The sequence below is a fragment of the Callithrix jacchus genome, chromosome 9 (genome assembly GCF_049354715.1).
Source record: "Callithrix jacchus isolate 240 chromosome 9, calJac240_pri, whole genome shotgun sequence".
NCBI classification, from domain to species: domain Eukaryota; kingdom Metazoa; phylum Chordata; class Mammalia; order Primates; family Cebidae; genus Callithrix; species Callithrix jacchus.
In genome coordinates, this window is record NC_133510.1 from 95,915,822 (window position 1) to 96,414,500 (window position 498,679).

Here is a 498,679-nt window from a genome sequence, read left to right on the forward strand (position 1 = left end):
TAGATTAGGTCTAGAAAAATACGCTAAATGTTGAGGCCATTTTTTTTTCCTTGCTTTTCTATTTCTGCAAACCAGAATTCAAATTCATAACGCAGAGCTTCAGATAGGCATATTAATGAGGCCACAAAATATAAGAAAAATAAACACCTGCCACTTGTCAATGTTTGCCACTACAAAGCTAAAGTGATATCAGACATTGGCATATAAACACAGATAAGATTTTTTAGATTACTTTTGCTCATGTGGGTGTGTCAAAAGATGTTGTAAGATATATTACAACAAATACACCACCTCGTGTCAGGTCTGTTGCTAAGTAACTGACTACCCCAAACTTAGATCTTGAACAATAGTCACATAATTATAGCTCATGATTTTGTGAGTGAGAATTTGGACATGTGGCAGTGATTGTGAAAACTCAGTGATATTCAGCTGATCCAGAGGGTAGGTTTGTGAAGATGGTTAGAAGGTGAGCTCAGCTGGGAGTGTTGACTGGAATATCCACATGTGGCTTCATCCGCATGGGTGTCTCAGTATACCCACTTTTTACTCAGTGGATTAGAGATGCAACAGCAAATATTCCAGTGAACTAGGAGGAAACTACATTAATTGAAATGACCTAACTTTGGAATTCATATAGCATTATTACAGTCATATTCTCAGTCGCAATCCACCTAGAGTTACTCAAGTCAAGTCCTATCTACTTATAAAAAACGTGTAAGAAAATTTGCAACCTTATTTTTAAGCCACCAGGCATCTAACAGGAATAGTTACTAAGAATATCCCATCTGCAGAAGAGACAAAGAAGTTCTGGTAACTCTTCAGTTATCTGAAATTAACTCTTTCCAGTTATCAATGAAATTAAGATGTATGTAGTCCATATCCAATAGTCATCCCTTACTTGCAGTTTTTCTTTCTGAAGTTTCAGTTACCCATGGTCAACCATGTTCTAAAAATATTAAATGGAAAATTCCAGAAATAAACAATTCATTAGCTTTAAATTATGTGCCACTTGCCATTCTGAGTATAGTAACTGAATCTTGCGTAGTCCCATTTCATCCTTTCAGGCATGTGAATCGTCTCTTTGTACAGCATATTGTTAGTCACTTAGTAACTGACTAGGTTATCAGATCCAAAATACCTAGCCTATATAGGATTCAGTGCTATTTGAGGTTTCAGGCAACCACTGAGGGTCTTGGAATGTATTCCTCATAGATAAGGAGGAACCACTATGTTCAAGAATATTGATATAAGGACTAATAAGTAAAATCATAGAGAAAAGTGTTCCGATTTAACATAAGAAAGAATAATATTCTGATAGTTAAATCTCCATGAAAATAATAGGCTGCTTTGAGAGGTAGTGAACAATCAGTGTATAAGCAGAAGTCTTAACTGTTATAGATGTGATACCTACATTGAATGAGAGGTTAGTCTAAGCGGACCTTAAGTTTCCAATACTGCAGCTGTATTTAAAGAGATTAACCTATTCCTTCATGGCTATTTGAGTTTGGAGGACAGATGAGATATTTGGAGTAAAAGTTATGTAATTTGTAACATGACAAAACACTCAGCTGCTTTCCATATTTCATTCATGTTGTAACACAATAGCTAGCCCACTTTTGGAATGCATTAGTAATCTGATTCAGTTTAGGAAATATGGAAATGTCTAAAGCTGTGTGTTTTAAATCCTCACTGTGGGGAATTTTAAAACACACAGTGATCCTCTAGCTTCACCCCCAGAGATTTTGATTTACCTAATCTGGAGGGGATCTGAGCATGGGTAGTTTTTAAAGCACCCCAGGTGATTTTAATGTATGCTTGGGCTTGAGAACTCATGGCTACAGCATGATGATACTCAGGCTCTCTGTACTCACTCAGAAACCTGTGCAGCAAGTCTCCTAGAGAATCAGGGAAAGTAAGTAACCATAACCTAAAACAAGACTGTGTTCCAAGAAACAGAAGAAAATTATAATAGTTTTCTTACTGCTATGCCAATATTTCGATCTACCTGAAACTTCCAAAAAAGCCCTAATACCTTTTACTTTGCCTTTTCAGAGCAATTAAGGAAAGAGTGTACATTTTTAGCTCACACGTGAGCTACATATATTCCACATGGAGCAGAAGACCTTGCTTAATATAGGTTTCAAGTGACACATTTGTCTTTCTTATTAAATCCAGAGACACTGTGACCATATTAAGGACAGGGACAATATCTCAATTATTTTGGAGACTCCAGCGCCTAATACCCTGCCCTACATTGTAAGACTTCAAAAATTAATTGTTTATCAAGGTAAATATATATAATAGCTTAATAATATATTTTAGGAACATGTAATAAGAGGTCACAGTATAAAGGCTCCTTGGAACAAAACAGATATTTATTAACAGCAACATTTCCAGAAACATGTATATTCTTAAGCCATTTATATTTAAACTTCAGCAACTATTTAACATGTGTAATCTCCATGTGATCTCTTAGGTTTTCATTGACCTTTAAAAATAAAACAAGTATTCTAAAAATGTTCAGTAAGCCCAAAGCTATGATTTTTAGAAGATTTTCAATTCGGTTCTTTACATGTTATTCAATTGAAATGATTTCAGATTCAACTGAAGGGTAAAATTAAATTTACCATTTAAAACTAGTCAGCTGGAAAATTTCAGATCTCTCAGGAACCATGTGACATCTCAATTTCTGGATTGATTTGAGCGTGAGGATTCAGAGCTTACTGTGAATGCTGATGTGAAAACTAGCATCGTTTTTCATTTTTGTTTCGCGGTCTCTCATTAGTTCCAAGAATCAGACCAAAGTTCTACCAAAGTATCTTAGGGTTTCGTCATGGTAAGTCATCACAGTATGATATGCTAACACTTAAAAACAGGGATTTCCAAAAAAAGATGTTTGACAGTCCTTGAAATTTCCTTATAACTTTAGGAATTCTGCACGGTGGTCCATAAGAAATTGGTAGACTGCTGTGCCAAATTCACCTTGTAGATCACTGCACATAGCAAATTACTTGACAATTTTACTTTCTAGCTCTGAAAACAAATAAAAAACTTTATATAAAATGCCTGAAATTATTTTGTATTTTTGTAAGTAGCTTATTTTTCCTTTTAAATGTGTTTTATTGACTACAAGGATTTTATGCTTAGCTCTCACAAGAATGATATTATAATCCAAAATCAAAACTGGAAAAGCAGGAGAAAATATGTGTATGTGGATAAACTACAACAACTATCAATCATTTTTTGTTTCTAAATAAAATGTACTTAGCACTGAATGTTACCTGCTTAAGGATGAATATTGTAACCTTAGTCATCATTGGATTCCCAGGATTTAGCACAGGGCATAACAAAAAGTAGAAATGTAAGACATTTAAAAAACTAAAATGAATTCATGAATCGATGACAGTTTCCTTTCTAGTAAATTACAGAATTTTTTGGTAGGATTAATTATTATTATGGCAAAATTAATCCTTGATATACATGATGGTTTTCTGAATAAAATATAATTTTTAAATTAATTAATTAACATTTAATTATTGATATATATTTGATTATCAATATGCTTATTTTTATATCATGATATTTTTTCTATTTCTAAAAATATCCCCTTTTATTATAAATGGGAGACTATCCAAGGGAAGAAGCTGGAAGAGGAAAGAAAAGGAAAGCAGCAAGAGTCTCTCAGAGATTGACCCCAGGGAACTTGGTGCCTCATGGGAAGGAGAGATGGAAAGGCTTCTCCACTCCCCTTCACCCACTGACAATTTGCTGACCGCCAAACTGTTGCAGAGTGACTCTGCCTGCCCCCCAAACCCAGGGCTATACAATTGGTGGTTTAGAACCAGGTGGCCATGCAGACAGCCTGCACTCCCATTAGACATGACCTGAGATGGCGGGTTCCATACTGGCTGTGCACCTGTGGTGAGACGTTGCCCTACCTGAGGATTCCCTCCTTGCACCATCCCACCACCAGAAACTTCCCCAAACTCACTCTGGTTTTGGCAAGCACAGAGAGCATACACTGGCAAAAAGGGTTTTTATGCTTTTTGTGACGGTTCCACCCCCTGCTGAAAGCAAGCCTGTGCTGCTCAGGATTTCATGCAGAGAAGGGCCCAGCTGCCCTCCCTATACAGAGTGACAGTGCCCCAGCAACAGAGGAGAGACAAGTCTTGAACCTGCCTGCTCTGGTCTCCAGGAACAGGCTCTGCCCCAAGCCCATTTAAGTGGTAGTCATCAGGGGGTATATCATGGCCCACAGCCACCCTATGGCCAGGGATCAAAAGACAAAGTCTTGACGAACTCAAGAGTCCTGTGCCTTGCAACAGGGGCCTGGCAGGGGAACAGAACACATTCCTGCCAGTTCAGGAAGAAGAGTTGGTACACCTCCCGCCCCTTTCCTGAAGACCTCAGTGCACACCAACACAATGTGTTCCTGCCACCTCCCTGTCAGGGTGGGGCTTCTGCTTGACAGCAGCATACCTGAGAGAGAGCCCGCTCTTACTCTTAAGCATCATCTGCAAAACTGCAGCCTGAACTTCACCACCACATAAAAAACCTGCTACCAGAAAAGCTTAGTGCTAGTCCTCGAGATAAGCATCTGTGACCTTTGCTCCCTCAGCCCTGCAGGAGATAGATAATGTGTCAGTGCCTGCCTTCATCATATCACTACAACCAGCAGAATATGAGAAAGCCACTGCACAGAAGTCATCCACTACCGAGGAACCTATCCAGAACTGTGGCTTCCTGGAAGCACCCAGAAATGAAACCAAAGGATCATACACAGAAAAAAATCACAGTCACGCCCTGAAGGGAAAAAAACAAGTTGGAAAAAGTAAAAGTCTCATCCAAACAATAGCAATTTCAAAAATAAGAAATGACAGCTCCCTCAGATGAGAATCAGTGCAAGAACTCTGACAGTACAAAAAGCCAGAATGCCGTGCCTCCTCCAAAAAAATCACACTCGCTCTCTACCAATGGATCCTAACCAGATTGAAGTGGCTAAAAGGACAAAGAATTAAAATATTGATTTTAAGGAAATTCAATGAGATGCAAGGAAAAGTTGAAATCAAATACAAAGAAATCAGAAAAAAATAGGATATAAAAGATGAGATAGCGATAGTAAGAAAAAAATAGATCTGCTGAAATTGAAAAACTCACTAAAGGAGTTTCACAATTTCTTCAGCTAGAAGCGTTAACAGTGGACTACATCAAAGAGAAGAAAGAATTTCAGAACTTGAAGATCAGTTTTTTAAATTAATCCAGCCAGATAAAAATGAAAAGAACTTAAAGAAAATGAACAAAGGCTTCACGAAATATGAGATTATGTAAAGTGACCAAACCTACAGCTTATTTGCATTCCTGAGAAAAAAGAAAAAGCAAGCAAGTTAGAAAACATATCTGTGGGAATAATTCAGGAAAATTTTCATAATCTTGTAAGAGAGGTTGTCCCCCAGCTTTAAGAAATTTAGAAAGTACCTACAAAATACTATAAAAGATGACTGCCTCCAAGAAACAGATTCATCAGATTAATCAAGGTCAACATGAAAGAAAAAATATTTAAAAGCAGCTGCACAGATCATTGAGGTAGAAAACTAACACAGAAACTCGGTATTTAAACTGGACTCAACTAAATGGACTCCAACCAACATCTAGAGAAGACTCCACTCAACCACAGAATATACATTCTTCTCATCTGAACACAGATATTCTCTAAAGTTGACCAAATGGTCATAAAACAAGTCTCAATAAATTTTAAACAAATTGAAATCATATCCAGCATCTTCTCAGCCCACAATGAAGTGAAACTAGAAATCAAAACCACAGAAGAACATGGAAACTAAACAAATTGCTCCTGAATGACTTTTGGGTAATCAACAAAATAAAGGCAGAAAATTTTTAAATATTGAAACAAATAAAAATAAAGACACAACTTACCAAAACCTCTGGGATACAGCAAAAGAAGTGTTAAAACAAAAGTTTATAGTACTAAATGCCTATATCAAAACAATATGAAGATCTCAAATTAACAACAGCATTCTCCCTAGGAAGTGGAACAAGACAAGCACATCCACTCTCACCATGCCTACTCGACATACTATTGGAAGTCTTATGCAGAGCAACTAGGCAAAACAAAGAAGCAAAAGAAGTCAAATTATCTCTGTTGGCTGATGACATGATCCTAAAAACCCAAAAATAACTAGAAAACCCTAAAGAGTCCTCTAAATGTCTCCTAGAGCTGAAAACCAGTTACAGTGTTTCAAGATACAAATCAATGTACAAAAATCAATAGCCTTTCTATACAAAATTAACCTAAATTACAAAGAACTTATGTCGAAAAGAATTTTGTTCTTTTCCTCACGTGTACAATTTATTCCCCTTCTAAAACGAGAAAGCTGCTGAAGGAAAAACTTCATTTCTCAACTCATAGGCTCGATGTTTCTTCAATAAGAACTTCCACAGTGGAATGTAGTTAGTTGCCCCAAGGTGAAAACAAACCATTGACAAGCAGTTGTTGAAAAGAGTTGCTTTATGTGATTTTCTATCTATAAAGAGAAGAGCACAAGAAAGGTGTTACCCATCCTGATTCTATCTCATTGTATTCCTCCAACAGAAAGACAGACAGCAACATGAAAGGGAAAGGAGTTCGCTCTCAGTAGCTTTCCATTCTGCTGGAAAAGAAATTGCTGAAATCCCTCCCTCTGTTTGGTTTGCCCTTTCTTGCTGAGTTTGTGGAGGGGTGGTCATTACTACAGTCCCCTAGTGCCCCCTGTCGTTCATATTGGGAAACTAACCAGGCAGCATGAACTGCTAAGCTTGGTTCCTTATCTTAAAACACCCCTTACACTTTTTGGATCCATCTCAAAAATTCAAAATTGTGATTCCACCTGTAATTCACTGAGGGGCCATTTATAGTGAACTTATATTATTATCTCATAAACTTACCGAATGTGAGGGAGGGTCCTTAGAATATATTCGGCCAATTGTGTGTTTTGTTCTGTTCTGTTTTGTTTTACCAAGTATGGGATTCGTTATGAGAGATATTTGCTGTTATTCTGTGAAACCAAAGAGGGTTAGGAAATGCTGGGTTAAATAAGAATGAAGTAACATTAAATAAGGAGCTTCTTTCCTGCTGGCCTTCTCAGAGCATTTAATATGGACCATGTATCTCCCAAGGGAAATGCAATTTCCCATTCATGCTTGACAACAGAACTACTTTTCTCATGAATTTCTTGCAGGGCCAATATTCCAGGGAACACACTTGGGAAGTGCTAATCAAGTCCAAATGAATTGTTCTACAAGTCTGGAAACTGAGTCCCAGGGAGGTGCCAGTGACTGGGAGGTAGTAGACATTGCAGGGCCCCTGTCAGGAGGCTCCCAGGCCACTTCCTCACCAGGATCCCTCCCATTCACTGGAGTTGACCTTTAGTATTTCTGTATTCACAAAGGGTGTTTACTTGTGGAATGGGGAATGATGTTGCTTTTAGCCAAGAATATTGGGAAAGTTCAGTAAACCTCTTTCAAGAATGCTCTGACTCCTTGGGGAGGAGAATTTGCTTCCAGTATTTTCAATTCCATTTCTTTCTTTCTTTTGTGAAGAACTTCATTGCTTTCTAAAAATCTACTATTCAACAAATTTGCAATAAGCACCTACTATGCACATATACAAAGGAGGTCAAGATAATGCACCACTTTGGGTAAGAGCAAATATTTGGGGGTCAAGTTCTGGTTCTGCCACATTCTGACTGTACAACTGGACAAGTTGCTTATTATCTTCTAAGATCTAGACTCCCCATCTATAAAGTGGGGATAATAATACCTTCTCCAGAGGAATGGGCTGAGGATTCCATTAGATAATACGTGTTAAATGGCCAGCACAGTGCAGGACATATAAGTACTCAATAAATGTTCCCCACTGCTATTATTGTTGTTGTTAGGGCCATTGAGGCCTGGTCGCCATCCTCAGGGACTCAGCTCAGCTAGAGAAAGAAGACAAACACGCTCAGAAACTTTCAGTAGCAATCTAAGGGAACAGATGAGAGACTGCAACTAGGTTTCACAGAACTCCAGTCAGCCTTTAGCGGTTGCCTCCAGAGCTGTGTTGGGAAGAATTCTGAGGGCTTTGCCAGCTACAGAAGGAAGGAGCCCCAACATCAATTAGTGATGTCGGTCACGGATGTGTGGAGTGTGGGTATGTGGTTATATGACATGTCTTTGCCATTCTTAGAAATGCCAGGTGTGGCGGATCAGATGGAACAGTCGTTTCTGGAGGAGGTAAGAAGTTGGACCTCGAGGATGCATAGGACGTGAATGGAAAACATAAAAAGAAAGGAGGAACTCTTTGACACTCAGAACTTTGCGGCATATGCCAAGGATAAAACCAGCATGGGCTCTTTGAGTGGCAGTAAATAAACCAGGCTGTCCAGAGTAGGTCTTGATGCTAAAGATTAGCTCTATAAATACGGTAACCAGCAATGTCAAGCTGGTTGCTCAACATCAAACAAGCTGTCCTATTGTTTCCATAAATTCCCTCATATGCTATGTGCCCTGGTTTGAGGTTCAGAAAACATGAACACCATTTGGTCTCTATAACCATTTTCTCTACCACAGAACTGTGCAAAGGCTCTTTCCCATTGCCCTTGCTCACAGAGACCGTATTTTGGTGTGAAGTCCATGGCTTCTGTTCAGAGAGCCCATCACCCTTTGTGCACTTTGGAAAGTCTTTATAAATGTTTTTCATTATACACAGATGGCATTGCAGCCCCAGGCATCTGAGCTTCTCAACAAATGCACATATGGAAAAAATCTGTTGAAAATGAAAAGCAAAGACCCAAGCTACCAGAAACTAGCATCCAGGTACGATACATGCCTCCTCTGTATCTGGTAATACACTAGCCCTGGGTATGGGGGGAGGCAAAAAGGTGCTTATTAAAACCACAAATGAGGATGAGGAGTTTTGAAAACTTTCTGTTTGCAGAATTAGCTTCATTCTTCACTCCAGCTGGAGATGAGCCTTCTCTGTGTAGCGAAAAGCATGGGGGCAATAGCTCCTAAATTTACTGGTACATCCACATAGCTTTGGTCACTAGAAAGACACTATCTTAACATTGTCTCTAGTTCCAAGTCAAAAAGTCCCAAAAAAGAACTCACTGAAGCAGTTTGCATCAGCTCCTATGGCGGACACAAAGATGGGGTTGGGTGAGGGAAACTTCTGGAAGGAGAGGAGTGAGGTGCTGGGTAAACAATATAAGATGCCTGCTGAATCTTCCCTTTACCTTTTCATGCCGACTCAACCAGGCTATCAATCAACAATTTCACTCATTTAATAACCACCTATTTGCTTTTTGAGCATCTGCGACATGCCAGGTGCTGTGCTAGATTTCAGGCGTGCAAGGAAGAACATGACTCTTTTTAAATTATGTGCCTCTTAGAGTGCTAGGCATTCAGAGAGACAGAGGAATATCAAATGTAACGGGTTTAGGATGTCTAGGAACTCACCATATAACTGGAGAAAGGAGACTATGTATCGCAAGAATATTAAGTGGTAACCTGTGTGCTGTGGGTGATGAGGGTAAGAGAACTTCAAGGTAACTGAGGTCAGCAAGGCCTGGAGCATTCAGAAGAGAAGTGCCTTGGAGTGATGCTTCTGTGAGGTCTTTAAAGGGCGAGGAAGCTTTGTTTATGATACATGTGTTTAAAGTGCGGTATTTTCACAACATCACACTAAGTGAGGGCCTCTGCATCTGGAGGCGTTCTGGAATGCGGCCGTCAGCCAGTGGCCCTGTTCCTTTCTCAGAGACAGGACTACCACCCACAGCTCTTCTGATAGCCTTGTTTTTAATTGCCATGGCCTGTTGGATAAAAGCCTCTGAGTTTGATGCAAGTTCAAAATAATGTCCTTCAAGGATTAACTCATTTTGGGGGGCTTGAGGAGCTACAACAAGTAACATCTGGTATAGCCTGCAGAGGGATGTTTTTTCACCCAAGGAGTTTCAAGTTTCAACATGTGAGCCATCCTGCTGAATAACATCATCGACGGGAAACAGCACGCAGAGAACTTGTCTTGTAATGAGAGCTCTGTGCAACACCCCACGGTCATGTTTTGCATGGACTGTAATTGATGGTGCAAACTGTAACAGGTTCTTATCACTTTGTTTCCTGCCAAAGTGACTGAGTTCCACACTTATGGGGTTGAAATCCCCTTGTGCATTTCTTCTGGGGCCATCCTAGTGCCGTTAGTAACACCCTCCCTGTGTTCAGAAGGCCCAGATTTTAATGCTGTCATAGGGAGTCTCTTGGTCAGTTCTTCTTATCACATCCCATCAGTCACTTCGCTGTCTCCCCAGGTCTCCTGGAAAATTCTTGGAATCATCTCCTTGCTTTTGGTAAATGCTGGCTTTGTTCCTCCATGCTGTGCTTTCTGTATTCCCAGCTATGCCCTTTGCATCCCTTGGGCCAGTCCCTCTACCCCTGGAATTCTCTCTGAGGTCAAGATTTTGCAATGTTCTTAAACGTGAAACACTGTAATAGCTAGTTGTTGAGTGTTATGTGTCAGGGATGTATTATTTATAGGGATACTATTATCACCCATGACTTCCCAGTGAGAAAAATGAGGCTCAGAGTTTGAATTGCCCAAAAACAAGACATAAACCCACATCTGTCTCACACTTAAGACTGTGCTCTTTTTAAGGGATAAATATCGGGACCCAAAGAATGGTCATGGGAGTCACAAGTTCCAAGCAGAGGAGGGAGAAGGAAAGAGAAATGAGGACAACTCCGAGAGTGGCAGCTCTGAACTCAAAGGAGGAGGATTTTGAGACATGGTCAACTGTGACTAAAGCGGAACAGGTTTGAGAATATCGACCCCACTGGCATAAAGACACCTACTGGCAAATCTTTTCAAAAAAGATTTCAGTAATGGGTCTGGAAGAGGTTATTAGGAAGAGAGTAAAGAGATACAGATGGCAAATAAAAGGAGGGGCAGCCACACAGATGGTGAAGGAAGGAGAGTTGTAGTGTATCCACGAAGTTAGAAACTCTCGGGCAGGTCCCATAGACTGAGTTTTAACAAGCCCTCCAGGTGATTCTGATGCACACTAAAGTTTGCAAGCTGCTGCTACAGAACCGTGTTTCTCAGCTTTGGCTGCACATTGAAATCACCTGAAATAATAATGCTTCTGTATGACCTCCTGAAATTCTGTTTTAATTGCTCCAGGCAACAGGGCTTTAAAAAGCTCTCCAGGTGATTCTAATGGGCAGCCAGAGTTGAACATTCCTGCTGTACAGGGAGAAGACAGTTGAGGGTATGCAGTCGAAGAGGAGGTGGAAGGGATATAACAGCAACCGCACCTCTGGCTGTGCCAGGCAATGTGCTAAGGCTGGGCATTTCAAGCTTTAATGGCATAAGGATCACCAACAAGCTTCCAGGTGCTTTACAGGCATCGCTTCACGGAATCCTCATAACAAGTCTACAAGGCAGGTGCCAGCATTATTCCCACTTCACAGATAAGGATATTGAGGCACCAAGATGTTATCTGACTTGACTGAGGCAAGACAGAAAGGAAATGGTAGGTCTTGAAACTTAGATCTTGACTCCAAAGTACTTATTATTTTTAAAAATTATGGTAAAATATATATATATATAATTTGCCACTTTAATTATTTTGAAGTATTTACAATTTTGTGGCATTCATAATGTTGTACAACTACCCATTTCCAGGATGTTTTCACCACCCCAAACAGAAACCCTTATTCATTAAGCCATAACTCCCCATCTCCCCGTCCCCAACCCCAGGTACCCTCTGTTCTGTTCTTTGTCTTTATGAATCAAAGTACTCATTCTTAGTCACTGTTTCAGGATCAGCTCGAAGACGAGATGGAGGTATCAAATTTGATCAAACTTTTTCCTTCAATTGACAGCATCTCTGAGTTAAATGAGGCCACCATCAGCAATTTCCGTTCCCAAAATAGGGAACGACTTGTAACTTCCCGCAAACAGCACATCCTCTTTTGCCTGCGTGCCAAAGCACATGCCAATCCCTCCAGGACATGTGCCTTTTCCCACCTCACCTTCATTTAGCAAACTCCATCTCCTCCAAGTCTCTTGCCAGGCATGACTACTCCTGGGGATCTAAATCAAGTTCTTCAACTAGTGTGGTCCCATAGAGGAGGACTTCAAAAACTGACATTCGCTCCGATCACCTAGGCATCTTGTTAAAATGCAGATTCGGATTTACTGAGCCTGGCTTGGGGCCCTAAGATTCTGGTTTTTTTTCTTCCTTTCTTTTCTTTCTTTCTTTGTTTCTTTCTTCCTTTCTTCTTTCTTTCTTTCTTTCTTCTTTCTGTCTATCTCTCCTTCCTTCCTTCCTTCTCTCCCCCCCTCCCTCCCTCCTTCCTTTCTTCCTTTCTTCCTTTCTCATTCACTTTGTCACCCAGGCTGGAGCAAAGTGTGCAATCATAGCTCACTGAAACCTCAAACTCCTGGGCTCAAGCCATCCATCCTCCTGCCTTAACTCTCCAGTAACCAGGACTACAGATGTGTGCCACCATGTCAGCTAATTTAAAGCTTTTCTTTTCTTTTATGGAGATGAAGTCTTATTATGTTGCCCAGCTGGCCTCAATCTCTTGGCCTGAAGTGATCCTCCTGCCTCAGCCTCCCAAAGCCAAGATTACAGATTTGAGCCACTGCCCTAGGACTTAGACTCTGCATTTCTACAGAGCTCCCAAGTGATGCTTATGCTGCTAGTCCCTGGACCACACCCTGAGTAGTCAGACCATAGGTCGCAGTGCTTCACCGTGACACATATTGCTACAGCATTCCCTTGACTGTTTCTCTACTCCACTATAAATATCTTGAGGGCAAACACCCGTCTTATTATATTCCTGGAGCCTCACATTGTACCACCCACAGTGACAATAAATGTGGATGGAGGAATAGATAAATGAACAAACAGGCTGGAAGGCTAGAAGGAACCGAATCTGTGAGTAGCCTCATAAGCCACACTAAGGAATTTGAAATGCATCATGAAATTCTGGGCAGACACTGAGGGGTTTGAAAAGGGGGCTATATTAAATGTTTATGTGCAGTGTGTAAGATACGTTGGAAAGGACTAAGATTGAAGTCAAGGAAACAGTAGCAAGTTACTGCACTGGTCTAAGCAAATAATTTTGAAGGGCTGAACTAAGGCAGTGATAGTGGGAAGGATGCAGTGGGAAGAGGAGTCAAGACTGTACAGATGGGTTTACTTTACAGCTCCATTTGCTTCAGATAGGGTATAATAATTATACCCTGGGTATAATTATTAATAGTGTCCCATTTGCTCCCCAAAATGCCCTACTTTGGATGATAATTATCTATTCATACTGTACATAGGAGACTTTTTTTTTTTGAGATGGAGTCTTACTCACTCTGTCCCCCAGGTTGGAGTGCAGTGGTGCGATCTCGGCTCACTGCAACCTCTGCCTCCCAGGTTCAAGCGATTCTCCTGCCTCAGCCTCCTGAGTAGTTGGGATTAGAGGTGTGTGCCACCACGCCCAGCTAATTTTTTGTATTTTTAGTAGAGACAAGGTTTTACTATGTTGACCTGGCTGGTCTTGAACTCCTGACCTCAAGCGATCCACTGACCTGGGCCTCCCAAAGTGCTTGAATTACAAGCATGAGCCACCATGCACAGCCAGGAGACAATGTTAATAGAACATGGGGTGTGGGCTTTAAGCAAAGTGAGAAGTCTAGGATAACACTCACGTTTCTGCCCTGGATGACCCAACAGATGGTAACAGTGTTGACCAAGCTAGGCAGTCCAGGACATCAAGCGGTAGAAGTTACTTTAAAATAAAAGTATTTAAGTTAAGGAGGCACTGCAAAGTATTAAGTAAGTTATGGTACACAGCATGACAAATTTCAAAAGAGGCACCGATGGCTGAAGTTTGGAACACTGATGGAAGGTATCACCAAGCGAAACATCCTCCCTCCCCAGCATTCTGAGTCAAATTAGTCCCAGAGCAGTACTACATTAGGAAACCTTCCCTATGTGCTATTCAGACCAACTGCAGATGGGGTGTCACAAAGGCCCACGAAGTCCAAGTTTTGTTTCTCAGTCCTTATTCTCTTCCCTTCAAGTCATTGCTGTGAACGCTCCAGACGACAGGATCACAGTTGGCTGTGGTCACTGAGGTCAGTATAAAGATATACCAAGTCAAGGCTAGATTGAGTCTGAAGCCCACGTCCCTTGGTTCAACTGTCCTGAGTCAAAGGTCAGTAACACCAAAATATTCTATCACGTTTATAACCCTCATGACTCAATATTCTTACTAATCTCTACTCATGTGTGCCAACTCCTCAGCTTTTTTCTCCCGCCCATAACATGTCAACAAGTGGGTAATTATTTAATAAATCTCAGAACATACCTTTGCTTCTTTTGGCCGGAGACCTGGAGGTTTTCCAGTTTCAGTTTCAAGGTGGCTGTTACTTAAGGGTCCAAATGCAGTCAAGCAGAAGAATAAATTCACCCACTACAGCCTTTCAGGGGAACTTTAAAACAAAACGTAGCTTTTCAAGTATTAAAAGGAAGTGAAAGACTGAACTAAGCTGAGTATTCATTTTAATACACATGTTAAAGGTTATATTAGCAGCCGTCAAAGTGCTGGCCAATTCTAACCACATCACTCTTCACCTTAAATCAGATGTGTTAGGTGGTACCCGGAACCTGCCACTCTGGGCTGACCCTGAGTAAAAGGATTGTTAAAGAAGGGGAAGTTGGTCTTCCAGGCTTTCCTGTCACTCGTGGGGATATCAGCCTGATGAGCCAGGGAGAGCAAGAGAGCTGGAACCCAGGAGCCTAAGTCCTTGCCGCTTCTTCCTGCCGCTTCTTCCTGCCGCTTCAGGTCCGAGAAAATGGATTTGAGTGCTGGTGATCTGATATCAATTCCATACACATGGCAAGACTGAGGGCGGAGGAAAACAACCCAATTCATAAATGGGCAAAGGAACTGAACAGACATTTCCCCAAAGAAGGTATTCGAATGACCACTAAGCACGGGAAAAGATGCTCAACATCACTAATTTTTAGTGTTATGGTTGCATAACAATATGAATGTATTCAAAACCACTGCACTGCACACTTAAAAATGACTCAGATGGGCCAGGCACGCTGGCTCATGCCTATAATCCCAGCACTTTGGGAGGCCGAGGTGGGTGGATCACGAGGTCAAGAGATGGAGACCATCCTGGTCAACATGGTGAAACTCCATCTTTACTAAAAATACAAAAATTAGCTGGGCTACTCAGGAGTCTGAGGCAGGAGAATTGCTTGAACCCAGAAGACGGAGGTTGCGGTGAGCCAAGATCATGCCATTGCACTCCAGCCTGGGTAACAAGAACAAAACTGCATCTCAGTTAAAAAAAAAAAATGACTCAGATGGCCAGGTGGCCAGGCGTAGTGGCTCACGCCTGTAATCCCAACACTTTGGGAGACCCAGGCAAAAGGATCGCTTGAGTCCAGGAGTCTGAGGCAAGCCTAGGCAACATAGTGAGACCTCATATCCACAAAAAATACAAAAATTAGTCGAGCACGGTGCTGCACATCTGTAGTCCCAGCTACTAGGGAGGCTGAGGTGGGAGGCTTGAGCCCAGAGGTCGAGGCTCTGGTGAGCCAAGATCACACCACTGCACTCTAGTCTGGGTGACAGAGTGGGACCCTGTCTCAAAAAAAGATAACTAAGATGATGAATTGTACATTATATTTTACCATGGTAAAATAATAATAATGGTCACCAACAGTGTTCAGAAATGATAATAAATTAAAATAACTTTTTTAAGAAGTGAGCACTCAGCCGGGTGTGGTGGTTTATGCCTGTAATCCCAGCACTTTGGGAGGCCAAGGCAGGCAGATCACGAGGTCAAGAGATCGAGACCATCCTGGCCAACATGGTGAAACTCCGTCTCTATACAAAAAAATTAGCTGGGCGTGGTGGTGCATGCCTATAGTTCCAGCTAGTTGGGAGGCTGAGGCAGGAAAATTGCTTGAACCCGGGAGTCGGAGGTTGCAGTGAGACGAGGTCGTGCCACTGCACTCCAGCCTGGCGCCTGGTGATGGAGTGAGACTCTGCCTCAAAAAAAAAAATAAATGAAATTTAAAAAATTAAAAGTGAGCACTAAGGACATCTTTTACCCAGCCTTGTGGTAGCCTAGATGGTCCTTTCCCTGGGCCCCACCATGACTTCTCCTTTGGATCATTTACACAGACAGAAGACAGCCCCCAGTCCCTCTTACTGCACCATCCGGAAACAAAAGATATCAGGACTTGAGAGTCCTATGAACCCACACCTCACAGCCACCAGAGCCTTAACCAAACTGAAAGCCTGCTGCACCCCTCTCTCACTGCCCAGTGGAATCCTTGGCCACTTCAGTGGTCCTCCTCAGGGGTGGTGATGGATGCAGAAGAACTGGCATGGTCTGGCTGTGTCCCCACCTAAAATCTCATCTTGAATTGTAATAATCCCCACGTGTCAAAGGGGGGACCAGATGGAGATAATTGAATCATGAGAGCGGTTTCCCCCATACTGTTCTCGTGATAGTGGGTTCACACAAATGCCATGGTTGCTGAGAAATATTAAGTTGTTGAGAAAAGCTGAGTGTTGCTGAGTGTATGATAGAATATATTGTTTGCTAGGAAGAACGATGGCAAGGAAAACCTAGCCGCTGCCCCACCAAGTAGAAAACTACTTGGAATATTCCAAAGTGGGAGGAAAATATATAAATATCATACACTGGTTAAAACAATTCCTTAAGACCTCTGACCCTGCCCTCGTGGCTCCCTCACGGAGAATACTTTTTAGTTTTTCTGTGATCAGTGGTAAGCGGGCACCAGCTGCCTACTTGGCATATTTTGTGTTATGAGAAAATACCAAACATCTGTTTGTTGATAATAATCACCTGTTCAGAGAGAATAAATGTGTGGGTTAGAGTCTGCTCAAGGCCTTCACCCTGGAATGCTGTCAGCCCCTGAGGCTCTCAGCTCAGAAGGCTACTGGCCCTCGGACAGTCCCACTTTGTTGTTCTATCTGGGTGTCTGCCTCTCAATTTCTTCAGCGCCGCCTGGGTGGGGGTCTCTATGGCTGAGCTGCTCTTGGTAGGTGGTTTTATAAGGGGCATCCCCCTTTGCTCAGCTCTCATTCTCTCTCCTGCCACCATGTGAAGAAGGACGTGTTTGCCTCCCCTTTCGCCATGATTGTAAGTTTCCTGAGGTCTCCCTAATCGTGTGAAACTGTGAGCCAACTAAAGCTCTTTTTTTATATAAATTACCCAGTCTCCAGTATGTCTTTATTAGCAGCGTGATGGGACTCCATTCCCGCTGTCTGCAGCGGACCTGGCCGCCCTGCTTCCCGACCTCTCCAGCCGCCTCCTCCTCAACTCCGTCTTCCATGTAGGCGCTGAGCGGCTCCAGCAGATGCTTTTCTCGGATTCGCCCTTCCTCCGGGGCTTTCTGCAGCAGTGCAAGTTCACAGATGTGACCCTGAGCCCCTGGAGTGGGGACAGCAAGTGCCACCAGCGCCGGGTGCTGACGTACACCATCCCCATCAGCAACCCGCTGGGCCCCAAGAGCGCCTCTGTGGTGGAGACACAGACGCTGTTCCGGCGCGGCCCCAGGCTGGCGGGTGTGTGGTGGACTCCGAGGTGCTGACGCAGGGCATCCCCTACCAGGACTACTTCAACACTGCCCACCGCTACTGCATCCTGGGTCTGGCCCGGAACAAGGCGAGGCTCCGAGTGTCCTCTGAGATCCGCTACCGAAAGCAGCCGTGGAGCCTGGTGAAGTCGCTCATTGAGAAGAACTCGTGGCGTGGCATTGAAGACTATTTCCACCATCTGGAGCGAGAGCTCGCCAAGGCTGAGAAGTTGTCACTGGAGGAAGGCGGGAAGGATGCCGGGGCTTGCTATCTGGGCTGCGGCGGCGGAAGGGGCCCCTGAGCTGGCGGGATCACGGGGACGGGCCGCAGCACGCAGACCCCGACCCCTGCGCCCAGGCCGGCATGCACACCTCGGGCTCCCTCAGCTCCGGCTTCTCCGAGCCGTCTGTAGACCAGGGCCCCGGAGCAGGCATCCCTAGTGCCCTGGTTCTCATCAGCATTGTCCTTATCATCCTCATTGCCCTCAACGTCCTGCTCTTCCACCACCTCTGGTCCCTGGAGAGGACGGCCCACACCTTTGAGTCCTGGCACAGCCTGGCCCTGGCCAAGGGCACGATCCCCCAGACGGTCACAGAGTGGGCGGAGATCCTGGCGCTCCAGAAGCAGTTCCACAGCGTGAAGGTGCACAAGTGGAGGCAGATCCTGCGTGGAGCTCCTGGACGAGATGAAGTTCTCGCTGGAAAAGCTTCACCAAGGCATCACAGTCTCAGACCCTCCGTTCGACGCCCAGCCCCGGCCCAATGACAGCTTCTCCTGAGGACCCTGGTCACGCAGCTGTTCCCCCACGTGGACAGATGGACATACAGAGCCTTGGCGGCCACTGCTGGAACAGTGTGAGCACCAGGCATCTCCCGCCCGCCCCTCCTGACGGCCTGACGGGGGCTGCGCAGACATGGGGGCCATGGAACTGAGATGCACTTTATCCCAGGGAGCTGGCCTGGCCTCAGGCAGGCCCCCCACTAACTTATTTCACCTGGCTGAGGTTGTGGGGGGCGCCTTCTGGGGTGCACGATTCCCTCAGCTCTGGGTTTAATGTATTATATTTATTTGGGGCCAACAGTTCCCCAATAAAGGGTCAGAAGTGAAAAAAAATGCATACAAGAACTGATCCCCATTTCCCACCAAAGATCAGATGCATCATACAAGCCCTCTCTTACTGTCTCTACTGATTCCCACTACTTATCACCTGCCCCCCACCAGTCTTAGATGCCCAGATTTCAGCCAGGACCTGCCCTTTTGAAGTGGCAATCCGAATATTCACCCATTTTTCTAACTTTCCAGTTTAAGGGTTTCACCTCTCAGGGCCTTATGTAACCCTAGAAAAACTGACAAATAAATTCATATTTCTAAGACAGTGACTGGGAATCACACTGTCAGCATGGCAAAGGTTGACCGTAGGAGTCACAGTCCTGGGTTTCATCCTAGCCCCATCATTTGGTATCCGGTTACAACTATGCTACATCTTAATTTTCTCATTAATAAAATAGGGCTAACTATGAGGAAATCCCCTCCTCACAGTGTCTGTGATACAGGAAATAATCAGTATTTCCTGTATCACAGGAAGTGATTATGCAAGCCAATAAAGAAATATCCTTAGTTTTAAAGTGAAAGTCCCTGAATACCTGGTACTGAAAAAATTATGATGCCTCCCCATAGGTAATTGCAAATAAGATTTTATTTTTTCCAGATGACATAAAGGGTACATTTAGGTAAAATTAAAGCTGATTATTTCCAAGTCAATTTTTAAGTTTCTCAAAGCTGAAGTTTCTTTCCCCTCTCTCTCCCTTTTTTTTGTTCTCGCTCTCTCTGACTACTGCATGGCTGGTGTCCCCTATTTATTAAGTCATTTGGCACTGACCATCAAGCTATGAAGTCAGGGAGGGTCAAAAGATTGGTGGGTTGCCCCTGGTGTTCTGTCCTGGGTCAGTTTGCCAGAAAGGAGAATATTGTGCTTGTTTGTTGATATCTACAAAAATACAATCCTCTCAAAAGATTGGGAAGAAGTATAAGACAAGTAACAGGACTTCAGAGAGATACCAAAAAGGGAAAGTGAGTACAAAATACAAGAGGCATTGACAAAAATTTGCAACTAATTGCAAAAGTTTGCAAGATCGTAATGAAAAACCGAAGTGAACCGGAGACACTCTTGCCCATAAAAAGAAGAGAGGACATGTCGGGGTTGGGGAAGAGGCAGAAGGCAGGAGAGTTCTGCTGTCAGCCGGAAGACAGCACACAGCCTTGCACTCCCTGCAGTAGGTGGTTAAATAAAAGAGAGAACAGAAGGGTTGTTAGTAGAAGGCCCGTGACCAAGTTGGCAGACCTCTGTCACACGCCATCTACTCCTGAATCCACATTTGCACCTGATCTACAATCATGGATGCTCTCAGTGATGACTGAGACAAAGCAAACGTGAATTCATATTCAGCATCCTCAGTTTAGGAAAAAATGTGTGTGATCAGAAAGATTCCTGGCTGGTCCGAGTGCAGTGGTGTTTACAACTAATTGATCACAACCAGTTACAGATTAAATCTCAGTCTAATTGTTACAGACAAAAATCTCACTCTATTGCCTAGAGTGGAGCAGCACGATCTCTGCTCACTGAAACCTTGCCTCACCAGGCTCAAGGGATCTTCCCCCCTCATCTCCCAAGTAGCTGAGAACACAGCTTGCACCACTATTCTTGGCTAATTTTTTAATTTTTTTTTTGTAGAGATGGGGTCTTGCTGTTACTCAGGCTGGTCTTGAACTCGTAGACTCAAGTGATATACCCGCCTCAGCCTCCCAAAGTGTTGGGATCACAGGTGTGAGCCACCGCCCCTGGCCCAGTTACAGATTTTTTTCTTTCTTCTCCAATCCCACTGTTGCAGTTGACAAAGAAAGAAGGAAGAAGGAAGGAAGGAAGGAAGGAAGGAAGGAAGGAAGGAAGGAAGGAAGGAAGGAAGGAAGGAAGGAAGGAAGGGAGGGAGGGAGGGAGGGAGGAAGGAAGGGAGGGAGAAAGAAAAGAAAGAGAAGGAAGGACGGAAAGAAGGAAGGAAGGAAAGAAGGGAGATAAAGAAAAAAAGGTTTCCAATAACAATATTCAAATACAAAGGTTCTAAAGGCAAGATAACATTTGCAGAATAACAGATGAAGTTCCCAACATCCCTCTCATTTGCAGAATTAACAGATGAAGTTCCCAGCATCCCCCTCATTGGAATTTCTCCTAGAGATTTCCTTGAGCATGTGTGACACGATGTATGTACACGGTCATCCACTTGTAATTGCAAAAGTTTGGAAACCATGTAATTGCTCACCAAATAGGGAACTTGTTAAATAAATGATGGTAGAGCCATACAGTGGAATTCTGTACAGGTATAAAACAAAGCAAATTAACCTTGAAAATGAGGGAGATTTCGACGTATTGATAAAGGAAACATCTCCAAGATACATTACTAAGTCAAAAAAGTAAGGCTCAAAACGGTAGAGTATACTATATTTGGGGCAAAAATGAAAAGGGAAACAAGTTAAAATATTTGTTTTAGCTTGTATTTTCAAAAAACCTGATAAAAAGTGGATATCTAGGCCAAGCATACTGGCTCACACCTGTAATCCTAGCACTTTAGGAGGCCAAGGAGATCCCTTGAGGTCAGCAGTTTGAGACCAGCGTGGCCAACATGGTGAAATCCTGTCTCTCCACCTCTACTAATATACAAAGATTAGCTGGGCATGGTGGTGAGCGCCTGTAATCCCAGCTACTCAGGAGATTCAAGCAAAAAGAACTGCTTGAACCTAGGAAGCCTAAGTTGCAGTGAGCCGAGATTGTGCTACTGCACTCCAGCCTCGGTGACAAAGCAAGACTCTGTCTTAAAAAAAATAAAGAAAAAATAGTGGGCCAGGTGCAGTGGCTCACGCCTGTAATCCCAGCACTTTGGAAGGCTGAGATGGGTGGATCATCTGAGGTCAGGAGTTCGAGACCAGCCTGGCCAACATGGTGACACCCCATCTCTATTTAAAAAAAAAAAAAAAAAAAAGTGGATATCTTCAAGGAGAGAGTGAATCGAGTAAATGCAGGTAGAGAAAAGCAAAAAGGCTTTTCACTGTATACCTTTCCATATTGTTTTGAGTTTCAAATTGTGAAAATGTTACTCAAATTTTTTGAAATAAAATAAAAACAAATGGTTCAGAGGATGAAGGTTGCGAGTGGGGGCAGCTGAATTCACTTATGTAAAAATGATCTTTCGTGTGAAGGTAAGTCTGTACTGAAAAAAAGAAAGCAAAAGAAAAAAATGAAATAAAAATGACTCCAGATGATAGTTTACTGTATTTTCATGTTAGGGGAACCCTTGGGTGTCTGCTATCAGTCAGGACTCTTACAGGTATAATCATCTGAAATATTAACTCCAGTTTATTGAAGTTAGAGACTTTCATCAACTCATGTAACTGAGACATCCAGAGGTGGAACTGGCCTGGAAGATGGTGGGGTGCAGAGCAGTACTCATTGCTGAGGAGCTACCTAAATCACAGGCTTTCCGGGCACCCCACGCCACCCTGTCTTAAACCACCTGGCAGATTGTTGGCATTTTCTTCAGTATTTTCCAAGCATGGACTCTGGAGGTCACTGCCGCCACCAATATCAATCTGGGATCCAGCTACCCTCTGTTTTAGAAGATGAATCTGGGGCTAGTTGCAGTGGCTCACGCCTGTAATCCCAACACTTTGGGAAGCCAAGGTGGGCAGATCACCTGAGGTCAGGAGTTCAAGACCAGCCTAGCCAATATGGTGAAACCCAATCTCTACTAAAAATACAAAAAATTAGCCGGGTATGGTGGTGGGCACCTGTAATCCCAGCTACTCAGGAGGCTGAGGCAGGAGAATCATGTGAACCCGGGAGGTGGAGGTTGCAGTGAGCTGAGATCGTGCCATTGCACCCCAGCCTGGGTGACAAGAGCAAGACTCGGTCTCAAAAAAAAAAGAATATGAATCTGTTGGGAGTGACCAAGAAGAGTCAGAAGCTTCTCCTCCAGGGCTTGAGGCTGCGGTTGCTCTCTTGTGCAACAGACATGATGCAGATGCATGACATTCTGGACTGGAGAATGTGGGGCATTCAGAGCCAGACCAAGAGTATGTGTGTGGGGAGGCGGCTGGGCTTCCTGGCTTGCCAGAATCAGGCAGTGGGAGAGAATGGGATACCACTTATCTTCCTCCCACTCCCCTTTCCTCATTCCAGGCCCAAACACCAGACGAGTATGTCTCCAACTGAGTAAAAATGTGAACATGGGACAATCCACATGTGAGGGATGTGAGGAAACCCAAACACAGCACAACACTGATGCACTTAACTTGGTTTATGAAATGCAATTTCTGTGGAATCCTCTGTGTTAGTGTTAAAAAAAAAAAAAGGCCCACTTGATTAGGAATCGGGAAAACTGATTCTAAATAAGAGAAACTAAAAATGAAAACAAGAACTTTAAAAACTATAAACATAACTTTGGAATTAACACAAGGTTTCTGTATTACCTAAATGGCTTATTTACTTTCAAAGCCGAAAAGGTCATTGGCAAGTATACTTTGGTTTACTGTGAAGCAAGTTAGGTTAGCTTTTGGGTGGGGAGGGATATGAAGGGAAAGATGTTTTAATTGCACAGTGGAATCTGCTGCTTTTGTCTGGTAGAGACCCACTGCCACCTTTTTCTTCTCAGAAACAGCTTTCAGCTACCATCAGCCCAGTAGTTTGGGTGGTGTTGACCCCTTCCTGCTCCAGGGGTGGACAGGTTACTTGGGTCTGACCAGTCAGAGCCTCAGACCTCCCCATGGCATGTGATCCGAGCCAGCCAATCGGAGACAATTCATGGGCTTGTGGTTGGAACTGTTGAGAGGTCCTTTCTTTCCACCTCTTTTTCTGGATAGGTTGTGGGTCTGGAGGTTCAAGACGCCCTCTCACTTCCACCAGGAGAAAGCCTGCCTGAGAATGAAGCCAGCTGAGAGGAGGAAAGAGAAGATGGGGTCCTAATGGCACATTTCCATCCAGCCATCCATAAAGCCAGTTCCACTCGCAAATGTCTGTTACTTGAGGCAATATAGATTCCCTTTTTCCCTTCTTGCTGGATTTCTGATCTCTTCAACTCTGAATCTTGACTGACACAAACTTCTGATGCTAATGTTTGAGCAGCTACAAAGTTGAACCAATTGCGCCCACGTGGAAGACTACCTGAATTATGAAAGCATAGCCAGGCACAGTAGATCACGCCTGTAATCTAGCACTTTGGGAGGCTGAGGTGGGTGGATCACCTGAGGTCAGGAGTTCAAGACCAGCCTGGCCATCATGATAAAAACCCATCTTTATTAAAAAATATATATATATATATGAAAGCATAAGGATTAAATCATAATCATGCCTTTATAAGCTCCAAATGGATCTGAACCATCTCCTAGATAGTCTACTTCACAATAGTAACCAGGTGACATTTTATAATTTAACAGAAAAACAAATTACTAAAATAAGGAAATATTTCATTTTACCCTTTCAGTCATGGGTTCCAAGGAAATGCAAGTTCATTGGAATTAAAAATAATACCAAAATGTGGATAAGACCAGCTTTAGAGGTGGAATGGAATCAGCTGAATACCATTGTCTGGAGTGATTTTTGACCTTCTCAGTTTGCCAAGACAGGTGTACCATTTGGTCTAGCCCATGTAACAACTTCTGTGGTATCTGTCCAGGTTGAAGACAGTTGCCATGGATTGGTGATGCCCAAACAACTGAAATGTTTATAGCACACAAAGAAAAACAGTCAACATTACCAGGTGATACAGACCATGTGTTTATTATGAAACTAACTAGTAAACCAGAGTAAATTCCATTATATATTACAGCACTACAAACATCCTTAGTCATTCCTTCATTTGTTCATTCATTCATTCATGCATTCAGTGAGTATTTCTTAAGCACCTGCAGTGTACCAGGAGGCACTGCGTTAATTGCGGGCATTACCAAGATAAAGATTAAGGCACATACTCTGCCCTCAAGGAGCTCCCAATCTAACTGCAGAGAGATGTGAAAAGGAAGCATGAAAATCCATTGTGAGAAGTGCTGAGAACGAAAGTCGGTTTGAAGTGAGACACAACCATGTATTCATTCCACTGCGGATCCCATGGGAAAGGCACGTGGCATTTCTCCTCCTCTTCAGGATAATGAAGGCTTGACACAGCTTTCATCACTTTCAGTTCCAGTGTTGCAAGGGGGATCTCCAGCATTACAATGAGTCACAGTGAACCCACAAATGATTAGCAGTCTTTTTATTTATTTGTTTGTTTGTTTATTTATTTATTTATTTTTGAGACAGGGTCTTGCTCTGTTGCCCAAACTGGAAGACAGTGGCATGGCTCACTGCAGCCTCAACCTCCTGGGCTCAGGTGATTCTCCCACTTCAGCCTTTCAAGTAGCTGGGACTACAGGCACATGCCACCACACCTGGCTAATTTTTGTTTTTGGCTTTTTTTGTAGAGATGAGATTTCACCATGTTTCCCACTCTGGTCTCAAAGTCCCAGGCTCAAGTGATCCTCCTGCCTAGACCTCCCAAAGTGCTGGGATTACAGGTGTGAGCCACCACACCCAGTCAGCATTCTTATGTTTGCTTCCAAAGGTGTTTCTCTGTCAAACTCTTCCATTCACTTAAAGAAAGTCATTTTTGATGCATCTTAAAGAAAGCATGCTTACATTTGCCTTTTATTGCCAGATTTCTCTACTTGGCCTTATAGGGCCCAAATGGCAGTGGTAGGGGTGTGGGACATGTTCCAATAACATGGGCTAACACATAGAGGGAAGGCAGCTTGTCATTGCAGAGATGCCTGACTGCCACTGAGCCTCACCCCTATACTCACCCAACAAATAGTTAATGAGGAGCTATCCCTAACTCCCTACGATGCCATGCCCTCCGAAGCTGTCTCCATGGGCTGCTCTGCTCTTGGCATGTGCCCTTGAGGGCTGATCCCACTTGACCACACATGGGTTTATGCTCTCGGGTCTTTGAAAAGAGAATTCCTGCTCTTCAGCTTTCAAGCCTAAGCCTTAACATTTCAAGGGTTACTTCTTCCTCTGGAATAGCTTGCTTTTCATTGGTTATTCATGATTTGGGTGAAAAGGTGGAGTCCGTAGTTCTTCCTTAATGCAAAGGGCCTGACTCACATTTCCTATAGTGTTGTGGGACATCCAGCCACAGGTGTGAAAAGGAGGAGCGAATAAACAGCACCCTACACCCAGAAGTTCTTCTTGACCACCCGCTTCTTGCTCTTGGGCCTTTGTTCTCTTTGCCACATTTACTGGCATGAAATGAATTTGAGATGTGAGTTTCAGTTCTGGGTCTGACTATATATCAAGTTGTGCCAGTAATAATAGAGGATGGTTCTCACCTGAGTTGCTGAAACCATTACACCTGGAATTACACCCACTATAAATGGCCAATTAGCAGCAAGAGCAAAAGATGTAGCCTCATGAGCAGGGAGAAATACGGTGGCAGAATTTCAAAACCAAGGTCTTCTGTATCCACTTAGAGCTACTGTACATGATGGCATGAAGGCCTCTCAGTAGAAGCACTTTGCTTAGCTAAAAATCAGAGTATCTTAGTGTTAATACATTAACTAAATCTTTATGATTTGGGTACATGACTGCTATAAATTGAATTTTATATATGCTCTCATAATAAAAAAATACAGTTCACTCACTAAGAATGAAATTTACAAATGAATATCTCAGTTCACTTTGTAATAAATGTACTGAACCTAAATTACTCATTTACTGTATTTCCATAAATTACATACAAATAAAAAAATAGAATCTGTACAAAAATAAGAGCTCTTCATTTTTTTTGTAACACCTTGTCTTTTCTGTATATGAATTTGTTAATATAAAAAATCTACTTAGAAAATTATAAAAACATCACTTCAATGTCACAAGGCTCTACATTCTTTAGGAAAACATCTTTAGAAATAGTACAACTTTTAGAAATTTTTATTTAAATTCAAGTCCTGCATGTGCCGCAGATGCATCCCAATAAATAGGGTGGCATCAACACCCTGTCTGTCCTCTGCAGCCCTTCTAGAAATGGTGTTCACCTTCACTGAGTGAGCTTCAATTCTTTTTTCCAATGTCACCATCGATTTCTATGGATATTTTTAAGGTAACATTCTATTTTAAAAACGAAAAGAAAAAGGTATAAAATAAGTTAACAATTTCAACATTGACAGCGATATCAGCGTTGACAATCACATTTCCAACAGCTTTGCTCCACCTCAGAAATGATCTCACTACAGTTTGTGCTATGCTTGAGTCAGGTCCTATGGAATTTTCTTGGCTTTCCATATCCTTTGAGCTAATAACTCACTTGTTTCAAAATGTAAGATTTTTCCTGTGGACAAATCTAATATAGTCCCACCTTCTCTTTGCTTTGGGAATATTTTTAAACAAGACACTTTTATTTTTTAAAAGATATATTTACTTTCTATTATTTGGAACTAGTAATAGAGACCCCCTAAAAGAAAACAACCAGGATTGCTGAAGGCGGTGGCTCACACCTGTAATCCCAGCACTTTGGGAAGCCGAGGCAGGCAGATCACGAGATCAGGAGTTCAAGACCAGCCTGGACAACATAGTAAAACCGCATCTCTACTAAAAATACAAAAAGTTAGCCAGGCATGGTGGCAGGTGCCTGTAATCCCAGTTACTCAGGAGGCTGAGGCAGGAGAATCACTTGAACCCAGGAGGTGGAGGTTGCAGTGAGCCAAGACCCTGCTATTGTACTTCATCCTGGGCAACAAAGCAAGACTCCATCTCAAAAAAGAGGGGAGGGGAGGGGAGGGAAGGGAAGGGGAGAAAAGGAAGAGGAACAAAAGGAATCAGGATATGACTATTCACGTCAATCAGCAGAGGACATATGAAAATCTCATTGTGGGGAGAGCTGTTAGAGATGCCTCCTGTTGGGGAGAAGCTAATGAATGAAGTTGCGCAATCCTTACATATTTATGTCAAACACATTAAGAATAAAAAGAAAGTGCCCTTTTTAAAAATGCAAAATGTCTTCAGTGAATTTTTACTAATCCTAATTGTCAGCAATTTAAAACGTTTGAATTGATAAACACCTACCTGGAAATCTTGGATGAACGTTAGGAAGTAGAAAATAAAACTGAAGGCCACTGTCCATTCACAGATCGCACTCACTACATGATATACATAATCCTAATGGCAATCATAAAGAATGGCAATCATAAAGAAACAGAATTTAGCCTCAAAAGATTCACTTTAATGTACGTACTGAAAAAACTCCGAAGAGGTTCGAAAAAAGAAAAAAGCTGTCCAGTGAGCATAAGTCAGAACTTTGAGGATATACGGTAATCACAACCACGTTACTGAGTGTCAGGACACCTGCCCACTGAGAATGCAAAGGCAGGTTTTCCAAAGTTCTTTCTGGCTTCCACAAACTCTCGTTTTAAGATTGAGTTTATCACTTCAAAAGGTAGACTAAGGACTACCAAATGGCTGAGACTGGGAAGCAAATTTGGACTCAACAGAAGAAAGAACTTTCCATACAAGACATGACTTGGTCTCCCTTTGCTGGGAATCCCTAACTGTGAGAGCACGCTTAACAAGAGCTCTTGCCCCAATCTTTAAAAAAAAAAAAAAAAACCAAACAAAAAAACAAAAACGCTGGGCGCAGTGGCTCACGCCTGTAATCCTAGCACTTTGGGAGGCCAAGGTGGGCAGATCACCTGAGGTCAGGAGTTCAAGACAAGCCTGGCCATCATGGTAAAAGTCCATGTTTTTTTTTTTTTTTTTTAAAAAGCACCCTCGCAGTTATTCCAAAGAATGTGTGTTACCATCTAAACAACCTGACTAGCCCCCTAGGTTTCGTGTTTTCCCTGTTTATATAGAAATGTTCATTCAGAAAATAGTTCTGCTTAACCTCCTAAATACAGCTACCAAGAAGATGCTAATAACAAACAGCCACATGTTAAGTGTGTATCTTTGTGGAGGCAAGAATGACAGAATGGAGGCCTGTAATCCCAGCACTGTGTAAGGCCGAGGCGGGTGGATCACTAGGTCAGGAGTTCGAGACCAACCTGACCAACATGGTGAAACCCCGTCTCTAAAAAAAAAAAAAGAATGAGAGAATGAAGGCCAAGAAGAACAGCTTAAATCAGAAGTTCCAAACTCAGCTGCATATGGAGGCCAGAAAATTAATAATAATAATAATAAATAAAATTAATGGTTGTGAAAAGAGAGAGAAATTACGGGGCTCACACCTCATCAGCTCAATTCCATGGGAAAATAGTACACTAGTGTTGCTTTCAGAGAGGTTTGAAAAAAAAAACGTGTATGTGTGTGTGTGTGTGTTGTCCATCTATCTGTGTGTGTGTGTGTGTGTATATTTGATATCTCCTGATTTTTCAGTGCCACAAACTAACTTTACAAGTGTTAGCCAAGTACAGTGGCGCACACTTGTATTGTTAGCACTTTGGAAGGCTGAGGCAGGAGGATCACTTGAGCTCAGGAGTTGGAGACCAGCCTGTGCAACATAACAAGACAAGAAAGAATTAGCTGGGCATGGTGGCCTGCACCTGCAGCACCAGCTACTTGGGAAGCTGAAGTGGGAAGATCACTTGAGCCCAGAGGGTAGATGTTGCAGTGAACCATGATCGTGTCACTCTACTCCAGCCTGGGTGACAGAGCGAGACTCTGTCTCAAAAATAATAGTAATAATAAAATAAAAATAAATAAAATTCTCAGTCAAAAATGCACGTCTGCATTCTGACATTAGCTGACATGCAAATGAGGCCTGGGGACTGTCAGCATGCCTGTGTGATTTCCTGCTTCACTTTCTGCTCTGCTGTAGGCTAGAAGGGCGAGGAAACGTGCTGGATCACAGGGCAGTTCTTCTTTTTTTCTTCTTTTTTTTTTCTGAGGCAGAGTCTCGGTCTGTCACCCAGGCTGGAGTGCAATGGCATGACCTTGGCTCACTGCAACCTCTGCCTCCTAGGTTCAAGTGATTCTCCTGCCTCAGCTTCCTGAGTAGCAGGGATTACAGGCACCCAACCATACACAGCTAATTTTTGTATTTTTAGTAGGGTTTTGCCATGTTGGTCAGGCTGCACAGGGCAATGCCATGGTGACAGCTGTTTTCTTTGATCCTGTGCCCATCCAGGCAGATCTGCTGGAGGCACACCAGGCCCGCAGACCACCACTCTTCACTCTGCCTGTTATGGTCACCTCCACCCACTGTTCTCATACTGGGTCATGCTGAGAAGAACCTGACCAGCTTCCATTAGGAGGTAGAGAACAGAGGCTCCCTCTTGTTGGTGCCAGCACCAGGGGACCTGCCCCAACCCATATCATCTCTGAACAAAGAAGATGGCTTCTAAAAACAGAGGCAGAATTTTGGGAGGAATTTCTTAAGCATATTAATGAAAGTACATTGAACCAAGAGTCTGACTGCAGGCAAAGCCCTGATATCTTTGCAATGTGAAATGAGACAGTGACATTAAAATTCTCACCCTCCCTACCAAGTAAGTCACTGCATATAAATGTGCTGCGAAAGCTGTAAAGCACTACACAGAAGTTTGGGGCAGTACCTAAATGAGCTCAGGAGTTGGAGACCAGGCTGTGTAACATAACAAGTGAATTGTTATGAATTAATGTAAAGAGATTTTTTTTACATCCTTTGATATTAGGAAGAGAAGGAAATACAAGAATGGCACAGTTATTTATAGGGTGAATAGAAAATTATGAATTTTTCACATTTTTAAGGTAGAAAGTGGAATATAACAGATTTTTAATTGCCTGGGAGTATACTTCAATGAGCCCTACCCAGCAGCGGGTTTGTGGTAGAAGGTCTCCCCCAAGTGGCTGAAAAGCAAAGTACACCTGAGCCACTCTGCTATGCGGTCTTGCTTTCGGAAAGAGGTTCTCACCAATGGAAAGGGGAACTGAACCCTCTTTAGAGGATGGGGCTTATTCCCCACACATTAGGGGAAAACCTAGGTCTAGACTAATTTGACCATTTTAATGTTTCATTTTAAAGAAGGTGCCTTTTTTTTTTTTTTTGAGACGGAGTCTCCCTCTTGTTGCCAAGGCTGGCGAGCAGTGACGTGATCTCGGTTCACTTCAACCTCTGACTCCCAGGTTCGAGTGATTCTCCTGCCTCAGTCTCCCGGGTAGCTGAGATTACAGGTGTGTGCCACCAGACCTGTCCATTTTTTTTTTTTAATAGAGACAGGGTTTCATCATATTGGCCAGGCTAGTCTTGAACTCCTAACCTCAAGTGATCTGCCCCTCGGCCTCCTAAAGAGCTGGGATTACAGGCGTAAGCCACAGAGCCTGGCCAAGGCCCACGTTTCTAACCTTGATATCTCATGATATCTGCAGAGTCACCAATTCTAACCAAACTCATCCACTTCCACTTACTAAATTATTTATCCCTGTTAGGGACCTTATTTCTGGTCAAGGAAATAAATTCTTTGGTTCACCTAAGATAAAATCCTCGAAGTTGTCTTTGATTCATCGTGCCACTTCATTCTCGTGCTAGGCATTTGCCAAAACCCATCGGATTTTCCCTGTTTCAAATGCAAACTAGTAGAACTGCCTTTTCCTGGCCGTCCTCATGCCAAGCTCTCCAAACCATCCCAGACATTGCTTCTACCTAACACTCATCTAATAATACTCTTTCCATTTGCTTAACTGTTCTAAAGTCTTCAAAGTCTTACTCTGGTCATCTGCGTCAAGTACCAGCCTCTCCTGCCTCTTACAGCCACTACTCCCTTGCACAGTTACCCCTGACTGCATTGATTTCTCACTCTATCTTGAAATGAACTATCCACCACACTGGAGCTGGTGTTGTCCTCTCTACTTAACATTCCACACTCCCTTTGGCCACCAAATACCTTCATTCACACTGTCCCTCTACCCTCTTTTACTAAGCATAGATAGTTGAAATGTTTCAGAAAGCAATTAGAGGGCTGGTTGCGGTGGCTCACGCCTATAATGCCAGCACTTTGAGAGGCTGAGGCCGGGGGATCACTTGAGGCCAGGAGCTCCAGACCAGCCTGGCCAATATGCTAAAAAACCCCATCTCTACTAAAAATACAAAAGTTAAATTAGACAGGCATAGTGGCACATCCCTGTGGTCCCAGCTACTCAGGAGGCTGAGGCATGAGAATCGCTTGAACCCAGGAGGCAAATGTTGCAGTGAGCTGAGATCATGCCACTTCACTCCAGTCTGGGTGACAGAGCAAGGCTCTGTCTCAATTAAAAAAAAAAAAAAGCTGGGCATGGTGGTGGGTGCCTGTAGTCCCAGCTACTTGGGTGGCTGAGGCAGGAGAACTGCTTGAGCCTGGGAGGCAGAGGTTGCAGTGAGCCAAGAATCCACCACTTCACTCCAGCCTGGGGAACAGAGCAAGACTCTGTCTCAAAAAAAAAAAAAAGAGAAATCAGGAACTTAAAATTTTGAAAATAATTCTAGGAAGCATTTGGAATTACTCTGCTAGCTAATTACGGGATCCGCAATACCAAATGATTGGATGGCAAATTGATACATACTGTGTTTACTTCACATTTTGCACCTTGTTCTAAAAAACAGCAGTGATCTTTCCCGGGCCTAGCCTGGCCACAATCTCATGTAACCACATCCAACAGCCACATTCAGAACAACTTAAATGTTACCTTTTCGCTTGGGTCCCATTCCAGCTTGGTTGTGGAAACTAATGAAGCACAGACAATCACTAAAAAAGGTTAAGGAAACTACAGCACAAAACAGTTCCTTTAATGTTAAAACGAGATTGTTCTCCTAATGATAAAATCATTATACAGTGTTAAAATGTTAATACCAACATTTCTACAGTCCAGCCAGTTACATTAGGTTCTTATAAACTCGAATTTTAAATTCGATTATGAGAGTTAAATTACAACATGGAAATAGCTTTGCAATACTTTTCCAGTTTGTATAGCAACATTTATTAAAATTTGCGGCTACATGTTGTACAACCTGGCATGTTTCTGGATTTTCCCACTTTAACTTAGCTAAACAGCTAGTTAAAATTTTGAAAATAATTTTACAATTTGGAATTTGGTCAAAATGACTAATGTAGCAGTCTAAAATGGCTCATTTTGAGTACTTCCCACCCCAAAATACTATTTTCTCTCTCTTTTTTTTTTTTGAGCTGGTGTCTTGCTCTGTCACCCTGGCTGGAGTGCAATTGTGTGATCTCAGCTCACTGCAATCTCTGCCTCCTGCATTCAAGAGGTCCTGCCTCAGCCTCCATAGTAGTTGGGATTACAGGTGCCCACCACCATGCCTGGCTAATTTTTTGTATTTTTAGTAGAGACAGGGTTTCACCATGGTGGTCAGGCCGGTCTTGAACTCCTGACCTCCAGAGATCCACTGCCTCAGCCTCCAAAAGTCCTGGAATTACAGGGGTAGGCCACCATGCCTGATCCAAAATACTATTTTCAAGGTAACAGCTTTCAAGAAAATTATAAAATTCCAAAGTGCCAGGGCTCATATACAAAAACAAGCTACAGAAACTCAAACTATTAGGTTTAATAAACAGACTTTTGTTGGGTAATTGGGTATAAGGTGATCCCTTCCTTCCTGGCCTAAGAGCTGGCAAGTCAAAGCGATTCACCCTGTATCAGACTTCAGGGATGAATGACAAACCCCTATGGTCCAGCCTAATAATACCAAGGGCTGAGGCTCCTCTCCTCCACGGGCAATGCTTTCTGCACAAAGCCAGTGATAACCACTTTGACTGACTTAGAATGCAAAAGAGAAAGCTAGAGAGAAATAGGATGCTCTAAAATGTCTACAAAATATTAGAAATTCGAAGTATTAATTAAGCCAAGCAAAGTTTAGAGCCTCCTCTGAATTCAGTCAGTGACACCTCTCTTAACCTGCACCCCACGTGAAACCGTGCAGAGTTTAACACTTCTGATTCTCAAAATAAAAAGAAGTAGAGAGCACAGAAGTTTCTCTGATCATTTCATTACCACGCTTCTGTTTCTGATAGTTTAAAAGCCTCTTAATTCTTTCGTTTATTTGTTCTTAGTTCCATCTTCAGTTCACCAGGTACCATTCTGGTCAAGCGAGTGGGAGGAGGGAAAACTTGGTCTCAGCTCTCAGAAACATCACAACTTTGTTGGACCAGACCCAGGGAATGTACCATGCTAGAGAAAAAAGAACTGGATATGGCAATGACTCCAAGGGAAAATTATTAATTCAGAATGGAATGGGAAAAAGCTTCATTCAGTGAAACTTAATCTACATTGTGAACTTTAAGGAGCTCTCCAGAGCAGCACCATCCCACAGAAATATTATGTGTAATTTTAAATTTTCTAATATTATAAGTAATTAATTCACTTATTTATTTTTATGGTGGAGTCTTGTTCTCTCACCCAGGCTGAAGTGCAGTGGCAGGTGCCTGCCACCATGCCCAGCTAATTTTTCTATTTTTAGTACAGATGGGGGTTTCACCATGTTGGCCAGGCTGGTCTTGAACTCCTAACCTCAAGTGATCCACCCATCTTAGCCTCCCAAAATGCTGGAATTACAGGCATGAGCCACCGTGCCTGGCCTATTTAAAGATGCTTTCAATTCTTTGCAATGAAATATAAATAACACACTAACATTTAAGACAGGAGACCTTTTCATATAGATGAATTCATTCAAGTTAATCTGATATAGGGTCATAATCCCTCTCTGTCTGGGGCTGCTTCCGAATGGCATGACTCCTAATAAGAACTTCCTAGAGGCCAGGTGCGGTGGTTCACGCTGGTAATCTCGGCACTTTGGGAGGCCAAGGCAGGTGGATCACTTGAGGTCAGGAGTTTGAGAGCAGCCTGGCCAACATAGAGAAACCCTGTCTCTACTAAAAATACAAAACTTGCCGGGTATGGTGGCAGGTGCCTGTAATCCAAGCTACTTGGGAGACTGAGGCAGGAGAATTGCTTGAACCCGGGAGGTGGAGGCTGCGGTGAGCTGAGATCATGCCATTGCACTCCAGCCTAGGCAACAAGAGCGAAACTTCGTCTAAAAAAAAGACCTTCCTAGAAATGAGCATTATGAATAAGTGAAACTCTGAGGCCTGAAATGCTGACTTTGATAAAACACTCTGACTTTGATATCTGGGGATCTGTTTCCAAAGTTGGAAGCAAGGAAGGTTTCCTGCATGCAGAAACTTTACCTGTAACACTACAACCACTGTTATAAATTTTACAGCTAACACAAGATTCAAATGTGAAGGAGATACATTCAAAGAGAAAGTGTGCCTTTAATCTATAAGCAGAACAAGGAATTTGAGAAGCAACTGTCTTAGGAACAAGGGTATATATTTTGGTGGTAAATGTCTCAGTTCTAGGATTCGGCTACTCTGTGCTTAGAAATTTTGTAATTAAAAATGTCCTTCCCTAAGATGGAAGAAAAACCAAAATCATTCTTAGACTTCACATTTTGTAGTTTCTATTTTAGAAAAGAAACACAAAGCTTAATATTTAGAAGCAAGTGATGTGTTTTCACTCAGTCTTGCTCACTTTATACCGTAATTCAACCCAGACTAACAAAATTGCTGCTAACGCAGTTCCGATTTTCCTACCATCTGACATTAGTCATCACTTTTTTAATGACCCTGCAGCTTTCTCTGATATGACTACAGATGGTATTTTGAAAGATGGGGAATTCTGCATCTCTTTAAGACCACAGCTGTTTTTTCCTCTTTGTTAAATATTTCATTAGAGAAGAGAAAAAGGAAAAGAAGGAAAAGGCTTTCATTTCCTCTAAATCGGAATCTACAAGCATTCTAAATTTATATTTTCATGTCTTTTCACATGGCTGAGTTAGAAAATAAAATGAATTTCATTTTGAAAATGAAATTAGTGACTTAAAAGAAAAGGCTAAATGTATTTTAACTTACTCAGTAATAAGTGACCTAGAGCTTTTTAAAAATCTCTTCACATGGACGAGTAAATCAAACTGTCTTGCCACCTACGTCCAGGGAGGGGCAAAGTTTAGCCTTGAGGCACTTCATGGGGCTATTCCTTTGAGTACAGTATCAATATTTGGTGTCTTCAGCCAAGCACTACAATGAAAAATAAATATTTTCACATGGTTCATGAAACTGGCCCTGTGAGAAGGAAGTAAACAGACTGAAGTGTTCTTACCTTTCCCATCTTCTGTCACACCATTCTTTCCCTCAAAGAGCCTTTCGATCTAACCAATGCTGAGACATTTTCTTATGATCTATGCTTTTATCCCAATTGTTTTTCTGAAAAATGTGGAAACTTGGTTGTTATCTTTTTTTTTTTTTCAGCTGGGGGAAAGAAAAGTGTCAAGCTTTGTTGAGACACTGTGACAAAGATTCTTTGCTTGGCCAAACTTCAGTCAAGCTCCTAACACTTCTCCTAGGTCCATGTGTGCACTTCCTTCTAAGATCCAGTTTTAACAAAGAACCCTGGCTAAGTCAGTTTAGCAAGGACCTCACATCTTAATATCTGATCACCCTTGGTATCTGATTGGGTTCCTCCTCCTCCACCCTTCCCAGGTGATGTCTGATCACATGGCCAGTACTCAGAAAGAATCCTGTTAGGTTGGTTTGGCCCAAATTCCCCTCATCCTTGAGGTTTCCTTTTAGTACTTTTCCATCCACTGACCTCATCCTACTCCTTGACTATAAATTCGCACTTGCCAATGCTGTATTCAGAGTTGAGCCCAATCTCTCACCCCAAGCATCAGACCCCATGGCAGTGGTCCCTATAAAGTCTTCATTATCTTTCTTTAACAAGTGTCATTGAATGCTTTATTTCTTTAACAAGCCACAAACGTGAAAAAGGATACTGAGGACGACAGCTGCGCAACAAACGGCAGAGATGATCATCCGTATATGGCACATCCAGAGACTGTTCCACTGTGGACACGATTCGTAAAAGATGATAGACTGCAGGAGCGTGTATATGGAACCGCAGACAAAAGCCAAAAGGGCACCAGCATCATGAACCACTGTCACATTTAACCCCTGGAGAAAAAGTCACCAAAGGTCATTACTCTGGGTGAGTCTGTCAATGCTGAGTCGCGAGCACTCACTCACTCTAGGCTGCTTTGAGCCATTGGTCAGCACAGATGCAGCACTCCTTGGAAAATGTGGCCAGTACCACATGACCACCAGAAGAAAAGCCTTCCAGGTGCTAGAATGAATGCTAAAAAGTTGGTTGCTCCACAGCGAACCTGGACTCATGGGACAAGGAAAGGAGGAGGTCTGCCTTAGAGGTGGGAGTGCTGAGGATGGTGGGCTTCAGAGCCTGGCACACCTGGATTAAAAGTCCTGACTCCACCATGAGGCTCTGTGACCTTAGTGCAAAACCTTGATTTCTGTATCTAAAAATGGGCATAATCATCCCCGTCTTGCATGTTTGCAATGAAGATTATAGGATACACATCATATAACATTTTCTTTTTTCTTTTTCTTTTTTTCTTTTTGAGTTTCACTTTTGTTGCCCAGGCTGGAGTACAGTGACACAATCTCTGCTCACTGCAACCTTTGCCACCCAGGTTGAATAGATTCTCCTGCCTCAGCCTCCCGAGTAGCTAGGATAGGACTGTAGGCCTGTGCCACCATTCCAGCTAATTTTTGTATTTTTAGTAGAGAACTCTTGAACACAGGTGATCTGCTGGTCTTGACCTCCCAAAGTACTGGGATTACAGGCATGAGCCACTGCGCCAGGCCCATATAAAAATTTTGTATAAAAGTATATGACGCAAAAAATGTAATAATGGGATCATATATTTATAATTTGAATAATTTTGAGCTATCAAAATGTCTTTGTAATTTTCACAACCTACTCATTGTTTGAGGATGTTATCTACTAAACCGAAAACATTCATTCCATATCTACTACATAAACATCAGCAACAGTATAATTGTAAGCCCAACTTTGTAAAATTCATAATAATTGAGGGGTGGAATTTTCTAATAACATGCAGCATATAAATGTGCAGATTTTATGTGTGGTGACAAAATCATTTTTCAGCTTGCAAAATGCAACTGCAATACTACGTTTTTCACTTAAGCAATTTCTTTACCTCTACGTTGGTGCTTTCTAAAATGAATGTGAATCCCATCTTTTATGACTTTCACTTGCCTTTTTCATTACAGAAATTTTCATTTGATGTAATCAATAAACTTCAGTATGATATGATTGAAAAAATAATAATAAAGTACATGACTCATTCCATGATGGTGCCAAGGGTGGTTTGGGGATTTTAGGCTCCCTGCTCCCTGATAATCCCTACTCATTCCTCCCAACGCACCCCAAATGAACACACCATCTAAGTAAAACCACTGCTTTTGCCATGCAAAAGCACTTTCTTCTTTTTCTTTTTTTCTTTTTTTTTTTTTTTTTTTTGCTTTTTGGGTGTTTTTTTGAGACAGGATCTCACTCTGTTGCCCTGGTGGGAGTGCAGTGGCATGATCATAGCTCACTGCAGCCTTGAACTCCTGGGCTCAAGGAATCCTTTCACCTCAGCCTCTCAAGTGGCTGGGACTACAGGCACATGCTACCATGCCCAGTTCTGGCTAATTTTCTTTTTCAAAGGCACCTTCTAAACAAGTTCCCTGTCCCCGACCATCCTGTAACCAGCCATTTCAACTAGAAGGCAGCCCCTATGCCACTCTAGCAAAAAGTCAGAGCAGACCCTGTATACACTCAGAATAACCAACCAGGCACCTTACCTTCGGCTCCTTTCTCTCTCTCTTTTTCTTTTCTTGTCTTTTTTTTTTTTTATCTCACTCTGTTGCCCAGGCTGGAATGCAATGGCAAAATCTTGGCTCATTGCAACCTCCATCTCCTCCTCCAAGCAATTCTTTTGCCCCAGCCTCCAGAATACCTGGGATTATATGCATGCACCACCATGCTCAGCTTTTTCTATTTTCATAGAGACAAGATTTCTCCATGTTGGCCAGGCTGGTCTCAAACTTCTGACCTCAGGTGATCTACCCGCCTCAGCCTTCAAAAGTGTAGGGATTATAGGCATGAGCCTCCATGCCCAGCCTCAGCTCCTTCAAATGTGCACTGGGCACCATCCTTCCAGTAGAAGAGCATTTAGATGGAACCACTGGGTCTTGGCTTAAATCTGAAAATGCAAGTTTTGCTAAGGGCAAGTTAAAGTGCTGTGCAGGAGAGCCTGGTTTTGGCCACAGCACCCCTTGGCCCCAGCTCACCATGAACATGCTCTTCCCCCAGCTTTCCTCTGACCTAGGCAACCTTGGCTCCCCCTAGCACCACAGTGTTTGCCATCCAGACAGTTCAGCCTCAACCTGGAGCACAAATGAACTGATATTAAATTGCCATTCTCCACATAAGAAAGGAAGATGCAGAAAAAAGACCTTTTAACTTATTTCTAAGGAAATATATTTTCAAGTATCAAACCTAGCAATAGGGGAGAAATTCATTACATGATTTCTGTTATATTCAAATATGACCACATGGACACTCTGCAACACATCGTATAGTTTCTGTATACCTAAGATACCTAGCATGGGCCAGGTGCAGTAGCTCAAGCCTGTAATCCCAGCACTTTGGGAGACCAAGGCAGGAAGACTGCTTGAGTTCAGGAGTTTGAGAGCAGCTTGGGCAACATAGCAAGTACTCATCTCCACTAAAATTTTAAAAATCATGGCTGGGCATGGTGGCTAATGCTTGTAATCCCAGCACTTTCAGAGGCCAACACATGTGGATTATGAGGTCAGGAGTTTGAGACCAGCCTGGGAAACATGGTGAAACCCCATCTCTGCTAAAAATACAAAAATTAGCCAGGCATGGTGGCACATGGCTGTAATCCCAGCTACTCAGAGGGCTGAGGCAGGAGAATGGCTAGAACCCGGGAAATGAAGACTGCAGTGAGCCAAGATTGTGCCACTGCTCTCCAGTCTGGGCAACAGAGAGAGACTCCGTCTCAAATAAATAAATCAGCTGGGCATGAAGGTGCATGCCTGTAGTCCCAGCTACGTGGAAGGCTGAGGTGGGAGAATCACTCAAGTTCGGGAGACAAAGTCTGCAGTGAGCCATGATGGCACCACTGTACTTTAACCTGGGCAACAGAGTGAGAGACACTCGCTCAAAAAATATAATAAAAAATAAATTAAACACAGTGGCTCATGCCTGCTATGTTATCACTTTGGGAGGCTGAGGCAGCAATATCACTTGAGCTCAGGAGTTCAAGACCAACCTGGGCAACATGGCAAGACAGTCTCTACTAAAAATATATAAATTAGCTGGCTGTGGTGGCATGCACCTGTAGTTTCAGCTACTCAGGAGGCTAAGGTGGGAGGACTGCTCGAGCCCACAAGGCAGAGATGCAGTGAGCCATGATCGCACCATGGCACTCCAGCCTGGGCAACAGATCAAGACGCTGTCTCAGAAAATAAAGGTAAAAATACAAATACAGGTCGGGCGCGGTGGCTTATGCCTGTAATCCCAGCACTTTGAGAGGCTGAGGCGGGAGGATCACGAGGTCAAGAGATCGAGACCATCCTGGTCAACAAGGTGAAACCCCGTCTCTACTAAAAATACCAAAATTAGCTGGGCATAGTGGCGCACACCTATAGTCCCAGCTACTCAAGAGGCGGAGGCAGAAGAATTGCTTGAATCCAAGAGGTGGAGGTTGTGGTGAGCTGAGATTGCGCCACTGCACTCCAGCCTGGGTAACAAGAGCGAAACTCCAACTCAAAAAAAAAAAATACAAATACAAATACAAATAAATAATAAGATTCCTAGCATGGGCATATAGATTCAGGTAAGTTATATATGAAAAATAAAATAGGACAGGGCATGGTGGCTTGTGTTTTCAATTCCAACACTTTGGGAGGCAGATATGGGAGGATCACATGAGGCCAAGAGTTTAAGACCAGCCTCAGCCCTCTCTCACCACTCCTATTCAATATCATACTGGAAGTTCTAGCCAGAACAATCAGGCAAGAAAAAAAATAAAGGGTATTCAAATAGGAAAGAAGGAAGTCAAATTGTCTCTATTTGCAGACAACATAATTGTATATCTAGAAGACCCCATCGTCTCAGCCCCAAATCCCCTGAAACTGATAAGCAACTTCAGCAAAGTCTCAGGATACAAAGTCAAGGTGCAAAAATCACAAGCATTCCTATACACCAATAACAGACTTAAAGAGAGCCAAATCAATAATGAACTGCCATTCACAATTGCTACAAAGAGAATAAAATACCTAGGAATACAACTAACAAGGAACATAAAGGACCTCTTCAAGAAGAACTACAAACCACTGCTCAACAAAATAAGAGAGGATACAAACAGATGGAGAAACATTCCATGTTCATGGTTAGGAAGAATCAATATCATGAAAATGGCCATACTGCCCAAAGTAATTTACAGATTCAACACTATCCCCATCAAGCTACCAATGACCTTCTTCACAGAACTGGAAAAAACCACCTTAAACTTCATATAGAACCAAAAGAGAGCACGCATAGCCAAGTCAATTCTAAGCAAAAAGAATAAAGTGGAAGGCATCACACTACTGGACTTCAAACTATACTAGAAGGCTACAGTAATCAAAACAGCATGGTATTGGTACCAAAACAGAGAGATAGAACAATGGAACAGAACAGAGGCCTCAGAGAATACACAACATATCTACAACCATCCAATCTTTGACAAACCTGACAAGAACAAGCAATGGGGAAAGGATTCCCTGTTTAATAAATGGTGCTGGGAAAACTGGCTAGCCATGTGCAGAAAGCAGAAACTGGACCCCTTCCTGACACCTTACACTAAACTTAACTCCAGATGGATTCAAGACGTAAACATAAGACCTAACACCATAAAAACCCTAGAAGACAATCTAGGCAAAATCATTCAGGACATAGGAGTAGGCAAGGACTTCATGACCAAAACACTAAAAGCATTGGTAACAAAAGCCAAAATAGACAAATGGGACCTAATCAAACTCCTCAGCTTCTGCACGGCAAAAGAAACCGTTATTAGAGTGAATCGGCAACAAACAGAAATGGGAAAAAATGTTTGCAGTTTACCCATCTGACAAAGGGCTGATAGCCAGAATTTACAAAGAACTAAAACAGATTTACAAGAAAATAACAAAGAAGCCCATTCAAAAGTGGGCAAAGGATATGAACAGACACTTTACAAAAGAAGACATACATGAGGCCAACAAACATATGAAAAAATGCTCATCATCACGGGTCATTAGAGAAATGCAAATCAAAACTACATTGAGATACCATCTCACGCCAGTTAGAATGGCGATCATTAAAAAATCTGGAGATGACAGATGCTGGAGAGGATGTGGAGAAATAGGAACACTTTTAAACTGCTGGTGGGAGTGTAAATTAGTTCAACCATTGTGGAAGACAGTGTGGCGATTCCTCAAGAACCTAGAAATGAAATTCCATTTGACCCAGAAATCCCATTACTGGGTATATATCCAAAGGATTATAAATCATTCTACTATAAGGACACATGCACATGAATGTTCATTGCAGCACTGTTTACAATAGCAAAGACCTGGAACCAACCCAAATGCCTATCAATGATAGACTGAACAGGGAAAATGTGGCACATATACACCATGGAATATTATGCAGCCATCAAAAACGATGAGTTCGTGTCCTTTGTAGGGACATGGATGAACCTGGAAACCATCATTCTCAGCAAACTGACACAAGAACAGAAAATCAAACACCAAATGTTTTCACTCGTAGGCGGGTGTTGAACAATGAGAACACGTGGACACAGGGTTCCTGTGAGAGCACTACACACTGGGGTCTGTTGGTGGGAAATAGGGGAGGGACAGTGGCGTGTGGGGAGTTGGGGAGAGAGAGCATGGGGAGAAATGCCAGATATAGGCAATGGGGAGGAAAGCAGCAAATCACACTGCCACGTGTGTACCTATGCAACTATCTTGCATGTTCTTCACATGTACCTCAAAACCTAAAATGCAATAAAATAAAATAAAATATCAACATTTAAATTGAAAAAAAAAAAGACCAGCCTCAGAAAGATAGCAAGACCCCATCTTTACAAAAGTAAAAATAAAAATTATCTGGGCATAATGGTGCACCTGTAGTCTCAGCTACTCAAGAGACTGAGACAGGAGGAGTTCAAGGTTGAGTCTAAGAGTTCAAGGTTACACCGAGCTATGATTGTGCTATTGCAGTCCAGCCTAGGTGACAGAGTGAGACCGTTTACCAATCAATCAATCAGTCAATCAAAAAAGCAGGGAAATGATTTTTACATCAGACATGAATTTTTGATAAAGTTAAAACCCGGCACTCTTCTTGGACTGCCTTTTAGAAACTCTCTTGTTAATTTAAAAGGTAGTAACAACAAAAAAGAATATGTGAATACTGACAGGGTTAAACCTCAGAACTTTTCTTTTCTAAAAAGGAAACTTTTAAAAGTTGTATTTTTAATTGACAAATAATAATTGTTTATAGGCCAGGGACAGTGGCTCATGCCTCCCAACACTTCTGGAGGCTGGGGGCGGTGGGTGGAGGGGCAGATCACCTGAGGTCAGGAGTTCAAGACATGCCTGGATGACATGGCAAAATGCCATCTCTACTAAAAAATAAAGGAATTAGCCAGGAATATTGGCAGGTGCCTGTAATCCCAGCTACTCAGGAGGCTGAGGCAAGGAGAATTGCTTGAACCTGGGAGGCAGAGGTTGGAGTGAGCCACTGCACTCCAGCCTGGACAACAGAGCAAGACTTCGTCTCAAAACATAATAATTGTATTTATGAGGCTTGTAGGGATGCGTGCATGCGTGCATGCATGTGTGTGTGTGTTTCCAGAGGAACAGCCTCCCTGTGTAGCCCTATGTTACCCAGACTAGTCTCAAACTCCTGGGCTAATGCAATCCTCCTGCCTGGGCTTCCCTCAGTGCTGGGATTGCAGGCATGAGCCACCACGCCTGGCTGTAAATATTTTTATGTATGTTTACATTGTGAAATGATTAAATCAATGTAATTAAAATATCTATCACCTCACATATTCTTTTTTTTGTGATGAGAACATTTAAAACCTACTGTTTTAGCAATTTTGAAACATACAAAACATTATTATTAACTATAGTCGCCAGGCTGTACAATAATAGATCTCCAGAATTATTAATTTATTCTAACTGAAGCTTGGTACCCTTTGACCAATATCTCCCCACTTCTCATCCTCCCCTTCACTCCTGTGACACCATTCTAGTCTCCCCGTCTGTGAGCTTGACTTTCATAGGTTCCACATGTAAGTGAGAGCACTCGGTATTTGTCCCTCTGTGACTGGTTTATTTCACTTAGCATAAGGTCCTCCATGTTCATCCATGTGGCCACAAATGACAGAATTTCAAATAGAAAACTTTGTGAGGGAAAATAAAGTATTGACAGAAGTTAGTGAGGACACACCAAAAAGTAGCCATCTCACCCACCTGTTTGAGAAAAAATGTGATTTATTGCAACTCAAGAAAAATCCCCATGGCCAGGCACAGTGGCTCATGCCTGCAATCCCAACACTTTGGGAGGCCAAGGCAGGTGGATCGCTTGAGGTCAGGAGTTTGAGACCAGCCTCGCCAACATGGTGAAATCCTGTCTCTACTAAAAATACAAAAATTAGCCAAGTATGGTGGTGGGCGCCTCTAATCCCAGCTACTCAGGAGACTGAGGCATGAGAATCACTTGAACCCAGGGTGGAGGTTGCAGTGAGCTGAGATCGCACCACTACACTCTAGCCTGGGGAACAGAGCAAGACTCTGTCTCTACAAAAAAAGAAAAACCACCAGAGGCAGTCACACTCTTTCTTGCCCTCACATCTCAAAATCTTCTTGAGTTAACAGCTCAAGTTGGTTTGCTCCTGGTAAGACAAAGATGAATTACAGGATACTGAACAAGGAAGTGGTAAAGATACAGTTATCAGAACAATGACAAGTCAAACACTTTGCTCCTTGGGAAGTTAAGATTCTATTTCTAGTTTGTGTGAAGATTTAATCACCACTGAAGACTTAAGGAGAATCAAAAGTTGAAATTATTTAACCATCTAAGTTTTCTTCTTGAAGTCTGCCCTTTAATGGTTTAAAAACTGACATCTAGCAGGGCATAGTGGCTCACACCTGTAATCCAAGCATTTTGGAGGCCAAGACGGGCGGTTCACCTGAGGTCGGGAGTTAAAGACCTGCCTGACCAATGTGGTGAAAACCCATATTTTTAATAAAAAAAATAAAATAAAATAAAATAAAAACTGACATCTATATCTCTTATAATGTTGCTATTCAGAGGATAAAATGATATATCTATACTAGCCTCCATTAAACCATAACCACACTGCACTAAACAAATTATATCATTCTAGGTCTTCCTTTTTGTATTTTTGTGTGTGTGTGCTTCCTGATGGTAGAACTGTGCATTGTGTATTTGGTTTTTTTGGGTCACAGGTATTTCTCCATTTTGGCATTGAAGATAGCTCTCACAGCCTCTAGAAAGATGACTTCCATTCAAAGCCCATTTCTGGGCCAGGCGTGGTGGCTCACACCTGTAATCCCAGCACTTTGGGAGACTGAGGTGGGCAGATCACAAGGTCAGGAGATCAAGAACAGTCTGGCCAACATGGCAAAACCCATCTCTACTAAAAAAATACAAAAATTAGCCAGGTGGGGTGGTGGGCACCTGTAATCTCGGCTACTTGGGATGTTGAGGCAGGAGAATCACTTAAACTCAGGAGATGGAGGTTGCAGTGAGCCAAGACTGTACCATTGCACTGTAGCCTGGGTGACAAGAGCAAGTCTCCATTTCAAAAACAAAAACCCAGGCCAGGCGCAGTGGTTCAAGCCTGTAATCCCAGCACGTTGGGAGGCTGAGGCAGGTGGATCACAAGGTCAAAAGATCAAGACAATCCTGGTCAACATGGTGAAACCCCGTCTCTACTAAAAATACAAAACATTAGCTGGGCATGGTGGCGCGTGCCTGTAATCCCAGCTACTCAGGAGGCTGAGGCAGGAGAATTGCCTGAACCCAGGAGGCGGAGGTTGCCCTGAGCCGAGATCGCGCCATTGCACTCCAGACTGGGTAACAAGAGCAAAATTCCATCTCAAAAAAAAACAAAAAAACAAAAACCCACCTCTGCCATGCATTACTTATCTCATCTTTGGCAAGTATTAACCTCTCTGGGCCTCCATTTCACCATGGATAAATAGGGAAAATAATAGAGCATATCTTACAAGGCTTTTACTATAATTGTATGAATTAAAATATGGGATATTTCAATAAATGTGTCACAGGAAAATTTCAATAAGTGTTTGCTGTTATGAAAAACAGAATGCATACTGTCATACAAGATAAGGAAATGTCACCAAGAGCCTCCTCTTTGAACACCAGAAGTTTAAATGGTAGAATTGGTAAACACATGCAAATATTTTCACACCCTTAACAAAATCATCACAGTAGTTGAGGTAGCTCCCCCAACACATCAAACCACATCTATGAGAACATGGAGCAATGCAAAGCCCAAGGCCTCTTCTGAATCACACACTCTCACATAATTATGCAAATGTGCACCCCATTTCTCCCAAGTACAGAACTGACTTTCAAATTTTGTTTGTTTTGAGATGGAGTCTTGCTCTGTTGCCCAGGCTGGAGTGCAAGTGGCACAATCTCAGCTCACTGCAACCTCCACCTCCTGTGTTCAAGCGATTCTCCTGCCTCAGCCTCCTGAGTAGCTGGGATTACAGGTGCGTGCCACTTTTGTCCAGCTAATTTTGTATTGTTAGTAGAGAGGGCGTTTCACCATGTTGGCCCAGCTGGTCTTGAACTCCTGACCTCAGGATCCGCCTACCTTGGCTTCTCAAAGTGCTGGGATTACAGGCGTGAGCCACTGCTCCCTGCCGTAACTTTCAAATGTTAAAAGTTTGTTTCTAAAATAGGGACTAACCCACTTATTGTAAACTCATCAAGCATTAATGGCTATAATGGCATAGTGTGCCTCTTGCATTCCTGCTACTCTCCTCAGACACATACACTCCACCACTCCTCACAACTGAAAAGCTTCAGCTTTTACCTGAAAACTGGCGACAATGCTCATTCCAATACATCCCAACAATCCCAGAAAGAAAGATACCAAGTTAAGAGCAGGACTGCTGAAACAGTAGGTTCGATTCTTCTTCTCTACTATTTTATATCTTGTATAAATTGTGGCTGCAGCTGAAAAAGAAGAGAACTTTGATGAATGTTCATAATTTGATTTCTTTAGAATGAAAAACAGAAGCAGCTTCATATCACATGTACTGATTACAAGTCTCCCCACTTTCCCACACCTGTCCCTCCTGACTCCATCTTACTCTCTCCCCAGCATGGACACACACACACACACACAAACACACACATCTTGGCTGTTGTCCTTTTCATGTAGATGCTATTATAGTACATGCATTATTCAGTGACTTGCTTTTTCTACTTAACAATGTAGCATAGAGATCTTTTCATGTAAGTACAAACAGGTTTACTTCATTGTTTTGGGGGTCTCATGATGCTCTATGGTATGAGACACTATATTTATTTCATTATTCTCCTAAAAATGAATTTCTACATTGTTTCCACATTTTTCCTGCTACAAACAGCATTCAATGAATATCCTTGTATACAAATCTTTGGGCACACTTTCAGGTGTTTCTGAAAGATGGGTTCCTAGGAGCTATATTACTGGGTCAAAAAAAAACATGCACAATTAAAATGCTTAGAAACACCTCCAAATTGCTCCAAGGACAGTTAACAATTTAGACTCCCACTGGCAGAATTTGAGAGCAATGTTGCATGCCCTTGCCTTTTTATTCCTTTTAATCTAATAAATAAAAAATGTAACCTGTTGGTTTAATTTGCATTTCTCTGATGATTAGTGAGATTTAGCAATTTTCAGCATTTCTTCTTCTGAGAAAAGCATGTTTACAATTTTCTTTTTATTCTTCTCTTGGACTCATCTATTTCTAATTTGTAGTTACTTTTTACATACTGTGTCCATTAGTCTATTATCTGTTATAAATATTGCACATTTTCTTCTGCTCTGCTATTTGTCTTTTACCAATGTTTCTTGTATTTTCCATCATTCAGAAGTTTTAATTTTTATATATTCATATCAGTCCATGCTTCTGGGTTTTGTGTAAGTTTCTATTCCAAGGTTTAAAAATATTCTCCTGTAATTTCATTACCACATAGTTTTGCTTTTCATGTTTACTAAACTGCAATTGGTTCTTGTGTATGATGTGAGGAGGATAGTAAGGTTATGTTTTTCGAAACTGCGAGTCAATTAACCAAATATCATTTGTTGTAATTTGGCAATAAAATATAGCTTCCATGAGAGCAGGGGTCTTGTCTGTTTTGTTTGCTGTTGTGACCTCGACACTAAGCATAAACAAGCAAAAGCCTATCGTATAGTACATACTTTGTAAATGTTGAATAAATAAATAGTTATAATTTTTTTTGTATTCCCTTTAACTTAGCAAATTTATAGAAAAACACAAATATGCAAAGATATATTTAAAAGATGTTCACTTCAACATTGTAACTACAAAATACCAGAAATAGCCTAAATGTTGAACAATAGGGGACTAATTAAATAAATCATAATACATCCTTGCAAAGGATATCATGCATGCATGGAAAGTATACAGTATAAAGACATAGTATGGTGGCTATAATATATGCCTGAATTTTTAAAAAGCAGGCTAAAGACTAACAACTTATCACAACATTTTTTTTTCTTTTGGCATCAGGGTCTCACTCTGTCAACTGGGTGGGAGTGTAGTGCCGCAATCATGGCCACTGCAGCCTTGACCTCCTGGGCTCAGGCAATCCTCCCTCCTTACCCTCCCAAGTAGTTGGGACTATAAGCACACATCACCACACCCAGCTAATTTATTTCTTCCCACTTTCTCTTTCTTTCTTTACTTCTTTCTTTCTTTCTCTTTCTTTCTCTCTTTTTCTCTTTCTTTTTAATTTTTTGTAAAGATGGGATCTCACCACATTGAGACTATAGGCACACACTGGGACATTTGGGACTACAGGCACACATCACCACACCCAGCTAATTTATTTCTTCTTTCTTTGTCTTTCTCTCCTTCTTTTTAATTTTTTGTAAAGATGGGATCTCACTACCTTCTTTCTTTCTCTTTCTTTCTTTCTTTCTCTCTCTCTTTCTTTTTAATTTTTTGTAAAGATGGGATCTCACTTGGGCTGGTCTTGAACTCTTGGGCTCAATAGATCCTCCTGTTTCAGCCTCCCAAAATGCTAGAATCACAGGCATGAGCCACTGCACCTAGCTCACACAGACTATTTTAAATGATTATATTTATGTCACCTTCTGCTTTATTCAGAAGCAAACGCCATATTTATCACTTGCTGTGATAAAATAATCTCTCTGTTTTCCAAGTCGGGATTCGTGGCAAGGATGGTATAAGAGGGCACTGGAATTGGCAGACTCCATGTTGCTACTTCCCCTTGCTCACCTCCAATACCTTAGGAGGACTACAAATGGGTGATGCGGTGAAACTTTGCCGCTACCAAGTAGGAAGAACAAATTCTAAAGATGCCAAGTCGCTAAGTAGGGTTAGCAACACTGTCCCTTCCCACCCTGTACCAGTAGAGAAACAGAAAGCGCTGGTTATGCGATAGGCCCTTGGCAAAAACATGATTGTTCCATGGGAGTAGATTACAGCAGGACTAAGAGAAAAAGCCCTGCATCTAACATCTATATACTTGGATCGCCTTATAGAAGACTGAGCCTTACATTAATTGTGCAATAGTTGTCATTACTGTGCATTACATTAATTGGCTCATGATGAGGTTGTATCCTATCAACTGCATCACAGGTGCATCTGGGGAACTGAAAAGAAAAATCATACTATTTCTTGCTTCACCTTTTCCCTTTCTCTAACAGGTAAGATAGTGCCTTTGTCAATGGTTGTCAAACTTAGTGAGAATCCAAGTCCCTTGGAGTGCTTGTTGAGAAGGCACAGTCATGACCCCACACTCCCAAAGGTTCTGGCTGAGTCGTGTGGCATCTAGTTGCCTTCAGACCACACTTTGAGAAACTTCGCTTACGCACTGGGTGTCTTTGGTTTCCATAAGTGTCTTGAATATAAATCAACATTTTTAAAAACCAAATTGCACTTAAAATCCATTCCAGAGTTTGGTATTTAAAACCACCTACAGAAAATCCTGTTATAAATTACTAAAGTATAGTTCTCTAATAAAGCCATAATTTTGGATATCTTTTCACTTCAGTTTCTCAAAATAGCACAAAAATCTAGCCGCAAAACTTGTGCTTTTTAAAAGTTATACACCAGGCCATGTGCAGTGGCTCACACCTATAATTTCAGCACTTTGAGAGGTCAAAGCAGGTGGATTACTTAAACATAGGAGTTCAAGGCCAGCCTGGCTACATGGCAAAACCCCATCTCTACAAAAAAACACAAAAAATTAGCTAGGCATGGTGGTGTGTGCCTATAGTACCAGCTACTCTGGGGTGGGAGAATTGCCTGATCCCGGGAGGTGGAGGTTGCGGTGAGCTGTGATCACACCACTGCACTCCAGACTGAACAACAGAGACCCTGGCTCATGAAAAATAAATAAAATAAAATAAAATAAAAATTATACACAAACTAAAAATAACACATCTGACTTCACTTGGAATTGTGAGCTTTTCGATTATTCATAATAATTATTGTGTACTTACCAAGAAATGCAGAGATGTTGAACATAAATGTAAAAATAGCACTCTCTAAAGGTATTATTCCTTTATCACTGGCAAAGAGAAGAAATATCCAAATTATTAGAGAGAAATTCAGTCCAGACCTCTGAGAAGACTTGTAATTGGCAAGTTTTTATCGTGTTTCTTTTAGGTGTTCAGCCACTTTGAATTTCAAAAATTTGGCCTGATTTTGTTCTAAAGTATTTTCATTTTGGCTCTAAAAGATGTAAAATTTATTTGTATATCATGAGAGATTTTATAGCAAAAAGTCAGAAAATGTTTAAATTCATTGGTGTTGACATTTCTCAAATGATCAAACCCATAACCTTGATATGTGTTCATTCTCAGTGGTAAATTGTGACTACCTTGAAAAAAAAAACTGATCTAAAATCATGTTTGAAGCCAGGAATGGTGGCTCACACCTGTAATCCCAGCACTTTGGGAGGTGGAGGTGGGAGGATCACCTGAGGTCAGGAGTTCAAGACCACCCTGGCCAAGATGGTAAAACCCCACCTCTACTAAAAAAGTCCAAAAATTAGCCAGGCATCGTGGCAGGTGCCTGTAGTCCCAGCTACTCCAGAGGCTGAGACAGGAAAATCGCTTGAACTTGGGAGGCAGAGGTTATAGTGAGCTGAGAGGGCACCACTGCATTCCAGCCTGGGTGACAAAGAGAGACTTGGTCTCAAAATAAAATAAAATCATGTTTGAAAATTCTAATATTGGGATGTTATGTAAACACATTATTTTTTAATAACTGAGATTTTACTATCTGCTGAAAATATTACGATAAAAAGCTGAGGAATATTACTGATCTCTAGAAGTACTTTATGGAAATAAGGTATCTAGGATATACTAATTGTGGTCAATTATTTTAACAAAAATGTTGCTGTAAAACATTTTTCAGGTATAGACTTTTAATTAATTAGATGACTTGGAAAATACTGTTTGACATGTTCTTTTCTTTTTTTTTTTTAAAGATGGGGTTTCTCCATGATGGCCAGGCTGGTCTTGAACTCCCGACCTTAGGTGATCCACCCACCTTGGCCTCCCAAAGTGCTACGATAACAGGCGTGAGCCACCGCACCTGGCGACATGTTCTTTTTTTTAATTGTTATTTTTTAGAGACAGGGTTTTGCTATGTTACCCAGGCTGGTTTTGAAGTCCTGAGCTCAAGGAATCCTCCTGCCTCAACCTCCCAAAGTGCTGGTGTGAGCGTCTGGCCAACATGATCTATTTTCTATTAGTGCCAAGCTGTAACTTATTTTTCATTTTCAGGCTGCTCACATAGCAACTTTCCCACTTTAAAACTGATGGCGAAAGAGCTGCCAACATGAAACAACGTGTACCCATTTTGAGTGTTTCTACATCTGTAAACAGCTCTGAAATTCAAGCAACGAAAAACTGATCACGTGGACAATGATGCACTTGGAAGCGTTTGAAGAATTCCACAAGGAGCCTGTGTGTGCAGAAAGCAGGAACTTCTTAAGTTTTGCGAACACTTCATATTTAAACTGGAGTATAAAGAAGTTAATAGGGCCAGGCGTGGGGGCTTACACCTGTAATCCCAGCACTTTGGGAGGCCGAGGCAGGTAGATCACCTGAGGCCAGGAGTTCGAGACCAGCCTGACCAACATAGTGAAACCCTGTCTCTACTAAAAAATACAAAAATTAGTTGAGCATGGTGGCAGGCACCAGCAATCCCAGCTACTTGGTAGACTGAGGCAGGAGAATCGCTTGAACCCAGGATGCAGAAGTTGCAATGTGCCAAGATCGTATCATTATACTGGCCTGGGCAACAGACCCAGACTTCATCTCAAAAGAAAAAGAAAGAAAAGAAGAAGTTAATAGCCTCCCTTATAACAAATGCCTTTATTCCAAATTAATTCAATCTCAACATCACTGATAATTGCAAGAACCTGAAGGGTTTAGAATTCAGGCTGGGTGCAGTGGCTCACACCTATAATTCCAGCACTTTGGGAGGCTGAGGCAGGAAGATAACCTGAGCTCAGGAGTTCAAGACCAGTCTGGCCAACATGGTGAAACTCTGTTTCTACTAAAAATACAAAAATTAGCTGGGCGTGGTAGTGGGTGCTTGCAATGTCAGCTACTCAGGAGGCTGAGGCAGGAGAATCACTTGAACCCAGAGGCAAAGTTTGCAGTGAGCCGAGATCACACCACTGCCCTCCAGCCCAGGTGACAGAGTGAGACTCAGTCTCAAAGAAAAAAAAGAACCTGAAGGGTTTAGAATTTAGCACTTTTCCCATGATAACCATTTTTCACGCTAAAGGAATGCTGAAGTGGAAGATGCCCTTCTGAGCGCTATGCTGAATGGGCACGGAGGCAGGAAAGGGAACCAAAGACGGGGGAAAAAGCAGAGGCAGCTCATTACCCTGGGAAGCACTTTTGCCAGACAATTAACTTTGCCAGGGAAATCAGGCCTTCCTGCCTTGGCCTCAGGTTATTAAAAAAAGCAGGCACCAGGTGACTCATCCTAGAGTTCTTGTTACACAGGTCTGAGAATAACTGAACCTGACAGCCACATCACAGGCATGGGAGCAAACGCAGAGGAGGTGCGCTGGGAAGAAGGTTGTTTGCCTGTTTGAGGAGAAAGGGAAGGCAATGAAAGCATGAGGAGGATATTTAGGAAGATAGGGAGGTGGCGGATGAAGGTGCTCTAGGTGCTCTGACAGAAGAGAAGACCAGACCTGTGGACCCTGTCTACTGATGGCAAGTTGAGACTATGTCAAAGGCCCAGGTGTAGAGTCCACATGACATCAAATAGGTGATTGGAAAACTCAGAATTCCAGGGTGGTGTTTCATTCTTGCTTATCTGTACATTTAAAACCATATGGGTGGAGGCCAGGCATGGTAGCTCACACCCATAATCCCAGCACTTTGGGAGGCTGAGGAGGGTGGATCACTTGAGCTCAGGAGTTTGAAACTAGCCTAGGCAACTTGGTGAAACTCTGTCTCTACAAAAAATACAAAAATTGGCTGGGCACAGTGGCCCATGCCTGTAATCCCAGCACTTTGGGAGGCTGAGGCGGGCAGATCACTTAAGGTTAGCAGTTCAAGACCAGCCTGGCCAACATGGTGAAACCCCATCTCTACTAAAATACCAAAAATGCCTGCAATCCCAGCTACTCAGAAGTCTGAGGCAGGAGAATCGCTTGAACCCAGGAGACAGAGGTTGCAGTGAGCCAAGATGCCGCCATTGCACTCCAGCCTGGGTGACAAGACACTCCAGACATGGTCTCAATAAATAAATAAATAATACAAAAATGAGCCAGGCATGGTGGCATGTACCTGTAGTCCCAGCTACTCGGGAGGCTAAGGTGGGAAGATCATTTGTGCCCAGTAAGCAGAGGTTACAGTGAGCCGAGATCATGCCACTACCCTCCAGCCTAGGTGACAGAGTGAGACCCTGTCTCAAAAATAAATAAATAAACAAATTTTTAAAACACCATACAGGTGAAGGGAAGCTCAGAATACTTGGTACTAAAATTAAAATAAATAAATAAAATAAAACCATACAGGTGGAACCAAAAGCACTTTACTAATAGCCATTCCCTATGTATTGTTGAACGAATGACTATCGGTACTGGCCAAAAAAACACTGACCTAATAGATTCCACTTACTGAGCATTGACTCTGTACCCACCAGGCACCTTAGGTGCTTACCATACATCATTTCATTTCACCTTCACAGCCCCAAGCGGGGTGTATATCAACCCCGCTTTACAAAGTAGAAAGCTGGGTATTAAAGAGGCTATATAACTTGTTCAAGAGCTTCACAGAGGATTCCGTATCCCAGTCCAGATGTTTAACGCCCTGACTTCTCAGCCTCTACTCTGCTCTAACAGCAGGCAAGGAACTAAGCCAGTAGGAGAATGATTGGGGGCAGCGAGCCAACATTGATATATATGCCGGTCAGTGCTTAACAGCCAGCTCTGGAGGGTGCCTGGTTTGTGGCATTTGCCAATTTTCATGGTGAAAATACTCCCAATATGTTAAAATTCAGGCTACCAAAAGAATGAAAACAAAAATAAATAAAAATAAAATTTGAACTATCAAAATGCAGGTCACTGAACACAAAGTTGGAAGAGAAACACACAGTCCATGCTCAGGAGCAGATACCAGCTACCTCCAGCATGCCATGGAGATGAACCAGCATGGTGATGTGGTGATGAGAAGGCTTCATAGAGGCTGGGCGTGGTGCCTCATGCCTGTAATCCCAGCACTCTGGGAGGCCAAGGCAGGTAGATCACTTGAGGTCAGGAGTTTGAGACCAGTCTGGCCAACATAGTGAAACGCCATCACTAAAATACAAAAAAAAAAAAAAATAGATTATAGGTGATGGGCACCTATAATCTCAGCTACTTGTGAGGCTGAGGCAGGAGAATCACTTGAACCTGGGAAGCTGAGGTTGCAGTGAGCCGAGATTGCGCCTCTGCACTCCAGCCCGGGTGACAGAGCAAGACTCTATCTCAAAAAAATAAAATAAAAATGAAAGAACTCTTACCTCTCAGTGAAAAATATTCTCATACGTCTTTCTGTGTCTGATCTTATATATTAAGTAAATTCTGTTTTGTTTTGTTTTTTCCTTTTTTGGACAGCATACATAGGTAAATATTAAGTCACATCTTCTAGTGATATTGGAATCCAGATGACCATAAAACTAAGAGGTAACCAAGAGATCCTGGGGGTAGCTTCTGTTGTTGCTATTTTTTTTCTTTTCTTTTTCTTTTTTTTTTTGAGACAGAGTCTCACTCTGTTGCCCAGGCTGAAGTGTAATGGCACAATATCAGCTCACTGCAACCTCCATCTTCCAGGTTCAAGTGATCCTCCTGCCTCAGCCTCCTGAGAAGCTGGGACTACAGGTGCATGCCACCATGCCCAGCTAATTTTTGTATTTTTAGTAGAGACAGGGTTTCACCATGTTGGTTAGGCTGGTCTTGAACTCCTGACATCAAATGATCCGCCTGACTTGCCCTCTCAAAGTGCTGGGACTACAGGCATAAGCCACCATGACCAGCCACCTCTTTTTATTTTTATTTTTAAGCTCAAGCTAAGTGATTCCATCATGCAAGGGTAGCAGTATAGTATTTGCTTGGCCTAACTGCCTGGGTGCCTGATTCAGTAAACTGGAGGAGAGGCGAAACCAGTTGCTTCCCAGCCTGGCAGCAGTAGTCTCTCTACCCAGCTGCTACCACATCATTCTGTACCACACGGTTTCTGCAGTGCAGTGGGCCCTGACCAGCCCCACCCACCACCTCATTTGCCTCCTTGCTAATAAGGCGGAAACTTCCTGGAAACTTTAAGGAGGACAAGGCCAGCAAATTGTTCATTTGCCTGTGGTCTAGAAGCTGTTGAGGCTATTACGTCTACACAGTTATTTAAGAATAGGTTGTGCCTAGGAAATCCGTTTATGTCCACATTTCCTGAATTTACATTTCTGCAAGTTAAGCAGACTGTGGAAAATTCCAAGTCGTTTGTGTAACATCCTACTTCAAACTAATTTATGATGTTAAGCTAGTGAATAATCACTTGATACTGAAAGGAATGAAAATGATACAAAGAAAGTGTGCTGGATAATAGAAGACTTTCCCAAGCTTGGTCAAACATTGTAATTTTATTTTATTTTATTTTATTTTTTTAGAAACAGGGGTTTCACCATGTTGATCAGGCTGGTCTCAAATTCCTGACCTCAGGTGATCCACCCACCTCAGCCTCCCAAAGTGCTGAGATTACAGGTGTGAGCCACCATGCCCAGCCAGAGTATTTAAAGATAATTTGGTGGTGGAGGGGGTGGGGACTGTGAATCCAGAGTACTGATTTTTGGATCAGAGATTAAATCTCCGGAAGTTGAAGGTGTCCTCTTACGCTGACTCAGTTCCTGGGTGAAGGACACAAGATCAGATAAGCCAGTTTATCAATCTAGATAGTACCAGCTAATCCATCAAGTGCAGTGTCTGCAAAATATCTCAAACACTGATTTTAGGTTTTATAATAGTCATGTTATCCCCAGAAACAATTTGGGGAGGGTCAGAATCCTATAGCCTCAAGCTGCTTGACTCCTAAACCATAAATTTTTATCTTTTGGCTAACTGCTAGTCATACAAAAGCAGTCTAGTACCCAGGCAAGACAAGAGTTTGTTTTGGGAAAAGGCTGTTATCGTCTTTGTTTCAAACTATAGACAGTAAATTCCTCCCGTTCGGCCTATGCCCAGGAATGAACAAGACTAACTTCAAAGTTAGAAGCAAGGTGGGGTTGGTTAGGTCAGATCTTTTTCACATCTCAGTTATAATTTTGTAATGGCAGTTTTATTATCTTAAGTAAAATAACTCAGAAACAGAAAGTCAAGTGCCAAATGTTCTCACTTGTAAGGGGAAGCTGAATAATGTGTACACATAAACATAGAGGGGAACAATAGACACTGGAGACTCAGAAGGGCAGGAGGAAGGGCCTGAGGGATGAAAAATTACTTAATGAGTCCAATATATCCTACAACAAAATGGGACTTGTACCCCCTAAATTGATTTTTAAAAAAATTTAAACACCTAGTAAAACCCTAGCCAGATAAATAAATAATAAAAACTTGCACTTGTACCAGTAATTCCATTTCCCTCACCATGTCTTTACTTTTTTTCTCTCTTTTCAGACAGTCTCCCTCTGTTGCCCAGGCTGGAGTGTACTGGCATGATCTTGGCTCACTGCAACCTCCACCTCCCAAGTTCAAGTGATTCTCCTGCCTCAGCCTTTCTAGTAGCTGGGACTACAGGATGCACCACCACTCCCGGCTAACCTTTGTATTTTTAGTAGAGACTGGGTTTCACCTCGTTGGCCAGGATGGTCTTTCTCTTGACCTCAGGTGATCTGCCAGCCTCAACCTCCCAAAGTTCTGGGATTACAGGAGTGAGCCAATGCGATCAGCCTTGTGTCTTGTATATGTTTTTATTCACAGGCAGTAAAAACCTCAAGTATCTCTCCATTCAAAAAGTTGTAATATTCCCCCTCTTTTTTTTTTAATTTGAGATGGACTCTTACTCTGTTACCTAGGCTGGTGTGCAATGGCATGATCTCAGCTCATTGCAACCTCTGCCTCCTGGGTTCAGGCAATTCTCCTGCCTCAGCCACCTAAGTAGCTGAAATCACAGTCACCTGCCACCACACCCAGCTAATTTTTGTATTTTTAGTAGACATGGGGTTTCACCATGTTGATCAGGTTGGTCTCCAACTCCTGACGTCAGGTGATCCCCCTGCCTTGGCTTCCCAAAGTGCTGGGATTACAGATGTGAGCCATTGTGCCTGGCCAATCCCCTCTCTTAGGGTATGGACTTTGTTAAATATGCACTCTGAATGAAAAAACCACCCCCGCTCCCCGGCCCTAAACAGGCTTTGTGTGAGCAACGTAGCTGTTTATTCCCAAGTGTGGGTGGGCTGAGTCCAAAAAGACAGTCAGTGGAGGGCAAAGGGATAGGAGTTGGTTTTATAGGTTTGGGGTAGGCAGTGGAAAGTTATAGAAGTTACAGTATAGGGCAGTTTTTGCAAGCTGGGAGGGGGTGGTAGGGTCCTGAGTCACAAGGTTGACCAAGGTTGGTTACAAAGTCCAGTTGCCTTATCAGTTGAGGTGGGAATAAGAAATAATAGAAGAATGTCTCAAGTTAATTAGGCACTGTAAGGGTTGACCATTCTTCCCCTTTTCATGGTCTTCCACTTACTTCGGACTTTCTAGTTCCAATAACTCGTCTGGAATGTCCTTGCAGGTCACAGAGGTTACCAGTCAGTCTAAAAAACCTTACAGACTAAAGATGGGCATGGTGGCTGATGCCAGGAGTTCAAGACCAACCAGCAGGGTGAAAACCCATTTCTATAAAAAATTAGCCAGGCATGGTGTAGGTCCAGCTACTCCAAAAGCTAAGCGGGGAGGATTACCTGAGCCTAGGAGGCAGAGGTTGCAATGAGCTGCGCTCACACCACTGCATTTCAGCCTAAGTGACAGTGAAACCCTGTCTCAAATAAATAAATAAATAAAAAGGAATATGGACTAGACTTAGTGATTTGCTTCTGAAGACTTGAGTACGGAAAGGAGAAAAAAAGATCTTTGCAGGAGAAATCTGGTAGGCACTGTTTGGAAAACTCTGCCCCTACCGCGAAAGCTCTCTTTCTCTCTTTCCCTCCCCCACAAAGAGGCTCCCTTATCTCTCACTTTACATACCGGCCCTAGCCCTCCCGCCGCCCAGCTTCCCGCCCAGCAGTTCAAACTGACCAACAGTTGCCCACCACCTCGGCTTTTGGCTTCCCCACCCCCCAGCCCTTCAGCCCCCTATAAAACAACCCTGCCCCTCTGAGCGGCACGGCCATTTTTCCTTTTCGTCCCGGCTGGCCCGCCCGGAGGCTCTTTCCTCTCAATAAAGCCTGAACTTAAGGAATTTCCTCTAGCCTGCGGTCCGGTTTCTTTCCCAATGAGCCCAGTCTTCCCGCAGAGGGTAGGTCGGACAGACACCAATTTAACAAGCTGATTAAAGTTAATGTTGACACCACCATTGCAAAATTATAACTGAGCTGACCTAACCAACTCCATTTTGCTTCCAGCCCCCAAACTGTCCTTGTTCATTCCTGGGCGTAAGCTAAACTAACTTGAGAGGAACTTACTTTATAGTTTATGATTTCAAATAATGACGCTAATACCCCTTTCGAAAAACAAATCCCCTCCTTGCCTGGGGTCTAGATCGCCTTTGTAGGACTAACAAATTAGCCACAAGATTAGAAATTATGGTTTAGGAATCATGCAGCTGGAGGCTACAAGATCCTGCCCTTCCCTAAACTGTTCCTGATGAAGCAGGATATTTCCCTGACCACCTTCGAGGAACTTGCAACAAGGGTGCCTCGTTTACTTAGTCCGCCACTTTTAACTCCTTGCAAGAGGAAACACCTAAGCAAGCAAGGCAGGAAAAGGATGTGCACGAGCACTGGAATTGGCTGGCTGCTTCAGCACCAGTGGGATTAAACTCCACTCACTCAGGCCCATTGTGTTCCGCCCCTTGCGGGAGGGAGCATGAAGGTGAGTGGGTGCAGGAGCCAGAGTGGGTGCTTTTGGGCACTGGCAGGAGCAAACTTTGTGCAGACCCCACAGCAGTGTCAGGCAGGGGTGCCTGCAACCTCTGAAGCCCCAGGGGTGTGTTACAGTGCTTTTAGCTCTGCCATCCATGGACAGTTTAGGCATTAACAGTTCCATGGGCCCTCTGCCCCTTCATGTAGGCAGCTGCCCTCCACCAGCAAAGGCAAAGAGCCAGTGTGACAGCCTTTTGTATCCACACTTGTGGCTCCTGAGCTCTTGTCCAGAGTCCAGGAGAAATGAGGTCTCACAAACGAATTGAAGGATGATGATGCAGGGGATTTTATGGCTGATGGAAGTGGCTTTCAGCAGGAAGGGGAGCTGAGAAAAGGATGGGGTGGGTAGGTAATGCTCCCCTGAAGTCAGCTGTCTCTGGCTGGATTGTTCTCTGAAGTTATGCTGCCAAGCTGTCCCTCTGAAATCAAGCCACTTCCCTTCAATGTCCAGCCATAGTCCCCAGTGTCCAGCTGCTTCTCCTTTCTGCGGGCGAGTCTGGGGTCTTTATAGGCACAGGCTAGGGCAGGGCAGGGCCATAGGTGGTTTAGCAAAAGGCAACATTCAAGCAGGAAAACAGAGATATAAGTTCTCACTTTGAACTGCAGTCTCAGTCTCAGGCTTTTCAGCTTGAGGGGGGCTTCAACACAGAACCACCCCTGTCTGCCTAGAATTTCTCTGCCTCCTGCCTCTATCATTGTATCACGAAGATCAGTCCTTGAGCTATTTTGCAGACCCTGCACTGGATGATCAGCTGGAACCACCAAGTTCGATAAACTGGCTCATCTGATCTTGTGGATCCCACCCAGAAACTGACTCAGTACAAATGGACAGCTTCAACCTCCCATGATTTTATCTCTAACCCAACCAGTCAGCACTCTTGACTCATTGGCCTTCCCGTTCACCAAATTATTCCTTTTTCTGAGGCAGAGGTTTGCTCTGTTGCCCAGCCTGGAGTGCAATGACACAATCTCAGCTCACTGCAACCTCCGCCTCCCAGGTTCAATCAATTCTCCTGCCTCAGCCTCCCAAGTAGCTGGGATTACAGGTGTCTGCCAGCATGCCCAGCTAGATTTTGTATTTTTACTAGAAACGGGGTTTCACCATATTGGCCAGGCTGGTCTCGAACTCCTGACCTTGTGATCTGCATACCTCGGCTTCCCAAAGTGCTGGGATTACAGTCATGAGCAACCACCTGCACCTGGTCCAAATTATTCTTAAAAACTCTGATCCCTAAATGCTCAGGGAGACTGATCTGAGTAATAATAAAACTCCATCTCCCACACAGCTGGCTCTGCATGAATTACTCTTTCTCTATTGCAATTCCCCGGTCTTAATAAATAAGCTCTGTCTAGGCAGTGGACAAGGTGAAACCACTGGGCGGTCACAAATTTGGGGGCTCATCCAGGATTACCTTGTGACAACCTGCCTGTGGTTCAGTAGCCCCCTGCCTCCAGCAATGGATCCAGAGGCCAGTCCAAGGAGCCATCTAGTTCTCTTGGACTGGGGGCTGAGTCTGGTACTCTCTACTTGTATATAACTAACTTCCAAAAATATGCTGTTCATTTCTTTGTAGATCATTCACCTGACAAGCTTCTATTCTTTATTCAGATTATTTTCCTAGAATGTAAGCTCCATGCAGGCAGGAATATCTTTCTCCTTTGTTCACTACTGTGTTCCCAGGCTTGGAACTTAGGCACTTAATAAACACTTGTGGAATATATTCTTCTCAGCAAAAGCCTTCCTCAGGAAGCCTTTCCTAACAGCCCCAAAGTGTGACCTCTGTGTCACTTCTCTCATATCCTCAACACTGTGAGCAGGAATTGAGTCTCATATATTCCAGTGCCAACCAACTCAAAATAAGTGGTTAATACATGTTTATTGAAAACATATGTACAGATGCAATCTCGATAGTAGTCTGACACTATTGCCTAGAGAATCTGGTCCTATGCATTGGTACATACCAGCAGCATAGTAGCACATCATAGGAGGTTCTGTTAACCCTATGTCATTGAGTATAGGCATCAGAAGGAAGAAGCAGCAATTTTAAATTTTTCATTACTCTCAGGGAGAGAGCACCAATGCCCTTTGTGGGAATGACAACTGACTCTCTAAGGATAACCTGATCATTACAAGTTATTACAAGTTTGGGCAACGGCATCAGATACATCTTAAGTTTCATATTTTTTAGCACATGCTTTCATGCTACCAGAGATGAAGAAAAAAAGCACATTTGAGAAATTTGGGAATTTCCATTATGACAAAGTGAGAAATTCTTGTAAGTTTTAAGAGGTCAGGTTTTTTTTTTTCTCCCTTCCCATTATGAAAATTTATAAATTACTTCATGAATATAGGAACTCAAATGAGCTGAATTTCTCAATTGAGCTAATCATAAATGTCTCTCTTTTTCTTTTTTTTTTTTTTTGTTGAGGTGAGTTTCACTCTTATTGCCTAGGCTGACATGCAATGGCATGATCCTGGCTCACGGCAACCTCTGCTTCCCAGGTTCAAGCGATTTTCCTGCCTCAGCCTCCCAAATAGGGTAGGTAGGATTACAGGCACCTGCCACCATGCCCAGAGAATGTTGTATTTTAGTAGAGATGGGGTTTCTCCACATTGGTCAGGCTGGTCTCGAACTCCCGACCTCAGGTGATCCACCCACCTTAGTCTCCCAAAGTGCTGGGATTACTCAGCTGTGAGCCACTATGGCTGGCCAAATCTCTATTTACTTCAACAATTTGATATAGGGTTTTCCTACAAGGTGCAGTCCACGTTTTAGTTGTCATTATCTTCAGACAAACTAAGCATGATACTCCCATTCACTAAGATCTCATTGATTAATCTCTCCACGTAGTAAATATATTATAGAAGGAGAAAAAGATTTTGACAGTTGTTTTCGTTTGTTTGTTTTGAGAAGGACTCTCGCTCTGTCATCCAAGTTGGAGTGCAGTGGTGCGAACTTGACTCACTGCAATCTCTGCCTCCCAGGTTCAAGTGGTTCTCCCCCCTCAGACTCCTGAGTAGCTGGAACTACAGGTGCCCACCACCAGGCCTGGCTAATTTTTGTATTTTCAGTAGAGTCGGGGTTTTGCCATGTTGCCCAGACTGGTCTCTAACTTTAGACCTCAAATGATTCTTTCCCAAAGTGCTGAGATTAGTCATAAACCACCACACCTGGCCACAGTGGTTTTTCTTCTTATAGTCTGACACCAATTGGACAAGATTTGAAAGTGGCTACGATAATGACAAAAAGTTCGGAACTAATTGTTTGCTTCCCTGATCAAAGAAAAAGGGAAAGGGATTCTTTCAAGGGAGGGGTTTCTTTCATAATTCTTTTACTTAATAATTAATATCTTGCCAGGCAGTGGCTCATGCCTGTAATCCCAGCACTTTGGGAGGATGAGGCAGGTGGATCACAAGGTCAGGAGTTCAAGACCAGCTTGGCCAATATCCTTAATACAAAATATAAAAATTATTTGGGTGTGGTGGTGCTTGCCTGTAGTCCCAGCTACTCAGGAGGTTGAGGCAGAAGAATTGATTGAAACTGGGAGGCGGAGGTTGCAATGAGCCAATATGCCACTGCACTCCAGCCTGGGTGACAGAGTGAGACTCTGTCTCAAAACAAACAAACAAACAAACAAAAATATATATATATATACACGCACATAAAATATATATTTTTATATATATTATATAATATATATGTATACACACAAACATAATAATAATATCTTCTGGAGAAACCACCATCCAAGATCCATGATTAATTCATCAAACATTGATTGAGGATGTACAATTTGTCCTCATACTTTGTGATTAAGGGTATAGACACTCAGTGCCTGAAATTAAGGTCATGGTGTTCAAATGAACTTGATTTGTCTAGAGGATGATAAGTGGTCCAGGGTGACTGGAACACATGAGGATAAGGCTAGGGAGATTGGTGGTGATGACATTGTAAAGGGCTTTGTCTAACATGCTAAGGAGATTGGATTTTGCCCTGAGAGCAATAAGGAGAGCTCATGAGTAGGGGTGGTGTCATCATCATGTTTATTTTTTGTGGTGATAACTCCAGCAACCCTTGGGTAGATTGGACTAGAGATAGCATTAGTGATTAACATCAGGAGGGTCCTTTTAAGAAATGCTAAAAACCTAATTTAGGGCAGTAGATTGTGGATGGAGAAAAAGGAATTCCCAGCCAATTGGATGAGCAGAATAAGAGAGACAGAAGAGCTGAAGAAGAAGAGAAATTGGTTCTAGTTTGAAAGGCTCAATGGACTGAGCATGGTGTCTAGTGCCTGTACACCCAACACTTTGGGAGGCTGAGGCAGGCAGTTCACTTGAGGCCAGGAGTTCGAGATCAGCCTGGTCAACACTGTGAAACCATCTCTACTAAAAAAACAAAAATTAGGCCAGCGTGGTTGTACACATCTGTAATCTCAGCTACACAGGAGACTGAGGCATGAGAATAGGTTGAACCCAGGAGGCAGAGGTTGCAGTGAGCCAAGATGGACACCACTGCACTCCTGCCTAGGTGACAGAGTGAGATTGTCTCCCCACCCAAAAAAAAAGAAGAAAAAAAAAAAGACATTTTTTTGAAAAGGCTCAGTGAATTTTTTTTTTTTTTTGAAATGGAGTCTTGCACTGTCGCCCAGGCTGGAGTGCAGTGGCAAGATCTCGGCTCACTGCAACCTCCACCTTTCAAGTTCAAGTGATTCTCCTGCCTCAGCCTCCTGAGTAGCTGGGACTAAAGGCATTTGCCACCATGCCCAGCTAATTTTTTGTATTTTTAGTAGAGATGGGGTTTCACTCTGTTAGCCAGAATGGTTTTGATCTCCTGACCTCATGATCCGCCTGCCTTGGCCTCCCAAAGTGCTGGGATTACAGGCATGAGCCATTGTGTCCAGTGGCTCAGTGAATATTAATCATTAATTGAGCCAGGGAGTAGAAGAAGTCTGGAGGATTATGAATTTGGTTTTAGACATCCAACAGTTTGAGGTATCTGTAGGACAGCTGGGTGAAGACAACTGCTAGGTAGTTGAAAACTGACTTGGGAAACATCAGTGGAAAGGGATGGGTATATGTGAGATCACCAAGGAGCAAATGCTGCAGTGAAATCAAGCACAAAGGGGAAAAGAAGAGACTGGTTTGGGCAGAAAACCAGTCACTGGCAATCTTTGTAGGAATTTCAGGAGAGTGGTACAAATAGAAGCTGGATTGCATGGATTGAAAAGTAAAGCAATAGGTGCTAAAAGAATATCTAAACACGTTCAAGGCCAGGTTTTCAAACTAGAGAAATGTTCTAAGAGAAACACAGGTGAGGTCCATAAGGAGACCTAGAAAGTGCAAACTAGATATTCTGGTCATATTCAAAAGAGATATCATTTTTTTCTTCCTAATAAATATTCATTGAATATTTCTTAGGTTTTTTTTGGTAAATGGACAAAGAAAATATTAATTTCAGAAAAGTTAGTCATGAAAATACACTAGTGTCTCCATAACTTTATAAACAGAAAAAAACCATGTGGAATATATAAATATATTAAAAATGAAACCAAACTAAATATATCCCTGTTATCAAAATCTTTAAGCTTTCAATCTAAAAGTCTCCTATTTTTCTTAGTTATCATTTGCAGTTTCTGACACTAATGAAAACTGGTATTCTTCATTAGTACTTAAGATATTTGCAAACAGAAACAGCATATACTGTCTCCAAAGTTTGCTCTGAGACATCTAAACATTTATATAATTATTATTGTATTATCAAATAACTAGTAAAATAATTTTGGAATTTTCTATCAAATGAAGTGAACTATATAACAGCTCAACTTGTTAACATGTTACTTGCATTATGCATTTGCCTATCTCAAACTATGTGTACATTTGAATTAATGTTTCATACTGAACACCATTTTCTTTGCAACTGTAGTAAAATTAAAAACACAACCAGTATCACTTCATAGATACAGAAGTTAAATGGAATAATTCCTAAATGCAATGAAAGTTAAGTATGATTAAGAAAGCTGGTATATGTACAGCAAAGTTTATACTACAAACTATTCAGAAATACAAACCTTTGCATCTAAAATATTGAGAGTTGTTTCAATTTGTTGGATACGAAGTGAAAGGTCTGCCAGTTTCTGGAAAAGAAAAATTAGAGACAAAAAAAATAAGAACTGATTAAGATAAACTGTTAACAATACTAAGGACAGATCTGAAAATATGAAAAACCATGGTTTAAATATTTGTCATGTTTTAATATAGTACGGTCTTACATGAGTAGGAATGAGAACTCTTCTATTACCTGTATTAGAATGCTTCTCGGTTATTTTATAAAATTATATTCACTTTTAAGATAGTAACATTTTCAGCTTTAGCCAACTCATTATCAGAGCAGTAAATGATTGTTGAGACTAGAATATAAACAGCCCAGGACAGAGCCTTTTGTTTACTACCGTACCTTTAGTGCCCAGAATAATACCCTGACACTTAACAGGCTAAATAATTATTTGTTGATGAATGAAGAACTTTTTCCATTCAAAGACACCCTGTAACAAGGACTGCCTTTATAAATTACTTAAATGAATAAGCATATACAATTTGTCCCATATTTAAACATCGCTAGTTTGAAAAATAAAGCGGGATGAAATTGGAAGATGAGTAATTCATTTTGGAAAGAGTTAGAAGATAAAAAATTAGGGTATTTTTAAAAATCTACTACCAAAATGCAAGATAAACCAGATTGAAGAGCTCATCATGCTTGTTACTCTGTATAATTAAATTATCAATATACCTTGTAAATTTACACCTACACAAAGAAAAGTAACCTCATAAAATATTACCTGTAAGAACATTTACTTAAAACCTCCTAATCTTAAACATTATATTCAGTCACATAGTCCAAGAGCAGTTGGCAGATACACGCATCCTGACTGTATCCTGGGATATTTTTAAAATCCTAACTATTAAGTAGAACTTTATCATCTTGTGAAACTGTCACCTGCCCACAATTAGAGGGGGCAAAAACTGAAAGTGGCCACAAAGTAGAGAGTGCTTCTTTACAGGTCACTTATTCTTAGGTTAGCATCTTGATATCCATAAAGATATCAAGATAATCTATAAATAAAATATTAGGATCTAGTTTTCATGGTATCAAAGCTAAATCTACCCTTAACTTCGGAATTCATTCACATAAAGCTTCTAAGTAAACACTAATACAGGTTTATAACATATATTATGGATGAATCCCTCTCCAAATTATAAGTGTATTCCTTAAATCAGAGAAATTTAATTTTGGCAAATCTCATCAGTCTCAATTCACTAGAGAAGAAATTCTACAGCAAATTAATATGTAAAGTGAATGATAATTTCCAACTTATTTAAAAATGGATGTAATGGTTTGATTGAAGGAAAGAGAAAAAAAACAAAAACTTGAATTAAAAATTTTTGTGCTTTAATATACCTATATAAATATGTACTTTTAAACAATAATCATCAATATTATAAATATTTGAGCATTTACATTAGTACATATGCTACACTGTATATGCAATATATCATTTGAAATCTTACACCGAATCTATGAAGTAGGAACTATTATGCCAGTTTTAAATATAAGAAAATACAATTAAAATAACGTAACTCAAACCCTCTAACTCCAGAGGCAATACATTTCATCAGATTTTTTTGAGAGAATTTTACATTGTTAAGATATAATGGTAAATTCTCGGGTGTTGCATAGAATTTTTGTTATCCAAAGCTAACAAATGATCAATTCATTTCTCACTATGATGATTCTGTGCCAAGAGGAAAAGCCTTTTGCTCTTCTGATTTTGAGATGATCATTTACAAAGTGGTTCTGAACTACAGTACCTGAACCAAGATGAGAGAAAAAATTCTACCTTTATTTTTATCTATTTCCAGCTTAAATTTGGCATTAAAAAAAAATGTAGTAAAAAAAAATCACCACAGGCCAAGTGCAATGGCTCATGCCCATAATCCCAGCACTTTGGAAGGCCAAGACAGGTGTATCACCTGAAGTCAGGAGTTCGAGACCAGCCTGACCAACATGGTGAAACCCCATCTGTACTAAAAATACAAAAAAATTAGCCAGGTTTGGTGGTGTGTATCTGTGGTCCCAGCTACTTGGGAGGCTGAGGCGGGAGAATCGCTTGAACCCAAAAGGTGGAGATTGCAGTGAGCTGAGATCATCATGCCACTGCACTCCAGCTTGGGCATCAAGCGAGACTCTGTCAAAAAAAAAAAAAAAATCACAGTGGTTTTAGAATCTACGACTGTCACCAATAGAAATCATAGATTTTTTAAAATCACATTACAATGATTACAGATTTCTTTATACTTCAAAATTATGGTTATTAGACATACCAAAGGATTCTACAATTTGATGCTTTAATAAAGAACCTACCAGTATATCATAGTTTTGAATTTTTTTAAGTACATAAGTGGTTTCTTTTGTAATCCTATGCATTTTATTTTATCCACCTGAAAACACCGATTTTGTTTCACTAGACTGTCAAAGTGTCCATGGCATGATAAACAAAGAACTATTTTTCAAAGATAATTGTCTAATAAATGGTTTTGTCTGTTACAATGTATTTATTGCTATAACATACATGAATGTGTACCTTTTACAGAGCCATTGTCAGTTCAAAAGGTATACCTGGGTTCATTTATGGGCTGCTGAAGTTCATTTCTAAGATGTTTATGCTTGCGGCATCTTCCTTATATAATCCCCAGACCACTATAAAGCAGCTTTTTCAGCACTGGCTACATTGACACTTATGGGTGAAATATTTTTTGTTGCAGAAGACTATCCTGTGCACTACGAGATGGGTAGCAGAATCTCTGGTCTCTATCCAGTAGAGATTAGTAGTCTACTAAATGCCCATAGCACTCCCTGGTTATTACAATAAAAATACCTCTAGATATAGCGGTATGTCCCCTGATTGAGAGCCACTGCTCTATAGTATGGATGACGATGGATATGACTTAAGTAGCATAATCAGTGACAGTAGCTGTCCTCGCCTCTGAAAGTTTTAGCAAGAGGAAATTCTCATCCATTTAACCATCATCTTTATGAAGACTAAAACCAAACTTGAAATGCTATGGTTCGGGATAACAGGGGAATTTACCTGAAATTTGTCAGATAAGCTGAAAACCTGATCTATTTTTAAGGCAGTACATTTTATAGAGTCAAAATAAAAGGAAAAAAGAAAGAAGGAAATATGGAGTTACTAGTTGAATATAGAAACGAAATAAAACACCGGTTTTTCATGGATGTAAAATATATAGCTTATATATCCATTTCTCTAAAAGAGAAACAGTATTTTAAAATAATGGATCTCTTGGTATATCCCACTGTGTTGTATGTGTCCCAGAAGCCAGAAAAGGAAACAATGGTTTTAATTAGGTTGCATCTGATACTTAAGTCCAGCAGTTGTTAAAGATACAAGAGCAAATAAAGATTTAAGCAAAACATTATCTGATTAAAGGTTAAGTCCACTGGCAGGTAATAAGCACTAAAGAAACTTTTAGGTTATGTGACAATTCTCAGCACTTTTGCTTGTACATAAAAATTTTAGAAAAAGATATTTCAGAATATTAAAAATTATTTAAAAATCCAATATTTAGTAATAAGTCTGAGTTTGGCCGGGGGCACCTGTAATCCTAGCACTTTGGGAGGCCGAGGCTTGATCTCAGATGGCTTGATCTCAGGAGTTCAAGATCAACCTGGGCAGCACAGTGAAACCCTGTCTTTACAAAAAATAAGCCAGGTGTGATGGCACGCACCTGTAGCTCCAGCTATTTGGAGCACTGAGGCAGGAGGTCTAGGCTGCAATGAACTAAGATCACTCCACTACACTTCAGCCTAGGTGACTAAGTGAGACCCTGTCTCAAAAAAACAACAAAAAGTTTAAATCAAAATACATTTTGGCCTGGTGCAGTGGTTCATACCTATAATTCCAGCACTTGGGAGGCCAAGGCCTAGGGATGACTTGAGCCCAAGAGTTGGAAACCAGCCTAGATAATGTAGTGAGATGCCATCTTTAACACACACCCACATACACATATAGTTGGGTGTGGTGGCACATGCCTGTAGTCCTAGCTTCTAGGAGGCTGAGGTGGGAGGATCACTTGAGCCCAGGAAGTTGAGGCTGACTTGAGCTGTGATCATGCCACTGCCCTGCAGCCCGGGTGATAGAGCAAGACCCTGTCTCCAAAAAAAATTACATTATGAAAAAAACATAGTAACACATCTGACACGTCTGTTTATAAAATACCTCTGACTTTAAGGTTCACTATAAGGTTAAATGCTCAGGTTTTACCTGCAATATGCATAGATCTTACATTGCTTCCTGCCAAACCCTCAAAATTTGCAGTCCCAATGGATGACCATAAGATTCTGCTGACTAAAGCAAGAATAAAAATGCTCACTGGGGATTTGTGAAGGAAGAGGAGATGACCCTAAGTACCCTTGTAACTTGGGTCTGATTCTACTACTTTCTCTGTCATCTAATCTCTCTTCTACTCTGGTGCCAATCAATGGAAGAGTTATAAAAGTAGCCTAATAGGCAGAAAGTGTTTGAAAAGTTGAGTTCTTCACAGAATGCAGTTTATACTCTTCTCTTTAGTGAAGAACTCTAAAAACAGCGTCACTGATGAGGAAAGAAGCCTAGCAATTTGTTTCAAACTTAATTCTGGCTTGAGAGTTTATCTGTGACTGAAGTTGCTTAAGTTTGGGTTTGGTTCAAACCAGATCCTGTGGGGGGTGGAAAAAGTTTCCTTTTTCCTCCTAGTTCACTTTCAGTTTAAAAACTAACAGTTGAGATTCCTCTTTTGTTGAGAGAAACAGTCAGTTTGGTTCTTGTTTAAGGCTTTAAATAAACAAGGACTAGAGACCATTGACAAAAAATATTTCAAAACACTGAAGTGACTTTAACTTGGGAGAAAATGGCACCTCACATTTGAATATACATATCCTTGGAATTTACATAAAAAATATTACATCAAACAGACATGGCAGAGCAAAGAAGTGAATATAAATCTAAAAACAGATTTTAATATATCTATAAGAAGGCACTGGTACTGTATTCTCTCACTCGAAAATTACATAAACATGCTTCTTATTCAGATAAGGCAGTGCAATGTAAGAAAGTAATGAGATACTGACTTTTCCAGTTAAAAAATCAGTTGGAATCCAGTTCTGCTACGTTCTGTGTATGTGCAGTGAATGCAGCTACAACTACTGGGGGCACACAAAGATATGTTGAATAAATGAATGACCAAGCAAATGATTTAAACTTCTCTGCATTTTAGTTTCTGTATCTGCACGAGTAGGATAACCAATCCTCTCTCAAAGGGCTGACTCTGATAATTAAATACACATAAAGCACTTAGTATGATGTCCGGCACAGAGTAAGTACACAATAAATATTAGTTGTCATGTCATTGAGCAGTCTCCAGCTGACACGAATGTACAAATTGCCTAAATATATATTGTAGAAAATGAGTTACAGTCAATCCTAGATTATCATACATAAAGGAGAAAAAGGTGGGACAACAGCAAGATGGGGGAATAGGACTTCCCAGCACTCATTCTCCCACAGAAACATTCATTTGTAAAACTATTCACGCAAACTCCTGGGTGGTCTCAAACTCCTGGGTGCAAGTGATCCTCCTGCCTCTGCCTCCTAAAAAGCTGGGATTACAGGTGCACACTGCTGTGCCAGTTCTGGTACCTAATCCCCAGTTGGGTACTTACTCCTTACATCACAAGTCATTCACAGAAAATATTTTTATTTCTATAATCATATTTGATGCCAAAGTCCTAGGCTATATCCTCTAGCCATCTTTTAGATTAGAATGTAAAATAATTTTAATAAAAACAATGCATTTCTGGGGTAGGAGAAGGAATTTCAAAATAAAAACTATTTTCAACTGCGAAATTTTAGAGGCTGGGCGCGGTCGCTCACGCCTGTAATCCCAGCACTTTGAGAGGCCGAGGAGCGTGGATCACCTGAGATCAGGAGTTCGAAACCAGCCTAGCCAACATGGTAAAACCCCATTTCTACTAAATACAAAAAATTAGCCAGGAGTGGTGGTGCACGCCTGTAATCCAGCTACTTGGGAGGCTGAGGCAGGAGAATTGCTTGAACTCGGGAGGTGGAGGTTGCAGTGAGCCGAGATTGCGCCACTGCACTCTAGCCTGTGCTATAGAGTGAGACTCCGTCTCAAAAAAAAAAAAAAGAAAGAAAGAAATTTTAGATTTCCTTTTGTTCTCTTTAACCGCAATAAGCCTGAATGAACTATCTCATGAGGACTTCTAGAACACTAATTCACTAGAGGAGGAGGTGCAGGAACTCAGAGTAAAAGAGAACTTAAGGTGTGTTAACACAATTGATGACTAGAGATCATGGTACTGTAATTCTTGTTTTACTCCATTTGTCAATCTCAGCAGTGCAAGGTGATTTCTAGGTGACTCTATAAACCAGTATATCACAGGACCTACCTCCTCACAAACTGTAGAAAAGCGGTTGAGGAACTGTACAGTGTGCACCACAAATTGGTTTAGAAAAGCCACTGTTCTTTTCTGTTGAATAGCTGGCACCTGTGTTACGTAAAAACAAACATGATTCATACAGGAGGAACGTACACTGTGCAAACCTTTTAATATCTGGACATAATCACGAGGCACTTTGCTGTGTGATATGAATTCCTTGAAAGACTGTGAATAGTCATTAACTTGTTGTCCTAAACCGTAGGTGGGGTGTCCGAAGATGACAGAGAATGCACTAAAGTTTGAGACCAGGCTCTAGCGTCACTAGTATGAATTTTAGCAGGCAAAAGCCACACACATAAACAAACACAAAAACTTGGGCTGAATAAGAGGTAGGGCTAGCGATCACAATCGGCTTGGGACACAATCGGCTTGGGATCACAATTGGGATCACAATCGGATTGGATCACAATCGGCTAGAGACCCCCGACACAATCGGCTTGGGATCACAATCGGATTGGATCACAATCGGCTAGAGACCCCCGACACAATCGGCTTGGGATAACAATTGGGATCACAATCGGCTAGAGACCCCCGACACTGGAAGCGAAAGTTGGGAGATGCACACCTTCTCCTTAATCAGCTCAGGAGGAACCCCATTTCAAGATGGACTGTGGGGCTCTCCCTCCTGAGGCCGGCAGAAGGGTCCGGGGTCGGGACAGGGTGGGGCCCGGGAAGGTGGGGTCCCCGGGAAGCGGAGTCTTTCCCAACCTCCTCCCCGGTGGCCGGAAGTTTAGCACCGTCTTTTACAAACCTTGGTCAGGTCTAGAGAGGAAGCCCGTCCTCATCTATCTCCTCAGCGGGCGGGGGACCCAGAGTTCACCCACAAACCCCTCCCAGATGGTGACCGCCCAACCTGGTAACCGTGTCTCAACTGTCCCCCGCAAATCCCCGCCTCCGGGGCCCTTCCGGGCGGAAGAAAACGCCTCCGCTCACCAATCACTCGGCGGCTTCCGGAGAGCCCGCCTCCTCGCTGGGCATTCTGGGAATGGTAGTTTAAGTCCAGATGGGGACGTTAATTTCGGGGTGGTGCGTGATGGTGCAAGATGCAGTTATAGCAGTAAAATCTTAGGGTGTGGTAAAAACAAACAAAAAAAGCCAGAAATTGCGGGTCCTTTTGAGGTTATCCCTACTTAGTTCTGTCTGTTATATAATAGCTCCGTCACTCCTTGAGCAACAATTTTTTTAAAAAAATCCTAACTCTGGGCCAGGCGCAGTGGCTCACGCCTGTAATCCCAGCATTTTGGGAGGCCGAGGCGGGTGGACCACGAGGTCAAGATATCGAGACCATCCTGGTCAATATGGTGAAACCCTGTCTCTACTAAAAATACAAAAAATTAGCTGGGCACGGTGGCGCATGCCTGTAATCCCAGCTACTCGGGAGGCTGAGGCAGGAGAATTGCCTGAACAAAACCTCAGAAGGCGGAGGTTGTGGTGAGCCGAGATCCCGCCATTGCACTTCAGCCTGGGTAACAAGAGCAAAAAAGAGCGAAACTCCGTTTCAAAAAAAAAAAATCCTAACTCTGCTAGACCTTGCTGGGAAAACAAAGATTGAGTTTGATTGCTGCACTGGCAAGGTTTATACTCTGAAGAACGAGATATAAGACGTACTTCTAAAGAGTGTGTGTGTGTGTGTGTGTGTGTGTGTGTGTGTATACACTAGTTCTCGCTATTTACCCAGGCTGGTCTCAAACTCCTGGCCTCAAGCGATTCTCCTGACTCAGCCGCCCAGAGTGCTAGGATTACAGGCGCGAACCACCAAACCTAGTCTTCCAAAGGTTTTTAAAACATGAAGTAAAATGTCAAATACTAGAGGTGAGGCACAACCTACGGAAGTGACTGTCACAGAGAGCATCAAAAAGATGAAGAAGTAGACTGAAGTGGGCAGTTTTGTTTTAAACATGCAGGGAGGTGGAGTCTTGCTCTGTCACCCAGGCTGGAGTGCTGTGAGGATCATAGTTCACCTAGCCTCAAATTCCTTGACTCAAACGATCCCTAAGCACTGGGTTTATAGATGTGAGCCACCAGCACCTGGCCCTGTTGCTTTGGTTGAAGCAAATGATCCCATAAATGGAGAATGGTAGGAAATGAGGTGGGAGTGTTACTGGTGGTGGGTATCCAGGTTCTTGATGCTTTGAATAAAGAATTGGACAAAACGCACCAAGCAAGGAAAGAATGAACCAAAAAAAGCAGAGATTTATTGAAAACAAAAGTACATTGCACAGTGTGGGAGCAGGTGGGAGCTCAAGGGTCTGGATACAGAATCTTCTTCTGTTTAAATACCAGCTAGATGTTTCCCATTGTCCACTTGGTGTTCTCCTCATGTAAATGAAGTGGTGACCCACAATCAGTCTGATTGGTTGTGACAACCAATCAGAGGCTGAAGTTACACCAGTCACATTCCTATGCAAACATCTGATTGGTTGTGGGGAAACAACCAATCAGAGGCTAAAGTGATGTTACTGAGTTGCACTTTTATGCAAACGAAGATTTGACCCACAGTCATTCTGACTGGTTGCAGACAGCAACTAATCAGAAGCTGAGGCGAAGTTACAAAATTACACTCCTATGCAAAATCTGACTGGTTGCAGAAAACAACCAATTAGAGGTACTTTCCATTTTCACCTGCCCATCAAAACAGGTAGGGGTTTGCAAAGGGAGTAGCCTCTGGTCCTTTTATTACTTAGGTATAGAAAGTTGGGGTTTTCCTTTTGATTTTTTCTAGGAAGTCAGTATGAATCGGCTTTAGGCTTCCTCCCTCCAGACCCTATTCTGCCTCAGGAAACATAGCCAGAAAAATTTCATTTAAGGGCCTTTTATGCCAGATTTGATACTGTAGTCCACGTTTATCTAATGTGATCCATAGACCATCAGTAGCAATTATTTGGGAGTGGGTGGTGTTTCACGTTGCCTAGCTTAACCTTAGATTGATCACCTTCTCCTGATTGAACTTTCTTAATTTTTCTCTCAAGAAGGCAAATCTTTGGTTTTGTTTTTATCATTATGGTCATTTCTTTTCAGTTTCTTTTGCTGGTTCCTTCTCCTGTCCCCAATCTTTAGAGTTTCTCACATTTATATATCTAGCCAAAATCTCACGTTGGAATCCAATATAGCTGAAGCAGAGTGAGCAACGTGGGGAGCTGAAGCAGAGTGAGCAACGTGGGGAACTGAAGGACATGATGTCTGATTACGTGGAGACCTGATCATGCAGAGCTTTATGGGACATCATAAGGGCTTTGGCTTTCACTGTGGGTGTAATGGGAAGTCATGGAAAGATCTTGAGCAGAGAAATTATGGGAGTCACTGAAGAGCTTTAAAGCAGGGGCGTGGCATGATCAGAATTATACTTTGGGACATTCTATTTGGTACAAGATAATGAATGTGACCTGAGGCTGGTGGCTGAGCCTGGAAACAGTCACTCTTTACTCCATCCTCCTTTACCTCTTACCGCTTCTGTCTCCTAAGTAGCTCCTGAATCAATCTGTAACTGCATCTTTATTGCCCTATCTCAAGTTCTGTACAATACACTTTTATGCCTGGGTTACTGCAATAGTTCCTGCCTCCATCGTGTGTCTCTCTAATCTATTCTACACATTGTAGCCATAGTAACTTTTTTTTTTTTTTTTTTTTGAGACGGAATTTCGCTCTTGTTACCCAGGCTGGAGTGCAATGGCGCGATCTCGGTTCACCGCAACCTCCGCCTCCTGGGTTCAGGCAATTCTCCTGCCTCAGCCTCCCAAGTAGCTGGGATTACAGGCATGTGCCACCATGCCCAGCTAATTTTTTTTGTTGTTGTTGTATTTTTAGTAGAGACGGGGTTTCACCATGTTGACCAGGATGGTCTCGATCTGTTGACCTCGTGATCCACCCGCCTCGGCCTCCCAAAGTGCTGGGATTACAGGCTTGAGCCACCGCGCCTGGCCCTAGCCACAGTAACTTTTAAGAAGACAAATCTAATTATATTACCCAGGATATAATTTTCTTCCCCATCGCCCTCAGTTTAATATGCTCACAGGTCCTCTCTATGGCTCTTGGCCACTTCTTTAATTGTACCTCTCACTGTTACAACTTTCTCCTTAACCCCAAATAATTTCTTTCAATTCTTGGAACTGCTTGCTCTGTGTGGGTCTTTCAAGATGTTGTCTTTCCTCTGACTGAAACTATTTCCCTTGCTTCCTAACCACCTCTGCCTGGGTAACTCCTACTCATTCTTCACATCTTTTCTGTCCTTTGTCCTTGGTTTTCAAGATTGAATATAATGTGCATGGGGTATGGGTATGGTTTTCTTTGTATTTATCCTGCTTGTGGCTTGCTGAGCTGCTCAGATCTAGGGGTTGTTGTTTTAAATCAAATTTGGAAAGATTTTTGGCTTTAATTCTTCACAAAAAGTTTTTATCATTTTTCTTTTTTTTCTGGGACTTCAAAAATATTTGTATGTTAGACTGCTTGATATTGCCCACAGGTCACGGTGCTCTGCTCATTTTCCCCCAGTCATTTTCTTTTCTCCCTGTGTTTCAGTGTGGATAATTCTTACCAACCTATCTTCAAGTATTTCCTACTTTCCAATTTATTATAAAACTCATCCAATAAATTGATTTCAGATATATTTTTGTTCTAAAAATGTTTTTTAGAGTTTCTATTTTTCTCATGAAATTCCCTTTATTCATCTTTTCCTCTTTATTAAAAAAACAAATTTATAAAGTTTTTAAAAGTCCTTATAATTCCAATTTCTGGTTCATCAATGTGCCTGCTTTTATTGACCACTTTTTCCTAATTATGAGTTGTTTGCTTCTTTTTAGCATGTCTTATAATTTTTAATTTTATTCTGGACATTGTGAAAAAAAGAACAGAATGTTCAGTTAGGAATGAAACATTCAGATTCACTCACAATTTGAATCAAGCTGGTGCTGGGCTGCAACTTTAGATTACGTTTACCTGCAGTTAATTCAATTCACCTTCTGCGAAAAACTCAGCTCCTGCATCTTGTCAATGTTTGAGTTTGAGGGGGATGGGCCATAGTTTTAGATCAGTTGGTTCACCTCTGGATTCAGCTTCAGTAGGGCTCAGAAATCCAAGCACTGGAAGAATGTGGAAGATTTAGTGAATTTTCTCTACTTATCAAAAGCATTTCCTCCATTGCTGCTTTCTTAGCAATCTTAGGGGTGGGGTGTAAGTCTAAGTGATTTATTTTTGTGATTGAGGTCCTTTGAGACCCAGGTCTGTCTCACCAGCTTATACCATTGGCAAAATCTCAGCCACTTTCTCCTTAACTCTGCAAAGTCTCCTAGAGTGTGGTAGGCTTGTTCTGGGCATGGCAATGCCACAACTCTCTGCTTAACTATGTTCCTCCAAACATAGGCATGTCTACAGAATTTATTTTATTAAGGTCTTACAGACATTGCTTTTCAACAGCCCCACAAAAAGTGTGATTTTTATCTGGTTATTTCTTATTACCACTATGTAAAAGGCTTTCATGCATCTTTCTGTATTCTAACTACTAGCAGAAGTCTTACCATTCCGTCCTTACAGCTTTCCCTAACCCACAAAGATTAGATTAACTGTTCTTATATGCTTCTATAGCATTCTCTGCTTAACTCTACCTTAGCACATATAATTGCCTGTTTGCTTCAAAGCCTACTATATTATCAATTTAGGGCAGTCTCTGTTAGTTCACTATTAAGGCGCTAGCCTAATGTCTGACCTACAGTAAATGAATACAGTAGATTTACCTACAGTAAATCTTCTGAGTGACATTTGGGCTTAATAAACCTTGTACTTCCACATCTTACTTGATATTCCATGAACCTTCAATTTAGGTGGAACTCACAACTCTGGTTACTCACTTAATCAGCCTCCCTGAGCAGAATTCCCCAGCGGTCAGCCTAGCCTTCTTCTAGAGCCAAGTGAGGCTCCCAACCAGGAGAAAAATTAAAAAAAAAACAGCATAGTAACTTCATGGTTATGGTTATGTGTAAGTAGCAGGTGTTTATATATGTGTATTTGTGTATACATGTGTATATGATGTGGTTCTAGATACAGTTATGGGCCACATACTGTTTAATCAGTAATGGACTATTACAGGGTGACCCCTTTAGATTATAGTAAAAGGTATAGTATTTTTACTACACCTTTTCTATGTTTAGATACACAATTACCATGGTGTTACAATTGCCTATAGGATTTAGTACAGTAATGTTCTGTACAGGCTTGTGGCCTAGGAGCAATAGACTACACAAAATTTTGTTAAATGGTTGTGTTTTTAGAGTGGCAGTTTCTTTGCCTCCTAGGATCCTTGATGATTACTGTCCTTAGTTCCTGAGAGCGGTGCCATTCACATTTTAATAAAGGATTTCCAGGACTATTAAAAAGAATCTATACCTAGAAGTCTTGGCCAACTGCCAGATACCTTTTGAAATATGTACTCTTTCCTTCAGGTTTTCTTGCACTGGTAAAAATGAAAAGTATTAACTAATTTCATTTACTGTAGTGAATTTTGGGGGCAAAATAGATTTTAATGAATACTGATTTCAAAGACTATATGTGCCACCTCCATATATTCATTTAAGAAAAAAACCTTAAGAATTTTTCAATTTCTTGAAATGTTTTCATAAGATTACCAGAACATTGCTGTTATTTATTTTTATCATGAGTATGGTCTTAGGTGGGAAAACAATTAAAAATGGCTCCCCTCCCCTCCTTTTTTTTGTATTTCTCCCTGCTCTGCTTCAGGATGGAACAGTTAGAGAGGCATGGTGTTGATTCATAATAGTGGGAAAACAAAATTAAATGTTTCCCATCCTTATTTCCTCCTCAACCCCATCTCTCAGGAATTATACCAGTCATCTGTTGAGACTTGGTTAAGTGAAGGAATTTTAGCCTTGTTACTTCAATTGTGTTAGTAATTCATGTTTCCAGTTATTCCTTTTCATTGTTCTGGCTTTCCTAACTTCATACAGAAAATTGAGTTGTAACCTTATATCCTCTGGGCAGGAGACTTGATTCCTCTCTGGAAAGCTAACTACCTCAAGAGAAGAGACCTACAGATACTTATAGTCAGCTATTCCTCAGCAAAAGAACAATCAAAATGATCCTGCCTTCTTTGAGGGGGCTGGGAAAAGGTCTCACTGTACTCATGGGACTTTTACTTATGGAGACAAGAGATGACACAGAGAAGCTAATGCTATTGAAAGGATTTAGTACTTATTGTCCCCCAGAGGCACACCATGCCATACAAGGCCACAAGGGAAACACCAGTTTGGTTAGGAGAGAGAAGCAGAAGCGAGGGGACTTCTCAGGAGCAACCATTACTATTTTTAGAGTTATGGTACTTTATCTCGAATTCACTGAGTCATATTTTTCCCCCTTTGGTGCAGTAGAAATTAGGTAAACATCAGCCATAGTCTTTGCTTAGCTTTGCACACTTATTAGCACTCTGTTCTCTTCATAGAATTGCCATCTCCATTTATTTTTTTGAAAAGCAGCAAATGATGCCACTATCAGCTGCTTCTAATTAACCTCCCCTGCCTGTTTGTAAATGACTCAGCACCTGGACTTCATAAAGTGGTCAGGTCATTTTGAATCACAACCAAATAAAATCACTTAAAACTACTCTGAAGTTCAGCATCAGCATTTCTTCAATATGATCATGCTAGAGCCTTTGCTATGAACTTTTACAAAATATCTGGGCCACAAGTTATAAGCCAGTCAATCTAGGAAAATGGTTCATGGTGTTTTTCAGTGTGAGAAGCCCTTTAAATAATATTAAAAACATTTTGAAGAACATTGATGATGATTGTGGTTGGACATCTAATATTCACTGAACAAACACATATACATTGTTGTGTGTGAAATTTAAATTAGGAATATAAGTGAGCTCTATTGGCTTTTCTCCAAACTCCAGAGCTAAATCTGAAGACATGTAGTAGATATCAAGATGACAGACACACCTCCATCTATCTGGGAATGCCTTATTACCCTCTCAAGATTGCTGAGATCTCCAAATGCCACTATCTCTGAATATGAGTGGAGAGTTCCTTGGCCAGGTCATTCCCCTCCTTCCTATTATGGTGTTTTGGGGAGGAAGTGAAATATGGCAAGACACCTTAAGTAAAAATCTGTTAGGAATATGTGAACAAGTTTGATTCTGGGGCTGTCTTTATTATCTCAGGACCCTAGGAGGTCATGAATTCTAGGGAAAAAGAGGATTTTGCTAGTGGTAGCATGAATATAATTTGGAGAAACCTTGCAATAGTTCCATATTCTCCCAGGTACTTGCCACCAAGGTTGGGGAACAACAACCCAGGGTTACATGAAGACTGTATACACAAAAAAATACATCTTAGTTATTGTGGTAGGTGGGTGTAATGATAAGAAGAGAAAGAGGTCAAAAACCACTGACAGAATTCCAGAATTGTTCCCTAGTTTTAGGATTTAATGGATTTGTGGATTAAGTTCAAGATGAGGTGAGAACTCTGAAAGCTGTCTATATAACCACATCCTGTACTTGCGCATAATCACATGCCAGGAAAATCCTATGAGATAAATCCAACATTAGCTCTACAGATTTCAGGTGAGGGGTAGTCCCACAAAGGTTCTCTTGGAATAGGTAATTTGGAGAGAAATGCATTATTAGCTGTTCACAATACAGCTTGAGGTGCTAACGTCCAAATCACAGGAGAATCAGCCCTACAGAACATTTGGCAAAGTATACAAAATTCCAGAAAGTCTAATACTTAATGAAAAAAATTTTTTTGTAGGCTGGAAACCAAAATGAGCTATTACACAACAATTACAATGAAATATATTAAGTTATTCTATTTGTAATAAACACCTGGTTTTAGTTAGTATTAATGGAAGAAAATACTAGCAATTAACCAAAGAAACACTAAATTAAGATGGTTGAAAGTTCATTAAAAAGTAACTTATATTGGTCTGATTTAAACTTAATGTAAACTAAGACTATTATGGTAAAAGCTGACTTTCTAAGTAAAAATGAACCAAAATGAACTTATTTGGTTACACAGTTTCCACCTTTCTATCTTCTTTATCACTATGGTATAATTTATCATTAGTTGTGTCTGGCTTACTTTAGAGGTCAGTTGTCTGGAACTTACTTCCTTTTATGCTGCCTCAAAAACAGATTTCCTAAAACAGTATTAGAAAGCTCTTACTTAAGATGGTTGCAAAGATTAACCTCAATTTTGGCCAGATTTTAATCCTGTCTGAATTTGGCTCAATGACAGGACAACAGCTGTGTTTATAAGATCAAAGTTTTATGTTTAACCACCATTAGAAGCAAAGATGCCAGCAGCATTTATTGTCTTTTACTACATAGAAATAGAAACTCAACTCATTACAGCATTATAAATGCAGTTGGTAAAAATGAATATTTCATAAATCTTTAAATCAAATTGTTCGTAAAGGCTGAGAAACCTGGTGGTCTCCTCATGTTTACCATTGTTCATGTGGATTTTATAAGCTTACATTAAGTGTTACAAGCCTCAAGGTAAAGCATCCTGTCAAAAATTAGTTCAAAAGGCAAACAGCTATATCACAGAAATAAGCTGATCCAAGGAAAGTTTCAGACATCACTTGATCCTACGCAAGGGCAACACTTTTTTTTTAATTAAGGTAGTTCAAAGAACAGATGAAAAGGTCAGAAAGTAGATTAAATGCTTTTGAATTTCCATGAAATCTGTGCCCAATGCATGCAAATGGAAGTGCTTATGAGTTTGAGTAATGGATATATCATAACATGTATGTTTTTCTAGCTTTTGTGAAATGAGATCTTCAAAGCTGATACATTAATTATTTTGTGGTGTTATTGTGATTAGGTAACAAATGGTTGCTATAAATTAAAATCATGTTAATAAATAAGTTCTCACATTTTTAAAGGGCATTATTTCTTTAAATGTATAATTAGAAACAAATGTTAATTGTTTTGAAATTCTTTTCAAATGCCTGTTAAGATAAATGTTTTTGAATCAGCAAGGTGTTAAAATTAAAGAAACAGAGTGTTCTCTCCTGTCCTTTTTACTGAGCAAACAGTTTGATAAAGATATATTGGAACACAATGCTGCTTCTGAGGACTTGACCAAGCTCTCAGGAGGAGTGTGTGGAAATGAATAATAATTATCATTTTTATTTGGCAAATTTTATTTGAGCCCAAAGCTAAGGCTACTACTTCTATGGAATAAAGTTGGGTTAAACTAAGTTTAACTTTTCGAGGTATAGAAAAACATGGAAAATAGTCTAGAGCCATACTTTTTCTCTCCTAAAAACTATTAAAATCAGTCTTGGGCACAATATTACCTCATAACTTCCCAATCAGCATCTCTGGGACAATGTCAGATTTTGGACAATTACAAAAAAACAGACACAAATGTGCAAACCAGATTTCAATTTCTTCTCCACTGACATGAGATTTAAAACAGCAACAGAAACATTTCTGGGTCAGTGTCAATACACAGTCACAAATTACCAAAGTAAGAAACAAATTGGAGTGCATGGGTGTGTGATTTTGTGTTTTGGCCAGGGAAAGATATTGAAATATTCACAACATAGAAGCCAAATCATAAAAATGAAATGGAACTTACATTCCCATCATTCTGAAAAAGTAAGATTTGGCTCTGACATCTTGCAGATTTGTGATATCCTGACTTTTGCTTCAATAGTCCTAAATAATACAAGTTTCAGAACATAAGTACAACTTTTTCTCTTTGATGTTTTAAGTGAAGCAATCCTGAGGAAAACTTAAATTATAACAGAAATTTAGACATATTTGTAAACAAACATGGAAAAACTAAAACCAGGACACGCAATGTGAAATATCTCATGTTATCATCAGGAATTAGAAGTGATGACCAGTAACTAATTCCTCATAAATACTTCCTCCTGTTTAGTATAATTTAAACATATTTCAAAGAACAAAGTTTACTCAGGAAAAAAATCACTATACAATTTCAAAATAAACAAAATAAAGTTTAACAACAAAGTGTAAGTTGGAAAATGGTCCTGTAGCCTGCTTTTATGATCTAAAGAAAAAGAGGTTAGAGTTCTCAATGCTTACACAGGATAAAGTACATTTCACTCCTGAAACTAACCGGTAAAGGCAACCCTCTCATTTCTTGAGAATGTCTTATCTTACAGTCACTATATTCATTCACAAATGGAACCACCATTTTCTTCTCTTTGAGGATAACATTTCCTGTCTTTTGGCATAATCACATGCAATCATCATGAGTTATTATTTTCCAACACAGCTTCCCCTACTGCAAGACACAGAAGTCCTACTGGGTAATCTTTTTTGTTTGTTTGTTTTTTTGAGATGGAGTCTCACTCTGTTGCCCAGGCTGGAGTGCAATGGTACGACCTTGGCTCATGGCAACCTCCTCCTCCAGGGTTCAAGCGATTCTCTTGCCTTAACCTCCCAAGTAAGTGGGACCACAGGCACGTGCCACAACATCTTACTAATTTTGTTTTTGCATTTTTAGTAGAGATGGGGCTTCACCATGTTGGCCAGGCTAGTTTCGAACTCCTAACCAAAAGTGATCTGCCTGCCTTAGCCTCCGAAAGTGTTGGGATTACAGGCATGAGCCACTGCACCCAGCCCTATTGGGTAATTTCATCAGACAACTTTTTTATTTTGGATAAGCCCTTATTCCAGAGAACCCATTTCTTATATACCCAAGCCCAACATATTCAGTTGCCTAATTTCCATCCCTAAATAAAACCCAGCACTTTCTACATCAATTTTTCGAAGTATATAACAACCATTTTTGAATACACCGGCCTTAGGGATGACTTTATTTCTTGGATACACCCTGAAATGATAAAGATTTTTAAGAGTCACTATTGAAAGCCCTTTGGCTATCCTGATACTTTTAGGAATCCTTGCCCCATCACAGAGACTCTTGTTCGTTCAAAATCTTCTGATAAAGGGGTAAATGAAACAATTTATATCATTTGGTTATAATATCTTACTGTATTAAATAATTGAACTGGAAATTGCTATGAAATTTTTCATCTGTACTTTTAAGCATGTAAAAGTTGAACCCAAACATCTACATGATTATAAAATTTCACTGAATTCTTTAATTACCTAGAACATTCTCCTATCTCTTAAAAATATAATGTTCTTGATTTCATAAGATAATTATTTTAAGACACCTTACAAAAACTTGAGTAAAAAATATTTATTGACATTAATTAACATAAATCTCTAAAACCTCAAAAATAAGACTTACTCATCTCTGAAATAAATACACATCTCTAAACTGTGTGACAGACACATAGTAGGTATTTTCTTTCACCTTTATTTAATTCTTACAGCAACTCCACAAAACAATGATTTCTATCTGCATTTTACAAGAGGAAATGAAGCTACAGAGAGGACATTAACTTACAGGAATTGACAGTTTGTCAAAATGTATTGAATTCTATACAGGACTGGTAAGCAGAACCATAATTTTATATGCTTCTGTCCGTATCACAATGTATCCCAGAAATGTGATACAGCTGTCTTAGGTAATGTTGATTTTTAATGATTTTTGAGAGGGTGAACACAGTTCCACTGCCACTAGGTCCCATCTCAAAAACATTTGAGTTTCTTGGTAAGAACAGTGAAGATTCATAAAAGAGGCTGTTAAAAAGGTATCCACTAGAAGTCATTTTTCAAGGTAAGTTTTATCCCATATATCAGATGTTCTAAGACTGTTAAAACACCTAGTCCAAAGGAATCTGCATAAACAGGGTTGAGTAATATAATCAATCACATATTTAAGAAACTAAAGACCATTTTTTGCATTGAGTATACATACACATATATATACTCAACAACCACTTCCAGAGTACCCTAAGAGATTTTTTTTCTTTTGAGATAGTGTCGCTCTGTCGCGCAGGCTGCAGTGCAGTGGCACGATTTTGGCTCACTACAACCTCTGCCTTCCAGGTTCAAGTGATTCTCCTACCTTGGCCTCTCAAACCATGCTGGGCTAATTTTTTTATTTTAATTTTTTTTAGTAGAGATAGAGTTTCACCATGTTGGCCAGGGTGGTCTCAAACTTCTGACCTCAAGTGATCTACCCACCTCAGCCCCCCAAAGTGTTGGGATTACAGGTGTGAGCCACTGCACCTGGACTTTATTCTCTTTTGATATGTTTGTGACCCTGAGAATTAGAATTCTACACTGAAAGTATAGAAGACAGGATACACTTTGAATACTCCTTTTTTGATAAACTCAAAAGCATTACTTTTCCTTAGTCATCTCTTCACTGGAGCCGAGCTGCTGAGTCAATATATAGTTTTATAAGACGATTAAAAAAGATATATATGTATATACACAAAGAACAGAATAGGAAAATAATTTTTCAAACGATGAACATTTTATGTAATAAAAGCAACTGAAACATTTTCTAAAGTATACAGTATATTTGATATAAAAATAAGAAATTCTTCAAAATGTGTATTAAAAATACAAAGTTTGTGACTCTAAGGTACAGAGAAAACTTTACACTTCAGTCACCCAAAACAACAGCTTGTGGTCTCCTCCAATGACACACAGAGGGAGAGTTTGATACCAGGAGAGGCCAGATCCAACGGGTACAGAACCCACAAGGACAGGCTATAAAATATGTAAAGAATTCAAGAAGCACAATAAGTCCCCAAAATTAATAAATCAAAATGACTTTCAAAAATATGAAATGCACTGATAAATTATATTTGTAGCAGAAACAAAATTTAAAAATATTCTCCCTTACAGGTGAAATACACATTATTGATATGCAGCTGGAATATGGGATACAATCTATCTATGAATAACTGGTACATTCCAGTCTCCATTTTTGCTGCCTACACCAACCAAACAAGCAAAATTAATGTATTTAAATAAAGAAGAAAATATAAAAGTGACAGAAAAAATAAAAAGCTTCTTACATGAATATTGGCAAAAAAAAACCTGTTGTCACTGGTATGTAAACATCAAAAAACACACAAAAATCAAAAACAAATTAATCACCTTTTCTTGTAATTTAAACAGGTAACAGATACAAATGTTTTTAGTTAACAAATTAGACCTATGAGTGGAAAAGTCAAAAACACAAATTAAGAAAAGCACATATGTTACAAACATTTCCACATTACCTGAGAATGTCCTAAATGATGAATTTGAAACTGGCTTGCCATTTTGCCAGGATAACCAGTGGTTGCAAACAGATTTTCACTAATTGTGGACCACCTAAGAAATAAGGAAACATAAAAGTAAGTATCGTATCTTTCAGATAACTACAAGCTTTTCTGAAGCGGGTTTTTTGTTTTTCTTTTCTTTTTTTTTTAAAGAGACAGGGTCTTGCTCTGTTACCTAGGCTGGAGTGCAGAAGTGCTAACAAAACTCACTGTAGCCTCAAATTCCTGGGCTCAAGTGATCTTCCCACCTCAGCCTTCCTAGTAGCTGGGACTACAGGTGTGTACCATGAGGCCCAGATAAGTTTACATTTTTTTATTTTTTGTAAGAATGGTGTCTTGCTATCTTGCCAAGGCAGGTCTCAAACTCCTGACCTCAAGTGATCCTCCTGACGTGCTGGGATTATAGGTGTGAGCCACAGCACCTGGCCAGAAATCAGTTTCTTTTTATATAAAACCAGTGATTTTAATAATCCTAAATTTGTTCATATGTCTTTATAATTAGACTAGGAATTCCAGGAAAATATTCCATAAATATTTTCTCATACTTTAAATATATATGAAGTGCTTATTTTGTGTCACTTTGAGTTCCAAAGTTACACAAGGTTAATACAGTTCTTTTTTTTCACAACCCAAAGGGCTAACCGTGTGGGAGAAAACACAAATAAGGCATCAAATATGACAGCCATTCTGTCCCTTTTCCATGCTAAGTGAACCCCAACTTAGTTCAGGGCACAGGATGTCCAACCCCCAGGGATGAGACACAATTAGTTTAAGGCAGTCACAGCAATCTCCCATAAAAAGAGCGGGTTCCTTCTTCTCCTTTATTTTTTTGTTTAATTGTTCTGCAAATGGAATAATTCTCTTATGCCTGGAACTCTCACAGCCGTCCAGTGACTATGAAGCAACAAGCCCAAATCCTTGCTATTGAGAATAGCAGAGGGAAAGGATGAAAAGGGTCTGTGAATTCTTGATGACACTGATGAGCTGCTAAACAAGCCTGGAGATTACCTACAGAATTATAAGTACCATAGCTCACTGATTTTAAAATTGATGTATACTTGCTCATTGGTGTATACTTGTTCACATCTCTAAAGTCAGGATGTATCTTATAATCCATGGCATTCTTACATTTAGTCAAATGTATTTTATTCTCAATAATGATATCCCCAAGTTCTACAATTTTATCAGGGATATTTCAGATTTGCTGGAATACAGACTATGCTATATTCCAGCAAATCTAAAATATCCCCAATAACTGGTTTTAGTCTCTTATTTGGTTTGGCTGGTACTTAGAAGAAATAATAGCTTAATGCCCACACTATACAATGGAGTATTATGAAAAAGAACAAGGCAGATATGTATGTTAAGTGAAAAATAAAAGCACATTGCAGAGATATGCTATCTAGCATGATTTCATTTAACACACAACGATAAGTTTATATACATGAACACGGGCTCCCCTACATTTACATCCTTAACAGCACAGCACAATCGGGAAGCATAATATATTCCAAATTGTCGGGTGGTAGTGGTGGAGTGGTTACATGTTTTTTTTGTATAAAGAAAATATTTGGAAACAAATCAACTCCTTGTCTAGACCAAAAGAAAAAAGCAATGACTTAGTTGGGAAAGTAAAATAACCACTTATAAAACAATCAGGGGAAAAAAAATCCAGTGCAAAGGAAAGAACTGCACAAGTAGACCAGTGATGGCACAGCACAACATCAAAAGACCAAATCAAAGCTCCAACACAAACGGTATTACCTGAATAAGCAGGCTCGATCCATGTGAACAGGTCTCTTAGTTTGAGGATGACTAAAAGATAATATTTTGCATTTTATGAATTCTCTATTAGACTCAAGAAAATGAACTTAAACTAAGATTTAAAAGGTATTTTCTCTTTATAGGACAGAATGTCCAATGTGTTTAAACTATAATACATTCTAAACAAGCAATCAGTTAAAACAGATGGAACACAATAAAGACATGACTTAGAACCATTACAGGGAACTGTTATGCAACAGGGTTGGTTTTTTTCCCTGTTTTCCAATTTAAGCAAACATTGCACAGATCCACAGTTTCCTCTTTTGCACTGTCCTTTCTGGGTTACTTCCAGAGTAAATCTGCATAGCAAGCTGCTGTTAGGTAAAAATCCATAGATCTGGCCTTCTATAGGAGAGAATTCTTTTTGCTTGTCAGTGTAGTCCCAGGTGTAACAGGATGGCCGAGTGGATCATTTAGCAAAGTTACTTTTCTTCTGTAACAAACAAATAAAATCAAGAAAGTACCTGGACCGAGTAATATCCCAAATTAACCAATCATTTCCTGCAACAGCTCCAACTTTGAAGGTGTGTTTTAAGCACCAGTGTGCTGACATTAATGGCACTTGTTCTGATTCAAGAGATAAAATAGCCTGTTGAGCAAAAAGATCATAAAACCGGATTGTTCCATTCTTCTCTGCAACCATCAGCTATAAGGAAAAAAAAAAAAAGAAAAGGAAACTCAGTCCCTTATCTCACTAACTATACCTGAGGTGTGAGCAGATTCACTGTTATACAGTAAAATACAGGGTTGAGCATTCCTAATCTGAAAATCTGAAATGCTCCAAAAACTGAAACTTTTTGAGTGCCGACATGATGCCACAGGTGAAAAATTCCACATATACGCATTTAACACAAACTGTTTCATGTGTGAAATTATAAAAAAGTTATATAAAACTATCTTCAAATCATGTGTATAAGGTATACATGAGACATAAACAAATTTCATGTTTAGACTTGAGTCCCATTCCCAAGATATGTCATGTATATGCAAATATTACAAAATACAAAAAAATCCCAAATCTGAAACACTGCTAGTTCCAAGAATTTCATATAAGGATACTCAATCTATATTACAAACGGAGGATCAAATGTAAAGGAAGTAAGAGGCTATGTAACAATCTCCAAAAAATTCCCTAAGGTGACGTGAAGAGAGTGAGACAGAGTCTAAGTAACTTATCAGAGATTACATAGCTAGTAAGTGGTAACACTGGGATTTGACTGCAGGCAGTTAACTCTTAACTCACTCTCAACCACTTTTCTGTATTCTAGGTTTCTGAGTTTAGCAGTGATAGGATGAAACCGGTATTTTAAGACTCTTAGTCTAGTAGGAAAGAAGGATCAAAGAGTAAGAGCAAAAGTCTTTAGAAACAAGCTAAGGCTTGGCAAGTTAGGTGTGAGAACAGAACGGGGGAGAATGCACCTTAATGAAGAGAAGAATGCTAGAGTTAGTGAGATGAAGGAAAAATTAAAAGGCCTGGAATAGTTTCGGTATAGGAAAAGAAGGAATTAAAGATGATTTTAGGATTCTGAGTTTACGTGATTTAATACAGGGACATTCAAACATTCTGAAGTCATGGTAACATCATAAAAGAAAGGAGATGGAGTAAGGTGGAATTTTAATGATAGGTAGGAGAAAAACAAATGAAGTTAAAGCATATGGAAGAAAGAGATAAAAAATAATGGCAAGAAATTAAGCATTAAGATGTAAGTTTGGGGACACAAGTTGTAATAAATGTTCTCACTTGTAATGCAGGTCATAGTTTTTAAAAAGCAGTCTACTGTTATATTAACATTTTGGTAAAAACTGTGACTATGTTTTAATTTAAGGAGACTCACTGCTCTAGGGGGGAGAAATGTAGGCATAAAACAAAATTTAGGAACTGGATTCAGAAATAAACCTATCAATTTAGTAAGTTAGAACATTTCACTCATGCACATATGCAGAGTATAATTCTACAGATCAAAGACTCAATGGGCCTGAAACAAATTTCCATGAAATCCCAGGGTTCAGAGAACACACTTACTTATAGTCTGGGGATTATCTCCTCTGTGAAAGCTGTGAGAAGATTTGGTTAATCCTTCTTCATGTCATTATTCTACTTAATGGATTTTTTTATTCTAAAACTTATTATTTGTATTGCTGTATTTACATGTTTTCCTTTCTTATATTATCAGTATACAACTTAAGAGCAGGGACTTTGTTCATTCTTTTGTTCCCTATTACAATAAAGGGTACAGTGTAGGTGAGAACCCTTGAAGCAATTCATAAATATCTGATGAAAGAAAAGTTGGCAGAGTATAAAGAAAGGGAACATATACGCAAAGTTGCTCAAGAGGACTCAGGAAATGCGGCTTTAAAAATCAAACGAGCAGAGTTTTAAGAAGGAGGGGATCTGCAGTGTAAAAAACCTGGCTGAAGAATAAGAATGAAGGAAAAGGCCATGGGATGTGATGAAAATATTCCTGGTACCTTCTGAAAGAGTAGTGGAGACTGACTGAGATTGTGGAGTTAGACCAAGGGATGGGAAAAGAAGAAATGAATTTAAAAGATATAAGTGATGGAGTCAAACATTTAGAAATAAAAGGTGTGATGAACATAGTTTAAAATTTAAGGGGGAGGTGAAAAAATGGAATTTTTAAGAGAAAGAACTATGGAGCTGGGCTGCATGAGTGCAAATGCCAATTCTTCCACTTACTAGCTGTGTGACCTTGGATAATTTATTTAATTTCTCTGAGCCTTAGTTTCCTTATCTGTAAAATGGGGATAATCACAGTACCTATCTCATGTTACCAGGAGGAACATACATGAAATGCTGACTATGGGCCTGTCAGAAGTAAGCACTGTCAGAAGTAAGCATGATTACTGAAACTTATCTTCTTGTGCAAACTTGAGGACAAACAGTCGATAGAGAAAAAGCATGAAGATGCCCAGATGCGGTGGCTCAGCAACTTGGGAGGCTGAGGTCAGCAGATCACTTGAGACAAAGAGTTTGAGACCCGCTCGGGCAACATGGCGAAACTCTGTCTCTACAAAAAGTACAAAAATTGCCGAAGTGTAGTGGTGCATACCTGTAGACCAATACTCAGGAGGCTGAGATGGGAAGATCACCTGCACTCAGGACATGAAGGTTGCGGTGAATGAAGAACGCTAGAGTTACTGGAAATGAAACTATCAAGCATGGCCAACTTAGGGATAACTACCAGATTAAACGTGGGCTGATTGAGCCACAGTACCCCAGCCTGGGCAACAGCCAGACTGTGTCTCAAAAAAAAAAAAGGTATGAAGACATTAGAGGACCATAGGAGCCTAAGGAACTGCCATGAACTTTAGAGAATAGATGAAGAATTAACTTTTTTTTTTTTTTTTGCATTTTAGGTTTTGGGGTACATGTGCAGAGCATGCAATACAGTTGCATAGGTACACACATGGCAGTGTGTTTTGTTTGCTTTCTCCCCTTCACCCACATTTGGCATTTCTCCCCAGGCTATCCCTCCCCACCTCCCCCTCCCACTGGCCCTCCCCTTTTCCCCCCAATAGACCCCAGTGTTTAGGACTCCCTTCTCTGTGTCCATGTGTTCTCATTTTTCATCACCCGCCTATGAGTGAGAATATGCGGTGTTTCATTTTCTGTTCTTGTGTCAGTTTGCTGAGAATGATGTTCTCCAGATTCATCCATGTCCCTACAAAGGACACGAACTCATCATTTCTGATTGCTGCATAATATTCCATGGTGTATATGTGCCACATTTTCCCAATCCAGTCTATCATTAATGGGCATTTGGGTTGATTCCAGGTCTTTGCTATTGTAAACAGTGCTGCAATGAACATTCATGTGCATGTGTCCTTATAGTAGAACGATTTATAGTCCTTTGGATATATACCCAGTAATGGGATTGCTGGGTCAAATGGAATTTCTATTTCTAAGGCCTTGAGGAATCGCCACACTGTCTTCCATAATGGTTGAACTAATTTACACTCCCACCAACAGTGTAAAAGTGTTCCTTTTTCTCCACATCCTCTCCAGCATCTGTCATCTCCAGATTTTTTAATAATCGCCATTCTAACTGGCATAAGATGGTATCTCAATGTGGTTTTGATTTGCATCTCTCTCATGACCAGTGACAATGAGCATTTTTTCATATGATTGTTGGCCTCATATATGTCTTCTTTCGTAAAGTGTCTGTTCATATCCTTTGCCCACTTTTGAATGGGCTTGTTTGTTTTTTTCCTGTAAATCTGTTTGAGTTCTTTGTAAATTCTGGATATCAGCCCTTTGTCAGATGGGTAGACTGCGAAAGTTTTTTCCCATTCTGTTGGTTGCCGATCCACTCTAGTGACTGTTTCTTTTGCCGTGCAGAAGCTGTGGAGTTTGATTAGGTCCCATTTGTCTATTTTGGCTTTTGTTGCCAATGCTTTTGGTGTTTTGTTCATGAAGTCCTTGCCTACTCCTATGTCCTGGATAGTTTTGCCTAGATTTCCTTCTAGGGTTTTTATGGTGCCAGGTCTTATGTTTAAGTCTTTAATCCATCTGGAGTTAATTTTGGTGTAAGGTGTCAGGAAGGGGTCCAGTTTCTGCTTTCTGCACATGGCTAGCCAGTTTTCCCAGCACCATTTGTTGAACAGGGAATCCTTTCCCCATTGCTTGTTTTTGTCAGGTTTATCAAAGATTGTATGGTTGTAGCTAGGTTGTGTTGCCTCTGATGCCTCTGTTCTGTTCCATTGGTCTATATCTCTGTTTTGGTACCAGTACCATGCTGTTTTGATTACTGTAGCCTTGTAGTATAGTTTGAAATCCGGTAGTGTGATGCCCCCCGCTGTGTTCTTTTTGCTTAGAATTGACTTGGCTATGCGGGCTCTCTTTTGGTTCCATATGAAGTTCATGGTGGTTTTTTCCAGTTCTGTGAAGAAAGTCAATGGTAGCTTAATGGGTATAGCATTGATTCTGTAAATTACTTTGGGCAGTATAGCCATTTTTATGATATTAATTCTTCCTAACCATGAACATGGAATGTTTCTCCATCTGTTTGTGTTCTCTCTGATTTCGTTGAGCAGTGGTTTGTAGTTTTCCCTGAAGAGGTCCCTTACGTTCCTTGTGAGTTGTATTCCAAGGTATTTTATTCTTTTTGTAGCAATTGTGAATGGCAGTTTGTTCTTGATTTGGCTCTCTTTAAGTCTGTTATTGGTGTAGAGGAAGGCTTATGATTTTTGCACATTGATTTTATATCCTGAGACTTTGCTGAAGTTGCTTATCAGTTTCAGGAGTTTTGGGGCTGAGGCGATGGGGTCTTCTAGGTATACTATCATGTCATCTGCAAATAGAGACAATTTGGCTTCCACCTTTCCTATTTGAATACCCTTTATTTCTTTTTCTTGCCTGATTGCTGTGGCTAGAACTTCCAGTACTATATTGAATAGGAGTGGTGAAAGAGGGCATCCTTGTCTAGTGCCGGATTTCAAAGGGAACGCTTCCAGTTTTTGTCCATTCAGTATGATATTGGCTGTTGGTCTGTCATAAATAGCTTTTATTACTTTGAGATACATTCCATCAATACCGAGTTTATTGAGGGTTTTTAGCATAAAGGGCTGTTGAATTTTGTCAAATGTCTTTCTCTGGGTCAATTGAGATAATCATGTGGTTTTTGTTTTTGGTTCTGTTTATGTGATGAATTACATTTATAGACTTGCGTATGTTGAACCAGCCTTGCATCCCTGGGATGAATCCTACTTGATCATGATGGATACGTTTTTTGATGTGCTGTTGCAGTTGGTTTCCCAGTATTTTATTGAAGATTTTTGCATCTATGTTCATCATGGATATTGGCCTGAAATTTTCTTTTCTTGTTGAGTCTCTGCTGGGTTTTGGTATCAGGATGATGTTGGTCTCATAAAATGATTTGGGTCCCCACCTACCTCAGCCTCCCAAAGTGCTAGGATTACAGGCATAAAAAAAAATGATTTGGGAAGGATTCCCCCTTTTGGGATTATTTGGAATTGTTTCAGAAGGAATAGTACCAGCTCCTCTTTCTGTGTCTGGTAGAATTCAGCTGTGAACCCATGTGGACCTGGGCTTTTTTTGTGTGGTAGGCTCTTAATTACTGCCTTGACTTCAGACCTTGTTATTGGTCTATTCATAGTTTTGGCTTCCTCCTGGTTTAGGCTTGGGAGGACACAGGTATCCAGGAATTTATCCATTTCTTCCAGGTTTACTAGTTTATGTGCATAGAGTTGTTTGTAATATTCTCTGATGATGGTTTGAATTTCTGTGGAATCTGTGGTGATTTCCCCTTTATCATTTTTTATTGCATCTATTTGGTTGTTCTCTCTTTTATTTTTAATCAGTCTGGCTAGTGGTCTATTTTGTCGATCTTTTCAAAAAACCAGCTCTTGGATTTATTGATTTTTCAAAGGGTTTTTCGTGTCTCTATCTCCTTCAGTTCTGCTCTGATCTTAGTTATTTCTTGTCTTCTGGTAGGTTTTGAGTTTTTTTTTGATCTTGCTCCTCTAGCTCTTTCCATTTTGATGATAGGGTGTCAATTTTGGATCTCTCCACTCTTCTCATGTGGGCACTTATTGCTATATATTTTCCTCTGGAGACTGCTTTAAATGTGTCCCAGAGATTCTGGTATGTTGTGTCTTTGTTCTCGTTGGTTTCAAAGAACTTCTTTATTTCTGCCTTCATTTCATTGTTTATCCAATCAACATTCAAGAGCTAGTTGTTCAGTTTCCATCAAGCTGTGCAGTTCTGAGTTAGTTTCTGAATTCTGGGTTCTAACTTGATTGCATTATGGTCTGAGAGACTGTTTGTTATGATTTTAGTTGTTTTGCATTTGCTGAGGAGTGCTTTACTTCCAATTATGTGGTCAATTTTAGAGTAGGTGTGATGTGGTGCTGAGAAGAATGTATATTCTGTGGATTTGGGGTGGAGAGTTCTGTAAATGTCTATCAGGTTTGCTTGTTCCAGGTCTGAGTTCAAGCCCTGGATATCCTTGTTAATTTTCTGTCTGATTGATCTGTCTAATATTGACAGTGGAATGTTAAATGCTCCCACTATTATTGTGTGGGAGTCTAAGTCTCTTTGTAAGTCGTTAAGAACTTGCCTTATATATCTGGGTGCTCCTGTATTGGGTCCATATATATTTAGGATCATTAGCTCTTCTTGTTGTATCTATCCTTTTACCATTATGTAATGACCTTCTTTGTCTCTTTTGATCTTTGTTGCTTTAAAGTCTATTTTATCAGAAATGAGAATTACAACTCCTGCTTTTCTTTGCTCTCCATTTGCTTGGTAAATCTTCCTCCATCCCTTTATTTTGAGCCTTTGTGTATCCTTGTATGTGAGGTGGGTTTTCTGGATACAGCACACCAATGGGTTTTGGTTTTTTATCCAATTTCCCAGTCTGTGTCTTTTGACTGGTGCATTTAGCCCATTTACATTTAGGGTTAATATTGTTATGTGTGAATTTGATACTGCCATTTTGATGCTAGCTAGCTGTTTTGCCTGTTAGTTGATGCAGATTCTTCATTTTGTTGATGCTCTTTAGCATTTGGTATGTTTTTGAAATAACTGGTACTGGTTGTTCCTTTCTATGTGTAGTGCCTCTTTCAGGAACTCTTGTAGAGCAGGCCTGGTGGTGACAAAATCTCTGAGTACTTGCTTGTTTGCAAATGATTTTATTTTTCCTTCACTTCTGAAGCTCAGTTTGGCTGGATATGAAATTCTGGGTTGAAAGTTCTTTTTTTTAAGGATGTTGAATATTGGCCCCCACTCTCTTCTGGCTTATAGAGTTTCTGCCGAGAGATCTGCTGTGAGTCTGATGAGCTTCCCTTTGTGGGTGACCCAACCTTTCTCTCTGGCTGCCCTTAGTATTTTCTCCTTCATTTCAACCCTGGTGAATCTAATGATGACATTCCTTGGGGTAGCTCTTCTTGAGGAATATCTTTGTGGTGTTCTCTGTATTTTCTGGACTTGAATATTGGCCTGCCTTGCTAGGTTGGGAAAATTTTCCTGGATAATATCCTGAAGAGTATTTTCCAGCTTGGATTTATTCTCTTCGTCACATTCTGGTACACCTATCAAACGTAGGTTAGGTCTCTTCACATAGTCCCGCATTTTTTGGAGATTTTGTTCATTCCTTTTTGCACTGTTTTCTCTAATCTTGGTTTCTTGTTTTATTTCATTGAGATAATCTTCGACTTCTGATATTCTTTCTTCTGCTTGGTCAATTTGGCTGTTGAAACTTGTGCATGCTTTGCGAAGTTCTTGTGTTGTGTGTTTCAGCTCCTTCAATTCATTCATATTCCTCTCTACATTGTTCATTCTTGTTATCATTTCCTTGAATCTTTTTTCAACAGTCTTAGTTTCTTTGCATTGATTTCTCTGCATCCCAATAATCAGGGTGGCATCAACACTCTGTCTATCCTCTGTGGCACTTCTAGAAATAGCCTGCAACCTTCACTGAGTGAGGTCCAATTCTTCTTTCTTCAAATGTCATCAATGCATGCTATGGGATCTTTTACGGTGAAACTCTATTTTAAAAATGAAAAGAAAATGGTATAAAATAAGTTAAACAGTCCCAGCATTGACAGCGATATCAGCATTGACAATCACATTTCCAACAGCTTTGCACCACCTCAGAAATGATCTCACTACAGTTTGTGCTATGCTTGAGTCAGGTCCTATGGAATTTTCTTGGCTTTCCATATCCTTTGAGCTAATAATTCACTTGTTTCAAAATGTAAGATTTTTCCTGTGGACAAATCTAATATAGTCCCATCTTCTCTCTGCTTTGGGAATATTTTTAAACAACGCACTTTTATTTTTTAAAAGGTATATTTACTTTCTATTATTTGGAACTAGTAATAGAGACCCCCTAAAAGAAAACAACCAGGATTGCTGAAGGCGGTGGCTCACACCGTAATCCCAGCACTTTGGGAAGCCGAGGCAGGCAGATCACGAGGTCAGGAGTTGAAGACCAGCCTGGACAACATAGTAAAACCCCATCTTTACTAAAAATACAAAAAGTTAGCCAGGCGCAGTGGCAGGTGCTTGTAATCCCAGTTACTCAGGAGGCTGAGGCAGGAGAATCACTTGAATCCATGAGGTGGAGGTTGCAGTGAGCCAAGACCCTGCTATTGTACTTCATCCTGGCAACAAAGCAAGATTCCATCTCAAAGAAGAAGGAAAGGAAGGGAAGGGAAGGGAAGGGGAGGGGAGAAAAGGAAAAGGAAGGAAAGGAATCAGGATATGACTATTAACATCAATCAGCAGAGGACATATGAAAATCTCATTGCGGGGAGAGCTGTTAGAGATGCCTCCTGTTGGGGAGAAGCTAATTAATGAAGTTGCGCAATCCTTACATATTTATGTCAAACACATTAAGAATAAAAAGAAAGTGCCCTTTTTAAAAATGCAAAATGTCTTCAGTGAATTTTTACTAATCCTAATTGTCAACAATTTAAAATGTTTGAATTGATAAACACCTACCTGGAAATCTTGGATGAACGTTAGGAAGTAGAAAATAAAACCGAAGGCCACTGTCCATTCACAGATCGCACTCACTACATGATATTCGTAATCCTAATGGCAATAATAAAGAAACAGAATTTAGCCTCAAAAGATTCACTTTAATGTACGTACTGAAATAACTCCGAAGAGGTTCGAAAAAAAAAAAAAGCTGTCCAGTGAGCATAAGTCAGAACTTTGAGGATATACGGCAATCACAACCACGTTACTAAGTGTCAGGGCACCTGCCCACTGAGAATGCAAAGGCAGGTTTTCCAAAGTTCTTTCTGGCTTCCACAAACTCTCGTTTTATGATTGAGTTTATCACTTCAAAAGGTAGACTAAGGACTACCAAATGGCTGAGACTGGGAAGCAAATTTGGACTCAACAGAAGAAAGAACTTTCCATACAAGGCATGACTTGGTCTCCCTTTGCTGGGAATCCCTAACTGTAAGAGCATGCTTAACAAGAGCTCTTGCCCCAATCTTTAAAAAAATAAAAACAGTGGCTCACGCCTGTAATCCTCGCACTTTGGGAGGCCAAGGTGGGCGGATCACCTGAGGTCAGGAGTTCAAGACCAGCCTGGCCATCATGGTAAAACCCCATGTTTAAAAAAAAAAAAAAGCACCCTCGTACTCGTAGTTGTTCCAAAGAATGTGTGTTACCATCTAGACAACCTGGCTGACTAGCCCCCTAGGTTTCGTGTTTTCCCTGTTTATATAGAAATGTTCATTCAGAAAATCGTTCTGCTTAACCTCCTAAATACAGCTACCAAGAATATGCTAATAACGAACATCCACATGTTAACTGTGTATCTTCGTGGAGGCAAGAATGAGAGAATGGAGGCCTGTTATCCCAGCACTTTGTAAGGCCAAGGCGGGTGGATCACTAGGTCAGGAGTTCAAGACCAACCTGACCAACATGGTAAAAACTTGTCTCTAAAAAAAAAAAAAGAATGAGAGAATGGAGGCCAAGGAAACAGCTTAAATCAGAAGTTCCAAACTCAGCTGCATATGGAGGCCAGAAAATTAATAATAATAAATAAAATTAATGGTTGTGAAAAGAGAGAGAAATTAGGGGGCTCACACCTCATCAGCTCAATTCCATGGGAAAATAGTACACTAGTGTTGCTTTCAGAGAGGTTTGAAAAAAAAAAAGTGTGTGTGTGTGTGTGTGTGTGTGTTGTCCGTCTGTCTGTGTGTGTGTGTGTGTGTGTGTGATATCTCCTGATTTTTCAGTGCTAGAAACTAATTTTACAACTGTGAGCCAAGTACAGTGGCGCACACTTGTATTGTTAGCACTTTGGAAGGCTGAGGCAGGAGGATCACTTGAGCTCAGGAGTTGGAGACCAGCCTGTGCAACATAACAAGACAAGAAAGAATTAGCTGGGCATGGTGGCCTGCACCTGCAGCCCCAGCTACTTGGGAAGCTGAAGTGGGAAGATCTCTTGAGCCCAGAGGGTAGACATTGCAGTGAACCATGATCGTGTCACTCTACTCCAGCCTGGGTGACAGAGCGAGACTCTGTCTCAAAAATAATAGAAATAATAAAATAAAAATAAATAAAATTCTCAGTCAAAAATGCATGTCTGCATTCTGACATTAGCTGACATGCAAATGAGGCCTGGGGACTGTCTGCATGCCTGTGTGATTTCCTGCTTCACTTTCTGCTCTGCTGTAGGCTAGAAGGGCAAGGAAATGTGCTGGATCACAGGGCAGTTCTTTTTTTCTTCTTTTTTTTTTTTTTTTTGAGGCAGAGTCTCACTCTGTCACCCAGGCTGGAGTGCAATGGCATGACCTCAGCTCACTGCAACCTCCGCCTCCTAGATTCAAGCGATTCTCCTGCCTCAGCTTCCTGAGTAGCTGGGATTACAGGCGCCCAACCACACACAGCTAATTTTTGTATTTTTAGTAGGGTTTTGCCATGTTGGTCAGGCTGCACAGGGCAATGCCACGGTGACAGCTATTTTCTTTGATCCTGTGCCCATCCAGGCAGATCTACTGGAGGCACACCAGGCCCGCAGACCACCACTCTTCACTCTGCCTGTTATGGTCACCTCCACCCACTGTTCTCATACTGGGTCACACTGAGAAGAAGCTGACCAGCTTCCATTAGGAGGTAGAGAACAGAGGCTCCCTCCTGTTGCTGCCAGCACCAGGGAACCTGCTTCAACCCATATCATCTCTGAACAAAGAAGATGGCTTCTAAAAACAGAGGCAGAATTTTGGGAGGAATTTCTTAAGCATATTAATGAAAGTACATTGAACCAAGAGTCTGACTGCAGGCAAAGCCCTGATATCTTTGCTATGTGAAACGAGACAGTGACATTAAAATTCTCACCCTCCCTACCAACTAAGTCACTGCATATAAATGTGCTTCGAAAGCTATAAAACACTACACAGAAGTTTGGGGCAGTACCTAAATGATTATTCAGTGAATTAATGTAAAGGGATTTTTTTTATATCCTTCGATATTAGGAACAGAAGGAAATACAAGAATGGCACAGTTATTTATGGGGTGAATAGAAAACCATGGATTTTTCATATTTTTAAGCTGGAAAGTGGAATATAACAGATTTTTAATTGCCTGGGAGTATACTTCGATGAGACCTACCCTGCAGCGGGTTTGTGGTAGAAGGTCTCCCCCAAGTGGCTGAAAAGTAAAGTACACCTGAGCCACACCGCTATGCGGTCTTGCTTTCGGAAAGAGGTTCTCACCAATGGAAAGCGGAACTGAACCCTCTTTACAGGATGGGGCTTATTCCCCACACGTTAGGGGAAAGCCTAGGGCTAGATTAATTTGACCATTTTAATGTTTCATTTTAAAGAAGGTGTTTTTTTTTTTTTTGAGACAAAGTCTCCCTCTTGTTGCCAAGGCTGGAGAGCAGTAATGTGATCTCGATTCACTTCAACCTCTGACTCCCAGGTTCAAGCGATTCTCCTGCCTCAGTCTCCCGGGTAGCTGAGATTACAGGTGTGTGCCACCATACCTGTCCATTTTTTTTAAAATAGAGACGGGATTTCATCATATTGGCCAGGCTAGTCTTGAACTCCTAACCTCAAGTGATCTGCCTGCCTCGGCCTCCTAAAGTGCTGGGGTTACAGGCGTAAGCCACAGCGCCTGGCCAAGGCCCACGTTTCTAACCTTGATAACTCATGATATCTGCAGAGTCATCAGTTCTAACCAAACTCATCCACTTCCACTTACTAAATTATTTATCCCTGTTAGGGACCTTATTTCTGGTCAAGGAAATAAATTCTTTGGTTCACCTAAGATAAAATCCTCGAAGTTGTCTTTGATTCTTCGTGCCACTTCATTCTCGTGCTAGTCATTTGCAAAAACCCACTGGATTTTCCCTATTTGAAATGCAAACTAGTAGAACTGCCTTTTCCTGGCCGTCCTCATGCCAAGCTCTCCAAACCATCCCAGACATTGCTTCTACCTAACACTCATCTAATAATACTCTCTCCATTTGCTTAACTGTTCAAAAGTCTTCAAAGTCTTACTCTGGTCATCTGTGTCAAGTACCAGCCTCTCCTGCCTCTTACAGCCACTACTCCCTTGCACAGTTACCCCTGACTGCATTGATTTCTCACTCTATCTTGAAATGAACTATCCACCACACTGGAGCTGGTGTTGTCCTCTCTACTTAACATTCCACACTCCCTTTGGCCACCAAATACCTTCATTCACACTGTCCCTCTACCCTCTTTTACTAAGCATAGATAGTTGAAATGTTTCAGAAAGCAATTAGAGGGCCGGTTGCGGTGGCTCACGCCTATAATCCCAGCACTTTGGGAGGCCGAGGACAGGGAATCACTTGACGCCAGGAGCTCCAGACCAGCCTGGCCAATATGCTAAAAAACCCCATCTCTACTAAAAATACAAAAGTTAAATTAGACAGGCATAGTGGCGCATCCGTGTAGTCCCAGCTACTCAGGAGGCTGAGGCATGAGAATCGCTTGAACCCAGGAGGCAAATGTTGCAGTGAGCTGAGATCATGCCACTTCACTCCAGTCTGGGTGACAGAGCAAGGCTCTGTCTCAGAAAAAAAAAAAAAAATATCTGGGCATGGTGGTGGGTGCCTGTAGTCCCAGCTACTTGGGAGGCTGAGGCAGGAGAACTGCTTGAGCCTGGGAGGCAGAGGTTGCAGTGAGCTAAGATTCCACCACTGCACTCCAACCTGGGCAACAGAGCAAGACTCTGTCTCAAAAAAAAAAAAAAAAAGAGAGAGAGAAATCAGGAACTTAAATTTTTGAAAATAATTCCAGATAGCATTTGGAATTACTCTGCTAGCTAATTATTTGATCCCCACTACCAAATGATTGGATGGTAAATTGATACATAGTATGTTTTGCACCTTGTTCTAAAAAACAGCAGTGATCTTCCCCGAGCCTAGCCTGGCCACAATCTCATGTAACCACATCCAACAGCCACATTCAGAACAACTTAAATGTTACCTTTTCGCTTGGGTCCCACTCCAGCTTGGTTGTGGAAACTAACCAAGCACAATCACTAAAAAAGGTTAAGGAAACTACAGCACAAAACAGTTCCTTTAATGTTAAAACTAGATTGTTCTCCTAATGGTAAACTCATTATACAGTGTTAAAATGTTAATACCAACATTTCTACAGTCAAACCAGTTACATTAGTTTCTTGTAAACTCAAATTTTAAATTCGATTATGAGAGTTAAATTACAACATGGAAATAGCTTTGCAATACTTTTTCAGTTTGTATAGCAACATTTATTAAAATTTGCGGCTACATGTTGTACAACCTGGCATGTTTCTGGATTTTCCCACTTTAACTTAGCTAAACAGCTAGTTAAAATTTTGAAAATAATTCCACAATTTGGAATTTGGTCAAAATGACTAATGTAGCAGTCTAAAATGGCTCATTTTGAGTACTTCCCACCCCAAAATACTATTTCCTCTCTCTCTTTTTTTTTTTTTTTTTTTTTTTTTGAGCTTGTGTCTCGCTCTGTCACCCTGGCTGGAGTGCAATTGTGTGATCTCAGCTCACTGCAACCTCTGCCTCCTGCATTCAAGAGGTCCTGCGACAGCCTCCCTAGTAGTTGGGATTACAGGTGCCCACCACCATGCCTGGCTAATTTTTTGTATTTTTAGTAGAGACAGGGTTTCACTATGGTGGTCAGGCTGGTCTTGAACTCCTGACCTCCAGAGATCCAATGCCTCAGTCCTGGAATTACAGGGGTAGGCCACCATGCCTGATCTAAAATACTATTTTCAAGGTAGCAGCTTTAAAGAAAATTGTAAAATTCCAAAGTGCCAGGGCTCATATGCAAAAACAAGCTACAGAAACTCAAACTATTATCTTTAAAAAACAGACTTTTGTTGGGTAATTAAGTATAAGGTGAGCCCTTCCTTCCTGGCCTAAGAGCTGGCAAATCAAAGCGATTCACCCTGTATCAGACTTCAGGGATGAATGACAAACCCCTACAGTCCAGCCTAATAATACCAAGGGCTGAGGCTCCTCTCCTCCACGGGCAATGCTTTCTGCACAAAGCCAGTGATAACCATTTTGATTGACTTAGAATGCAAAAGAGAAAGCTAGAGAGAAATAGGATGCTCTAAAATGTCTACAAAATATTAGAAATTCGAAGTAATAATTAAGTCAAGCAAAGTTTAGAGCCTCCTCTGAATTCAGTCAGTGACACCTCTCTTAACCCACACCCCCCGTGAAACTGTGCAGAGTTTAACACTTCTGATTCTCAAAATAAAAAGAAGTAGAGAGCACAGAAGTTTCTCTGATCATTTCATTACCACGCTTCTGTTTCTGATAGTTTAAAAGCCTCTTAATTCTTTCGTTTATTTGTTCTTAGTTCCGTCTTCAGTTCACCAGGTACCATTCGGGTCAAGCGAGTGGGAGGAGGGAAAACTTGGTCTCAGCTCTCAGAAACATCACAACTTTGTTGGACCAGACCCAGGGAATGTACCATGCTAGAGAAAAAAGAACTGGATATGGCAATGACTCCAAGGGAAAATTATTAATTCAGAATGGAATGGAAAAAAGCTTCATTCAGTGAAACTTAATCTAAGTTGTGAACTTTAAGGAGCTCTCCAGAGCAGCACCATCCCACAGAAATATTATGTGTAATCTTAAATTTTCTAATATTATAAGTAATTAACTAATTCACTTATTTATTTTTGAGGTGGAGTCTCGTTCTCTCACCCAGGCTGGAGTGCAGTGGCAGGTGCCTGCCACCATGCCCCGCTAAGTTTTCTATTTTTAGTACAGATGGGGGTTTCACCATGTTGGCCAGGCTGGTCTCGAACTCCTAACCTCAAGTGATCCACCCATCTTAGCCTCCCAAAATGCTGGAATTACAGGCATGAGCCACCGTGCCTGGCCTATTTAAAGATGCTTTCAATTCTTTGCAATGAAATATAAATAACACACTAACATTTAAGACAGGAGACCTTTTCATATAGATGAATTCATTCAAGTTAATCTGATATAGATAGGGTCATAATCCCTCTCTGTCTGGGGCTGCTTCCAATTGGCATGGCTCCTAATAAGAACTTCCTAGAGGCCAGGTGCGGTGGCTCACACCGGTAATCTTGGCCCTTTGGGAGGCCAAGGCAGGTGGATCACTTGAGGTCAGGAGTTTGAGAGCAGCCTGGCCAACATAGAGAAACCCTGTCTCTACTAAAAATACAAAACTTGCCGGGCATGGTGGCAGGTGCCTGTAATCCCAGCTACTTGGGAGGCTGAGGCAGGAGAATTGCTTGAACCCGGGAGGTGGGGGCTGAGGTGAGCTGAGATCATGCCATTGCACTCCAGCCTAGGCAACAAGAGCGAAACTTCGTCTAAAAAAAAGACCTTCTTAGAAATGAGCATTATGAGTAAGTGAAACTCTGAAGCCTGAAATGCTGACTTTGATAAAACTCTCTGACTTTGATATCTGGGGATCTGTTTCCAAAGTTGGAAGCAAGGAAGGTTTCCTGATGGAGAAACTTTACTTGTAACACTACAACCACTGTTATAAATTTTACAACTAACACAAGATACAAATGTGAAGGAGATACATTCAAAGAGAAAGTGTGCCTTTAATCTATAAGCAGAACAAGGAATTTGAGAAGCAACTGTCTTAGGAACAAGGGTATATATTTTGGTGGTAAATGTCTCAGTTCTAGGATTCGGCTACTCAGTGCTTAGAAATTTTGTAATTAAAAATGTCCTTCCCTAAGATGGAAGAAAAACCAAAATCATTCCTAGACTTCACATTTTGTAGTTTCTATTTTAGAAAAGAAACATAAAGCTTAATATTTAGAAGCAAGTGATGTGTTTTCACTCAGTCTTGCTCACTTTATACCATAATTCAACCCAGACTAACAAAATTGCTGCTAACGCAGTTCCGATTTTCCTACCATCTGACATTAGTCATCACTTTTTTAATGACCCTGCAGCTTTCTCTGATATGACTACAGATGTTATTTTGAAAGATGGGGAATTCTGCATCTCTTTAAGACCACAGCTGTTTTTTCCTCTTTGTTAAATATTTCATTAAAGAAGAGAAAAAGGAAAAGAAAAACAAAGCTTTCATTTTCTCTAAATCGGAATCTACAAGCATTCTAAATTTATATTTTCATGTCTTTTCACATGGCTGAGTTAGAAAATAAAATGGATTTTATTTTGAAAACGAAATTAGTGACTTTAAAAAGAAAAGGCTAAATGTATTTTACTTACTCAGTAATAAGTGACCTAGAGCTTTTTAAAAATCTCTTCACATGGACAAGTAAATAAAACTGTCTTGCCACCTACGTCCAGGGAGGGGGAAAGTTTAGCCTTGAGGCACTTCATGGGGCTATTCCTTTGAGTACAGTATCAATATTTGGTGTCTTTAGCCAAGCACTACAAAGAAAAATAAATATTTTCACATGGTTCATGAAACTGGCCCTGTGAAAAGGAAAGTAAACAGACTGAAGTGTTCTTACCTTTCCCACCTTCTGTCACACCATTCTTTCCCCCAAAGAGACTTTCGATCTAACCAATGCTGAGACATTTTCTTAATGATCTACACTTTTATCCCAATTGTTTTTCTGAAAAATGTGGAAACTTGGTTGTTATTTTTTTTTTTTTTTTTGGCTGGGGGGAAGGGAACTGTCAAGCTTGGCCGAACTTCAGTCAAGCTCCTAACACTTCTCCTAGGTCCATGTGTGCACTTCCTTCTAAGATCCAGTTTTAGCAAAGAACCCTGGCTAAGTCAGTTTAGCAAGGACCCCACATCCTGATATCTGATCACCCTTGGTATCCAATTGGGTTCCTCCTCCTCCACCCTTCCCAGGTGATGTCTGATCACATGGCCAGTACTCAGAAAGAATCCTGTTAGGTTGGTTTGGCCCAAATTCCCCTCATCCTTGAGGTTTCCTTTTAGTACTTTTCCATCCACTGACCTCATCCTACTCCTTGGCTATAAATTCGCACTTGCCAATGCTGTATTCAGAGTTGAGCCCAATCTCTCTCCCCAAGCGTCAGACCCCATTGCAGTGGTCCCTATAGAGTCTTCATTATCTTTCTTTAACAAGTGTCATTGAATGCTTTATTTCTTTAACAAGCCATAAACGTGAAAAAGGATACTGGGGACGACAGCTGCGCAAGAAACAGCAGAGATGATCATCCGTATGTGGCACATTGAGAGACTGTTCCACTCGGGACACGATTTGTAAGAGATGATAGACTGTAGGAGAGTGTATATGGCACCGCAGACAAAAGCCAAGAGGGCGCCCGCATCATGAACCACTGGCACAGCAAACTCTTGGAGAAAAAGTCACCAAAGGTCATTACTCTGGGTGAGTCTGTCAATGCTGAGTCGCGAGCACTCACTCACTCTAGGCTGCTTTGAGCCATTGGTCAGCACAGATGCAGCACTCCTTGGAAAATGTGGCCAGTACCACATGACCACCAGAAGAAAAGCCTTCCAGGTGCTAGAATGAATGCTAAAAAGTTGGTTGCTCCACAGCGAACCTGGACTCATGGGACAAGGAAAGGAGGAGGTCTGCCTTAGAGGTGGGAGTGCTGAGGATGGTGGGCTTCAGAGCCTGGCACACCTGGATTAAAAGTCCTGACTCCACCATGAGGCTCTGTGACCTTAGTGCAAAACCTTGATTTCTGTATCTAAAAATGGGCATAATCATCCCCGTCTTGCATGTTTGCAATGAAGATTATAGGATACACATCATATAACATTTTCTTTTTTCTTTTTCTTTTTTTCTTTTTGAGTTTCACTTTTGTTGCCCAGGCTGGAGTGCAGTGACACAGTCTCTGCTCATTGCAACCTTTGCCACCCAGATTCAAGAGATTCTCCTGCCTCAGCCTCCCGAGTAGCTAGGATAGGATTGTAGGCATGTGCCACCATCCCAGCTGATTTTTGTATTTTTAGTAGAGAACTCTTGAACACAGGTGATCTGCTGGTCTTGACCTCCCAAAGTAGTGGGATTACAGGCATGAGCCACTGCGCCAGGCCCATATAAAAATTTTGTATAAAAGTATATGACGCAAAAAATGTAATAATGGGATCATATATTTATAATTTGAATAATTTTGAGCTGTCAAAATGTCTTTGTAATTTTCACAACCTACTCATTGTTTGAGGATGTTATCTACTAAACCGAAAACATTCATTCCATATCTACTACATATACATCAGCAACAGTATAATTGTAAGCCCAACTTTGTAAAATTCATAATAATTGAGGGGTGGAATTTTCTAATAACATGCAGCATATAAATGTGCAGATTTTATGTGTGGTGACAAAATCATTTTTCAGCTTGCAAAATGCAACTGCAATACTACGTTTTTCACTTAAGCAATTTCTTTACATCTACTTGGTGCTTTCTAAAATGAATGTGAATCCCATCTTTTATGACTTCCACTTGCCTTTTTCATTACAGAAATTTTCATTTGATGTAATCAATAAACTTCCGTATCATATGATTGAAAAAATAATAATAAAGTACATGACTCATTCCATGATGGTGCCAAGGGTGGTTTGGGGATTTTAGGCTCCCTGCTCCCTGATAATCCCTACTCATTCCTCCCAACGCACCCCAAATGAACACACCATCTAAGTAAAACCACTGCTTTTGCCATGCAAAAGCACTTTCTTCTTGTTCTTCTTCTACTTTTTTTTTTTTTTTTTTACACTTTTTGGGGTTTTTTAAGACAGGATCTCACTCTGTTGCCCAGGTGGGAGTGCAGTGGCATGATCATAGCTCACTGCAGCCTTGAACTCCTGGGCTCAAGAAATCCTTTCACCTCAGCCTCTCAAGTGGCTGGGACTACAGGCACATGCTACCATGCCCAGTTCTGGCTAATTTTTTTTTTCAAAGGCACCTTCTAAACAAGTTCCCTGTCCCCGACCATCCTGTAACCAGCCATTTAAACTAGAAGGCAGCCCCTATGCCAGTCTAGGAAAAAGTCAGAGCAGAGCCTGTATACACTCAGAATAACCAACCAGGCACCTCACCTTTGGCTCCTTTCTCTTTCTTTTTTTTTTTTTTATCTCACTCTGTTGCCCAGGCTGAAGTGCAATGGCAAAATCTTGGCTCATTGCAACCTCCATCTCCTCGTCCAAGCAATTCTTTTGCCCCAGCCTCCAGAATACCTGAAATTATAGGCATGCACCACCATGCTCAGCTTTTTTTTTATTTTCATAGAGACAAGGTTTCTCCATGTTGGCCAGGCTGGTCTCGAACTTCTGACCTCAGGTGATCTACCCGCCTCAGCCTTCCAAAGTGCTGGGATTATAGGCATGAGCCTCCATGCCCGGCCTCAGCTCCTTCAAATGTGCACTGGGCACCATCCTTCCAGTAGAAGAACATTTAGATAGAACCACTGGGTCTTGGCTTAAATTTGAAAATGCAAGCTTTGCTAAGGGATGGTTAAAGTGTTGTGCAGGAGAGTCTGGTTTTGGCCACGGCACCCCATGGCCCCAGCTCACCATGAACATGCTCTTCCCCAGCTTTCCTCTGACCTAGGCCACCTTGGCTCCCCCAGCACCACAGTGTTTGCCATCCAGACAGTTCAGCCTCAACCTGAAGCACAAATGAACTGATATTAAATTGTCATTCTCCACATAAGAAAGGCAGATGCAGAAAAAAGACCTTTTAACTTCTTTCTTTTTTTTTTTTTTTTTGACTATTTTTTTTTTAGAGGAATGTATTGAGTAGAGGTGAGGAACTAGGATGTTGAAAAGTAAAAAAAGGAGAGAAGGAGAGGAAGAAAAAGAGGGAGAGAGAACAGGAATATTGCTTCATTCTAAAAATGGGTATTAATAATGGCCGATCAATATTTTGCGTATTTAAAATGGAGAACTCTATACATATTTATTGAGTTTACTTGTTCTGGATCTGAGTTGAAGTCCTGGATATCCTTATTAATTTTCTGTCTCGTTGAGTCTAAATCTCGTTATGGGTCTTATGTATCTGGGTATCAAGATCTCTTATTGTTGCATTGATCCTTTTACCACTGTATCTTTGTTGCTTTGAACTCTATTTTATCAAATGTGTGAATTGCAACTCCTGATTTTTGTTTATGTATTTATTTTTGCTCTCCATTTGGTTGATAAATTTTTCTCCAACCCTTTGTTTTGAGTCCTTGTGTATCTTTGGCTATACCGTTAGGTTTTGGCTGTATCTTTTGATTGGGGGATTTAGTTGATTTAAATTTAGGGTTACTGCCATTTGATGTTAACTGGCTATTTTATCCATTCGTTGATGTAAATTCTTCTTTATGTTGATGCTCTTTACTTTTTGGTATATTTTTAGAAAGGCTCATACTGGTTGTTCCTTTCTATGTATAATACTTCTTTCAGAAGTTCTTGTAAAGCAGGCCTGGTGGTAATAAAATCTCTGAGTACTTGCTTGTTCATGAAAGATTTTATTTTTCCTTCAATTGTGAAGCTTAGTTTGGCAGGATATGAGATTCTAGGCTGAAAGTTCTGTTCTTTAAGTATGTTGAATATTGGCCCCCACTCTCTTCTGGCTTGTAGGGTCCGCTGAGAGATCTGCTGTAAGTCTAATAGGCTTCCCTTTATGGGTAACCTGGCCTTTCTCTCTGGCTGCCCGTAGTATTTTCTCCTTCATTTCTATCCTGGTGAATCTAATGATTATGTGCCTTGGGGTTGCTCTTCTTGAGGAATATCTTTATGGTGTTCTCTGTATTACCTGGGGTTGAATAGTGTCCTGCTTTGCTAGATTGGGAAAATTTTCCTGGATAATATCCTGAAAAGTATTTTCCAGCTTGGATTCATTCTCTCCATCACATTCAGGTACACCAATCAAACGTAGATTGGGTCTTTTCACATAGTCCCATATTTCTTGGAGACTTTGCTCATTCCTTTTCATCCTTTTTTCTCTATTCTTGTCTTGTCATTTTATTTCATTAAGTTGGTCTTTGACCTCTGATATCCTTTCTTCTGCTTAATCCATTCTGCTATTTAAACTTGTGCATATTTCACTAAGTTCTCGTGTTGTATTTTTCAACTCCGTTAGTTCATTTATATTCCTCTCTATATTGTCTATTCTTTTCAGCATTTTGTCAAACCTTTTTTCGAAGTTCTTAGTTTCTTTACATTGGGTTAGAACAAGTTCTTTTAATTCCCAGAAGTTTCTTATCATCCACCTTCTGAAGCCTGCTTCAGATAATGGACCAAAGTCCTTTTCCATCAGGGCTTGTTACATTGCTGATGAGGAACTGCAATCCCCTGTAGAGGGAGAGGGGTTCTGATTTTGGGTATGCTCGGCCTTCTTAGGCTGGTTTTTTCCCTTTATTATAAACTTATCCATCTGTCGTCTTTACAATTACCGCCTTTATAATTAGGTTTCTGAGTCGACGTCCAATTTATTGATTCCCAGTGCTGGGATTCAAGCAACCCACTGCACCGGCCAAAATAGCAGCGATAAGACTAATGGTGCTCTTCTGCCTGGGAATCTCTGGTCTGGCTTCCTTCTTGAGTCTGCAACAAGTGGCTCTGCCTTCCTGGAGTTCCAAACACCAGTCAGTAAGGGAACCAGTCCTGTTTACTCTGCTAGATTGGGAAAATTCTCCTTGGCAGGAGAATTACTCTGCATGAAGAGCTGCCCTGCCAAGGCACCGGCAAAACTGCTGCGCCAGCCACAGAGTCGTGCTGGCGACCCGTGGGGTTCCTCCACTAGAAATCTGCTGGTCCGTGAGCGACGAAAATTCGTCTGAAAGTGTGGCGTCCTCTCATTCTCTGAGCTTTCACTGGGAGCTACAATCCTGAGCTGTTAGTGATCAGCCATCTTGGATCTCTCCTTTTAACTTATTTCTAAGGAAATATATTTTCAAGTATCAAACCTAGCAATAGGGGAGAAATTCATTACATGATTTCTGTTATATTCAAATATGACCACATGGACACTCTGCAACACATTGTATAGTTTCTGTATACCTAAGATACCTAGCATGGGCCAGGTGCAGTAGCTCAAGCCTGTAATCCCAGCACTTTGGGAGACCAAGGCAGGAAGACTGCTTAAGTTCAGGAGTTTGAGAGCAGCTTGGGCAACATAGCAAGTACTCATCTCCACTAAAATTTAAAAAATCATGGCTGGGCGCGGTAACTAATGCTTGTAATCCCAGCACTTTCAGAGGCCAACACAGGTCGATTATGAGGTCAGGAGTTCGAGACCAGCCTGGGCAACATGGTGAAACCCCATCTCTGCTAAAAATACAAAAATTAGCCAGGCATGGTGGCACATGCCTGTAATCCCAGCTACCTGGGAGGCTGAGGCAGGATAATTACTAGAAACTGGGAGGTGGAGACAGCAGTGAGCTCAGATTGTGGCCACTGCTCTCCAGTCTGGGCAACAGAGCAAGACTCCATCTCAAATAAATAAATAAATCAGCTGGGCATGAAGGTGCATGCCTGTAGTCCCAGCTACTTGGGAGGCTGAGGTGGGAGAGTCACTCGAGTTCAGGAGACCAAGTCTGCAGTGAGCCATGATGGCACCACTGTACTTTAACCTGGGCAACAGAGTGAGAGACACTCGCTCAAAAAATATAATAAAAATAAATTAAAGACTGGGCACAGTGGCTCATGCCTGCTATCTTATCACTTTGGGAAGCTGAGGCAGCTCTATCACTTGAGCCCAGGAGTTCAAGACCAACCTGGGCAACATGGCAAGACAGTCTCTACTAAAAATATATAAATTAGCTGGCTGTGGTGGCATGCAGCTGTAGTTTCAGCTACATAGGAGGCTAAGGTGGGAGAATTGCTCGAGCCCACAAGGCAGAGATGCAGTGAGCCATGATCACACCATGGAACTCCAGCCTGGGCAACAGATCAAGACGCTGTCTCAGAAAATAAAGGTAAAAATACAAATACAGGTCGGGGGCAGTGGCTCACGCCTGTAATCCCAGCACTTTGAGAGGCCGAGGTGGGTGGATCACAAGGTCAAAAGATCAAGACCATCCTGGTCAACAAGGTGAAACCCCATCTCTACTACAAATACAAAAATTAGCTGGGCATGGTGGCACGCACCTATAGTCCCACCTACTCAGCAGGCTGAGGCAGGATAATTGCTTGAATCCAAGAGGTGGAGGTTATGGTGAGCTGAGATTGTGCCATTGCACTCCAGCCTGGGTAACAAGAGTGAAACTCCATCTCAAAAAAAAAAAATACAAATACAAATACAAATAAATAAATAGGATTCCTAGCATGGGCATATAGATTCAGGTAAGTTATATAGGAAAAATAAAATAGGACAGGGCATGGTGGCTTCTGTTTGCAATTCCAATACTTTGGGAGGCAGAGATGGGAGGATCACATGAGGCCAAGAATTTAAGACCAGCCTCAGCTCTCTCTCACCACTCCTATTCAATATCGTACTGGAAGTTCTAGCCAGAACAATCAAGCAAGAAAAGAAATAAAGGGTATTCAAATAGGAAAGGAGGAAATCTAATTGTCTCTATTTGCAGACGACATGATTGTATATCTAGAAGACCCCATCGTCTCAGACCAAAATCTCCTGAAACTGATAAGCAACTTCAGCAAAGTATCAGGATACAAAATCAATGTGCAAAAATCACAAATATTCCTATACACCAATAACAGACTTAAAGAGAGCCAAATCAATGATGAACTGCCATTCACAATTGCTACAAAGAGAATAAAATACCTAGGAATACAACTAACAAGGAACATAAAGAACCTCTTCAAGAAGAACTACAAACCACTGCTCAACAAAATAAGAGAGGACACAAACAGATGGAGAAACATTCCATGTTCATGGTTAGGAAGAATCATCATCATGAAAATGGGCATACTGCCCAAAGTAACTTTCAGATTCAACACTATCCCCATCAAGCTACCAATGACCTTCTTCACAGAACTGGAAAAAACCACCTTAAACTTCATATGGAACCAAAAGAGAGCCCACATAGCCAAGTCAATCCTAAGCAAAAAGAACAAAGTGGAAGGCATCACACAACTGGACTTCAAACTACACTACAAGGCTACAGTAATCATAACAGCATAGTATTGGTACCCAAACAGAGATATAGAACAATGGAACAGAACAGAGGCCTCAGAGAATACACAACATATCTACAACCATCCGATCTTTGACAAACCTGACAAGAACAACCAATGAGGAAAGGATTCCCTGTTTAATAAATGGTGTTGGAAAAACTGGCTAGCCATGTGCAAAAAGCAGGAACTGGATCCCTTCCTGACACCTTACACCAAATTTAACTCCAGATGGATTCAAAGACTTAAATGTAAGACCTAACACCATAAAAACCCTAGAAGAAAATCTAGGCAAAACCATTCAGGACATAGGAGTAGGCAAGGACTTCATGACCAAAACACTAAAAGCGTTGGCAACAAAAGCCAAAATAGACAAATGGGACCTAATCAAACTCCTCAGCTTCTGCACGGCAAAAGAAACAATCACTAGAGTGAATCAGCAACCAACAGAAATGGGAAAAAATTTTTGCAGTTTATTCATCTGACAAAGGACTGATATCCAGAATTTACAAAGAACTAAAACAGATTTACAAGAACAAAACAAACAAACCCATTAAAAAGTGGGCAAAGGATATGAACAGACACTTTACAAAAGAAGACATACATGAGGCCAACAAACATATGAAAAAATGCTCATCATCACTGGTCATTGGAGAAATGCAAATCAAAACTACATTGAGATACCATCTCATGCCAGTTAGAATGGCGATCATTAAAAAAATCTGGAGATGACAGATGCTGGAGAGGATGTGGAGAAATAACACTTTTACACTGTTGGTGGAAGTGTAAATTAGTTCAACCATTGTGGAAGACAGTGTGGCGATTCCTAAAGGACCTAGAAATAGAAATTCCATTTGACCCAGCAATCCCATTACTGGGTATATATCCAAAGAATTATAAATCGTTCTACTATAAGGACACATGCACATGAATGTTCATTGCAGCACTGTTTACAATAGCAAAGACCTGGAACCAACCCAAATGCCCATCAATGATAGACTGGACAGGGAAAATGTGGCACATATACACCATGGAATATTATGCAGCCATCAAAAACGATGAGTTCGTGTCCTTTGTAGGGACATGGATGAACCTGGAAACCATCATTCTCAGCAAGCTGACACAAGAACAGAGAATCAAACACCGCATGTTCTCACTCATAGGCGGATGTTGAACAACGAGAACACGTGGACACAGGGAGGGGAGCACAACACACTGGGGTCTGTTGGCGGGAAATAGGGGAGGGACAGTGGGGGGTGGGGAGTTGGGGAGAGAGAGCATGGGGAGAAATGCCAGATATAGGTGATGGGGAGGAAGGCAGCAAATCACACTGCCACGTGTGTACCTATGCAACTATCTTGCATGTTCTGCACATGTACCTCAAAACCTAAAATGCAATAAAATAAAATAAAATATCAACATTTGAATTGAAAAAAAAAAGACCAGCCTCAGAAAGATAGCAAGACCCCATCTTTACAAAAGTAAAAATAAAAATTATCTGGACATAATGGTGCACCTGTAGTCTCAGCTACTCAAGAGACTGAGACAGGAGGAGTTCAAGGTTGAGTCTAAGAGTTCAAGGTTACACCGAGCTATGATTGTGCTATTGCAGTCCAGCCTAGGTGATAGAGTGAGACCGTTTATCAATCAATCAATCAGTCAATCAAAAAAGCAGGGAAATGATTTTTATATCAGACGTGAATTTTTGAAAAAGTTAAAACCCGGCACTCTTCTTGGACTGCCTTTTAGAAACTCTCTTGTTAATTTAAAAGGTAGTAACAACAAAAAAGAATATGTGAATACTGACAGGGTTAAACCTCAGAAATTTTCTTTTCTAAAAAGGAAACTTTTAAAAGTTTTATTTTTAATTGACAAATAATAATTGTTTATAGGCCAGGGACAGTGGCTCATGCCTCCCAACACTTCTGGAGGCTGGGGGCGGTGGGTGGAGGGGCAGATCACCTGAGGTCAGGAGTTCAAGACATGCCTGGATGACATGGCAAAACGCCATCTCTACTAAAAAAATACAGAAGTTAGCCAGGCATTTTGGCAGGTACCTATAATCCCAGCTACTCAGGAGGCTGAGGCAAGGAGAATTGCTTGAACCTGGGAGGCAGAGGTTGGAGTGAGCCACTGCACTCCAGCCTGGACAACAGAGCAAGACTTCGTCTCAAAACATAATAATTGTATTTATGAGGCTTGTAGGGATGCGTGCATGCGTGCATGCATGTGTGTGTGTGTGTGTGTGCATGCGTGTGTGTGTTTCCAGAGGAACAGTCTCCCTGTGTTGCTCTATGTTGCCCAGACTAGTCTCAAACTCCTGGGCTAATGCAATCCTCCTGCCTGGGCTTCCCTCAGTGCTGGGATTGCAGGCATGAGCCACCATGCCTGGCTGTAGATATTCTGATGTATGTTTACATTGTGAAATGAATAAATCAATGTAATTAAAATATCTATCACCTCACATATTCTTTTTTTTGTGATGAGAACATTTTAAACCTACTGTTTTAGCAATTTGAAACATACAAAACATTATTATTGACTATAGTCGCCAGGCTGTGCAATAATAGATCTCCAGAATTATTAATTTATTCTAACTGAAGCTTGGTACCCTTTGACCAATATCTCCCCAATTCTCATCCTCCCCTTCACTCCTGTGACACCATTCTACTCTCCCCTTCTGTGAGCTTGACTTTCGTAGGTTCCACATATAAGTGAGAGCATTTGGTATTTGTCCCTCTGTAACTGCTTTATTTCACTTAGCATAAGGTCCTCCATGTTCATTCATGTGGCCACAAATGACAGAATTTCAAAAAGAAAATTTTGTGAGGGAAAATAAAGTATTGACAGAAGTTAGTGAGGACACACCAAAAAGTAGCCATCTCACCCACCTGTTTGAGAAAAAGATTATCTGTGAAATTCTCAAAAATGTGATTTATTACAACTCAAGAAAAATCACCATGGCCAGGCACAGTGGCTCATGCCTGCAATCCCAACACTTTGGGAGGCCAAGGCAGGTGGATCGCTTGAGGTCAGGAGTTTGAGACCAGCCTGGCCAACATGGTGAAATCCTGTCTCTACTAAAAATACAAAAATTAGCCAAGTATGGTGGTGGGCGCCTCTAATCCCAGCTACTCAGGAGACTGAGGCATGAGAATCACTTGAACCCAGGGCGGAGGTTGCAGTGAGCTGAGATCCCACCACTATACTCTAGCCTGGGGGACAGAGCAAGACTCTGTCTCTACAAAAAAAGAAAAACCACCAGAGACAGTCACACTCTCTCTTGCCCTCACATCTCAAAATCTTCTTGAGTTAACAGCTCAAGTTGGTTTGCTCCTGGTAAGACAAGGATGAATTACAGGATACTGAACAAGGAAGTGGTAAAGATACAGTTATCAGAACAATGACAAGTCAAACACTTTGCTCCTTGGGAAGTTAAGATTCTATTTCTAGTTTGTGTGAAGATTTAATCACCATTGAAGACTTAAGGAGAATCAAAAGTTGAAATTATTTAACCATCTAAGTTTTCTTCTTAAAGTCTGCCCTTTAACGGTTTAAAAACTGACATCTAGCAAGGCATAGTGGCTCACGCCTGTAATCCAAGCACTTTGGAGGCCAAGACGGGCGGTTCGCCTGAGGTCGGAAGTTCAAGACCTGCCTGACCAACATGGTGAAACCCCGTCTTTTTAATGAAAAAAATAAAATAAAAACTGACATCTATATCTCTTATAATGTTGTTATTCAGAGGATAAAATGATATATCTATACGAGCCTCCATTAAACCATAACCACACTGCACTAGACAAATTATATCATTCCAGGTCTTCCTTTGTATTTTTTTGTGTGTGTGCTTCCTGATGGTAGCACTGTGCATTGTGTATTTGCTCTTTTAGGTCACAGGTATTTCTCCATTTTGGCATTGAAGATAGCTCTCACAGGCTCTAGGAAGATGACTTCCATTCAAAGCCCACCTCTAGGCCAGGCGTGGTGGCTCACACCTGTAATCCCAGCACTTTGGGCAGGTGGGCAGATCACAAGGTCAGGAGATCAAGAACAGTCTGGCCAACATGGCAAAACCCCATCTCTACTAAAAAAATACAAAAATTAGCCAGGTGGGGTGGTGGGCGCCTGTAATCTCAGCTACTCGGGAGGTTGAGATAGGAGAATCACTTAAACTCAGGAGATGGAGGTTGCAGTGAGCCAAGATTGTGCCATTGCACTGCAGCCTGAGTGACAAGAGCAAGTCTCCATTTCAAAAACAAAAACAGGTGCAGTGGCTCAAGCCTGTAATCCCAGCACTTTGGGAGGCTGAGGCAGGTGGATCACGAGGTCAAGAGATCAAGACCATCCTGGTAAACATGGTGAAACCCCGTCTCTACTAAAAATACAAAAAATTTGCTGGGCATGGTGACATGTGCCTGTAATCTCAGCTACTCAGGAGGCTGAGGCAGGAGAATTGCCTGAACCCAGGAGGAGGAGGCTGCGGTGAGCCAAGATTGCACCATTGCACTCCAGCCTGGGTAACAAGAGCAAAATTCCATCTCAAAAAAAAAAAAAAAACCAAAAAGAAAAACCCACTTCTGCCATGCATTACTTATCTCATCTTTGGCAAGTATTAACCTCTCTGGGCCTAAATAGGGAAAATAATAGAGCATATCTTACAAGGCTTTTACTATAATTGTATGAATTAAAATATGGGATATTTCAATAAACGTGTCACAGGAAAATTTCAATAAGTGTTTGCTGTTATGAAAACCAAAATGCATACTGTCATACAAGATAAGGAAATGTCACTAAGAGCCTCCTCTTTGAACACCAGAAGTTTAAATGGTAGAATTGGTAAACACATGCAAATATTTTCACACCCTTAACAAAATCATCACAGTAGTTGAGGTAGCTCCCCCAACACATCAAACCACATCTATGAGAACATGGAGCAATGCAAAGCCCAAGGCCTCTTCTGAATCACACACTCTCACATAATTATGCAAATGTGCACTCCATTTCTCCCAAGTACAGAACTGACTTTCAAATTTTGTTTGTTTTGAGATGGAGTCTTGCTCTGTTGCCCAGGCTGGAGTGCAAGTGGCACAATCTCAGCTCACTGCAACCTCCACCTCCTGTGTTCAAGCGATTCTCCTGCCTCAGCCTCCTGAGTAGCTGGGATTACAGGTGCGTGCCACTTTTGTCCAGCTAATTTTGTATTGTTAGTAGAGACAGGGTTTCACCATGTTGGCCCAGCTGGTCTTGAACTCCTGACCTCAGGATCTGCCTACCTTGGCTTCCCAAAGTGCTGGGATTAGAGGCGTGAGCCACTGCGCCCCACCCTAACTTTCAAATGTTAAAAGTTTGTTTCTAAAAAGTGGACTAACCCCCTTATTGTAAACTCATCAAGCATTTAATGGCTATAATGGCATAGTGTGCCTCTTGCATTCCTGCTACTCTCCTCAGACACATACACTCCACCACTCCTCACAACTGAAAAGCTTCAGCTTTTACCTCAAAACAGGGAAAAACAACCATTCCAATACATCCCAACAATCCAAGAAAGAAAGACACCAAGTTAAGAGCAGGAGTGCTGAAATAGTAGGTTCGATTCTGCTTCTCTACTATTTTATATCTTGTATAAATTGTGGCTGCAGCTGAAAAAGAAGAGAACTTTGATGAATGTTCATAATTTGATTTCTTTAGAATGAAAAACAGAAGCAGCTTCATATCACATGTACTGATTACAAGTCTCCCCACTTTCCCACCCCTGTCCATCCTGACTCCATCTTACTCTCTCCCCAACATGGACACACACACACACACACACACACACAAACACACACACACACAAACACACACAAACACAAACACACACATCTTGGCTGTTGTCCTTTTCATGTAGATGCTATTATAGTACATGCATTATTCAGTGACTTGCTTTTTCTACTTAACAATGTAGCATAGAGATCTTTTCATGTAAGTACAAACAGGTTTACTTCATTGTTTTCCGGGGTCTCATGATGCTCTATATTTATTTCATTGTTCTCCTAAAAATGAATTTCTACATTGTTTCCACATTTTTTCCTGCTACAAACAACATTCAATGAATATCCTTGTATATAAATCTTTGGGCACACTTTCAGGTGTTTTTGAAAGATGGGTTCCTAGGAGCTATATTACTGGGTCAAAAAAACACGCAAAATTAAAATGCTTAGAAACACCTCCAAATTGCTCCAAGGACAGTTAACAATTTAGACTCCCACTGGCAGAATTTGAGAGCAATGTCGTATGCCCTTGCCTTTTTATTCCTTCTAATCTAATAAATGAAAAATGCAACCTGATGGTTTAATTTGCATTTCCCTGATATTAGTGAGATTTAGCAATTTTCAGCATTTCTTCTTCTGAGAAATGCATGTTTACAATTTTCTTTTTATTCTTCTCTTGGGCTTGTCTATTTCGAATTTGTAGTTACTTTTTACACACTATGTCCATTAGTCTACTATCTGTTATAAACATTGCACATTTTCTTCTGCTCTACTGTTTGTCTTTCAACAATGTTTCTTGTATTTTCCATCATTTAGAAGTTTTAATTTTTATATACTCATATCACTCCATGCTTCTGGGTTTTGTGTAAGTTTCTATTCCAAGGTTTAAAAATATTCTCCTGTAATTTAATTACCACATAGTTTTGCTTTTCATGTTTACTAAACTGCAATTGGTTCTTGTGTATGATGTGAGGAGGACAGTAAAGGTATGTTTTTCGAAACTGCGAGTCAATTAACCAAATATCATTTGTTGTAATTTGGCAATAAAATGTAGCTTCCATGAGAGCAGGGGTCTTGTCTGTTTTGTTTGCTGTTGTGACCTCGACACTAAGCATAAACAAGCAAAAGCCTATCGTATAGTACGTACTTTGTAAATGTTGAATAAATAAATAGTTATAATTTTTTTGTATTCCCTTTAACTTAGCAAATTTATAGAAAAACACAAATATGCAAAGATATATTTAAAAGATGTTCACTTCAACATTGTAACTACAAAATACCAGAAATAGCCTAAATGTTGAACAATAGGGGAGTAATTAAATGAATCATAATACATCCTTGCAAAGGATATCATGCATGCATGGAAAGTATAAAGTATAAAGACATAGTATGGTGGCCATAATATATGCCTAAATTTTTAAAAAGCAGGCTAAAGACTAACAACTTATCATAACATTTTTTTTTCTTTTGGCAGCACGGTCTCACTCTGTCAACTGGGTGGGAGTGTAGTGCCGCAATCATGGCCACTGCAGCCTTGACCTCCTGGGCTCAGGCAATCCTCCCACCTTACCCTCCCAAGTAGTTGGGACTATAAGCACACATCACCACACCCAGCTAATTTATTTCTTCCCTCTTTCTCTTTCTTTCTTTCCTTCTTTCTCTTTCTTTCTCTCTTTTTCTCTTTCTTTTTAATTTTTTGTAAAGATGGGATCTCACCACATTGAGACTATAGGCACACATTGGGACATTTGGGACTATAGGCACACATCACCACACCCAGCTAATTTATTTCTTCTTTCTTTGTCTTTCTCTCCTTCTTTTTAATTTTTTGTAAAGATGGGATCTCACTACCTTCTTTCTTTCTCTTTCTTTCTTTCTTTCTCTCTCTCTCTCTTTCTTTTTAATTTTTTGTAAAGATGGGATCTCACTTGGGCTGGTCTTGAACTCTTGGGCTCAATAGATCCTCCTGTTTCAGCCTCCCAAAATGCTAGAATCACAGGCATGAGCCACTGCACCTAGCTCACACAGACTATTTTAAATGATTATATTTATGTCACCTTCTGCTTTATTCAGAAGCAAACGCCATATTTATCACTTGCTGTGATAAAATAATCTCTCTGTTTTCCAAGTCGGGATTCGTGGCAAGGATGGCATAAGAGGGCACTGGGATTGGCAGACTCCATGTTGCTACTTCCCCTTGCTCACCTCCAATACCTTAGGAGGACTACAAATGGGTGATGCGGAGAAACTTTGCCACTACCAAGTAGGACGAACAAATTCTAAAGATGCCAAGTCACTAAGTAGGGTTAGCAACACTGTCCCTTCCCACCCTGTACCAGTAGAGAGAAACAGAAAGCGCTGGTTACGTGATAGGCCTTTGGCAAACACATGATTGTTCCATGGGGGTAGATTACAGCAGGACTAAGAGAAAAAGCCCTGCATCTAACATCTATATACTTGGATCGCCTTATAGAAGACTGAGCCTTACATTAATTGTGCAATAGTTGTAATTACTGTGCATTACATTAATTGGCTCATGATGAGGTTGTATCCTATCAACTGCATCTCAGGTGCATCTGGGGAACTGAAAAGAAAAATCATACTATTTCTTGCTTCACCTTTTCCCTTTCTCTAACAGGTAAGATAGTGCCTTTATCAATGGTTCTCAAACTTAGTGAGAATCCAAGTCCCTTGGAGTGCTTGTTGAGAAGGCACAGTCATGAACCCACACTCCCAAAGGTTCTGGCTGAGTCGTGTGGCAACTAGTTGCCTTCAGACCACACTTTGAGAAACTTCGCTTACGCACTGGGTGTCTTTGGTTTACATAAGTGTCTTGAATATAAATCAACATTTTTAAAAACCAAATTGCACTTAAAATCCATTCCAGAGTTTGGTATTTAAAACCACCTACAGAAAATCCTGTTATAAATTACTAAATAAAGTATAGTTCTCTAATAAAGCCATAATTTTGGATATCTTTTCATTTCAGTTTCTCAAAATAGCACAAAAATCTAGCTCCAAAGGTTGTGCTTTTTAAAAGTTATACACCAGGCCGTGTGCAGTGGCTCACACCTATTATTTCAGCACTTTGAGAGGCAAAAGCGGGTGGATTACTTAAACCTAGGAGTTCAAGGCCAGCCTGGCAACATGGCAAAACCCCATCTCTACAAAAAACACAAAAAATTAGCTAGGCATGGTGGTGTGTGCCTGTAGTACCAGCTACTCTGGGGTGGGAGAATTGCCTGAGCCCGGGCGGTCTAGGTTGCAGTGAGCTGTGATCACACCACTGCACTCCAGACTGAACAACAGAGACCCTGGCTCAGAAGAAAATAAATAAAATAAAATAAAATAAAAATTATACACAAACTAAAAATAACACATCTGACTTCACTTGGAATTGTGAGCTTTTTGATTATTTATAATAATTATTGTGTACTTACCAAGAAATGCAGAGAAGGTTATCATAATTCCAAAAATAACTCCCTCTGGAGATTTTGTTCCTGTAACACTGGCAAAGAGAAGAAATGTCCAAATTATTAGAGAGAAATTCAGTCCAGACCTCTGAGAAGACATGTAATTGGCAAGTTTTTATCGTGTTTCTTTTAGGTGTTCAGCCACTTTGAATTGCAAAGATTTGGCCTGATTTTGTTCTAAAGTATTTTCATTTTTGGCTCTAAAAAATCTAAAATTTATTTGTATACCATGAGAGATTCCATAGTAAAAAGTCAGAAAATGTTTAAATTGAACGGTGTTGCCATTTCTCAAATGATCAAACCCATAACCTTGATATGTGTTCATTCTCAGTGGTAAATTGTGACTACCTTGAAAACAAAAAAACTGATCTAAAATCATGTTTGAAGCCAGGAGTGGTGGCTCACACCTGTAATTGGGAGGCGGAGGTGGCAGGATCACCTGAGGTCAGGAGTTCAAGACCACCCTGGCCAAGATGGTAAAACCCCACCTCTACTAAAAAAATACAAAAATCAGCCAGGCATGATGGCAGGTGCCTGTAGTCCCAGCTACTCCAGAGGCTGAGACAGGAAAATTGCTTGAACTTGGGAGGCAGAGGTTATAGTGAGCTGAGATGGCACCACTGCATTCCAGCCTGGGTGACAAAGAGAGACTTGGTCTCAAAGTAAAATAAAATCATGTTTGAAAATTCTAATATTGAAATGTTATGTAAACACATCACTTTATTTTCTAATAACTGAAATGTTATTATCTACTGAAAATATTACAATAAAAAGCTGAGGAATATTACTGATCTCTAGGAGTACTTTATGGAAATAATAAGGTATCTAGGGTATACTAATTGTGGTCAATTATTTTAACAAAAATGTTGCTGTAAAACATTTTTCAGGTATAGTCTTTCAATTAATTAGATGAGTTGGAAAAATACTGTTTGACATGTTCTTTTTTTTTTTAAAGATGGGGTTTCTCCATGATGGCCAGGCTGGTCTTGAACTCCCGACCTTAGGTGATCCACCCACCTTGGCCTCCCAAAGTGCTAGGATTACAGGCGTGAGCCACCGCACCTGGCGACATGTTTTTTTTTTTAATTGTTATTTTTTAGAGACAGGGTTTTGCTATGTTACCCAGGCTTGTTTTGAAGTCCTGAGCTCAAGGAATCCTCCTGCCTCAACCTCCCAAAGTGCTGGTGTGAGCGTCTGGCCAACGTGATCTATTTTCTATTAGTGCCAAGCTGTAACTTATTTTTCATTTTCAGGCTGCTCACATAGCAACTTTCCCACTTTAAAACTGATGGTGAAAGAGCTGCCAACATGAAACAACGTGTACCCATTTTGAGTGTTTCTACATCTGTAAACAGCTCTGAAATTCAAGCAATGAAAAACTGATCACGTTGACAATGATGCACTTGGAAGCGTTTGAAGAATTCCACAAGGAGCCTGTGTGTGCAGAAAGCAGGAACTTCTTAAGTTTTGCGAACACTTCATATTTAAACTGAGGTATAAAGAAGTTAATAGGGCCAGGCGTGGGGGCTTACACCTGTAATCCCAGCACTTTGGGAGGCCGAGGCAGGTAGATCACCTGAGGCTAGGAGTTCGAGACCAGCCTGACCAACATAGTGAAACCCTGTCTCTACTAAAAAATATAAAAATTAGTTGAGCATGGTGGCAGGCACCAGCAATCCCAGCTACTCGGGAGGCTGAGGCAGGAGAATCGCTTGAACCCAGGATGCGGAAGTTGCAGTGAGCCAAGATCATATCATTACACTGGCCTGGGCAACAGACCCAGACTTCATCTCAAAAGAAAAAGAAAGAAAAGAAGAAGTTAATAGCCTCCCTTACAACAAATGCCTTTATTCCAAATTAATTCAATCTCAACATCACTGATAATTGCAAGAACCTGAAGGGTTTAGGATTTAGGCTGGGTGCAGTAACTCACACCTATAATTCCAGCACTTTGGGAGGCTGAGGCAGGAAGATAACCTGAGCTCAGGAGTTCAAGACCAGCCTGGCCAACATGGTGAAACTCTGTTTCTACTAAAAATACAAAAATTAGCTGGGCGTGGTAGTGGGTGCTTGCAATCCCAGCTACTTAGGAGGCTGAGGCAAGAGAATCACTTGAACCCAGAGGCAAAGTTTGCAGTGAGCCGAGATCACACCACTGCCCTCCAGCCCAGGTGACAGAGTGAGACTCAGTCTCAAAAAAAGAAAAAAAAAAAAAGAACCTGAAGGGTTTAGAATTTAGCACTTTTCCCATGATAACCATTTTTCACGCTAAAGGAATGCTGAAGTGGAAGATGCCCTTCTGAGCGCAACACTGAATGGGCACGGAGGCAGGAAAGGGAACCAAAAATGGGGGAAAAAGCAGAGGCAGCACTTTTGCCAGACAATTAACTTTGCCAGGGAAATCAGGCCTTCCTGCCTTGGCCTCAGGTTATTAAAAAAAGCAGGCACCAGGTGACTCATCCTAGCGTTCTTGTTACGCAGGTCTGAGAATAACTCTGAACCTGACAGCCACATCACAGGCATGGGAGCAAACGCAGAGGAGGTGCGCTGGAAAGAAGGTTGTTTGCCTGTTTGAGGAGAAAGGGAAGGCAATGAAAGCATGAGGAGGATATTTAGGAAGATAGGGAGGTGGCGGATGAAGGTGCTCTAGGTGCTCTAGGTGCTCTGACAAAAGAGAAGACCAGACCTGTGGACCCTGTCTACTGATGGCAAGTTGAGACTATGTCAAAGGCCCAGGTGTAGAGTCCACATGACATCAAATAGGTGATTGGAAAACTCAGAATTCCAGGGTAGTGTTTCATTCTTGCTTATCTGTACATTTAAAACCATATGGGTGGAGGCCAGGCATGGTAGCTCACACCCATAATCCCAGCACTTTGGGAGGCTAAGGAGGGTGGATCACTTGAGCTCAGGAGTTTGAAACCAGCCTAGGCAACATGGTGAAACTCCGTCTCTACAAAAATTGGCTGGGCACAGTGGCCCATGCCTGTAATCTCAGCACTTTGGGAGGCTGAGGTGGACAGATCACTTAAGGTTAGCAGTTTGAGACCAGCCTAGGCCAACATGGTGAAACTCTGTCTCTACTAAAATACCAAAATTAGCTGGGCATGGTGGTGCATGCCTGCAATCCCAGCTACTCGGAAGCCTGAGGCAGGAGAATCGCTTGAACCTGGGAGACAGAGGTTGCAGTGAGCCAAGATGGTGCCATTGTACTCCAGCCTGGGTGACAAGACACTCCAGACACGGTCTCAATAAATAAATAAATAATACAAAAATGAGCCAGGCATGGTGGCATGTACGTGTAGTCCCAGCTACTCGGGAGGCTAAGGTGGGAAGATCATTTGTGCCCAGTAAGCAGAGGTTAGAGTGAGCCGAGATCATGCCACTACCCTCCAGCCTAGGTGACAGAGTGAGACCCTGTCTCAAAAATAAATAAATAAATAAACAAACAATTTTTTTAAAAAACCATACAGGTGAAAGGAAGCTCAGAATACTTGGTACTAAAATTAAAATAAATAAATAAAATAAAACCATACAGGTGGAACCAAAAGCACTTTACTAATAGCCATTCCCTACGTATTGTTGAACGAATGACTATCGGTACTGGCCAAAAAAAAAACTGACCTAATAGATTCCACTTACTGAGCATTGACTCTGTACCCACCAGGCACCTTAGGTGCTTACATCATTTCATTTCACCTTCACAGCCCCAAGCGGGGTGTATATCAACCCCGCTTCACAAAGTAGAAAGCTGGGTATTAAAGAGGCTATATAACTTGTTCAAGAGCTTCACAGAGGATTCTGTATCCCAGTCCAGATGTTTAACTCCCTGACTTCTCAGCCTCTACTCTGCTCTAACAGCAGGCAAGGAACTAAGCCAGTAGGAGAATGATTGGGGGCAGCGAGCCAACACTGATATATATGCTGGTCAGTGCTTAACAGCCAGCTCTGGAGGGTGCCTGGTTTGTGGCATTTGCCAATTTTCATGGTGAAAATACTCCCAACATGTTAAAATTCAGGCTACCAAAAGAATGAAAACAAAAACAAATAAAAATAAAATTTGAACTATCAAAATGCAGGTCACTGAACATGGAGTTGGAAGAGAAACGCACAATCCATGCTCAAGAGCAGATACCAGCTACCTCCAGCATGCCATGGAGATGAACCAGCATGGTGATGTGGTGATGAGAAGGCATCATAGAGGCTGGGCGTGGTGCCTCATGCCTGTAATCCCAGCACTCTGGGAGGCCAAGGCAGGTAGATCACTTGAGGTCAGGGGTTTGAGACCAGCCTGGCCAACATGGTGAAACTTTGTCTCTACTAAAAATACAAAATTTAGCCAGGCGTGGTGGCACATGTTTGCTGTACCAGCTACTCCGGAGGCTGAGGCAGAAGAATCACATGAACCCTGGAGGCAGAGGTTGCAGTAAGCCAAGATCACACCACTGAACTCCAGCCTGGGCGACAGAGAGATCTGTCTCCAAAAAAATACAAAAAAGGCCAGGTGCAGTGGCTCATGCCTGTCTCCCAGCACTTTGGGAGGTCGAGGCAGGTGGATCACAAGGTCAGGCGTTTGAGACCAGCCTGAACAACATGGCGAAACTTTGTCTCTACTAAAAATACAAAAATTAGCCTAGTGTGGTGGCTCGCGCCTGTAATCCCAGCTACTCAGGAGGCTGAGGTGGGAGAATCGCTTGAACCCGAAAGGCAGAGGTTGTAGTGAGCTGAGATTGTGCCACTACTCTCCAGTCTGGGTGAGACTCCATCTCAAAAAAAAAAAAAATTAACTGGGTATGGTGGCGTATGCCTGTAATCCTAGCTACTTGGGAGACTAAGGCAGGAGAGTTGCTTGAACCCAGGAGGAGGAGGTTGCAGTGAGCTGAGACCACACTATTGCACTCCAGCCTGGGCAATATCGCCCTGCTGAGATTCTGTCCCATACATACCCCAACTGAAAGCTCTACGGTCTATCCCGAACCCCTCCTGGTGCCTGTTCCGTGCTCCGGGTACAGGCAGAGGTGCTCAGCGCCGCCCCGCTGCCTCCCTAAACACCCCAGGCTGCGGGGAGCACCTCTCCTCCTGCTCACACCTCGGCCTGACTGCAGGACGCCCCCAGCTGGGTCCGGACGCCTTCCCTCCACATCGGCAGCGCTCCCTGTGGCGCCTGCGCCTGCTCCCGGAGCCCTGGCGCCCACCCTGCTCTTCACCTGATGTAGGGGACGAAGGGGTTGACGTGCCCGGAGAGCAAGGCCACCATATAGGAGATGATGAAGGCGGCTGACAACCAGGTCACCAAGAGGAAGGGGAGGAAAGCCATTCCCCTGAGGAAGCACAGCATCGTGCCGTCGCCTCTGCGGAGAGAGCGCTTTTCTCAGCGGGGCGGGGCACCGGGTCGCTCCAGGTTGCTCCGGGCTGCCTGTGGGCGGCGGCCGGGCACACTGGCGGCGGGACAGGAAGGCTCCGCGACGAGCGGGGCAGGCCCAGCCTGGGAGTGGGGGGAAGCGCGAAGAGCAGAGCGAGGCGGCGGGCGGCGAGGCGGCCGGGCCAGGGTGAGTGGGGCGCCGGAGGCCCGGGCTTGTTGCGAAAGAGTGAAGTCACAAAGCTGCCCGGCAGGGTCGGAGGCGCGCAGCCACCTCCCTGGGGACGCGACGCCAGAGCCGCCGGAGGGTACGCTGGGGTCGGGTTCCTTCAGCTTTTTTTTTTTTTTCTTTTTTTTTTTGAGACGGAGTTTCGCTCTTGTTACCCAGGCTGGAGTGCAATGGCGCGATCTCGGCTCACCGCAACCTCCGCCTCCTGGGTTCGGGCAATTCTCCTGCCTCAGCCTCCCGAGGAGCTGGGATTACAGGCACGCGCCACCATGCCCAGCTAATTTTTTGTATTTTTAGTAGAGACGGGGTTTCACCATGTTGACCAAGACGGTCTCGATCTCTTGACCTTGTGATCCACCTGCCTCGGCCTCCCAAACTGCTGGGATTACAGGTGCGCGCCACCGCGCCCGGCCAAGATTGTGAAGTCTCATATTTACAGAGGATTTAATAGTCCAACCCTATGAGCAGGGTAATGCCAAATAAGGGGTAAGAATTTTCTTTCTTTTTTTTTCTTTTTTTTTTACCTCAACTGATCTGCCCGCCTTGGCCAGTTTTTTTTTTTCTTTTTTCTTTTTTTTTTTTTTTTTTTGGAAGGACATTTAGCTCTGTTTGTAAAGCTTGGCTTTTTGTTGAAAGCCAGGGTCTCAAAAAATTTGTTTTATTTATTTATTTATTTATTTATTTATTTATTTATTTTTAAGAAAGAGAAAGAAAAAGAGGGAAAAAGAAAAAAAAGAGGGAAAAAGAGAAAAAGAGGGGGAAAAATCCATGAAAGGAGCTGAAGTGTTTGATTTCTGAGGTTCCAGCTTAAGAGGATGGGAGAGTAATGGTGCCATTGATGGAGGCACAGAAGTCAAAACAGGAAGATGATTAAGGCACAAAAGATGATGAGGGTACAGCACAGTGGCTCATGCCTATAATCCTAACACTTTGAAAGGCCGAGGCGGGCAGGTCGCTTGTGGTCAGCAGTTCAAGACCAGCATAGCCAACATGATGAAACCCTGTTTCTACTAAAAATATAAAAATTAGTTGGATGTGGTTGTGTGTGCCTGTAATCCCAGCTACTTGGGAGGCTGAGGCGGAGAGTCACTGGAACCTAGGAGGCAGGGGCTGCAGTGAGCCGAGATCACACCACTGCACTCCAGCCTGGGCAACAAAGCAAGATTCTGACTAAAAAAAAAAAAAGTATGGTGAGATGTTTGCTTTAGACCCCAACTGTGTTGGCTGGTCTTCATTTGCTCGCAGATTATTTCCCATACCCTCTGCTGACCACGTGGATGGTTTTACCCAGACTGTCCTAAACTCTGGTTTCTACAAATGGGAGACACCAGGAAGAGATCAAAGGGGTGTTTCTCTCCCACCTAGCTGCATCCCTTCTCACAGCACTGTGTCACTCCTCTACAGTAGGGCCTGTCAGTCAGTTTCCCTCCCACTCCAGTTCTCACCATTCTCAGATAACACCAGTTCCTTGAAGACATCAGATATCTCACTGCCTTCTAGAATTTTTTTTTTTTTGAGATGGAGTCTCGCTGTGTCCCTCAGGCTGGAGTGCAGTGGTGCAATTTTGGCTCACTGCAACCTGTGCCTTCTGGGTTCAAGCAATTCTCATGACTCAGCCTCCTCAGTAGCTGGTACTACAGGCACCCACCACCACATCCAGCCAATTTAGGAATTTTCTTGAAGACACTATAATTACTATGAAATAAAATGTAGAAGTAGAGCAGAGGGCAGAGGTCTAGTCTACGTGAACTGAATCACCACCTAGAAAGGGTGGGTAGACTGCAACCCAGAAAAGGGAGTTATCAAAGATCTTCCAGAAAAATCAGAAATGTATTCTATTCTGGACAACTAAGTAAGACAACATTTCAAGAAAGGGTTATTGAAGACATTATCCAATATTGCAGGAGGGCCAAGGAGAAGATGACCAAAATACACTATAAGACTTGTTGCCGGGCACAGTGGCTCACACCTATAATCCCAGCACTTTGGGAGGCCGAGATGGGTGGATCACAAAGTCAAGAGATCGAGACCGTCTTGGTCAACATGGTGAAACCCCGTCTCTACTAAAAATACAAAAATTAGCTGGGCATGGTGGCGCATGCCTGTAGTCCCAGCTACTCGGGAGGCTGAGGCAGGAGAATTGCTTGAACCCATGAGACGGAGTTTGCAGTGAGCCGAGATCACGACATTGCACTCCAGCAACTAGGTAAAAAGAGCAAAATTCCGTCTCAGAAAAAAAAAAAAAAAAAGACTTGTTATTTGGGATTATGATATCCATGGCATTTCATTATTTCGGAGATTAGTTTTAATAGAAGCAGAGGTAGACAGCAGGTTGTTGATGGTTAACCAAATTTAAGTAGTGGGCAAAGGGCCAGCCAGGAACGGTGGCTCACACCTGTAATCCCAGCACTTTGGGAGCCCAAGGTGGGGAGATCACGAGGTCAGGAGATTGAGACCATCCTGGCTAACATGATGAAACCCTGTTTCTACTAATTAACCAGGCATGGTGGCATGCACCTGTAGTCCCAGCTACTCGGGAGGCTGAGGCAGGAGAATTGCTTGAACCTGAGAGGTGGAGTTTGCAGTGAGCTGAGATCTTGCCATTGCACTCCAGCCTGGGTGACAGAGCAAGACTCTGTCTCAAAAAAAAAAAAAAAGAAGTGCAAAAGGGTTTGAAGAGACTTTTCAGCAAATAAGACATGCAAATGTCATGCATATATAGTGGCACGGTTCACCTATAATGGGTTTATTTTACTTATTTTGAGACAGGGTTTCACTCTGTTGCCCAGGCTTGATTACAATCTAATGTCACAATCATGGCTCACTGCACCCTTGATCTGCTAGGTTTAAGCGATCCTCCCACCTCAGCCTCCCAAGTAGCTGGGACTACAGGTGTGTGCCTGGCTAATTAAAAAAAAATTTTTTTTTGCCGGGCGTGGTGGCTCACGCCTGTAATCCCAGCACTTTGGGAGGCAGAGGTGGGTGGATCTCTTGAGGTCAGGAGTTCAAGACCAGCCTGGTCAACATGGTGAAACCCCATTTTTTTTTAAAATTTTTTTCTTGTAAAAATGGGTCTATGTTGCCCAAGCTAGTCTGGAACTTCTGAGGTCAAGTGACTCTCTCTCCTTGGCCTCCCAAAGTGCTGGGGTTAGGGATTATAGGTATGAGTTACTTATACCTGCAGCATATTAATTATAATCTCAATAAAGTTAAATAGAGAATTTTCAAGAAAATTGAGAAAAAGAATTAAGGTAGTAAATAGAAACGGAAACATTACACGATTGCTCAGCAGACAATGAGGCTTTGACCCATGATTTTTTGTTTATTTAACTTTGAGAGAAATTTGTCTTGATATAAAAGCATGTTTCTAGAGGAGAATTTTCAAAATGAATTAGTGGTGAATCTGCATATTTTGTGACATGAAAATAAATCCAAGAAGAGTAACTTTACTTTTAATCTAGGTCAATACGAAGTGAGATGTGAAAATGGTGAAACCACTTCTGCCTTATCTCAATTGAAGCTGTAATGTTGTTGCTTTAAACTAAGAATCCAGAGAATATACAGGTCTTAGAAGGGAATAGGACTGTCCACACTGGAAGGGACTTATAATATAGCTTTTATAATCTTTCTGTTTCACGTGTACCTCACAGCGGAGCAACTGAGATAAACCCGCCGCTAGTTCAAGCTTGACCACAGAAGAAACGACAACAGAAAATATTTTCCTTTTTCATGAGCTTCTCTCCATTCACACTAACCTAATAATTATTCATCCTTTCTTTTGGTATAATCTAGAGGTTCTTGCCACAGTCATTTCTTCATTCTTTTAGCCTAAAATGTCAGAAGCACCAGTTATTTCTCTTTCACTGTGACATTTACACTTTAGATAAATTAACTCTGGAATTTCTCATTAGTTGGCATCACATGGACCTCCTCAGCCTCCCAAGTAACTAGAAATAAAAGTCTGTACCACCATACCTGGCTAATTTAATTTTAATTTTTATTTTTTTAAGGCAGAGTCTCATAATTGTCACCCAGGCTGGAGTGCAATGGCGCAATCTCGGCTCACTGCAACCTCCACCTCCTGTGTTCAAGCTATTCTCCTGCCTCAGCCTCCCAAGTAGCTGGGATTACAGGCATGCACCACCACCTGGCCAATTTTTATATTTTTAGAGATGGGGTTTCACCATGTTGGTCAGGATAGTCTCGAACTCCTGACCTCAGATGATCTGCCTGCCTAGGCCTCCCAAAGTGCTGGGATTACAGGTGTGAGCCACCGCACCTGGCTAATTTTTTTTTTTTTTTTCTTTTCGTAAAGATGAGACTCATGACATTGCCCAGGCTAGTCTTAAACTCCTGGGCTCAAGGGATCCTCCAACCTCGGCCTCCCAAAGAACTGGGATTACAGGCATGAGCCACAGCAGCTGGTGAGAATATATTCTTTTTAAGCAAACCTGAAACTTTACAAAAATTGACAATGTACTAGGCAACAAAGGAAGGGTGAATGAATTCCAAGGTGTTTTAACTTTTTTTTTTTTTTTTTTTTTTTTTTTTTTGAGACATAGTTTCGCTCTTGTTACCCAGGCTGGAGTGCAATGGCGCGATCTCGGCTCACCGCAACTTCCGCCTCCTGGGTTCAGGCAATTCTCTTGCCTCAGCCTCCTGAGTAGCTGGGATTACAGGCACGCGCCACCATGCCCAGCTAATTTTTTGTATTTTCAGTAGAGACGGGGTTTCACCATTGACCAGGATGGTCTCAATCTCTTGACCTCGTGATCCACACGCCTTGGCCTCCCAAAGTGCTGAGATTACAGGCGTGATCCACCGCCTGGGCCTAGGTGTTTTAATATTATTCAAGCTGTGATCTCTTATTATTTGTAGATTAAAGAATCTATTCACTGATTTAAACACAAAGGGATTAAGTTGGCTTACCCATAGCCCTCAGGAGTTCTGAACAAAGAGACTTTACCTGTAACAGTATTCTAGAAAGAACACTAGGTTCAATTTGTAAGATCAGGTCCTAAAATTTCACTGAACTAGGCCGTCAAGGGAGCTACTGACTCTGCTGGGATTAGAAAAAGCAGGATCAGGATGCTTTCCACAAAGGCGGGAAGGCACTTCCACCTGCATCACATCTGCCTGGACTCACTCCCTCTGTCCACGTAGCTTACTTCTAGGTTAAAATCTTCTGTGAATTCGCTTGATAAGGAGAATGTCAATCACACCTGGAACCCTAGCTTCAAGGATATGCCAATAATCAATTGTTGCCTCTCAGTTCCAAATTCACTCCCTCAGAACAAATGTTTCCCTTTGGAAAACATTTATTAAAAAAACATAACAGTGAGGGAGTGTAATTAATTAATGGATTACTTCTTTTGAAGCATTTCTTTGGCAGTGAGTGTGATGTGAAGCTTTGCCAGTAGAGGGCGATGAAGGAACGTTGCAGGAAGAAGGGGGCAACGCCTCCACCCCTACCCGCGCCACCAGCCTCTTCCAGATTTTCTCTCCCTCCCATCCACCGTCCTTTTTAAAATATTTATTTATTTATTTTGCATATTTTTTTCTACTGCTCCTGTGTCCTTGTGGAGCAGGGCTATCCCATAGTGTGCCCAGAGTAGCTTTTTTGTTGTTGTATTTTTTTGAGACCAGGTCTCATTGTGTTGGCCAGACTGATCTCAAACTCCTGTGCTCAAGCGACCCTCCACCTTGGCATCCCAAAGTGCGCTGGGATTACAGGCATGAGGCACTGTGCCTGGGATTTTTTTTTTTTTTTTTTAACAGAGTCTCACTCTGTCACCCAGGATGGAGAGCAGTGGTATAGTCAGAGCTCACTGCAGCCTCGAACTCCTGGGTTCAGGAAACTCTCCTGCCTCAGCCTCCCGAGTACCGAGTAGCTGGGACTACAGGTGTGGTCCACCATGTCCGGCTAATTTCTTTCTTTTTTAAAAAAGTTTCATAGAGATGGGCATCTCTCTATGTTGCCCAGGCCAGTCTTGAACTCCTGACCTCAAGCAATCCTCCTGACTGGGTGTCCCAAGATGCTGGTACTATTGAAGTGAGCCACTGGGCCAGCCTCCTTTCCCCAATTTCATTGTTTGGTTTTTGTGTTTTCTTCCTCCTGCCACATGGTGGGTTAGGGAACCAGTATATGAGGACATCAGCGGTGCTCTGCAGCAGCTAAGCTCACCCAGAGATCACAGTCTCTCAGAACCTTGCCACCCTGGCACCCTGGTGACTTCCTTGCCTTGGTCTTCCTGATGGGTACATTGTGTGCCCAGGCCTGACACCCACTGCAGTGCCCCAGCTCCCACTGTGCACATGCATTCCGTGCCAGTTTTGATGGGATGCAATAAAATTAGTAATTAGAGGGACAATTATACTTTGGAAAACATTTATTAAAAAACCATAACATTGAAAAAATTGAGCTAAATATTAAATTTGAAGAATGAGTTCTAGAGCAACAGAGCAAACAGACTAAGGGGAAAAAATTACAAAGATAGAGGCACAAATCAATTAATAGAAAACCACAGAAAATAGAAAGGATGACCCAAGGGGAAACTGGGATTTTTGTTTAGTGTTTTTGGTTTTTGGGGTTTTTTTTTTTTGAGATGGAGTCCCAGTGTGTCTCCCAGGCTGGAGTGCAGTGGTGCAATCTCGTCTTACTGCAACCTCTGCCTCCCAGGTTCAAGTGATTCTCCCACCTCCTGAGTAGCTGGGACTATAGGCACATGCCACCATGCCCAGCTACTTTTTTGTATTTTCAGTAGAGACAGGGTTTTGCCATGTTGGTCTTGAGCTCCTGGCCTCAAATGATCTGCCCACCTTGGCCTCCCAAAGTGTTGGGATTATAAATGGGAGCCACCTTGCCCAGTGGAAGCTGGTTTTTTGAAAAGATTACTTAGGCGGGGCACAATGGCTTTTGCCTGTAATCCCAGCACTTTGCGAGGCTGAGATGGGTGGACTGCCTGAGCTCACGTGTTTGAGACCAGCCTGGACAACATGGCAAAACTCCATCTCTACAAAAAATACAAAAATTACCCTGGCATGGTGATGCAGGCCTGTAATCCCAGCTACTTCGGGGGCTGAGGTGGGAGGATCTCTTGAGCCCAGGAAGTTGAGGCTGCAGTGAGCCAAGATGGTACCACCGCACTCCAATCAGGGTGACAGAGAGAGACCCTGTCTCTAAAAAAAGAAAATGATTATTTAGGCAAAGGGAGGAAAGATACAAAGAAGTAGTACACAAAATGAAGCAAACAAAAAGAAATAGTAGACAATGACTCTGACAAGCAGAGTCAATAATAATAGAAATAACAGGTTTTAAAACCGAGTTGACATTAGTATAATCCCCCATATAAAAATGATCTCAAACTGGAAAGTTTTCCAAATGAGTTCTACCTCAAAACATAGGGTTATTCTCTTTTTATTATTATTATTATTATTTTGAAATGGAGTTTCGCTAGTTACCCAGACTGGAATGCAATGGCACGATCTCGGCTCACAGCAACCTCTGCCTTCTGGGTTCAAGCAATTCTCCTGCCTCAGCCTCCCAAGTAGCTGGGACTTCAGGCACGCACCACCATGGCCAGCTAATTTTTGTATTTTTAGTAGAGACAGGGTTTCACCTCATTGACCAGGATGGTCTCAATCTCTTGACCTTGTGATCCACCCACCTCGGCCTCCCAAAGTGCTGGGATTATAGGCGTGAGCCACTGCGCCTGGCCTAATTTTTTTTTTTTAAAGATGGGGTTTCACCATATTGGTCAGGCTGGTCTTGAACTCCCAACCTCAGGTGATCCGCCCACCTTGGCCTCCAAAATGCTTGGATTACAGGCATGAGCCACCACGCCCAGCCAGGGTTATTCTCTATAATATTCTACCATCCTTTAATAATATGTTGTGATTAAATTCATCAAAACTTTATACAACTCTGTGATTGGTACTTTTTTTTTGAGACAGACTCTCCTTCTGTTGCCCAGGCTGGAGTGCAGTGGTGCAATCTCGGCTCACTGCAACCTCTGCTTCCCAGGCTCAAACAATTCTTGTGCCTCAGTCTCCCAAGTAGCTGGCATTACAGGCATACAGCATCACACCTGGCTAAGTTTTGTATTTTTAGTAGAGATGTAGTTTCGCCATGTTGGCTAGGCTGGTTTCGAACTTCTGGGCTCAAGAGATCCACCCACCCCAGCCTCCCAAAGTGCTGGTATTACAGCTGTGAGCCATCTCATCCAATGCTTCGTACTTTTATCACTGCAAAATAGGGAATATCTTGACCACAGATATTCACCTTGGATTAAAACATTCTGAGAATTCAGGATGTTTGTGCAAATAAGATTTCTAACACAATTTTATGGCGGTATAATTTATATATGGTAAAATTTACCTCTTTAGCTATTCAGTTTATGAATTTTGAGAAATACAATCACCACTACAGTGAAGAGGCAGAACATTGCCATCACCCCAGAAAGCCTCCTAGTGACCCTTTGGAGTCAGTCCCCTCCCCTCAGTCCAAGCTCCCAGTGACTACTGGTCTGATTTCCATCCTTGCACTTCTCCCTTTTCCAGAGTGTCATCTGAGTGCAACCGCACAGAATTCCCCATAGTGTTTTGCATCTGGCTTCTTCTCCTTGGCATGTGCTTTTGAGATTCATCCTTTGCTGTTGTATTATCAGTGTTTTTTTTTTTTTTTCTGAGTAGTAGTTTATTGTTTGGATATACCACAGTGTGTTTATTAGTTTACCACCAGTAGATGAACATTTGTATTGTTTGCTGTTTCTGGCTGTTAGAAATAAAGTTAATATAAACATCAAAAAAAAAAGGAAGTTCGAAAGTTGCTGGTTTTCAGTAGACAGGGACAGAAGCTCAGGACTGCTCTGCTCTTGGCTTGCAAAGGTGGGGGTGGTTTGTAGAAGGCAGCAACTGTAGGAGTCATAACAACTCCACCAAGATCAAGGAAGCTGGTATAGAACAGGCAGGTCATAAGTGACAATCTCTGGTCCCAAAACACCCTGGAAAAGACCGGGAGCCATTTCAGGATTGGGAAACAAAGAGAAAAAGTGGAGCAAAAAAAAAATTCCTCAGGTTTCATTTTGTTTGTTGCCTAGGCTGGAGTGCAATGTTGTGATCTCGGCTCACTGCAACCTCCACCTCCCGGGTTCAAGTGATTCTTCTGTCTCAGTCTCCTGAGTAGCTAGTACTACAGGTGCTATCTCAAGCCATCAAGAAAGATTCAGAAAAGCTCCAAGTATTAATAGATGGGGGCTAATGCAAAATAATACTTTTTGTCTTAATTATTAATATCTTGATCCCTCTCTCAGCTCTTAGGTTGATGTCACCTGGAAGGTAATACTTACTACATTGCATTTCTGTAAATGGTGGCCTTTTTTGTACGGATGTTGGACATCAGGGAATAGTCTTAAATTAACTTTGCATTTCATCAGATTCTCTTATTATTTAATTTAATCTCATTTCTGTCATTTCAACTCAAGATTTATTGTTCTTGTCTTACATTCTAAAGAACTGAGGGCTGTCTTTGAACTGGATATGAAAAGTGTCACCTCAAACAGTCTGCCAATGTCTCATTGAAAGTTTAAAATAACAAATACAACGAAAATGCTCTCCACTGAGAAAACACCCCAGGAGGTCTCTGAATTGTTTAACTTACTTTTGAGTTTAAATTGCAATTGTTGTAGTAAATTAGCTAACATCTGCTTTCTGCTGACAGTGAAGGCTACCCTACTAGAAACCAAATACACTCTTTGCTTGAGTCATTTATTTACTATCCAGGACAACACTGGCTCACAGAAGTATTATATGAGCCACATTTTATTTTAAATGTTGTAGTAGTAACCACATTAAAAATAAGTGGGAACAGATAAAATTAACTTAATAATACATATTTAGCTCAGTACATCAAAAGTATTATCATTTCAATACATAATCAATATAAAAAGTATTATTATTTTGAGACAGGGTCTTGCTCTGTCACCCAGTCTAGAGTGCAGTGAAGCTCCCTGCAACCTCAACCTCCTGGGCTCAAGTGGTCCTTTCACCTCAGCCTCCTGAGTAGCTGGGGCCACAGGTGCACACCACCGTGCCTGGCTAATTGTTTTATTTGTGGAGACGTGGTATCCCTATGTTGCCCAGGCTGGTCTCTAACTCCTGAGCTCTAGTGATGCTCCTGCCTCAGCCTCCCAAAGTGCTGGGATCACAGGTGTGAGCCACCATGCCCAGCCAATACAAAAATTATTAATGAGATATTTTATATTCTTTTGTCTTCATACTAAGTCTTCAAAAGTCTATGGGTATTATAAACTTACAGCACATCTCAATTTGGACCTGTTACTGAAGATTAAGCTACCCCGATATGCTACTTTAGCAAAAGGATTATTTTGAGCTGAAGGCAATTATAAATTAACAGGCACAGAAAGAGTTCTCTGTCCTCTCCTTATCTGCCTAAAATCAGAGCATCAACTTCCCTTGTGGCAGGTCCCCTCTCCAACCATCACCTGCCAAGAAGGGAAGAATGACTATTATCACTGGAGATGAGGATTCAACACTGAGAAGAGTTCGCATAAACAGAACTTACTAAAATAACCCTTAACTTCCATTGGTTCTCCCATTGTTTTCTAGTCACTTCCCTGCGATTAGCATCCCTTGAAGCCCACTCTTTTCTCTTTGTTAAAATGGTATATAAGCCCTCAAGTCGAACTGCTTCTTTGGGTTTCACTTCTTTTAGGTGAACTCCCATGCACATAACTATTAATAAAAATTGCGTGCCTTTTTTATTAATCTGTCTTTTGTTAGTTTATTTAACTTAAGAAGATAGAGGAAAAGTTTTTCCTCCCCATCACTATATTACAAGTGCTTAGTAGCCACATAAAGCTAGTGGCTTTCTATTAGACAATGCAGGTCTAGGAGAATGATATGTAGCATAAATCATTCCAATCTACACTTAATTTTTTTAAGCAAAACCTATTTTTGTCAGTACTTTTTCTGAGGTTGCAAAAAATCAACATAAAAGTGTTACATTTTAGCAACTATGAGCAATTAATAACTTAATGGAGTCTGCAATACTTCAGTTTTATATTCTTGAAGGTTTCAGACAACGAGAAAAAGACCAATCCTTTCCCAAATTTCTTCATACTTTGGTCCTAAAAAAGCTATTATTAATAGTTTTCTGAAGTGAAAAAAGGTAGATCTCAATTAAAAAATTATATGTGGTTTTTAAAACAAATGCATACAAAACAAGACTGAATCAAAAAGCCAGGCACAGAGGCTCACGCCTATAATCCCAGCACTTTGGGAAGCCAAGACAGGTAGAACACAAGGTCAGGAGTTTGAGACCAGCTGGGCCAATAAGATTAAAACCCCATCTTTACTAAAAATACAAAAATTAGCTGGGTGTGGTAGTGTGCACCTGTAATCCCAGTTATTTAGGAGGCTGAAGCAAGAGAATCGCTTGAACCTGGGAGGTAGAGGTTGCAGTGAGCTGAGATCGCACCATTGCACTCTAGTCTAGGCAACAGAGTGAGATGCCATCTCAAAAAAAATTATGTGTGGTTTAAAAAACCAATAAATACAAACCAAGGCTAAATCAAAGTAAGAATTAGCTTACTTTGAAATTCTGCAAAGAGCTTTGTATTTTGCTGGAATTTTCTATTTTGTAATCGGTGGTTTCTAGTAGTGCAGGGTAAGGAAACTCCAGAGCCCAACTAAAATAGCCACATGTCCTGAAATTAATTAAAAGTACAAATCTGTGTTATAAATAGTAAGATGCTCCATTCAATGGTTTTAATTATTTCACATCTTTGAAACAACAAATGGATTTGATTAAAGTATAATTTGATCTATTAAAATGTAATTAAAGGCATGTGTTCGAGTACTTCTATTATTTCTCCAAAAATATAAAGATGTGCCCTTTATCCCTTTGTATATTTTTTGGCTTCATTTAACATTTACACAAGTGTTCAATATCTAAAATCTAAAATTAGAATTAGATGTAAAATTTCCACGACTGTTATTTATTTTCCCCACCATCACATCAGACATGAAAGATGAACTGAGAATCTTCTTCCTACTTTTCTTTCATGCTCTGCTGTGCTCTGAATGAAGACTCATGCTGCGGCAGTTAAATGAAAATACGATCTTTTTTCCTTTGGCTTAACTTTACTCCCAGAGAATCTCTTTATTTATTTATTTGGTATAATTCCTGGTAGAGGAGAAGATAAAAACTCATAATTAACGGCTTAGTAGACTTTATGGTGATATCAATTAAATTTTTGATAAATGAATGATACTCTGAGTAAATGAATGAATAAGGCTGTGACATAAAATGTAACAAATACCCAGGAACCTGGTATTAGAATCAATGCCTGGCTCTGAGTGTCATCCATAGTCCTTATGCAGTCTTCCACAGGTGATTACTCCATGATGACTATTCTCTAAAAGATTACATAAAAATAAATCTGCAGAAGGTTAGGGATGTTTGGGGCTGTTAGTGCAATTCCTCAAAGGAACTGAAGGTCTGATCAGATATGTACAACTCTGTACATCTTGCATCCTGCCACATCACAAAATCTCTTCTGTTTAGTTCAGCTATCACCCCAACAATTCACCTAAAAAGCTGGAACTGTCCAGAAAACAAGTTGTGGCCCTATTGAAATCTAAAGCCAAACACACTGTGGTTCTTCCAGCCTTTTGTGTGTTCTGATTCTATGTCAGGGCTTTAACTTACAGTTCACAGACTCCTACTCAGATTGTGGCTTTTTTTTTTTTTTTTTTTTTTTCATTTTTCTGCAAAGAGCTTTCAGTGGATTCTTGCAGGACCAAGAATCACTGCACAAAGCACACATGCACACTGCAAACTGAGAAGCAACGCTGTCATAATCAGTCAACTGAGAAGAACCCACTGATGCCTGACTGCCAAGGACCCTGCTAAGCTGCTTTCCATCAGAAGAACAGACAATCCTGGCTTGGCACATCACATTTTAGCAATGGGGTGTCCTTTGGACTGGTGGCTTCAGTTCAGTCCACACACAAGTGTAAACCACACTGGGCTTTATGGATCAGAATTTTTAACTGTAGAGAAAATATGCACAGAGGTAGTATATCAAATATTTGTGCCTGGGTCTTCACCACACCTACACAGAGATGGTAACTGAAGTTAAAAGCATTACTTTTTTTTCTTTTTTCAGACGGAATCTTTCTCTGTCACCCAGGCTGGAGTGCAACGGCACAATGTCAGCTCACTGTAATTTCTACCTCCTGAGTTCAAGCGATTTTTGGGCCTCAGCCTCCCAAGTAGCTGGGATTACAGGCACCAGCCACCACGCCTGGCTAGTTTTTGCATTTTTAGTAGAGACAGGGTTTTGCCATGTTGGCCAGGCTGGATCACTCTTGATCCCCAGTGATCCACCCGCCTTGGCCTCCCAAAGTGCTGGAATTACTGGTGTGAGCCATTGTACCTGGTAGAAAGAATAATCTTTTGATACAATGAACAAAAGTAGAACTTGACCATGAGATAATTGCCATGTCATACCATGGAAATAGCTACATGAGAGATGGCTGAGGATATTCATCTCTACAAATCATTTTCAAAGTTTATCTAGGTTATTAAACCAATAAAACATGGGGAAAAAAAACAGTGGTATGCATTCTTTCACACTTGATCTTAGCCATAAGGTGATGGTATGTATTCTTTATTCCAAATACTTATCAAGGTCACCTAATAAGTGCAATTTATCTCCCTGAGAAGTTTTCTGCTTCTGCCTTGTCCCGTGATAATGAGCTGTGGTGGCCCATGGTGGCTCATGCCTGTAATCCTAGCCCTCCTTAATGAACTAAAGGATGAAATCACATGATTTTCTCCTATATATGCAGAAAATAATGTTTAAATCAATGGTGAACTTTTGAAAAAGGTGTTTAGAAAACCAGGAATAGAGAAAACATTTTTTAAGCTGCCAAAAATCAGCAGCAAATTTAGTATTTCTTGGATAAATATTAGAAGCATTTCCTTTAAGGTTGAGAATAAGTCTAGGATGCCTGTTTTTGTTTTGTTTTGTCTCAAAAATTTTTTTTGAGACAGTCCTACTTTTGCCTGCCTAAAATATTTTGGGATTACAGGCATGAACCAGCATGCCTGACCTCTAGGAGGCCTTGCAAAAATTATCCTTACTTTCCATGTGATATTGGAAGTTTTGACCAATAAAATCAATGAGGAGAAACAAAAAAGCATAAAGATCAGAAGAAAGAGAATCAGGAGACTCAGCTGTCGTTATTTACAGATGATATAAATATTCACAGCAAACTCACAAGAGATTTGGCAGAATCTGTTAAGAATTGTGAATAGAGTTCAGCCGAGTTCTAGAGACTTCTCTGAGCTCTATTAACCTAGGAATTAACCTAATAAAAATGCACAGCCTCTCTGAAGAAATCTTTAACATTCTACAAAAGGTGTATTTTTCCAACTTTAATGTACCTACAGATTACCTGGGGATGTTTAAGAAGCAGATTCCGATTTGGTAGCTCTGGGGTGGAGCGGAGCCTGAGTTGACATTTCAAAGCCTCTCAGGTGATGCAGCAGGTACTATACAACCCTTTGAGTGGTCCTGAAGCACTTATAGAATACATGAAGGCTGGGAGGAGTGGCTTACACCTATAATTATAGCACTTTGGGAGGTCAAGGTGGGTGGATCCTGAGGTCGGGAGTTCAAGACCAGCCTGGCCAAGATGGTGAAACCCCAACTCTATTAAAAATACAAAAATTAGCTGGGTATGGTGGCAGGCACCTGTAATCCCAGCTATTTGGGAGGCCGAGGCAGAGAATTGCTTGAACCTGGGAGGCGGAGGTTGCAGTGAGCTGAGATCACACCACTGCACTCCAGCCAGAGCAAGACTCTGTCTCAAAAAAAAAAAAAAAAAGAATACATGCAGACAGAAGTCATGCTCATGTGGGGACTCTACCATTGTAAAGATTCTAATTACCTCCAAACTAGTCTATGATTTTTAATACTATTCTCACCAAAATCCCAGTAAAATTCGGGAATTTTTAAAAGTATAGAGTACTTACTTAATTTACATGAAAAAAGGTCAACTTTCAGAATAAAAAACATGGGGAAAACAGAGAATTTGGCTACCATATATTAAGACATGTAACAAAACTAAGGTAATTAAAAATACCACCAACAACTGGATAATGCCCAGGAACAGACAATAAAACAATGGAACAGAATACAGAAACAACCCAGAAATATACCACATGATCTTGATTTATGAAAGAAATGGCATCAAGGCTTTGTGGCTCATGTCCGTAACTCTTGCTTGAGGCTGGGAATTCAAGACCAACCTGTGCAATGTAGTGAGATTCCATCTCCCTCCCTCCCTCTCTCTCTCTCTCTCTCTCTCTCTCTCTCTCTCTCTCACACACACACACACACACACACACACACACAGAGCTAAAGACCTGCAGTTCTTATGCTTTTGGTAGGGACTGGTCTTGGGCTTCTGATTCAGAGGCATGAAGCAGAAGTGAAAGAAACTCTTTCAAGCCAGTCGGCTTCCTGCATCAGCTCATGGGATCCACTGATTACCTCCTTCAATTACTCACTTTTGGCCTTGCCATTTATGGAAATTCCTCTGAGATTCTCATAACAGGTGAGATTCTCGCCTGTTGTCTCAGTATATGCTATCCTGAGTTGAGTTTTATGATTTTTCTTTTGGTCTTCATTAATATTTTATTGCAAACTTGGAAAAAGGCACGCACATGAGGAACTGCTAATCTCCTCATGTTTAACTACACTCAACTTTTTGATTATTGAGGCCAACACATTAGTGGTTTTCTCTATGTTATTCACAAATTTCATTTTCATATCCTTGTTTTCATTCAAATTCATATTGACTATTTGATAGGTCAGAGTCATAGACAAAGCTCTCAGACAAATAATTAGAGCTTTCCTACAAAGCTGGCATAGACCCACTGATTGACACTTTGTGGGGACAAGGCACTTCCTGATTCTTTCCCTTTGTATCCCAACTCTCTATAGCTTAGGGATAGAGAATAGTACCCCTACTCACTATAGCTTAGACACCTGACCTCCCCATGTGTCTAGGAATAATACTCAGAATTTGAAGGTCTCCAGACCAAAAATCCAGAACTCAGCACAGAATAGTGATTGCTTCTTGTACAGTGCTGACCCTTGTTCAAGGGCTAACAGCTGAGCTTCTGCTATGTGGCCCTTTCTTTTTCCTTTTCTTTCTTTCTTTTGACAGGGTCTCATTCTGTGGCCCACGCTGGAATGCTGTGGCATCATCACAGCTCACTGCACCTTCGACCTCCCCAGCTCAAGCGATCCTCCTGCCTCAGCATCCCGACTAGCTGGGACCACAGTGGGGTGCTACAACAACCAGCTAATGGTTTTGTTTGTTTGTTTGTTTGTTTAGTAGAGACAATGTTGCATTATGTTGCGTAGGCTGGTAGCTAGTCTTGAACTCCTGGCCTCAAGAGATCCTCCTGCCTAGGCCTCCCAAGATGCTAGGATTACAGGCATGAGTCACTACACCTGGCCAACCCTTTCTTAAATTACTGTCCAATGAACTGCTTTTTATTCCCATTATTCTCTCACTGGAGCACCTTCCATATTTTTTTGAAAACATGTTTAAACTTGGGATCTTTTCATCCATTTCCCAAATATCTCCATGAAGGGATTTCCCCCCATCCATACCCCAGTACTAAAATTACAAGCCTGTGACCTGTCTCTCTTTCTGTAGTGCCCACTTTTGCCTGCCGAGGACTATCATTTGCACCTGACTTGAGTACACTGCCCACTTGTAAGTGCGCCCACCATTCCCATTAGACACTTGCCAACCTCCCCCATCCTCTTTGCTTGTTTGAACCATTTACCTATTTGTTACCTGTCACAGTGCCTTTATTTTTTTTAATTTATTTTCATTTTAAATTGACAAATTATAATTGTATATATTTATGAAGTTGTTGTGGCTCAGAAAACAGTATCCCAAAGTGAAGGCCTCAGAGGTAGCCTCAGAAGCAAGTTCTCTCTGACCTTCTCCTGCCCTCCTGTCTCTGCCCCATCAATCTTCCCTGAGACTAGCCATAAAACTATAATCCCTCTTCCCCAAGGCAGGTTATAGAAACCAGAACTCCTGTTCCCCAAACCAGCCATAAAACCTAAAAATATTTCTCTAACCTCTCACCACTCCCCCACCTTCCTGTGTAAGACCTGGCCATAAAGAAATCTCTGACTTACATTGTTTGACAGTAGGTCATAAGACTCTCTTTCCATGAAGGGTTCTGGCTCATACCTGGAAGGGAGACAGCTGCACAGAGGCCAAGAAGAACCTTAACAGGCAAGCCTTGCTGAGATTCCCAACTTGGCCTATTTCCATTAGATTATACCTTTTCTGTCCAACCACAGTTCTACATGGCAGTCCATTCTTCAAGGAACCTAAGTATAAAAATGGATGTTTTCACCTGTATCTTTGGGTCTTCATTCTAAGGTATCCGTGTCATATAAAACTATGATTAAATAAATTTGTATGCTTTTCTCTGTTCTTTATTATAGGAGTGTCGGCTATAAGCCTCAGGATGGGGAGAAAAGAGATCACCTCCTTTCACCCCTACGAGGTACAAAGTGATGTTATGATTTTCTTTCCTTTTCTTTCTTTTCTTTTTCTTTTTTTTTTTTTTTTCTGACAGGTTCTGGCTCTGTCACCCAGGCTAGAGTACCGTGGCACAGTCTTGGCTCACTGCAACCTCTGTCTCCCATGCTCAAGCAATCCTCACACCTCAGCCTCCTGAGTAGCTGAGACTGCAGGCGCATGCCACCTCTAACCCCTAGGAACCACCATTCTACTCTCTGTTTCTATGAGTTCGGTTGTTTTAGATTTTAAATATAAATGAAAATATTAGTATTTCTCTTTCTCTGCCTGGCTTATTGCACTTTACATAATGTTCCCTAGTTTTTGTAATTTTGGTAGAGACAGGGATTTGCCATGTTGCCCAGGCTGATCTTGAATTCCTGGGCTCAAAGCTATCTACCTGCCTCAACCTCCCCAAGTTCCGGGATTATAGGCATGAGCCACCATGCCCAGCCCATGATGTTATGATTTACGAATACAATGCAGAGTGAGTAAATCATGCTAAATAACACATCCATCACCTCAAGTACTTATTTTGTGTGTGTGTGGTAAAGACATTGGAAATTTACTGTTAGCAATTTTGAAAAGTACTATATATGATTATTAACTACACTTACCACACTGTGAAATTTATCTCAAAACCAAAACAAAACACAACCTTCCTCCTCCTGTCTAACTGAGGCTTACTGGATGACCATCGTCTCCTCGTTCCCTCAACTGCAGCCTTTTGTAACCACCATGCTACTCTCTGTTTCTATGAGTTTGATTGTTTCAGATTTTAACTATAAGTGAAAACATACAGTATTTGTTTTTCTCTGCCTAGCTTATTGCACATTATATGATGTTCCCTAATCCCATCTCTGTTGTTGTAAATGACAGAATTTCTTTCTTTTTCAAGGCTTTTTCTTTCTTGATGGATACGTTATTTAGCTTAATTTAACAGTACCTTTAAAATGCCATGATCTGTTTACCGGTCTCGTCTTCCTCAGAATCTCGCCTTTCTTCAACACTACATCATCTCCCCAATACTCTTCCATTCACTATTGACCAAAATATTATAAGCAATTTTCTCAAATGCTTGCTGAAATCCAATATGTGATGTTGGTGACTCCCTCTGGTATGTAATCTACTAATCCTATCAAAAAAAGGAATGTTTAGCTTGGCATACTTGGTCTCAGTGAATCTAAAGTAGATACTACTGTTTACCATTCCTTCCTTTAAATGCTTTCATGTCAAATACTGTTCCATTTTCTGAAATGACTTTTACCTGTGTATGGAAATTTGAATGTCATTCTACAGTGAAATTCTGGGGAAAAAAAAAAGGAAAGAAGCCACTGATTTCTAGTCACAAATCTATAAACACTAAGGACATTTTACTATCTCATTTAGCAAAAACATTCTGAGGTAGCACAGTTTCAGGTTGGTTGATTCAACACCTCAATAATAGTATCAAAGACTCATATTCTGACTGGGCATGATGGCTCACGCCTATAATCCCAGAGCTTTGGGAGGCCTAGGTGGGTAGATCATTTGAGCCCAGGAGTTCGAGACCAGCCTGGGCAACATAGTGAAACCCTGTCTATACAAAAATACAAAATTTGGCACAGCATGGTGGCATGAACCTGTAGTCCTAGTTACTCAGGAGACTAAGGTGGGAGGATCACTAGGGCCTGGCAGGCAGAGGTTGCAGTGAGTGGAGATTGCGCCACTGTACTCCAGCATGGGCAATAGAGGGAGAACTTGTCTCCAAAGAAAAAAAAAGACCCAGATTTTTTCCATATCTTGCTCTGCTGCCATCACTGTGATGGCCTTATCCTTGACTGACTCTCTTCACGGAGGCAAGAGAGCCATGGCAGCAATGACCTGCTTTTCTATAGATCGTCATTTAGGAGCAAGGAAAAAATCTAGAAGCTCCCCTTACCTGATCTGCCATTATGTTTTATTTCACAGAACTGGATCACTCTCCTCCTCCAAACCAATCATTGACAAGCTGAGACAGATCGGAATTTAGACCTGAGACATACAGGGAAGAGACGGGTAATCCCTTGAAATTGGCTCTTTACCAACAGGAGAAAGGCTCTGGCTAGGAAACCCTACTGTCTGGTCCAGGCAGAAGGAATTACTCTCTAATTTGGAGGGTGGTAATATTTGAAGACAGTTACTGATGAAGACCCATTAAAATAACATGGACTTTTAATCTATTCAAAACAGTTTAAAACAGGACTGTGTCCAAAACAAAGGGGTAGATTAAGTTATCTCTAAAATTCCCCGCCGACTGTTTAATGCTGTGATTCTGTTCTCATTGTTTTCGCTGTGGAAACTGCTTGCAGTTTGGAAGACTGCATGTCAGCAATGTCTGTGCTGCCAGCAAAAGTGCACAGTTGCTGATCTGGGCACATTTGAGGAAAACTGAGTCACAGGGATTCTAGGTACTGTGAATCCATCATCTGAACAATTTTCTGAATGCCTTACATCTTAGACAGTGGTGGCTTCCCTGTAAATAAACAAACTGTAATGAGATGATTGACACATAACATGGGATTGGCCAAAGCAAAGCAGGTTTAACTAACTGGTTTTCCTCTGGCACATTGTTTCTTTTTATTTATTTTGGGCTGAAAGTAGATGATTGTGTTAAACAAAGCAACAAATTAAATGTGGATGTTGGTGTTGCGATGGAGGAAAACTTGCAGAAAAGTTGACCTGACATATTTAATCATGTGCAGAGACAGGACAGTGCTACCTGGAGAGCTATTCAAATAAAATACAACCTATATGTCTTCCACCTGAACAACCCAAGTTCTTGCAACGCTAACTAGGGAAGGTGCGGGGGAGGGTGGGAGGACTAGATAAAGTTATTTTTGTGGCAGTTAAGATTTGATTACTTGTAGATCCATAAATCATCAAGGTTCTCTTTTCTCCATCAGTGAGCATAGGGAGAAGGAGCTGCATGCAAGTGATACTGCAGAGACAGAATCAGAATCATCAGCACTTAGCAACTGGTTAGATTTTTGGAGCAAGTAAGAAGAGTTGAAGATGATGTTTAACTTTCTCATTGGGAAATTTTACTAACATTGCGCAATTACTGCATGACGGATACTATGCTAAGTGCATCGTATAATTATTATATCTCTTACGTCTCCTAGAAGTTCTATTAAGTACTATTGTTTTTGTTTTAGAGACAGGGTCTCACCCTGTCACTCAGGCTGTAGTGCAGTGGTGTAATCTCGGCTCACCACAGCCTCAGGCTCAAGCGATCCTCCTGCCTCAGCTCCCCAAGTAGCTGGGACCACAGGCATGTACCACCATGCCCAGCTAATGTTTATATTTTTTGTAGAGACAGGGTTTTGCCATGTTGCCCAGGCTGGTCTCGAACTCCTGAGCTTAGGCAATCTGCTCACCTCTGCCTCCCAAAGTGCTGGGACTACAGGCATGAGTCACCATGCCCAATCAGTAAGTACTATTGTTATTTCCATTGTATAACTAAGGAAACTGAGACTTTATGGGGTTAATTTAATAAATATCAAAGATGAGATTAAAATCTGGATCTCAATTCTTCATTCATCACTGCACTCTTTTCTTTCTGATGGGGAGGAGGAAAATGAGAAGTTTCCATTTAGAATTATTGAGTTTTTGTTGTTGTTTTTGTTTTTGAGACAGTTTTGCTCTTGATTGCCCAGGCTGGAGTACAGTGGTGTGATCTTGGCTCACTGTGCAACCTCTGCTTCCCGAGTTCAAGCAATTCTCCTGCCTCAGCCTCCTGAATAGCTGGGATTACAGGCATGTGCCACCACGCCAGCTAATTTTTTGTATTTTTAGTAGAGACAGGATTTCTCCATGTTGGTCAGGCTGGTCTCGAACTCCTGACCTCAGGTGATCCACCTGCCTCAGCCTCCCAAAGTGCAGGGATTACAGGCATGAGCCACGGCACCTGGCCTTGACTTGTTGAGCTTTAATTGCTGCCAGGACATTCAACTGAAGATACCCAACAAGATGTAGGAAATGTTAAACTCAGTTCAAGAAACTATTTAAGATTGAGGATAGATCTGATAGTCGTTTGCTGAAAGTTCAAGTTAAAGTCATGAGTTTGCCCTGGGAGACTCTGAGTTATACCGCTTCAGTTTTGTTGTGTGGATTTTGTGATGCAACTCAAGCATTAGAAATTAAAAGAATAATTGATCTATAGGCTGGGCTTATTCATCTGACTGGCCCACTCATTACCCATATGACTTTGGACAAGTCAGATATGCACTCTGAGCCTTTGTAAAATGAAGTGTCTTCAGCTCTGAAATTCTAGACAAATGAGGTCCCGGTCTAAGGTGGTTGCAGTGAGAAAGAAGATGAATGCAAGGGTGATTTCAGAGACAATCCATTGGATGCCAAATGTGAGAGAAGATGGATAGAAGATGGAGACACCTCTTTTAGCAGGAGAGCTTAGGAGACTCAGAGCACTATTAAACAAGACAGAGAAGAGGGTGGTGCCAAAGGTTTTTGATAGATGATAATGAGCTTTGTTTGGATATGCAGAATTTGAGATGTATTTCTTTGGCATTGGTAACTAAATTGTCGGAATGCAATGATTTATTTATGTATACACACTGAACATAGATTTGAAGGTAAGAGGATGGAGCCAGATGACATTAGCTAAACTTTGAGATCCCTTCTGTCTCTATGCTTCTCTGACAACAGTCTCCATAGCAACGTGACTCACTGACCATGTTGGAATATCTTACTGTGGATTAGCCGGTTTTTGTGCTATCTGACAAAGGACAAAGCACTGAATATTTTCTGAATGAGTGGCAGTATGTTTCAGGGTATTTCAAGTATTTTCCCATACCTTAGTTTACTGTTCTTCTCTTTCTCTTTGTACTCCTTTCTGATAGGCCCCTCCTTTACCTTTCCCATCTTGACCTTCCTTCCCATAGTCTTTCTCCTACTAGGTACTAGGTACTTTTTCAGTGGGGAGCTGTTCACTGTTTCATCCATTCACCCCCCACCCCCATTGTCTTCACCGTTTCATTCACACTCTTTCTTACACTCCATACAAAAAGCCTCTTGCTTCCTTAATTACTAACCAATGGTAATACTTTTCTTTTTAAGAGACAAGAACCCAGGCTGGAGTGCAGTGGTGCCATCATAGCTCACTACAGCCTCAAACTCCTGGGCTCAGGGGAGGCTACCATCTCAGCCTCCTAAGTAGCTGGGACTACAGGCATGTGCCATCATGCCTGGCTAATTTTCAATTTTTTTTGTAGAGGTGGGGGTCTTGCTAATTGCCCAGGCTGGTCTTGAACTCCTACGTCAAGTGTTACTCCTACCTCAGCCTCCCAAAGTGCGAGGAATTGAGATGTGAGCCACCATCCCTGGCAACCAACAGCAATTCTACCCTTTAGTCTCCTGCATCCTTACCCTTATCATGTGTCCTTATCATCATCATCATCATCAATAGCTCATTTGGCCAGGCACAGTGGCTCATCCTGGGCAACATAGCGAAAACTCGTCTGTACAAAAAAATATAAAAATTGGCCAGGTGTGGTGGCACATGCCTGTGGGTCCAGCTATTCAGGAGGCTGAGGCAGGAGGATTGCTTGGGCCTGGGAGGTCAAGGCTGCGGTTAGCTGAGATCATGCTTTTGCACTCCAGCCTGGGTGAGAGAGCAAGACTCTGTCTCAAAAATAAAATAAAATGGTCAGGCGTGGTGGCTCATGCCTGTAATCCCAGCACTTTGGGAGGCTGAGGTGGGTGGATCACGAGGTCAAAAGATCGAGACCATCCTGGCCAACATGTAGAAACCCCGTCTCTACTAAAAAGACAAAAATTAGCCAGGCGTTTGGCATGTGCCTGTAGTCCCAGCTACTCGTGAGGCTGAGGCGGAAGAATCACTTGAACCCGGGAGATGGAGGTTACAGTGAGCCAAGACTGTGCCACTGCACTCCAGCCTGGTGACAGAGCAAGTCTCCATCTCAGAAAAAAAATAAATAAATAAAAATAAAATAAAATAAAAGTTAATTTTTCTCAGGCTTTGAATTAATCTGTATTAGCTCATGTAATTGTTGAAATAACACTATGTGGTAGGTACTTTCAGCCCTGTTATACAATGGGTTTGAAATGATGACTGATATACGGATGTTTGAAATGATGGTTACTTGCCTAAGTCTCATGGTGAATGGAGGAGCGAGGAATGGCACTCAGATCATTTGACACCAAAGCTCTGACAACCACACAGCAGCACTGCCTTCTCAGCCAAATGAATATTGTTTTGTTTTGTGTGTTTCACTCACAAAACTCTTGTTTCACAAGAGTTTCACTCTTGCCGCCGAGTGCAATGGTGGGATCTCTGCTCACCACAACCTTGGCCTCCTGGGTTTAAGCGATTCTCCTGCCTCAGCCTCCCAAGTAGCTGGGATTACACACATGCGCCACCACACCCAGCTAATTTTGTATTTTTAGTAGAGACAGGGTTTCTCCATGCTGGTCAGGCTGGTCTCGAACTTATGACCTCAGGTGATCCGCCTGCCTTGACATCCCAAAGTGCTGGGATTATAGGCATGAGCCACCGCGCCCAGTAATGTGTTTGTCTTTCTTACCTTTGACCCATTTTGTTCCACTTTTCTCAGGTATTTTTAGCATTTTCATTAAGATAATAAATATAACAACTATTTAAGCAGCTAATCCTTAACATACTTCTGTAAAATGTCCTTTCTGTTTCATTTATTCCTTTATCACTCCCCAAACCCACCAGACCTACACATCATATTTTCCTGAACATGTGTATACACAAGGCACTCAGCTGCTTTTATATCACATCCTTTCCTGTTTATCTCAACCTGAGAAGATTAACAAGAAAAATGATTTTACATATTAGAGAGGGAGAGTGCTACAAAAGAATATGAGATACAGGCAATTTTGTAAAAAAAAAAAAAAGAAAGAAAGAAAGTTTGAATGAGATACTTTATGTACATACATAGAACTGTTGAATCCTGGGCAACATGAAAAAACTTCATCTCTACCAAAAGTGCAAAAATTAACTGTGGCATGGTGGCACCTGCCTGTAGTCCCAGCTACTTGCGAGGCTGATTAGGAGGATTGATTGAGCTCTGGAGGTCAAGGCTGCAGTGAGCCATGATTGACAGAGTGAGACTCTGTATCAGAAAATAAATAAATAAATAAATAAATAAAAATTAAAAAGTAAAGTACACCTGTAATCCCAGCACTTTGGGACACTGAGGTGGGTGGATCACCTGAGGTCAGAAGCTCGAAACCAGTCTACCCAACATGGAGAAACCCCTTCTCTACTAAAAATACAAAATTAGCCGGGTGTGGTGGTGCACGCCGGTAATCCCAGCTGCTCGGGAGGCTGAAGCAAGACAATGGCTTGAACCCGGAGGCAGAGGTTATGGTGAGCTGAGACCCTGCCATTGCACTCCAGCCTGGGCAACAAGAGCTAAACTGCATCTCAATTAAAAAAAAAAAAAAAAAAAAAACAGTACAGTGAGTGACTAAGTGTTCTAAATAAATAAATAAATAAAAGCAACAATCCATGGAAGAGGTAGACCTTAAAGATGAGTGGGATTTGATCGGAAAACAGTAAAGGCAGAAATCAGCATCTCATCACTGACAACTATTTATTAAGCACCTCCATGTGTTTGGCCATTAAATTAAAGTTTTGGGGATAAAGAGATGGAAAATCTTCTTATTGTCTTTCACCTAAATACTCTGTGTTTGGGAAAGGCTTAAACAGATAGCAAAAGACACAGCGACACAAAGAAGCACGCAATACACAGAGCAAGAGTTTCAGGTATTCTAAAAATGCAGGGAACGTATCCCTGGGACAGAGAGTGAGCAGTTTACATAGATCAAAGGGCTCACTCATGAGAACAACAGCCTTCTCTAAGCCAGGCACTGAATACTATGGCTACAAAGAGCTCAGAGTCAACAAGAGGAACCAGGAACTCTAACATGATGTGTGGAGCAGGTTATGAAAAGAGGGGCACCTCTCCCAGTCAGAAGCATCAGAGAAGGCTTCCTGGTGGCGGTGAGTAGGAATCATGTGCAATCGTGCAGGTGAGACAGGGAGAGGATGCTTCTGAGCAAAGAAATTGGTTAGAAGATGTACTGGCGTATAGGGAGAAAGAGGACCTCCAGGTCACTCGGGGTTGCTGTGAGAGCACGAAGTGTAAGGCCAGGAGCAGTGAGATGACATGGAAAAGACAGACGGTGATTGGCTGCCTTAGGGAGCCTGAGCTTGGTATCGAGCAAGGGAAATGTTTTAAGCATCCTTCAGGTTAGGTAGCTGTAAGAATTAGATTCAAGTTGGGCCAAGATTTTAGCTAGCTTCAGATGCCAAACTGAGCAAATCCTCCCTCACTGTGAGTTTGCTATGATCACAGTTCTTACAGTTCAGAGAATAACTGTGCTCTAGATATTTGGCTCAATTCAAAGTGGAGCTGCTGAAAAATTTATTAGTGCTGGAGTGCATAGGATGCTGTTCATGGGTGACTAGCATTTCAAAGGACTGTAGATTAAAAGTGAGAGGTCTCTGAAGTCCAATTTCAAAACCCAGAGCCTCTCCCCCATTTATCTCCTACTTCCCACCAATCCTGGAATGAGTCTGTAGACCCTGTAACTTCTCATCATCATTGACATCTTTCCTTCTCTATTATCAACCTTTAAATTCCCCTTGGGTCTTTTCTTTTTCTTTCATCACTTATGATGACCACTTGGTCAGACTATGGAAATGCAGAGCTGAATCCCATTGCCGTCCATCGACAGCCTGCTGTGCCCCAAGCATCGTATGGGGCATTTTAAAGCATTATCTCATTTAATTCCCCTAGCAACAGTAAAAGGTGAGTGTCCTTTTACATGAAGAATTTGTGGCACAGATAGGATAAATTACTTGCCCAAATTCACACAACTAGTAATAGACAGAGGTTTTTCACGTAAGCTTTTTGAATATGAATTGGAACACACTATTCTCTGTGATTTCCCAAAGCTCTTGGCATAACAATACAAACCTTTGTCATGACCTACAAGGGTTTGGATGGTGATTCCTCTGCTCTCTCACCCTACAGCCAAACCCAGACAGTTGGCATCCAGGGCCTGAGGTCCTGGCTACTCTGATATAGTGTCTCTGGGTTTTGAAACAGTTAATTTAGGCTCCTTTATATACAATGAGTTACAAATCATGTTCTATGAGTTTCTGATCTCAGTTAACAGTTCTTTCTCACCAAGGAGATGATCAACAAACACACAGACAATGAAGAGCTTCAGGGGAGTAATGATAACCTCCAATAGGTTCTTGGTTGGAATGGACCCATCATAACAGACAGACACACAGGATAAAAACAGAAGTGTATTAATATGGATGTTTTATACACTCATGGGAGACATCCAGAGAATGAGTTTTCAAAGAGGTGGCTTTAAGTTCCAGTTTATATATAGCATCTTCAACAAAGAACAATAGACTTTTAGAGAAGTGGCAGGACAACAAGAAAGGACTTTGAGTTTCTGTGAGTAGGCTGGCAGCTTGAGGAAAGGCAAACAAACAGCAGATAAATGCTAGTTGGGAAAGCCTGCCAATAGAAATTCCTCTGGTACCGACTCTAGGCTGATGAGGGTCTAAAGCTGTCTTCAGCCATTAACCTTTTCTTGGGGAAAAAGGCAGGGGTTGGTGGCCAGGATACTTTTTGCCTCTGTAAATTTATGGTCTCCTTTTGGGCAAATGGGGGCAGAGACCTCTCCTGTATCTGTTTCTTCTTGAGCATCTTTAGTTCAATCATCCTTCATATTTGGAAAAGATATTCTGATCTCCCACAGACCTTTTCAGAGTAGGTTCAGCTCTGGCCTGGATTCCTCACCTCCCACTATTGTCTGAGTTTTTCAGGGTCTCCCACCCTGAGGCCATAGTAGTCTGTGGAAGAAGTCTGCTTCTCTGAATAAAGGCCCTAAAGTTCTATTTGCACAAAGCTCAGTCTTTCTCTGTGTTGAACTTGGCTTTGTTACTGTGAGATTTTTGTGTTGTCAACTATCCTGTCTCCGTCTCAGTTTCCTCATCTGTGCAAAATTAGTCATCCCCAAAGTGTTGCAGATCTAAAATTTTAGAATTCTATGAAGAGCTTCACCCACTAGTAGAAAAGAGAATTAACAAATTCATCAATGAGGACCCTGTTTGCACTATTGTCCAGTATAATTATTTAAACTTTCTACCTTTGTGGCATTTATAATTACTTATTGTAAATGAAACTGGTGTGAAGGACATACATTTTTAATGCCTTTACTTGTCATCCAAAGGTACTTTCCAACTGAAAAATTCCGTGATTCTAAGTGTGTATCAGTTTCATGTCAGGCAGGATCAGAGGCTTGGTCAATATTATTTTTTCCAGTGAAATTGTGTAAGGCAGGAGATCTTACTTAAGCTAACAAATGCGTATCCTTCATAATGGAAGAACAAATAAAAGTATAATTTGTGGATTTGCTAATAGTTTCTTCCTGCTAAAAATATTAACCTCTTCTATTCCTTAACAAGAACCTAATACACATAGTTTTAGTTCAAAATGTCTGGGAATTTTTGGTGTCTTAAAGTATTTTCTGCAAATTTATTTCTCATTTACAAATTCTGTCTCCCTTTTCTGAATGTTCTTGATGCTGCATTTTTGTGTCTTTATTAACTTGAGATGTTCGGCTCCTTTTTTTTTTGACAAGGTCTCACTCTGTCACCCAGGCTGGAATGTAGTGGCATGATCATAGCTCACCACAGCCTCGACCTGCTTATCTTAGGTGATCCTCCCACCTCAACCTCCCAAGTAGCTAGTACTACAGGCACAGGCCACCATGCCCAGCTAATTTTTGAATTTTTGTGGAGATGGTGTTTTGGCATGCTGCCCAGGCTGGTCTTCAACTCCTGGGCTCAAGTGATCCTCCTGCCATGGCCTCCTAAAAGGTGCTGAGATTACAGGCATGAGTGACAACACCCAAACTTTTCTACTGCTCTCTGACCTCACCAACATTTTCATATTTCCCAAATTACTATTATCTGCAGAGAAATCTCCATCAAATATTTCATTATTTGAAATAAGTGACACCAATAAAAGAATTTGCTGTCTGTTTACTTGGACATAAAAAGCTTCCCCAAATTAAGACCTGACATTTTCTCATCTCCTTCTTTGCAATAAAAAATAAAACTGAAATTATATTGGGATAAGTATAACACATTGTATCTAAGCAACCATTGTCTCAAATTGTTTCTAAATATCAACCGTAAAAGCTCTAATCTGAGTCAATTTTGGAAGGCACTTATATTCCAAAGGGAAATGAATTTTCAAAATGGTATAGTACTCAATGTTGCACATTTTAGTCTCCAGGGCAAGCAGGGAAATGCTAACAATCTACCTCTTCCAATTTTGCTATTAATGCAGATTGATGTAAAACTACCTGCTGTGGGCGAAATATTCAGCCTCTGCAAATGGTCTCATTCAGAAATTCTCAGTGTCAGGGAAATGGTGTTTCCCTTCCACAGCTCATTGAAATGGAGATGGCATAAAATGGAGTAAAGGGATCTGCTTTCTAATGAGGCAAAATTAGATTCATTTGAATGGGTGCATGGACTGAAATGAAGGGGAAATCCCACCAGTGCCTATCTTTACCTCCTTAGACAGCCTTTGAGCAGCTAGGCAGAGTAAAATTACACACATACTCAAAATTTCCCACATTGATACAGAATTCATGAGGAAATTATTTTCACACTTTAATGGAATGGCTCGGCTCTATTGCTTACATTATATAATGTAAGGGAAAAAATTACTAAACGCAGAAGCACATTTCCATATTTCTCATCAACTTAGTTTCTCTGATAAAAACGTAAGAAACTACCCCAACAATTACAGAGCACATTTTCCAACTTTCACTAATGCATAGTATTCACGTCGCAAAAATATCAAAGCAAACATACAGACAACAAATGAAAGCAAACCTTTATAACATATCATTCTGTGAAATATACATGTTCTGAAGAGTTGTGATATATGATATTATGGAGCTATAATATATTCCAGTTTCTACAATTTCAGTTCTTTTCAGATTTGGTGTTCATAAAACAACCTATTAAAGAAGTGGTAGAAGAAAGTGAAAGTTTTCACAGTGGATTATGTGAAACACAACTAATGAAACCAGCCAGAGTTCCGGAGTTCTTTTTTTCCCCAGACTTCTCACCAGCCAAGTGAGTTTTTAATTTACATAGAATTTTTTAAAAATCATCTATTTAATTCACCTATATTTTAGAATAATAGCATTCTCTGGTTAGTAGTTTTCAGACTAAATTTTCAGGACAGTCGAATTTCCCAAAGCAGTAGAAAGAACTAACAGAGAGTTGCCAAACTGTTAATTTTGCCAATAACAACAATAAGAAAAAGCTATCATTGTCATTATTTCAGACAGGAAAGGATATTTCAACACCAAAAATGTAGGAAGTTCATGATGTCACAACACAAAAGAGCTCTTCCCAAGAAATACAATTTGCTAACTGCAGATAATTTTAAAGGATATACTTACAGTTTTATATGAAGTTAGAAAAATTTATAACATTAAAATTTATTTTATACTACAACAAACGTTATGTTCGCTTGGTACAATTTTTTAAAAACTGGATAGCATGAAGTATATTTCATACTCTGGTATTTGATATCTCCCATGATGAAGGGCACTAAGCTGTAACTTGTTTTGGTGTTACATTTTTATTACTGCCATCATCAAAAATTCTGTTTTATAGATATGAGCAAAAATGAAAATGAAAACACAAGTATTAATACTGGGGTTTTTTTTTTGTTTTTTTTTTTTTTGTTCTGAGACAGAGTTTCACTCTTGTTACCCAGTCTGGAGTGCAATGGTGCAATCTGGGCTCACTGCAACCTCCACCTCCCAGGTTCAAGTGATTCTCCTGCCTCAGCCTTCCAAGTAGCTGGGATTACAGGTATGAGCCCCCACACCTGGCTAATTTTTTTTATTTTTAGTAGAGGAGAGGTTCCACCATGTTGATTAGGCCGGTCTTGACCTCTTGACCTCAGGTGATCCACTTACCTTCGCCTCCCAAATATGCTGGGATTACAGGCGTGAGTCACTGAGCCGGGTCTAATACTGTTTCAACTATTTTTGACATACTCTAGGCAAACCAAGAGGCTAAGGAACAGTAGCTCCTACATTCTCAAGTCCTTTCTTTTACGTTGCTTACAAATGGGTAGGTAGGAAAGCTAGGTGAGCCAGGCCAGGGGGGTGGTTGGGACTCTGCAGGAAGTAAGCTCAGGGCTCTCCCCACTTATTGTCCCTCACTTTCAGGGCAGAACCATATAGTCTCCTTTCTTTATGGAGAGAAGCTGGACATTTCTATAATAGGTGTTCTATGGGCCAGTAAAAACTCTGGCCCTTCCCAGCATTTGGGAACCATTGCTATGCCCCATTTAGTCTTTGAATTCCTGAATTTTGTGTGATCCAGAGGACCCTGAGACTCTAGTGGATGGAGGTTGAATGCACAGCCATCAAAAAGCACCTTCCCCTTGGTAAGTTAAAGATAGTAGAAAAAGCAGTGGCTCATGGGACGGAAAAGTTGGGTTCAAGTCTCTGTTCAACATAGACAATTGACTCCGGAACAATGTGGAAGTTAGGGGTGTTGGCCCTTTCTGTAGCTGAAAATCCAAGTATAACTTTTGACCCTCCACCAAAACTTAATTACTGAAAGCCTACTATTAACCAGAGGCCTACTGTTAACATAGTCAATTAACAAATATTTTGTATGTTGTATGTATTATATACTATATTCTTACAAATAAAGTAAGCTAGGGAAAAGAAAATGTTATTAACAAAATCATAAGGATGAGAAAATATATTTGTTACTCATTAAGTGGATAATCATAACTGTCTCATCCTCATCATCTTCACACTGAGTAGGATGAAGAAAAGGAGGAAGAGGAGGGGTTGGTCTTGCCGTCTCAGGGGCAGCAAAGGTGGAAGAAAATCTGAGTATAAATAGATTCACACTGCTCAAACCCATATTGTTTAAGAGTTAACTGTACTTGATTTCATGATGTTTTCTAATGGTTTTCTCATGTTCAGATTGGGGTTGTGGGGAGGAAAACCACACAGATAAAGTGCTGTCAAGAATTCTTGATAAAATTCTCATCATATTTTCTTAAGAGTACATACTATCAATAGAACATCACTACTGATATCAACCTTGATCAACTGGTTGAAATAGTGTTTGTTACATTTCTTCATTATGAAGTTATTCCTTTTCCCTCTTTCCACACTACTCTTCAGCAGGAAGCCACTTAAGGAATGGGAAGCTATGTTCCACATCCTTGAGGGTACAGTACCCTCATACATTATTTGAAATTCATTTGCATGAAAGATTTGTCTATTCTCTTCCATGTGTTTATTTCTTTGATAACTTATTTATATCAATATGTTGTCATTAGTTTTTATTTCAACAGTTCTAATGTGTGTATAGTAATGGTCTTAATTTGCATTTCCCTTAATGGCTAGTGATACTGAACATATGTTCAAATGCTTGTTTGCCATCTTCGTATCCTCTCTGGTGAACTCTCTGGGTGCCTTTTGCCAACTTTCAACTTTATTCTTTTGAATGCTGAGTTTCAGAGTTCTTTGTATATTCCAGGTACTACTCCTTTGTCAGATGTGTGATTTGCAAATATGTCTCCCAGTCTCTAGCTTGTCTTTTTATCCTCAACAGGGTCTTTTGCAGAGTAAAATGTTTAAATTTTGATGACGTCCAATTTATTATTTTTTTAATGGATTGTGCTTTTGGTATCACATTCAAGAACTCTTCACCGAGGTCCCAAAGACTCCATGTTATCGTCTAAAAGTTTTATAGTTTTGCATTTTACATTTAAATGTATAATTCACTTTGGGTTAATTTTTGTATAAGGTATGAGATTTAGATGAAGATTTATTTTTGTCTCTGAATATCTAATGAGTCAAGAATATTTTTAAGGAAATGATATCAATGGAAATGAACTCTAAATCAGATGGGAAGAAAATGAAGATGGGCCCAAGTGTTATGGCTCATGCCTGTAATCAGCACTTTGGGAGGCCAAGTAGGGGGGATACCTTGAGCCCACAAGTTCAAGACCAATCTGGGCATCAAAGCGAGACCCCATCTCTACAAAAAAAAAAATTAGCCTAATGTGATGGTGTATACCATGGTCTCAGCTACTCTAGAGGCTGAGGTGGGAGGATCTAAGGCATAAGTTGTAGTGAGCTATGATCATGCCACTGCATTACAGCCTAGGCAACAAAGGGAGACCCTACCACCAAAAAATAAATAATAAATAAAGATGGAAGAAGGCTTACAGATAATTCTTAACTGTTAGAGTCCATGCATTAGGTAAAATAAACGTAGCAACAAAGCCAGTCAGCCGATGACTAGGAAAGAAACAGTAGTTGGAGATTTCAGAAAGAAAGCAGATACTGGTGGTGTAAATAAAAAGCCCAATAGTGGCCAATGGGGTGACTGGCTGAGATGAAGTGGAGTGGGGTGAAGAAGTTAAGGAACTGCGATATCAGTGTAGAGAGGGCCGCCTGTGAACGCTGAGGTCAGAAAACGATGCATATGTTGGGTGGACAGAAAGCACATTGGTCAGGGGCTCAAGTATTTCTTAAATGAGCAGGAGTGAGCGGAGGTCAAGGAGATGACTGGTCCAAGATGGTGGGAAAGGAGCAAGAGGACACACTGTCAGGAGGGAGGGAGATAAAGGCTTCGCAGTCAACAGTGAGAAGCCAGGGGGATGCCTTTTCTACTTCTCAGCCTTATGGTGCAAGGGGGATGAGAAAGAAAAAACAAAACAAAACAAAACAAAAACCCATCCTGTCCATGAAGAGGCAGTGGGAAGAAAATGTCCTCAGAAGACTTCCAATGTCTATTAAAGCAAACAGATGAAGGGAATATTTGGAGAAAATGCTGAATGAGCTGATCACAGAACAAGAGGCAGGAGGGCAGTTTCAGAAACTCAGAAATACCAGGATTAGGAAGAAGGCTTTGAGTCAGACTAGAGAGCAGAGCTCAAGTGACAGAGCTGGCCTTGGATATCATGAAATTCTGAGGAACACATAGTTGTTAGACTGGGCCTGAAAGTCAAAAGTGGAAATTCTAAGAGTCCTTGGAGAACAAGAGGGTGGGCTGATATTCAGGCCTCTAACTGAGATAATTATGTGAAAGTGCTTTGTTTGTTTTATTATTAATTAATTAATTAATTAATTTTGAGATGGAATCTTGCTCTGTTGCCCAGGCTGGATTGGAATGGCATGATCTCGACCCACGGCGGCCTCCACCTCCTGGGTTCCAGTGATTCTCCTGCCTCAGCCTCCCAAGCAGCTGAGATTATAGGCATGTGCTACTAAGCCTGGCTAATTTTTTGTATTTTTAGTAGAGATGGGGTTTCAACATGTAGACGAGGCTGGTCTCGAACTCCTGAACTCAGGTGATCTGCTCTTGTCAACCTCCCAAAGTGCTAGGATTATAGGCCTGAGCCACTGTGCACAGCCAAGCACTTTGTTTATAAAGCTGTATCTTAAAAAGCTAGAAATCACTAGCTATAGTTAGGTGGTGAAAGGCATTGCACAAAGCAAATTAGTATGTTTGATACTTTTTGTCTATAAATTACATATTTATATCTACACACATGATAATATTAAAAAATATCCATCGGTGCTAGGAACAGTGGCTCACTGCTACAGTCCCGGCTACTCTGGAGGCTGAGGTAGGAGAATTGCTTGAGTCCAGGAGTTGGAGGTTATGTGAGCTATGATCATGTCCCTGCACTCCAGTTGGGGTGACAGAACAAAACTCTGTCTCTAAGAAATAAAAATAAAAATAAAAAAATCCATTGGCCTAGACATAAGAATTTCATGGTGATATAGACAAACATATAAATACACACATACACGTTAGTTCAAGCAGCTGTAAAATGCAATCAGATGTTTTATAGACTGTGTTTTAAGACCTTGCCTGGCTCAGTTCAATCTGTCTTCTCACTGGTTCCTGCTTCTCTCTTCTTTGTTCTACTTCTACTCCTCATCATGTTTTGACAGGTGAGGTTGGTCATGCAAACGGATCCAACAAAAATACAGGAATGCCACCTTTGCCTCCTCATCCAGGACAGAACCACCCTCCCTTTCCTCCTTGCAACAAAGCAGGCAAAACACACATTCTCTTACCACCCCACCGCAACGCTCAAGCACGAATGGCGGTGGTGCTGTTGTTTTGCTTGCAGGGAGGGAATTTTTATGCAATCAATAAGTCACCTGCCCTCTTTGCCCTGGACCAGCTCTCCGCCCAAACCCCTGTGAGCTTCAGTCTTAGATACTTCAAGCTTCAGCCAGCACAAACATGTCACAGCAAGAGGGACAGTGATTGTATTTGCACGCACAATTGGTTTAAGTACAGGCTTTATTTGATCCTTAAAAAAAGAACAGCTTTGGTATTACATTACAACCAAAGGAATTTAGCCTTTAACCTGCAGTTTCCCTACTCTCAGGGATACAAAACCTTTTTTCTGATAAGAGGTTGAGGCCCAGTGAAATTTTCTTCTTTCCCCTCATTCCCGGAGGTGAGGTAATGAGCTAACAACTTAATTAGACCCTGTTTTACACCAACTGAAATAATAGAAGGGAGTCTTTGGTAACATGGGGAATAAAACCCCCAGAAACTCCAGGCATCGTAATACAGAGAAATACACAATTAAAAGTAATCAGTATGTGGAAAGATATGTTTATCCTGTAGTTGCTTCACCCTGAGGCCATGCCATTTTTATTTCCTCTTCATTGGGCTTAATGGAAGTGACTTGAACCCTGTGCAATGGACTGAATGTGCATCCCCCCCAAATTCATATGTTGAAGTTCTAATCCCCAAGGTGATGACATTAGGAGTGGGGCCTTTGGGAGGTGGTTAGAGTTAGATGAAGTCATGAGGGTACAACCTTCATGATGGGATTAGTGCCCCATATAACAGACCCCAGAGAGATATCTTGCCCCTTCTACCATGTGAGGTTACAGTGACAAGATGACCGTCTATGAGGAAGCAGGCCCTCACCAGACACTAAATCTGCCAACACCTTGATCTTGGACTTCCAGCCTCCAGAACTGTGAGCAATAAATTTCTGTTGTTTATAATCCACCCAGTCTATGGCATTTGGTTATAGCAGCCTGAAAGCCTGAAGGGACTAGGACATTCTTCCCCTCTGCCCAGCTCCACCAAGAGCTTGAGAGCCAGGAATCCAGAGGACACGTGAGAGGGAGAGGCTGGCTGGAGAACAGAGACAGGCTGGTTTTTTTCTGTTTGCTTTTTAAACAAAGGCCTTATTGTTGTCCACCAAGGAGGAGGATTCTCATATACTAATTTCCACAAACGGAAAAAAAAACAAGAACAGCTTTGAATCATCCTCTGAACTCTGTGTCTCATCACACAGCAAGGTTTTTTTTTTTTTCCTTTCAGGTAATGGTTCTGTGTATTTGTTTTCTATGCTGTGTGACAAATTATCACACACTTAACAGCTTAAAACAACACATGCTTATTCTCTCACATGTTCTTTGAGTCAGAAGCCTGAACACAACTCAGCAGGGCTCTGCCCTTAGGGTCTCACCAGGTGACAATCAAAGTGTTGGTCAAGGCTGGGTTCTCATCAGAGGCTTGACCAGGTAAAGATCACTGTCCATACACCCTCAGATTGTTGAATTTATTTCCTTGCCACTGCAGCGTTCACAGCAACTCATTTCTTCAAAGTCAGCAATAGAGACAGAGTGAGAGAGAGAGGGAGACAGACTCTACCCAAGTTTACCAAGAAGATAGAGTTCTACATGAACTAACATAATCATGGGAATGACACCCCATTACCTTCACCATATTCCATTGGTTACAGGCAAGTCACGTGTCCTGCCTACACTCAAGAGGGTAGGAACTTCACAGCAGGTAGAGATCCTGGAAACCACCGTAAAGTCCATCTGTATCTCCCCAGTCTAGAAATTTAAGGGTATAGCCAAGGAGTTCTAGAAGCAACATTTGTAGAAGAATCACAAAATGAGGGTAGATATTTTAAGCCTACATACATATTCACGCACCCTAACCTACAAATAAAATAAAGGTAGGAGTTTTTCTTGGTGGTCAACGGCATGAGATATTGTAGTCATACAGCGTGGCTTTGAATCTCTGATCTATAATGTAGTGGTTACTTAACTTTACTTAGCCTCAGTTCCCATCTTTAAAATGGGAATCATGGTACTTATCTTTGAAGTTGTTATGAGAATTAAGTTAGATAAAGTAGTACCCAAAACACTTAGCACAATACCTGGCACAAAAGTGCTCAAAAAGTGATCGCTATTGTATCCGGGTAAGATCCTGAGGTGCCTCAAACAAGGTAGAATTTTATTTTTTAAATCTCATTCATTTAATTAACTAATTAATTTTTGGAGACAAGGTCTCACTCTGTCACTCAGGCTGGAGTGCAGTGACGCGGTATGACTCCCTGCAGCCTCTTGCTCCTGGGCTCAAGCAATCTTCCCACCTCAGCCTCCTACGTAGCCAAGACTACAGGCATGTACCACCATGCCTTGCTGATTTTTTTTTTTTTTTTTTTTTTTGTAGAGCTGGGGTCTCTTTATGTTGCCCAGGCTGGTCTCAAACTCCTGGGCTCAACCCATACACTCACCTTGGCCTCCCAAAGTGCTGAGACTACAGGGGTGAGCTACTGTACTTGGCCCAAGGTATGATGTTCTCTAGACACAAATAACTCAATTTTCAAGGTTGGGTTCCTTTCTGAGACCTAAGAGGTTTGACAGCATTTTGGCTCCATGCTTCCCTCAAAACCATGGGCTTTTGAGCCTCCTGAACGGCTCTACCAGGATCTCATGCCTACCTTTTCCTACATCTTCATCAGTAAACTTCTGCAATGCTGAGTTCAAACCAGTAAACTTTTGCAATATGGAGTTCAAAGTCCCTGCAAACCTTCACAGTTTGTAACAGGAATGCCCTGAAGAAGGCTGGCCTCTTTCCTACTCACCTATGCCTCTACCTATCCTGTCCTTAGGCAGAAACCTACAGTTCCTAGCTGACTGTCTTAGCACAAGCTTCCTATATGCTGGACCTGCTTAGACCCTGGAACCTGGCTCCTGAGATGGATTCACTCAATTATTCTCTCACTAAACACCTAGGTGACACTTACCATGTGCCAGGCACAGAGCTAGTTTAGGAGAGAGAAGAGTGATGAAGACAGAACCCTTTCTTCAAGCAGACCATTGGCCAAAGGAGAGGCAGACACACACCAACAGAGTAAAGCCAACCCATGACTTTGGACAGGAATATATTGGGCAACTTACACCAGTCGCTCAGCCTGTAAAAATGCAATGTTCATTCGGGCCCCTTGCTTTCTCCCATGTCTCAGTTCAATCAAGACTCATGCTTCCTGTACAGTCTCACACGACTTGTGCATTTCCAACTTCCACTACAGTTTTATGCCTCAAGTGATAAGGAATTTTTCTGCTAGCTGTTTAGTAAATGTTTAGTACTTACTAAAACATTTCATACACCCTATTTTCCTTTCTCTGCAGAACGTGTGTGATGGACTCATTCACTGCATCGATCTTGGACACTGCCCAGCTTCATGTTCCACTCTCCCATTTATCCCACATTGCTGAGGATTTCCTGGCTAAGAACTATCACTTTCCAGAGCTCATTATTTTCTGTTGTTTGGCTCAGCAGCACAAGCTGATATCCTTTTTAAAATATTGTTTTCACAAAGAAATAAAGTGTCTTCTAACCCAGAAGGGCTCTTGTATGCATGTAGGTGAGCATACAGCACAGAGCCGTGCTGAGGTGTGTGTACCTTGCTGTCACTGTCTCTCCTCCGGGAGGAACATCAGACTTCTGTACGCCAGGCTTCCCACAGGCCAGGAGGAACACATCCAAGCCTTGCCAGTCATTCGCATCTTAGTAAGACTAAAACTAATAAAACTAACAACAAAGCTTAAAATATACTGAAGGATCACAGCATGCCAAGCATATAGGTATCATGTTATTTAGTGCTCACAATCGCTTTTTGAGCTAGGCATCAGTACCAGCTTTAAGAACTCAGGAAGCTGAGGTGTCAAGATTTTAAGTCATTTGCTCAAGGTCACACACCTAGGCAGTGTGGTGGGAGACTCAATCCCTCATGCGTCCAATGCAGTGCTGTCGCCCAGGTGTGAAGAGGGATGTGTGGGTCTGAGAACCAAGTTAGCCTGCTTAATACTTTGTCCAATATCAGCCCTGGCTCCGAGCCCAAGAAACAAGGCAGGATCAGCAGCCACAAAGTCCAACATTCAGCCAGGCTCCCATACTGCAGGGGTCTCTATCACAGTCTGGCTCTGGATATGGGCAAATGAAAGCTAGCAGCAGAGTATCCAGGCTACCTCTGCACAGGGAATGACTGTGGGGTATTAAGAACCAAAGAGAGGCAAAAGACGTGGGGTGGCCTGGCTGGGAGGGACTAGGAAACAGGGACACCTTGCAGATAATACTCAGGAGTGAGGAATAAGTATCTTTTATTGAACAAAGCTTGTAATGGCATTTCTAACAGTGGCAGGACTGATGGCTATAAAAGGCACTAATCAGACACAGCAGACTTGTGTTTACACTGGGAAGAGCTGCTGATCCTTCACAGGCCTTTGAAGCCACCCATGCTCACACAGATTGTAATGCACTAACTATGAAGTAATGTCTTCAAATAAAAGGGAGGAGTTGAAATAGACCTGTCTAGCCAGTTATTTCTCTAAGGCACTTCAAAGAAGCACTTTCTTTGATCATTTTGACTTTCCATCTACAAGAGTATGAACACGTTACTCATAGAAATTACTTCTAGACCTCAGTCTGACGGAGGTTTCAGTTTGACCCATCGCCAGTGAAATGGGAAGGATAAGGTAGGGAAGGGCATACTGGTTCTTGAAACTTCCACCAGGAAGTGACACACGTCCCCTGCTCCCTCACATTTCACTGGCCAAAGCAAGTCACCTGGCTCATCCAACTTCAAGGGAGCCAGAGAAGCACCATCCTGCAACGTGCTGAGAAGGAGGGTGGGCAGACACTCATGACCCCAGTAAGCAGCACTGATGACTAACACAAAGGCCAAGTGACAAAGAGGTGTTTTTAGGAGGTCAAATGAAGGAGTATATTCTTCGAGAAAATAAAGCACTGATGAGCTTTGTTGCTCTGTTACATCTCCATAGTAATTTCCAAAATGGGATTTGTCCCATGAAGGCCTTTAATATGAGCATTATAATTGTTTAAGAAAACAAGATGTTCTGATTTGACCAAATTATCAAGGAAAAACATGGAAATTACAAAACTGGGACCTAAGCAATTTTCTCATGTGTAACTGGAGGATGAAACAATCCATCTGTCATTCTGGATTGTTGGTGGGAAAATCCAGCATAGGACTCTGCAAGGGAAAAACTACCAAAACTCAGATGGCACCTTTTACCTTTTCTCCCCGGAACTTGCCTATTATCTTGCTTTTTCTCCCAGCAATTTCAGTGCGTTTTTCTGTGTATCACCACACCTGGAGCTCCAAATAACCTGCCAATGACTGTTTCACTCACACACTCACGTGTTACTTCATTCAACAAACACTTATTTTGAGAATCTACCACATGCAGCATACTTCTCAAGACACTAGGGATACAAAGATAAAACATGGTCCCACCTTTAAGGTACTCATTAGCGATTGAGTTGGGGAGAGAAAGCAAGTAAATCAGAAAATTATAGAATATTGCAAAAGTACAGGCTGGTCTGAAGATAGTGATACCTCAATTGATTTTTCACAGTCAGTTGCTGATCAAATTCCTTGTCCTACTCTTTCTTTCTCATACTGTACTTGACTAGACTTCAAGAAAAAAAAAGTAGGCTGGGCTTGGTGGCTCACACCTGTAATCCCAGGGCTTTGGGAGACTGAGATGGGTGGATCACCAGAGGTCAGGAGTTTGAGACCAGCCAGGCTAATATGGTGTCACCTCGTTTCTACTCAAACTACAAAAATAAATAAATAAATAAATTAGCTGGGCATGGTGGTGCACATGTAATCCCAGCTACTCAGGAGGCTAAGGCAGAACTGCTTGAATCCAGGAGGTGGAGGTTGCAGTGAACCGAGATCACGCCAGATAATTATGGGAAAGCTGAAATGGTATTTATAAGGACATCACCTTCCTTGGAAGGGAGTAGTGTCCCTGTAGGGGCCACTTAGTACACAGGGACATGGCTTGGGGTAGTACAGGTGTTCATTGCACAATTTCAAGGCACACTCATCCCCTTACAGGCTTCATAGACTTACGTGGATGTCACTTAGGTATCTTGAACCACAAGTACTCCTATCTGTGCCACCATTTGAACTACGAACAGGAAAGCCATCAACTAACCAATACCTAGCTCTCTGAAATATGTTCATCATATGCTTACTCTTGTTTTTATTAATATGACAATTTTAATCTCTAACTTGCTGAATAATTTTTTTCAATAATCATTGATTATACATCTAGTCTGACTAAGACTGTTCTAACCACATTGGAAGTCCTAGATAAATATATGCCACTGTCCTTGACCTCAAAAAGCCTTAAAACTAGATAGGGAAGAGAGACAAAAGTACATAAATTAATTAGAGAATAATTAAATGCTATTCTGTGTAACATTAAGTTTAAATATAATCTGAGTTATGAAGACCCAGAGATCAGCCTTAGATGGAATTTCATCTGGAGGCTAAAGGACACGGAATATTTGGGTAGGCCAGGGGAAAGAAAAATATTAGAATGTATGACTCTATTAATCTCTGTCCATTACTTCCTGGACAAAACACCTCAAAGCTTGTACCTTGCTGATGCAGAACAGCAGCTGCCCTGCTGTCACAGTGATGTAGGTGGCACAGCTGATAGATGGTAGGGAACTCTGCTCGTCACTCTCTGACCTGCTCTGGCTCCTTTCAGCACATCAAGTCACCCTGTGCCATTGTCCCAGGTTCCTCCTATATAGAGCAATCCTTCCTTCTGCTGTTACCTTGCAGCTGTTAAGAACATAGGCTGGTTCACTGATTTTCCAAATGTGGTCCCCAACCAGCAGCATGAGCATTACTGGGGAACTTGTTAGAAATGCAAATCCTTGACCCCTGCCCCAGACCTAGTGACTCAGATACTCAGGGGCTAAGGTCCAGCAATGTGTGGTTTCCCAATCCCTCCAGGAGATTCTGTTGCACACGTTTGAGAACCACTGGGCTCTGCAGACACCCTGGCTTCAACTCCTGGCTCTGTTGGCGCTCATCGACTCCATGCCTCAGACAGATGGTTAATCTTGCTAAATCTCAAAAGGGTATAACAGTAGTACCCACCCCTATGGGGCTATTGTGCAGAAAAAATGAGTTAATGCGTAATGCAAGGCCCTTAGCCTAATTAATCTTTGGTAATTGGTAAGCACTCAATAAATTAGTACCTGACAAGATTTCCCTGTACTTTTTTTGTTATTGTTGTTGATACAGGGTCTCACTCTGTCACCCAACCTGGAATGCAGTTACTCAGTCTTGGCTCACTGGGCGTCGACCGCCTGGGCTCAAGTGATTCTCCCACCTCAACCTCCTGAGTATCTGGGACTACAGGCACGTGCCACCAAGCCTGGTTAATTTTTTGTATTTTTTTTTGTAGAGATGGGGTTTCATCATGTTGCCCAGGTTGACTTTGAACTCCTGGGCGCAAGCAATCCAACTGCCTCAGTCTCCCAAAGTGCTGGGATTACAGGCGTGAGCCCCTGGGCCTGTCTCATTTTCTTATCATAACATAGTTGGGAAATATTATCTAAGGATACATTTCTCAATATATCTAAAGATGTATTTCTTTGCTCCTTCTCATCTCCTTCACCACTGTCATCTCCAATAGCACCATTCCCACCACTCTTTGGTCTACTAGTCTTTTATTCAATAGCATAAGATTTACCATTTTCATTATTTTTAAGTGTACAGTTCGATGACATTAAGTACATTCACACTGTTGTGTTGTCATCACCACTATTGATCCCCAGAACCTTTTTGGATCTTTCCAAACTAAAACTCTGCACCCATTAGCAGAAATTCCCATTGCTCCTTCCCCTTCTCATCCTTGGAAACCAGTGATCTTCTTTCTTTCTTTCTGTCTCTGTGAATTTGACTACTCTAGATACTTCATAAAAGTAAAATCATACAGTATTTATCCTTAGCTATTGGTTTATTTCATTTGGCGGCCTCAAGGTTCATCCATGTTGTAGCACACAGGTCAGAATGTTCATCCTTTTTCAGGCTAATATTCCACTGCGTGCATAGACTACATTTGTTTCTCCATTCATCTGTACCTGGACACTTGGGGTGCTTCTATGTTTTGGCTATTGTGAATAGTGCCTCTACAAATATAGGAGTACAAACATCTCTTGGACTCTTTGCTTGTATTTTTTTTTTTTTTTTTTTTTTGAGACACTCTCACTCTGTTGCCGGGGCTGGAATGCAGTGGTCTTGACTCACTACAACCTCCACCTCCTGAGTTCAAGCGATTCTCCTGCCTCAGCCTCCCAAGTAGCTGGAAATCCAAGTGCCCACCACCACGCCCAGCTAATTTTTGTATTTCTAGCAGAGATGGGGTTTCACTGTTTTGACCGAGCTGGTCTCAAACTCCTGACTTCAGGCGATCCACCCACCTCAGCTTCCCAAAGTGCTGGAATTACAAGCGTGAGCCACCGACCCCAGCCTCTGCTTGTAATTCTTTTGGGTTTATACCCAGAAGTCGATTGCTGGTGGTTTACCAATCTTGATAGCCCCCATCTTTATGAGAAGCCTTACTTTCCTGTCCCCTCTGTCAAGGTGGCTGACTCTCTCCTACCAGAGAGCAGTACATCCTCTTTCTGCATCCAGGAGAATGTTATAAAAGTATCTCATATTCTTCAAAAACTTGAAACTGGATGAGTAAAGGGCCAGGTTTTTTTTGTTGTTGTTGTTGTTTTTTTCTTTTTGTTTTCTTTTTTTTCTTTCTTCTTTTTTCAAACCCTTGTGTCGAGGGCTGACTTTCAATAGATCGCAGCGAGGGAACTGCTCTGCTACGTTGGAAACCCGGACCCAGAAGCAGGTCGTCTACGAATGGTTTAGCGCCAGGTTCCCCACGAACGTGCGTTGCGTGACGGGCAAGGGGGAGGCCGCCTTTACGGTCGCACCCCGTTTCCCAGGACAAGGGGCACTCTGCACCGGACCCCAGTTCTGGCACGTGACGGGACACGCCCCGAGTGGGACGGAGCAGAGGGCCAGTTTTTATCTAAAACATACTTAGGCCCCTCTAACCCTAGACTCCATTTCATCAGGGTAAATGGTATTTTTTTGTCTGTCTACAAAGTCCTCAAAGAGAAAACTTCATTTTCTGCCTGACAAGGACCCGAGAATAAAGGATTATAGGGCAGACTGTCTGCTACGGTAACTTATTTTTCTTCCAGTTGTTTCCAACCAAACATACAGTATTATTAACTTTGACTGTGGTCATCACTTTGGCTTCAAGCTTAATCTATTTTGACTAGGAATATTGTCCTCGGAAACACTACAATTTCCTGAAGAGACTGCAAATCAGCAGTCTTGACTAACCTCATACATGGCCGTTATCTTTCCTCTGCTTGAAAGATGTTCAAAGACAGTATGTCATTGTGAGCCGGGAGGTTTTCTTTATTTAGTGTCTGCCTACTGGCTCAGCTATAAGGTAAGGCAATTAGGTACCCAACATTTATAACAGACATGTTTAACTTCCTTGATATGTCCTGCAGAAGTTAGGCAAACACAAAGATAATAGACTTTAACTAGCAGTTAGGAAGTTTAGACTTCAAACCTTTGAGACTGTATAATGGACAATGTGTTCATTTACTACTTAAAACCATCTTAAGCGAAATGTTTAAGGTAGAATCATGCCTACCTGTGAGGTCCACAAGAAATCGGTACTAAACATCTTTTAATGCAAAACTTTGATGTTGAGCACGGTCGAGAATAAGCAAAACAAATGAGATCCCTCTAGGAGGCAGTGTTGTGTGGGGGAGATGTCTTGATTCAGGTTGGCTACCTTGCTGTTAGCCTCCACCACATACTGGTTATATGACCTGAGCAAATGACTTAGGTTCTTCACATCTCAGTTTCTTCACCTGAAAAATATAGATACTATTAGCACAGGCAGGCCATTTCCTGTCATTCAAGGGTAACTGGTACCTGGAAATTGCCACATTGATTGATTGAGACAGGGTCTTGCCCTGTTACCCAGGCTAGAGCACAATGATGCAATCACAGCTTGCAACAACTCAAACTCCTGAGTTTAAGGGATCGTCCCACCTCAGCCTCCTGAGTAGCTGGGACTTCAGGTGAGCATCATCTGAAGTCTTTGTCTTTTACTTTCTTTAGTAAAGTAATTGTTTTTTACTTTCTTTAGAGATGAGGTCTCCTTATGTTACCCAGGCTGGTCTCTAACTCTTGGCCTCAAGTCATTCTCCTGCCTTGGCCTCCCAAAGTGCTGGGATTCCAGGAATGAGCCACTGCACCTAGCCTCTAGGGCCACTTAAAATAAATGCACCAAAAATATCATTTGAAAAAAATAAAAAGAGGATGTTATTGAGACATTTTCTTGAAAAAGGAACTAAAAATTATACAAATTATAGAATTCTCACATTTAACCACATTTAGTTTACAATTTCAATTGTACAGTTATTCTAAAAAAACAAAAACAAGAAATAAATTCTTTTGGAGGTTTTTGTTAAATCTTTCAAGCAAAATTATGTAATAGCACTGTATATTCTTCATTTCATATTTGACCCCCAAAGGAAAACTAACTGGATATGCACTTTGCAAAACTATCTGAGGTTTAATCAAGTGTTCCAAAGACCTCTCCTATTGCTTTGGTATTGGATTCTCATTTTTGAAGCACTTATCACTGTCCTCATCATTGTTTTCTTCAATTAGCAGGTTGTGCAATGTCAAATCCTTATTTGCCAATGGCTTGCAAGTATTTCTGGTAGCTCTCCTGTATCATTTGTATCCACTTCATGAAATTCTAAATGTTTAGCAAATTGTGCTTTTTCCCTTTGCAGTCCTTCTGCTCTATATTTTCATTGTACAGTTTCACGTTGTAAATATTTGACAATTAATGAGACTATGACCAACAAGGGTGACTGGCCCACTGGTCGGGATATATGACGGATCAAACAGGAATAGACATCTGGATGGAGACTAATTTTAATAAAGGGCCAGCTCAGGACGATTTTTGCTTACCCAACACCTATTAACTACAGAGACATGGAAAATGAATACTCAGATAGTATAAACCCTCCATTTCTCACTGAATTCTTAAATGATGTGGCTCAGCAGAGTGCCACGTAAATAGCATGTGCCTTAGCTGTTAATAAATATTCTCCTTATTTACTTAAAATAACCCACATGTTCACAAAGGCATTGAAGGCATTTAAATACAAATTGTAATATAAGCTAAGGAGAATATTTTCCTTGAATTACTCCACTTTTCTATCAGTAAACACCACAATTGGAGAATAAAGGAATCTGTCACTCCTCAACCTGCCTGTATTCCTTATTCCCTTTTCCCTTGTCTTACCGTCTCTCAATAACACTCACTGCCATCTGACATGCAGAATGTTTGTATATAAAGAAATGTGTATGTTTTAATCTTTCTCCTGCCACTGGAATCTAAATTGCAGAGTCCAAAGATTTCATTTGTTCATTTATGAGTCTCTAACACCAACAACAAGATCTGACGGATGGTGTGTGTTCAATAAGCTTTGTTGAATAAATGATGAATGGAAGACTCCTTATTCCAGGGCCCAAATGCCCAGGGGCCATCACAGCAATTCCATGGCTAGGGATCCCAATGCACTATGTCCGGAAAGAGCCTCTGATGTAAATAAGAAACACAGTCAGTGGATTCAGTGCAAATTCTAAAAAGGGAAGACAGCACAGAGATTCCAAGAAGCACACGGTAGAATGAAAGGCTGTGCACCGTTACTGCAAACGCAGCCCTGATTTGTCTTTGAACTAGGCTCCATTCTAATTCAGTTCAGAAGGAATAAAAGGGTCTTCTGTGGGGAAAAGGAAGGAAGTTGTAATTCTCCCTTCCACAAAGAAAAAGTTAAGTGTTTTGTGTCGTGTAGTAGAAAGAACTACTCGTACAGGACAGAAAACCTGTGTGCTGATCTCAGCTCTGATGTGACTTGGGTCTGTAACTCAGCAAAATCACTTCAAGCTTTCAGGACTCCACAGCTTCATCTGTATGATCAGAGAGTGTGACTAGATCAGCATTTCCTAAAACATGTTCCTTGAAACATGTGGCACTCTAGACCTGTACTCACAGGTAGTTGCTAGACACATTTGGCTATTGAGCACTTGAAATGTGGCCAGGGTCACATTTTAAAATGTGAAAACTAAAGCAATAGACAGGGAAAAAAATTAAAGTATCTCACTAATAATTTTTGTGTTTATTCATGTTGGAATAATAATCATTTTGTAGATTGGGTTAAATACATTAATAAATTTGGGACAGCAGGGGAGGGTGGGCGTTTTGGGAGAAAGGGGCATATGGGGACTGTCAGTACTTTCTGCTCAATTTTGTAGAAAATTGAACCTAGAACCTGTCTAAAAAATAAAGCCTATTAATAAATAAATAATATTTATATAAAAAGTTAGGTTTACCTGTTTCTTTTACTTTTTAAATGCGGCAATTGAAACATTGAAAATTATATATGTAGTTTCAGATATGGTTGGCAGAATATTTCTACTTGATGTACATTTTTATTGCTGTTCTATAATCTGAAAGAAGAAAAAATATTTCTCTGATCAAACACTGCATATCATATCCCCACACTTCACCACCCCTGTCCAATGTCATCACCCTCATTATTAAAGTGTGAATATTGACATGGGTATAGGATGTGGAAAGATAGACAATGGAGATTTGGAAGGGGGATAGGATGGGAGAGGGGTGGATGATGAGAGATCACTTAATGTGTATAAAGCATGTTATCTGGGTGATGGATACCCTAGAAGACTTGACTTCACTGCTATGCAATCTATCCATGTAACAAAATTACACTTGTACCTCATAAATCTATGCAAAAAATCCAAAATTTGTTGTTTAATACACAGTGTGTATTAAATGCCCAAAGTGTGTTTAATACACAGTGTGGAGAAACATGTTTGATTGGCATTTTCTAGATGCATTTGATAATGGAATCTATTTTCCACTGACCACCTATTCACACCCTTCAGTTCTGAGGAAGACATTCTGGAAAAGTCTGATCTAGATTCTCTGTAAAGTCTTTTTGGATTCTAATAGTTTGTGATATTAAGATTCTAAGGATGTGGAAGGAGACTATGCGTAAGAGTCTAACATGCCTGTTTAGATCGGGAGAGTTTTAAGGAGAAATCGTGTTCTTCACCAACACTTCATAGGAGAGGCAGCAGCTAACTGAGTGCCGAAAGGGAAGAAAACTGGGAGACCAGAGCCTGGAATTGAGGGTTTGGGAAGGAAAGCCAAGCTCAGGCCTGGGGATCTCCTAAGAGAAGTAAACCTGGCTTTCTACTGTGTGGGATGCTGATGCCCTTGAGAAACCAGCGCCACAGGAAATGCCAAAGTCCTGGACAGAACTCAGAAATGGAAAGCATGAAGTTCCAGCAGCAGCAGAAGCAGTATGAGCAACTAGAGGGCTGTAGAAATCCCACTGTTGAGAGAACACCCTCCGTGTCAGTGAGTCAAACCCAGCCAGGGAGGCCGGGCTGCTCCACACTTCCACCATCTCACCTCCAGGGCTCCGGGGAGCAGAGGAGGAGAAACCCATAAGGATTTATCTAGCCAGATAAAGCACTGAAGCCTCGGCCTGTGGCCTTTGTCTGAGATTTCTATGTGAGTGATAAGAAACCTATTTCTGTGCCTGACATTTCTGCCTGTATTTCCAGACAGGGTGTCCCAACTCAGGTGCTATGTGGATTTCTGGGGTTCCATTATGAATGGAAGTTTCTCCAGGATGAACCTCAGAAATTCTCCTACTCTATTACTTACTTCTCCTACTATATTGCTTACTAACTTCTTTGTCCTCTGAAACTGCCAAAGTATTGCTTTACAGAATTGCTTTCTATAAGCTCCAAGTGTGTATTTATTTTGCATTAACATTTTTTACAGATTTATTGAAGAATAAACTTCACCAACTTAAAGTGTGAATGGTTTTCGGTAAATGAAAATAGTCATGCCATCACCACCACAATCACATTTTGGACTGCCATAACCCCAAAATTGTCCTCAGGCCCCTTTACTGTCAACTCCTGTCCGTATCTCCAGCCCCAGGAAACAAACAATCTATTTATTGTCCCTTTTGTTTTGTCTTTTTAGGATTTTCATTAAATATTTTGGGACAGCCAGGTGGGAGGGGGTCCCAGAGAGACTCCAAGGCCGGCGCCCTGGGAGGCAGACGCCCTGGGGTGGAGCCTTGGGAAGTTCCTGCCACGTGCAGTGGGAGGAGCCTGGCCTCTCCTTTCGCTGGGGGGAAGCAGGAATCTGTGAAGCAGGAAGCCTACACTAGCAGGACTCTCACCCTGCTGAGGGACCTGTTGCCCCTTTTTTTCCTTTTCACCCAATAAATTCAATTTTTCTCACCCTTCAAAGTGTGAGCCTAATATTTCACAGCTGTGTGACAAGGACCCAGCTCTTAGCTGAACTAAGGAGAAAGTCCTACAGTGATTTCAGGTAAATGGAATCATGCAGGACTTTACGTGGTATTTTGTTTTTGGCTTCTTTCACTTAGCCTGGTGAAAGAAGGCCACATTGTTGTATCAGCACTCTGTAGGGGAAGAAAAATAATTTTTCCTCTACCCTTCATGAGTTCTTAATTGAAACAGATCCTTGTAACAAAAAACAGATTAATAAGAAAAAAACCCAACAAGATTAATCACATGTAACTTTACGTATACGTGGAAGACACTCAGGGAAAAGTGAATAAAACCGCCAGAGTAGATCTCAAAATCTTGCTTAGACCTGAGACTACAGTCATGAACCATGTCCCCTGAAATAAAGAAAGAAGCCTGTGGGAAATGCCTTGTTATGAGGAGCTGGCCAGGAAAAGCCCCATAAACGAGGCTTAGGTTTATTGTATAGATTTAAGCCTGTGCCTTCCGCATTGGTTAAGAGTGTCTGGTGATCTACCATCCTTTCTTCTTGGTGCAGAGAGGGACACAAACTTACAAATGAAGTTTCCTCTACTCTCATTTTCAGAGCTTCTCCTGTGTCTGCTGTTTCCCAGAATAACCAGCTCAAAAAAATCCTTATGCCAAAAAGGCATATTTCGAGGTGGTATATTCTGGTCTTCCACAATCATATTTTGGGGGTAGTGTGCCCTGTGCCCTCATCAACTCCTTTCCTTTTAGTTGTTAATATTTAACTGTATATCACCATTTTCTTTTTATCTATATATCAGTTGATGGCCATTTGGATTGTTTCCAGTTTTGTATTATTAAGGAATACTGTGAACAATCATGTAAGTCTTTCAGTGGACTATTTTCTCATTTCTCTTGGGTAATACCTAAGAGTGGAATCACTGGGTGGTAAGTGTATGTTTAACATTTTAAGAAGCTCCTTTCTTTGAAACGGCTGTATTGTTTTCCATTGCCATCAGCAGCATATAAGATTTCTAGTTGTTCTATAGCCTCACCAATGCTTATTATTGTCAGTATTTTTAACCTTCCCTATTCTAGCGAGGGTGTTGTGGTATCCCATTGCGGTTTTAAGTTACATATCTCTAATTACCGATAATGCTAAGCATTTTTTTCATGTGATTTTTGACAGTTCATATATTTTCTTTTGTGCGTTGTCTGTTCAAATATTTTTCTCATTTTATTATTGGATTGTTTTCTTATTAAGTTGTAAGAGAAATTAACGTATCTGGATACAAATTCTTTGTTAGCTATTTATCTCACAAATATTTTCTCCTAATTAATGGCTCAGCTTCTCATTTTTGGAATTGGGTCTTTTGACAAACTAATGTTTTAATTCTTTATGAAGCCCGGTTTATCCATTTCTCTTTTACAGTTCATGCTTTTGGTAATCTATTACATAAGAAACTTGACCTAACCGAAGGTTACAAAGATTTTCTACTATATGTTATTCACAAGGTTTATAGTGTTACTCTCAGATTTAGGTCTACAATCCGTTTTGAGTGTAATTTTGTGTATGCTGTGAGGAAAAGATCAAGGTACTTTTCTTAATATAGAGATCCAGTTATTCTAGTATAATTTATTAATGACTGTTCTTTTCGTACCTTGGCACTTTATCAAAATTCAATTGACTATGTAAGTGTGAGTCTATTTCTGGACCCTTAGCTCTGCTGCATGAATCCACATACCTACCCTTATGCCACTGCCACACTGGCCTGATTACTGTAGCTTTTCTAGAAGTCCTAAAATCAGATAGTATAACTTCTTTAACTTTGTCCTTCTTTTTAAAAATCATTTTGGCTATTCTAGTTCCCTTTGCAGATGTTGCATTTTAAATAATGCTTTAATGTCTGGGAAACATAGCATATATAATGGTATATCCATTTTATTTTATTTTATTTTACTTTATTTTATTTTTTGAGACAAAGTCTCCCTCTGTAGCCCAGGCTGGAGTGCAGTGGTATAATTTGGCTCACTGCAGCCTCTGCCTCCTGGGTTCAAGCAATTCTCCTGCCTTAGCTTCTCAAGCAACTGGGATTATAGGTGTACACCACCATGCCTGGCTAATTTTTGTATTTTTACTAGAGATGGGGTTTCACCATGTTGGGCCAGGCTGGTCTCGAACTCCTGATCTCAGATGATCTGCCTGCCTTGGCCTCCCAAAATGCTGGGATTACAGATGTGAGCCACGGCACCCAGCTGTACCCATTTTATAGACAGGGAAGCCACAGACTTATAGACAAATATCTGACTTCTCATCACGAGGTTGAGTTTGTCTCTTTGTGGTCATGTCTCATTTTCCTACTGGACTGTCAGCAAGGAACCTATAATAGCAGAAACTATGTATGTTTTCTTCACTTCTGAATCCCAGGTAAAGTAGTGTTTATGATAGGTTTTCAACAAATATTTCTTGAACAAAAGAAGGAATCGGGCCCAAGAGAAATTCAGTGACTTGTGTCTGGTACTAAGGTCAGTAGCAAAACTGAATCCAGTAATTGAGTTTCCAAACCCTTCATTTAGTATTTTTTCTATCATACAGTCTGAGTGGAGGAGATAGAGAAGACAGGAAAAGAAGGGGAAAAAAGCAAATGATGTTGGTGTAGATAACAGCATTATTAGAAAGTTTTATAAATGCTTTTGTTTTGCTACATCTCAGCCTATAGCCTGCTGCTCCCAGCCACCAAACATTTGCATGTTTATTCTTTGCTTGAAATACATTTTAACATTCAGAGGGATATCCAGATGATTCACAGATCCCAAACCACAGGCTAAACAGGAGACAACATTTCCTTCCTGAGCATGGTGCTAGGAAAATAGAGAACAGGTGCATGAGGCCAGAATGGGTCTCTGGGGTTTGTAGCAGACAGACCCCAGGTGAACTCTTCTGGGCTGACAATGCTTCCACTGTGGAAAGATCTTCAGAAAGCAATGTTTGGCAACAATTTTCTCCCTACAATCTAATTCTAAAATAATTTCAATCTTAAAAAATATAGATATCTTGTGCTATAGTTCTTCTCTTTTAAATCTGGAAAACCAGGTGCCAGAAAATAATAACATGTTAATCTGAGAAGGAAAGTAACTGGAAAAGAGGATAATATACAACAATCAAACAGTGGAGGTGGCTCCGACTCCACAACCTCTAATTCATGTGACATGTAATCTTCTTAAACAATGATTATAGATACTAACTGTGCATTTGAAAGGGATGGAATTGTCATTAAGTGCTGTGCAATACCCTATCAATCAAATTCTCTCTTCAAGTAAACGCATGTTGCTTCTATTAAAATTAATAGGTGTCACAAGTAACTGGGAGGCAAATTTGGTTCTGGGACCTTACAAGGCACTGTGAAGACTTTGATTTACAAGCAATTATTAAGGAAGATTTCTACCAGAAGTAGTCATTCGTGGTGGAGAAACTAAGTATCTTTATTTCAATAGAGTCAAGAAACATTCGCTGATGGTACCCTTTGTTCAGAGCAAGATGCTAAGTGCTGCTGTAACAATCCAAGAAGAGACATTGACAACCCTGCCCCAACTCACTCCCAAATCTGCAGGTGAAAGGCAGACAGACCATCTCTTGTGTCTGTGTCATTTCCTCAGTTCCCAGCTTAAATGTCACTTTCTCTGGATGAGATTAGGTTTGCCTAGTAAGATGCATCATATTTGTAATTACTCGTTTAAGGCTCGTTTTCCTCTCTAGCTCCAAGAAGAAAGGGACCATGCCTGTCTTATCTTGGCAGGTTGTGAATGTCTTGAGAAGAACACAGGTTCTAGAGGCAGTAGCCTGTGTTCAAACTTCATCTTCACCACTTACCCTTAGTGTGATCTTGGGCAAATCACATATCTTCTCTAAGCTTTGGCATCCTCATCTGCCAGACAAAAATAATAATTTTGTAGTACCGACCTCATAGCACCACTCTGAGCCATGATTAAATCAGTAAAGCCACTAAGTGGCCTGGCATGTATTAAGCCCCCAATAACAATGAAATAAAATATCAGCAGTTAAATGAAGTTCATCTCTTCAGTGAATTAAAAAAAGATAATGGTTGCCATTCTCTGGTTTTTAACATGATGATACAACAACAATAATTCTTATTGAACCCTTGCTGTGGGCCAGGCACTGTGATAAATGCTTTACATATAGTCAGTGAATTTAGGAGATGTGGACATCAAGCCATCAATGACAACCTTGCCTTTTAAACTCTTCTCTTCTCTCTGGGTGTATCAGCATTTATTAGGGAAGTAGCGCCATCAGAAGAATCAGCGTTGGTGGCATACGAGTGTCTGTGTTAGTCAATGTCTTGGAAAGAACTGAATGACATGCTCAAAGGGTTAATTGAGGAGCATGAAATGAAAGTACTGTGTCAAGGATCTGGGCATGGTCAAGGAAACCAATAGGCATCAAGCAATACCTAGGGACTAGCAACAATTGGGTCTGTTACCTCCCCTAAGCTTAAATGGACAAGAAAGAGAAATGTGTTTCCAAGGTGCAGTGAGATCTATAGTCAAGGGAGGGGAGCGGCCCTACAGATGCAGTAGTGGCAGACAGAGGATTCCAGCCACGCCAAAACCATGGTGAGGCAGGGAGCATCCAGAGAATGCTCAGACCACTCTCCTCCTCCTTGCCTCATTTCCTGTTGCTACCTCTGGATGGCCAAGCTGTGCTGGAAGCCAGAGAATGATGGAGCCCAGGCAATGCAGCCCATAATGATCTCCTGAAGCAGAGGATAAAACAGAGAAGGGCTCACAATGAATCTATCGAGAACAAACAGAATAACCTGCACAAAACCACTGACCCTCACGTCTACCCAAACTTGAGTAAATTCATATTGACTACATGAAGAACATTAGAGGGAAGTGAAGAATCTAGACAGTTAAACCAAAAAAGACTGGCAGAGCTATTGCTATGTTAAAAATAAAGACAAGCTTTTCTTTCTTGCTACAACTACTGAAGATGCAATAAAGGTAAGGGGCATTAGATACAACCAGAGTCTGTTTTTCTTCCTTCTGTTATTATTGTTGAAAGATGAAAGGTCATGCAATCAGGGTCCATTCTTTCAGATGACCTAATTATCACATTTAGTTGAATGTAAAAACCCTAGTTTTGCTGATGAATCGGAAACATCACAGCCAATTACCTTCCCTTCCCATTTTCCTGTCTAACATAAACTGATTAAGACTGGGAGCATCTTCTCTTTGTTAAATGAAGCACAATTCTTCTGGAAGATATATTTTATTTTTATTGTGATAAAACATATATTGCCTAAAATTTACCTTTTTAACCATTCAGCGGCATTATGCACATTCACACTATCGTACAACCATCATCACTATCTATCTTCAGAATTTTGTTAACATTCTGAAAAGAAACTCCATTTCTATTAAAATGTCCCATTTTCCTTTTCCCCAGCCCCTGACAACCACCATTCTACTTTCTGCTTCTGTGATTTTGCCTATTGTAAGTACCTCACATGAGTGGAATTGTATGGTATTTGTTCTTTTGTGACTGGCTTATTTCACTTAACACGATGTCATCAAGGTTCATGCATGTCATAGCATGTATCAGAATTTCCTTCCTTTTTTAAGACTGAGTAATATTCCATATTACTGTGTATGTGTACATCCCACATTTCATTTATCCATTCATCTGTCAATGGATACTTGGCATGGTTCCACCCCTTGGCTAAGATGTATAGTATTCTGAACACGGCTGTGCAAATATCTGTTCTAGCCCTCATTTTCAACTCCTTTGGATATATACCCAGATGTGGGATTGCTGGATCATATGGTAATTCTATGTTTTAGTTTTTGAGAACACACCATACTATTTTCCATAGCAGCTGCAGCATTCCCACAGCAATGTACAAAGGTTACAATTTCTCAACATCCTCACTAATGACGCGGAACTTTCTCCTTAGTTCAGCTAAAACCAGGCTCTTGTCACATGACCAGGAAAGATTAGGCTTGCAGGCACGTAGAAGGGTGAGGAAAACGGAAATAATTGGACAAAAAGGAAAAAGGCCAAATAACTCTTAGCAAAGAGAAAGAGAGAGTCCTGCTAGCAGATTTACCGCCTCACAGATTGAATCCCAGGTCACCACACAGGACCAGGACAGGACAGGCTCCTCCTCGCTGCAAATGCCATGAACTTCCTGAGGCTCCACACCGTCCCCTCAGTGTGCAGGTGGGCATTATTCAGAAAGAATCAGTTGGGAAATGGTAGGCCTCATCCAGGACCAGTGGTCCGGTTTTTCAGCCTTCAGGCTGCTTTAGGTTTAAGGGTGGTATTTCAACAGGGGAACTTTGGCTGCCTCCTGTCTCTATCACTAACACATATTTACTGTTTCTATTTTATTTTATTTTATTTTTTGAAGACAGGGTCTTACTCTGTTGCCCAGGCTGAAGTGCAATGGCACAATTGTTGCTTACTGCAGCCTCAGCCTTCTTGGCTAAAGCAATTTTCCCAACTCAGCCTCCCAAGTAGCTGGGACTATAAGTGTGCACCACCACACTTAGCTAATTAAAATTTTTTTTTCTAGAGACAGGGTCTTACTATGTCGCCAGACTGGTTTTGAACCTCTGGGCTCGAGTGAGTCCCCTGCCTCTGCCTCCCAGAGTGCTGAGATTCTAGGTGTGAGCTACCATATCTGACCTTAAAAATAATAATAATAATAATAGTCATCATAATGCGTGTAAGGTGGTATTTCCTAATCACTTTGATTTGCATTTCCCAGTCATTAGTGATGTTGAGCATGTTTAAATGTGCTTATTGGCCATTTGCATATCTTCTTTGGAGAAATGTTTGTTTAGGTCTTTTGCCCATTTTTAAATTAGGTTATTTGTTTTGTTGTTGTTGAGGTGTAAGAGTTCTTTATATATTTACGGTATTAATCTCTTGTAATATATATAATTTGCAAATATTTTTCCTATTCTGCGGATGGCCTTCCTACTCTGTTGATAATGCCTTTTGATGCACACAAGTTTTTAATTTTAGTGGAGTCCAATCTATGCATTTTTTTTCTAGAAGATATATTTTATTTTATTTTTGAGACAGAGTCTTGCTCTGTCACCCAGGCTGGAGTGCAGTGGTATGACCTCAGCTCACTGCAACCTCTGCCTCCTGGGTTCCATTGCCTCAGCCTCACAAGTAGCTGGGATTATAGGTACTGGGCCACCACGTAGCTGTAATCCTAGCTACTGGGCCCTGGCTACTGGGCACTTCCACACCCAGCTAATTTTTGTATTTTTAGTAGAGACGGGGTTTCACCATGCTGGCCAGACTGGTCTCGAACTCCTGATCTCAAGTGATCTGCCCGCCTTGGCCTCCCAAAGTGCTGGGATTACAGGTGTGAGCCACCATGCCCGGCAGAAGATATCTTTTAATGTAGGCTTTGTTTGATTGGCTAAAATTTTTGAAGGGCAAGGCTCAGATTGCATATGGTTGTGGTAGATTTTTATTCTATTCAATTTATAGCAGAGCAAAAAGAATAAAGGCTTAGGTTTCATAACTCACAGAACTGCCCTAACTGATTCACATATGTTGGATGATTCCATCATATGTCCAGCATTGAAATTTTTCCTCATGGCTATTAAGGAATACAAGTCTAATCACATCCTCTCCTGTCTATTGGATGCTCTAGTATCCTGCTGGGAAGTACCAGCAGGGTGTCAGATGAAAATTACCTTTGACTTGCAGGTCACAGTGTATTAGTCTGTTCTCACATTTCTATAAAGAAATTCCTGAGACTGGGTAATTTATAAAGAAAAGAGTTTTAATTGGCTCATGTCTCCTCAGGCTGTACAGGGAGCATGGATGCATCTGCTTCTGGGGAGACCTGAGGGAGCTTTTATTCATGGTAGAAGACAAAGCAGGAGCAGACATCTTACATGGAAGAAGTAAGTGTGTGTGTGTGTGTGTGAGAGAGAGAGAGAGAGAGAGAGAGAGAGAGAGAGAGAGAGAGAGAGAGAGGGAGAGAGATACGAGAGAGAGAAAGAGAGGAGAGAGAGAAGAGAGGGATATGGGGGTGTGTCAGACATGTTTAAATAACCAAATCTCATGAAAATGCACTATTGGGATGATAGCACAAAGCTGGGTGGTGTTAAACCATGAGAAACCACCCCCATGATGCAATCACCTTCCAGCAGGCCCTACCTCCAGCACTGGGAATTACATTTCAACATGAGATTTGGGTAGGGGCGCAAATCCAAACCATATCACACAGTTACCCAGCTCGTTTTCTTAATTGAAGACAAAAATGCAGAAAACATTTACATTCTGCTGAGAATTAATCATCTCATAAAACTGAAACAGATAGTGGTATCCTGGCTTCAGGTATGGGTGGCTCCAAGTTTTCAAACAATGTCCCAACTTTGCTTTTCTTGGGTTGGCACCATTTTTAGTTAGCATTTCTCTTTTTGATAATGAGATGAGTCCTGTTGGCTCTTAAATTACTTCTTACCCTCTCAGCATCTCCAAGCAGAAGATAGGTTCTCTTTTCCTTATAGCTCTAAGAAAGCCCCTGTGTAATCTTTTGTCTTAAAACTGACTACATTGTTGGCCCTATGGATGAGAAAACATCAGGGGGTCAGCTGAAGTGCTTTCTTTGTTAGGCAGACACATTCTCTGATGAGCAACAATGGTCAGTACTGATACCTGCTATATACTATGGATTTATTTCTTCCCATCATTAACTTGCTTCAACTCTTACATGGAGGAGCTACTTATCCTGATGGTACATCATTCAGAGCCTCATGACAATCGCCCTGCTCACAGATGCCAGGGACCAGTGGGCTAAGAGTAATAGAAAGAAAAATCCATAGAAATATTTTGTTTTGGAAACCAACGTTTAGGCATAGATCACTGCCTCATGTGATATTTCAAAGTAAGTAGAATCAGCTTCATTAATCACTCAATTCTGCCTGTTTTTTTAAAAATATAAATACTAGCTAGACCAAAGACTTGAACAGGATTAAGTGTGTGTGCATATAACATACAGAGAAAAGCTGTAATTATAAGAAAAATGCCTATCCTATTTTCTGACACCTGTCCAAACAAGCAGAGGAAGGTGAAGACAGAAGACCATTCTGACATATATAGATATGAGAAAGAGAAATTAAAATGCTCTGGAGCATATGAGCCAATGATCTATCCTTTGACAGAACTGTTATTTCTTTTTTTTCTTTTATTTTTTTGAGAAGGAGCCTGGCTCTGTCGACCAGACTGGAGTGCAGTGGTGTAATGTCAGCTCACAGTAACCTCCAGCTCCTGGGTTCAAGTAACTCTCCTGCCTCAGCCTCCCCAGTAGCTGGGATTACAGGTGTGCCACCATGCCCAGCTACTTTTTGTATATTTAGTAGAGATGGGGTTTTGCTGTGTTGACCAGGCTGGTCTTGAACTCCTGACCTTGTGATCCGCCCACCTCGGCCTCCCAAAGTTCTGGGATTACAAGCATGAGCCAGCGTGCCTGGCCAGAAGTGTTATTTCTATAAAGTACAATTTTGAAGCTCCTTGACAGCTGAAAGTTGAAAAATTACTCATTTATCTTTTTCTTTCCTCCTTAAATGCCAAGTTTACATATTACCCTCCATACCAGTACGTTACTTTCTACTTATTCTGCAGGCAGTCAATTTAAAATATGATGTATTTGGATGGGGGCAGTGGCTCATACCTGTAATCCCAGTACTTTGGGAGGCCAAGATGGGTGGATCACCTGAGTTCAGGAGTTCAAGACCAGCCTGGCCAATATGGTGAAACCCCGTCTCTACTAAAAATACAAAAATCAGCTGGGCATGGTGGCAGGCGCCTGTAATCCCAGCTACTCAGGAGGCAGGAGAGTTGCTTGAACCTAGGAGGCGGAGGTTGCATTGAGCCGAGATTGCACCACTGCACGCCAGCTTGGGTGGGAGAGCAAGATTGTGTCTCAAAAAAAAGATGTATTTCCCTCCTTGTGAAAGAAAATTTTTAAATAAAATGAAACATATTCTCACCCCAGGACCTTTGTACTTCCTGTTCCCTTCACTTGGAATACTCTTTCCCCAGAGAGCTACATGGCTCACTCCTCTACCTCATTCAAGTCCCTGTTCAGTTGTCACCTCCTTATAGGGGCTTTTCCAACCACTGTATCTAAAATAGCCTCCTCCAACCCCATCACTCTCTCTCTACCTTTTCTTATAACAGTCATTCCTACCTGGCATTTTATATGTTAACTTATTTTTATCTGTTGTCCCCAATAGACTCTAAGTACTACAAGGGCAAATACATTGCTTTGTACCTTGGTACTGCTTTGTCTCCAGCACACAGAACACTGCCCTGTACATAGTAAGTGCTCAATGTATAGTATACAGTGAATATATCTCAATCTTTTCTTCATTGTTACAGGCAAGATAGCACTGTTCCCATACAAGGGCACATTCCCACAAGGATAAACGTGTCATGGCAAATCTTAAAATTAATTTTCTGGCAAGTACAATCAATGGTGCCATTTTGCTTTAGCTGGAAATGGGGTGTGGAACTCTAAAGCATTTTACAATTATGTCAGTGATAAAGATCACCCATTTAAAGATCCCAAAGCTCTTATAAGGGAAAAAATAGAACTATAGCTTACAAGACAACACAGCAAATCAAATTTAAAACTTTTAAATATATTTTTAAAATAATCTTAACCTGGGGCTTACCGGGAATAAAAATGGCTATGGCCAGTGATTTCTACCTGCACTACTACATGGAACACAAGGGCAGGTTTGGGCATGAGTTTCTGGAGTTCAAGTTTTGGTTGGACAGAAAGCTTAGATGTGCCAAGAACAGCAATTACAAAAACGATGTCATGATCAGAAAAGAGGCTTATGTGCACAAGAGTGTAATGGAACAACTGAAGAGAATTATTGATGACAGTGAAATTACAAAAGAAGGTGATGCTTTGTGGCCAACCCCCGATAGGGTTGGCCAACAAGAGCTCGAAATTGTAATTAGAGATGAGCACATATCCTTTGCCACATCAAAAATAAGTTATCTTATTGATGTAAATCAATCGAAGGATCCTGAAGGTCTTTGAGTATTTTACTATTTGGTACAAGACTTCAAATGTTTAGTTTTCAGTCTCATTGTATTACACTTCAAGATTAAGCCAATTTAAATTGTGTTTTTCAAGCTGTTTGTATATTTAATTAAGGGATGGGAGGATTTATTTGTCATTTACAATATTGGGGTTTTTATGAATGAGCAGCAAACAAAAAAAATTGTATGTAGACTGAAAATAAGAAAATACATTAGCAGGCTTAATGGTTATCCTTACTGAGTCCACCTGGGTTGAACAGTCCCCATAGACATTAAATTATGTAAATAAAAGCCACCTTTTGTTAAAAAACTTTCCCTAATAAAACATACCAACTCCCGAAGAAAAAAATACAAAAACATTTGATTTTTTTTTTCTAGACTTGTACTCTACAGGTCACATTGTAAGTCAGCTTGCTTTTCATTCTTTGCATCTCAACTTAGATATAACTTTTCTCTTAAAAGCTTCCCCATGACCCCCATAAATTGGGGTTACATGTCCCTTTCTATGTGCCCTCATGGGCCCTCAACATTACCCTGCCAAAAGCTGTAGCTCTTTAAAATTTTGATTAGGGACAATTTACACAGGGCAAAAATCATGTAATCCATATGTTCCATCCAATTCCACTTTCCAATTAAAATAAAGACCTCAATAACCTCAAAAGCAAACTTTTGGAAATATTAGTTAGATCAAAGATAATACAAATTGAAAAGCATGACCAACTCAAGGCAAAAACCGGTGACACTTTGATAACAAAGACACTTCCCAAATGGAATGAGAAGTCTGTGTATATGCACACACAGTGAGAGTTTTGTAATGTTGATAAGTATTGCATGCGAACAAACTATTTCAGTGGAATACTCAACAAACTCAGTCAAATCTTTATACCTAATTTTAGAACCGTTAGTAAACTCACTTATCTACTAGTAAGTGGGCCATCGTATGTGAAAATCAAGGAACTCTGGAATAGAAGGGACTGTATTTTCAATTTATTCATTCAGTGTCCATCACATGGATCCTATCAACCTTCAGTGGACCATGGCATATACTTTGGGAAATGCTGCTGTACAACAATTACTTGATCAAGTATTCATTTTAGCTGCATGTGCCTGATACAGTTCACTGCTTATGAAAGGGATATAAAAATATGGACGGGCCCTTGAGGAGCTTATAAATGAGTAAGTACTCAATAAATATTTAGATAGATGAAATTTTAGAGATCAAAGCAATGTATATGACTTCCAATGTATCATTAGAAAGACTGAAAATAGTGCCAGGTGTGGTGACTCACATCGATAATCCTAGCATTTTGTGAGGCTGAGGCGGGTGGATCACTTTAGCTCCATAGTTGGAGACCAGCCTGGGGAACATGGTAAAACTCTGTCAAAAAGAAGGAAGGAAGGAAAAAAGGAAGGAAGGAAGGGAGGGAGGGAGGGAGAGGGAGGGAGGGAAGGTGTGGGAGAGGAGGGAAGGGGGAAAGAGGAAGAAAGGAAGGAGGAAGGGAAGGGAAGGGGAGAGGAGGGAAGGGCAGAAAACACCTTTGTCCAGTGTTGAGAATAAATGCAGTTCTTCCAACTCTGTGATCTCAAGATGTGTACCACTGTATCTAATGCAGATGACCTTTATCAGCAAGACTTGCATGAACACATAGAAGGTGAGTTGCAGTGTGAATAGTGCCTTGCAACTCTGGCAGTAAAACTGAAGTAACTCTCACACGCCTGAGTTTGCAGTTTATTTGGCTGCAAGTGGCCGTGGAAAGTGGGCATGAACCATCACTGTATGATATGCTCAAGGCTCAGGAATGTGTATACAGGTTATTAAGTCAAAGGAGCTGTAAAACACTGCACAAGAGTTGATTCAGTCTGTTAAATATTTTATACCTGTTACAAAAATATCTCACATCAAAGAAAATTAGATACCATGAATAATTCACAACATGAATGCTCTTGTGTGGGCAGGAGTTAGGTGGTATTTGTTTTTATGAGGTGAAATCTGCAGTTATAACATAGACTTCTTTCTAGAATGGCAAACAGGATTCTAAACTGACAACAGGCAGCTGCAGGCCTGATGTGAATTTACAGGTTACTTAGTGGTGCTGTGAAAAGATAGAATGTGTGGCAGGAGGTTTCCTCACAACTTTTTTCTTTGTCATTGCTTTTCTTCTTCTTTTCCCTGTGCAGGCTGTAAACAGATTAAGTGTGGGACACCCCAGAATCTGAGAAAAAATACAAAGCTACTTTTGGTATCTTCCACCATAGCCTACAAGTTCTCTTTCCTTCCTCCCTTCTTCCCTCCCTCCCTCTCTCCTTCCCTCCAACCCTCCCTTCCTCCCTCCCTCCCTTCCTTCCTTCCTTCTTTTCTTCTTTTGAGACGAGGTCTTGCTATGTTGACCAGGCAGACTCAAGTGATCCTCCAGCCCCAGCCTCCCAAAGTTCTGGGATTACAGGCGCGAATCTTCAGTACCAGGCTGCTCTTGCTTTTCTACTACCCAAAACTGCTGGACATGTACACTTGACCTTGATACCTATGACTTTATCTGTTTTCAGGGAGCCATGAGGGTTAGGGGACTAGGAAAGGAAGGTGGGGCCTGATGAATAAGTATGTCAATCATGTTTTTTATTTTATGTATCTTTTGGTATTTCAACATTTTGGGAAATTTGCAGAGACCAGCTCTCCCAGGACTAGCTAATTCCTAAAGATAATAACTTGCCTATAAGCATGACTTTTATACACAAACCAACCAAACTCAAGCCCATATTCACTAATCACCTCCTTATCTATCTCTCACATACTAGCTAATATTTCCCCTGTGCTAAATTATCTCAAGGCCAGGTATTAGGCAACCACAGACCACCCAGATCACCCAGAGCCTGCTAGAATTATTCATACTACCCTATGCTAGGATGTTTACTCTGCCTTCCCTCACCTTTCCTGTAGAAACAAGGCTCTAGCCTAAGTGATCTCCTGGCTCCTTTCTCCCTCCTGACAGAACCTGCATGATGTGTCTTCCCTCCTCCTCTCAGGAAGAGCAAGTAATAAATTTTACTTTCAATAGCATCAGCCTCTCTTTGTTGTCACTCAGTCGATACCTCCATAAATTAAAATCCCGCAGATGCAAATTGAGAAAATGGACTTTTGTAGCCATTTTTAGGAACATGGCAGCTTGGCTTCAAATCTTGCTCAGAAACAAACTACTTTCCTGAAAGCCTCATCAGTGACCATAACACACCTTATGCAGGATGGGAGCCAAGCATTCTCTCTGCATGTCTTCCTACTTCACATGTGACATAGGGTTGCATGGCCATGCACATTCCTGTGTTGACTTTCTATAGCAACATTGACGTTCTGAAAAATTGTGTGACCTCCTGAAGAAAGTAGGAATGCAGATCTGTAAAGGGGAGTAAAGGTAGAGCCCTGTTCTTCCAATTCCTCACACAGAGCCACTGAAACAACGACACCAATGACAAGCATGGCTGTAAATGTTTATTTACTGAGTGCCTCTCTCTGTGCTTCATGTTTTACATGTATGCTCTCACTAAATCCTTGCAACAAGGCCATTAGATAAGTCCTATTATTAGCCCATTTTAGAGATGGGAATTTAGTGTTGAAAGACACTGGTCACATAGTTGGTAACTAGCATCTTGGGACTTGACAGACCAAGGCTAAATTCATAGCCCATGCTCTTAACCCCTACTCTATACCATCTGTCAAAGCTGAGTAAGACTACCTCCCCCTCATGACACAAAAATTCTAGACTCCAGTTCCCTTTGTGAATGAAGCATCAATCTGAAAACCTCAAACCCTACTTGGCATCTTCAATTGGCTGGTGGATGGTACCATGTTTCCTTCCAAACCAGACATATTTTTGGTAGGTTTTCAGAAACAGGATCAGCTCCAGGCAACATTGTGAAAAAGATAAAGCTCTTGGTTTCTGGTGATTGCTTTTCTGGAATTTAGTGGCCTCACTACGTCTGCAAATGACACAGATGCTCTACTCCCGGTACTGTCCTCTGCGGTCTGTGCCGTAGGCCCCAAATTCATTCTCTACATTCCTAAACATATCAGAATTCTCATTCCTGTTTTTTGAAATCCATTAAGGGCTCTGGATTCAAATGAACCTGGCTTCTAATTTCAGTTATATAGCTTTCAGCTGCATCACCTTGAGCCCCAATTTCCTTATTTGTAACACTGCCACAATAACACAGACTTTCTCAGTGTTTTTTAAATAAGAATAAAAATGAAATATCCAGTGTGTTGTATCAAGATCAATTCCTAACACATGGTGCCCCATAATGATAGCTCAGCCATGAGGAAATTTACCCAGTTTTCATATATGCTATTTAAATAAAAAGTATTAACACTGGTTTCCAGAACCACAAAATCAGTTTTTTTCCATTATAGATATGTGTCACAAATATGTCTAGATAGACCAACCAGGAAAGTAGGTACTGGCCTAGCACATTTGCTGGGAATTCAAATAGTGTCTTGAATTGTAGCTCCCATAATTCCCATGTGTCATGGGGGTGGGTTTTTCCCGTGCATTCTCATGATTGTGAATAAGTCTTATGAATCTGATGGTTTTATAAAGGGGAGCTCCCCTACACACACTCTCTTGCCCGCCACCATGTAAGCTGTGACTTTGCTTCTCCTTTGCTTTCCGCCACGATTGTGAGGCCTCCTCAGCCACGTGGAACTGTGAGTCCATTAAACCTCTTTCCTTTATACATTACCCAGTCTTGGGTATGTCTTTGTTAGCAGCATAAGAACAGACTAACAGGAAGTGCTATTAAAACTAGACAGCAGAATAAATAAAAATTAAGCAGTTGCTCTAATAAGAGATGTAAGAGAATGAAATCTACTTTATAATTTTGCCAAATGTTTGGAGCTCTCAGGTCATAAAATTCTAGGAGAATTTTGTAATAAATTCATCAAAGGAAAAGCACTAAATCAAGCGTCGTAAGACAAGTGTCCTCATCCCTGCTCTGCCACTTATTGGCCATATGACCTTGGATATATCACTTGACCTCTATGGATGTCAATTTCCTTCTCTGTAAAACGAGAATGTGGGACCAGATAATCCCAAGATCTTTTCCAGTTGTACCACTCTTTGAGTCAATGACTCCGCCATTATCCCTCCCCTTGTTCACTGAGATTTTGTTGCCACAATATTTAGTGTTGCCCCCAAGTAACATCACGTAGCAAAGTCCAGTCACGCACAGGAATTCCAGGCACTGTGACTGTGAATTCTAATCCCTCTTTGGCCATGCCATCATTGAATGACCTTGGGCAGGCACCTAACTTCAGCTAACTGCCTCGCCAGCCCTCCAGGGATTTGCCAGATAAATTTCCAACTCCTTACTCTCCACAAGCTGCCCTCCAAAATGCCTTTACAATGCTTAACTTGGGACCACCCATGACAAATCATAAAACTAGGCTTTTTCTCTGAATAATTCTCAATCATAGTATGTTTCTGCCTCAAACATAAAAGCCTTCTTTTCTTCCTATAAAATCATAACCGTCTTTCAAGTGAGGTAAAATATAAGTGAAAACTTAAAAGGCTGCAAAATTTGTCAAATCTGTGGCAAACTCAAGGCTGGGAAAGAGAACTGATACACATTGTATAATAGACCCACCATGATTTCATTAGGCTAGAACAAAGGGTGGAGACTAAGAAAAATTAGTACGAACCCTCAGCAGATATTTTTGGGCAGATAAATTGGTACTACAATCCCTGACCTACATTTACTGGAAAATAAGTCCAATATTTCTATTGTTAATAATAATATAATAGATGTCATTTGTTGTGCACATATTGAGTTAGGCATTCTACTAAGGGATTTACATGCTGTATCTGTTAGAATGCTTTCAGCTGCAAGTAAGAGTACCTAATATAAGGGGCTTTGTGGTTTCCTGTCTCACTCTGGCTGATGAGTGATTGGTCCCAGGGTTGGCTAACTGAGCAGCATGACACCACGGAGAATCCATCCTCCAGCTCTTCTATTCTCCATGTGTGGGTAACATCTCCCTTTGTGGCTACACAATGGCTGCAATGATTCCAGCTGCCACACAGATATTTCAACATCTACCAAAGCACACCTCCCACATATCTCTTTTTATTGGTTAGGAAAACTGTACCCAAAAACTCCCTAATTTCTTCTGACATTTCATTGTCCAGGATTAAATCACATTACCCATACCGTAACCAATCAATGACAAAGTAAATGGGACTGCCAATATTATCTTAGATCAATCATGGTTCACCTCTGGTTCACCTTCCTTGAACACATGGAATGGTGACCACCCCACCCAAACAAAACTGAGCCCCACTGGCAAAGAAGGGGAGGGTGACCTGGGAATTGGCAGCTGGGTAGATAACAGTGTCCACTATACATACATTATTGTTTCAACAAATATCCTCCGAGGAATTATTATCTTCATTTTGTAGATGAGAAAATTGAAACTCAGAGAAGTCAAGTTAATTTCCCATGGTCACACAGCTAAAAGCTGAGAAATTCTGTGTTCTTAACCACCATTATTGATAGTTCTGAAGTTTCAGTGTATGTAAGAAACATTAGCAAGTTTAGTACAAACACAGAATCTCATCTCCACACCCAGAAATTGATTCAATAGTCTAGGAGAGGAGCCCTCAGTCTTCATTTTTAACAAATAATTTCAGTTAATTTGGATACAGGTGGTCTATGAACCACCTTTTAAAAGAATAAGATTGGCTATTACTTGAACAGAAGTCTGATTTAAAACAAAAACCAAAGCAAAAACTATAATTTTCTGGAAGTCCCAGACTCACTATCTACAAAAGCCATTTGTCTGTCTAAAGTATCAACACAGAAACATCTCATCCCAGTCCCTCTATAGTCTGCACAGGTCAGACTCTATATAGTGTCTAGATCTTCTTCTCCAATTTAAGAAGGTTAGAGATAAAACTTTCAGATGAGGGAAACGAGCCCAAGAGAGATATAACAGGTCATCTAAGTAACCACTGAAGAATCATATGGTTCAATGGGAATCGTATAGTTCATATGGGAAGATTTACGGTTGAGGGCAGTCAACTTTTATGGGTAGGAGTGAGAGAAAGCCAACATCATCCTTTAAACATTGACTAGGCTATTACATGTAAAAAACACTCAGAGGTAGGATCAATGATAAGAAATTATGAGGCAGCTCATTTTTTTTTTTAACTATAAAGGAGTAAAACTAATAATTAACTTGGTCAACAATGGTAAAGGCTTTCCACCTCACAAAACATTCTGAATGCATTCCAGCAGAGGCTGGCAGACCCTGTGTCTGTCACCAATGTTGTAGAAGGGAGTCCTCTATTGTAAAGAAGCCTTGTGCAGATGACTCCTAAAATATGCTGTGAGCCTTCAGCCACATCCTTTGCAAACTGACTTGTATTCCTCTTTCATTTTTTTTCACTATGGTCATTTCTGCTGAACACTTTGGGGTGCCATTTAATTTCTAATGCGTTAATGTCCTATTTTCCCAAATTGGTAGAATGTGTCTGACTCTTCTTTGTGTGTTCGTGGGACATAGTTCAAAACCATGCTCATCATAGGTACTTAATTAATAGTTGGTAAATGTAAAAGGATGGTGTAGAATGGTGGGTAAGCACATCCAGATGATACATAGAAGGTAACTGTTAGTACTTCTGCTTCATTTACTACCATTCTTCCCTCTCTGGACAAGAGGCATGAAGGCTATATTTGCATTATGCACCCTCCTCTCTGGCCATGATTGACTGGGTCAGAAATTAACATCTGATTCAAGCTAGGCCCATAAGACTGGCACTAAGATATTAAGACAATCTTTTAAGGTGGCTATAATTATAACATGTGAGCTAAGAGCCATGATTTATTGAAAAACAATGAGGCAGATGACAGGCAAAGACTGAGTTCCCTGGCTTTCTGTCTCCAGGGTCCCCATCCCTTCCTGAGGCTCATGTATAAGTGTGCTTTTGGTCTCTAAGATGAACCCCCCTGTCTTTGTAAAATTCTTCCTCCCTCCTTCCCTTCCTTCTTTTCTTCTTTTAGATTTTACTGAAGTTGGTTTTAGTTCATCTAGATCAGTATCTTGAATCCAAATAAAATTGTTCCTGAGTTTGCTGTTGAGGCTACTGATGCAAATAACTCATGCTCTTAGAATTCCAAGAAAAGCCAGGCTTTTGGAGACCCCAGTGACTATAGAGCATTTAGACCTTTGCATGTTACCAGATATTTTGGAAGGTTTGAGACTGGTGCTACTGCAAGCTGATTTTCTCACTACTCCAAACTCTAACCTGCAGGGGCATCAAAGCTCTTATGAAGACTCCACCACCAGATCACAGGTCTCTTTATAACGAAGATCTCATCCCCAATAGTAGAAATTTTGAGGTAGGTAGGAACTAACGTCTAGTGCAATGAAGCAAGGCCGGCCCAAATAACAGATGGGAATACTTGGAGGTATCTACAACTCCATTATGCTACAAAGTTTCTCCGTACAACATCTTGGGTCTACATAAGGTAACACCACTGTAAGGTACAAATTGTCTTTCGAAATCACATTTATCAGTGAGCAGTCAGTCACATGAATCTTTGTACTTCAGTTTAGTGGCAAAACCATTTCCCAATACGCCTGTGTTTTTCTTAATCTGTGCCCCATGCTGTTAGCCAGAGCATGTGGCCCATCACTTTGACATACTTAAACAGTCTGAACAAATCCAGTCAATGCTTTTCCAAAACCCAAGTCAATCTTGGTTAGAAGGGCATCCCTGACTGTAAGGGGTAGGTAGAAATGAATAGTCCAGGAGTAGGGAAGGAAATCATTGAGAATTCCATGTTTTCCTCTCCTGCAATTAGCATATCTCTTATGTTGGCTAAAAATGGCAAATCACTAATACATGAGAGATAAGAAGGAACCAGTCCTTTCCCCCTTTGCTCCTATTCCTTAGAGTTCTGATGATCATACTTTGCCTAGGACATTTGGAGGCCCCTGCCACAGTCCTTTTCATCAGCTCTTCCTTTTTGATCCTTTTGTTTTTCCCCAGGCATAACTACCACCTGTGCTGTCTTCTCAAGTTCCCTTAGGAAAGGAATCACGTATCATCAAAGTCCTCATGTTGTAGAATGAAATCTCTCTGACTCATTGTATAGTTTAAAGATACAAAACTGTGAATTCTCTTAATTAAAAAAGTAGAACCCGGGAAACCAACTCAACTTCTTGCTCTGAATCTGAACAGAAGTGCTATTTGGTGAAAGCACCTCCTCAGATGTATGACCAGTTCAGCATCCACAGACAGTAGTGAAGAATAACTTTAATAATCAATACTCTATAAGGATAGGGACTGTCATCAGAAGAGACACCAAAATCTTCCCTTGTCAAATAAATGAACAAAAATCACTCCCATTTGCTCACTGATGCTTGAAATTTCTTTAACATGAATTAAATATTTCTGGAGAACCTATATGTAATTTTGGTTAAAAGTTTAGGTATTTACCTGGTAAACTGAATGCAACAGACAAGAAAAAGAAATAAAGGGTATCCAATTAGGAAAAGAGGAAGTCAAATTGTCTCTATTTGCAGATGACATGATTGTGTATTTAGAAGACCCCATCATCTCAGCATAAAATCTCCTTAAGATGATAAGCAACTTCAGCAAAGTCTCAGGATACAAAATCAATGTGCAAAAATCACAAGTATTCCTATATACCAATAACATAACAAACAAACAGAGCCAAATCGTGAGTGAACTCCCAGTCACAATTGCTACAAAGAGAATAAAATACCTAGGACTACAACTAACAAAGGATGTGAAGGACCTCTTCAAGGAAAACTACAAACCACTGCTCAAGGAAATAAGAGAGGACACAAACAGATGGAAAAACATTCCATGCTCATGGTTAGAAAGAATCAGTATCATGAAAATGGCCATACTGCCCAAAGTAATTTAGAGATTCAATGCTATCCCCATTAGGCTACTATTGACCTTCTTCACAGAAGTGGAAAAAAAAACACCTTAGACTTCATATGGAACCAAAAAAAAGAGCCTGCATAACCAAGACAATCTTAAGCAAAAAGAAAAAAGCTGGAGTCATCACAGTACCTGACTTCAAACTATACTACAAGGCTACAATAATCAAAACAGCATGGTACTGGTACCAAAACACAGATATAGACCAATGGAACAGAACAGAGGCCTCAGAAGTAATGCTACACATCTACAACCATTGGATCTTGACAAACCTGATAAAAACAAGCAATGGGGGAAGGACTCCCTGTTTAATAAATGGTGTTGGGAAAACTGCTAGCCATGTGCAGAAAGCTGAAACTGGACCACTTCCTACACCTTATACAAAAATTAACTCCAGATGGATTAAAGATTTAAACATAAGACCTAACACCATGAAAACCCTAGAAGAAAACCTAGGCAATACCATTCAGGACATAGGCATAGGCAAGGGCTTTATGACTACAAAGCACAAAAAGCAATGGTAACAACAGCCAAAATAGACAAATAGGATCTAATTAAACTTAAGAGCTTCTGCACAGCAAAATAAACTATCATTAGAGTGAACTGGCAACCAACAGAATGGGAAAAAATTTTTGCAATCTACCCATCTGACAAAGGGCTAAAATTTAGAATCTACAAAGAACTAAAACAAATTTACAAGGAAAAACAACCCCATCAAAAAGGGGGCAAATGATATGAACAGACACTTTTTAAAAGAAGACATTTATGCTGCCAACAAACATATGAAAAAATGCTCATCATCACTGGTCATTAGAGAAATGCAAATCAAAATCACATTTAGATACTATCTCACACCAGTTAGAATGGTGATCATTAAAAAATCTGGAGACAACAGTTGCTGGAGAGGATGTGGAGAAATAGGAACACTTTTACACTGTTGGTGGGAATGTAAATTAGTTCAACCATTGTGGAGGACAGTGTGGCGATTCCTCAAGGACCTAGAAATAGAAATTCCATTTGACCCAGCAATCCCACTACTGTGTATATATCCAAAGGATTATAAATCGTTCTATTATAAAGACACAGGCACATGTATGTTCACTGTGGCACTGTTTACAATAGCAAAGACCTGGAACCAACCCAAATGCCCATCAGTGATAGACTGGATAAAGAAAATGTAGCATATATACACCATGGAATACTATGCAGTCATAAAAAGGGATGAGTTCATGTCCTTTCCAGGGACATGGATGAATCTGGAAAGCATCATTCTCAGCAAACTGATGCAAGAACAGAAAACCAAACACTGCATGTTCTCACTCATAGGTGGGTGTTGAACAATAACACATGGATATAGGGAGGGGGGCATCATACACTGGGGTCTGTTGGGGGGTGGGGGGCTAGGGGAGGGATAGTGGGGGTGGGGAGATAGGAGAGGGATAACATTGGGAGAAATACCTGATGTAGGGGACAGGGGGATGGAGGCAGCAAACCACCATGGCAAGTGTATACCTATGTAACAATCCTGCAAGATCTGCACGTGTACCCCAGAAATTAAAGTATATATATATGTAGTAAAAAGTTTAAGTATTTACTTGTTATTGCAACTAGGCAATAGGTATAAAAATTTTTCAAAATATGCATACCCTTTGACCTTACACGTCCACTTCCAGAAATTTATTCCTAGTAAATAATCTGAAAGTGGCACAAAAATGTCTGTATGTGAAGCTCCATTATAGCTTTGCAAAAACTTTTTATAATGCAAATTTCAAACATACACAAAAGTAAAGAGGATAATATAATGAGCCACTGTGTGTATACCAACCAGCTTTACTGATCATCTACATTTCGCCCAGCTCCTGTTTTATTTATTCCTTTTCATTATTGTTTTTGCCGGAATGTTCTCATTGCAAGCCCAGCCATCTGGCATTAGTCTCTTAAATACTTTAGTTGTAATATTTTAAAAATAAATTTTTGGGGGAAATTAATATTAGCCTGATATCTTTCTTTCACCATTCAAATTAGCAATAATTTCTGAATATCCTCTAATACATGTTCATGTGCAATTTCAGATTGTCAAAAATGTCTTTTTACAATTTGTTTAAATCTGTATCCAAAAGTTTCATAGGTTAGATTTAGTTGGTATTTCTCTTAAATCTCTGTAATCTATGACAGTGTTTCCATTTTTTATTATGCCATTTATATGTTGAAAAAATAAGGTTATTTTGTCCTGTAGAATTTCTCATATTCTGGATTTGGCCAATTGTCTCCTTCTTGTATCATTTAATCTTTTTTTTTAATCCCCTGTAAACTGGTAATTAGAGCCTGAGGCTCAATTGAATCCAGGTTCTGTTTCTTTCTTTTTCAGGTAAGAATACTTTTTATAGGTGGCTATGTGTACTTCATATTACATCACGTCAGTAGTCACATAAGGCTGTCCATCCCATTTTTAGTGGTGTGTACATCAGTTAGCAGATTCAAGTGCTCTCAGCCTAATCCCCTCATTATATGCTTTTTCATCAATTTTTCACCTAATGGTTTTAGCAGGTATTGATGTTCATTGCCTAGATCCATTATCTTATTAGTGATTTTAAAGTGTTGATGTTGTAATTTTACAATACCTTAGTGTTACATTATCTCTTTCTTTTATAATGAAGCAGCTTTTGAACCTCAGCTTTTTGTTCTTTTAAAAATATCAAAGTTACCAAATAACAAACACCTCTAACCTTTGCCTAGATTCACCAATTTTTAACATTTTGCCACATCTGCGTTATCACTCTTATTATATGTACTTATTTTTTGCTGTTTCATCCAAATTAGTTTATAGATATTATGACAAACTTTAAACATTTCAGCTTGTGTCTCCTAATAACGACAACATGCTCCTCATAACCATAGTTCCAACCTCAATATATTTAGCATTGATTATATTATCTAATACAGAGTTTTTAAATTGCCAATTGTCACCAAATGATCTTATATATAATTTTAAAATTCTGAATCCTTCAAAGGTACATGTACTACAGTGGCAGCATGTCCAGTAATTTTCCACTTCTGTTTTCTTTCTACATTTGTTAGTTGGCATTCTTTTGTAAAGAAAAATGTTCCCTTTTCTCTCATTACCATCATTATTTTTTAGATGCTCAGATTGACTCAAATTTGTCCAATGGGAGCAACCGTAATCTGGTTACGGCATCATTTTGATCCAGTTCCATTGGTCTTTGAGCATTTCTTTCCTTTCTGGCACACGATTCTAGGCTCACCTTGCACTTTCCCTGTCTCACACGTAGAATCAGCAGTTTCTCCAAGCTTCCCTGGTTCTCTTCAATGAAGAATGCTGTTTAGAAACCAAGATTTGGCTGCTACGTGTGCTCATTGCTAGTGGAATAGCATTGTTTCTGGACCCTGTCAATGCACAGAACTAAGAAATTTGTCTTTCAAGAAACATGAGTTGATACTGATACCTCCTATTCAAATCCTATATCATGGAAAAATCTTCCTCTGTTCTCCCTTTTCATATTTTATCTTCTCCCATAGTGAGAACCCTCATTTCCAAAACATTTATTGTTTGCTATATGCTTCAATATGTGCAAAATATTCTTAGTATTATTTAGTAATTATTCTTAGTATTCTTAGTATTACTTAGTAATTATTCTTAGTATTCTTAGTATTACTTAGTAATTATTCTTAGTATTATATCACTACATAAACAAGTAAAATTAAATATTTCTTTGAAGTTCTTTCTCTTCATAAAGTATATCTTATTAAGCTGTATTAAAGATTTATTTGATGGTGGGCATGGTGTCTCATTCCTGTAATCACAGCTCTTTGGAAGGCCAAGGAAGGCAGATCACTTGAGTCCAAGAGTTCAAAACCAGTCTGGCCAACATGGCAAAACCCTATCTCTACTAAAAATACAAAAATTAGTTGGTTATGGTGATGCATGCCTGTAATCACAGCTACTCAGGAGGCTGAGGTGGGAAGATCACTTGAATTTGGGAGGCAGAGGTTGCAGTGATACGAGATCGAACCACTGCACTCCAGCCTGGGCAACAATGTGAGACTCTGTCTCAAAATAAAAAAAAAAAGTGGCCGGGCACCGTGGCTCACGCCTCTAATCCCAGCACTTTGGGAGGCTGAGGCGGACAGACCACGAGGTCAAGAGATCGAGACCATCCTGGCTAACATGGTGAAACCCTGTCTCTACTAAAAATACAAAAAAAATTAGCTGGGTATGGTGGTGCATGCCTGTAGTCCCAGCTACTTGGGAGGCTGAGGCAGGAGAATTGCTTGAACCCGAGAGGCAGAGGTTGCAGTGAGCCGAGGTCGCGCCACCGCACTCCAGCCTGGCGCCTGATGACGGAGTGAGACTCTGTCTATAAGAAAAAGATGTATTTGAATTAATTCTGCTTTCTATGTAGGAATACTTGCTGTACAATTTGATACACAGGTTTGTTTCTCTTTATAGTCAATTTCAGTGTTGCCCTTATTTTATTTTTTGAATATGTATAATTTTTACATAGTTCAAAAATCAAAACTACAAGAAAGCAAATTCTAAAAAAACCATAACCCTATTCCTATCCTTTATATTCTCTTATTGTCCCCATCCCTCTTCAGTGTCTAGTTTTATGAATTTATAGATTATTCTTGATGTTTATGCTTACAAATATAATCAAACATTTCTCCTTTTTATTGTTATATATATATTGGTATTTAAAAAGATTTATACTTTTAATATAGTGGTTACCTTCTTACTAATACTGAATTTTGTAATGGTCATACTCCGCTTTTCTTATACGGACTTCTACAATTGGTTTGTATCTTTAAATGGTATCTTCAGACTGTCACTTATTACCTACATATCAATCAATGGTCTTATTTTACTTCCTCCTTTTCATTTTTCTTCTCCCGTGTTTTCAGTTGTACAATCTCTAATTTATCAGAATGTATAATATTTACATATGATACTTTCACCTCTGTTCTCATCTTTGTTTAAGTCTTAGAGGTACAATTAAATGTAATCGGCGCTTGCCATCAATGCTTTGCTGATGTCTCATCATTTCCTGGTGGGATACATTTATTGTCTAGTAGATTTCTCAGAATGGAATCAGATTATATGTATTCACTTTCTGTGTTTACAACTATTTGCCTACAGCCTTGATATCTGAAGGTTAACTGGGCTAGATAACACAGGCTTGTTTTTAAAAGTGGGAATGGAAACAATTCAAGAAATCAACAAAGATTTGGTAATATAAATAAATAATGGTCAGTTAAATAATGGAACCTTGGTCCATTCAACCATGATACATACTGTAAACACTGTGGAAAAATAAAAAATGATACAAGATACTTGCAATGGTCAAATCTATGCATATAAAGTATAAGGATGCTACAAACATGTGTGCACATATGTTCAGCAAAAAGAGGGTTGGATATATATGAAAAAGTTAACAGTAATTTTCTCTGGTTAGTAGAATTATTGGTGATCTTTAGCTTCATTGTGTGCTTTTCTGTATTTTTGAAGACGTAGCACTTGTGGAATTGGAGAGAATACAATTATTTTTGAAAAGCAAGACAAAGAACTTAAGTTTTCAAGATTTATTAATAATGTACTGGTTTTAATCAATACCACAAGACAGGGTGCACCAAGGAAAGAGCAGTGCGATCTAATTAGCAAGCTCAGGACAGCATAAGCTGGCCTCAGCACCCTGCCTGTACTAGACACTCAATCAATGTGTGCTCATGACGATGAAAACTAAAATGAGCCCAGTCCAAGCAAAAACCTTTTGGGGAGTTCAGCTCCCGCTTCCAGGTTTGTACTGAGGATGGAATGAAGTAGTATTATATTTGTAAAACTCCTTGTCACTTCATCCAGGCAGAGAAGAGAGATTCTTAGTATCTTGTTCTCAAAACTAACAGTGATATGTTCAGTTTTACTTATTCTGAAGAATATAAAAACAATATGGATAAATGGCCAGTAAAAGGAGCCAGAGGCAGCCTATGAGAGTGTTCTAGAAAAACATGAAGGGGAGAAGAAAAACACAAGAGGGACAGATGAATGAGAAGGGAGAAAGAGATAAGCAGAGGACAAGATGAAGTTTAGAGCCTATCGTTAGAACTGTAATACTTGGGACTTTCTCTTCCATGTAAGTAAAATGGAAGAAGTCTGCTGTGCCTCTACATCCTGACCGTGCTGTTGTTGTAAGAACAAGAAGTAAACAGAGTGCAGGGTGCACTGTGCACCTGCTTTAAGTAATCCTTGCCAGATAGTGAACTAATCCCTGGGATTCCAGTCGTTGTTCTTCCAGTAGGCCTGAATGTGAACTGTATCCCAAATCAACCGAACCAGAATATGAATGGGAAATGTCAGCCATAGAATTTGTTTAAAACATCTCTTCCAATGATTATGACGACTAGCCTGGATTAAGAACTGCTGACCTATAAATAGGACTACCATCTATCCCATCTGCTGGGACAGTCCCAGAGCAAGTATTAGCAACTCTTTCTCTTACAAAAATCTCTCTGCGGGCATATAAATGATGTGGTTTCCTACCTGTACCTGGCCTCCCTTCATGGCATTCTCAGTGAAGGTGCGTAGGGGTAGCCTTGTGCCATTACTTCCAATCCGCAACTGAACACAAGACTTAGAAAGAAGTTTCCCCAAAAAATTAAATTCGCATCAGAGTGTAGACCAACTCCTCCCTGAGAACTGCACATTCTCTCCAATGTGCAGAGAAGACAAAGGCATAACTTAAGTGGGGGAGAAAGCAGGGGAAATCTGAGACATCTCCAAGACAATTGCTTCTGCAACTTCACCATTTAGTCCAAGTCAACTGAGAGAGCCACAAGTGAACATGGGTTTGGTTTTATCTGCTGGTTATTTAAGCACTTTTGCTTATTTCTTTTTTACCTCTTTTTGGTCCTCAGTTTCTGGAAGAGTCAAAATAAGATAATCAATTGGCAGTTATATAACATTGCTCTTCAACTGCTGAGAAACCAATCAATATTCCCCATCTAGCTAACGTGTCATTCAGTATCGGGTGTTACCTTGTTCTAGTTTAATCCTGATCTGTTACCTCTAAAATAAGGACATGCAAAGATAAAGATTAAAAACTTGGGCACTCTCAAAAATATCCATGTTATAAATATGTAAGGGAAAATAGTTCAGGTCACAGTCCTCAGTACACAGCAATACATTTGTGGGGTACTCTCCTTCTAGCAGCACCAGACACCTTAGCTTCCTCCTACCCTCTGGATATTTTCATTATTCCTCTTTTTGCTCATCCTCTTCCTGTACCCCATATCATGGGCCTTTTCCATAGAAAGCCTTTTCAGTGAATTCACTTTTAAATTCATATTCACATTACCAAAGTTACAAATTTTAAAACATGGTTTTCATTACTTTCAGTCCAAACTATGACTCTATTTACAAGACTGGTAAAACAAGAAAATCGCCTTCGAAATTTCTCTGACAATTTCCCAGAAACTCCAATTGACAGACTAAACTGCTTAAAGAATCAATCTCATGTACAAATTTAATCAATTAAATAATCTTGATTTTAAACTGCATTTATAAGTATAATATATTCAGATTTATTTTTATGTGTTTCAAATTCTCGACAGGAAGAAGTTATAACCATTAACAAGCAATAACCTCTCTAGCATTTAAAGATCTCTTGTTGCAAGTCTAATCAAATAAACTTCAAAATATAAATGGAATTATCTTAAACATTCCAGTTCTATTTACAAATTATCTCTATAATCTTTCACCTTTAGAATCCCAAGATTAAAATGTTACAGAGTTTATATTGCTATTATAAAGATAACCTTTTAGGGTCAGAACATGTTGGATTCTCCTGCAATAGCAAACATACTGGCCCTTTTAGAGCAGCTTAATTTGGGCAGATGGAATTCAGCAACCCCTAGCCTAGGCTGGATTCAACTAATCTCTTTACTGCCTGATTGAATTCTTCATTCTTTTCATATTCTTTTTGTCCAGCTCCATCCACAAAAGCCCCGATCTCTCTATAAACAATCAGCTTTTCTTTGACCAAAAATTTAACCAAATCATAGTCATTCCTTCAAGTTGTGTCTGAAAATCTCTTTGAAATGCACATACTCTAACTTGTATGGAAACCACATCATGGCTTTAATTCTTATAAAACCATCAATACCGCACACACATTGGTTTCACTTACACAACCAGAGGCACAATGAGGTTACAGGCTATTATGAAATGAGTTTCAGTGTCTTTTAAAAACTTTTTTTTTGTTGATATTTGTTTAAAACACCCTGTGGAAAGAACACAGGCCTTTTTGTAAGGAATTTTTGAAAGGCTTGTCTCCTAGGCAGCTACAAACTCAAGACATTGCTAGGAGAAATTCTGTTATAGGAAGACAAGGAGAGCTGGAAGGGATCAGATGACAATTTGGTCCCACCCCATGCTGTACAAAGAAGAAACCTCAGCTCCAAAGTTCAGGGGCAAAGGAGGGAGAAACACTTTCACTTTTATGTTCCAGTTAATATGCAAGTTGAACTTCAATTGAGATGTGCAAAGAGGCACTCCATCTTTTTACACCTTCTTTCCCACGCATGCACATTGCATACATTGCCATGCTCCTCAAGCTCACTCATCCCCACGCCCTGAATTCCTAGAAGACCACTCAGCCTTCACCTCCACTGAGTCAGTGGCAGGTATCATACATTCACTCACCACCCTCAAACTTCTAACCCAGCCTCACATGAACCTAAATACTTTGCGGACAGAAGCCAAATTTCAGTGGAGAAAAGGGTGAAAAGGAGATGAGTATGTATAGACTCTCTTTCCAGAAATTTGGAGAAGGAGCAAGGTTGCACAGCAGTGGAGGGAGGGAAGTAGGGTCAAGGGCAAGAGGGAGGACGGAGAGAGTTGAGCCTATTCACCTGTTAGAGGGAGACAGAGGGAAAGAATTGAGCCTGGCCACAGGGACACAGAGGAAGGTGAACACATAGGGCAGAGAGGGAATGATTGACAGGGAAGGAAGAACCTTGAGAAGGGAGAGCAGGCATGGAGCACACAGGTTGAAGTATTGATTTTGAAGGAAGGAGAGATGCTTTATTCTCCAAAATAGGAGGAAAAAAAGGTGGATATGGGCATAAATACTGCTAATGATATGAATGAGAAACAGTCCAGATGACCATGAGGATGGGGAATAAGCCAGGAGGGAATGTAGACTGGGCGGATAAGGAAGAGTCTAGGACCTAGGGGAGCAGGGGAAAGGGAATGAGTGAGCTGTGAGGACACAGAAGTTTGAGATTTGGGGATGAGGGAATCCTGAGCCATGATGCAGCAAGGTAGGGCTGTTGAAATCCCAAATGGCAAAGTAGAGGCTACGTGAAAACATCAAGGCTGAAACTGAAGATCAGAAGAGTGAGTGCATCAGAAGGACTATCCTCCTGGACACTGGAGTCACCCAGCTGGCAGTTGGCAGAACATGAGAGACAGAAAAGTCATAAGCCTGCTGCCAAAATCTTTTTTTTTTTTTTTTTTTTTTGAGGCAGACAGAGTTTCAATCTTGTCGCCCAGACTGGAGTGCAATGGTGGGATCTCGGCTCACTGCAACCTCCACCTCCTAGGTTCAGGAGATTCTTATACCTCAGCCTCCAGAGTAGCTGAGACTACAGGCGTGCACCACCACACCTGGCTAATTTTTGTATTTTTAGTAGAAACTGGGTTTCACCTTGTTGGCCAGGCTGGTCTCAAACTCCTGACCTCAGGTGATCCACCCACCTCGGCTTCCCAAAGTGCTGGGATTACAGGAGTGAGGCACCGCACCCAGCCAAAACTCTTATGTGAATGTTGGAGACTGAGGGGCAGATTGACACACAATAGGGATGATGTAGGATGAGGTGTGAACCACAAAGTCAATGGGAATTCTACAGAAGAGAGAAGAAACAGTGATCTGGCAATCGCTTTGGAGAGCAAGACAGATATTAATTCCTAACTCCCAGACCAGAGGGGCAGAGGGCAGGTGAGTATGAGCCCTCACTACTTGAGAAGGATCAAAGGGAAGCAGGAACCTCAGGAAAGACTAAGGTTCAGCTGATAGCAGAAGACAGATGAAACATTTACAAGAAATGTTAAGGATATATGAATACAGTTCCAGAGGGCACAGTTGAATGACGTGGAAGGAAAGGAGAAAAGGGAGGAAGACAAAAAGCCTCCCTGTGTAATAGGATAAAGATTAAAGAGGCTTTTTATCCAAGGCAATGGCTGGGAATGAGAGAGACAGGAGGCAGAGAGACCTCTGGCTTTAACTGACTAGCTGTGTGACCTCAGGCAAGTTACTTGCCCTCCCTGTGCCTCAGTTTCATCATTGTGAAATAAGAATAATACTAACACTTACCTCATAAGATTGTTGTTGCTGTAAAGATTAAATATGTTAATATATGTAATGCACTTAGAAAAATAATCAACATATAGTCAGTTTTGAAGAAGCTTTAGTTTTGGAGGGAACAAGATTCCACCCCACACTTTCCTTCAAATGACAGACATTCAATTATATCAAGTCCTGAAGAACACGTCCTCATTCCCCATCACTTACACACTGCAAAAGCCCAGCACGCAAAAATAAATAAATAAATAAACCCACAAAAACCAAACCCCACAGAGTCATTGATAGATTCAATTTCTTGGTAATTAACTATCGTCTGTCCCTGTAAAGAAAGAAAAGAGTGCTTAAAAAGTTGGTTGAAGACAGAAAGAATCTAGAGGTATAAATGTTAAAGATGAACAGTCAATAATCATCAGAGAAATGCAAATCAAATCCAAACCACAAAGATATATCACCTCATGCCCATTAGGATGGTTACTATGAAAAACAGCAGATAATAAAAAGTGTTGATAAGAATGTGGAGAAATTACCACCCTTGTTTGCTCTTAGAAGGAAGGTAAATTGGTACAGCCATTGTGAAAACAGTACGGTCGTTCCTCAAAAAATTAAAACTAGAACTAGAATGTGATCCAGCCATCCTACTTCTGGGTATATATGCAAAGGATCAAGAGCAGGGTCTTGAGCAGATATTTGAATACTCATGGTTAAAGCGGCACTACTCACAATAGCCAAGAGCTGGAAACAACCCAAATGTCCATCAGTGGATGAATAGATAAACGAAATGTGGTATCTACATGCAATGGAATATCATTCAGCCTTAAAAAGGAAGGAGATCCTGACACCTGCTACAATATGAATGAACATTGAGGATTTTATGCTAGGTGAAATAAGTCCGTCGCAAGCAGAAAGTGTACTTACTGTATGGTGTCCCTTATATGAGGTCGTAGAAGAGGCCTAGACACGGAAAGTATAATGGTGGCTGCTAGAGGCTTCGAGAAAGAGAAGAAGGGGAGTTGTTTCATGGCTACAGAGTTTCAGATTTGCAAAATGAAGTTGTTCTGAAAATCTGTTCTATAATGATGTGAATATACTTAGTACTACTGAAATGTACACTTAAAAATGGTTAAGATGGTAAGTTTTTTGTGTCTTTATAATAAAGAGAAAGAGAAACAGAAACAAAAAGGTCATCTTGTGTCTCCCCCTCACCCTTTACAGATGACTAAAGTAAAGCTCAGAGAAGGTAAGCGACTTATCCAAGGTCACACAGTTCATGGAGGCAGAATCAGGACCAGAACCTGGGATTCTGAGCCCTGCAGTAGGGCTCCTTCCATTACATCATGCTCTCTATGTGAGGTGCTGAGGTAATGGATAAGACATCATCATTGATTTATCCGTGGTGACAGTGACATTCTGATGAGCCTGAAAGGGATAAAGATTCTACTCTGCCTATAAATGTTCATGTGCCTGTGCTCTGTCTCCAAATCTCATCAGGATTATTCGAACCAGCAGTCTCTGACAGGCCACATAGAAACCTCAAGATATTCACAGCTGCTCTAGTCTGGAGAGAGGCCAGAAAGCAGATGAGAGCAGTTTTTCCGTTCCTGGGCTGTTCCCCCTGTAATTTAGAAGTCCCGACACTGGAAAACAAGAAGAACAACTCAGGGACTCACTTAAAAACAAGCTCAGTGTGGGGTCTCTGACGTCGTGCAGGAAAGCTGCTAGTCAAAACTTGCTAATTTGAAACCGATTCACTGACTCCTTCTTTAGACTCAGGGAATGAAGTCTTTTTTCCCATTTAGGAGTTTTCCTTTAGCTCCTTATTTCAAATTCCATAAAAGAGACAACAGGAAAAGCTGGCCCCAGCCCAAGAAGCAGAGATGAAAACCAGATCTCTAGATTTGTAAGGGTGATGTCTATAGGTTGTGTTCTATTTTATATCAGAAAGTTCTATTGTTTCCATGGAAACAATGAGTGTGACTGAGCATTCCTACAGGACCTCAGTACTTTTGGGGTTTGGGTGATTGGTGCTATTGGCTTCGTGATTCTGGAAACCTCCATAACTTTAAAGTTGAAGCCAACCTTCTTATACCCCTACTGTGCTCTTCCCATCTTGACACACAGATATCTCATGCATATGACACCCCTCTGAGCTCTGAAGGTGTTAGGAAAATCCTCCCTGCAGAAATATGACCTGTGATAAAGAACTAAATAAAAGATTTTTGGCAAGAACATTTCTGAAGATCTTTCCACTCCAGAAATATTTTTTTGTTTTCAGCAACCCTACCAAGGCTGAACGAGGATGCCTATAAAAAGCCTTCTGTGTTCCGCTAGGCACTAATGAATCCTCAGGAAGGATGGAATAAGAGGGGGGGTCAGAGACCTGGAGCCTGTGCCAGAGGCTGAGCATGCCAGCTTGGCTTGGTGCACTGATGGCAGTGCTTAGGGCCCCTGCCTCCTGTCCTCCCACTGGCATGGTCTCTGCCCACACTCCTTAAGGGAATTGGCTGTGCTCCTGGCTTGTCTCGCCTGCATGTCTGCTAGTTATCGAACAAAGGGTGGGATTACTTCCATGCCCAGTTTCCCAGATGCTCACAAGCACAGAGCCAAGAATCAGCTGAAACAGAAGGACAACTGAGTGGAGAAGCCCTCTTGATGAGACTCGGCCACACTTGAGCTGTTGTTCCTGCCATGAGACACACCTGTCACATAAAAGCCAACAAGCCATACAGGAAGCATGGTGTGCCTCCTGTTTACAGCCAATCCTAGAAAATAAAAACTTTGCAGAGATAGCACCAAACATGAAAGTGAGGGCCCTGTAGCATGTACAGCCCCTCTTCCTGTTGCACAGACAGGAGGAGGAGTCAGAAGACAAGAATGTATTGCTGCTTCCAGAAGCTGTTCCCTCACCTTCTCCTCTTCCTCACTAGGCATATTTTCCCCAATCTTCAGGGACTAGCTTCAAAACCTGAAACTCCAGGAGCTGGCCCCCTGATAAAACTTTTCACCCAATGTAAATGCAGGCAAGGTGCTTGCTCCGGGTGGAATGATAGGCACTTCTTGATTCGTGGCTACCGTCTGCAAGCTAAAAGGACCCACAGGGTAAGGGTGGATACTACCCTTGGAAACAGAAACACAAGGGGGTCTCTTCCAACCATCTTGATCACCTAAATGCCCAGTGGTCATTAGACCATCTGAGGCTTCTCCGGCAGCAATTCTTTCAGGAGTTAATTCCAGAAGAATTTCAAAAACAATCTCTCACCACCTTGTTCAAGGAAACCAAGACTCAAAATACCAGCTAGTTGTGAAAATGGTGTCTCCAGTGAATGACCAGATTCAAGGTTTGGGGAGAATTGGAAGGGAGATAGGAGAATTGGAGAAAGTAAGGACAAAAAGGAAGATTATTCTGGAGCAGGAGAGAAAAAAAACAAAAATATTAATTGGAATCAATGAGAAAAGTATTAATTGGAGCTGTTTTGAGGGATCCAAAGAGGAAACCATTCCCCTGGCACAAGGTGCATGTTTTAAGGGCAGAGAAAAAAACATATGAAGAACACTGAGTAAAAGCGATGAACTTTTTTGCTGGCTGATCCTCTGGAAAGAGGAAAGAGGAACTGTATCCCCAATTATGTCATCTTTTTTTTGTTGAGACAGAGTTCACTCTGTTGCCCAGGCTGGAGTGCAATGGCATCATCTCGGCTCACTGCAACCTCTAGCTCCCAGGTTCAAGCAATTCCCAGCCTCCCGAAGTAGCTGGGATTACAGGTGTGTGCCACCACACCTGGCTAATTTTTTTTTTTTTTTTGGTATTTTTTTTTTTTTAGTAGAGACGGGGTTTTACCATGTTGGCCAGGCTGGTCTGGAACGCCTGACCTCAGGAGATCCACCAGCCTCGGCGTCCCAAAGTGCTGGGATTACAGGTGTGAGCCATTACGCCTGGCCTATGTCATCTTCTTTATAAAGCTGAGGTTAAGGAAACCAACTTGGTCCTTGGATCAAGACATTTATTTCTATAAAGCAGCTCCAGGCTGCTATGGGTAAGGAGAAGAAACATAATAATGTAGATCAGTACTGACTTGGGAGTCTTCTCTTCTATGAGTTTTCATGAACAAAATTTGGGAGTCAGGGATATGGGAACAGAAGGCAACTGCAATTCGTGGAGCATCACTCTGCTCTGATCCCTGGGCTGAGGGCTTTATATTCAAGACCTTTGTACTCCAGAGCATCTGCTCACCCAACTTCCCCACTTGGGTGTCTCAAATTCATCCCAAATTGAGCTTCTGCTCTTTCCCCCAGATCCTGTTCCAGCCATAGTCTTCTTCATTCAGTGGATCTCACTCCATCCCTGGTTGAGCAACAACTATACACAAGGGAAAGGGAGCCATGGCATATTTAACACTCTTTTTGAAGTGAGATTAAACTTCTGTCATTCTGGGCCCAGCACAAAATTGCAGGAACAACCTGGTAACCTATACATCTCCTAGTGATACAGGAGCACAAGCAAAGTCCCACTGCAAAGCACATTGCAAGCCTCCTCTCTCATCCCATCTGTTAACATGCTAGCCTGCTTTAGAATAAATAGTGATAATGATACAGTTATTTGCAGAGAAGGACTTCCCTCCACTTACCCTGGGTTAGGCTAAAGTAGAATGAAATATTGGTAAAGGTGGCCAGGCACACATTTAATCCATCACCGATTGTTTTCCTGGATGCTTCTGACTACATCTTACGTGCATGTAACATTTCTGCTGATAAATATTTCAAGATTAAAAGACTTTCCTTATTTACCACTGCCTACAGTCAATTTTTACAGTTTCACACCAATTTAACTATGAATACCAATTATAGTAGGTGAAGACATACATTATTTTACTTAATGTTTGAAACTACCTTGAGGAAGAGCATTATCATTTTTTGATTGTGGTAAAAGATCCATAACATTTTAACCCTTTGGGGTTTACAGTTCAGTGTCATTCAGTACATCCGCCTGTACCACCATCACTACCATCCATCTCTAAAATGCCCCCATCATCCCCCACTGAAACCTCATACCCACCAAACAATAACTCTTCATTCCCTCTTTCCTCCCAGGTCCTGGTAACCATCATTTTGCTTCCTTTCTTTATGAATTTAACTACTCTGAAGTCAAATTGTACCTCAGATAAGGGCAATCAGATGATATTTGTCCTTTTGTGTCTGGCCTATTTCACTTGGCATGTTTTTAAAGTTTTCCTATATTGCAGCTTATGTCAGAATTTTTTCCCGTTTTAAGGTTGAATATATTCCATTGTGTGTGTGTGTATGTGTGTGTGTACATATGTGTATGTATGTATTTTGTTTATCCATTAATTCTTTAATCAATATTTGGGTTATCCTTTTGGATATTGTGAATAATGCTATTATGAACATGGATGTCCAAATTTTAGTTCAAGTATCTCCTTTCTTTTGGGTGTATATCTAGAGATGGAACTGCTGGATTATATGCCAATTCTATTTTTACATTTTTTTTAGGAACCTCCCTAATGTCTTCCACAGTAGCTGCATCATTTTTCATTTTCACCAGTAATGCACAAGAGTTCCAATTTCTCTATATCCTTGGAAGCCATTATATTTCATCCCCAACCTTACAGACAAGGAAACTGAGGCTCAGAGAAATGATGACTTCCCACAGTTACACAGCTGCTGAATATCAGATCCCACATGGGAAGCCAGGATTCCTGACTCCCTGTCTTTCGCACTTCCCTAGTTCTACAGCTGCCTCAGTCATAGAACAGCAAAAATAGAAGCCCAGTGAAACCCAAAACAAGCAGAACTCAAAACCCAAAACAATTCATCCAGGGAAGAATTTTTATCTGGGAGTTACCACCCCTGTTATTCTTGTAATGGTGATAGCTCGAAACACACTGTTGCTAGGAACTCTAGAGGTAAAAATGTGCATGCCCAATGACAAGGTTGATCCTGTTGATTTAGCAAACTTTTCATTCTTTCAGTTTAATGAATGAATGCATGAATTAATGAATGAATTTGGAATTCATTAATTTCAGTTAATTAATTAATCTGGAATTCATTAATTCCTTCAACAAGCATTTATTAAGTGCCTATTAACTGCCAATCATGCTTTTAAGAGCTGTGAACAAGACTGCCAAGCTTTCTCCTCTCATGGAACTCACATTCTAGAGAAGACAGACAATAGAAAAGCAATAAATTGGATCATTTCAATGTTATAAGCACACTGAAGGATATGAACAGGGTGATGGGACAGAGTAACAAAGGCAGGTGGAAGAGTGACTTTAGGTACCATGAGGTCTGTCTGGAAAAGGTGGTGTTTAAGCTCCCCGTGTGAAATCTGGTAGAAGAACACATGGGCATATAGAAGAGCAATGTAAAGGTGTTAAGGTAGAAAGAATTGGAATGTTCTAAGAAAATCAGGGTGTCGTCTGGTGGGACCATGAAAACACAGAATGGAGAGTAGAGGGAGATGTAGTCAGAGAGAGGGCAGGCACCAAACGAATGGGTCCTTATAATCATCATAGCTAATGTTTATGTAGCACTTACTCTGTGGCAGATGCTATTCCAATTAATTTTTATTTGTTAGTTATTTAATCATTACACAACCCTAACTAAATATTATTATTATTCCCACTTTGCAGATGAGGGCACTGAGGCCCAGAGAGGCTGCATAACGTTTTCAAGGAGATCTAGTTGGTAAGGGGGTGGAACTTAGATTTGAACCCATGCAATTTGGCTTCAGAGTCTGGGTTCATAACCACTTTGTCATAGGACCATCTTGTGATTAGATGTTATTTGAAAATCAACAAGCTATCACTGAAAGGCTTTAAGCAGGGGTGACAGGACTTGTTTTATATTTTGAGATGATCACCCTACCTGCTGTATGGAGCGAAAGGGGAGGCAGAGAAACCAGTTGGAGGCCATTATGGGATTCCAGCTGAGAGAAAATCATGTTGTGGATGAGGGAAGTGGAGGTGAAAGAGACAGAAATAGACATTGTTGGGATACCTTTTTGAAGCAGAGCTGTAGGGTTTGCTGACACCTTGGATGTGGAGGTGAGGAATCCAGGTGCACTGCCAGGTTTTCAACTTGAGCAACTTGTTGAATGAAGAAGACATCTAGTAAGCCGGGGAAGAACAGGGTATAGAGAAGGTATGTGTTGGGTATTTGAATGTCTAGCATCCATTTCCCTAAAAGCACCCCCATTTCTTGTTAGGGAACACCTCTTTCTTGTGAGTTATAGTCAAGCCAAGAGGCCATACATGACTGAGACAGTCCAATCAGATAATCCTTTCCTGGAATGTGAATCTGAAGCAGGAAAAAATTCAGCCCCTCCAGGTGCAGCCTCCTAACAAGGTTTTTCCTTTGCAAGGCAGTTGCTGTGCTTCCTAGTTCCAAGTCCAGGACTCCAGCCTACCATCAACTCTGCAAGTCCCAAAGCCTTCCAGCACATTCTGCCTGCCTAAATTAGCCAGTGCCAGTTCTTCTTGCTTGTAAACAAAGAAAATACAGGCTGGAGATAGGATAGGGTGTGATGCTCATAATCAAGAGACACATTTTGGACAGGGTAAGTGTATTGGTCCATTTTCATGCTGCCGGTAAAGACATATCTGAGGCTGGGAAGAAAAAGAAGTTTCACCAGACTTAGTTCTACATGGCTGGAGGCCTCAGAATCATGGCAGGAGGTGAAAGACACTTCTTACATGGTGGCAGCAAGAGAAAAATGAGGAAGATGTGAAAGTGAAAACTCCTGATAAAACCATCAGCTCTCTTGAAACTTATTCACTACCATGAGAACTGTATGAGGGAAACCACCCCCATGATTCACATTATCTCCCACTGGATCCTTCCCACAACATGTGGGAATTATGGGATTATAATTCAAGATGAGATTTGGGTTGGGAGCCAAACCATATCACTAAGATTAAGATGCACATCGGATGAGTCAAGGAAGCTGTTTGACCTCAGGGATGAGGTCTGGATCAGAAAGAAAGAAATTTTATGAGAAAATATCCCATATCTTTCGCTAAAAAGGTCTTGGTTTTCTTTTTCTTTTCTTTCTTTTTCTTTTTTTCTGAGACAGAGTCTTGCTTTGTTGCCCAAGCTGGAATGGAGTGGTGTGATCTCGGCTCACTGCAACCTCCGCCTCCCAAGTTCAAGCAATTCTTCTGTCTTAGCCTCCCAAGTAGCTGGGACTACAGGTACATGCCACCACACCTGACTAAATTTTTGTATTTTTAATGGACACGGGGTTTCACCATATTGGCCAGGCTGGTCTCGAACTCTTGACCTAGTGATCTGCCTGCCTCGGTCTCCCAAAGTGCTGGGATTACAGGTGTGAGTCACCATGCCCAGTTAAACCCTGATTTTCTTTTGGAGAAATATCCCTCCTTCTTGGCTAGGACTCATGACAGGCTGTTAATCAAAGTTCCAGACTCTCCTCTGGCCAAGAAGTGAGGAGTCTCAGTCCTGAACAGTCAGCACAAGCCATTTACCCAGTGATAGTGATTATTCCAGGTTACGCAGATAAGCCAGATCATTTGAATAAGAATTAGCCAAAGGACTGTTGGTGGAATAATCAGGAAGGAAAAGTTGTTCTTTGCAGCACAATTGCTAAACTGGTACAAGCAAGCTTGGAACTACCAGGTCCTTTTTTAAAAAATCACCTTGGGACTATAGACTAATGAAAATGAGGCCAACACGACAGAAAAATAGGTCCCAGTAACAGAGGGAGAGAGGCCATGTGGTGATGCATCACTGCTCAAAGTAAGGGAGGAGCTTGGACTGGGTCTCTGCGAACATCACAATGATGTGAATCAATGAATTCCCATTTTTGCTTCAGAGTTGAGTTAGCTTCTGTTACTTGTAACCAAGTGGGTTCTGACAAGTACAAATTGCATTTAAATAAGTAAGATCACACAGGAGGAAAATGTAGTTAGGACTGAACTGCAAAACACTAATAACTAAAGCTCTAGCAGAGGAGGAGCCAGCATTTTGGTTAAATTGTTTCTTGTGTTTGATGACAAATGGGACCAGAAAGATAATGTAATTTATTGTATTGCTGAAAGAGAATCTGTTGGCAGAGTATTGCAAATTTTGTTTAACTGTGTGATAGGTACAAAAATGGCCTTATGTTTGCAAATTCCCAAAATAAAAATTTTGCTTGTGGCTTAATGTTGGCACATCATTCCTGTGTTCAAAAGTCAGTCCCTCATTGCCGGAGAGCACCATTGCTGCTGAGTCATGCCATCCAAGACAGCTATGGCTACCTGCCTTTTCTTGGCACCCAGCATTCTGAGATGCTGGAATTCAGTGATTCTGGCAAAGACAAGTCAGACATGTGCGGACTGTTGATAAATAGGCACCAGGCCTTTGTGGCTTGACTGCTCAAAGTAAGGGAGGAGCTTGGACTGGGTCTCTGCTGGCCCCTGAATTCATTTTGGATGAGACAGGTTGGTGTGTGCTAACCAGGGTCCCCATTCCTAACAGACTGGCATCACTGGCTCCAGAAAGGATTGTTCTGGCTCCCGTGTCAAAAGTGGCTCTGCACAAAACTGATATTTTGAGCAAATTGTACAGAGTCATGCACAGTGGAATGATGAGTTTTGCCCAGTAGGGAGTGTTGAGACAGCCAAATGGTGGCTCTGAAGTGCGTGCCAGGAAGCTGGTCTCAGGGGTGGGAGCAGAGTCATCATAGAAATGGATGAATGGCAGGGACTGCAGGAGCAATCAAGTAAGAGTCTGCAATTAGAGGAAAGAGTTTGCCCTTTAGCCAGACAAAGAAGACAAAGGGAAACTCTTCCTTTTGCCTCACAGGAAAAGAAAATGTGGATTTCCTGTTGTCTTATTCTGGGTCAGTAGGCTCTGAGAAGCAGTCAGAACTCCAACCAGCCCATGCTTTGAATAACTATCATCATTGACTCTGTGAACACAAGGCTCTTTGATAAACAGCCTAATGACACTCTTAAGTACTCAGGCACTGGAGCCAGACTGCCTGGATTTCTGTCGTGGGTTTACCACTTCCTTCCTTAATGTTCCTGTGCCTCAGTTTCCTCTCCTATAAAAAGAGAACGATAATGAACGTGGGAAGCATTACGTCAAGTGAAATAAGCCAAACACAAAAGGACCAGTACCTCATGATTCCACTTATATGAGGTGCCTATAAAAGGCAAATTCCCATAGATGGGAAGTGGAATAGAGGTTACCAGGGGCTGGGGGGAGTAGGGGAAGAATGGAGTTATTGTTTAATGAGTATAGAGTTTCTGTTTGGGATGTGGAGAAAGTTCTGGCAATGGATGCTGGTGAATGCATTTAATGGCACTGAACTGTAGACTTCAAACTGGATAAAATGGTAAATTTTGTGTTGTATATATTTTACCACCATTTTCAAAGTAAGTTTGTTGCTGCAAACATAATATTGAGCAAAGAAGTCATAGACAAAATAATTAGTGCGGTATGATTTCAGTACATTAAGTACAAAAATGGCAGAAATCCTCACTGGTGTTGGATATTAGGATAGTGTTGTAACTGCCCGAGGGGTTCTTGCGGCCCACTGCACAAAGAAAAACCATGGCATTGTAATAAAGAAAGAGTTTATAGACACAAGGATGGCCATGCCACACGGGAGAGCAATTTAGTAGTGAAATCATTCTCCTCCAAAGCTCCTAGGTTAGGAATTCAAAGGCAGCTTGGGGGAAGTGAGGCGGGTAGCTAGGCCTGTTGCTGATTGGTTGGGGCAGAGATGAAATCATAGAGGGTCAAAGCTGTCCTCCTGTGCACTGAATTGCTTCTGGGTAGGGCCACAGGAGTGGGGTTAGGGATTCCAGGCAGAGCCATCAGGTCAAGGTGAGGTCATGGGTGTCAGACATGCGGAAAAACCTGAAAAAATATCTTGAAAAGCCAACCTACAACAGTGATGTTATCCGCAGGAATCACTAGGGAAGCTGCATCTCCAGCAACCTCTGGAATAAGGACTAACAATCCTTCATGTCTGCACCTTCCAAGAATCCAGCTCTTCTCCTTACCCTATCCCGGAGGCCACCCCTTAGCTTTACAAAAGCAGTTGAGTTTGAGCAAAGGCCTATTATCATTTCAACTAACACAAATGTCTCCCAGAGTCAGCTCAGCCCCGAAGCCCAGGAATAATTAAGGGAAAGGCAAGACGGGGGTTGGGAGGGTAGCTTGGCTCACTGTTACAATTTTTCTCACTGATATAATTTTTGCAAAGGCGATTTCAGTATTGGTGTTGGATGTGAACACCATTGAGGGTGATGGAGACTGGAAAGGGAGTCTCAGGTGGTTGGTCATGTTTTCTTTCTTGATCTGCAGGCTGATTGCCTGAGTGTGTTGCCTTTGTGAAAATTATTGATCTGTCATTTATGTGTGCACTTTATGTATGTTAGACTTCAAGGAAAAGCACCCCTCCACCTCTACTATCCTCCTCAGAGGGCTATTTTAGTATTCAGTGAATTAATAGAGATAACAAACTTAGAACAGTACCTGGCGTCTAGGGGATTCCTAAGTCTTTTCTAGCCGTATTATAAAACCAAAGAAAAGCTTTCCTCCAGAAAGCTTTGTGGATTTACCTCTGCAATTGAGATGCCAATCATTCCCTTCTTATCTACACTCCTTGTGTTTTGAGATACTTTGTATTCGCTCTTCCAAATTCCCCTCCCTGCCATGCCCCCCACCCCAGACAGTTAGGCAGATATAAGCAGAGAAGGAGAAGGGAGACCCCTTACCCCAGAAATGTCAGGCAACCATCAGGTGATGGTTGGGAGGCTGTTAAACTGGCTCACTAAAATAATAATTGGCCTCAGCTGGCACCAGGGAAAGCTAGTCTAACAAAGGCAGAAAACACCCGAAGCTGGTGATTAGCAGCTTCCTGATAAGATCTCAGGAGTTGGATAAGCAGGCTCAAGCATGTGCATTAAGATGCAAAATGGTGGAGTTTAACTGGTTTATGACCTTCCTCTAGGAACCTCAACTTGTATAGAAAAAATGCCTCGAGTGAACCTGAGCATAACTTCAGTAAACACACTGTCCATGCGGTCCTTCCCAAGTGCAGGTAGGCCACTGTGCATGAGGATAGCTCCCCTCAAGGGAAGAATCAAGGGGGGAGAAACAGAAACCGGGGAACCATGACAATGGATAAAACCCCAAGTCAAGGATCAAACAGGGCACCTGAATCTCTCAAGTCACCCACTCGGTCCTCTTCCAAGTGTACTTTGCTTCCTTTCCTTCCTATGCTAAAACTTTTTAATAAACTTTTACTTCTGCTCTAAAATTTGTCTCTCACTACCTTATGCCCCTTGGCTGAATTTTTTCCTTGAGGAGGCAAGGATCAAGTTTGTTGCACACCTGTCGGATTCACTGCTGGTAACACCTTCATTAAAGGTTGCAGGTCCTGTCCAGCAGGCCGCTCCGCTTGGCTCTCTCTTTCCCCAAGTTCTAGTAACTGCCTCTTTGGGCCCAGGAGTAATAATGGTGCCCTGCAGTTATCCCCACTCTACTATACTATCCCTTGTGGTTTTCTTATGCCCAGACTTTTATAAATCACTTCTTATTAAAATTTTCTCCAGTTTTCCCAATTTTAGTGTATTATTAACTTCTGGGACCCTGACCCATATCTACCCCCTTAGAAAATCTATGAAAAGCAGCCATGTAGGCTACAGCATCTCGATCAATCAGATCACTGTTGACTAGGGCAGACACGAGCAGCTGACCATGCTGAACCAATCAGAATCACAGAAGCAGAGTGATTTAACCAGTGGAGAACTGCAGAATTATAAGATTATGCAGAGATAGAGCCAAGGTTGGTGCCATGGCAACCCAAAGGCACGAGCAAGCTGAAGCTACCGTAGAACAGTCAAAAAAATTGGTCTGTGGGGAAAAAGGAACACATGCAAAGTATCATTCATTCATGTTTTAAATGCATTAATATACTCAAAAATGTGTTCTAACAATACACAATCAAATGTAAAATCATCTACTGTATGGTTTTCTCAGTTACTAAACTGTATCTTTTTGGGGGGAGGGCGGGGGGAATGGAGTTTCACTCTTGTCACCTAGGCTGGTGTGTAATGGTGCAATCTTGGCTCACTACAACCTCTACCTCATGGGTTCAAGTGATTCTCCAGCCTCAGCTTCCTGAGTAGCTGAGATTACAGGTGCACACCACCACACCTGGATAATTTTTGTAGTTTTAGTAGAAACAGGGTTTTACCATGTTGGCCAGGTTGGTCTCAAACTCCTGCCTCAGCCTCCCAAAGTGCTGGGATTACAGGCATGAGCACCACACTCGTCCCAACTGTATCTTTTTTTGAGATGGAGTTTCACTCTTGTTGCCCAGGCTAGAGTGCAATGGCATGATCTTGGCTCACTGCAACCTCTGCCTCCCGGGTTCAAGAAATTCTTCTGCCTCAGCCTCCCAAATAGCTGGGATTACAGTCATGTGCCACCACACCCGGATAATAACTGTATCTGTTTTTGAGAGATAGGATCTTACTTTGTAGATCAGGCTGGGATGCCATCATAGCTCACTGCAGCCTTGAACTCCTGGGCTCAAGCCATCTTCCTGCCATAGCCTTCCTAGTTGTTGGACTACAGGTGCACATCACCATGTCTGGCTAATTTTTTAAATTTTTCATAGACATGGGGGTATGAGTATGTTGCCCAGACTGGTCTAGAACTCCTGACCTTAAGTGATCTTCCTCCTTTGGCCTCCACAAATTACTAGGATTACAAGCATGAACCACCATGACTGGCCTTGAACTGTGTCTTTAAAGCCCCTGAAATGTTTTTCCTACTACAGTAACATAAATGATATTATGTCTAAAATTTAACTGTATGAAATGCAAGAATGCTACTCATTACAAAATCCTGTTAATATATGTGTGTTGGGGTGGATAAGGTAAAGAATGATTGATGCTACTTAAGAAATTGTGGTTATCCATTAGTAAATTTTGAAATCAATTTAAATTAATAATGAAATATAACAAAATAGAAAATATCAGGATTCATGATGCTTCTAAGAGTAAATATTGACTTGAAAAACTTATTTCAGTGACACATATACTGGGTCAAGTGTAAAATGTATTTCCACAGGGTCAAAAATTTTTTTAAATTCTCGTTAACTGTCGTTAAAATATGCAGTTCGGAAATTACTCTGATATACTATCAGTGTGGGAGTGACACAGGAAGAAAACACAATAGAGTTATTATAAATAATCTTGCTAACATCTATGGGAATCATGTATTTTGAACCTTGATATATTCTTCCACAGATGGTTTTAAGTTGGAGGTGGTCATCAAGCTACCATTTCACCATCATCCTTCTCACTTTTCTCTTTTTACAAACTGGAAAAGAACATTGATAGTACCGTCATCGTGTAGGTATTTCCCCAGTGCTTGCAATCCCATATGCACTAGATAAATGTTTGATACATTTCTGGAAAATGGTCTTTTCACAAAGCCATTGTGTCTACATCAGAATCAATGACATGAATAATCTGTTTAAAATTTCCATGTATGCACTGCTATAATCAAACTTCATATGGTCACTGGAATACCTCATTGACAGTGGTTTTATATCAAAAATTTTCAAAGACTACATTTTTTAAAATGAGCTATTACCACATTATTCTTTATATTATTTTTCATTGGCATTTTTATTTAGATGTAATAATACTGATGTTAATACAGGGTCAGTAATAAACTTTACTAGCTGTAGTGAGTTGAATTGTGGCTCCCAAAAGATATGTCTACCCAAAACCTCAGAATCTGATCTTATTTGATTACAAGTCTTTGCAGATGTCATTAAGATAAGGGTCTTAAGATGAGATAATCCTGGATTGAGATGGGACTTAAATCCAATGAGAAATGTCCTTCCATGAAAGAGCAAAGAAGAAACAGAGACAAAAAGAGAGAGCTATATGAAGACCAAGGCAGAAGTTGGAGCTATAAAGTCCCAAAACACAGAATGGCAAGGGTTGCTGGGAGCCACTAGAATCCAGGAGAGAGGCATGAGACAGAATCTCACTCAGAAGCTTCAGAGGGAACATGGCCCCGGCAAGATCTTGATTTTGAATTTGTGGCCTTCAGAACCTAGAAGAAATTTCTGTTGTGTTAAGCCACCAACTTTGAGGTAATTTGTTAACAGCAGCTCTAGGAAACTAATATACCAGCTGAATAATTTATTGATGGTTTAAAGGTCACACCAATTATAGATTTGGTTTTCCTGGCCCTGGCCTGACCTACATCTTTCACTTAGAGAATGCTGGTAAGAGTTTATTCTGAAATAGTACTGGATTCCCACAGACAATTAAACCTACACGGTTACATGGCAACTGCCTTTCACAGGACTGTAAACTAGACCATTGCTATGGTTTGAAAGTTTGTGTCTCCTACAAAGTTCATGCTGGAATTGAATCCCCGTGCAGCTGTATTAAGAGACAGGACTTTTAGGAGATAATTAGGTTATGAAGACTCTGCCCTCATGAATAGAATGAAGGCTCTTATACAAGGGCTTGACAGCTGTGCAATATAGGGGGACCCCATCTCTACAAAAAATTTAAAAATTAGCCAGGCATGGTCCCAGCTACTTTGGAGGCTGAAGACTACACCTATAGTCCCAGCTACTCTGGAGGCTGAAGTGGGAGGATCACTTGAGCCTGGGAGGTTGAGGATGCCGTGAGCTGTGATTGTGCCACTGCACTCCAGCCTGGGTAACAGTAATACCCTGTCTGAAAATGAAATAAAGTAAATAAAAGAGCTTAAAAGAGTCCATTTGCCTCTCCGCCATGTGAGGACACCACAAGAAGACCCCCATGAGGCACAGGCCTTCACCAAACTCAGTTGTTGGTTCATTGCTGTTGGACTTCCCAGCCTCTAGAACGGTAAGAAAGAAATTCTGTTGTTAATATATTATTCAATCTAAGATGTTTTATTAGAGCAGCAAGAACAGACTAAGACAGCCATTCCTTAGATTGTCTCTTACTCCGCAAAAGTCAAATATGTCCATGGTTACAACTGAAGAAAATGGATTTTCATTCAAACTGAAAGGGACAATAGCAGAGTGATCAGGAACATGGGATGGAGTCAGACAGTTCTGGATTGAAATCCTGGCTCCAATCCTTGACTAAGGGAGTGAACTTGAACAAATTACTGAAACTCTGGGCCTCTCTTTGCTCACTTGTAAAACAAGAATTATTAAACTCCTTCAAATACTGCCAGACAATTTAATAAGGAAAACACTCCATCTTTACAAAGTCTTGGTGGTACCTCAGAAAACTGAAGTCAGCAGTGGATGTTTATAGTTTTGAGATCTGGGTTCAAGTAACCTTAAGAGTCTTTCAAGAAGGGAACTGACTGGAACTGGGCTAAGCTCGTGATGTAACCTTAGCCCAAGATGGTCAAAGGGAGGATCTTAAAGCAAGTATAGAGTGAACTATGGCTTGATGAGAGTGAGCAATTTGCTTAGGGGGAGGAGATTGTTGTCTCAGATAAACGGATGAGCCAGAATTTCCTGACACAAACAGAGAAGTTATTTGTAGGCTTACAGTCTTATCTATTCTAGGAAAAGTTTTCAGAACAAGTAACTTAAGTCATATTGAGTTCTAAGTCCAAATAGCGATATCATGTTGATGGCAATTGTCATGGTTCTCAAGAGAATGAGATCTACTTTCTGTGGTTGTTGTCAGGAGTAAATGACATTATGGTTCTAGTCTCTGCCACACAGCAGGGACTAAATAAGATATTATTATTATCCATTTCAATGTATTTTGAAAGACTAAACAAATGTAATAGCAAATTTTGACATCTCTCAAATTTTTATTGCTTTTCATAAGTAATAAGCAAAGTAAATGGCTTTCAGCTTTCCAGGAGTTTGGGAACTACTAAGGTACTAAGGTTATAGTAGAATTTGCACTTATTGAGAAAAAAAGTGAGGGGACAAAATGAAAAAACAACTGAGGGCTCTTTTTCTTTGCCATGATGCTAGTTGTTTGCATATTTGAATTCCCCCAAGGACTTGGGAGTAATTCGCTCTGCATAAGCTACACATCTTCAAGAAGAAAATTGCTCTTTTAATGCAGAGAGGTTTCATGAAATGGTGTATCATATGGAAATGCAATGCTTTCTGGAGACACAGGAGTCTCTGTTCATTCAATCGGCATATTCTCAGTTGAATCAGTAAAAATTTTTATAAGAGAAAGCTACATCTCTTCAGTCTCTGAACATACAAAGCCCAGAGGAATTTCTTGAGTATTTGTACACTTGAGTGTTTGACTTGAGAATCTTCAGATGGCAGCCGAGACTTATCCTCAGGAACAGAAGGCAACATGGTCAGCTGCCTGTTTGACTCCAAAGGCAGTGCTCATTCAATGCCTCCACCCCCACCTTTCTCCACTGAACCCTGCAGCAGCATTCTAAAGACTGCAGGAGGGACTGCCCTGGTTTTGCCCTCTTCACTCCAGGGAATCTGAAATTGCTTCACTCAATTTTCCCATCTCTAAAAGAGAGACAAAAAGTGCATGCACCCTTCATGTTTTGATATGTCATTAAAATAAATAAAATAATCCAAACTATTTAGAAGAAAACTATTAATAATAATTGTATATATTTATGGGGTACAATGTGACATTTTGATACACTGAGGGATGATAAAATCAAGCTACTTAACATATCCAGCACCTCACCTACTTATCTTTTTTTTTCTAGTGAGAACATTTAAAATCTACTCTTAGCAATTTTGAAATATACAGTAAGTTATTATTAACTATGGTCACTATGCTGTGCACTGAAATTTATTCCTCCTAACTCAAACTTTGCACCCTTTGACCAATATCTCCCCTTTCCCCATTCCCACCCTGCGCTCCCATCCTTGAGTAACCATCATTCAATTCTGTCCTTCTGTAGGTTCCACTTTTAGAGATTGCACATGTAAGTGAAATCATGGAGTATTTGTCTTTCTGTGCTTGGCTTATTTCACTTAACATAATGTACGCCAGGTTTATCTATGACATTGCAAATAACAGAATTTATTTTTTTTTTATTTTAATTATTATACTTTAAGTCCTATACATGTGCCGTGGTGATTTGCTGCATCCATTACCCTGTTATCTACATTAGGTATTTCTCGTAATGCTATCCCTTCTTTATCCCCCCACCTCTTGCTATCCCTCCCCTAGCCCCCTACCCCCCGACAGGCCCTGGTGTGTGATGCTCCCCTCCCTGTGTCCATGTGTTCTCATTGTTCAACACTCACTTATGAGTGAGAACATGCAGGGTTTGGTTTTCTGTTCTTGTGTCAGTTTGCTGAGAATGATGGTTTCCAGCTTTATCCATGTCCCTGCAAAGGACATAAACTCATCCTTTTTTATGGCTGCATAGTATTCCATGGTGTATATGTGCCACATTTTCTTTATCCAGTCTATCACTGATGGGCATTTGGGTTGGTTCCAAGTCCTTGCTACTGTGAACAGTGCCACAATAAATATATGTGTGCATGTGTCTTTATAATAGAATGATTTATAATCCTCTGGGTATATACCCAGTAATGGGACTGGTGGGTCAAATAGTATTTCTATTTCTAGATCTAGGAATCACCACACTGTCTTCCATAATGGTTGAACTAATTTACACTCCCACCAACAGTGTAAAAGCATTCCTATTTCTCTACATCCTCTCCAGCATCTGTTGTCTCCTGATTTTTTCAATGATCACCATTCTAACTGGTGTGAGATGGTATCTCAATGTGGTTTTAATTTGCATTTCTCTAATGACTAGTGATGATGAGCTTTTTGTCATGTTTGTTGGCTACATAAACGTCTTCTTTTGAGAAGTGCCTGTTCATATCCTTCGCCCATTATTTGATAGGGTTGTTATTTTCTTGTAAATTTGTTTAAGCTCGTTGTAGATTTTGGATATTAGCCTTTGTCAGGTGGGTAGATTGTAAAAATTTTTTCTCATTCTGTTGGTTGCCAGTACACTCTAATGATAGTTTATTTTGCTGTACAGAAGCTCTTAAGTTTAATTAGATCCCATTTGTCTATTTTGGCTTCTGTTGCCATTGCTTTTGGTGTTTTAGTCATGAAGTCCTTGCCCATGCCTATGTCCTGAATGGTATTGCCTAGGTTTTCTTCTAGGGTTTTTATGGTGTTAGGTCTTATGTTTAAATCTTTAATCCATCTGGAGTTGATTTTTGTATAAGGTATAAGGAAGGGATCCAGTTTCACCTTTCTGCATATGGCTAGACAGTTTTCCCAACACCATTTATTAAATAGGGAATCCCTTCCCCATTGCTTGTTTTTGTCAGATGGTTGTAGAATTTCTTTCTTTTTAAAGGGTGTCCAGTATTCCATTGTGTAAGCAATTCTTCATAATTCCAAGATATCATTACTGTGTGATAATAGAGGCAAGTGTATAAAGTAAAGGAAACTGTAGTGGGTCAAACTTACAAGAAAAATGCTGATCTAAACATCTATGCAATACATAAACTGTGTTTTTAAAAATGCAACAGCATAGAATTTCCAAACCTGCTATGGTCTTGGGAACCAAGCAGTATAACACTTGGCTCGTGACTAGATAAGATTATGTATAACAGACATTTATGTATATGCTTAATTAATCTGAACACTTACCCTACACTGTTATTGGTGTTATTAATTTGTTCAGTTTGTTAAAAGAGTTTCCTAAGCAAATGTGATTTTATTCCAGCACCTATTCTGAATCCCAAATATTTTTATATTCTGGCTTGATAACTGAGTGACTAAGAGGTCTCAGGGCCTTACTACTTGGCTTTGTATCCAGGCCTACCATTTTCTGGCTATGTTTACTTAGCCAGGTTACATAACCTGTTACTCAATTTCCTCAATGATAAAATAAAAATAATAATCATGGTCACCTCATAGGGTAGTTAGGAGGACTGAATGTGTTAATTCTAATTAAATAAAGAACAAAATGCATAGTATGTTACTTCTTATTTTTCTTGAAATTACCTGTAGGAATTTTACCATGTGACATTTACAGTGATATTGCCCTGTGGGAATACTATGTGGGAGAATTTCATAGTGGTGTTTGATATAGTTTGGATGTTGTCCCTGTCCAAATCTCATGTGGAAATGTAATCCCCAATGTTAAAGGTAGGGCCTGGGGGGAGGTGATTGGATCGTGGGGCAGCTTTCCCCCTTGGTGCTGTGCTCACCACAGTGAGTGTGTTCTTGTGAGATCTTGTTGTTTAAAATTGTGTGTCACTCCCACAACTCTTGTTCCTGCTCCTGCCACGTGAGATGCCTCACTCTCCCTTTACCTTCTACCATGATTGGAAGCTTCCTCAGGCCTGCCCAGAAGCAGAAACCACTATGCTTCCTGTATAACCTGCAGAATCATGAGTCAATTAACCCCCTTTTCTTTATAAATTAGTCTCAGGTGTTTTTTTACAGCAGTGAATGGACTAAAACATTTTATTTCAAATTTATATCCTGTATAGCTTTGCATTACAAAAAGAGCACAGAACGGGAAGTTAGGACATCCTGCTTTGAGGTCTAGCACAGCCATCAACTATGTGATCTTGGGTGAGTCACTTCACCTCTCTGAACCTGTTTCCTCAAGAAAAATAAGGAGAGTAGGCTGTCTGCATGATCTCAAGACAACACAATGTGCTGGAATGAGTCTTACAGCAAGAGTTCAAAGTTCAAGTTCTAATTCTAGAACTTGTTGAGTGTAAAATTCACAGCGAATCATATAACCTCTTGGAACCCCAGTTTCTACATCTAGAAAAAGGGGCAGAATAATATCAGAAATGCTTCACTCTCAGGACTGTGAGGAGCATAAAATTAAATAATGAAAAAAGGTCAACTATAAAGCACTAAATAAAGGTAAGATAATATTATTAAATAAAATCTCATTTAGTTTAATATTTCTGCTAAATCTTTTTATTTTCCTATAATCTTTTCCAAGTATTTGTTCTTCTGCAGGTAGAACTCTGTGGGTTGAAACCAGACTATAAAAAATCTGTTGTTGTTTTTTTTCTGGCACTCAGACTATCTGCTATAAAGAATGTTTTCCCTTAGTTAAGGTAACAGCTATAAATGTTCAGTTTGTCCCTGAGTCATTATCTGAGTCATGAGTCTGTATGAGTCAAGAAATCTAAGAAATATAGAAATGATCTATTTGTCTCCTTTCTTTTCTTTGTATAAATATCTCGTTAGATATAACCTAAGAAATAACTTGCCTCTATCTTGGGTTTCTTCATATTTTGAAGAGACTGTTGTAGAGAAATCCAGTAATGGGATATTATCTTCATTAAGACATTAAGAGTCTGTGCATATAACCTCTACACACACACACACACACACACACACACACACACACAATCAATCAATATAACCTTATGCCTCAGACAGATAGAGACTTTCTTGCCACTAGATCCCTATTAGTGCTGTCCCCTCCACCTGGAATTCCCATTCCTCTAATTTCTACCTTTTCAATTATATCTAGAATTCAGGGTTTTGCTATAATCTTAAATTTTCAGTGAGATGGATTGAGTGGTCCTTTGCCCTGTGATTAATCTTTAAGGCCAATATTCCTTTTTTTGTAGATAGTGAATCTGACAGAGGAAGAATTAAATGACTTGTTCAAGTTCACCTTTGAGGAATTTGCACAAAGTTTAACTTATGTATATTTCCCCCTGTACCCCAGGTATATCTTTTCATATCATCCTAGTCTGAACCAATTTACACCCCCCCGCTTACCCATCAGGTTCTCCTGTAACATGTATATACATGTTGCCTTGCACTGTAGTTCCTTGTGAATAGAAACCTCCCTCCCCAAAGAGTAGGTCCCACAGAAGAGTAACTATCTTATTCTCCAAATGCCTTAGAGCTTTTAGCACTGAGTATGTACCCAGGTATCACAAATTTTGTATTTGTCAAATTGAAGTGAGACATCTCAAGGATATATTTCTGTTGCCTTTCTATGAATGAGCTCAGTTTTGTATGAGTCCACTTTGATTCTCACCTAAAGAAGATCATCTGGAAACACCAAAAGCACCAGTGTAGATGCAAGAGATGGTGAAGACCTGAGGCCTACCGCTACCTTCTGCCAGCCCTGCAGTTCTGAAAGAATGAAGGCCAATGGGCAATTTGGAGTGACATGTCCTTGACACATTGAGTTGGCTGTGCTCTGAAGGCCCAAAGTGATTTGAAGCATGATTTTAATGACTGTCATTACTTCTGTCATTACTACTGGCCAATAAAAACCATCATCAGCTTGATGTGATTATCCCTCTGTTGTGCAGTGCCTCTGGACTCCAGCAAGCAACAGAGCATATGGTCTTTGCCAATCACATTATTCATCAGTGGAGGATAAAATTCACAGTAGCTCCCAGCTTGTCACAGTGGGGAATGGCTTTGGGCAAGTCACAGCTTCAACTCAGCTTGGATCTTTCAAAGATGTGAGCTCTTTTTCACAATGCCCTTCATAAAAGTGAAAATGAAACACATGCTGAATGGGACTTTTAGAACAATGAAAATCCTATAATTAGGAAGCAATAGCTAAAATTATATTATCCCTAAGAGCAAACCATAGTAACAAGTTAATGCAATTACTAATCCAGCTTTTTCAGAGATAGAAGCAAACTGTGCAATTAAATCCTTAGTCTATATTTTTTCAGGGGCCTAACGAAAGGAAAACAAATGACCTGGATCCCCTTCTTCCACCCTTGCCTCTGCTAAGCCATCAGAGGACAAGTCCCACCTCCTCTCTCTAATTTCATTTGAAAAATAAAACAGGCCTCCAACTGTGAAATGGCTTATGGATTATGCTCTACAACTGTGCACCTGGAATAGAAGGCATCATTCTTTATGAAGGTTGTTGAGAATTTTGTATCACAGCTTCCTATTCATTATCCTGCATATCCTACTTAACAAAAGATTCACCATGCACTGACTTGTGTGTGACTCTCTGTGCACACTAAGCACTGACTGTGACCTGTCCCCAGATGAACACAGTACCAATCTAACATACCACCTTACCTGTGGCTCTTTCTCATACACACCCAATCCACTACAGACACATGATCTACCCACGATCTCCCAAACACTGTCTTCACTGTCTGGTCACTGCTCCTTTACATGTGGCATTCACTCTGCTTGCAGAGGCATTTTAGCATGGATATCTAAAGAAGGAATTACTCCCAGGCATGCCCATAAGGGGGCACTTGTCTGACACCCTGATTGACAGTTCACTACTGCAAAGAGGACAGATGAGAAGGCCGCTCAGCTCTTTGATCCTAAGGAAAAAACACAGAACCTCACTTATCTATATGTAATTATAAACTTTAGTATCCATCACTATCAAGCCAAAATAGTTCCTTTTTGGACACACATTATTAGAAATTAACAACAACATTTAGTAAATGATTGGCCCATTCTGAGCACAGAATAGCCACCTCTGAGTGAGCATTTTGATAAATCTAATACACGCATTTCTGGTTCAACAAAGTTACTAGATAAGAAGACCCAAAAGAGTTTGTAAATGGGATACAAATTTATGAACAGTTAATTTATATCCAAATCTGAAAAATTAACCTGTATTTCACTAATATGCCACCAATCATAAGACATGCCATCATTTAATCTCTCATGAAGAAGTGAAAAAACCCAATTAAACCATGACTTCATGCTTCCTGATTAGAAATTTTCATTTTTTATTATGCTGAATTTACATAAATACATATTTATTTAAACATCACAGGACCACAATATGAACATCTATGCCCAAGTTTCTGCATGCCTGGCAACCACTGCCACTCTGATAATGGTGACTGACACCATCAAGTGTAAGATGCATCCTGATTTAAGTTGTTCAGGATGCCTGCCTGTGTCACGTGAGCTTCTTATGCAACTAGCAGCCTCTCCTCACCTGACACCAGCTCTAGCCCCAGTAATGAAACTGATCCTATCTGTCCTAGGACTCTTCTCTTCCTTGGTTTCCCACTTCTCTCACTGGGCTACTCAGTAACCAGTTAGTTGTTAAGGTTCAAGCCTTTTTTGTTTTAATTTTTATTTTTTCCAAAACTCCTCAACAATTGCAACTGTCACTTTGTTTCTACTATTATTGCCCTTGGTTTATTTATTTTTTTATTTTATTATTATTTTTTAAATTTCTTATGTTTTTAAACAAGAAGGCTGGGTACAATGGCTCATGCCTGTAATCCCAGCATTTTGGGAGGCGCAGGTGGGTGGATCACTTGAGGTCAGATGTTTGAGACCAGCCTGGCCAACATGGTGAAACCCTGTCTCTACTAAAACTACAAAAATTAGCCAGGCATGGGGGCATATGCCTGTAATCCCAGCTATTAGTGGGGCCGAGGCAGGAGGATTGCTTGAATCTGGGAAGTAGAGGTTGCAGTGAACCAAGATCGTACCACTGAACTCCAGCCTAGGTAACAGAGCAAGACCCTGTCCAAAAAGAAACAAAAAACAAAAAATCTCAAGGCTGGGCACGATAGCTCACACCTGTGATCCCAGCACTTTGAGAGGTCAAGGTGGGTGGATCGTCCGAGGTCAGGAATTGGAGAGCAGCCTGGCCAACATGGTGACGCCCTGTCTCTACTAAAAACACAAAAATCAGCTGTGTATGGTGGCATATGCCTGTAATCCCAGCTACTTGGGAGGCTGAGGGAGGAGATTCATTTGAACCTGGGAGGTGGAGGTTGCAGTGAGCCGAGATTGCACCACTGCATACCAGCCTGGGCACAACAGAGTGAGACTCCATCTAAAAAAAAAAAAAGAAAATCAAGAGAATCTTCCCTGTATCAATTGAAAAACAGTAACTGCCCCTATTCTCAATCAGGAGGACTTTATGTATTTAGAGAATAAAAAGATGTTATTACTTTTAATACCTTAATGATTTTAGTACCATGAAATTTACCATTTTAATCATTTTTATTACAACAAAAGATTTTTAATTTTTCTGCTATTGTCATATATTTTACCTCCGTGCATGTTATAAACACCGTGATACATTGTTATTATTCCCCTCCAACCCCACTGAGGCTTTTAGAGGTCTGCAATGAATTAGGGTAGGAAAAAAACAGTGATCCAGTGTGCTAGTTCAAAGACTGCCTCTCCTTGGCTTACAGGAAGCCTCCTAAACCCACCTTTTCTATCAGCCTACGTTTTTCCTCCCAGCCTTTTAAAATTCTACTACAGATGTACAGCAATATCAAAGGGAACACCTTGTCCCTGGGGCTTTAGCTACTGACTGGAAGAGAAGCATAGAAATGGCTTTAACCCTTTCCCGTGGGCATCACTAAGGTTATCCAATCATCTCATGAGCACTTGGCCAGAGCGGGTGAGATCACCCCACCACATCCTCTACATGCACAGACACACACACCTTTCCCGCTTACTGTTGCCTTTTTATTTACTTTGTTTCACCTTTGAAGAAGCTGTTAATACTTATGCTAACCTGATTTCACCTGTATAAAAATGTTGAGGGACATGTGGGCATTCTGTGATTTGTCCTGATTCTAAATACCCCGGAGGGTGGTCCTGACCCACATAAAAACAAGTCTGCTTCAGAGCCAGCTTCTCCTCCCTCCCTGACCCCCAAACCTCAGGTGATTGCACCCTCCTCCCGCCAGTGATGGTTCTTAGAGTCTGTTCTTCCTATTTGATATTTACATGCAATGGTGTGCTGGTAAATGTTTAGCACCTGGCTCTGGGGGCGGCGATGGGGGAGTCTGGGTTTGGCAAGTTTGTAGATTCAATTTCTGTGGTGTAAACACTCCCACCATGGCTATTTCAAGCCACCAGCATGGTGTCACTGACCACAGTTAGGAAGGGACACACAGTGACAAACTGTTATGTAGTATTTCCACCACACAGATACAATGGACATAAATAACTTCAAGATCTGAGATAACAGTGAAAGGTAGTAAAACAACTAGAAAGTGATGAGTTTTGACTATTTATTACCTTTGTTAATAGTATACTTTATTTAATTATAACTTTATATAATTTAATTTCTAGTAACGGCTGTGTTTAATAACCAGCTCACAAAACTGGAAAACTTAGCAACTGGCTTTTGCAAGCCAGTATGAGAACTCCAGCCCATAAAAGTAATAAAGTATATGCTATCTTGTATCATTATTTTAAATCTTTTTTTTTTTTTGAGACAGAGTTTCGCTCTTGTTACCCAGGCTGGAGTGCAATGGCGCGATTTCGGCTCACCGCAACCTCCGCCTCCTGGGTTCAGGCAATTCTCCTGCCTCAGCCTCCTGAGCAGCTGGGATTACAGGCACTTGCCACCATCCCCAGCTAATTTTTTGTATTTTTAGTAGAGACGGGGTTTCGTTGACCAGGGTGGTCTCGATCTCTTGACCTCGTGATCCACCCGCCTCGGCCTCCCAAAGTGCTGGGATTATGTCCCCAACTAAATTACACACTTCAGATTATGAAGTTATGTCTTAAATACTTCTTTTCATTTACCATGCTGCTAAACACAAATAGGTAATTAACTTTTTTTTTTTTTTTTTTTTTGAGACGGAGTTTCGCTCTTGTTACCCAGGCTGGAGTGCAATGGCATGATCTTGGCTCACCGCAACCTCCGCCTCCTGGGTTCGGGCAATTCTCCTGCCTCAGCCTCCGGAGTAGCTGGGATTACAGGCGCATGCCACCATGCCCAGCTAATTTTTTGTATTTTTAGTAGAGACGGGGTTTCACCATGTTGACCAGGATGGTCTCGATCTCTTGACCTCGTGATCCACCTGCCTCGGCCTCCCAAAGTGCTGGGATTACAGGCTTGAGCCACCGCGCCCGGCAACTTTTTTTTTTTTTAATGGAATCTTACTCTGTTGCCCAGGCTGGAGTGCAGTGGCATGATCTTGGCCCACTACAAGCTCCGCCTCCCAGTTTCAAGCAATCCTCCTGCCTCAGCCTACTGGTAGCTAGGATTATAGGCACATGCCGCCATGCTTGGCTAATTGTTGTATTTTTAGTAGAGACAGGGTTTCACCATGTTGGCCGGGCTGGTCTCGAACTCCTGACCTCAGGTGATCCACCTACCTCAGCCTCCCAAATTGCTGGGATTACAAGCATGAGCCACTGCACCTGGCCAGTAATTAACTTCTAACATTCATAAGGTTTGCTCATTGTAAATGTTTTTGAGAGGCCATTAAAATTCACTAACAACAAAATTTAGACTGGGCCCAAAATCTGACCCTTCCTGAATCATATCTTTAACCTAGAAAGTTTATGCACTAAAAAAAAATTTATAAAAAAAGATATATTGGCTGAGTGAGACAGCTCACCCCTCTAATCCCAGCACTTGGGAGGCTGAGGTTGGTGGATTGCTTGAGGCTAGGAGTTTGTGAACAGCCTGGGCAACATGGCAAAACCCTGTCTCTCTACTAAAAATCAATGAAAAAAATAAGATATATTACTGACAGTGTGATTGAATCATTTCTGCTACCAACTATGAAAATGTCTACCATTAACAGCAGCAGTGACCAGCTTTGGGAACACGGATCAACTTTCAACCCCAACAAGCAAGCAAGCCAACTCCTATGATTGCTGAAGGGAAGACTCTAAAAGAGAGAGAATTCCTGGAGGTGGGAGCTCCCTGTTGGGTAAACAAACTGAGAAACTTAATTAACCAAACTTGCAAGAATAATCAATCTCTTTCCAATTTACAGTTAAAAAGAACTGGCATGCAACCCAAAATGTCAACTTATTACCAAGGAGATACTATCATTATCCCCATTGATGGAATAGCTTCCCAGTAACAATGATACTGGTATTCATTAACCAGGATTCTTCCTTCCCAGAAACAAGGAATCAGATTAGCAATGAGAAGGGTCTTTGGTGACTATCAAGCCAGAACACGGAGAATTTAAAGGTCTTGAAAGACATATCCTCCAGATATGAACAATCCAAACTGTCTCTCTTCCACAATGGAGTGTATCTATTTGGTGCAAAAGTAATTGTCATTTTTGCCATTAAAAGCAATGGCAAAAACAGCAATTTCTTTTGCATCAAGCTAATATCTAATCCCCAGACTATTACTATCTACCAAAGCGTATCTGCCATCTATGAAAAGTACTGGTAAATTCTGTAAAGATTCCTACTATATGTCAAGCCAAGGAACTATTATCTCATGCCAGAGAAATTACAAGTAAATACTAGTAGTAGTAACTAGTATTAGTATAGTACAGTGTACTAGTATATAGTATTAGTACAGTGTAGTGTATTAGTATATAGTATTAGTATCGTATAGTGTAGCTTTGTACACTACAGCTCCATGATAGAGATAGCTTACTGAGAATATGCCCCAGTTCAAGGCTGGCAAATATATAGCACATATGCTGCCCCCATCCGTTCCCATACCTTTGGCAGACATCACTAACTGATCACTACACACCTCCTTCTTCAGTCTTACAGCTCTTCCCAACACAGCTCTATATGCAGCACTACCAATCCTGACCCTGAGCTCCAGAGGAAGAATTAGGAAGCAAGTCATGTGTAGGCTTCTCACAGGGAGGTTAAGGACTACGTGGAACTAAGTGCATTATTTCAAGTTCATTTTGATAGTGTGCTCTTTAGAGGGTTAATGTTGTCTGTTGCTCTTTACTGTAAACCCCTAGGTCCTGACTACCAAGGGGTTATCAAGGGCTCTATGTTGGCTTTGTCTTTTCCCCCCTCCAGTGTTAAAACATGGAGATGCCTACGTCTTACTTACACAGAACGAACTGTTCACCATCATTTTGTCAGTGAATGCATGTTTTAGAAGTCAGTTACATATTTAAGCTTTCTTGGCTCTTTGCCACGTCCACTAGAGGGCGCCACTGAAAAGGAAAGGAGGTAAAACTAAAGGGAAGCCATTTTCCTTCTCAGTACCTTCATGCTGCCTCTCCTCAGCTTTACCATCCAGGGGAGGAAGTCCTCACCCAGTCTGCACTGCCTCTGGTGTATCACGGGTGTAGCCACTCCACACAAACGAAACATCTCTTTACCTTGCTATACTTGTCCTCCTCTGAACCCAAACACCCTTCATTCATCTCAATCACTTTCCCATGGACTTGTCTTCCTCTTTCCGTTAGACCCAGAGCTCCACAGGGCAAAGCTGGTTTTTGTGTCCCCATGCCACCATGGTGCCTGGCACAGAGTAGGTTTTCTACACACAGTTGTGTGTTACAGACCTCATATGCAGAAAAATCACAGGCCTTTTATTTGCGGTGACAGAAATGGAAACCATACCACCTTATTAAGTTGCAGCAAATTTTCCACAACTTTATAAGCATGTGCTTGGACCCTGCTCTCTAATTTTTCAAACCAGGAAATAATTCCCATATAGGTACCAGTTTTCTGCTCTTCTACACAGTGGAATTAAGATTCTTAACTCCTCATCTATAAGGCTTGATACAGAAGGAAACTCTGTTGTCATTTGGCCTGACGTTATAGCAGTTTTCCTTGAAGGTCTCACAAGAGAGCTTTGGGGACAACCCTCTCATCAAAATGATCTCTAGCTGCTCCACTTCTCCCACCTTGAAATCCTTAAAGTTCACTCCCCCACCCCCGTTGACTTTAATTACGTTCTTCCAATAGCCTTATAAAATTGAGCAAGTTCCTGAGAGCATTTTGAAAAGCCCTGCGAGCTCCCTGGTCAGCATTTTCAATCTCTAATTATAAATCTGTCTGATGGCTTTCACTTAATACTTCTAAGGTGGATCTGAGGGTAATTGATGGCTTTGAAACTAACTCTTCAACAGCAGCCATCAATGTATCAAGGCGTAATTTCTTTTACGATCTCAGAGAAGTTCCTGCAAGTGAAGAGGAAACTTATGTTATCATCCATCCTAGGAAAACAGATTTTATTAGCGTGTAGTGAAATATTTTTAAGAACATTAGAGCTTGTGGGACTCAAGAACTGACTTCACCTCAAACTTCCATTTGCATACCTGCTTCCAGGAAAATCTATTATGGGATGGCCTGGATATGTCACTTTAAAAATCCTGCCTTTAATGAACAAATGAGAAAAGGTGAGTAGTTTTCTCCAGAAAGAACATTTCTCTCACCCACTGCCTTCCTGGAAAGATAAAAATATGCTGAAAATATAGCATAGAAATAAAGGGGCTATTTTGAAACAGAGACCAAAACATTTTAACTCAAGAAAGAAGAGTCAGTGATGGAGGATTTCTTTAACAAAGGAGAGGCTTTACTTTTTGTTCAGAAAGTAACTCTGTTTCTCAGTCTTTAGTTGTGCCTTTCTGTTTATTAACTCTTATTCTAATTGTTGGCTTCTCTGTCTTCTCCTTGACTTCCCTTAACATTTCCATGTTACTTTGTTGGTACTCATTGTCCTTCTGACAAGCCATGTCAGTCCCTTCCACACTGCCTCTTCCATACAATGTATACTACACTACCATCATTAGCTCATTACAGATGCTTTGTTTATTCATTCATTCAACGAACATGTATTGTGGGGCTACCATTGGCCAGATGTGATGGATATAAACACAGAAAGCAATCCACACTCTCAGGGAAATTACGGTTCAGTGAGAACTAGACTGTTTAGAAACCATCTGGCAACATTACAAACTATATTATATTTTCAAGCTATATTCAAGTTATCAGGGACTGTCCTCACTCCTCCAAGTTTGAGATTCTGATTGGCTGACACATTTGCAACACTGACCTAGTGGACAAGATGTAACTATGATTCTTTGGCCTGAATTTAGAGGCCTTTAGTACAACAATAGTGCTGAGAGGGAAAGCTGAGGGAAGACTTCAGCAAAGAACAGATATAAATTCATAGAAGGACAGCCTCGCTTTCCTCTAGTACAACAGTTCTAGGGTAAGACTGTGCAATTGAGAATTAGACTTTTCTGGCAGCCAAGCTATATCAACCCTTCACAGGTTACCTGGAATAATTCATATTCCTTTCCTTAACATTCTTCCTGACCAAACTATCCAGGCCTAGCATAAACCTCAGAACCCACAGTGAGAGTCTGATAGTCACCTTCTTGCTCTGATATACTGTAGTAAGAAACCAATGTTTTTGTTTTGTTTTGTTTTTACGAAGTAAATGATCCTTAATTCCAAAAAGCACACTTGCTTTGGGTACCTCAAGAGGTGTCACTTCAGACAGAAGCCTACCTCCAAAGTACAGAGCAGAAAAAAGCTTTCCCCAAAAAATCACTCTAGATTTTACCTCTCCCTCAAGCCCATGTTTGAAGTCAGCATCTATGTGGTGCTAATGATTAGTAAATCAAAAGGCATTTATTTAATGGAGCTGCTTCAGTATCCAGCAGTAAGTTGCCTTCTGCCATATGGCTTTGGGCATGAAGTGGTTAAACTAGAATGTCTGGAGCTTCTGTTGCTGGCTATTGAATGGTGATATGCATCATGAGCTCGAGATGGCTGCAAATCTGTTTTCGGTTTGCATTCCCAGCAAAAAAGGACTTCTGGCCCAGAGGGGTTTAAATCCTCCTCCACTGATCACTGCGGCATACAGAATCACACGGATCCTGCATACAGTTAGCAGCTAGAGACAACTCAGTCCTAACTCAGGATAGAGACAGGGATGTTCATTAGGCAGCCATTCCCAGGGTTGAAAAACAAAGAAAATGATCATCTGTAATGACTAAGAAAGCAAGAAGAAGGGAAGGAAGACATAGCACAGAGCCCTTGAGATGAGGACAATTTGGGGGACAGTAAATAGGCTGCAGCCTGGACCTGCTCAAACACTATTCCATTGGCTGGAATGGGTAGAATCGCTACCTGGCACTGTTAGCATCTTCTCTGCCAGGTACTCTGGCTGGGCACTTTAACACATGTCACACATGCTGGGTGTGGTGGCTCATGCCTGTACTCCCTGCACTTTGGGAGGCTGAGGTGGGAGGATCACTTGAGTCCAGGAATTTGAGACCAGCCTGGGCAACATAGTAAGAACCCGTCTCTACAAAAAAATAAAACCCAAAAATTAGCAGGGCATCGTGGTGCATACCGTACTCCCAGCTACTTAAGAGGCTGAGGTGGGAGGATTCGTTGAGCCTGGGAGGTTGAGGCTGTAGTGAGCTGAGATCGCACCACTGCACTCCAGCCTGGGTGACAGAGCAAGACCTTATCTCAAAAACAAAACAACACAAAACAAAAATATGTCTCACCTCTTTTAATATTCACAGCAGCCTCTATCAAGTAGGTACTATACTATTATTGTCCCATTTTACTGATGACAAAACAGAGGCTCAGAGGACTTGAGCGAGTTGACCCCTTGGTCATAGCTAGTTAGTAGTGGAGTTGAAATTCAAATTCAAGTCTGCTGCACTGCAGGTCCCAAATTCTCTAACTACAGTCCAAGTTCAGCATTACCACCAGTTCCTTAGGTAAGAAACGCTGATAGTGAATACCACCATCAGGGGAATTTTCAGTTCCTTGTTTCTAAATATGATCAGTAAACTATGTGTGATCCTCATTGCAATGGGTAGACTTAGTCATTTGCAACAAATCTTTTTGTTGGGCTTCATAAAATCCAAAGTTAAGAGACCATTTCAAGTGCTGTTACATACAGACACCTGATCCAGCAAACCACACCTATTACCTACATGATCCCAGAACCCAGAAAGGGCAAAAGCAGATAAGTATCTCCTGTTCAGAATTCTGCCTCAATATGGCTCATGCCATCTTATGTGCTATCCATTATGTTATTAGGAATACAGACCAGTTCCTGTTCCCAAGAATCTTGCCTTTCTACTGGGGAGACTGGAAACAAAGTGGTCAGTAATACTCCAAAGTAGAAGCAATTTAATTCCTCCGTGGAATCAAAGTATGCTAGACATGCCAAGAATCAAAAGCGTTCAAAAGAAAGCCTTGGCTACTTTGTTACGTGCAAGACCAACTACCCAATTCAAATCAGAAAAGAAAATCTTGTTCATCTATTCAACTCAGCATGAATAAATCACTTAAAATTATAATTGCTCTGGAACTTTGGGTGCCTATGGGCAAAAAGTCCTATAGAGAATTTAATAAAACTGTAGGCATTGTATCAATCAATCCCTTTGGAAATTTTTAGCATAACTCAGGAGTTAGAAACTTCCTTCTTGCAAAAGACAGAGGCACTGTCTTACCCTCAGTCAACAGCCCCTTTCCTGATGGGTCCTGCTTCATTAACTTTTAACTGGTGTTTTTACTATTCAGTTTGTACTTTTAAACTTTTAAAGCTTTTATCAGATGTCCTTTGAAACCAAAAGCATACCATTAAGACACACACATTTCCAATGTGACCAGATTAAAAAAAAAAAAAAAAACCCTGTTCACAAAGACCTTGAAAGGACAAAGAATGTATTTAATGATAGCAACTAGCATGGCGCCAGTAATGAATGGTTCTGTTCTGCCAGTAATACCCAAAACTAAGGCAATGATTTTTTGTAAGCCTTGTTTTGCTTTAGAAACTTACAGTAATACACTTTCCCATATATTATCTTATTTTGTCCTTCTGACAACCATAGCACCAAGCAGAGTCAGTTTTATTATCCCCATTTTAAAATAAGGAAACTATGGTTCAGAGCATTTAAATAACAGAGCCAGGCTTACAGAAGCAGTAAGCAACAGAGTCAGCGCCAGGATTCCAGCTCCCTGGTTTCCAGCCCATTGCCATTTCAACTCAGCTATTTATATCAAACAATATAACTTCTATTCTTATGTGATCTCAGCAAAAGGTTGCAAGTCCTATTTGTCTTTGGATCCCTGGCACCTGACTTGGGACAAGTAAGAGTTTATGGTGGACCAGAAATAAAGACACTTTGTTCTAGTGTCTGTGCTTTTCACAGTCACTGTTACCAGTTAGCTGGGTTGGGCTAACACTAAGAAGGCCAAAGTTTCAGGTTTTAGATATGCATGGGACAGCAAGTTTTCTGGTATTCCATGGCCACATGATCTTGCTAACCTATCCGAAAAGAGACCTGGCAAGGCAATGGATAGATTGGTTAATGTACTCCCCTAATCCATCCTCCATAATTGAAATCAGGAAGTCATTCCTGCAACTGACTTTTTGGGAAATGTCCTTGCCTGTAGTCTCTCCCAGGAGGGTTCCGAGGCAAAGCCTTGTACAGTGGTAGCCACACTCTATCCCCAAGTGTTCTCCTCTCCTTATCTCAGATAAATGTGTATATGCACATTAATGCATTTAATTTCAAGACATTTCTAGATCCCCTAGACCTGACTTCAGATTTACTAGGGACCCATGAGCCACAGGGCAATAAATCTTGTTTAAACTATGAGTTTATCTCAGAGAGCTATGGTATCATATTCATCTCTGAAGCTCAGCATTTAGTATGGGGCCTGAAACATAGAGGGCATTATATACATCTTGGTAGAATGATTGAGTGAATGGATCAATTAGTGAATAAGTAGATGAGTAAAAGAAATACAACTTGAAGTTTATGTCCAACTGACAGCACATTTGGAGCATCCTTTTCCTTCTTATGAAATACTGTATTAATGTAAGCTGGGTAGTATGTCAGGAAGCAATGCCTTTACCCAGATAGTGTTTAATATATCCATCAACATAATTGATGGGCACACCATCACATCTACATCCAGAGCTAGAAGGCCATTGTATCACCAGTTACTTACAAATAAGAACTAATAAGACCTTGGAATGTCTTATTAGCCTAGAAGAACAGCTCTACTTTCCTAGTAGATGTAGAAATGAAAAGCAACTATGTTTTCTACCTGAAATGTATGTAATGATTATTTTGAACTATAAGCTACTTTTTCCTAATATATAACTTGAAGGCAAGGTTATGTGACTTTGTACCTGCCCCCTTGCCCGCTGCCAATCTATGTGTGCTACAGATAGAGATATTTTAATTAAGCTTGTCTTGCGGACCATAAAGTTGGTAGAACCTACCTGCTCTTTTGCTTGTCAGGTGGTGGGGAAAATAAAAGGGAATTCGAGTAGAATATAATGATCTCAAACTTTAAGTATTGAAGTCATCATTTCAAACTGATTACATCTAAAAGTAAGAGTCGATTCTGTGAGCTATATTTTTTGATTTCTTAATTCGTGATCATAAAACTCCTATATAGTCGAGGCATAGTGGCTCGCACCTGTAATCTCAGCACTTTGGAAGCTGAAGCAGGAGGATCACTTTAGACCAGCAGTTCGAGACCAACCTGGGTAACATAGCAAGACCTTAAAGCTACTAAAAAAAAAAAAAATTAGTCAGATGTGGTAACATGTGCCTGTAGACCCAGTTACTCGGGAGGCTGAGGCAGGAGGTTTTCTTGAACCTGGGATATCAAGGATGTAGTAAGCTGTGATCACACCACTGCACTCCAGCCTGGGCAGCAGAGTGAGACCCTGTCTCAAAAACAAAAATCAAACAACAACAACAAAAAAACACTCCTATATAAAAAGCTGTGCTTCAATATAAATCTTCAATAATTAGAACTGCAAGGTATGGCATACAACTGCAGTTTCCATGTACACAGTCTTCCCCTCCTTGTGGATCCCATGCCCTGGGGATGCAAGAAGAACGAGGGCCCAATTCACTCATAGTGCACCACTTACAGGGTTCCCTTTGTCTCAGCACTTCTTTATGGGTACCAGTGGCATGAAATATGGTATTGTGCTTCCATCCAAGGAGCACAAACATTCTCTCATTCCTATATTTAAAGCCCAGTAACAGAAGATCTATACTTGGCATGTGACATAGCTAACTCTTTTTTTTGAGATGGAGTTTCGCTCTTGTTACCCAGGCTGGAGTGCAATGGCACGATCTTGGCTCATCGCAACCTCTGCCTCCTGGGTTCAAGCAATTCTCCTGCCTCAGCCTCCCGAGTAACTGGGATTACAGGCACGTGCCACCATGCCCAGCTAATTTTTTGTATTTTTAGTAGAGACGGGGTTTCACCATGTTGACCAGGATGGTCTCTAGCTCTTGACCCTGTGATCCACCCGCCTCGGCCTCCCAAAGCCACCATATCCAGCTAATTTTTTTTTTTTTTTGTAAAGATGAAGTTTCACCATGTTGCCCAGGCTGGTCTTGAACTCCTGGGCTCAAGTGGTCTTCCCTCTTTGGCCTCCCAAAGTGCTGGGATTACAGGTATGAGCCACCGTGCCCAGTCACTTTTTTTTTCTCCTAAGTGTGATTCAGCATATTGCTGCTATATTCAGCATGTGCATGGGGTGAAGGACAGTGAAAAAATAATGTCCTGACTGGGCGCAGTGGCTCATGTCTATAATCCCAGCACTTTGGGGGGCCAAGGCAGAGAGATCACCTGAAGTCAGGAGTTTGAGACTAGCTTGGTCAACATGGCAAAACCCTGTCTCTACTAAAAATACAAACACTAGCTGGGCATGATGGCACATGCCTGTAATCCCAGCTAATCAGGTGGCTGAGGCAGGAGAATCTCTTGAACCCGGGAGGCAGAGGTTGCAGTGAGCTGAGATCACACCACTGCACTCCAGCCTGGGCAACAAGAGCAAGCTCTGCCTCAAAAAAAAAAAAAAAAGATTATCTCATTGTATTAGTCTGTTCTCATGCTGCTAATAAAGACATACCTGAGACTGAGTAATTTATAAAGGAAAGTGGGTTCCTCGACTCCATTCCATATGGCTGGGGAGGCCTCAGGACACATACAAACATGGCGAAGGGGAAGCCAGCACATCTTCTTTACATGGCAGCAGCAAGGAGAAGTGCCAAGCAAAAGGAAATGGAGAAAAATCCCCTTAAAAAACCATCGGTTCTTGTGAGAAATCACTATCATGAGAACAGCATGAGGGTAAACCCCATGATTCAATTATCTCCCACCGGGTCTCTCTCACGACACATGGGGATTATGGGAACTACAATTCAAGATGAGATTTGGGTAAGGACATAGCCAAACCACATCACTAATCCTAAGGATTTTCTTTCTTTCTTTCTTTTTAATCATTTTACAGACCAAGAAATGGAGCTACAGTGAGGTCACACAGCCAAGATCACATAGCCAAGAACTGGGATTTGAGCCTAGAATACTCTGATCTCAGAGTCTGGATGCTAGTTTCTTGCTGCCTTCCCTGTGTTATGAGGTCATGTCTAAATCACCTCCATTATTGAAAATCACTTATGAAAGGCCTATTCTGCTGGATAGAGCAATCACCTTAGTCAAGTATGATCCAAATGTTGCCACTAAATCCTACCCAACCCTATCAAAGGTCAGACCCTGGAGGTGTGGTAACTCCCTCCAGTTCGATTAAAAAAAAACCAAAAAAACAAAAAACCAGTAGGTCAGAGTAAGGAGCTACTCTGAGCCAGCAGTGGGTGGGTTAAGTTAAAGAACAGAAAGATGTAACCTGACCCGGGACTTAGCTCTCATTTTCAGTAGGCAAAAGCTCCTTGCAGGATGATCTTGAGTCAGACCTGCAATTCCTTTTTTCTTTCCTTTTTGGAACGGCAATAACAATGTCTGCCCAACATCTACCGCTTTAAGTTGTTTTTTACAGTAGAACTGACACAGCCTTTTAAGCAGGCTCTGTGTGCAGAGTAACTCTCCCCTTGCACACAGAGCAGATCATCAGGTTCCCTGGAGCCCCAGGATCTTTCTCTAATCATAAAAAGGCAGTCTGTACCTCTAAATCCCAAATCCTTCCCTACCCTATCCCTGCTGCACCCAGCTGTGCAAGGTAAGTCTTAGAAGGTCATGTCCCCAACAATCCCACAATTTTCTCATCAGTATTCTTTGCTACTTCCAGGTATTACAGCATCACTGCTGTTTAAGATTAGAACTTAAAAACTTGAAAGTGTCAGGAAGGATGTGGTGCCTTGTCTCCACATCAAGTAAACAGCCCATGGCATTGGCTTCTGACAAGTGACAACAGACTCACAGGGCAGCAGTTGAGGAGCTGTGCTTACATGATACTTACTATCCTGAGACACACTGACATATGGGGATGCCCATACACAGGTAACCCAACCCCATGGACTCAGTCCAATGGTGAACACAAGAGAATCTCCAGCATTTGCTCAGCTGTCACCACCTCCGCAGGTGCAAGAAATGGCCGATGGTTCCAGAGGATGACTCCAGCCTCTTAAATAGAAAAGGGAGTGTGTTAGATCTCATCCAGCCAGTTGTAGGGAAAGGTGGCCTTTAAGAAACTGTGGTTAATGTTGTAAGGAAACAAGGCAGCTTTTGAAGCTATTTTCATAGCCTACAGAGAAATAAATGACCAGTGCTGAGGGCTGCAGACAGCAGGATGGGCAGCACGACCAAGCTCTGTATTCATTTTATTCTAACCTGTTGGGGCAGGGGAATTCATGGGTCCAAAGACTCATTACATTGTACATTGTCTGATTAGTCCTCCCAATCATCGATCCTGCTCTGGCACGAGATAGCTGTGTGACCTTCAACCAATCATTAACCTTTGAGCCTGTCCTCTTCTAATGTCAGGGTAAGAATTATCAACATATATGTTGAAATTCCCAAGGATTATGCCAAGAAATGGAATAGAAAGGAAGACAGTGAGACACGTTGAGGGGGCAGAGGATTTGGATAGAGAAGAGTGAGGCAGAGAAGCAAAATAAATAAGTGGGAGAATATCGAGGGAGAAAAGAAAAGACAAATTCAATAAGCAGTTTCAAAGCATGAGCCTCAAAATAAATGTCTTTCTTCCTTGCAATATTACTGTTTTGAACCGGCTTAAGAAGCTAGACTATCTCCTGTCTGCAGAAAACAGACAGGATAACAGGAAACAGTTTGGGATTCCACAGTGATTATAGCTACTTAGGTTTGACTTACCAAATACTGTCTCAAACAGATGGTATGTAACATTTGATTAAGGGCTTATCCTGCAAGCCCAACAGGGAACATTTCTTTCTCTCTTAATATAGAAAAAATGTAGAGAAGAAGGGAAATAAACTGACAATCCTGCCCATATTCCATGTATACCAACATTTACGCCTTTTCTAACATGAATCTGGGCTTATTATGCAACTCAAGACCAAACTACATACTGATGACGCCATAGAATTTCAGTGAAGAAGGATATTGAAGATCATCCTCTACAGCCCCTTATTTTATAGATAAGGAAACACAGACACAGAATGATAAGATGATAAGATTGTTTGCCCACGGTCACACTGTGGCACATCTGGGACCAGGTCTCCTGATTCCAGATCTGGCATTCACATTAGTCTTTATATATGCGTAATGTTCAATATAGGGAAAACATACAAAGCTGTCAGCACCATTATTACTAAATTAGCACCAATATGTGATGAGCAATTATCAGAACTTGAAGCTAATGGGTAATGCCATTCGAGTCCAGTTAATGAGCCAAAAGCTTGGTTCTTCAAAACACTTAGCATTAATCAGCATTTGGCTTCAGTTTGTGACAAGTGTTTTCAAAACACCACAGACAATTACAATATTCCTAGCTTTGCCTTGTGTAAATACATGATGAAAGAAAGTCAGAATTTCATAAATGACAGTCTCCAGAATGGAAATAATGAGTCCCACAGAGAAGGTACAATGCGTTCCTCTTTCTTGCTAGCCAAATGTGATTTGGGAACTAACAAGGTCACTGAGAGATTACTAAGTGTGAACTTCTACTGGGTGAGGATGAAAAGGCCTCTTTTCACAATAGCAAAGCAAAACTAGCATGTGAGATCAGCCCCATAAAGAGTAATGAAGGAGTGACCCCAGACTTCCTGGCCCATCAGCCACCCCTACACATACCTCCTTCCCCCGTGGTTACTGGCAATGCCTCAAAGGAGAGGGCTCCTAAGCATGGAGTACTGAAATGGCCATCGGGGCAGAAGCAGCAGCATTCCAAGAGGACTTGGGAACTCATTACACAGCAGCCTGATACTGGGAAAGTAGCAGAAGAAAGAAAACCAGGGAAAAAAACATGGTGGTTGGTACAAAAATTATGTCCTTAGCTCCAAGCTCCAGGTTTCCCAGGACAGTTCTTGCAGAATTTTATCCTCTAGGATTTCTGGAGCAGTTCGTCTATGATTGATTGATTGATTGATTTTCTGTAAGCTAAAAACATTAACTGTGGTTAATGTTAGGTTTTTCTGAAAGACAGAGAATTGCTTGATTAACTTGGCTTAGGGCAGCATTATTCATTAGCTAGTTTTATATTAATAAAAATATGTTAATTAACCAGTCATTGTTGATCACCTGGTTAATAGCTAATATTTATTGAGAAGTCACTGTGTGACAGGAACAATGTGAAATGTTTTCCCTGCATTATCTCATTCACTCCTCACCATGAGTCTTTGAGATAACAATCATAATTACATTCAGTAATTTATTCAACATATATATTCAGTACCTGCTTATCAATAGACAGTTCTAGGCATTGGAGATACAGCAGTGAACAGGCAGTTTCTCCTGTCTCTGGGATAGGTCATATCAGCTAACTATCACTGCTCAACAAACCTCCCCAAAACCTGCCAGCACAAAATAATTGACACTAATTATTGTTCATAAGTGTATGGGTTTCCCAAGTGGTTTTTCTGATTTTGATGGGACTCACTCATGTATCTGTTGCCAACTGGCAGATTTGCTGGTCTAAGTGGGTCTCTACGAGGAAGACTCATCTCTACTCCACAAGGTCTCTTATCTTCCAGCAGCTCTCCTAGGCTTATTCTTATAGAAAAGTCAGGGGTCCCTAGAGAGGGGCTGTAAATGTACAAGGCCTCTTGAGGCCTAGATTTGGAGCTCATACAGTGTCACTTCTGCCACATTCTTTTAGCCAAAGAATGTCATGAGACTAGCTCAGTTTGAAGAGTAGGGAAATGGAGTGGACCTCATGATGGAAAGAGTTGCAAAGTCACGTTGAAAACACAGGGTATAGGAGGTCATTGATGCAGACCATCTACCATATATATAATGACAACTAAAATGACACTAAGGGATTCATGGAAATATTCATTTGAGTCTCACAATAATGAATTATTCACAATAATGAATAGAATTTGCAAATTCTATTACCAGTCTCTGCTCCCCAGATGAGGAAATTGAGGCCTAGAGAGGTTACAAAACTTGTCTAAGATCTATGAATATTTGGTGATGGCCTCAGAGTTCAAACCCAAGACTCCAGTGCATAAGCACTGACTCACTATGTGATTCTCTCCAGCCTGGGCACTTTGAGAGAGAAAGTATAGGACATGGTCACTACATGCAAGACACAGTCCTATTGGGGATGGATAATGTAAGTCCCTGAGGAATCAGTAACAATATCTGTCTCTAACCCAAACTTGATAATTGCTCAACAAACAGTAAGAATTAAGGGTGTCGGGACAAGAGACAGAACTTCCATAAAGAGGTTCTCCAATAAACTGGCCTTTGTAGGGTGTAGTCAGTGAACAGCAAGAGGAGAATTTTCTGATAATGGCATCCTCTCACCTTCATGTAAGAAGACCTTATAGTATAAACTTTCTTTTCTTTAGAATGGCATTCAGTTCTGCAAGCAACAGAAAACCTGATTAACAGTGACTTCTCATATAGGGATTTTTGTCTGTCATGTGCAAGGAGTGTGGGAAAATGTTCAGGACTTTATAACAGCCAGATGATGTCATCAAGGAACCAGGTTCTTTCTGTCTTTCTCCTCTACCATTCTACAAACATATCCTGATTCCTGAGGGTCTCATAATGCCAGGATGGCAGCTGTATTCACCAGTATTCTTGTACATTCCCAAGTAGGAAGGAGAAGGAGGTGAGCATGCTAGCACATCCTGTCCACTTAACTGCTTTCCCATGATTTCCACCCATTGTATCCTTTTTACTCTCTTTGGCTAGAACTCAGTCATGCATAGCTGCAGGGAAAGCTGGAGAAGCTAATGTTTTAGTTTTCTGAAACTCTGTAATATGGGCAAACAAGAAAAAAAAAGGGCTGTGAATGACTTTTACATGATCAATCCACAGTGTCGATCCCAACCTACCCATCACCATCTCCCAGCTCTTTCCCCAGCCATCACCATGAACCAGCAAACAGAAGTCCTCTGTATTAGTTCATTTTCACACTGCTGATAAAGACATACCTGAGACTGGGTAATTTATAAAGAAAAAGAAGTTTAACAGAGTCACAGTTCCACGTAGCTGGGGAGGCCTCACAATCATGGTGGAAGGCAAAAGGCACATATTACGGGGTGGCAGGCAAGAGTATGCAAGGAAACTCCCCTTTATAAAACCATCAGATCTCATGAAACTTATTCACTATCATGAGAACAGCATGGGAAAGACCCGCCCCCGTGATTCAATTGCCTCCCACCAGGTCCCTCCCATGACACATGGGAATTATGAGAGCTACAATTCAAAATAAAATTTGGGTGGGAACATATCCAAACCATACCATCCTCATTCCAAGTGCACTTCAATCAATTGTTCTCTCGGCCCCCTTTTTTATATTCATAATGTCCTTTTGCCTTCATAGGCCATTGAAATTCTTCATGACTCTTCCCTGATCTCCCACAGCTGGCATGACCCCTATCTTGTGTTAGGCCCCTTAGTCCTTCTGCAGCTGCCCCTGCTGTAGCACAGAGCACATTCTGATTTCATTGTTTCTCTACTAGAATGCAAATTCTTCGAGTCAGGGATCAGATCCTGTCCAGTTTTCTACCCACTTTTAGCACCACATGCAGCTCCAGGCTCATGCAGACATGAAAGAAATTGAGTGAGCTTCACGATTTAGCACACAGGAGGATGAGGAAAATAAAGGTGGTGTAAATCATTGGGGGGCTGAAGGAGCTGTTGGGGAGGAAAGAAAAGGTCTCCTCTTCCCATTTAGGGCCTCTTCCATCTGAGCCTAAGAATTAAACTGACATACAATAGATTGACAGGAGAAAAGCATACAAGTTTTATTATAATTTTTATATATAAATATGGACCTCCACAAGAGAATGAAGGCCTGAAAAAATGACCAGATAGAAAGCTTCTTGCTTTGTTTGCCCAGCCTAGAGTGCAGTGGTATGAACAAAGCTCACTGCAGCCTCAATCTCCTGGACTCAAGCAAACCTCCCACCTCTGCCTCCCAAAGTGCTGGGATAACAGCTGTGAGACACCACGCCTAGTGCTTTTGGGCCTTTTAGACAAATAAACTATCAATTAGTGAAGAAATGCCAAGACAAAAGGGTTTTGGCCAGAGACAGTAAATTGTGAGGAAATGACCAAGATATATATTAGAAAGAACTAGAGGAAAATAAGGGTTATTTTTGTAACTTTGTTTGTCCAGATCCATTTCAGCATTGATTGCCATTCTCTGGTGACAAGAAATGTTCCCCTCTCTTTTACGGTTTAAAAAAAAAAATGTGGAGGGGAGGGATGGTCGGAAAGCCCTACCTGCATCTGCTGTTTCTCAAAGTCATCCATCTGCCAAAGTGGCTTATTTTGGGGCAGCATGTCCTGAGCTCCTTTAGAACAGATGACAGGCACAATGCTGGTACCATCGCCTGCACCAGGACACTGCTGAGTTCTGTTTCAGACTTGTTGAGTGTGAGCTGATCATGGAATTCTCAAACAGAAATTTAAAACAGGCATCCAGTTTCAGAAGAAAGGTCAAGATTTCAGTTGTAAGTTTGATACAAAGTGAAAAGGCTGAAGATTTTATCCACGATCTGAAAAGACCATCTGAAAGAGAAAAGGGTGAACTCCAAAGAACAAGAATATGTCAAAAGCAGTGCTGGGCCAAGACTTAGATCTAATATCACTGAGGCTTCTGCCAGGTGGAGAGCAGTGGCTGTCTGCTCAATGCAGTGGCCAGTGTGTCTTTGTGAAGAGCAATGGAGGCCAGGATTAGTGACTATTGTCAGTACCAACTCTAAATTTCAGACTAGCTGTGGATGGAGGCAACAGATATTTACTGCTACTAAGCTGTAAATAAGCAAATGAATTTGTCTAATTTCCTTACATTGCAAGTTGCAAAACCCAACTGAAGTTGGCTTGAGGCCAGCTTAAGTGAAGCAGACTATATTGGCTCACGAAAGAGCAGTATAGCTTTGGCTTTAGCCATGGCTGGGTTCAGGGTCCGAGTAATGTCCTCAGGACTTGGTCTCTCTCCATTCATCTCTCATTTCTCTTCATTTTTTATTCTCTCTTAATGTTGGATTCACTCTCTCTCACTATGGATGGCTTTCCTCAGGTATCCAGGAAAAGTGACAGAAATCACCTCTGGTCTATATCATCTTTACAAGCTTGTGATCCAATACTGAAAAAAGAGCCGTTCTTTCTCTCTCTCTCTCTCTCTCTGCATTTAAACTCCAAATCTCAAGGAAGAATCTGATTGGCTTTTCTAGGGTTTTCTGCCTATCCTCATGCCAAAGAAATGAATTTCTCTGATTGACTGAACTTAGATCACATGCCAGCTTCTCTGGGAAGTGGGGGATCTCCCATAAAATAGTAGTTCCGTTAGCAGCAGCAGAAGAGAAAGCATGCTAGAGAGGAAAAAAACAAAAACAAAAAACAAAACAACTAAAGTCTTCTCTTAGAAGGCCCGTAGCAAACAGGCTGTAATCATTTGGGCCCTGCTCCCTTGTCAGTAAATTCAGATGCATGGAGCTAGCTTATTGATAAGCACCTGTGGAGATGTGTTTGACTCGTGCCCCTACTGCTCACTTGCCTGTTTAGCTAGAAGCCAGTCTCTGCCTTTCAGACATATCCCTGGCAAAGGAATTGAATAAAACCTTAAGCCAGTCAGTTTCAAGGCTGGTTATTTTTAGTAACTGGATTCTGCCCTAGTTGCCTTATAATTACATCTGTTTTAGATTATATTTGGCTCCCCCCTCCATGCCTTCTGAGCTACATATTGACTCCAATTCTGTATGCTATTTCTTCCAGACCTAGAATATTATTTTCTTCTCTCCTGATATAATCCCCTTACCAAGTTCCTATGGCTGGGTCTCCACTCTTTCATTGAATGGCAGCTATCTGTACAAGAGCTACCTGCAACTGGACCTGAGCTCCACCTACTTGCCAAGACTTTTTCCTATTTCTGCTGGTTGGACCACCCCTGCACCATCTCTGAAAGCTAGTTCAATCTCTGAGTCCCACTCCACCCCCCACTGGCCAATCCCCAATTATGACAGCTGCTAACATCCTTATAAAAACTTCCTTAGTGTCTAAATATACAGGGTAATCAGACCACATGGAACAGCATCCATGGAAGCACCCAAACTGTGTTTATTGCATTATAAACATTTGATCTTCTGCAGAACCATGAAGAAGTGGGAAGAATGCCCAGTTCCCCTACTTTATCACACTTTGTCACCTGGGCTTTTAAAGAGTTTGTCCTGCTGAATAGCAGTGTGTTAGAACCTCCATAAAACAGATCCTACTCTTTCTGCCTGAGCCTTTTCTTCCACTGAGTTCAGACTTTGTCATGGGATAGCTACCATCTGGCCCTTCCATTTCTCCCACAGCTCTTTCTAGACTTTTGTACATAAAACTTGGTTTTCCCTTCCTTCAGGAAAAGAGCAAAGAACTCATGCATATGGATACATACAAATAGATTTTCTCAAGTCTGCCCCATTAATTTGCCAAACATTCCTGTTGGCTGAACATAAACTCCAGCAGAAGAATAGGCCTAGGTTCAGGTTGAAATCTCTGCAAGAAGAAGAGGTGTGTTACTAGAAAACTGTTTCCCAATCTGGGTATACATTACTAAGGCATTCTTGGCATGTGTACTTGATGCCTCTCATGCACCACTTCACATCCTCTCAGCCCCACCTCCAAGTGCAGCCACTGCTGCAGTTCTGAGCTCCATGTAGTCTGTGTCCAGCTTCACGTGAGTGTCATCTCATAGGGTCTTACGGGTGCCCCCACCCCATACCTCTTTCACACTTTGTCACCTGGGCTTTTAAAGAGTTTGTATTGCTGAATAACAGTGTGTTAGAACCTTCATAAAAGTTTCTGTCCCAGGTTCTCTCTCATGTCAAAGTGCAGTATACCTACGGGAACCTGCTTGGCACTCACATTATAACCCAGAAGTAAGAGGGGGGTTGAAGTTATGGGACCACCTTTGGCCAATAGATGACAGGAGTTAATGGCTAGATTGTTCCTTCTTTTGTCTTCTGGGCATGCATTTTGAGACACAATTCATAAGGCTGCTCAGAAGGTTCCAGTGAGATAGAAGAGAAGTTGTCTGTAGCTGTGGCCAAACCAATAACTCATCCTCATATGGGCTTTCCCTCCTTCCCTGTCTCACATCCCTTGCTCCCTGCTCCTCTTCTCTGGAATCACTTTTCTGATTTTTTTTTTTTTTTTTTTTGAGACGGAGTCTTGCCCTGTTGCTTAGGCTGGAGTGCAGTGGCACAATCTCAGCTCACTGAAACCTCCACCTCCCAGGTTCAAGCGATCCTCCTGCTTCAGCCTCCTCACTAGCTGGGATTACAGGAACCTGCCACCATGCCCAGCAAATAGTTTGTATTTTTAGTTGAGATGGGGTTTCACCATGTTGATCAGGTTGCTCTCAAACTCCTGACCTCCAGTGGTCTGCCTGCCTTGGCCTCCCAAAGTACTAGGAATACAGGCATGAGCCACCACACCCAGCCTCTGTGATCACTTTTCAAATAACATATCTCAGGCTCTGCTTTCAGAGCCACCCAAAGCAAGAGAGTATATCATGGCTTTGTTGTAATTGTCTAACAGAAAGAATGAAATTTTGGTACCAAAGAGACCTAGTATTGAATTCTAACAGTATAACCGAAAAGAAATTATTTAGCCACCTTGAAACCCAATTTCCTTATCTTTATTACAAGGATAACATGAGTGGCTCTTATCATGTTTGTCTAAATATTAAATCAGATAATCTCTCTGAGGAGCATGATAGGTACCTGACACAGAGTAGCACTCAGTCAATATTCATTCTCCTTACTCCCACTCATTGTTCTGATAGAAATATGAACTTTTTAAAAAAGTTATAATTTCTTTAAAAATGAAATGAAAACAGACATAATAAATGGACAGTTGTATGTACAAAGAAAACATACTTCAAATATATGTACTTACTAGCATATAGATGGTTGCATATGTAAATTTCATTAAGCTAAACAGTTAAAATTTGTGTGCTTTATGTAAGTTAGGCTGTAATTGCTTATTTATTTTTTTCAAGAAATGAGTTCTTGCTGTTACCCAGGTGGGAGTGCAGTGGCACCATGATAGCTCACTGCAGCCTCACACTCCTGGGCTCAAATATCCTCCTGCTTTATCTTCCTGAGCTGCTGGGACTACAGGCATGCACCAGGTGGTTATTTTTTTGTAGAGACATGGTATTGCCCAGGTTAGTCTCAAACTCCTGGGTTCAAGCAACCCTCCTGTGTCAGCCTCCCAAAGTGTTGGTATCACAGGTGTGAGTCACTGCACCAGACTTGTAATTATTTTTAAGTTAAAAATTTTATGGATGTGCTAAATACTCCCTAAAATGAAAGGATACATCATTGTTCTAAAATGCGTTTAACATAGATCCACAATGGGACGAACAAATGAGTTATTCCTATTAGAGCAGGAATGCTTTAACAAGTTTTAAATGAAAATGCCCCTTATAGATAAACAAAACAAACCATCCTTGTTTTTCTTTTCATTTGAGATAGAGTTTCACTCTGTCACCTAGGTTGGAGTCCAGAGGTACAGTGATAGCTCACTGTAAACTCAAACTCCTGGACTCAAGTGATCCTCCATCTCAGCCTCCTGCATAGCTGGGATTATGCATACACTCAGCTGATTTAAAAAAAAAAATTTTTTTGTAGATACAGAGTCTCGCTCTGGTAGCCAGTGGTACAAACATAGCTCACTGCAGCCTCAAACAGCTGAGCTCAAGCAATGAGCTCCTCCACAGCCTCCCAAGTAGCTGAGAATACAGGTGTATACCACTATGCTCAGCTAATTTTTATTTTTTGTAGAGACAGGGGTCACACTATGTTGACTACACTGGTTTTAAACTCTGATTCAAGCTATCCTCCCACCTCAGGTCCCAAAGTGCTAGGATTATAGGTGTGAGCCACTATGTCCAGCTATGAAACTTTTAGGAATGACAGATTCTTTAAGACTCTGGTAAAAGGGAATATCACATTTTTAATCTCTTGCATACTTTTAAAAATATATCAACAGAGAAAATAAAAGACTGGATAGTTATATCAGAAAAATTAATCATGGCCAGTAGTGAGGCAGAGGTGGTAGGGCCGGCCAGTCATCAGAGCCAAGCCAGGAGGCGGAACATTGACACCATGGAGGATAGAGATCACTTGGGCTTGATCTCTATGGAAATGGGATGGAAAGCCTTGGTCTTAATAGCAGCAGATAACCAACTGAGACAATCAGCCAACAGCCGGGTAAGAAATCGCAGTGAAGTAAAATCAAAAAGTGCATGTCTTAGAAGTGACCACAGCCAGTTATGGGGGGGCTGCTTGAACATCTCAGAGTAGGAAACCCTTGTCATATGAATGCTAAGTCTTAACTTAGCATTAAAAAAATATTAAAAAAAATTTTTTTTTGTAGATACAGAGTCTCACAAGTCTTGACTTTTACATTACTAGCCCCTGTTCTTTATCCTCTTTCCCTCCTAACATCAGACTGGGGGAAGAGGAATCATGGAAGACGGGATCCCTCAGTGCAAGAGCGGAAGGTGTCACCAGCTCTCCTCAGTTTTTTCTGCCCGCCTCATCTAGGTGAGTGGCAAGTTCTTGAACGCCACCACCAGTGCCTTGCACAGGTAGGGAGGCACTTACAGTCTTTGCTGGATTTGTGGAAGGGATCCTATGACCCACAGACAGTGACAGGGTGCAATGGGTGCTAGCCTGTGGAGCAGTGGCATGCCCATTCCTTATCTAGAGGCATTCACAATGCAGCTGAAAAGACAGAAAATGCACTCGAGCAGGGGTCCACAGGGGACAAGACTTCAGGCCAAGTGAGGGAACCCAGAAAAGTATGGGAATGATGACCAATGCAAGAGTGACCCAGAAATGGAAAAGGTAAGGAACATTATGAGAATGATTTGCTTGGGTTATAAGCATCTAAGGGCAAACTTGTACTGTGATTGTAAGATAATGGCAAGTACTGTTCAAAACAAAAACACATACCACTTTTGAGATGTATGCCTTCTTATAACACATCTCAAAATGCCAGGAAAACTATACATAAGCCTAGAGACAAATCAGTAGATACTAAAGAGATAGAGCCATGTTAAAACAGTTTGGAAGGGTAGTGTTAAAACACATGCTCTGAATGAAGAGACCCCCCCCAAACAGATTTTGTGTGAACAGCATGGCTGTTTAATCCCCCGGGGTGCAGGCGGGCTGAGTCTGAAGAGAAAGTCAGCAGAGGGTGGTGGGATAAAAGTTGGTTTTATAGGTTTGGAGTAGGCAGTGGGATGTTATAGAAGTTCAAGCTGGGAGGGGGTCGTAGGGTCTGAAGTCACAAGGTTGACCAAGGTTGGTTACAAAGTCCAGTTGCCTTATCAGTTAAGGCAGGATTAAGGAACAATAGAAGAATGTCTTAAAGTTAATCACACGCCACAGGGGTTGGTCATTCCTTCTCCTTTTGTGGTTTTCCAGTTACTTCATACTTTCCAGGAACTAATTTGGAGTGTCCATGCAGGTCATAGAGGTCGCCATGGCATCCATGGTGCCATCAGTCAGCCTAAACAACCTTACAAGTACAGCTACAAGGCAGAAGCTGAGGGGCTACAGGAAGCCCATCCAGAGAACCAAATTTTCCAGGTTACTGAACTATAGAGCCAGGAAACCCCACAGGGCCTCCAAAGACCCACAGCATGCCACCAGACCTTGGGTGCCTGCTATGTGGAAGCACCTACAAGCCAACAGCGTAAGGCTGTGTCACAGCATCAACACCATGAAAGGACTGCAGATGTGAGCAGGCAGCTGAGAGGTGCTGGTCCCTTCCCCTTCCCCTCCTCCCTGCTCAACACATTGAGGGAGCCCAGGAAAGGGTGGAGTGGAAGAGAGAAGCTATGAACTAGAATGAGATTTAAACTATGCAGACCTACTTTTTTTGAAAATGGCAAATTTCTACCAGCTGCCCTAGATGTTGTTGGACAGAAAAAGGGATTAGACATAGCACCACTGAAAGTGATGATTAGGGGCCAGGCACTGTGGCTCATACCTGTAATCTCAGCACTTTGGAAGGCCGAGGCAGGTGGATCATTTGATGTCAGGAATTTGAGATCAGCCTGGCCAACATGGTGAAACCCCGTCTGTACTAAAAATACAAATATTAGCTGGATGTGGTGGCACGTGCCTGTAGTCCCAGCTACTCGGGAGGCTGAGCAAGAGAATTGCTTGAACCCGGGAGGTAGACATTGCAGTGGGCCGAGATCGTGCCACTGCACTCCAGCCTGGTGCCAGAGCCAGACTCCATCTCAAAAAAAAAAAAAAAAAAAGGTGATGAATTTAGGAACCAAAAAGTGAATCCATTCCATGTTTATGCCCCCAATATATTGCAATTTTCCAGTTATCTGCTTCCTGATGTCAGTGATGTGAGAGGCATACATACATGCAGCATCCATTCATACAAACAAAGAATTGATTTAAAAAGATTCAAATAGTTTCGAGGTAGGATAAAAACAGCGACATTCGCTGGGGGATTCTTACTGTGCCCTGCATTGAACCAAGTGCAATGTCTGATTAACCCATTCACCCTCCCAGCAAGTAGTGCATCATACCCATTTCTCAGATGAAGAAACTAAGACTATAAGACTTTGAGAGAGAAGTATTCGAAGTCCTCCTGTTTGTAAGTGTCTAGTAAGTGGCTGTCTGCCCTCAATCCCCTTTTATTGCTTCTCCTAAACCAGGATTCATTAAATCAGTCTAGTTCTATTTTGTATTACCTGATTTTATAAATGTTTAAACTTAGTTCCAGAGAAATTAAAGTACTTAACTAAAGTCTTCAATTTAGTAGTAAAGATTTCTAACATAAAAAGATCTTCTAAGTTTTACTACAGGGCTTGTAATAAACGCATTAAAATGATTGCAAACCTGCCCATCAACGTGTGATACGCACTTTTGTTTTGAGCAGCAATTGTCCTTATCTTAAGAGAAACATAGTACAAAAATGGTGACTGGCTCTGGCTGTCCTGTTATCAAGAGTGGGCAATGGAGGGGCCTTGTACAATCCTTGCATTCTCAGCACCTAGCATAGTGCCTGGCATACAGTCATAACTCAATAAATGTTTGTTAAATATTAAATGTAAGTCAATATTCCCTGGATATTGAACACACACAAAAAAAGTAGTTCTTTTCCCCCTTCACATTGTGAACACTAATGAACAGATTTACTTTGTTTTTTCTGCCAGCTCACATCATTCCAAGTTTTATTTGCATTGGTAATACAGATGCTTACAAGTGGGCTCGTTCATAGTCTCCTCTGAACTAACCATCATGACATCATTACCTATCACCAGACACCAAGGCCAGATCTTCTAGGTCAATCTCTCTACGTATGTGCATTGCTTGTTCCTTTGCATTACTTCTTTTTTGTAATATAGCTGATATTCCAGGAGCTGACTCCCAGACCCTTTTTGCCAGCAATGACTTTCAAGGACGAGATTCTGCTGCCCATCTCTTGCTGATAGATGTAGCTGAAAGACCTGTGTGGAAACTTACAAAATCAAGTGAGTTTTCTTCCCTCCCCCTCTGTTAAATTCTAACTCACCATCCCTCACCCATTCCTCAAGCCCAGCTCTCTTCCACAGGCAGTCTCTGCCAGCCAGGCCAGGCCTGATCTTGTTCTCTGTGTGTCTGAAGCAGGGAGTCCTAAAAGGAAATATTGCTCTCATTCCAGAGTTGCTTCAGCTTCATGGGCAAAGAAAAAAAAAAAATTCAGAGAAAGGTAAATGCAGCAACTCTGAGAAATCTTAGTTGATTATTTACTGTTGTTTAACTTTCGAAAGATTCCACTGTAGAAGGGGAGTACAGGTATTTATAAAGTTCCTAGGCCAGGTAACTCTCTTTCTCAGACGTTCTAGGCTGTTTAGCTTGAGCTCATTTGCAAGGGGGCCAATTCTATGAACCCTTTCGTTTCCCAGAATGCCTCACAGTGGACACTCAAAGCAGCCGACTTGCTAACAAGGCTGAAGGAATTAGGTTTCACATCATTCCTGCATTATTGATGGTGCTTTGCAAATTAGCTTTTCCTGTGCACATGGCTCTCCTTAGCTCATCTTTACAGCATAGAAGACCGTTGTCAAAACTGTTTTGAAATATGATTCTGGTGTTTCAGAGTACCATTTCATGGGACTCAAGTTTTCAGGCCAAATCTCTGTGCAGAGATGAGAACTATTCTGCTTAATAAGTATTGTTATTATTAATTATCTAAAGCAATTACTCAAAATACCTAAATGCAGTTAATGTAGTCAGGTAATATAGAAGCTCATGTTAAGGGCTACCATTTCAAAGAATGCAGGGAACACTATCCACTTTCTCAGAGTCCTTAGAAAAATATATTCATGCCTGTAATCCCAGCACTTTGGGAGGCTGGCGGGTGGGAGGTGCAGATCACTTGAGGTCAGGAGTTCGAGACTAGCCAGGTCAACATGGTGAAACCTGTCTCTATTAAAAGGAAGTGTCTCTATTAAAAGGGAGGTGGAGGCTGCTGTGGGCTGAGATTGTGCCACTGCACTCAAGCCTGGGTGACTCAGCAAGACTCCATCTCAAAAAAAAAAAAAAAAAAAAAAAAAAATATATATATATATATATATATATATATATATATATATATATAATGGTTTATTATATACAAGAGGCCAAGGCAAAATGACACATGGTAAACAGACTGAACTAAACACCAAAAATAACAATGCACTTTTTTTTTCATCCAACAAGAAGTCATAACTTTATGATAGAAACAGTACAAATTTCAAACCAAGCAGCAGTTACTCCTTTCAGACACCAAAAAAAGTTGCTTTCAGGTGGTTCCTTTGTTAATTCCATAACAGCATTTACAATGTCCTTACTGTTGTTCTTCAGGGCTCCAATTGCCTTTGCTCTCGACACATTCGCTTGAGACATGACCAATTGTATGTCCTTAACTTCTACACCTGTTCCATCAACCTTGTCCTCTTCACTCTTGTGAAGAGTGCTTGCTGAGATAAATCCTCAATCTTGGCTTCCCCCAAAATGATGTAGGTATCTGAAGCAGGGCTCTTGTAGACATCTGGTTTGGTTATGACAAAGAGGATATTCTTAAATTTCTGGATTGTGACTCTAATAACTCCTGTAACCTGTCAAAGGCCCAGTTTGGACGTAGCCTTCGTGCTTTCTTTTCACTCCAATTCTGTTATGCTTTACTGACCGATTCGTCATCAATTTCAGCTGCTGCTGCCACAATGCACTCCTTATTATGGGTCTATCAGTTAGGAAGAGCAGTTGGATGCAAATCACAGAGGTACAACAAGCAGCTAAAGAAAATCAATGGTGGCTAGGCACGGTGGCTCACGCCTGTAATCCTAGCACCTTGGGAGGCTGAGGTGGGCAGTTTGAGACAAGCCTGACCAACATAGAGAAACGCCACCTCTACTAAAAATACAAAATTAGCTAGGTGTGGTGGCGCGTGCCTGTAATCCCAGCTACTCAAGAGGCTGAGGCAGGAGAATTGCTTGAACCCATGAGGTGGAGGTTGCAGTGAGACAAGATTGTGCCGTTGCAACAAGAGTGAAACTCTGTCTCAAGAAAAAAAAAAAAAGAAAAATCAATGGTTACTATCACACATAAGAAAGTCTGAAGGTATGCAGTCCTCTTTCTTATTTGCCATCCTTAACTTTATGACCCAAGAAGGAGGCTGGAGCCCTAGGTATTGCATCCATATCCCAGAAAAGAAAATGGGATAAAGGACAAAAGAGGTAGGCCAGACAAGGTGGCTCATGCCTGTAATCTCAGCACTTTGGGAGGCTGAGGTGTGTAGATCTTTTGAGGCCAGAAGTTCGAGACCAGCCTGGCCAACATGGCAAAACCCTATCTCTACTGAAAATATAAAAATTAGCCAGGTGTGGTGGCTCACTCCTGTAATCCTGCTACTCAGGAGACTAAGGCAGGGGAATCACTTGAACCCTGGGAGTGGAAGTTGCAGTGAGCCAAGATGGCATCACTGCACTGCAGTCTGGGTGACAGAATGAGACTCTATCTCAACAACAATACAATATTCATTGTTTACTGAAATTCTAATTTAACTAGGTGTCTCTCATTTCCTCTGGCAACCCTGACCACCCAACATCTTCTGGGATTTCATTAGCCACCCCTACTGTGAAGGAGGCTAGAAAATGTAGTCTTTTAGCCAAGGACATTCCCACTCTGCAATTACTCTATCAAGGAAGGCACGGAGAGTGAATACTGGGTTAGGAGCCAACAGTCTTTTCAGTAGTGAGGGTGGTTCTGGAAAAGGTGACAGAGTCACATCTATGCCTCATGCCCTCTGTGAAGAATTTCTTGACTGCAACAGCCTCTTGTGGTCACTGTGGTCTCTCCAAGCCTGTGGCCCTTTCTGTCTTAGTTCTATTAATAGATACAAAATAAAGATACTGATTTTTAATTAACATGTAAGAACTGATGTATTCAGATGGCTACTCTCTTCTTCAAAGGGTTAAACACACAATATTGCCACCCTTAAAAACACCTTTAGAACTTAGATCTGGTAGAAACAGAAGTCTCCCTTTACAAGGCGTACAGGAAACTGCAGGCTGTAAGCAGGGCCAGGGATGCCTTGGAAATTTGCTGACTTTGAGTACTTCAAGAAATTTCATTCTACGATAAACTCATTCCATTCCTCATAGAAAGACCAATTTCAAATGTCCTTACACATATGGAGAAGCTAAAAATTAAAACAATTGAATCATGGAGATAGAGAGTCGAATGATGGTTACAGAGGCTGGGAAGAATAGCGGGAAGCAAGGGGAAAGATGGGAATGGTTAATGGGTGCAAACATATAGTTAAATAAGATATAGCATTTGATAGCACAACAGGGTGACAACAGTCAACAATAATTTACTGTATATTTTAAAATTATTAGACCAAGCACTCAGCACTTTGGAAGGCTGAGGTAAGAGGATCACTTGAACCCAGCAGTTCGAGACCCGTTTGGGCAACAGAGGCCTTCTTGGAAAAATTTAAAAATTAGCCAGGCATGGTGGTACATGCCTGTAGTCCCAACTACATGGGAGGCTGAGGCAGGAAGATCACTTGAGCCCAAGATGTCAAGGCTGTGGTGAGCCGTGTTCTTGCCACTGCCTGCCAGCCTGGGCAACAGAGCAAGACCCTACCTCTCAAAAACAAACAAAAATGAAACAAAAAAGTAGAACTGGAATGTTCCTAACAAAAAGAAGTAATAAGTGCTTGAGTGAGGTGATGGACAACCCAGCTACCCTGATGTGATTATTATACACCTCATGCCTATATCAGAGCATCACATGTACCCCTGCCATAAATATAGACACATATTATGTACCCAAAATAATTAAAAATAAAATGTTACACTATTTCTCCCCAGAACCTTCTCCTACCATTGTAGGGATACAAGATTATCTTCTAGGGTGTCAACAGCTCTGGCCAGTGGGGATAGGACTGATGAGAAACAGCTGGTTTAGGAAACTGCCCTTGGAAAGCTCATGGCCCCTCATAACTCAGCCATCTGTGGCCTGATCGGTGTCACTAAGGCATGGTTTGTACTCTGTCTTATGTCCTAAAATAAAGGTAGGGAACAATGGAGAAAAACTGGCCTGAATTAAAATGTTCTCCATGTTTCCCTCAAAAAATTCCAATTTGGAGGTCCCTTTTGCCTGATAGTGACTGCTTACAGTTCCCATCCAATGTAAACTATACTTCCATGTTTTTTTTCCCCTGGCTCTTGACTGGCTGAACTTGTGATGTTTTATGGGGGTCCTTCTCTACTTCCTATGACACCCAATCACACCCACCTATCCTCCAGTCCCTTTCCCAAATTATCTCTGTGGTCCACTGACTTCCAAAAGTAGGGTCAAAATTACTTTTCTAAGAATAAGCCTTAATAATATCACTTACATGTTTTATCTTTTCCTGGATGGCTACTGGGCAAAAATATCTTCATGCAGGTGCTGATAACAGTAAACACATTATATGTCTTCAGCCTGGGGTTTAACCACATTCATTTCTGGGTTTGTCATATGTTCTCTCTCTATTTATACTGCTTTGGGTCAGCTACTTGATACTTAATAAAATTTGCCTCCAAGCTGTTCTGCAGGGAAAATGACCTATCTGGGGGAACACTGTTCCAACTCTATAACCTCTGATGATTGCCCAATAGTCCTCCGAAAAGGTTGCAGGGCAGCAGCGAGGGAAGGTCCATGCCACTTCCTGGCATTTAATGGCAACAAGTGCTTTAGCGTAAGTATAATTATATCCCCTGCTTTCAGGAGGCCTTTCCAGCCAAACTCTCGGACATGGGAGCAACTGTAGATGGCGTCAGCGATGTGGAAATTCGGCCTCCGCTCAAGGTCAGAACAAGCCGTTTGCAAGTGCTGATTTTACCAACCTTTCGGTTATTTTGGAAAGCTAAAAAAGAACGCAACAGAGGCAAGAAGGGATCTATGGGATGGAAATAATGAGCCATTTATAACCCAAAATGAGACTGCCAGGAAAAACAAACACACAAAAAAGTACATTTTATCAGAGGCTTGGGCTGCCCAAGGCTATTGGGGTGCAAAGCACTGCGTGTCCAGCTCTCTGGGCCAAGAGCTACAGTAAGTCAGCACCCCCTGCAAGGATCCTCTCCTGTCAGCCCCATCAAGCAGCCTTAGCCACCTGGTGGACAAGAGCTTTAGTGTTTTTAAAGTGTGTGCTGGGTGTATGTTTCACATTTTTGGTAAAGATGTGGAGTCATGTTACAACACTTAAGTGCTTCTGCATAAAATTTGCGCAGTTCTGACAGGCACTGAGATCCTCGCATCGGGGCCCCCACCCTGACATACAGATTATGTGATATAGCTGGCCTAGAATTAGAACCAGTACAATGCCATTTTAAAATGGGAAAACTGTTTCCATTCTCCTCACAGACTTTCTGTGCTAAGTTCAATGTAACAATTATGTAATGTGTGATCAGGCCCTCCAGGTTTCTCCTTGTAGCCTTTGAAAACAATTTCAGGCTCTGTACTTGGCCCTGGTTTCCGGCAGTTCTCTGATCCGAAGGTGCGTGGAATGGCTCAGCTGTCAGCACTACTGGTGAGATACAGAAAAGTGCCACGGGTTGATCTTCCTTTGGCACCAGCACAAAGGAGGCTGGCAATGGTCCCCAGATGGCCTTGGCCTGCCCTGAGGCACCCTACAGGGAAGAAGGCTGAGGACTGTTAATCTAAGGAAGTGTAGGTCAGAGGATTGAATTGGGGCTGCTACGATAGGTGACAAACATGAAATGGATTTTCCCAAAGCAAAGCTTTCTAGCTAGAGCAGCCGCATAGTTAATGGTTTACTCACAGCTCCTTTGTCTGCTGATTGGAGATTTGGCACTGTGCCTGCCTCCTGGGCTTACCTGAGCAAAGTTATACAGTAGGTCAAGTGTTTGATGCCTTCTCACCTCCAGTCACTGTACTGGCGCCCGCCTCCCTGCCTGGCTTCTGTTTCCATCCAGGCTTCCATCCACTCAACAAAGCTTTCGAGCACCTGCTCTATGCCAGGTGCGGTGCCAAGTGCTGGGCACCAGGCAGGGCTTTCTCAACACCTGGTGGCCCCCTGTGGTGTGCTGGGCCAGTCCTAACACTGGCCTCCTCTCCCGTGTCACTCTCAGCCCCACCATTTCCCAAAATTATCCCTCCCTGCATTCACTTCCTACAACCCTTTTCCTTTCCTCAACCTTAGGGATGGGACCATTTCTTTATAGTTTTTATCATAGAAATCCAACGCATTTTATTTTATTTTATTTTTTTTTTTTTTTTTTTTGAGACAAGAGTCTCGCTCTATCACCGGACTGGATGGAGTGCAGTGGCGCCATCCCGGCTCACTGCAACTTCCGATTTCTGGTTTCAAGCAATTCTTCTGCCTCAGCCTCCCGAGTAGCTGGGACTACAGGCACTCACCACCACGCCCAGCTGTTTTTTTGTTTTTTGTTTTTTGTTTTGTATTTTTAGTAGAGACAGGGTTTCAGCATGTTGGCCAGGATGGTCTCTACCTCTTGGTCTCGTGATCCGCTCACCTCAGCCGCCCAAAGTGCTGGGATTACAGGCGTGAGCCACTGCACCTGGCCAGAAATCCAATAAATTTTACTTTTATAAAAGAATTGTTCTTGGTAATCACAGATTCCTCCCTGTGGAATCTGAGTTTCTGCAGATTAAAAAGTGATTATGTGAGCTTGGCAGTGCAGGTGGTGCCTATAATCCCAGCTACTTGGGAGGCTGAGACAGGAGGATCACTTGAGCCCAGAAGTTGGAGACCAGCCTGGACAACATAGAGAAACCTCCATCTCTAAAACATTAATTAATTAATGTTAATTAATTACAAAGTGGTGGTGTGAAGAAACAATGTCTTCTACGGAATGAACAAGGCATTAATTGAAAAATGTGAAGCAGGAAGGGACAGGGGAGTAATACATTGTCTGGGCAGAATCCCTCCGATTTCACCAGGTAGACAAATTGCCCATTTCACCTCTCCACTTATTATCGGTGAGCTGTGTGTGTAATGGTTAAGGAGGCAAATTCTGGAGTTGGACTACCTGGGTTCAAATCCCAGCTCTGTAGGTTATAGCCTAAGAAAGCTATTTGACATTTGTTCCTTAATTTCTTCATGTGAAAAGAGGGGTGGTAGAAATATCTAAGTACATCTCACAGAGTGGCTTGGGAATGAACATAAATTAATATGTATGAAGTTTTTATAACACTAGCATGCACAGTAAGCACTCTATAAATATTAACTTTTATTTTTCACAAAGGCAACTCTATGCTTTCTACTTTGCAGCCAGATTCTCATGGTAGTTACTGCATTCGAAAGACAGAATTTGTTATTTGGGCTGCAGTTTTCACATCTGCAAAGTAGAAAGAAGTGATTGAATAAAGATGGGGGGGCAGAGGCTGCGTTCTGGTCTGTGATCTCTACTTGCTTCATGACCTTGGACAACTCACTTACTCTCTCTGCATCCTGGAGATTGGACTTGATCTGAATTTCCCAAACTCAGGTCATTCAAATAACACTTAGAGAATCTTTGTCATATTCCAGTCCTCTTCCGTATACTCAGCTACTTAGTTTTTTCCTTTAGATAATCCTTAATTCAATTCACTTTCATATGTAGCCTCACAGGAAGCAGTAATATCCATGTATGCAAGAGTCTGACATGCTGCAGATTTTTCTTTTTCCTTTATTTATATATTGTGATAAGGTTTTGCTATGTTGTCCAGGCTGGCCTTGAATTCCTGGGATTAAGCAATTCTCCGGAGTAGCTGGGACTACAGGTATGTGCCACCACAGAGGGCGTGATACGCTGTAGATTTTTCTAACACGTGTTAAAATAAATGCCTAATGAAAGTTTTAAACGTTTGTATAATACCAAATCATCTTGCATCTGATCAATGAGGTGAACACAACACTTTTGGAAACTGGAGCCAATGTTCCCTGTGGATCCAGGCAACTCTAAAATCTAAAATGCTGCATCATGTTCAGGCCCTATTTAACTTAGGGTATGTTTCTTTATATTGTTTATCTCCTTGAGGGTTCAGACTGTGGCTTATACCTCTTTGGGCACATAGCACGTAGAAGAGTACTTGATAAATCTGTATTTCATGTTAAATTATAAGCACATCATACATACATACAAATATATCCATCTCCTACTCACTCCCAGACCCCATCCACTGCCAAAATGCTCATTTCTTTCTCCGCACTTCAGTGTCACTGTATTCCTCAAGTGGCTGTTCACAAATGAATTAATTGAAGCATGTGGAGTTCCAGGCCTTGTGGGGGCACTCAGGAAATGTCACCTTCTCTGACCCCTTTCCCTCTTCCTGTGCCTCTTTGTTTGTGAGTAGCCCTTTGTCCATGTGAAAAATGGGCCCACTTCCCAAGGAGTTTATAGCCCATGCTCTTGAGTCAGAATAATTGTTGTCTTCAATTTTAGCCCTAAAAGAGATTCCATTTCCAGGTCCAGAAACTTCTAATCTAAGAGAAAGCAAGTATACTCTAAAAGCTATTATTAAAGAGACCTTAAAAAATTGTCTGGTGATTTCCTAAAATTCATCAGCAAAACTTGAATGTGCACCCACAGTATTATGACACCATGGTAGATTCACGGTCTGAGCAATTTCACAAGCAACCAGCGTTTACTAAGCCTCTGCTTGAGCCTCTTCTGGGTCCATAACCTTGGGAGACACAAATCTGAATAAGACAAATCTATTAGACTGTGAGACTAGAAGAGACTAAAAGACTGTGAACACCTTCAAAGCAAGGAATACGTCTTCTTCTTTGCCTCCCCAAGGGCTTAGCAAAACATCGTGCGTGTGGTAGCTATGCGTTAAATATTTGTTCTGTACATGAGCAAATGAGTGAATGACACTGGCCCAGCACTGAAGGAGCTTACAGTCTATTTGAGAAGAAAGAAGCCACAGACAAACTATGGGTTAATTAACAAGAAACTCAACATTACAAGAGAGAACACCAGCTAATAAAAAGGTTAAATGAAGGGGTACTATCGTTCACCTTCCCCCAAAATACCAAATGTAGATTCAGCCACAGGTCTCAAAGAAGAATGTGCATTGGCCGCTCTTCTGTACTTTGATTTTTCTGTACATGAGCCCAACTTCAGAGGAAACTTGCTGGGTTGTTGTCATGTGACTGATTTCTTTCTTTCTTTTTTTCGAGACAGAGCCTCCTCTGTCACCCAGAGTGGAGTACATTGACATGATCTTGGCTCACTGCAATCTCCGCCTCCCAGGTTCAAGCAAATCTCCTGCCTTACCCTCCCAAGTAGCTGAGGTTACAAGCGCTCACTACCATGCCCGGCTAATTTTTGTAGTTTTAGTAGAGACAGGGTTTCACCATGTTGACCAGGCTGGTCTCAAACTCCTGACCTTGTGATCTTCCCGTCTGGGCCTCCCAAAGTGCTGTAATTACAGGCATGAGCCACCATGCCTGGCCTATGTGACTGATTTCTAAAGGCCACCAACCTTCTTGGCTCCTGGGAATAATCAGGGTATTATTTAATGTAAATAAATCAGCGAGTGTTTATCCTTCCATGCATTCTTCAGTCATCCACAGTCAAAGAGAGAAGGGGCAATAATGACTTCTTTGGAGCTGTGAAGTTGGAATATACAAGAGAAGCTGAAAGCTTTCAATTAATGATTTCTTAGTCTCTAAGTCAGGGTGACCCTTCCACATAAAAGGGCCTTAGCCATCACTTGCTGGAGAGAGGTGCTGGGCTCTCTACACAACTCTCTGGGATTCCAAACTGTCAGCATAAAAATAGCAGCCCAAATCAATGTTCTCTATTATTCATTAGTTACTGAAATACTTTTCCCAAATATACACCTAGCTGAAAGATGCCTTCTTTCAAAAGGTTTTAAACCATTTTTAGTCCATGAATCTTAGTCCATCTTTAAAGGGCACCAATTTTTCTTCAGACCATATATTTCAGTCGATTTCATTGGGCACTGATACCATCACCAGCAAAACCCTAATTAATTGGGAAGAATGACATTTCCATTAAAATTCTTTTTGAAAAGTGATTTATGCACCTGGCTGATAAAAATTTCAAACAGGGCAAAATAATATGGAGCAGAAAGTAAATTTCTATAGATCTCTGTAACCCAGTCTTCCAATCTTTTTCATAAAAACACCCAGTGTTAAATTTCTTGAGTATCCTTCTAGAAATAGTCTATGTAGATATAAATGCGCGCGCACACACACACACACACGGGGTCTTTAAAAAGTTTATGGAAAATGCATATTATGAAAAAACTATGCATGGATATTCATTTTTCTTGTACCAAAATAAACTCATACTAGTCTGTTATAACATGTTGGAACAGAATCTAGTTGAGGCAGTAAGAAGGATAAGACTTCAGTTTGAGAAGAGCCTCTGTCAGAGCAACATGAATTCTGCTAAAATTGAAGCAAGAACAAACTTCAAATCTAGGGTGAAGCTTGGATGTAAGAATAGTGAAATCATTGAAACTTTACAAAAAGTATATGGGGACACTTCCCCAAATAAACAAACAGTTTACACGTGGCTCATTTTAAGAAGATATGAAACCATGTTAAAGATGAAGTCCACAGCAGCAGACCAATCACACGCATTTTCAAGGAAAACATTAGTTCTGTTAGCTCCTGCCCATAATCCCAACACTTTGAGAGGCCAAGGTGGGAAGGTTGCTTAAGCCCAGGAGTTTGAAACCAGCCTGGGCAACATAGTGAGACCCCCATCTCTACAAAAAAATTAAAAATTAGCTGAGTGTGGTTACACAGGCCTGTAGTCCTCGTTACTTGGGAGGCTGAGGTGGGAAGATCACCTGAGCCTGGCAGGTCAAGGCTAGAGCGAACCACAATTGTGCCACTGCACTCCAGCCTGAGCAACAGAGCAAGACCCTGTCTCAACAAAAAAATTAATATTGTTTGTGCCCCAATTGGGGTAGACTGACCATTAGGAGGATAAACCTAATTATAAACTCAATAAGCATAAACCTAATTATTGTCAACACCATAGACAGCTCCATTGGTTCAGCTTACACAATTCTGACTGAAAAATTAATGTTGACGAAACTTTTCACTGGATAGGTAACAAAATCATTGCGCTCAGATCAGCTGCAGACAAGAGCAGAGCTATCAATGGAAATTTTAAACAAGTGGGATCAAGATCCTGAAGCATTTCATTAAAGGATTGTAAGAGGAGGTGGAACACGGCATTACCAGCATGATCCTGAAGACAAAGCCCAGTCAGAGCAATGGCTACCAAGAGATTCCATTCTTCGTACCTCTTGGACCAAGAAGTGGTTCAGTCAAAGCAAAAGGAGACTGGTCAAGAGTAAAGGTCATGGTAACAATTTTTGAAGATTCTCAAAGCATTTTGCTGTTGGCTTTCTAGAAGGCCAAAGAATGATAACATCTGCTTCTTATGAGGGTGTTTTGAGAAAGCCAAAACTTTCAGCAGCCCAGACTCCAGGAAAAGCATCACTGGAGAGTCCTTCTCCACCGTGACAATACTCCTGTTCATTCCTCTCATCAAACAAGGACGATTTTGTGAGTTTCACGGGGAAATCATTAGGCATCCAACTCACAGTCCTGATTTGACTCCTGACTTTTTGTTTTCTAATCTTAAGAAATCTTTAAAGGGTACCCATTTTTCTTCAGTTAATAAAGTAAAAAAGATTACATTGACATGGTTAAATTCCCAGGACCCTCAGTTCTTTAGGTGTGCACTAAATGGCTAGCACCACTTACACAAGTGTCTTCAACTTAATGGAGTTTATGTTAAGAAATAAAATTTATTTTTATTTTTATCTTTTAATTTTTTTTCCATGAACTTTTTGAAGTCCCCTAGCACAGCAGTTGCCAACCTTTTTGGCACCAGGGACCAGTTTCATGGAAAACTATTTTTCCGCAAACCAAGGTGGGTGGGGGATGGCTTCAGGATGAAACTTGCACCTCAGATCATCAGGCATCAGTTAGATTCTCAGAAGGAGCACACAACCTAGATCCCTCACATGGGCAGTTCACAATAGGGTTCACTCTCCTATAAGAATCTAATGCCCGCTGATCTGACAGGAGGCAGAACTCCTTTGCTCACCTCTCACCTTCTGCTGTGTGGCCCGGTTCTTAACAGGCCATGGACCAGTACCGGTCTGCTGCCTGGGGATTGGAGACCCCTGCCCTAGTGTGTGTATGTGTGTGTGTGTGTGTTCCCCTCCCCTTCCTTCTATATACTCTTACATTCTTTAAGGAAACTTAACAGATACTGTGAAATTTGCTGCAAATCTATAAGGCTGCACTATATTCCATAATATTGGTGTCCCATAATTTACCCAGCCCCTTCTGAATAGACATAATGGTGGTTTCCAGTTTTGTACTTCCACAAACATAATTTTGCACATATGTATGAGTAGGACTACAGAATCAATTTCTTGAAGTGGAATTACAGAATCAAAGGATATGTAAATTTTCATTCTGATAGACATTGCCAAGTGGTGACACTTAACATTTGATGAGAATTGCCAAAAAAGTAAACTATTTGTTCATGCCAGAAAATAGTATTTTATTTTAAATTTTAATACCTCAGGCAAGCAAGTAGCACATTTATTCATGAAACTCATTTGCCCTGGTCCTGCCACCTAAAACACACGCACAGACACATTGTTATAAACCCATTCAAAATATACTTGTGACAACAGCTTGCTCAGTGAGGAACTTGCCAGAAGTTTCTTATCATCAAATTGTGTGAGTATCTGTCGCAATGGGGTGAGTTTGCATGCTCTCTACTTTGCCCTGGCTGTGTTTACTACCTTTCGTGGCCCTGGTCAGTTAGTAACACTGTCTTGTTTTCCTTTTGTAACTGAAGGTCACTTTGTGACCCTGCCCTGCTCCCCACCTTCTCTGCCTTAGTTTCTTCTCACCTTAATTTCCTCATAAGAGTAACCAGTCTGAAAATGTCAGGACAGGCAGATTATTGATGTCTTGGTGAAGAGCCCCTGGGCACAATGGAACTTGGATTTGACTTCTATTACCTGTGGGGTGAGTTAGTAAACAGACAACCTTGTGCTCTGTTCAGCAGCTTCCCTTCCTGGCTTTCTATAACGTAAAAAGTAGAGACCCAGAACATTTTCCCGTTTCTCTAGTGTTTACCCAACATGCACTCTGCGCTAACAGCCCCATTTGTGGCTTCTTCCCTATTTGCTCTTGTAACATGAGAAACAGTGTGGAGGTTTTATGTTTGTTTTGTAACCAGCTATAACCATTTCCTCTTCTCTGCCTCTGACTACAAACACATTTCCTTCCTGGTAACCATTGAAAATCTATATCTGACCAGGTTGAAACCGAATGAAGTAATTTTGGTTTCATTGGTGACAACCAATTAAATATAATTCTGTTTACATTTAGAATGGGTTGTAAATTTAAGAAGATGACTTAAGCCCTACTTAAAATATTTTTTGGCTCATAAAACCATGAAATGATTTCTGTAATATGAGTAATCAAGAAGCTTCATACTTACATTTACCTTTAAATTGCTCTCAAAGAGCCAGAGACTGGACACAAAAAAAACAAACAAAAGACTTAGACTCTGCAAGGAAGCTATTCCACTACCTCCATGCTGTGAGCTGTTTAAGCTCCTTAGCTCAGACAGCCCTATTTTCTCAGGGAGTAATGGAAAAAACACATCTCTACTTAAAAATAACAATAAAAACAAGAACCACACTGCACTACTTTGGTAAACCTCAAACTCATGTCAGTCACCTGCCCAGATGGGAGTTTAGAAGTTGGTGCTACTCCTCTTGGTCCTGCCTTAAGAGGTCACCAGAAGACAGGACCCTAAGTTCTAGGAAAAGGAGTAAGAATGGACAACATTTGGGAGCCACCAAACTATTCCAGACCAGGTGACAGAAACCTTAAAAGAAAAGCTCCAAATACAGTCAACTGACCAAATCCCTCCACACAGTGGAGAGGCTTTGAATCAATCAAGACAACTCCCCGCTTGTGGGCGCTTACAACAAAGATACAGATGAATCTTTGGCAATGGATTTTTTTATCGAGTTCTATCTCCTTTTTTTCACAAGCATGTATTAGGAATGTTTTATGCGTTGTACTTTCACTGACTAAAAAGTCATCATGTGTTGTACTTTCACAAAGACTAAAAAGTTATCAACTCTGCCCCATAGTGGGTGCTCATTAAATATTGTTACATGAATGAATCTGTGAATGTATGCATGTGAATGAATGAATAAATAAAGCTTACAATATGGTTATGTGGAAAAATACAGGTTTAATTTTCTGTTACTTGTGGGGGTGGTAAGTACAGAACACACTGGGGCGCATGACCAGTTCTACCCAGGGCAGTGTGGCAAGACCTCAGACTTGAGGTGACAATTGAACGGGCACTGGTCAGATGAAAGGAGGAGGAAGACAAGTAAAAGACCACAGAACGAGCAAAAGCCTAACGCAGAGATCAGCAAACCACAGCCTGTGGACCAAATCCCTTCTGCTGTCTGTTTTTGTAAATAAAGTTTTATTTGACTTTATTTAAATGCTCATGCATTTATATTTTTTCCATGGCTGTTTTCACACTACAATAGCAGCATTGAATAGTTGCAACAGAGACCACATAACCCAGAAAACCAAAAATATTAGCTCTCTGGCCCTTTACAAGTAAATGTCTGCTACCCTCTGGCCTAGCGATATGAAAGAGCTGAATATTCAGAAACCTGTAGGGAAGTCCTGATAGCTGACACTTATAGTCCAAAAAGGGGCTCAGTGAGAGAAGAGACAAAACGGTGAACAGAGGCCAACCCTGAAGATTCTTCCGTGCCATATTCAGAAATTCAGTTTTGCTCCTTCAGGAAATGGGTAACAAGAGCAGTTTTGCTTTTAGAAATCTCTCTCAGGGATCCGGATAGACAAGAGAGATGCAAGATCACGGCAGGAGATCAGCTCTCCAAACTTCAAATCTCATAAATTCCTTGATTCAGGAAACATTGAAAAGCTTCATGCTGTCATTATGCATCTTGCTCTATCCTTGGGAAACAGAACCTGGCACACAGACATGCTCAATCAATATTTATTGAATAAAGGAATTAAAGAAAGAATCAAGACAATATTGTAATGGCATCGTTATTAAATGGTTTCCTGAATAGGCTGCCTCTGTTATGAAACAAATAGCTGAGATTCTCACAGATTTCCAGTTTCCATATTAAGAGGCATTGAGATCCAGGCACAAGGAGGTTAACAGTGAAACACAAGCCAGAGAGAAATTCCCTGTGGCTTAATGAGAGGGGATGGAACAAGAAGCAGTTCTGCTAATAACTATCATGAAAATAATAATATCACTTGGCTCCATGCAGCAACTTTCATTGGAAAATCTTGAATCACTTTTTTCTCTTACATAACTATTATTTCCATTTTATTTCCACTAAAGGAGAAGCCAAACCACACAGAGAGGTTATGACTTGCCCAAGGTCATGGAGCAAATCAGAAGATCAGTTTTTAAAAGCTGAGAAGGACATTAGGGTATGTGAAATCCAGTTGCCTTTCCAGCCTAGAATGGGCTGGGTTCATGACTCAGTAAGATACACGGCATTAACTAAGCTCAGTGTCTCTGAAAATGAGTCACGTTAAGGTAGACTAAGGGCCTGAGGGGCTGTGTCACACATACATTTTCAGTAGTCACACATTGTCCCTGCTCATCATATTTTAATGTCTGTCACCAAAGTCCATCACAGGCAGAGCCTCTTGGGAGGTTTAACCTACAGAGGTAGGGAGGTCTACCTCGGGGAGGTCTACCTCGGGGACGTCTGTCCTTTCTGATGTTTGCCCAGCTATCAGTTCCAATGAAGCCCAGGCCGCCCCATTCCATTATCCATTAGCCTATGGCTGGGCTAGCCATGGCTTCTACTGGATCCGTGATGATTCTGGTGTTTGTTTGTTGTCCCAGCATAATTACTAGTAAGTCCTTTTCTTACTCTAAAAAATGCCCCAGTTTGGATCATAAATTAGTTATATGGTCACTCTAACTGACAAATCAAGAAGCATCTATAAGGAGACCAAAAGCCCTCCTTTTTTTTTTTTTTTTTTTTTTTTTTTTTTTTTTTTGAGACAGTTTTGTTCTTGCCGCCCAGGCTGGAGTGCAATAGTATGATCTTGGCTCACCATACCCACCACCTCCTGGGTTCAAGGATTCTTCTGCCTCAACCTCTCAAGTAGCTGGGATTACAGGCATGCACCACACTCCCAGCTAATTTTGTATTTTTAGTAGAGATAGGTTTTCTCCATATTGGCCAGGCTGGTCTTGAACTCCCAACCTCAGGTGATCTACCCGCCTTGGCCTCCCAAAGTGCTGGGATTACAGGCATGAGCCACCGTGCCCAGCCAAAAGCTCTTTTCATCCCAATGGTTCTATCTCAGCCACTTTTGTTTCATGGACCTAGACTCTCGAACTCATATTAGGCTCAAACTCCAAGTCAGTTTAGGAATCTCCTCTGAGCTACATAAATATTCCTGGTCATAGAGTTAGCTACACAGCCCATAGACCAGTTAATTACTAATTGTGAGCAATCACTTTCTTACCTTGTACCAAAATCTACCTTCCATATCTTTTATACATTGATCTTAGCACTATTCAAGAAGCTGAAAACTCAATTCTCCTTCCTGTCCCATAAGAGAACCCCCTTAAGTCCTCTGTTGTCCAGCCCAAATACCACCAAACATCAAGAACAAATTCTAAACAGCATTTAGGAATGTAGCTTTGGAGTCAGACACACCTGGATTCATATTTGGGCTCCATCACTCCCTAGCAAGAGAGCCTTAGGGACTTAACTTCTTAACACTTAACTTCTCCAATCTGACTTTCTTTGTCTGTAAATTTTGAACAAACGTTAACTACTTGAGCTAGGCACTACTAGTTACGGAATCAGTAGCCAGTCCTCCTTTCTTTCTTATTAACAAAGGGGCTCACTTAAATGCTCTTGGATTACCCAACTTTCTTGCAGCCAGATGTGGTCATGGAACGAGGTTCTGGACTAGATGCTGCAAGCGGAGGTACCAGCTGGAGTCCTGAGAAAGCCTGTTAGAGGGCACACATCCAGCTCGCATTGACTACTTAGCTTCTCCCTTCTTTCAAATACTTCCTGAGTAAAAATTAGTTGTGAATCACAAAATAGAGCAGCTATGCTGCATACATGAGGAAGAAAGCCTCCGGCAAAAGAGACCGAGTTCTTGATGGCACCATGGGGCCTGCATTCATACCCTAAACTGCTTACAGCTAGACTTCCTATTACATGAGAAAAAGAAATCCCTCCACTGGTTAGGCCATTTAAAATGGGTTTCTGCTACTTGTAGTCAAACCAGTCCTAAATGACACATACTTCAGAAGGTTGTTGTGAATGTAACATAAACTTACTCCAGTGCCCAGCACAAAACATAGAGTGAATGGTTTGCTATTGTCAGTATCATAATTATTATTGCTACTCATTGCCATAGACCTTAGAAAGAGGGGCAAGAGCATGTAGTCATAGCAATCCTTCCAAACCTCTGATAGCAGCAGTGCAAAAATATCTGTGAGCACACAAAAAAGTCAGTTGCTGATGTTTCGACAAACACGTCTCTGTTAGTGGCTAATGAAGCCAGTTCTTCAAAGCACCTGATCCTAAAAGCACACACAGATGAAATTCCACCTGGCTGGCAGGTCAGGGAGCAAGTTCTTTCCTACACAGGGAATCCATCCATATTGTATAGTATATCTCCCGGAAGTCCTGTCTTCTCTGAATGACAGTCGAAGCACAACACTTTAAGGATGCCATTATTTCATGGGAACAGTTTCTGCTCAGAAACCAAAGCCACACCTAAAACCAACTGACCACAAGAGCACATGTTCAAATGGAGCTCTGGGAAGTAGAATTACCTTTCTATAACCTACATGAAGCATCTGCCAGGATCAGACAAGGTCACGACTGGCCATGCATTTTTCCCTGGAGTCCACCAAGCCACAGATTTGGGTTCACAGGGGCCTATCCTGGTTTCCATCCCACTTCCAACTTCTCCCTACTCCACTCTGCAGAAAAAGAGTGGTGCTGTGGAAAAAAGAAACAAACCACCACCAAGAACAACAACAACAACAAAAAAAAAAACAAGACAAAACAAAACATCACAAGTTTCAGAGTTGAACAGACCTAAGGTTCAAATTCCAGTGGGTCTCTGGATTTAACTATGGGTGACCCACTTCATCCAGGTATTTTTGGGCAGACCATTTGCCCTTTCTGAGCTGCAGTTTTTGTATCTGTGAAACACATAAGAAGGCTTCACAGGTTTGCAGAGGACTGAAGGAGAAAGTCTGTGTAGCAGTACCTGGTACAGGGTTATCATGAGTCCTTCTTCCCTATCAGCAGCATGGCCCTGGCTGACTTTTTGTATTCATCACCCAAGCCCAAGGAGTAGACCCAGCTCAGGTCACTGCCACCAAGGGCAGCTTGTTTGTTGCCTTCTACCCTGTGCATCATCATCCAAGTTTTTGGGCCACACTTGGGGAGCCAAAGCCTTCTCCGAAGCTGAGGTCATAAAGCAGAAAAAGACAAAGCTCTGCTTTCAGAGAGCAGGTTTGGTTGGCAGTGAGCAAAGCCACCTCTCTGTAGCCAATCTGCCCTTGGGTATGGGAATGAGTCCCCAGTAAATCCAGCACAAAGCGGCTGGCCCATTCAGCCTTCCCACCCACCACAGCCATGAGTAACACCTGGAAAAGAGCTAAGCACTGGGAAACAGCTCCACCCAGCCTGTCTATCTCCAGGCACAGCCCCCTTGGGGCTCAGCCTCAGGCAGGATGGAATATGACAGTCACAAGATTCACACCTCAAGCTATGAAACATATTCTTCTCGCTACGTCACCTGGCAGGTGTCATCGGCAGTTGGTTTTACAGCTACAGTGGTGCACACACAGCATTTTGTTCACCTCTGTGTCACAGGAATGGCCACTGTTATTCTCCTCACTTTTAACCATGGGAGTATCTAGGGACATTTATCAACAGCGTTTGTGGATATTGAGACTGGCTGGATATTTGTACATACATTTTTCTGCAACTCCATAAGCTGGCAACATAAGACCATGCAGAAACCAGAAATTCAGGATCCATACATAATGACTCCACACAAAATGTGTTTTGTCACAGAGTATAAGAATAGATAAACTAGTAATAGCAAATGATGTGCATTTACTGTACTGCAGGCTCTGTGCTGAGCATGTCACTTTCTATTATTATTATTATTATTATCCCCATTTTACCAAAAAAAAAAAAAAAAAACCCTCGAGTCTTCTTGGTGCATTCTAGATGTTAATTCCTTTTAGGTGTTAGATATTATATATCTTTTCTTATTTTGTCACCTTTTTGTTAACTTTGCTTATTGTGCCTACCCTTTACAGAATTCTTAATTTTTAAAATATAGTCAACTCTATTAAATTTTCAACTTATGGCTGGGCACAGTGGCTCATGCCTGTAATCCCAACACTTTGGGAGGCCAAGGTGGGAAGATCATTTGAGGTCAGGAGTTTGAGACCAGCCTGGCCAACAAGGTGAAACCCGTCTCTACTAAAAATACAAAAATTAGCTGGCCATGTTGGCACATGTCTATAATCCCAGCTACTGGGGAGGCTGAGGCAGGAGAATTGCTTGAACCCAGAAGGCAAAGGCTGCAGTGGGCTGAGATGGCACCACTACACTCCAGCCAGGTCAACAGAGTGAGACTCATCTCAAAAAATAATAATTACAACTTATGGTTTGTGTATTGAGTACCTTCTTTAACATCTCTAATATCTCCTTTTAGCTTTATAATTTTACTTTTGCACTGAATTCTTCTTTGGCATATGCTTGAGAGAGTGAACTAATAAGCTGTTTCTCTACTACCAAGTAATGAGTTTTAGGCAATCCATCCCTTCCCCACTGATTGATGGTGCCATGTTTATCCCAAAGAAGGTTCTCATGTAGACTCAGGTCTGGCTCTCACTCTCTGCTCTTTCCCTAGATGTATTTGACTATGTTCCAATTTCAAGCTGATTTTGTCTGGAAGGGTGAGTTCCTTCTCTTTTCTCTTCATTTTTCAAAATGACTTATGCATCATGCACCTTTATTCCTTCTTATAGAGTAAGTATGTTGGAATTATTTACCTTCATTTTAGAGTAAGAATGTTGAGGTCCTCAAAAAAAAAAACTTGCAATAATTTTGTCTGAAATTACATCAAATTTATAGGTTAATTTTGAGGGAAATTAATGTGTTTATATTTTAAAAATGTGGTATATCTTTCCATTTATTCAGATCTTTTCAAATGAACAATTGAGTTTTAATTTTTTCTTGATAAGTTCTTTGATAGGTTATTTTCTACATACTTTGGAGTTTGTGAATAGTACCTTATTTTTAAAAAATATTTTCAAGATGGTTTTGATAAAGAATAGTACTTCTTAGACTAGGCACAGTGGCTCATGCCTATAATCCTGGCACTTTGGGAGGCTAAGGTGTAAGGATCACTTGGGGCCAGAAATTTGATACCAGCCTGGGCAACATAGTAAGACCCTGTTTCTACAAAAAAATACAAATTATCCAGGCATGGTAGTGGGTGTCTGCAGTCCCAGCCATTCAGGAGGCTGAAGTGGGAGGACTGCTTTAGCCCAAAAGTTCAAGGCTGCAGTGTGCTGTGATCTCACCACTGCATTCCAGCCTAGGCAACCCTGTCTCAAAAACAAAAAAGCAAAACAAACAGAAAAAAGAATAACAATTGTTTAAAAGTGACCAGGTATTCATCATGTCTGTTGGAGTCTCTTATTTTATTTAGTCTGTTGATGAAATATGCGGATGCAACCTTTTATTTCTCTTTTCTCTCCTTTTCCTTTTTTCTTATCTTTCTATCTTGCCCAGAAACTGCAATATACAAAACAATTAACAGTTAATTGTTGTTAAACAGTAACAGTGAAAGCAGGTTGTGTCTAAATTTTTTTTAACTTATTGTATGACCATTTAGAACCTTCAAATAACTTCCATACCCATTACACCATTTGTGTTTCATAAATACCCATTAGTAAGGAGAAAAGGTATTGGTTCATTTTATAATTAACACTCAATATGGTTGAGTTTTGGAGGATCACATAACTAGTAAGGATCTAGAAATGAAAATTCATATTCAGGTTTTTAAAGCTTCAAGTTATCTCGCTATGACAAGCTGCTTTATATCTAGTCAAAATATATAAAACCACATGATTTAATTCAGTAATACACAAAGTGAATTTGAATTTAAATCCCATTCCATCCTGAAAAAGATGGTCTGATACAATCCTATCATTTTTTTAAAGAAAACTGTATCAGCTGATATTAAACATCTAAACATTTTCAAGTGTTAAGAGCCATATGACCATATCAACTAAGGTTGTAATTCTATTAAGAATTTGGGTCTATACCATGGCAAAACAGTCAGTTACTTTGGTCAGTTTAGGTAAAGTTATGGCAAAACAGTTAATTTAGGTCAGTTTTGTGAGAGGGAGGGAAACTGGGTAAGAAATATTCATCACATTAATTTTACTAACATTACAATACAACTACAAATTTTATTTGTTTGGGCATGTTTAAACATTTAAAAGCTGCTGTAAAGATAATGTTGTTACTTCATTTTTGTAAGAAGGAAAAACTAAGTAAATCAATTTCTTGGTTGTGCAAAAATAGCCCAAGGGGAAGTGACAGACCTGTGAACAGAACTCATGAATTAAACCTGAGCTTGGTCTACCAGTTCTCTGTAATCAAGCCCCACGATTCACTCATGGAAATCAGTGCTTCTTAAACTCACTGAATGGCAGACACCTCAACAGACACACATCTGTGGATTCCCATAGCTCCTTTAAAAGTAACCATCAGGAAGCAATTAGTGACTGCATCTGTCTCCAACAATCAAGGTATTTTTCTTTTCATTTCTTGTATCTTCACTTAGGGAATGTGTAAGGGATCGTCCTCTCTAAATGGTGCTGTTGCTTGGAATGTACAAACTATGCTGATTTGTGAAAGGGTCCCAGGCTTAAACAGCAGGAAAGCACAAATAAAACTGTACTCAAAGAAGAAGAATCTAAATGTCTCAGAAGAGGAAATCAGAAAATGGTAAACTTTCTTAAATGCAGCTTTGCAAATTGAGTAGTAAAATACAATAATGTAACTAAGCAGGAGGCTTACATAACTAGAAAAAAATGAGGGGCAAGGAATGGTTCCAAATCTGTTGTATTTATTAGAACTTCTGATTTCCTCTGAAATGGCACACGCAATGAAATTTACTGTGAGCTAGCTAACACAAAAATCTTGTTTTTATGAGAAATAAGTATTGTCAGAAAAACTAACAGATTCTATTTTAAATCCTCAAGATTATAAAATTGAGCTTTTCATAGATGAAGGAAAAAAGAGGCTCCAGAATAGAGGCATCATGGAGGTAGTGATTTCTATTTAATCTCTTACCTGCTCAGGGAAAAAAATCATCTCAATTGAAATTAATACAGTTTTCTGTGGCAGAATATATCATGACGACTAATAATGCAGGGGCTGTCTGTATTGAGTGAATTTTCTTTTTATTAAAAAAAAAATACCCATGGTTGTTAAACACATGAACTGTACAAGTTTATATTTGGTCAACCCCTGTACACCCACCTGTTCATTCAGGCCATTAGCCCTGAGGACTTAGAAAGCAAATGAATGATCTGTACAGCAGTGGGTAAAAATAAACTGAACTATTCTTGTAACGCTATCAGAAATGATCTGACCAAACAGAAGATCACGTTTCATGAGATAAAGTAGTCAAATGAGATGTTTCCTCATGTTTTATGATTGGTTTGGCTTATTCACTGTGTATAAAATAGCTGACCTTCATTCCAGGAGAATGAGCAGCAACCAAATTTAATGCTATGTGCTCAGGGGTTCAAATCTGGTTTCATTGCCTCTGAGGCAAAGTTTCAAATGTGCTACTGTTACAGAGACCCAATGCTTGGCATATAACTAAGAAGGAACATTTAAGTCATTGGACACTATATTGCCTTTGTGGGGGTTAATCATGTTATTTCAATGTGTTCGCCTCTTTGGGAATAAAGTTTAAGTAGAAGTTGGATAAGTTATTAGCTTTTGGAGTGAGCATATATATAATATATCTATATACACATATATTCTATATAAAACAAGCATTATACATATATAAAAACATAAAAATATGCTCACTTCAAAAATATGTGTGCATATTTTTATGTTTTATATATGTATAATGCTTGTTTTATATATAATATATAATCTCAATATTATATATATATTAATATAGTGTATTATTATGACACATGGGTACATAAACAGCACTTGATAACTGACAGCTTTTACTATGGTTGGAAAGACAAATATATTTGCCCTCTATCTAAGAAGGCGATTTGTTTTAAAGCGACATTTTGGCAAGTCAAAAAAGAAAAAAATTAGATTAGGTTGCTACTTACGATTATTCAAGTTGGTATTTCAAAGCATCCTGCTTACTTATCATGCTCTGAGTCCCTTTTAGAAGCACTTTCAGGTAGAATTCAGCTAAGAAGAAACAGGTTGGCAATTGATACTTGGCTTATTTCAAACATTTGTTACTAAATGACTGTATCCTTTTAAAAAAGAATAAAATTCATTTTTGCCATTTATCTTTATTTTTATTTATATTCCTTCTCACCATTTTTGCTATTTAAAATTTTTTTCCCTGCTTAATAAAGCTTTTAGAGTTAGCACTTATTTATTTTCAAAATGTTTTTTCTTCATTCCTACAAATAGTTTTTGGAATCGGATTTTATACAACCTAAATCAGTTTTTTTCTTTTGCCAAAAGCAACATATATCCACTACAAAAAATTAGAAATTGCAGGTAAGTATAAGGAAGGAAGATTTAAATATGTGTAATCCCACCACCCACAGACAGTCACTGTACATTCCCTCAAATATTTTGATTCAAATGCATATTTTTAATAATGGTGGAATTACGTTGTACTTTTACCCTTTTGAAGTTAGTGTTTCCTTTAATTACCACAATTATCTTTCTATGCCAATAAATATTCATCTACATCTTTTATTAGTAGCCTTCCAACATAAGATCATTTACCTGAGCAATTCCCTATTGTGGAAATTTAGTACATTTTACTTTTTTCTTTTGCTATTATCAGCAGTATCTCCATGAATAAGTGAAGAGATAACAATTAGTTACTCAAACCTTTGAAAACACCACTTAATGAGTCTTGCAGTTCAGAGCAGAACAGATCATTATCCTGACTATAATCCAAGCCTTTCCTTGTATATCTTACTGTGAGTCCAGGACCATCATTGAAAAATAGTCAAGTTTGGTGGGTGGGCTAGATTAGAATAAGAGAATGTGAGGAAAGATTTTCATTTCTGGTCTCAATAATGAATGTGCAAACCAGAACCTACAAATCAGCTCGTGATCAAAAATACCTTCACAGAAAGCAGGAATACTGAAATGGGAAGAAGGGAAACGGAAGGAAACTCGCAGACCACTGCTGCTCTCACTCTCTGCAGCTACCATGTCCATATTTGTTTTGAAAAACACTCCTTGCCCACAGTCTGGTCTCTGGTATGAGGAGCAATGACATTCCCATTTTACAGGTAAAGGTACTGAGGCACACACAGAGAAGCTGACAACAGTGTTCACAGTGCTACAACCAGTTAGTAACACATCCAGGGTCTGAGCCTGTGTGTTCTGGCTCACAGACAAGTGCTCGTTTTATGCTCACATAATTCTCAGTAACACTGGGAATAATTTGGAAGAGGAAACAGGACACAATGCAGCAGGGAGATGAGCAGAAACATAATTCTCCTGAGAGACAGCGTGGAGGCATTTGTTAGCTACTTGACACTGGTCTAACATCCTCAGTAAGAGGATAATACCTCTATCTACCTCCCTAGGGCAATATGAGCATGATTGCTGATTTAGAAATTTGTCCCTGTAAGAGCTTTGATATTCTCAAAGGAGACGTGCTGCCGCAAAGTAAAAATATTTTCTTTGCTTCCATTGTGCACATGAGAGAAAGGAGATTTGGATCAGGTAAATAAATTATTGGAAGACATATACATTCTTTATCTAATCACATTAGGATAATACTCCTGAGCTCCTTGAATGGAGGTATCCTGGGTACCTGCTGTCCTTAGCACATAACTTACAAAACAGTGAAAATCTTACTCAACTTAATCAGAACTACTTATTAATGGGCTAATCAGAAATGTCAGTCAAGGAAAAAAATGGGACACATTTATGTTGTAAATGTAATCCCTCAACAGGTTCTTCCCACCCGATGCACAGAAGAAATCAATTCACTGACACCATGGTATTGAAATAAAGAAAGAGTTTAGTTAATGGAGGGCCGTCCAGTGGGACTGTCATTATCACTCAAGTTGGTCTCCCCGAAGGCTCAGAGGCTAAGGTTTTTCAAGGATAGTTTGGTGAGTCAGGGACTAGAGAATGGGTCTTTCTGATTGGTTGGAGATGCAATCAGAGGAGTGTAAAGAAAATCATCCTCAAGTGCTAGTCTGCCTCTGGGTGGGCGCTACAGCAACCTGAAAAACATCTCAAAAGATCAATCTTAGGTTCAACAATTGTGATGTTATCTATAGGAGCAATGGGGGAAGTCATAAATCTTGTGACCTCTGGCCACATTCCTGAGCAGTAAGAGATTACAGAAACTCTGCCTATACCTTAGCAGAATTCAGGCCCCTTCCATAATCTTAATCCTGTAGCTTTTCATTCGCCTTACAAAGGCATTTTCAGCCCCCAAATAAGGAGAGCATCCGTTTTAGGTAGGTACTATTATTTGCTTGTTTCAGAGTTAATACACTAAATTCTTCCCATGGTTAGCTTGGTCTACACCCAGGAATGAGTGAGGACAGCCAGCCCATGAGGCTAGAAGCAAGATGGAGTCAGCCATGCTAGACTTCTCTCACTGGTATAGTATAGTCTTTGCAAAGGTGGTTTCATAAACATATTATATTATATTATATATTTTTAAGATGGACTCTTGCTCTGTTGCCCAGGCTGGAGTGCAGTGGTACGATCTCAGCTCACTGTGACCTTCATCTTCCAGGTTCAAGAGATTCTCCTGCTTCAGCCTCCCATGTAGCTGGCATCACAGGTGTGCATCACCACGCCTGGCTAATCTTTTTATTTTTTTGGTAGAGGTGAGGTTTCACCATGTTGGCCAGGGTGGTCTTGAACTCCTGACCTCAGGCGATCTGCCTGCCTTGGCCTCCCAAAGTTTTGGAATTACAGGTGTGAGCCATCATAAACCTGCCCATAAACATTATATTTTAAAAATGTATTTACCAACCCAGTGGAAGGCCATGGTTCTTTAGATTCTCACTATAGATTCACTGGCAAGGCTCCAATACCACATTTTTTTGCCTAAACCACACCCATAAGATCTCATTTTTCATTTTCAACTTTCCTTTCTTTGTAGTAGGTGAGAACTTAAAGACACTCATGAGCAACATACTGCAGAGTTTATTATTTTTCCTAGTCTCATATCGTTAATTTAACATTAGTGAGTCTTTCCAAAGCATTCCATTTAAATGTCATGGTAATAATTCTCACTCTTCACCCTCGTGTTGTTAACGTAACATTCATGTAGATAGCATAGTTTTAATAACAAGTAAAACTAGCACAAATATGTCCGGGAACAAACAATTCTGATTATCAAAAAACACAAAACTCAACTCCTCAGAGAAGAAAGGGATCCGGTCCCTTAGCCTTACAGAGGGAATGAATGTTGGTTCCTCCTATGAGTCACTTAAGTAGAAGCTGGTTAAAAGAGTGCCCAGAATAGTTTTTTTATTAATTAATTATTAATATTAAGCAATGTATTTGTGGACAATGACTGGTGACAGTCCCAGGTAGGAGTTTAAATCATATGTATTCATTCACACTCAAAGTTTTAAAATCTCATCCTCCCTACCCCAATAAATTTCCAGAGTCTGTCAACTTGCCCCTCTACATGATAGGTTTGAGTTCACATTATCCTGCTCATAGGACCATAAAAGACCCAGTTATTCACCAGGAAAGCCTCTTAAGATGAGAAGGAAGAGCTCCAAGAGTAAATTAAATCCCAACTTTTATTTTCTTCCTACTACTTACAAACATACGCTTTCCCATTATTTCTTATTTTCTGTCTCACACCATTAGCAGGTAAGTTCTGTGGGAGGAAGGATTTGTCTCCCTCATCTACCTCTATATTCTTGGTACACCTAGAATAGTGCCTGGCACAGAGAAGTTACACAATAAATGTGCGTGAAGTGAATGACTGACTTAATCCAGGTATATACAACATGGGTGTTTTCTACACAGATTTGATCCCATTTAATGGCTTTTTGTTTTTCCATTTTTTAAATAAATTTCTATCCTGTTAGAAATTTTTCTAATTACTTGGCAACAAAATAGCCTTCAAAAGGCTAGCTAGATTTTAATCTTGTCTAAATCAGGTCAGAAAAATCGGTTTTACTCCAGAAAACACAAAGGGCGAAGTACAATGGCCAGAGTTACATAACAGCTATGCTCACCAGGTGTGCAAAGCCATTTAACATTGTCATTCAGACTCAGCCCTAAGGAGCAATCTAGTTTATCTACAAAACTGAGAACAACCAGCTGCTAACAACTGGACATTGTCCCCAAGCCCAGCACACTCCATGTCACCACTCATTGCACCTACAACCTAGCTCTGTTATTAGAACTTCTCATAAGGACCCTCATGATAGAACTACTGAGAAATAAAGAAAAAATGGATGTCATACATATGCTTTAAAACTTTATGTTTAGTTTTTTAAGTGTATGTTTTGCACTGGTACACTTAGATTTGCAATTGAAAAGGGAAAAGCATATCAGAAAGAAGCTTTTTGTTAAAGCAGACTGATGAAGAAACCAATGATAGATGGAAAGCACAACTCATTTTAAGTTACCAGAGGAAGCAACTAAGTTTCTCCAAAAGAAAGAAAAAATGAAGCAGCAGCCAGTTGGAGAATTACTTGTTTTTATTATACCAATTAAAAATAGAGTCAAAGAGCCAGGCATGGTGACTCACACCTGTAATCCCAGAACTTTGGAAGACTGAGGTGGGTGGATTATTTGATTATTTGAGGTAGGGAGTTCAAGACCAGCCTGGCCAACACGCGAAACCCTGCCTCTACAAAAAATACAAAAATTAGATGGGTGTGGTGGCAGACACCTGTAGTCCCAGTACTGGAGAGGCTGAGGCCATTGAACCCAGGAGGCGGAGGTTGCAATGAGCCGAGATTGTGCCACTACAATGCAGCCTGGGTGACAGGGTGAGATGCCATCTCAAAAAAAAAAAAAAAAAAAAGATAGTGAATGGCTTCACGACACATGTCTCTTTTTGTTTGCTTGTTTGATTGTTTTTGAGACAGAGTCTCTGTGTCACCCAGCTGGAGCACAGTGGCTCAATCTTGGCTCACTGCAATCTCAGTCTCCTGGCTCAAGTGATTCCCTTGCTTCAGCCTCCAGAGTAGCTGAGACTACAGATGTGCGCCACCACGTCCAACAAATTTTTGTATTTTTAGTAGAGATGAGGTTTCACCATGTTGGCCAGCCTGGTCTTGAACTTCTGACCGCAAGTGATCCGCCCACCTCAGCCTCCCAAAGTGCTGGGATTACAGGCACCATGCCTGGCCCCACATGTCTCCATAGAGTGAAGATGACCATGATCTTTCTTCGAGCATCACCTTTCATCGTCTTCCAAGATGGAGTTATGGGCTTTACTTCAAACATTGCCTCATCTTCCACGTTCAGCCATCAAAATCATTGAATACAATCTTTAAAACATTTTGCAAGTTCAGCACTTCTTCTCCATCCCATTGATACCAATTCAGACTCTGCTCCTTATTGCAATGAGCTGTTAGAACCGCTCCTGAATCATATACCTGCCAGTGCTGTCCTTGTGCTATTCCATCTCCATGAAGCCACCAAGCTTCCCTCTACCCAAGCTCCCTGGCACACCATTTAAGGCTTTCACCCCAGGTCAATTCACCTCTGAAATCCTATTTTTAGGCAACCCCCCCTGCAGCATATATTTTATGCTTTAGACACAATTAGTAGATAGTGGGCTACATGAGTCTGAAGCTCAATGGGACAATCTAGAGCAATTGAACATTTTTAAATAGAGTAGTTCATGATTTCTGTGGTGGATACTGTGAGGATCCACTCAGATCCTTCGAGACCATGATGCTCATTCTTCCAGCTGCATGGGAATGCTGGTTCATAGCTAAATCTCTCTCCAAAGAAGCTGCCTTACTCAAGCTCACAAATTCTCCAAGCTGGCAGCCCATATCCAGTGATGACTGGTTGAGGCAGAGCACAGAGAAGCCCAGACCCCTTGCCCTGATGAGTGATAATTCTGAAGAGTGATCCCAGCTCGAGGACTCATCCCATGCCACGGGCTCTGTGTTGACTATATTATAGCTTACCTTCTCCTTCTGTCCAGTCTTGCTTCCCTTACTTCCAAGGAACTCTTCCTTAAAGCTCTTGCATAGAAATCTTAGGCACATGGTCTGATTCCAGGAAACCTCACGTAAGGTGGTTTTATTTACATTTTACTGAAATATTATCTTATAAAAATGACTTGCTTTTTAATTAATGTTTGCGCTTGATCATTTAAACATTTTTAAGGTTCCATTTTAATTCAGAATGTTTAATTGAAAGGAACGAGCATCTATAGTTTTTTTTTTTTAAAGTATTCATTCATATCCAGCTCCACAATCAGATATTGCTTAAAATGTTAGAGCCAGAACTCTGAAATCTGGTTCCATCGTTTCCCAGCTGTGTAACTTTGGTAGATTGCACAGTCCCTCTGTGTTTCCATTTCCTCACCTATAAATTGCGGATAAAAACAATAAAATGATCCTAAACTGTTGGGAAGACTAAATGAGTTATCATATAAAAAGCATTAAGAATGATGCTTAGCAAAAAATACATGTGCTAAAATTCATTAGGGTAACATTAGCTGCTGTAGTAAACGGACTTAAATTGTCCAATGGCTTGATTATATAATAGACATTTCTTCCTCATTTATCTACATGGTTTTTACAAGGACTTAGGTTAATAGATAGCCAGTTATCTTCAGTACATGATTACTCCATCCCTATTGGCCAGAAAAGGGAAACATGAAGGAGTCTGTACCAGAGAATTCTACAGAGGTCATTCTTCCTGCTCAAATCCCATTGGCCAGAACATAATCACATGGCCATACCTAACTGCAAAGGAGGCTGGGAAGTGTAGTCTAGACAATGGATTATAATGACTAGCCATCTATACAGCAAATTTTACTGTACTGATAATTATTGTTCATCTCATTTTTATCAACTTTCGAACTTGGGCTATTTTCTCCACTTACCTAGAATGTTGCAAAAGCCTCTTACTGGTCTAACTCCAGGCTATTTTGCCATCCCAAACCCTTCCCCCGCAACAAACCTGGAGTTATTTATCTAAAATCCAAGTCTGATCTTGTCCGTCACCATCCTCAAACTTCAGTTTAACATCCTTCTGTGACCGCCCCCGCCCCACTGCCTCAAGTTCCTCAAATCCCCTTCAGTGCCTTCATGACTCAGTCCCACCGTATCCCTTTAGTTCCCCTCCAAATTTCCCACCCACCTTGCAGTGGGTGTCTGTGATGTGACACCCACTTTGTGCCTACAACACTGAGACTACTCCAGTGAAGAAGGTCGGCCAGATCCCTGCTACACTTTAATGAGGTAGCCAAAAAAACAAGTAAATAAATAAATATGCAATATTAAGCTATAAGGAGTGCAGTGAAGAAAGATACAGGGTTTAAAAAAATGGGATTGGTGAGCTAAATAAACAGATGAGTAAATAACATGCGAGTGACAGCCATTCTGCACAGGATGCATTGTGGACTTTTTATCTTCACTATAATTACACAACCCCTGAGACTGCATATTACAAAAGAGGTCTTATCATTGACCTATATTTGAGTTCCTTTTAGCTTATTTTATGGCTGCTGTTCAGGGAAATATTACAGAGCACTAAAGATTGCCAAATGTGCTGTTTGTGTGGGATGTTGAGAGTATCATTTGTTATTGCTCCACGGGACAGTGACAGTACAAGTGACTCAATTTTTTCCCCACAATCTTCTTTGCAGAAAAATCCAACTAAAGATATTTAATAGAACCAAGTTTTACTCAAGTATGAAAAACTTATTTTTAAAAGTTCCCTGGGCTATGTTACTGTCACCTTGGTAGTTTAAAAAGTATTATATATGTGATATTCCTGCCACTTTCCTGGATTTAGGTTTTCAAATTCAGAGCATGTGAAATTGAAGGTTTTCTTACAGAGGCTTTCTTTTAACCAGAGTAATTTGCTCCCATCTGACTTGGTCATTTTTATTTGATTTTTGGTTTTGTTTTGAGATGGGGACTCAGCTTGTCACCCAAGCTGGAGTACAGCTCACTGCAGCCTCTGACCCCCAGGCTCAATCAGTCAATCCTGCCTCAGCCTCCTGAGTAGCTGGAACCACAGAAGGATGCCACCATGCCTGGCTAATTTTTATAAAATTTTTTATAGCAATGGAGGTCTCCCTGTGTTACCCAGGCTGGTCTCAAACTCCTGGGCACAAGCGATCCTCCCACCTCAGGGAGGATCCTCACAAAGTGCTAGGATTACAGGTATAAGCCACCACACCTGGCCCCGATTTAAATATGTATTGGCCTAATATAAGCACATGCTATGATGTGAGATGCACATTTAACCATGGATGTCCTCTTATAATCCTTCTATTAAAACAATGGAACTCTTGATTCAAAATAATTTTTAAAAATAATCGAATTGTTGGCCAGGTGCAGTGACTCACACCTGTAATCCCAGCACTTTGGGAGGCTGAGGCAGGCAGATCACTTGAGGTCAGGGGTTCAAGACGAGCCCAGCCAACATGGTGAAATCCCATCTCTACTAAAAGTACAAAAATTAGCCAGGCATGGTGGCACATGCCTGTAATCCCAGCTGCTTGGGAGGGTGAGGTAGAGAATTGCTTGAAGTGGTAAGCAGAGGTTGCAGTGAGTTGAGATCATGCCAGTGCACTCCAGCCTGGGCCGCAGAGCAAGACTTCATCTCAAAATTAAATTAAATTAAATTAAAATTAAAATCTAATTGTTAAATAGTTGAGGAATCATTACATAAAACTTGGAATATTGTATAGTCCTCAAAACTCAAGTTTGTGAGGCCAAGCATGGTGAGTCATACCTGTAATCCCAGGACTTTGGGACACTGAGGTGGGAGGATTGCTTAAAGTCAGCAGTTCGAAATCAGCCTAGACAACATAATAATGAGACCTTGTCTCCACAATTTAAAAAAAAGAAAAATATTAGCCAGGTGTGGTGGCATGTGCATGTAGTCCCAGCTACCAGGGAGGCTGAGGTGGGAGGATCGCTTGAGCCCAAGAGTTCAAGGCTGCAGTGAGCCTTGAACTTAATTGTACCACTGAACTTCAGCCTGGGCAACAGAGCAGGACTCCGTCTTTAAAAACAATAATAACAACAACAAAACAGCTGTTGTAAAACACTTAAATACTTAATAGCATGGAGAAATAGTTGGGATATAAAACCGAGAGGAAAGGGGAGAACACAAAAAAGTATAAAGAGTATAATTGTATCAGTCAGATTTAGAAAACCCAAAAGAACCTCAAAGAAGTCAGAAGAACAGCAGTCTGAGACTGGCAGAGTAGGTCACAAAACTGTTAGGATCCCAGAGCATTCAACCTTACTACTCCCCTTTCCTCAGCCCATGACTTCTAAATAATGGCCCAAGATGGTTGCTTGAGCTCCAGCTGGTATATCCACATTCCAGCCATGAGCGAAGAAACAGGGAGTCATATCTGGAGCAAAGTGAACAGATGGGGACAGGGAGAGTTGCCTTTTGTGATAAACAGAATAACGGCCTGCTTAAGATGCCCAGGTTCCAATCCCTGAAACCTGTAAATATGTCATCTTTTATGGAAAAAGGAGCTTTGCAGATGTGATTAAGTCAAATATCTTTTGATGGAGAGGTTATCCTGCATTACCAAGGTGAAACCTGGATAGTGTAATCACAAAAGTCTTTATAAAGGAGGATCAGATTCAGATAAGGAGATGTGATTATGGAAGCAAAATATGGGGCGCTCTAAGTCAAGAAAAGCATGTAGCCTCTAAAAGCTGGAAAAGGCAAAGAAACAGATTCTCCTCTTAAGCCCCCAGAAAGAATGTAGCCCTTTCAACCCATTTTAGACTTCTAACCTCTAGAATAGTAAGATAATAAATGTATATTGTTTTAATCCCCTAATTAAGTGGCAATTTGTTACAGCAGAAATATGAAACTAATCTATTCTCCCTTAATTTACCAAGGAAGAAGATAAAATCAATAATGGGGTACAACTAATATATGCTGTCACAATGTTGTCCTTTAAAAATGGGAATACATATTCCAAAGGAAAAGGGCTAATTGTGTTTTACTAGAAGTCTTCGGCTGTAAATATGGAACCCCAATCCCAATTCTAGTTAAAGGCGAAGGGAGGGGAAGTTTATTTAAATTTATATAAATGAATTAGCAGTAGAATTAAGGTCTATGTGTTAGATGAGGATGATAAGGGTTTATCTGTACCTTAGGTTAAAGGCACAAATTGTACCTATTTTTGTTTTGTCCCCCCATTAAAGAACAAATGAAGGATAAAGTGTATACCCTTGGCTACAAATGTAGCCAAGATTTGTCCAGCATGCTCTCTCTCATTCTATTCCCTCTGCTTTTCTGGGTTTATATTCATTCTCTTCTACTGAAGATGGACCTAATTCACAGGATGAGAAAGGCAGTGGACATCTCTGGGTGATTCAGTCCGACGTAAGGATCTTCACCTGATTGTTCATTCCTTTGCCATGTATTTACTGGGTCCCTACCATGTGCCAGGCTAGTGAACAAGACAGACAAGTCCCTGGCCCCATCCCAGTAGTTCACACAGACAGTAAGCAAATGCATAAACAATATCTTCACAGATTATATCAGGTGTGATGACGGAAATGTGCAGAGATAACTGGGGCCACTACTCTAGAATGGGTCATGGAAAGCCTCTCTCTCTGAGGAGTTGACATCTGAGATCACAAAGATAAATAAAGCAGACAGGAGCATGACTGAGAGGACAGTGAAGACTCCAACGGTGATGTCATTAAACAAGAAAGGGAGTCATGCCTGGAGCAAAGTGAGCAGATGGGGACAGGGAGAGTTGGGGCTGGAGCCAGATCTGGCAAGGTCTTGTGGGTACATCTTAGTTTCCCTGGAAGAGTCCCCCTTGCATCTGTTTTCTTTGCATATATATTGATAGCCATCCCAGTTTGAATAATCAGTCATACAGTCATCCTTCATATGAGCTATAGAAGTCAGGAATTTATCCTAAGAGAAATGAAAAGGCATTGAAAAGTTATAAGCAGAGCAGTGAAATGATCTAATTTTTACTCAGGATCCCTGGAAACCAGAGAATGAGCTAGTAAATGCAGGGAGTTCAATAAGTCAACATTCAGGACACTAAAATTTTTATTTATATGTTTTTTTTCCTTTTAGAAATGTTTATTGTTATTTTAGAGACAGGGTCTTGCTCTGTCACCCAGGCTGGAGTGCAGTAGGGCCATCATAATTCCCTACAGCCTCCAACTCCTGGGCTCAAGCGATCCCCTACTTCAGCTTCCCAAGCAGCTGGGACTACAGGTGAACACCACCATGCCTGGCTAATTTTTTATAGAGACAGGGTCTTGTTTTGTTGCCCAGGCTAGTCTCAAATTCCTAGGCTCAAACGACCCTCTCACCACAGCCTCTCAAAGTACTAGGATTATACATAGGAGCCACCATGCCCAGCCTGAATGTTTTTTTAGTATCAAAAATCAATATAAAGACAAAACAAAAATAGGTACAATTTGTGCCTTTAACCTAAGGTACAGATAAACCCTTATCATCCTCATCTAACACACAGACCTTAATTCTACTGCTAATTTCCTTCCCACTTCAATTCAGAAGCACTTTCTGAGGCAAAACATAGCTCCAGCTTTCTGGTCTCATGGCAACTTGGCAGCACAAGGCTTCTAGGCTAAAATCCCAGCTTCCATGGATCCATGCTGTTTCAGTCACAAATATTTACCTTGCCTGGCTCCGCAGGCTAATTAAAGGGGTAGGCGCTGTTCCTCTTGGCTCACCTCTAAATTGCTTTCAGAGGAAGCAGCAGCGGCAGGACCAGAACGGCAGCCCCATCACTCATCTCCATAGCCACACAGTGACTACCTCACAAATATCCTGTTCAGATTAGAAAAGGGGTTTGTAGCCACACCCTTGCCTCTCTCCAGCTAGATCTGAAATTGCATCTCCCAATGATGATTTCCCCTGGAAGCTGACATTAGATTTAGCAGCATATCTGAACAACAGTACCTCTGAAAGAGGGACTCTCAGGATCAAATACTAAGAGCTTATTACACCAGTTAAAACACAGCGTTTCACTGTGAATATTTCCTATTATTATATGCTTATTATAAATAATTTAAGGTAAAGAAAAGGTGGGAAGTTTACAGGGAATTTTTCTTCTGCTGTCACTCAGCTCCAGCACTGAACCAAAGACTGCCCTTCCCCTAGAAACCTCTGTTATCCGCTTCTGGTATTTTTCTATGCATACACAAGCAAATGGAGATATAGATATATATATATCCATTCATACACACACACACTCACACACACACACACACACACAAACATACATACGTATGTGTTTAAATAGATCACCCTAAAGGCTTTAAATTGATTTTATAATAACAAGCAAGTCCACATTTGATAAACCATAAAATGGAGTCACATTATAGTTCCCATCAGCAAATTTTGTTCCTTAACGCAGAAGGCTTGGCCCTTCCTATAAAGCAGAGTCACTGGTGAATCCTGTTTATACTCACAATGGAGTCAAGAAACAAAAACCAGATTGCCAGGCCCAGGAAGCAATCAGAACATGAGGTGAGGTTACAACTCTGAAAACAGATTCTCAAAGCCTGGGTGGGGGAGGGATATTGAAGGAGAAGGTAGAAACAGACTCTGAAACAAGAGGCTCAGAGCACTGGGTTTAGTCAGAAGGGGAGATGATACAGGTTGGCTGTGTCCCTACCCAAATCTCATCTTGAATTGTAGTTCCCATTATCCCACCTGTCCTGGGAGGGACCCAGCAGGAAGTAATTAAATCATGGGGGCAGGTTTTCCCCATGCTGTTCCTGTGATAGTGAATAAGTCTCAAGAAGTCTGAATAAGTCAAGAGGACAGTTCCCCTGCACACACTCTCTTGCCTGCCACCATGTAAGACATGCCGTTTGCTCCGCCTTCACCTTCCACTATGATTGTGAGGCCTCCCCAACCATGTGGAACTGGAGTCGATTAAACTTCTTTTCCTTTATAAATTACCTAGTCTCAGATATTTCTTATAGCAGTATAAGAACAGACTACTACAGGTAAGAAAGCACCCCAGGGTTTACTATCATCACTGGGGTGATGGGTAGGAAGCAGGAGTGTAGAAGTGGTAATTTGAGTTTGCCTTACAGGAAGCAGCAAAGATACCACTGGAAAAACAGAACACATCCACAAGGTGAGAGGAGACAGGGGAGCCTGCAGGCGCTGAGGCTAGATGGCTTCTACTTGGGAGTAAGTTAGAGAAATGTCATCCTCCTCTGCCTCTTTTTTGAGATACTTCAAGTTGCCTTTTGGCTTTTTGTTTGTTTTAATACAGCAAAATGTACATGTAACATAAAATTCACCATTTTAGCCAACTTTTTAGTGAACAGTTGAGTGGCAGTAAGTACATTCATGATGTTGTACAACCAGCACCACTATCCATCTCCAGAACTTTTTCATCTCCACAAACTGAAACCCTGTCCTTATTAATAACTCTCCAATCCCTACCGTATTAGTTCATTTTCATACTGCTATGAAGAAATACCCAAGACTGGATAATTTATAAAGAAAGAGAAGTTTAGTAGACTCACAATTTCATATGACTGGGGAGGCCTCACATTCATGGTGGAAGGTGGAGGAGGAGCAAAAGGCATGTCTTACACAGCAGCAGGCAAGAGAGTGTGTTTAGGGGAATTGTCCTTTGTAAAACCATCAGATTTCATAACTTATTCACTATCATGAGAGCAGCATGGATAAAAACTCACCCCTATTATTCAATTACTTCCCACTGGGTCCCTTCCACAATATGTAGGGATTATGGGAGCTACAATTCAAGATGAAATTTGGGTAGGGACACAGCCAAACTATGTCACCTACTTCTCCCAGCCCCTGGCAATCACCATTCTAGTTTCTGCATCTATGGATTTGACTGCTCTAGGTACTTCATATAACTGGACTCACACAATATTTGTGCTTTTGTGACTGTCTTATTTCACTTAGCATAATGTCTTCAAGTTTCACCTATGTTGTAGCATGTGTCAGAATTTCCTTCCTTTTTACAGCTGAATAATATTCCATTGTGTGGATATACCATATTTCATTTATTCACTTATTAGTTGATGGACATTTGGAATCCTTCCACCCTTTAGCTTTTGTGAACAATGCTGCTAATAAACATGGGTACAGGTTCAGGTGCCTTTCTAAATGAAGTATTCCAAGCCATGAAAGATGAACAGGGTTTTTCTAAGCAGAAGACATTCCCAAGTGAGGGGAAGTGTGACGTGAGGAAGCACAGCTTGTTCAATGAAAGGCAGGAAGCCCCAGAAGGTGGCAATATGAAAGAGGATGAGTGATAAGTGAGGTAAGAAATGTGGCTCAGGCCATTGAAGTAAAAAATACAAAAAAGAATAGAATATATTCACCACCTAGTTGTGTTGTGTCTTAATATTTTGCCCTATTTACTCATTTTTCAAAGAAATATGGCATTATGCATACAATTTATCTTTCCTGCAAAATCCCTCATCTCATTATTTCATTCCCCTTCATAATGGCAACCATTTTCCTGAATTTTACATTTGTTCTCTCATGTTTTATAATTTTACAACATCTATAAACCATACAATGTTTTGCATACCTTTAAACTTTATATAAGTGGCACCATACTCTGTATATATTCATTTCCAACTTGCTTTTTAAAATCAAAATTATATTATAGAGTTTTAGATTATTTCATATTAATATTCCATAGTACCCATATTCTACACTGTATTTTTGTATCATTACAAACACTGCAGCAAAAAACATTCTTGTACATTTTCCTTGTTTATATGTGTATGACTTTAAGCTGTGGACCTAACAGCCTCAATTTACAAAGGCAAATTGCTCTCCAACTAAGTGGTTTATCAATTTACACTCCAACAAATAGGGTTCACTTGTTCCCATTCTGCCACATCCTTGACAACAGTGAATATGGTCAGATGATTAAATTTAACAAGTTGATAAACTAGAACAGTAGTTAAGAACCCAGATTTTAGAGCCAAACCACTGGTGTTCAAATGCTGGCTTTACTGCTTACTAGTTGTATGGCTTCCACCCTACTTTCCCTCTCTGGAAGAAGAAAGAGGTCATAGTACCTACTTCATGTACTCATTGCCAAGAATACGTGTGTTAACATATGCAAAGCATTTGGAATAATATATAGTTAATGCTCAATAAAGCCTTTAGAATAATATACAGTGAGTGCTCAGTAAGTGTGAGCCCTGTTTTAACATTCTGAATTGGCATTCAAATCTTGTCTCCTGTGAATTTCCTATTCCTTTCCTTACTTACTCTAGGACTTTTCATTTTGACTTGTAGGTATCCTTTAACTACTCTGAACAACAATCACTCATTTGTTGTTATATGTTGGAAGTATTCTTTTTTAGTCTGTGCTTGTCTTTTTAGTGTTTATGACATTTTTTGTTAAGAAGTTTTAAATTGGAATCTAGTCAATGTTTCATTCTTTGTATTCTTTTTCCTCTTGCTTAATCAATCCTTCTCTTCAGTGCAGTCATACAAATATCCTCCTATATTTTGTTTGTAAAAGTTCCTAAAGTTTGTTCTTCACATTTAGGATTTTAGGATTTATTTCATGTAGAATTTAATTTTGTGACTAGTGTGAGGTAAGGAATTTTTTCAATCACCTCTATATATGAAACCAAATATTGTGGTATCATTAATGAATTTGTAAAGTCATTTTTGTCAGATTATTTCTATATATGAATAGGTCTGGTTTTAGGCTCTCTATTCCATTACTCTACTTGTTTTGGTTTTTGTCTTTTTTTTTTTTTTTTTTTTGCCTACAACAAACCTTTCTTCCTTTTTTCCTTCCTGTCTTTTTGTTGTTGTTGCTTAGTTTTTGTTTTTGTTGTTTTTGAGACAAGGTCTCACTCTACTGCCCAGGCTGGACTGCAGTGGCTTGATCATAGCTCACTGCAACCTCGAACTCTTAGCCTCAAGCAATCCTTCTGCCTCAGCCTCCTGAGGAGCTGGGACTACAGGTGCACTTCACCATGCCCAGCTAATTTTTTTTTTATTTTTGTAAGAGAAGAGATCTCGCTGTGTTGCCCAGGCTGATCCAGAACTCTTGGCCTCAAGTGATCCTCCTGCCTCAGCTTCCCAAGTAGCTGGGACCACACAGGTGCATGCCACTGAACCTGCTAATTTTTTTTTCTTCTGTAGAGACAGGGTCTCCCTATGTTGCCCAGGTTTTCACTGTCTTAATTATAATAGCTTTAACATTCATCTTGACATGTTAGATTATTTCATTACCACTTTGGTTGAACTAGGAATTCCCTTCTCTGTGTGGTTCCAGGTCCAAGTTGGCCAAGATAAGACCTTCTGTGAGACTTCGGGATGTGGAAGTGAAGGGGAGTCCTTCACTTTTTGAAGCTCTTCACGTTTAGATGGGTGACGGACACAGAAGTACCTAACAAATTCTAACTTGCCCTTGCTCTCCTCTGCTTTGCATCCTGTTCCTCTTCCCAAATTCTTGTCTGATAGCCTAAGACCTACTACCAGATATTTGGCTAAGAGCCACAGAGGAGGTGGCTTCACAAAGGCAATAGCTTCACACAAACGTCTCCATGAGTTCCCTTTGCGGTACAAATTCAGTAGCTGGATGTGTACTTGGCTTCTTAGATTTTTCTGTAAACTCTGACATGTCAACTTATGCCAGTGCTTTCAGAAGACAGTTTAGACTCTTCTCTGATCTCCCAGCTTCTCCTTCCAGATCTTCATCTCCCCAGCTCCTCCCACAATTGGATAAGATCTGCTTCCTAGAATAAATCCCATCTCATAACACTCTTTGTGGCTCTAGTGCCTTGATTGAACCCTGGCTGACATATTTAATAGGTTAAAGTGAGACTTCCTATCTTGGTCTTCTGCAAACTTCTTGGTCCTTTGCTCTTCCACATGATTCTTTTTAAATCATCTTATCAAGCATCCAAAAGAAAAAAAAAAGTTTTGATTTTAGTGAGATTGTTCTGAATTCATTAATTAATTAGAGGAGAACCAATTTTTTTTGGGGGGGGTCAGGTATTTGCCATTTAATTTCTCAGCTCTTTTTCTCTTTCACTTTAGATTTTTTAAAAAATTTATTTATTTTACTTTAGGTGCATACTATATCTGGCATTTCTCCCCATGCTATTGCTATCCCTCCCCAGCCTCCCCTCCCTCCCCACCCTCAATTGTCTCTCCCCTACCCCACCCCAACTGCCCCCAGTGTGTGATGTTCCTCTCCCTGAGTCCATGTGTTCTTGTTGTTCAACACCCACCTATGAGTAAGAACATATGGCATTTGGCTTTCTGTTTTTGTGTCAGTTTGCTGAGAATGATGGTTTCCAGATTCATTCAAGTCCCTACAAAGGACATGAACTCATCATTTTTTATGGCTGTGTAGTATTCCATGGTGTATATGTACCACATTTTCTTTGTCCAGTCTATCATTGATGGGCATTTGGGTTGGTTCCAGGTCTTTGCTATTGTACACAGGGCTGCAACGAACATATGTGTGCATGTGTCTTTATAGAACAATTTATCATTATTTGGGTATATACCCAGTAATGGGATTGCTGGGTCAAATGGAATTTCTGTTTCCAGATCCTTGAGAAATCACCACACTGTCTTCCACAATGATCAACTAATTTACACTCCCACCAACTGTGTAAGAATGTTCCTATTTCTCCACATACTCTCCAGCATCTGTTGTCTCCAGATTTTTTAATGATCGCCATTCTAACTAGTGTGAGATGGTATCTCAGTGTGGTTTTGATTTGCATTTCTCTAATGATCAGTGGTGATGAGTATTTTTTCGTTTGTTGGCCTCACATATGTCTTCTTTTGAAAAGTGTCTGTTCATATCCTTTGCCCACTTTTGAATAGAGTTTGTTTGTTTTTTTCTTGTATATCTGTTTTAGTTCCTTGTAGATTCTGGATATTAGCCCTTTGTCAGATGGGTAGATTGCATTTTGAAAAGATCAGCAAAATAGACCACTAGCCAGATTAATAAAAAAGAAAAGGGAAAATAATCAAATAGATGCAATAAAAAACAATAAAGGGGATATCACCACTGATCCCACAGAAATACAAACTATCATCAGAGATTACTACAAACAGCTCTACTCACATAAACCAATAAACCAGAAAGAAATGGATAAATTCCTAAGACACTTGTACTATACCAAGACTAAACCAGGAGGAAGTTGAAACCCCAATAACAAGGGCTAAAGTAGAGGCAGCAATCAATAGTCTACCAGCCAAAAAAAGTCCAGGTCCAGATGGGTTCACAGCCGAATTCTACCAGAGGTACAAAGAGGAGCTGGTACCATTCCTTCTGAAACTGTATCAAACAATACAAAAGGAGGGAATCTTCCCTAAATCATTTCACCAAAACCAGGCAGAGACTCACCAAAAAAGAAAACTTCCGGCCAATATCCATGATGAACACTGATGCAAAAATCTTCAATAAAATACTGGCAAACAGATTGTAACAGCACAAAGAAGCTTATCCATCAAGACCAAGTAGGCTTCATCCCGGGGATGCAAGGCTGGTTCAACATACGCAAATCCATAAATGTAATCCATCACATAAACGGAACCAAAGACAAAAACCACATGATTATCTCAATAGATGCAGAGAAGGCCTTCAATAAAATTCAACAGCCTTCATGCTAAAAACTCTCTATAAACTAGGTATTGACGGAACATATCATAAAATGGTAAAAGCTATATATGACAAACCTACAGCCAATATCATACTGAATGGGCAAAGCTGGAAGAATTCCCTTTGAAATCAGTCACTAGACAAGGATGTCCTCTCTCACCACTCCTATTCAACATAGTATTGAAAGTTCTAGCCAGAGCAATCAGGCAAGAAAAAGAAATAAAGCATATTCAATTAGGAAAGGAGGAAGTCAAACTGTCTCTATTTGCAGATGACATGATTGTATATCTAGAAGACCCCATCATCTCAGCCCAAAATCTTCTGAAACTGATAAGCAACTTCAGCAAAGTCTCAGGATACAATATCAATGTCCAATTTTTAAATAATATTTAATATTTTTAAAATTATTGATGTTGGAGTGTAATTTATCTTTATACTAATATTGTGTTTAGTAATGTGTTGATTTTTCATGTTAGTTCCAATTGCTTGCCTGTATTTTCTCTCAGACTCTAGGAAGGCAGTCAATTTCTGTGAACAGTGATTGTTTTGTTTTGTTTTGTTTTTATATGCCTTCCTTTTCCTGTCTTACTGTTCAGCTAGAACCTCCAAATAATGATTGGTTAGAAATAACAATTGTAGGCATTTTGTCTTGTTCCTCATATTAAAGGAAGTAACTAAAGATTTACCACTAAATATGACGTTTGCTACAAGTTTCTGACAGACGTATGAAGAAAATTTGCTTCAATTTGTATCTCCTGATTTTTTTAACATGAAAGAGTATAAATTTTCACAAATAATTTTTCTGCCTCTGTTAAAGTAATTGCGTGCTTTTTCTCTTGCAATTTCTTAATGTGGTAAATTGTATTAATAGATTTTTCTAATATTAAATCATCCTTGCTTTCCCGGGAACTTAACAGTTATAGTGTATTACTATGCAGTATATGGTATAGTATGTTTTTGTTTTTCAACAAAATATAGTGTATTTTCATTTTTAAAGTTACCAATTTTGCTGAATTTTATTAGAATTTATAAATTTATATTTAGAAGTGAAGTTGGCTTACAATTTTTTTTTTTTTGAGACGAAGTTTCATTCTTGTTGCCCAGGCTGGGGTGCAATGGCACGATCTCGGCTCACTGCAACCTCTGCCTCCCAGATTCAAGTGATTCTCCTGCTTCAGCCTCCCAAGTAGCTAGGATTACAGGCATGTGCCACCATGCCCAGCTAATTTTGTAGTTTTAGTAGAGATAGGGTTTCTCTTTGTTGGTCAGGCTGGTCTCGAACTCCCATCCTCAGGTGATCCACCTGCCTCAGCCTCCCAAAGTGCTGTGATTACACGTGTGAGTCACACCTAAAATGTTCTTTACTGGCCTTGTCTTATTTTGGATTCAAGTTTATGTCAGTCTAATAAAATGAGCTTTGGGGTACTCTTTCATTTTGTAATGTTATTATAGTCTCTGGAATAGTTTATGTAAGATTGGGATTTTATGTTCCTTGAAACCTTAGTAAGAATCACCTGTAAAAAATTATCTGTGGCTAGGTGCAGTGGCTCATATCTGAAATCCCAGCACTTTGGGAGGGTGAGGCAGGAGGATTACTTAAGGTCAGGAGTTTTGAGACCAACCTGGCCAATATGGTGAAACCTCATCTCTACTAAAAATACAAAAGTTAACCAGGCATGGTGGTGGTTGCCTGTAATCCCAGCTACTTAGGAGGGTGAGGCAGGAGAATTGCTCGAACCCAGGAAGAAGTTGCAGTGAGCCAAGACTCTGTCTTAAAAGAAAATTATTTGTATGTGATTTCATAATATAGGTAGATATAATCATTGATGTATTATCTTTCAAGATCATAGAATTTAGGTTATTTCTTCTTAAGTTTATATTGATTATTGTTTTCTAGAAGTTAACAATTTTGCATGTCTTCTGAATTAACTGACACAAAGTCATACCTTATTGTCTCTTGTTACCTGTTTTAATTTCTGGTATATTTATGGTTATATTTCTTTCCAATTCACAATTTCAATATTGCTTTGAATATCTTTTGTATGTAACATCATGCTGAAACTGGCTGTAACAAAGCCCAGTTTTAAATAGTTTTAATAACCAATTCTTCCAATAACCCAGAGTTGTGCAGAGAAATAGAAACAGAAATACCACTAAAACTACTTCTCTATAACTTCTGCCTACTGTCCCTAATTCTTCCCTGGGGAGTCACATAAGCTCAAATGTGTACTTCTACAAACTCCTTAGAAATTGTTGCTCTATGTAAATCCAAAGTGGCAGTGTTTTGTTCCCTCCATTAAAAAAACAAGAGACAATACATCTCCCTCCTGAAAGACATCTTTTGCAGCTTAAGGAGCCTCAGATTTTCTGAAAGTTACTCAAACACCCTGTCCTCCCTTTCTGATGATCCGTCCCCAGATGTCAGCATCTGGAACTGAGTCCTTTAGTCTAAGCGTAGTCTGACCAACACGAGGAGAATGAGTCTCAGACTATCCTCTCACTGGACCATTCCCTTCACACTTCCTAAAATACATTTCCTGCTTGCTCATCACTCTGTTGACTCATGTTAATTTTGCAGTCAACCAAACATTTGAGTCTTTTTCACATATGCTGTTGAGGAATCTTTATCCACAAGTAATAAAAGAAGACTCCATTCTATAACTCCCTAGTCTACAGACTTCCAGAGAGAATGTGAAGCATGTTTGGGCCATGAGCAAAGCAATAAGAGAAAAAGTTGAGAGTGAAGTAGTTTTCACCCTCCTTCAATTTCAGACAGTACTATCCTCAGCATTAGAGGAGGAGTTCTTTCTTTATAAAGGAAGGCACATCAGCTGGGTTATACCATAGTCCAATTTCCAAGAACAGGGAAGGAAAAAGAATTCCCATTTATTGAGTACCGACAGGATGCCAAGTCTAGGTTAGGTGCTTTATGTGTGTTTATCTCAGCCTTCGTGCTGATAACAGCACTGGGTCAAGGTGCAATGTGAATAAAGAAGGATGTAAATAAATGCCAGGTAAAGTTACTCCCATCTTATGTATGAGGAAACAGAAATTCACAGCATGCCTTGCCCAAATGATACAACTAAAAAGTAATGAGGCCTTGTTCGACTTCTACACTCTCAGCCAGGAATGAATGAATGCAGGTAGAGGGGAGGTAGCAGGCAACAAGGGCAATTGTGTGATGCTTTGTCATTTAATGAAGGACAGAACTTTCACCTACATTAACTCTTTTGTATCACCTGCTCCACTTACCATAAGAAGCTAATTTTCACAACAGCCTCTTATAGGAGGTGGAGCAGGTGATATAATCTTTATTTTACATGTAAAGATAATAGGGCTCAGAGAATTGAGGGATCTACCCAAGGTCGCCCAACTAGCCAGTGATAGAAACACTTTGATCCTCGGCTTTCTGACAGCAAACACCTTTTTAGGCAGCAGATATGGGATGAGGAGAACAGCAGGAGCCTGGGGCAGGGATTGACAGATCAATGTGGACATAGGGAAAGAAAGTCCAAAACCTCTCACCAAGAAAATATAATACTCTGTTATTTATTTTTTTTAAGTCTTCTTAATCCTTCAAGATGCACAAAAGAAAGCAAGCCCAGTGTATTAGTCTGTTCTCATGCTGCTAATAAAAACATACCCAAGCCTGGGTAATTTATAAAGGAAAGAGGTTTAATGGACTCACAGTTCCACGTGGCTGAGGAGGCCTCACAATCAGTCTAAGGTGAAGGAGAAGCAAAGGCATGGCTTCCATGGTGGTAGGAAAGAGAATGTGTGCAGAGGAGCTCCCCTTTATAAAACCATCAGATCTCATGAGACTTATTCACTATCACGAGAACAGTGTGGGAAAGACCTGCCCCATGATTCAATTACCTCCCACAGGGTCCTTTCCATGACACATAGGAATTATGGGAGCTACAATTCAAGATGAGATTTAGGTGCAGACACAGCCAAAGCATATCACCCAGGTTGATGACAGAAGCAGCTGAGGTGCCTACGACAGAACACATCACTGCGTCTGCCCCAAGCATTTCTCCTGGAAATGCGTCCAGGATAGCAAGGTGGTCTTGTGCTAGCAAGGACATTAGTGCAATAGATTTCTAGGCAGATGGAGGCTGTAAACCAGAGCCTGGTGAACTTACAGATCTTTGGTTTGTTCAGTAAAACCAGAATCTTAAAAAAATAAAAAAAAACACTCTAATGAACAAATATGTTCATTTTACAATCTGCTGAAGACATGTAGATTTAAAATCAGTCAAGTATCCTTAGAACAATCATTTTCCCAGCAATTTAAACTCCACTGAAATCAAGCACCAGCTTATTTCAGGCCAGGCTTTGCCTGTTAATTAACAATTCAGCTGCTGGTTACTAATTCCCACAGGGCCTCAAGTGAGACCAAATCCCTCCAGCTGGGAGGTCCTCTTTTTTTTGCAGCACCACTAATTCAGATCTATTGCCGATCCCAAGCTTGGCTGAGAAACTGTTCCCCCAAAGCCCCTTTCTTTAGTTGTTCCAGGGATTCTAGAGCCCTCAACATTCAAGCCAGCATTCATTACCTGTCAACAGGTGGTGGACATGTAGTTTTATGATTGTATCCAAGTTCCTCCAAGTTTTGTTTTCTCAACCAAGACCTTCAGAAATCCATACTTCCTATGGAGGATTTAAGAAATAGAAAGAAAATGAAATTAAAATAAAAAGACAAAAGACATTAAGAAATTCAGAAGCAGAAGCAAAACTTCTCCAGTATTTTCCAAGCCTGGTTGTGGATAAAATTCACCCAAATACCTTAAAAGAATATGCAGATACAGAAAGGAATCTGCAGCAGAGGACCACGTTAAACATTACTAGAATGCCATTAGCAAAAGGCAGGCTCTGGTTAAAAAAAAAAAAAAAGAAAAAAAGAGAGCGAGAAAGAGAGATGAAGGAAGATGAGGAAAGAACTTGTACATTAAAAGAGACTTAAATATAACAACCAAAGCAATATTTGAACTTAATTGATTCCCATTTCATTTATTTTTTTCGTTTTAGTTTTTATTTATTTATTTTTTTTTAGATGGAGTCTTGCTCTGTTGCCCAGGCTGGAGTACAGTGGTGCCATCTGTGCTCATTGCAACCTCTGCCTCCTGGGTTCAAGCAATTCTCCTACCTCAGCCTTTCAAATAGCAGGGATTGCAGACACACGTCACCACACCCAGCTAATTTTTGTATTTTTAGTAAAGACAAAAATACAAACATTTTTAGTTTCACCACTTTGACCAGGCTGGTGTCGAACTCCTGAACTTGTGATCTACCTTGGCCTTCCAAAGTGCTGGGATTACAGGCGTGAACCACCGTGCCCGGCCTTGATTCCCATTTCAAACAAACACAAGGTAAAAACAAATGAAAAAAGAAAATTAGGGACCTTTTGGAGACAGTCAAAAATTTTAACACTGGCTATATGATGATATTAAAGCCTTCCTATTATTTCTGTTTAGATGTAATAATGATATCATGATTATATTTTGAAAATATTTCATAACTTGTAGAGATATGTACTGAAATATTTTTGGCTAAAATGATGTGTCTAGGAATTGCTTCAAATATGGAGGAGAGTGATTAAAAATCCAGATGAAGCATGAATGGCCATTAGTTGATGCTTTTTACAGCTGGATGTTAGGTTCATGGAGGAAAGTGGGGTTCATTATACTTTTTGTTCTACTTCAGTACATGTTTAAAATTTTCCATAATAGAAGTTTAATCTCCCCCAGTTTGTGAACTATTCTATTTCTTTTTTCCTCATCCCTTCACACAGCTATATACACAGAACTTCCTATGTAAAATGTGTATTCAGTGTTTATTCCCCAGAGGAGAAGAAGGAAGTAAGACTAGGGTATTTTTGAACTACGTACAAATACAACTGGTTTCAGATCCTTTAATGTGATCTGTACTCATTCTAGACTGAGCCACATGGAAGACCCATTGCTGAGTGAGATCAGTGTGGTTACCTCTAAAAGACCAAAGACTAAACTAAGAAAGTCTTTTCTTTTCTTCTGTGGAAGTACACATGTGTTTTTGCATGTGTACATGTATGAACGGCTGTCATGTACCTTTGTGCAAGCTGTGCACTGCACAAAGTTGTCACATGTAAGGGAGCATGCTTCACCTCGTCCACACATTGTAAATCTATATATTTATTGTGACAACAGTCTTGTAAGTGGCAGTAAAATGTCTTCTAATAAAATTGGTATTTTTGATAACTTTCCAAAAGATGAAAGCAGCAATATCTTAAAGTAGGGGCTTCTATTTTAATTATATGCTTATGGTATAGGCTAGCAGTGGACCTGAACTGACTGTCTTGCCTAAGTTTGAATCCCTTCCCCCAAACTCACTCACTGAAAGTATAACCTTTAATAGCCCTGAGTTCAAGTTTCTTCATCTGTAAAATGGGATGATAATATCATCTACCCTGAGAGCACTGTTCGGAGCATTAAATGCATATAAACAGTATCTGGCTGCCCCATGGGAAGCCTTCAGTAAGTGTTAGAGATTAGCTATTACCATTTCTGTTCACTCATATTGAATTTTACAGGTGTAAGTGTGTGTATGTATGTTGCATTATTCATAAACTCAACTAATAAATTTTGCAGTGGACTGAAGAAAGACCGTCTCCACTATGTTACTAGTTCAAACTATTTTAAAAACAGGAGTTTTCCCTAACTATCAGTTCTGAAAAATGCAAGAAAGCTCAAACTCCAGGTAAGCAGCCAGGGTTTCCAAGCTTCTCTGCGCACAGAAGCTGTGTGCATATGCTAATGAGAAACCCTTTGAAGAAAAATGCTGGGGTTTTTCCATGGCTCTAACTACTTAGCTCGTAAGGCTGTCATGATGGGAAAAGACCCAGTGGGAGTTGCCAGCCACAAAAGGAGTTTTACCCCACAGGCAGAATAGAGTAAAAATGCCTCAGTAGGTTAAAAGTCAATTTTTAAAAGGAAAGAACACAGAGTATGCTTTTAACTTGATGTTAAAAATAAACTCAGAGAGTGCGTTTCCCACTCTCTCCCACTGCCCTTCCGTCCCCCGCACTGCCCTAAAGGAAAGAAAAGAGTGCTTGTGTTTCATTTTTATTCTTCTCATGCACTTTCTTTCATTATTATTTTTTTACTCTTAGCCAAACTTGGTTTTCTCTTCACAAAACCAGTTGCATTTTTTTCTTAAAAATTCCTCGGGGATCCCCAAGAAGCAAGACGGATTATCAATCAGAAGTAGCCCATGTCAGGATGAGTAAAAGATTCTCACGGACATAAGCAAAGTGGAGCCCTTACAGCGTCCCTCATGCCCGGAAAGTATCTGCAGGGGACATTGTTGAGGCAAGAGGGCCTTTCATTGAATGCTTTTTCATACTGGGGTTTAAGTACACCCCTTCCTGAGGCATGACTAGACACAGAAACACTACTTAGCTGAGTTGGTTTCAATACATTCCATTAAGCAGCCACAAAATTCCAGTCGATTGGATGTGCCAGTTTTTGTTCATGGAAAAGCAAATCTGTGTAGCAGAAAAGCTGCCAGCTGGAGAGGATAATCTTGATTTCTTATTGTATATAGATGGCAGAGTGATTTCAAGACCCCAGGGGGAGCCAAAGTTGTTGAAGGACAAGGAGACCCAGGCCTGTGCACAGTACTATAATTTTGCTGGCAGAAACTGTAAAAGATGAAGGGGTGGCTTAGGGCTTGAGACACTGTTTACTTAAAAATATTTTTCAAAAAAAGAGAAAGACAGCCCTTAGGCAATATAAGATAAAGGAAAAAGCAGCAAAAAATCATTTTAAGAATTAAAGTTCTGCCAGCATGGTGGCAAACACCTGTAATCCCACCACTTTGGGAGGCAGAGTCAGGAGGATCACTTGAGCCCAGAATTACACAATATGGTGAAACCCCATCTCTACGAAGATACAAAAATTTTCCGAACATGGTGGCGTGCACCTGTAGTACCAGATACTATGAGTGGGAGGCTGAGTGGGAAGGATAGCTTGATCAGGGCAGAGAGAGACCCTGAAGAAATCAAGAAAGAAAGAACAAGAGAAAGAGGAAGGAAGGAAGGGAGGAAGTGAGGAAGGGAGGAAGGGAGGGAGGGAAAGAAAGAGGGGAAAAGGAAAGGAAAGAAGGAAAGAAAGAAAGGAAAAGTTCTAGCTGGGTGTGGTGGCTTGTGCCTATAGTCCAGCTATTGGGCAGGCTGAAGCAAGAGGATTGCTGGTGCCCAGGAGTTTGAGGCCAACCTGGGCAAAGTAGCAAGACCCCATCTCTTTAAAAACTTAGAAAATAAAGTTCTAGTCTAGGGCTGACCTCTAACTTGCAGCACGACCTCAGTTCACTGATTTTCTTCCCTATTTCTTTTTCATAAAATGAGATCCCTCTCTTCTTAGATATATTCTTTAATAAGAATATATAATTGATAAATAATATAATTGATAACAAAATATTACATTTGAGTGCTTAAAAAGTGAAAATCACAGTACAAATGCATGTTTAAACACTGTTGAAATTTAATGAAGCGATTTTGACACACGTCTAGAAAGTTAAAGGGAAATTTTGTTACTAAAGGTTGATTTTGAGCCCATTGTTTTCCAGTTCTCATGAAAGTGAAGCACTCTAGTACAAAAGCATGCCTGCGGACTCTAGCACCTCACCCAATATGCCTTCACAAATGAGTAAAGGAAGAATGCCAAGATTTCCAGCCTGCAAAGCTTCACCTCTAGGGAATCTATGGCCTTCTTGCAAGGGATCTTCTAGTTTATAAGCTCACCAACATAATCTGAAAGCCAGTGAAAATCCTATTTTCACCATATGTATATGCCACCATTTTCAAATGTATGTAGATGGATTGTGACTAATGAACAAATTATAAATTCATCATTTGTATATGTATTATTAAAATAGACTTATTTAAAACATTACTAAAATTGAGTCAATTGCCAACATCTATTTCTTGATCAACCAATTTTAAAATTACAATTTCTTCCAGCTAGGAACTCTGGAGTTTAATATACTATTGCTTTTTGCCATCAATTGATCTCTGCTGGATTAGTTCATTCTAGAAAGTGATAGAACATTGATACTTTGAGTTGTTTGAGTGCCAGTAACTCAAAGTGCTTTATTAAAGCAAAGCCAGGAATCAAGTATAAGATTAAAAACATTTGAGTCAGTAACTATTTATTTACTTATTTGCGTTGTCCTGGGAAGGACTGAAGATGGCTTAAAAGATGCCTGCAATTTAGCAAGATACAATCAGTTAAATAAATGTGATGGGGGGAAAAGATAGGATAGAGAAATGAGTGGCAGGGCTGTGGTTAGGACATGAAAGGCGTTCTGTGAATCACACATTCTTCCAAGTGCTGGCCTATTTGGCTCTGACCTTTGTAAGCAGCCAAAGGGAAGAGGACACCATTATTAGATATATAACTTATATTATCTATTAATAAATATACATTAGCTTCTCACAAAAAGCCCAACTCTTTCTGCTGGAAAGATGAGAGAAACTTCAACAAATAGCAGCATCCCCAACAACATACCAGTTGCAACAGATCAAAAACAGTTTTAGCCCATGTCCTCATGCCAAAGCCAGATTCAGTAACTAATTTCTTACAGATTTTCTCTAATGATGAAAAAGTACTTTCCAACACTCAGCGAAAATGATCTTTTCCCTCTTCGTTAAGTGGGAAAACAGAGACAGGGGAGTGAATTGCTTCCACTTTATACACCAGGTCAATTGCTAAGATAAAAGTAGAAATGATTTGTCCTAGCTAGATGTAATTACCTCCAGATGTGCATTTGCAGATTATGTTATGATTATGAAGTGCCCTTAAGAACTCCTTAAGGGTGTCATGGTGACCTTTTACTCCATTTCATTTTCTCTTCCAACCCCTTGATGCAATTTTCCTCACTCTGACTCTTATCCCCTTGCCTTGGTCACCACTGAAAACTCAGGAATGTAGAAAACCGATGTCCTCTACAAGACAGAAGGCCAGGGGAAGCCATCACACAGATGAATGAAATGGCAGAGCTAGAACACTGGGGTATGCACTGTGGAGATGGCCTGGAATGAGTTTCTGAATTGAGGCTGGGCCTCCAGCACCTCGCTGCTGACCAAGAGGTCCAGAAACACATCTCTGCAGCTCACACTTCCATAGCATCAGCAAATCACCAGGCCATTTAATAATTCATGAAGCAAATACGCACTGAGTATCTTCCAAGGGACCAGGTGCTGAGCCTGTGCTAGGGAATAAAGGCAAAAAAAGGCACAGGTGTGTCCCCATAGAAACTGCAGCTTAGCTGGAAGAGAGGCCATCACACAGGAATTTCAATACGGCATACACACGTTGATTCTGATATCAAATTCTTGAGTCCTACTCCCACTTTTGCTATGTCAGTGAGTCAAACTCTTCGGGCTTCGGTTTTATCATCCGTAAAATGGAGGTAGCAACTACCTTCCAGAAAAAGAGCCTCAGACAGTGCTAGGCACAGCTCCCACGCCCAGATAAGGATCTCCTGGGATCCTTATCTCTGTAAGAATGACCAAGATTTACTGTGCTGATGCTATTCCAGGCACTATTCAATGTATTTGAAGTGTAGACTCATTTTCCCTTTATCGTAGCCCTATACCAAGGGTATCACTATTATTTCCATTTCACACATCTGAGGAACAGTGACCCAGTGCCTGGCCCCAGATTCTCAGAGTGGCAGTGTAGATCAATGGTTAAGGGGACACAGTCTGGGGCCAAACTACCTAGACCTGGCAACTTAGAAGTTGTCAGAGTTTAGAAAAAGTAATTAACTTCTCTGGGCCTTTCTTCTACCTATTTTCTCTCAGTTTGTTCCCCATCTTTACCACGACCTCTGCAGACTGCATTTTCCCAGACTCCTGCCAATGAGTGTCTGGTTAGCTCAGCCAATGGGAAGCAGTGGTGAAGCTTAGCAGGTAGGAGAAGGGAAGGTCGGGGTACATCCAAGTGGTAGCAGGTATCAGTGACAGAGCAAGAGCACCATCATCTTGGACACACTGGGTACTGTTCAGGGTGGCTGCACAGTGGGTGCACCTCCTCTAGAGCTCCAGTTCCCACTGGGCAGTCCCAGTGTCTCACCTCTGGCGACATCCCCACTTCCCTCTGTCCCTCCAACCTGCAGCAGCAACTTCCTACTGGTTCTCAGCTTTGGATTGTGTTGCACCCTCTAGTTGTTTTTTCTGCTCTTGCGGCAGCCTTGTAGTCAAAGTCCTGTGTCAGACTTCCTCTGGTGAACTACTAGAGTGACAGATGCACTGTGCTTCAACAGTCTCATCTACCAAGTGGAAATAATAATTGTGTCTACCTCAGAGGGTTTTTGCAAGATTAAATGAGTTAATAAAGTGCTTGGGACAAAGCATGGCACACAGAGTGAGAGCTATTCCAGAACACACAGCCAAGGCACCAAAGTCCCTTTCTAGAACTCAGAGAGGAAATCCCCAAAGCCTTTGAGGATGAATAGAAGTCAAGCAGGTGCAGAAAGATGGAAGGACATTCTGGCTGCCTTAGTCCCTTTGTGTTGCTATAAAGAAACACCTGAGGCTGGGATATATATAAAGAAAAGAGATTTCTTTGGCTGATTGTTCTGCAGGCTGTATAAGAAGCCTGGTGCCACATCTGCTTCTGGTGAGGTCTTCAGGCTGCTTCCACTCATGGTGGAAAGCGAAGGGGAGCTGGTGTGTGCAGAGATCACATATTGACCGAGGAAGGGAGCAAGCAGAGAAGGAGGAGCCAGACTCTTCTTAACAACCAGACCTTGTGGGACCTAAGAGTGAGAACTCACTGATTGCCATAAGAATAAGCCATCCGCCCTCACGACCAAATACCTCTCATGAGGCCCCACCTTCAACACTGGGGATCAGATTTCAACATGTGATTCGAAGGAGATAAGTATCCAAACTGTATCACATGCAAAGGGATCAGACAACTAAGTGGCCAAGAGGTGAGAAAGAGGAGGGGGCCTTCCAGGAGCGAGGAAGCAGAAGCAGCGCAGGAAGACTGGGGCATGCGGACAGAGCAAGGGGATGGACGGAGTCAGGGAGAAGGATGAGGCTGAAGAGAACAGAGCTCAGAGTGTGCCTTTTCAGGCATATTGGAGTTCAGACTTTGCCCTGAGGACAATGGGGAACCAATGGAGCATTTTGCTGAAGTGACACAATGGAATTTATCTTTTAGAGTGATTTCTTTGGCTGCAATATGGAAAATAGATGGGGTGGAAAGGAGAGAAGAGAGAACAGCAGGAAGAGTTGTTAGGAAGCCATTGTGAGTGTCTAGGCAAGAGATAATAGCTTGTACTAGAGTAGTGACCAGGGAGAAAAAACAATAGAAAGGCTCAAGTTATTCAGGAGGTAAAAGGAACTGGATTGGCATTGGATTGGGTATGGGAGGCAGGGGAGAAGACAACATCAAAAATGATGCTCCAGTTTCTGACTTGGGTAAATGTACAACAGCAAGCAGCACAGCCGAGCAGTTAGAAGTGTGGACTCCAGTTTCAACAGCCTGCATTCAAAGTCTGGCTCTGTCCACAGCTAGCTGTTGAACCCTGGGCAAGGTGCCGATTCACTGGGTTCCTCAGAGTATAAGAGGGGGATAATAATTGTATCTTCTGTATAGGGCTCTGGAAAAGGTTAAATGAGGTAAAGTATGTCAAATGCTTGGAATGGAGCCTGGAATATCACAAGCACGGTAAATCTTGGCCACTATTACAGAGACAAGATCTCAGGAGCAGTCACAGTCTGTGGGGGTGGGAGCATCATAGGTTCAGTTCAGACACACTGAGTTTGAGACATTTAGGGAACCACAGAACAAGTTCTGGGCTGGAGATGTAGATTTCATTCGAGAGCTGCCAGCAGTAGAGATGGTAATTGAAGCCATGGGAATGGATGCGATTGTCCAGGGACTGTAGGTAAAATGAGAATAGATAAGTACCAAAGGGCACAGCCTGGGGATGTCAACATTAATTAAGTGACAATTTCAGAAAGAGAAGCCAAGGAGAAAACCAGAGAAAAGCAGCTGGAGAAGCAAGAAGGCAGCCAGCAGTGGCCCTCGTACAGCTGTGATGGGAAGACAATGACAAAACAGCAGGAACTGGAACCAAGGGTTATTGGCGTAGCTTGGGCTCTCCTCTCTTCATCCTCTCCAGCTGGGAGTCATGCGACAGGAACAAAAAGCCTGTCTCAGAGCACATATAAAAAGAGCAAACTCCAGACACCCACGTCTAATCTGTGCTGACCTACAAGCATGAGGTGGCTCACCTTGGTTACTGGAAACGACACCATTCAATTTTTCTGGCCACTCTGTTGCACCCCTGATTTTTTCCTTCATATGACAGACTTCACAGCAAATATTTCTACTGAGTCCAAACAACTGCTACGGTTGAGAACAAGCGTGAATCCGGCACCCCATCTTCTCCTAGAAATAAGGTGATGTGTAGGTTCCTCGTCTCCTTTCCAATATCCACAAACCCCTCTAAGTACTTGCAACTTCAAATTTTTCTTTTCTTTTTTTGTTATAGACACTGATTCCAGAAGAGTGTTCCATATGCTATGTTTTTAAAAATTCATTTTAATTTTTAATTTTTATTTTTTAAGACAGAATCTCGCTCTGTCACCCAGGCTGGAGTGCAGTACCACAATCTCAGCTCACTGCAATTTCACCATGTTGCCCAGGCTGGTCTTGAACTCCAGACCTCAAGTGATCCACCCACCTCGGTCTCCCAAGTGCTGGGATTACAGGGGTGAGCCACTGCACCGGGCCTGTATGCTAAATTTATTAGAACTCCCAAACCTGGCCAAAGGCCTTACTGCTAAGATTCTGATGGCAATACCAGCATGCACTGGGCTCAGGGGAGGTCTTCCGATACCAGGAGGATTACTCTAATTCAATGCAGAAGTGTTGTGAAATCATTATATATTCTGTCTAGCACAAGCAAGTGGGGGTTGTTATTTTTATAATCATCACAAAAGCCTTGGACTACATAATTTTGGGAAGTGGTGATAAAAAACCGAGTGCTTCTCCCTTGAATTCTACCACCCCCAAGCTTTCATTAGCATCCAATTAATTTTCTTAGAAAAGTTCAGCATGAAATTCTCTGCAGAGCTTTGGCACAGTAGTATCTATGCATTTGGAATGACACAGTAATTTCTTATCCTAGGGGAGAAAAACCTACTCTGGCAAAATGAATCTTTGAGCCTAAGATGAACTGGTCCCATTTCTCATTCCTCTTTTCTCAAGGTTATTGGGTTGCCGAACTCCCACAAACCAAAAAGAAAACACTAATGGTATCCAAGCCAGCCTGGAAGGAGCGGTGAGAAAAGTCAGAACCAAGGCTGACCAGCCTGAATGCTGGTAAATGTTATCAAGCTAACAACTTCTCATGTATCAGTATGTGACCAATAAAAAGGGAGTGTGCTTGATTGGCAAAAAGAATCTCCATGAAAAATAAGGCATATTAGCATGATGACTTTATTATACAGCAATAACATAAATGGCAATCCACCCTCGTAGAATATTTATGTTGAAATTAGGAAATAGCAGCAGATTCAAACACAAGAGCTAATGGAAGCCCTAAATATAGATGATATTCCTTCTGGCTGCCAAGAGCCTGCCTCAGCACATTAACCAGAAGACCAAACCAGAGAAGGGAAATAGCTTTTTAAAAGTGCAAAAGAGAAAAGAGATTCACTTAGAATTTTATCTGGTAAAAAAACATCTAGTCATAGGATGAGGAGTCATCTGTTTCATGGACTATTTATGACTCAGATGTTAATTCAGATGCTGCCTTTAAATACATGAAGAGAAGAGAGAAATGTTCTCCCTTTTTTAGATTTGAAAGAGTTTAGTTGAAGCAGGTAGCTCACAGCTGGTAAGTGGCATTCAGTTGTTTAAAATAATTTCTACAATTTGGCTTTCATATTTGCTACATTCGTGCAATAAACAGAGCTGCTGTTTTGATTCCTCCAAAACCATTTTAAACGCTAGCACCGTGGGGACCATGTACCCTTAGCATTTTGCAAGAGTTATACTTTGCACTAGATGAACAGCAAGCCTGTGTTTACAAAACAACATTTTTTTTCCAGTTTCAGTTTTGCTTATTAACAAAGTAGATATTTCTCAAGTCAAAATTTCTCCTTCATTTATGGTTGGAGATCTTGACCCTGATGAAAAAACAAAAATCCACTGATGAGTACAGAAAATCACCACCATGCAGAAATCTCTCTTTATGACAGTCCTGTGGCACACAGAGCCATCATGATTGCCAATGTCCTCATAGAAAGTCAACAACAGCTATTTGCAGTTGACCCAGCTCCTCTGTTTAGGAGATTTTTTTGTAGCATAAACAGATTACAGGGTTTGCAAAATGTGCATTTATGGTTGACCCTTATGCTTCTCAGAATCTGTTTGGAGTATTGAGGCATGCTATCCTGGGTGTGTTGATTTTTCTCTGTGCAAACTCTGCTGTAAACCAAGGACAATCAACAGGATGAAGAAAGTTGAATTCAGGACCCTGGCCGATAGAGATTACCTCTGGGCATGAGGTCAGGGGTGCTTTAGTCCTCCTTCTTAGAAACTCCAGGGAGACCCTAGCTCCCAAATATTAATCAGATCTGTAGAACCCTGCTCAAAACCTTCCAGTGACTCTGAATTACTCTTAAATAAAACTCCTTATCCTAGCTTACAACACACTATACAATCTGACCCCTGTTCAGACCTTACCAGACCTATTACAGGCTGTTTACCCTCAGGCCTCTCACCTTGGCTTGCAGAAGGCTGCCTTCTCCTTCTGTCTTCACCTGACCTTTCCTCTGTGTGTAACTGTGTGTGTAACTCTCTTCTTAGAAGAACACCAGTCTTACTGGATGAGGGCCTACCCAGAGGACCTCTTTTTGCCTTAATTACCTCCTTAAAGGCCCCATATTCAAAGACAGTCACATCCTGAGGTACTAAGAGTTGGGACTTCAACATATGAATTTCGGGGGGCTATAATTTGCCTATTCTGCACATTTCATACAAATGGAATCAAACAAAATGTGGCCCATCAATTCTGCCTTCTTTCACTTAGCACAGTGCTTTCAAGGTTCATCCAAGTGGTAGCCAGTATCAGTGACAGAGCAGGAGCACCGTCATCTTGGACAAACACTGCCATTTCAAGTCCCGGCTCCCTTTCTAACCTATGCATTTCAAGGAAATCACTTCTCTTCTCACAACAAGCAGGTAGAAAGAGCTGACAGTAAAACACAGATAAGAGAGCTCAGGCAGAGAAGGTGGGGGGAAGTCTCTTGGGTAATTGCCAAACTTCACACTTGTACAATGGACCCCCGTAAAACAATGAGCCCTAATAAGCACATTCCTTTCCCTTTAGGTGCACTAAGATAGAGAAGCTAAAAGCAGACTTGGTTATGTCTGCAGCTGCAAAAAAAATATATATGAACAAACACAAAATAAGCAAGACAAAGAAACAGAAATATTCCGAGCATGTGATAAGCTCTCCTGCCCTAAACCCTTAAACACTCTTAATCTGTAAGAGAGAGTGCCCCTAACCTAACTCAGCCAGAAGCCCCTCGCAGGATTATTCTCCAAAATAAACCTGTCTTTAACTGTTAAGCTGCTTCTCATGTTTCTTTCTTCATTCTTCAACTCTTACTATCAGTACTTATTATTTTTTATGACTGAATAGTATTTCGGTGTATGGGTCTATCACATTTTATTTATCCATTACCCAGCTAACAGAGATTTGGATCATATCCACTTTTTGCCTGTTATAAAAGATGTTGTGATAAACATTTTTGTACAAGTTTTTGTATGAACATTTGTCTTCAGTTATCTTGAGTATAAACCTAGGAATGGAACATTCTGGGTCATAAACACACATAACTTTGTGTTTCCCTTTTCGAAGGCCCACCAAACTGCTTTCTCCAGCAGCTGCAGCATTTTATATTCCCACCAGAAATATACAAGGGCAGGGCATGTTTCTAGAGATTAGATAATCACAAATGAAGGGCACTGTCCTTTATAGCATGCTGAAGTCAAGAGAGAGGAAGAGATGTTTGATTACGGAAGAGCTGTTGTACTAGGAAAATGAAGGGTTCACAAAGTATTGCTAACTCATTTTCAGCCATCTTTGCCATGGCATTGTTTATTTCACATTTTCACCACATCTTCAGTCTTAACATGAATAGCCTGGGTCTCAAGGCCATCTGTTCCCAACCATTATAAGCACCTTCAAGACAGCATTCAATATGCGTCATTTTATTTTCTATGCAGTAGGGAAAATTAGGCCTTGCTTTGCCCACTCACCTTTATTCTTGGAAATACACTCTTCAAAAAGTAGGAAGTTCAGTCTTGCTTTAAACCACCAAGCTGCCTGAATGGATTTCATCCATTATTTCAGGTTTTATTTTAAACTTTGCTTTTAATAGACACAGAAACAATGCATATTTTAAACTTTTGACTCAGGCAAATTTTATATGCCCAAAAGACTCTCTTGGAAGTTAAGAAGGCATAAGGGGTACCGTGTGTGTGTGTGTGTGTGTGTGTGTGTGTGTGTGTGTATCACAGAATGAGGGGGACATGCTGCCAGTTTAGTAATTAATTATCTCAACTAACAGAAGGCCACTACCTACACTGTCTGTGGCAGCCACCACACTGATAGCAAATTGCTGTGCCTCCTCAACAGAAAGTAACACAGATCATCATCAATGAATAGACAAAAAACTCTGAATCTATGGTTATATGTATGCATCTTACAAATAGAGTAACAACAAATAGAGGAAATATATTTACAAATGAAAATGAACCTACATTTATTTACTTCACTAAAACTGTTTTTTTTCTTCTCATCAAAGATTTCTCTATTGCTACACAACATCCCAAAAGAATCAGCATAAGGCAACAAACTCAACAAAATTCCTTCTGTTCATAAAACTCCTGTCTCCACACCCTAAAAAAACAGGCATGCCTGTGCCCTGCATCCTGAGGAGTGGTCTCCTAGGCTTTGTCCTTTCAGAGAGCCCATTTCCAAGGATGGGCCATCCATCCACCCAACTTTTCTCAAGGCCACATAGCTACTCTCCAAAGGCAGCCATCCCCAGTGGTTCAGCTGATCCTGATGGCTGTGCCCACAGAGAAAGAGGGAAAGAGAGATGGGAGGGGAAGAGCTCCCAGGATGCAAGGTGACACTGACTGTTGATCTGCAGTCACTCAGCATCTGGATCAGGCAATGCTCTTTTTCTGTAGGCTGTGGGCAGTGGGAGTGTTTTGAGTGGCATTTAATATAGCTCCTGTGCAGCATGCCAGCTTCAGCAGGGCATCCTATGGCAAGCCCTAAAACACAGAGGGAAAAGAATAACCAAGTGGAAGTGGGTCATCGTGCCATCTATCAGAGACAATGCACGTAAGAATGCTGCTACTAAATGAAAGAAAAACTCTTTGTAAACTCAAAGTTTGTGATTCCCAAACTTGAACATGTATCATATTTTTTATTAAAATGCTGATTTACTTGGCCATATTTTAGAGGTTGGATTCATTCCGTCTGGGGTAGGACCTGAAAATTTGCATTTCTAACAACTTCCCAGAGGATCTGATACTGGCTAAAGAGAAATACTGGCTAAAGCATAGGATCCATATCAGCTAAAGCTATAATGGATAATCATAAGCCATGCCCCGACTGAGCAGTAAAAGGAAACAATGTTACTGTATAAAATAAGAGAGAAAATAATAAAATATTTAAAAATAACACAATATATAATGCTTGAGTTGCCAATAGCAAAGTGTTATGATTCGGTCTTTGAAGTCGGAAAAAGCAGAGACTAACCAAACAGACATTTTTGAACAAGCCCTGTCCTCAAACTCAACAGAAAGGAAGAGACCATGTCCATCATCCCCTCAGTAAAACATTGGCCCTGTAGCACTGGCTTTCCCATGAGGAGTTCCATCTTCTAATTCATGCAGAGCAGGGAGAGGATAATAGCTAAGGAAATGCCATCTGTCCTTAGCTGATCACTGTCTCTACTAATAGTGCCTCGTATGAGTATAAAGCTTTATGGTTTTGAAAAGCTTTCCAGTCAGTGATCAAAACGATGTGATATGGGTGAAAGAATAGACAAATGGACCAACTGAACAGAACAGAGCGCCCAGAAAAAGACCCACCCAAATATAGTCAATGAGCTTTGACAAAGGAGCAAAGGCCATACAGTGGAGAAAGAACAGTCTTTCCAAGGAAAAAAGTAAAAAGAATCTAAACAAAACCTTACATCTCTTTCACAACAGTTACCTCAAAATGGACCAGAGACCTGAAGGTAAAAATGCGAAACTGTTACTGGTGACAGCCGGAAAGAAACAAACAATAATTCAATGACTGCTAGTGCCAGGTATCAAGTTAAGTACTTTTAATAGCTTGTCGCATTAATTCTAAACTGTGTACACAATGTATTGTTCCCAAATTACAAATGACAAATTTTTTGCTAGTGATAAAGCATAATTTTTCTATATTATTCCTTATAAGATCTGGAGCAGAAGCCTCACTCTCCTATGAAAAGGAGAAGAACCTGAAGAAAACACTTCCCTTCCTTCTCTCTGCCTGGGGGCAGTGACCTTGAATACAACCACCATTGTCCCTTCCAGACACCAGAAGGGGGAGTCCCACAAGGCAGAAGGTGCCCTTGTGACGCGTCCTCTTCTCGTCCATGTTCTTTACCTCCTTGCTTGGGAAGCCATAAAGTCAAGCTGAGTAGAAGGTGAATTTCATTGCAAAGTTTACAGACTCTGCTGACAGGGTTCATGAAAACACTGCTGAATATGTTATATACTGCCAATGCTCACAGCACATCCCGTGTTGAAAGTGATACTTTTCTGCTGGCAGTAACCCTCTGTTGTCCTAGGAGCTCACTGAACAACTAAACTCAGGTGATATTTTTATGTGGAACATACAACATATTAAGTACTTTTGCTCAGTGACCCATATAGGAACTAAACAGTACCCAGACTAGAAATCAATGTCAAATTGTTCAAATAAATTCCACTTAAAGAATGGTGGCTTGGGAGGCACTCAGCCAGAAAGAATGCTCCCGTTTACTGTGAAGTGGAAGGGAAGAATGTTTTAACTTTGGTTGGGAAAAAACATCTGATCAAATTACATGGAAGGTGATGGAACATCCTCTAAGAAACAGTTCTGATTCACTGTAGGGCATCCCCCTCTCTCCTGCCACATTCCCATTTCACCCACTGAAGAGGTTCTTTCACAAGAGGCTAAGGAAACCAGGCAATATAAAATCGAATCGAAACTGAGTGCTAGAAATTTGTGGGGAGAAATCTGTAATTAAACTGAGCAATTACCTCCGGAAAGTTAACTGGGGCAAACTCCAACACCACTATAAAATTATAAAATGTCCAGCATCTCATTTATTTGTCCCTCTACCCAATTACCTCTCAAATGTAAACCTCTCTTTCTCTCTCCTCCATAATTAATAAAACTGTTTGCAAGAAAGGAAAGAATCTTAGGTTAGTTATTTACACTGTAGTGTGAATTAAAAGCCAGTGTGTCAACTTTCACAGGAATGAGAATTTCAAGCCATTCCTCTAATTGTAGAATGACTGTCATTGGATTCTTTTAAGAGCATTTCATGGAACAGCTCAATATAAGGAAGAGGAGAGAAACTGCCTAAATCCGCCTATGCCTAAAGTCAGCCTTAAGTCCAATCTTGAGGGTGAGAGCTTTCAGCTGCCACTCCCAATTGAAATTTGTGAGGAGAAATCCCTAAGTAATTCCTAGACATTGAGTGAGAGTTATAATTTATCCTTTCAGGGATCTACTGTTTTGTTTTCTTTTTAACTTTGATTTTAGGTTGAGGGGTACATGGCCAGGTTTATTATATAGGTAAATGGGGGTTTGTTGTACAGATTATTTTTGTCACCCAGGTACTAAGCCTAGTACCCAATTTTTTTTTCTGATCCTCTCCCTCCCTCCCTCCCTCCCACCACCCTCCACCCTCCAATAGGCCCCAGTGTCTCTTGTTCTCCTCTTTGTGTCCATGAGTTCTCATCATTTAGCTCCCACTTAGAAGTGAGAACAGGTGGTATCTGGTTTTCTGTTCCTGCATTAGTTTTCTAAGGATAATAGCCTGCAGTTCCATCCATGTTCCTGCCAAAGACATGATCTCATTCTTTTTCACAGCTGCATAGTATTCCATGGTGTATATGTACCACATTTTCTTTATCCAATCTGTCATTGATGTGCATTTAGGTTGGTTCCACATCTTTAATGTTGTGAATAGTGCTGCAACAAACATTCACATGCATGTGTCTTTGTGGTAGAATGATTTATATTCCTTTGGGTATAAAATCCATATAAATCTGGATCTACTGGTTTCAGTATCCTCCTCTTTTCCTCTAGGCCCAGAAAACAGATGACCTTTCTGACGGCCTTTAAGTATCAACCCTGTAGGACCTATTCTCACTTGACACCAGGTCTCTCTACTCCAGATGCTCTTCCCCCTACCAGGTTTTACTTGAAAAGCACAACATGAGTGGTTTGTGCCAAATGTGGCCATAGGTCCTTCAACAAATGTTGAGAGAGTGTGCCCCTTCGAGCAGAAAATTGATGGGGCTCCAACACATGGCTGGTCCCCCAGAGGCTCTCACTGCTCTCTTGGCTGGAAGAACTTCAAACTCTCAGCCAGTGGAAAATTCAGTCTGTTCCAAGCAAGAGACACAAATGTGCTCTTAAAATTCATACTGGCATTTGGAACTGCCCAGGGTATTATAAATATAATCATTCTGAAGTGTGAGTATGTGTCAGGGAAAGAGAGAGAGAGAGAGAGAGAGAGAGCGTGTGTGTGTGTGTGTGTGTGTGTGTGTGTGTGTGTGTGTGATGACAGGCAAGTGAGAGCAGACCCAGGACCAGGAAGGATCCATGCCAAAAACACAAGGCCACAGAGAAGAATGTCCACCAGGTTCCCAATGACTACATTCCAGACTTTCTACTGCTTCCTCCTCAGAGACAAGAGGAGAAATAAATTAGAGAGAACGCAAAGGGAGAGCGAGAGAGTGAACAAGATGGGTGGGGATGGAGAGAGAAAGGAACAGGAAGTGGGATCCTTACTAGCCATAGACCAAGAGGCCCAGACTGACCTAGAGGTCCCACCATGACCTATTTCAAGCTACAACATGAAGTCACTGAAGACAAAATTGGGAAGAGATGTGCACAGTCACCCCTGCCTGATGCAGGCTAGCTCCAGCACGCTATGACTGTTCTCATTTCTTCACAATTCTCTCAGTTTTTCCATCCTCTGTATGCTGGTTTTGTCCTCATGATGCAACTAGCAGCTGGAACTGTACACTTTCCTGCTAGTGTCTAGCAAGCTTCTCTTTCACTAATAACCAAAAAAAAAAAAAAAAAAAATCCTGAGCTCTTCTGAAAGAATCGCTGTATCCAAGGAATATCACCCAGCTGGCTTAGCCTTGGGCAGCATGTTAAAATAAGTAACAGCTACCTTCTCTCAAGGCTCTTCATTTCACCTACCAAGTACTCCTGTTGGACAGAGCTGTGATCTGAATGTTGCTGTCCCTTCAAAATTCATGTGTTGGAACCTAATATTCAATGTGATGGTAGTAAGAGGTGGGGGGTCTTTGAGGAAGTGATTCATTCATGACGGCTCCATGCTCATGAATGAGATTACTGCTCTAATAAAAGGTTGAAGGGAGTGCCCTGCCCCTTCCACCATGTGAGGTCATAGCAAGAAGGTGCCATATGCGGAATGGGCCCTTACTAGGTGCCTTGATTTTGGACTTCCCAGTCTTTAGAACTGTGAGCAATACATTTCTATTGTCTATGAATCACCCAGCCTAAGGTATTTGGGTATAGCTGCCTGAATAGACTAAAACAGGTAGAACTAGTATCAAAAACCTATCCTCTAGAAGGTGCAATTATCAGCAAGACAGGAAAATAATATTCATATTTGCCCATTTTAGTGCCTATATCAACCAGATGTTCCCTTCAGATCTGAGACCCTGATTTTCCCACTCTGGAAGTATTGACTACAGATGGCTCACAGCTGAGTTCCTCCCAGGGTACTGCTCTGACCAAAAGGAGCTGCCAGACTCAAGGATATTGTCCCCCTTGAGAGGACACTGCCTCTAATGGCTGATCAATGAGTGAGTATAAAAGCCTGAGGTCACCTCAATTCAGGCATGTCTGAAGTGTCAGACCAGCTCCAGTGCTTCCAAAAGGGAATCAGATAAGCCCTTTGTTGAAATCACATACTGGGTCAATTTCTCCCTCTGTCTCATCATCCTTCCCTCTCTTGCTTACACCGTTCCTGTGTAGCTAAACACTAAACTTCCTGCAGGCAATCTCAGTGTCTATTTCCATAAAACCAAATCTGCAATGCCTATGTCTAAACAAGTCACGGGATGTTCTAGACAAATCAGGGCCTATCCTGGAGCTGAGAGTGGAATCAGTCCCACCCATATCCCATGTCTGCCCCATGGTGGGAGAGGGTTGGAATATATCTTGAGACATAACTGCACTGTCTGCTACATAATAAGGCATGGTGGGTGATGTAAAAGATATATGAACAATATCACAGTTCAATGACTGAGGCATTATAGGCATAGAGAAAGAAAAAAGCAGGCCCTGACATCCAGAAATAATCACTGGTAGACCTCAATATTATTACAAGCTGATCTGACACTCACAGCCAGGCCATTGTTCCCCTACTGGACATAGGCAATCTCATAGAACACCAGCCTCAGACAAGCTTATTCTGAACCATGATAAAATGAAACCAAACAAGGTCACTACATAATTTTGCCCATGCATAGACCAAAACAAGATTACTCTGCCACCTGAAATGTACTCAGTCATAGAATTGCCTGGATTTCTGATGGTATCAGACTTAGCACAAATTCTTTTTTTTTTTTTTTTTTTTTTTTTTTTTTTTTTTTGAGACGGAGTTTCGCTCTTGTTACCCAGGCTGGAGTGCAATGGCACGATCTCGGCTCACTGCAACCTCCGCCTCCTGGGTTCAGGTAATTCTCCTGCCTCAGCCTCCTGAGTAGCTGGGATTACAGGCACGTGCCACCATGCCCATCTAATTTTTTGTATTTTAGTAGAGACGGGGTTTCACCATGTTGACCAGGTTGGTCTCGATCTCTCGACCTCGTGATCCACCTGCCTCGGCCTCCCAAAGTGCTGGGATTACAGGCTTGAGCCACCGCGCCCGGCCCCCAGCACAAATTCTTAATTTATTAAGCCCTCCACAAATCACCCAACCAAAGTCCAAATCTTCTAGTAGTCTCTTTCTAACAGTTACTAAGATAGTGCCTTAAAGTATGTTCTCCCTTCATCAATGAGTAATAAGCCCCGTTTGTTTGATTATCAGTGTGATCCTGGTGGTTTTTGGCTGGAGGGCATTGGTAGACCTTGATCAGTGTTTGTATGGTGAATAACTGGGTGTGTAAATGGCTGTGCTTTTTGTTTTTGTGTTCTGCTTTCAGTTAAGCCTTTCAGGAAAGGCTTAACAGAAGACCTTTGAGCTAGTTCTTAAAGGAAGGTTGAGCTTTCCAAGCAAAGCAGGGTCAGAGAGAAGTCATTCCAAGCAAAGGAAGCAGGATATGCAAAGGTTGGCATCACTGAAATGAAGGATGAGGAGTCCATGCGGGTGGAGAGTAGGGTGGACTGGAAGTGTCCCAGGACCAAATGTGGAGATCCTTGTAAGTCACAACTAATCCTGTAGGCAAGGAGGACAGAGAAGTAGGAGAGAGAGAGAGAGCTTGCAATTTGAAATCTGGTTGCAAGGAGAATTTCTGGAATAGCCATAACTATTTTTCCTCCAACCCTTTCTTTCTTTTTCAGGGGGAGGGAGAAGACATTTGCTTTTGTTAAATCAAAATTGCATATTTTTAATTTTATCAAGCCGACATTTAAGGCGCACACCTAACAACAGTGAGTCCTTAATTCACTAGATATTGTGAATGCTTTGAAGACACCATAGCCTTCTTTCAAAGGGTTGGTAACTTACACTTCACTAAATAATACCTCTTGCTTCTCAGAGAACTGAGTACAATTCAGCTGGTCACTTCCTCTTGTTATTTATAACTAAATAACTTACCATATATTCTTTAACCAAAAGAGACTTCCAGATGCCCTGGTAGAAGATGCCAATGTCTTCTCACTTCCTTGTGTGTGTCCGTCTTTGACTCTCCATTCGTGCTCCCAGAGATGACATTCTTCCTCAAGGGGTCATATCTCCAGGACCTCCCAGGCAGTACAATTCCTGCAATCCTTCCATCTGTGTTTGTCTTGCTTGTGCTCCACAAATTCTTTCTGTCTTAACAGCCCTATAGCTGCACAGCCTTCTCTTCTGTTCCCTTCTGTCTATCTTGCGCTGCCCTGCCAGTGAACACTCTCATTTTATAACATCTTGCCTTGCAAACTGGTTTTGTGAGTACCATGTAAGTGCTTTTGTGTCTATTTGTGAAACCCATGTTTTCTACTTTTACTCTCTCAATATGTATCTCAGTAACCTATGTATTATTTTGTGCTTTTATACATAAATATTGTCATAGTGTTGTATCATTTTATTATATGCTTTTTTCACTCACAATTGTGTTTTAAGATTCCGTTTTGTTGTTAATATATGCAAAGCTTTTACAACAGTGCCATTAAACACCATATAAGTATTAGCTATTATTATTTTTGGTATTATTATTATTGTTGTTATTTTGAGGCAACATCTCATTCTGACACCCAGGCTTAGTGCAATGGCACAATCATGGCTTACTACAGCCTCAACCTCCTGGGCTCAAGTGATCATCACATCTCAGTCTCCTGAGTAGCTGGGACTAACTACAGGCATGCATCCCCATCACCAGCTAATTTTTGTATTTTTTGTAGAGATGGGATCTCACCAAGTTGCAGAGGCTGGTCTCAATCTCCTGGGTACAACCAATCTGGCTGCTTCAGCCTCCCAAAGTGCTGGGACTACAGGTGTGAGCCACCACCCCGGGCCTATTATTTTCAATATTATTAATAAATGGATTTACATCATTCCTTGTAATTACTTTATAGCAATCTAACATTGATCATATGACATCTTATTTATCCCATTCCTCTATCTGTGTGTTGAGACTTAGAAAATGATACCCCAAAGTATCTTGAAGCAAAGTCTCTCTCTGACCTTCTCCTGCTCTCCTGTCTCTTGTCCCTCATTCTCCCCTAAGGCAAGCTATAGAAACTATAATTCCTCTTCCCCAAGGCAAGTCATAGAAACCAAAACATCTTTTACCCAAAGCCAGTCATAAAACCTAAAAATATGACTCTAAAATTCCCCTGCCTTTCTGTGTTGACCACAAAGAAATTAAGACCTTTATCCCAGAGGGGCCCTATTCCATACCTGGGAGACAGAAATGTTCCAAATGAGAGGCCATGAAGAAGCTGAGCTGACAGGGCTTGATAGGTTTCCTGACTCAGTCTATTTCCATTTGATTATTCCTGTTTCCCCCAATCGCAGTTCTAGGTGGCTGTCCATTCTTCACTGAACCTAAGAATAAAAAAAAGGAATACATTTTTCCTGGATCTTTGGTCTCTATTCTGAAGGCTCTCATGTCTCATAAAACTGTGATCAAATAAATGTATTATGCTTTTCTCTTGTTAGCTTGTTCTTCTTATAAGGGTGTCAGTTATGACCCTTATGATGGGAAGGAAAGGGATCACCTTCCTTCTGCCCCTGCAGTAAGTACTTAGGTTGTTTCCAACTTTTCACAATTAATTATAAGCAGTATCCCAAAGAATATCCTTAAACATGCCATGCTCATATGTTCAAGAATTGGTATTTGCTTAAAAGTGGACTTGCTGGGCTGTAAGGAGAATGTATTTTAGGCTTTGCTAGCTACTGTCAAATTGTTCCCCAAAATGTCCATACCCTCCACAGTGTATGAGAATTCTTATTTTTCTATTTTTGCCAACCACCATTGGTTTTTTCAAAAGTTTGTGAGTGCAAAGTAATACTCGTGTTTTAACTTGCATTCTTCATTAATACATGAGATTGGGCATTTTTTCTCTCCATTTATTGGCCATTATGCACTGAGTCTTAACCTTTTCTGGGGTCTTAGACTCCTTTAAGAATCTACTTCAGAAAAAATATACTTATATATACACACATACACTTTAGACACACATTGAAGGGCTTCACAGTCCCTGAAGACCCATCCACAAAGCCCCTTCAGAGCAGAGACTCTCAAGCTTTTAGTAGATATGAGTATCTCCCGGGAAGATTTTTTAAATGCAGATTCCTAGGACCCATCTTTGAGGATCCTGACTCAGAGAGCCCCAGGTAGGAACTGAACGGCTGGTGCAGGTGATGAGAAAGACAACTAAGACTATACTTTCAGGGTTCGTTTCTAAAGTTCATTAAGAAAGACAACCTTAAGAGCATCTGGATTCCCAGTAAGAACTCCTATTTCTACTTCCCAAAACTTTCCCTTCTCCCATAGCTATGAAGCAAAGGATAAAGTCACCAAGTTTAATGTACAAAAGCTATAACTTGCCTTTAAATTGATGTTGTCGCTACTTTTAAATCCATGGTTACTTCTGTAGATATACCTTGTGCCTCTCTCCTCCTTAGCTGGGAAGGTTGATGAGGGAATGAATAAATAGGGTGACATGTGAGACAAAGAAAAACACAAGGAAAGGAAAAAAAATTAGGAAATTCAAAGCTATTCAGAAAATGCTACATAAGAAGCATCATCCTACTAAATATGAACAGCCTGTGTTTGGAATCGCTTGTGTTTCTAATTTTATTACATGAGCAAGCTCATTTTTTTTTTTTCTCTGCCAGATACTTGAAAGATTCTCTTGCAAAAAGATGGAAATAAATTTAGTTTCCTCTCAGATCCAAATTCACTTAAATGATTCTGTTGTAAGATGGAGAAAAGTGATTGCTTCAATGGCAAATAAGATATTTTTTTAATTTAAAAACTTAGTACTAAGGAAATCATGTACTGGGGAATTCTCAAAACATTTTGAGAGAGGTTGAGAATCCCGGTATGATGAGATGATGACGCTACACATGCACATTCTGCCCCCCCGTGCCCCGCCCCGCCTCTCCCACCCCACCCCTTTGCTTTCTTGTTCAAGCCTGCAAGTGTCAAGAGAGAGTTAATCCTTGTTTTTCACTCAGTCACACACAAACGCGTTCTTCTCTGAGCAGGTCAATGACCAGCATCCTCTTGAACCTTTGGTGGAATTCAGGTCCATGAATGATGCCAGGAGCAAGAAAGGATCTGGTTCTCGGACTTTAGAATGACTCACTCGGTACCTTTGTCCAGTATCAATAGAATAATGACTCGGTTGCTCTGTCTGTGAAACTGGGACAGTGATGCTGGCTGCCTGCCTCACACAGAGTTGAGGGAAAACCAGGCTTGCAAAATGACAGAGGTCTCCGGGGCATGGGCATCACATGGGAAGAGGTGCAAGGTGCCTTCGCAGAGCTGAAAGACAACAGAGGGGTGACCTGACACAGAACCAAAGGAGGTCCTTGAACCGTGCCATGCCAGCCTGGGGTGGAGGGTGTTCTGTATACAGTGGAAAAAATGGAATGAAATCAACTTCCATCTTTTGTCTTTCTGGGGACCATCTTTTAACTTTCATGGGTTACTCATGGATTAAGAAGAAAAATAGTGGCCAAACACTTTCTAACATTTTCTGGTATCCATTATCTTGTTCACTTGGCCATACAGTGCTTCTTAAACTGTAGATTTTCAGATTCCAGATGGTATGTTCATTAAAAACAGGAATTACAATTGACGTATAGATATACACAGATGTGTGTGTGTGGCAGGTAAGGTGCCTGACAGTCAATATAAATGCTGAATATTTTAAACGAGTGAATTCCTACACACAGAGATAAACAACACACACACACACACACACACACACACACACACACAAACACAAATAAGTTGGCATTTTTCCAGGACTCAAGCCACAAGGAAGATTTCGGCAGCAGGGGCACGTTTGCTGCCAACCTCATTTCTGCCTGTGTTATTTAGGATATAAATACCATTGCAGTAAAGGAGACTGAGTGATCATAACTTAAACAAAATAGAAGTTTATTTTTCTCTCATATAACATGGCTGCTCTGTAGTATCACAAACCCAAGTTTCTTCCACCGTTCTTAGAGTGTTATCCCCATCTGCATGATCCATGTAGTTCACCACAGCATCTGCATCCCAGATGATAGAATAAAGAAAGGAAGGAGGGCACATCTGCCCTTTCAAGAAGACTATATCTTTTCTCTTCACAGCTCTTAGGCCAGAACTTAGTCATATGACCACATCTAACTGCAAGGGAGCCTGGGAAATGTAGTCTTTATTCTGAGTAGCTATAGATTCCATTGAAAACTCAGCATTCTCTTAAAACAATAAAAAAAATCAATAAATATTGGGACAAGTAACTGTCTCTGTCACACTGAAAAAAACAAAAGCACAAATATGTAGGTTTCCCAGAATCACTAGAAAAATTCCCAGTAAACCTAGAAGTAACTAGTACTAAGCTGAGTGCCATCGCTTTCACATGTAATACCAGCTACTTGGGTGGCTGAGGCAGAAGAATGGCTCGAGATCAGGAGTTTGAGACTAGCCCAATCAACATAGTGAGACTCTCATCTCTAAAATAAAAATTAGCCAGTCATGGTGGCACACACAGAGCAAGACCCTATCTCTAAAAAAAAGTAGCTAATACTTAGCTGGTCTCACAAGTGTGTCAATCTACTAAGCAGATGTTCACTCAGAGAAGGACAGTCTCAACTTCTTATATTTGCCTTTTAAACTACTTACACTTTCATCTATTAATCTCTGATAAATTTAAGCTTCCTTTCCCATACCAAATTTGGGTTTTCATACTGCAGGTAGAATTTTATGTTTTTTGACCTCTAGGAGAATAAATGCCCAACCTGATCACCACACATACAAGGCTAGAAGATGAATGCATATGGTGTGAAATCAGAGATCTGCCTGCATTCAACTTGGGAAATAAGAATAAAAAGCTAAGCAGCCTGCCCAGAATAGGAAAGGTTATGAATAATCAGAAAACCTAATAGTGATAATTCACATAACCATAAAATAAAATAAAACCAAAAAATAAAATCTGTGAAGGACTTACTTTGCATCGAGTGCTTTGCCCACATCATTTTATTTAGAATATTGTTGTTTTTCTTAATGTTGGAAGATAGAGTAATCTGTTTTCACCCTGCTGATAAAGACATATCCAAGACTGGGCAATTTACAAAAGAAAGAAGTTTATTGGATTTACAGTTTCATGTGGCTGGGGAGGCCTCACAATCATGATGGAAAGTGAAAGGCACGTCTCACATAGTGGCAGACAAGAGAAGAGAGCATGTGCAGAGAAACTCCCGTTTTTAAAACCATCAGATCTTGTAGACCCATTCACTATCACAAGAACAGCACCAGAAAAACTGATCCCATGATTCAACCATCTCCCACTGGGTTCCTACCACAACACATGGGAATTATGGGAGCTACCAGATGAGATTTAGGTGGGGACACAGAGCCAAGCCATATCAGAGAGCTATCCTGTTACTAACCCTTTTTGTAATCAAGGGAACTGGGCTTAAAAAAAGGCAAGGAACTGGCTCAAGACCACACAAATGCCAAGTGGCAGAGCCAGAACCTTAACTCAAGAATCTAACTCCACTGTCAGTACGCGAAATCACTGATCACTGTGGAGTCTCAATTAAAGAAAATGACATGTTGGTGGGAGAAAGGAAAAACAACAACAAAAAAAAAAGGCAATAAGCTATAAGTCTGCCTTTCTTCATGGTCCAGGACATATAGCCCTCCTGCACAAATAACTCACAATCTTCCTGTGCCCAGCTGTCACCAGAACCTTGGCTAATACAAAAAATGCAAGTGAGCTCCCTGAAACCTTAGCATTAGCAGTACTGCATGTAGCACCATGCAACCCAAAACCATCCTATAAAATCTCCAGCAAGCCTTTGTCTCCTAGCAGTCAGCTTCTCTTCTGCTGGTTTGCCCATTGCTTCCTTGCAAAGTATTTTCATACTTTCTCTAATAATTTGCCTTTCTTTATCTACAACTGTCTTGGTACATTTTTATTTATTTATTTATTTTTTTTTTTTCTTTTTTTTTTTTGAGATGGAGTTTCACTCTTTTTGTCCAGGCTGGAGTGCAATGGTGCGATCTTGGCTCACTACAACCTCTGCTTCCCAGGTTCAAGTGATTCTCCTGACTCAGCTTCCTGAGTAGCTGGGATTACAGGCATATACCATTATGCCTGGCTAATTTTGTATTTTTGGAATTTAGAATTTGGTAGAGACGAAGTTTCTCCATGTTGATCAGGCTGCTCTCGAACTCCCGACCTCAGGTGATTCGTCCACCTCAGCCTCCTAAAGTTTACCTCTGTGCCACTGGCCCAGATAATCGTCATTCCCCAGCAACAATCTCTACCACTATGCTGATGGCAAGGAGGATGGTGAGCAATGTCCCACACATCCTCCCCACCCATCATCACATGCATAGGTATCAACCTTGTTGTTCATCCTATCTGAGAGTACTGAGTAGGGTGACCTATGCAAGAATATAAAAATTCCAATCATCAGTTGGAACTGATGGTTGAGAAATAAGAATAAAAAGCCAAAAAGCCTGCCCAGAATGGAAAAGTTCTGAATAATCAGACAACCTAATAGTGATAATTCACATAACCGTAAAATAGTTAAAATCGACGGGGACTTAAATCTAAAAATCTATGGCGGTGATCTCAGAAATTTACTTAAGTCTCCATATAACTTTTGTACAACAAAAAAAATCCAGAAAAACTTGAAATATATTTTTAAAGTATTCAAAATTTGATGAAAATGTTTTGTAATTATAAAAATTTACAAAATCTACACTATTCCAGATTGTAAGCGCTACAAACTACTCTTTTGTGGCACTTACTGCTATTGGAATTCATCACGTGAAAATTTGTGTAAGTCTACCTTGCCAGTGGAAAGAAGACTCCAAGAAGATACGTTTACTCCTCAATTAGAAACGGAATAGGTATCCAATAATTATTTACTGAGTGAATCAATGTTTTTCCTTCAACATATCTTTTTAGAATTATTTGCCACCTATTAGAAATGGTTAATACAAATAATCATATTATTAGATGTTGCTGTGCTTCAAAATTTGATACTAAGCACTTGCACTATAAAAAGTTTTGCTTAATCCATGTTAACTTATCACAGGAATTTAATATCCCACTGACTTGTATGTGTCTGTGTTCCCTGTGGGATTTCATTTCTATTAATAAGTTTGTTTACTGGACTACTTTTTGCCCCCAACATTTCGTGTGGTTGGTTTTAAATTTGACACCAGTGGATATGAAGGAGTCAAGTCATTAAGATCTCAAACTGCTTTAGAACATGGTAATTACGCTCCAACTGGAATGACCCCTGGATCCACCTGTCTGTAATAAGTCCATTCTTGAAAAGAAATCCCTTCTCCCTGAGATATATAATTAATGTAACATGAAGTCTAAAAATATTTTTCTCCCCAGAAGTTCCAGGTAAAAATTTCAGGATGCTTTTTACCCTAGAATCTGATTCTTCATCACACAGGCAGACAGGATTCTTACTAAGTATGCACAAATGCTTAACATGCCCAAGGGACTTTTACTTCCTTAAGGTTTCCTAAATGGTTGCTCTCTCAAATGCATGTTCATGTTACTGTTTCCTTTTTGGAGTAAGCCTCACACCACAGTTCTCTCTCAATCCAGTCTTTCAGCTGCAGGATTGTAAAGAACTGAAGGTTTCCCAATGTGAGAATTGGCCAAGAGTTTGAATACCTCACTACCTTTTATAGGTGGTGGGAGCCATTTGTCTCAAAAGTATAACAGCGCCCCATGTCTTTGTGAGTTTGCATCAAGGGCTCCTCACTGAACAGAATGTTTTCTAGACAAAGACATGCAGATTGGTTAGCTAGTTTTTTTCCATGAAGATTTTCCCCCCACCTCAATTTTTTATGTTGAAATTTTTTAAGCCTACAGAAAAGTTGAAAGCACAGTTCAATGAACGCCATAAACTTTCACAAAGATAAATCAGTTGTAAAGATTTGTCGTCCCAAACAACATTTTCTACCTCTTTACATATCTGTATTTGTGGGCTTATAAATATAGAAACAGGGTCTTGCCATGTTGCCCAGGCTGGAGTGTAGTGGTAATTCAAAGCCCCAAGCATGGCTTACTACAGTCCCAAACTCCTGAGCTCAAAATATCCATGATCCTCCTGCCTCAGCCTCCTGAGTAGCTAAGACTACAGGTATATAACACACACCCAGCATGTGTGTATGTGTGTTATGGAATCATTTGAAAGTAAGTTGCAAAAATCATGATGCTATACCCCTAAATAGTTACACTTATTTGTCCTAAAAAACCAAGGGTATTTTCCTACATAGCTATAATATCATTGTTATACCCAAGAAACTTTCCATTGATTCAATAAGATTATCTAATATATAGTTCATAATCAAATATCCCCAGTTGTTCTATAATGTATTTTACAGTCATGTTTTTTTTTAGGGGAGTGCCTATCTATATTCATTCAGGGTTCATGCATTGCATTTAGTTATCATGTATATTTAGCCTCTTTTAATCTTTCTACCTACCTGAGCCCTGCCTCTTTGGTTTTGCTCTTTCAAATTTTTTGAAGAGTTTAGGGCTGCTGTCTTTCAGAATGTGCCCTAATCTGGTTTTATCTGATTGTTTCCTTGTGATTCAATTCTGCTTAAGCAATTTTGGCAAGAATGATACAAGATACTGTTCCCATGAACTTTGAACAAACTCAAGGACAAAGATTTTACCAAGCCTGAGTGATCAGGTTCAAAGAGGTTTAAAAAACCTGTCATTTTTGAAAATGAGAATTTAGTAAGTATACTACTCTTCATAGCAGGGTGAGCTGTCCCAGCAAAATGAAAAAATGGAGCATCCAAGATTATACATAACTTGTATATGTCTGAAAGGGGCCCTTGTTATGTCAAATCTAGCAACCTTTGTTGAATCATCAGGACTGAGATTTGGGCAGGGTCAGCCTGTGCTCTTGCAAAGCTGATAATTACTAAGTTGGTGCAATTTCAGGAATGCGGGAGGCCACTCTTCCCCACTCAGCTACACTGCCTCTATTATGGGAGCAGTGACTCCCAGCTGCTATTATTAAAGATCAGAGCTGTTCTCTAATAACTATCTACTATATGTCAGGTCTTGTGCTCAGTGGTTTATTAATCTATTCCTTACAAAAACCTCATGAGATACTGGGCGCAGAGGCTCACGCCTGTAATCCCAGCACTTTGGGAGGCCAAGGCTGGTGGATCATGAGGTCAAGAGATCGAGACCATCCTGGTCAACATGGTGAAACCCTGTCTCTACTAAAAAATACAAAAAATTAGCTGGGCATGGTGGCACATGCCTGTAATCCCAGCTACTCAGGAGGCTGAGGCAGGAGAATTGCCTGAACCCAGGAGGCAGAGGTTGCGGTGAGCCAAGATCGCGCCATTGCACTCCAGCCTGGGTAACAAGAGCAAAACTCTGTCTCAAAAAAAAAAAAAAAAAAATCAATTGATGACTTTCAAAAAAAACCTCATGAGGTAAACATTATTATTCCCATTTTCTAGGTGGGAAGGTAAGGCTTAACAATGTAACGTCCCCAAGGACCCATGTAGCTAATTTAAGATTTGAATCAAAATCTCCCTCAATATCTAGAGTTTCATAATTCCATGTTCCATGTGATCCTCCTCTATTCCCCAGTCCCAGTCTTATCTCATTCCCTAAATGCCTTTTCCTTCGCTCTCTAGAGCATACATTACACTGGACATCTGATTGCCCCATTTTATGCCAATAGGTCTTTCTACAAATTCTAACCGTTATTGTTTGTGCCATGTCCAGTTGGTGCCAGGCACCTTGCTGAATGCTCTTCACATCCCATGTCATTTGCTCTTCCCAAGAACCACATAAGGAAGGTGTGCATTAGTAATGTCCTGTGGTCACTCTGATAGTGGATGGTAGAATAAGAATCTGAACCAGATCTGACTTCAAGCCTGAGCGTCTAACAAAGATAGGAATAACAAGGCAACGGATGATACAGTAGCCAGACGCTTGCTAGTAAAGGCCAGAACACTGACTCACTAAGCTCTGAACTCTTCTGCCCCCATGCTGCCAGAGGCACAACCCCAATAGACTGCCCAGCGCACTGCCCTAATGGGCTATTGACTCATCTGCTCCAACGAGCAAATCACTGCACAAAACTCCTCCCTCACAGAAAGGCGTTGGTCCTCTGGCATTCAGAAGGAACCAGGAGCCAACTTACCGCTCACAGGAAGAAAACGCACAGTCTCTATTTGTTATTCCTCCTACACAAACTCTTTAAAATGATTGAGTTTAATAAAAGAAGATGTTTCCCTGCAGCTATAGAGAAGAAAGGTTCTAAAGTGAAAATCAGAACACAGTCTGACTAGGATCGCTATGCCTGTAGCAAGGATGTCCTCAAGGGGGGAAAATGAGCATAAGTGCATCCAGGCTGTTCTCCTGGCTCTTCTAATGATCAGGGCCTGCAGAAGGTGAGGAAGGTTATGGTCGCAGCCGTAAATACCTCTTAAAGGCACCTGCCTTATCCATGCCCCATTCTTTCACAACTGCACCCCACTCCTGACCCCACTTTCCTGTCAAAGCTGACAGCACCAAGAGTACATGTCTGTTAGGGAATCTTTCCTAGATTCTCTCCTAGAGACTGGAATTCAGGAATTCCTGCTCTTGAAGGTTCTTGAACTTAGAGTAGTAGAAAAGCCAGGAGAAAAAGCCAGTCTTGGATAGCAGAATAAAGCAGTCTCAGTGAGAGATGAGATGAGATGAGAGAGACACTAGCGCAGGTGACCTGTCATAGCCACAAGTCTCAACACCGCCCAGTGAATCTACCACACAACCCTGGTACATTTGTCCCCACATTTCCAAAATGAACATTCTCATCAAACCCCAGCGCTCTCATGCCTGCCCCACCCTTCCTTTGAGTCCTGAATTGTATTCCTTATTGACTTCTCCGGGGCTCCTCTGTCATAGTTATGCCCCATCGTGGATTATGCCCATGAACATAGAGTAATATTGCCCATCTTTTAAAAACAAACAACCTGCAGCCGGGCACCGTGGCTCACGCCTGTAATCCTAACACTTTGGGAGGCTAAGGCAGGTAGATCACTTGAAGCCAGGAGTTAGAGACCAGCCTGGCCACAATGGTGAAAACTCATCTCTACTAATAATACAAAAATTAGCTGGGCCAGGTAGTGCAAACCTGTACTCCCAAATACTCAGGAGGCTGAGGCAGGAGAATTGTTTGAACCCAGGAGGCAGAGGCTGCAGTGAGCCAAGATCACATCACTGCACTTCAGCCTGGGTGACAGACAGAGACTCCATTTCACACACACACACACACATACACACACACACACACACACACAGACACACAAAACCTCCCTTTTCCACACATTCTCCTCTAGCCTTCACTTCATTTTTTGCTCCTCTTCAAAGCAAAGAGTTGTCTCTATTTACCACCTCCACGTTTAAAAAAAAAAAATTTATCTTCTCTTCAGTCCACTTTAGCCAAGATTCTTTCCCAATCACCTTGTTGAAGTCAAAATTAAAATACAGAGACAAATCTCTACACGTAATGTTTTCTTTGGCAAAAAACGATTCCAATGTGGGGTGTACACACAGTCTGGGTGGTTTTTTGCATGTCCAAAGAACAAATAGAAGGGGGGGGGGTTATAAAAAAGAGAGGATCATTATGTGTGGTCCTGAAAGAAAGTTCACTGCGATTAGCAAATATTTTGAGAGACGGCAAGCTCCAATTGGGTGAGGATGGTGGGCAATGTTAGTCCTAGAATTGCAGCAAGTTATCTCAGCAGCTATAGATAAAACTGGTTTCAGATTACAACCAGCAGTTTCAGCTGTTTGACTTGCAGAAAGTGACATTTCTAGAGCAATGCAAGGTATCCTGAGTGCTTTTTTACCCTGGCCCCTTGACTCTGTTATAGTTGAATATGACACAAAGGAAGGACCCAATTCATATGATCAGCTTTCATGACCCCAGGAAGACTGGTCTCATCAAAGTTACTAATGGCTTTGGTGTCTGCCTAATCTAAGGATCACACGCTAGTCTTTTCTCACTCAGATGACGTGCAGCATTCCACAGAATGATGAGCACTGCCTCCCAGGCAAGGTTTGCATGACACTCCCTTCTCCTGGCCTTCCTTCTCCTTTTCTGCCTCCTTCTCCATCACCTTTACTGTGTCCATCTTCTTCTCTTGTTCTCCAGATATTGAGGGAAGGGAGAGTGAGGCAGGAAAGGAAGAAAGGCAAACACAATTATGCATCCCTGAGCCGGCTTTCTCTCGGGATCATGCATGGCCAGTTACTCCATGTCCCAGGACCTTCGTCCAAGAGACCACATGAATGACCACATCTGAGCACTGGCTGCCCAAGGAAAGGAAGAGGGAGGAATTTATCCAACAGCTCCCATTCCCCAGTGGTCAAAATTTACTCCATAGGGTGTTAACTCCTCCTCACTTCCCAGTTGCTTCAACAGAGGCATTGAGCACGTTTCTGTCATCAGTAAGAAATCCCCAAGATGGAAAGTGACAAACACATATAAAACAGTATACACTCATGAAAGTTCAGTGAGAGCAACACAGAGCCAGCCACAGAGGCAGAACAAATCTGCAAGGTCCCTGAGGCATGTGAGCCTGAGAGAAGTGGAGAAGCTCATGAGAGCTGTCTGATACACCAGTCCTCTTTGCACGGCTCCAGACTTGCCAACTTCACACTTCCTCATGAATGTCTAATAGGCATGTTAAGCTGAATGTGGCCAAAAGAGAACTTTTCTTTCTCTATTCCCCAACTTGCTCTTCCTATATCTTCCCTATCTTAGTCAGTAACATCTTCATCCAGCCAGGTGCCACACTAAAAAGTGAAGAGTTACCATTGGCCCCTCTTGCCTCCTCACCCCACTCATCTATCAGTATGTCTTTTTGGCTCCAGCTACGAAATGTATCCCCAAACCATCCATGTCTCCTGTCCATACTACAACCAACCTAATCCTGCCCATCACCATATCTCATACAGATTCTGCTTTTTAACTGGTCCGCCTGCAATTTGGCCCTCTAAAACATAGCCTTCACACAGTTGCAAGCAGAGAACCCTTTTTTTTTTTTGGTTGGGGGGAACATCTCATTATTTTAAAAATTCAAGCATATACAAAAGTAAAAAGAACAGTAAATCAAAACCCCACTACTTACTATTAACAAGTAACCAACCACGGCCAATGTTGTAATTCACCTCTAGCTCTAATTTCGAGGCAAAATCTCAGATATTACACCATTTGGTCTATTAAATGATCTGATTTTGTATATGTTTGCATCTCTTAAAGATAGAAATTTTTAAAAAACCACATCTGAGGAAAAACATCAATAAAAATTCCAAACAATTTTTAAAAACACAAAGTATCTTTTTTTTACAGGGTCTCACTCTATTGCCCAGGCTGGACTGCAGTGGGACAATCATGGATCATCCCAGCCTCGACCTCCTGGGCTCAAGCAATCCTCCCACCTCAGCCTCCCAAGTACCTGGGACTACAGGTATGTGCCACCACACCCAGCTAACTTTTGTAGTTTTTGGAGAGCAGGGTTTCACCATGTTGCCCTATCTGGTCTCAAACTCCTGGGCTCAAGCTATTCACCCAGTTCAGCCTCCAAAAGTGCTGGGATTACAGGCATGAGCCACTATGCCTGGCCTAGAATGGTCTTTTTAAAAAGTAAAGCAGAACATATTACTTCTTTGCTGGAAACCTTCCCATAGTTTCCCATCATGATCTGAACAAAGCCAAACTCCTTCTTAAGACTGCTTTCACATGGCTCCTGCCTACACCTCTGGTGGCATTCCCAGCCAGGCTCTCCCTGCCCTTGCATACCAGCCACCTTCCTTCTTCCCTGGAGCCCTTGTTCTAGTCGTTCTCTCTACCTAGGAAGCTCACTCTTGTCATCTTCCTATGCTTGGCTCCTTCTTGTCACTCAGGTCTCAGCTTACATAAGAACACCTCTTATCACTTGTCTCAAGTAGTCACCCAGCCCTCACCACATGACTGTAATTCTCACCATAGTCTTTTACCCATGACATTTCTAGTGTGTCCTGGACAGGTTTACTCTTATAAGCATGACTATTAATAGTACCTCATTCACTCTCAAAAGTAGGCAACAAGGCTGGGCATGGTGGCTCATGCCTGTAATCTCAACATCCTGGAAGGCCAGGATAGGAGGATGACTTGAGCCTAGGAGCTCAAGACCATCCTCGGCAACATGGTGAAACCTTGTCTGTAGAAAAAATACAAAAATTAGCTGAGTGTGGTGGCATATGCCTGTAGTCCCAGCTACTTGGGAGGCAAAGTGGGAGCATCCCTTGAGCCAGGGAGTTTGAGGCTGCACTGAGCTGAGATCACACTGATGCACTGCAGCCTGATGACAGAGTGAGACCATGTCGCAGAAAAAGAAGTAGGCAACAAATTTTATGGTCATTATACTTAAATAATCTTATTTTTGTCTGACTTTGACTAGCTTATCACCTATCTCCTTCTATGAGAATATAAGCTCTTTGACAGGAAGTCTCTCTGCCTAGTTCTTTATCATATCCATAGTACTTGGCTTATAGGAGATGCTTGATAGATACCTGCAGAAGAAAGGAAGAAAGATGGAAGGAAGGAAGGAAGGAAGGAAGGAAGGAAGGAAGGAAGGAAGGAAGGAAGGAAGGAAAAAGAAGGAAGGAAGGAAGGAAAAGGAAGGAGAAAAGGAAGGAAGGAAGGAATGGAGGAAGGGAGGGAGGGAGGGAGGGCATGAGGAAGGGAGGGAGGGAGGGTGGCCTCAGGCCCTGACTTTCCAGTTCCTGGCTTCAGTCATCTTCTGTAGTATGTACTAGGCTTCCATAATCTCCCATCAAAATTCCTGTTTTGCTTAACATAGATGAAACGGTTTTTTGTGACTTATAACCAAGCAATTCTTGACACTTGCTGATTTCTTTTAATAAGTTGCCCACTTTCCTCCTCATGCTGTACTTTACTTCTAGTGAACTGCTTTATTTAATAAGAAAAAAAATACATTTATCAGCACCATGCTTTTAAAAAGTATTTTCTTTAATTGTAAGCCATTCAGAAGTCTGGAATTGCAAACAAACAATCCTAATACAAGGTAATTCTTTCTGCTCCAAAATCTACAATAAATATTAGTGACAGCAGCAACAAAGCTTCAGATCCTGATTATGCATGAACCTGTTTTCACGAAAACGTTTTGGTGGAAGACAGAAATGCATTGTCCAAACAGTATCAAACCCTTGACATAAGAGCCAGATTTTTTTTTAATTCAAGTATGTAAAGCATGTGCATTGCCATGGCCTTCAGGTCATTCCATTCCAGGAAATTCATGCTTTAAAATAGTCTGTCAAATAAGAGCCTTTCTGGGAGGAAAGGAAAAGTTGAGCATTAGTCATTCAAAAAGAACAATCAAAAAATCAAACCTCATTTTGTTTTGTTTTTAATAGGGAATGGTGGGGGCTGGGGGTTGTCCCTGAACTTCAGATAATAGATAATGACAGGAACGTTGATTCATAGTGCACAATATTGAGAAAAAATATATAAGCTCATTCCCCAAATAACAGTAACAATCTTTGAACAAAGAATGAGGAAGCCAAGTATGGAAGGAGATAAAGAAGTTGTACTGAAGAAATGTGCTCTATACCCCTGCTCCAACCTCAGCTCTGCTCTCATTCCCAAAAGAAAAGATTCTATCTAACAATCAAAAGAAAATTAGAAGGCCATCATATCTCCTTCCTGTAGCCCACCCCCACAAGTAACAAGTACCATTTTTGTAAGAAAGGTGCTATAAATTCATTCATTCAATGAAAATCCACTGTACTGAACTGTGCTAGGATTTGGATGTACAGTGTGAGTAAAACAGACAAAATCCTTCTTGAGGCTTGCAATCTTGTTAAACCCTCAGAAATAACATGGCCCAAATCCCAGGCTGTGTGATTTTTTGATTAAGGAGGAAGCATTCCATAGGCTCTATAATCAGTCAAAGGGCCTGAGTGAAAATCCTAGCTTTACAATTTATAAGCTGGGTGATCTCAAGCTAGTTACTTAATCTCTCTATGCCTTGGATTCCTCTTCTGTAAAACTAAGATGATAATAACGTCTACCTCTTAGGGTTGTTCGGAGGATTAAATGAGGTAAACAGTGTAAAGCTGTTAGATTAGCACCTGACATAGATTAAGCAATATATAACTTTTCCATTTTTATCATTGGTATAGCAAAGTGTGAAATTGACTGAAAAGGTCTGTATTTAGAGCAGTTAATCAATGAATATAATGCACTCAAACATCCCTATACACAGTTTCCTAGTAGCCAGGTCCAGATAGGAATTATGAGGTTTCTTATCAGGGAGAAACTGAGGCTTTGTGTCCCCATGCTAATCTCATCTTGGATTATAATCCCTATTATTCCCAAAATCCCCATGTGTCAAGGGAGAAACCAGGTGGAGGTAACTGAATCATGAGGGCAGTTTGCCCCATGCCATTCTCATGATAGTGAGTGAATTCTCAGGATATCTGATGGTTTTATAAGGGGCTCTTCCCATTTCACTTGATACTTTTTCTTCCCCATCCCATGCCCTGGGCTATATTAGAGAACTCTTGACACTAGAGACATCTGGCAGATGAGGCTGGAAAATGTCCAATGAGGGATGGAAAGAATGAGTGATGGCAGAAGTGGGGTCCCACCATCACGCCTTTGCAGGCCCCTGGGCTCAGTTTCTGCTGCCCTTCCCTAGACATGCTCTTCCCCACTGCACAGAGGCGACACCTGATGAAGGTTTCATAAGTACACAAACACGCACTGGAATTGCACAGACTGGTTGTGTGTCCAAGCTCTGTTATGAAGCTTCCAAAGAGGCAAGAAGCATGTCCATGAGAACAGCTATTGGCTTGCAATCTTGTCGCCATCAACCAAAAAGAAAGTATCAATTTATTTAAATGGTCTTTGTCAATGTTGGTCTGAGAATATGTGGCATAAAATAATAATTAATATTAAGTTGATTTTACATATATATACTGGAATATAAAACAAATGATTGAGCCAGGCACAGTGGCTCACACCTGCAATCCCAGCACTTTGGGAAGCCAAGGCAGGAGGATAGCTTGAGCCCAGGAGTTTGAGGTTGGCCTGGGCAAACAGTGAGATCCTGTCTCTATAAAAAACGTATAAATTAGTTGGTGATACACACCTGTACTCCCAGCTACTTGGGATGCTGAGATGAGGGGATCACTTGAGCCCAGGATATTAAGTCTGCAGTGAGCTGCGATAATAATAAAATAATAATAAACTGATAATATGAAAGAAAAAATAAAATACATAAAGGATTAATCCAAGATCTCAAACATTTAATAGGAATTCCTGAAAGAGAAAATGAAGGGGATAAAATAATCAAATAAAGAGCTTTTTCCAGAGTTTGAAGAACACAAATCTTCAGATCAAGAGAACTTAGCACAGAAGAAAAACCTATACCAAAAAAACAGCATCATGAAATTCCAGAGCATGAGACACAAAGAGAAGAAATAAAATCTCTACTTCACACAATACACCAAAGTTGATGCCAGGTAGATTAAAGACTTCAATGTGGAAGTCAAAACTTGAAAACTTAAAGAAGAGAATATAGCATAGCATACTCATGTCCTTAGGAGAGAGAATGATTATTCAAATAAGACATCAAATGCACAACTTGTAAAGAAAAATCTGTGGTGAGGCCAGGCACAGTGGCTCACACCTGTAATCCCAGCACTTTGTGAGACTGAGGTGGGCAGATCACAAGGTCAGGAGTTCGAGATCAGCCTGATCAACATGGTGAAATCCCATTTCTACTGAAAATACAAAAATTAGCCAGGCGTGGTGGTGCATGCCTGTAATCCTAGCTACTCAGGAAGTTGGGCAGGAGAATTGCTGGAATCCGGGAGGCAGAGTTTGCAGTGAGCTGAGATCCCCACTGCACTCCAGCCTGGGGGGCAGAGTGAGACTGTCTCAGAAAAAAAAAAAAAAAAGAAGAAAGAAAAAGAAAAATCTGTGGCTAGGTGGGGTGGCTCATGATGAAAATCTCAGCACTTTGGGAGGCCAAAACAGGTTAATTGCTTGAGTTCAGGAGTTGGAGACCAGCCTGGGCAACATGGCAAAACTCTATCTCTACAGAGAATACCAAAAAATGTCCGGGCATGGTAGCTCATGCCTATAATCCCAGCACTTTGGGTGGCTGAGGCAGGAGTTTGAGACCAGCCTGACCAACATGGTGAAATCCCCTATACTAAAAATATAAAATTAGCTTGATGTGGTGGTGTGCATCTGTAGTCCCAGGTACTTGGGAGGCTGAGGCAAGAGAATTGCTTGAACCTGGGAGATGGAAATTGCAGTGAGCCAAGATCACACTGTTGCACTCCAGCCTGTGCAACAAGAGCAAAACTCCATCTCAAAAAATAAATGAGTAAATAAAAATAAAAATAAATTAGCCTCTATTTCCAGCTACTTGGGAGGCTGAGGCAGGAGGATCACTTGAGCCTGGGAGGTCCAGGCTGCAGTGAGCCATGATAGTGCAACTGTACTCCAGCCTGGGTGATAGAGTAAGACATTGTCTCAAAAGAAAAACAAATAACAAAAAAAGTGGCACATTTGTCTACATTAAGTTTAAAACTTACATTTAATCAAAGGAAACTGACATGATTTGAATATTTTGCCTGCCCATATCTCAAATTGAAAGGTAATCACCAATGTTGGAGGTGGGGCCTAGAGGGAGAGGATTGGTTCACAGGTACAGATCCCTTATATCTTGGTGCAGTCCTCATGATACTGAATGAGTTCTCGCAACACCTCGTTGTTTAAAAGTGTGTGGAGCCTCCTCTCCTTCTCTCTTGCTTCTGCTCACCTTGTAACCTGCCTGTTCCCACTCCACTTTTAACTCCAGCTTTTAATGCCAGAACAACATAGTGGGTCTATGATAAGAGAAATAAAGAAACAACATAGCATGAAAGTCTTAAGGAATGGGCCAAACTAGTGAAAGAAGTTAGTTTGGTAGCTACTTCACTCAGAGACAAGACTAGAAGGTACCATTTTTATTCTACCCTGTTCTCAAGAATAAGGATTCCCTGTATGCTCCTCATCTTCAGTTTCAATAGGACTGGCCTGATTGGCTGAGCACTGGAGCCAAAGCAGACAGAAGAGGTAGTGTCTTAAGAGGAGGGGGCTCTGGGGGAAGGAGAGGAAGAGGAGTGCCCTTGTGCACACCAGAGGGACAACTCATTATGTACTGAGCAATGATCTTCTTTTCTTTGCTTTTTTTTGGTTGTTGTTGAGACAGGATCTCACTCTGTCACCCAGACTAGAGTACAACGGTGTGATCTTGGCTCACTGCAACCTCTGCTTCCTGGGTTCAAGCTATCCTCCTGCTTCAGCCTCCTGAGTCACTGGGACTACTGGTACACACCACCGCAGACTAATTTTTGTATTTTTTGTAGAGATGGGGTTTCCCCATGTTGCCCAGGCTGGTTTCAAACTCCTGTACTCAAGGAATCCACCCACCTCAGCCTCCCAAAATGCTGTAATTACAGTAGTGAGCCACCATGCCCAGTGAGCCACTGTGCCCAGCCTAAGTGATAATTTTCTATGCTGCAACATTAGCTGGACTCCTTGTGCACACTTGGTCAATAGAAAGATTTTTAGGTAGGAAAGGCTTAGAGGCGGTAATCTATTTAGGAGTAAAAGAAGGATCAAGAGGGGCATGCCGCTGTTTGCAAATCTCTTCCTGAAAGATTACAAATATCAATACTCCATATCAAATAAGAAGGCAGAGATGAATCTTTATGCTAATGGACTGTAGTATCAACCTTCTAGCCATTCAGAACAAAGTGAGGATAAGAATTAGCTCAACTCCCTATCACTGTTTCCACTACATTTCTACTTTCACAAAGGAGAGAATTTTTTAATATTATGTAAATTATAATTATATTCTATAAGACATAATTGTTATACAACAAATTATATAATTCTAATATGTATAGTTGTATATTTTAATATATGTACACAATCATGGGCTTTTAACTTCAGTCAAATAATCAAAACAGTCTTAGAATTTCTGATTCTGTATTATTTACTTGACCTGAGAATATGTTGTGGTTTTGAAGTACTCACAGCATCTACGGAATGAAAAAAGACAACTTCAAATTGCCTAATCTTTCCATGGGAAACCTAAGTAGTATATTTTTATTTCCTTTCTCTGTGTCAAAATAGACAATTAGACCTGCAATAAAGAAGTGTGAATTCCTGTTGGCATAGTTGACATCAAATTACTGTGCCCTAGTAAGTCACTAAATGCCTTGATCTCTACACTTTTTTTGTTGACCCCTATACTTTGGATTATTTCCTTAATTATCAGAATTTACATAGGGCTGTTTCACATTGTGGCACTCTATGCAAGATGAGTCACTCAGAAAACACATCATCATGGTTCATCGTTTATAATGAGAAGTAGATTAACCCAGGGGCATGCCATCAGATGATCTGCCAAAGGTACAGTTGACAAAGTCTTCATCAGTCAGTACTGATATAAATACCATCCTCCTCAGCAGATCATTTGCAATGTGTCTCTCAGAGCTAAATCAGTACTCTAATTGCAACATCAGTTAGGGGCCCTGCTTGGTGATGAGAGGGGCAAAGATAAGAGGATGTTCTTGACTGAAGCTATTTATATACACCACGTAGTCCTTAATTATCTGTAGGGAGAGGAGGGAAAGAGAGAGAAAGTTGACATGACTGAAATTGAATCCACCCACCACCCTTTGTGCTATTCCAGCAAGAGAAAATTCTTCCTAAGTAAGAAAGATACTTACTCTCCAAGAGAAAAAGGTAAGAAACCTCAAGTTCTATGAGAGTACAGCCTACTCAGTTGTCAACTGATATTTAAATGCTAATGCTCTTTTTTATTGTGTGAGTCTTACAACCATTCAAAACTTCAACAGACTTAGAAAAAAGAAAACTTAAGTGTTATACACCTAAAATTAAACAAGCAGTCTAGGAAAAATACTCTCCTTTTGTCCTTAAAGATAAAAAAAATTATGGATTAGAAAATTGATTAAGCTATTTTAGAAGTTTGGTCAAGAAAAAATCCAGACTTAAATACAACAAAACTTCCTGGAACTCAACATACAATTATTGATCACAGTTGGGGCTCACAAACCGATACTCCCAAAATATGATGTTTTGCCATCCTGAGCTGAAGAAGCATCAGGGTCTCTCTGAACTTTCCTGCACCTCTCCACGAAGCTGAATTTTCTTTAGCTGCCTAAGATCCAGACCCACCAAGAACAATTGTTTTTTCTTACCAAGATATAACCACACCTGAGCAGACCCTTTTATCATTTAAATTCCAAACAGAACTATTTACAAGTTAATCCTGTATTGCCCCTTAATAGAATTCCTCTTCTCCCTCTTCTATAAACTGTTTTATCAGGATCCAAGCTCTCATTCTTTCTATAACCTCAAGATGGTTTATAAGCTTCTGTACCACATTGAGTAGCTGGGTCTTCATTGTGAAGGCTCCCGTGTATATGCGATAAATACATTTGTATGCCTTTTCTCCTACTAAGCAATCTGTCTTACGTTAGTGATTTTCAGTGAACCTTTAGGGGGCCAAGAGCCTATGGCCCCCACATTACATATTCATAAATTAATATATGCTAGGAAATTCAAAAGATAGTACAGGATCAAACATAAGATACATTTGGGAAGAAATAACTATAATAATAACTGTGTTTATTTAGTGCTTCTATGTGTCCAGAACTGGGCTAAAAATCTTGCATATATTTTCTCAATAAATTCTTCCAACAACTCAATAATAGACACAGAATTATCCATGTATTTCTGATAAGGAAACTATGGCTCAGAAGGTTAATCAATCCAACTCACCTAGCATGAAAGGAGGAGTATCAATATTTAAATGCTTATGACTCCAAAGCCTATATCCTAAAATACTACTCTTTATGGTACATATTTGTATCAACCTCATGACTTATCTTTCTAATACTTGTTGTGTTCCTATAATGTTGACATACCTCTTTATTGATGGCCCAATTGTCCCATATAACTGATGTTTATGGTTTTTTTAAATAAACAGAAATTGACTCTCCTTGATCTTCAAACTTGAAATTGACACTGTTTTATTTGAGTTCCTTCCTCAGGAAACTGACCCTCAGGTAAGAAACTGAAACTCATCAGATCACTGCATTCAGACAATGAAGATGCTAGACCCCTCATCCATCATGATTGCTTCCTTACCTCTCCCTGATTTCCATTTTCTCCTACATAGCTACCTTCCTTCCCTGCTGTATCACCACTATATAAACCCCCAATTTTATTTGGTTGGGAGAGATGGACTTGAGGCTCATCTCCCCTCTCTGCAGCTGACATCCAAATAAAAAGTCTTCTTCGCTGACAATACTGGTTGTCTTAGTGATTGGTTTTCTGTGCTATGAGAAAGGTAACCTAGACGGAACCCTGGCACTTCCGTGACATTATGACCTTTCAAGGAATTTCTTGCCATTTCCCCATGCATCTTTAAGCTGTGAATCCATTATGAACTGTTTGACTTTCTGCTTATTTCCCAGCTCAAATATAATAATGAGATCATTGTAGGTCTAGATCTTTCCAGTCTGCACAGAGACTTTGCACTGGGCACCCTAACAATCCAATGATTGTGCATGTGTCCTATACCTAGTCTGGTTCCAATCAGCCAGTGGCTGACAGAGTGGGGGCAGGAGAATAAGGGAGCCCTGCCCTATTGGCAAGGGCTCTGGGTGGGCCAGTTTTCCTTGGCAAAGCTGCAGAAACTGGAACTGACTTGGGTAACACAAATGCAGAATAGTTTGAAACCATCAAAAATGAGACTGTAAAAGAATACTTAATGGCATGAACAAGTCTACTCTCTAAGTTAAGAAATATGGTTGCAAAACCCAAATGTAAAGTCAGGCCTCGTTTTTGTAAATACATGCAATTTGTATATATGTACTTGAAGACTAAAAGAATGTTCATCAAATTATTAACAATTATCTTGAGAACTAGGAGCAATTTTAACTTTTTTATTCCTTTTTGTATTATTTGAACTTATAATAATAAATATGTATACTTATAAATATTAAAAATGTGTAAATATTTTCTCATTTGGAAAGAAGAACCATTTAATTAAGCCTTATTATTATTATTATTATTATTATTATTATTATTGGAGTCTTGCTATGTTGCTCAAGCTGGTCCAAACTCCTGGCTTCAAGCAATTATCTCACTTCAACCTCCCAAAGAGCCATATTATTTTTAAATTTATCATAAAAAAAGAGAAAGAAAAATAAATAAAGATAAACTTAAAAATATAGCTAGGAAAACATTCATTGCCACATTGGCAAGATGGAATTTCAAATAAGATCCAACAACACAACACTGAATAAATATATTACATCCATCAATGGATATTTTGTAATCTTAAATATATTTTAATAGATATGACATGGAAATATATGTACAATATATTAATTGAGGGGAAAGTTACAACACAATAGAGTATGGCTCTGTTTGAAAGTTAAAATTCACATTAAATATATTTAAGCCTAGAAAATAGTCTAAATTTAACAAAAAGTAGGTGGGATAATAGATTATTTTAATTGTCTTAATTATGTATCTATCTTTCATTATCCTACAGTGAACCTTCATTACCTACGTAATTGTTAGAAATAAAATTGGGGCTTGGGAGGTTTATTTGGGTGGGGTTTCCTCTTTTTTTTTATTTTGGAGTGACGAAGTTTCACTATGTTGCCCAGGGTGGTCCTGAACTCCTGGCCTCAACAAGCTGTCTTCCCACCTCGGCCTTGCAAAGCACTGGGATCATAAATGTAAGCTACTATACCTAGCCTTGGGTTTCTGTTTTAGTTAAATAGTAAGGGGTCTCATTGGGATTTAGGAGTTTTCTTCTTTCTTTGTCATCTCACTTGACCCTGCTGAGAGCACATGAGAAAAGCATCAGCAGTTAAGGGTGTGTAGTCCCAAAGCAAAACAGACTAGACTAACAAGTGTATATTTTAATACAGAAGGCGGAGGCAATTTCTCAATCACCATATAAAGTTTTCTTAATGAATGTTCATTTATTTATCATTGAGTGGCAGATTGTCCCCAGAGCCTGATTCTACTTTGCAAAGTCCTGTGCTCCTCATATCCATGGTAACAAAATATCTGTCAGTTTTTATTTGCAAACTTGGCAGGCTGCTGAAAAGTAATGGTGAGGAAACATGAGTATTCTAATGTAGTAGTACATTATTTTACAGTAGCTGTAATCTGAAAATTGTATCTCTATGAAAATTATTATCTTTCTCAAAAAATTGAAAACAGGATTGTTACTGGTAGCTAATTCATATGGGTCTGCAGCAACCTCAATTCTTGCCACCTCAGAAGAAAGAATTTGACTGAGGGGCATAAGGCAGGAGAGAACGAAGCAAGTTTTAGAGCAGGAGTGAAAGTTTATTAAAAAGCTTTAAAGCAGTAAAGAAAGGAAGAAAAGTTCACTTGGAAGAAGGCCAAGCAGGCAGTGTGACCTCTTGATTTGGGGTTTTATATGTTGGCATGCTTCCGGGATCTTGCGTTACTTCTCCTCACTCATGAGATCTTACTGGAAAACTGCTGATCAGTTTCAGGTGTTTTCTATCAGGAGACTGCCTTTTCCTGGCACCAGCTGTAACCAATAATTACTTTAGAGAAACGGTTAACGATGTCACCCAACACTCCTGGTGTGTGTGTTGTGGGGGCAGGGTCCTCTCTTGCCCTGCTCATACCTCACTAACTTCCCACTGTAACAGGGTTACCACTGATTTGGCAGTTCCGCTTCTAGGTACCTACCCAAAAGAATTGAAGGCAGAGACTCGAATAGATATTTGTACACCTATGTTTCTAATAGTATCACTTACAGTAGCCAAAATGTGGGAGTAGCCCAAGTGTCCATCAATGGATGAATGAATAAACGAAATATTATTTAGTCTTAAAAAAGAAGGAAATTCTTCACTTGCTGCAACATAGATAAACTTGAAAACATTTAGCAAAGTGAAATAAGCCAGCCACAAAGGGGCAAATTGAGTATGATTCCATTCATCCGGAACTAGCTCCTCACTCAACATTGATGTAAGATTTGTCCATGTTGATACCTGTAAATCCAGTTAATTATTTTAACTAGATTAGTCATATTCATAGAGACAGAAAGTTGAATGGTGGTTGCCAGGGGCTGGAGGGGACGAATGAAGAGAGAGGGTTTATTGTCTACAGAATTTCAGCTTTGCAAGATGAAAAAGTTCTGAAGATGAATAGTGATAATGGTTGTACAGTAATGTGAATGTACTTGCTACTAAACTGTACACCTAAAAAAATAGCTAAAATTATATATTTTATGCCATGTAAATTTTATAATTTTTAAAGAAAAATCCATGTAAACTAAAAAAATCATTGCCATGCATGTAATTTCTCATGTAGCTCATTTATCTCTAAGATATATTTCAAAATTTCAAGTCTTCTTTCCACTTCCATGGGCCCCAACCCAGTTCAGACCTTCATCCTCTTCTTCTTATATGATCTGCATTATTGTAATGACCTCCAGAACTTGGCCATGACTTTCTCCCCTCTAACTCATTCCTTGACCTGTCTCCAACATTATCTTTCTTCATTTTATTTATTTATTTAAATAGCTTTTGGGGTACAAGTGGTTTTTGGTTACATGAATGAATCATACAGTGGTGAAGTCTGAGATTTTAGCACACCTGTCACCTAAGGATTGTACCTTGTACCCAATATATAGTTTTTTATCCTTCACCTACCTCCCACCCATCCCTCTTCTGAGTCTTCAAAGTCCATTGTAACACTGTATATACCTTTGCATACCCATAGCTTAGCTCCCACTTATAAGTGAGAATATATAGTATTTGGTTTTCCATTCCTGAGTTACTTTACTTAGAATAATGGCCTTCAGCTCCATACAAATTTCTGCAAAGACACTATTTCATTCTTTTTTATGGCTGAGTGGTATTCCATGGTATATATACCACATTTTCTTTATCCACTCATTGGTTGATGGCACTTAATTCAGTTCCATATCTTTGCAGTTGCAAATTGTGCTCCAGCATTATCTTTCTATGATCCTTTAATTACAATTCTTTTTCAGACATACAGAAAATAAGATAAGCACCCACTTATCTGCCACTCAGATTTTTAAAGATGATCATCTGTCATAATTTTTTTTTTCTGTGGTGACTCCATTCCTCTCCTTCCTCAGAGTAAAAACTATTCTAAAGTTGGTATGTATTGTTCAGTCCATACATAACACTTATACAACATACATCTATATGTGTATACATATATATGTGTTGTCTGTACATGTATACATATATATGTATATACACATATAATATGCAATATATTGTTTCATGTGCTTTAAAAATCTGACATAAATGCTATCATGCACTATATATCTTTCCTCAACTTGCTCCTTTCACTCAACATTGATGTGAGATTTCTCTGTGTTGGAACGTGTAGACCCAGTTAATTTATTTTAACTGCTCTAGAAATTCCACTGTAGAAATAGTACCATGATTTATGTATCCCTTCCTCTATTATGGTCATCTTAGGTTACTTTCCATTTTTTGTTTTACAATGAATAATCTTTCCACATATATAAGTTCCTCTAGGGTGTACACCTGGAAAAGCAATTGCTAGATCTTAGGATCAATGAGGAGCATTTGGATACAGCAAGTGAAAACCCGCCTCACAAAAGGTCTGGAGAAGGATGTTGCTGGAATTGGTTTGATGATTAAGAGATCAGTGCCTTTATTAATCTCGTGACCTTCCCTTCATTGTCTCAACATGACTACAGCAGTTCCAAACATCACTTCCTCAGACCATACTCAAAATCAGGCAGTGAGAGAGAGTACATAAAACCATCTAGCAGACATCCTATTTCTCATTGGCTAGAAATGAGTCACACTGCAATCACTAGATGCAAGGGAGAACAGGAAAGTTAGTATTTGGGTTTTTCATCCTCTACAGTGAGAGGTGAGAAAGGGAGAAGTTGTTGGAAGTGGCTTTTGGGTACCAAACCAATATATCTACCACATCACTAAGTTAACTAGATAGTGAGAAATTGCTCATTCCATATAGTTGAACAAATTTACACTTCCTCAAGTATTATATGAGTTCCCATCTCCCAAAATTATATTGATATTGTTAGATGTTTTACTTTTTGCCAAAATAATAGGTGTGAAATTGTATCTCATTGTGGCTTTAATTTGCACTGCTCTAATTATTAGTGAAATACAGCACCTTGCTAAATGTTATTGGTTATCTGGGATTCCTATTCTACAATTCCCTGATTGTATGCTTTATCCTTTTTCCCTTGAATTTTTTGTCCTTTTTTAATTTTGTTAAAGAAGTTATGGGTTTTTTTTAAATATAGCCTAGATACTAGATTTGTCAGTTTTATCTGTTGCAAATATCTTCTCCCTTTTAGATTTTTATATAATGCCTTGTCTTTATGATTTGCATTTATGTTCTTAAGAAATCTTTCTCTACTATGAAGTTATAAAGATATTTCCTATATTTTCTTCCTTCATTTTTTAAAATTTCCGTTCTGACAAATAGGCCTTAAATCTATCTAAATTGATATATCCATATGAACAAATATATTCATCTTTTCATGTAAACTATTTCAACATTGTTTATTGAATAATTCACAATTCTTTGATTTACAATGTCTTTCCATCATATATATTATAATATATGCTTGAATATAAGTTTATATGTCAGCAATATATTTTTAAAATTGTGTTAGTTAAATAGTCTATACCTTTATAGCTTTTGGTCTGTTGGATCTACCAGTTTCTGAGAGAAATATGATAAAATCCCTTCCCCTATTATCATAAATTTGTTGATTTCTACTGGTCAAATTTTTCTGTTACATACTTTGAGGCTAAGTTGTTGGATGTATATAAGTTCAAATGTAGTAATATTTTCCTGGAGACTTGTACCTTTGATTAATGTCTTCTTTAATCCCCAAGAATGATTATTGTCTAAAATTTTTTTGACTGATAATATTGTTAATGCAGCTTTTATTGCTCAGTTTTTATCTATAATTTTTTCCATTATTTGATTTTCAAATTTTTGTGTCATGTTCTAGAAGCATACATTATATTATTTTTCCCCTCTAATTGAATGAAAATTTTATGTTCTGTCTTATTATTTTCATAGTTACTCTTTAATTTTGAACAATACGGAACTAAAATTCTAAAGTTAATCATTTTCTCTATCTCTCTGGAAAAATATTAGCTTCTTAAAATATTTTAATTCTAATCTCCCCCCTCCATATTCCATGCTATTATTGTCTAGTATTTTAATTCCCCCTTGCTTTAAAACCTTCTAAACATGTCTATGTTTGAACAATCAATGTCCATGGAGATTGAGCATGTTTACCAATTTGCTCATTTACCATTTCTTCTTGCATCCTACTCTTAAGAGGTTATATTTCCTTATGTCCAAAGTACATCAATTAGCAATTCTTTCAGCAATGGTTTGTGACACTTAGTGTTTCATCTTTCTTTGAAAATCTCTTTAGTTTGCCCTCATTTATAAATATTTTAGCTAAATATACAATTCTAGGTTAACACTTATTCCCTCAACACTTTGATGATATTAGTCCACTGTTTTTTTGGCATCTATTATTGCTGAAAAGGTACTGCTGTAAGTCTATTTATAACTATTGTTAATTAGTTGGTAGCATGTCTTTAACCTTTTATAGCTATAAAGTTTTTCGTTTTTCCTTTACTACTTCATCATGATATATCTAGGCATGAATTTGTTCTTAGTTTTTATTAACGCTGCTTTAACCTGAGAAGATATTTTTCTTCAAGCTGGAAAATTCTTAGTCATTATCTTTTCACATACTGCCTTTCCTACAATCTTTCTATTCTCTCCTGAAACTCTTATTAGATGTCTGTTGTACCATCTCATTCTATTCTTCATGTTTTTATCTTAGTTAAATAAACTAATATATTTTCATACCTATATTTTACTTCTTTTTCTTTCTCTAAGCTGTATTCTAGATAATTTCCTTAAATCCGCTTTCCAGTTCACTAATTTTCTCTTCAACTATCTGTAATCAGATATTAAATCCATCCCAAAAGGATTTACTTTCAATGAGCATATCTTTCATTTCTAGAAATTCTATTTATATCCTTTTCGAATCTATGAGTTTCACATTAATGTTGCCCTATTCTTCCCCTACACTTTGAATGTATTATCTATTTAAACATTTTTGAAATATGTTATTATATTTTCACTCAGATTGTTCTTTTAATCTCAGTTTCTTGGGATGTTTTTCTCCTATTTTGCTGCATCTGTAAGTTATCTTACAGTGTTTTGTTTTTCATATAACTTGTAAATATTCTTAGCATTTTGAAATCATTTTCACCTGGAATTGCCTTTTCTAAGGGAATGGTCTATATCCTGAGTTGTGGGTGCTACAGTACTTACTTAATAAGAGGGGAAAGTTTCCCAGGTCCAGGAACAAAATACAGTAGTCCCTCCTTATCCATGGGGGATACATTCCAAGACCCCTAGTAGATGCCTAAAATTGTAGATAGTATCAAATGTTATATATACTATGTTTTTTCTATACATACATACCTATGATAAAGTTTAATTTATAAATTGGGCACAGTAAGAGATTAACTTTTCTTTAACATATAATTGGCTTTTCTTTGGCATATCCAAATAGCCAGCATCACTACTATTGTTCTTTGGGGCCATTACCAAGTAAAATAAGGTTTATTTGAACAAAAGTACTGCAGTAATGTGACAGTTAATCTGATAAGCAAAGGCTACTAAGTGACTAACATGTGAGTAGCATATACAACATGGATATGCTAGAAAAGGGATGATTCATGTCCTGGGTGGGACAGAGTGGGATGGCACAAAATTTCATCACACAGCTCAGGACAGCACATAATTTAAAACTTATGAATTATTTATTTCTGGAATTTTCCATTTAATATTTTTGAAGTACAGTAGACTGTAACTGAAATTACAGAGAGTGAAACTGGATAAATGGGAACTACTGTATTCCAGAGGTAGAAGCTGGCCACAGATGTGGTACAGAGTGTTAGGGGAGCCACCATATTTGCCTACAGCCACTTTGCATCCTTGTTGGAATTTGACAGTGTATAAATATCATTACTATTATACCCTAAGTATGCCCTAGATTTTCCTAATACAGTCGTAATTTCAGACAGCGTCAGTCCTCATGTTAGGCCAGCATTTTTCACTGCAGGTTGTGAACTATCAGTGGGTTGTAGAATCAATTTAGTGGATTGGCCTGCAGGGTTTTTGTTTTTAAAATGAAATGCAGATTAGAATAGAATAGGAAATGTTCAGAGTTGCATTATGTAAGAGTAAGAAGTGGGTTTTGAGATGTTTTGAAATTACAAATGTATAGACACGTATGTGATGAAAAATGTATTTCATGCTGTGGATCATGAGCAAAATTGTTTGAAGGCTTCCAAGTTGGTTCATATGTCCAGATATGAGGATTAGAAAAAATTGAATAAATTATAAATTAGTTAATATTGTTAATGTATTTCTATCAGAAATCAGCAAAGTCAGCAAAAGATGGTGGAATGCAAGTCCTTAGTGTTCCTAGTTTATTACTGCCCTCTTCAGAGGCATATTTCTTTCTGAATTCGCTCCAGTAGCTCCACAATCTCAACAGCATTTTCAACTCTCTTTTGTGATAATCATTTAGAAGTATGTCTGAATGTGATTATCATAAAAGGAGAACCTAAGTAGTAAAGGATATCAACAAAAAGCAGATTGCTTTAATATTTTAGTCTACTTAAGTAAACAAGGATTTTTCCTACCCCTCTGGCTCTTTAAATTTATAAGCTTACATGTTGATATGTCTCTATAAACCTTATCTTCTCAGCCTCTTGGGTTGAGAGAGGCCCAGTGGGGCCACTGGCAGTAGGCACACTTGCCCAGGATGAAGCGGACAGCTAGTTGGTACCATGCGAAGCCATGGGACTCCATGTTAACAGATCTTCCAATTTTCAAAGAGGAACAAGAAATTTTTATTTTTATGCAAAATATCCTGTTTTTAAATGTTGGGACCAGGTACAGTAACTCATGCCTGTAATCCCAGCCCTTTGGGAGGCTGAGGTGGGAGGATCACTTGAGATCATGGGTTCGAGACCAGCCTGGCCAACATGGTAAAACCCCCTCTCTACTAAAAATATAAAAATTAACTGGATGACTAGGCACGGTGGCTCATGCTTATAATCCCAACACTTTGGGAGGTGCGAGGCAGGTGGACCATCTGAGGTCGGGAGTTCAAGACCAGTCTGACCAATATGGTGAAATCCCATATCTACTAAAAATACAAAAATTAGCTGAGTGTCGTGGTGTGTGACTGTAGTCCCAGATACTCAGGAGTCTGAGACAGGAGAATTGCTTGAACCTGGGAGGCAGAGGTTGCAATGAGCCAAGATCACTCCACTACACTCCAGCCTGGGCAACAGAGCAAAACTCCACCTCAAAAAAGAAAAAAATTAGCCAGGTATGGTGGCACAATGTTTGTGGTCCCAGCTACTTGGGAAGCTGAGGCAGGAGATTCACCTGTACAACCACTTGTACCCGGGAGGAGGGGGTTGTAGTGAGCAAGATTATGCCACTACACTCCAGCCTGGGTGACAGAACAAGACTCCATCTCTAAATAAATAAATGTTGGAAATTCATTCAGAATAATTTCAAACACTGTGGAAGGCAAATACAAGGCGTCTACAGGCAGTCCCATTAGTGATCTCTTCTCCCAGAAGTACACTACGTAAAACTTCCCAACAATTCCTCCTCAGAGCCTCCCTGACTTTACCCTATTCTCACCTTCTTCCCTCCCTCACCCTCACATCAACTGCTCTCCACTCTGAGTTATTAACACAATTAATAAGCACCTCTGTTATAGTGCTTATGACATTCTATGGTAGTTCTGTTCTTGCTGTTTGCTGTTGTTTTTTAACATATCCATCTGCCCTGCTAAAAATAATTCATAATTTAATGTGGAATCCTGAGGTTGGAGCTGTCATAGTTTGAGGAAATCATTTTGAGTCCCAGCCCTGATGAGATGACTTTGGGTGAGTTTTCACATCTAAAATGTGAGTGAATTCTAATAATGGTTGCACTGTCAGCCTTGCAGGAGAAGCCATCACCTTGAATTCGCATGTGCAGGGGGCACCATAAGAGAACTTTCTTTGCCTTGATGTAAACTGATGTAGACTGGACAGATGTATCTTGGATACTATCTATTTCCTTTTGCTGCAGCCTCTTAATGGCCCTCTCAAGCTTCTTGAACCAGGCATGCTCCATATGCTGGGAAAAGTCATGCTATGTTTGACAGTCACCTTCCCAGGGCCTCTGATAGCACAACTTGGTGAGGATTATGGAGCTAGATTGATGGAGAGATCAGCCTGCTGCCACACACACCTTGACAGAGAGATTTACTGCCTCTCTGATATCACTTCTGAATCAACTTTTTTCTTTTTTTTTAACGAGGTCTCACTCTGTTGCCCAGGCTGGAGTGCAGTGGCACAAACATGATTTACTGCAGCCTCAACCTCCTGGGCTCAAGGAATCCTCTCACTTCAGCCTCCCAAGTAGCTGGGACTATAGGCATATGCTACCACGCCCAGCTAATTTTTGTATTTTTTGTAGAGATGAGGTTTCACGATGTTGCCCAGGCTGGTCTCAAACTCCTTGGCTCAAGTAATCCACCAGCCTCAGCCTCCCAAAGTACTGAGATTACAGGCCTGAGTCACTTCACTGAGTCCAAATCAATTTTTGCTCTTCATTCCCAAGAGGAGAAAACATTAAAAGGTTTCCCTTTTTTCCATTTTTCCTTTCTTTTCCCCTTAGCCTCCCTTCTTCATCCTTATGCCATTCTTCTTCCTCCTGGCACTAGTTCCCCCTCAAGCAAAAAGATAGCATGTACCTTCAAGATTCCTGATCATCAAACACCACATGATTTCTATCAGCTGAATGCCTGATAAAGCAATATTCCTTCATCAAAAATTAAAACCAGAGTGGCATTTACTTTCCTCCAATGTCACCTGAGAAGTTAAAGTAGGGCACAAAGCCAGGAACTTCTCAGTCTCCGCTTTTGGTTGAGATTATTTTGCCCATTGGATTATGGAGCTCTTTCGATGGCAAAGTTAGTAAATTTAAATTACTGTGGAATTAACCTTTAACCCCTTTGAAGTAGCCATCCTCAATCTACAGAAGAAAAAAACAAAACATGGCAACTGAGTGATTTGTTCTATTACAAACCCTGTACAAGGAATAATCTGGAAACCAGGCAGCTTGTTCCAACTAATTATAAAAGTTGAGAAAATACTTAAAATGCCTATTACGCTAAATTTTTTTTCCGGATCCTATTCAGAAGGCCAGTGTAAACTTAAAGCTCTGGTTCTTTCATGCCTGTAATAAACCGAAAGTTTGTGCTCAGAGTGGAGTACAGAATTAGAATTGCCCATTTGTCCTTTTTTACTATTCTTTTAAGACTTCTGCAGGTTCACAAATGATATAAGAGGACACTCATGAATGCTGAGCTACAGCAACAGAGACACGTGTACCTGTACTCAGACCTTCCCATGAGGCTTCAGGAAGAAACCTTGAGTGCAGACTGACTTTTTAAATTTAAAATTATCAGTAGTAGGTGGAATATTGAGAGTGTATATCGGCCAGACACCTTCTAGATGCTTTATAGGGTCTCATCATCTTTGCAACAACTCCAAAAGGCAAATACTAGCATTATTTGCATTTTGTCAGTAAAGAAAATGAGGCATACGGAGGCTGAATGTCCCCTCTGCTATGTTTCTGAATTGAAACCAGGAAATCCTATTTTAAAACCCGCAACCTTGAACACTCCACAGGCTAAAGCCTCAGAACCAGGTCTTTCTCTCAATCTGGTTGGTAAGTGATGCAAGAAAATGGAAGTCATATAGACCTTTGTGTCATTTATATTCCTTTTGTGGAGAAATATGCTTGCATTTATTAACGACAAAAATCTGGCTGGGTGTGGTGGCTCACGTCTGTAATCCCAGCACTTTGGGATGCTGAGGTGAGCAGATCACCTGAGGTCAGGAGACCAAGATCATCCTGGCCAACATGGTGAAACCCCGTCTCTACTAAAAATTAAAAAATTAGCTGGGCATAGTGGCACATGCTTGTAATCCCAGCTATTCGGGAAGCTGATGCAGGAGAATTGCTTGAACCTGGTAGGCAGAGGTTGCAGTGAGCCAACATCACGCCACTGAACTCCAGCCTGGGCAATGGAGTAAGACTCTGTCTCAAAAAATAGAATAAAATAAATAAAATTTTAAAAATCTAGAGTGGCTAGCCTAGATAGAAGTTTGCCTGTGGACCCAAGGAAGGAGGGTGCCCCCTCCATGGTTTTAGGCAGGTTTCCCTGAGGACACAAGGTTTGAAGAAAGCTCTCAACAAAGAGAAGGAGGGGGTTGGCAGATGAGGAAGAAGAGCTTGCTCTTGCCTGTTCCTGGCACCTCAGCCCCAACCCAGATGTAGAGAGCTTGACTTCAGAGACTGTGCTGCCAGGCAGGCAGGAATGGGGCCAGGGGTGACAGCTGCCCTGGGAAAGGTGGAGGCTGCCCAAACTTTAGAAAAACTCTTTATCTTGGCAATGGCAGGTCTTTCCATTCATCATGGAAAGGTAAATATAGGAACCCATGAGATAACCATCTGCTAATGAGGGTTTACTTTACTAAGGCAGTTCTTACTTCAAGATCAATCAATCCCTGGCGAGTAGTTGGTATTTCCCATTGTTAGGGTAAATAGATTTTTCCTCCTAAGATACTCTCAATACTTCAAATCTGACACCAAATAAAAGAACAGACTATGTTTTCTCTGCTCACACTCAACACGGAACATTTCTGTGACCAGATATGTGGCCTTTTCCCATGCCAGACAATTCTCCAATTCTCTGAAGATACCAATTGGGTGTCCTACAATTTAATTCAATTCAGACACTATCTACCTGGACGTAGCGTCATATCCCACAGGTTCAGGGCTCAGTACCACCAGGCTTCTCAGCCCAATTTGTCACCGGTGCCTCTGACTGATCAGCTATAAATTAAAGCTTCCCAGAACCCACCTCAGGCTCCATCATTTCCTAGAATAGCTCACAGAACTCAGAAAAACATTTTGCTTACTAGATTACCAGTTTATTACAAAGGGTACTGATAGGGACAGGAGGCAGAGAAATTCTAGGCAGAAGAAGGTAGAGTCCCTGGTGAAGCCCCACCCTCAAGCATGGAAATGTAACCTAATGTGAGAATATGCATTCCTGTTTTCCCACTCAAATGTTGCCTTTTCCAAAACCACCCATGGCCTTCTCCACCCCACATCCTGTACCCATAAAAACCCCTAAACCAACTGGCAGAGGGCAGAGAAGGGGAGAAGAGAAGAAGCAGATGGACATCTGAGACTGCAGTTGGACATTGGTGAGAAGCAGCTTGACTTTAGAGAGACAGCTTGATGGCGTTGCTTCAGAGAGGAGTCCAGCTAGGCACAGCTGGCCTCCAAGGGAAGATCACCTTCCACCTCCATCCCCCTTCAAGCTTCCCTTCTCACTGAGAACCACTTTCATTGGCATTAAAATCCTCCACATTCACCATTCTTCAATTCATTCATGCAACCTGATTTTTCCTGGACATCAAACGAGAGCTCACGTTTCACAAGTGCAGATGCTAAAAGCTGTCAGACTGACCTTCTGCCCTCATGAAAAGGTAGAGGGCCCACTGAGCTGTTTAACAGTTAAGGCATCCTCGGTCAGCAAAGCTAAAAGAGCACTGTAACACATACAATCTGGGGCTTCATGGGTCACAGCGACCCTCGACTAGATGCTGTCATGGGGCCTCACAGAGGATTGCTCCTGCCAGTGTCCAAAACTGCTCACTCCAGCTCCCACACCTGCTCACCTGTGTGCTTCCCCTCCCTCAAGGGGCTGAGAGCTGCAGGCTGAGCAAGGGAAGCACCATGTCACAAGGCCATGAAAGGATCAAGGGAAATTTCCTTTTGTCAGTACAACTCAGGAACAGCAAGATGGAAGCATATGGCAAGATACAGGAGATAGTGTGAAGAGCTTTCTCACCCTATCCAGGCACCTCCACAAAGTTAGCAACCCAGAAATATTCTGAGCCGATCCTTCTTGGATTTTTGTTTTCTTTTTAAATTGAACTTTGGGCTCTGGGGTGCATGTGCACATCCTGCATCCTACAGGACTGTTGCATAGGTGCATACATGCATGGCAGTTTACTGTCTCCATCCCCCGCTACTTACTATCTCCATCCCCCCTCAACCCGTCTCCTACATCAGGCATTTCTCCCAGTGTTATCCCTCCCCATCCTTCCCATGCCCTGCTGTCCCTCCCCACCTCTCCCATCCATTCCCCCACCTACCCGAGTGAGTGTTGTTCCCTTCCCTTTGCCCAAATGTTCTTATTGTTAGTCACCCCCCTATGAGTGAAAACATGTGGTGTTTGGTTTTCTGTTCTTACGTCAGTTTACTGAGAATGGTGGTTTCTGGATTTATCCATGTCTCTACAAAGGACACAAACTCGTCATTTTTTATGGCTGCATAGTACTCCATGGTGTATATGTGCCACATTTTCTTTGTCCAGTCTATCATCAATGGGCATTTGAGTTGGTTCCAAGTCTTTGCTATTGTAAACAGTGCTGCAGTGAACATACATGGGCATGTGACTTTGTAACAGAATGATTTATAATCCTTTGGGTATATACCCAGTAATTGGATTGCTGGGTCAAGTGGAATTTCTATTTCTAGATCCTTGAGGAATCGCCACACTGTCTTCCACAATGGTTGAACTAATTTACACTCCCATCAACAGTGTAAAAAATGTTCCTATTTCTCCACATCCTCTCCACCATCTGTTGTCTCCAGATTTTTTAATGATCGCCATTCTAACTGGCGTGAGATAGTATCTCAATGTGCTTTTGATTTGTATTTCTCTAATAACCAATGATGATGAGCATTTTTTCATGTTTGTTAGGCACATAAACTTTTGAAAACTGTCTGTTCATATCTTTTGCCCACTTTTGAATGGGTTTGTTTGTTTTTTTCTTGAAAATCTGCTTTAGTTCTTTGTAGATTCTGGGTATTAGCCCTTTGTCAGCTGGGTAGATTGCAAAAAATTTTCCCATTCTGTTGGTTGCCAATTCACTCTAATGATTGTTTCTTTTGCTGTGTGGAAGCTCTTAAGTTTAATTAGATCCCATTTGTCTATTTTGGCTTTTGTTGCCAATGCTTTTGGTGTTTTATCCATGAAGTCCTTGCCCATGACTATGTCCTGAATGGTATTGCCTAGGTTTTCTTCTAGGGTTTTTATGGGTTAGTTCTTATGTTTAAATCTTTAATCCATCTGGAGTTAATTTTTGTATAAGGTATAAGGAAGGGGTCCAGTTTCAGCTTCCTGCATATGGCTAGACAGTTTTCCCAACACCATTTATTAAATAGGAAATCCTTTCATAGTAATGAAGCTTCCATAAAAACAAAGAGGGGAAAGGATTCCCTTCTTGGTTTTTATGGAAGCTTCATTACTATGTAGACATGACTGATTACATCACTGGCCAACAGTAATTAACTCAGTCTTCCGCCCCTCTCCCCTACCCGGAGGTAAGCATTGAGTGGTGGGGCTGAAAGTCCCAACCCTCTAATCATATGATTGGTTCCCCTGGCAACTAGCCACCCTACCCCCAGCTCACCCCCCTTGTCCACAGGCCATCCAGAAGCCCCCAGCCTTCAGTCATGTCATTAACATACAAAAAGATACTTATCACTAAGGAAATTCCAGGGTATTTATTTATTTTTTAAGACACAGTCTCACTCTGTTGCCCAGGCCGGAGTGCAGTGGCACAATCTCAGCTCACTGTAACCTCCGCCTCCCAGGTTCAATTGATTCTCCTGCCTCAGCCTCCCGAGTAGCTGGGATTAAAGGCATGTGCCACCATGCCCAACTAATTTTTGTATTTTTAGTAGAGAGGGAGTTTCACTATGTTGGCAAGGTTGGTCTCAAACTCCTGACCTCAAGTGATCCACCCATCTCAGCCTCCCAAAGTGCTGGGATTATAGGCATGAGTCACCTCGCCTTGCCAGTTCCAGGGGTTTTAAGAGCTGTCTGCCAGGAAATGGAGGCAGAATATATCTTTGTTAGTATGTCACACCCATGTACATTTTTAAAGGCCTAAGTGTCATTTCTAAAGAAAGGAGAGGGTAGCAGGGGCTGTCAGAGGTGAGGGGCATCATTCTAAACACAGTTGCCCTCACTGGCAGCATAAGTCATTGCTATTTGTTTTTAAATAACTGTGCACAAGAAAAAAAAAAACCTTTAGAAACCTTTACAAATTTAGATAAACTTGTCTGGAGTTTGAGTTGTTTCATTTGTGAAAAGCTATTTTCACAATCCCAAGCATTGATACATGAAAGTTATGGCATATCCACATAACCCAAAAAGGCTCTGGACAGATGACCTAGCTGAGAATGAGCCAGCACTTGTATCCACAGTTTCTACCTTCTAAAGATAGAAATAATTGGTCATGGGGTGGGGAAGGGTGTCCCACAGAGATATTTTGACCAGTACTAAAGAGATAAAGAGGACAGGAGCCCCCATCACAAGTTCAGACAGATTAAGCCAGATGAGAATGGTAGGTGGGACTTAGAGGAGCCAGAGCCAAAAAGAGAGAAGTCCTTGGTCATGATGGCATGAAGTCAGAGGGACACCCTAGGGTGGCCTATTGGCCAGCTTTCAGTGCCCTATGGAAAAAGCTTGGGTTGCTCCAAGCCACGGAGTAGATCTGGCCTCCCCCTAGGGAGCATTCAGATACTTGCCCAATAGTCATGGGGTAACCCACATTTTTTTTTCATTCTTTCAAGAAGACTGAGCATACCAGTGGGTTGACAACTTGAAACCCAGCCCAGCTCACTGGCCTCATGGGGATGGACCAGCCTGTTTTGTGGAGTACATTCAACTCTAAACTAAGATTTCCTTGCTTCCTACTGGGCCAGTCCAGTGTGATGCTGTGTCTTGCAGTCTTCCAGTGGTTTAAAAAAGAAAAAGAAAAAAAAAAAAAAGGAGGGACTGGGCATAATGGTTCACACCTGTAATCCTAGCACTTTGGGAGGCCAAAGCAGGCAGATCACCTGAGGTTAGGAGTTCAAGACTAGCCTGACCAACATGGAGAAAACCTGTCTCTACTAAAAATATAAAATTAACCGGGCCTGGTGACACATGCCTGTAATCCTGGCTACTTGGGAGGCTGAGGCAAAAGAATCACTTGAACCAAGGAAGTGGAGGTTGCAATGAGCAGAGTTTGTGCCACTGCACTCCAGCCTGGGGAACAGAGTGAGACTCCATCTCAAAAATAAATAAATAAACAGGAAACAAAGCAAGGAAGACAGGAATTGCGATAGAGAAAGGGTAATCCATGTACAGCCAGCTGTGTATGAGACAGGAGTTTTATTATTATTCAAATCAGTCTCCCGGAGCATTCAGGGAGCAGAGATTTTTAAGGACAATTTGGTGGGTGGGGAGTAAGCCAGTGAGCCAGGAGTGCTGACTGGTCAGGAATGAAATCATAGGGAGTAAAACTGGCCTCTTGGCTGGGCGCAATGGCTCACACCTGTGCAGTTTGGGAGGCTGAGGCAAGTGGATCATTTGAGGTTAGGAGTTTGAGACCAGCCTGGCCAACATGGCAAAATGCTGTCTCTACTAAAAATTAGCCAGGTGTGGTGGTGCTCACCTGTAATCCCAGCTAGTGGGGAGGCTGAGGCAGGAGAATCACTTGAACCTGGGAGGCAGAGGCTGCAGTGAACTGAGATCGTGCCATTGCACTCTAGCCTCGGTGACTGTGTGAGATTCTGTCTCAAAGAAGAAGAAGAGGAGGAGAACAAGGAGGAGGAGGAAGAATAAGAAGAGGAAGAAGAAGAAGAGAAGAAGAAGAAGAAGGAGAAGGAGAAGGAGAAGGAGAAGGAGAAGGAGAAGAAGAGGCAGCAGCAGCAGCAGCAGCTGGCTTCTTGCACTGAGTCAGTTCCTGGGTGGGGGCCACAAGATCGGATGAGCCAGTTTACCAGTCTGGCTGGTGCCAGCTGATCCATCAAGTGCAGGGTCTGTAAAATATCTCTACCACTGACCTTAGGAGCAGTTTAGGGAGAATCAGAATCTTGTATCCTCTAGCCGTGTGACTCCTAAAACATAATTTCTAATCTTGTGGCTAATGTTAGTCCTACAAAGGCAACCTAGTTCCCAGGCAAGAAGGAGATCTGCTTTGGGAAAGGGCTATTGTCATCTTTGTTTTAAACTATAAATTATAAACTAAGTTTCTCCCAATGTTAGTTTAGCCTGCACCCGGAAATGAACAAGGACAGTTTGGAGGTTAGAAACAAGATAAGTAAGTTAAGTTACACCTACTTTATTGTCTCAGTCATAATTTTGCAAAGGTGGTTTCAAATCCTATGAAGAAAATAATATTCCTTTTGTCTACAGATAAGAACATCAAGGCACCTGTCAGTGTTTTTTTTTTTGGAGATGGAGACTCACTGGGTTGCCCAGGCTGGAGTGCAGTGGCACAATCTTGGCTCACTCATATTTCCCAGAAACCTCTGCCTCCCAGGTTTGAGCAATTTTCCTGCCTCAGCCTCCCAAGTACCTGGGATTAATGGTTCATGACACCAAGCCTGGCTAATTTTTTGTATTTTTAGAAGAGATGGGGTTTCACCATGTTAGCCAGGATGGCCTCAATCTCCTAACTTCATGATCTGCCCACCTTGGCCTCCCAAAGTGCTGGGATTACAGGCGTGAGCCACCACGCCCAGGCTGTCAATATTTTTTTTAAGTCTATGTGGCTCTAGAGTCCAGATGTTTAAACACAATCCTATCTTCCCTCTCAATTAGATGATTAAAGTGGTTTGACAGTACCTGCTATATAGAAAGAGTTCGATAAATATTGGCTACTATTATTATTCTTTTATATGTGAACATTCATATTCTAGTTAAAATTATTAGCTAAGATTATCAGTTAATTAAAACATATTTAAAATAACAATATAATAATTTGTCAAGGCATATTTCCCAGGAACTTCTACTAGGTTTAGGTAGTATCTACGGTAGCCAGTCTCCAAGATGGCTGCCAGCAATCCCTGTCTCTTGTACTCACACCCCTGTATGGTCCTCTTCCATATTGTATCAGGGTTGATCTGTGCACTCAATGAAATGTCACTTCTGAGGATAGGTTATAAGACATTGTGACTTTTTCCTTTCTCACTTTCACAATGAGATCACTCACTCTGGTGGGACAAGCTAGCTGCCATGTTGTGAGTAGCACTATGGAAAGGCCCTCATAGTAAAGAACTGATGCCTCCTACAAACAGCCATGAGCCATCTTGATAGTAGATCCTCCCCCACTCAAGCCTTCAGATGGCAGCAACCCAGGACAGACCCTGAGCTAGAACTACCCATGAATTAGTCCATTTTCATACTGCTATGAAGAAATACCTGAGATGGGATAATTTATAAAGAAAAAAAGTTTAATGAACTCACAGTTCCACATGGCTAGGGAGGCCTCACAATAATCATGGCAGAAGGCAAAGGAGGAGCAAAGGCACATCTTACATGGTCGCAGGCAAGAGAGCATGTGCAGGGGGACTGTTCTTTATAAAACCATCAAATCTAGTGGGACTTATTCACTATCACAAGAACAGCATGGGAAAACCTGCCTCCATGATTCAATTACCTCCCACCAGGTCCTTCCCACAACATCTGGGGATTATGAGCACTACAATTCAAGATGAGATTTGGGTGGGGACAGAGCCAAACCATATCAACCCAGCTAAGCCACCTCCAGACTTTCCAGCCCTTAAAAATAATATGAGATAACAAATGTGTAGTGTTCAAAGCCACTATATTTGGGGTCACTGTTATGTAGCAATATATAACTCATACATCTCTTCTAGAAGCCTTCAGCTGACCCCCAGCATCTGGACCTCTCTATCATAGCACCTACTATATTCTGATTTACGTCTTTTCCTTTCATTCTCCCCTTCTGGCTAATGAGCTTGAGGACAGTTCATACTGATTTTTTTAATTCCCAGGATCTATCATAATGCTGCAATTGGTATGAACTTCAATACATGCATGTTATTGAGCTGAACTATTCTTCATTTACTATACAAACTTTGTCCTTAAAATATAGTTTGTATTTCAGATTTTTCATGAATTTAGGTAGTTCCTGCCATCTAAACAATTAGACTTGGTATCATTCAAGTAGTATTTGGTTACTAAAGTTAATATTAAAATTGTACAATCCAAGATTTTACACACAACTTTATTTTTGCAATACAGTCACATCAACTTGTAACAGAACAGGTTTGATAGTATGCCAGGTAGCAACATTCCTGTGTCTTCAAAGTCATTATGCCATTAGCCCAGAATTTTTCTTTTTTCCAAATAGGATTAAATAGCCTGGAGAAAAAAGCAGTTCTCCAGTGGGAAAAGTAAAATAATTTCACAGAAACTATTTCCTGAGTTGGTCATGCTACATCAGAGATTGGAGTTAAAGATTATATTTTTTTAACTCCTTTAACTCATGGAATATAAATTTATTGTTATCAAAGATATCAGTTCAATTTTATTATTGAACCTGTGATTCATTCCATATTTTGATCCTGTGAAGACCAAATTCATCATTTTCTTCTATAATATAATATAAAACTTGAGAGATCAGTGACACTTCTTATTTTGTTTTTGTAAAATAAGAAAGACATTAGAGCCATATGAACTTCCTCAGTAAATGGAAATCAGTCCACATCAATGTATTCTCCATCATGGTCATTAAACCAAGGAATTCACCACTTCTAGGAGGCTCTATCCTCAGGAAACAATGGCCTGCTTCATCATTTCCAAGTTGTCATCTATTCTTCCTCCAAAATACACTAGAATCCAACAAGGGAATGGACATCATTCCTGCTGATATGTCACCAGATGAGAGCATTCTTTTTTTTTTTTCAGACCGAGTCTCACTGTTACCCAGGCTGGATACCCAGCAATCTTGGCTCACTGCAACCTCCACCTCCGGGGTTCAAGAGATTCTCCTGCCTCAGCCGCCGGAGTAACTGGGACTACAGGCATGCGCCACCACACCCAGTTAATTTTTGCATTTTTAGTAGAGATGGGGCTTCGTCATATTGGTCAAGCTGGTCTTGATCTCCTTACCTCATGATCCACCCACCTCAGACTCCCAAAGTGCTGGGATTACGGGCATGAGTCAACATGCCCAGCGAGAGCATTCTTGAGAGAAGTTTCACAGCTCTGGATAACATGAGTGCATCTGTAAGCATTGACACAATACACATTCAAGGGAAGTGGTGGTGGTCTTGGCATTGACACACAGTGGAAACTCAAAATAATGTAGACTGCAATCAACACACATGTAACATCCTCAGGTTATATCCCACTTCAGTCTGGCCTAGCAGAAACAACTAAAGTAAAATAAATAAGCATTCAACATCCATATAATAAGTCCAAGAATTAAGGGTGAGAATGAAAACCATCTATCCCATACACACAGCTTGGAAACTAAGGACTCGACCTATCTCTCTAACTCTCTCCCTCTCAACACACACACACACACACTCACTCACTCACACACACACTCACTCACACACATACATACACTTTCTTTACTAGATTAACATAAGTTTGCTATTCCATTGTCTTTATTAGCATAACTTTACTATTCCAGGAGATTCTAGCCTAAGCAAATAATTTGATTATTCATTACAGAAACTTCCCAAAAAGACTCTTCACTCTTCAACAGGAAGTATCAGCAGACTGTTAAACACCCTTAGGATCTTCAAATCCCTCACATCAAAATCCTTTCCTTGCTGTTTCCAATTCTACACTGTTGTGTTATTATCCTTATTGAATCTTCATCAAGCCCCCTCATTGAAAGATCACCTTAAACCCAACTCCCAATAAAATATTTTTTAATTCACCATTCACTGATCAGAAGGCATAAAGTAATTTTTAAAATAATAAAATCCAACCTTGCTTTTTCCCCCTCAGAGACATTACCAAAGCTCTGTCTAGGAGGTGATCTCCCTTACCACAATAAACAATACAGATAGCCTTGGTTGATCAACAGGTTGTGTTACTGATATTAGGAGATCCAGCATTTGACAAGTACTTAGTATGGATCTAACAATAAGCTAAAACATTTGGAAACTGATAAATGGCTTAATCTAACCAAAACTAAAACATTTGGAAATTTAATCTATTTCCCCTAGAGGTCAGGGGCCCTCACTGTTTAAACAGTTCCACATCTGGACATTTAAATTTCTGCCTGGTCCAGTATTTTCCACCATATGTTAAGAGGAATTATTTGTTTAAATGAAAAATGTTTCCATGGTCAAACAATTTGAGGACTGCTGAGTTAAGGATAAAAACCATCGTTTCTTCACGGTGGGACTTCTCAGGGCCTTTAGGGTATACTACTGGATATCAAAAATATCCAAGAGGAAGTTATTAATATATAGCCTATGCAAAATGTAGATAGGTGCTTTGTCCTACAGCAACTCCCTAGATTCTCACTGGATAGAACAGGGATGATGGACAGTTTTATCTAACCTGCCATCCTGCCCTTCATTCACAGACCATTACTAGAGAACATGGCCAGAAGGAAGATAGATGATCACAGCTGTCTTAGCCCTCAGCAGTCAGCTCTGTGGTAAATTTAGGGCTGCCCTGAGCTGTGGGAAAATGAAGGAAATGAATTAGCCTGACTCCTGCCAGCCTTTAAATGAGGATGCCTGTGTGCCCTGAGCTATGCTTAGCTAGTTCCAGCCCTTCTCCCCAGAAGAAATGCTGGTCTTTCAATATCCTACCAGGAGTTCCTTAAACCTTTTCCACATCTATGAGCACCGGGCAGACGTTGGCTAAATAGTCCAAGTTGCTGATCTTTGCTCAAAGGAAGGCCCTGCTGGCATAGATCCCTCAGGTTACAAAGAGGCGGCATCTGGCATATTCTGCCCCACTAATAGCTAAAATCCTCATGCTGTTATCTTTCTTGACCATTACCTTCTACTAAGATCTCCACTTGAAGGACATTGTTTTGGTCAGCACTCTGACTTCCCCGTTTTGGGTTGAAGAGAGGAAATCGACATTTACTATGTACTTTCTACACGTCTGACATCACATAAGGCACTTGACATGCTTTATTCCATGTAATTCTAACAAGTACACAAAAAAACATAATAGCAAACATTTACCGAGTGTTTCCCATATACCATGCCCTGTTATAAATGCTTTACATAGTCTCACTCTCTCAAGGCTCACGGCAACTCTACGTGGTAGGCACTGCTATTACCCCCACTCTATAGATGAGCAAACAGAGGGATAAAGAGGTGAAGTAGCTTATGTACGGTCACATAGACAGTGGCAGAGCCAGACTGGAACACAGTCACAGTCCATGCATCTAACCACACTACCATTGTCTGCCATTATCTGTCCTGTCAGATGAGAAATACCAAAGCTCAAGGAAGTGGCCCTCTGAAAGGCACACTGGAAGTAGAAGAACTGGGACCAGAACTCATGTCTGTCTACTCCCAAGTCCACGTTTCTCCTCTAGACCACAGGCTCTCAGAGCATAGTTCCCAAACCAGCGACATCTTTGCTAACTGGGAAACCTGTTAGAAAAGCAAATTCTTAGAGCCCACTCCGGATCTACTAAATCTGAAAGTCAGGTGATTCCCATACAGAGTAAAGTTTGGGAGGCACTCCTGTATACCATGCTGCCTTCTGTAGAGCATTGAATTTTGACTTTACCTGCAAGGGCTAGACACATTGTGTTGTCTAGTTGTTGGAAGCTCTGGGAAGCTAAGAAACAACTTGGTCATGACCCAGCATATTTCACTGGCCTTGTCGGTAGACAGGCCAGGGGTTGCTGTTTTCCCCCCTTATCAAATTCATGGAGCAGAAAAAGAACAGCTGCACTGTGGTCAAGAGGAAGACTGGATTCTGTCCTTGATCATCCTTAACCCTGCTGATCACTTTTCAGATCCAGAGATTCTCAGTGCATTTCTGTTCAATGTTCTGCTGCTTTTGCCTGCCAGCTTTGTCTGCTCCTACCTGTGACCCTTCTTGTCTTTCAGCCCCATGGAGCATGGAGGAAACATTTCTGTGGCTATATGGCCAGCTGATGAGCTGCCCTCCTGATTCAAGTATTGTACAATGAAAAACACTTATGATTCTGGAAGCAAACTTTTTTTCTCCTTTTTTGCTGTCAGGATCAGTTCAGTAGCTACACAAAAGCTTTCATCACTCACTACCTCACTGAAAAGTTTAAGATCGGAGCGTTCTGCTGAATCAAGCTGTTGTTAAGAGGTTGAGCATATATATATAAAACGGAAAAATAACTGATTTTTATAGAGGCTGAAAGGAAGTTAAGGAATCTTGGATGGCTCAGGGTGAGAGCTTGAAAGGCTTTGATTCAGAACGAAAGACCACATGGTCCTCAATTTGTGGTTAATAGCTACAAAATGGGGAAAGAGGGGGACACGGTTAATAGGGGAAGAAGCTAAGTCAGCTCCAAGCTGCCTATTTTGCAGTCAGGGACCAAAAGGATACTACTTTAAAAAACTATATTTCTTATTTAACAAAAATTAATTCAAGCTCATTGAGTTTCTGCAGGCCATATGTTTCAATCAGCATCAGCAAAATGGAGTGTGTTATTTCATTTTGAATGCTGAGGGTGGGGACCTCCCCCTGGGAGAACAGGCTGTATGTTGATTAAAGTTGCAAGGAGAGCTATGAAAGAGCTGCCCGAATCTCCTTAATCTCTTTTTCTTTCTTCTTGAGAGGTTTCTAGGGATCTGCTGGTTGGATTGTTTTGTGCTTGATTTGGAATCTTGGTTTTTATTGGCCCATGCCAAAACCAGTTATCACTGGGAAGGGCACCAAATTAAGATTAGCAAACCTAATTTCATTTATCAAAAAGGAATGTGTGTAATGGGTGAGTGTGTGGATGTTAGAATCAGGCAGAACAATCCTCTGTTTGTGGCCTCTTCAAAACCTGGTGGCAGCCGGGCGCAGTGGCTCACACCTGTAATCCCAGCACTTTGAGAGGCCGAGGTGAGCGCATCATTTGAAGTCAGAAGTTCCAGTCCAGCTGGTCAACATGGTGAAACCCCATCTCTACTAAAAATAGAAAAATTAGCTGGGTGTGGCAGCACACGCCTGTAGTCCCAACTACTCAGGAGGCTGAGGTAGGAGAATCGCTTAAACCCTAGAGACGGAGGTTGCAGTGAGCCAAGATTGTGCCATTGCACTCCAGCCTGGGTGACAGAGGGAGACTGCGTCTCAAAAAAAAACAACCAAACAACAACAAAAAAAACCTGGTAGGTTGTCTTAAGGATTAAGTGAGAAAATACAGGTAATTATCAAACTGCACAGGAGAGACATACAATACTATTAACTGTTATCGGTGAATTCACACTCATCAGAGTCTAGTTGGTGCCTGCCCTTGTGCTGGCAAGGCCCGGCAGGGTCACCGAGGGACTCTCTGCTGGGGGCAGTCCTAGTTGCAGCTGCACTATCATCAACACACCTGCCCCCCAACCTATAGCCCTGTGACTTTCAAAAAGCTCTGTGAACCCCAAATCCTCCATTCCTTCTCATCTGAAAAAACCCACATCCTCCATTCCTTCTCATCTGAAAAAACCCACATCCTCCATTCCTTCTCATCTGAAAAAAACCACTTGTTCGCTTGTGGGGAACAAGTGAATAAAATCATCTGAAAATTTCAAATTGCTCTTTCAGGCTAATAAGAGAACATCTATTTTGTTATATAAATAGAATATATACTTTTAAATGTCTCAATCTGATTTTAGTGCTGTGGCACAATAGAAAGAACTCCTTAATTTGGGAATAGAAAACCTGAATGTAGGTCCTGGGTCTGAGATGACTGCCATTTCTTAGCTGTGCAACTTTGGGCTATTCACCTACCTACGCTGGGCCTCAGTTTTTCTCATCTAAAAACTTGGCTAAGATTATCTACCCTGTTGGTGGTTTTTTTTCTCTTTTCTTTTCTCTCCACGCCCTGCCTACCCCATAGGTGTTTGTCTGTTTGTTTATTGAGACAAACTTTCACTCTGTCACTCATGCTGGAGGTCCAATGGCACGGTTTCAACTCACTGCAACCTCTGCCTGAGGTTCAAGCAATTCACATGCCTCAGCCTCCCAAGTAACTGGGATTATAGGCACATGCCACCATGCCCAGCTAATGTTTGGTATTTTTAGTAGAGGAAGTTTTGCTATTTTGACCAGGTTGCTCTCAAACTCCTGGCCTCAAGTGATCCACCCACCTTGGCCTCCTAAAGTGCTGGGATTACAGGAATGGGTCACCGCACCCAGCCTTCCATAGGTTTTTATACCAAAAATAACAACTCTCAAGCCTGAGTGAGAGAGTGAGATCCCAGAAAAAAATTTTTTTAAAAAAGCCCTTACTCTTCCTAGTTTGCCAATAGGCTCAGAGACTTATTTATCCAGAAGTCGCACAGTGAATAACCTGAGATTTCTAACCAACACCTGAGCCTACACATGCAATCACTATTATTATCACTGTTCTTTTATTATGCGTGCCATTTTCGGAGGAACAATGAAGTCTATTTGAGTTGACGATCCCAAATCCTGCATCCTGAATCTTCATATTAAACTGTATGAAAAATGTTACCATGCAATCTAAATTATGATCTGTTTTCCTACCCTCGCTCCTCCAAAATAATTGCAATTATAATATACTTGATGTAACTTAATCTCTGTTCCTCAAACTTGAGAGTTATATAAAAAAGTCTCAATTATAAATGACAGATAGATGCTGTTTCTAGAGCAAAATCTATCTTGGTTAGTTCTAAGATTTTAAAAAATATTTGAGATAAAATGTGCTATATATAGAGCGGGGGGGAGAGAGAGAGAGAGAGAGAGAAAGAGAAAGAGAGAGAGAGAGAGAGAGAATCTTTAAAGGTTCCCCACCCCATCCCTGACAAAAGCAACAGAGAAAAATTTTCCCAGGACCCAAGCTCAACATATTCCTGATACCAGCCGCCAAGGCTCCTGTCAGTGAAATTGAGAAGCTGCCAAGAAGTTACGCCATTTCCACTCCACATTTGGTCTGAGGCCAGCATGTTGCCTTTCAGTGTTTAGACAAACCTCCCAGGGTGAGGTAGACCCAGCAATAACTATATGTGACCATTAAGGCCTGCAGAAAAGAGAAGAAAGGTAAAGACGGCCTTTATAAATGGCCCTGATCTTATCTGCAGAAGCTGGACAGCTCTGTTTCCAATACAGAAGCAGAAACAGTCAAGATTAAACGTTGCCTCGGGAGGTAGGGAGTTCTAGTTCAATAGTCCAAGTCATGCTAATCAACTTCTGTAAGGGACAGTGTCCTGGGGCTGCAGGCCTTGAACAGCAAGCTCGGGTCTGCAGGTCTGGCCACAGTTTGATTATGGTGGTGTTATTCAAAGTGTGTCCCAAGGAGCATTACAATGTGCTTGGTATGGGTTTCACCCCCGGCAGGCACAAGCTTGTGCATGCTTCATTGGGACTGTGTCCGTATAGAGCATTGTGAAGGGAATATGTGGAAGGAACAGGAAAGGAGAGACTACTTAATATCTTTCTGCTTTGCTCTGCCAGGTTTTATATTTACAAGCTTCTGTAGAAGGATACTGATGTATGTTCCTGGCCTCCATAAGGCAGTGGGGGTGACGGGAGTAGAAAAGAAGATGCCTAAAGACACTGAAGTTTCCTGGTCTATTCTGTCAACAACTATTTAATGGGGGCCCACCATGAGTTAGATAAGGTACACATGCTGCAGATACAAATGACCAAGAGCAGGCATGACCACCACCCTTATGGAACTTGGTATCCAGTGGGGGAGTCAGCCAACAATCAAATAGCCACATACATGTATGAAAAAATGGAAGCTGTGGCAAGCACAAGAAGGCATGGTCGTGGTTCCGGGAGCACCATTAAAGGACTCTGACCCAGTCCAAGAGGTCAGCAAGGGCTTTCTTGAGAAAGTGATGCTTCAGCTGAGACCCTCAAGATGAGTAGGTGCTAACTAGGCAAAGGAATGTGGATAGGAGGCAAAGTCCTGGCCAAGGGAATAGCATATGCAAAGGCCCTGTTTTGGGAGAGAGACAGCTTGGTGAAAGGTAGGAGATCTGACCTAAGTGTCACCAGGAAGGCCCACCAACCCCTAAGTAGCTCTGCCTCCTAACATTCCACGATTATTAAGGTATGCTCTGGGTTAAGATTGGTTTTCTCTTGAAATGTTCCTTTTTTTTTGGCAGGAGACCAGAGTCTCAAATCAGTCTTGCTGAACACTTGGGGATTAGAATTTTTAAGAATAAATTTGGTGGGTGGGGGAAGGCCAGTGAGTTGAGAGTACTGATTGGTCGGGTCAGACATGAAATCATAGGGAATTGAAGCTGTCTTCTTGGGCTGAGTCAGTTCCTGGGGAGGGGCGCCACAAGATCAGATGAGCCAATTTATTGATCTGGGTGGTGCCAGCTGATCCATCAAGTTCAGGGTCTGCAAAATATCTCAAGCACTGATCTTAGGAACACTTTAAGGAGAGTCAGAATCTTGTAAGTCTCCAAATGCATGACTCTTAAACCATAATTTCTAATCTTGCGGCTAATTTGTTAGTCCTACAAAGGCAGTCTAGTCCCCATGCAAGAAGGCTTGTTTGGGGAAAGAACTGTTATGTTTTCACCTACAGAAAAAAAGCTAAACACTCTCCTTTAAATTTTAGCTAACTTGCTTTATGCCCACAGAACATTTTTACAAGGTTAACCCTTTACAAATCATTTTTTAACTTGCTTAAGCATTCAGATTTGTCCCATTAAGACAATCTTTAAAAACTCTCTGAACTAGACAAAATTACATTCTCTTTAACAAAAACCATATTCCCATACCTTCTTATAATCTCCCACCAAGATTACATTCTACTTTCCTTCTATGCCTGACAATCTTTTATGTAAAACTGTTTCTCCAGTAGTCTCAATTATATATTACAGTATTAACTCTTAGCAACTTTTATTTTTGGTGAAAAACCTGATAAGCAAGCAATTTAATTAGGTACTAAGTGTGGAGCCTAGGACATCAGGAGTACTGTCCCTTTTCAGCTTAGCTAGGCAGCATGGCTTTCCATGTTTCCAGACCTTATCTATAAGATCATGCTCCCAAGTAGGTAAACTGAACAATTTTCAAAATTCAAAGAAGCAGTTTATGACCTTAAAGCATTTAGCAAGTCTAATATGTGACCTTAATTTATACCAAATGTCTAAATTTTTAAGACATTTTTATTTTACTAGTAATCTTTAAAACTGAATAGGTTACTAAAGTCATGTGAACAAGAAGGCATTAAAGTTTCTATTTTTCTGATAAAATATTATTTAAGTGCTTATTTTTCTAAGCCAATTAATCAGAGCTCTTTTAAATATAAACATCACACACACAACACATATAAATACACGGACAGAGAGACAGAAGATTCAGTAGTTGTAAGATCTTTCATTTGCCAGTTTTTAATTGGATTATCACCTTCAGCATGGATCCTTTGAAGGAACAGGACCAAGAAAACATGCAGTTTTTAGGGCCTAATAAGCAGGCACAGCTGGAAGGCAAAGGCAGATCCTCAAAATTAAAGGTACCATTTTATACTGGATCCTGGATTCCCAAAAAGGAGGGAAATACTATAAGAGAAGATAGCGCAGTGCTTCTACCATGCATTTTATTGCAAGGCAATTCAAAGCCAATTATTCTGTTTTTTAATTAGCCCATCCCCCATGGGAGTCTCATCTTTCAGTGGGGGTTGAGGATGTTTCCATATCTTCCAGGTGGCCAAAAACACGCTTCTTTGACCCACGCATGCAAAGAGCTAAGTATCTCTTCATAATTCACATTAGCCATTTCTTAAAGTATATATATATTTTTTTTACCTAGTTTTTACATACTAAGGCTAAAAGCTTTCCCATAATGCAAAGTTTTGCAAGGCAAAACAGAACAAAGCCTTAGATTTTGAGAGGAATTTACTGTTTTCAATTCCTGGGATTCCATGAGGAAAACAAGATTTTCCCAGAATGGAGTCTGCAGTGTCTCTTCTGTTTTTCACCAGGAGTCCCAGGTTGTTACTGATTATCTTGAGTTTTTTCATGCAGACATTAACAGTGGCAAGAAGACAAAATGGAGAAAAACAATTCAGCCTACCGAGAAGAAAAAACTTTTTCAGAAAAATACAACTCAAGAGGAGGAAAAAGATAAAGGCCCTTTAAATATGTATAGCTTTGGTATCCATTTTTAAGTAAGTTGATTTTAACCATAGAGTGCTTTAAAAAAAAAAAAAAACTTTAAAACTTTTATTAGCCAGAGCAGCCAATACTTCTGGCTTTTGAATTCTACCCCAGGTAAACTTCCATGTGAAATTAATAAGTTTTAACTAAGGTTATGACTTAACCATGGATGCATAAGTTGTTTTTCAAAGAGATGGTAAACAATTTCTTTACTTCTTTCTCTTTCTTTCCTTTCTTTCTCTCTCTCTCTTTCTTTCTTTTCTTTCTCTTTTTCAAGATTTAGAATCTCCCCAAGTATAGTTCAGAGAAAGGAAAATCCAAGTCAAGAAATCAGAAGCTATCCATGGGGGGAAAAATACCCTCAATATCAGTGGCAAAGTTATACAAATGACAAACCAGAAAGTAATCATTCTGGAAGCCAAGAATTGAACCCGGGTCGCCAATGTCAAAAGGTAAAGTCTTAGCTACTGAGCTACATGACATTGAGCAGTTTCTATTCCTCTTCCCAGAAGTCTAGAGCAGCCAATTTCAAGCTTGCAAAGTCTCTTAACTGCTCAAGATAACTTTTAGGGCTAACTATGACATGAACTCCCAAATTCCTGTCCTCTGGTTGGAGGAAACCAAGAGAAAGTATCCCCACATAGTCTTAAGGTTAAGCTCTTAATGACACTAAACAAGACAGAGAAATTTCATCCAGTATGGTTTCTTGGGACCCTCAGCAAAGTTTGTAACTGACCAGCCTTCCAGGCTGGCTTGAAAAGCAGGCTTATAGGGGTTCTAAACCCATGTTTTATCCTGTGATGCCCCTTTCTCCTTTATAGACCAACACAGAAAGACAAATTCTTAGCACAAAGTACAGATTTACTACAACCTAAGACTAGTCTCATAAATCCTTTTTTCTATGAATCAAACACTTGCAGAGGAGACAAATAGTGACATTTACCATTTACACACACACACAAAGAGAAAGAGATAGAGAGAGACCAGAAATTTGGCTGGTTAGAATTTCTTATCCTTTTTGCCAGCATACCAAGTTTCCAGGTCCAGAGAAAGTTCTCTCTCTCTGCAGATTCCAGAAGAACAGAGTGGCTTTTGATTACTCTGACAACTGTGCCATAGCTGTGAGGCTCAAGCCACTTAAGAAAAGAAAATCGCCCTGTTCTGTTTTACAGAATCATAGGCAAAAGATTCTCAATTTTGCAAGTTGTTTCCCAACAGGCTGCATGGGAACCAAATTAACATTCTCCATCCCAGCAAAATATACATAACAAAACAGACACTAGTCACCTCGTTCAGCACCCAATATTGACATGACAAGGCTCAAACTTTCTCTTGTGGTGCCTGTGTCTTTTATCTATTCCAGGTGGGGCGGGATGACCTCGGAACAGTAATTCAATGGGTGGTCTCTGGGCAAGACAAAGAGCAGACAGTCACTCCAAGTCAGGCCTGTTGAGCTTTCTTCAGGGCTCACTGAAAGTAACCAGACAATTAAGGAGGGTTCTCTGAGTTAGGCCTGCCAGACTTCTGTCAGCAGTTCCTTCAGAGATCCCCTCCACACATACTTTCACACACACACAAAGATGAGACCAATAAAAGGCCTTCCAAATCAAGATCCCTAACCAAGAATTCCAAGAGCACCCCTTCCAAACTATCCTCCTATTCTCCATCTGAGAAATCTCCCCAAAGTCTTACTGATTGAAAAGAAGTCTCCTGAACCAGGACTCTTCTTACCAGTTACAGAGAGCCAACCAAGACCCACCCAGGAGCTGAACGGAGACAGATACCCCATGGTAGAACTAAAGACAGGCACCCCACAATGGGGCTACAGATAGACACCCCACCATGGGGTTACAGAACCAGTCAGGAGAAGGAAAGAGACATTGGCAGTGCCTAGGATACTCACCAACCTAGACACCCCATAATGGGGCTACAGCTACAGACACTCCATGACCTGGCTACAGCGCCCCACCATGGAGCTACAGACACTCTATGGTAGGGCTTCAGTTATGAGATAGCTCCTGAGGACTATTTCTCCATTACAATTAAATCTATGTACATCGGGTTGGCAGTGTCCCACTGGAAGAGACAGTGCCAGAGTCAGCCACTAGTCCAAGAGAACTAGGTGACCACTTGAGCTGACCTCTGGATCCATTGCCAGAGGCAGGCTACCAACCAAGGGCAGCTAGCCACAAGGGCTATCCTGGACAAGCCCCCAAATTTATAACTGCCCAAGGAGTTCACCTTGCCCACGGCCTAGACAGAGCCAATTTATTAACACAGGGGAATTGCAATAGCAAAAAAGTAATTTATGCAGAGCCAGCTGTGCAGGAGATGGAATTTTATTATTACTCAAGTCAGTCTCTTGAAGTGTTTTTATCTGATCAATTCACTCCCTAATGGCAGAAGTCACGGCCATAACTCCCTGAGATTGGTATGGGAATTTGGGTACATAGGTTTAGTTTAGAAAGAAAAAGAGTAACAAAAATGGGAGATAGGGACCTCAGAAGATCAAACCTCATATTTTTCTAAATTTATCCCAAGACCAGCCCTACTGAAATTTATTAAAAATCTGATGTCCAGGAAATCATGTAAGCTCTTGCATTCAGCAAGACTAACCAAGATTGTCTCAGCCTTTGAGAGAAATCTATGAAAAGGAGGAATTCAAAGAAAAGAAGTAAACATCACATTATGAGAATGCCGGTATTTTTTTCCATAAGCTGAGTTCTCCATTCTCAGCTTCACCAACTGGAGCATCCTTAAAAGTTTCACAGCTGACAAAATACAGTCATGCACTACACAACAGCCTTTCAGTCAATGACAGACTACACACATCACAGAGGTACCATAAGATTATAATACTGTATTTTTACTGTACCTTTTCTGTTTAAATATGTTTGGCTACAAACATATTTTCCATTGTGTTACAGCTGTCTACAGTATTCAGTAGAGTAACATGCTGTGCAGGTTTATAGTTTAGGAACAAAAGGCTATACCATGTAGCCTAGGTTTGTAGAGGGCTGTACCATCTAGGTTTGTGTAAGTGTATTTTATGATGTCCACACAATGATGTACTTCTCAGAACATATCCCCATTGTTAAGCAACACGTGACTGTATCTTAATTCAGTATTTTGTCCCTAGATCTCATAACAGATGTTTCTCCCCCATGGAACATAAACAAGCAGTAAACCATACTGGTTTTTCAGTCACTTAGGCCCGGATTCAAATCCTGACTCTTCAACTTAGCCATGCAACCATGGGTGGATCATTTAACTGCCCTAAACCTTGTTTTCTGAACTGTAAACTGGGAATCATTGTCCCTGTCCCATAGAGCTGCTTGGAAAATGGATAAAATAATGCAATTAAAGAGCTTACCAAAGTGCAGGTCATATAATCAGCACTTAATAAATGGGAGAAAGTTAAAAAGAAGGGACAGGTGAGGGGAATTGGCAAAGACAGAGAAAGAGGGTAGAGTTCCTGAAAGACATAAGTGCATGTTCCAAAGACATAAGTGATGCATCACTTGGGCAACACCATACACACCAAGTCTCAAAAGAAATTGAAAAGGCTGAGAAAAAGCAGACCTGGAATTTACAAATGGAAAGAGCCCTATCTCTCTGTGTTTTCTCTTGGAACATGTGAGATGAGTTCACCCAGAGAGAGGAAAGAAAACAGCAAGGACCACCCAGGCATTACAGCATGGGTTCTGCCTGAAGAGGCCAATGGCATTGACAGAGAATTTAGGGTAGGACATCCACCTGGAAAACTTCCAGGCAGAGTGGTGCCTAGGAAGCTGCTAAGAGCTTAAATAAGGGGGAGTAAACCAGAGAGCTGAACAAAAATAAATAAAAGCCAAAAGGCCCTCCTGGCCTCCCTGCAGAATGTCGGCCTCAGCCCATGAACCTGGCCTCAGTCCTTACAGACAGAAGTTCTACGGGAAAGCTCTTTGACCTTACTGAGCTTGGCCTGGTATACTCAACATTCTCAGGCTTGGCATGGCTTTCTCCAGTAAGATTTTCTCTTTCTGGAAAAAAAGCAATACAGAAAAAAAAAAAAAAAGGCAACTATATAATGAAAATACCAAAGAATGTCAGGAATCTGAATCATGGGGAAGAGAATTCCTGAATTTATCTTTCCCAAAGTTATTTTTATCAAGGAAAAAGACATTTCCTTATTGAGGCCCTGAATCTATAAGTCCCTAAAATGCTTTCTGGTGAAATTCATGCTTGTGTTTTATTTTTTATTTTTATTTTTTTTAAGACAGAGTCTCACTCTGCTGCCCAGGCTGAAGTGCAGTGGCATGATCTTGCCTCACTACAACCTCCACTTCCCCGGTTCAAGTGATTCTCCTGCCTCAACCTCCCGAGTAACTGGGATTATAGGTGCCCACCACTACATCCGGCTAATTTTTTGTATTTTTAGTAGAGATGGGGTTTCACCATGTTGGCCAGGCTGATCTCGAACTCCTGACCTCAGGTGATCCACCCACCTCAGCCTCCCAAAGTGTGCTTTATTTTTTAAAGACATAGGCACTTTGCATACCTGTTTCTGTCTCTATCAACCCTATTCTCTCCTGCCCACATAGCTGTGAGAAGAATTTCAACAGGCCCAGCAAATGACATAAAATGATATACCCTATGCATTTTGGAGGCTGAGGTATGAGGACTGAGGGTTGTAAACACTATGCTGACCCAACTGAGATTAAAGGAGCACCTGGGAAGCTCTGGGTGCAGGGCAGCCCCCCGATCTGGTGATCCCTTCCCAGCCATCTGGGCGCTGGACATAGATTTCTCAACAAGGAAGACTCAGCTACCTCCCCTCCCCAGGCCTCCATTCTTCTGGGAAACACAAAGCAATAATAAAAAAAAGTGTTAGACAAGGTAAAAATAAATAAATAAATAGTGCTGAAAAGGGCTCACTGCATCCTGGAGTTGCAGCTCCTGCGGCTGTAATAATGAATCTGGTACCCCATAATGATTCTCCTTTTTTTTTCTTTTTTGAGTTGGGGTCTGACTGTCACCCAGGCTGGAGTGCAATGGCAACATCTCAGCTCACTGCAACTTCTACCTACCAGGTTCAAGTGATTCTCCCACCTCAGCCTCCCAAGTAGCTGGGATTACAGGCACCTGCCATCATAGCCAGCTACTTTTTGTATTTTTAGTAGAGATGATGTTTCACCATATTGGCTGCGCTGGTCTTGAACTCCTAACCTCAGATGATCCACCCACCTCAGCCTCCCAAAGTGCTGGGATTACAGGCATCAGTCACTGCAGCTGGCCTTCTCCTTTATTTCTCTCTGCCTGGTTTCCTACCTGTCTGAGGAGACCAAGCAGGGAATAAACAGAGCATCTGCAACACCCTGTTAGACAGAGGGAACCGCTGTCCTCAAGTATCCAACAGCCCCACTGAGGAAAACATGGCCAAACCTCCCACCCAATGTTACAGGAAGCAGGGCTAGAAATTGAAGCCTCGATAAATTTGCCAAGAAAATGAATCACGCGCATGATTTAATGGACCACTTAATGCAGAGCAGATTTTCGAACCACTTAATCCATGGGAAAAAAAATAAATGGATTAATAGTTGCATAGAAAAAAGAAACTGTTTTGATAAAAAACAATGCATCACTTTATGCATACCCTTCTGGGTTATGAGATTCTAGCCTTGTTTATTGTCTTTGAGCTACTTTGTAAATCTTTGTAAGTTGTATGTAACTGATAGATATATAACTTCTGTCCTATCTGGTAGTGATTTAGTTGACTCCCACTGGCCCTATCTTTCCCCTATGGATAAAAAAGTTTTGCCTCCATTTGTAATTCATCTCAGCATTCCTTTACTTGTAAAAAATCTGTGCTGTTTTGACTTTTCCTTTGAACCAGTTGTTAGGGGTTGAATTGTGTCCTCTTCCCCCACAAAAAATATTGAAGTTAAGTCCCAACCCAGAGTACCTGGGAATGTGAGCTTATTTGGAAACAGACTCTTTGTAGATGATCAAGATCAGGCCATAAGAGTGGGCCCTGATACAACATGACTGTGTCCTTAAAAAAAAAAAAAAAGGTAATTCAGACACAGAGACAAAAATTACCTTCTTCTTCATCATACACAAAAGAATGCCACTTGAAGAGGAAGTGAGAGATAGGGTGATATGTCTCCAAGCTAAGGAATGCTCAGGGTTGCCGCCAAACCACCAGAAACTGGGAGAGATACACGGAACAGGTTCCCCTCAAAGCCCCCAGAAGGAACCAACCCTACCAACACCCTGATTTCAAACTTCCAGCTGCCAGAACTGTGAGAGAACACATTTCTGTTGTGTAAGCCACCCAGTTTGTCATATTTTGCGATGGCATCCCAAGCAAGCAAATACACCAGTTATAACATCTGTCTTATTCTGTAGTATCATATAAGCAAAATAAATTCTTTTGGCACATGTTCATTTTTATATCTATAGGAGAATCATGATTTTATTAGGTTGATGAAAAAGCTATTGTGGGTTTCGCTGTTAAAAGCAATGAGCAAAACCGCAATTATTTTTGCACCAACCTAATACCTGTCTCTGAAAGTTATCTTTTAACAGTTTTGGAGGATTCACCAAGATGCCCTGTGGATTTGCTGACCAGAACCAGGTCTACTTCATCCACAGAGAAGTGCACACATGGCCAGCTGAAGCACAGAAATATCTTTTCTTGATTCATGAGGTCAAGTAACACAAAGTGAACAACAGAACTTTGCTGACTCTGATTTTCTAATTTTATTTTTGCCCATACTAATTTTGGTTTTTGTTTGTTTACAGCCAGTAAATTATTCCCCATTGAGAATCAGTTTTATGGTCTGACCATTTGATGATCTTTGTAAATGTGGCATAGAGATCTAGTCTCTGCTGGGTGAAAGTCTCCAGAGAATTTAGTTTGTTTGCCTTTTTGGTTGGGAATTTGGTTTTATGATCAGATGATTTGAGGATCTCTGCAAATGAATTAAGAGTTTATATAGAGCTTGCTTCTCTTGGGTGAGAGATGATGGAAAATCTAGTTTGTTAGTCTTTTCTGCTTGTTCACTTTTATATTTTGAATGCAAACCACAAAGAGTTTAAACTGTAAGGGAGGAAAAACTTTTCCTCGTTCCCCCTAGGTTAAATGTCTGGGACCCTACAAATTAAATAATCTGACAAAAGACAGATTAACAAGAGAAAAAAAAACAAATTTAATTAAGTATATTTGCACACATAGGAGTTCACAAACAAATGTGGCTTGAGGAGATGATTAGAATTTGTGTTTGTTTGTTTGTTTGTTTGTTTGTTTTGAGACAGTCTTGCTCTGTCATCCAGGCTGGAGTACAGAGGCCAGATCTTGCACCTCCCAGGTTCAAGTGATTCTCCTGCCTCAGCCTCCCAAGTAGCTGGGATTACAGGCTCCTGCCACCATGCCCAGGTAATTTTTTTGTATCTTTAGTAGACATGGGGTTTCGCCATGTTGGCCAGGCTGGTCTTGAACTCCTGACCTCAGGTGATCCACTGGCCTCAGCCTCCCAAAGTGCTGGGATTATAGGCATGAGCCACTGCTCGACCAGAATTTGGAGCTTATCTATCATCTTAACAAGAAAGATAAGGTATGGAGAAAAGATTAGACCAAGGAAAAAGGGCTTGAGGTTTCTTGCAGGGTCGAGTATATAAAATGACTATGGGGAGGTGAGTGGGAAATTAGGAAATGTATGGTAAGTAAGGGTTGTTTAGTAAGGTTTATTATACAGATAAGAGTTTCCAGTGACAAGAATTGTCTCCAGTAGTTCTCTTCCTCATATAGAAGAGGGACACAACTTTACAAAAAAGGGACATGTATGCCCTGCTTTTAAGCAGAAGGGACCTTTTTCCTGTGTCAGCTATTTTCCAGTTAGCTTCAGCTCAAAATAAACCTTATGCCAAAGTAGCATATTTTGGGGTGGTATACTCTGGTCCCCTTCAATACATACTAGGAAAAAAGCTCTTTGACTGATAAGTTTTATAAATGTATGTTTACTTTGACTCACACCTGAAAATCTGGAATTAAAACTATAAGCTCCCTCTGTCTGTTTCCACGCTTATGTTTCTGTAATTCAGAAAGGGCTTTAAGTCTCACATAATAATTCACCTCTCGTTGGCATTAATAAATTGGGTTATAAAATCTCTGAAATTAAAGGAGCTCTATTCTCATCAGCTTATAGAGATAAATAAGTGCTTGTATTAATTGTTCCTAGAATTGCTAGAAAATAAGGAAATTGAACTTCTAATATTTTCAATGTAATTTTTATAGAAAGTAACATAGAAATGTTTTTATATTTCAAGTTTATATAACTTAGGTAAATCTTCAGCACCAAGACTAGTTAAATAACTGGTTTAATAAAAACAGCTACAGATTGGCTACAGATTAGCTAGATAAATTCTGATTTATCAGCATTAAATATAATACAAGCTAGTATTTTTTTTTTGACAGAGTCTTGCTCTATCTCAGGATGGAGTGCAATGGTGCTATCTCAGCTCACTGCAACCTCCAGTTCCCCAGTTCAAGTGATTCTCCTGCCTCAGCCTCCCAAGTAGTTGGGATTACAGGCACCCACCACCATGCCTGGCTAATTTTTGTATTTTTAGTAGAGACGGGATTCTGACATGTTGGTCAGGCAGGTCTCAAACTCCTGACCTCAGGTGATCCACCCGCCTCGGCCTCCCAAAGTGCTGGGATTATAGATGTGAGCCACCACACCCAGCCTACAAGCTAGTATTTTAATTCTACTTGGATATGTTCTTCTTAAACTTCAACAGGTTTATTGATTAAACAAGCTACCATTACTTCTACTTAATACATAAGATTATAGAAGTTGTAAATTTGTGTTTCATTGATTCATTATTCTCATAATTTTGTTTGCCTTGGATTATGGCTTGCGCAATGAGCCTGAAAGGCTATGAAATATGTCAAGTTTTGCTCAATTTTGACAGACTTGTTTCTGTTTATTGCCTTCATCTGTAATCTGAAGGGCCTTTTGTTTTTCTTGTGTAATCGGCCTAGATAGCAAAGATTCTGTGTTTTACTGGAATAACCTTCAATGGTTTATGCTGACTTTACTATGTCCTTGATTATTTAAGAAAACAAAAGTTTCTCACTTAGGAAAGATCTAAGGCTCCTTACATTCATGTTACCTTCTGCATTTACTTTTTAAATCCTTATTGTCACTTAGAAATATGGAGCCAAATACTTTTGTTTTAGTTTTTCTTTTGTTTTGGGGTTTGTTTTTGAGACAGAGTCTCACTTTGTTGCCCAGACTAGAGAGAAAGGTTATAAGCCTGCTGCCAAAATCTTTTTCTTTTGAGACAGACAGAGTTTCAATCTTGTCCCCCAGGCTGGAGTGCAATGGTGGGATCTCGGCTCACTACAACCTCTGCCTCCCGAGTTCAAGCGACTCTTCTGCCTCAGCCTCCCAGTAGCTGGGATTACAGGCATGTGCCACCACGCCTGGCTAATTTTGGTATTTTTAGTAAATACAGGGTTTCACCCCATGTTGGCCAGGCTGGTTTCGAACTCCTGACCTCAGGTGATCCACCTCCGTCAGTCTCCCAAAGTGCTGGAATTACAGGCATGAGCCACTGTATTCAGCCCCCAAACAGTTTTTTAGACACCTAAATCAGATTCCTCTCATAAGTGTTCAAATTGCCTGACAGTGTCTGGTTCTTGCCTCCCTAAAATGGAATTCTAAATATAATATAAAATAAAATGAAGCTTTCAGGACTTTTTTTTCTACTAAAACTATTTTGAGATTTCCTAGGGGGCCCCTGGAAAAATCACAAAGACTTATTATTTAGCTTTTTAAAAAGAGAGGTGTTAGAAATGATTAAGTTTATTTGCTGGGCTACTATCAATGAGCCACATGAAAGACTTATCAAATCAGGAGAGATGCTCAGCCTTCCCTAGGTTAAATTGGTATAGGTTAAATGTTGTTAGTATATATCAGAAACTGTATGCTATATGGGAATTTCACAGAGATTTGCAGTGTCCTTGCTGACCATGACGCACTTCTCCTTATTAGGGCCCTAGTGCTGCTTTGCCATAGTAGACAATGACACTACAGTGTTATCATTCATGATTTCAGTTATTTTGTTTTAATAGAAATGAGGTCTCACTCTGTCACCCATGCTGGTCTCAAACTCTTGGGTTCAAGTGATCATCCTGCCTCAGCCTCCCAAAGTGATGGGATTACAGGTGAGAGCCACTCTGCCTGGCCCAATTTCAGTTTGTTTTCTAAGTGTTGACTTAGTCACAGTTTTACTTACTTAATTTGAATCTAGTGTCTTCTAGGATAGTGGTTTTCAATTGAGATTAACATCACTTACAGAATTTTACTAATAAACAGATGTTTAAGATCTACTGAAGACCACAGACTCTCTTTACTTGATATTCTTGATATATTTTTGTTAGATTCTTACTTGGCAAATTCATGTTATATTATGTTTCAGCATTATTATGTTATTATCTCCAGATTTTTTTCTCTGTAAAGATTATGTTCACCCATTTTTATAAATTAGATGCAATGTTCTCTTCTTTGTGTGGTTTTGTTTGTTTGTTTGAGATGGAATTCGCTCTGTCACCTAGTCTGGAGTGCAGTGGTGCAATCCCAGCTCACTGCAACCTCCGAATCCCAGGTTCAAGTGATTCTCCTGCCTCAGCATTTTGAGTAGCTGGGATTACAGGTGTGTGCCACTATGCCTAGTTAGTTTTTTTTTTTTTTTTTTGTATTTTTAGTAGAAACAGGGTTTCACCATGTTGGCTAGGCTGGTCTCAAACTCCTGACCTCAGGTGATCCGCCCGCCTCAGCCTCCCAAAGTGCTGGGATTACAGGAGTGAGCCACAGCACCTGGTCTGTCTTCTTTGAAAATAGGGCTAATCATTATGTTTATAATTATTTTACCTAAAATTATTTTTGAATTGACTTTATTTTTTTTTGGCATGCCACAGAAGCAACCAAATTTTCTTATCAGTTGCATTTTTATTGGAATAAATTCTTATCAGAACTTTTGCTTTTGAAAATTATGAGTAATAAATTAACCACAGTATTTTAAGCCTTTTGTCATCTATAGGTAGTTTTTTGTTTTACTCTGATGCTTCCTTTAAAATATTTCCTCTTCAACAAAGGACTGTCTCAGAGACCCATGGAAAAGGACTATGCTGGGTATTTTGGGGTAGGTGCTGCTAATGGCATCACTTAAACAATTTTGAGACCATACCAGCAAACTGAGTAAGGATTTTCAGAACTCTAGGCAAGAAACAAATGGATTCATGAAAATGCTAACCCAAGATCCAGTGAAACAAGAATTAATTATATAGGGCTAAATGAACAGATGAGGAATGATTGTAGTTTATTGTGGGGGGGGGTGGAATATTACTGATTTTTTTTTTTTTACAAAATTATTTTTATTCTTCCTCAGCATCTCCAGCTGTGAAATTATTGATGTTTTAATATGCTATTTTCAGGATAGATACAAAAGCCCTTTCTTTTTTATTTTATCTATAACGCATAACAATTTAGTAGACTCTGTTTTTGTAAATGGAAATGAAACAATTGTAAATTTGTCATATCCTCCCTGCCTGCCTAACCCCTCCAGAATCTGGAAACACTTAATGAATATTCTTCTTTTCATACCAATATAGTCATTTCCATAGATGCAATAAGAACATATCTGGGACTTAATTTCACTAGGACTTCATTGAAAACATTGGTTATATAATCAAGAGCTTGCCTGGAATGTCATATTTGAAAACTATCTTTATTTGCTCACATATCACAAAGTACTTTTAAGTAACTAAGGTTGTTTTATGGAGTCAAGGCTTACAAAACCATTGGACACGGTGGTGTACACCTGTTGTCCCAGCTACTTGGGAGACTGAGGCAGGAGAATTGCTTCATCCCAAGAGTTCAAGACCAACCTAGGTAACATAGTGAGACCCTATCTTTAAAAGAAAAAAAAGAAAAAGGCTTGCACAACCCTCTTGAAAAAAAACGGCCTGGGACGTGGTTTCCAGGGTTTCTAGCCTTACTCTTTTTTCCCTGAGTTTTTGGGTTTCATGAAGGCATCACAATATATCTTTTTTAAAACAACCCATAATTGGAAACTTAACTAATCAAAATATGCCACCTCCCCTCACTCATACAAATGGATGGAAGGGAACAGAGCTCATGCAGCTGCCAGGCTCTATGCAGGGCACTTGGCACATATTCTATAGGATCTTTTAAATTTTATTTTATTCTTTGTCCTTTTTCTTTTTTAGAACTCTTTTGAAAGTTTATGTCAGACGGGTAATGAGTCAACATCATAACAAGGTTTAAGGGAGGTACATCTCACACATGGGCATAAAAGCCCAATTATCATGCTTACGAACTACAAAAAGATCACAGGATACTTTTGTAAGTGCCTACCCATCAGATCTCCCCTCCTTCTGTGGTAAAGAAGTCCAGTGTTGAACTAGCAGCATTCACATTTCCCCACAAGTGTCACAGAAGGAGACTCCCTCCCAAGTTTCCCCAGCAGTAAAGCCTGATTGGTCTAAGATCTGCAGGGTGGTTCTAGTCCTTTTGCCAGTGATTAATTAGATAAAACGGTATAATATGGTTGGGAGGTGGGAGCAGAAGAAGAGATTCCAAAAGGAAAGTGTTCATGCTCTTAAAAAGAGCTATGTGATGCCTCTGATGAAGCCTGTGTTAGTAGAGACATCTGAGAGTGTAGATGAATACCAATGACTCTCATGGAAAAAGAGAGAGAGAGACATGAGAAAAAGCCACTCTTTTTCTTGCAGCTACATGTGATGTCTGGAATTACAGCAGCCATTTTGTGATCATAGGAGCAGATGGCTTGGCAAAGACAAAATTTGTCACACCAAACATGGCAGAGAAGAAAGAAGATTCTGGATTCTAGACAACATTTTTGAGCCACTGAAATAACCAAGACTGGAATTAGTCTTTCTTAGAAATTTTTAATATGTGCGATAGTGAATTTTCCCATTGAACTAAATTTTGAATGGAGTTTTCTGTTTCTTATAACCAAAAGCATCCTACCTGCTACAATATTTTATTTCATTTCATCTTTACAACAGTCCTATATCTGTAGACATTCTCATTTTATAGATAAAAATCCAAAATTCAGAAAGTTTCAGTAACATGGCTAGGCACAGTGGCTCATACCTGTAATTTTAGCATTCTGGGAAGCCAAAGTGGGAGGACCACTTAAGTTCAGGAGTTTGAGACCAGCCTGGGAAACATACTGACACCCTGTCTCTACAAAAAAAAAAAAATTAGCTGGGCATGATGGCACATGCCTATAATCTCAGCTACTCAAGAGGCTGTGGTGGGAGGATTGCTAGAGTCCAGGAGGTCAAGGCTGCAGTGAGCCATGATCCTGCCACTGCACTCCAGCCTATGCAACAGAGCAAAACCCTATCTCAAAATAAAAAATAACAATAATAATAATAATGGATAGAAGAACCACACAGAAGATAAGTAAGGAGATAGAGGACTTAAACAACATAGTAAACCAACTAGACCTAACAAACATATGCAGAACACTTTACACAAGAGCATATACATTCTTCAGAAGTGCACAAGACATTTTCCAGAATAGACTATACATTAGGCCACAAACTAAGTGTCAATACATTTTAAAAGATAGATATTATATAAAGCGTCTTCTCTAACCACAATAGGATGAAGTTAGAAATCAATAACAGAAGTAAAACTGGAAAATTCCCAAGTTTGTGGAAATTAAACAATGCATCAATAATCAATAGACTGGTGCAATAGCTCAAGCCTGTAATTCCAGCACTTTGAGAGCCCAAGGTAAGTGAATCAATTGATCCCAGGAATTCAAGACCATCCTGGGCAACATAGTGAGACCCCACCTCTATTTTTGAAAAATACAAAAAAAATAAAAATAAATACAGTAAATAAATAAATAACCAAATAGAACAAAGAAAAAATTGCAACAAAAATTTAAGACTACAGAAAAGCTAAAACAAAAACACAACCAACCAAAACTTATGGGACATAGCAAAAGTAGTGGTAAAAGGAAAAATTATAGTTCTAAATGTTTAAATTTAGAAACAAGAAAGATCTCACATCAGCAACCTAACTTTACAAATTAAAAAACTAGAAAAAAAAGAACAAACTAAACCTAATGCTAGCAGAAGGAAGAGAATAACAAAGATTAGAACAGAAATTAATGAAACAGAAAATAGTAAAACAAAAGGGAAAATTAATAAAACCAAAAGTTGACTCTGAAAACATTGACAAAATTTACAAACCTTTAGCTAGATGGACTAAGGAAAAAGAGAAAACCCTCAAATTACTAAAATCAAAAATGAAAACAGAGATATTACTACCAGCTCTACAGAAATAAAAAGAATTCTAAGAGAGTACTATGAACGATTGTATGTCAACAAATAGGATAACCTAGATAAAATGTAAAGATTATAAGAAACACAAAACCTACCAAGACTAAATCATGTAGAGACAGAAAATAGGAATAAACTGATAACTAGTAAGGAGACTGAATCAGTAATCAAACATCTTCCAACAATGAAAGGTTCTGGACCTGTTGGCTTCACTAATAAATTCTATCAAACATTTAAACAATTAATAGCAATCCTTCTCAAACTTTTCTTTAAAAATTAAAGAGGAGGAAACACTTTCTAAATCATTCTAGAGGCCAGCATTACCCTAATATCAAATCCAAAAACACTAGAAGAAAAGAAAACTACAGATCAATATCCCTAATGAACATGTGTGTAAAAATCCTCAGCAAAATATCAGCAAACTGAATTTAGCAGCATAGAAAAAGGATTATACACTATGAGCAAGTAGGATTTATTTCTGGAATGCAAGGACAGTTCAACACATGAAAATCAACTGGCCAACACAGTGGCTCATACCTGTAATCCCAAAACTTTGGGATACCAAGGCAGGAGAATCACTTGAGCTCTGGCGTTCAGCCTGGACAACATAACAAGACTCCATCTCTATAGAAGTTAAAAAATTAGGTGGGCATGACCAGGCCCAGTAGCTCACACCTATAACCCCAGCACTTTGGCAGGCTGAGGCAGGAGAATCACTTGAAGTCAGTAGTTTGAAATCATCCTGGCCAACATATTGAAATCCCATCTCTACTAAAAATAAAAAATTAGCTCGGTGTGGCTGGGTGTGGCTGGGTGTGGTGGCTCATGCCTGTAATCTCAGCACTTTAGGAGGCTGAGGTGGGTGGATCACTTGAGGTCAGGAGTTCAAGACCAGCCTGGCCAACATGGTGAAACCCCGTCTCTATTAAAAATACAAAAAATTAGCCAAGTGTGGTGGCAGGCACCCATAAACCCAGACTAGGGAGGCCGAGGCACAAAAACTGCTTAAACCTGAGAGGCAGAGGTTGCAGTGAGCCACGATCGTGCCACTGAACTTCAGCCTGGGCGAGAGAGTGAGACGCAAAAAAAAAAAAAAAAAAAAAAAGAAATTTGGGCATAGTAGCACATACCTGTAGTCCCAGCTGGTCAGTAGGCTGAGGTGGAAAGATCACGTAAGCCTGGGATGTTGAAACTGTAGTGAGTTATGACTGTGTCACTTCACTCCAACCTGGGCAACAAAGTGAGACCCTGTCTCAAAGAAAAGAAAATCAATCAATTTAATACACTCCATTAAGAGAATAAAAGGGGGAAAGAACTACATGATCATCTCAATTGATGCAGAAAAGGCATTTGACAAAATTCACCACTTTTTCATGACAAAAGCGCTCAACAAACCAAAAACAGAAAAAAGCTACCTCAACATAATAAAAACCATATATGAAAAATCCAGAGCAAACATCATACTCAATGGTGAAAGTCAAAGAGCTTTTTTCCCTAAGATGAGGGGAAAAAAAATGCCCATTCTCAGCCAGGTGCAGTGGCTCAGGCTTGTATTCCCAGCACAATGGGAAGCTGAGGCAGGTGGATCACCTGAGGTCAGAAGTTCAAGACCAGCCTGGCAAACATGGTGAAATGCGTCTCTACTAAAAATACAAAAATTAGCTAGGCATGGTGAAATGCACCTATAATCCCCAGCTACTCAACACTTGAACCAAGGAGGCAGAGGTTGCAGTGAGCCAAGATGACACAACTGTACTCTAGCCTGGGTGACAGGGTGAGACTCCAACTCAAAAAAAAAAAAAGAAAAAAAGACCATTCTCTCCACTTTTGTTCAACCTAGTACTAGACGTTCTAACCAGAACTATTAGGCAAGAAGAAGAAATAAAAGACATCCAAGTCAGAAAGGAAGAGGTATAAATTATATCTGTTTGCAGATTATATGATCTTAAGTGTAAAAAACCTAAATATTCCATACCAAAAAACCTGTTAGAGCTCATAAATTAATTAGGTAAAATAGCAGGTTAAAAAGTCAACACATAGAAGCCAGTTGCATTTCTATACACTGACAATGAACAATCTGAAAAGAAAATTACAAAACAATTTCATTTACAATAGCATAGAAACAAAAACTGGGAATGAACTTAACCAAGAAGGTGAAAGACATGTACAATTAAAAACTACAAAACATTAATGAAAGAAAGTAAGACATAAGTAAGGCCAGGCACAGTGGCTCATGACTGTAATCCCTGTATTTTGGGAGGCTGAAGCATGCATACTACCTGAGGTCAGGAGATCAAGACCAGCCCAACCAACATGGTGAAACCCCATCTCTACTAAAAATACAAAAATGTGCTGGGCGTGGTGGCAGGCACCTGTAATCCCAGCTACTCAGGAGGCTGAGGCAGGAAAATCACTTGAATCTGTGAGGCGGAGGTTGTAGTGAGCCCAGATGGCTCCACTGTACATCAGCCTGGGTGACAAAGTGAGACTATCTCAAAAAAAAAAAAAAAAGTCATAAGTAAATGAAAGCATATCTCATATTCATAGACTCGAAGACTTATATTGTTAAGATGTCAATACTACCTAAAGTGATCTACAAATTCAGTGCAATCCCTATGAAAATCCTTGTGAGGCTTTTGTAGAAATAGAAAATTCCATTCTAAAATTCATATGGAACCTGAAGGAACTCTGAATAGCCAAAATAATTTTGAGGAAAAAAGAAAAGCTGGAGGACTCATACTTCCTGATTTCAAAACATACTACAAAGCTATAGTAACCAAAATAGCATAGTACTGGCATAAAGACAGACATATAGACCAGAGGAATAAAACGAAGAGCCCAGAAATAAACCCTCTCATATACAGCCAAATTATTTTTTACATAGGTGCCATTATGTAATTATTTTTTACATAGGTGCCAATATGTAATCATTTTTTACATAGGTGCCAATATGTAATTATTTTTTACATAGGTGCATCAAAAAACAATATTAACAGAGCAAAAAGGCAACCCACAGAATGAAAGAAAATATTTGCAAATCATATATCTGATAAGGGATTAATATCTAAAATATATACAGAACTTTAAAGCTTAATAACAACAACAAACAACCTGATTTTTAAAATGGGCAAAAAGGCTGGGCACAGTAGCTCATGCCTGTAATCCCACCACTTTGGGAGGGATCACTTGAGGCCGGTGAATCACTTGAGCCCAGGAAATCAAGACCAGCCTGGGCAATATGGCAAAACCCTGTCTCTACAAAAAATAGAAAAATGAGCCAGGCGTGTTGGTGCATGCCTATAGTTCCAGATACCTGGGAGGCTGAGGTAGGAGGACTGCTTGAACCCAGGAGGTGAAGGCTACAATGAGCAGAGATCAAACCACTGCACTCCATCCTGAAGAACAGAGTGAGAACCTGTCTCAACAAAGAGAAAATTGTTTGAATAGACATTTCTCCAAAGGACATATACAAATGGCCAATAAGCACATGAAAAGATGCTCAACAACACTAATCATCAGGGAAATGAAAATCAAAACTACAAGATACCTCTACCTCACACCCATTACAAAGACAACTATCAAAAAAATTGAAAATAACAGGTGTTGGTGATGATGTGGAGAAACTGGAAGCCTTGTACACTGGTGGTAGGAATGTATTAGGTTGGTGCAAAAGTAATTGCGGTTTTGCCACTGAATGTAATGGCAAAAACTCCAATTACTGATAATAAAATGGCGCAGCCACTATATGAAACAGTATGGTGATACCCCTAAAAAAAGAATCACTATGTGATCCAGCAATTCCACTTCTGGGTGTATGCCCAAAAGAATCGAATGCAGGATCTCAAAGAGATATTTATGTGACCATGTCCACAGCAGCAATATTCACAAAACATGGCAGTAACCTAAGTGTCTACCAACAGATGAACAGATAAACAAAATATGTTACAGCCATAAAATGGAATGTTATTCAGCCTTAAAAAAGAATGAAATTCTGACATGTACTACACTATAGATAAACTTTGAGACATTATGCTAAGTGAAGTAATCCAGTTACAAAATGACAAAGACTGTATAATTCCACTTATATGAGATACTTAGAGCAATCAAAATCATAGAGACAAAGTGAAATGATGACTGCCAGGGACTGGAGAGAGGGAGGAATGGTGAGCTTTTTTTTTTTTAATTCAGTCAATGCATCACTCTGTCACCCAGATTGGACAGCAATGGCTTGATCATGCTCCATCATTGCAGCCTCAACTGCCTGGCTCAAGCAATCCTCTCACCTCGGCCTCCCAAAGTGCTGGAATTACAGGCATGAGCCACCATGCCCAGCCTATTTTTTAATGAGTATAGAGTTTCAGTTTTACAAGATGAAAAGAGTTATGAAAATGGATGTTGGCGATGGATATACAATATTGTGAATGGATTTAATATCACTGAACTGTACAATTTAAAATAATTGTGATGGTAAATTTTGTGTTATGTGTATTTCAGTTGAAAGAAAGAAAACTTTCTTTTTTATGTGTGAGACAGGGTCTCACTCTGCCGCCCAGGATGGAGCACAATGGCACGATCTTGGCTCACTGCAACCTCCACCTCCTGGCCTCAAGAGAAAAGGAAAATTGCTTAGGGGACTATAGAGCTTAGTGGTTGAGAAAACTTTGGTGTCAGCAGACATGGGTTTAAATCCTGCTTCTTTGCGATCTCAGGGCCCTTCTAAGGCTCCTTTTCTCTAGGCAGAATGAAGATAGCAATTACTATTAACATAAGGTTGTGATGAAGACTCAATGAAACTATGTATGTAAAGTACTTCTGCATGCCCAGAAAAAGACTGATGGCTATGACGATTATTAATATTATCGTGCCTTTCATTGTTACCCTATTCAGTAGGAAATCAGCATTTTGGTTTTTTTGTTTGGTTAGTTTTTAGTTTTTTTGTATTTTTTTTTAAGATGGAGTCTTGCTGTCGCCCAGGCTGAAATGCATGTCAGCTCACTGTAACCTCCGCCTCCTGGGTTCAAGCAATTCTCCCACCTCAGCCTCCTGAATAGCTGGGATTACAGGCACCCACCATCATGCCTGCCTAATTTTTGTATTTTTGTAGACAGGATTTCACCATGTTGGCCAGGTTGGTCTTGAACTACTGACCTCAGGTGATCTGCCCACCTCGGCCTCCCAAAGTGCTGGGATTACAGGTATAGCCACCGTGCCCAGCCAGCAACCAACATTTTGAATGTAAAGAGAGCATCTTGTTCCCAAAACCACAGAGGGGTGTCATCAATTTCATTTCAGGCCTTTTAGAGCCTCCCCTGTCCATGCCAAAACTTGGAGCTCCTGCTCTTCCTGTCCAGCCACCGTCAAAAGCAGCCCAACTCCCTGGGAGCACCTTTGTCTCTGCTCACATTACCTCCTTCCCACCACTCCCAGGGCCCTGAGAGCTTTGATGTTCTCCTGGCTGCCTGGCAGGGGCAGGAAGATAAAATCCCACTTGTTCTCTCTTTCCACAATACAACCTTTCCGCGATTTAGAAGGAGACAGAGATAAAAGAACAGGGCTTTTTTCTTTTTCTTTTCTTTTTTTTTTTTTTTAACAACAAATGGTGGTTTCTCTTTACCAGCTGCTACTTCAGAGCCACGCCAGCATCAAAGAGCATGAAATCAGCAGAAACTCAAGGCAGGGGACTTCTGTCCCACCCTGAGTAGGGAGGGGGGAAATTTGGCTGTTCACAAAAGTAACACAAAGTGGGGTGGGGAGGAGGGAGCTGTGTGCAGAGGAACATCCCACTGAGGATGGCAAAACTTTGTTTTCTTAGCATATCCCCTATGCCATATTAAGCTTGGCAAACAGACAGGACTGGGACAAGGAGGGACATGGGAAAAAGAAAGCTCAACTTGCCTCATGAATGAATGGACTTGATATCTTCTAGTGCAGAGGGATTAAGGTGGTAAAAGAGGGTCGGCCTGTGTATGTGGGTATTCAGGTGGGACTCACAAGTCCAATGTCATTCTCTGCCCTAAATCCATGTGACTGTGTGCAAGTGCAGAAGGAAGAAAAGAGTCTGCTTGCATAACTAGGAGGCCTATCATTTTACAGAGTATATCCCACGTGCCAGGTCCTGTGCTAATACCTCACCTATAGCAACATGGGGTAGGTAGACTTACTTCTCCCATTTTACATATGTGAGAACTGAAGTTTTGAGAGTTGAAGTCGGTTTTCCAAAAGGAGAGGCAGGACCTCCACTCAGATCTGCACCAATATGTGTGTTCCTCGCCAGATATTATAAAGCTGCTCCCACAGGGATTGAGTGTAACTTTGAAAAAGTGCCAAACAAGATACAATTGTAGGGCATCTGTTGTTGTTGAGAACGTGACTCCAAAAAAGATACATTAAAGTCTGAACTTGCAGTCCAGTACCTGAAAATGTGAACATATTTGGAAACAGTGTGTTTACAGATGTCATCAAATTAAAATGATATGTTGGGTTCAGGTGAACCCTAAACCAGTGACTGGTGTTCTTATTCAGAGTGGGAGATTTGGCCCCAGATCCTCACAGAGGGAAGAGGGCCGTATGAAGGCAGAGGAGGGAGTTGGAGGTGTGTTGCTGTAAGTAAAGAAAGACCAAGGATTGCATAGCCCCGGAAGCTGGGAAGAGGCCCAGAAGGATCCTCCCCTAGAGCCTTCAAGAGCGTGTGACGCTAACCCCTTGGTTTTGGACTTCTAGCCTCCAGAATTGTGAGGAATAAGTGTCTGCTGTTTTAAGCCTCCCACTGTGTGGTATTTTGTTTTGGCAGCCCTAGCAAACTGACGTCACATCCGTCTTTTTGAGTTTGGAGAGAGATAGAGAGAGAGAGAGAGACAGAGAGAGAGAGAGAGAAAGTTGTGGGGTGGGAGTAAGGCAAGACTTAAACTTTCAGACAAATAACATAAAGATTATCTCTAGCATACTGGTCTGGGGACTGGGACAAAGATGCCAGCCACCAGAGAGAGAGACAGAGAGAGAAATTGAGGGGGTCAGTGGGGTGAACACAGTGAAACAAAGGGTTTAACTGAAGTAAGGGGACCAGAAGGAAAGAGAAGTAAGCTGGAACCCAAGTGAGACAGGTCAGCTCCTTGAACAAGAGAAGAGTCAAAGAAGGTTCCAAGGTTTCCTGCCAGGAGGGGAGGGGTTGAGAAAGAGCAGGATGCTGCCACCGTCCACCCTGGAGGACGACCTTGCCCGCGCCACCGCCCCTGCCTTCTCACACCTCAACAGGGCTCTTGCGTCAGACACTTCTTCAGTTACTGCACTCAGGGAACATGTATTTATCACTCACAAAGTGACAGGCGCTAAAGGGGGGAGGTGGGGAGGAATGCCAGGGACAGAGAGTGGCACTAAAGACCCAGGGAACAAAGAGCCCTATGACATCTTCAGCCTGGACTGCTCTTCACTTCCTGATCAGCCTAGAAAGTGTCTGCTCAGGCCCCAACTTGGCAACGGCCTTCACCACCTTGCTGGGCCCATGATACCTTCCGTACACCTTTAATGCTTGGTAGCTGTATTGCTTCTTTCTAGATCTCAAAGAAAGCAGATCCAGAAGCTCACATTCTAATGGAGAACTCAGATAACTCAGTTTCTATCTGGATCTACATATAGATCGAGATTTAGATCCAAATAGAGATATACATGTTTTTCTTTTTCTTTTTCTTTCGGGGAAAAAAATGGCAAGGCTCAGTGGTTCATGCCTGTAATCCCAGCTCTTTGGGAGGCCAAGGCAGGTAAATCACTTAAGCTCAGGAACTGAGAGCAGCCTGGCCAACATGGTGAACCATCTCTACTAAAAATACAAATTTAGCTGGGCATGGTGGTGGGCACCTGCAATCCCAGCTACTCAGAGGTTGAGGCAGGAGAATCACTTGAACCTGGGGGGTGGAGGTTACAGTGAGCCAAGATCGCACCACTGCACTCCAGCCTGGGCAACAGAGCGAGCCTTTGTCATTAGACTGTGAGCTTCTGGAAGGTGGAGTCAGCATCCTATTCACCTCCATCTAATCTGCGTCTTTGTGGAGCCTGGTGCAACATAGTTGATCAGCAAATAGCAGACAAATGATCTGAGTATTGTAGAACTCAAACAACAAAAAGTGTAAAATAATTTTTAAAAATAAGCAAATGACATAAATGCATAATTTATGAAATAAAAGAAATACAAATGGCTACTAATTGCATGTACTTAGTCACATCAACACCAATCATAATAAACGCAAGTGAAAGCCATGCTGAGAAAATATTTTACCTCTCAGCCTGGCAAGGGTGACAACATGTCGAATCAGGAGGCAGGGGAGGGAACGGGGTACGAACAAGCTCATACCTGGAGTGCAAAATGATGTGTCATAAGGAGGGCAATTTGGCAATGTCAGTCAAAATTATAAATATGCTTATCTTTGGTCCAAAAATCTCACTTCTGGGGGATATCTGCAGAATATCTTACAGATCTGCAAACATAAAAAGGGTTGTATCTATAGGGTTACATTGCCTCATTGTTTGTAACAACAAGATTTAAATCAAATCAAAGGCCCTTCTCTAGAGAACTGGGAAGATAAACTGGGTAGGAGCAGGGAGCAGGGTGGATAGCAGGGGAGAGAGGAAGATCTCTCAAGGCGTAACTTTCATGTCAGGTTGATTCTTTTTTTGAGATGGAGTCTCATTCTGTTGCCCAGGCTGGAGTGCAGTGGTGCAATCTTGGCTCACTGAAACCTCTGCCCTCTGGGTTCAAGTGATTCTATTGGCTCAGCTTCCCAAGTAGCTGGGATTACAGGTGTACACCACCACACATCCAACTAATTTTTATATTTTTAGTACAGATAGGGTTTCGCCATGTTGTCCAGGCTGGTTTTGAACTCCTGACCTCAAGAGATCCTCCCATCTCGGCCTCCCAAAGTGCTGAGATTACAGGCATGAGCCACCACACCCAACCAGGTTGATTCTTAAATTACGTGAATGTATTATGTAGTAAAAAATCATAAATTAGAAATGAAAAACAGGTACATAATATTAAGTAATAGATCTAAAGATAGGGTTGGAAAAATCCTATCCCTGTGTTGTCCACTGCAGGAAGGTTCGTGGAAAGAAATAAAAATGACTCTCAAACTCAGAAGAACTTAAAATTTTTAAATGGCATTAAAATGTACCTATTGGTTAACCAATTCTCTGGAAGACTTAGGATGACATCTGTTTTCCTTAAGAACAACAAAAAAGCATCATACCAATCAAAAACCCCTAAGTCATCTGAAGGAAATGTCCCATTGCTCAACGTGGGGAATTTTATATGCTAAGGACGCAGGCTGCCTAACTACTTGGCTCCCTCATTTTCTTCTGCCAATTCCATCAGAATTTTCTTTATTTCCTGCTTCCAACATTTTCTAGCCATTTTCAACCTCTTTTCCAGAGTCCAATATCCTCACTTATCTTGGACTTTTCTTTTTTCATTTTTTTTCCCTCTCTGCCCCAGCACTCTGTCTTGTACTTTTTTCTTTTTTTTTTTTTTTTGGAAAAGTTTCACTCTTGTTGCCCAGGCTGGAGTGCAATGGTGCAATCTTGGCTCACTGCAACCTCTTGCCTCCTGGGTTCAAGCGATTCTCCTGCCTCAGCCTCCCGAGTAGCTGGGATTATAGGCACTCGCCACCATGCCCAGCTAATATTTCGTATTTTTAGTAGAGATGGGGTTTCACCCTGTGGGCCGAGCTGGTCTCAAATTCCTGACCTCAGTTTATCCATCTACCGCAGCCTCTCAAAGTGCTAGGATTTACAGGCATGAGCCACCATGCCCAGCCTGTCCTGGACTTTTCTAGCCTCCATGCCATCTATCAAAGTCTTCTAAGATTTCTGACTCAATACAACCTACACATTTATCTTAAAAATCTAGATTGCCTCCTAGGTATATAATGCCCCACCCAAGCTAGGACACAATGTCTCATGTCACACATAACAGTGCTATAAGATAAAGACCATCACAATCCATCTTCTCAGCATTTTGCAGGCATTTTTAAAATGAAGTCTAGAGAGGTTGAGCACTTTGTCCAAGGTTATGCAGTGAGGGAAGGTGGGGCCAGGAAACCATCCTGAGCAATCTGACTTCAGGGCCCACCCTTCATTAGCACTGGCCCCAGGCTTATGCCCACAAAATACTTCCTGGCTTATAGACCTTTTCTTCTGCTTCTCATCCCTCTATCCTCTATGCTTCTTAACCTTCCATGCATGCATTGATTTGTCCATAAGATCCCTGGCCACCTGCTGTATACCAGGCACCATGCTAGGTGAGGAGGACGCAAAGTTTAAGAAGACAGTAGTCCCTGACAGCAGTCCCTGACTTTGAGAGGCTTACAGTCCATAGAGAATGCACAGAGGTAAAGAGACAACCCCATGAGCAGAAGGTTCTACAATGTGAGCCTAGGGTAGGGCCACCTACACACACTTGTATGCCTCTCTTGTTTCTCCTCCCCTGCTCAAGAAGTCTTCATTTAAGGCACTGTGTTCATCATGATGGGAAAATCAGCTCAAGAAAACTTCAGGAGGATTCCTCCAGGTAAATTAAGTTCCCCAAATAGACTAACACGCTAACAACCTTCAGATTTGGGATCTGTTCCTCTGGAGCCTACAGTTTTATGACTGTCATTTCATGTTGAAACAAGAACAAGAGGATTGCTTATGTTTGCTTCTTTCTGCAAGAATCTAGGTTGAAAAAAAATGTAAAGGAAATCTAATCTGAGAACACTTCTCAAGTAGAAGTCAGAGGAAAGAGCTATAAAGAAGTACTCAGAGATCTTACCTGTTACCCTTAAATGTCTTCTTCCTTATCACAGTCCAAAGGACTCATGTTACTAACATCATTGTTCTGACAAAGCTAGCAAGGACAGGCTGCTGAGCAAGTATGCAGTCTTCTTGAAAGTGTGATTGCCCATGTCCCATTTCCCAACTAACCACCTAGACCTGGGTTCAAAGGCAGACTCTACCACTTACTGAGAGATCAACTGTGTCCTTACCTGGAGAATGTGAATGATCCCTAACATGTGCAAAGACTCTAGTCTCAGGCATGATCAAAAGCAAAGTCTCCTTGGGACACTCTCATAACCAGTCACTGCAGACTTCCACCTGCACAGCCATCCAGCTCAGCTCCTGTGCCAATATAATATATCAGAGCCCTGGCCCCATCTGCCCAAGAGACTTGTAATTATTATTGCAGCCATAAGTCTGGCATCTAGTACTGCAGATGGGTAGGGAGAACAGGTCCAATGACCTAAAAAGAGAGTGGATTGAAAGCAACAGAGTATACCAGCTGCAGTCACACAGGCAGAGGCTGGGATTACACTCCAGACTGAGGATGCAGAGCGAGAGTGTATAAGGAAATCCAGGCAAAAAAGAAATACTGCATTTTGGAGGGAAGGAAGTGTCCAGGATGCCCCCAGAGACAGACTGAGTCCATAGTTAGACATCAGCAAAGCAGGACCCAAAAAATTACTTCGGAAAGTATATCCTACTTCCCAAAAAACACTCAGGAAATCACATTGAGGGAAAAAAATCTGAACTATGTTGGACTGGCCTGAACTTTTGTATAGTTTAAGACTGTTTTTAGTTTTCATATACAGAAGCCAGGAGAAGGCAGGGATTGGAAGATAGGCATTATATTCTTCTCCATGCTAGGATCACAGAAGTTCCTAATCTGGCCTGGCCTATTAAATACCAATGAGATTTAATGTATGTCTGTCTAGATTGAGGATCAGAATTTGAACTTCTATAATAAAATGCCAAAAGCTGAGTGGTTAGTAAAGAACAGAAATTTATTTCCCACAGTTCTGGAGGCTGTGAAGTCCAAGATCAAGGTACTGGCAAATTTCATGTCTGGTGAGGGCCCACTTCCTAGCTGATAAACTGCTTCCTCTTCACTATAACCCCACATGATGGAAAGGATGAGGGAGCTTTCTGGGGCCTCTTTTATAAGGGTGCTAATCCCATTCAGTAGTGCTCTGTCTTAAAAACCTGATCACCTCCCAAAAGCCCCACCTCAAAGGTTTCAACATAGGAATTTGGGGGAACATAAACATTCAGACCATAGCACCAACCTATTATGGGTTTTTGTTTCCATTTGTTTGGTTTTTTTTGAGACAGAGTCTCACGCTGTTGCCCAGGCTGGAGTGCAGTGGCGTGATCTCAGCTCACTGTAGCCTCTGCCTCCTGGGTTCAAGAGATTCTCCTGTATCAGTCTCCCAAGTAGTTGGGATTACAGGTGCCTACCACCACACCCTGCTAATTTTTGTATTTTTTTTTAGTAGAGACCGGGGTTTTACCATGTTGGCCAGGCTGGTCTCAAACTCCTGACCTCAAGTGATCCACTGCCTCAGCCTCCCAAAGATAGCACCAACCTTTATTTAATTTATAAAAAATGCTCCAAATTACAGTTTGATTAATTTCAATTTTCATTGTGTATTACTAACAATATCAGCTAACACTTCCATAAAACTTACATGACAGATGGCATTCTAAGCACTTTATTCACATTGACCCATTTAATCCTCACAACAGCAACTTGAGGCAAGTTTATCATCAGCCTCCTTTCATAAATTAAGAAATAGGGAGTCTCTGAGCCTACTCTGGTTCGGGAGGCTACCCAGTAAGAAATTTTATTTATTTATTTATTTTTGAGACGGCATCTTGCTCTATTACCCAGGCTGGAATACAGTGGCGCAATCTCTGCTCACTGAAACCTCCGCCTCCCAGGTTTAAACAATTCTCCTGCCTCAGCCTTCTGAGTAGCTGGAACTATAAGTGCTTGCCACCACGCCCAGCTAATTTTTGTATTTTCAGTAGAGATGGGGTTTCACCATATTGGCCAGGCTCGTCTCGAACTCCTGACCTTGTGATCCACCCACCTCAGCCTCCCAAAGTGCTGGGATTACAGGCATGAGCCACTACATCCAGCCCAGAAATTATTTTTAATATTTAAAAGAAACGTAAAGAAAAAACAAATTAAGAAATAGAAGCATAAAGTATCAAATAAATTCTCCCAACTCATTCAGATAATTTGTGGCACAGCTGGGCCCGTATGGACAGCCAACCCTAAGTTCAAGATGAGTTTAATATTGAGGCTTCCTGAAAAGATACGAGAGAGTCCTCCTGTAAATGGTGAATGGTTTTCCTTTACCAAAATCTTCAAAATAGCTCACTCCCCCAAAACTCTATAAATCAGAGAAGTCAAATCTGGCCCCTTGTTTGTGTTAGTAAAAAAGTTTCACTGGAGCAGAACCACACCTACTCGTTTACGTATCCTCCTCTGTCCCTACTATGGTGCATGGTCTCTACCATTAATAGTCATAACAGAGACCATGTGGCTCCCAAAGCCCAAACTGTTTATCTGGCCCTTTACAGAAATAGTTTGCTAACTGCTACTCTGAATTTTAAAAGATTTTTTAAAGTTCTTATATTCTATACTTAATTGTACTATATTCATATCAAGAAAAATTATCTCCTTGAGGCTGGGACTGGTGGATTAAAGTGCCTGTAATCCCAGCACTTTGGAAAGGCAAGACAGGCAGATCATCTGAGGTCAGGAGTTTGAGACCAGCCTGACCCGATGTGGCAAAATCCCATCTCTACTAAAAATACAAAATTAGCTGGGTGTGGTGGTGCACACCTGTAATCCCAGCTGCTTAGGAGGCTGAGGCAGCAGAATCACTTGAACCAGGGAGGCGGAGGTTGCAGTGAGCCGAGATCACATCACTGCACTCCAGCCTGGGCAAAAAAGCCAGATTCTGTCTCAAGAAAAGAAAAGAAAAAGATGTCCTTGAGGCCAGGTGTGGTGACTCACACCTGTAATCTCAGCACTTTGGGAGGCTGAGGCAGGCAGACTAGAAAGTTCCTTAAAAACACACAGATACATAAACTTTTATGGAAATTTTCATAGTTCCTTCTATAAAAGCAGAAAAAGAATTCAAACCACAACTCCATTTCTTCAATTATCAAAAATCCGCCAATCCTTTTTTTATCCAAGAAGATAACTTTTAGTGGTAAAAGTTGCTTTTTAATGGCACCTGTTCTTGTTTCTATTTTATTTAACATTTTTTGAATACCGAGAACATACTAGAATTGTGTTTAAGAAGGCTGAGAGTACATCTTACATTTGTAACTAATGACCCTCTTAGACCGAAAATCAATGTTTAGGCAATAAATGTAAATTTTACAGATTACAATAAAATAAAAACAAGTTAGTATACAGCTATAATTTGATGAGGTTAAAATGGTATTTTTAAACTAAAAGGTCAAGTTTCTTGTGGAAACAAATATGTATTTCCAAGAATTTTCTCATTAGTAACTGATAGAATCATTTATAAACAAACAAGATAAACAACCTTTCCAGGCCTCAATTCTTAGGATAAACAGAAAGGTCATTTTAAGACTCTAGTAAGTGTCAAACCATCAGGACCTTTCTAAAAATGATTGCTTAAATATAGTGAAGATAAATACCTGAAGAAACTAAGTTGACCTTAAAGAAATTAAATTAAGTTGAATCATTGGATTTTCTCCCAAACATTGCAGAAGCTTCAAGCAGGGTATTTTTTTTTTGCTCAACTGCAGTTGACATTTCTTTCATGGTGGGGAAAAAAATATCTAAACAGATGGAGGAATAACTGTGTTCATGGATGGGAAGTCACAATATGTTAAAATATCAGTTCTCCCTAAATTGATCTATAGATTCAATGCAACCACATTCAAAATTCCACCAGACATTTTTGCAGAAGTTGACAAGCTGATTCTAAAATGTATAAGAAAAAGCAAAGGAAGTAGGATATCCAAAACAATTTTGAAAAAGAATATAACCTGCCTCACACTACCTGATTTTAAGATTTTTTCCTTGTTAATTTTTCTTTTAGAGACAGGATCTCGTTCTACTGCCCAGGCTACAGTGAGTGGCACGATGATAGCTCACTGCACCTGGGTTCCTGGGCTCCTGGGTTCAGGTGATCTTCCTGCCTCAGCCTCAAACGTAACTAGAACTATAGGCACACATCACCACACCTGGCTCTGATTTCAAGTCTTACAATAAAGTTAACGGTAATCAAGATATTAAAGAAGGCCAGGTGTGGTGTCTCATGCCTACAATCCCAACACTTTGGGAGGCTGAGGCATGTGGATTACCTGAGGTCAAGAGTACAAGACCAGCCTGGCCAACACAATAAAACCCCATCTCTACTAAAAAAAAAATACAAAAATTAGCTGGGTATGGTGGCGTGCACCTGTAATCCCAGCTACTCGGGAGGCTGAGACAGGAGAATTGCTTGAACCCAGGAGGTGGAGGTTGCAGTGGCCAACATCATGCCGTTGCACGCCAGCCTGGGCAACAAGAGTGAGGCTCCATCTCAAAAAGAAAGATAGTAAAGAATAACTGCTTCAAATCACTTGGGCTTAATCAGGTGGTACAGATTTCTGTTTCCAGAGTAACTAAATTTTCAAAAACTAACAATATCAGCCAGATGTGGTGGCTCACACCTGTAATCCCAGCACTTTGGGAGGCTGAGGCAGTGGGCAAATCACCCGAGATCAGGAGTTCAAGACCACCCTGGCCAACATGGTGAAACCCCGTCTCTACCAAAAATACAAAAAGTAGTCAGGCGTGGTGGCATACTCCTATAATCCCAGCTACTTGGGAGGCTGAGGCACTTGAACGCAGGAGATGGAGGTTGCAGTGAGTCAAGATTGTGCCACTACACTCCAGCCTAGGTGACAGAGCAAGACTCCATCTCAATAAATAAACAAATAAATATAAATATAAATACAAAAATTAGCTGGGCGTGGGGGTGGCATACACCTGTAATCCCATCTACTCAGGAGGCTGAGCCAGGAGAATCACTTGAATCTGGGGGAGGCAGAGGCTGCAGTGAGCTGAGATCGCACTACTGCACTCCAGCCTGGGGGACAGAGCAAGATGCCATCTCAAAACACACACACACACACACACACAACACACACACAAAACTAACAATATCAAGTGTTGCTAAAGATGTGGAGCAGCCAGAGCAAACTGGTGTGTACCAGAGAAATGAAAATAAGTCAACCAAAAGACTTGGACAAGAGTGTTTATAGCAGATCTATTCATCATAGACTCAAGTGTCCATCAACAAGAGAATGGATCAAAAAGTGTAATATGTTCATACAGTGTGATAGCAAACACTTCGCAATAAAAAGGAGCAAACTACTGATACGCACAACATTATGGATACATCTCAAAATTATCATCTTGTTGAAAGAACCCAGAAACAAAAGAGTACATTCTGTATTATCCCATGTGTGTAAAGTTTAGGAAAAGGCATAACTAGTGATAGAAATCAGAACAATGGTCTCTGCAAAAGGCAGGTATTGACCACAAAGGGACACAAAGGAACTTTCAAGGTGAAGGAAATGCTCTATATGTAACTTGACTTGGGTGACAATCACATGAGTGTAATCATTTGTCCAAATTCATTGACAAATTCACTTAAATCAGTGCATTTTCCTGTATGTACAATATATCTCATTTTTAAAAACTTGTGTTTCCACATTGGCCAGAAAGACCAACACATGATCTATCTTTTATTCATTGTACTTTCATTTTTAGGACTAGTTGGCAGAAATCTAAGGCTTTAAACAGGTTGTCTAAGATTCAAGTCAGAGGTATCATCAAAATCTTAACACAAGACCCTCCTGCTTTCATTCCTTCTACAAACAGACTACAAAACAGACTACAAGACTACAATGTTCTTATATATATATATTATACAAGAACATGGCCCATATATAATTATATATTGAATGAAGAAGGAGGGTCTTATGTTATCCAATATATATAAATTACATATTGAAACATCATTTCAATATATAATTTATACAAGAACATGGCACTGTTCTGGCTTTTTATATTCATCAGTAACTTTAAATTCCACTTTTTAAAAATGTGTGGTATGGCCAGGCATGTGGCTCATGCCTGTAAGGCAGGAGGATCGCCTGAGACCAGGAATTCAAGGCCAGCCTGATGAACAGAGCAAGATCCCACAAAAAGAGCAAGACCTCTACAAAAAATTTAAAAACAAAAAGAAAAAAATTGCAGGGCATGGTGGTGTGCACCTGTAGTCCCAGCTACTCACAAGGCTGAGGCAGGAGGATTGCTCGTACTCAGGAGTTTGAGGCTGCAATGAGCTGTGATGGCACCGCTGCACCCCAGCCTAGGTAACAGAGCAAGACCTTGCCTTAAAAAAAAAAAAAAAAAAAAAGTAGGGTAGGAATATTTAACCCATGAGAATCAAGGTTCAGAAAGGTCAAGGAACTTGCCCAAGATAACGTAACTAAGGAGTGATGTCACCAAGACTCAAACCCAGATCCTAAGCATACACCCTTTCCCCTCCCCGGTAAACACTCTCTCACAACACACACTTGTGTGTATGTGTGTGTGTATGTGAAACTTCCAAATTGCTATTTGTAGATTTTCCATTCTTGTGTCATAAATCTGTGATAACAGTTTTGTCTGTGAGATTTGAAAACAAATAAACAAAGCCTTTATAAAGGTCTGGAGCACATGGAAAGTTTTGAAACCATAGCCTGATTCACCATACCTGGCTCTCATTCTCAAACCCTGTTTGCTTTGAATTCTAGGGACTGGAATAGTCTGAGAGTAAAAGAAGGAAACATTTGTAGCACTTGCCAAAGGGCAAAGGGGGAGTTTCTTTCACTTTGTTTAGGTATAAAACATAATTCTCTACTATCCTGCACATTGAAGTATTACCAGCATCTTTAGAAGGGAGGCAGACATAGCCAGGCGAGGTGGCTCATGCCTGTAATCTCAGCACTTTGGGAATCCAAGGCAAGTGGATCACCTGAGGTAAGGAGTTTAAGACCAACAAGGAGAAACCCATCTCTACCAAAAATACAAAATTAGCTGGGTATGGTGGTGCATGCCTGTAATCCCAGTTACTCAGGAGGCTGAGGCACTTGAATCCAGGAGGCACAAGTTGCAGTGAGCCAAGATCGCACCATTGCACCCCAGCCTGGGCAACAAGAGGGAAACTGTCTCAGAAAAAAAAAAAAAAGGAAGGAAGGAAGGCAGACATACAGACATACTGTTGGCATTTTCAAATTTTAAAACTGAGGCAGTGGCTCATGCCGGTAATCCCAACATTTTTGGGAGGCTGAGGTGGGTGAATCACCTGAGGTCAGGAGTTTAAGATCAACCTGACCAACATGGAAAAACTTCGTCTCTACTAAAAATACAAAAATGAGCTGGGCATGGTGGCAGGCACCTGTAATCCCAGCTATTTGGGAGGCTGAGGCAGGAAAATTGCTTGAACCTGGGAGGCAGAAGTTGCAGTGAGCTGAGACTACACCAGTGCACTCCAGCCTGGGAAACAAGAGCAAAACTCCATCTCAAAAAATAAAATAAAATTGAAAGCAATTATCAGCAAGAAATAAATAAGCTTCCATGTCTACAACCACTGGCTGCTCTTCCAAGCCACGGTCCTTAGGATATGGTTTTTTACCAAATTTTTTGCTCTCATTAGTGGTTTTTAACAGTGAATTTCTCACTACTTGAGTTATACCACAGCCATAATTATTTAATTCTGATCTGTTAGAAACTTTCTAAAAATCCACCCAAAAATGCCAGAAAAATGTGAATGACTCTTGTATATAGTAAGAATAATATTCCACAGAAATGCCTCATTAATGTCAAAATAATTCACCTAAACTTTATCCTAGCAAAGCATAAAACAGCCCTGAAAAAGAATGATATCATGTAGATACCGAGAGAGAAACAAGCTGAATAGCTGGTAATGTTTCTAGATGATCAATCAATTAGATGATGATGAAAAAGAAAGAAAAATCCCAACACTTGTGAAAAAGCATGCTTTAGTCTAATATACTTCCAATACTAATGCTCTAAAAGTCACTTTGCATCATCCACAGAAAGCTCCTGCATATCTGGCCAACAAAATTGGAAGTTGGTTTCCAATCTATTTTCAAGCCCTAATCCTAGTTTCCCTAAAAAATAGTTTGCACTTTAAAGAGTCCAGGAAAATAATTCTCCTGGAGACAATTTGCTTCTGTGGCTGGCTTGTCATTCTAGATATAAACCATCTTAGGCGTCAGCTATTAGCTAAAAAAGCTTATTCCTCTCCTTGGTTTGTGGAGCATGGAAATAATAAAAGTGTCTCCCCAGAGCTTACAGCCTTCTGGGTTCTAAGCAGCAGTGAATACGACTCCCAGGACTGTAAATAGTCATAAATCTTACCTTCTCTGACAGGTTTAACATTTCACTTTTCTTAGATATTAGTAATAAAAGTACTGTGTGTAAATGGTCTTAAGATTTGGGCAAAGCTATCACAGGATTCAAAATACCCAGTCCCTGTAAACAGACGGCTTTTCATACAGCTAACAGTGGAGAAGCAATTCCAGGAGTGTGTCAGGAATAAAGAGGAAAGATTCCAAATAATAGAGGTGAGGTAGAATCATAAAGAAAAAAATGATCACTTTGAAACATGTAATTTTTGTTCTTCAGGCAGTTTCAAATTGGGTCTTTCAAGCCAAGGTGTTTTTTGACTTTGGTTCTCCCTAGGGAAAAGCACAGAGTAGCAAAGGATAATAAAAAGGGCTGGAGAAGTCGAGTACAGAGGGTCTGGGTTTTCAATTCCACTTTAACTCTCCCAAGACAAGAAACTAGAACAATAATAAATTAATAATAACAGCAAACAGTTAGTGAAACTTCAGATGTGACAGGCTGTCCTAAGTGTTTTTTGTTGTTGTTTGCTTGTTTTTGAGACGGAGTCTCGCTCTGTCGCGCAGGCGATTGTACAGTGGTGCAATCTAAGCTCACTGCAAACTCCACCTTCTGGGTTCAAGTGATTCTCCTGCCTCAGCCTCCCGAGCAGCTGGGATTACAGGCATGTACCACCAGGCCCAGCTAATTTTTGTATTTTTAGTAGAGATGGGGTTTCACCATATTGGCCAGGCTATTCTCGAAATCCTGACCTCAAGTGATCTGCCTGCCTTGGCCTCCCAAAGTGCTAGGATTATAGGCGTGAGCCACTGTGCCTGGCCTTGTCCTAAAGTGTTTTATGCATATTAACTCATTTAATTCTATGAGGTAGTCAAGTGTTTAGGAGGATAGGTTCTGGAGCTACAATGCTTGAGTTCAAAAACTTTCGTCCGGGCATGGTGGCTCACACCTATAATCACAGCATTTTGGGAGGCCGAGGGCAGGTGGATCACCTGAGGTCAGGAGTTTGAGACCAGCCTGGCCAACATGGTGAAAACCTGTCTCTACTAAAAATACCAAAAATTTGCTGGGTATGGTCATGGGCACCTGTAATCCCAGCTACTTGGGAGGCTAAGGCAGGAGAATTACTTAAACCTGGGAGGTGGAGGTTGCAGTGAGCCGAGATCACGCCATTGCACTCCAGCCTGGGCAACAAGAATAAAACTCTGTTTCAAAAGTAAACAAATAAATAAAAATAAAAACAAAAATTAAAAAACCCATTTGCTAACTATATTATCCTGGGCAAATTCCTCTTCTGTGTAATGATCTGTCAATGGTATCTGCCTTGTAGGTTACTTGTCAGAATTAATGAGCTAATACTAAAGATAAGCTCTTAGAATAGTGTTTGGCACAAAGCAGGTACTTAATTGTTTGCCATTCATATTTTCATTTTACATTAGGAAACTGAGGCATAGAAAGGCTGTTCACTAGAGATGTAGTAATTAATAGCTAATGAACCTGTCATATCTGGTACTTTATAAATATTTTACACATGAGTTATTTTTTATTCTATAGTAAACAAAGCAGTCACTTTGAAAACAACTCTCGCTTTGTAATTCAAAATTGGGCTTTGCCTATGTAAACCAAAAATAAAATTATAAGCCCCAGCAGACTGAATGGATTCCTCCTCTTGGCCAAGGGGATCCCAAAATAAGCCTGAAAAACTACTTCAAACCATGATGGGAAGGAGGAGTTGAATATGCCTCATGATACTCTCCACCCTTTGGAATCCAAGTACAATTGACCAGCAATAACATTAAAATACAGATCCCAAGAAAGACAAAACAGATTCTTTATAGCAATAAGATACCAAATTCCAACCTAACTCTAGTATAATATCACATGACCTGAAAGAAATTGAAGCATTTTACCCCCAAATATATTTCTTTGACATATTTTGAAATGGCCCTGCAAAGCTATCTGTGGGGAAAAACCTACATTCTGTAGAGAATCCTTTTCCCTTTTCAGGTCTTTTCCTGATCAAGCAGAATTTAAAAGTTCGGCACCTAAAAAATAAATTTAAAATAATTTTTAAAAAAGAGTCTGACACCTTTTAAGTTCTGATAAGAGACATTTACCATCTTTTCTCTCTGAAGCCTGCTACCTGGAGACTTCAACTATATAATAAGAACCTGGCTGGGCATGGTGGCTCAAGCCTGTAATCCCAGCACTTTGGGAGGCCGAGGCGGGTAGATCATGAGGTCACGAGATCGAGACCATTCTGGTCAACATGGTGAAACCCCGTCTCTACTAAAAATACAAAAAAAAATTAGCTGGGCATGGTGGCGTGTGCCTGTAATCCCAGCTACTCAGGAGGCTGAGGTAGGAGAATTGCCTGAACCCAGGAGGCGGAGGTTGCAGTGAGCCAAGATTGCGCCATTGCACTCCAGCCTGGGTAACAAGAGCGAAACTCCGTCTCAAAAAAAAAAAAAAGAACCTTGGTCTCTACAACCCCTTATCTTAACCCAGACATTCCTTTCGATTGATTCCAGCTCTTTAGACAATGACTTAAGTATTTCAACCAATTGCCAGGTAGAAAATCTTTGAATCCACCTATGACCTGGAACCACCCCACTCTGTTTCAGGTTGTCCCACCTTTCTGGACCAAACCAGTGTACACTTTACATGTATTGATTGATGTCTGCCTGTAACTCCGGTCCCCCTAAAGTGTATAAAATCAAGCTATAACCCAACCACAACAAGCGCATGTTCTCAGGATCTCTTGAGACTGTACCTCCAGCCTTGGTCACTTATATTTGGCTCAGAATAAAACAAAACCTCTTTACATATTTTACAAAGTTTGACACTTTTTGTCAATACCTCAACTGATCATAAAAATTTCCAATATAGATTTCTAATGCAAAACTTCTTTTTTTTTTCTGAGATGGAGTTTCACTCTTGTTGCCTAGGCTAGAGTGCAATGGTGCAATCTTGGTTCACTGCAACCTCCACCTCTGGGGTTCAAGTGATTTTCCCAAGTAGCTGGGATTACAGGTGCCCGCCACCATGCCTGGCTAATTTTTGTATTTTTAGTAGAGACAGGGTTTTGCCATGTTGGTCAGGCTGCTCTTGAACTCCTGATCTCTGGTGATCTGCCCACCTTGGCCTCCAAAAGTGCTGGGATTACAGGCATGAGCCACCACATGGGGCCATACAAAACATTTAAATAGCTGTCCACTACTATCATTCCCTTCTTGCATTCCTGGTAATAAATCCAAAGCACACTAAAATTCCACAGATTGAATGGAGACATTCTGCAATAACTATTATATTAAATCCTCTACTGATCTGTAAAATGGGAAACCAACACTAGTCCCCACAGCAGGGCACTTTAGGGTGAATTCTCCACTGTCCACATTGTGGCCCATAGACTGGATAGCCTTGGAAGCTTGAGTAGAGAACGCAGCCATCTCTCAGGGACAAACTCCCTTTAACCAGGCTTATCATCAAGGCCCATGTATAAAACTAAAATGTCAAATTATTTTTCTTTTTTTTTTTTTAATAGAAATCGTATCTCACTTTGTTCCCCTAGCTGGTCTCAAACTCCTGGCTTCAAGTAATTCTCCTGCTTCAGCGTCCCAAACAGCGTGTTGAATTATCAATTTATAAAGAGACATAGCCCACCAAGCAGGCATGAGACTAGATTAGTTGATGTCTGTATTTGCTCCCTGGAGGCCAGACTATAATTAGGTTGCTTGATGAATGCAGAGCCAGAAAGAAGGCACAGTCAGCCATCCCCAGAGTAATTGGAATTGAAGCATTTGTACCAAGGCCTGATGAGGTGGGTCCTTTGCTCTGTAGCGAACCCCCCTTAGACACAGTTTAGTTTGCCCTCCTCTCAGGCGAATTGATTTCCTTTCTGAAGGGCACATTCTTTCTGGGCTCTGTGAATAACTTCAAGCCTATTAGTCAAGTCTTGGGACTGAGAAGCCATTCCATCCTTTAAGGTAATTTGCCTTACATATAATCTGATTTCTTTTATGTTTGTTTTGCAATTTAGCTGTCTCTGAAGGCAATCTCCTTTCTGAAGTTCAAAGCCCATCAGGAAGTACATCCCTGTTTCTTCCATATACCAAGAGTAAGATAATCACCTAGTCTAGCACTGAAAAAATGCTTCAGAAATGCAATCCCCTTTCTTAATGCCCTTCTTCCAAGTCAACAACAGTTTTACCTAAGAGTGGAACTTTAGAAGTGCTTGTGGGAACACTGGCAGATCTAAGGGTGAGTTCATTCATTCATTCATTCATTTGTCTTCTATTTACTGGCTATTATGTGCCAAGTGCTGAGCAATGTGCTATGAGTCATCAGGATGTGAAAAAGACATGGACCATGCCAGCCTGAATCTCTGAAATCTTTGAGAAAAACATTAACAAATTAAGCTACATTGTAATCCTGCCAGAGAAGGTAAAATTATAACCTGAGGAAAGTACTCTGAAGAAGAAAAGAAATACAATTCTTTGAGAATACATATGATCAGGCCAGGTGCAGCGGCTCGTGCCTGTAATCACAGCACTTTCAGAGGCCGAGGTGGGTGGATCATGAGGTCAGGTGTTTGAGACCAGCCTGGTCAACATGGTGAAATTTTGTCTTCACTAAAAATATAAAAATTAGCCAGGTGTGGTACACGCCTGTAATCCCAGCTGGTTGGTGGACTGAGGCAAGAGAATCACTTGAACCTGGAGGCGGAGGTTGCAGTGAGCCAAGATTGCACCACTGCACTTCTGCAATTCCAGCGTGGGAAATAGAGCAAGACTCTGTCTCAGGGGGAAAAAAACAAAAAGAAAACAAACGACCAGACCCAACCCAGGGGACTGAAAAGGCTTTCCTGAAGAAATGAGATGTTTGCTGAGGTTAAGAGGAGAGAAGTAGAAGTTAGCTGGAGGGGCAGAGAGTGGCTGAGTAGGCTTAGAAAGAGGAGAGCCTTTCATCTGAAGGAAACTGCACTTGCAAAAACCTTAAGGCTTGCGACAGTGAGCTGCAAACGCATAAGAGGAACTAAAGAGAGGCCAGCCAAGCAGGAGAGCAAAGAGACATTGAGCAAAGCAGTGATAAAACAGGTGGCATAGGCGGGGTACAGCAGCCTGCACCTGTAATCCCAACCCTTTGGGAGGCCAAGGTGGGCGGATCATTTGAGGTCAGGAGATCAAGACCAGCCTAGCCAATATGGTAAAATCCCATCTCTACTGAAAACCCAAAAATTAGCCAGGTGTGGTGGTGCATGCCTATAATCCTAGCTACTAGGGAAGCAGAGGCAGGAGAATTGCTTGAAGCTGGGAGGCGGAGGTTGCAATGAGCCGAAATTGCACCACTGCACCCCAACCTGGGCAACAGAGTGAGACTCTGTCTCAAAAAAAAAAAAAAGTGGGGGGACTGGCCCATGCAGGACCTGGCTGGCCAAAACACAGATTTTGATCTTTATACCAGGAAGAAGAGTTCTAGGGCGAGTTCAAGATTCTTGAGCAGATGTGTACTTCTAAAGATCACTCTGCCTGCACAGTGGGGTGTAAGTCGAAAGGAGGAGGAGGCTTGGAAACCAACTTAAGAGGATCCATGATTGTCCAAGTGAGGGATGCTGATTCTCTAGCGGAGATGAGGAGAAATGGACAGGGCTGAGATACTGAGAAAATAGATGCCCATTAATAAGCAAACGTTAAGAAAAATTGTCCATATTATGATGTCAACCTAAAGGAAAAAGCTGAGGCAAAATTTATGTAAGTAGAGGGTTTATTTGGGCCAAATTTGAGGACTGCAACTCAGAAGCATAGATTCAAGTTGCCCTGAATATACACTCCAAATAGACTCAATGCAAGAATGGGACAGAACTTAGAGAATGGCCAGCGAGAATGGCCAGGAAAGAGCACTAAAGAAATTTTGGAGGTGAAATCTTGTGTTGGTGGTTATATAAATATAAACAATTTTTAAAATTCATCCAAATATATGTTTAAACGATTAAGTTTTATTGTATATAAAGTATGCCTCAATAAGGTTAATATTTTTAATAATCAGTGTAGCCTAATTATTAAGAGCCAGTACATGAATTTTGGAAGTGTACAGACAGGGGTTTGAATCCTAGCTTTACCATTAGTAATTGCGCACTCTACGAAAGCCAATTAGCCAATGTAAGCTTTAAGTCTTCTCACTGGTAAAATAGGAGGTAAGGATGGCTGTTTTGAAGACCAAATTGCCTATCTTAGCAGATTGCCAAATACAAAGGCAAGAGGGCTTTTCATTCAACTTTTATTCCCTGCCACAGTGGAAGCATTAGGTGAAAAATTAATGTTTCTTGAGTGCTTCCTTTTTTTTATTTTTTATTTTTTGAAACAGGGTTTCATTCTGTCACCCAGGCTGGAGTGCAGTGGCATGATCACAGCTCACAGCAGCCTCAACCTCCCAAGCTCAAGCAATCCTCCAACCTCAGCCTCCCAAGTAGCTAGGACTACAGGCACATGCCCCCTCATCTGGCTAATTTTTTAACTTTTTTTTATTAAAAATAACTATGTTGCCCAGGCTGGTCTGAAACTCCTAGAATCAAGTGATCCTACCAAAGTTCTGGCATAACAGGTGTGAGCCAGTGGAGCTGGCCCATTTCTTGAGGTCTTCCTATTATTAGGCCTATGGTAGGCCTTTTACAGGTGTTGTCTCATTTGATCCTAATGGAAACTCTAAGAGATAGTTGTTGTTTCTATAGCTTAGATACTTCCCAGGAACCAAAAAGTTGGCCAAGGTCATTCACAGAGAGAACAGGGAGCCACTGGACCCTGCCACAGTGAGAGAATGATGCTGCCTTTGCCCCACCCTCAGTGACTGGGGAGGAAATCTCAGGGTCCTCACAGGGGATTTTCCAAAAGGGAGTTTAACCCCAAGTGGTCTGAGAATTCTAAATGGCACCCAGTTGGTCATTTATTATTTTGCTTCTATTATATTCAGTCAAGTCTATTTCATAGTAGTCTTCCATTTATGATCATTAATTTAATCTCCTTTTAAAATAAGCTTATTTAAGATGGTTGTTGTTGTTGTTGTTGTTGTTGTTGTTGTTTGAGATATAGTTTCATTCTTGTTGCCCAGGCTGGAGTGCAATGACACCATCTCAGCTCACCACAACCTCCACCTCCCGGGTTCAAGCAATTCTCCTGCCTCAGCCTCCCTAGTAGCTGGGATTACAGGTATGTACCACCACACCCAGCTAATTTTTGTATTTTTAGTAGAGATGGGGTTTCTCCACGTTGGTCATGCTGGTCTCAATTTCCCAACCTCAGGTGATCCACGCACTTCAGCTTCCCAAAATGCTGATTTTACAGGTGTGAACCACTGCACTTGGCCTATTTTAAGTTTTTTAAGTGAGCCAAATTAAAGAAAATAATGAAAGAATTGATAGTATAGGCATTATGTATATGTTTTTCAAAACTGTGAAGAGGACTTGGAAATGACTGAAGCTTGAGAAAGGCTGGGCCAGCCCAAGCAGAGATGTGCTAAGGCCCTGAGATGCCAGAAAGACAGTCCAAGGAGGCAGGGAGGATTCTGGCTGGCTGATGATCCTGGAACATCTGAGAAGAGGGTATTAGGTCAGAAAGGGTCCCTACCCTCCCCATCATAAGGGGTACAGCTGACACCATATAACAAAAGCCAGGTCAATGAGAGAAAAGCCTAACACATGTATTTGATCACAGTTTTACGTGACAAAAGAGCCTTCAGAATAAACACCCAGCAATCCAGGGAAAACTGTCCATTTTTATGCTTAGGTTCTATGAAGAATGGACAGCCATGTAGAACTGTGGTTAGACAGAAAAGGAATAATCTAAAGGAAATAGACTGAGTGGGGACACCTATCAAGCCCTGTGGACTCAGATTCTTCTTGGCCTCTCTGTAGCATTTCTTTCTTCCCAGGATGGGACAGGACCCTTTCTGCAACGGGAGTCTTACAACCTATTACCAAACAAGGTAGGTCAGAGAATTTCTTTATGGCCCCTCTTACACAGAAAGGCCAGGGAAGTTTAGAGGAATATTTTTAGCTTTTCTGGCTGGCTTTGGGGAAGAACAGTTCTGGTTTCTTTGACTCCCCTCTGGGAAGAATTCTAGTTTTTACAGCTGGCCTCAAGGGACAATAAAGGGTGAGAGACAGGAGGGCAGGGGAAAGTCAGAGAGGAACTTAGCTTCTGTGGCTGCTTCTCATATTATAACTTTGGGGTATTGCTTTCTGAGCCCCAATGAGGGCTTATGCTCATATTACTATAGCCTCCTATTTGATTCAAGACATCTAGGGACAATACCTGGATCACAGAGAAGGAATATATGTAGGGAAGGAAGACATGGGAGGAGAAGAGGCGGAGGATGGAAGGAAGGAAGTTGGAGCAAGTGATCCAGAGTAGCTCTCAGCTCCAGGCTGGGCTCCAGTGCTTTCATCTGTCCACTCCATCTAGGGCAGCTTTCTGGAGAAAGCCAAAGCAGCTCAAAGCTTTCAAGAGTCCTATATTTGCCTGTGAACTAGGGAGAACCTGACTGTTAAATGATCATTTTCAGAAACAAAAGAATCAAAATAATGAATCCTCTTGCAGTTTCAGCTTTGCTCAGTCACTGTCACAGTTGGCTTATGGAGATAACGCAAGAGACAATAGGGCAATTATTCCCAGAAAAAGACAGTGACGGTCTGCAAATTTAAATCCAGTGCCTCTTACACCAGGTGTTGTGTCTTCCAAGCAAGAACTTTACAGAGCAGCTGAATGGCACACAAGGTATATTCTTCTCAGAAGCCAGAACTGCTTGGTTTTTTTCTAATCTTTAGGGGATTTGTTTTAATGCTTATGAAATTTATTCTATGTCATGTTTCTGCTACTGTTTTTCTGATCCCAGCAGGGTGTAGCATTGGATTTGGTCAAATTAACTTTTAAATAAAGCCCCAGGATCATCCTCCAAAACACACACTGTCTAAGTCCAGGCTCTCAAGCGAGATGTTCTGGAAAGCTATTCACCTACAAAGAGAGCAAGAGCAAGAGAAATAAAGAAGCTTCTTTAGACCTGTAAATCAGTTTGCCCAAAGAAAGAGCAGGAAAAGAAGACGGTGTGGCCAGACTTCAGTGTTAGACAAAGTCTAGACCCAGGAGTAAGAACATCAGCCCTACACACTATGGGTGGAACTCTGGGGGTTTGAAGAAAAGGATTATAAGCCAGGGGCCAGCTAATGCAGGAGGATCACTTGAGTCCAAGCATTCAAGACCAGCCTGGTCAACACAGTGAAACCTCGTTTTGAAATAAACAGCCAGCACAGAAAGACAAACTTCACACATTCTCATGTATTTCTGGGAGCTGAAAATCAAAATAATTGAAGCTGTGGAGACAGAAAGTAGAAGGATGGTTACCAGGGTCTGGGAAGGGAAGGCAGGGGTAAGGAGGCAACAAAGGTGGTTAAAAAAAAATACAAATAATGAAAAAGATATAGCGTTTGCTAGCACAACAGGGGGACTATAGTCAAATATAATTTAATTGTACATTTTAAAATAACTAAAAGAGCATAATTGGATTGTTTGTAACACAAAGGATAAATACTTGAGGTGACAGATACCCCTGATGTGATTATTACACATTGCACGCTTACATCAAATTACTCCATGTAACCCATAAATATATACATCTATGTACTCACAAAAATTAAAAATTAAAAACTAGACCTGAAACAGATAGCACTTGCTGGGTGAATAGATGAGGGAGGTAAGTGGGAGAAAAACTAAATCATGGGCTTTTAGGGTAATAAAGTGCTTGACAGTAATACTAGTTTATATAGAACTGCATAAAGTGCAAGTAACTGATAAATTTGCTTTGGAATGTTGAGTGGAATATCCAGGTGGAAATAAACCACAGCTAACATTTACTGAGCCTTTTCCATACACCAAAAGCTGTTTTAAGTCTGTTACAAATGTGAACTTGTGTAATCCTGCAACAGCCCTATGAGATAGGTACTATTATTAGTGTCCCTTTTTTAGACTACTACTTGTGGAAAACAAGGTACAGAGAGTTTAAGTAACTTCTCAAGGTCACACAGCTGTTAAGTGGCAGACTCAGACTCAAACTCAGATACTCGGCTTCCAATCCCACTCTTTTAACCTCTGTGTAAACGGGTATTTGCCACATAGTGAGGACACAAAGCTATCACTCTACCTCTTCTTGGAGAGTAAAAAACAAAAAATAATCAAATCAAAGCAATTATTTACATTTTTTAAGCACACGAAATGCAAGCATTCCAACCATCAGATAGTGAATACTATTATTTTTGGTGCTGTAATGCATGTTAATAGTTAAATCTAAATCTACATTTTAATATATATCTGGTCTCCAAAGCAAACAAGATGTAATGTGATTTTTTATATACACGTATCAAGTTATGCTTTATTTATTTATTTATTTAATTTATTTATTTGAGACAGAGTCTTGCTCTGTTACCCAGGCTGAAGTGCAGTGGCGGAATCTTGGCTCACTGCAACCTCTGCCTCCTGTGCTCAAACAATCCTCCCACCTCAGCCTCCCAAATAGCTGAGACCACAGATGCGTGCCACCATGTCGACTATTTTTTTCTACTTTTAGTAGAGAGAGGGGTCTCACCATGTTGTTCGGGCTGGTCTCAAACTCCTGAGCTCAAGTAATCCGCCAGCCTTGGCCTCTCAAAGTGCTGGGATTACAGGCATGAGCCACTGCGCCTGGCCCTAAATCATGCTTATTATTTTTTTTAATCTATTTAGACTAAATTAAGGAACATATGTCCTTCATTTAAGGAAAAGTTAAAATTGGTCTTTATATGCATTATATTATTACAGAACATACTAAGTCATACTTCAATATAATCTTTAAAAACATAACTCTCTTAAATTGATTTTTTTTTTTTTTGAGACAAAGTTTCACTCTGTCGCCCAGGGAAGGGGCATGATCATAACTCACTACAGCCTCAATCTCCTGGGCTTAAGCAATCCTTCTGCCTCAAGCACCTGAATAGCTGGGACTATAGGTGCCTGTCATCACGTCAGGATAATTATTTTAAAAAAAAAAATTTTTTGAGACAGAGTCTGCTCTGTCGCCCAGACTGAAGTGCAGTAGCACGATCTCGGCTCACTGCAACCTCTGGCTCCCAGGTTCAAACGATTCTCCCACCTCAATCTCCCAAGTAGCTGGGACTAGGCACTCACCACCACACCTGGCTAATTTTTCTGCATTTTCAGTAAAGATGGGTTTTTTTTATGTTGGCCATGCTGGTCTTGAACTCCTGACCTCAGGTGATCTGCCCACCTTGGCCTCCCAAAGTGCTGGAAATACAGGCATGAGCCACTGCACCTGGACCTAATTTGTAAATTTTGTGTGTGAGGTCTCACTGTGTTGCTTAGGCTGGTCTTGAACTCCTGACCTCAAGCAATCTCCCACATCAGTCTCCCAAAGTTGAGTTTTTAAAACCTAAAATCATTTATTTTCTAACTACTTTGCAGAAATATCACAATGACTTCAGTTCCTTAGAGGAGGTCATAATATTATTTAATACTGTGAAATAGGTTTGAGTTTTAAAAGATCAGGAACTGCTGCTTGGCACCAAGGTGTAATTTCTGCCATTTCGGGACATATTCCATAACCCAGTGATCACCACGAACAACTACAACAAGAATAAACATGAGGTCCTTTCCATTCCAGGGTTTGTGGTAGAGGGTTTGGATTTGACTTGGACCCCCTACTGAGTGACTAACCATTACATGGGAAGAGCTTATGACCTCATGGACACGCTCAGTTGGTGAGCTATTCTGCCAGGAGCTCAATGCTATTTTCATTTGGCTTTAATCTTTCCTAGATCAAGACATAACCTTCTTTGAAAAGCCAGGTTTAGTAAGATACACACATGACATATTCTCAGAAATGAAAGAAAACATTTTTAGCTTCCTTTCCTGGTTACCAAAAACTCTAGAACTTACTGTAACCTTCACAGCAGCCAAAAAGAAGGTCTTTTCTCTTGACCCTTACCTCCTTCCACTTCATGAATTTTCTCCCTCTTTCTGGCTATGGCATAAGTTTTGCTCCCCTTGAGATTTAGCTCTTAACAGAAATAATTCAGGCAGGGTAACAGAATGTTCTAGAGCACCCAGCCATGACTACTGAGCACTCAAAATACAGCTACCGTGACAGAGAAAGGAGATTGCAATTAATTTAAACTTTAATTTGAAAACATAGACCAGATTTAGTTATTGAAGAACTTCTGCATAATTTAGTTATTGGAGAATTTCTGCATATGTTTGGAATAACTTTGATATGTAAATCTACTTTTTCAACTGTAAATTTTATGAAATCTAAATTGTATAAAATCTAATTTTATGAAATCTAAATACAGACCAAGCATTTCCAATGAAAATTTCATCCAAACTGAGATGTACTATGTGTTACATTCACACCAGATTTCAAAGACATAGCCCAAAAAAAGTAACTGTCTCATTAATAATTTTTATATTGATTACATGTTAAAATGATAATATTTTGGCTATATTGGGTTAAAGAAAATATATTATTAAAATTAATCTCACATGGTATTTTTACTTTTTAATGTGGCTTTTAGAACATTATAAATAATATATGGGGCTCACATTATTTCTGTTGGATGGTAATGGTCTACAGCATGGGTGATAGTGTCACAGAAACTAAGCTACCCTTACTTGCTGGCTGTGTGACTTCAAGCAGTCTACTTAACCTCTTTATTATTTTACTTTATTTCATTTTATTTTTGAGACAGAGTCTCACTGTGCCATCCAGGCTGGAGTGCAGTGGCACAGTCTCAGCTCACTGCACCTTCTGCCTCCCAGAGAATCATTCAAGTGATTTTCGTGCCTCAGCCTCCCGAGTAGCTGGGATTACAAAATCTGCCACCACACCTGGCTAATTTTTGTATTTTTAGTAGAGACAGGGTTTCACCATGTTGCTCAGCCTGGTCTCGAGCTCCCAGCCTCAGGTGATCCACCTGCCTTGGCCTCCCAAAGTGTTGGAATTACAGGTGTCAGTCACCGTGCCTGGTCTACTTAACCTCTTTAAACTTCTATTTACTCATCTGTAAACTTAAGAAAATATTACAATCTTCTGAATAGGTGCACAGTGAATTTAACATGAGATAGAGAATATAAACTCACCACTGTGCCTTATAGTAAAATATTCAGCAAATGTTCACTTTTATCATTGTTATTATTACCTAGCAATCATCCAGATGTTTAGCAAAAGAATGCCTCAAAATAAATACTAGTTCCCTATAAGTTGCCTCTTGTATCTCATGACTAGATAAAGTAACCTTATTTTCCAAAAGGAGAAAAAGAGACTTGAGGTCAGATATAGGTTTTTCTCGTTTTTGTCAGTTTTTTAATATTGAAAAGATTACATTTTTTTAGTTGATGAAATGCTTTTTTAGTTAAAATAATAAAATGACTTAAAACACGGGCTTCCCTGGAAAATCTAGGGCATGAGGTTTACTCCCAAGAAATAGTGATCCTCAATATCTCAAATAATCCAAACTCAGCAATCCTCTATTGAGATTCGATTTTAGCCAGGTGTGGAGGCTCATGCCTGTGATTCCAGCATTTGGGGAGGCTGAGACGGGAGAACTGTTTGAGCCCAGGAGTTAAAGACCAGCCTGGGCAACATAGTGAGATCCCCATCTCCACTAAAAATAAAACACTAGCTGGGCATGGTGATATATGCCTGTGGTCCCAGCTATTCAGGGGGCTGAGGTGAGAAGATGGCTTCAGCCCAGGGGGTCATGCCACTGCACTCCAACCTGAGTGACAGAAGAAGACCCTGTCTCAAGAGTGATAATAATAATAATTAGATTCAATTTTGAAGTCTAAAGTTTCATTAATATCTACATTTTTTTTTGCAGGTGGTGCAGAATTAGAGACTTCTAAATAAATGGGCTGGATAGGATTTTTGAGATCTAAGATGGCCTAATAGGAACAGCTCCAGAGTGCAGTTCCCAGCGAGAACAGCACAGAGGGTGAGTGCTCACCGCATTTCCAAACAAGTTTTCACTGCCCACAGACCAGAAGATTCCCGGAGCAAAAAGCCCCATGAGTTTTCAGCACAGTAGTTTCAGCCGGTGTAGGGTCAGCACACAGAAACTCACATAAGTCTGGCTGGCCACTTCAACTGGCACCTGGAATGCCTGGGAGACAGAGGCACCCATTCAACTGAAAGGGAGGGTGCGGAGACAGGGATCCAGGTGATCTGGCTCAGCAGGTACCACCCTACAAAACGAGTAATCAGAAACGCTCTGGATTGAGAGTTTCGCAGCAAGCACAGCTGGACCTGGGATGGTCCAGCTCAGTGGGGGGAAGGGCGTCCCGCGCTACTGAGGCAGTTCACACAGCAGCTGGGCAGAGCCTGCAGCAGCTCAGCAACACCTCTGCTGGCAGACTGTGACTAGACTATTCCATGCAATGCAGGGCAACTACGACAAAAGGCAGCAGCATGACAGGAACTTATAAACAAAGCTGACCTTCCTAGGACAGAGCACCTGGGAAAAGAGGTGGTTATGAGTTCAGCTGCAGCAGACTTAAAGGTACCTGCCCAGCAGCCCAGCATGGAACAATGGAGCTCCCAGCACAGCACTTGAGCTCCTATAAGGGACAGACTGTCTCCTCAAGCAACTCCCCAATCCCCATATACCCAAAGAGACACCTCATAAAGGAGAGATCAAACTGACATCTGGCAGACACCCTTCTGGGGCAAGGATAGCAGGGGAAGAAACTAGTGGCAACCTTTGCTGTTCTGCAGCCCCCATGGGTTATCTCCAGGTGAGCAGGGTCTGGAGTGGACCTCCAGTGGTCCTGCAGCAGAGAGGCCTGTCTGATAGAAGGAAAACTAAGAAGCAAAAAGAAATAGCTTCAACCTCAACAAAAAGGACGTTCACTCAGAGACCCCATCTGAAAGCCACCAACTACAAAGACCACAGGTAGATAAAGCCACTAAGATGGGAAGAAACCAGTGCAAAAAGGATGAAAATACCAAAAACTACTCCTCTCCTCCAAAAACCTCTCCTCCTCCAAGGGATCGCAATTCCCCACCAGCCAGGGATCAAAGATAGATGGAGAATGAATTCGATGAATTGACAGAAACAGAAGGTGGATAATAACAAATTTCTCAGAGCTAAAAGAGCATGTGCTAACCGAATGCAAAGAAACTAAGAACCTAGAAAAAAGGTTAGATGAGATGCTAACTAGAATAAACAGCTTAGAGAAGAATATAAACAACTGGATGGAGCTGAAAAACACAGCACAAGAGCTTCATGAAGCATACGCAAGTTTCAATAACCAAATAGACAAAGGAGAAGAAAGGATATCAGAGATTGAAGATCAACTCAATGAAATAAAATGAGAATGCAAGAATAGAGAAAAAAGAGTGAAAACAAGTGAACAAAGCCTCTAAGAAATATGGGATTATGTGAAAAGACCTAATTTACATTTTATAGGTGTACCTGAATGTGACAGAGAGAATGAATCCAAGCTGGAAAACACTCTTCAGGATATTATCCAGGAGAACTTCCCCAACCTAGCAAGGCAGGCCAACCTTCAAGTCCAGGAAATACAGAGAACACCACAAAGATATTCCTCAAGAAGAGCAACCCCAAGGCACATAATTGTCAGATTCACCAGGATTGAAATGAAGGAAAAAATGCTAAGGGCAGCCAAGAGAAAAAGGTCAGGTTACCCACAAAGGGAAGCCCATCAGACTCATAGCAGATCTCTCTGCAGAAACTCTACAAGCCAGAAGAACGTGGGGGCAATTTTCAACATCCTTAAAGAAAAGAACTTTCAACCTAGAATTTCTTTTTTTTTTTTTTTTTTTTTTGAGGAAGGCAGGAAGGGAGGGAAGGAGGACGGTAGGGAGGAAGGAAGGAAGGAAGGGAGGAGGGAGGGAGGGAGGGAGGGAAGGGAAGGGAAGGAAGGAAATCAAGCAATGAGAGAGACATTGCCGACCTGGATCTAGAGGTTTACAAGTTGATTTCTTTTATTTGAGAGAAGGAAAGAAAAAAAATAAGTAAAGGAGAGGAAGAAAGAGGAAGAGAAAGAGGGAGAGTAAATGGAAATATTGCTTTATTCTGAAAAAAACTGGGTATTAATAATGGCCAATCAAGGTTTCATTTAAACTTATGGGTAGGTGTGATGTGGTATTGACAAGAATGTATATTTTCTGTATTTGAAGTGGAGAGCTCTATAAATATTTAAAGTTTACTTGTTCCGGATCTGAGTTTGAGTCCTTGATATCCTTATTAATTTTCTGTCTCGTTGAGTCTAAGTCTTTATGTATCTGGGTGTTAGGATCATTAGCTCTTGTTGTTGCATTGATCCTTTTACCACTATATCTTTGTTGCTTTAAAATCTATTTTATCCGATACGAGAATTGCAACTCCTGCTTTTTATTTATTTATTATTTATTTTTGCTCTCCATTTGGTTGGTAAATCTTTCTCCATCCCTTTGTTTTGAGTCTTTGTGTATCCTTGCACGTGAAACAGGTCTGGATGTAACATGCCGTTGGGTTTTGGCTGTGTCTTTTGATTGCGGGATTTAATCAATTTAAATTTAGGGTTACTGCCATTTGATGTTGACTGGCTATTTTATCCATTCGTTGGTGTAAATTCTTCTTTATGTTGGTGCTCTTTACTTTTTGGTGTATTTTAAAAAAGGCTAATACTGGTTGTTTCTTTCTGTGTGTAATGCTTCTTTCAGAAGCTCTTGTGAAGCAGGCCTGGTGGTAATAAAATCTCTGAGTTCTTGCTTGTTCATAAAAGATTTAATTTTTCCTTCAGTTGTGAAGCTTAGTTTGGATGGATATGAAATTCTGGGCTGAAGGTTCTGTTCTTTGAGGATGTTGAATATTGGCCCCCACTCTCTTCTGGCTTGTAGAGTTTCTGCTGAGAGATCTGCTGTAAGTCTGATAGGCTTGCCTTTGTGGGTAACCTGACCTTTCTCTCTGGCTGCCCTTAGTATTTTCTCCTTCGTTTCAACCCTGGTGAATCTAACGATTATGTGCCTTGGGGTTGCTCTTCTTGAAGAATATCTTTATGGTGTTCTCTGTATTACCTGGGGTTGAATGTTGACCTGCTTTGCTAGTTTAGGAAAATTTTCCTGAATAATATCCTGAAGGGTATTTTCCAGCTTGGATTCATTCTCTCCATCGCATTCAGGTACACCTATCAAACGTAAATTTGGTCTTTTCACATAGTCCCACATTTCGTGGAGACTTTGCTCATTCCTTTTTATCCTTTTTTCTCTAATCTTGTCTTCTCGTTTTATTTCATTAAGTTGGACTTTGACCTCTGATATCCCTTCTTCTGCTTGAACAATTCGAGTGTTTAAACCTGTGCATACTTCTCGGAGTTCCTGTATTGTATTCTTCAGTTCCATTAATTCACTCATACTCCTCTCTAAGTTGTCTATTCTCAATACGATTTCATCAAACCTTTTTTCAAAGTTCCTAGTTTCTTTACATTGGGCTACAACATGTTCTTTTAACTCACCAAAGTTTGTTATTATCCATTCCTTGAAGGGTGATTTTGTCATCGGGATGCACTCGTTTTCCATCAAGCCTTGTTCCATTGTTGATGTGGAACTGTGATCATCTTTAGAGGGAGAGGCGTTCTGACTTTGAGTATTCTCAGCTTTTTTATGCTGGTTTCTTACCGTCATTGTAAATTTATCCTCCTGTCGTCTTTGAATTTACCAACTTTCAGATTAGGTCTCTTGAGGGGGCGTCCAGGTTGTTAGTTCCCAGGGCCAGAGCAGCGGCGTTATAACTGATGGTGCTTTTCTTCCCAGGATTCTCCTGTCTGGCTTCCTTCTTGTGTCCATAGTAGGAGACTCTGCCTTCCTGGGGCTCCAAACCTTGGTCAGAAGGGAAACCGGTCCCGTTTACTCTGCGCCGAGCGCTACCGCGCCGAGGTGCCGTCACAGCCACTGCGCCGGGCTCTGGTGTCGTGCTGGGGGCCCGTGTGGGTCCTCCAAACCTGTTTACTCTGCTCCGAGAGCAGCCGCGCCAAGGTGCCAGCGGAACCGCTGCGCCGGCCACGAGAGTCACGCTGGCCACCCGTGTGTTTCCTCCACTGGGGGATCTTCTGCTCCGTGAGCGACCAGAATTTGTCTGAAAGTGTGGCGTCCTCTAGTTCTCCGTGCCTTCCCTGAGAGCTGCAATCCCGGGATGTTAGCGATCGGCCATCTTGGATCACTGAACTCCAACCTAGAATTTCATATCAAGCCAAACTAAGCTTCATAAGTGAAGAAGAAAGAAAATCCTTTATGGACAAGCAACTGCTGAGAGATTTTATCACCACCAGGCCTGCCGTACAAGAGCTCCTGAAAGAAGCACTAAACAAGGAAAGGAACAACCAGTACCAGCCACTCCAAAAATGCACCAAATGGTAAAGACCATCGACACAATGAAGAAAATGTGTCAACTAATGGGCAAAACATCCAACTAACATCAAAATGGCAGGATCAAATTCATACATAACAATATTAACCTTAAATGTAAATGGACTAAATGCCCCAATCAAAAGACACAGACTGGCAAATTGGACAAAAAGTCAAAACCCATTGGTGTGCTGTATTCAGGAAACCCATCTCATGTGCAAGGACACACATAGGCTAAAAATAAAGGGATGGAGGAAGACTTATCAAGCAAATAGAGAGCAAAAAAAGAGCAGGAGTTGCAATCCTAGTCTCTGATAAAATGGACTTTAAACCAAAAAAGATTAAAAGAGACAAAGAAGGGCATCACATAATGGCAAAAGGATCAATGCATCAAGAAGAACTAATGATCCTAAATATATACACACCCAATATAGGAGGACCCAAGTACATAAAGCAAGTTCTTAATGACCTACAAAGAGACTTAGACTCCCACACAACAATAGTGGGAGACTTTAACACTCCACTGTCAATATTAGACAGATCAACCAGACAGAAAATTAACAAGGATATCCAAGACTTGAACTCAGATCTGGACCAAGTGGAGCAAATAGACATCTACAGAAATCTCCACCCCAAATCCACAGAATATACATTCTCCTCAGCACCGCATGGCACCTACTCTAAAACTGACCACATAATTGGAAGTAAATGATTCCTCAGCAAATGCAAAAGAATAGAAATCATAACAAACAGTCTCTCAGACCACAGTGCAATCAAATTAGAACTCAGAATTAAGAAACTAACTCAGAACCACACAACTTCATGGAAACAGAACAAATGGCTCCTGAATGTTGACTGGATAAACAATGAAATGAAGGCAAAAATAAAGACATTCTTTGAAACCAACAAGAATGAAGACATAACGTACCAGAATCTCTAGGACACATTTAAAGCAGTGTCTAGAGGGAAATTTATAGCAATAAATGCCCACCAGAGACACAAGGGAAGATCTAAAATCAATACCCTATTATCAAAATTGAAAGAGCTAGAGGAGCAAGATCAAAAAACCTCAAAAGCTAGCAGAAGACAAAAAATAACTAAGATCAGAGCAGAAGTGAAGGAGATAGAGACACAAAAAGAATCCTTCAAAAAATCAATAAAATATTATGTGGCATAGTTGAAGAATTTGTAAGCATTACTTTCCCCAGAAATGCTTTACCAAATTAAAATTTCATCTCAGTTTTTATTGAGGATTTGTGTGGGAGAAAAAAAAAAAACCATTGAAAACTGAAAAAAAAAATCAATAAATCCAGGAGCTGGTTTTTTGAAAAAATCAAGAAAATAAACAGACCACTAGCCAGATTAATAAAAAAGAAAAGGGAGAAGAATCAAATAGATGCATAAAAATGATAAAGGGGATATCACCACTGACTCCACAGAAATACAAACTATAATCAGAGATTACTACAAACAACTCTATGCACATAAACCAGTAAACCTGGAAGAAATGGATAAATTCCTGGACACTTGCACCCTCCCAAGCCTAAACCAGGAAGAAGTTGAAACCTTGAACAGACCAATAACAAGGGCTGAATTTGAGGAAGCAATTAATAGCCTACCAACCAAAAAAAGTCCAGGTCCAGATGGGTTCACAGCTGAATTCTACCAGACGTACAAAGAGGAGCTGGTACCATTCCTTCTGAAACTATTCCAAACAATACAAAAAGAGGGAATCCTTCCAAAATCATTTTATGAGACCAACATCATCCTGATACCAAAATCCAGCAGAGACTCACAAAAAAAGAAAACTTCAGGCCAATATCCATGGTGAACATAGATGCAAAAATCTTCAATAAAATACTGGCAAACCAATCACAACAGCACATCAAAAAGCTTATCCATCACGATCAAGTAGGCTTCATTCCAGAGATGCAAGCCTGGTTCAACATACACAAGTCTATAAATGTAATCCACCACATAAACAGAACCAAAGACAAAAACCACATGATTATCTCAATAGACACAGAGAAGGCCTCGGACAAAATTCAACAGCACTTTATGCTAAAAAATCTCAATAAAGTACGTATTGAAGGAACAGATCTCAAAATAATAGAAGTTATTTATGACAAACCTACAGCCAATATCATACTGAACGGGCAAAAACTGGAAGCATTCCCTTTGAAATCCGGCACTAGACAAGGATGCCCTCTGTCACAACTCCTATTCAATATAGTATTGGAAGTTCTAGGCAGAGCAATTAGGCAAGAAAAAAAAAATAAAGGCTATTCAATTAGGAAAAGAGGAAGTCAAATTGTCTCTATTTGCAGACGACATGATTGTATATTTAGAAGACCCCATCATCTCAGCCCAAATAAGCAACTTCAGCAAAGTCTCAGGATACAAAATCAATGTGCAGAAATCACAAGCATTTCTATACATCAATAACAGACTAATAGAGAGCCAAATCATGAGCAAATTCCCATTCACAACTGCGACAAAGAGAATAAAATACCTAGGATTACAACTAACAAAGGATGTAAAGGAACTCTTCAAGGAGAACTACAAACCACTGCTCAAGGAAATAGGAGAAGACACAAACAGATGGAGAAACATTCCATGCTCATGGTTAGGAATAATCAATATCGTGAAAATGGCCATACTGCCCAAAGTAATTTATAGATTCAATGCTATCCCCATCAAATTACCAATGACCTTCTTTACAGAACTGGAAAAGGCCACCTTAAACTTCATATGGAACCAAAAGAGAGCCCACATAGTCAAGACAATCCTAAGCAAAAAGAACAAAACTGGAGGCATCATGCTACCTGATGTCAAACTATACTACAAAGCTACAGTAATCAAAACAGCATGGCATTGGTATCAAAACAGAGATCTAGACCAATGAAACAGAACAGAGGCCTCGGAGGCAACACCACATATCTACAACCATCTGATATTTGACAAACCTGACAAAAACAAAAAATTGAGAAAGGAATCCCTGTTTAATAACTGGTGTTAGGAAAACTGGTGAGCAGTGTGCAGAAAGCAGAAACTGGACCCCTTCCTGACACCTTACACTAAAATTAACTCCAGATGGATTAAAGACTTAAACAGAAAACCTAACACCATAAAAACCCTAGAAGAAAACCTAGGCAAAACCACTCAGGACATAGGCATAGGCAAGAACTTCATGACTAAAACACCAAAACCATTGGCAACAAAAGCCAAAATAGACAAATGGGACCTAATTAAACTCCAGATCTTCTGTACAGCAAAAGAAACAATCATTAGACTGAACAGGCAACCAACAGAATGGGAAAAAATTTTTGCATTCTACCCATCTGACAAAGGGCTAATATCCAGAATCTACAAAGAACTAAAACAGATTTACAAGAAAAAACAAACAAACCCATCCAAAAGTGGGAGAAGGATATGAATGGACATTTTTTAAAAGAAGACATATATGAGGCCAACAAACATAAGAAAAAATGCTCATCATCACTAATTATTAGAGAAATGCAAATCAAAACCACATTGAGATACCACCTCATGCCAGTTAGAATGGTGATCATTAACAGATGCTGGAGAGGATGTGGTGAAATAGGAACACTTTTACACTGTTGGTGGGAGTGTAAACTAGTTCAACCATTGTGGAAGACAGTGTGATGTTTCCTCAAGGACCTAGAAATAGAAATTCCATTTGACCCAGCAATCCCATTACTGGGTATATACCCAAAGGATTATAAATCATTCTATTATAAAGACACATGCACACATAATGTTCATGGTGGCACTGTTTACAATAGCAGAGGCCTGGAACCAACCCAAATATCCATCGACAATAGACTGGACAAGGAAAATGGGGCACATATTCACCATGGAATACTATGCAGCCATAAAAAATCGATGAGTTCATGTCCTTTGTAGGGACATGGATGAATCTGGAAACCATCATTCTCAGCAAACTGACATAAGAACACAAAATCAAACACCGCATGTTCTGACTCATAGGCAGGTATTGAACAATGAGAACACATGGACACAGGGAGGGGAGCATCACACACTGGGGTTTGTTGGGGGGTACCAAGGGAGGGACAGCAGGGGGGGTATAGAGGTAGGGGAGGGATAACATGGGGAGAAATGCCAGATGTAGGTGACGGGGGGATGGAGGCAGCAAACCACATTGCCATGTGTGTACCTATGCAACAATCCTGCATGATCTGCACATGTACCCCAGAACCTATAGTACAATAAAAATAAATAAGTAAATAAATAAATAAATGGGCTGTATATACATTAGGGATATCTGCTTTGAGAAAAATGGAGAAGTACATTTCCCTATCCCTTTTGCAAAATACAACTAAAAATCCTGGACCTTATATATAAAGGTGGAAAGAAGAATGCAGACTACTAGGGATCTCAGGACCCAAAGAATGGCATGGCATTGAATTCCCTGGGTTTCTTTATTACCTCTTATATCCCATACTATACTAGAGCTGGAGAAGGTGGATGTACAGAATGCCAATAGATGCAGACAAAGAAAGTCCAAAAAAAGCCTCATCTCTCTAGCCAAAGGACCAGGAAAAGAAAAGTAGCCAAATAGCAAGATAGAAAACTTTTCCATAACAACCACTCTACTCCAGCCAAACATCATAAAAAAAACTTTGACTCCACCTCCATCCATGACAGAAAGGTCAAAGAGGGAATCTGGACTTCCACTTCTGTTAATGGGGCACCCCTCCTCTTCTACACTGGGATGGTGTCAGAGCAGCTCTAGTGGAGATACAAGACTTTTTCCAGTGCTTAAAAGAAACAAGGCCACTCCAATGCTTGTGGTATCAGTGGAGGCAACATGGGGAGCCAGAATTCCCAGCCAAACCTGTCCTAATAAGGAGCCCTTCCTGTCCTGAGGATGTTAATGGTTGCTGAGTGGGGAACCTGGATTTCTACCCCACCTGGCATTAATAAAGAGGTGGGTCCCTTACCCCCAGCCAGAGTGGTTATTAGAAGAAGCCAGCTAAAACAGAGGCTTAAATAAGACTCAGAGTTCCATAACATAATATACAAATGTCCAGGTTTTGATTTTAAAAAAATTCATTATAGTAAAAACAAGAAAAATCTTAACTTATTTAAAAATATAATCAATAGGCGCTAACAGTGACATGACAGAGATAATAGAATTACCTAACAGGGATTTGTAAACAGCTATTATAAATATGCTTCAATTAGCCATAATAAACATTTAAACAAATGAAAGAAATAGAAAGTCTCAGCAAAGAAACAGAGGATTTAAAGAAGAACCAAATGGAAATTTGGAACTGAAAAGTACAATAATAGAAATTAAAAACTCAGTGGATGAGCTCAACAGCAGAATGGAGGAGACAACAGAAAGTCACAGTGAACTTGAAGATAGGTAACTAGAAATTACCCAGTCTGAACAACGGAAAGAAAATAGACCCCCCACCCCCCAAAAATTAACAGAGCAATAGGTACCTATAGACTAACATTAATATCATTGGAGTCCCAGAAAAAGAGAAGAAAGAGGATGGAGCTTTAAAAGTATTTGAACAAATAATGGCTAAATATCTCAAGTTTGGCAAAAGATGTAAATCTAGGGATTTAAGAAGCTCAATGTATCTCAACGGGAAAAAACAAAAGAAATCCATGCCAAGACACATCATAGTCAAATTTGAGAAAACTAAAGACAAAGAAAAAATTATTAAATTAAGTCTCATCCATGGTTTGTGCCAAAAAAAAAACAGTATTGAAAGCAGTGAAAGAGAATTAACACCTTACACATAGGAGGAGCAAGTCTACTGACAACAGATTTCTCATCAGAAATCATGCAAGGCAGAAGGAAGTGGCACAATGTTTTTTAAGACCAAAATTCTATATTCAGAGAAAATATCTTCAAGAATGAAGGGAAAACTTAGATGTTCTCATATGTAAGAAAACTAAGAGAATTTGTCACCATCAGACATAAGCTAAAAGAAGGGCTAAAGGAAATTTCCTAAATAGAAAAAAAATGATAAAAACAGTAATCTTAGAATATCAGAAGAAACAGTAAAATTATGAGTAAATATAATGCATTTTTCTTCTCCACGTAAGTTTTCCAGATTTTTAAAAATAACTTCAGCAAACATGATAACATGTTTACTATCATGTTATGATAACATGATGTGGTTCTAAATGCATACAGATGGACTATTTAAGATTTATGGGCTGGGCACAGTGGCTCACGCCTGTAATACCAATACTTTAGGATACTGGGGCAGATGGATCTCTTGAGCCCAGGAATTCAAGACCACCCAGGTAGCATGGCGAAGCCCCGTCTTTACTAAAAATACAAAAATTACCCAGGTGCCATGACTCATGCCTGTAATCCCAGCTACTCTGGGGTTGAGGCAGGAAGATCACCTGCTCTTTGGGAGGTTGAGGCTGCAGTAAGCCATGATTGCATCACTGCACTCCAGCCTGGGTGACAGAGTGAGATCCTGTCTCAAAAAGAAAAAAAAAAAACTAAAAAGACATAAGGGGAAGTAAGGTTTCTATGCTTCACTTATGCTGCTAAAATTTCAATACCAGTAGACTGTGATAAGTTATGTATATATAACGACTAAAAATACTATGCAAAGATACACTTAAATGTACTATAAATAAATCAAAACAAAATTTTTTTTAAGTTTAATAACCCATAAGAAGTTAGGAAAAATCCAGAAGCTGTATAAAACAAGAGAGAAAACAAAAGATACAGGAAACAGAAAATAAAATGTCAGGCACAAGTCCTGCCACATCAATAATCATATCAAATGTAAATGACCTAACACATCAATTAAAAGACAGATTCACAGAATAGATTTTAAAAAACATGATCCAACTATACATGTGTCTACAAGAAACTCCAATTATAATTAGATAGGTAGATTCAAAGTAAACAAATAGAAAAAAATATATGTTATCTAAACATTAAATGAAACCAGGAGTTGCTATATTAATATCAAATAAAGTAGACTTCTGAGTAAAGAATATTACCGGAGATGGGGCAAAACATTACATAATGATAAAAGGGTTAATCCATTCAGAAGACATAGCTTCCTAAATGTGTGTGCAACAAACAACAGAGCTGCAAAATATGAAACAGGAACTGATAGAACTGAAAGAGTAAATAGACAAATCCACAATAATAGCCATAAACTTCAATACCATCTCTGAACAACTGATAGAACAACTAGACAGAAAATTGGCAGGGATGTAGAAGAACTCAGGAATACTTTTTGTGTTTGTTTCTTTGAGGCAGGGTCTCACTCTGTCACCCAGCTGAAGTGCAGTGGTATGATTACAGCTCTCTGTAGCCTCAACTTCTAAGGTTTAAGTGCTCCTCCCACCTCAACCTCCCTTGTAGCTGGAACTGCAGGCACCTGCCACCGCACCTGGCTAATTCATGTTATCTCATTTTTTGTAGAGATAGATAGGGGTCTCACTATGTTGTCTAGGCTGGCCCCAAACTCCTGGGCTCAAGCAATCCTCCTGCCTTGGCCTCCCCCAGTGCTGGGATTAAAGCCACCGCTCCCAGCCTAATACTATTAACCAATAGGACCTAATCTACATGTATAGACTATTCCACCCAACAATAGCAGAAAACATTATTTTCAAGCACCCATGAAACATGTCCCCAAATAGACTATATCTTGGGCCATAAAACCAACATCAACAAATTCAGAAGAACTAAGGCTGGGCACAGTGGTTCACGCCTGTAATCCCAGCACTTTGGGAGGCTGAGGAGGGGGCAGATCACTTGAGCTCAGTAGTTCAAGACCAGCCATGGTGAAAAACCCTGTCTCCACTAAAATATAAAAATTAACCAGGTAAGGTGGTGAGTGCCTATGATCCCAGCTACTCAGGAGGCTGAGACAAAAGAATCACTTGAAACCTGGAGGCAGAGGTTGTAATGAGCCGAGATCAAGCCATTGCACTCCAGCCTGGGCAACAGAGAGAGACTCCATCTCTATATGACATTTTGGACTGGATGATAAAACACCCATATTTAAGAAAAATATTACTGCAGCTTGGGTTTCCTGGGAAACAGACTCAGAGATGGAGATTTACTTACACACAGGAGATTTATTGGGAAGTGATCTTGGGTTCAACACCTGTGGGGATGCCAAAGCTGCTGATTCAGGCAGAGGGAGAAGTTGGGTTGCAACACAGTCACAGCAAGGGCCTCTGCCCATCTCCAGAGGAGCCCTCAAGCTAGGATGACCCTACAGAGATATCTGAAAATAAAGCAAGGGGGCTGGACCCTTAGACCTCACATCATTGGATTTTGGCTGCCTCTAGTGAAGGGGCATGACTTTGGACAGGTGGCTTCTCATCACTAGGGTTGGGGGGAAAGCAAGAGGAGACAGGTGTGAGCTGTCAGCCAATCAGACTGCCAGTTTCAGTCCTGAAGTGGGAGATCTGGGCAGCACACCCAGTGCTTATTATTCTAAGTGTGAAGCACCTACTCATTCACTCTCACCAGGGAAATCTTTATGTAGACACCATAGACAGTAAAGGCGACCTCCTTAAGAAAGAGCAGGCTGTTGGAAAAAATTATCATCAGCCAGGCTTGGTGCCTCATGCCTGTAATCCCAGCACTTTGGGAGGCAGAGACAGGCAAATCACCTGAGGTCACGAGTTCAAGACCAGACTGACCAACATGGAGAAACCCTGTCTCTCCTAAAAATACAAAATTAGCGGGGCATGATGGCACATGCCTGTAATCCCAGCTACTCAGGAGGCTGAGGCAGGAGAATCGCTTGAACCCAGAAGACAGAGGTTGCGGTGAGCCGATATCCTGCCATTGCACTCCAGCCTGGGTGACAAAAGCAAAACTCTGTCTCAAAAAAAAAAAAAAGTGATTCTATTTAAGACAAGGAAACTCATCCCTCTGCCCACATATGGTATGATCATTTAAAATAACATTTTTTAAAATATATAGTATAAACTTGGGGGAGGGTGTGGGGAGAAAGAAGGAAGGCTTTCTTCTCAGCACTTTCCAAAAGCAGGTAGATGACCTATAGAGCTAGCACTAGGGTAATGACTTCAGTGGGAGTCCTGTGAATGCAAGTTCTGTCTGTCTGTCTGTCTGTCCGATGTGACATCAGTGGCTAAGCCCTGGAAAAGATGGCTAGAGGGCAAAATCTATTTTAGGTGATCTCTCAACCCCCTTAGCCTCACCAATCCACCTGGCCTAGGTTTATCAAATCCATGCTAGAACCTAGCCATACTGCTTACTCTAAATCTCCAGGAAAAATAGCATTTAAAAAAAAAAAAAAAAAAAAAAAGACTGGGCCAGGCATGGTGGCTCACATCTATAATCCCAGAACTTTGGAAGACTGAGGCTGGCAGATCACCTAAAGTCAGAAGTTTAAGACCAGCCCGGCCAACACAGTGAAACCCTGTCTCTACTAAAAATACAAAAATATTCAGGTGTGGTGGCATGAGCCTGTAATCCCAGCTAATTGGGAGGCTGAACAGGAGAAACCCTTGAACCCAGGAGGTAGAGGTTGCAGTGAGCTGGGCAAAAAGCAAAACTCTGTCTCAAAAATAAATAAATAAATAAATGACTTAAACACAGATGAAACTCAAAGGTAGGGGCAGTAAACATACTTAGCGCATAATCAAGGTTCTGCATGTCCTTTTCCCTTTGATATGAGTACAATAATCTTGTCCCTCATCTACCAGTGATTCTGACCCTTCCAATTAATTCCTTCCAGGAACCCCATCTAATCTTTTGTACATTGTCCCAGTTGTCTGCCTTCCTGAAGTAAACACATCCCTAAAACGTTCTATGTGAAGGAGATGTTCCTAGTACAAATAATACTTTTCCACTGACTTTCATTCTGATTCCCTAGTATTTTTATCATGGCTTCTAAACTATCTCTTGGCTACAACAAGTGAGTCATTTGTAAAGTGAAGAATTCATTTTAAAGTGAGCAGTCACGCCACCCATTTTCTGTTTTCATCCAGAGAGGCATCTAAAAATGACTTTCCCCTTGCAATCCCGAAGTTCTTAAACCTACGCTTACCTCTTTGCCTGAAGCTTCCAGCCTCAACTATGCTACGGTCTCTCTCGGCCTTGCTTAGAGCCCCACCCTGGCTGTGATAGTTTTCTAGAGATACCTAGCAAAGTATCGCAGAGTTGTTACATAACAGGAATTATCTCCCCACAGATCTGGAAGCTACAAGTCCAAGATCAAGGTGTCAGCGGGGTTGGTTTCTTCTAGGGCCTCTCTCCTGGGCTTGTCAGTGGTTTTCTCTCTGTACCTCTATATCCACATTTCTTCTTGGAAGGTCACTGGTCATACTGGATTAGGGGCCACCCATAATTTTATTTTAACCACTTCTTTAAAGGCCCTATTTCCAGCCAGGCTCCATGGCCCATGCCTATAAGCCCAGCACTTTGGGAGGCAGAGATGGGCAGAACACCTGAGGTTAGGAGTTCGAGACCAGCCTGACCAACATGGAGAAACACTGTCTCTACTAAAAACACAAAATTAGCGGGGCGTGATGGCACATGCCTATAATCCCAGCTACTCAGGAGGCTGAGGCAGGAGAATCACTTGAACCCAGGAGGCCAAGGTTGCGGTGAGCTGAGCTCGTGCCATTGAACAGCAGACTGGGCAACAAGAGGGAAACTCCATCTCAAATAAATAAATAAATAAAATAAAGACCCTATTTCCAAATATAGTCACATTCTGGGGACCCCTGCCTAAGGGACAACATCTACCACATTGACCAGTAAGCTAAAAGGAAGCATGAATTTGGCAAGGAATAGAATTAGATTTCTTTGTGCCAATTGCCATAAGAAGCAGGGCAGAAAGAAGCAAGCAAAAGAAGCACATCTTCATTTCCTCAACTCACTACTCCACCATCTAGGTCCTTGATTTCATGATACAAGTAGGAACAGGCCCTTTGGGCAACTCAGCAGCTAAGCCAACATCACCTTAAGAAAAGTGTTAGACATGAAAATGTCACATTACAGGGAAAACAGGGCTAAGAGACCACAGATACAATAAGGAGAAGACTGACTTTTTTTTTCTCTTATATTGTTTGTGTAACTAGGAGGATTCCTGTATACAATTTCTTTGCATGCATATGTATTTATATATTATACATAATATTTATTGAGATCCAGCCATGTGCAAGGCACTGCTCTAAAAGCATTATGTGTATTAACTCACTTAATCCTTATAAAGTTAAGCAGCTGCCCCAGGACACACAACTGGTAAGTGTTGGAGGTGGGATTTGATGCCGGGAGTCTGGCTTTGGTATCTTATGCATCACAGTTAGCAGCCTATTGCTTATTTTGATCAAATCTTTTCCATTTCTAATATGCAATTAACATATAAAACACTGTTAGTTCCATTGAGAAAACCCACCACAGAGATTTCAGAAGGGGTTGCAAACCCCTTTGAGCAGACTCCCATCAGGCTACCTCTTCCAGGTGGTCAGCAGCTGCTTTGCTCCTCTGTGAACTTTTTCCTTAATAGCAAAGTGGTCTCAAGAAGACGTCTGGCAAGGCCGAGGCAGGTGGATCACGAGGTCAAGAGATCGAGACCGTCCTGGTCAACAAGGTGAAACCCCCGTCTCTACTAAAAATACAAAAAATTAGATGGGCATGGTGGCGCATGCCTGTAATCCCAGCTACTCGGGAGGCTGAGGCAGGAGAATTGCCTGAACCCAGGAGGCGGAGGTTGCGGTGAGCCGAGATCGCGCCATTGCACTCCAGCCTGGGTATCAGGAGCGAAACTCCGTCTCAAAAAAAAAAAAAAAGAAGGCGTCTGGCCTCAAGAAGCTCCTGACTCTTGTATTGGCAATTGGCAATACACTGTACAAATGTACACTGCCTCAACTGGTCTTAGACAACTTGGGAACAGATGCAGCCCCACAAGGTAATGTTAAAGTTAGGGACCGGGTGAAATCATAGTCATACCTTCAACACTCCCCATATATACTTTCCTTATTCTGCGCATACTCAGTACTAAGAACTTGTTTAAGTAATTTACACATATTAGCTCACTTTAGCCTAGAAGAAGCCTACAAGAAGATACTAATGTTCATCATTAAGAACAATGTATATAAAAATGTAAACTGCAAAATGTGGTAAAAAAAATCTTAAGCCTTAATAAGCTAGCATTAAAAGAGAAATTGAATTCAATCACACTATCTTTACCCAGGTTCAAAACCATATATATTTTCAGCAATTATCTTGTGTAGAGATGGAGTCTCACTATGTTGTCCAGGCTGGTTTGGAACTCTGGGGCTCAAGCAATTTTCCCATCCTAGCATCCCAAAATGCTGGGATTACAGGCACAAGCCACCTCAGCCAGCCCAAAAATATTTTTCTTAAGTCATACTCTCACAAAAATACTTTGTCTTACTCCACTTCCAAAGTGACTCTTGGAAGCCATGAAAACCAGAACCAATAATATTAATGGGATTAAGAATAAATAGAATTTATTAAATATCTACTGTGTCCCAAAATGGCATGTGTTTCTTTTCTTCTTCCTCCTCTTCCCCCTCCTTCTCCTCCTCCTCTTTTTTTTTTTTTTTTTTTTTTAATGGGGTCTCACTATCTTTGCCCAGTCTGGTCTGGAACTCTTGGCCTGAGGCAATCCTCCCACCTCAGCCTCCCAATGCACTGGGATTATAGGCATGAGCCACCCAACTATGTTTCCCGGACTCACACTGCTTTGATGGGTCTGCATCTACAAACTACTGGATGTCGAGAAAGTCCTGTAACTTTCCCATGCCTCGGTTTCCTCATCTGTAAGTAGGATGACAAAGCTACCTCTCTTGTAGGGTTGTTGTGAGGATGAACTAAGTTAGCATATGTAAAACACTCAGAAAAACACCTAGCACTTTGTAAGAACAATAAAAAGTGCCTGCGGTTATCATCTAAATCTCATAACCTTGTTCATACACATTTTTACATCTGAGGAAAACATCTGAGGCTTAGACCTAAACCTGCCCCAGGTAACCCACTAGGATGTGGCAGCGATGGGAGACGGTGGTGAAGGTTCCAACCCAGGTGTGGCAGATTCCAGAACCTGCGGTCTGAACCAGCCCCAGGTGACCTTTAGCCAGAGAGAGGAAGAAAGGCAAACAAGCGGAAGCCCACAGCCAAGGCCATCGCGCTGCTCCTGATCCCTGGCAACCCTCCTTCCCTGACCTTGACCCACTGGAAAGGCCAATCCCAAGCAGCCTGGGGTAAAGGGGCGGGGCCTTGTGGTTGGCATAGCAACAGAAATGGGTCGAACTCACCTGGGAGTTAGGGCGGGGTTGTTCGCCACTAGGGAGTCTACGCTGAATGAGACCCTACAGTGGAGAAGCAGAACCCCGGGCTTTTCTAAACAGCGCTAGTCACTGCTGGATTCAAAACGCACCACCGGGCCCGCCTGCCTCAGCACACAGTGCTGGTCGGAACCCTAGGGCAAACAAACTTCCGGCCCGCCTGCCTCAGCGTGCACTGCTGGTCGGAGCCCTCGGGCAACCGAACGTCCAGCGTCCGGAAGCTTACTCTCCAGGCGGAAGGAAAGAATGCGGAGACAGAGACCTGTTGTGGGAGAAGTTCCGTAGAGGATGAAGGAGCACAGAGAGATGCCTGACGTTTTTAACGACTCCTCTTTGACGTTTGTGTCCCATCTCTTCTCAGAAGAATTAGCCATGCTTTATGAATTCTAGGTGCCATCTTCAAAAATACCTCTGGACTCTAGCCAGTCACCAAAATGGCAGAGACAGCCACCTGAGGCCAATTGGAATATCCACACCAGTGGAAGACAGCTCCAGTGGTAAATTTCCTAGACGGACAACTATTGATTTCATGATGTATTGTGCCATAAGGTGACTTTAAAACAGGACAAAAGTCATGAGTCGTATCGTTTCGTCTTGTCATTAATGTTAATCTGGTAATTTTCTTGAGAAAATAAGCATTTGTTTTACAAATTTATTTGCATCCATAAGTACTTCGTTGTAACTTTAATAGTAAATAAACTTAGGGTTAAGATTAATTCCCTTGGAAGGAAGGTCACAGAGGGAGGGAAAACCCTACAAACAGAAATAAAACAATTGTGATGAATCATTATTTCAGTAATCCCTGGGAGAGGCAGAGTGGGCATACTGAGGGCTTAGGCCCACTAAGAAGGACCTGGATTCACATCCTAGCTTTGTCCATTGTATGTGGCCTTGGGCGAGTCTCATGAGCCGCCCTCCTTTGCAAAATGAAGATAACAATATCTAGTTCTGATAACTGTTTTCAGAGGATGAAAGTGCATGACAAGTGCCTTATCTTACACATGGCCCAGTCTTGGCTCAAAAATGCTACTTTTTTTTCTTGAATACCCCTACTTCCTCTTAAACAGCCTCCCCCAAGATAGTTAGTTGCTGTCTTTCTCCCTAATTACCAAATAATTTTTTCTGAGCAGAACAGTTTTTATCCCAGGAGCTTAGAACAGTGGTCAGCCCATAGCAGGTACTTGGTAAGTGTCTGTTCATCTGGACTTAGTTGTGCTATAATTTATGTGCTGGCTGAGAGCTTCCAGGGATAGGAACATCGGCCAGCATCCAGCATAATACCTAGTACATGGTGTCTACCACATAGGCCACGCTCAGTAAAGTGGTTGTGTTACTACGCATTGCACTTCTCATTTTTGCAAGGTACACAAACACATCTGTCTTCAGCAGCCAGGCAGGTGAATTAAGATAAGAGTGATAAAGCCTGTGACAAACTGGAGGCATTCCCATTCAACTAAACAAAAAACACTTTTCTGGCCAAACACAACAATCCGTCCACAGGATTTACCCCTCTACCATAAAACTGCCACCATAAACAAAGATTTGTAATTCACAGTTCTTTTTTTATTATTATTAGGCAGGGTCTCCACCTGTCTCCCAGGCTGGAAGGCTGGAGTGAAGTGGCATGTGGTTCACTGTAGCTTCAACCCCCTGGGCTCAAGTGATCCTCTGATCTCAGCCTCCCAAGTTGCTGGGACCACTATCACATGCCACTATGCTCGGCTAGGTTTTTTATTTTTTGTAGAGATGAGGTCTTGCCATGTTACCCAGGCTGGTCTTGAACTCCTGGCCTCAAGCGATCCTCCCACTCCAGCTTCCCAAAATATTGGGATTATAGGTGTAAGCCACAATGCTCATCCCACAATTACTTTCTTATATGTTATCTCATTTGATACTTGAGCAATTTTCTGAAGAAAGCATTTCTGAGTTCGTTTTTCAGGCATCTGACAGAGAAACTGAGGCTCAAATACAGTGATTTGTCCAAATCAAACTAAGCTGGTTAATAGCCAGCCAGGGATTTGCAATCATGTCTTCTAACATCCACCCAGCACTCCTGCTTCTCTTTACACCATAAACTGTTCTTTATTGCTGCTGTTTTTCTCCTTTACAGTTTTTCTGGGACAAAAACCAAGCTCCATCAGAAGGTTAAACCTGTGTCAGGTTTACAGTTCAATGACCTCCATGGGTCATAATCCATCTAGAACTCTGAGACAGGTGCCTTTAGAAACAATGCCTTCTTTGCAACCGGAGGAACGTGTTTTGCTCGAGTCATCAGCATAGAGAGTCTTGGCAGCAAGGTATGATGAGCATGATGAGAGGGCTGATAGGAAGAACTCTGCACCCAAATGGCAATGAGGAAGCAGGCTCCTTGTATCAATGTGAAGAATCTTTAAAGGAACTTGAGTTTGTAAAGAGAGCAAGAAAAACAAGATAGAGTCTTAGCAACTGGAGGGAACAAGCATCTCAGACAGAGTCTCACTCTGTCACCTAGGCTGGAGTACAGTGGCACCCTCTTGGCTCACTGCAACCTCACCTCCCGGGGTCAAGTGATTCTCCTGCCTCAGCCACCAGAGTAACTGGGATTAATTAGCATGAGCCATCATGTCTGGCTGATTTTTGTATGTTTAGTAGAGACAGGGTTTTACTATATTGGCCAGGCTGGTTTCAAACCCCTTACCTCAAGTGATCTGCCTTCCTCGGCCTCCCAAAGTGTTGGGATTACAGGTGTGAGCCACTGCACCTGTAATCCCTTTTTTACATTTACATTTCTTTTTTTTTTTTTTTTTTTTTGACAAAGTCTTTGAAATCCAGTGTGCATTTTATGCTTACACTCAGTGGCACTGGCCATATTTCAAGTACTCAATAGCAGCCAGGTGCAGTGACTCACCCCTGTAATCCCAATACTTTGGGAGGCTGAGGTGGGCAGATCACCTGAGGTCAGGAGTTCAAGACCAGTCTGGCCAATATGGTGAAACCCTGTCTCTACTAGGAAAAAGAAAAAAATTAGCCAGGCATGGTAGCAGTGCCTGTAATCCCAGCTCCTTGGGAGGCTGAGGCAGGAGAACCACTTCAACCTGGGAGGCAGAGGTTGCAGTGAGCTGAGATTGCACCACTGCATTCCAGCCTGGGTGACAGAGTGAGACTCTGTCTAAAAAAAAAAAAAAGTACTCAGTAGCCATACGTGGCTAGTGGCTGCCATCTTGGGCAGCACAGCACAGATCTAAGCCAAAGAAAGGTCTATATTTCTGGTATAGTTGAAATGAGTGACATGGCTCCCTTTAAGGCCACCTAGAGCTCTCATTTCCAATCCTGCTAGTCCAGTTTGAAGACTGATCCTTTCAAGGCCAACTTCAAACTTTGCCAGCATTTGGGGGGCAGCCATGTCAATTTCCACCCAGTTGCTCTGCAAAGCCAATCAGAGGCCATTATGTTTGGCTCCCTATTTTTGCCTTGCAAGAGTGCAGTCCTCAGCATGTCCCCTTTCAAATGCCTATTATTCTGCTGCTGTCTTCGGTGGTGCCATGACTGGCAGTGATTAGGGTGACATTTTTTATGTGCCTGAGTTCACAGAGCAAATTACATAGCGTGAGTGGCATGGTGATTAAGTGGCCGTGTGTAAAGACTAGAATCGCTACATTTGCATGTCTCTGAATAATGAGATTCTTATCTCCATTATATGGCAATGAGGTAGAAATTGATAGTGCTATTAACTGTTTACACAGTAAGCACAATTTTCTATTCTCTCTCTCGCTGGTTTCAAAGCAACCAAAAGCTACCCCACTGAGCCCCCAGCAACCTTCCCAAATAAGTTTTTCATGATTTCCACAACCCCCTCAATAAATTTTCTGGCTACCTTCCAGAGCCCACAGATAGTCCAATCCAACCTCTTGGTTTCACAGGGAAGACACTGCAGTGTAGAGAGGTGAGATTTGTCCAAGATCACACAGAAAAAAAGAGGGCTGGAAAACAGAGGACTCCAACAATACCCATTCCTTCTCTGATTTGTGTCCTCTGGTGCCTGGCTACAGCTTTGGAATAAGGAAGTCCTGCCTTCCAGCCTAAATATGTAGTGTGCATTCTGGTCACACACCCATTTTTCTGCTGAAGAGATGAAGAAACTGGTTGAAATTATAATTTGATTCTCCAAACACATAGACCTTTTCAGTTGACCCTAGCGATGAGCCCTAACTAGACTTTGAATCAACAAACATCAATTTTCACAGCAATGAAATAAATATATAGAGAGATAGTTACAGTTACAGTGGGTTATAAAACAGGGCAAGGGAAAGCTGTGATTGTTTATTTGGCTCTGCTCCTAGCAATGAAGTATTTATCCATCAGTCATGTGGCACTGACATTTTTGATATGAAGGGCAAGACTGAGTTGAATTAATAACTAAAGAGACCATCTTTAAAAATAGATCATCAGCATAGCAACCCAAAAATGCATCTGAGAAAGTGCTTCACTGGCAATATTGTGGAACATGAGGAGGAAAAAACTCTCTTCAATTAAATTCTAACTCACCAGTGCTTTAGTGGTAGAATAAACAACCACAACAGCATGAAGGTTAACTGCCTTGGCATAAAAGAGGAGACTGAGTAAGGGAATTTGTCAAGTAGATCATGGCATAAGCTTAACATTTATGGGAGTTAAATGAATGCATGAACAGTTGTGATGCTGAGTTCCATTAATAAATACGATGGTGAAATGGCCTGGAGTGAAGCATTATTATTTAATATGATCTAAAATGGACTATTTGTTTATGATATATCTTAAAAAGTACTGAGTGCCTTAAAATCACTAGAAGGGTTCATTACCTCTATATCCCATCAAGAACCAAAGATCTTGTCCTAGGAGTCAAAACTGAAGGAGATTCCAGGTAGCATAAAGCACAAGAAAGCTGGTTCTTATTTAGCAGTGGGTAAAGGAGTTGTGAAATCCTTCAGGTCTCCACTTAAACTTACTGGGTTGAAAAAGGCCCTCCCTGGAACCCACAGTCTAAATTACCTTTCTTTGGTATAAGTCACCACATTTCTTCTTTTTCTTTCTTTTTTTTTTTTTTTTTTTTTTTGAGACGGAGTTTCATTTTTGTTGCCCAGGCTGGAGGTGCAATGGTACGATCTCAGCTCACTGCAACCTCTGCCTTTCAGCTTCAAGCCATTCTCCTACCTCAGCCTCCCAAGTAGATGGGATTACAGGCATGTGTCACCACGCCTGTAATTTTGTATTTTTAGTAGAGACAGAGTTTCACCATGTTGGCCAGGCTGGTTTTGAACTCCTGACCTCAAGTGATTTGTCCGCCTCAGCCTCCCAAAATGCTGGGATTATAGGTGTGAGCCACTGCATCCAGCCAAGTCACCATATTTCTACATGCACTGTTTCATTTGTTATATTTGTTACATGAAGGTATACACTACCTGTCTTCTCCACAAAGTTTATGAACTCTAGCAAGGCAGGTGCCTGTGCACCTAAAAGCATATTCATTCATTCAAAATATACCTACAACTCGCCTACTAAGAGTTAGGCAACATAATGCTGACCTCATGTAGTTTACATCCAGATAAGGGAACAGAGACCAAAAACAATTAAGCAAGTTGATCAGCTTTTTTTTTTTTTCTTTTTTAGGTATGTCTTGCTCTATTGCCCAGGCTGAAATACAGTAGCATGAACATAGCTCCTTGCAACCTCATATGCCTGGACTCAAGTGATTCTCCTGCCTCTGCTTTGCAAGTGATTGAGACTACAGACTCACATCATCACACCCAGCTAATTTTTATATTTTTTTGTAGAGACAGGGTCTCACTATGTTGCCCAGACTGGTCTCAAACTCTTGGCCTCAAAGGATCCTCCTGCCTTGGCCTCCCAAAGCATTAGATTACATTTCTGAGACACTGCACCTGGCTCGATTTTAGATAATAATATGGGAGACTGATCAGAGAAGGTCTCCCTGAGGAAATGAGATTAAGGAAACCTGACACTGAAAGTTCTGGGCCGGGCATGGTGGCTCAGGCCTGTAATCCCAGCATTTTTAGAGACCAAAGTAAGTGGATTGCTTGAGCTCAGGAGTTCAAGACAAGCCTGGGCAACATAGTGAAACCCCGTCTCTACTAAAAATACAAAAATTAGCCAGGTGTGGTGTTGCATGTCTGTAGTCCCAGTTACTCAGGAGGCTGAAGTGAGAGGATGGCTTGAGTCTGGGAGGCAGAGGTTGCAGTGAGCCAAGATCACACTACTGCACTCCAGCCTGGGCAACAGAGTGAGATCTCATCTCAAAAAAAAAAAAAATGTTCTGGATAGATATGAGCTGAGAGGAGTGAAAAATAAAAATAAAAGCAAAACAATTTTTTAGAAAGAAGAACGTTCTGAGTAAGGGGCATTCCAGGCAACCAGAAGAGCAGGTGGAAGGACCCCGAGGTGGAAATATGTGGCTATGGCTGAAACCTAGTGGGTGAGGAGAAGATGCACTGATTCATTTGTCGTATTTTTTACATGAAGGTACTTACTACCTGTCTTCTCCACAAAGTTTGTGAACTCCAGCAAGACAGTGCTAGAGTGGATGAGAAGAAGATTAAGTCAAGGAGGTAGAGTGGGGCTGAATGTTATGCTGGGCACAGAGTAAACACTCAATAAACATATGTTTCACGAACAAGTGGGCACATATCAGCTATAAGTACAGGCGGAATGTAATTCTTGCTACCCTGAGCAAGACTGCAGGTGATCAAAATATAAAAGTAAAGCCTAGATGTTAAGTGTTGTTTCCACAAAAAGAACTACATGATGCATTGCATTCATTAATTAGCTAGATTTAACCATTCCACAATGTATATCTACTTCAAAACACCATGTTGTACACGATAAATACATACAATTTTATCCGTCAATTAAAATAGTGATGTTCTAGGTTTTATAATGTTCATATTTTATTTATCATGGTCTACCTTCAAATAACATTACACTACTCTACATATAGTTTAAGAACCTTATGATAGTATAGCTACAATTCCCCCATCCTTTGGTCTTTTAACCCTCACAATAAATAGACTTATTGTATATTTGTTTACACTTTTAAATATCATTAATTGATTTAAAAATAATAAATGATCTCTGTTTAAAAAAAAAAAAAAGGCCAGGAGTAGTGTTTCTCACCTCTGTAATCCCAGCGCTTTGAGAGGCTGGTTCAAAAGGATCACTTGAGCACAGGAGTTCAAGGCTGCAGGGAGCTATGGTCGCACCATTGCACTCCAACCTGGGCAATGGTGCTAGGCCCTGTCTCTTAAAAAAAAGAGAGGGAGAGAAAGAGAAAGATAGAGGCTAGAAACTTGAAATTCAAGAGAACCACAACAGGTAAATTAGTCCTGGGGACTCACAAAAAATAAAAATGATGTATTCTTTTTTCTGAGGTGGGGACAGAGTTTTGTTCTTGTTGCCCAGGCTGGAGTGCAATGCTGTGATCTCAGCTCACTGCAACCTCCACCTCCCAGGTTCAAGCAATTTTCCTGCCTCAGCCTACAGAGTAGCTGGGATTACAGGCATTTGCCACCACTCCCATGTCTCTACTATGGTTTCACCATGTTGGCCAGGCTGGTCTCGAACTCCTGACCTCAGGTGATCCTCCTACCTTGGCCTCCCAAAGTGCTGGGATTAAAGGCGTGAGGCACCGTGCTGGCAGAAAATAAGATATTCAAGGTAGCCTATAATAAACCCTAAATTGCTGCAGGGAAGTCAGGGCAAGGGAGCTAAATGCAGGCTGACATCATATAGGGCAGGTTCCTGAAGGCAGGATATGAACTGGGCATTGAATCACACACAGGAATTTATTGGGTAGAACAAATAAGGAAGGTAGGGCACTCCAGGAAAATCGGTCTTATCACATTATCCCAATGGACCTACCACATTTATTTCTAGGACATTATGTAAATCCATACTATGCGTGTTACACAGAGGGACAATTGGTTACACGCATGGATATAGAAGTTGGATCAAATTTATTGGCCCAGCGCAGTGGCTCACACCTGTAATCCCAGCACTTTGGCAGGCCAAGGTGGGCAGAACACTAGGTCTGGAGATGGAGACTATCCTGGCAAATATGGTGAAATCCCCTGTCTACTAAAAATACAAAAATTAGCTGGATGTGGTGGCGTGTGCCTGTAATCCCAGCTACTCAGGAAACTGAGGCAGGAGAATCGCATGAACACAGAAGCAGAGGTTGCAATGAGCCGAGATCATGCTACTGCACTCCAGCCTAGGCAACAGAAAGAAGTTGGATCAAATTTGTTTTGAGTTTTAGGCTTAAACTGCCCCCTTTGAAATTCATAGGCTCCTCCTCTAGAGAAGAATTGCCTATCTTCAGCTCATCTGTAGTGAAATGGATAAGTACGGATCTATAAGGAATGTTATAAGTCTCTCATTTGCTAGAAGCTCTCTCGCCTGCCATTCTTGTTGTAGTGGTTTAATTTCTTTTTAGTACTTTGTTAGTCAAACTCTGTTGGAGATTGTGCCAGGGTGCTCCAACCTCCTATCATAAGGTCTGAGACATGAGTCATACATAGTACCACCACCCAATCAAGAGGCCTTTCCAGAAACTAGGATGCCATCCTTGACACCACCCTTTCTCTCATGACCCCCAGTCAATCTAACCAGTGAAGTGCTATCAATTCTACCTCTCAAGTAACTCTCAAATCTGTCATTTTTGCTCCCTTGCTTTCCACACTGCCTTATTCAGTCACTTATCATTTCTTTCCTAAATCTCACCCTTTAATTTCCGCCTCACCTCTAGTTCTTTTTAAGCATTCCTTTCCACTCTCTAACCTCCCTGTGACTGCTTGAACATTCACCATAATATATATACACATCCTTCACGATTTGCCTGCTTTTTCATCCTTGTCTCCCTCCAAGCTTCCCAAACATCCTGAGTTCAAGAAAACGGAGCCATTTATGGTTCCCCCAAAGCCACATGCTGCTGGAAGTCTCCAGCCCTTTGTGCTTGCAATTTCCTTTGCCTAGAATGTCCTTGCCCAGCCCTGTGTGCACTCTAGTTATTTGTCCTTTAAGACTCAGCTTGGGCTGGGCGTGGTGGCTCAACCCGGTAATCCCAGCACTTTGGGAGGCCGAGGCAGGCAGATCACCTGAGTCAGGAGTTCAAGACCAGCCTGGCCAACTCTACTAAAAATACAAAAATTAGCCCAGTGTAGTGGTGCATGCCTGTAGTCCCAGCTACTCAGGAGGCTAAGGCAGGAGAATCACTTAAATCTGGAAGCGGAGGTTGCAGTGAGCTGAGATCACACCACTGCTCTACAGCCTGGATGACAGAGCAAAATTCCGCCTGATTTCTATGAGCAAGATTAGGGGTTTTTCTTAATTTTTCATTTATTTATTTCTTCTTTTCCAGAGACAGTCTTGCTCTGCCGCTCAGGCTGTAGTGCAGTGGCGTGATCTTGACTTACTACAAACTTCACCTCCAGGGTTCAAGCAATTCTCCTGCCTCAGCCTCTCCAGTAGCTGGGATTACAGGTGCCCACCACCACGCCTGGCTAAGTTTTGTATTTTTAGTAGAGACAGGGTTTCACTGTGTTGGTCAAGCTGGTCTTGAACTCCTGACCTCATGATCCACTCACCTCGGCCTCCCAAAGTGCTGGGATTACAGGCGTAAGCCACTGCTCCTGGCCTAGGACAATATTACATATGCCTACTCCTTACAACCAATACTCGATCAGGGAATTATTGTTAGCATCCCAGGAAAGAAATAAAGTTAGAGTACAGACTGGGTGCAGTGAACCACACTTGTAATCCCAGAAATTTGGGAGGCTGAGGCAGGAGGATCACTTGAGGCTAGGAATTTGAGACTATCCTGGGCAACAGGGAGACCTGTCTCTACAAAAAAATTTAAAATTAGCTGGACGTCATGGCATGCACCTCTGGTACCAGCTAGTTGGAAGGCTGAGGTAGGAGGATCATTTGACCCTGGGGGTTTGAGGCTGCAGTAAGCCATGATCACACCACTGCACTACAGTCTGGATGACAGAGCAAGACTCCATCTCAAAAAAACAATAATTTAGAGTACAAAGAAGCCATCAACCCAACTTCCCACTGAGACTACAAATGCCGAGGTTCATTTGGAACCTTTGCCCCTTGGTTTATGAGGCACAAAAGCGTTGGCCTGGCTCCCTTAAGCCTTGTTTGGCAGTGAATGAATGGTCCTGCTCATGACCATCCCAGCTCCTGCAGCCACTGACTGAGAGGAAGTTCCTGACAGCTATCTGCACTTACATATCACTCCATGACTCACCTATTCATAAATGTCTTGGGGACTTGCCTCCAAGTGTTTGTGGTGTAGTAACACTCAAGAGACCATAATTCCAAGCATGTGTCATAAACTATTTAGGACAAATTCCTCCCATTCTTTCTATCTTTCTTTCTTTTTGAGACTGAGTCTCACTCTGTCACCCAGGCTGGAGTGCAGTAGCATGATCTTGGCTCCCCGCAACCTCTGCCTCCTGGGTTCAATTGATTCTCCTGCCTCAGCATCCCAAGTAGCTGGGATTATAGCCACACACCACCACACCTGGCTAATTTTTTGTATTTTTAGTAGAGACAGAGTTTCACCCTGTTGGCCAGGCTGGTCTCGAACTTCTGACCTCAAGTAATCAGCCTGCCTGGGCCTCCCAAAGTGCTAGAATTACAGATGTGAGCCACTGTGCTCACCCCCTCCCATTATTTTAAAACCCAGGACTCGAGGTGTGAAGGGCAAGAAATCTTCAACAGACCAAACAATGTAATTTCATTCTAGAACAAAGCAGATTTGGTAAGATGGGCTATGCACTAATGATTTTGTTAATAGCTATAATTTTGCAAGAACTTAATATGTTGCAGACATTATTCTAGGGTAGTTTATGTGTATCATCTTATTCATCCTCACAATAGCCATTTGAGGTAGGTATTATTTTAGACACATTTTCTAGATGGAGGGAGTGTGCAGAGACACAGAGATTAAGTAGTAAGTTTAAAAAACAGCTCTGTGGAGCTTCAAAACCAGACAGCCTGTCTCTAAAGCTCATGATGTTAGCTGGAGCACCCCCAGGCACACAGCCCCCTCAGAAAAAACCCAAAAGTACAAGAGTAAATGAGGGAGCTCTCAGAATATACTTCTATTCTTCTTTTTTCTTCTTTTTTTTTCTTTTAGACGGAGTCTTGCTCTGTCATCCAGGCTGGACTGCAGTGGCGCAATCTTGGCTCACTGCAACCTCTGCCTCCCAGGTTCAAATGATTCTCCTGCCTCCCCTTCCTGAGTAGCTAGGATTACAGGCATGTGCCACCAAGCCCAGTTAATTTTTATATTTTTAGTAGAGACGGGGTTTCACCATGTTGGTCAGGTTTGTCTTGAACTCCTGAGCTTGGGATCTGCCCGCATCAGCCTCCCCAAGTGCTGGGATTACAAGCATGAGCCACCGTGCCCAGCGAATATGCTTCTATAGGGCTCTTTGAGACCTGCATTCCCATACCCTACCTATCATCCGCCCCCAGCTCTACTCTTCCAGACTCTCCTCTGTACTCTTCCCCACCTGCATTCCACACTCCAGCCAAACTGAACTTGTCTCCGTTCCATCAACATTTCTTGCCTGCAGATCTTATACACGGTGTCTTCTCCACCAGGTGTCCTCTCCCCTTACCCCTCTGCACCTGCCCAACTACATACACTAGTTTCCTGTATCACAGACCAGACCTGTCACACTGTAGGGTAACTGCTTGTCTTAATGACCTGTCTTCCAACTGTGCCCTCCATGTGATTATAATTAAATACCCATCACCTAGCACAAGGTCTAACATGTGGTAGATATGTAATACATATATGATGGAAGGAGAAATGAAAAAAAATGAATGAATTGAATAAATCAATGCTGTTTATCACTGTTTCCTAGATAGGACACTGCTTTTGTTGTTTGTTTTTGAAATAGAGTCTTGCTCTGTCACCCAGGCTGGAGTGCAATGGTGCGATCTCAGCTTACTGCAACCTCTGCCTTCTGGGTTCAAGTGTTTCTCCTGCCTCAGCCTCCCAAGTAGCTGGGATTACAGGCACCCACCACCATGCCCAGCTAATTTTTGTATTTTTAGTAGAGATGGGGTTTTGCCATTTTGGTCTCCAACTCCTGACCTCAGGTGATCCACCCACCTTGACCTCCCAAAGTGCTAGGATTATAGGTGTGAGCCACTGGGCTCGGCCAATGAAACTCTTTAAAGAGACAAAAGAATCTAAGATTTCAACTGGCCATGGTGGCTCATGCCTGTAATCCCTGCACTTTGGGAGGCTGACACAGGTGATCACCTGAAGTCAAGAGTTCAGGAGACCAGCCTGGCCAACATGATGAAACCCTGTATCTACTATAAATACAAAAAATTAGCTGGGTATGGTAGCACATGCCTGTGTTCCCAGCTACCCAGGAGGCTGAGACAAGAGAATCCCTTGAACCCAAGAGGCGGAGGTTACAGTGAGCAGAGATGGGACCACTGCACTCCTGCCTGAGCAACAAGACCAAAACTCCGTCTAAAAACAAAAATCTCTAATATTTCATCAAAATTGATGTCCCTGTGACATCTTCTCCCCCTACAAATTAAGGAGGACTCTAGACTTCTCTAGCTAAACTAAGAGACTCTTAGTTCTGAAGCTTTCCTTTCTCACTTTTCTAGCTCTCAGCCCAAATACTAGTTATCAAACAGTACCTGGCTTACTTTCGGAGATATTTAAAGCTTCTAAAGCAAGACTCTTGACACTGCTCTAAGATGAATTAATCCTGGTGCACTTTTAAAAACAATATCTGGGTGTGGTCCAGCTTTGGGCTTATAAACATGCTGTCTATTTTTCATCATATTTTTATAAGTAATTCTGCATCATTGCTAAACTATGCAAACGAGCTTTTCATGATTCCTAATGAGCAGCCTCTTAGTCACAGTACAAGACATCCCTCATGATAACAAATAGGAAAGGAACTTGTTTTCATCTTGAATACAGACCTTTCTTCTGTCCTAGGAAAGAAAGTGGAAAATCAGAGAAACATGCTTTGTGTAATGTTCCATTCATTTTTCTTTCTGAAAGAGAGAAGGTAGTAACTACACTAGATGCATTCTGAGGTTTCCAATTCAGCAATACCAAACAAATGTTACAGGCTAAATTGTATCCCCCTAAAATCTATATGTTGAAGTCCTAACCCCCAGTATTTCAGAGTGTGACATTATTTGGAGATAAAGTCTTTAAACAGGTGATCAAGTTAAAATGACACCCTTTAGGGTGGGTCATAATTCAACCTCACTGGTGTCCTTATAAGAAGAGGCGATCCATCCATTCGCAGTGGCTCATGCCTGTAATCCCAGCACTTTGGGAGGCCGAGGCAGGCAGATCACCCTGAGATCAGGAGTTCAAAGCCTAAGATAAGCCTGACCAACATAGAGAAACCCCATCTCTACTAAAAATGCAAAATTAGCCAGGCGTGGTGGCGTATGCCTCTAATCCCAGCTACTTGGGAGGCTGAGACAGGAGAATTGCTTGAACCCAAGAGGCAGAGGTTGCAGTGAGCCAAGATCGTGCCATTGCACTCCAGCCTCGGCAACAAGAGCGAAACTCTGTCTCAAAAAAAAAAAAAAACTTGGCTGGAAGAAGAGGAGATCAGGACCCACACAGGACACAAAGGGAAGACCATGTGAGGACACAGCAAGATGGTAGCAAACCCAGAAGAGGGGCCTCAGCAGAAACCAGGCCTATGGACACCTTGAGCTTTGATTCCAGCCTCCACAACCAGCAGAAAATAAATTTCTGTTGTTCAAGCCAACGAGTCTCTGCTATATTGTTATAGTAGCCTGTGGTACATTGTTATGGCAGCCTGGCAAACGAATACAACAAATGATTAACAGATGTTAGAGCAATTTTAGAATCCTAGTGCATGATGCATTTTGTTTATCTCTTTATTTGTTCGGAGGGGTCTTCTTAGTTTTTGTTTTGTTTTGTTTTGTTGAAACAGGGTTTCTCGTTCTGTTACCCAGGCTGGAGTGCAGTGGCATGATTTCAGCTCACTGCAACCTCTGCCTCCCCAGCTCACACGATCCTCTTGCCTCAAGCCTCTTGAGTAACTAGGACCACAGGTATGTGCCACCATGTTCAGCTACTTTTAAAAACTTTTGTAGAGATGTCTCACTATATTGCCCAGGCCAATCTCAAACTCCTAAACTCAAGCGATCCTCCTGCCTTGGCCTCCCAAACTGCTGGGATTATAGAAGTGAGCCTAGCCATAGTGAGTTTTATCTGCCATTTTAGCTAAGAATGTTTTGCCTGGACATCTATAATACAAATATTTTAAGTAAAATAACACCAGTACTAACTAATTTGGGTTAAGAAATAATTTTTGGTGTGAATGCCATTAAGCTAATTTAAATTTTTAGTCCATTTTCTATGGAAAACAACGAACCCATTTTCAGGTTTTTCTGTTTTTGGTTTTGTTCAGCCACCGTAATTATCACTGAATCAATTTTTATGAACATATATCTCATGACAAAGGTATGATTCATCAGTGAATGTTTTGCCCAAATATACTTTGATCAATTGAGGCCTTTTATAGCCTTTCTGCTATAATTAGTATTTATGCTATATGGAAAAATTGGTCAAATTTTTCAGGTCAAATTTTATAAGCAAAAGTTTATTGTTTGGTCATTTTTTAAAAATAACAATTTTGTTGAGACATTAATTCCCTAACCATAAAGTTTATCCTTTTAAAGTGTTCAGCTAACTGGTTTTAAGTATATACAAAGATTTATGCATCCATCACCACAATCACATTCCAGAATATTTTCTCTTTTTTTGTGTGAGACAGAGTCTAACTCTGTTGCCCAGAATGGAGTGCAATGGGGTGATCTCGGCTCTCTGCAACCTCCGCCTGCTGTATTCATGCAATTATTCTGCCTCAGCCTTCCGAGTAGCTGGGATTACAGTCACATGCCAGCTCTTCCAGCTAATTTTTGTATTTTTAGCAGAGATGGGGTTTCACCATATTGGCCAGGCTGGTCTGGAACTCCTGACCTCAAGTGATCCACCCACCTCAGCCTCCCAAAGTGCTGTGATTATAGGCATGAGCCACCACCCTGGCCAAATTCCAGAACATTTTCATCACCCCAAAAAGATACTTCCCATTTCTTTCTCCATGTCTCCCAGTCTCTGGCAACCACCAATCTACTCTCTACGGACTCACCCATTCTGGGCACTGCGCATTCAATCATGTGTCACTTAACAACAGGGATACCTTCGGAGAAATGCAAAGCCAGGTGGTATTTGTTGTATGAACATCATAGAGTGCATTTACACAAACCTAGAAGGAATAATTACTACATACCTAGGCTACTGTAACATAATGGCAAGTATTTGTGTATCTAAGCATATCTAAACATCGAAAAGATATAGTGAAAATGGTGGGTCATTATGGCTCATGCCTGTAATCCTAGCACTTTAGGAGGCCAAGGCCAGTGGATCAGTTGAGGCAAGGAGTTCAAGATCAGCCTGGCCAATCTGGCAAAACCCTGTCTCTACTAAAAATACAAAAACTAGCTGGGTGTGGTGGTGCATGCCTGTAATCCCAGCTACTCGGGAGGCTGAGGCAGGAGAATTGCTTGAATCTGGAAGGCGGAGGTTGCAGTGAGCTGAGATCATGCCACTGCCCTTCAGACTGGGTGACAGAGAAAGACTCCATCTCAAGAAAAATAATTGTTGTATACTTATAGATGGTTGAAAAACTCAAACAAGACATAATATTTTTTAATGCATGAAATTATATAAAATTTAAATGTATTAACTATAAATAAGGTTATATTGGAACATCACCACACTCAGCCACACCCACTCATCTAGGTACCATCTATTACTGCTTTCTCACTACAGTGGCAGTTAAGTAGCTGTGACAGAAATCATTTGAGCCATGGAGCCTAAAATATATATTAGCTGGTGCTTTACAGAAAAAGGTCTATCATATAGCTGGATCAATTCATCTTCATCTTCAGATCACAGGGTATGATGGGCACTAACTATCCAAATAGTTGGCAGAAAGAGCAAGTGGCAGCTATCCGAAGTGTAGGTCTCAGGCTGTTGCCAATCAAACTGTTAGGATCATAATGAGTAGGTACAAAAATTTAGAGTAAACCTTAGAAAGTTATGGAAAATTGACAAAGAATTTTATGTCTATTTGAATCTAATACTTGAAAAATGAGGTTTAGGCCAGGCATGGTGGCTTACGCCTGTAATCCCAGCACTTTGGGAGGCCGAGACAGGAAGATCTCCTGAGTTCAGGATTTTGAGATCAGCCCAGATAACATAGTGAGCACCCCGATCTCTACCAAAAATATAAAAAATTAACCAGGTATGGCAGCACTCAGCTGTAGTCCCAGCTACTCAGGTTGAAGTGAGAGGATGGCTTTAGCCTGGGAGGAAAGGGTTACAGTGAGCTGAGATCATGCCACTGCACTCCAGCCTGGGTGACAGAGCAAGACCCTGCCTCCAAAAAAAAAAAAGAAGAAGAAGAAGAAAAGAAAAAGAAAAGTGATGTTTCTATTTTTATGTCTTTGGGATTTTTAAAATTTTATTTTTCTAGCCATTGATTTCTATTGTATTTTGTTAAAATATTAGTTCATGACTGATTGAATTTTTAACACTGGCCCTTTAATACAGTTTGAGAAGCACTGACATAGAGGACCAATGTCTTTAGAATCAAAGAAGTGGATCTTCTAGGACATGAGCATCCCAAAGGCAGGCACTTCATCTGCTGTGTGCACCTGTTTCCCCAGCTCCTACGACAGTGCCTGGTGCACTATTATAGATGCACAATAAACAGTGGATGAATGTACAGATCCAAAACAACTCACTTCCTAACTCCAGTATCATTGCCAAGGATTGCCATTTTCTAGGTTTGTTTTTGTTTCTAATTTATTTTCGGAGGCAATAGATAGCATAGAATCTAGAGCTAGGCCTGTGTTCATATCCCAGCTTTACCTCTTACCAGCCAGGTTATTTTGGGAAAGTTACCCAACCTCTGTGTAATTCTTCATGTATAAAATGGGGATAATGGGGGCCAGGAACGGTGGCTCACACCTATAATCCCGGCACTTTGGGAGGCCAAGGCAGGCAGATCACAAAGTCAGGAGTTCGAGACCAGCCTGGCCAACATGGTGAAACCCCATCTCTATTAAAAATACAAAAATCAGCCAGGCCTGGTGGCATGCACCTGTAGTCCCAGCTACTTGGGAAGCTGAAGCAGAGGAATCACTTGAACCGGGAGACGGAGGTTGCAGTGAGCTGAGATCACACCACTGCACTCCAGCCTGGGTGACAGAGCGAGATTCAGTCTCAAAAATAAATAAATAAATAAATAAAATGAGGATAATGGTGTCCTCTTTATAAAGTTAGTAGAATAGGCCACTGAATTAATATATGTCAATGAATTAGAAGAGTGTCTAGCACATAGGAAGAACTCAATAAATGCTAACTGTTATTATCACTGTATATGTAAAGTATATATGCATAAAACACAGAATTTGCTTATATCACCTGCCCCAAATGACATGCAGACATTTTCATCTTTGTAAAGTAACCACATTTTGGCCTGGCACAGTCTCTGCAATCCCAGCATTTTGGGAGGCTGAGGCAGGCGGATCACTTGAGGCCAGGAGTTTGAGACCAGCCTGGCCAACGTGGTGAAACCCCATCTCTACTAAAAATACAAAAAAGTAGCCGGGCATGGTGGTAGACACCTGTAATCCCAGCTACTCAGGAGACTGAGGCAGGAGAATTACTTCAATCTGGGAAGCAAAGGTTGCGGTGATTCAAGATTATACCACTGCACTGCAGCCTATGTGACAGAGCAAGACTCAGTCTCAAATAAATAAATAAATTACATTTGCTAGTTCTGCCAAATATAAGATCACTACTCGCTACCCAACAGCTGCATTTAAAAAAAAAAAAAAGAGTCCTTTTATTTATGTATGTATTTATCTATTTTTCAAGATGGAGTTTCACTCTTGCAGCCCAGGCTGGAATAAAATGGCACAATCTCAGCTCACTGCAACCTCTACCTCCCAGGTTCAAGCAATTCTCCTGCCTCAGCTTCCCGAGTAGTTGGGATTACAGGCGCCTGCCACCATACCTGGCTAATTTTTGTATTTTTAGTAGAGATGGGGTTTCGCCACGTTGGCCAGGCTGGTCTCAAACTCCTGGCCTCAAGTGATCTGCCCGCCTCAGCCTCTCAAAATGCTGGGATTACAGGCACAAGCCACCATGCCCAGCCTGAGTCTTAGCTTTTTAAAACAGTCCCTCTAGGTTAAGGTTACCAGATATTTTGGCAAATTGTAAGATATATATTTGTATATGATTTTTCATGAACTCATAAAGTAGTTGTTATAATTTTTTTTTTTTTTTAAACAGAGTCTAGCTCTGTCTCCCAGGCTGGAGTGCAGTGGCACCATCTCAGTTCACTGTCGCCTCAACCTCCTCTGCTCAAGAGATTCTACCACCTCAGTCTCCCAAGCAGCTGGGACTACAGGTGTAAGGCACCATACCTAACTAATTTTTGTATTTTTTGTACAGATGGGGTTTCACCATGTTGCCCAGACTGGTCTTGAACTCCTAGGCTCAAGTGATCCACCTGCCTAGGCCTCCCAAATTGCTGGGGTTACAGGTATGAGCCACCATATTAAGCCCATAAATTTGATCAATACTGTCCAAAGACCTAACGTCAAGTATGTAAAGTACAGCTCATGAATTGATGCAAGTAATGTGTAGAAGTTTCAATTCTGACATCCTGCACACAATCCCACCCCCAATCCCAAACAACCTTTATAAAAAACAAAATTTTTTCAGTGAATCACCCTATGTCTCTGGTAGCCCCGTCTCAGGAAAGTCCCCAGGCGTTGTGGGGGTGGCAGAAATACTGAGAGGCTATCTGAGGAATGACCCTCTTCATACTTTTACACCTGTATAATATTCTGGGTTACTGGAAGACATAGCTAAACCAGAAAACATCTGTGTCTCCATGAACCTTGTTGCCTAGCTGGGTTCTTCCTTGAGTCTGGAATAAATCTTTTTTTTTTTTTGAAACAGTCTTGCTCTGTCACCCAGGCTGGAGTGCAGTGGCACAATCTTGGCTCACTGAAACCTCCACCTTCCAGGTTCAAGAGATTCTCCTGCCTCAGCCTCCCAAGTAGCCAGGACCATAGGTGTACACCGCCATGCCTGGCTAATTTTTGTATTTTTAGTAGAGATGGAGTTTCGCCATGTTGGCCAAGCTGATCTCCAACTGCTGCCCACCTCAGTCTCCCAAATACTGGGGTTACAGGTGCGAGCCACTACAGGCCTGGAATAAACCTTCTCCCAGTCTCTGCATACTGAGAACTAGACACCCTTCAAGAACATCTGTGTCTTCACTTCACTCTTTTATTTACAGTGTTACAGTCACTAAAGTTCCTGGAATTCAGAGACTCATAGATATGAATGTTGGAAGGAACCATGGAGAGAGTGGAATCCCGAGGTTGCAAACTCAAAGGCCGACAGTAGCTGCACAGGTTATTTCATAGAAAGAAGACTGCCAGGTGGGGCTGGGGAGAAGAGTGAAGAATAGACTCATCTAGAGAGGGCAGATACTCAGCTCAGGTGGACTGTTACCAACTGGTACATGTGGCCCAATATGCCAGATTTGTTTTAATATCTTGTTTAAGTTGACTATTCAGGTTTTCATGAGTTACCTCTCTTTATTTTTAATTGTGGTAAGACAAAAATAACATAAAAATATGCCATCTAACAATTTTTATGTGTACAGTTGAGAAGTGTTTAGTACAATCACACTGCTGTGCAATGTTTTAATCCTGCAAAACTGAAACTCTATACCCACTGAGCAACAATTTCCCCTCTTCTCTCTCCCCAATCACTGGCATCCAGCATTCCATTTCCTGTTTTGACTTTAACTATTCTAGGTACTTCATAAAAGTGAAATCAGGTCAGGCACAGTGACTCATGCATGTAATCCTAGCACTTTGGGAGGCCAAGGTGGGAGGACCACTTGAGCCCAGGGGTTTGAGACTAGCATGGGCAACACAGCAAGACCCTGTCTCTAGAAATAATAATAATAAGCTGGGCATAGTGTTACGTGCCTATAGTCCTAACTGCTTTGGAGGCTGAGGCAAAAGGATCATTTGAGGCTCGGAGTTCAAGGCTGCTGCAGTGAGCCATAACCTTATCATGGCACTCCAGAAGAAAGAAAGTAGAATCATACAGTACTTGTCTTTTCATGACTGGTTTATTTCACTCTGCATAATGTCCTCAAGATTCATTCATGTCATAGCATGTGTTTGAATTTCCATCCTTTTTTTTTTTTTTGAGACAGGGTCTCACGCTGTCACCCAGGCTGGAGTGCACTGGCACAATCTCAACTTACTGCAGCCTCGACTTCCAGGGCTTTAGCAATCCTCCCACCTCAGCCTCTCAAGTAGCCAGAACCACAGGTATGCTCCATCACTCCTAGCTAATTTTGGTATTTTTGATAGAAACAGTGTTTTGCCAGCCTAGGCAACTCCTGACCTCAAGTGATCCACCCACCTCATCTTCCCAAAGTGCTGGGGTTACAAGCATGAGCCACCATTCTCAGCCTCCACCCTTTTTAAGGCTGAATAATATTCTATAGTATGTATAGTCCACATCTTCTTTCCATTCATCCATCAATAGATACTTGATTACTTGTACCTCTGGCTGTGTGAATGATGCTGCTGAGAACATGAGCATACAGATAATATATCTTTTGAGTTCCTGCTTTCAATCCTTTTGGGTGTATATCCAGAAGTGGAATTGTGGATCATGTGGTGATTCTATTTTTACCTTTTTTTTTTAGGAGCCACCAGACTGTTTTCCATAGAAGCTGCACCATTTCACATTAACACCAACAGTACACAGCATTCCAATTTTTCCACATTCTCATCAACGTTTGTTGTTTTCTGTTCTTTGGATAATAACCATCCTAGTGGGCATGAGATAGTATTATCGTGGTTTTAATTTGTATTTCTCTAATGATTAATGATGTCAAGCATATTTTGATATGCTTCTTGGCCATTTTTTAAAATGTTTTACTGTTGTTGAGTCCATTTTTAAAGGATGAACGCTAGTTCAAATTATATTTAAGCAAAAACAAAAAAAAATGGCCAGGTGCAGTGGCTCTCACCTATAATCCTAGCACTTTGGGAGACTGAGATGGACAGATAGTTTTGAGTCCAGGAGTTTGAGACCAGCCTGAGAGATATGGTAAAACCTCATCTCTACAAAAAGTACAAAAACTAGCCAGTTTAGTGGCACGTGCCTGTAGTCCCAGCTACTCTAGAGGCTGAGGTGGGAGGATCACTTGAGCTCAGGAGGCAGAGATTGCAGTGAACAGAGGTTGCAGTGAGCAAAGATTGTGTTACAGAGCGAGACTCTGTCTCAAACAACAACAACAACAACAACAAAACCACTATAATACCACGCAGGCAAGATATGGCTCAGAGACCTCCATTTGGTGACCTCATCTAGGCCCAACAAACTCATCTTGCAAACAAGGAAACCAAAGCCTAGATCGTAAAGCCAAAAGTTGCATGTGGTTTTCTGATATCTGAGCCAGCATTAGATGTGAGGTCCTCTAATGCACAGGCCATTGAGACATTTCTTAGAACACTCACCAGAGCTAACACATCAGATCTGTAAGGGGTTGCAATTTGCTAAAAATCCATAACTGGACTTAATGACTTCTGAGCAATAAAAGTGCAAAAGGCAAGCAAGGCGCAGTGGTTCATGCCCATAATCCCAGCACTTTGGGAGGCTGAGTGGGCAGATCACTTGAGCTGAGGAGTTCAAGACCAGCCTGGGCAATGTGGCAAAACCCCATTTTTACCCAAAATACAAAAAAATTAGCTGGGAATGATGGCGTGCACCCATAATCCCAGCTACTCAGGGTGCTGAGGCTAGAGAATCGCTTGAGGCTGGGAGGTTGAGGCTTCAGTGAGCCGTCCTGGTGCCACTGCCCTCCAGCCTGGGACAGACACTGTCTAAGGAAAAAAAAAAAGAAGAAGAAAAGAGCAAAAGGCAGGAACTTTCTTATTTATCTTTTTTCTCTTTTTTTAAAGGAACTTTCTCTGGCAGCTGCTTCATTCTTTCTCTAGAGATAGTAAGAGGAGGCTGGAGATCTATTCATTATCTTTTAACAATGGACAAAGAGAAGCTTGTCTGCTGCATTAGTCATTGCTTAGAGGTCCCCGACTTCTGCTTCCACTACAGCTCTCTACCCCCAAAGTGACTTCTCTTTGATGCTATTTATAAAATGGAATGTGACCCTCCAGCTAGGCAGGGCTGGGAGGATGGGGCAGAAGAGGGGGACATGAGTGAGTTATTAAAGCTGCATTTCTGCTTGGGTCGGGTATGTGGCTTCTCAAGAGTACGTGTGGCAATGAGAAATTGGAATGATAGTTATTTAGGGTATAGCTCTCTCGGGAGGAAAACCGAACAACTTTTTGAGAAGGAATAGTAAACATGTGAAGGTGTCCAATTAGGAAAAAAGGGGATGGGCTTTCTCTTTCTGGGAAAGACTCACACCTGACTGGCGGATTACTCGAGGAAGGGAGTATTTCTGCCTTTAACTTGCTGTGCATCCTAAAGTGAGATCTTGTACTTTCTTCTACCTCAATTTCTCTTTTCATAACATTGGGGGAAAGTTACATAGATGCCAGGTTTCCTGCCTTGCTGATTGGGCACTTAACATACTAAATAGATATAAGTTGCATATCCATGCCATCCTGCCTTGACTGGTGTCGTCTGCTCAACTGGTCCCTTGACCAACTTCAGCTGCCTTTGGTAGTTCAAGAATTGAGAGTTTGAGGAGACACAGGAGCAACTATAATAAACTAAGGGACCTCATTCAAACTCATCTGTTCCTAGAGACCATCTTAAAATTTCTGGTCACCTGGAGCAAACCATCAGCCAGCAACTCCTGGATTTGATCGCTATTTGATGTTGCTGTGAGAAGTGCTACTCCCCACTTCCACCGTGGCGGGAGGCTGGGGATGGGGCAGGGGTATGTCTAAATGGGTAGTTGATATTTGAAAATGTGTTTGGGGGATTTTCAGATAGATAAAGCTGCTAATTACACCTAACAGCCACCAACCAGCTCTATTATCCACATTTGAGGGTTGAGTATCAGTGGTTTCATGACACAACCATAGTTTAAGACCATCTGGGCTGTGCACAGTGCCTCACGCCTGTTATCCCAGCACTTTGGGAGGCCAAGGCAGAAGGATCACTTGAGCCTAAGAGTTGGAGACCAGCCTGGGCAATACAGGGAGACTCCATATCTACAAAAAATAAAAATAAATTAGCTGGGCATAGTGGTGCATGCCTATAGTCCCAGCTGCTCGAGAGGCCAAGATGAGTTTGAAGATGAGCCTGGGCAACAGGCTGGGAGTGATGGCGTGCACCCATAATCTCAGCTACTCAGGGTGCTAAGGCAAGAGGATCACTTGAACCCGAAAGGTCAAGGCTTCAGTGAGCCGTCCTGGCATCACCGTCATGGGGTCACAGGCTGTACCTGTCATTGGACCACTGCACTCCAGCCTGGCGACAGAGCAAGATCCTGTTTCTTCAAGTAAAGAAGATCATTTGAATGATGCCTTTTTATACCAGGGCTTGAATTTGCAATGCTCAGCTGTCTACTTTAACCTCCAAATCCATAGAATAAGCTCAGGAGAGTAGGTTTAACAAATGTTTTATATAGGCAGTAAATGGCCCCGTGTGGAGCACTGCTTATTAAAGAAGTGTGCTCAGGTTTGTGAGTGCATTAATATACATTGCCTGATAACATTACATGCCATCTAGATGTAATGTTATACATTACATGCTATACATGCTAGTGTTATACATGCTATACATGCTATACATGCTAATGTTATCAGGATTTAGCCAGAAATGAGGCTTTATCATAATCTCCTATAATTCCCTCTTCAGGGCAAAGGCCACGTCTTACTTGTTTTTGTATTCCCAGCACCTATAGTACGGGGCCTGGCCCAGAGCAGAGCCTCTCCACCTCTAATTAACTACTAATCATCCTGCAGTTCATTCAGTGGTTTGAATGCTGATTGAACACACATGTGTGCAAGGCATTGTCCCGGGAACTGGGGAACAGCAGCACAGCACAGCAGGTCCCTCCCTCAGGACACTTGCAGCCTAGAGGAGCTTCACCTCCTGCAGGAAGCTTCCCTTTTCCCCCATCCATCCTGGATGCTCCCTGAAGACTCGCACCTATCCCAAAAACCACACTTACTTTAGGGCACTATAATTACATGTATGGATTTCATTAGTACAAGACTGTGAATTATTATTATTATATATATTTTTGAGATGGAGTTTCGCTCTTGTTGCCCAGGCTGGAGATGCAATCATGAAATCTCGGCTCTCCGCAAACTGTGCCTCCCAGATTCAAGTGATTCTCCTGCCTCAGCCTCCCGAGTAGCTGGGATTATAGGCATGCGCCACCATACCCGGCTAATTTTCTATTTTTTTAGTAGAGACGGGGTTTCTTCATGTTGGCCAGGCTGGTCTCAAACTCCCAACCTCAGGTGATCCACCCGCCTCCGCCTCCCAAACTGCTGGGATTATAGGTGTGAGCCACCGCGCCCAGCCAGGGTTGTGAATTATTAATCCTTGGAACCTCAGAGTCTAGAACTAACCACAGTTCTCTGTAGGTGCTACTCAAATGCTCATTAATCACTGAATCCACAGCGCCCCTCTGCCTTCCAAGACAGGAAAAGGAGGCTCAGAGTGGAATGCACAATATTGCTCTCTTGGCTTATTTCTCATGCTAACCAGCTGCTTCGTAACTGCCCACTTACTAACCCGGTTGCCCCACTAGAGTGTAAGCTCCCAAAGACTGAGGCCCAAATCTTATTTACTGTTGTATCCCAACATACAGCACAAGTAGGCGCTCCAGAAATGTTTGTTAGATCATTGAATAAATAAGTGAATAATGAATAAAACAAAAGAGGCTTAGATATTAAAATGATACCATCATACTTATAATGATAGAGTCCTAAAGGTTAATATAAGACTATTCTGTTTTTATTTTTGTTTTTGATTTTGAAACAGGGTCTTGCTCTGCAGCCAGGCTGGAGTGCAGCCGCATGATCATGACTTACTTCAGCCTCAACTCGAGGGATCCTCTCACCTCAGCCCCCTGAGTAGTTGGGACTACAGACATGCATTGCCACGCCCAGCAAATTAATTTTTTTGGTAGAGATGGGATCTCAGTGTGTAGCCCATGCTGCTCTTGAACTCCCAGCTTAATCCTCCTGCCTCTGGCTCCCAAAATGCTGGGATTGCAGGCATAAGACACCAAGCCCAGCCTATTCTGGTATTTTTAACCTGTTATTGAAGAACCATTAGGTTTGCTCCTTAGAACAAAACCTAATCTGCCAACCGCAGTGGCTCATGCCTGTAATCCCAGCACTTTGGGAGGCCGAGGCGGGTGGATCACCTGAGGTCAGGAGTTTGAGATCAGCCTAACCAACATGGAGAAACCCTGTCTCTGCTAAAAATACAAAATTAGCTAGGCATGGTGGCGCACACCTGTCATCTCAGCTACTTAGGAGGCTGAGGCAGAAGAATCACTTGAACCTGGGAGGTGGAGGTTGTGGTGAGCGGAGATTGTGCCTTTGCACTCCAGTCTGGGCAGCAAGAGTGGAACTCGGTCTCAGAAGGAAAAAAAACCTAACCAGAAGATAGACAGAAATCTGTCAACAGTTGAATTACTATGGTTTCTATTATCAGATCATGCAGTGAAAACACTTTAACCTTTCTTCACTTAACCGACTCACTCGATTAATATAGGTCTCTGTTTTCTCTCTAAAACACTGACTTGTCAGCAGACACCCACTGAAGGGGTGCAGCAGGAAGGGTCTTCATTTGCATGTCTGAGTGCTCCTGTTCCTATCTGCTGAACTGTATGCTTCCCAGTTCCAGTGGGGAGTGTGCCACTCCCATTGATGTCCATTGTTGTTGTTACTATCATTTCACAATTTAACTAAACACTACATAAGTGATGAAATAGGAATGCAAAACAAGAGCTGTTATTTTTGTAAAAATTAAGTTGAATATTTTGGGGAAAGTTGATAGAATAAATCATTTAAAATATTGTCATATAGGTGAGAGCTAGTCAACTCTAAAAGTTTGGGGCAGAAAAGCCTACTAAGATTCTGTCCTCAAAACTGGGAAATGTGGGCTGGACCCAGTGGCTCACACCTGTTAATTCCAGCACTTTGGAAGGCCAAGGCGGGCAGAACACTTGAATTCAGGAGTTCAAAACCAGCCTGGCCAACATGGCAAAACCCCATCTCTACTAAAAATACAAAAATTAGCCGGGCGTGGTGGTAGGCACTCGTAATCTCAGCTACGTGGGAGGCTGAGGTGGGCGAATCACTTGAACCTGGGAGGTGGAGGTTGCAGTGAGCTGAGATGGCACCAGCACACTCCAGCCTGGACAGTAAAGCGAGACTCAGTCTCAAAAAAATATATATACTAAATAAATAAAATACATTTTTAAAAATTGGGAATGTGGATGGCATTTTATGAAAACAGTTAGTGGAAAAAAAAAAAGTGGGGGTGGCAGGGAGAGTAGAACCTGAATCAGCAGATCCATCTTGAAATGAAAAGCCTTGAGGCCTAAACCAAAAATAGACAAATGAATCTATAGTATAGGCTGTAAATTGTATAAAAATATTTCAGGCTTATCCATATCATGTCATATCATTTTTTTTTGTCTTATTCTGTCACCCAAGGCAGAATGCAATGGCATGATCTCAGCTCACTGCAGCCTCCATACCCTGGAGCCTGGAGATCCTCCCACCACAGCCTCCCAAGTAGCTGGGACTACAGGCATGCACCACCATACCCAGTTAATTGTGTCTTTCTGTGTGTGTGTGTGTGTGTGTGTGTGTGTGTGTGTAGATTTGGGGTTTCACCATGCTGTCCAGGCTAGTCTCAAACTCCTAGACTCAAGCAATCCTCCAGCCTGGCATCCCAAAGTGCAGGAATTACAGGCGTGAGCCACTGTGCCTGGCCCGTCATATCACTCTTTATGATTATAAACATGTCCAGAGTTTTTTTCACTTTGCCAATTTACTGGTTCCCAGTCTACGGATCTGGCAGATTTTCTACTATACATTAGATTATTCAAAGGCTCCATCTGAAAATTGTATCTCTCCAGGAAGGTCCCTGTAATTCCACCCTCCTGGTCCCCTTCCCTACTGATTAGAGTGATATGGGATGGCTGTAGCTACATTTCCATATTGCCATTTTCTCTAACATCACATCCTGAATAAGGTAGGAGAGTCTAACCAACTGTAAGGCATTAGATATCCATCATCATATCTTTCTAAGAGGAAAAAGTACTTAAACATTACAGTGAAAACAAGAAACTCTTTTCTGAAACAGAAGCCCTCTCTAGAGAGCTTATTTCAGATGGGTAAAATGAGGAAGTAACTTAAGTAGCTTCTGAGAGCAGATGTTTTCATATCCAATTTTCTCTAATCTTTGCAAACATTCTGTGAGTTCAAAATCACTGGCTACATTTTATAGATGAGAAAACTGTGCCCCAGAGAGGTTAAGCAAGTTCCCGCAGCCAGTACCAGAAAGGTGGCATGTGACCCATTGTGAGCCAATATACTTCCCAAGTCACCAGATTACATCTGATGGTTTGCCCCAGATGTGACATCTCATTTTTTTTCAGAAGCAAAGTAGTATGGTGGCTTTGTATTATGTTTCTTAAGTTCCAGCCATTTCAAAAGGATTGCTCTTGTTTCATTATTGGCATGTGTCCAAACTGAGCAGATTCCCTGCCCTTCTTCGACACTGGCTGAGGATGCAGAGGCCCTCTAAAGGTCCTCTGAGACAGCTCCCCCGCCCTCCTTCAACACTGCTGAGGATGCTGTGTTATGCTGTGCTATGCTATACTATGCTGTGCTATGCTATGCTATGCTCCAGTTATTCTAGAAATTCTCCAGGCTACCCCCCATCCCTCTATTTTCAACTCTCTCTCTCTCTCTCTCTCCTCTCTATCAGTTATGAGTTGAATAGTTTCTCCCCAAAAGATATTGAAATCCTGAGACTATGACCTTATTTGGAAATAGGTCCTCGTAAGTGATTATATTAAAATGGTCCTGGCTGGGTATGGTGGCTCACTCCTATAATCCCAGCACTTTGGGAGGCCAAGGTGGGCCGATCACTTGAGGTCAGGAGTTCAAGACCAGCCTGGCCAACATGGTGAAATGCCATCTCTACTAAAAATACAAAAATTAGCCGGGTGTGCTGGCACATGCCTATAATCCCAGCTACTCGGGAGGCTGAGGTGGGAGGACAGCTTGGGCCTGGGAGGCAGAGGTTGCAAGGAGGCAAGATCGAGCCATTGTACTTCATCAGCCTGTGTGACAGAGTGAGACCCTGTCTCAAAGAGATAGACACAGAGGGAGGATGATGTGAAGACACAGGGAGGGAGGATGCTGCCTACAAGCCAAAAACACCAGAAGCCAGGATGGAAGCAAGGAAGAGATTCTCCCTCACAGCCATTAGAAGGAGCCAACCCCTGCTGACACCTCAATTTTGTACTTTATTTTTTCCAGGACAGAGTCTCACTCTGTTGCTCAGGCTGGAGTGCACTGCTGCAATCTTGGCTCACTATAACCTCTGCCCCGGGGTTCAAGTGATTCTCCTGCCTCAGCCTCCCAAGTATCTGGGATTACAGGTGTGCACCACCAGGCCCTGTAATTTTTTGTATTTTTAGTAGAGACAGGATTTTACCATGTTGGTCAGGCTGGTTTTGAACTCCTGAACTCATTCCTTTGGCCTCCCAAAATGCTAGGATTACAGTCATGAGCCACCACGGCCAGCCAGGGAAGAGTGCTTTAATGAATTTAATTTCCTTGGGAATCCCCACATTTAATTGTGCCCTTATCAGTAACATTCGTTTTTTTCAATCTAAAAGAAATATATACACCCTGCAAAAAATATAGAAATTAGAGGAATTAGAGGAACTATAAAGAGTAAAAGGCCAGGTGTGGTGGCTCATGCCTGTAATCCCAGCACTTTGGGAGACCAAGGCAGGTGGCTCACCTGAGGTCAGGAGGTCAAGGCCAACCTGGCCAACATGGTGAAACCCAGACTCTACTAAAAATACAAAAATTAGCTAGGCATGGTGGCATGTGCCTATAATCCCAGTTACTCAGGAGGCTGAGGCAGGAAAATCACTTGAATCTAGAGGTTGGAGGTTGTAGTGAGCTGGGATCACGGTTGCAGTGAACCGAGATCACACCATTGAACTCCAGCCTGGGTGACAGAGCGAGACTTCATCTCAAAAAAAATAAAAAGAGAGAGAGTAAAATTTAATGACAGTAAATCAATCATGTATCGAGAACTATTGTTAATATTCTAGAGTATTTCCAAATTTTTTTCTATTAGCACACACGCACATATAAATTCATATACTCAGCACTCTGCAGTATCTGAAGCATCTGTGTGCTCAATAAAGTTTAAAGAATAAATGAATGAATAAATAAAATTTTATTTTTACACAGTCATATTTATGTACAGTAGGAAATTTCATTTGTAAAAATCATATTCAATACATTAAGCGTATTTTTCTATGTCATGGATTTTTAAAGGATTTTTTTATGAAAGCATAAGCGCTATTGTATAGAATAATGCTGACCTAAACGAACACCCAGCACATAATCCTACGTTTGTAACTCTGAAGATTCCCTTAGGCTAAATTCTTAGCCATGAAATTAACAGGTGAAGAAGAACAAACCACTGAAGTTTCCTGCTGTCATTTAGTGTTCACGAACTTTCCAAATTGAAGTGATACTTCACCTGAAAACCCAAGCACAACTTTCCAAGCTCCCTGGCAGCCCATAGGCACAGACTCTCCATCTGCAGGGTACTCCTCTTGGATAAACTGTATGCCCATTATCCCCGAAAACCAGGGATAACCCTCCTTCTCCAGCATCCCTTTTTTTTGTTTTTTGTTTTTGTTTTTGTTTTTTTTTTGAGACAGAATTTTGCTTTTGTTGCCCAGGCTGGAGTGCAATGGCCAAATCTCGGTTCACCACAACCTCCGCCTCCGGGGTTCAAGTGATTCTCCTGTCTCAGCCTCTTGAGTACCTGGGATTACAGGGATGCACCATCACACCTGGCTAATTTTGCATTTTTAGTAGAGACAGAGTTTCTCCATGTTAATCAGTCTGGTCTCAAACTGACCTCAGGTGATCCACCCGCCTCGGCCTCCCAAAGTGCTGGGATTACAGGCTTGAACCACCACTCCTGGCCCTTCTCCAGCATCTTTAGGGCATTCCTGGAATTACCTGAGCTGGATTAAGTTCCAGCTCAGCTGCCCTGGACCTACACAAAGGCTCAAAGGAGAGATCTAACTTTTGATGTTATATTCCATTTATTTATTTAATATTTTTAAATTAATGTATTTTTCTTTGTGAGACGGAGGCTTGCTCTGTTGCCCAGGCTGTAGTACAATGGCATGACCTCAGCTCACTGCAACCTCCACCTCCCAGGTTCAAGCAATTCTCCTGCCTCAGCCTCCCAAGTAGCTGGAATTACAGGCACCCACTACACTACCACGCCCAACTAATTTTTGTATTTTTAATAGAAATGAGGTTTCATCATATTGACCAGGCCGGTTTTGAACTTACCTGCCTCAGCCTCCCAGAGTGTTAGGATTACAGGCCTAAGTCTCTGTGCCCAGCCTTGCATTCCATTTAATTCTCACTTCAGCATGTCTTAGTCTTTCTTTTTTGTTGTTTTTAGAGATGAGGTTTCACCGTGTTAGTCGGGATGGTCTCAATCTCCTGATCTTGTGATCCCGCCGCCTCAGTCTCCCAAAGTGCTGGGATTACAGGCGTGAGCCACTGGCCCGGCCTGTCTTTCTACTTTCTCTAGCCACATCCATTCCAAAGAAATTCTGTGTCACAGCTATTTCTTTTGTTATTAGTTTTTTTTTCATATTGTCTGCAGTGTGAGATGGAATTTAAATGGGTGGTTTTGTTCTTCCTTGAAACATAACTTGTACCAAAAATAACATCATTTGAATTATTCTGTGTGTCTTTGGTAACAACATGACATATGCCACTGCAAGTACATTCATCCAATATGTGCATGGTACAGGGCTATGCACTGCAAAGTCTGGTTAGTTTTTTGTTTGTTTGTTTTGTTTTAAGATGGAGTCTTGCTCTGTTGCCAGGCTAGAGTGCAGTGGTGAGATCTCAGCTCACTGAAACCTCTGCCTCTGGGTTCATGCGATTCTCTTGTCTCCACGCCCTCCCCGACTCCCCCCAATGCCCCCAGTAGCTAGGACTACAGGCACATGCCAGCCCGCCTGGCTAATTTTTTGTGTTTTTGGTAGAGACGGGGTTTCACCGTGTTAGCCAGGATGGTCTTGATCTCCGACCTCGTGATCCGCCCACCTCGGCCTCCCAAAGTGCTTGGATTACAGGCGTGAGCCACCACGCCCGGCCTTTTGTTTGTTTTTAATATCTAAAACTGCCTTTCAGAATTTAGACTCACCACTATGACATCTTTACTCAAATGTGACTCCCCTGGAAGCCTTTCCTGACCATCATTTTTTCCCTTTGCATTTGCAACACCCTTTCCTCCTATGCTTAATTCTTTTCATAGCAGTTATCAGCACTTAATCTAGTATATATTTTACTTATTTGTCTTGTTAACTATTTGTCTCACCCACTGGAAGCATAACCATGCAGAGTCGTTCATTCATTCACCGAGTATGTAGTGAACTCCTACAGGTACCCAGGAATGCGCTCAGCGTGAAAGTACAGCTGCTTTCCAGCAGCTTACACTTAGAAACACCAAACAGCTCAACAAAGATATAGATCAGAGTGTAATCTTTTTTTTTTTTTTTTTTTTTTTGACACAGGGTCTTGCTCTGTTGCTCAGGCTGGAGTGCAGTGGTGCAATCTTGGCTCAGTGCAGCTTCAACCTTTCAAGCTCAAGTGATCCTCCCACCTCGGCCTCCCAAACAGCTGAGACCACAGAGATGCATCATTACACCCAGCTAATTTTTTATTTTTAGTAGACATAAAGTCTCACTATATTGCCCACGCTGGTCTTGAACTCCTGGGCTCAAGGGATCTGCCCATCTTAGCCTCCCAAAGTGCTGGGATTACAGGTGTGAGCTACTGTGCCTGGCTTCAAAGTGTAATCTTTAAACACTAAAGTAAGTGGGGCAGGACAAGTTAGGTTTCCAGACGAAGGGAAGAGCTCAGACTGTCTCTAGTAAGGGTCAAGCTATAGGAAGGAGGTGAGACTTAAATGCAGGTCAGGACTTAATGGAGGAATTTGAGGTAGAAACATTTGGTTCATCCCATAAGCAGGGCAGATTTGTGAGCAGAAGAATGGTATGATAAAAATAATTTATTTAGGCTCAGGCATGGTAACTCACACCTGTAATCCCAGCACTTTGGAAGTCCAAGGCAAACAGATCACTGGAGGCCATGAGTTAGAGACTAGCCTGGCCAACATGGTGAAACCCTGTCTCTACTGAAAATACAAAAATTAGCCAGGTGTGTCCCTGAAATCCCAGCTACTTAGAAGGCTGAGGCAAGAGAATCACTTGAACCTGGGAGGCAGAAGTTGCGGTGAGCCAAGATCACACCCCTGCACTCCAGCCTGGGCAACAGAGGGAGACTCCATCTCAAAAAAAGAGAGAGAGAATGGGTGAAACTCTAGTCCCAGAGTCGATTGGGCCTGAGATAGAGAAAGACTAAAGGAAGCTGGACAAAGAGGGTGGAGGCTGCACTGAGTCAAACATGCTCACCACAAAGCAGGCAATTCTCAAAATAAGATGTTTAAGATTATCAACCATTAAAGAGGGCCGCATTAGTGGGTTACAGGAGACTGAGTTTTGCTGCCTTAATGGAGAGAAGGAGTGAGAAATACAAAAAAGCAGAGGGTAAAGTCAGCTCGGTTATTCTGTGCAAAGTTAAACCCACTGAAAGACCCAGATGAAGAGAGAAAAAAAATGAGAAGGGAAAAAAATGAGAATCGCTATTTTAGACAAATCCCATATGGGTTATACTCTTAATTTACTTAAGCCAGATGGCTAGGCTGGGGACCGACTAATTTATTACCATCCTGCCATTCAGAGCCAGAGCCTTCCTTAGTTTCCTAAGCAACTCTGAGGGGAAATGTCAGATTGCATGAAATTTCCTGATTAGATCACATGACCCACGCACAGCCCATTGAAAATGATTTGAATCCTCAAAATCACATGTTCCAGATCACAGCTGTCAGCTCTGCCCTCTCTGGCTGGTGGCAGATGCATGGGCCTTCCCCTCTTTGCAGGCAGTATGGAGGCAGCTCTAGGAACAAGAAACACCAAAATAAAGGGTGGGGGAGGATTGAGAAGAAAACTTTAGAATTTGGCATTTCAGATTCTCCCTTTGTACCATGTACTTTCCAAAATTTTCTATAAAAGAAGGAAACTAGCTAAGTGTTTTTGAAAGGAGCATTTAAATTGCTGCAGTAATTAAGCAGCAGTCTCTGAGTCAGCAAATCCCATCTAGCAAACTGAGTAACATTTGAGATAATGAGAGGATTCAAAAAGTAGGGACCTAGCCGGGTGCAGTGGCTCAGGCTGGTAATCTTACCACTTTGGGAGGCTGAAGAAGGAGGATCACTTGAGTTCAGGAGCTTGAGAACAGCCTGGGCAATATGACAAAACCCCTTCTCTACAAAAAAAATACAAAAAATTAGCTAGGCAGGGTGGTGTGCACCTGTAGTCTCAGCTACTCAGGAAGCTGAGGTAGGAGGATCACTTCAGCCCAGGAGGTCGAGGCTGCAGTGAGCCAAGATTGAACCACTGCACTCCAGCCTGGCCAACATGGTGAAACCCTGACTCTACTAAAACTACAAAAATTAGCTGGGCATGGTGGTAGGCACCTGCAAGCCCGGCTACTCAGGAGACTGAGGCAGGAGAATCGCTTGAACCCAGGAGGCGGAGGTTGCAGGGAGCTGAGATCGCGTAATTGCACCCCATCCAGCCTGAGCAACAAGAGCAAATCATCTCAGAGAAAAAAATAAAAAGGCCAGGCGCAGTGGCTCACACCTGTAATCCCAGCACTTTGGGAGTCCGAGGAGGGCAGATCACGAAGTCAGGAGTTTGAGACCAGCCTGGCCAAAATGGTGAAACCCCGTCTCTATTAAAAATACAAAAATTAGCCAGGCGTGTTGGTGGGTGCCTGTAATCCCAGCTACTCGGGAGGTTGAGGCAGGAGAATTGCTTGAACCCAAGAGGCAGAGGTTGCAGTGAGCCAAGATCATGCCATTGCACTCCAGCCTGGGAGACAGAGTGAGACTCCAACTCAACAAAAAAGGAAAAGTAGGGAAGAAATAAGCAGCTAGGCTGGTTTATGATCTGAAGAAGAAAGCATAATGACATAACAAGAACATGTTTTAATATGGAGTCATTGTGTACCAAGCCACGTACAAACTATTGTTTCTCCCATTTTATACATGAGAAAACTGAGGATTTCTAAAAGATTTAAGTTAGGTTTTACTGCTAGTAAGTACCACTGTTAGGGATCAATTCTATTTTCTTACTCTCTATCCTTCAGAGGGTAAGAAAATGATTGACCAGAAAAAGTGAAGGGCAGGCGGGTCATGGTGGCTCACGTCTGTAATCCCAGCACTTTAGGAAGCTGAGGTGGGTGGATCACCTGAGGTCACGAGTTCAAGACCAGCCTGGCCAACATGGTGAAACCTCGTCTCTACTAAAAATACAAAAATTAGCCGGGCATGGTGGTTGGCACCTGTAATCCCAGCTACTCCACAAGCTGAGGCAGGAGACTTGCTTGAACCTGGGAGGCAGAGGTTGCAGTGAGCCAAGATCACACCACTGCACTCCAGCCTGGGCAACTCTGTCTCAAAAAAAAAAAAAAATGAAGGGCAGCAGGCTGGAAATGCCAAAATGAAAGCATTGCTAGTGGTTCCTGGGGCCTGTTGATGAGCAGAGGTGGCTAGAAAGCTAACAGAACAGTGACTGCCAAATGCAGAATGGCGCGTATGCCCAATTCAACATGGATTGAATCCTGGAACAGAAAAAGGACATTAGTGAAATCTGAATAAAGTCTGGGGTTTAGTTAATAGTAATGTACCAGTGTTGGCTTCTGGGTTGTGACAAATGTACCATTGTCATGTGAGATGTGGATAAAGGACACAGGGGAACTTGCTGTACTATCCTGTAACTTTTCTGTAAATCTAAAATTATTCTAAAATTAAAAGTTTTAAATAAATTTTGATGAAATTTATTTTAAATTTATTTAAGGAAAGAGAGCATTGGTGACATGTTTACAAGTTTTCTTCAGAAGAGTACCATTTTAAATGGAAATGGCAAGAGTAGTGCTGTGGCAAGTCATATTTCTTGGCAGACGAGATGACAAATGACAATCACAAGGACTAACAGTATTGGATGCCTATAATATTTCAGCTTCTGCCCTAAGGATGTTACATGCATGCCCACACATCATCTTTAAGATTCTTTTCCCAATTTACAGATAAGAAAATGTCTTAGACTAGTTCCTGGAAGCTGGCAAGTATTCAAAAATCAGATTTTTTTTTTTAGAGGCTAAGAAATGTACCCAGCTTCCAAGCAACAGAATCACAATTCAAGTCCAAACTCTAAAAGGCTTTTTTTTTTCTTCTTGAGATGGAGTCTCGCTCTGTCACCCAGGCTGGAGTGCAGTGGCGTGATCTTGGCTCACTGCAACCTCAAGCGATTCTGCAGCCTCAGCCTCCTGAGTAGCTGCAACCACAGGCATCCGTCACCACACCCGGCTAATTTTTATATTTATAGTTTTTAGTAGAGATGGGTCTTCACCATGTTTGGCAGGCTGGTCTCAAACTCATGACCTCAAGTGATCTGCTCACCTCAGCCTTCCAAAGTGCTGGGATTACAGGTGTGAGCCACCCCGCTCAGCCCCTTCAAAGCTTTTAACCTTAGCCTTGCCACTTACTAAATCTGTGGCCCTGGGCAAGTTTAAAAGGCAAAACAGAGCTAACAGGTATCACAGAGTAGATTTTTAAAAGTATTTTGAAAGTTGTGTAATATCAACCTAAATTCACAAACAGACAATTATTAGGAAATATTTCAAAATTGTCAAATTGAATAACTTGTAAATATTCAGGCTGTATAGTTCTGCATTGAAATCAATAAAAATAGGGCTCAAAGTAACAGCTCCGAAGAATCCTTGGGTACCCCTCTGGGTATGAGAACCAAACACCAGACAACCAAGGAAACTGTCAACTCCTGGTAACTACCAGAGCCTCGAGGAAAAACGTTTTCAGCTCTCCTCTGGGTCAAATGACTGTAGCTTACTGAACCAGACAGAGTCCATAATGAGATTTTCTCAAGAGGGGAAGGTGGTAAGGGCACATTATAATGATAGCCTTCTGGCCAGGTGCAGTGGCTCTTGCCTGTAATCCCAACACTTTGGGAAGCCAAGGTGGGCAGATCACTTGAGATCAGGAGTTCAAAACCAGCCTGGACAAGATGGTGAAACCCCATCTCTATTAAAAAATACATAAATATAAAAATTACCCAGTCATGATAGCACCCGTCTGTGATCCCAGCTACTCAGGAAGCTGAGGCAGGAGAGTGGCTTGAACCTGGGAGGTGGAGGTTACAGTGAGTTGAGATCATGACACTGCACTCCAGCCCACGTAACAGAACGAGACTTTGTCTCAAAACATAAAAAAATAAAGGCCTTCTGATGACTGACACCCAGTCATCTCTACTGAAAAATTAAACTAAAAACTCCTTTCGTAGTTCATGAGCATGATGATTGTGTTCACACACATGTGTGAAACGTAGCACCACAAACCTTGTTACAACATTGGCACATTACCCGTCTGGCATGAAAAAAAAGAGAGAGAGAGAGAAATCCCTGACTCACACCTCTGTTCACACATCTCTTCATTCTAAACTTGATCTTGGCCTCAACTGTCATAGCAAAAGGGAGGGCACAGCAGAAAAGCCAAGGTTTTCTTGGCTTCCAGGTCGGCAGGAATCCAGATTCAAGCAATGTAAGGACTACTGAGGGAGGGTTTCAGGAACGAACTTTCGAGGCCTACCGCATCACTACTGTACCACCCACCCCAACCTAGGTACAAAGATGAGGCTGCTGAAATCCAATTCACACATTGCTGATACAAAGCTGCTTAGAGCCTGAAAAATCTGAAGCCTTCTTCCAATACATCTGTCCAGACCTCCCGCCATTCTAATAAGCACAAAAGCAAGAAACATGCCTCACCCTTCCCCATCCCCATACCCGTCTAAAATGTGACACCCTTGCACATCTTGATCCAAAATAGATTGCGTAAACAATAACAAAACCTGACTTTCGTCCAGTAACAGCTGAGACAAAGTCCAGGGCTATCCAAGGACCACGGGAGGGGGTGGGGCTCGGAAGGGATGGGACGTGGAAGGGAAGCGCAACGAACAGCGATCGCACAGCAGCACCAAGTACGCTTCCAGGCTTTCGGTTTTCTTTCCTCCATCTTCCGTGCGCCCGCCCAGAGTCTGACCGAGCGAAGGCTGAGGTGGCAGCGGCAGGAGAGTCCGGCCGCGACAGGACGACCTCCTCCACTGGAAAGGATTCTGAAAGAAATGAAGTCATCCCTCAGAAATGAAGTTGACTACCTCCTGGCTTTCTGTTGACTGGCCTGGAGCTGTACTCCTGTAGACCCTTGTGAGCTTTCCCAGCCTAAAAGTAGGATGTCTGCAGAGGTCATCCATCAGGTTGAAGAAGCACTTGACACAGATGAGAAGGAGATGCTGCTCTTTTTGTGCCGGGATGTTGCTATAGATGTGGTTCCACCTAATGTCAGGGACCTTCTGGATATTTTACGTGAAAGAGGTAAGCTCTCTCTCGTGAGCTTGGCTGAACTGCTCTACAGAGTGAGGCGATTCGACCTGCTCAAGCGGATCTTGAAAATGGACAGAAAAGCCGTGGAGGACCACCTGCTCAGGCACCCTCACCTTGTTTCGGACTACAGAGTGCTGATGGCAGAGATCGGTGAGAATTTGGATAAATCTGATGTGTCCTCATGAATTTTCCTCATGAGGGATTATATGGACCGAGGCAAGAAAAACAAGGAGAAGAGTTTCTTGGACCTTGTGGTTGAGTTGGAGAAACGAAATCTGGTTGCCCCAGATCAACTGGATTTATTAGAAAAAGGCCTAAAGAACATCCACAGATTAGACCTGAAGACAAAAATCCAGAAGTACAAGCAGTCTGCTCAAAGAGCAGGGACAAGTTACAAGAATGTTCTCCAAGCAGCAATCAAAAACAGTTTCAAGGATCCTTCAAATAACTTCAGGCTCCATAATGGGAGAAGTAAAGAACAAAGACTTAAGGAACAACTTGGCACTCAACAAGAACCAGTGAAGACATCCATTCAGGAATCAGAAGCTTTTTTGCCTCAGAGCATGCCTGAAGAGAGATACAAGATGAAGAGCAAGCCCCTAGGAATCTGCCTGATAATCGATTGCATTGGCAATGAGACAGAGCTTCTTCGAGATACCTTCACTTCCCTGGGCTATGAAGTTCAGAAATCCTTGCATCTCACTATGGATGGTATATTACAGGTTCTTCAACGAGTTGCCTGTATGCCCCAACACCAAGACTACGACAGCTTTGTGTGTGTCCTGGTGAGCCGACGAGGCTCCCAGACTGTGTATGGTGTGGATCAGACTCACCCAGGGCTCCCCCTGCATCACATCAGGAGGATGTTTATGAAAGATTTATGCCCTTATCTAGTAGGGAAGCCAAAGGTGTTTTTTATTCAGAACTATATGGTGTCAGAGGGCCAGCTGGAGGACAGCAGCCTCCTGGAGGTGGATGGGCCAGCGATGAAGAATGTGGAATCCAAGTCTCAGCAGCGAGGGCTGTGCACAGTTCACCGAGAAGCTGACTTCTTCTGGAGCCTTTGCACTGCAGATGTGTCCCTGCTGGAAGAGTCCTGCAGTTCACCGTCCCTGTACCTGCAGTGCCTCTCCCAGAAACTGAGACAAGAAAGAAAACGTCCACTCCTGGATCTCCACATTGAACTCAATAGCACCATGTATGATTGGAACAGCAGAGTTTCTGCTAAGGAGAAATACGATGTCTGGCTGCAGCACACTCTGAGAAAGAAACTTATCCTCTCTTACACATAAGAGACCAAAAGGCCATGCACAGTGGCTCTTGCTTGCAATCCTGGCGCTTTGGGAGGCCAAGGAGGGCAGATCACTTGAGGTCAGGAGTTCAAGATCAGCCTGGCCAACATGGCAAAACGCTGTCTCTAATAAAAATACAAAAATTAAAAAAAAAAAAAAATAATAACAAAACCTAAGCCTGGAGTCACATATTTATTTTTTTAACAAATATTTATTCAGCCCCTACTCTGTGCCCTGGCACCTTTTCTTCCCCCTGGATCCCTGGAGCTGCCTTTAATCTCCCTATTCCATCCTTGCTGACGCTGCAGGTCTCCAGTTCATAATCTAATTTACTGTTCCTTCACCAGGGTCCCACCTTCTGCTGTGCAGATCGCCCATCCTTTTTCTCCAGCATGGATTATTGTTCTACACTCCTCTCTGCCCCAGGCTTTACTTCTTTCCTCCTGGCTTAATTTCAGCACCCTTAATCTCTTCATTTTTCAGCCCTTCTCGCAGCTCTTTCCATCTCCTGCCACAAATATCTGATCTCAACCAACCCACAGAACAGCCCCTGAATAGAGCAAACGGGGCCGAAAGAATGTAACTGATTTGCCTGTGCTAGTCCCATGAGTGAGTGGTCTCATTCAGCAAATTCTGTAGCCAGGTGCAGTGGCTCACGCCTGGAATCCCAGCACTTTGAGAGACCGAGGTGGGCGGATCACAGGGTCAGGAGTTTGAGATCCACCTGGCCAATATGGTGAAACCCCATCTCTACTAAAAATACAAAAATTAGCTGGGTGTGGTGGTGGGCACCTGTAGTCCCGGCCAGTCAGGAGGCTGAGGCAGGAGACTCACTTGAACCCGGGAGGCGGAGGTTGCAGTGAGCCAAGATTACACCACTGCCCTCCATCCTGGGTGACAGAGTGAGACTCCATCTCAGAAATAAATAAATAAATAAATTTTAACAAATTCTGTAAATTAATAATGGTAACAATAATAGCCTGCCCTTGAACTTGAGCTGTTGGACAGGTTGCAGCTATTAGTAATGATCAAGTCTAAGGATTGACCTTGGGCATGAGTGGCATGAGGTATGGAAGGGTGCAAGGCCATTTGAAGAGGGGAAGCCTAAGAGACACCAAGACTAGATACTATGTTGAATACAGTCATCTGTAAGGATGAAACAATCATCAAGAAGGATGACAGAAACCAAGAAGGTGAAAGGAACCTTGAAGAAATGAGGGCATGTGTGGGAAGGAGGACGTGTTAGAGGACCACAATTCAGTAGAATTTGATGATGTGACAGAGGTGGTAGTGGGAGCTGTGGAGTGGGAGGGAAAATGGCCTGGATGCAGGAACAAGAACACTCACCCCATTTGCAGGGCCCTGGTCTGAGAAGTGTGGGAGAGAAAACAGCCATCCACGGCAAGGGAACCGTGTGCTCAGGAGAGCCAGGTCTAGCAAGCAGGTGAAGAAAACATTCAGAGAAGTGAGGAAGTGAGGCTTTTGAGAGAATACAACTGAGGTCCCTGTGGAAGTGTTGCAGAAGCTGGGGAGGGGGCTGGTGCGGTGGCTCACACCTGTAGTCCACACTTTGGGAGGCTGAGATCGGGAGATCAAGAGAGGTCAAGAGTTCGAGACCAGCCTGGCCAACACAGTAAAATTCCATCTCCAATTAAATGCAAAACTTAGCCAAGCATGGTGGTACACACCTGTAGACACAGCTACTCAGGAGACTGAGGCAGGAGAATCTTTCAAACGTGGGAGGCAGACGTTGCAGTGAGCCGAGATTGTGCCACTGCACTCAGCCTAGGCAACAGATTGAGACTTTGTCTCAAAAATTTAAAGAAAAAAGAAGAAAAATAAAAAGAAAAAAGAAGTTGGGGAGGGGTAAGACATGGGATCAGAAAAGGAGATATACAAGGTCATGTGGACATCAGAATCTAAAGGATGAGAGATGATTTGGGAAACTGGGCTGACATAAAAAGGGAGGAAGAAGAAGGACATGAAGGAATTCGTTCCAAGATCCCAGAGCAAATTGCAGTAGCACAGCTGTGAGTTTGAGGGGCAGGAGGGTGAAGATTGTCAGGAACATGAAGAGTTCTCACCCCCTGCAAATTAATAATCTGTTGGGGGGAGTCCCATATACATGACAGAACCATACATCCCAGATGTCTTTGGAAACTGCAGATATGGAAACCTATAGGAGGGAACCCAAATCCAACAGGAAGGGTCATAAAAAACTTCGAGAGAGAGAGAATTTGGCTGGGCGCAGTGGCTCGCGCCTGTAATCCCAGCACTCTGGGAGGCCAAGACAGGCGGATCACGATGGTCAAGGATCAAGACCATCCTAGCCAACATGGTGAAACCCCGTCTCTAAAAAATAAAATAAAATAAAAAAGAAAGAAAGAGAGAATAACAGAATTACATGAAATGATTGCAACCACTAGAAAAAAAATTTTTTTTTTGAGACAGAGTCTCACTCTGTCACTCCAGGTTGGAGTGCAGTGGTGCAATCCCAGCTCACTGCAACCTCTACCTCCCAGGTTCCAGCGATTCTCCCAAGTAGCTGGTACTACAGGCATGTGCCACCAAGGCCGGCTTTTTTTTTTTTTTTTTTTTTTTGTATTTTTAGTAGAGACAGGGGTTTCACCATATAGGCCAGGCTGCTCTCAAACTCCTGACCTCATGACCCACCTGCCTGGGCCGCCCAAAGTGCTGAGATTACAGGCATGAGCCACCGCACCCAGCCTAGAAAATAATTGAAATGCTTCTCCTATGGCAATGAGTCTTTGTATAAATGGACCATAAGTTGAAAAAAATTGTACAATATTTTATATTCACATTATTTGAATAGTCTTTAGTCTTGTCAGAGTGAAACTGATTGCATTCGGCCAGAGAACTTTGCAAGATCTACACAGCGCAAGGTGAGTATATTACCTTTAATGTAAGTTGTAAAATTCTAAATAGATGTAGGCTAGAGATTTTCTGAGTCTAAGAGTCTAATTCTTTCCCCATCCCCTTATTACCTGAATCATCTCTGAAATTACCTGCAGTATTTGGGGTGATGGCTACAGATAGAAAATTAAATTGATGGAACCTTCCCCGACTCCCTTATCTAAATTAGCTGCACTATCTTTATGTCCACATGTGCTGATCGCCTGCATGTATCTCACACAATCCTCACAACAACCGGCAAGGTCAAAATTTCTAATTTATAAACAAGAAATCTAATGCTCAGAAAGCTAAGACAACTTGCCAAGATCCCACAGCTAGGGAACAGCTGAAGCAGGACTCACAATTGTCTGTAAACTGCCCTTTCCTGTAGACCATAATGCGATCACATTTTCAGTGTTGTTAAAATGCAAGAAAAAAAAAGCTATTTGTGTTGTCCACGCTAGATGGTAATCCACTTACCTCTTCTAGTAGTTTCAAGGGAGAAAACTAGTTGATTAGACCTTAAAAGCCTTTTATATGGTCGCTAAGATAAAACAAATTAAAATATAATATGGAAGAATCCCCCTAGAGAATTCTAAAGAGTGCAAGCTAGTTTTCCAAGATGGAATTGGCCTGTGTTTAGTTGAAGGAATAGATTGGAAACAGACTGATAAATTTGGACAGCCAGGAAGTCCAAATGGGACCACTCATTATATCATAAACAGACAGGTATGGGTGAAAGTGAGCTCGTTGGCCGGGCGCAATGGCTCACACCTGTAATCCCAGCACTTTGGGAGGCCAAGGCAGGTGGATTGCCTGAGCTCAGGAGTCGGAGACTAGCCTGAGCAACACAGTGAAACCCTGTCTCTACTAAAATACAAAAATTAGCCAGGTATAGCAGTGTGCACCTGCAGTCCCAGCTACTCAGGAGGCTGAGTCAGGAGAATTGCTTGAACCCGGGAGGTGGAGGTTGCAGTGAGCCAAGGATCGTGCCACTGCACTCCAACCTGGGCAACAGAGCAAGCCTCTGACTTAAAAAAAAAAAAAAGAAAAAAAAAGAAAGTGAGCTCCATCTACAGAGCATCCTCATCTTATTTTATTTTGAGACAGAGTCTCACTGTTTCACCCATACTGAAGTGCAGTGATGAAATCATGGCTCACTGCAGCCTCAACCTCCTGGGCTCAAGCGATCTTCCTACCAGAGCCTCCCAAGCAGTTGGCCCTCATTTTTAAAAACAAACAAAAAAGGCATCTGTCAACCCACATAGATGGACTACTATTCAAATGTAGAGCATTTACTCATTTTAAAACAAATCTGTGGCTGGTCACAGTGGCTCACACCTGTAATCCCAGTACTTAGAGAGGCTGTTGGAGGATGATCTCCCAGGAGTTCAAGACCAGCCTGAGCAACACAATGAGACACCATCTCTATAGATCATTAAAAAACATTAGCTGGTTTTGCTCAAAGCAATAGGAAAAGAAGAAAAGAAAAAAAAAAAATTAGCCGGGCATGGTGGTGCACTCCTGCAGTCCCAGCTACTCAGGAGGCTGAGGTGGGAGGATTTCTTGAGCCCAGGTGGTCAAGGCTGCAATGAGCACTGATTGTACCACTGCATTCCATGCCGGTCAACACTGTGAGACCCTGTCTAAAAAGAAAAAAGGAAAAGGAAAGAAAAAGAAATGGATTTAGATTCAGAATCCTGGGTTTAACTCCCAGCTTTACCATTATTGGCTAAGTGGGTTACTTAATCCTTCTGTTCCTCATTTCCTTATCTATAAATTGGGTATAATATTGGCACTCACCTCATAGTGGTGCTGTAAGAATTAAACGGATTACTGTTTGTAAAGTTCTTAGCATAGGCCTGGCTCATAGTAAGTCTTTCATAAATGTTTACTATTATAATTATTTTTGGTTCTTAGACTTTCTTTTTCTTTTTTGTTTTTTTGTTTTAGAGACCGGCTTTTGCTATGTTGCCCAGGCTGGTCTTGAATGCCTGGGCTCAAGCAATCCTACTGCCTCTCAGCCTCCCAAAGTGCTGGGATTATAGGCATGAGCCACCAGGCCCAGCCATCAGGCATATGTTTAACAAGTATCTGCGGTCTCCATAAAAAAATTAAAAAGGCCAGGTGCAGTGGCTCAGGCCTGTAATCCTAGCACTTTGGGAGACCGAGGTGGGTGGATCACCTGAGGTCGGGAGTTCAAGACCAGCCTGACCAACATGGAGGAAAAAAAAAGTATCTAATAATAATAAAATTATATTACCACTTAATGAGTGCTTACTATGTGCCTTGCCCTGTGCCATTATCTCATTTCATCATCACAGCCATTTTTAGTGATAAGGGAATACTGTTATAATGTCCATATAAAGATAAGGAAACTGAGACTTAGACAAGTTAAATAATCTGCTCAAAGTTTACGAAAGTGGAACCAGAACACAAACCCAGACTGGCTGACTCCAGAAGTCTTACTCTTTGTTTGTTTGTTTGTTTTGAGACAGGGTCTGGCTCATCACCCAGGCTGGAGTTCAGTGGCTCACTACAAACTCCACCTCAAGGCTCAAGGGATTCTCATGCCAGTCTCCCAAATAACTGTAACTACAGGCAGACACCACCACACCTAGCTAATTTTTTGTATTTTTTGTTGGCATGGAGCTTCACCATGTTGGCGAGGCTGGTCTCAAACTCCTGACCTCAGGTGATCCACCCACCTAGGTCTCTCAAAGCGAGGACTACAGGTATGAGCCACCATACCCAGCTGATATTTTACCATTTTTAAAAGTTAAGGAGAGGTTGGGTGTAGTGGCTCACACCTGTTATCCTAGTACTTTGGGAGGCTGAGGTAGGAGGATCGCTTGAGGCCAGGAGTTTGAGATCAGCCTGGGCAAGAGAGAGAGACCATGTCTCTACAAAAAAAAAAAAAAAAATTAAGGAGCAAATATAATGTTTCGGCAGTGGCTTACTCCTATAATCCCAGCACTTTGGGAGGCTTAGGCTGGCAGATCACCTGAGGTCAGGAGTTCAAGACCAGCCTGGCCAACATGGTGAAACCCTTTCTCTACTAAAAATACAAGATTAGCCAGGCATGGTGGGTATGCTTGTAATCCCAGCTACTTGGGAGGCTGAGACAGGAGAGTCACTTTAACCTAGGAGGTGGAGGTTGCAGTGAACTGAGATCTCACCGTTGTACTACAGCCTGGGCAAAAAGAACAAAACTCCATCTCAGAAAAAAGAAAAAAAGAGGGAGAGACTAGCCTAGGCAACATAGCAAAACCCTGTCTCAAAAAAAAAAAAAAAATAGATTGGGCATGATGGCTTACTCCTGTAATCCCAGCACTTTGGGAGGCCGAGGTGGATGAATCACTTGAGGTCAGGAGTTAAAGACCAGCCTGGCCAACATGGTGAAGCCCCATCTCTACTAAAAATACAAAAAAATTACCCAGGCATGGTGGCGAGCGCCTGTAACCCCAGCTACTCAGGAGGCTGAGGCAGGAGAATCACTTGAACCCAGAAAGCAGAGGTTGCAATGAGTTGAGATTGCACTACTGCACTCCACCCTGGCAACAGCACAAGACCCTGTCTCAAAAATAAAATAAATATTTTAAAAAAAAATTTAAATAAAATATAATACTTCTACCTAACAAGAAAAGAAAACATTATACTAGTCATCTTTAACAAGCATCTTGGAAGACACTTGAATTACAAGAAATCTTCCAGCTGGGTAGGGTTGCTCATGCCTGTAATCTCAGCATTTTGGGAGGCCAAGGCAGTTGGATCACCTGAGATCAGGAGTTCAAGGCAGCCTGACCAACATGGTAAAACCCCATCTCTACTAAAAATACAAAAAATTAGCCAGGCATGATGGCGGGCACCTATAATCCCAGTTGCTTGGGAGGCTGAGGCAGGAGAATCCCTTGAACCCAGGAGGCAGAGGTTTCAGTAAGCCGAAATCATGCCATTGTACTCCAGCCTGGGCAAAAAGAGTGAAACTAAAAAAAAAAAAAAAAAGAAATCTTCCGTTCCAGGCCCAGCTCCCAATTCACTCCCTAGCCCTCAGCAGGTCCCAGCAGTCTTGGCTTGCTCATATCTTTTTTTCAAATTGGTGATGTCTAGTTCTGGTCAGCTAAGGAATTTATAGGGCTAGATTATTGCACTGATTTCTGCTTTTCTTAAACAGAGTTGGCTTCTAGTCAACAATTTATTAATTTTTTTTTAATTACAACCTTCTTTTTTTTAATACTTAAAAGCCAATAGTCAACAATATAGATAGAATGGGGGTAGTGTGGGAAAAAAAGAAGACACTACTTTTTACTATTCACTTTTTTTTTTTTTTGGTTGAGACACATCTTGCTCTGTCACCCAGGCTGGAATGCAGTGATGTTACCATTTCTTTGATATAATCATCTCTTGGTAATCCGGAAAATCTCAAATTCCTGGGCTCAAGTGATCCTCTCGCCTCAGCCTCCCAAAGTGCTGGGATTACAGGTGTAAACCACCATGCCCAGCCCTTTTTTTCTTTTTTTTTTTGGTTCCTAGCCAGTAGACCACCAGGGAATTATTATTTTTGAAGACTAGCAGTCACTTTCCTTTCTTTTACTAGTTATACATCTAGCAAGGCCATATTAGTTACATATACACATGACGAAAAAAAGTTGACTATCAATTATAGTACTGACTGCTCAGTGTGGTGGCTTGTGCCTGTAATCCCAGCACTTTGGGAGGCTGAGGCAGGTGGATCACCTGAAGTCAGGAGTTCGAGACCAGCCTGCCCAACATGGTGAAACCCTGTCTCTACTAAAAATACAAAATTTAGCCAGGCATGGTGGCAGGTGCCTGTAATCTCATCTACTTAGGAGGCTGAGTCAGGAGAATTGCCTGAACCAGGAAGTTGCAGTGAGCTGAGATGGTGCCACTGCACTCCAGCCTGGGCAACAAGAGTGACTCTGTCTCAAAAAAAAATTATGGTACTGACAATCAAGAACTGTAAAGGATCTAAGATTTTACCCTACTTGCAAGTTAACGAGTTAGCCAAACACTAGGAAATTGAAGACATGACACTCCTGGGTCAGATATAAGGGATTTTTATTATTCATGTTAATACCAGTAACCAGAATTTCATCACTTTTTGCATTTGCTCCCAGAGTCTCAAACCCCCCATGGTGACAGGAAAAGGACCAGGTGACAACAGCACATGCAGTGGTTTGCATTATAAGAGAAGAAACAAAGACGGGTGTGGTGGCTCACACCTGCAATCCCAGCACTTTGGGAGGCCAAGGCATGTGGATCATGACATCAGGAGTTCAAGGCCAGCCTGGCCAAGATGATGAAACCCCATCTCTACTAAAAATAAAAAAATTAACCTGGTACTGTGGCAGACACCTGTAACCCCAACTACTCAGGAGGCTGAGGCAAGAGAATTACTTGAACCTAGGAGGCAGAGGTCAAAGGAAGCTGAGATTGAGCCACTGCACTCTAGCCTGGGTAACAGAGCAAGACTTCATCTCAAAAAAAAAAAGAAGGCGAAACCTGCACTTTGAAAATGAGCCAACAATAAGTGTGTTCTTTTGCTCCAGAAGGAATTATTACCTCTGTCTTCCAAGGCTGTTCAGCACACAAATATCCTTGAAAAGATAGTCTGGAACAAATGTACCAGTGACTCTCTGCTCATGAGATAGGCAGAAATGTGAGAGATCCATGAAAAACTGTTTCCAACATGGATCATTCTGCTTAATAGAATAGTATTAGTTTTAAATACTATTAAATCCATAGATTTTTTCTTTTTCTTTTCTCTTTTTTTTAATCCAAAATGTGTTTATTGAGATGGTTTCCCACTCATCTTGATTCAGAGTGCTTTTAGTGCTGTTTCCTCCTAAAATAACATCTTTCTGTAAGACTTGCTTTTCCTCCTGTAGTCTGGCAGAGGACAGTGGAGCAGCCAACACACAGAACCACCGTTCGTGCATGGCTGAAGACCGTGGTGATTTTATAGCATCCTGGGCATTTCACATCCATGAAGTAGGACTTGGGGCTCTGCACCAGGCGTTTCTTCTTGTGTTTCCTCTCCTCTTCTGGAGAGGGATGAAATCCTTTGCGAGAGGCATGTTCTCGTGGGTAGGTTGTCACCACCGGAAAGGCTTTTTTTTTTTTTGCAACAGAATCTGGCTCTATCTCCCATCTCCCAGGCTGGAGTGCAGTGGCGTGATGCCGTCTCACTACAACCTCTGCCTCCCAGATTCAAGCTACTCTCGTGCCCCAGCCTCTCGAGTAGGTAGGATTATAGTAGGCTCACACCACCAAGCCTAGCTATTTTCTGTATTTTTAGTAGAGACAGGGTTTCGCCATCTTAGCCAAGCTGGTCTCCAACCCCCGATCTCAGGTGATCTGCCTGCCTTGGCCTCCCGTAGTGCTGGGATTACAGGTGTGAACCACTGCTGCTGGCCAGATCCATAGACTTTTTTGTAAATGTTATAAGGCCAACAAGTTACATACCAGGATCTTGGAATGTTCATTTTACCAAAAAAAAAGTCAGTAAAGTCAATTGGGCTGCTACAGTTTTCATATTTCCTACAGATTCCAGTGAGCCAACACAGATTCTACTAATCAAATTTCCACACAAAATAAAATGCAGTCAGTGGAAACTCTAAAGGTACAATGTAGCCGTTTATACTAAGACTGTTGAACACAATATTCTAGAGCAAAATGATCTCAATAACAGTCATGAAACTTTTTTTTTTTAAGAGATGGAGTTTCCCTATGTTTTCTAAGCTGGCCTTGAACTCCTAGGTTCAAGTGATCTGCCTGCCACGCCTCCCAAAATGCTGAGATTATAGGAATGGGCCACTGTGCTGGGCCTATCAGGCTATTTTTAAAGTCTGAATCTTAATGTCTAGATTGAATGATATTAAATCCCCATTTGTTCATTCATTAACTCTTCTGAGAGAGAAAAAGGAGAGAAATTTTTCTCTCTCAGGACCAGTTTTCTTATAAGAATCCCCAACTTTGGAATTATAAGATATATATCCCCAGCTCACCCTCTATTTGAATGGAAAATTAGATTTGCATTTGACATCATCACACATAGTACTCTCGAAATAAAAGCTAAATATATTGTTTTTTATTATAGACCACAATTACAAGATCATAAACATTAGTCTAATTGAATAAAATAATGGTAATTCCTAATTGCATCAAAATAAAACTAAGTTTTGTGCATAGTACATTCATATGAAAATGGAATGAAATGGGATCTGTAAAATATGCAGTAATATACTAAGGTATATTAGTTCTATTGAGATTCTTGTAGACTTATCACAGTCCAGCATCAAGCAAGGTGCTTGGCACAGAGTAGATGTTCAATAGTTGTTGAATGAATGAACAAACAAATGTACACACTTCTCTGTAATTTATAACTTTGTAGGTCCATTTTCCCCAAAAAATACCATTTCCTTTTCTCCTAATCTGTCTTGCTCATGTAACTAAACTAGTCCCTTCATCCCAATGGTCACATGATTCTGAATCTTCACAGAATCACCTTCTGATCATTAAAAGCTAATATACTGAGATTCAGAGATCTATGATCAGAAAACATCTTTTAAGTATTTCTTTTTGTCTTGTGTGGTTTTAGGTAGTAGCCCCCAAATTGCAAAAATTAAAACAACCACCCAAGTTAAAATGACTTTTATCCAAAACACAGGCAATAATGAACCCTGACAAATATATAGAAAAAAGGGAACCCTTGTACATTTTTGATGGGGATGTAAGTTAGTACAGCCACTATGAAAAACAGTACAGAGATTCCTCCAAAAACTAAAAACAGAGCTACCACATGACCTAGCAATCCCAGTGCCAGGAATATACTCAAAAGAAAGACAATCCATGTATTGAAGAGATATTGACACTCCCATGTATATTTCAGCATTATTCACAATAGCCAAGATTCAGAAGCAACTTAAGTATCCACTAACAGAGAATGAATAAAGAAAATGTGATCTGTATACACAATGGAGTACTATTCAGCCATAAAGAAGAATGAGATCCTGCCATTTGCAACAACATGGATGGACCTTCAGGACATTGTGTTAAATGAAATAAGCCAGGCACAGAAAGACAAACTTTGCATGTTCTCATTTGTGGAAGCTAAAAATTAAAACAATTGAAGTCATGAAGATAGAGAGTAGAATGATGGTTACCTGAGGCTGGGAAAGGTAGTGGTGGAAAGGGAAAGGGGTTCAAAAATATAGTTGGATAGAATGAATAAGATCTATTATTTGATGGCACCACAGGATGATTACAGTCAACAATAATTTTTGTACATTTTAAAATAACTAGAAGGAGTGGGTACAGTGGCTTATGCCTGTAATCCCAGCACTTTGGGAGGCTGAGGCAGGCAGATCACCTGAGATTAGGAGTTTGAGACCAGCCTGGCCAACATAGTGAAACCCTATCTCTACCAAAAAAAAATACAAAAATTAGCTGGGTGTGGTGGTACATTTCTGTAGACCCAGCTACTCGAGAGACTGAGGTGGGAGAACTGCTGGAACCCAGGAAGCAGAGGTTGCAGTGAGTCAAGATCTCGCCACTGCACTTCAGCATGGCAACAGAGTGAGACCCTGACTCAAAATTAAAAATAAATAAAATAACTAAAAGGTTATAATTGGATTTCTTGTAAAACAAAGAAATGATAAATGCAGGTGCAGTGGCTCATGCCTGTGATCCCAGCACTTTGGGAGGCCGAGGTGGGCAGATCACAAGGTCAGGATTTCGAGAGCAGCCTGGCCAATATGGTAAAACCCCAGCTCTACTGAAAACACAAAAATTAGCCAGGCTTGGTGGCATGTGCCTATAGTCCCAGCTACTCAGGAGGCTGAGGCAGAAGAATCGTTTGAACCCAGGAGGCGGAGGCTGCAGTGAGCCAAGATCGTGTCACTGCACTCCAGCCTGGGCAAAAACATTGAAACTCCATCTCAAGAAAAAAAAAGAAAGAAAAGAAATGATAAATACTTGAGGTGATGGATACCCCATTTATTTACTCTGATGTGATTATTGCACTTTGAATGCCTGTATCAAAATATCTCATGTACCCTAGGCCAGGTGTGGTGGCTCATACCTGTAATCCCAGCACTGGGAGGCCAAGGTGGGCAGATCACTTGAGGTTGGGAGTTTGACACCAGCCTGGCCAACACGGTGAAACCTATCTCTACTAAAAATATAAAAATGAAGTGGGTGTGGTGGTGTGCACCCATAATTCCAGCTACTGAGGAGGCTGAGGCAGGAGAATTACTTGAACTCGGGAGGTAGAGACTGCAGTGAGCTGAGATTGTGCCACTGCACTCTGGGCAGTGGCAGCAGAGTGAGACTCTGTCTGGAAAAAAAAAATCTCAGGTACCCCATAAATACATATATCTAGTATGTACCCATAAAAATTAAAAAATTTTAGGCTGGGCGCCGTTGCTCATGCCTGTAATCTCAGCACTTTGGGAGGCCACGGCCGGCAGATCACCTGAAGTTGGGAGGTCAAGACCAACATGAGAAACCCCGTCTCTACGGAAAATACATCAGCTGGGCATGGTGGTGCATGCCTGTAATCCTGCTACTCGGGAGGCCGAGGCAGGAGAATCACTTGAACCCAGGAGGCAGAGCTTGCGGTGAACCGAGATCATGCCATTGAACTCCAGCCTGGGCAACAAAAGTGAAACTTCCATCTCAAAAAAAAAAATTAAAAACTTTTAAATAATAAAAATAAAGAAGTTGACAGTCAAAATAATAATAATAATAATAATAAACCAATTAAGCTTAAATGCAAATAGTTCTTGTGGGAAGTAAAAAAGTTCCTTTTTAAAGTTTCCTTTCTTGTTAAAGAATATATCATAAGTGTGCTAATAACTCTTTGTTAAGCCCTATCATATGTAGCTGTTAGACATGCTATGTTTACAGGCATGTAGTACATTCTATGTCCTTATACTCGAACCAAGATATCTGTGCTGGATGTGTTCACAGGCATATCCTAGCTCTCCATTGTTTTTATCTGTTTAGAAAAATTTTAAGTTGTTAGCCACTTGGGTTATAGTTTAGATTGTGAGGTCTGGCTCCAGTCAACAGAGGAGTAGACACAGCAGTAAGGAGGACCCCAAATGTGTAAGGGATAAATATGTCTGTTTTCCTTTGTTCATCATACGCTCACGGCAAGATGGCTAGCGAGGGTACCCCTCCTGCAGTCCAGGAGGTAAAAATGGTGTTGCTGAAAGAGCCTTTGTCTCAGTGCTAATTTTACTTTTCAGCACTGAGCATCTGTTTCCAAGAGTTCTGTTCCCCTTATCTGTGGGTTTATGGTTAAACTCCATGCAAAGTATTTTCCTTGTCTTTCCCCTTAGGTCCTTTGAATGTTACTTTAGCTAAGTCTTTTTTTTTTTTTTAGACAGAGTCTCACTCTGTCGCCAGGCTTGAGTGCAATGGCATGATTTCAGCCCACTGCAACCTCTGCCTCCTGGGTTCAAGCAATTCTCCTGCCTTAGCCTCCCAAATAGCTGGGACTACAGGAGGCATGGGTGACCGTGCTAAGCTAATTTTTCTATTTTTAATAGAGACAGAGTTTATCATATTGGCCACAATGATCTCAATCTCTACCTTGTAATCTGCCTACCCTTGGCCTCCCAAAGTGCTGGGATTACAGGTATGAGCCACAGCGCCCAGTCTCGCTCTGTCACCAGGCTGGAGTG

The 498,679-nt window shown here is 41.2% G+C and overlaps 2 protein-coding genes, 8 long non-coding RNA genes, 3 other non-coding genes and 3 pseudogenes across 28 annotated transcripts; 12 read left to right on the forward strand and 4 right to left on the reverse strand.

The window, feature by feature from the left end:
• Window positions 1-8,160: 8,160 nt before the first annotated feature.
• LOC100401638 (protein Aster-A-like) lies at window positions 8,161-18,476 on the forward strand (annotated as a pseudogene).
• Window positions 18,477-24,463: 5,987 nt separating this feature from the next.
• LOC100396917 (DNA damage-regulated autophagy modulator protein 1) lies at window positions 24,464-78,272 on the reverse strand. Of its 6 annotated transcripts, none has more exons than XM_035257272.3 (9): window positions 72,898-73,036; window positions 72,096-72,194; window positions 65,641-65,706; window positions 50,442-50,509; window positions 46,773-46,915; window positions 36,534-36,711; window positions 32,372-32,430; window positions 27,803-27,895; window positions 24,464-26,266 (listed from the first exon to the last, which is right to left on the reverse strand). In XM_035257272.3, exons 3-9 carry the CDS (start codon window positions 65,646-65,648, stop codon window positions 26,153-26,155), a joined length of 663 nt encoding a protein of 220 aa, XP_035113163.3. In that variant the 5' UTR covers window positions 65,649-65,706; window positions 72,096-72,194; window positions 72,898-73,036; the 3' UTR covers window positions 24,464-26,152. The 6 variants fall into 6 exon arrangements, with proteins under 6 accessions (XP_035113163.3, XP_078193179.1, XP_078193180.1 ...); XM_078337053.1 differs by having other exon boundaries at window positions 24,464-26,848; XM_078337054.1 differs by lacking the exon at window positions 27,803-27,895.
• On the forward strand, window positions 74,400-86,083 carry LOC118144295 (uncharacterized). The gene is made up of 3 exons (XR_004728957.1): window positions 74,400-74,784; window positions 84,474-84,593; window positions 85,903-86,083. It is a non-coding gene; the product is annotated as an uncharacterized LOC118144295 (long non-coding RNA).
• On the reverse strand, window positions 84,578-88,755 carry LOC144577643 (nucleoporin Nup37-like). The gene is made up of 3 exons (XM_078337056.1): window positions 88,089-88,755; window positions 86,283-86,376; window positions 84,578-85,764 (listed from the first exon to the last, which is right to left on the reverse strand). The coding sequence occupies exons 1-3, from the start codon at window positions 88,109-88,111 to the stop codon at window positions 85,651-85,653; spliced, it is 231 nt and encodes a 76-aa protein (XP_078193182.1). The 5' UTR covers window positions 88,112-88,755; the 3' UTR covers window positions 84,578-85,650.
• A 38,791-nt stretch (window positions 88,756-127,546) lies between these two features.
• Window positions 127,547-136,789, forward strand: LOC144577644 (uncharacterized). The gene is made up of 2 exons (XR_013521982.1): window positions 127,547-128,463; window positions 134,112-136,789. It is a non-coding gene; the product is annotated as an uncharacterized LOC144577644 (long non-coding RNA).
• A 5,166-nt stretch (window positions 136,790-141,955) lies between these two features.
• Window positions 141,956-149,373, forward strand: LOC118144296 (uncharacterized). The gene is made up of 5 exons (XR_008473907.2): window positions 141,956-142,555; window positions 144,739-144,798; window positions 145,276-145,612; window positions 147,577-148,055; window positions 148,551-149,373. It is a non-coding gene; the product is annotated as an uncharacterized LOC118144296 (long non-coding RNA).
• Window positions 149,374-153,551: 4,178 nt separating this feature from the next.
• Window positions 153,552-166,443, forward strand: LOC108593190 (uncharacterized). Of its 3 annotated transcripts, none has more exons than XR_013521995.1 (4): window positions 153,552-153,687; window positions 157,699-157,837; window positions 158,469-158,587; window positions 166,228-166,443. It is a non-coding gene; the product is annotated as an uncharacterized LOC108593190 (long non-coding RNA). The 3 variants fall into 3 exon arrangements; XR_013521994.1 differs by having other exon boundaries at window positions 153,552-153,658; window positions 157,689-157,837; XR_008473908.2 differs by having other exon boundaries at window positions 153,552-153,658.
• A 6,178-nt stretch (window positions 166,444-172,621) lies between these two features.
• Window positions 172,622-445,944, reverse strand: LOC103795360 (uncharacterized). Of its 9 annotated transcripts, none has more exons than XR_013521988.1 (8): window positions 445,714-445,944; window positions 443,829-444,041; window positions 395,831-395,948; window positions 330,171-330,247; window positions 329,018-329,164; window positions 307,149-307,242; window positions 175,371-175,487; window positions 172,622-172,825 (listed from the first exon to the last, which is right to left on the reverse strand). It is a non-coding gene; the product is annotated as an uncharacterized LOC103795360 (long non-coding RNA). The 9 variants fall into 9 exon arrangements; XR_013521987.1 differs by lacking the exons at window positions 172,622-172,825; window positions 175,371-175,487 and adding exons at window positions 276,496-281,312; window positions 283,895-283,979 and having other exon boundaries at window positions 443,885-444,041; XR_013521984.1 differs by lacking the exons at window positions 172,622-172,825; window positions 175,371-175,487 and adding exons at window positions 276,496-281,312; window positions 283,895-283,979.
• On the forward strand, window positions 183,415-199,976 carry LOC118144293 (uncharacterized). The gene is made up of 3 exons (XR_008473911.2): window positions 183,415-183,564; window positions 185,176-185,276; window positions 197,472-199,976. It is a non-coding gene; the product is annotated as an uncharacterized LOC118144293 (long non-coding RNA).
• LOC144577645 (protein mago nashi homolog 2 pseudogene) lies at window positions 187,667-193,355 on the forward strand (annotated as a pseudogene).
• Window positions 229,527-247,620, forward strand: LOC118144297 (uncharacterized). The gene is made up of 3 exons (XR_004728959.3): window positions 229,527-229,650; window positions 236,280-236,390; window positions 245,726-247,620. It is a non-coding gene; the product is annotated as an uncharacterized LOC118144297 (long non-coding RNA).
• On the forward strand, window positions 259,955-282,527 carry LOC118144294 (uncharacterized). The gene is made up of 4 exons (XR_004728956.1): window positions 259,955-260,386; window positions 265,155-265,235; window positions 280,423-280,468; window positions 282,108-282,527. It is a non-coding gene; the product is annotated as an uncharacterized LOC118144294 (long non-coding RNA).
• Window positions 392,604-392,707, reverse strand: LOC118144702 (small nucleolar RNA U13). The gene has a single exon (XR_004729449.1). It is a non-coding gene; the product is annotated as a small nucleolar RNA U13 (small nucleolar RNA).
• Window positions 392,990-393,069, forward strand: LOC118144678 (small nucleolar RNA SNORD74). Its single transcript, XR_004729428.1, has one exon. It is a non-coding gene; the product is annotated as a small nucleolar RNA SNORD74 (small nucleolar RNA).
• Window positions 445,945-482,651: 36,707 nt separating the features above from the next.
• On the forward strand, window positions 482,652-482,752 carry LOC118144711 (small nucleolar RNA U13). Its single transcript, XR_004729457.1, has one exon. It is a non-coding gene; the product is annotated as a small nucleolar RNA U13 (small nucleolar RNA).
• Window positions 482,753-483,411: 659 nt separating this feature from the next.
• LOC100412388 (CASP8 and FADD-like apoptosis regulator pseudogene) lies at window positions 483,412-485,210 on the forward strand (annotated as a pseudogene).
• The last annotated feature ends 13,469 nt before the right edge of the window (window positions 485,211-498,679 follow it).

What these genes read in the sequence shown, in the direction of transcription:
- LOC144577643 (XM_078337056.1), bottom strand. Translation starts at nt 88,111, where the DNA reads ATGGATCGAGCCTGCTTATTCAG. An exon ending in GATCGAGCCTGCTTATTCAG is followed by an intron (nt 86,377 to 88,088) that starts GTAATACCGTTT and finishes CTTATTTCTTAG; the next exon opens with GTGGTCCACAATTAGTGAAA. An exon ending in ATCATTTAGGACATTCTCAG is followed by an intron (nt 85,765 to 86,282) that starts GTAATGTGGAAA and finishes CATATTTTATAG; the next exon opens with CCTGTCCTTGTGGGTTCTGT.
- LOC100396917 (XM_035257272.3), bottom strand. An exon ending in TTGCGCAGCTGTCGTCCTCA is followed by an intron (nt 32,431 to 36,533) that starts GTATCCTTTTTC and finishes AACCTTTTTTAG; the next exon opens with TGATTGTCTGTGCTTCATTA. An exon ending in CGTTCATCCAAGATTTCCAG is followed by an intron (nt 26,267 to 27,802) that starts GTAGGTGTTTAT and finishes TCTGATTTTTAG; the next exon opens with CTAAGCAAAGTGCTTCTACT.